Genomic DNA, 491,513 nt, shown 5'->3' with positions numbered 1-491,513 from the left:
ACAGTGCTGATGATGTTTCTGACTCTGCCAGATTTGTTTTTTCAACCATCTGAAAATTTTGGACAGAAATATTTTGTAACTGACAGACATACGCCTTCACAATCCCACCTGAGAGCTCATCACAGTCCTCGGTCCTGCCTCCAGCCTTTACCAAAGCATCCGACAGCTTACAGTCCACTATGCACAAACTGAGTAACTGCTTTTTGTGTGGTTAAAAACTCAAAGGCCACATCAAAGATTTAGATTTATTAAAAATGATATCATACTCTCTGTCTACCTGTAACATAGAAGCCATTTTCATCACTCCTTACAACCTATGCAGTTATTACTGAAATAATGTTACAAGTGCCTCTACACCTGCCACGATACAGATGACTAGTGTTTTTGTGGACATGTAGGAAATCTGAAGTTGAGTATCATATGTCTTTACCAGGCACTTGTCATAAAATGTTTTGCACTGGCACTTCAGTCATTAAAATCATTGTTGTCTGTAGGCATGTAGAGCTAATCATCAGCTGTAATCCATTGCACTTCCTGAATGTACAATCAGTTTTCCCTTAATGTGACAAATGCCTGGCAAAGAAAGGCTCAATTCAAACTGTTCTGAAGTTTCTTTGTGAGGACTGATTGCTCCAACTTGAACTCCTGCTGAAAATATAAAATTGAAGCAGTTTGCAATGTATACCAGCTGTAAACAATAGTAAGAATGTCAATGTCTGTATTGTAGTGAGGCAGTCCAGTCTGTTCACATACTGTACATGCCGCTTCATTTTGCTATTGCTGTACAATCACAATTCAAGTTAAAGGTATTTTCTGATTAATCATCTGCTTTTTTACAACATTCATCTCATGCAGTTTCTTGTACTATGGTATGCAGTCATTTAGTTTTCTTTCTGTATACTTTTTCTGACAAACTCCCAAATAACCAGTAACCCAATAACCAAATGTTTGTTTCATAAATGAGTTAAGTTAGAATAATTTAATTCTTTTGTTAAATAAATGAATTCTGAGACTTTATGGTTGTTGCTGGTGTTTTGTTATGTCTACATGGACCCACTGCTCAGTGCACACAAGTCATCATATTACACACTGGAATAAGCTATTTGTAAAACAGTAGAAATCTATGTCAAGAAAAACAATATGTACCTCTATGACAGTGCTTCAGGCAACTGGAGCAATAAAGGGCTGCAGAAGAAAATGTGTAAAGTCATGGTCAAAGTGGGTCACACTTCCAAGGTTGTCCTGCCAACCTACACAGCTTATGTTTAATAAATTTTACTCTCTTTATCAAGTGAGAACACAACGTTCTGTACAGTAGTGAGGGGAGAAACAAAGCTTTCTGAAGCAGTGAATCATAGGAAGCAATTGTGTTGAAAATGGTTTACTCTTTCAAAGCATTTGATACAGTGAAAATGGTAACATCTGCTGGGCAACTTTGACATTGCTTTTATATGTAAGGATTCAGGACAAGACGTCATGAAACAGGCAACATATAAGTAAACTCACTGCTGTCATCTGTTTGTTTTGTCATATTTAATTTAACAAAGGTTATTTACCAAAAACTGTCTCAGTGCATGGATGTACAGATATATATGGAGGTAATTAGTCATTTTTTAATAAGGTTTATAGTTACCCCTTACTACTTTTAAAAACTCTTTGATGAATTAGGGACAGTAAGCTCTGTGACAAATTTATATTATAAGTGTGTTTAAGTAATGACATGAAATAAAGGAATAAAAGTGATTGTGCTACAGTGATAATATAGTGTTTAAGGATATGCTTTTGCAACTAGGAAAGTGATTGTGCTAATGAAAAAAGAAAACGTGGGGGATATTGATGTGTATGTGCAGGGTGTTTTCATTAAAAAACAATCATTTCTGTTATGGAATTTTTCATCTTAAGGGGTTACAAATGGGGTTATACTGGGTCAAGCATGGGCCTTGAGGTCAGAGAGCAACATCAAGTATTACAGAGAGAGACACACTGCCTCTCCTTGGATATGCAGCTATCTGGGTGTTTGTGAAAACTGGAGCCACCCTGATAAAGAGTGAACCGGCGTTGTCCTGGTAACCAAGATCAGGAAGATGGCCCGAGACTCCCGAGACACCACAGATAGGTGATTGTGCAGGTTTACATTGGCATAACCAGACCTGAAAGTACCATGCAATGTGACCTGAACTAACATGGGTAAAGTGCAGTTCCTTGTTTAGAAACTAGTGAACCAATTAGACAAATTTTTCATATTGTAGGCTGATCTGTTGGTATTAAAGACTAAAACTCAGACCTTCAGAAGGCAGAACAGGAAGAGACAGCATATAAGTGCAGAACACTTTGATGTTTACTGTTTCTGCTCTCTGCTTGGCCAAGTGTTTCTATAAATCTTCTCAGCATAAGACATCAAGGCTCCGTGACATTTTCTTCTACCTGAGGTTTTGACCAATGCTCAGAATTTCTACACAACAATTTCCACAGAATTAGGCATCAGTCTGCTCCTCTTCTTGCTCACTACCTCTCCAGTTTTGGAGAAGACCTGTTCACGTGACACCAATGATGCTGGCATGTAAAGGTACCTTTTAGCCTGTTTAAAAAGGTTTGGGTACACTGCCAGCTCTTGAGCACAGATCAAACACTTGACCTTTTTTTAGGACTGATCAAGTCAAAGTGCCCCCTCACATACGATCTGGCTCTTTTTGCTGGTGCTGCCTCCATTCTCCCTTTTTCTCCCTCTCTCACCCTATCAAACACTCACACACACAACCTTTCAGTCATACACTCTCACTTTCAACAAGTCACTCAAACACTTTCTAGTTCTCTCTCACTCACACTAAATTTTTATCAGTCAACTAAATCTATTTGCTTATCTGAGTATGCTTGTGTGTGTGTGTGTGTGCATGTGCATGTTGGTTGGTGTGTCTATCTACAGTACAGGTAGTACAGGTACAGTGTGTATTTATGTCTGTCTATTCTATACATAGAATACATATCTACATATCTAATACTACAATATAAACTGTTCCTGGACGTCTCTCAATGAAAATTTGACACATGCAATAATCTCAAAAAACCCACAAATTTTGGAGGGATTCTGCCCACTTATAAATATTATGGGAGATTGAGAAGCGTCTGCCTGCATTCAATCCATATGATTCAAGCATTCCAGTTCAGAGTTTAACCAACACACTCGCAGTGTCACGCATGCACACAACACGCTCCCGATATGTGTGTGATGTAACAAAGCTTCATTTGGGATGGTAATGTTAATTTTGCCGTGGTGAAGTGAGGAGTTGATACATATTGCCGTGATACTTTTGCTTTGAAAGGTTGATACAATGTCAACTAGCGTGCTTCTAGTGTGACAATCATACTATACAGAAGAATCCCTTTCAAAATTAGGTCCTATCTCTCCTGTCTCCTACCTCTCTAAAATCAGATTTTGTTTTTGCATCAAGACTCATGTTACCATCAAAAATCCCCCCACAAAGCAGTGAATTGAAACATAAAATCTACTTTTATTAAATAGGCATACAGCAATAATGGCACAGCTTTGAGAAAGATAAATAGTCAAACCAAGCCAGGGACAGATACGATGTGTAATATTTACACTGACAAGTCAAACAGTATCTTGACTGTGACTTGAAAACAGGAGCTTCATCTCAACCAATTAACTGTGCACTGCAGACAGAAAAACACACAACTACAAATGTTATCTCTAGATACTGTATTATACATCAGCATCCATTTTTAAATTTGGACTATTAAAAACTGTCATTCCTTTACACAGCATAAATAAATCAACAAAAACTGTGCTCTAGATCACATTCTACCTTTGAATCCATGTAGAGACACACTGCAAACTGGAGTTGTTTTACCTTTTTGTTTATATTTTCAAGCCGTGACTGGCAGTGACAATCAAACACTAAACATTTTCCACCAATCTGAACTGACCACACAGACATGCAGTGTTCTCACACCTACAAGCTCTGACAGCAGACATTGTCTCTAAATACATTACTGACATGTTAACAGTATACCTATGAAATTAGTGTCAGTCTGTTATGGGAGTATAACCTCCACACAACACTGTAATTCTACTGAAAGATCTCTGTATTAAGCATTTTTCCCTTTTCACAGCTCCTAACCCCCCCCAGTATTTACCAAGAATTACCAGCTTCCTTTGGTAAGGTACACCTTGGTTGTTCAGCATATTTTGTCAAAGTACAATCCCACATTATGTGTGTTTGTACACTTGTTTGGCTGTTCTTGTGAGAACCCATTTTTTGACATCTGAAGTGAGGTAACTTAGGTCAGTTTCAGGTTACAGACTAGGTTTTACGGCTGATCTTACATTGAGAGTTTTACATCTGGCTTGAATTGAAGAAGTCAATTGAATTTAAAAAAATGTGTGTGATGTCTGAGAATTCCCACAGATTTTATTGAGTGTTGTCATTTATTTATATGTGTTGAACACATATTCATCAGCAATCAGCAATTCCTACATTTCCCAGAAATATTCATCTGTAGGTGGAAAGAGACATGAGACATGAGGACAGCTGTAGTGAGAGTGGGTGTATAAACTGGTTTATGTGCTACTTTCTCCCTGCATGATTACTGACCATTGGCTGTAGCCATTGCTCTTGGATTCTGAGTGACGAACACAAAAATCTGATGTTGAAGGTTGATATCTGAGATTGTTAAAACCTTTTCTGAACATTGAAAAGACGAACAGATATGCAAATGAGGAAAAGAAAACACCCCCACATAAAAACAGATGTCAATTTCAAACAATGTTGATATTTACTTGAAGGAAGGGGGATGGAGTGAAAGTGGGTCCTCACAAGTTTAGTCAAATAAATGTGTGTGCATGTGTATGTCAGAGTGTGTGTGTTATCTGCGGATCCACAGCCACATGTTGAGTAGGCAGGCGGAGAACAGCAGTGAGAATAGGACAACTTCTGTATTCCTCCGTTCAGTGTTGTGCCTCTCAAGTGCCGCCAGCCGGCGACTCATCTTCATCACCTATACAGTTAAACAGAAACAGATAGAAGATGGAGAGGACAGATGAACAGGGAGAAACAGACAGTGAACAAAAGAGAGATACACAGGCTCATCTCAGTCGCGTTGAGCCTTTTTCACTGCCTACCTGTCTCCTGAGGACAATGAACTCCACAGCAGCTCCTCCCTCTTCTTCTAGACTCCAGTTCTCCATGGCCCTGAACAAAGACAGGAAGAATAGCAGACAGAAAGAAAAAGACAGAGTAAGAGAAAAAACAAACCAACGGAGAATCTTAGCGCCATACATGCCCCTCCATAATAAGCAAAGTTTTGACATTACTTCAATACCATTGCAAGTATAGAAACCAAACTTAAAATTAAAGCTGCAAGCAGCGTTGGTCGGGACCTCGCACCTTGGCCCGTCGGGATCAGAACATTTTGCTTTTAAAAATGAGGGATATTTCGTGCAGGTGTGGTGTGCTTTTATTTTGAAAGTGTGACTGACAGGATGAGAATTCTCTGCAGGGTGAGATATGTCTGTCTTGGTCACACCTGTGTCATCAAAATTATGCAAGTTTTGGGCCCATTCACTTGAATTTCAATTAGTAAATTGAAAACTCTTGATGAATTTGTGTGTAAAACAAATTATTTTCCTAATTTTCATCAAGCCTCTTTTTAGAAAAGGAAAGACTTTCAACCCATATGACCTGGTCAAAGTTTGACTGACATGTGTGTAGAGACAATAAGTAACTGCAGCTGGACACACATAACACACATATTCGAATGGAGAGCGTGAGTGAACCCACACCTTTTTGAACATTTACTGCTTCCACATAGTTTTAGATACAAACTTCATTTGAACTTTAAATGAGTCACAAGACTTTGACCTAGAAATCTTGAATTTACATGCTTTTTCTATCTTTTATTGTTTTTGAGATATTGTGTGTATTGTTTCACAGCAATGAGGGAGTGACATCATCATCAGCAGTTGGAGAGGAGTATTTTAGAGTACGCTTTTTGTGAACTCTCCTCATAAATCCCATTACTTTGGCCAAATCTTACATTAATAATCTTTTTTTTTTTTACTGTTTTACAGTAGTCCTCCGCCTTTTGGGCTCGGTCCCTAATAAATGCTTGCAGTCACACTGATACTACATGTAATGAAAAGGATTGAAATGTCAATGATTTTCCTAAAAAATGTATGGACTGGTATGTAGTGGTGTATTTATCTTCAGAGACCCTGCGCCCTGCCTGTAATTTATTATTTTCTTATTATTGCTGTGTTTGGGATGTTTCTGGATGTCAACCTTTGGGCAGTGGGTGTGTAGCCCCCAGCCAATTACAGCACACAAGGTGTCAGGTTAGAACTCGTATCGTAGCGACCAGGTTACATCGCTGTGGTTTTATTTGATTCAGTGCTTCCCCCGCTTCTTTGTCTCCCTCCTCTGCTGTGTGCAGAGTGCTGCTGTGTGCTGCTCCTCTGCTGTCTATGGGTCTGTTTGACCGACACACACACACATGCAGAGCAGAGAGTGGGTGTGTTTATTTGTACTTTAGAAAGTAACCGCTGTGAAACAATCAGAAAATATCATCTAAATACTCTGATTTACAGCTTCATTCTTGCCTGTGATTCAAACATACAGTAGTCTGACCACAAGCAATACCGTCATTAGTTTTGTGCACGGAACTCATCTTTGACCAAAAAAGAAACAAATATCGTTCCTAGGTGAACCAAAAACAGTACTGTGTTAAAAACAATGTTGTTTCAGGTACAGGTGAACAATGAAATAAAATCCAGGACGGATATGTTGGGTAAAACTTCCATGACGGTTTATCAGATGTTAAAATAACACACAGCAGTTCACTCATCTTTGCTGGCTACCAGGGTGTTGCTTTACTTTAATTTTATTTAAGTCCAGGGGCCTGATGCATAAAACTCAGTAGATTCATGACTAAAACTGTACACACAAAGCAGAAATATGCAGATGCATTCTTTTTGTCAGATTTATAAAGCTGTGCATACACATGGTTCTGTTTTATAAATTTCAGTCATTGTGGAACTTCATTTCCACTCCCACAATTAGCCATAAATGGATGAAGACACACCCTTACCCAGCTGTTTTCATATCAATATACTTCCTGCTCGTCCAGTCTTTACACCTGTCAATGAAACAAACACAAAAGAAGTGCAGCTTCAAGGATTGTGTTGCACCAGCAATGTTCTCCAGAACAGCTGTCATTACATGTGACCATTAGACATGCAGGGTGTGTTCTTTTTTTAAAAAAAAATTATTATTTTTTTTATAAAGAGAATATTAAAAATAATATTAACAGTGAAATGATGCTTCCTACATAAATTAGAAGAAAGAGACCAAAAAAAAGTAATGAATAATTAAATAATTAAAAATATTAAGTTTACATAGGCACCTTTGATTGACATTTTACAGATTGCAGTGTAGACTGCATAAAAATCACATAATCAGTTCAGTTGGTTATCAGATAGACCTAGATTCCATCTCTCACCTTGTGTTTCCATCTCCACCTCATCATATAACCCGCAGCTGCCTCTGGAAAACATGTGTATGCCTGGTCTGAAGTCTGGGTGAGGTGCGCACATTCAGCTTTATAAATACCAGTTCATGTGTGGGGAATGGCGTATGTATGGTTTTTGTGCATATATATCGTTTATACATCTGGTCCCAGATGTTGCAAGTGGACACAGTGGTCAAAGTTTCAACTTAACTTAGCACAAAAAGTAAGGAAATTTGTGTTTTGTAGATTATTTCTCTGTTGTAACAATGCTTCTTGGCAATATATCTTATAATGTTGGAAAGCCTGTTTATTTCCCTTTTAAATGTTTTGTAAGGAACATGCATTTGTGGGATGAGCAGCAGAGCTGAGTTGCGCCCAAGAAAAATTTGCCAAATCCTCTCTGCCAATGCCAAACAGCTTATTTTGCTGTTGCTATTGACTCTTGTTTTGAGCTTCTGGTACCCCCAGGTTCTGCCAATCAGGCGCCAATCAGGCACCTGATTGGCGTGAGCATGGGCCCTGCTACAGTAGTCGGTAGGTGTCTGCTCCAAGAATATGCCACGTTTGACTGATCTGGATAGGGCCCATGCGATAGGGCAACTTCAAGCTGGTGTTGCGCAAAACCAAGTTGCGGCATTATTTGGAGTGAGCCCTTGTACCATCTCCAAACAGGCCGCGGAGTGGGCGTCCCAAGAAGACGACACCCCAAGAAGACCGTTTCCTCACCCTGTCAGCACTTAGGTATCGTGGGCTGTCTTCTACAGATTTACAATCAAGGTTTGCAGGACGATATGGCTGACGGCTCTCTGCCCAGACAATCCGGAACAGGCTATACGCAGCCAATCTCCAGTCTCATAGGGCTGCCAGGAGGCCTGCCATGACTGCCCTTCACCGTCAGGCCCATTTGCGCTGGTGTCGGCAACACGCACACTGGAACCTGAACATGTGGAGGAACGTTATGTTCAGTGATGAATCCAGATTCTGCCTATGGCAGTTGGATCATAGGGTCAAAGTGTGGAGAAGATGCAGAGAACACTATGCTGATTGCTGCACCGATAGAGTAACATCTTTTGGTGTGTGTGTGATGGTGTGGGGTGGCATCTCCCTCACTGGAAAAACGAGGCTTGTCATCATTGGAGGCAATCTCAATGTAGAGATATCGAGATGAGATTCTGCAACCAGTGGCAATCCCATATCTCCACAGTCCGGCACAGAACTCTATCCTCCAAGATGACAACGCTCGCCCCCACAGAGCGGGATTTATCAGAGACTGCCTCAAGAAATGAGAGTGGAGAGGATGGAATAACCTGCCAGCAGTCCTGGCCTCAACTCCATTGATCACTTGTGGGATCAGCTTGTGTGTGCTGTTTATGCCAGAGTGACCAACACAACCACGTTTGCTTACTTGCAACAAATGCTAGTTGAAGAATGGGATGCCATCCCACAGCAGTGTGTGACCAGGCTGGTAACTAGCATGAGGACGAGGTGCCAGGCTGTTGTGGCTGTGTATGGTTCTTTCACATGCTACTGAGGTTCCTGTTTGTTAAATTAATAAATTGTTATGTCTTGTTTTTTCAAACTTCAATCATCCAATCCACCAAACACCAAACAAGAGTCAATGGCAGAATAAGCTGTTTGGCATTGGCAGAGAAGATTTGGCAAATTTTTCATGGGCACAACCCATAAACTCAGCTCTGCTGCTCATCTCACAAATGCATGTGTTCCTTTCAAATGTGGCACATTTTAAAAGGGAAATAAACAGGCTTTCCACCGGTATAAGATTTATTGCCAAGAAGCATTGTTACAACAAAGAAATAATCTATCAAACACAAATTTCCTTACTTTTTGTGCTAAGTTTAGTTGTCTCAAGAAAGGAGCTCTCATCACAATGTGTGGCACCAAGAGATAACAATTCCATTCATTGTTCCAAAAATAACCAACATCTGGTAAACAATAAAGCTGCAGTACAGAAGTTACTCCAAAATTTTGCTCAACAGTTTGGCATTGAGACAACAGTAAGGGACCGAGTACATTACAGCACAAACATGGGGGTAGTTTTGAAGACTAACGCATACCCACAGTTTTTCTTTCAGTCACATTTTCCTGCTGTGCTCCATGGGTGCTGAAGCAGGGACCTCAGTCATAATGCTTGCTGGTGGATGCTTCTCTTGGTTGCTAAATCTTTGTGCCAATAAGACAGAAAGACAAACTACAGTCTGCTCATAGGCCTCCAACAACATGACAGGTAACCAGCTAGGCAAAGGCAGAAATTTGAGCAATTAAAGACGGGCAGCTAAAGAAGCATCAGTCCTAGAAGCTGATATTTGGTAAAATAGGACACAGGGTCACAGAATTCATGCCTTACACACATCTGGTGACACCACTGAGCTACATGTAACTTATTAGAAGTTAAAGGGGAACCGATTTTACATTTCAAAGTGTGATTCCAGGTGTTGGGGAGTACTACTGCACAAGTGATAAAAGCTGCCCTTTGTATCTCCAGAGGGAGCTGTGTGAGATCTGATAAATTGTCTCAAGTGATGCCACTTGAGTCCATGTCCATTGAGGCTGAAGACTACAAGTTTGAAAATTTAATCAAATCTGGGGGTGTGGAGTTAGAAAGAAGTGAGGTTACCATCCTCATCTCTGCTGGAGGCTAGCAGTTACAAGCATAACACAGCTGAATTGGTACAGGTGAGTTAATCAAATTGAGTTGCATTGCGGGTAATGCAGGTATCTGGGGCCAGACGCACAGAACTCTGTAGATTCATGACTAATACTGTGTGTACGCACAAATCCAGAAATATGCATACGCATTCTTTTCGTCAGATTTATAAAGCCATGTGCACACATGGTTCTGTTTTATAAATCTCAGTCATTGGGGAAATGGGCGCATGTGCACGAGCCTCATTTCCACTCCCACATTAACCATGAATGGATGGAGACACGCCCTGAACCAGCCATTTTCATATCAATTCACCACCTGCCCCACCAGTCTGTACAGCTGTTAATGAAACAAACGGGCAAGAAGAAGTTCAGTTTCACAGATTGTGTTGCACCGGTGAGGTTCTCCAACAGCTAGAATAGCTGTCATTACACGTGGCTGTGTGGCTCTTCAAACTGTCCTTATCAATAATTCATCACATGGACTTGTAAACAATCGTCAGAAGTGATAGCTCAGAAATGTAATCAATGATTAGTTTGTAGTGTTCATATCTAAAGCAACTTCACAAGGTGTGACACAACTAAGGATAAAATAAAAAGAATATTAAGAGCAAAAAAAAATGTTGATTCCTATGTAAATGAAAAGAATGATAAAATTAAAAATTAATCACAAAAGTTATTTATCAACATTAACTTCATAAATGTGATTGGAAACGCTATTGATTTCTGAATAAATGGATATTTGGCATTATTTTTGGCATTTAAAAAATATTTTTTGGCCTGGCGGGGAATCTTGTTGGCCTGGTGGCCCGCCAGGCTTGTACTATTATAGGGGAAACACTGCTGTATGAATGTGTAAAATATTATTTCTGGTGTGCAGTATGTTGTGCTGGATATGACTTATTAGAAAATGTCTATACATTTGATAGGGGTGCACGATTCAGGAAATCTCACAATTCGATTCAATTTGAATTCTTGGGGTCACGATTCGATTCACAATTGATGCACGATTCAAAACAGTTCATGATTCAAAACTGATTCAATTTTTGAATCAAAATCAATTCTCAATTCAATACATTCATAGATTTGATTCTAGATTGATGTTTTGAGTTACTCTTAGGCGGTAGACACTTTTATAGGTCTCAAAGAAAAAAAATCAAATGTGAATCAAATGTAATTTACTATCAATGTCAACCCTGAGTAAGATTTTTTTCCTTTAGTCCACTCAGTCAATAGGAAACCAAGGCAGCCCTGAGACAAAGGATAAAATGAATACTTAATACAAAAATAAAAATTATTGCAAAGATAAACTGCTATGTGCAAAAATCCAAATAATAACTTAAATTCATACTTCAAATAACAAAATCAAACAAACAATAGCTGCCTGCTACATTTAGCTGCAAAGTGCAAACAAGAAAATTGATCAAATTGGTCAAATTGATCACTATAAGCAGATGATGACTAATTTTGTTTCTGTTTCTTAATTTCTCATGCAGATTACCATCTAATTGACATTTGTATACTTAGATGAATATTAAGTAATGAAATGGGCAGCTTTGCTATTTACTGAATTTTATTGACTGTTTCAAAATACAGAACAGCTGTTTCAACGCCTGTTTTGCTGCTGCATCTTGTTGGCTCGTTTCTGGCAGCTTGTCATAAGCTTCAAGGAGACTACATTTTTCATTGAGATAAAATGACTTTCTTGCTCATTTTTTTCTCAATGTGCACGCAGCCCCAGCCTCAGGTAACCAGCTGGCAGGCTGACGGGTTGTGCGTAGGCTGCAGGGGTGGGGGCTTCAGCAGCCCGCAGCAAGAAAGTTGAACCAGAATCAACTTTTGGAGAAACACAACCTGTAATGCTGTACAACCCTGCCATGAGGGAAGACAAAAACATTAGGGGACGTCATTTCTCTGTCTTTGATAATGTTAAAAGTAAAGTTAGGCTTTGCTGATGGCTTCCTGACTCATTTTAAAAAAGATGAGAGAAAGAGAGAAGCAGTGGTCAAGCGAGCTAGAGAGTGGATGAGGAAAGCGAGAATGAGAGGAATAAAACGCTATTTTCTGATTGTTTCACGGCGGTTACAAATAAATATGCCCACAACCACACAAACCTGTGGAGGTGAGCTGCAACACCTGATAATGGCATTAGTCTTGTCAAGCTCCCTCTTCCCTTCGAGATAATAAAATCCAAAATATGTTCAAATGATTGCCTTCATTGCTGATGGGACAGGTTGTATTTGTTTTTCTGTCAAGTACTCCATTGCTTGCAGTCTCTCCATGACACACACTTCACTTCCTTCTTGCCTCCGCAGTTGGGTTCGGGTGAAAACCAGCGTGGCACCATTGCGCCATCTATGGGATTTAGCAGCTAACTCATGTCACGAAAAAATGGAAAACAGCGTTGTGGCATGACTGAAAAATGTGAATTGATACTTGGAATTTCTGAATCGGCAGAGACAGAATCGCGATTCTTATGTGAATTTATTTTTTTTGTGCACCCCTAACATTTGATGTACTATGTGTCATTTGGGCCTCAGATCCTGTTGCATGTAGGGAATACTACATAAGTGAAATATTCATGCAGCAATACATTTACCAGAGGGCAACTGACATGGATATACATTTTCATGAATATTGGACATTGCATGTAGGAGATAACTATCACTTCCTGTGTCCACTATGCAGTCTGTTTAATGACCCAAACATGTTTTGGGGAAAAATTCACCCACATGGCATGCCAAGGGCGTTCCACGAAATATTACAAGCTTCGCAATTTAGCATCACAAAGGTCTTTAGATGTCACCTACCAAATTTGAAGTCGCTTGGGTTAAAGCTCTAAGAGGAGTTTGTTAAAATGCAACGCCTATCAATGGCTTCACTTTGCAAAAAAATGCACAATTAATGCAAAATGGCTGACTTCCTGTTGGACTTAGGGTATGGCTCTAAGAGGAGATGGTACATCAGCATACCAAATTTCATTAATCTACATCAAAATTAAAGGTGGGGGATTTGACTTTGAAATTTTCTAGAGGGTGCCCTTGAGCCATTTTGCCACACTCATGCCCAAGACCCATATCCGACATCAAGTTACGCTACTTCTGATGCATGTGCAAAGTTTTGTGAGTTTTCGAGCACCGCTAGCATCTCAAAAATGCTAAAAGCAATTAGGAGGCGCTATTGAGCCAACAAGCCACGCCCAAACCCAGTAGTGATGGTAAGTGAAATACTGACTAGTTCAAACATAAGTGCAAAGTTTCATGAGTTTTCATGGATCCTAAAGGCCTGAAACATGTTTGTAAAATGAAAATTGATGGACGAAATTCAAAATGGCTGACTTCCTGTTAGGCGAAAAAAATTCATAAAATGTGTTTTATGACTAGAATGATGAAAACATTGAACCTACCGAATTTTATGAACATTCAAGCAACTTTATACCAACATGGCCTTGTGTTTGGGGGCACTATAGAGTCCACTGGCCACACCCAAGCCCAATCACTACAGAACTTTGCAATTTTCACCATTTCTGATGTGTGTTCTGTGAGTTTTTGAGCATCCTGGGCCCCTCAAACATGTTATGCCATACAATAATAATAATAATAATAATAATAATAATAATAATAATAATAATAATAATAATGATAAAGCTGCAAGTAGTGATGATTGGGCCCTCACACCTTCATGCATGTCGGGGTGCCCTAGGGTTTTATTGCGGGTATGTAAATGGTTTCAGGCCTGGACTCTAATCGGACGTTGCACAAAGGAGATAAATATCACTTCATGTATCCACTGTGTGGCACTAGAGAACACCCACTAATTATACAACATGTTGCTGTATATCATATGTAGACCACATCATATAATTTCATGTAAATCAGATGACATTTGTCATATAAGACTGACTTCCTGTTGTCAGTAGGTGGCGCTATGACTATGACTCAATATTGACAATTAAATGTGTTCAGGCTGGGACTCAGGTTGGACGATGTACATTCCAGTTACAACTTCCTGCTTCATGGTGAAACATCGAAGTTGGCCACGTCACCACAGCAACAACGTTCGATGAAACCTCAAGATTTTGATAACTTTTCATCATAAAGGTCTTTCAATGACACTGACCAAATTTGGAAATCGGTCGAGTTAAATCTCTAGGAGGAGTTTGTTAACAACCCCTGTAAATTGCAAAAACAGTGCTAAAATTGCAATGTAAACTTAAAATGGCTGACTTCTTGTTGGACTTAGGGTATAGCTCCAAGATGCTTTTTTGTGCATCTGGACACGATACATATACTTACCAAATTTTGTCAATCTATGTCAAATTTAAAGGTGGGGGCTTTGACTTTGAAATATTCTAGGAGGTGCCCTCGAGTCATTTCGCCACACTCAAGTCCAAAACCATATCAGACAACTAAATATACCCCTTCTGACGCGTGTGCCAAGTCTCGTGAGTTTTCGAGCACCCCTAGCCCCTAAAACACAGCTTCCTGTTTTATGGAGAATAATGCATTGCCATGGCAACAGATTTCAATGACAACTCAAAAGCTCCACCATTTAGTATCATCAATGTCTTACAACTTAGCTGACCAAATTTTTGTTGGATCTGTTTAATCTGCTATGAGTAATTAGTAAAACTATGGGGCCTATAACCTCCTGTTGCCAGTAGGTGGCGCTATTACTATGTTTCAATAAGGGCCTCTACATGTCTTCGGACCAGGACTCTTATCAAACGTGAAATTTGGGAGCATGTGGAGTTGGGTTACAACAGTTTGTTTTGCAATGGCGAAACATTGAAATTCGCCGTGTCGCTACGGCAACAGTTTTCAATGAAAACTCACAGTCTTCACAATATAGCATCATCAAGGTCTTAAGGCTTTTCTGACCAAATTTGAGGTAGATCTGTTCATCCTGCTAGGCACAGGTCATAAAAGTACAGCACCTGTAACTTCTGTTGCCAGTAGGTGGTGCTATGACTATGACTCAATATTGACACAAGGATGTGTTAAGGTCAGAACCCTCATCAAGCATGAGAAATTTGGGGCAGATTGAATGATGTACTTTCGAGTTACAACAACTTCCTGTTTCATGGTGTAACATCAAAATTTGCCACATCGCCACAGCAATGGCATTCAGTGAAAACTCAAGATTTTGGTAACTTTTCATCACAAAGGTCTTTAGATGACCAAATTTGAAGTCAGTAGGATCAAATCTCTAGGCCTTTTTTTTTTTTCAAAAAAGCCTCTTGAAACCATGGATGTATAAAGAGAACTGGATACAGCATCGGAGGCAGGGCCCCGTTCATTCCAATGAAAGTTGCTCAGTGGCGCATGAAGCCAAAAAAGTTTGACTTCCCTATATAAAATTACTCGGATCTTCGGGGATCAGTGGGCCCATAGAGCAAGCGCACTAGTGACTTTCGCCGGCCGAGCCGGCTACTTCTGGTTTAGCCCTCCGGCTAACTTGAATGGGGAAAAAAAATTAAATTGTGCAGCTCTTTTAGGCTTTCAAAATGTGATTGGACCAAAAGAATCAAATTCTGATGGTGAGACAAGTCATTTCACGGGGGTTGTGATACTCAAAAAAATGTGTCCGCTGATTTACGGACATCTCTTTCACAATGTAAGTCTATGGGAAAAAGTCTTTTTGGGCCCAATAGTGTCACGTGACGTTGTAATTACATGGTTCAGCTGCTATGTCAAATTGGCTTCACAGCCCAGTGCTGTTCCTGGGGGTTTGCTTGGAAGCAAGTCGGCCATTTTCAATTTACTGTGTAAATTTGCCATTTCCAGACGTTATATTTTAACAAACTCCTCCTAGAGCTTTGACCCAACCAACTTCAAATTTGGTCAGTGTCATCTAAAAACCTGTGGTGAAAAGTTATCAAAATCTTTAGTTTTCACTGAACGCCTTTGCCGAGGCAACGCGGCAAACTTTGACGTTTCGCCATGAAACAGTAACTTTAAGATAAATCACCCGATCTGCCCCAAATTTCTCATGCTTGATAAAGGTCCCGTCCTGAATGCATCCATGTGTCAATACTGACTCATTGTCATAATGCCACCTACTGGGAACAGGAAGTTACAGGTGCTATACTTTTATGACCTGTGCCTCGCAGGTTGAACAGATCCACTTCAAATTTGGTCAGAAAAGCCTTAAGACCTTGATGATTATATATAGTGTATATTATGGGTTTTCATTGAACGCAATAACCGTGATGATGTGGCGAATTTCGATGTTTTGCCATTGCAAAACAAACTGTTGTAACTGGACTCCACATGGACAGATCTTTCCCAAATTTCATGTTTGACAACAGTCCTGGTCTGGAACACATATACAGGCCAATTTTGAATCATAATGATAGCACCAGCTACTAGCAACAGGAAGTTTTAGGCCACATACTTTTACTAACTACTCCTAGCAGGTTAACCAGATTTGCCTAAAATTTGGTCAGCTAAGTTATAAGACATTGATGATACTAAATGTAGAAGCTTTTGAGTTTTCATCAAAAGCTGTAGCATCCATGAAACAGGAAGCTGTTTGTATTTAGCTGTCTGATATGACTCTTGGGCTCGGGTGTGGCAAAATGACTCGAGGGTGCCCCCTAGAAAATTTCAAAGTAAAAGCCCTCACCTTTAAATTTGACGTAGAGGGACAAAATTTGGAAGGTATATGTATCGTGTCCAGATGCACAAAAAAGCCTCTTGGAGCCATACCCTAACTCAAACAGGAAGTCAGTCATTTTAAATTTACATTGCAATTTTAGCACTCTTTTTGCAATGTACAAGTGTTGTATTTTAACAAACTCCTTCTAGAGGTTTAAGTCGAGTGACATCAAATTTGGTTAGTGTAATCAGAAGACCCTTACAATGAAAAGTTATTAAAATCCCGAGTTTTCACTGAAGGTCGTTGCCAGCAAACTTCAATGTTTCACATTTACATATATATTGACAGTCAATATTGACTGATAGTCATGGCACCACCTACTGACAACAGGAAGTCAGCCTTATATGACAGACATCCCATTTACATGGAATTTACATAGTGTGGTCTACACATGATATACAGCAACATGACATATAAATAGTTGGTGTTCTCTAGCACCACATAGTGGACACAGGAAGATATATTTAACTCCTTCATGAAAGTCCGATATTCATAAAAATGCATATGCGTGTCAGTCAACCTCCACTAAATATGTTGCTGAATTAATGACTCTTTTGTGTAGCACCGCTTACTGGCAACAGGAGACTAAGCTTTATGTAGCAAACATCCGATTCACATGAAATTTACAAGGTGAGGTCTAAAGTTGATATACAGAAAGATGATAATTAGTGGCTGTTGTCTAGCACCACATACTGCACACAGGAAGTGATATTTAACTTGTTCATACATTGTCCAATAGGAGCCTGGTCCTGAACACATCTGCATCCTGCAATAAGAGCCCTTTAAGTGCTGCCTGCTCCAACACGCGCAGAGGTGTGAGGGCCCGATCATCGCTGCTTGCAGCTTTAATTAGGGCCTGAGCACCGACACTGAGAAGGCCCTATTGTGAATCAAGGAATTCTTCTTCTTCTTCCAAAAGAAACACATTTTTGAGGGGCTACAGGTGCTTGAAAACTTTGCACATTCGTCACAAGTGGTGAAAGATTTAATATTTTATGGGTCATGAGAATGGGCGTGGCAAAATGGATTGATAGTGGCCCCTATAAAATTTCAAATTAAAAGCCTCCACCTTTAAAGTTGACATAGATGACTGAAATTTGGTAGGCAGATGTATCATGTTCAGACGCACAAAAAAGCCTCTTGGAGTGATGCCCTAAATCCAACAGGAAGTTGGCCATTTTGAAGTCACTGTGCAATTTTGGCACAGTATTTGCCATTTCCAGGTGTTGTATTTTAATGAACTCCTCCTAGAGCTTTAACCCAACTGACTTCAAATTTGGTCAGTGTCATCTAAAGAGCTTTGTGATGAAGTTATCAAAATCTTAAATTTTCATTGAACGCCCTTGCCGTGGCGATGCAGCAAACTTTGATGTTTCGCCATGAAACAGGAAGTTGTTGTAACTTGAATGTACATTGTCCAACCTGCACCACATTTCTCATGCTTGATAAGAGTCTCAGCATGAAGACATCTACATGTCAATATAAAGTCATACTCATAATGCCACCAACTGACAACAGGAAGTCAGCCTTATATGTCAAACGTTGTTCGATTCACTTGCCATTTACAAGGTATCGTCTATGTTTGATATACAGCAACATAATGTATAATTAGTGGGTGTTCTCTACTGCCACATACTGGACACAGAAAGTGATATTTAAACTCGTTACTGCAATGTCCGATAAAAACCTAGTCCTGAACACATCTGCATGTCTGTAATAAAAGCTTGTGGACTGCAGCGTGCCCTGACGTGTGCGAAGGTGCGAGGCCCCGATCATCACTGCTTGCAGCTTTCATTATCATTATTATTATTATAGTACACCATTGCATTTGTGAGGGGCTTAGGATGCTTGAAAACTTACGAAAATTGGCACACACATCAGAACTGGTGAAAATCGCAAAGTTCTGTAGTGATTTGGCATAGGCGTGGCCGGCAGGCTCCATAGCACCCCCGAAGGCAGGGACATTTTGGAACAAAATTTCTTTGATGTTCATGAAATTCGGTGGGTTCATTGCTCGATAGCGCCCCCTAATTACTTTTAGCATTTTTGAGGTGCTAAGGGTGCTCAAAAACTCTCGAAACTTTGCACATGCATCAGAAGTGGTGTAACTTGATCTCTGATATGGGTCCTAGGGATGAGTGTGGCAAACTGGCTCAAGGGTACCCCCTAGAAAATTTGAAGTCAAAGCCCCCACCTTCAATTTTGATGTAGATTTATGAAATTTGGTAGGCAGATGTACCATCTCCAGACTTACAAAAAAAGCCTCTTGAAGTCCAACAAGAAGTCAGCCATTTTGAATATATTGTGCATTTTTTTCACAAAGTGAAGCCATTGACAGGCACTGTACTTCAACAAACTCCTCCTAGAGATTTCACCCAAGCAACTTCAAACTTGGTAGGTGAAATCTAAAGACCACCTGCAATGCTAAATTGCAAAGCATTTTAGTTTTCATGGAACGCCTTTGGCATGGTGTGTTGATGAATTTTGCCCAAAATATGTTTTGGCATTAAAGAGGAAGTTGTTGTAACTCCACTTTGTATTGTCCAAGAGTTCAGACCTGAACCCATCTGCATGTCAATATTGAGTCAAAGTCATAGCACCACGTACTGAAAACAGGAAGTCAGCCATATGTTAATCATCACCCTATTTACATTAAATTTACATGATGTGATCTAGAAGTGATATAAAGCAACATGACATATAATTATTGGTGTTCTCTAGCATCACATAGTGGACAGAAGAAGTGATAGTTATCTCCTACATGCAATATCTAATCTTCATGAAAATGTATATCCATGTTAATACTTCACCCATGTAGTATTATCTACCTGCAACAAGGAGGGCAGGCATAAATGACACTTTATCAGATGTATACACAATTTCTAATAAGTCATCTCCAGCGACACATACTGCACACAGGAAATAATATTTTACCCATTCACACAGTGTCCGATAATCCTAAAAGTTCAGAGCCGTGTCAATCAACCAAGCGCAGCAATATCACGGCTGCCACTTTGTCCGACGCACGTAAGGTGCGAGGGCCCATTCATTGCTGCTTTCAGCTTTAACTATTATTTTTTGTCATTATTATTGTTATTCCCCCACGCCATTGCATTTTTGAAGGGCTTTTAAGTGCCTCGGGCCCTAATAATAATCCCTTCAAAAATAATAGGTTTCACACCATTCAGTGCTCGGGCCCTGATAATTCCTTCAGATACAAAAGGGCCTTCACACCTTCACACATTTACAGTGCCAGGAACCCTTAGGCCCTTGTCACTTTCGTACTCGGTCCCTAATAATAATAGAAATGTGACCAATAGTGCTAGCAGCAGGCAAAAATCACTAATAACAATAGCAACAGCTCAAAAGCTAATATTTCACTGTATGATATGACCTCCTCTTTCTGTCAGCTTCTGTGTGTCTGCAGTGTATTTACTGCTTTTTCACACACGATTTCAGGCCAATTGGAGGTTTTAAACCTGTGACTTTCTGCCTTTGTATAATTATCCAGACTGCTGCTGTTTCATGCAGTTTGTGGGGTTTAAAAACAGAAATACTCCAACATCCAGCAGCTGAAAGTGCTGTGTCCAGATAGTTGGATGGTTGAAGGTGGTTTCTGTGGGCAGCTGGAGTACTGTAACTGATTTAAGGCTTTTTTCCAAGTACAGGACGACACTTTTTGAAATGTGATTGTCTTAGCTGATATAAGAAATGTTAACCCAAAAAAGAATTGAATGTGGAAAAAAAAAAAGTTGTTGAAAATGAAAATGAGTTAATAACAGAACAATCAGCATATAGTGTCTGTTGTTTCTCTTCTTGTGTCTAATGGCGTGTAGTCCAATAATAGGTATTCAAAAGTTATTAAGTAATGGTCTGATAAAGTAGGATTTTGTGGAAAGACTATTAAATGTTCAATTTCGATGCAATATGTCAGAACAAGGTCGAGGGTGTGGTTAAAACAGTGAGTGGGATTATTTACACTGAGAGAAGCCAATTGAGTCTAATAATGAGATAAACACAGTGCTAAGGCCATAATTATCGACCTCCACATGAATATTAAAACTCACCAAATATAATTACTTTATCTGTACTAAGTTTGATAAAAATTAAAAAATAGAATTGGCTGTAAAGTTTTCCAGGTTGGGTGCGAAAGACTAACAACAAAGCTTTCAAATGAGTTACAATTGAGATCAGGTTTAGGGTTGATTATTAGGCTTGAGTCGAAAATGGCTCCACCTCTTCGGCCAGTGTTTTGAGGAATGTGAGTATTAATATGAGTGGGGGGAGTGGATTCATTTAGGCTGACACATTCTTCATGACACAGCCAGGTTTCAGTAAGACAAAATAAATCAATATGATAATCTGAGATTAGATTGTTTACTAACACAGCATTAGATCTGATGTTTAAGAATCCACGTTTAATTCTCCTATTGCAGTTGTGTTAATTTTTATTGGATTTTTTACACATAACTCCTCTTCTGCTTACTTTAGACATAATTGATTTAAGTGGTCGGGGGACAGACACAGTCTCTAAGGGGTTTTGGGTGGGTAGCTGTTCTAATGGAAGCGCAGAGAAGCATGTAGGACTGCAGCTCTGCCTCTTGGTCTCAACTCTGGGTTGTCATGCTTTTAGTCTACTAATAAACTCAGCTATATTTCTAGATATGAGAGCAACTCCATCCAAAGTGGATGTATGCCGTCTCTCCTAATCTCCAAAGAGTCTGCCAATTATCTATAAAGCCCACGTCATTTGCTGGACACCACCTCAACATCACTGGTCAGATCTGGCAGGGGCCCAGTAACCTCCGATTAACATAATCGGGAGTCATTACCACCAACGTGAATAATAATTTTACCATATTTACTCCTATCCTTAGCCAGGAGTTTTAAATTTGATTCTATGTCGCCTGCTCTGGCCCCAGGAATACATTTGACAATGGCCGCTGTTGTTACTAACTTCACACTTCTTACTATGGAGCTGTCAATAATCAGAGTTGGTTTTTCAGCAGGTGTGTCACTGAGCAGGGAGAACCTGTTAGAAACACGAACTGGCTGGTGATGAATCGTGGGCTGCTGCTCAGGGTTATGTTCCCTTCGGACAGTCACTCAGCTGCTCAGCTGCTCGGGAACGACCAGGAGAGTAGGACTTACTCTGGGTCGGCCTGCACCGGCGACTGGGTACTAACTACAGTAGTTAACAATTGGTTTTCCATGGTGCAGAGCCGCGCTTCCAATTCACAGAGCCTCGCTCCAGTACTGCAAATAAATTATATTTATTACATGTACCATTACCACTAAAGGAGGCAAAGAAATAGTTACACATATGACACAACAAGCAAGAGAGAACAGGATGGTGAGAGGGAGAGACAGAAGCCCTTGCTAGCAGCTAGGCAAGAATATAACAAAATTAACTGAGTTGAGAGCAGCAAAAGCGCTATCAATAACACAGCCCGCAACTTGAAATGAGACAATACACTGACCACAGCACATCAGCAGCACGTCAGCCAGAGACGGCTCAGGTTTGAAAATGAATAATGGCTGAGTGGACTCTATAATGGCAAAACAACCTTACCATTTCTCTCAACAGTGACAAAACAGCATAATACCATTGTTTTTTAGCCAAGCAATGGGGAAATTAGTCCAAATAGCAGTAAAGTGGTAAATGGTAAAGTTAAAGTAGGACATGCTAAAGATTTTTTTGATGCTACCTTAGATGTAGTTACTGTACATGTAGCAATGCCATATGATGAAAAGTTTGGTCTTTTTGACGTAATAATTTGGCATCAAAACACTTGGATTGTCCTTTTCAAGGGTTTCTCATTTAGAGGTATGACCTGTATTTATGGCTGACTGTCTGCAGGAGGTGCTGAAAGGCCTGCAGGCCCAGCTGCTTGGCTGTCTGCAGCATGGACTGTGGAGACAGGAGGCTGACGGGGGTAGCAGGGAAGGGCTGAGCCTGGGCCTGAGGGCTGGTGGTCTGGGCAGAAAGAGAAGCAGCGGAGTACTGGTGGAGAGGACGGTCTGAACCTCGACTACAGCCAGGAGAGGAGGGGAAGGGAGGATGACATTAAAGACAAGAGAAAGAATAAATGAGCAATGTAGGAAAAGGATAACCAGGATCAGAGGGGTAAAGAGGCAGTAAGGAACAGAAGAACAGTGGACAAGAGAGGTGAGAGAAAAAGGGCAAACGTTACTATTTGGGGGGTATAATATGAGCTAATGGTATACAGGACTGTTGTCCTGGATGCCATAAACCTGTTTTTTTAATAACCAACACATCTGATAATCAATAAATTATTGAGGTCATTTATCAACAAAAATGTCAACCATTCTCTGGTTACAGTTGATCCAACATGAAGATTTACTACTTTTGTCTGTTTTATAATAATAGTAAACTGAATATCTTTGAGTTCTAGATTGTTGGTCAGACTTAACAAGACATTGGAAGAAATTATATTGGGCTCTGGGAAACGGTAATGAGAAATTTTCACTATTGTTAAAAGTAATTGATACATTAATCAATAATGAAAACGTTATTAGTTGCAGCCCTAAAACAAGCCAAAGAATCCAACCAAGCATTCACTGCCAAATTTCAAGACTTGACAGTTCTTCATACTCAATGGACACATTTTGGTCTGTACACTGAAGCTGATACCCAGCCCTCTTAGTTTTCACATCACTTTACAGACTAGCGACTGAATGTAAGACTTTCTTGTTCCATCTAGATCCCTCTGTTCTTTTTAGACTGATTGGTTAGTCATTCCCCAAATCGCTATAATGAATTTTACAGTGTTTAAGTGTTAAATGAGTACTTCACTGATTTTTCACGTGTATATCAGTTTACTTGTTATGAGAAGTACTATCCAACCAGTGACAACAGTTTCGTGGCTCTGGTAAGGGGTTTGTCTGTTTGGATAATCCCTGAATGTCATCAACTTTATCCCCAACCCAGCTTGACAGTTCAAATTTTTAACAAAGCGCCAGCACTGAGGACATGGTGTTTGAAAAACGTAGGAATTTACTAGGCAGAGAGGGTCTATTGACCTTATATAGCCCATTACGTCGTTTGTAACATTTCCAGTTTTGTCTCTTAACTAGCGGTTTCTATTGATGACTGTAGTAAGTAGTAAGTAGAAGTCTTGGTAAAGTGTCTTGGTCCTGACACACACAGCCTACTATACATTTCTCAAAGTTGTGAACACACATACACATTTTTTAGGAGGTCATGTGACCTGACACCACCATCTTTGGCGCAAACTAGCTTACAACTTGCTCAAGTAGCTTACTTTATGTTGTAGCCAGCTCCATGTTTCTATGGTGAAATATTGCAAGAACTATGATGTTTGACTTATCAGTACCATTAGGTATTTGATTAAGTTATTGACATTATTTGCAAAAATGATTACAAAAGATTTAGTTTAGTTGGGTTTAGTTTATTAGTTTATTTAACAGGGGCCATGCACAACACAACCGTTGGGCCAGAGTTAGCTATATAGCTAAGTTACATCTGTGGTCCCTGGGCAGGAAAATATAAAAAACAATACAGTACAATACAAACAATTAAAAACAATACAATTACCAAATTTACAAACAGTACATCACATATAAAACAACATCATACAAAAAATATATTGCGTACTCTCCATGCTGGAAAACAGTTGGTTACATACAAAGGTTTACATCAGTGATCACATGATTGGTTCATCTTGAGCCATGTTTTAAGTGTTGTTTTAAAAATACTGACGTTTGTGCATTCTCTGATATGGGTGGGATTTGAGTTCCACTTATCTTGATTGATACAAAAACTGGACTGTGCAGTATAATAGTGTAACTACCCACATTTTTTTCATGAGGCTAGGCCCCTTCACACTTCAATGTATGTGTATTGAATGTTCAGCAGCTCCCACAGTCTGGTCCGACGGCTCTTCAGGATCCCTCCTGCCATGTGCATTGTGCGCTCAGTGCCAGCTAACCTGGTGCAAAACCCTCATAACAGAGCCGGGCTTGGGGTGAACTGACCACGGGTCAGTGCTGCATTTCGTTTCGGTTATATGTTTAAACTCTCCTGGGCCACCACGTGGCTGAGCAGGCTGTCATTTAACCTGTGAGTTTAAGTAGTTTTCCACCAATCATACAATCTAAAGGCGCACCCAGCCAGACTCCATTCATAAATCCCAGGTTTAAGGCGACTTGGCTGTATGTCAACGTTGTTTCCTGCCCCAACATGATTTAAAGTGTTTTCTGTGTTCGTCAGGTACTGCTGCTCCATTCAGCTGACATATAATCAGGCTAACATACCTTTATGTTCACCACAAAAGAAAAAAAATACAGCATACCACGCTACTGAGCCACCCTGAATCCCCACAGGAGATATTCATTGACCGCGACAGCCCTGAATGTATTAACATGTTTTGAACGGCCACATTCTGTCACTCAGATCTATCATATCATATTGTTATACAATCAAACACAAATACCAACACATTGTGAGCAGTCACTATGTCTATTCTAACATTGACATGAGCAGCTAATCCCTGTGCTGTGTGGGGAAACTGATCTAAAAGAAACACTTGTTATTAGTGGTCGATGTTTGTCAGTCTGCTGACAAATGATGACCATGATGACTGGAAATGTGCTATTGTCACACCATTTTTTAAATCTGGAGACTGCCTTGAAGCCAGTAACTACAGACCAGTAAGTATACTGCCAGTACCCTCAAAAGTTGCTGAGAAAGTTGTACATTGATCAACTGACAACATTACTTACTGCAAGCAATTTTGGTCTACATCGTATTCAGTTTGGCTTTAGAGCAAAACATTCCAGCAAAACTGCTACCTTTCACTTAATAGCGCAAATTAAATCAAGGCTTGATAAAGGAGTAGTAGTTGGTGCTGTATGTTTAGATATGCGTAAAGCATTCGACACAGTCTGTCTGTTTTAATATCGAAACTCTCTAAATGGGGCGGCTGTGGCTCAGGAGGTAGAGCGGGTCATCCACTAATCGGAAGATGGGCAGTTCGATTCCTGGCTCCTCCAGTCCACATGCCGATGTGTCCTTGGGCGAGATACTTAACCCCAAATTGCTCCTGATGGCTGTGCCATCAGTGTATGAATGTGTGTGAATGGTAAGATTCCTCTGATGGGCAGGTTGGGACCTTGCATGGTAACCCCTGCACCCATTCAGCGTATGAATGTGTGTGAATGGGTGAATGTGATTTGTAATGTAAAAGCGCTTTGAGTGGTCGGACGACTAGAAAGGCACTATACAAGTACAGTCCATTTACCATTTAAATTTAACTTCTCATCTAGAGCACTGGCATGGATGTCCTCATCTTTATCTAATAGGACACAATGTGTTAAAGTTTGTGATGCACTGTCCAGTAACATGAAATGCACAATGGGTGTTCCACAAGGGTCAGTGTTAGGTCCCCTATTATTTAGCCTATATATTAATGATCTCTCTCAACAGTATCATGATGTAGAATTGCAAATGTATGAAGATGACACCGTTGTGTACACACATGCAAAAATAGCTGAGTTAGCAGCTGCTTTACTTATAACTGCGTTGGAAAGGATCACACATTGGCTTGATCCATCATGCCTGAGTCTAAATGTAAACAAGACAAAGGTTATGTTTTTCTGTAAAACCATGGTATAACCTCCTAACGCTGATATTCTCATATTCTCATTGACATAGTCACTGATTTTAAATATCTTGGTGTGACACTGGATCCAAATTAGAATTTTAAGAAATATGTTAAAAATAAAGTACAACTTTTAGCAAATTTTAGACATTAGAGACTGTCTCTCTTTGGACTCATGGATTAAAGCAAAAAAAAAGTTTTTTCAAGCTGCAGCCAGGTCATATTGCCCATCTGCAATTTGTAAAACATTACAAGTTACATTACTTGATGCCTGCTAAACAAATAACACAATATGTAAAATTCTGAGATTTCAGCACCACTCCACACATAACCATGAGGCTCTTTTCGAGTGGTCCTTGGATCTTGGGCTACTCTTCTGACTAATTTTCTTACTGCTTGGTCAGCAATCTTGCAAGGACCTCCTGTGCTTAGCTGGTTGATGGTGGAGTGATGTTGCTTCCACTTGCAGATAACGGCCCCAACGGTGCTTATAGGAACATTTAGGAGTTGAGAAATCATTCAGTAACCTGTACCATTCCTATGTTGCTCAACAGTCTTGTTGCGAAGGTTTCGGGAGAGCTCTTCGCCTCTTATCATCATCAGATGGTTCTTGCATGACAGTTTGGTAACAAATAATGTATTCACAGATGTCTAACCATTATTAAAAAAGTGGAAGTAGTAACAGCCACATGCACTAACAAGCTGATTCTAAACAGCACAGGTAAGAGGACTCATTAGCGAAATCACTTTGTTCAGTGCTTTTTCATACTGCATGTTCAATACTTTTGTCCTGTGTCATTCCAATTTAATGTATATAACTTTTTTTATGGATTGGGATGTTATGATTTCTTTAGCTGTGTTGCCTTATTGAGTTGATACCAATGTCTGGTCTTAATTTCATATGAATAGCTGCACTGGAAATATGTTTCCTGAAAGAAATGTTCACATGTTGAATACTCATTTCCCCCACTGTACATTTCTATTTTTCTTATTAATTATTATTATACACATAAGATTAAGGGAAGACAACACTCTGAAATGGTTATATTTGTTCTGACTTATTACATGAGTTTGCCTAACTTGCATAATTTCATGATAAAAAACAAAGGTTATAATACAGAAATATATTGTACGTGGGTCTATAATAATAAGTTTCATTCTGATAGAAGAACAAGATTTATTTTGTCTCCATTCAACTGTGGTGCCTGGCCTTAAAACACATCCACCCTCACCCACGTGTAGGTTATTAAGAAATTTCACATAGGCTTGGCTATGTTGCAAATTGGGCCTACTGGTACAGAAAAAATAGATTATATAAATTAGGGATGTCAATGATTCATTGATTATGGGTTAATTGTCATTAGTAATTCAACCGATTGAAAATATGTTAACTGATAATGTAGAAGATGAAGGACGTGCAGTGTGACTATCAGAAAATGTTCTCCAGATTTGCTGCAGTATGCAGTTGTGCCACTAGGTGGAGCCTCCTACTCTTTTAATGAGATTGAGTTAAAGGTGTTTTTGGTGATCGCTTGTAAGGGCCGCACAACCTTCCAATGAAGAAAAAAGTTGCAGACTCGCAGCATGCCTTGATCTGCTCACTGTGCCGTCTGGTTGAACTCTGAAGCATAAAGCTGTGAAACTCCAGAGTTGTTGTCTGGCGGCTATGTGGTTTACCTATCTGAGGCTCATGCTAACGCTAAACTAGCATATTGAACAGAAGCAACAACTTGGTTAACGCAGGCTGTGCTGACTGTCAGACAGCAGGACTCTAATTACATTACACATTTCCAACAACATCAACACAAAAGGGATGAACTATATAAGCAACACTCCCCTGATCTCAGTATAAATGCATTTTGGCGGTGGCAGTAAATAGACAGATAAAGTCAGAACGACAGTATGGTTCGTGCTCGGGACATCCGTCCAGCTGAGTAGCTGTTTTCCGCAGCAAGACTAATGTTAGCTACAGTAAACACACATCTCTCCATCATGTAGATCAAGTCTGCAAATTATTTTATATATAACCAGTCAGATGATGTCTGTTGTGGGGAGACTGAGGTAACCTGTTTTACATTTACATTGTTATACTATAGTGATAGTAGTAGTTGATCCGTGATCTGTACGGATCACCCCCCATGGTTCGGCACGCATGTGAACCGCAGATTAATTGCAAAATTTAATGTATCATTTAAGACAAAGTAAACAAACTGCTGTAAGTACAAGTCATGGACAGACAGCGTGTCACTAACAGGGATTTTAAAGTCCAATGACCAAACTAGTATCAAACGGGTCTGAAGTGACATCTGCAGATATTTTAACATGCTATTTAATGTGCTGCAGCTGAGCAGCTAATTAGCCATCTAGCTGCTAACTGACGTTAGCAGGGCACTTTTCTCCGATTAATGTTGAATATTTTATATATTTTAAGACATCTTGAGTGTTGTTTTCATTTAAGACCATGGGCCATGTTCCTTTCTGTAGCTGTAAGTGTTTTACAGAATATATGGAAAGCTAAGTTTTATTTGCCCCCCCCCCCCCCCCCCCCCCCCCCCCCCCCCCCCCCCTTTTTTTGGGCTGATCGGAAAAATGATCCAATCTGTGACTCAAATCCGTGACACAATCTGAACTGTGAGTTTTGTGATCCATTGCACCCCTATTATACTATAATACTCACTGTACCAACAAATTATATACCTTATTTATTTTAGTCTAAAATACAAATTGTGTAATATTTCACTCACTACTGTATATCTGAGCAGGCTGTAAGTTATATACTGTACATAAACACCTACTATACAGCATGTACTATACATAAAGTAGCCTTTGAAATATTCTAGGGGGCGCCCTCAAGTCATTTTGCCACACCCAAGCCCAAGACCCATATAAGACAACTAAATACCGCCCTTCTGATAGGTGTGCCAAGTTTCGTGAGTTTTCAAGCATCCCTAGACCCTCAAGAACAGCTTCCTGTTTCATGGCGAATAATGCATCGCCATGGTAACAACTTTTGATGAAACCTCAAAAGCTTCACCATTTAGCATCATCAACGTCTTAAAATTTAGCTGACCAAATTTTGGGTGGATCTGGTTAACCTGCTAAGAGTAGTTAGTGAAAGTATGGGGCCTGTAACTTCCTCCTGCCAGTAGGTGGTGCTATTACTATGATTAAACATTGGCCTGTACATGTCTTCAGACCAGGACTCTTATCCAACGTGTTTAGGAAAGATCTGACCACATATAGTCGAGTTACAGTTTGTTTTGCAATGGTGAAACGTCAAAATTTGCTGCGTCGTCATGACAACTGCCTTAAATGAAAAGCTACAAGTTTCACAATATAGCACCATGTAGGTCTTTAGGCTTTTCTGACCAAATTTGAAGTGGATGTATTCAACCTGTTAGGCAGAAGTCATAAAAGTACAGCACCTGTAATAGCATGGGCAGCGCTATTACTATGAGTCAATATTTACACGTAATTGTGAAGCCTTATGTAAATCCTTATGAAGAATGAGAAATTTGGGGCCGATTGGACGATGTACATTCAAGTTACAACAACTTCCTGTTTCATCGCCACTTCAAGGGCGTTCAATGAAAACTCAAGATTTGATAACTTTTCATCACAAAGGTCTGATGGAAAGGTAGATGACACTGACCAAATTTGAAGTTGCTCAATGCCATGAGTAATGCCTGGAAACTGTGTGAAAATTGCACACAAAATTCAAAATGGCCAACTTCCTGTAGGAGTTAGGGTATGGTTCCAGGAGGCTTTTTTGTGTGTCTGGACAAGATACATGTGCCTACCAAATTTAGTTAATCTATGTCAAATTTAAGGGTTGGTTCTTTTAATTTGAAATTTTGTAGGGGGCGCCCTTGAGCCATTTTGCCATGCCCATGCCAAAGACACATAAAATATTACATTTTTTCACCACTTCTGAGAATGTGCAAAGTTTCATAAGTTTTCGATCATGTTTAGCCACTCAAAAGTGCATTTCTTTTGGAAGAAGAAGTAGGAGAAGAAGAAGAATTCCTTCAGTTACAAGAGGTCCTTGACACTGCTAGGTGCTCGGGCCCTAATAAAAGCATGTAAACATTAATGTAACACAAGACGGAAAATAAAACCCACTTGTTAACATTTATAAAAAACAAGATAAAATAAAGTAAATATAGAATACATAGAGTGCGTACCTCAGTGGTGGTAATTTGAGACTTCATAAGCGAAAACTCAGAAAGTATTTCGCCATGTGTACACAATCTGTAAATTGGTGCCTAGGTCACTGAAGCCATGAGCACAACAGAACCTCCCTTTTCCCAACGGACACAGACTCACCACTAGTCTTGATTAACCAAAATAAGCCTCTTTCAGCTTACCCAAGAATGTCTTCCCACGGGTTTAACCTCACTGTGCGTCTGGCGCAACCCAGAGCTGCCCCAGAAAAAAATCACGCAAACCTACCACTGACGTCAGCACCTATGTAACATAAGATGGAAAACAAAACCCACTTGATAATAAAAGATACAGATATAAGATAAGATAAATAAAGTGAAACTAAAAATACATAGAATGCGTCACATAAGGTGGAAGATAAAACCCACATAAAATGGAATACATACTGAATAGTAATAAGAATAAAATATAATAAAAACAAAGTTAAAACATGGAATACATAGTAGGGCTGTCATGATATCAGATTTTCACAACACGTTTATCATGGCCAAAAGAATTCACAATAACAATATTATCGTAATATCGAATGAAAATTTGAAAAAAAATGCAATCAATCAAATCATCTTTAACTTTGTTTATTGTGTGTTTTGCCTGTTTTCTGGCAAATGAATTACACTCAAAATATGAGTGTAGGGGGGTGGAGAAAGAGTCGGTAACAATAACTGTACATAGTCTGAAAGAAGTTTGAACACACTGAAGTATAAGGTTTTTATTTCCACCTGGATATTGCAGATGACCTATAGCTTTGACTTACAGATGGGAAAATAAGTATTCAATACGTCAGCATTAAATTGGAATGACAAAGGAAAAAAGAATTCAACACGCAGCAAGAAAAAGCACTGAACCAGGTGATTCCACTAATAAGTCTTCTTACCTGTGCTAATTAGAATCAGCTTGTTTAGTGCATGTGGCTATTAGCACTTCCACTCTTTTAAAAAGGGTTATCTGGGACATCTGTGCATCATATGTTACCAAGCTGTCATGCAAGCACCATCTCATGATGGGTAGAGGCAAAGACAAAGGTTTGTTTGTTTGCTCGTTGTCTGACAGAGGTGTTGATTGTACCTGTTGTTGTGATTGTATCTTGAAATGGTTTGCATCAACCGAATCACAAGAATCTTAGCTTTCCAAAGATGTGCCGCATGAGTACCTACTTAAAGACAGGAGTTGTGTACATAGCATAATTGTGTACTTAACAGTGTGACAGGCCGTGGATGGGCCATTGGAACATTATGGGTTTTAAGAGGCGCTGGATTATTTACATGATATTATCATATGTGCATTATTAACATAATATCAATATTTCATTTTTTAAATATCACAGTTATCATCAATACCGGTATATTGCAACACCCCTAATAAATAGAATGTATAAAATCAATTAAAATACAACATTTTAAAAGAGGAACAGTAGTGCATATGTGCGAAGCACACTGAGCAAAAAGCTCGTTAAAGGCTAAGGTGAAGAGATAAGTTTTCTTTTTAAAATATTAAACAAGCTGGCTGATATCTATTGGTAGTGTGTTCCATAGCTTTGGGCTGCATCCCCGATTTTCTTTCAGCTGTTGCTGGGAATCTCCAATAAACCACCAGCAGATGATCGCAGTGTTCTTGAAGGCAAATAGTTAACAAGGGAGTTAGCAATGCAGCTTAAGGGCTCTGTATTTAAGGAGGAGGACCTTAAAGTCAATTCTAAATGTTACAGGAAGTCAGTGCAGAGCAGTTAAAACTGGACTGAGGTGTTCTCTCCTCTTGGTTCTGGTTAATATCTGAGCTGCAGAGTTTTGAATGAGCTGAAGTCTTGTTCTTGAAGTTTTGGGAGGCCAATAAAAAGTGCATTATAGAATCAAGTTGGCTTGAAATTAAGGCATGAATCAGTTTTTCTGCATCTTTTTGATTTATAAATGGTTGCACTTAACAGTGTTTCCCCTATAATAGAACAGGCCTGGCTGCCGCCAGACCAATGAGAACCCCCGCCAGGCCAAAAATATTTTTTTATTGCCAAAAATAATGCCAAATACCCATTCATCCAGAAATCAATTGCGAGTAAATAATAGTCTATGTTGTTGCCTGTGAAACTGCAGGTAGTGTAACTCCTTTTAAGGAATAGGGCAGTGCGTAAGCGAGTGAGTGGTTAAGCAAGAGAGCAAGTGGCAGAAAACTGACAGTGAATGCGAGCGCAGCAGAGGAAAAGGTTAGCAGTAAATTGTCAGTCTGGCAGTAAATGTACAGTACAGGCTACAGTGTGTCAGGTAACAAACGCTGCAGCTTCCCAAGACCAAGGGGGAGGAAGGGGGTTAGTTCCGAAGTTAGCAACAATGGTTTAGCCTAACCTGAACACACTGAAAAGAGAAATACAAAATGGAGAAATGTGTGGCTGCTAATCACCCAGGCCAAAGCAGTCAACCCAGTGGAAACAGTGCTTCAGCTATGTTTCTGAGGTGGAAAAAATATGTTTTTGTCACCTTGTTAATGTTGAACTTGAAGCCTAGATCTGAATCTAAGATAATACCAAGATTTGTAACCTCAGATTTAATCCAGGGAGTTAAATTCCCCAGATTATCAAACAGCATTTCTCTTTTTGTTTTGGGGCTGACAAATAGGATTTCAGTTTTTTCCTCATTTAACTTTAAGAAATTATTGCTTATCCATGTATTTATTGCCAAAAGACAGGTAGTAATGAAGTTTATAGCTGCATCATCTTTTGGTTCAATGGAGATGTACAGTTCTGTGTCATCCACATAACTATGGAAACATACATTGTGCTCTCTGATGATGTCACCAAGTGGCAGCATGTACAGTGAGAATAATAATGGACCAAGGCAGCTTCCTTGTGGAACCCCAAAGCAGTTGTCATGTTCCTCAGACACAAGATCTCCAAGACTGCCATAAAACTTTCTTCCTTTGATGTAGTAATAATCTTGGAAAAGTAATCCTTTCTTGCCAGACGTATTACTTTGTTAAAGAAAGTAATGGCTTCTTTGTATATATTAAAGTGAACTGTGAGCTTAGTTTTCCTTCATTTTCTGTCAGCTGCTTGACAGATTCTCTTGATCTCATTAACACTGTTATTGTTTAACCATGGGGAGATTCTTTCAGTCGACCTCTGACTAAAAGTTAAAACTTTTAGTGGAGCAACAGTATTTAAAGCAGACAGTACACTGTTGAAATTTTCAACCATGTCATTTAAAGAACAGTCATAACTATATCAAATGATCTCATAATATTAGAGAACTTTGCTTCAGCCTCGCCATCTAGGAACCAAAAATTCCCTTTCAGTCTTTGTTAAGGTTAGGTTGGCATCAAAAAACACACAATGATGATCAGAAATGGTTAATTCAAATACTGAAACATTATCAATGTTTAACCCTCCTGTTATTAAAAAGTCTAGAGTGTTACCATGCTGATGTTTACATGCAAAGGCGAGTTATGATGGAGAATATGTTGGGATGGTTGGCATCAACCGAATCACAAGAATCTTAGCTTTCCAAAGATGTACTGCATGGGTACCTAGTTAAAGAGGAGTTGTGTACATAGCATAATTGTGTACTTAACAGTGTTAATTGATTGTTAATTCAAATACTGAAACATTATCAATTTTTAATCCTGCTGTTATTACAAAGTCTAGAGTATTACCTGCTGATGAGTGGCATCATTTACATGTTGGGTGAGTTCAAAACTGTCCAGTACATTCATAAGCTCCACATCTTTGGAGTCATTTGGAGTTAATCTTTTATTAATATAGTTGTTCAGATCTCCATTCAGGATTAACCTATCATGTGTAGTGATACCAAGTGAGATCAATTCTGAGAATTCCTGTAGAAATAGTGATGAATATAGTAAGTAAAATTTTTACATTACTTACGAGTTGGATGGGTGTCTGGGCAGTGCCAGCGCCTGTTTTAGCTGGGTCGGTGTGCCAGGTGGTGTTCTGCCAAAGCTTTGGTCACTGTAAGATCTTCTTATGGGACTCTGTCATACAGGAAGAAATATCAGGCAGGGTTATTTTTTACAGCTGTGACAAAGCTGTGTAGGGTTTTGAAAGAAGTGACACCTGCTCTTTGTAACTGATAATAGCAATAGAAAATAAGGTTACAGCATCTAGTTTGACAACAGTGTGGGACAGCAGTATGGGCTAGCAGAAAGAGCAGTGGCATTATGTGCAGAGCAGGTGGTAATAAGACTGAAAAGGTTATTGATTATTAGGGATGCACGATATTATCGGCACGTCATCGGTATCGGCCGATAAAAGCTCTAAAATGAAATATCAGCATTGGCCATTTCTGCCGATTATGAGAGGCCGATTTGTCGCCTTTCCCTGCGCTGTCTGACTGTGCTTCCCCCCACGGACTGTTTCACCCTGATGGTCCCGGTGCTTCCTCCGCAGCACCGGGACCATCAGGAGCATCGAGCCCCGGTTTGTTATTCAAGTTAAAGTGGGAAGACGCAGCGGGTCTGACGGGCAGCTTGAGTGAAGTGGAGCCTGATGAGGAAACACCTGGACCATCAGAGAGAAACAGTCCATGGAGGAGCTGCTAAGTTCGACTGCACAGACAGGAAACACCTCGGCTGACAGGATATACCACTCTGTTTGGGGGGGGCAAAAAAATCCTTTTGGTTAGTAATGGTGGTTGGCAACCAGCGTATTAGGTGCAATACTGCCACCTTCTGCTCTGGAGTTTGGACCAGAGATTAAATCCTACACATTAATCCTGTCTGTCTAATAAACTCAAAGAAAACTCTACTGCTCCACCAACTTGGCAGGTTCATTAAAGTTTTAATGCTGAGCTCCTGAACTCCAGTCTTCCTAAGTTCTTCCTTCATATATTGTCTTTCTTGATCATACTCAGTACAATCTATGCTTGCATGCATAATAGTCTCCTCAGCCATCTGGAAAAAAATATGTACATATATCAGTATGGGCATCAGCAATCGGCCACAGTGAGTTGGAAATATTGGCATATCGGATATCGGCAAAAAATCCAATATAGTGCATTCCTATTGATTATGCCTGATATATTTCATGAAGGTAGCAGGGGATGTGTTATATTATTCAGTAAGAAATTAGATGAAAAGGGAAAGAAGTATGCATGTGGAAAACTATCAACTATAGGCAACAGTCCAAAAATTCCAGACAGAAAAAAAGACAGGTAACGCAATGTTGCCTTCACATGTACTGTGGGGTGTAGTGTGTCGAAGCAGACTAACAGAGAGTGTCTGAATAACAAAGTGGTGGAAGCAGACTATTACTTTTCCTGTCTGAGATCTTTTGTCCTGCACCTACATACTTGTAGAAAGCCAATTACAGACCCAGTTACTCGTATACATGGTCAAGAAATTGCCACTCTCCAGGAGAAATCGAGCTGAGGAAACCATGTTTCTCTAATCCCCTACCCTGATTACTGAAATGACAGTTACGTACCATAACTCCATATTCTATGAGTATACGCGCAGCCCTCTAAGACTTTCACTTGTGGGTTTATCCCTCATGCGCCTGTGGAGCATTGAGAAAATTTAGTCCAGCTCCAGTCACGGTCTAAACTTGAGTATAAATTGCATCGAAACCGTACAGTCAGGTCCCAGAACGGCTTTTTCTTCAGCTATTCACAGCCAGTGGGGCCAAGAACTTAGAGGGCTGTGCCTTTACTCATAGAATCTGGAGTTACGGTACGTAACAATCATTCTATTTCATATAGGCTTCACCCTCTGAGGCTGTCGCTAGTGAGTTAAGGGTGAAGCAGGATATAGTCAATGCCATACTGTATCTGTCTGGTACCACAAGCATAAACACACATCTACTTCAAGAAAACGAGCAAAAACGCTCCATGCCCCGCCACTGCGTCATGCGTAAAAGTGCGTCACAGAATCCCAAAGAGCCCCAAGAGGTACAGTTTGGAAGAAATGACAGCTGGGAATAAATAAGCCTACTGCTGAGAGAAAGCTAAGACGAAGGTTACGCACTGTAACAGACCAGCGAGGAACAGAGTAGGCACAGTATGTGGGATGAGGTCAGGACAATAAGCCTATTGCTGTGAGGAAGCTGAGATGAAAGTTATGCACTATAAAAGTCCAGCGAGGAACAGAATGGGCACAGTATGGGGGAATGAGGGCAGGACAATAACCCTTTTGCTTTGAGGAAGCAAAGACGAAGGTTATGCATTGTAACAGTCCAGTGAGGCGCAGAATAGGGAAATAACTGTCCATGCGCCAACAAGCAGGAGAGAAAGCGCACAGCCAAATCCCCTGATATCCATCACTCTGACAGAACGCTCAGAACAGAGTGAGTGACAGAAAAACGGGAGACGTCCCACAGATAAATGCGAATGAAAGAGCAGGGGGAGGACCAAGAAGCTACAGTGCAAATGTCCTCCACTGTCACTCCTCCATGCAACACCGTGAAGGATGAAATTCCTCTGATGAGTGCACTCTAATGCTCTCCAGAGGCTTCACCCCAGAAGAGAGATACGCCTTTGAAACAGCCTCACACAGCCAGTGTGACAGACGCTGTGCAAACAGTGGAAGCCCCTGAGATGCATGAACAGACGCTAGGAGCGGCGCAAGTTAGCCGTCACTCAATGAATCAGGCCAGCAGACATAACAGGCAGAGATGAGACATGGCCTCCTCCTCAAACTTGTGAGAGGGGGAAAACACCCCTCCGGAGTTATCACTCTCAATCTGAACGAGCTAGTGATACTTTTAGGCATGAAAGCTGGGTTTGGACACAGGATAGCTGAGCTGCCATCTCCCTGGATCCTGAGACATGATAGAGCCACAGAAAGAGCAGATAAATCACTGCCTCTTTTCACAAACGTTAGAGCTAAAAGCAGAGCTGTCTTGGCTGAGTGAAACCTAAGCGGAACTCGATCTAAAGGTTCGAAGGGGCTTTAACCAGCGCAAGGGATGCCATGGTGAGGAAAATTTCCCACCAACTAATAAACTTATGACAGTTATTACCGGTTATGCCGGACATTTTACAAAATAAGATATTCGTCAATGACGCTCATCCGTAGAGCACTTACTTTGATCTTTAACATTAGATTTTTAGTTTAGATCTTCCCCTTATTTGAGAGTTAGTGATGGCAGGCCTCAGGCTTCTGCCAGTGGGTCGTCCTCTGTGTACAGCCGGGCTGCGGTGCACACAAACGGGGACGAGCCACTTAGAACCAGAACCAGAGCAACTCGCCTGCCAGACAGAGACACACCAAGAGCAGGCTGAGCAGGCAGAGAACGGGAGAGTTGCTGCCAAAAAAAGGGACCGAGACCAGGGGAGACATAAGAGCAGCTGCTCGCTAACAGCTAGCGTTACATTTGTTTACAGCAGCAAGATTGAAAACAGACGTTTTCAACTCTGCTACTTTTTGCTGTAACTCTGCTGCTCCCGGAGCAGACCCTGTCAGTTTATAATAGTAGCATACATCATCCGACTAAGTATTGATAACACACTTGATACTTTTTTTCATTTGATGAACGTGGGTGCTGATAAGCGAAAATGAAATAAATGGGTTTGTTTCTACAGAAAAAAGCCAAACTATGGTATGGGCAGTGGGCAAGTTACGTAATCTGTGCAACATCATGTAACACCGGTAACATTGACCACCATGGCAAGCGTAACCAGCATGCGTAACCAGCATGCGTAAAAGCAGCACTAAATCCCACTGAGGAGCCAGAGAGCGTGACATCAGCTGGTGTAGAGCTGTGCGATTAATCAAATTTTATTTTTGATTACGATTTTGGCTTCCAATGATTATGAAAACAAGATAATCGAGATAAAACGTTTATTGTTCATTATTGTCATTTCATAATGATGCTCTCGTTTTGTCTTGTGTTGCAAATCCAGCACTCTTTCCTTTACAGCGATGCGCTTTCGCTCCTCCCTAAACGCCACCGACAGGCGTTGAGTGTCTCTGTCCACAGAACTGGCCATCTGTCAGCAGCAGCTGCTGACCAGTGGCCGGCTAACCTGCCTTCACCGGGCTGACTGAAATTTACTGTACCAAAATAGTTTGAATGTTGGCTCCACCGGAAGAAATCAACGGTGTTTGTACTTATTGATTCATTCATTTATTTCCTTGCTCACTGTAGCAAGTGAATCTGCCTGTAGTGAAACCAGATAACTGGTGCTTCCTCCGCAGGCTCCACTTCACTGTGGGACCTGCGGAGGAAGCACACCAGGACTGTCAGGATGTAGTAGTCCGTGGAGGTGCCACAGTGTTCGGCTGCACAGATAGGAAACCCCTCGGTTGACAGGATGTACCACTCTGTTTGAAAAAACTTTTTCCTCTTCTACTTTTTGGTTTATAACGGTGGTTGGCAACAAGCGTATTAGGTGCATTACCGCCTTCCTCTGCTTCGGACGATGGACCAAAGATTAAATCCAACACACACACTCAAAGAAAACAACTGCTCCACCCACCTGACAGGTTCATTAAAGTTTTAATGCCGGGCTCCTGAACTCCATATATAGTCTTTCTTGATCAGTAGTACAATCTATGATTGCATGTGTAATAGTCTCCTCAGCCAGGTGGAAAAAAATATGTGCATATATCTGCATTGGCAATCGGCAAAAATGAGAGTCAAAGAGTAATTATGTTAAATAATTGTGATCTCAATATTGACCAAAATAATCATGATTATTATTTTTGCCATAATTGAGCAGCCGTAGGCTGGTGTCTCCTCACACCTCTCAGGAAGGGTTTTGGGGATGGCTAAACACCAACTGTCACCGAAACCCTTGTGACAAGATGAAATAGCAGCAGCATAAGTTTTCATTGTGCTGAAAGCCAGTTCCTGTTCACTAGTAGTTGCAAGTATGAAAGCACGTGAGACAGGGAACACACAGTGGGATCCAGGATCAGCGGCCAGACCCACAGACACTGGTCTATTACCGGGTAATTCGAGATCACTCCCTTTGCCTGGAAGAGAGCGTCCTCGCGCCACGGGAGTTCCCACGGCTGGCCTGATCAGCCACTGCAGGCATGGAAACCATGATGCGCCCGTGCATTGCGCAGCTATCAGGATCACTGACAGTGACTCTCCCTGCACTCGGTCCAGGAACCAAGGGATGAGCAGGACTGGTGGGAAGGTGTATAGGAGCATTTTGGGCCACAGGTGATGCGCAAATGCATCCACTCCCAGCAGAGGATTGCCTAATTTGGTCCAAATCTGGGAGACCAGTTCAGGATGGAGACTCCAGTCCCCCTGATGAGAGCCCCCCCTTGACATAATGTCTGCCCCTCTGTTCAGCTCACTGGGAATATACACTGCTCTGATGGAAAGTAAGTGTGTGTGCGCCCAGTACAGCAGCCGTCTGGCTATGTTCAGAAGCTGCGCTGAGTACACTCCTCCCTGACGATTTATGTAGGCTGCTGTCGCTTTGTTGTCTGTGCAAATCAGCACATGTTGATTCTGCAGCAGCAGGGCGAAATGCTGTATCACTCTCTACACAGTGAGAAGTTCTAGCGCGTTTATGTGGAGAGACATGTGAGCTGGCCACTGTCCTCCCACCACCTATGACAGATGCGTTCCTTCCCACCCTGAGAAAGATGCATCTGTGAACACCGAGATGTGTGATGCACCCCTGCCCAGAGGAACCCCTGTTGACAGGATATAGAGATTTTTCCAGTGGGCCAGATCGGGACGACCACATGACCCACTGACATCATGCCCAGCAGCTGCATGACAGAGAGAGCTGTCACAACATTGTGAGATGTGACATAGCAGAGGAGAGCTGTCAGCGCCTCTGCTCTCTGCCATGAGAGCCAAGCTCTCATGCTGACTAAGTTTGTGTTGTGTTGTCAATCAGTTTGGGGGGGGGTTAGCAGGCAGCTACACATTTTTCTGTTTTCTATTTACCTGTTTAGCGCTCCATGGTTTAAATGGTAAATGGTAAATGGACTGTACTCGTATAGTCTTCCAACCACTCAAAGCACTTTTACACTACAAATCACATTCACCCATTCACAACGTAATCAGGTTAGGCAAACCCATTGTTGCTAACTTTGGAGCTAACCCCTTCACTTTTCTAGCAGTTGGGGAAACAACAGATGTTACTTTTCATGGTCTTGACAAGCTGAAGAATTTATTAACTGACACACTGTAGTCTGTACTGTACATTTAACGCCAGACAAATTACTGCTAACCTTTTCCTCTGCTCCGCTCGCATTCACCGTTATTTTCCTGCCGCTCACTCTCTCGCTTAACCACTCACTCGCTTACGCTCTTCCCTATCCCTTAAAAGGAGTTACGCTACCTTCAGTTTCCCAGACAACGACACAGATAAGATAAAAAATCATTTTTTTAACTCACGTTTTGAGACAGCGCTGCTCAGCAGCTACCAAATGCTCTTGATTTGCCAATGAATGGATATTTGGCCTTATTTGTGACATTTAAAAAATTATTTATTGGCCTGGCCGGGGTTCTCGTTGGCCTGGCGGCCTGCCAAGCCTGTACTATTATAGGGGAAACACTGGGAATGATTCTGTCCCGGGCTCTTTGATCCATATAAGCAGTTGATCACTGTAACCGTGATCACTATAGGTGGTTTTCACTGTGCTTGTTGACCCCCATGCCTAGCTACCTGCAGCTAGACCTGCTGCAGCTACGGTTACCACGGTAACACAATCACGTAACACCCACCACAGAGTCAAGCTGATCACTGCTGAGTGAACAGCTCAAGTGATGGGACAATAGTTATTCTCTCAGACTTGACATAAAAAATGACTTGCCTGCTAAATGCCGACCAATATTCCTGCTGCAAAGTTGGCCTCTTAATGACAACACTGGAATAAAGACATTTAGGCAATAGAGGCAATAAAGAATAGACTTCTACAGGAATAAATTTGAAAAGTTTACTGTACTGGTCCGAATATAAGATGGTTTTCTTTCCTGGAAATATGTCTGAAAAAGTGGGGTCGTCTTACATTTGGGGTCTAGACAATTTCGTGTTCACAACATCAGCTACTCTTTTTGAATGGATAATGTACCGGTGTAAAACATGGAGTGTTGCATTATGCTTTGTTTGTAGCCTTAATGTTACTAGGCTAGCAAGTGTCTTAAAGTCTGTTCACAGTAAGTGTGTTAGAGTCAGTCAGCCCAAAAAGTGTTTCGTTAGTCCAGTTTAATATGCAGGAGTTTCTGAAAGCTTGTGTAACATGTTTTTCTGCCACAGAGGAAACGAATTCATGATGAGTTAAAACAAGTTCAAAGCATCTTCCAACATCTCTACTGCAGAAACAGAATGTAAAGTTGCCAAATACCACTGTCACAGATGGTAAGGAGCTCCATAGACAACTAACTGCAAAATAAATAATTTTTGACTGCTTCCAAGAACCTGGTAGGAGAGAGTGTGAGTATATAACTGTGATATGATGTAAGTTTTATTAAAAAAGTATTTTCCCATTAACAGGTATTGTAAAAGCGGGGGTCGTATTATAATCAAGATCGCCTTACATTCGAGCCAATATGGTATTTAGGAACCAATTATTTTATAAAATCTGAGGTTTAAATTATTTTTTGTGGTGGTTACCGCGACAGTTTAAATGGCTTCGCTAATTTATGCAATAAGGAAAAAATCAAAACCGAGGCAGCCCTACCTGTAGTGCTTCTCTATAGAAGACTTCTCCAGACAGACATTCCCAGCACGGTTCCAGACCCAGAGGGCCGCAGATAGTTGGCTTGGATGGGGTGAAAAGAGGTCTGGGGCTCATATCAGGGGCTTCTGTGGATGAAATATTAAAACAAAAGTTTAAGAAAGAAGACAGAATGAGAATTTCAAATCAAGTCCAATTTTGTTTTGTAAAGCAGAGAAAATGAATAAACATGCTCTATATATTTACCAAAAACCTGAAACCTTTACCAGAAACCTACCTTTTCATGGTGGAACCTGAATAACTCTATTTAAGACCTTTTAATAATTTTTGTAGGCCTTTAATTTCTTTAAGTTCAGTTGTAAAAATCTGGATCATCAGCAGCAGTTATTCACCGTTTACTGAATCATATGACAGCACAGAGTTTAACAAGTCTCTTTATAAATAAACCTTGGTTGCACAGAGTGCATGTAAGTTGGACAAACCATCCCACGGTATCTCAAAATTACTGTCATATTCTTCAGAAAACAATATGAGAATATGTACGATGGGAGTGTCAGTCACTGAAATCTGTTGCCATCTGTTCAACAACATATTCTGAACATTTCCAAACTTAAATGAGGAATTTATTGAACCTCGGAAGCTCTGACACTCCATTCATTTTCCAAAAATATGAAAAACTGGCACATCTAAAATTTCCTAGTCGAGGACAAATTACTTTTCACTTGTTTATTTGGTTCACATCACAATAGAAAAAACACTTGTGCATTTTGGCACAGACCCTATTTCAGAGCGTTTGAAGTATACAGGTTCAATTTGGTCATATTTACAAGGGCAGAGTTAATATACAGCTGGGATTTGGACCCAATTACTTAGGAACCTATCACTGTTCTTATCCCATGGTTCTAGATACATGCACCAATCACAAGTATATAGTTAAACCTGATTTAAACCACATTACATACAATATGAAACTTCACAAAACACTTTTTCTGGCAATCATTGATTCACTATTAAGAACATACACTAGGTGGCAATAAGGAGACATTATTGATTACAAACAGTCTTAACTTAAAAGGCATTTTAAGCTGAAGTCATATTAAGTCCATTTGGTGTCACAGTGTTGAGTGTGTATGTCTAAAACATTTCTCCCTGGCCAGTATCTTCAGAACTCTCCATACATTGTTCAGACTTTGCACACTGGTTGAGAAACACTGAGCATTTGGGAACCTACCTGTGTATGTCAGCCTATCAGGAACCTGCATGGTGTAAGCAGGTGGGGGATCCATGGGCTGCTCTCCCTCCTCCTCCAGCCACTGCCGTCCAGTGCCGACACTCAGACGCTCAGGGACACGCATGTTTTTGTTGATGGCCTCCATGAAGGCCGGATCACGGACAGGGACCTGGGACATCTCCCTTGGGTACAGAGTGAATACCGTCATCATGTGAACACACCTGTACAAAGTTATATTTCTAGTTTAAGCATCTTGGTGAGAAGTCTTGTGTATATTTTACTTAAATTATAAAGCATCCTTCTCATTTGTGTTTTCATCTTGGTTTTACATGCTTTTAACGGCTAAGGAACATTGTGATGCAAAAAGATTTCAAATGTACATACACAAGTTACTGCGAAAGTATAGAAGTATCTTCTGTTGTACATTCATTACAAGAGACTTAGTACCAATTTGCATAGAGAGGGTTCATTTCTCCTTGACTTTTAAAAATATAAGGGTTGTATAGATTCCATGCAGTCCAGAAAAGTGCAGTTTGCAGCATTCTCATATACTGTGATTGTTGCTAAAGTAAGGTTGCAGGAAGGTTGCTGGGGAAAACGTTCCACCGTTGTATATTGAGGTCAGATGGATACATATGGTTGCTTGATGTTTAAGACTATGGTATTGATATTCATTTCATACATTAGTTTTAAAAAACACTATGTTCGAGTTTTCACAATCGATCATTTTCTTTCCCCTAGTTCGAAAATACCCTGACTGACGACAGAAACATTTAGTGGACATGAGAGTTTTGGAAGCTACAATGCAGTAAAATGTCACTCATCATTCACAGTTTAACATGACAATTGGACTTGGTTTCACTGCTCCTTTACTGAGCTGATGATTACTTTACACATCCTGGCTAGCACGAAAGAATGTGTTTGTATCCTTGAGAATGTACCATCCCATTCAATTTCAAAATGTACACAGCATTGTTTACATGCAAAGACAGCACTTAGTGTAACCCCATCTAGCCAAGAAGCTAACTAGTTGCTAGCAACAGGTTGCTGACAGTAGCGAACAAGAGGTCAAATTTCATAACTCACGACAGGACACAATACTATGGCAAGTAACAGCAAGTATATTACGTTTAAAAGCAAAGTAGGAGGTAAAGTATCTCTGTATGACAAACCTTAATTAAGGAGCACAAAGTGAGTTTGTCACAGTGTCAAACTAACTGAAAGAATTTGTTGTTTTGCTAACATGCTTCGTACAACTAAGCTTGCTAACAAGGTCAGTACTTCCGGTTCCAGTCCTTCAGAATAAAATAGGCATCATCTCCATAAAATGTATTATTATATTTTTTTTTAACAATGTAAAACAAAAACATTCGCACACTGAATGTTAATATCAAATGGATGGTCCCCTTTATTGTTATGTATTAATACAGTATGGATACATAGTATATGAACAGTATAGGTGTAGTATAGAGATCATTGGATGAAAGTGATTTTCATGTGGAGGTGGACGTTTTTAGCACGGAAACAATTAAAAAAACTGCACGTTAGCTGCACACACGCGCACGCGCGCGCACACGGCGAGAGAGAGAGAGAGAGAGAGAGAGAGAGAGAGAGAGAGAGTACAATATAAAATAAAAACAATACTTTAAATAGGTGCTGGAATGAACCCAACAGTCTATTTTCCTTTTTCTCTAACAAACACACAAAATTAAACAGTAATTACATAAATTCCCTGTACATAATACACTGACAAAATATATCTTATAGGGAACATTACTATTATTTAGACCTTTTGAACCAAAACAATACCTTAAAGTATTCTTCCACCCAAAATCTGTCCATTTAGCATTTTTCACTTTAAGAGCACAATTGTTTTTCTTCAGTGTTTAAAGCTTTGATGTTAACTGTAGGGTGGATTAAATTAAAGAAACACCTTAGGTTATTATGCACTGTAACAACAAGAAAAACTGTTGATTGTTTCTGATTTATTGTTTAGTCTATAAAATGTCAGAAATGAGTGGGAAAAAGCCCATCATTATTTCTGAGAGCCAAAACCCAAACCCAAAGGTATTCAGTTTATAATAATATATTAAAAAAACTGAGAATATTGGTTGATTTTCAAATTTAAGGTTTTGGAACAAGTAAATGTTTTTTACTTGATAAATGACTAAACTAATTAGTTATCGAAAATTGTAATGTTAAAAGCCTCATTATGTTAGTATTAACTACAGGACTTGGATAGTATTTTACTCAATGGTGTTCCTGTTATCTTGGCCACCCCCTGTGCATGGGACACAGTGTTTTATGACAAGGCTACAGGCTGGTTACTTTGACATAACAGAGGTGTCATAGTGGTTTGATTGACAGGAAGTCACAGGTTTGATCTCAATAAAGAACACGACTCTGTGCTCTATTTCTGAGGTTACATCGTAGCTTGCAGTGTAGTAAACTATACAGTGGTAGACACTGCAGAAACTCCATAATATAAATATGCTATATTATCACTGCAAGATTTTTTTTTAAAAAGTTTGCCTTAGAGCGGCAGTAAAGCGGCAGCGCAGGGGAGGATATAAAAAGCTGGACATCCTCAGTGGTCACTCTGGAATCTATTCTGGAGCTGGTATGGCAGTGGTCTGGCTAGACCTGCACAAGTCTGCTATTTGTAAAGAAGGATGAAGTACAAAATTTCACCAACACAGCTTTGTCTGAAAAATGTGTATAAATATTCAAGTTTGATATTAATTGAAGTTTTTAAAAAGGCCAAGGTGAAAGTACTACAAGAGCGTAGAACATTTATATTTAAATATACAATACATCAATTTTGGTGGAAGATCTAAATCAGTGTTTTTTGTGAACATACAGATTTAAATCAATCACTTAATATTTAAAAAGAAAAGACATTTCTTTTTGCAATGTGATGGAACAAAGGCCCATGTGAAATAGTTGCAGGCTGTAGAAAAGGCAGTCAATAACTTAGAATTCAATAGAATAGAATACAAATATAAGCCACTGGCGGAAAGCTGTAAATGCATCTCATCAGATATGGTGAGATAAAACTCCACTAATAAGCAACAAAGATGTAACCCTCTGAAAGATATAAACAAAAGTTGGAGACACTCATCATTACTGAAGAATATACTGAAAATGTGACTTTTGAGGGATGTGAGGAATAGTCTAATGGGAATGGAACTAGCAACCATGGCAGTGTTGGTGCCTTGATCTCAACTACATACAGTAAGAGCACAGACACAATTTGTGTCACTGTAGAATAGTATTTGCTCTTCAGTCACACACAACCATTACACATAAATAAGAATATCACTGTAAAGTTGCACCAATAGTGAAATACAGCCAAACCACACTGCTTTGCATTATTGTAATAAATAATGTGTCGTGTATACCTTATATCATGGCTAACCATTCTGCAAACCATGCTACTGTTTTACAGTTTTGGATGTATTTCCTTGCCATCCCATGCATTTCTGTATGATATGAAAATCTATCAGCAAAGTCTTGAAACTTGTCAGGTCTGCATAAAATTAAGTTACATTATCATTGTATGGTAATGCAACAAATTTAAACCTGTACAGCTTGCATATCAAAATGACCAGCAAAAATGTAAAGTACACAATGATTCTAAAACAAAAAAAAAAAAAACGTATGGTCCTTAATAACACAAGACAACACCTCCCCTCTGAATGACACTCCATAAGTATTTACCCAACCTAATTAATGGTATAATGCACGTTCTCTTCTCCTCCATCCACAAGAAGTGATTCATCGAAACATGAGAGTGAAAAATATCCCACTTTCTCCTAAACTGAAGAAACCAAACACTACATCAAGAGAATCCTGCCAAACCTCTTCCTTACAGTTGGCCTCATGTTATAAGTATGACTGAGTCCTTCAAACTTTTAAAACTTTGTATACATTTGTGTCTTTTCACCAGTCAGAGCCAACTTATTTTGAAGTTTTTTGAGGCATGCATGAATGTGTATGTCTACATCATCATCATCTTTCAGAGCCAGGCTTCTCCCTAAATCCTGGACCAGTGACCCCTGGAGTGCTGCAGAACTTTGATGCTGATTTGTGCCCAAGTGTATCTGGGACTTCTCTAGTGCCAGTGTTGAATGAGCAGCAACTTTCTGAGCCAGGCTTCTCCCTTAACAGACTAAACTTTGTTAACACCAGGCATGATGGCTCAATGAATAACTTTCCGCTACTGGACTGTGGAAACCTTGATAGGTCCAGTGTCTCTCTCACAAAACCTGCTGCTGACACCACTGTGTGTCGGAACCCTGCAGTGAGAAAGTAGAGGTTATTCAAAACCTTCCAAACTGTCAATCATGCAAAAGTCTTATGGGACCCGAAGCTGAAACCGAGGGGGCTCTTTGGTGGACATTTTAATATCAGAAGCATTACTGATAAAGAGCAATCAGCTAACTCATCTTGTGTCTGACTCAAATCTGGACTTTCTCTGTCTGACTGAAACATGGTTGAAACAAACAACTCCTGTGAATGTGTTCACATTGCCCGGATGTTTCAGAAGATACAGACCTGATGGAAGAGGAGGAGGTGTGCTTTTCTATGTGAGAGACAACATCAAATGTGAACATGTGGTTTAAAATGCGGATAACATGTTAGAATATGTTGGGATAAAAATAATGTTATCCCAACAAATGTCTTAACATCATAGGTCTCTATAAGCCCCCTTCTGCAGATGACACTCTCTATGATCAACTCACAGAAGTCTTGAAAGAGTGCAAGTAAAAAAGAATTATTACTTATGGCTGATTTTAATGGGAACTGGGAGGATAAAACTAAGAGGAAAAAACTAAAAATGATCACAGAGAAATTCCGACTAGAACAACTAGTAAAAGGCTCAACTAGGATTGCAAAATGCTCCAGTACACAAATTGATCTGATATTTACTAACAAACCAGAAAGAATAACTAAAAGTTATAATTTAATCACTGGCTTATCAGATCATAGCCTGATCCTATGTGTGAGAAAACTGACTAAAAATAGATTTAGGACCATGGCAACTAAGACAATGATCCTTCAGTGCATATCCAGAGCTAAGCAAGAAGAATTTGTCATTGAAATTAACAGCTTGAATTGGGATGATGAACTGTCCTCTGATGACCTGGACTATGGCTGTGATACTTTTACTCACAGAATCAACTCTGTGAGGGAGAAATTTAATGTGAGGATACAGATAAAATCTAAAATAAAAATTTACAATGGTTTAATGAAAACTTGTGGAAACCAATGAAATCTAGAGATGCTGCACTAAGGAAGGCAATTTAAACTAGAAGAGACACTGACTTGCTGATTTATAAAGGTTTAAGGAATAAAGTTATCCAAGAGCTAAGAGAAGCTAAATCTCGTTTTTATCTCAATATATTGAATGAGGCAAAAGGCAACAGTAAATTGATCTGGAAAAACATTGATTATCTCATAAGGAGGGACCCAAAATCTCTTTCTGTTGCTTCTGTCTGTAATATTTTTTTCTTGAGTCTGTATATGAGTTAGGAAAACAATTATGAATAGGAAACTGAGTTACAAGTAAACAAAATCATCAGCTCCTTAAAAAGCTCCAAAAGTAGAGGTGCTTTCCAATTTGACACCATTTGTTAAATCACACAAAGATATTGTAACTCCCCCTATTGCTCATTTAATTAACTTGTCTTTTAAACACAGCTCCTTTCCTGATGACTGGAAATGTGCCATTGTCATGCCTATTTTTAAATCTGGAGACCGCCTTGAAGCCAGTAACTGCAGACTAATAAGTATACTGCCAGTACTCTCAAAGGTTGCTGAGAAAGTTGTCATTAAACAACTGACAACATTTCTTAATACAAGCAATTTTGGTCTACATTGTATGCAATTTGGCTTTAGAGCAAATCATTCCACCTTGCACTTAATAGAGCAAATTAAATCAAGACTTGATAATGGAGGAGTAGTTGGTGCTATATTTTTAGATCTGCATAAATCATTCGACACAGTCAATGATGATGTTTAATATCGAAACTTTCTAAATTTAACTTCTCATCTAGAGCGCTGGCATGGATGTCCTCATCCTTATCTAATAGGATACAATGTGTTAAAGTTTGTGACACACTGTCCAGTAACAAAAAGTGCAAAATAAGTGTTCCACAGGGCTCAATGTTAGGTCCCCTATTATTTAGCATATATATTAATGATCTCTCTCAACAGTGTCATGATGTAGAACTGCAAGTGTATGCAGATGACACTGTTGTGTACACACATGCAAAAACAGCTGAGTTAGCTGCTGCTAAGCTAACAATTGCATTGGAAAAGATCACACATTGGCTTGATCAATCATGTCTGAGTCTAAATGTAAACAAGACAAAGGGTATGTTTTTCTCTAAAACCATGGCACAACCTCCTAATGCTGATATTCTCGTCAGAGGTGAAAGGACTGATATAGTCACTGATTTTAAATATCTTGGTGTGACACTGGATCTAAATTTGAACTTTAAAAAACATGTTAAAAAAAACAGTTAAAACCATAAAGTGCAATTTAGTGAATTTTAGACATTAGAAACTCTCTCTCTTTGGATGCAGCCAAGATATTTATGCATGCTATGATTCTTTCCCATATGTCTTATTGCATCACATGTTGGGGGCAGGCTGGAGAAACAGCCATAAAACCTCTTGAGTTCTTATACAAACAAACTCTAAAAACTCTGAACAAAAAGCCAGTGCATTTCCATCACTGTAGGGTACAGGAGAAATACAATTCACCGAGCTTTGAGAATTTTAGATTACTCTCAAATTTGTGCGTAGTTTATAAAATTTTAAATGGTTTGGCCCCTCCTCCACTATGTGACTTTGTGTATACTCACTCAGTAAGTTCTATTAGATCCTCCAGAATATCCTCATCCTCAGGATGTCTCAGACACATTTTGAAGGGGCACTGCAGTTCATCTAACTAAAAAGCAAGGAATCTCTGTCTGTCTGTGTGTCCTTTGCATATCTTGAGAACTATTCATCCAATCGACTTCACACTTCACACTTGACTGTACTGCTGGAGACTCAAGGATGTGCAGTGTCGAATTAGGTGCAATTTGGACATGCAACAAGTTTAATATTAAACTTGGAATAAACAAGCAAACAGCAACTGCTCAGCTCCATGTCTGAGTGCAGTGGGGGCTGTTTGATATAAACACTGTCACATCACAGCGGGGCATGGCTTCTGGGCTCTGACTCAACTTCACACTTGGCGGGTGTACTGCTGAGAACCCAAGGAAGTGCAGTGTTGAGTCTGAAATTGTTTGGGACACGTGACACGTTTAATAAAGTTTGAATAAACAAGCCAACAGCGAGCAGCTCAGCTCTGTGTCTGGGTGCAGCAGGGACTGTTTCATCATCACAGTGGGGTGGGGCTTCTGGGCTCTGACACGCATATGTATGCAGTTCTCAAGAACTAATACTAACTAATAAGCAATCGGCCCATTCCGAACAGGCATGTTTTGAATGGGCACTGCACTAGTATCTCTTAAATGTAATATTCTATGGTAACCAAATTCAGCAAAGCTGAATGGGGATACTGAACACATCTGTAGCATTTGATACAATTTAAGCTGTAGGTGGCGCTACAAGATTTTTAAAAAAATATTACTGCAGAGTTCTGCCTTTTCAGCAATGTTTTGTGATTTATTTCAGCTGCCGGCATTCACAAGCATTTTCCGCGTAAATATATTTTCTAGTTACACTTGTCCTACATTTTGCAGCAGTACTAATTGTTCCATATTTTATGACACTGCCAGGAAAGTCACTTAAAGAGAAGGCTGGGATTTTAGGAGATGAAGGATTTGTGAATGTAATAAAAATAGATTGATTCTTCTCATTGTGTCAGACTGCTTCCTAAATGCACTCATGTTTTCATGTTGAGCAGGAGTTTAATACTGCTGTTCAGCTTTGGGGGGGGGGGGGGGGGGGGCAGAATTATGTATTTACACTTGCATTGCAATTACTGATTATTTTTAATTAATTTTTCTATGTACCAACAAAACAAAAATATTCCATTTACAATTATATAAAACAGAGTTAAGCATCAAATCAAGCTGGAACCAGAAAGCCTTTGAAATTTTTGCTTAATAAATGATCTAAATGATAAACTGATTACCAAAACTGCTGTTGAATAATGTTCTATCTATTGACTAATAATTTAAGAATTAGATGTATATACCCAGACTCACAAATGCACAGGAATTGGGAAGTTTGGCTAGAAAAATATCCCTGGTTGTAACTTATTAATACTAAGCTACAGCCATAAACCACAGCAGGAAAAAGGCCTGTACAGAGTAGATATAAGTTTGGTCCACAGGTTGATGGCAAGACTGGTGATCATAGTAAGGTAGCAGACATTTGGCAACAAGTAAACATGCCTCTGTATGGCATAGCACAGAGGTAATTATTATTAAGAACATGGTGACCTCATGAGAAACAGTCTATACACGTTTGTACCCGAAGCACTAAACAGAGTGCAGTACTTGGCTCCACATTGTTTTTCTTTCCTCTCTGTCATCACCATGGCGATGACCATGGCAGACATCCCTTTTTTCCCAAAGATTTTTTTCAATGATAAAATATAGTTTCAGGCTGTCCTGTCTGAGGCTCATGAGAACGAAACCATCCACACAGCACAAGAGAGGAATCTGTCTGGCTGGAGGAGCTTGCAAACACTAAACCGTGAGCATGTGAAAAAGAAGGACAAATTCAGGGATTTGCTCACACAGCAAGTGAACAACAGCTGGTGTACAGAGGTCAAAACCTTGCAACAATTGAGATACAGTCAATAGCACAAGTATTACAAAAGTGAAGTGAGCTTAGCCTTGTTTGCAGTTGAAAACGTAAAGTGGAATACAGATTTAGTATTAGAAGATGAGTTTGAGCCTTACTGGCTATTGATTGGACTGGTCTTTCCTTTAGAGATGCTCTTTTTTTATCTCACTTAAACATTGATCTGTGAAAACCAAACTTATAAACTGTCTAAAACACCGATAAAACCAAGAGAACATCCACGTAAATGACAACTTTGGCTTAGAGTCCCAATACATCCACTATCAACGATGTATGTACAGTTTAAAGAGTCATACTATATGCACAGCACTATAATCACAGTATAAGCACCACATTCAGAGAGCAGTGAATAAACTGATGGATAAAAAATAATAAAGTGCCAGCCAGTCACACTGACTGTCCAGCCCAGCTGCAGCATGGCGCTCCAAACTCACAGTGCCATGCTGGCTGCTTTTCTAGCTGCTACAAGGGCCAGAGACAGATTAGTAGGTGTCCTGCTTGCCCAGTCCTCTCCATGTACTTTGATGTACATTTTGTCCCCCCACTGTGGCTGCACTAGGGACAATGTCTGCCATCCAGAGCTGACCAAAACAAAATAAAAACCAAAGAAATGAAGTATCTAAAAAGGTGTTAAGGGTAAACTATGTATGAACAATACTCCTGGCACCTGGCTTTAGGTTGCAGCTATGAGTGAAACAAAGGTATTATACAGTGCAGAAAAAGGGGTGGAGAAACAATGTGGGTTTAAGCAGCTAGCACCCAGCAGCACCAAGTCAGGCAGAAACTGCCAGCTCCTTCAGACACAGTGGGGGAACAACTGCCATGGCAACATGATATTTGTTTCATTTCTCCGTTATGATCTCCTCATATTTGGGTGGAGGGTCACTGTATGTAGGAGCTGAGGTCTCATCACCACTGCTTTCCAGGTGTCCTGTCACCTCTTCATATGATGGAGGCGGCGTGGCACCGGACAGCCGTGAAGCCACTGACAGGGATGAATCCTGAACATAGAGAGCACGAGTGTTCTGCTGGTGAAGGCCATGGGAGTCTAACTGGGAACCTCCCCCTCTTTCAGCACCACTCACTACCACAGTGGGATGTGAGCTAGACTCCTGGTGCAAGCTCTCGGTGTGTGCAGCCATTTCCCGGTGAACCAGAATGCGTGGTAGGCTCCGGGTGCTGCGGTTGTTGGCCAAGTAGCGGTTCTGGGTGTAGGCTGGCCGTCGACGTGTGGCCTTCTGAAGCTGACACCTCCAAAGGAGAAAGAGGCCAATGATAATGAGCAAGGCCACCCCCAGCAGGGGAACCATCATGTAGACGGTGTCGGCACGCTCAGAGTGCCCCTCGTTGTTGCTGCTCACTGTGTAGACACTGCGAGTTTTCCAAAACTCCATCTGGGAGTGACAAAAAAGATATTTTACATTTTGCTTCATTCAATTATAAATATATAATTATTATTATAATTAGAAAGACTAAAACTGAAACTGACACTATGCTCAGGGTAGGAGAGAAATGTGATTACTGATCTGTTCCTTTTATTCATGGATTTTACAGTAACCAGGTTGCCACACTGCATGTAAACGTACTGGCGGTTTTATTACCAGTTATCTGACTATATATGACAATAAAGTAATAATGCTCTCACATAGATACAAACTCAGCTCCCACAATGACTACACTAATATCGTGCTACCACAATAATCGTTGAAGAAATTCTCTTACTGTGGTGTCACCAGCCTGTGTACTGTGATTGTAAAACACCAGCTCACCGTTCTCTCTTTGTTCTCAAACACTTCATTGGCTTCTTCGAAGCTGCAGCTCTCCTCACCACACTCCCTCTCAATGTTCCCTTGTTTTAACTCCTCCAGGAAGCCATTGGCTCGAGGGAAACGCTTCAGGACAGAGTGCGCACCTTTACCATCAAGGAATGCTGCAAAACAGAGGTGAAATAAAATCCAAACTTCCACCATCCATTCAAGGGTTACTCAACAGTCACATGGGACATTTGGCCTTCAACACATTCACAGAAAGGTCTGCATTGTTGTGGGTGTGTCTCCAAATATGTGAAAATGCGGAAAAATTCCATTGGCTAATGAAGTCCAGATTATCTTTTTTCTTTTATTTTTTTATTTTTACAGAAACCCTGACAGATAAAGATTGGAAAGATTTTGCAGAAATTGTCAGCCGACAAAGTTTATTTAATATCCATGAGTTATTTACATAGAATTTTTTTTTTTTTTAACTTTTTGACAGAGTTGTGATATTGTCAATGTACTTCTCTCCATCAATCCATATTATCATTCAGCCCACAAATCTATATATTTGAACTTTGCTTTATACAGTATATGTGAGTTTAAACATAACAGTTTCAAGCTTTAATTTACACCCATTCCTTAGAAGCTGAGCATATTCCATACAATTCTGTCCATCATAGATTGTGTGAAGAAAATCCAGCTGAATGCACTCTTCTTCCACACTTGTATACAACACAACAACACAACACTCCACTTCTTGGATGAGAAATGTGTTGCTTTGAGTGATAACCCATAGAGGATTATCACCAACTCTGCAGTTCCCCACAGCAATATAGCAACTTTTTACATCTTTCACCTATTTGTTTTGGTATTTTGGCCAGAACATGAACGCTAATGTGCCTGCTAAATGTGTAAATAGCGTTTTACTAACAAGTTCACCATATCAACGTAAAAATTGATAATATGTCATCTTGTGTCCACTGCCCCCAAGTGGCCCAAATTAATCAGTTATTGTAAGAAAGATACATAACTAAAGACACAGATAAACAATTTCACATACATATCAATTCCGATGACAAGAAACTGGTTTATGATGAATAAATGCACTTGATCTTAAAAATAAAGTGAACATATTGAAGCGTTAAAATTAAGATTGTGAATTCACTCACATCCAGATTTCCATTAATTAAATTGTCTAAATCCAGTATCATTAAACTGAGAATAGTTGTAACACATCTGTGTATGCGTGCGTGCATGTATGTGTGTTTGAGGAAAGGTTAACTTCTGTTTGAAATAGCAAACCAAGTAACCAACCATTATTTATCTGAGCCAGTGGATGTGTGTGTTTTGTGCTCACCTGCAGCCATGCTGCTGCCCTCCTACTCACACTCTGACAGACTGCACACCTGCAGGGAAAAAAACAAAGCAGTGAATCAGAGAAATAAAACATTATTTCCTGATTGTATTATAGCGGTTACATTCTAAAGCACAAATAAATATGCCCACACCTCCGCACAACCCTGCGGGAAGGTGCCACATTGCCAGATTTGTACTTAATTTGCAGTTTGCACACACACACACACACACACACACACACACACACACACACACACACACACACACACACACGCACACGCACACACACACACACCTCCCGGTAACTTTCTAGGTGATGTTATTTCTGTGGCACATGCACTCCCTTTTTTTCATCATGTCATGACTGCTCTTCTCATTATGGTAAATGGTTTGGCTCCAATAATAATTATGAATACAGTATTATGAAAAGTCACGTTTAACAATCTAGCATTAAGCATTTATTAACTGACACACTGTAGTCTGTGCTGTACATTTACTGCCAGACTGACAACTTACTATTGACCTTTTCCTCTGCGCCGCTCGCATCCACCGTCACTTCTCTGCCCCTCGCTCTTTCCCGCTCGCTACGCAAACATACTCCTTGACGGAGCAACGCTACTAGTGCTTTACTATAGGGACAGTGGAGAGATGACAGGAATCGACAGGAGAGAGTGATGGGGGGGACAGATTCAAACCACGAATGTTGCCAGCCATATGGAATGCCTCTTAACCAGTAGGCTACAGGGCCAAGCTAAAACAAGTGTCGATTCACACAGTATTAATACAGAGTACTTTGAGTGTGTTTCAGTGTTTCTGTGATTATATGCTGGCTAAAAAGCTCATATGCTCATCAAAGAATGCACTCTGACTTCCCAGTTTCAGAATTTACCCACAGACTTAGATCATCACTTCTTTGTAGAGATTACATTTTCGCCCTAGCTACTGTATATGTCACAATTCTCTTAAAAGAAAATTCAACACAAGTTTATCACCCCGCTCAGAGCATCTGTCCATTGCCAACCTAGTCTCTTCAATCTGCATACAAATAACACAACTTTACACTTACAAATTGCATGCAGTGCATACACTAAAGTCCAATTTTGCGTGCAGGTGATACGCCAATCCTTCCCATTAACCTACTTGACATCGTGATCTCAAAGATCATGGTTTGGGTTAGGCAAAAAACCCCACTTGGTCAGGGTTAGGGAAAGATTGTGGTTTGGGTTAAAACAGTAAAATGCAGTAAAAATGTACAAACATCACAGTAAAAATGTCCCATTTAACAGCACTAAAATGCCCAACATGACGGTCAAAATGTCCAGTAAATTGCCCAATGTGACGGTAAAAAATGTCCGGTTGGTGGTCACGAACAATGCTTTCCTGCTGCTTGTGCAACTTTTTGCCACTATCAAGCCATCAACACAACCCGCCTCCTCCTAATAAGCCAAAAACACCTTATAAAATAAAACTAAATCATATTATATCGATGTCATCTGAAATGCATCACTTCCCCGGTCACTGATACTTAACGGCATGAAATGACACGCAAAAAGCTTAAAATGCATAGCGATAACACCCAAAATGACATGAAATTGGCGTGTTATTCATGCGCTATTTGGTTTCTAAACCGCCAGTCCTCACACCCACTCTGCTTGAGCAGTGGGCATGAAGACTGAACATGAGAATAAGTGAGTTGTTTCATCACTTCTTGGGAGGAGTGGCTGTACTGTACTGTCCTGCAGCACTGACGAGCCCAGGTACCAGAGCGAATCACTGATCCAGTGGACCGGTCATCTGCCACCCTGTGTCAGAGAATAGCAGGTCTCCTCTTCACGCTGATCCTGCTCTCCGGAGATGTTCAGCTAAATCTTGGTCCAGTGACCCCTGGAGCACTGCAGAACTTCAATGCTGATTTGTGCCCAAGTATGTCTGGGACTTCTGGGAATTATTACGTACCGATTTTAATGTGAACTGGGAGGATCAAAGTTTTATTTGTCTCCTCCCCCTTTTTTTTTTTTTTGCTGATATGCTTTCCAATTTGACACCATGTTTGTCAAATCACACAGATATTTTAACTCCCCCCATTGCTCATTTAATTAACTTGTCTTTTAAACACAGCTCCTTTCCTGATGACTAGAAATGTGCCATTGTCATGCCTATTTTTAAATCTGGAGACCGCCTTGAAGCCAGCAACTACAGACCAATAAGTATACTGCCAGTACTCTCAAAGGTTGCTGAGAAAGTTGTCATTAAACAAATGACAACATTTCTTAATACAAGCAATTTTGGTCTACATTGTATGCAATTTGGCTTCAGAGCAAATCATTCCACTGAATCTGCTACCTTGAACTTAATAGAGCAAATTAAATCAAGACTTGATAAAGGAGGAGTAGTTGTTGCTGTATTTTTTGATCTGTGTAAAGCGTTCGACACAGTCAATCATGATGTTTTAACTTCTCATCTAGAGCACTGGCATGGATGTCTTCATATTTATCTAAAAGGATACAATGTGTTAAAGTTTGTGACACACTGTCCAGTAACATGAAATGCACAATGGGTGTTCCACAAGGGTCAGTGTTAGGTCCCCTATTATTTAACATATATATTAATGATCTCTCTCAACAGTATCATGATGTAGTACTACAAATGTATCCAGATGACACCGTTGTGTCCACACATGCAAAAACAGCTGAGTTTTCTGCTGCTAAGCTAACAATTGCATTGGAAAGGATCACACATTGGCTTGATCAATCATGTCTGTGTCTAAATGTAAACAAGACAAAAGGTATGTTTTTCTCTAAAACCATGGTACAACCTGCTAGCATTGATATTCTCATCAAAGGTGAAAAGATTGACATAGTCACTTTTAAATATCTTGGTGTGACACTGGATCCAAATTTGAACTTTAAGAAACATGTTATAAAAACAGTTAAAACCATAAAGTACAACTTAGCAAATTTTAGACATATTAGAAACTATCTCTCTTTGGACGCAGCCAAGATATTTATGCATGCTATGATTCTTTCCCATATGTCTTATTGCATCACATGTTAGGGGCAGGCTGGAGAAACAGCCATAAAACCTTGAGTCCTTATACAAAAACTAAAAACTCTGGACAAAAAGCCAATGCATTTCCATCGCTGTAGGTTACTGGAGAAATACAATTTACTGAGCTTTGAGAGTTTTAGATAATTCTCAAATTTGTGCCTAGTTTATAAAATTTTAAGGGCCCTATCTTACACCTGGCACACCTGTTTTTTGCTTTGTACTGTTTGTTATTGTGCTGTTTTAATTGTAAAGGACTGCAGATGAAAATTAGCCTGAAGCTAAATCTGGTACAATGCATCATTTATGTGAAAAACTGTACACTGTCCCAATAAATACAATACTTAAAGCAAGTTTCAAGTCTCTTTAAGTGGATTTTCATAGCACACAGACATAAACTATAACCAATGCCTGTGGGAAGGTAGGAAAACAATCTAAAAACCTATGGTGTGCTTTGGAAATGGTTTGTAGTAATCCTTACTGGTACTGTGCGTGAATGGTAGTAGATTGATTATAACAAGTAAAACCACCAGCATAGTCCTTTAAATTGTGATTCACCACTTCTTGTGCACAGAATTCTTTTCATACCCTTGGGACTTACTTAGGATTTACCCTTCGTGTAGATGGGGTGAATAAGATTTTGGAGATGTAACATGTTCTGTGTTGCACAAATGGAGAATAGTGTTAGTTCAGGCAGAGCACTGAAGTCATGCTTGTTTCAGCTTATTGGCCTCAGCTGTTTTCAATATGCTTCACAATCACTGACTCATTGGTAATGATTTTTTCCTTACCACACAAATTAGCCAAGCCATTCAAACTAGAGATGCACAATATTATCGGCACGTCATCGGTATCAGCCGATAAAAGCTCTAAAATGTAATATCAGCATCAGCGAATTCTGCCGATTATGAGAGGCCAATATGTTGCCTTCTCCTCCGCCGCCTGACTGTGTCACCCTGACAGTCCCAGTGCTTCTTCCACAGGCTCCACTTCACTCCGCTGCCCGTCAGACCAGCTTCGATCCGGTTAGATCCAAACAGAGAGCTGGAGCTAACATTAGCTGGGAGGCTAGCAGAGGCTAGCTGGCTGTGCTTCCTTCCGGCCATGCTGCGGCTAACACTCCGCTAGCCTCTCAGCTAACGTTAGCCTCAGCTCTCCGTGTGGATCCTACCGCAGCCCTGAGCCCCAGTTTGTTATTCAGGATAAAGTGGGAAGAAACAGCGGGTCTGACGGGCAGCTGAGTGAAGTGGGGTCTGTGGAGGAAGCACCGGGACCGTCAGGGTGACACAGTCCATTGAGGAGCTGCCATGTTCGGCTGCACAGATAGGAAACACTTCGGCTGACAGGATGTACCACCCTGTTTGGAAAAAAACAACTTCTTTTTGGTTTATAGTGACGGTTGGCAACCAGCATATTAGGTGCATTACCGCCACCTTCTGCTCCAGAGTGTGGACCAGAGATTAAATCCTACACATTAATCTTGTCTGTCTAATAAACTCAAAGAAAACTACTGCTGCACCCACTTGGCAGGTTCATTAAAGTTTTAATGCTGAGCTCCTGAACTCCAGTCTTCCTAAGTTCTTCCGTCCTATATTGTCTTTCTTGATGATACTTTATACAATCTATGCTTGCATGCATAATAGTCTCCTCAGCCAGCTGGAAAAAAATATGTGCAACTGAGGATGTACTGTGCCTGCTCACTGAGTAGTTTGAAAAGCAACAGAAACAAGAGAACAGAAACAGGGCAGAAATAATGGTATTGGGTTTGTGTTTATGTTGGCATGTATGTTCTATAATGCTCATGTTGATAAAGAGTTCAGTGATTTATTTAGAGTCTCTGTTTTCCTCACAGGTTCAGTTCTGATAAGGTCTGTCAGGGGCTGTTTACATCCTGGAGTTAGCATTAGCATTAGCCTGCTGCAGCCTCAGAGGAAACTAGAAAAAAGTGCATCAGATGGAATCAAAAGTTAAGAGTTCATACTGTTAGATTATCTACAAGAAGCTGTACTTTTGGTGATCATCTTTTTGTGTGTTGTTTATCCAAATAGAATACTGTTGCACACCAATATTGACCTATTACACTTTTCCTTATTTTCAGACATACATATGATGTCACAGTGTCTGATGTTGATGTTAAAAGTGGCCGACGTGTCAAATAACAAGGTAAACATATGTAGAAGTAATCCCTATGAGCAAAAAACACCAACTTCAGACTGCTCTGAATGCTAAATTTCAAGCCAACATCAGCTTGTGATGGATTTCGTTGTATGGTCATCTGCTCCATGCCCAGCACGTGAGTTCACTGCTCTACTCTGCTAACATTATGGTGTTTTTCCATTGTTTTGGGTGTAGTCAAGCCATGTTGAAGGTGTGCTGATTGTCTGCAGCTCTTCATCAAACATCATCATCACTGTGGCTGTTTCTGCTTGTACAATTCCTCCCTGCATTATTTCTAACTCATCCGCTGAACAAATAGCTCCAAATATTTTTAAAGAAAACAATATCCTGGAGGAATTTCAGTCAGGCTCTAGAACATACCACAGCACTGAAACTGCTCTTACTAAAATAATCAGCGACCTCAGAGTAAACTGATGAAAATAAGATCTCAATTCTTATCTTCTTAGACCTAAGCGCAATGTTTGACATGATTGACCATGATATCCTCATCAATCGTCTGGAAATGTGGGTTGGTCTTTCTAACTGTGTGTTAAACTGGTAAAAAAAAAAAAAAAAACATCAAAAGGGAGAAAGTTTTAAGTCAGTCTAGGCGATCATGTATCTGAAGAACATGACAGCTGCTTTGGGGTTCCACCAGGGAGTTCCCTTGGTCCACTATTATTCTAACTGAACATGCTGTCACTTGGTGACATCATCCACTGAACCAAAATAAGCTGCAGCTATAAACTCCACTACCTCCTGTCTTTTTGAAGTATGACCATTTATAAATAAAAAAGATGCAGAAAAACTGATTCATGCCTTCATTTCAAACTGGCTTTATTACTGTAATGCACATTTTACTGACCTCCAAAAAAAAAAACAAACAAAAAAAAAAACACTGAGACACTTCAGCTCATTCAAAACTCTGCAGCTCAGCTATTAACCAGAACCAAGATGAGAGAGCACCTTTGTCCAGTTTCAGCTTCTCTGCACTGGCTTCCTGTAACATTTAGACTTGACTTTATGGTCCTCCTCCTTACACACAAAGCCCTTAATGGGCTAGGACCAAGCTCCCTTGTTAACTATTTGCCTTCAAGAACACTGTGATCATCTGATGCTGGTTCATTGGAGGTTCCTAGCAACAGTCGAAAGAAAATTGGGGATGCAGCCTTTGTCAGTTATGCCCCAAAGCTATGGAACACGCTACTGATAGATATCAGGGAAGCCAGCTCGCTAAATATTTTTAAAAGAAAGCTATAAACTTATCTCTTCACTTTAGCCTTTAACTAGCTTTTGGCTCAGTCTGCTTTGCATTTATGCACTACTGCACTTCTTTTAAAATATTACATATTTTCTTTTTATTAAATTTTATTTCAGTGGATTTCATTTTCCATCTTATGTTACATAGGTGCTGAGGTCATTGGTTGGTAGGTTTGAGCAAAAAGACTGACGTGTGTATTTTTTAACCTCTGCAGCACCACTAAGGGTGTTTTTTCCAGGGCATCTTCAGGTGGCACCCAACACAGATAAGACACACAGTAAGGTTAAACTCATGGGAGGGTGTTCTGGGGTAAGCTGGAAGAGGCTTATTTCAGTTAATCAAGACCAGTGGTGAGTCTGTGTCTGTTGGGAAAAGGGAGGTCCTGTTTGCTTATGGCTTCAGAGACTTAGGCGCCAATTTACAGATTGTGTACATATGGCGAAATACTTTGAGTTTTCGCTTATGAAGTCTCAAATTACCACCACTAAAGTACGCATTCTATGTATTGTATTTTCACTGTATTTTATCTTATTGTTATTGATGCTATCAAGTGGGATTTATTTTCCATTTTATGTTACATTATTGCTTTCTGTTTTTTGTTGTTGTTGGGTTTTTTTTGTTGTTGTTGTTTTTTTACACACTTTTATGTTCTTTTTACATCCTTTTCATGTGGAGCACTTGGTGCATGTAATTTATTTTGTTGTAAAGCACTTTGAGCTGCATTTCTTATATGAAATGTGCTATGGAAATGAAGTTGTTCGGCAAGCATGTCATTCTTTATGTCAAGCCTGAGAGAATAACTATTGTCCCATCACTTGAGCTGCTCACTCAGGTGAAGTGGTGATCAGCTTGACTCTGTAGTGGGCGTGTCGTGTTTGCATTGCTGCGGTAATGTGGTAACCGGTGTGTGGCTGGTAACATCCAATCACATTCGTGCAGGTGTACACAGTGGGCTTTTTAAACCGACACTATCACAGTTCACTTTGGCGATTACACTCTAGCCCATGCAGTTTGCTGCTGCAGCTCCCTCCACAACCCCAACCTCCTCTTTATGTAGTATTTCATATTGTTGATTTTAACTGAGACTTAATGTTCATGTATGTTTATTAGGGGGATTAGCTCTCTCTCTCTCCACAGCAGAGCCTTTTCTGCCAAATCTAATTGTATAACAATTTGCCATATGGCCAATTCCCTGATATAAGTGTCTCTGACTGAAATATACTTCAAACAGATTATAGGTGGCTTTTACTTACAAATCTTCCTGTAAGTCACTTGTCAGGTTTTGTGATCTTCTTCTATTAGATACATAATGCATCTGCCTCATTCTTCTCTTGTTCTTTATCATCATTGTTAGGCTAACTAACCGATCCCAAGTCGAGTTTTATTTAGCCAATGCATGACACTGCTCTCTCTGAAATATGACACTTAGTTTTACATGCAGACAGCCCCCATTTAGCCCTACCTCTGGCAAATATAGGCTACTATAAATATAGATGGAGAGGAATGGAGAGAGATGGGGTGGGGGTTTCCATAGCAACAGAGACAGAGATAGAAGAGGTTCTGAATCCAACCAACTTGAATAATTAGGATACAGGGAAAAGATCGTTTTAGACTGGATATAGAATATTACCTAAAACATGTTGGCTTCCTATGGACTGACATGAGACACAAACACACAGGTATGGCGTGCACTAACACGCGCGCTCAAGCGCGCGCACACACACACAGTCTACTATTCATCACGTAGCATCCTGTAGAATAGCCTACAACTGGGCCCTAAAACTCTAACTAAAATGAACCAATAAACCCTCATCTTGAAACCACAACACAAACTGGTAGTTTTTGAATTGATGGATAAAAACAGGCTTCTGAAGTTGTAAAGATCTCAGCGCGTGTTTCTATAACAGCATATGAAAAATCAATTCTTAAGACTCGTGACTTTAAGTATTTTTTTTTCCAACGACACATTGCTAGCCTACCTGTACGTCACATATAAAAACAACCCAAAGGCTTTAGCATAATGAATGAATTCAGGACCGTCTCTAGCTTGTTTAGGAGTAGGGCGTATAAAATCTCCCTTACCTTCATTCCGCCTGTAAAAGCCTTTCCCTTCTATGTCCGACTCCACCGAAGGGAACTCCCGCGTTGGATCCCACTGCTTTTCTTGGCAAGACACGCCCTGCGTAGCATTCAAGCGCTATGATTGGCCAGGGGTCCTTGCTCGCGCCGCTAACCTGCTTTTTCCCAACTGTATGTTGAGTGGGTGTCTGGTGTCAAGCTATGGGGAACGTTAATTATGAAGGACTATAAGTTAACAGTTTGACTCAAGCATGGAGGCTGTATTATGTGTAGTTTGGAAAATAGCGATATGGGGCACTGAATTTGATGAATTTACTGATTATGAGACAAGAGACGAATAAGCACAACACACCGACTCTCTCACTCGATCTCCTCTTTACCGTCTCCTCCTGCTTGCTCTAGAGGCGAGGCGGCTGTCTGGCAGCTCAGGGATCCCGTTTTGCCCTTTTCTTTCTTCTTGTTAGAACTCTTTTCCCGGGACTGCTGCTGTGCCGGGGAGCCGCGCCGCCGGCCACAGCGCACCGCAGGACGGATAGACATGTTGCCGAGGGCCGCCGTTTGAAATGCAGTTCCGGGACGTTTGGAGGTTTGCACCGTCCACCAGCACCGTCCGCTCTCGCCTCAGCTCTCAGTACCGACACCGTACTAGGCAGCCCTGTGATTCTCACTATTTTTGGAAGGTGCAAAAGATCTGACAAGAAAGACAGAAAATTTCAATGCCTCATATCGGTATTTTCCAAGCTACAAGTAACACAGCCGCTATGTTTGACCAGTGATGTCACACTGGAAGCACAGTACTCTGTATGGACCTTTCAAAGCAAAAGTATCGCTTGACCACGGCAAAAATCACGTGACCATCCCAAACGAAGCTTCGCTACGACACACACACACACACACACACACACGTATCGGGAGCGTGTTGTGCGCATGCGCGAGACTGTGACGGTGTTGGTTAAACTCTGAACTGGGTTGGTTGAGTCATATGGGTTGAACCCGGAGCGGGTGCTTGTCAATCTCCCACAATGTTAAAAGGTGGGCAGAATCCCCTCAAAATTTGAGGGTTTTTTTGAGTGGAGGAGATTTTTGTATACGCCAAATTTTCATTGAGAGACAGCCAGGGACAGTTTAATTGAAGTAAGAGTAGTATTAGATTAGATATGTAGTATAGAATAGACAGACATAAATACACACACATAGGCTACCTGTACTGTAGATAGACACACCAACCAACACACACACAAAAGCATACTCAGATCAGCAAATAGATTAAGTTAACTGATAAAAATTTAGTGTGAGTGAGAGAGAACTAGAAAGTGTTTGAGTGACTTGTTGAAAGTGAGAGTGTATGACTGAAAGGTTGTGTGTGTGAGTGTTTGATAGGGTGAGAGAGGGAGAAAAAGGGAGAATGGAGGCAGCACCAGCAAAAAGAGCCAGATCATATGTGTGGGGATACTTTGACTCGATTAGTCCTAAAAAAAAAAGGTCAAGTGTTTGATCTGTGCTCAAGAGCTGGCAATGTACCCAAACCTTTTTAAACAGGCTAAAAGGTACCTTTACATGCCAGCATCATTGGTGTCATGTGAACAGGTCTTCTCCAAAGCTGGAGAGGTAGTGAGCAAGAAGAGGAGCAGACTGATGCCTAATTCTGTGAAAATGATTCTGTTTTTTAATGAAAATCTTTGAACCCCCTGCATATACACATCAATATCCCCCACACATATTTTTTATTTTTCATTAGCACAATCACTTTCCTAGATGCACAAGCATATCCTTAAGCACTATATTATCACTGTAGCACAATCAGTTTTATTTCTTTATTTCATGTCACTGCTTTAAGCCAGTTATAATATAAATCTGTGACAGAGCTTACTGTCCCTAATTCATCAAAGAGTTTAGAGTTACCACAGGTTTTTATTAAACCAGGGTAGGTTATTTTTATTTTTAGATTTTTTCTGGACCCTTACAGTAAATCTTTCCCTAACAGAAATAATTCTATGAGTAAATGTTTTACAGCCACAATCCAGATCATCAGAAAATAGTACATCATCCCATTTCAAACTAGCAGTTTCATTGTCAAATGCATCTTGCTTAGTTTTTGGAATGCTTGTCTTAGTGGTTGCAGTATTCTTAAATCTATTTTTTGTCAGTTTTCTCACAGAGTTCGATTGTGATCAGATAAGCCAGTAATCAGATATATTATATATTGCAATCCTTGTTGAGCTTTTGACTAATTGTTCTAGGTGGAATTTCTCTGTAACCATTTTAGCTTTTTTTCTCTTTAACTTATCTTCCCAATTGACATAAAAGTCACCCATAAGAATAAGTTTTGTTGTGTTTGCACTCTTTCAGGATTTTATCAAGTTGATCGTAGAATGTGTCATTTGCTGAAGGAGGCCTATATACACCTAGGATGTAAAATGACATTTGTTTAGACAAGAGTATTTTCAACCCGACATATTCTAGAGTGTCAGCCACTTTAAACAGAACACATTCACATTTTATGCCATTTTTTACATAAGCAACCCCCACTTCCTTTAGTTCTGTCCCGTCTGAAGCATTCATATCCTGGTACCATAAATACACTAGCAGGAGTCTATTCTTTCAGCCATGTCTCAGAAATACACAGGAAGTACAGATTTGAGTTAGACAATAAATGAATTATCTGATTGCTCTTTGAAACAATACTTCTGATGTTTAAGTGTCCACCAAATAGTTCCCTCAGTTTCAACTTCAGATCCCATAGTGCTCTCACATGATTGACCATTTGAAATGTTTTGGATGTCCTTTGCTTCCTTGCTTTGGGGTTCCAGCACAAACCCTACCTATAGGGAATGTCAGAGGACAGGGTGGCTCTTGGCAGAGAGGAGGTGACTATATCAGAGTTAATCCTGACAGTGGTGTTGGAGCTAGATGGTCTGAGCCTGGTAGATAATATTTATTTATTTATGTATTTATTGGGACCAAGAACAGTGTTAAACTTAAATGTTACCATTTGATGTGCTGTACCAGAGTTAACTTATAGCTAATTTTCATCGGCAGTGCCTTAGGCAGGTTACAATTAAAACATATAACAGCACAATAACAAACAGTACAAAGCAAAAAACACACAGGACATATAATACAAAATACAAAGCTACACACAATAGCACATCACATACACTCACAATGTCAACTAGAAATGACTAATGTAAGCTTGTCAAATTAAAAGCAAGATTATTTGTGTTCATGAGAAGACCATGAGATGAAATTTAGAGTCAATGGTTACAAAGCTAAGTAGTTTTTAGCAGTTTTTTAAATTTGGTTTTGAACATACTGATGGAACTGCAGCTCTTCATATCGTCAGGTAGGGAATTACACTGAGTTGTGGCTTTCATGGAGAGAACTGATTGCCCAAATGCAGTGCGATGAAATGGTATATACTTGTATAGAGGATATTCTGGAGAATCTAATAGAACTTACTGAGTGAGTATACACAAAGTCACATAGTGGAGGAGGGGCCAAACCATTTAAAATTTTATAAACTACGCACAAATTTGAGAATAATCTAAAATTCTCAAAGCTCAGTGAATTGTATTTTTCCAGTACCCAACTGATGGAAATGCATTGGCTTTTTGTCCGGAGTTTTTAGAGTATGTTTGTATAAGAACTCAAGAGGTTTTATGGCTGTTTCTCCAGCCTGCCCCTAACATGTGATGCAATAAGACATATGGGAAAGAATCATAGCATGCATAAATATCTTGCCTGCATCCAAAGAGGGACAGTTTCTAATATGTCTAAAATTTGCTAAATTGTACTTTATGGTTTTAACTGTTTTTTAACATGTTTCTTAAAGTTCAGATTTGGATCCAGTGTCACACCAAGATATTTAAAATCAGTGACTATGTTAGTCCTTTCACCTTTGATGAGAATATCAGTGTTAGGAGGTTGCACTATGGTTTTAGTGAAAAACATACCCTTTGTCTTGTTTACATTTAGACTCAGACATGTTTGATCAAGCCAATGTGTGATCCTTTCCAATGCAATTGTTAGCTTAGCAGCAGCTAACATAGCTGTTTTTGCATGTATGTACACAACAGTGTCATCTGCATACATTGGCAATTCTACATCATGACACTGTTGAGGGAGATCATTAATAAATATGCTAAATAATAGGGGACCAACACTGACCCTTGCGGAACACCCATTGTGTACTTCATGTTACTGCACAGTGCATCACAAACTTTAACACATTGTATCCTATTAGATAAATATGAAGACATCCATGCTAGTGCTCTAGATGAGAAGTTAAATTTAGAGAGTTTCAATACTTGTCTGTGTCGAATGCTTTCCACAGATCTAAAAATATAGCACCAACTACTCCTCCTTTATCAAGTCTTGATTTAATTTGCTCTATTAAGTTCAAGGTAGCGGATTTGTTGGAATGATTTGCTCTGAAGCCAAATCGCATACAATGTAGACCAAAATTGCTTGTATTAAGAAATGTTGTCAGTTCAATGACAACTTTCTCAGCAACCTTTGAGACTACTGGCAGTATACTTATTGGTCTGTAGTTACTGGCTTCAAGGTGGTCTCCAGATTTAAAAATAGGTGTGACAATGGCACATTTCCAGTCATCAGGAAAGGAGCTGTTAATTAAATGAGCAATGGGTGGAGTTAAAATATCTTTGTGTGATTTAACAAACATGGTATCAAATTAGAAAGCATCAGGAGCAGGAGCTGATGATTTTGTTTACTTGTGTCGGTGTAAGAGGTGGACCCATTGTGGTAGGGACTAGGACCGGGGGAACATCAATCACTGATGCACCAGTCAGCATTGGACTGATGAATGGTCACATTGTGGTGACCTGATGTGCAGGTGGACATGGGTGCACATGGATGGCAAATGCTGTATGCCAGGATGGCAGAGAGCACCCTGGCGCAAGCTCTGTTCAAATGGAGACCATCTGCACTGAAAAGATGTCCCCGGCCCCAGAAGAGGTTGAAGTTATCAACTAGTCATGTATCTGTTGTTGTTGTTGTTTCTGTTCCTGTTGTTGTTCTACTTCTCTGTCCCCCCATCCCCCTTCTCTTTCTTTCTCTTTCAAGCAGATGGCTGCCCACCTAGAGCCGGGTTCTGCTAAAGGTTTCTTCCCGTTAAGACCATATTCAGATCGAATCAGGCGGTGTGGTGAAAACGTCAGTCCTCCCATTAAATTTAATGGGGGTGGTGCGTTTTGGCTGTGGTCGTTTCGGCTGCTGTGGCGCCGCACCGGACTGTGGATGGAAAGTTGAGCCAGAGTCAACTTTTGGAAAAATGCAACCCGACGTCACTGCGCCTGAAGGCTGCGGTGGCCAATCACAGCCGGAGGTCAGACTGATCAGAGTTGTACACTCTGCCATGACGGAGAACAAAGTCGTTACTAGGAGGAGGGTAAGACATTTCTCTTTGTTTGAAAACGTTAAAAGTAAAGATAGACTCTGCTGTGCGCTTCTTGACTCATTTTAAAAAAGACAGAGGGAGAGAGCCTAAGCAAGAGAGAGAGAGAGAGAGAGACAGCAGCAGTGGTTGAGCGAGCTAGAGAGTGAATGAAGAGAGGGAGCGCTGGTAGTGAGAAAGCCGGTGAATCAGATCAATAAAACATTATTTTCTGATTGTGTCACAGCGGTTACATTGTAGAGCACAAATAAACATGCCCACAACCCCACACACCTCCGCTCGACCCTGCGGATGAACACCGCACCACCTGATCTGGTCTGAATACGGCCTAAAGGGGAGTTTTTCCTCACCGCTGTTGCCAAGTGCTTGCTCGTGGGGGAATTGCTGGGTCTCTGTAAATTAAAGAGTACGGTCTAGACCTGCTCTATGTGAAAAAGTGCCCTGAGATGACTTTTGTTGTGATTTGGTGCTGTATAAATAAAATTGAATTGAATTGAATAAAGTAGAATTTATGGCTGAGCATTGGATTGCATTACACTGCATCCAATGAAATGGCTGGTGCGTGTATATACTGTATACCTATGCATTTAGGTGTAACAGAGCCATTCCAGTGAGCTAGTGTGCACAACAACAGGGCCCTAAGCTCTGTTACACCTAAATGGAACAGAACCTTAATTTGCACTAGAACCGCCAACATTTCAATACCCCCTAGAACCGCCTGGGGGAGTGGGGTCATTTTTACCCCCTACTGCCACAGCGTCAGCAATCGCAAAGATGTTGTTTCTTGAAGCAGTTGTTCATTTTCATCTAATTTTTTTTTAGATAATAAGTAACGCTTGACAAAATAATTATTCATAATTCAGTTTATGGGGTTTATTAATTTTGCAGTTTATTTCATTACAGATCGGAAAGGTCCAATACATTTTAAAATTCATCAATAAACTGTAGGCTTAAACAAACAAACAACAAAATAACATATTTAAATAATGTAATTTTTGAAGAAAAAACTAATTTTGAGTTATAACATGCTGTTTTAGACTGAGAATAAAGAAATGGCGTGCTCACTCTCTCTCAGACACAGACAGAGCTTTAGCAGCACTCTTCACAACATGATCTCAAGGGATGGTGTATAAATAGCACGTCACTTTTAAGGACGCTCATGTGTCATGTCTACACATTTTAAGCTTTTTGTGTGTCATTTAATGTTGCATTTTTAACCTTTTAGCTTGTCATTTAACACCGTTGGTTAGGTTTAGGCGCAAAAACAGAAAATGTGGTAAAAATGTCCCACTTAACGGGACAAAAATGCCCGACACGACAGTCAAAATATCCTTTTAACAGCACAAAAATGCCCAACTGCTGCTTGCATCAAAGTTTAGCTAAAGCTTAGCTGATATCTAGCTAACGTGATGTTAACATTACTTGCTTTGTTTTGGTCATCAATCAAAATGTGCACCCCTAGCTAGAATGTTAGATGTTTGCAATGATTTTAGTATTGAGTTGCATGTTTTGAATCCGTTGAAAAATAGTTTTTAATGTTACCTCTCAAACACGTTGCTTCCTCTTTTCTGGAAATGTGGCTGAATAGAGCAGGAATGCTGAGGAGTCCAGGCATGCTCTGCTTCACCTTCTTGTGGCATGCTTCCTGCATGGTAACGTTACTTGCACGCATTCAACAGGAGCATCTCTGATTGGCTGCAAATCGGTTGCCATGAAAATCATTTTGCATTTTGTTGTCAGACTCCATCCATTATGTATTTCCGGTCATGGTCATGGCTTCAATCCTTAGCTATATATGTTAAGAATTGGTAACACTACACTATAAACATTCATGCAAAAGTAAAAATAGTATAGACAACGGAGTACAAATGATTTACTTTGCAATTATTATCTTTGGACTCAATTTTTTTTCTTAATTTACAAAATTACAATGTACCTGCCAGTTGATCTTAAAACACTGAAGGCTGACCAAAGAGACAAGCAAGGTATAAGATTTTTAAATTTTCAATATATTCTTTTAAATTGAGAATAGAGAATTCTGATAAATCTGCTAACAAATGTTGGTGCACATTTGTGTGAGCACTACAAAGATATACAGAAGCAAAGTATGATCGACAAAGATGTATTGCTGAGATTAAAAAAAGAACAGAAAAGAAAACCTTGTTGTTGCATGAAGCAGTTGTAGCAATAGCATATGGATTAACAAGTAAATATACTCAACCTTCAACTACTTGCTGCCAGTAATACCTTGTGACACATCATTATAGATTGTTGTAACCATGCAACTATGTGGGATTGGTGGAGGCCTACAGTGTCAACATGTATGGATTTGAATAGTCAGATAAAATTCGACATCTAAATTGACAACATTTAGTTGTTTGTTTGTAGAGTCGCTTTACTGTAATTGCAATGCTAATATCAATTTAGCATAGTGGTAGCACTAACTGCAAACCCAGGTTTGATATTCGGGATAGGCTGGCTGTTAGTGCTTGCTAACATGCTTGATGGCTAGTTAGGGCATTCTTTTCATCAGCCCTAATTAGGGATTTTTAGGAGAAAAATATTCTGAATTTGTAACTTGGCCCAAATAAAAAAAGTCCCATTTTTCCACAATAATTATCCAAGCAATATCATTTTCAAAAATCAAAAAAACAGAAATTGGTGTGGACAGCTCTGAGAGTATATTTTAAGAATCTATAGGCGTGATGTTAAAATCTTTTATGGTTTTTGCAAAATTGGTAAAAATTGGTAAATCTGTTGCAATACCAGCTTTTTACTGGGCGGCAACAGAGTCTGAAATAAAATTTTTGGAGGCAACATCTCCAATATGGCAGTCACCTGATTGATCTCTCTGCCAATCAGAAGTCAGATGAGAATAACACACTAAACCAAACAAAACAGAATTACGCAAAACTAATCAAATCTAAACAAAACAAAACAAAACAGCAGTGGCAGTCAGTATCTACAAAACGGGTTAAATTAACCCTTTTATGCATGGTGTCCACTTCAGTGGACAGATATTTGGAAGCCATTTTTAAACATTTAAGTTGTAGTACCATGTCCCAACCACCAGGTGGCGAAACCCCAAAGCGTTGTCTACAATATCATTTTTGGCTCTCTCTGTCATTTTGAGATATTACATCATAAATTCAAAATGGTGGAAGGTGGAGGAGATGCACTGAGTAGCTCAGGAATATCTGTTAAATCCTTTTACTCTCAGAGAAAAAACAGGTAAAAAAATATTTTTCAACTAAATATGATGGTAGAAATACTTTTATGGAGTTTTTAATAATATTTTTCTCATACGTTTTTTTCTGTGACTGAAAATACATCTGTCCACTCCAGTGGACGTTATGCACCAAAGGGTATATTCTGCCTGTTGGACCTATATTTAGATTCTGCCTAATTTTGTATGTTTTATTTAGAATTATGATATATCTGTGTGTTTGTGTGTGTGTATTTGTGCTCACTTGTGTATGAATGGAGAGATGTTAGGCCAGTCAGGCAGAGCTACAGGGTGATCGAGGAAATTCCAGAAGGGAGAGGCAGTGACAGTGATAGTGTCAGTGATGAGGACTATCAGACAGAGGGAAGAGGAGAGTTTCCTGAAAAACTTGAAATTGTCTTTCAGACCAATATGTATGCATTTCAGAAAGGGAAAGAGAACCTTGGCCTTACGACATCGGAGTTAAAGGTCTTTCTAGGAATAAACCTCATGATGTCTTACATAAAATATCCTAGAAACCGCATGTACTGGTCATCCAATCCAGGGCTTCACCAAAATGCTATAGCAGAGGCAATGACTGTAAACAGATTCAAGGACATCATGAGGTACGTCCACTTCATTGACAACCCATTGGATAGCCATTAATAGCATCTGAAAATTGATGAAATACAGTATGTAGGCTGTCAGTGTTGGTGGAAGAAGGCGAATCAAATAATACAATGATCCTTGTTTTAATTGTTTGTTTGTTTTTTAAAGTTGTCCACTTTTATAGCTGTCATTTGTAAATGATAGAAATGAGTTTCAAGACATAGAATATGTTTTTTAAATGTCTTCTCTCTGTTCCTGTTGGAAAATCATTAACAGTTTTTGAAAAAGATGAAATACAGTATGTTAGTTAGCTGTCGGTGTTGGTGGAAGAAGGTGAATCAAATGATACTATGATCCTTATTTTTATTGTTTTTTTTAAAAAAGTTGTCCACTTTTATGGTCTTGCCATTTTTAAATGATGGTAATGAGTTTCAAGACATAGAATATGTTTGAAATATAGTATGTTAGTAGGCTGTCAGTGTTGGTGGAAGAAGGTATGATCCTGGTTTTCACTGTTTGTTTTTTTAAAAGTTATCCACTTTTGTGGCCATGCCATTGTTAAATGAATAAAATGAGTTTCGAGACATAGAATGACATGTTTTTCAAATTTCCTCTCTATTGTTGTTATTTAATGTTCTTATGTGTATTCATACCATTTGCTATTACTAAATGTTAATATCTTAATAGAACATATGTTTTTTTGGACCTATATTGATTTCCATTGAATCACTTCTTATACCATTAATGCATGGTGTCCACTACACTCCTTCAAAATACAGTATATAAAAAAACCCCAAAAAACTTATTGACATGATTTTTCACTTGTTTAAGAGTAAAAACAAACAATAAAAAAATATTATTCCATGATTTAATAAGTCATGCATGAAAGGGTTAATTAACACACTGCCAAACAAATGCATAATATAAGCAAACATATCAACATTTACCTCTCCTGTGCGTATTTTGCGCAATAATCAGGCAGAAGACTCAACATGTGGGAGCAGGGGGTTGCTAGGGAACAGGACTTATGGTGAATAAAACAGTGTAAAACACACAGCATTGCTGCCTCGACTCACAAACTGAAACTACTACCTACCAGAGTGTTATCTTGCTTAACAGCCACAACCTGTCGCACCAGAGGCCAGAGGACAACAGCAGCATACTGACCCAAGCTGTAACAGTGTCAATTCTGTTGAGTATTTTTTTTTTTTTTGAAAACCATATTGATGTTTGTACAGGATGTTGTTCTCAACTAAGCACTTTGAGAGTCTTACATAAGTGAGAATATCCAGAATTTTTGAAAAACAAGGTACCTTTATTTCTTCTCACATTGAGTACTGCAACACACTTTTTACCTCTCTTAATATCTCTGCCGTTGATCGTCTGCAGACAATCCAAAATTCTGCTGCAAGACTACTCACCAGGTCAAATAGACAGTCTCATTTTATATCTATGCTTGAAACTCTTCATTGGCTTCCTGTTGCTTTTAGGATTCAGTTCAAAATTCTCACTCTTACTTACAAAGCTCTGCATGGTAAGGCTCTTGCCTATGTTGCTGATCTGCTACACCCACACACAACATCTCGCTCTCTTAAGTCAAAAATGTGAAATTTTCTCTCTGTTCCACGCACTCACCTGAAAACCTGTGGTGATTGAGCTTTTGAGGCCATGGCACTTAAGCTTTGGAATGCTGTGCCTGCAACCTTAAGATCTGCTAATTCTGCTAATTCATTTAAAAAGCAGCTGAAAACACACCCTTTTAGACAGGTGTTTGAGTAATCCTTTAAGGAGTCGACATTTTATGTTTCCATGTTTTTTTTGTGTATTCTTATGTTCACTTTTTCTATATTTTTTACTGTGTACTTTTATTACAGATTGTGTTTTTCTCTGTATTTCTTTGTGGCATCATGCTCATGTAAAGCACTTTGTGACTGATGTCTGTGAAAAGCGTTATATAAATAAATTCTACTTTCTCACTTAATATAGAGATTGGACTATAATTTGTAAAAGTATCATGGTCACCTGATTTGTAAAAGGGTATTACTTTAGCAACTTTGAGATTATGTGGCACAACACCTGTTCATAAGGATAAGGAGAAAATATGGGTAAGAGGATCAATGACTGAATTAACAATTTCTTTTATCAAGTTACTTCTGATTCCATCATGTCCCTCAGCAGAACCCTTTAACTTCATAATAATACTATGTATTTCTTTAGCAGTGGGTGCCTCAAAATTGTAAAGTGAGGAAAATTTACCTGTAATTAAATCAGTTGGAGTCTCACCAGAATCATTAAAATTCATTGCTAAGGAAAATCCTACATTTATAAAAAATTTACTGAAATCCTCAGCTGTCTCCCTGCAGTTAAGAGGAATTCCATCACTCCCCAACATTTCAGATGGCCCAACAACAGGAGTTTTTTTTCTATTTAGTAATTGATTGATAAGTTTCCATGATGACTTGATATCATTAGATGCTTGGGTGACTTTTTCTGAAAAATATTTATTTTTGGCTTTTCTTAATAATTGGGTAAAATTATTGTACTTATAAATTTCCAGATTTAGAGGGGTGGGACTCATAACAAATTTCATATATAATTTGTTCTTTATAATAAAGAATATTTTTAATTCTTCAGTCACCCAAGGTTTCCCATTTGTGGAGTAATTTGTTTTTGTCCTATCAATCAATGGAAAACATTTGTTAAAAACAGAATTGAAAACAGCTGAAAATGTGTGATAAGCTCTTTCAACATCTTGTTGATGGTAAACCTCTTCCCATTAAACGTCATGAGTATTTTTAGATTTGATGTGCTTATTAACCGTGGTTTGAATCAACTGAAATACCGGGGGATGATCAGAAATATCAGTCAGCAATAATCCTGCACTAATATTGGAATCTAAGTATTTAATTATGTTGTCAATAAGTGTAGCAGATGAACTTGTTATTCTAGTAGGTGTATGAATCAAGGGATAAAAATAAGTTGAAGAAAGTACATTGAGAAAATCAACAGTAGATGACAATTCATCTTTGAGGAGATTAATATTGAAATCAGCAAGTAACATACACATTTTTCATTCCTTACATATAATTTCCAGGGTACAGTAGAGGGCATCCATGAATGTGCTAATGTCAGAAACAGGTGGTCTATAAATACATGCAATTATAATACTTTTGCCATCAAACAGTGAACAACGGGAATTTTGATGAACAATGACTCTACATCTGTCTTATCTAAATTAAGGCTAAGCTCTTTCCTTTCAATTAAGTTAAAATTGTTTCGTAAATAAATTGAGACTCCACCTCCTACTCTGTTCTTTCTGCAGGAATGAACAGCATTGAATTGTGACATTAGATAAAGACATGCTATATCCTTATTAAGCCAAGTTTCTGATAAAGCAATCACTGAAAAGTTATGCTTTACGGTGGATAAATATTGGGTTAGGAGATCATAGTTTTTAGGAAGACTGTGGATATTCAAGTGAAAAGTCAAAACAGCACATACTTGATTATCTTCAGATTGGCTTTGTGTTAAATGATTAAACTGATCCTCACTATAGTATTGGCATAATAATTTAGCATTTTTAAAATTATCAAGATTGTTGTCAGCATCAAAGTATTCACTGTAAATGGCAATATTATCATTATTTGGTCAAAAGGGTTGAAAACTAAAACATCGCTTACACAGGACTCAGAGTTGTCAATTACATTGATATTAGTGCTGGTGACTCTAAAAACAGCACAGCAAAACATCTCTAGTTTGGTCGAGGAGGGTGAACAACTAATTACTTCAAGTAGGCAATGTTGCCTTTCAGTCTCTCAGCTCTGAGTTGGGGTGCAGATCTTTCCTCTTCAAATGGACACTTTCTGAAAAGTCTTCATTAATAAAAAAGTTAGGACCCTGGAGGTTCCTTGCACGTTTCAGGATTTCGTCCTTATCCTTAAACTGGAGTAGTTTCAGTACAATAGATCTCGGATGACCAGTGTGTCCCTAATTTCCTATGTGATGTGCTCTCTCAATTTCGAGGAGCTTGGGTCCTATGTCTCATTATATTCATCCAACAAGCAGTCCACCCCCTCTGATTTCGATAAATATTTTGATAAAAAATATTCCACCATTGGACAAATGGCTGCAGAGGAAATGGAGGAGCCAATCACATTGGCAGAGCTCAAATTAGCAGTACAATCCTTACAGAGTGGCAAGTGCCCCAGGCCAGATGGCTTTCCATCTGAATTTTATAAAAAGTTCTTACATGAATTGGCTCCATAATTGATAGATATATTTACTGAATCATCCAAATCCGGCTCCCTGGCTCAAACTCTGAATCAGGCTTCTACTTCTCTCCTTTTGAATAAGGGAAAAGACCCCTTAGCATGCACCTCCGATCAGCCACTCAGTTTGTTAAATGTCAAACTCAAATTACTATCAAAGCTGCTTGCTTGACGCCTGGAACTTCTTCCATCCATCATTTCCACAGACCAGACAGGATCAGAGGTGCGACTTTCAAAAATATTTGGTGATAAAGATTCGGGGCCCTTTTTTGCAACATGTCAGAGAAATGAAAATGGAGAAAAAGTTTTTCAGGTTTTGTACATGATATTTTATAATTTTCTACTTTTTGTATAAAACAGTGTCCATTGTAACCCTTGTGAATTTTATACTCTGAAAACCCAATAAACAAAGTAAAAAAAACAACAAAAACAAAAAATATTTAACTTTGTCATCTGAATCTTCCAATAGGTTTAGGATATGGGAAGGTCCAGGTAACCAGTCTTTAAGTTCTTGTCGTGGAGTAGCAGCTATAGTGTGGTCACATCATAAAACATACTTATTTTTCCAGTTGTCGTTTCAACTGTTTTGGAAGGCACAGGCAAATTATGTAACCCTGTCAGTAACTGAAATGATTTTGTCATTTCATTCACAGGATTTGTTGTGGTAATGTTATGTCCTACCTGAAGGGATCAAATTTCCTCAAAATGTTTTAGGTCTAAAAAGTTTTGAGTATCTGGGTAATTCTCATGTGGTTTAGTCTTCGATAATTTAGCAGGGTGTGATCGTATGGATCAATGAATCCCAGGAGATTGTATTTAGTTCATCCCCCTTTTGCACTGACACTACTATAATGCAGAGATAACACATCATTAAAACTTCAAAATAAAAAGCCCCTGAACTTTTAGTTCAATCCTATAATGAGACATCATCAGGGAACTGGATTTTGTGATGTTTTGTCAGCTTATCATCATCATCCCTCTGTGTACTGATGTCATCTAAATAAATCCAAACATGAACTATTATCTTATCTATCTCTCTCTCTGTGTGTGTGTGTGTGTGTGAGTGAGCATATTTCTGGATGCTGGCTTTACGAACAGCCAATCTGTGCTTCTCATCTACAGCATATTTTGTATGCTGGCTTCACAAATAGCCAATCTGTGATTCTCATCTACACAATATTTCTGGATGCTGGCTTTACGAACAGCCAAATTGTGCTGATCACCTACAGCATATTTCTGGATGTTGGCTTTACGAATGGCCAATCTGTGCCGCTCATCCACAGAATATTTCTTTTCGCTTGCTTTTTGCACTGCCAATTTATGACCCTTGTTTTCAGCATATTTTCGCTTACTGGCTCTCCTTGACTTCAAATGTTGTTCATCATTACTATATTTTTCAACCACTGCCCTTTTCCTCTTTTCCTTATATGACACATCTTGTTTATATTGCAAAATCAATTTCGACAAAATAAGTCGAATCCATTCTTCTTTTTGTGCTCTTAACTTTTGTGGTCTCTTCTACACACATATCACGTGTTATGACAGAATCATTCAAAAGCCACCTTTTCTTCACTTCTGTAACATTAAATGTACAGTCTTCCAAATCATCAACATGCTTCCGTTTAGATAAAATTGTCTCGAGGAACAACTGGATTTTCAATTTCGCACAAATCAAACATATCAATCCAATTGCTTCCAACACCTCTGGTTTGCATTTGCTCCTTACTGAGCAATTTCTGAATCTTACACAAGTTATAGCAGCCCAATAAATTTACATACCTCACACAAACAATTGCTTCATAATGATTCTCATTATGATGCAGCAAGTAAATTCTCTGCTCTGAAACTCTTTAGCCCATACATCTATACTTCAATCACTTGCCACCGCTGTGTATGTAGATATCTAGGCCAAGAAGGTTCACTGCGGCTTGGATTTCCACCTCTGTTTCCCAGCTACCAATGTATTTCATTCTGGACTTGACCAAATAATCAGCCAAATAGGTGTACTCCCTCCTTATCAAACTACCAAACAACAATTCATTGCACTCCATGTGTTTCACTATAGCAAGCCTAAACTTATGATGGGAATGCTGGCTGCCACACGCCACTTGTGATAGAGACCTAAAAAAGCAGTTTCCATCACCAACGATATTGTGTGTTGTACACGGGTCACCCAAAGCACCAAATGTCTCAGAGAAAATATCACCTTGTTTCTCAAACTCCACATTTAACCGACTGCACAAATTCTGGGCAATTTCTTTGGATAACACCCTGAAATTGTACCCCTTACATGGTGATCCAACATCTGCACTGTCAACATAACTGCTGGTTATGTTAAGTGACAATACTTCAACTGAACTTCACTACCACTTCAAATGAATCTTTAGACAGTTCTTCCCTATTGTCTGGACAGTCATTGTCGCTGACATAAACATTAACATCAGGAGAAATCATGCATACAGGTTTGTCCTCCAGTGAGGTATATTGCTGCCTGCATTTGCTCGTTAATAAGCCATCACAAACTGCACGGCTCTCAGAACTATCTATTATAGGATACACAACAACTCCTACGTCTTTGCAGTGATTCCATCTGTGGATAAGCTCACATACATCAGTGAGTGTTGGATAGTACAAAACCATGCTTTTTCCTGAATCACTGATCATGCCATCTGTGTTGTGTGCATGTGAGTCAAACACAACATACTATCCATCTTGACAAAATATAGCACGTCTTTCCATCAATGTAAAGAAACACTCCAGACCATCACTTAATTTATAAGCAAGTCCTTCAGTCTATTGACATTCTCTGAAAGTGCCTTCTTGTGGCAAATCATCTATTAAGAGATATCTATCATTTGATTCATCAGAAATCATATTTTGTGTGTTCAAAAAAGTGTGAAAGTTGTCCTCTGAAACAACGACATTGTCAAGTTGTTGAGAACTCCATGTCATAACACTTTTTTGTTCATGCATGACCATAGCTGCCAAGGAAATTGGAACACATTGCCCTCCTCTATTGTCACCAAAACAAAAAGGACCCTTGAACACAACAAACATTATCTGTTCTTGTCCTTTTAACACCTGTAACCTGTGGTACTACATTACTATGTATTGACTTAACTTTTCCGCCATCAACTTCAATCTTTAATCGTTATATCTATCCCCACAGACAAGCTACACATTGTGTTAAAAACATCATACTGTCCCTCATCACCTTTCTCCAGTCTCTCAAACTTTTCTTTCCTTGCTCACCAATTGAATCCAACACAGATGAATTCCAGGTACAAAAACTGGCAAGCTCATGCCTCAGCAGAGCTGCAATAGTACACAATTTAGTTACATTATCTCCCTTTCCAACCAATCTCAAATGCTTGCTACCAACTGTTATTGGTCTCACCACATTATCAGCACACATGCAGTGTACCAAATCATGCACAGTACCTTTGCTGTCTGAGGGAACCACCTTGCAAGGGAGCTGCATCATTTTGAATCCCTTCTTCCTTGGCATCTTAAAAAAACATTTTAAAAACAAGATGCACATTTTAAACAATGCACTCTTGATATATTCAGTTACTATAAAAGTACTCAAAATATCAACAACATACAAAACTTAATGATTACTGTGCAACAACTTACTATGGTAGAATGCTTTGATGTGAAAAGCAGAATACAAACTTGTAGAATGGATAGCTACAAGCAGCGATAATCCAACCCTGAAATCACTTTTACAAACAGAAAACAAATACCTAAAACAAAGCTGCAATTTTTTAAAATATGAAATTGGCTCCGTAAAGTCAGAATTCTGACTTTAAAGTCTTTACTTAGACTACACTGCACAATGAACAGAGAGTTCACAGCAGTCATGAAATCACTTCTATTCAAAAGGTAAACTAAAACAAATAGTAGGTTTGCTAATGCAATGCTAATCAAGACGTCTCAATGACAACAAAAGGTGAATGGAACTCATTAAATTGCCAAACAGGCAAATTAACAATACGACGAAATTCAGTCACTGCTGCCTATTTAGCTAATCACTTCAACACCTGTAATAGCTCTTCTTTTCTTGCACACACACAGACACACACAGACACACACACACACACACACACACACACACACACACACGCAAAGTCTTTATCTTTCTTTCTTTGAGTGAAAACATTGTGTCAGTCTCTCCCAGCAAATGCTGTACCAATACATAAGAGGATTAGGGCGACATCTGAAAAAATGTATTTGAGTTCTTAGTTTAAAGTCAGAACACTGGCTTTATTCTGAGAATTCTGACCTTCTCAGAATCCTTAAGGCGTTCTTGCCTGTACTTGTGTTCTTGCAAACTTGTGAAACGTCATCAGTTGCAGCCCAAGTGCTGTTCCAATTCAAAGTCCACATCCAGCCAAGTACAGTCCAAATGCCCGGATTTGAACTTGCTCTGCCCGCTCCATCGAGAATACATCGGGAGGTGACTTGTGTGGACTTTTGACAGCCAGGTCTCCCAGAATGCATTTCTCACAGACAGCGGCAATGGCAGCAATGGTGGAGGAGACTAAAACACACAACTGTAGGTTATAATTTTTGAAATACTAATGTTGTGTCCTGGAATGTAGTTGAAAATGAGCTCTGATGTTTTCAGATATGTGAGGGATGTGAGCTAGTTGTAGCATGCCTCATCAGCTATCAAGATGACTGGGCAGACAGAGCTCATGGTACCCTGCCGAGAACAGCCATATCTCGGCAAGTCATTTTGAAATTTGCCTCTGGCTCTGATGTTCATGTAGTGGTTAAATATGATATATAACTTGTTTTGGGTACATCTAATGGGGAATCTTTGATCTCAAAGTCTTAATCTGTTTATTTTTTCCATGGCAAATCGGTTTGGCTGAGGGCAAAGTTAAGGTTTATAACTTTAACATATATTTTTATTTAACTTTAACATTGTACTATACACAAGCACCTCAGCACTTTTGCAATTAAACTCTTAGTTTCTTTTTAAGCCGTCTTGTTCTAAATGTCAAATGTACAGTCAAATGTCTCATGTTTTTGTGATGTTTTTATGTGAAGCAATGGACTATAGAAGTTTACTCTACTCTATTCTACTTTACTATAGTTGAGTGCTGCCTTTATACTTTTGACCAAATTGTTTGTGTCAGTCCATATTGTACAAACGTGTTATACTTGTTATAATGGTTATTATTGTGCATAAAAACTAACTAAACAATATTTTAATCAAGGGGCAATTGAGGAAATCCATTGTGTGGAGGGCAGCCAATGAGAGGCTTTTCACTGGCCGGTGAAATTCATCAAAATCTGGATGGGAGTGAGTATTGATTTTGAGTGCTTGTATCATTTCCTGTATGTCCAGTGTCCATCCATAATGATTAATATCTTATTGAAGTGGCAGTGTGTCACTCTTTGTTGTTTTTGTTTTTCCTAGGGACTTTGTTACCATTTCTGGCCTAGCAATAACTGCCAAACAGGCCAAAAAGAAGCAGAACAACTTAAAAGACATATACAAGGTAACAACAAATATGCGGTGGCCCTTGAAATAAAGTGTACTTTGGGATTGTGAATACATTCAAACATTCAGGTTCACAGTGTACTAATTCATTTTCAGGAGCTTAGGGACCCACCCACTGGCAAAGGGGTAGAGGCTGGTAGTGCGACTGCTGCCACCTGGCAGTGGTACAGTCTCATGGATGCTGCACTCCAATTAGTTTGCCCCTGGTTGTTGCAGCAAACCTGACTGCCACTACAGGTGGCACAGTCAGCACACTGGCCTCTGCCCCTTCTGCAGAAGAAGCCGGGGTCAGCCAGCCATGCAGGAAGAGGCCCAGGGAGAGTCAGGCTCGTCTGGAGTTCATGAGAGAACAGGCCGAGAGGGAAGAGGAGAGGGAGAGAGAGGCAATAGCGAGAGAAGAGGAGAGGAAAAGGGCAGCGACAGAAAGAGCAGAAAGATATTTGTCTAGAATATAATATAGAAACTAGTTAATAAACTCTAAATAAATATTGTATGAAATTCAACCCAGGCAACTCATTCTTGAAAGCAACAGTGTATTGTTGTTACAACAAAACAAAAAATTTACAAAGGCCTATATTTCACAGTTGTATACAGTTATTTACAGTCATGCAGTTAAATTTAAATTAGCCAGAACAAAAAAAGAATATTGCAACAAATAAACATATACAACATATATATTTCTATCTGTCTATCCGTCTGTCTATCTATCTATCTATCTGTCTATCTGTCTGTCTCTCTGTCTATCTATACTTTTAGTGAACATGACTACATCTGGAGAGGTTTACTGTCTAGATGTAGTCATGTTCACTCAAACATGCAGGCAGTTCTGCAGGAGCAGAAAGCTGGGCAGCAAGCTTCCTCGGACACCATTGCCCAACAGCTCCCTCTCATTGGCTTCTGTGTTGCCTGCATCATCATTGCGGTTGCCTGGGCCTGGGCCTTCCTCCTCCTCCTCCTCCTCCAGGATATCGCCTGCTGCCACACAAATGTTGTGGAGGATGCAGTAGGCAGCAATCACCTTTGGGGCGAACAGAGGCCGGATTTCCAGGGTCCTCAAGAAGATGGAGCGCCAGTGCGTTTTCAAGATCCCCAACGGTGCGTTCAATAATATTTCTTGCCTTTGTGTGGTGCCTATTGTACCTGGCTTCAATTTGGCCTGTTAATCAAAATTCATGTAGAACATTTATGGTGTATTTCAAAATGACCGAAGTAACAATTTTCTGTGTGTGTGTGTGTGTGTGTGTGTTAGAGAGAGTGTTCTTACTTGTTACAGGCTGGTGGTATGGTGTCATAATAGCAACAGGACGCTGCAGGCATGGGTATCCTCCATCTCCCAACAGAAAGTACCCAGCTGGTGGATACACAGCCTGTTGGTACATGGGGGATCTGCGTAGGACACGCGCATCATGCATCGATTCTGGATTCCCAATGTGCACATCCATAAATGTGCCCTTGGCATCACAAATGCCCTGCAGTATCACAGAGGGGAGAAGTTTTCTGTTTAAGTGTTGGTACTGGTATGAGTGCGTTTGGTTATTAGATATTGATAATTATGAATCATAATTATGAATTATGAAATCAAGAGATTATTAATATCAATCAATAATTCGGGCACCAACCATTGATATCAGGGGAGTCTCACAATATGTTGCACCAATATGTTGGATCTGTGAGGAGCACAGTTGGTTATTAGCAATAATTAACAATTATCAGTGATAATTAATTAATTATGAAACTTAACAGAATTATTAATATGAATTAACAAATATGGGGCACCACCCGGAAACTGGGACCAATAACCAAACAAGGTAGTCTCACTAGAAAATTCTGCAATTTCTAAACCGCCAGACACAGCCGCTGCCACTGCCAGCCGCTGCCACTGCCAGCCGCTGCCACTGCCAGCCGCTGCCACTGCCAGCCGCTGCTACTGCTGTTATTGCTACTGTCGCTGAAAATTTCTGCTCCAGCAGTTATTATTCAAATTTTTTTAGCACGACCTACAGGTGAAATTGTATCAAATACCACACACTTGTTCAACATCCCCGTCTCTATAATTTTGCTGAATTTGGTCACCATGGAATGTTGAATTTAAGAGATATTTAACTTAATAAGTAGTATGGCGGTGTTTCACTAATGGCCACAAGGTGGAGCTATTGACACCATGTTTCACTATGTCGTGCACATTGACATGGAGAACTTGTGCACCAAGTTTCATTTCACTGAAGACAGCAGAACTGTAGAAATATCATGTTATAATATTACAGTAGCGCCCCCTGTTGGTGAGAGAGAGAGAGAGACAGACAGAGATAGAGAGAGAGAGAGAGAGAGAGAGAGAGAGAGACAAGATGGCGACGTGATCTGGCACGTTGAGGGTTTGGGACGCGGACGTGACTATGGGATGAAGTCACGTCACGTGAGAACCAAATGGCGGAAGTAGGGCGGTGTCTTGGTTAGACAATAGCAAGATGGTGCTTGCCTGGTGATTGGTGTCTTGCAGTCATCCAGTTCCGAGTAAAAAACTTGGTCTGATGGCGGATAGCGAGGGATGAATCCCACGTTATCTGACCATCAGATGTGCTAAAAGATGTCGGTGCATGTATATATGTGTGTGTGTGTGTGTGCGAATGCGAGAGTGTGCGCGTGTTAGTTGCAAGAGAGGGAAGAAAGAGGAGGTAAACACACAAACTAACACTGCCTCTGCCCAGACTTATGCCTCTTACTTGGTTTTGTCAGAAAGCGAGCAGGGTGTGTGTGTTAAGTCCGTCTTTCGGACATCTCAGTTCCGTCTCAATTCTTGGCTCAGATGCTGACGGTGCCATGCTGCTGTTGGCGGACTTAATGGCAAGCTGGTCCTCGGCGGCGTGGTGGAGAAAACAGCAGTTGACTCAGTTGAAGAAGAGCGGGGCAGAGACGTTCTGCATCTTCCTGAAGAAAATCTGTTTCTTTCTTCTGCAGGAGGTGAGAGCGCTGGTTGCAGCAGCGGTCTCTCTTGGATCCAGGGATGGTGCTCAGGTGAACATGGCGAAGTCTTGTCTCCTCTTGTCCGGCGAGCGGGGGAAAACACGTGCGTGGGGTACCCCCTTTAGTCAAGCTGACTCATAGAGGGACCGAGGTTCCCCCTAGCTCAGTCGACATGGAAAGGCGTGTTCTTCAGGGTGCGTTCACTTTTTAAAGGGGCGGTGATGTCATGGCTGTGTCATCATGAGGCTCCTCTGTGCAGGAGCGTCTCTGCCAATGAGGGACTGTTTGTTGAGACTGTTTCCTGTTTAGCACCTAGGTGCGAACTTGCAAAGCATCACTGGAAATGGAGTCCACTATGGACTCCCATTGTCTGTGAGCAGCATTTTGACTCTATTCCTTTGTCTCAGGGCGAACAAAGGAGAAGAGGTGCCTCGTGGTCAGGCCTCAGGGTTTACATGTGGGCCTTTCTTTGTGTGAACCCATGGTTGAGGCCCAACATAAGTAAAATTTCTTCTGTGGCTCTGCAGGAGGAAGAATCCTAATGTGGCACCCATCGATGGCACCAGCAGCATAGTGGAATTCCTCATGGCCAGCAGAGCGAACAAAGCCGGCTAGGCTAAGGCTAAGGTTAATACGTTTTTTTTATAATGTTTTTGAGAGATGTTTGTCCATCCCATTTATATGAATGAGGATAGACTAAATATTTCACAAAACATCTCAGTATAACCCAGTACAGTTCAACAGCACCACAATCTACAGCTGACAAAAAATAAACCAACACCTATCTAATGAAGACTTGAGACAATATTAAATTACATTAGTTTTTATCTAGGTGTACCAAGTGAACTGTCAAGTCTGGAAAGGCTGGTTAACAATAAAGCATAATGATTAGACAAATGTACAAAGTTATAGAGACATGCTAAAATGGCATGTCTCCTCTCCATCTTCCGCCGCATCCTGGCTCTCCTCTGACAGATTCACCTCCTCAGTTGGGCAGCCTCCTCTTCAGCTTCTTTGTAAAGCGTACCGATGAGAACAGCAACCTGCCTCTGAGCCATTTCAATGTGATCTTTCAAATTTTCCATTGTCCGATGTCTGCTTTTGATTCTCTCTATTCATTCATTCACCAACAACAACCCACAAACTTTTTCCCGCCACTGGCTTTTTATATGTGGGCTACAGATCTTGTAACACAAAATATATACATATTCATATTTTCAGGTTGTCTTTTATATCGTATTTTGTTTTATTTTAAATATATATTACAGTGAGGATAACCAGCACAGACACGTACGCCTATTTTTTTTTTCTATAAGTAATTGTAACAAAAAACATTATAATCATGTGTACTGCGGTTGAGTTGAATGTCACACAAGAAATTATTTAGGTTTGCAACACTGTGCTGCATGTCACAGTTAATTTAAAATATAATTAATAGTAATAAAACTAACCTTGTTTCACACCGAAAAATCTTTCAACAGCAAAGTTCAGCCTATGAAACAGGAATGTTGTCGTCTGTTCTCAAAGTAAAATCCTTCAAGAGTATCTGTTCTCTCCTGTTATGTGTAACATGTGCCTCTTGCATGTTACATTAAATACATTAGTTGTGCTTTAAATGGTCACTATGTCTAACAGCAAAATCTTTTAATATAGAATATAATTTTGTCAGTAATTTTACCTTTATTTAATAGTTGTAAGGTGTACATATTTGTGTTATTTTCATTATTTTATGCTGTTATCTTATATTTAATATTTAATACTTGGCTACATAGTATCCAAGGTAACGATGCAGCTATAAAGCCCATCACCGGGGGAACAAGTCAGACCTGGCTTGTATCCCCCAGGTGAGTATGTGACTATTAAATGGAAACCTGTAAATAATAATGTATAGCTGACCTGAGATAGACTTTATTACTAATTATAATTATATTGACATTCAGAGTGATTATCTATGTGAACTGATTCATCTGTATCAATAGTGTGTTTGTGTAATCTATAATATAGTGAGTTTTTGATCCTGGTCAAGGTTAGACCATCGGCCCTGTAATTTGTTATTTAATGGTTATTAAGCTTCGTCACAGAAATAATTTATTAGTATTGTAATTTTCCTTTGATTATGATTTTATTTATGTTAAATAGTTTTACTGAGACCGGGCTTGTATCCCCCAGATCCCGAAGTGCTTGTAAGCAATAAACAGACATCATCGAATCGACATCGGTCTGTCTTCGTTGGAGTCAACTGATGTTACTAACTGTCAGCCGTTAGTCCACCATCATCATCATCCCAACACAACGCAGAGACTGCAGGCTGTCACTATTATCAGCGATATAAAGGAAACTTAACGTGGGCATTACAAAGTGTTAGGCTAATATAGTCCCCCGTTACATATGCAGAAGCTTAAAGAAACAGGAGTGGGTGTGGCCAAAATACAAAAGATACCGCTACCAAATCAATTGGCCATGCACGTAAAGTGTCCTTTGCAATAGGCTGCTGCAAATATACTACTAAACCAAGTCACAGACACTAACTCAACCTTCGAAAAATACACCACCATACATATATAAAAAGTTATTGTAGGCGGTGACTCCTTTCTTTTTCATTCCTCTGTGCCTTCAAACATAACTTATCACTACCTTGATTAATTTATTGTAACACGTCTCGCTGCTACCGTGGGTTCCCTCGGCATATAACACCAATACGACAGGTGGGTCACAGAGAACTCCTTTTATTTTCGGCTGCTTGCACACGTTTCCACATAAACAATAAACATAAAGCCACCATGCACCTGTGGTCGCCCGGCTTCTTCTGGCGCATGCGGTTTGGTCCCTGGAGTCCCTCAGGCTCCCCAAATAATAGTTCCGGCCTTCGCCAACCAAATCCTGACAGCTGGCCTGTCTGTCTTGTGTGTGTGCAGCCATCTCAGCCATTCAGCATGCTACTGCATTTGAAAGGGAGAGTACAATTAGTTAACCAGCATCCGCTGTGCTAATCAACTCACCTGGCACTGTTCTCCTGAGCCATCTCCACACCTCTCTCTCCTGCAGCTAAACACCGACCACGCCCACCTCCACAATTACATTATTTTTCCTATTTGTCCTGCATGCACACACACACACACACACGCACACACACACACACACACACACACACACACACACACACACACACACACACACACACAAACACTGTTTTTCTTTCTCTGGGTAAAAACATGGTGTAAGTCTCTATCTTTCTTTCTTTGAGTGAAAATGTGAAAAATCTGAGTTCTGACTTTAAGTTGAGCTGAGTTTGAAGTTAGACTTTATTCTCACAATTCTGACTTTAACCTCAGAAAAAATTCAGAATTCTGACTGTGGAAGAAATCTCTTGTGGAAAAAAGTCAAGTTTCAGAGTTAAAAAAAGTCTTCACTACGCTGTGCAATGGATAGAAATAGTTCACAGCAGCCATGAAATCTCTTCTAGACAAATATAAACTAAAATAAACAGTAGGTTTCTGAATCCTAATCAAGAGGTCTCAGTGACAAAATGTTTTCCTCGAACAGTAGGAGACAGTTGAAGACTTTATCTGATGATGGTTAAAGAACCCATCCGGACATTTATTAAGACATAAAAAAAAATTCTGTATGGAACAATATTGTGCGTCTAATTTGGTTTTTCTGCAAAAAAAGTATAATTACCAAGTTAAAATCCTTAAAATGGTATCTACTCCTTCTCCCTCATTAAAAACTCCAGAGTCTACGAAAATGCAAATATATTTCATTTGAAAGTTTAACTACTTAACAGAAGATATCTCCTGCTTTATTGTTAATATTCAGTGTATGTGCACTGGAAACTTCAAATTTCCACATCACACTTGTGTAAATTGCATCTGGACCAGGATTGGCTTCCAATCTAGATGTGATGTCATAAATCACACTCGTAGGGCCAACCCGTAAAACCATATTTTTGATCAGCACTGAAATACTTTCCATTTTCATCAAATGAATGTGAAAACAGCCTTCTAATGTGAAACTCTGCACATACATGACTATGCACAGTGAAGCTCACACATTCAACTGTCGGAACAAGAAGAAAAACACTTTTTTTATGTGTAGGGGGACTTTATCTACATTTAACCAAAAAAATATTTACTACTACATACATTTTAAATAATGGACTTTGTCAAATCTGCCCAAAATTTCACATGCATGATTGGAGTCCACGCCTGAACACATCTACAAGTCAATATTAAGTCATAGCCCCACCTACCAAAAATGAAGTCAGCCTTATGAGACAAACATCATCCAATTTACATGTAATTTACATGATGTGGTCTATAGATGATATACAGCAACATGATGTGTAATTATTGGGTGTTCTCTAACGCCATATAGTGGACACAGGAAGTGATAGTTATCTCCTACATGCAAAGTTTAATATTCATGAAAATGTATATCCATGTCAGTTGCCCTCTGGTAATGTGTTACCTTCAGGCAACAGGAAGTGAAGCTTAAATAAGACATAGTTCATCAGATGTATACACAATTTCAAAAAGGTAATCTCGAGGACAATTTACTGCACACAAAAGCAATTATTTAAGCCATTCAGAATCCGATAATCCTAACAATTTAGTGCTCAACTGCCCTCCAGTAGCAATACCACAACTGCCACTCCCTCCGACATGCACAAGGTGCGAGGGCCCATTCATCGCTGCTTGCAGCTTTAATTAGGGCCCGAGCATGAAAGTGCCAGGTGAATAATGGTCCCTGGCACTGAAAGTTCAAGGACCCTATTGTTTTTGAAGGGATTATTATTATTATTATTAGGGCCCAAGCTCGAAAGTGCCAGGAACCTATTGTTTTTGAGGGAATTATTAGGGTCTGAACATGAAAGTACCAGGGGCCCAACGGTCCCTGGCAATGAAAGTGCGAGGAACATATTGGAAGACAGACATTTTGGATTTTGTTTGTCAATTTCCATTTTACGAACACGTTTGAAGCCTTTAGGATGTATGAAAACTGACGAAACTTTGCATATATGTTTGAACTAATAAATACTTCAATTAGTATCAAAATTGGGCTTAGGCATGGCACATCGGCTAAAGAGCACCCCCTAATTACTTTTAGCATTTTTGTGGTAATAGGGGTGTTCAAAAACTCACAAAACTTTGTACATGCATCAGAAGTGGTGTAACTTGATATCAGATATGGGTCTTGGGCATGGGTGCAGCAAAATGGCTCAAAGATGTCCCCTAGAAAATTTCAAAGTCAAAGCCCCCACCTTTAATTTTGACATAGACTTATTAAATTTTGTAGGCAGATGTACCATCTCCAGACTTAAAAATAAGCTTCTTAGAGCCATACCCTGAATCCAACAGGAAGTCAGCCATTTTTGAATATACTTTACATTTTTGTCACAAAGTGAAGCCATTGACAGGTGTTGTATTTTAATGACCTCCTCCTTGGCCTTATATGGTCCAACCTGCCCCAAATTTCTCATGCTTCATAAAAGTTCAGGCCTGAATATGTCTTCATGTCAATATTGAGTCATAGTCATAGCGCCACCTACTGACAACAGGAAGTCAGCCTTACATGACAAACATCATCTGATTTAGATGAAAGTTACATAGTTTGGTCTACATATGATATACAGCAACATGATGTATGATTAGTGGGTGTTCTCTAGCTCCATAGTGGACACAGGAAGTGATACTTATTTCCTACATGCAATGTCCAATATTCATGAAAATGTATATTCCTGTCATTTGCCTTCGGGTAAATGTATTGCTGCATTAATATTTCACTTATGTAGTATTCCCTACGTGCAACAGGAAGTGAGGATGAAATGACACATAGTTCATCAAATATAATATACACAATTTCCAATGAGTCATTCACACAGTGTCTGACAATTCAGAGCCATGTCAACAGACATCCAATGGTGATATCATGGCTGCCACTCCCTCCGATGTGCGCAAGGTGTGAGGGCCTGTTCATTACTGCTTGCAGCTTTAATTATTATTATTATTGTTCCCCCATGCTATTGCATTTTTGAGGGCCTTGGGATGCTCAAAACTCATAAACTCACATCAGAACTGGCAAATTTCTGCAGTGACTGGGCTCAGGCGTGGCCAGCGGGCTCCATCGCAGCCCCCAAACACAGGACCATTTTGGAACAAAGTTTCTTTGATGTTCATGAAATTTGGTGGGTTGGTAGGTGGATTTTGTGTGTCAATTTTCATTTTAGGAACACGTTTGAAGCCTTTAGGATGCGTGAAAACTCATGGACTTTGCACCTATGTTTATACTATCAGGCTCCTCTTCTATGGAACCATCTACCAGATTCGGTCTGGGGTGCAGACACCCTCTCTATGTTTAAGAGTAGGCTTAAAACTTTCCTTTTTGATAAAGCTTATAGTTAGGGCCGACCAGGCTTGCCTTGGATCAGCCCTTAGTTATGCTGCTATAGGCCTAGACTGCTGGGGGACTTCCCATGATGCACTGAGCTCCTCTCTCCTCCTCCTCCTTTCCATCTGTATGCATTCATGTAACATCAATGCATGTCAATAACTTTGCTTCTTCCCCAGAGTTTTTTGTGCTTTCTCATCTCACAGGAACCCCGGGTTCTGGGCTGAGCCTTCGCGGTCCTTCACAGTCCTGACAGCATCCTTCCCTGGCTATTGATACTTATACTTATTGTTGTTGTTATGATTGTTGTTCTTCTGTCCCCCCTCCCCCTTTCCCTCTCTCTTTCTCTCTCTCAACCCAACCGGTCAAAGCAGATGGCTGCCCACCAAGAGCCGGGGTCTGCTTGAGGTTTCTACCCATTAAAGGGGAGTTTTTCCTTACCGCTGTCGCCAAGTGCTTGCTCATGGGGGAATTGTTGGGTCTCTGTAAATGAAAGAGTACGGTCTTGACCTGCTCTATGTGAAAAGTGCCTTGAGATGACTTTGTTGTGATATGGCGCTATATAAATAAAAATTGATTGATTGATTGATACTAGACACAGGAAGCAATATTTTACCTATTCACACAGTGCCTGATAATCCAGAAAATTCTGAGTTATATCAACAGACCTCCAATACTGATATCACAGCTGCCACTGCATCCAATGCATGCGAGGTGCAAGGGCCCTTTCATCGCTGCTTACAGCTTTAGTTTAGGTTTGGTTCTGGTTTAGACATATATGAAGAGCCTTATAGCTTTGTTTGCTTCAGAGTCAAAGTCCAAAAAAAAAACCCCAATACAATAAAACTTTATTGTTAACCATTGTGTACATTTATCAAAAATTCTGCAAAATAATTCCCCTTGAAAACATGGCTGCTCAGTTTCTTTAAGACCATGCAATGCCACTAATAATGTCCCTAAAGACAAGCAAAGAGGATTAATCTTTGCACTGCATATGAAATGCTTAATGATACCATTGTTTTCTATTCATTTGACTCTGAGGATTAACTAAGATAAGGGCTTGTATTTCTTAGGCTTAAAGAAAATATGTACACAAGACAAGAGAGCAGTTGGTCTCCGATTAGCAGCATTCTTCACTCTGGGGGAGAGCAGAGGGAGGATGCCCCTGTGCTGTCAGCAAATGTGAAAACACGGGGGGGGGGGGGGGGGGGGGGGTAGTACACACACACACACACACACACACACAGATGAGGAGGAGTAAACAAGTGTGCCATTCCTTGTTTTTCCAGGGCACTGCTGTCGAGAGCAGAGCATTTGGATGAGAAGACAAACTTTTGTGCAAAGAGCTGCTGCTGGTGTCCAAATTTGTGTGGAGTCACTCTCCTTCTTTCTAGGTCACGACCTCTGAGAGAGACAAAGGAGAAATTGGAGAACAGAGACACAGACAGGTTTGTGGAGTGATATCTTGAGATCTGAGGAAAATTAAATCCAAACACCATAGAGGTCCCACCAAATATTGTCAGCGATGAATGAAAAATATGTCTTATTTATTTGTTTATTTATTATTACAGTCAGCTACAGTCATTTTGTAGACATGATAAAATATGCAACAAAAACACTTATGTAGCTGCTTTAGTGCAAAATAAAGTTACAAAATAAAAATGTGTACCACATATGTCTTTAAACAGTTGCAGTGAAACATTAATCAGTTTTCACCTCTGTACAGCAAGACTAAACAGACAAACTGAACTGAAGTATTTAAGATTTATGATGTTGCTGCTTGAAGACTGAAGCTTTGCTGCCTGGAAAACTTTTTTTGCTCAGTAATTTATTTAATCCCTGAACATCTCTGCCCCGTATCATGTTAAGAAGACTGAATCAGATTGAATCGGTTTACATTTGACGTGTTTATATCTGCTGGATGTATAAAAGGCTTTCATCAGATATTATCTATAAACAAGATGGTGGATTAAAATCCCAACCTTTTTAAACTTGCTGTTTTTTTCTGAGACGTACAGATTTTTTACAGTTCACAGCTTTGTTTACAGTTGATTCTTAACATGCATGTCATTTCTATGCTCATTTTAGCCAGTTAATCCACTTAATTGTACGAGAGTTTGACCCCACAGCTAACTCCTTATTGGTATGAAAAGTAATGCTTGTCTTGGGACAATTTGAATGACTCAGTAATAGACAATGTGGATTTATCCAGGCAATCTTTTCACATCAAAACCATGTAAAAATGTGACCAAAGCTTTTAGCTTGGCCTTATTAACCTACCCTGAACTTAACCACCATAAACTATACCAAAGAGCATCTTTGACTTTGACTCATATTACCAGTATTTTTAAAATAAGATCCTGATAGGATAAACACCCCATGAACCTATCTCTCTGCACGGACAGAGATGAGACTACTATACCACTTTTCTGGCTCTGAGTAAGAAAGCCTAAAACCATTTGACTGACTGTTTAATTAAATAAAACACTAAGCCTATTGGCTTGGTGTCAGTCTGAGCATAATTTCTGCTGGTAATCAATCATGAGATTCGCATGATCTAATTTGCGTATTTCATCTCTGGTGATCTTAGCTCGTCCTTTAATGTTTTGCAATGTTTTCTATAATATTCGCTGTATATTACAGTCTATGTAATTCATTCTGGCATTAGTGCAGTGTCTGAACGCTTTAAAAACAAATCCTTGTGTGTCCACACAGAGTGCAGATAACCTCTCCATTATCAGGCCCATTTGTGCTTTTTGCACCAGTTTGCTTCTCTGGTTCTCAGCGGGGGCGTCATGTGGCTCCTGCTGGCCACTAACAGCTTTGTTCAACCCAAATGAAAGGGCCATTAGGGAACATTACGGCCCATTAGAGCAGCCAGCCAGTGACCATCCTCACACCCCTTATAACTGGCTGCAAATGCCATCAGGGCTTCACTGAAGACTGTCTTTTTAAATACACCAATGCTCTAAAAAATATTGCAATAACAAAGGAAGAAAATTGAAATTTCATTAAGCATAAAGCCTATTTTTGTTTCATCAGTTGAGATAAGAGACTGGAAATCTGAATGTTTGTTTTTTAGGCTAGATAAAATCAGTAGTCTACGGGTCCGTGTGACACTTATCAATGTGCATCCTGCATTGGACTGGAGCTACCCTCTTCATGGGAAAACGAAGCTGAATAAATATGTTATTTTTTTATGGAAATGGAAGTATTCTGGTGTTTGCTGGCCCAGTAATGCCCCTCACCCCTGAAGCCTGTTAATGAGCAGTTTGGTGGGAAGCCTCCTCTCTTGTCCAAACAGCACAGCTCTGCAGGGCAGTGAGAAATTTCAAGCCAGCAGGCTGTCTGTAAAAACAACAAGGAGAAAAGTTAGACACCATCTGTGAGAAAAGCAGCAGGGAGCAACAATAAACTAATTAACACGAGAAAATTAGATTGAGATTAGAACCACCCATCCCTTATGAAGATCTGCAGCACAAGTCCTCCATAAATACACTATACTATATAAATATACTAGTGAGGATATATAGTGAGGAGCAATATAGTGCCCACACATCACTATAGGCTACTGTCTTTACATGAACATTACAGGAATTGTAGAATTAGAAATATATTAATGCAGTATTATTTGACCTGTAGGCCGATTTGATAAATCCTACCACATAAATAAAAAAAAAAACTTGGATTTCAGTGAATTTTCAGCAGGTTGAGGAAGCCACCATGAAGTTTGATGTTTTCTGTAGTTATATATAATCTTATGTATTTTAGTACCCCCCCCCCCCCCCCCCCCCCCCCATTTGTACCCTTTAATACTTTTTTGATTTGAACAATGCAGTTTGTTTCTGGGATCAATGAAATATCTCTGTTGGGCTCATAAACATTTTCTTTGCATAAAAACCAAGTCGTCCTTCCATCATATTGTACCCCCCCCCACCCCCCACCCTCACCCCCCCATCCGAGCTGCTTATAAACCCCTGACATCGCCCCGGACTACAGTCCTTTCGGCGACAGACAACGTTTGTTCCAGCGATTGCAGTCTTACACATGAGGGACACAGAACTGCTGTCCTCCGACGAGCGAATATATCAACATAAGTATTTCGGTAGAATTTCTCCAGGAGAAGAAGAAAGAAGGATGAGTTCCGCATGCTTGGTTCTCAAGCAACCGTCATTCGGCGCAGCACCGTGGTCGCGTCCGCTTACTGTGAGCAGTAGCTCGGACACAAACGGCAGGTAGGTACCGGTCAGAGCGTGGATCCGAGTGTTAGCTATGGCAAACGTAACATTATGGCTGAAATATGAAATGAGTAAAACCCGTTTAGCTAATATTGTTTAATGGTAGTTTTAATCACTTTTAGGCTACAGTTGCTTTGAGGGACGGTGTTCATTGATATCAATTTTATCTCACCTTCATTTAATCGACAGCAGATTTCATAAAACACATGGAACGTTAGGTTAGTAACATTATTAGTATTAGTAAATTTTGTTTAGCGTGAAGTCCTAATGGTTGCTAGGCGACAGTATATATAGCGGTGGTTGGTTTTCGACAATCAGCTTTAATGAACTGAAAGTATCGTAACAATACAGCAACGTTATTGAGAGAATGCTTTTCCTAAACCAGGCTTAATTATTTTAACAAGGGAATTTCATCCCCATATAGATTTAAAGTCCGTTTTTCGTTTGTATGTGATACGCTAACGCTACCCAAAACAGAATAAGTGTTGATTTTAATAGTTTTGGTAACAAAATGTTTATCCAGCGAGGCTTTCTGCATAGCATCCAACTAACGTTACAGAGTACAAGGCAGAACTCTAGCGGGAGATCCTAAGCAAAACTATTACCATCTCTAGTTTAGTCAGAGATAGAGTAATGGAGCAATACAGCACTATAATATATAATACTGCAGTTAGTCCGCAAATAAAATTCTGTGCTTTCTTATGGATCTCTCCGGTGGAGTCTTGAAATTTAAACTATATAATAAATCTTTAATTAAAATGATGCAAAGGTAGTATTACATATCGAGGAGTACTTATTATGCCAAAGTGAAATTTCTCTCATCAGTGTTTACTGAGCTGTTTTTAAAGTATTATGTCTCCAAGTGGATCTATTCCAGTGTATTCCATGAACCATGTAAAAGTGGGCTATAAATGCACATTTGTTTCACTCTAATCAGTCCTCCCTTGTGTTCGCCCCTCCTTACAGCCAGACATCACTGTGGAGACCGTGGTTATCCAGCAGCAGGGATAGACCAGAACGATGCCCACACAGCAAGCTGTCATGTGTAAGTTACAACACCTCCATTCATCTAAGATAGCTGATTAATTTACACTGAGTGTTTTGTAAATAATCTTGGTCCTCAAAATACCATGAGCTATTTTGAGAGTCAAAATGTCTTACAAAACAAACAAAAAAAATGTCTCATGATGCATTTCTGGTCAGTGCTTTCCTGTGCACATTAAGACCCTATGCTGCCCCAGTCAGTCATATGGAAACCATTAGTAGCCACAGGGCAACAAAGAAGGTGTCAAGTAGTTTCCCCTCTCACACTGGCCTGTCAGCACTTTCTTCACTCCCTCTGAAACACTTTTTATCCCATGAAGGGCAGTGTAAAGGCTGCACTTTAAAGTACGAATAGCTGCTAAAAAATGTAGAATAAGAATAAATGAGACCAAAAGGAGGTGGTTGAGTTCTATCCAAACATCTCTTTTTAAAGTTGTCTTTGACCCCAACTGACAATTTACAATAATCCCACATTTAATTTGCAAAGGATGTGTAAAACTGCAGGGTGACTGGAGGAGCTGCTTATTTAGTTTTAAGATTTGTAGATGACAGTTTTAGGGAAGAAATACGCAATGTGACACAGAGCCATATGGCTGTCATCCTCCACCCAAGCCTGTTAACCCTGACAGGAAGGTAACACACATAGAATGACACCCAGGTGGGAAATTAACACAAGTCTGAAGCCAAATGATGGTTCATTTTTAACATCAGCCGTATCAGCACATGACCATAGCTTTTCCTCTTCTGACATTTGGCAGGTAAAGTAGGGTAACTTGATTAATTTCTTTTTCTTCTTCTTCTTATTAAAATGTATTTATCAGTAAGGCTGGGTTGTAATGAGACAAAAGGCACCACTCCTGCTTGTCAGGGGGAAAATGCCAAAGCGAACACCTCTGGGGAGAGAATGGCACAGGGGAAATTCCCACAGTCCTTCTGGAGTGGGCACACTTTGTTACTGAGCCGCTCCCTTCACACACTAAGTGACGTGTCAGGTTAACTTCAACCTGTCGACACTCCGACCGCTGACTAATCAGATCACTGGCTAATCAGATCAAAAAGCGTCATCATTCCTACAAGATCCTGACATGGACAAAAGTCCTGAGTTTACAATGAAGTGACATGTAAAAAAGAACAATATATATTTTTATAGGTCAGTGGAAACATTTTATTGTTCCAGACTTTCTGTTTCCACTCTGGTTTTAAATCTGAGCTTCTAACAAATGGAGAGATCGTTTATGACACTAATCACATAATAATGATTTTAGCTGCATTTTAATAGTATAAAGTTTATTTATCCCCGGAGTGACAGCTGACAGTGTGGATGATTTTACACTCTGACTATGTGATGATAACTGGAAATGAAAACAAAATATTGTCTCTTATCAGAAAAACAGTCCACACACTGTTAATTGGCTTGCATGATTATAAATGCAACATTTCAGTCAGATAGACTCATCAGTCATTAACTACTTTTCCACTCTTTGTTTCGGTAGCAGAGACAGTCTGGCATTATGTTTCTTTTTTTATGTGATATATTCAGAATGTTTTTTTCATCATCCAACTAAATAGCAAAAAATTCTCTCAGTACTTGAGTCATCATATACAATCATATATAATATAATCATATTGTATGATTACAGGCTGTCATTTACATTTCACTTCGTTGAATATGACTTTTTGCTGTCTCTTAAACAGAAGTTTTCCGCAGGTACTTGGTATCATTGTTTCATCTCATATCATGAAGTACTTCATTCATGGTTCTGACGATGTCGCTTGTAATTAACAACCCCACCTCTTTCACATGAACATGCTCGTAGCTGGATAGGAAAACCCTGGGCTGACTGAGCAGGTTGATAACCAGCTTCGTAGTACTAGTTATCTGGACGGCCAATGTTAGGTTCAGTGAAGCCAGATAACGAAAAGATATCCTGGACATGTTGAACTTGCTTTGTAGTACAGGCCTCCGGTGTGACCGTTCTTCCTTTCTTTGTTGCTTTTTAAAATTCCAAATTACTCTCAAAATCCCCACAATGATTGATGTCCAAAATGTTTTTTCCTGAATTCATGAGATTCAGAATTGCTTGTTGAGTACTGTTTGAATACAAAACTGATGTTTATGCTCAATAGTGACTATATGCACTCATTGTTTTTGTCTGTGTTTCCTCAGCCTTACTCCAGACCCACAGTGCCAGACTGCTTCTCGTCAGATGGGAAACCTCAGGCCTTCCAGCACCCTGTCAGGTCAGTGTACACTCAGTTGCTACACATTTCTCTTCTTACATATGGACACTGCCTTGTGGAAAACCAGTTTGTCAGCATCCTGCTTGGAATCAACACACCTGAGAGTGCTACATGGTTAAATAACAGCATCTACTTGTTATTTAACTCTTATACTGCCATCAATACTGTGAACCACATGAGACCATGTGTTTGATACTTACAGTACATTTCTGTGGGTATGAGTACATGATTGTTGCTTGATGCTTATTCTTTTCCTTTCAAATAGGCTGTTCTGGCCCAAATCTAAGTCATTCGACTATCTGTACAGCGATGGAGAGGCCTTACTGAGGAACTTCCCTATCCAGGCAACCATCAGCTTTTATGAGGAGTCTGACAGTGAGGATGAGGATGAGGAGGATTGGGAAGAGGATGGCAGCTCTGAGGAGTGCCTCAAACATAAGTCTCATTTCACCTCCTACAACTGAATGACAGCAAGCCTTCCTATGAAATGTCTGTAGAAACTGCCCTCTGCTTTTCACCCACGATGACTTTAATATTTATTGGACTTTGTAATTTATACAAATTTTCATTGATTTTAAACAGCATTTCAGAGGGTGTGCAAGACATTTTACAGATTAGAATAAACGTGGTGGGTGGCAAACAGGCGAATAAATAACAGAAGTCATTAGAAGAGCAAAGACGAGACTAATCCATTTTCTGTGTTAGAAATCAGAATCATTGTGTTTTAAGACTTTCTCTGCCTTCATACCTCAGCTAAGACTCTCATATCATGTTGCCCACTTAGAGGTTTACAACATTCATCAACATGAGGGCAAACTGAGATGTTAAGAGGAGTAGAATGTCGGTCAAGGAATTACTCTGATTTATACTTTCCAGTGTACTGTGGTCTCACATTTCCTGTTGTATGTACTGAGCGTAACTGCGCCATTTTACACTCTGCACACAAATTTGCAGTGGTATGCAGTATCTGCTACACAATGTTGTTTTTTCAGTGTGTGGGGTGAGAGATGAAAGCCAAGACTCATGTTCTCCCATATTGGGATACTTGTTATGTTTACAGTCAATCTCAGGGTCGGATCCTTGCCAGTGTTTATAAAATATGATCTATATACATCTCTATCTTAAGATGTACATTGTATATGTAACTTGTACATAAACACATATTTATGTTGATTTATTTTTTATACATTGGTGCACCAGTCTCATTGTGTACTGTCTGAACACTGTCCAAACTGACATTGTTTATAAAAAATAAAATGGCCTATTTTGGGAAGAAAAATATTTATCCTCATCTGTTTTATCTATCATCTTCTTTGTGATAAGATGATAAGACATAATGGTTGGGAGCACGAAACACACTGATGATGTTTCCTTTACCAGTTATCTGTGTTTTTGTTGTGGCAAGGAGGTTTTCACCTCCACTATCAGTCCTTGCAACCTTTTGATGTTTATCCACTGCTTCTGATTGGAGATCTGCTCTCCATCTCCGAAGGGGGTGAGATTAAAGATTAAGAAGTGAGGAAATGAAAGAGAAAGATGAGAAAAGCAGGAGGACAAAATAAAAAGAGGGGAAAACAAAAGGGACTGAAAGACAACTGTCAGGTGGTTGAGCTCATAGGACTTAGTTTTACAATCCCGTATTGTTATCGGCAATCCTTCCTTGAGTGGGGGTAGGGGTAAATGCTTCACTTGTGTCATCAGGTGGGCACCCTCCTTCCTTGGTGTTTCATTGATGGGCCCACTCAGCAACAGAACTTCAAGAGGATTAGTCAAGTCCGGGTTTCTTTTGTCAATGATTAAGTCCTGTTTATGTGGACTGTAAATCATAACCATCAGCAACAGAACTTAAGGAAGATCAGTAGAGTCCAGGTTTCTTCTGTCATTTACTCAGTCCTGTTTATGCAGACTGTAAAACATAGCCAGCAGTGAGGATAGGGGTAGAAGTTTTACTGGGGTCATCAGGTAAGCACCTTCCTGCCTTGGTGTTTTGTAGATAGGCCCACAACACCTCCAGAGGGCTCAACGCTGACACCTGGTGTCCCAGGCGCACCCCCCACCACTTTTACCACTCCTGCTGGCTGATGTTCATCTTGCCGCCCAGTTCTTTTTGTTTCTTTTCAGCCAGAGCCAGTTGCTGCTTCATGCAGCAGTCTCTGCCAGTGACTTGATAGTCTTTGGACTCACATCACTTTCAGCAGCCTGGTGGTTAACATGGCCACAAACCCTTTCAGCCAACCTCCACAGGGAGCACCTGTGTTCTCCAGCCCCTTTGTTATGCTTCGTATAGGTGTCCCATGTGAAAATGCTTAACATATTAAAACATGGTACCAATAGCGCCACCATGTGGTCAGTTATTACATGTTTTACGTTTTAGCTAATAACTCATGAACGTTAAGTCCAATCAAAAAATATTTGGTCAGGATGTTCCTTGGATGATGCTGATCAGACTGATATAGGCCACGCCCATTTGCGCCTAAACATTTTTCCCACCATTTTGGATTTTTTGGTAAAGACATGTTTTGCTTCTGTTGGCACATATTTCATCTAATCTTCACCAAACTTGGTACATACCATATTTAGAGGACCCTGAACAAAACCTATTCATTTGTTTTTGGATATCACTTAGAGTTTGTCTGTAATTGGTTAGCAAACTTTTGAAAGCATGGCCTAATGCATTTAATAGGCAATAACTCTTCAATACTGAATTGGATTGCAACCAAATTTGGGAATGTTGTACACAAGGTGACATTACAGAAATGTGTAACATTTCATTAAATTCTACCCAAAGGGGCGCTAAAGTAACTTTATAACACGATATTTCTGCAATTGTGTTGTCTTTCCAATTTTTTGCAAGCTTTCAACTCCTCAACACCTTCAGCTATTTAAACCATTCAACTATCAAAATGTTCAGCTCTTTAAGGACATTTATGCTTGTATTCAGCTTTTCTACCTTTTACACTTTTTAAAATATTAAGTTTTATCCAAGAAATTTCTGCCTTTAAAGGTTTATTCCACCCAAATATTACTTTTTGTCTAACTAATCACAGGTTTAAAGGTTTATTCCACCCAAATACTGCTCTCTGTCTAACTTTTTTTAATTTTAAAATTTTATTCCACCCAAATATTACTTTCTATCAAAGTAGTTATTGGGTAAAAGGTTTACTCCACCCAAATACTGCTTTCTTTGTTACTTTTTATAATTTTAAAGGTATATTCCACCCAACTACTGCTTTCTAACTTTTTATAGGTTTAAAGGTTTATTCCACCCAAATACTTCTTTCTGTCTAACTTCTTATATTTTTTAAGGACAGACACACACGCACACACACTCACACACATACACACATAAACACACCCAGCCACACACACTCTTTCAAAATAAAAGCCCCATAGAGTAGACTGTATCTTAAGAGGAAGCTCAGGACAAGGCTTGTTTTTCAAAACAAAAGGCCCTAACAGTCATTTTATGTTAACAGGAAACTAGGGATAGGCCTATTTTTTTTTTTAAATAAAAGCCCAACACAATAACTGTATCTTAACAGGGAAGTCCAAATAAGGCTGTTTTTTCAAAATAAAAGCCCCCAGACAGTAACTGTATCTTAAGAGGAAACCAAGAATTGGATGTAGTTTTGCAAAATAAAAGCCCCAGACAGTAATTGTTAACAGGGAACTCAGGGGGAGGTTGTTTATTTATTTATTTTTTTAATAAAAGCCCCATAGAGTAATTGTATCTAACAGGAAAATCAGGGTGGGACTTGTATTTCAAAATTAAAGCCTGTAGATGTTAATAGGAGCTTACCAGGGGGCCACAGATAAGGCTGGAATTTCAAATGAGTAATTATTTTCAGATTTCTGCCTTTTCTTGCCTTTTCCATAATGTTTTACAATTTGTTCTTCTGTATGTTTTTTGATTGACTACTATTTCTTCATACTGTAAGCTACAGCAACCATTTAAATGTTAAACTTGGTCTTTGAGGACATTCATGTGTCCGTTCAACTTTTATATTAAGCTTTTTCAACAATTTAGCAATGCATAGCATAACAATAACAATGTATTTCAACTCATATATTCCTTAGAAAATGCACTTCAGCTTAATTTCTAACAGTTCATTTCACATTTCTGCATTTTCATCAAAGCTTTTCGATTCATTTCAGCTGTCAGCATTCACATGTATTTTCCACAGGAAATGCATTTTCTAGTATTTTATCTGTTTTCTGATTCACCATCAAGTTAAAAATTAATCAATTGTTAATTGTCCGTCTGATCAACAAAAGAACCATAAACAATTTTGTTTAATTATTAGAGAGGTTTTTCTTTTCATGATCTGTTATTTATGCTATTAACTTTTATTATGGATAAAATTAAACTCAGGGAGAGTCTGTCTGTCAGCAACAAACACAGTGTAAACACATTATATTTTACATAATTTATTGTCATATCCATTCAGTCACATGAAGCTGAAAATTCCTAAGCGTCAGGTTAGATATGAGTTACATAATTTAAATTATCCCTGAAACATTTAGGCTAATAAATATAATAATTTACAGTGGTCAAAAGACACCCTGATCATATTCAGGGTAATTAAATAATGAATTCACAACCAGAATATCAATAAATTCAGACTCAAATAATTAATAAATGGTATGAACGCACTCTGTCAGTAGAAATGGTTCCTTTGCCTCTGACACAGTACACAGAATGCAGGTTTTTATTCACATGCAGGTCGGCACAGTGCACATGTGTGCAGACACACACTCCATCAAAAGTCACCACAGCTGTTAAAGCTGACTGACAGCTGATCCAGCTGTGATCAGCTGCCACCATGATCAGAAATGAACGTCGCTTCACGCTTCAGAAGAAAAGACATCTCATATCTCTAAAAACATATTTCCTTGTTTCCTCTCTACTTGCATAGTTTCCGTGTGTCTCTCGATGCATCCGTGGATCCAACTGGAGCACCGGGCCCCGGTTTGTTATTCAGGTTAAAGTTGGAAGAAGCAGCAGGTCTGTTGGGCAGCTGAGTGAAATGGAGCCTGCGGAGGAAACACCGGTTAGCCCCGGTTTTACACTACAGGCAGATGCACTCGCTATATTGGGTGAGGAAATAAAACCAATGAATCAATAAGTACACACACGGTTGATTTCTTCCCGTGGAGCCAACATGCCAACTATTTTGTTTCAGTAAATTTCAGCTGTCAGTTAGCCTGGTGAAGGCAGGTTAGCCAGCCGCCTGTCGGAGGCTTTTATGGAGGAGCGAAAGCGCACCGCTGTAAAGGAAAGGGATGTGCTAGATTTGCAACACAAGACAAAATGAGAACATCATTACAAAATGAAAATAATAAACAATAATCGTTTTATCTTGTTTTCATAATGATTGGAAGCCAAAATCGTAATCGAAAATAAAATTTGATTAATCGCAGAGCCCTATTTCATACTCTGTTGCAAGCACTTCACTACATATTACACACTGGGGTTTCTGTCCCTTTATATCCTCAATGTATGAAAATCCACATTTTAAATACTCCGAGTCATATTTGTGCTTCGCCATCTTATATTCATATCATTCATATCATATTTATTTATTTTTGACCAGCTGTCTGCAACCCACTTTTGGAATGTGACCCACCAGTTGAGAATCACTGGTCTAAAGGTTATATAATTTGATATTTATTTATTTTTTATTAAAAAAAACATTTACAGAACCTTTAGGCAACATTCCCCAAAAGTTCTCTGAAGGTTATATAATTTGCAACTTTTAAAGAACGTTCCTAGAGCAACTGTTTATTCATTACTCTTAGCTAATGATTTAATAAAATCTAATTATAATCCAATGTCCTGCCCGTTTGTAATGTGTGTCTGTCTGTCTTTACAGTTGTTTCATGTTCTGAAGCAAAATGTTGTAATATTGTATAGAATGTACATTGTTTGCAGAGAGAGTACATGAACTCATTTGGCTCAAATTGGGATAAAGTGAGTCAATAATGCATCAGTACTAATTTTTTCTCGAGGTGTCCTGTGCAATTGTGCATTTGCGCGCGCATTTGCAATGTATTTGTGGAAGAAGACAGATCTGCTTTTTAACTTCCATGATCACACCAGTTTACTCAGCTCAACTCAGTAAGTATGGATGGCTAATGCGTAACCATATGTAGTATAAAGTCTTGAGAGTCGCCAACATAAGTTAATGAGCTGCCATGAGATTATTTGCTCTTGCGCTGTTTAATCACTGTCTGGTACATTTCCTCTGTGATCATTTCCAAGCGGATGCCATTACTGTAAAGTTACTAACTTAACAAGTACAAGTACAGTGCTGTTCATTTCTTTGAATTGGTATGCCAACCGTAATACTGAGAGAATATAGAATGAGTTTGTGTTAAATTATTTTATAAACAGCACAAATGTGTAGTAATTGGCATCAGTCAGTTTAGTGTCTGGCCTAGGGGCAACTTCTGTTGGTTTGTAACATTAGCTTGGTAATGTTATCTGCTAAGTTAGCATTTATTAGCGAAAATAATTAACAGAACATTAGGATTAACGTTGGTCAGCGAAGAGTAATGTCACGAGTGCTTTGCTTTGGCATTTGACAGTTGGATGATAACTTTATTTGGTTTGTGCCGTTGAAGGTAGGCTATCGCGTTATTTTTCTGGTGTGGAACGTTGAAGACATTGTTGGGTGGCACGAAACATAAATGTGGCTAACGTTAGGTCTATCAGTTGCGAGGCCAACCATTATCAGACTCAGTTAAGTAATGCCAGCTGAAATTGTGACCAGCTGGACTTAGCCAGCAGGGTAGTTGTAAGGGCTGGGTCGGTGTGAGATTGCTCATGCTTTTAGTGTCAGGTTGCAGACACACTAGAAATGGGCAGAAAGAAACTTAGCGTACCTGCGTTAAATATGAGGTGCGAAGGTCCCTGTGAAGAGAGATAGGGGATTTCATGAAGACAAATCTTCAAAGAAGTATCTCTCTTGCTATAACCTGTGGAAAGGAGATTTCAAATTTTCAACTCAAATTTTCATTTTCAACTACAAAAGAACAGATGGGAATGCACGATATTGGATTTTTTGCTGATATCTGATGTTCCAATATTTTCCAACTCGTGGCTGATTGTTGATGCTGTTGCTGATATATGCACATATTTTTTTTCCAGCTGGCTGAGGAGACTATTATGCATGCAAGCATAGATTGTACTAAGTATGATTAAGAAAGACAATATATGAAGAAAGAATTTAGGAAGACTGGAGTTCAGGAGCTCAGCATCAAAACTTAAATGAACCTGCCAACATTAGAGTTTTCTTTGAGTTTATTAGACAGACAGGATTAATGTGTAGGATTTCATCTCTGGTCCACACTCTGGAGCAGAAGGTGACGGTAATGCACCTAATACGCTAGTTGCCAACCGCCGTTATAAACCAAAAAGAAGGTTTTTTTCCCCAAACAGAGTGGTACATCCTGTCAGCCGAGGTGTTTCCTATCTGTGCAGCCAAATATAGCAGCTCCTCCGCGGACTGTTTCACCCCGATGGTCCCGGTGCTTCCTCCACAGGCTCCACTTCACTCAAACTGCCTGTCAGACCAGCAGCTTCTTCCCACTTTAACCTGAATAACAAACCGGGGCTTGGGGCTCTGGTTGGATCCAGCTAATGCTCTGTTAGCCTCTCAGCTAACAGTAGCCCTGGCTCTCCATGTGGATCCAGCTTGTTATTCAGGTTAAAGTGGGAAGAAGCAGCGGGTCTGACAGCCAGATGAGTGAATGGCCGTATTCAGACCAAATCAGGCAGTGCGGCCCACCGCTGCAGGGTTGAGCAGAGTTGTGTGGGGCTGTGGGTGTCTTTATTTGTGCTCTAGAACTTAACTGCTGTGGAACAATCAGAAAATAATGTTTTATTGATCTGATTAACCAGCTTTCTTGCTACCAGCGTTCCGTCTCTTCAGTCATTCTCCAGCTTGCTCAACCACAGCTGCTCTTGATCTTTTTCTCTCATCTTTTTTAAAATGAGTCAGGAAGCCGACAGCAAAGTCTGACTTACGTTATCACACTAAGAGAAATGTCTCCTCCTCCTCCTAATAACATCTTTGTCCCCCCGGGTCCTCCCTGGCTGGAGTGAGATTTTGATGCCATGGGTTTAATCATGTGTATGCGCATGCACACTTAATCACGTGCACATATTTGGACTCAATTGACCATCAGGGTTTAAAACAGTAAGCAGTTTACACATGTGGTTGCGAGTGAGAGCTTGGGTCTAAGATTTAAGGATATAGCCTGACTACACCACAATAGTAGACAAACACTAATCCAATAAAGGACACACAGGCTCGTTCACCAATGAAAGTCAAAGATGTTTTTTCCGATATCAAAACTACAACATTTATGTGAATGTGAATGAATGAATCACAAGTTAAAAGGCAATAACAAGGGTTTACACACACACACACACACACACACACACACACACACACACTCACTCACTCACTCACACAGCCAAATATATATATCAGTGCTCTTCACTATGTTTTCATGGGTGCCACACTGGCAGGACGGACAGCTGCACTAACCATGAAGTAAATCATCTGCCTTCTAATTTGTCATCCCACGACATACAATATGTAATGCAGCCAATACAATCTGAATTAAAAATAGGCTTACCTTAAAGCTAGGGTATCTAATGTATTTTAGAGGTATTTTTGTTGTATTTGTTAAAATTCTCTGTACATCCCAACAGCCATCAATAAATCGAATAAAAATCCAACATGTGCTGAACTAGAACTAAATCCTGTCCAATCATTTCATTCAGCCTGAATGAAATGTCATTTGATAGCAGGTTTCAGTCTTTGATTTTTTTTAGTGGGATGTTAAAAATATTTACCAGAACAGTAATTCATCCACCAGTCTTCAAAACCTCTGAGTTTGTAGTCTTCATTTCAAATCAGAGGACTATGAGCATAATGTTTTGGGCCAAACCAAGGACAAAAAAGGCCATTTTTTGGCCCTATTTTCATCTGGTATTAACATCCGTCGTATGATCCGATCACAAGTGGACAGCTGTAAATACAGGTGTAAACGCACCCAAGACGCATTTAGGACGGACTGAGATCTGATCACTCAGACCACATTCGGAAGCAGTCTGGGCCGCATGTGGCCACATTCTTTTAGTAGTGTAAACACAATGCGTCCTGGGCCACATTGAAGGACCGCCTACTCAACCAACGTCCTCTATTTTCTGGCAGACTAGGCACACAACCCTCCGTCCAAAGCTGTTCAACTTGTTTGATAACAAACAAACAAATTATTTTGTTTTTCATGAAAATTAAAAATGTAATCAACCTCTCGTTTTTTCCTATTTTTCCCGTTCCCCTAACCGGTTTTCCTCTTCAAATCAACAATTAGAATAGAAAATAAACCATTAACTTTTCGCTTGTCTGTTTCTAAACGTAGCTGGATAGCTTCCTTGGTCCTGTTAAGTTGATAACTACAGTTTTTAGTTTTGCTGCGCTGCTCGACATAATGAGCTCAGGATTTATCAGGAGGACAGCTGCTTTACTCCAAACAGTATGAACCTGGACTGTATGTGTGTAACAGCTGATCTGTTGGATGTGTAGAAGAACACGGAACATTAATTAACATTAAATCCTGACCGATCCTGTTGGCGTGTCAGAGATTTAAATAATCAATGAAGTTATGCCGCTGTGTCTTGTGTGTAAATGCGCACAGTGTCTCTGAATGGAGAGACGCAGCTGCAAGGAGATCACTGCATAACTCTCTCTCTCTCTCTATTCCGACGTGGAATATTTATAAACATCCTGCATGTTTATCCTGTTATCAAACAAGTTGAACACAGCTTTAGACGGAGCTTTGGTCCCCGCCGGTTAATAATAAACGAATTTGGTCTTTGAAAACAGAAATGATGTCCGTGTTTATTTGCATATAGAGCAGGGAAGTGAGATCCGATCACAAGTGGTCACTCAGGACGCATGTGGAGACGCATGTTAATACTAGGTGTAAACAGACGTACTTAAAGCTGTCCACTTGTGATTGGATCACCCGAGACGCATGTTAATACCAGGTGTAAACAGGGCCTTAGAATGGCCGCATCTCAGGCAGTAAGTGCATCATATTACGTTATCATCAACTTGCAAGTTACAAAGTTTGTTGTAGTTGCCATGTTAATAATAAAAAACTGTCGCTATTGCACTTACACTATGCCAAGACGTCCATTTCTCCCTGCTGGCTTTGGCTGTTTTTTCCAGTTTCTTTTCGGGATCCTGAAGTAAATTTCCAGTACTCCCCTGTCCATATGTGGCCCAAAGCTTTGATGTCATGTTTCACATGCTTCCCCTTCCTCCGTAGATTCGGCAACTTCAGATAAAAGAGGCTGATCTCTGTGAAATTCGCTGCAGCACAGTGACTCCACTTCAGTTTCCATCGGTGCACATTTACTGCAGTGGCACCACCAGTTTCAGCTGGCACAGGTTGGCTCTGCTGCGCCACTATCCTCACCGGCTGCTGGTGCTTGATTGTGAGCGGCCTCTTTCTCCTCCATACGCTGTAATTCCTCTGCACTGGATTCTGGCTCATATAAGTAGCCCCAGATGTCTGATTACAGCATAACGCTATTAAAATCATCTTCTTTCATATCAGGAACAGGAACATTGCCTTCTGCCATGGTAGTTGTTTTAGAGTGAGTAGACAACATGGCGAACAAGTTGTTTTGAATTTGGAGCGGTGAGGAATCCTCTTCTTCTTCTTCTTCGGTTGGCAATCCAGCTTACACGTGAATTACCACCACGTACTGAACTGCAGTGAGCTCTGAATGTCCTCGGAGACGGGCATACAAAAAATGCGGAAGTACAATCTGTAGTTTGAACAACAGCCTTTGAGCTGGCAAGTGTCCGCCAGATGATGCGTTTTGCGTCACTCAGCGGACATTTGCCGGCAAATTAAGAGGGAGCTCCGGGTACAGGCAACATGGAGGAAAGTTCATTGCAACATTGTTCATTTGCATATACTACCTACATTGTAATGATACAAAGCTGGTTGAATATCAGCAAAGTTTCCCTTTAACAATAACAATCTACAACTGTTGACCAAAAACATGCTATTTCTAAGCTATTTAAAAACGTTTTTGTCGTAAAATCTTGTACTTACGTCTCTTTTGGGATAAAGTCAAGCGACTTTTTTCCCACGCATGTAAATCCTATTTCCTCATAATGCCAATCCATGACATTACATGACTTTACATGACTTACAGTTTGAGCTCAAAAGATGAACTTTTAACTAAACATTGAGTCAAAGAAATAATGAATAACACTGTTGCATTCGTTTTCTTGCTCAAACTGTAACAACATTAAACACTTCAAATCCCCTTTTGCAGTGCTTATCATGTAGTAATTGTCATCATTACACATATTGCTCAATACGCAAGCCTCATGTTCTCAATCAAACGCATAATACAAGTATTCTCCTATCTCATTAACCACACACCAATACAACATAGCTTGACAAACTACAAATAAAATGACATCTTTGACACTAGCAAAGCAACACAGTACATAAAATAAAGCCAGCAGAAATGCCAGATAGGTCGGACCACCGCGTTTAACTACATATCTTCAAATGTTAACGTTATGGCTTGAAATGGTTTCTGCCTACAGATAACCAATACCCCCTGTCGGTGTGGATAAGGCACCGACAGACGGCAATTCTCTACCTCTGACCTAGGTATTGAACGTAGTTCCCAAAATCTACAGACGCACAACCATCCTAGCCTTGCTTAGGGAACCAAATTCAGCCTGGCTTCTATAATCACCAGCTGTCATTGAACCACTACCAATGGGCCTATATAGTCAAGTATGTCCTGACAGCCTGGGTCACAACGAAGTGTGTTGGTGCAAATAGGTGTTGGAGGTTTGAAAGTACTCGTACTAGTACTAATTATAAAACACTCAACCTTATACTGTAGTGAAATCATACCTCTATCATATGTACAGCAGTATATTAATCTCAGTCACTGAACCTGAACCATTACTACTCTATTATTCAATTCAACAGAACTAATTTTTACCTTTACAAAAATCAATAATTTATAATCTAAACAATTTCAAAACTAATGTCAGCCTATCCCAAGGAGATGTCATTTCTTACCTCAAAGGAACACCAGAGGACCTCAGAGATGAGCACAAGTGAGGAACTTTGGTTGGAGTGTATAATAATACAAACCAGTTTTATTTGGTTTTACAAAGCAATCTAAGACTACAAAAAAGTAAAATACAAAAACTTAAAAACAAAAATTAAAAGATTAAAGAGAGTCTCTAAGAGATGCCTCCAAAGGCCCTAAGGAAAAAGTGATCTCGCCAAAGGAAAAGGAACCGACTCCCCCGAACCTCTTTTGGCTTTACTTTTTATAACTCTACAACTTTCTCTTATTTGTATTACTACATATCATCTATCTTCACGACATCTAACAATTTCTTGCTGATGTTACATGACTTTGCAAAAAAGTGAACTTTTCTTTACCTGTCACTTGCATCAGAGTAAATTGGAACTTTTGACCTTCTTATTCACATTTTTTAGACTGTAATCAAGTGATGTCTGCAAGGTGCAGAAACACAGCTCCTCTGTTGCCTCAGAATATCTTGTGGTTACCTAAGTTTTTGATGTTTATTTGTGTTTGCTAAAGTCATCCTTGAAGGTTCAATTCTAGTTCAGCACATGTTGCACAAATTGTGTAAATTCCTCAAAAATGGTGCAAGACATTCAGTTATGTTAATTTGTCTCCAATTAAATAAATAAAATAGTAAATAAAAAAGTAGGCTTGAATAGAGTTTGTCTCGGCCACACATAGTGGAACTTTCAACAGGCTGAAAATGACAACAGAGAAAAACAAGTTTGCCAAGTTCACATATCTCTGCAACTCAAATCAACCACCAGTCGTCTACCCAGAAATGACTGTTGTTGTCAGCACAACATCACGGTCTGTAGTTCTAATGAATGGTAAGTAATATTTTTAGTGATGAGGCTTTTTTCATTTGATCAAGGCCAGGTGTGCTGTCATGCTGATTTGAGCATGTTCTAAATGTCTAGTTGACCAATTGGATTGCTTGGTCAGAACTACGTGTTGTATAATTACAATTAACATATTACATTCATGATCTATATTGACCTGTTCCTTGTTTTCTCGGGGAGTTATGACTGCTGACTCCTACGATGTTGTCGTTAATAGAAGGTCAAATCTGGAATCAGTTGATGTGGACTTTCAACCCAAAACACCAACAGGAGAATGAACAATAACGATCATAGATGTTTCCTAACTACCATCACATCAGAATGTAAGTGTGCCTCTCATTTACATTTAACGTAATTATATGATATACACTATACTGTGTATATATGTACACACACACACATTTGAATTTTTTATACTTCTAAACATGTTTACCATTTAACAAAAGCTTCTACAAGCACCACGCTTAACATCCGAGGAACTGAGACTGAGATGCAAGAATGCTTGGTGGCAGACCACACATCTAAAATCAAACTGACTTTATGGGAAGAACAAATTACCAAATTACATGTGGGCAAATGCTACAACATCTAAAATGTCTCTATATGCATGAAAGACACTGCTATAACCCTCACCTGCACAAGAACCACAGTCTTCATTGATCATACAAATCTCACCCTTCCTGAAGAAATGGCACAAACAGAGGACCATGAACCACAGCTTCATGTTGCCAACAGCACCATTACTGCAGTCCATCTGAGGGATAAAAGAATCTGCAAACAATGTAAAGGCCACCAGACAACAATTGACTGTTAAAGCAAAAACCATCGCTATGAAGGATGCAAATTATTGCAGCATACTTCTAAATATGTCCCAAACATCAGCGGAACCATCATTCTTGACATGCAAGACAACACCCAACTCACACTAACCATGCCCATGTCTGTGCTAAAAACATATCTGGAAAAAACGTTCCAGATGCACCTGATATCAGATGTACAAGACATTGAAGAGCATTTTTCTTGATTGACACGTTTGAAGTTCAGTACAATTCTGAAGAAATCCTGACTAGCATCCACCACATTCCAACACCCAAAGAAGTTGATGATGTGTCTCAAGTTGAACAAAAAACTGTCAGCTGTGCCAACAATGACGTGGATGACATGAACAACTTCGATGTAGATGCACTCTTCCAATAAATCCATTTCATACCTACATTTCATACTTAGCACTTTTGCATGTCCATAATCCTGTCTGATGCTGTGACTTTTTTATAGTGCACTGACTGACTGAAACCAGACAAGTATGTTGCACCTCTTAAACTGAAAACTTGTACAACTCAAAAATAATGTTGTCATTTGTATTGAAGTTGAAGGTAAATGATTACCAGACATTTCCACACTGAAGTTTATTTTGACACTGTTTGAAATGAAAGCAGTATATCCTGCAGGAAAGCTCAAGCTGTTTTTTCTTTTGATTTACTGTAAAATGCACATTTGTGATGCTGTGAATTCATAGTCATTCCTTGTCCTTGGTGCAGTACTCACTCATGGTTGTGTTTGACATTGACAGGTGGCTATCTTTTGGGAGGATTGCTGGATGTTTCATGTGTGGAAAGTAATGTGTTAAGTGACCTCCCACCCTGAGGATTACTCATCAAGATATGGATTCACCTGGTGCAACTTGTTTGCCTTATCCATGGTCTTTATCTATTTCTGCTGCTTGAGGCTCTGTATTTCCTTGGAGAAAGATGCATTTCAAGCCATTCTGATAACAGCAAGCCTTGTCTCTTTAATTAATCAAAAATCTCCAAGGTCGTAGCTTCACTGGACCTCAGCTTGAGAATATTTGGCTCCTTAACACATCTAAGTCTAGCAATGGTTTTTACTACTCTTGTCTAGTCAGAAAACTTGTTGAGGCAACCTAGCAATGATCTTTTTTCCTTTGCATGAGAGTCATGAACATGAGCAGACCTCTGACATGGCATCACTTCCTTCATAATAAATTGGTGACTAACTCCAATAGCATCATCATAGACAATACATGGGCAACCATAGTCAACTACACTCCGTCCTAAGTCAGTTTTCTGTGCGAATATCCTTACCAGACACAACTTTTCATGGAAGATGGAAGGAGAGCTTAGGGACAGTTATAGCCAATCAGAAGTTCAATGTCACAACGCTGAGGAGCAATCTTATCTGCAGTGTGCCTCAGATGAGGCCATGTTTTTGCAGTCTTTGGTGTGGGAATATGATCAGTTAGCAGGATGGAACTCTTGTGTGTAGGTCACTGGAAGAATGATTTCTTCTTTGAGTAGAACCCTCTAACTTGCAGACCAGAGAGTTTTCTACATGATACAACTGGGTGTCTTGAAGCCATTGAGAGTTTCTGCTGTCTCTTCTAGGATGAAAATAGTGTTGTTCTGGGTGTCAAGGAGTGCATATACAAGGACTTCACTTTCAGGCTCACTTGTGGTTGATACCCACACTGGAATGATTGTGGATGTGCAAGTGATGTTGGTGTCTTGTATGAAGATAACATTATATGTTAGATATTGCCTCACTTGAAATCTCTGTTCCCTTATATTATGAAGGCTCTATCTTCCTTTCCTTTGACTTCTCTAGCTTAGGCTTTCTTTCCTCCTTTGTATGTTCTTGATGTAAGCAAGTTGGGTGTCTTTTCTGACATTTGTTGCATGTGTTTCTGTTCTCACAGTCACTTGAGTGATGATCAGGCTTCAAACAGCTGAAGCACAACTTGTTAACTTGAACAAACTTAGGCCTTGATATCTTAGGTCTTTCAGCTTCACTTGGTTTCAAGGCAAGAAGGGATGTCACAGGATTGCAAGCAATCTTGGTTTCTCTCATTAGAAACTTCACAAACTGACTAAAGCTAGGAAATTTCCTTGTTTCATCTTCAACCTGTATGACTTTCCTGTTCCATCTTGAAATCAGCCAATCAAGAAGCTTCGCAAGGATTCTTTGATTCTCATTGCAATCAGTATATCTATGTTTATCATCTTGTATCTATGTCTTGCTGCAAAACCAACTGCCTTCCAGGAACAAATAAAGTTGAAAGCTGAAAGTAGATTGAGTACCTCAAGGCCTTTAATCTGAGGAACAGCAGCTTCACAACTATGGAGGAAGACCAAAAAATCCTTAACTTCTAGACTGTCCTTGAAGCCTATCCTTGGCCATGTGTTAAGCTTGTCTCTAAAGGATTTTTCCATACCTCTCCACTAAAATGTCCCATGCTACATAGTAGGCAGACTCTGTGCCCAATATGTCCATTTGATAGCTTGGAAGGTAAGTGGAGATGAAACCACTATGTGAAGGAATGTGTCAGAATTGATTTGAAGATTTTACTGATTACTTTCAAGGGATGGATAGATCTGACATCAAGCTATTTGAGCTTTTACCCCATATGTACTGAATGACTGTAGTCTTAAGCACCTTAGGCAGGTTCATGCTCCTAAATTGACATGAAAACATGTAGAAAACAATAAATCTTTAATGTCCTTTTGAGACTATTTGTTTTTCTGCCTATAGTCTAACAAAAAAGCAACACACAAAAAACAAACACAATTCTCATTCTCTTACAAAGCTGGATGCTTTAAGAGCTCTATGTGCTGATATTGCCCCTTGCTTTAACTTAATTTCCATTTTCAATGTCAACAAATACAATAAATATTTTATTGTCAATATGTACAAAGTGCTAAACATTATGTTACTGTCCCATTAAATGATAATGCATGGCAGATCATCCAGGAGATTTTTTGCCTCAGTCTAGACCATCTAAATGGCAGAGAGGCAGATGAACAGGCGGAGAGAGGGAGGAGCCAGCCTCTTAAGCACTTTCCTCACTGACTGAACCATAGAGAGAGTGAGATATGCAGGGAGGAGAGAGGGAGCTGGTGAACAAGAGAGCAGAGCCAGAGTAGTAAAGCAAGCCTGACGCACGGAGAGTGTACAGCAAGGAGGAGAGCAGAGAGAAAAAGAGAGACACTCAGCAGTGAAGACTGAAGGTGAATTGAGAGTTAAGACAGATAGAAAGAAAGGAGAGAGAAACAAGAAGACTCGGAAGAAGAGGTGCTGAGAGAGAAGGCTACAGTGTCTCAACTCACCACACTCTTTCTATCCCCACTGGTAATTCTGGCTCATCGTCAGCATCTCACAAGAATACGTGTGTATACTCTATCTGCAACAATGATTTCCTGGCTGCTGCTTCTTCTTCTCTGCTGTTTTGCCAGCACCGGTAAGTGAGCAAGGCTTTTTTCTTTCTCAATTTCCCCTGTCACTGACTGCAAGTTTGGATGCCGTTTGAAGCCTCACTCTGTGTGCAGCTGGTGGAGCTCTGAGCAGCAAGCCGTTTTTCAAGCCCCTCTCCTTTGGGGCATGATGTAATATCAGCTTAAGTTGCTTTAGTGAATTGGTCATTGGTTGTTTGTTTTTTTCACATCAGTGTAGAAACCCCCCATCCAATGTCCTGCTGAAACTCCCGCTAGGCTGTAATGTCTCCCTGGAATCTCCTTTTCTGAAAGTGATGTCTCAGTTTATGTTCATTGAGTCGAATTTATGCTGGTGATTAGGAGAAAGATTTGGGTAATTTGCTAACATGATGACTACAGGAGCTAATAACCTGAAGAAGATATAAAGAGTACAATGCACAGAAGCGCATTAAGAGAAGCTGCATTATCTGCTTCATTGCAGTCTGAGAAGTTCTCTCATAACCCCCAAATGTTATGCAAATTTTGGCTCATGAATACAATTCTGGTAGAAGGGAATTTAAAAACCAATATATATTCCAAAGTCCTTGATTCTGTGTCTAATTGCTATATATACATTATCACACACAACACATGCTGTAGTGTATATGTATATAAGACAGTCTGGTTTCTGGTTATTCAAGTCAGCATTAATTTCCATGATACAGTCAGAGTCTGTGGTTGAACAGACTGTATGTGCATGTTTGTTCCAGCCAAAGTTTTCTTTTATCTCATCTAAGCACTCACTGCCAGTGCAATAAATTGTGAAAAAAAGGAGTAAGTTAAGTGAGAGTTAAAAAGTGCTGATTCGAGAAGCTGGTGTTATTGATTTTTGTTGCCCCTATCCTGTGGCTAGTGATGACTTCCCATTCGCCACAGCGAAGTCCATTCACTGAACCTGAAATGACTGGCTACATTGCTGCAATGCAAGTTTGCAAAGTCCAGAAATGTGGCTTAAATATCTTGTAACAATTGAGATCATTGTTGCTGTAGGTACTCATTTTGGAATCAGAAAAGAGTGAAAATATCCCTTAACACCAATTCATCTGCATTATTTTTGTCTGCTGTACTGCAGATGAGCAAAGACTGACTCTAAAGTGGACTTAACACCAGGTAACTGCATGAACAACTGTATACAAAACCTTTTGGGATTTTTTTGTTCTTTTTGAGTCAATGAAAGCTGCAAGTCACACAGAACCTGATGCCAAATACTGACAGCCGGAGCTTCCTCAGCAACACTAGTAAAGCTGTATAGACACACTGTGAGATGAGGTAGAAACTTTCTAATACTCCTTTAATCCTTTAATAAAGCATCATGCTATTCTTCCCATTCCCGTCTGGCCATGGGATTCAATCTAATTCACCTGTTGTGTCAATGACTTTTTGTTTTAACTTGCTCCCTCATCTGGAGTCCCAGTTCTAAATGGATATCCTCAAAATGTCATTGCTCAACTTAATGTTGAGGTTGAGTGTTTGAAGTCAGCCATTTGTGACTTGTGCTAGAAAACCTTCCTAGTCAGGCTGAATCTACACACTCTCACACACACACATATAAACACAGTAGGCTGTGGCATATCACCACTAATTTGGATCTGACACTGGTAATAAAGCCTTTAATATAGCTCTCAGTAGCTCTCTTTCAGGCACTGTACATCAACCCTCAAGAGGATAGCAGCTTTATTGCCTAGTTTTATGAGCGTATGAGTGTGTGCTGGTGTCAGAGCAAACTGAGTTGACCCCCCTCCCACCCCCTTTTGTAAAGTGTAAGCCTGAGAGGGGGCATTCGCCACAGTTTCTAAATGACTGCTTCATTTCCAGGTGCAATGCTTTATAGCACTGCACTCCCCAGTTCACAACACAAAAGGGTTTTTGTGTTGAAAAATTGAGCAAGTTCCCAACTGCTTCAGCTAATCTGCAGTGTTTGGGAATACACAGGTGAGATTAACTAGCCGCAGAGTTAGTGGGATTCTCTAATTAGGGAGGCTGCACATTTTTGTAGCATCCTTGCGCTGCAACTGTCAGAACTTGGACAACCTGGAGCCCTGTTAATGACCCATACACTCTACGCCAGATCCCCACGCTCAGCAAAACTTGTCATCTTGCCATTTAAAGAGATTGCAGGTGATCAATCTCTTTATGCATGCAGATGAGCCCAGGCCAACACATGCAGCACATGCATGCCCACACATACAAACTGCTGTCACTTCCCCTTTTGACAAAATTAATAAAGTGTGCTCATTACCATTTCTTGCGTATGGAATCACAGTGCGAGGACATCAGCCGGAATGAAAAGAGGAGGGGAGGAGAGAAAGGAAAGAGACAAAGAGACACTGCCATCTGACTCTCCTTCTGGAGATGGCAGCCTTCCTCCTGTGTTCTTCCGTCCTAGGATGGCTTTGGCACCAACAATTCAGCACAAAAAGTGGGACAGAGAATGAGTGTAGGAGAGACAGAAGCCTACTGACTGACATGTGGAAATGGATGCCTCAGTGAGGACTTTTGATAAAGTTTAAAGGATGAAAGTCACAGCCCTTGGTTTAAAGAGTTTAGCTCTGTTTAGTTAATATTCAGATTGTGTTTCTCAAAAGTGCAAAAGGTACCTTCTTGTTTTGATGGTAGTAAAGACTTCATAACCCATAACTCATGCAGTGTAATTGCACTAATAATACATTCAAGTCATGTTGAATTGATTGTAAATAATTGCAATGATGCATTTGTGGCATCTCATTTAATGATAATGGAATATTTTTCTTTGTTGCAGCCCCAGTTTCTAATTTAGACTTGTGAGACAGCTGGACTTTAAAATAAAAAGTTAGAGAATTTTCATATTTGGTTCTTGAGCTCAGTACTGAATTTATGAAGGTCTTTATCTTTGTGATTGTCAAGGACAATGTTGGTTCATCTAGCTGAATGGAGGAGTGGTAAAAGGAATCTATACCTGTATGGACTGTGTGTGAAGTAAAGTCAACACTTATGATTCAATGTTTGGAGACAGTGAAGAGGAGGAATTATTTTAAAGTCCTATTACAGTTTTGAAGATTGGGGATATTAGCAAACCACCTGACAAGAAACATAATTATATTAAAATACAAAATCTTAACATTTTCTTCATTATCTTACACAATCTCTCTCTCTCTGTCTCTCTCTCTCTCTCTCTCTCTCTGTCTCTCTCTCTCTCTCTCTCTCTCTCTCTCTCTCTCTCTCTCTCTCTCTCTCTCTATATATATATATATATATATATATATACAGTACTGTGCAAAAATTTTAGGCACCCTAGATGTTTAGATTCTTATCCATTATGCAGTACCATCAGGGAGGTGTCTGATCGGTCCCAAATTTATTCATGACATGACAATGACCCCAAGCATACAGCTAGAGTCATAAAGAACTATTTTCAGCAACAAGAAGAATGATGAGTCCTGCAACAGATGTTATGTTATGGCGCCCACAGAGCTCTGGGGGGGCCCAGCTCTCTCAACATCATGGAGTCAATCTGGGATTACATTAAGAGGCACCTGAGATGGCCTAAATAATAAATCCACAGAAGAACATTCTTTCTCCAGGATGGTTACAACAACCTACCTGCAAGTTACCATGAAAAACTGTTAAAGTGAACTGAGGAGAACTGCTGCTGTTTTAAAGGCAAAGCTGCTCACAGCAAATATTGATTTCATTCTTGTTTCTGATGTTTACTCAACTTTGTAAGAAGTTAATTGATAAATTAAAACAATTTATAGCAATATTTTTGTAAGCATTCTCACTTTACTTTTAGGGCCTAAAACTTTTGCACAGTACTATATATATATATAAAATCCCCCTCTCAACTTGGTGGTACATGCTGTGTAGAGGCTTGTCCCTGATGGTTCCTCTTCCTCCTCTGCATCAATGGGTTTCTGCTGCCTGAGGTATTCACTTAGCAGCTCATCTTTGGGGGCCATCTTCCTGATGTATTACTTGGTCTTGGTTGTTGCATCCTGGACAGTGGCTCTGATGCTCACCAGTCCTCGGCCTCCCTTGTTCCGTTTAGTGTACAGTCTCAGGGTGCAGGACTTGGAATGAAACCCTCCATACATTGTGAGGAGCTTCCTTGTCTTGATATCAGTGGCCTCTATCTCTTCCTTTGGCCCGCTTATTATATCTGATGACTAGCAGGGTGTAAGTGTTGATGGCTTGTATCTTTTACTTCCCATTCAGCCGACTTTTGAGGACCTGCCTTACTCTGTGTAGGTATTTGGCTGTGGCTGACTTCCTTGCGGCCTTCTCATGGTTCCCATTTGCCTATGGGATCCCAAGGTATTTGTAGCTGTCCTGAACATCTGCAATGCTGCTTTTTGGTAGTTCAACCTTTCAATCTTGTCTTCAGTCTACTAAATATGAATGATCTTGCCTATTGGCCTCTGCTTGTCATTGGATGAGTGTGTTGTTCTATTGTATTTATTGGGACTATGTGCAGTGTTAAACATAAATGTTAACATGTGATGTACTGCACCAGAGTTAGCTTAAAGCTAATTTTCATCTGCAGTCCCTTACAATTAAAACATATCACAGAACAATAACAAACAGTACAAAGCAAAAATCACCCAGGACACATAATACAAAATACAAAGCTACACACAATGGCACATCACATACACCCACGATGTCAACTAGAAATGACTACTGTAAACTTGTCAAATTAATATTAAAAATTATTAAATTAAATTATTAGATTAAAATAAAATTAAGATTATTTGTGTTCATGAGAAGACTATGAAATGAAATTTAGATTCACTGGTTACAGAGCTTAGAAGTTTTTAGCAGATTTTTTAATTTGGTTTTGAACTCTTTTAATTATTAATGACATGAATATGAAATTTGCATATTATTTATGATAGTGTAAAATGTTCATACCTATTTGATCTAATTTTGTTGTTCATGTTGAGTACATCCCTGTCTTTTATTAGTAGTGAGGAAATAAGATAATTAAAATGAGACCCCAAGCTCTGACAATTCGTTCCTGATCCTTTATTAAAAATCAACATCTTTCAGTCTTGCATTAGGTTATTGTAAATACTCTTTATTCCCAGTGCTTAGTGTTTGATGAGCAATTTAATTCTCATCTCCTTCTCAGTTGATTATATGATGAGCAATCAGTGCTGTTATCCATCAGGACATCAACCTGAGTGAACTTTCCCTTCAACTCAGAGCAACTTTAATAGAACATGTACCTCCTTTATGTATCTTTAGTGGTTGTTGTTGTGAATCGACGGCAAGATTCATTCAGGGATCTGCAGGACTTCACCTCCAGATAACACTGCTGTCAGTCAAGTGAACACACCATGAGACAACACTTGAACCCTCTCTCTCACCCGTTGTTGAAGAAGATAGGGGTTCCCTCTAGGGGCATGGCTGTTTGGTTACCTCATCTTTAGAACACAGGAAAGCTATGTATTGACTTTCCCAGTGCAGCATGATTTTACCACACATCTTTAAATAACTTACTGTTCATCATGGCTTGATTTTTAAGGTTAGACTTTTTATGGTTAGACATTTTGGGGCACTACAACATATGGTTCGATACAATGGATGTTTTTGATTGCTGACAATGATGTCAAAACATGAAAGAATAAAGCAGCAGGGAGACGATCTGTTAGGGTTAGGGTTAGCCAATATTGAGCATCTTTGAATGTCTAAAAATGTTTAAGAATCCTTCCATAGAATTTTTACTTGGGTTTGGAGACAAAGAGAAGCAGAATAACAACAATAATAACAATAACAATAACAATAATAGTAATAGAGATGTGACTAGCAACAACAAACAGCAGCAATAGCCAGAGAGGGACACCAACAGGACTGCAAAGTTTTGGGCCAGATCCCAAGGTTTCCTGAGAGATGAGAAAGCACAAAAAACTCTAGGGAAGAACCTGAGTTAGTAACATGCATTAATGTTAAATGAATGCATACAGATGGAGAGGAGGAGGAGGAGAGAGGAACTCAGTGCATCATGGGAAGTCCCCCAGCAGTCTAGACCTATAGCAGCATAACTAGGGGCTGAGCCTGGTCAGCCCTAACTATAAGCTTTATCAAAAAGGAAAGTTTTAAGCCTACTCTTAAACGTAGAGAGGGTGTCTGCCCCCTGGACCGAATCTGGAAGATGGTTCCACAGGAGAGGAGCCTGATAGCTGAAGGCTCTGCCTCCCTTTCTATTTTTGGAGACTGTAGGAACCACCAGTAAGCCTGTATTCTGGGAGTGCAGTGTTATAGTGGGGTAATAGGGTATTATAAGCTCTTTAAGATATGATGATGCCAGACCATTAAGGGCTTTGTAGGTGAGGAGAAGGATTTTAAATTCAATTCTGGATTTTACAGGAAGCCAATGCAACAAAGCTAAAACGGGAAAAATGTGATCTCTTTTTCTAGTTTTAGTCAGTATAGCAGCTGCATTCTGGACCAGCTGGAGAGTCTTTAGAGACTTGTTGGGGCAGCCTGATAATAAGGAATTGCAATAATCCAGCCTAGAAGTAACAAATGCGTGGACTATTTTTTCTGCATCTTTTTGAGAAAGGATGTGCCTATTTTTTGCAATATTACATAAGTGAAAAAAGGCAGTCCTTGAGATTTGTTTTATGTGGGAGTTAAAGGACATATCCTGATCAGAGATAACTCCCAGATTCCTTACAGTGGTGCTGGAGGCCAGGGTAATGCCATCTAGAGTAGCTATATCATTAGATAATGTGTTTCTAAGGTGTTTGGGGCCAAGTACAATAACTTCAGTTTTGTCTGAGTTTAGAAGCAGAAAATTGCAGGTCATCCAGGTCTTAATGTCCTTAAGGAATGCTTGGAGTTTAGTTTACTGATTGGTTTCATCTGGCTTCACTGAATTGCGTATCATCTGCATAGCAATGAAAATTTATGGAGTGTTTGCTAATAATATTACCTAAATGAAGCATATGTAAGATTTATAGTATTTGTTCAAGCACAGAACCTTGTGGAACTCTGTCTAACTTTTGCGTGCATGTAAGATTCATCATTAACATGTACAAACTGAAATCGATCTGATAAATAGGACTTAAACAAGCTTAATGCTGTTCCTCTAATGCCATTTTAATGTTCCAATCTCTGTAATAGGATGTGATGATCACTTGTGTCAAAAGCGGCACTAAGATCTAACAGGACAAGTACAGAGAGAAAACCTTTGTCCAATGCAGTTAGGAGGTTATTTGTTACTTTCACCAGTGCTGTCTCTGTGCTATGATGTGCTCTAAATCCTGACTGAAAATCCTCTAATAAACTATTGTTGTGTAGAAAGTCACATAACTGACTAGCAACTGCTTTCTCAAGGATCTTAGAGAGAAATGGAAGGTTAGATATAGGTCTATAGTTGGCCAAAATGTCTGAATCAAGAGTAGATTTCTTCAGAAGAGGTTTAATTACAGCTACTTTAAAGGACTGTGGTACATAGCCTGTTACTAAAGACAGCTTGATCATATCTAGTAAAGAAGTGCTAACTAAGGGTAAGACTTCTTTAAGCAGCCTAGTTTGGGATTTTAGTAAACCTTAGACAGATATTAATGTAACTGACATTACTGCAGTTTGCTGACCATGACTCTTATGCTACTGTTCCTCTATGTTTTAGCATGTCACAGATAAACATTTCAGTGGGTTTACTATATAAGTAAAACAGGAAGTAAACAGTGAATCTCACCAGACATGTTTGTTATGTCCTCCTTGTGGTCCCATTTCAATTGCTAACAAATGTTGATGTCTTAAAAACAGCTGAGTCAAGAGAACTTTGGGATATTAAGATAAAAAGCAAAGTGGCATTATAATGTAATTGCCACAGTGGTTACATGGTACAGTTAGGCGGGTGTCATTTCAGGCTTTACACACGGACATTCAAGCTGCAAAGTAAAACTTCTCCACAGCCTTCTGATACAAATATCATGAGTTCTGTCAACATTGTGACAGGCTGATATATGTTTTTTAGTAAAAATCCAGAATCGGTGAGCTGATGAATCGCTTCAGCCATAGCAGAAATGTCATACTGAAGAGGGGTTTCTCACCCTCAAAGCCACTCCAGCCTTAAACCATTCATTTCCACTACAACTGCCAAGGTTTGCTATTTACCTAAATCCATCAAAGGGTAAAATTTACCCGTGCGCCTGGCTACTGAATTTCTAACACTAAAAAATGTACACTGTCATTGTATTAAGGCATTGTCTTCACAAAGGCCCTCACAATAAATCAGTCTAAAATGACACTGAAAATGGGTTTTAGAAGGATTTGCATATTTGGGTGGTGTGATATTATTATAAAACAACATTCATCACATAATGAGATAACCCATGTTATTTAAATGACCAAACTAACCTAAATACCCAAAATATACAATAACGAGCCATGATAATAACAATAAACAACCACCACACTTATGGGTAATTTAGGCATTTCAACAATGTGTGAATAAGAGAACGTTACCAAGTGTGGGCATGCGTGTGTGTGTGCATATCAACTTGTGGGTGATTGCAGAACATGCTGTATCTTCTATTTCTTATTTTCTTGGATTTAAGATATTGTCTGTGGCAATCATTTCATCATTCAGTGGCCCAGCCAAAGCAGTGTGGGGATAAATAGTACAAACATCAACATATTTTTTCCTATAATATTGCAGACATGAATCTTGTTCTCTTTCTCTTTGGGGGTGGCTGTGGCTTAGGAGGTAGAGCGAGTCGTCCACTAATCGGAAGATCTGCGGTTCAATTCTGGGCTCCTCCAGTCTGCATGTCAATGTGTCCTTGGGCAAGATACTTAACCCCCAAATTGCTCCTGATGGCTGTGCCATCAGTGTGTGAATGTGTGTGAATGATTAGATTTCCTCTGATGGGCAGGTTGGGACCTTGTATGGTAGTCCCTGTACCCATTCAGTGTATGAATGTGTGTGAATCAGTGAATGTGATTCGTAGTGTATAAAGCGCTTTGAGTGGTCAGAAGAGTAGAAAGGCGCTATACAAGTAGAGTCCATTTACCATCTCACTGAGATCTATGGCCATGTTGCACTTTATGGTTCCATTTGCGTTTTCTGGCACTGCTTGGAGGCGGCTGGAGTAAACAAACAGCTGCAGCTATTGACAGAAATGTTGTGCACAGGCCAACATATTTTGTGTTGCAGAATGGCAGGCACTTTGAAGAACTGCTGCTTATATGGTGCTGCTGATATGGGGAGTCAGTGTTCGCCCACATTTTCTCAGCACAGTGCTATCTACGTGGACAGAGCCTGCTCTCTACATTGTTGATGTAGATATCTGTGTCTTTTTCTTTTATCACTTTATTCATAGCTAGACTCATTCACTCTCACACCAATCACACAGACACACTCGCACACACAGCTGTACACACTGCACTCATAGTTAAGGGCTTCTTCAGATGAACAATGGAGCAAATGGGTTTTTGTTTGCATGCGTATATGTGTGAACATAAGCATGCGCACTGCATGGCTGTGTGCAAAGAAGCATGTGTTTGGTGTAGATCAGTCCTCACAACACCAATTACAACCCTATGCTTCACTTTTGCAATATAAATGTAAATCACCCTTTTAACTTATACACAAGAACTCCTGGAGGGGGAGAGAGGGAGACATGGAAAGCGGGAACAAAGTACCTCACCTCCAGATAATGATGTGTTTCCTTGCCATTACCATGCAGCCCATCACCCAGTGGACACTTATTTAAGGATTTTGTTGTTTATTCCAGTCTGGTTGCTGCATAAAATAGGCTCTCTCCCTGGTTGGCTGAGTGGACCAGGAGATAGCTAGTCAGTAAAGTAGCTCAGTCACTCAGTTTGCTGACCAGTGTCTGCATCCTAGAGTGCCTCAGTGGCATCATGATGCTCTTGTCATTAATGCTCGGCATTTGTCTGTGATCTGACACCCATGAGGCACAAACTCATCTGAACACGCTCCATTTAATCTTGCCTCATTATTTTTCCACGCAGTAAACTGGGGGTAGGAGGGGAGTTTTGATGCCATCTTTTTAATGGGGAGCAGAAGCAATCACCATGGGAGCTTATAATAAATGTTCTCCGCATGCTTTCTTTGAACCCATCAACTTCAACATCTGCAGATCTGGAAGGCTGTGCTCAGCAAAGACCTTTCTAATGAAGTCCCTTCTGATAAGGCCTGATAAAGTTTGCTTCTGAAGTTTTTGGTCCAATATCATGAATGGTTTCAGGCATGCTTGGGTTCTTCAAAGTCATACCTCCCTGGCTGGGTAAATAAGATTGTTCGATGGCAGTGACATTCATCGTTCCTTTTAAATTGGTACTCAGCACCTGGGAGGTTTATGAAGAATTACAACTCCTGTTTTACAACCACTCATTAAATGTCTACACACACCAAATTCTAGCAGATCAAGTGATCAGTTAATCCAAATTTCAAAAAGTTAATATTGCCTCCCTTGATTTGATATTTAAGGTTGAATTATAATCACAAAGCAGTGGCAGGCGCCATTATTGTAATGCCAATCATTGCTGTTATTTATTCATGTTGCAGACATGTGTTCTATTTAATACTTGGGATGGGAAACCCTTTACAGAGATTGAATCAGATGCAAATAAATGCAAAAATCAGACTTAAAATAGTTAAACATGTATACTAAAATTACGTTTGTAATAAAATAACAGATGCTGGAGGGCAGATTGCCCACAAAAATTCAAATTAGTAGTTGTGCTGAAGTTAACATTCATGACACTGATCCAAAATGTAATGCTAGCAGCCACCTGCTTATAAATATTATATTTATCTCCATTTTTAAAATACATTGGAAAAAAATGTCAGCAATTAGGCCCATGAATAATATGCTAACATTATACTTTTATCTCCTTGGTAGTACTTCCTTATACACAGAGAGCCTTTATTGCTCATGATAACATCAGCTGTGTCTGCTAGCAAACACTGATGAAAATATATGTAATTTTTTAGATGTCGCTTATTACTTTCTCATTTAAGCATCTGCTTTTCAGTCATCAAGGCAGGGTTTCCCACCCTGAGTGGGATTGACTGTAAATCAATCATGGCTGCCTTCTGAATAAACAAAATGACAAACTACATATTGCACAAATCTGTCTGACTCAGTAGGCTCATTCAGCTAGCCACTCACTGCTGCTTGGCTTAGGCCTAAGTGTTAAACAGCCTAACATGAGCCTCACCACCGCCATATCCATTATCCAGCAGGTACAGAGTGGGCATAACTGTATGCCTCCTTCTTCATTAGGGGATGAAAACAACAACAAAAATGACAAAAAATGATGGCCTTACACAGAGAAGACAAGACTCCAGCCAAGATTTGGTCAAGGTCCACAAGCCTTGTCACAGTAACTGAGTTGAAAAGTGAGGATGAGAAGTGAGTCAGGCTCTCAGGGCATGCTGGGGGAGAGTGGAAGTTGACAAACAGCAAAGCCCTTGGACTGACAGTGTAGTTTATTGTAGCCTTATCTAAAGTGATAATGGGACCACTGAGGGTCTAGTAATGAGGGATGAGTGGGAGGTAACCTTATAAAAGGCCCTAATGTCAGATCAGATAGCTCCTAGAAAAAGGTGGAGGAGCATACTCTCAATATTTTTCTCTCTGCAATGCAGAAGGGGAGAAAACAACAGACTTGATTTAGATGGGGGTTGCTTTGTGGAAACGATGCCTTCTCCACACAGAAGTTGGGTTGCATTGGAAGAGCAAGGGAGACAACTCCACTGAAAATAAGCTGAGTATCTTGGTTCAAATGATGGGATGGAGAATTCTTTTTCTTCACCCCCCTATTTCCCATTTCAGATTTGCACCATTTTGGCAGAGTGTAAAGAGGTTGGAAAGCAGTGGAGTGTTGAGGCTGGCTGAGAGTGGGTACCAGATGGATGCATTTCTCACAGATGATGGTCAGATACTGAAGCCTTCCAGCGAAGCCTGTAGCTCCGAATTTCTTTATCTTTATTTCCAGAGTTCACTCCAATCCCCCATAGGAACTACATGCAATGGTCTAATCACCATCATGAGAGCTGCAGTAAAAATTCTTATCTAATCTTATAAAATGTTTTATCTTTTTGTCTAAAACACTTTTGATTTTTTTGTAAAAGTCTAAACCTAATCCTATGAATGAATATTCCAAACCTCTGCTGTTTCTTTGTAAAAACGGTGTAACATGCTGCAATACCTGCATAAAGTGACTACAAACTTTGTCAGATATTGTAAGGAAACAGGTTTATTATGAAACAGGTTTCCTCTGTCTTCCAGCTAATGAGAGTTTTGCTATAAATATTGTTTTCATGACTCTCAGGAACCCAGGATGTTTATGGCTTCTGGTCTCTGTACTAAAGACATTTGTTTACAGCATAAGAAAATTAAGACACCCTTCTGAAATAGTAGTACGTATTAAATCACACTCTTGTGAAAACACAGTTATTAGTACACATCCCACAATCCAGATGTAATGAATTAATACATTATTCATCTGTTGCCATCAAAAAGCCTGTCTAGAGAGCGGAAGAGCTGGTATGTGAAATATGTTTGCATGTGCATTATAGAGGTAGTGAAACCGTGCCCCCAATCATTTTTCACATCCACACACATATCCAACATCGTCACATCAATATTCTGGGGTGTAGAAGCTCCACAAGCTGTTTGAGAAGTCTTATTTGCTGCTTTTGGCAAAACTGGTAAAAGATAGATCATGTAAGAGAATATTGAAATCCCTGCAAGGTTAATAGCTTCACTATGATTTTATCCACTGTAAAAAACAGTCAAAATACAATGTTATTTGACTTGGCAAATGTTGCTTTTTCCTGGTCAGACAGTTTTATTCTCTATCACTTGATCATTTCAAATCCTTGTAAACACTACTACAGCAGGAGTCTATCGATCAATTCCAGCATGTTCAAAAGACAGGACTGACACATTTAACATCAAACAAATAAAACACAATCACATCGCCCCAGTTTAAGCCTCTCTGCAGTGGTTGCTGGTCAGTTGTAGATTTTATGATTTTGCTGAAGACTTTTATGGCCCATCTGGGTTTACCTTCTGACTAGATTATTGATCTTTTAAACTCATGTGAGCTGAAAGGCAGCCTGAGATCCTCAGGCAAAGGTTTTCTAAGCTGTTGTATAGGCTTAAGTCTCCAGTTGCAAACCAAGACTTTCAAATGGCTAAGAAAACTTTGCCTGAGGATCCAAGGCTTGACTCCATCTCACATGGGCTTGAAAGATTGATGATGTAGGCAATAGGGATGTGCAGAGGGCCCAGTATTTGCATTTGTATCTGTATTTGTTGAGGCAGCAAAATTATTTGTATTTGTATTTGTATTCAAATAAAAGTGGAAAGTGACTTAAAAATCCTGTTTTTGTTTTTATTACACTTTTAATTTTAGAAAATTAAAGTGTTACAATAGGTGTTCATGAATAAACTACCTTACAAAGGAGGTCCCCACAACGAGTCTCGAACTGGAGTCTCCCAGATCATAGATGACTGCGCTGACTACTGAGCTAAAACTTTGCAGACAGACCTCTACCTATTTATACACCTATAACAGAGACAGCACACCATGTAACGTGTAGAGTGGAACTTCAAAGGCGATTATTGCTTTGCACTTTTCATTTATTGCCTATTTTTTACAACCTCACTTTATGGAAAGGAGAAGGGGAAAAACAGGTTATGGAGAGTCCCTTGGGAGCACTTTGCGTGTGTCAGTAGCTCAGCTTTATCTCAGGGGAACACCCCCAACTCCAGGAGTGATGTCCATATTCGGAAATGTGCATCATGCAGCAGGTGGATGTGACTCCCCTCGTTGAGACTTGCTGATAACAGTGGAGCAGAGGACAGAAGACTGAGATAGTGATGTAATCAACATGCGCACTGGTACTTGACAGATTTTTTTTTCTTCCTGAATACAAAGAATTTTTAAAATATTTGTATGAACAAATATTTGTAAAAAAAACCCCACTATTTGTGCTTTGCCAAATAACGTATTTGTATTCGGGCACACCCCTAGTAGGCAAAAGGTACATAGGCAGAGTCAGCTCCATTATTGTTATTATATTTATGATGTAAAGCTTCATGGAGTCTCTTTTTCCACACTTAACAAAACCCTCAATGTCAAGTATTGACTGAGGTGTGGATTCATCTTTTCTTTAGTTATCCACATCAACCCCATATTAAAAACAAAAAACATGTGGCATTAGTTAACAGCATGATGCTACAGATTGAGTTTTGTTTGTGGGTTGTAGATTCTTCACTTTATGATGGTTTTCCCAATATATATATGCAATATTTCCTTCTCTAATACTTGGTATGTCTTTTTATTATTTTGAATTCCATAATTGCTTTAGGTATCATCATAATCCACACAATATGCTGTCAATTTCATATACAGTATAATCCATCCAAATCTGACATACAGTATGGAAGTGGGTTCTTCATTGTGACAGCAACATTATGTCAGAATCAAATACTTCTTAGAACAGTCCTTATATATGTATGGCTACACACTGAGATATGGCTCAGTCGACCAGTCTATGCTGCACTGGTTCTTTTAGTCTCCCACTGTTTCATCCTCTTTCCATTAAAGTGGATGATCCAGATTTTTTCCTTCTCCCTCTTTCTTTTGTGATGGCCTTTTTAAGATACCACATTTCTCTGCCTCATATGTATTGGCCTCCATCTATGTTGGGGCTGGGTTCTGCAACCCCTGCATTGAGGCCTCATTGAAATTCATTTAAAAGTCACGGACCAGCAACCTGGGGCTGCCCTCCAGCCCAGATTGCGCCTGGCTTTGATGATGTGACACAGCTTAGCTGTAATAGTAACAGTTCTCAAGGTCTCCAGCATGACTGCAAAGGCTTATCAGGAAGGGCTTTATTAAGGCCTGGCTGGCTGTTAGACTCAGTGCAAAGGAAATTAAAAAGGTCCACTGCTGACAAAAAAGGCCTAATGTAAATCAAGAAGAAATGATCATGTCGAGGGGACTGGAGGGAGCAGCAGTAATGTTATTATCAGAGAGAGACAGTAACAGGAAGAAGGGTAAGAAGGGGCTGGTGGGGGCTACTAATGCTACTTTGTCAAATGAGTTTGAACTATGAAACACAGGCAACATTTTGTGTATATGATCAGTGTAAACATTGTGTTAATCACAAGGAGTGGATGGGCTGTGTGTCAGGAGCAGAAAAAGGCATGTCCTTTTCATCTGTTGAAGGAAACATAGTTGTTCTTGTTAGTTATGATGTGGAACATAAACCTCTTAATTAAAGGTTTGGGAGAAATCTTAGTAGTTTTTAAATTAAGTGAGTCACATGTTATGAACATCCCAGACCTATTCATTGTTGTTATAGTCCATTAAAGACAAAGTCAGATGATAGGTGTGTTTTGAGACATAAAATAATTTTCAAATGTTCAATGTTCAAATGAAAAAAGTGTCCAATGTAACGCATCGTTACACCACAGATGTGTGACATAAAACCTGTTTGTAGAATTGCTTGTGAAGGTGGGACCTAACAGACTGGCAACTAAATGTACATGTAAGAAAAACTACAAATTAAAACATCACTTAGAATCATATCGTTTGATTTTGGCATTGAATGTAGGTTGTTGGAGTCAAAAGAAAAGAAAAACAAAAACGCCAACACACATCTTTTTTTCTTATAGCAATTTTTGGGGAAAGAAATAACAAAACATAACTAACATACATAACTTCTGTTTTAACATATCTCATATACCTTTCCATGAAACAAAAGGAAATTACAGTTTCTCTTTGGAGTGCAAAGCCAAAGAGTAGCAGGTCTTGGCAATTGAGGTTGTTTATGACTCTTGGCAAGGTAGCACATTGCTCCTTGAAGTTTCCTGTGGTTTGCCTTTGTATGAAGCTCTGAAGGATTGCCTAAGAACTCTTCACTTAATGTTGAGAGTGTCTAAAGGCATGGGCTGTATTTGAGGTCAGTGCCAACCTAAAGTTAAGGCTACTTCCTAAAGGCCAGACAAGAGAGTTGAAAACATGTTGATGAGTGGATCCATGGCTGCTTTCACTACTCTGAGCTGACAGACAGGCAATCTGAAAAACTGTATGTTGAATAAAAAAGGAAACAACAAACCTGAAAATAACATCACACATATTTATTACTAAGCTTTCAGGTTAAATGAGTGTGGGAGTGCTACGTTGGGGGGAAAGCAGCAATAAAAATGCTGCACTGCGAAGGTGTCACATTGAGTTTATCAAGTGGAATGCTGAATAGAAGGGGAGGGGTAGGGGAGCTTTGGCATGCCTGGCATCTCTGGGGGCGCAGGAACTCTGTCAGTCTGATCATCTCACATGCAAGGCAGCTAAACTTGGGAAATGGAACCAAGGAATCTATCTGTCTATGAAAATAACTCTTACTGGGAGAGAGTGGCATGTTACAACAAAACTTTGAGAGGTGAACTAACTGCACATCTGCCTCCGATTTTACACTGTTTGACCAACAAAACATTTAAATACCTCGTTTTGCCTTTATTTTCCTTCCCTTCTTTTTTCCTCCCTCCTCCTTCCCTCTCTCTCACTTTATCTCCCCCCTTGCACCCCGTGGGAGTACGGCACTTGTCAAGCCATGTAAAACTCAAAAGTCTTGACATGACAGAGCTGCTGCGACTCATGGGGTCTTTGAAATCATTAACAGACAATGGCTTGGAGATTATAATGGCACTCAAACCTCCCGGTGCTCCATACAATTCACAGTTGGGAAAATCTCTGTAGCAGGAAGACTTCTAATTGAAAAAATAGAGAGGAAGTAGATAAATCAAGCACAAATACTTCACCATAGTGGAGAATGTGATGATTCCTCAGACTATATGTATAAGAGCAAATTTTATAATCGGGAGCAAACACATTTTAAATTTATTCATGGGGCAAGAATATTGTATTTTTACTTTTTAATATTTGCTTACACTTGCAGTGAACTTTCTCTCATAACTTTGTAACACTAGCAGGTATTGAGAGAGACTGGAAGCACTGAGTGATTTTAGTGATCTTGCCTTGCTTTGTAAGCACCCTGGATGACCCGAGTGTATTTATTGGGCCCAGTAAATACTTCAAAGTGGTTTTCCCAATAATTGCATGTGCTAGGGTGGAGTGAAGACTTTTATTGACTTTACCCTGCCTGTACAAGCATACTCTGCCTCCCACCACAGCCTTAACTCTCTTCCCTCTGTGGGATAAGAGGGATAAGTCTATCAGTGTGCATATGTGTGTGTGCAAATCCACAAATGTCTGATGATTGAGAGATGCATTAGAGATCCGTCTCACACGGCTCAAACCTCTTACTCTCTTTCATTCTCTCTTAGCGCTAAATGCCACCACAGCAGAAAAAAACTCACTTAGGATTAAAAGTCATTTAGCTGAATGAATTGAACTTGCAAGTGCAGAAATGTAGCCTGCAGCTAAAGCATCTTCTTGCATAAAAAATCAGAACAGGAAAATATCCATATTGTTGCCTAGACCAGAAATTTAAATGCTGCTTCTGTTCACTGATTCTCTAAAACTATTCTCTACACACACAATTGCATTTTAGTGGCTGCATTGTTCATACTTGGTAGTAAAATGAATCAAAACCCATTACAGCCCTGTATGTTATATTCCCTATCATTGCAAGGTCTGTAATATCTATGAAAGAATGTAATCAGTTATACATTCAGGAGGTTTGCACCACTGAGAGGAATTTAAATGGCTGTGCTTCTGTCCTTGTGATGCTAAATCATCTATCATAAATCCTTAGTAGGTTAGGTATATTGGACACATTTTCATTTCAGGGGCCATCTAAAGACAACTGCTTGCCATGTTTTATTTTAACATGTATTTCCTTAGATGTATTTGTTAGAGAATGTTTGCTGAGTATGCATCTTTTCACTGTTTCCTCTATTTCTTTTTTTCAGTTAAGCCCTGAATTCAACAGTAAATCAGAGCTTGAGATTTAAGAGACAACCTTTTAACCGCAGTATATGTATATGTAGAGAAGTGATAAAATGAATTGAAAAACGCATATATATGTACAGGTGGCTGACAAATTAAAGGAAAAACCGGTACAGGTCTGAATGCTTGACCCTTACAGTGAGTGGATCTGGTGGCATTTTGCTGGCATGGTTTGGGTCCACTTGTCCCCTTAGAGGGAAGGGTTACTGCAAATCAATACAAAGTTGTACTGAGTCATCACCTTTATTCTATGATGAAACATTTCTCGAAGCTATTGAGCAGAGTTTCAGGAGCAGGACCACACCTCAACCCACGCCACTTTATACATAAATACCATCAAACTCTCTCCTCTTCTTCCGCTCTCGTATTCTGCGCCTCACATGCATGCAGTCTCAGTCTAAATTCCCAGAAACAAGATCACGCTAATGTCAGAAAAACTTGGACAAACATTGGAATTTCTATTCAAAAAGTCAACTCATCATGGATCACGAACTACAGATCAACACGTCCGATTCGGACGAAAAGTCGTTTGAAACTGGCTCTCCTCCAGCCACGACAGCAGTCAGACCAAAGCCGAGCGGTGCTGCTGCGTTCAGCGGTGCACATACCGGCCTTGTGGCACCTCCAATCATGCTCCCCTACTGTGACTCTCCACTTCCCGGCAGATCTCAGGCCTCCTTTCCTCCGTCAGCAAGAGCCGAAAACCATGGACGTGACTGTTATAGCCGTGGGAGCAGGCAACTTCAGTTTCTCCTCATCAGCTGCCTCTCCACAGTCCGCATTATTACCCATCATGGTGAACCCACGGTGCGCCCTCCTCTGATTCGGCTGTTTTTACATCCACAAACGGAGCCTGACATCAGAGATTGAACTGTCGCCTGTCTCCAACGATTCCTGTAAGGGTAGGCGTTCCCTTCAACCACAGTGACAATAAAGTCATCTCTACTCAGCGTCAACAACAATCACCGAACCTCCCACGCGTCCAGGTTTCATCGCCAGAGCCAATCATCGCCAGAGTTGGCAAGCGTGACCTGCATCATCAGCACCCCCTGAAGGGGGCCAGGTCGTATTTCCCCCGTGCAGCAAACATTGCCATAACTTTTCTAGCAGCCTTGAGTTCCTCACTCTACACAAACTTCCCAGTAAACAAACCACCGGCACCAGGATGCCAGGTTCACAAGTTTCCCTCATTCACCTCAACAACCCTTTTCTTGCCTAATCAATTTAAAGTCATTACTGGCAGCAGGATACCAGGCTCTTATTATTCTCTTATTCTTTTAGTAAATCTCTAATTACTGGCACGGGGATGCCGAATTCCTGTTCATCAATTTCATTTCACCTCTTTAGTAAATCTATGTTTACTGGCACCAGGATGCCAGTTTCTTATTCTACTCTCCATCAATTTCATTTCACCTCTCTAGTAAATCTATGATTACTGGCACCGGGATGCCAATTTCCTGTTCTATTCTCCATCAATTTCAGTTCTCTTTAGTCAATCTATGATTACTGGCACCGTCTTGCCTTTTACTAATACAACTAATCTGATGTCATTTCAGTAAATTCTATCATTATGTGTGCTGGATTGCAAGTTAATAATGCAACTAATCAAACATCTCTTCAGCTATGTCCATTGTTGGGTTGTAAGTTACTAATCCAACTATAACATCAATTTAATAACAATCATAATTACTGGCACCAGGTAGCCAGTTACTTATTTACGTCACCTCAATAAGGTCCATTGTTATGTGCATCAGGTTGGTAGTTACTACACAATTAATTTAAAGTCACTTCAGTAATGCCCGCCATTACACGCACCGGGTTGCAAGTTGCTAATACAACTAATCTAACTTTACTTCAGTATTGTCTGCTGTTGCACCAGGTTGCAAGTTACTAATACAACTAATCTAACATCACTTCAATAACATCTGCTGTTAAATGCACTGGGTTGCAAGTTACTAATGCAACTAATCTAATGTCACTTTGGTATCATCTGCGGTTACATGTACCACATTGCAAGTTAGTAATAGAACTAATCTAACGTCACTTTCGTAACTTCCATCGTTATGTGCACCTGGTTGCCAATTACTAATAAAACTCATCTAAAGTCACTTGAGTAATGTCTGCCAAGCTGCCAAGTTTATCAACATCAACCTCAGCAGCTTACATCATCCAGGGTGAATGATACCGGGATATCAGTGCCCCCCGCCATCCAGCTGCAGCAATCTCAACAGCCAGCCTTATCAAGGTAACCTGGCACCAGGATACCAGCACCCCCTACCGCCCACTTCCAGCAATCGCAGCAGCCAGCTTAGTCGGGGTATATGGCACCGGGATGTCAACGCCCCCCGCTGCCCACTTTCAGCAACCACAGCTGCTAGCCCTAGTTGGGGCATCCAGCACTGGGATGCCAGTTCCCCCTGCCACCCACCTCTAGCAACCGAAGAAGCCAGCTTAGTCGGGACATCTGGCACTGGGATGCCAGCACCCCATGCCGCCCACTTCCAGCAACCGCGGCAGCCGGCCCTAGTTGGGGCATTTGGCACCGGGATGCCAGTGCACACTGCTGCCCACTCCCTGCAACCAAAGCAGACATAGACCCAGACAACATCAGCTCTACATTGACGCTGTTCTTTCTGCCGGTTTTTTGGGGATTCCCATAGTAGATGGTGGTTCTCCTCCAAACGGCCATCCGAAATCACACAGTTGCAGAAAATTCTTCAAAACATCTCCAGCTGTTCATGAGATCTACCCAGCCATCATTGCTTCACGACAAATACAGTGTAACCTACCCATCGTTCGACTATGTCACCATGTCAGTTTCATTATGTACGCCCCTTCCGGGACGGCCATCAAAACACATACCATCCATGTTTACCTTAGTGGCATCAACTTCTTCTCAAAACTCCTAACTGACAGCTGGGCCCGGTCTCCAACCATTCTCATTAAATTTCACTCCTCAGAGGACTTTTACACCAAGAATGAGCTAAAAATCCTCACCACCTACCCCTTACTGCCGACTTGCTGTCAGCCAGCATCCACAACATCTGCTCCTGATATTACATTTCTCATGCTGCTCATAACTTAGAAGTCACATTCTCACTTGCATTCTTCGGCTTGCTCATATGCTTCAAATTCACTGCCTCAACTTTTCACTCCGACCCAAGCTGCCATGCCTGCTTTTCAGACTTATCTATTTCTCAGATGACACCATCTCCCTCTCACTCAACCCAACCAGTCAAGGCAGATGGCCACCCACCCAGAGCCTGGTTCTGTTCAAGGTTTCTTCTGGTTAAAGGGGAGTTCTTCCTTGCCGCTGTCGTTAAGTGCTTGCTCATGGGGGAATGTTGGGTCTCTGTAAATATAGAGTATGGTCTTGACGTGCCACTTCAGCCTTCATTCAATTCATGGGCCATCGTTCCTCCCAAACGTATCATTGCTACACCCATTCAGATCTCAAAGATCTCAGATCCGCTCAATCTTATCTAAAGTAACTGGAGGTTTTTGGGGGTCTGCAACCGGAAGAACTATGCATATCTATTGTTTTCCTTAATAAATCATCCAAATGCATTTTGTGGATGGTGTGGTCCTTGCTAGTGATTCGAGGCTATTGAGCAGAGTTTCAGGAGCAGGACCACACCTCAACCACACCACTTCCGGCATTCCTATAAATACCACCTAACCCTCTCCTCTTTTTCCCGTATTCTGCGCCCCCTGTTTCTTCCTGATTCTTCCATTCCTTTGTAGGGTCCTGAGGGGGTCCGCTGTTGCCCGGGTGCTGCAGCAGATTCCCCAGAACTATGCATATCTATTGTTTTCCTTAATAAATCATCCAAACACGTTTTGTTGATAGTGTGGTCCTTGCTAGTGAATATCTTGATGGGAGTGGTCTCTTCCAGGATGACAATGCCCCCATCCCTATGGCACAAGGGGTCACTGAATGGTTTGATGAGAATGGAATTATTGTGAATCATATGCTATGGCCCTCACAGTCACCAGATCTCAAATCAATTGAACACCTATGGGAGATTTAGGACTGACCTGTTAGTCAGCGCTCTCCACCACCATCATCAAAACGCCAAATGAGGGAATATCTTTTGGAAGACTGATGTTCCATCCCTCCAGTATGGTTCTTTGGACTGACCTGTTAGTCAGCGCTCTCCTCCACCATCATCAAAACGCCAAATGAGGGAATATCTTTTGGAAGACTGATGTTCCATCCCTCCAGTATGGTTCTTTGGACTTTTTTCTTTGCATTACTGTCCATGTGTGTGCAGCAATTGTGGAGGTGCTGAAGATTCTCAGCCATTGTTTGAGTCTAGTTTTATCTGGATGGAGTGTTCACTTGCTGCTGTTTTGGACAGTTTTGTGTTCTGCTGTTAAGCATTGACTTTTTATTTCTTCTGCACAGAAAATATTTCTTGCCAGTGAGTGACCATTCCTGACATCGCAAATGTATATTGTCTGAGGACATGTGATGAGACACTGTTGCTGTCTCAATTTGCAATTACAATTGATGAAATGGTGTTAAAACAAAGTCGGATGCTATAGTTATTGGTATTAAGCTCTGAGAGACGCAGGTGAATGGTGGATACCCAAATTGCTCTGTAGAGAGGAAGCCATTCTTTTCCTCCCCTCCCTGAAAATTTCCTCATTGATAACTTCAGCCAGCCAGGGCATTGTCATCTCATCATGTATTTTTCCCCCTTTTTCCCACCAGGAGGTACAGTAGTTGTCCTCAACTGTTGTCCTGTTATTTCCCTCAGCCCACAGCACCTCCCTTGCCAATCATTGTCACAATGGACACACTGCCACTGTAAAATAGACGCTGTCAAACAGAGCTTTTGAAATGACAAATGATGATAGTGTGGTTGCAGCGATCCCAACGGTAAGAGGAAAGGTCTCTGCCTTACTGCTTCACCCAGAAACATCAGACGGCAGAGAGAGAAAGTGTCAACCTCCATGCTTTGCTGTGACTTCACTAGGGAACTTTGATCTTACTGGTAAATTCACTGCCATTAGACTTGATGATAGAGAGACATACCATAGTAACCTGCTGCCAATAAAACTGCTGTGTGGTCAGGTGTTTGTAGGATAACATGCAGGTAGAGCAGTGGCATCAAAGAATATATGATGTAAATTATTGGAGCATTAGGCCGTGTTTAATCTCATGCACTCTCACATCAGGCTCAAACGACAGGTGACTGGCTTTGATGATTCTTGCTGAAACTCCTTGAAGGAGATCCTACAGCATGTTTCGCTTTTCTCTCCAGAATTTTCAATAGCTTGCTACATCACCAAGTAAATTGAGGTCATTTTTATTTTTATTACAAGACTCCAAGTAGTAAAAGAGTAAACTGTCCACTAGGGGTGGGCCCGAACACAATTATGTTATTTGGCAAAGCACAAATAGTGGGTTTTTTACAAACATTTATTTCGTACAAATATTTTTAAAATTATTTGCTTTTGAGAAGAAAAAAAAACATGTTAAATACCAGTGTGCGGGTCAGTTAAAATCCTGTTTTTGTTTTTATTACACTTTAAATTTAGAAAATTAAAGTGTTACAATAAGTGTTCATGAATAAACTACCTTACGAAGGAGGTCTTCCAGATCATAGACAACTGTGCTGACTACTGAGCTAAAACTTTCCTCATCGCCTCATTGCGGACAGACCTCTACGTTTTTATACACCCATAACACAGAGACAGCATACTGTTTGCGTGTAGGGAAGAACTTCAAAGGCGATTATTGCTTTGCACTTTTCATTTATTGCCTATTATTTACAACCCAAAACAAATAATTTTTAAAATATTAGTATGAAACAAATATTTGTAAAAAACCCCCCACTATTTGTGCTTTTGCCAAAAAACGTATTTGTATTTGGGCACACCCCTAGTTGAAGCCAGTAAAGGCTATCGCAGTATCATGTCAGTTCCTTTTAGCTACTACTACCAACATGGATGGGGAATAACATCATCACCACTACATTTTTTTAAACAATGGCTACATATAAACAGACTCCTGTTTTGTTGTTAAATTGTAGTGTAGATGGTCACTTTGATGGAAAAGGCTGATTAAATTGTCTGTTGAAGAGGATACAATCAGAGATTTTTTTTAATCACACTCATGATACTTTCAAAAGCAGGTGTATCATTTACTCTCTCTGAGTGTGTTATGAGAAATTCTGAGGCCTTGTTTGTTAACTGTTAGAGTGATCAGTTCCCAATGCATCAATGTGAGGCAGAGGGGCAGAACACAACACTTATTTCTTTCTTTTTCTATTCCATTTGTGTATTTTTCTCTCAGGGTGGGTCACCTCTGTGTGACAGAATGAATGACTCCCTGGCTGCTTAAATATCATTATGTATATGAAAATATGAACTACCAAAAAACTGGAGCAATTTAACTTCCCTTCGTCACTGTCATGGAAATGTCAAAGTTAGTAAGTAATTACCAGTGGTGGAATGCAATCTGCTGCTGATAAGGTAAGTGCTACTTTAGCATGCCAATGGCAAAAGAATGCACACTCAGCCACGCATTTAATCATTGCCATTGTTCCCTTCTGCCACATTAACATGATTTTGTATTCATAACCTAAACAAGGAGATGCCTGCTGCACAATGGACCTGCCCAGAAAATAGCTATGCAAATCAACTACAAGAGTGCTTGCTTCACTCTAATCTTTAGTTGCTTTGTTATATAAATTTCGAAATCATGCTGCAATTGAGCTCACGGCATTCAAAGTCCTGAGCCTTAATTACTGAAGTAACATGAAAAAAAAAATGTTTTGCACTTGCACAGGGCGGCTTTTTAGAAAATAGATAAATACCTTCCCAATCTGGCTCAGTCTGGTATGAAGCACAAGAGACAAAACAAATCATTTCCATCCGGAAAGGGGTGATGAAACTAATGTAGATCCTATGCTGGCCTATTTTGATTGTATTTGACGATGAGTCTTAAAAATGTAATTTTATGATTCAGTTATCTGTTAAGCAATTGTTATAAAGTAGCCTATAATCCTAACCCTGCTGAAATTGCAGCACTCTTCTCTTCTCTTGTATTCTTTTAAGGTTGCTACATTTCAATATATAGCAGAAGTGGAGGGATCAACTGCTCCTAAGCCCCTTCAATATGTAGAGCAGCAATGCTCATCATACAGCCAAAAAAAAGAAAAAAGAAAAAAGAAAGAAACAAAGAAAGAGAAAAGGACAGGTGAGCTTCAGGGAAAAGATTTAACAAGGGCATCTCATTTCGGTAGCTAATGTCATTATTCACATTTGACTTAATTGCTTATTTCAGCTACTGTTTCCACACTGACTTAATTTAGCCACACTACCTCAGGTAAATCAGCCTTTTTTGAATACTGTATCCACATTTTAGAAAGGTGCTATATTTTCCTGAGGGATGTTCTAATGAAGTACACTTGTCCTCTTGTTGCATGGAAAGCCACTAGAAATATGATCACCATCTCATATGGGTCTCAGTCCGTAAAGTTAGCTTCTCTTTCATTTTTTACACAGGTTCAGAAGTGAGATGCCAGTGTCTTTTTCAACATGATTACATAGCCACATAAATAAAGGATGGGAGGATAAGTATTTATAACTATATTTTGGTGCCCAGTGGAAAAAGCAGTGCAAGTGTGAAATTGGCACATTAATACAGTCTCCTTTGGTAGTCAAAGGCATGGAGTCATATACATGTGCTCTGCCGGTTTCCTGTGAGTAGCTAAGCTTAATGAAGTAATTATTATGCTGCAATGTATTGAGTTTGGTCAACCACCATCCAATTACTCCTACTGGAAAAGAAAAATTTGGTGGATTTCTTGGTTCCTCATTCAACGACAAACAAATCACTAATAACATGCTCACGGTGAGATCATGGAATGTGACAATAAAATAACTGCAGTGTGTTTGAAGGAGGTATGGATGGTATACAGTAACAGAAGAAATGGGAGACAGAGAGAAATGGGGGTGTGACATAGACTTGAACCCTTGACATTACTACTGTATGCCTCGGCCCTGTGTTAACCTAAAGGTCCTGTGTGCTCAGCATTGTGTCAGCAAGTGGTATTATATTAAAGAAAGTTGGTTAAATGATATTAAATCCAATACATGCTTTCCTTTTTTTAACCCCAGGCAGGCTGTCACTCTCAATTGAATTCCACTGTATTCTTAAACACTTTTAAAGCATGTTAATTGTGAACTGATTAGAGCTTCTGTAGACAGCATGTGTTTTTAAATGTCACACCCATTCACCATGTAAAAGGCACTAAAAGAAAACTGTAAAACTGTAGGAATCAAATTTATGAATGCCTTTCTCCATTTGAATTGTGTTCTGTTCATCTCATAGATCATGGACTACGTAGCTTTTTTTGTTTTGTTTTGTTTTTTGCTAAGTAATCATGTGACTAGTCAATATGTCATGATGGCTGTCAAGTTTAGTTATTGGCTACTATTATTGGTTTGAACTGTTTTGTTCTGTTCAGTGCAACACTTGGCCTATCTAAGCACTGCATGGCAAATAGCTCAGCTACCACCTACCTTACAACAAAGTGATTACATAATGATTTTTGCTATTTATTAGTGGTATTTCTGTAGAGGTTTAACTAGAAAGTAACGTAGGCTACTGTATATTATGACTGGGCTGACACTGATGATTCATTACACAGTCCAGTTTGAGGATTTATCATTAGCATATTGAACACATCTATTCTAGTGATGCCACCAAATCACAATTTTTGAAACAGCCAGTGATGACACACTCAACTAAAGCACCTTCCTATTTCCATTCCGTGTGCAATCAGCACTGAATAAAAGGAAAAAAAAGACTCATCTTATCAGGCATTTGAAATATGAAAAATATGAAATACTATTTAACTATTCAGTCAGTATCAACAGAATGGAATCAGAAACCAAGTGTGCGAAGTGTGCAAATATAATCTACTATTATGGCTAATTACAAATTTGAATTCCCACTGATAGTGTGGCCATGAATAATTTCAAGCAACGAGCTGGCTGCAACCCAAAACGGTATCACGATCCCTCATCAGAATGATCAGTCAAGCCAACAAAATGCAGTGGAAACACTTGGACTAATTTATTCCCTGTTGGCACATAATGTAACATATTCATTCGCATATTAAACACTGCAAGTTTAGTGCTTAGTGACAGAGAACAGGAATGACAACAGGGTGAAATACCACAACGCTTAATTACACGGCATTGTGCTATAGGTAATACACAGGTTAATGCCCACACATTTTTTCTCTTTACAAGCTTTAGTTGGAGGCTTTATGTCATAGCATCTAAGTCAACAATGAACTATTTCATGGGTCAGTTTATTTTGTTATGCATCTTTTCATTGAAATTAACATGAATTGCAGAAGCCAGAAAAGAATCAAGAAGAGCTTTTCATGCAGCTCTTGGTATCGATTGTTGCTGCAGTCTTATAGATCCTTGTCTTGCACTTTTACACAGTGGCCTCATCCTTCATTCCCCTTTCAAAGACTTGTTGATAAGATGAGGCATCAGTGGAGGAAAAGCCAGTGGGCAGTGCAGATCAGTGACAATGCAAAGGGGGATAACTGCCATCTGGTCTCATTCACCACTCAAAACCCCATACACATCTTGCTTAAATCCTCTCTATCTATCATATGCAGTCTGCAGTGGTCTTAATCCCTATAGCACCTACCAACACTTCACTGCACTAGCTCTGTAGCTCTTGGCTTCTCGCCCCTTCACTCCTCACTGCTCAGCACACTGACCCCCACGAATCCATTGAAAAACCCCTAAGCACCAAGTGTTAAGGCGATTTTTCTTTTTTTCATTTTTACATACTCTTCAATCATTCTTTCATGGGAACAAGATGGGAAAATAATGCATAATCTTGAGGGAAGAAGGAGAACAGAGTGTGGGAAAAGTGTGATAAGTAGGCCAGTAAGCTTGGATTGAAAATGACAGATTATGAAACAGTCTCTTGCCATTGCATCATGTATAGGTTTCAGATATTACAGAATGTTATCGCTTTGAATTTGGTTGCTTATGGTTTTTGTTTTTTTTTGACAAGTAATCCAGGCTGGGGTGAACCCCCAAACGAACTGAATGCTTGTTTATATTAATGAGTATCTTTTGAAGCTCACATGTACAACATTATCTGTGCAACAGCATTTCCTCTAAAGGGTTGAATGTGACTACACAGTGCAGAGTGGAGTGCAGCTCAGCCACAGTGACATGACTGTTGGCACAGGACAGATTGAGGACTCTGTCACTGTTGGTCTCTCATCCATGACCTTTTGGCTACTTACACAGATTTGGTGCCCATTTGATGCTGTTGGACTTGTGTGGTATAGACAGTAGTTGGTAAGGTCATTGGGTCTAGGTGGCAATGAGCTCCAGAGATAAAGGCAAACATGACATCTTTCCAAGAGACAATTGTTGTTAGTTGAAAGAATAATTCCAGTTATTTTCAGCACAGACCTCATTTCTCTGCTTTCTGACATCATGCTGATCAGTCATGAAAAAATGTACCTTTTAGTGTATAGGGGGCACAGAGGAAAAAATAACCGCAAACAGCAATTGGCGGGTTCCAACCTTTTTGCACTCAACAGAAGGAAGCAGCTCAGTTGTCCAAAATAAAGAGTGGGTTTCAGGCTTCACAAAGGTGAGCAAAGTCACTTTACTTCAATCTTGTTCATTTATAATAGAAATTTGTATCCCAGCCTTGCAAGGCTGTATACCAGATTTGGTGTTGATAGAGTCAAACTGTATTCATTTTACCTTTTTTCAGGTTATGCTAATTAGCAAAAAATTAAAGCTTCGAGCAGGGGTAGCAGTATTGGTTAACAGTTAGCCTAGCTTGCGCTCCTCCATGCTTGCCCAGCTTCCACATCCTGTCGCACTGCTTTCGATGTTTTCTCTCTGGCGCAGCTCCAGGCAAGGCGGTGGCCTCCTTTGGGCCCATTGGGTGTAGCAGACCATCATAGGTTCAGCTCTTTGTTTTCGGTCCACCTCCCAATAACACAGCTTGTGATTAGAGAGGAGAGAGTCAACATGGCTGCAAGCGATTTCATTCACAAAAACAGTAGAGTTATTGGAGCATTAGATAAATACATAAAACATTGAATTATCACTTTTATTATTTTTCGAAAGTGTCCAAAAATAACACAGTGTTTCGTGATGGATTACCAAGCCCCGGGATGGATTATAAGAACAAGTAATGTCTCGTTGTAATGACTGAACAGTGCTCTACAGGGCAGTTTTTAAAGTTAGTCACTAAGTTACATAAATCTGTTATAAATATTATAAAAAGGATGAAGTGGGTGCTTTTGTGATCGTAGACAAGTGATGCGACCCCAGAGGGTAAATATGAGGGGTTTTCTTGTCACATAGTTGTATTGGCATATTTACCCTGTAAAAATATACGTTTCCAACCATGTTTAAAGTCCAGCCCCCCTGTGAAAACTAAATAACCCCCCCCCCATTCAATTTGTTCTGGCTATGGGGCTGAACTTCAATTAAATGATTACAATCTTCCAAATTCTGCCTTATACTGCTCAGTAAAGAGAGTTGGTGTGTAAAAACAAACAAAGATGAAAAAGCCAAGTCTTACTAACCTTTGAGGATATTTTCTAGCATTCAGGTACAGAGGCATGCAGTGTTTCACTCTATCTAGCTGAATTTCTCTTGACGACCCTGAAGTTGCATTTAAAAGCTGGAAACAGCATAATCTACCTCCTCTTGCTGTCATTTCTTACTGAAGTCACCTTTGACACAAACTTCCATTCCAACTGAATCATTGCACCAAACATGTATTAAATCACCTTTACCACATAACTGCCTACCCATCACAATTCCAGAGCTTCTTTTGGAGGTGTTTTGTAATGTTTTTTTTCTATTTTCCTTCAAATAGAACACTGAATTGTCTTGTTGAGGCTGGTTATTCGACTGTGCTGCTATCCTGACAAGTGGTCATGACAGCTTTGTGTGTGTGTGAGAGACAGAGAGGGGGTGCGGGAAGCAACAGATTAGGATACAGTTTTCTCTTCCTCTGGTAGGGGAGGGCACTTTTTCAGTTCAGCCTTTTTACACAGCAGGAATGCCTTCATTTTTGGTATCTATTTCTTCTAATCAGGAAAAGCAATTAAAGTGGGAATCTGCAGTCTTTAGGCAACACCTTTATAGCTGTGCGCTCATTACTTACACTTCCCAGAGATCACATGTCAATCAAACAATATAGACATTTATTCCCAAAAATGAAGAGACATAAAATGCATCCCTGATGATCCCTGTTGATTTGCTTCTTCTGCCTGTAGAATCAACAAGCAGAAATACCAACAGCGCCACTCTGCCATTACAATGCACATTGTGGTTGGAGATGGGATTACATACTAATACATATTAATGACTTGAAAAAGTTTAAGAGACTTAAACTCTACTATTGATTTGGTGCTGGATGTCTCAGGCACATTCAGAAATATATAAAGATATCTCATAAACAACTGCTGCTTCTGTTTCTTCTTCTCACGTGGATTCAATGAGTGGAAACACGGACAGCATCACTCTGCCATTGCAACCCACATTATGGTCAGAGGTGGGATTACATCTGTAGCGATAAAAACTACCATAGAGAATGAATTGAAAGAGTTTAGAGAGTCAAGCTCTATTCTCGTTCTCCCCACGCGGAAACTTTGCATGTATGTTCCAGACATAGTACAGGATGTCTCAGGGTCGTTTTGAACGGGCAGTACAGTTCATCCGATCAACATCAGCTCAACTCAGAATTGTAGTCTCCAGATATTCTGTGTGTGAGGGGTTTAGGGAACATTGGTAAATTGCAGCGTCTGCCAATAGCCTGCATTTTAGGCGTTTAGGGAGCATTGGTAAATTGTAGTGTCTACCGATAGTCTGCATGAGAGGCATTTAGGTATGGGCGCTGTTGTCTCTAGGTATTGAGAAATCGGCCCATTCCAAACAGGCATGTTTTGAACAGGCACTGTGCTGGTTGAAAATAAATACATTTTCATACATCATACATAAAGTTGTAAATGTTTTACCCATTTTGATGTATTTTGATTAGCAACATTTCTACAACTCATCATTAAAACATCAGTTGAGTTGCAAATGGATTTTGACACATTATAAAGTGTTTAATATTATTCTCAGTTAAATGTCTCTGACAACACGTGATTAAATAATGTTTTATTTTCATTTATAAACCTGGGTGTAATATAGCATTTACCATCACATCAGTAAGTTACAATGAAAAGATGCAGATCAGCTGTTGGTAGTCTGCAGGGAGGAGGTGATGCAGGAAAATAATGAAGCTGCTCTCAGTGACTAAAAGGGGGAAGCACAAAGAAATTGGCTGCTGTAAGTCTGAGATGGTGTTTTAACCAAGCGGCAATCTCCGGGGCTGAAAAATGACGCCGATGCGGAAGTGCCAAAAACCTGCATTCTATGGGGGCGACTCCACTGGCTGCAAAAAGAAGTCCGATTGTATGGAAGTCTATGAGAAAATGATCCTACTTCTCTCTTGATTTGTTACCTCAGTAAACACTTTCCTGATGAGTGTATGGTCTCAATCGCTAGTTTCAAGTCATCTTCAATACAGCATGATGTTCATTTTGTAAATCATGGCCCCATTTAGAGTAAAACAGACGATAAAGCAGCGTATGCTTTAGGGCGTGGCTACGATGTGATTGACAAGTTGCTACCACGGCGACAGTGTTGCTTACATAATGTAACCATGGCGTATAGGCATAGCTGCTGCTATTTCAGTGTTTTCAGTTCACTAAAGTTAACTGTAACATTGTGGTCGCCTAAAAACAGTCTTATTCAGCGTTTAGTTGTAATAAAACACCCATTAATGAGTCAGATGATCAGTTTTTCAGGTGAGTACATTTTATTTTAACGATTTTAGGCCTGTTTTTCGCTAGTGAAAATTAGCATTAGCATTAGCATGTTAACCAATCTGTTAACCATAGATTGTAAATGCACCGTGCTAAGCAAGCTAGCAGCTAGCGCTATGGTCAGCCCCACCCTCTCGTCCAAATATGGTCACTTCTGGCTCCAAAAGTCAAACATGGCGATGGCCAAATCCAAGATGGCGATGGTAGAATCGCTACACTCAAGGCTTCAAAACGGCAGTTCGCAAACCAATGGGTGACGTCATGGTGACTACGTCCATATTTTTTTACAGTTTATGGTTTTAACTCACTCCGACGAGAGGATAGGACTCAAAATGAACTCAAGAGCACACACAGGCTGCTAGCCTTTAACTTATTTTCTTTATAAAAAGTGGAGCAGAATCTACATTAATGTGGAAGTTTATTTTATTGTCAGCTGCCTGCTAGTTAGCTAACAACGCGATGAGTTTGTTTCTGTTCATTTCTAATCATATAAGCCGCCTACTAACTACTTAATTTGTACCGACATTCCCTGAAGTGATGTACATCCAGTTCCACTTAACAGAAATGTCCAGAAGTAAGTTTCTCTGCAAGGATAAACAGTTTTCTCAGAAGACCTAGCTTAGCCAATAGCTAACTTTTACTGAGCTGATGCTAGCTAGCTAAGGCGATGTCGTCAGGGCCAGGCAGGTTGGATGTATGTTTACAGCCTGCTGCTGACACAAATAAGTGCAATAACTGTAAATGTTTACATGGCATATTTATGGCCTATATATTTTTATGACTATTATTATATTATATATATTTTAATATATTTATATATGCTGCTAAGTGGAGTGGATTGCTACCAAACCAAGTTTTGTTGTGTTTAATATGCAATGACAATGAAGCATCTATCTATCTTAAAGGTGATGGCTGGATTAATAATGGGAAGCTAACCCATCATGCTGGTGTTGTTGAGGGATGATAATTAAAAAGTCCTAATAAACAACAAGCAGGCCTCCAGATGTTCACCAGATGAGGGTTACGTGAGGTTGTCCACGATGGACGCAGGAGAGATTTGCCACCACATACCCAGTGCAATGATCAAGTGATGACTAATATAGTGAGACCAATAATCATGGCTCAACCAGATAAGTGTGACACAACACAAAGTTAAAGGCTGGTTTCAGAAGTTGTTGATTTGACACAAGAGCTCATAAGTTGTTATTCAGGACAAACTGTGGGGACTCATGATGCTAGTGTATATGAAAATGTCACATGTTGTTGCTTTAAAGTCAACAACCCAAAGTTTATGTCCTTCAGTAATATTAATGCCTTTTTTATCTGATTAGGATGTGAAAGTGTAAAATCAGCAGCTGCGCTTTGAAAATACCTATGTAATTTGCTGGTATACTAAGCTGCAGAGTGCCTGTGCATGTTAGTGTACAACAAACACAAGTGTGTGTATGTCTGTGTGTGTATGTGTGTGTGTATGTGTGTGTGTGTCCATGCACTCTAAGGAATACAGTGAAGTGAAAGAAGTGGGTATAGGGGGTATTTGATAAAGCCAGAATTGCTGAAGAAGTGGCATTTCACTGTGATGAAGGAGATGAAAGCCAAAGGCATGTTAATTATGCATCTGTCTCCAATGGATAACACTCAGAGGAGACATGTCCTGATTCATTTGGCAGATTATTCTTCACTTATGCTCTGGGATTTCAAGAAGATGATTTATTGATCTTGCTCCAACTGTGTCCTGTTGTTATTGCTGAATTCTGATTTGCCTCTGATTATGGACTGCCTCTGCCTCATAAGTGAGTGCAGCTGGAGAGAGAAGTGTGCACTGAAGGACATCAGCCTTGTCTGTTTTTTCCCTCATTTTATTTCCTCACAAAAGTCTCTTCATATAATATGTTATAACATATAGATGGCAAAGATGAACCTCAAAAACCCTTTTTTTGTCCTTTTAACCTTTCTGTCTTTGCTTGTTTCTTTGCTACCTCATTTGTACCCAGAGCACTGGCAATAATGTGTCACAAAACAAAAAACTCAAAGATCTATTAGTTAGACAGTGTTATTCCGCTTGAAAGCAATCAAACATCCCACTGACAGACAACTTTGTAAATTCAACAGCCATAAACTGCAGCTCACTAGTGTTTTTGTGTAGCTGGAAACAGCTTTACTGTTCTTTTCAAGCTCTGAGAGCAATGTACCATGTAGGAACAATAGTTTATGTTTATCTGATAGTTGTGACTATGTATTTGACAAATACTGTGGGTCATCCCAAACAGCACTCTGTGAGAAAAATCTCACCGGTGCTATTACTACCACTGAAGCAGAAAACAATCTCAAGCAGGGGGACTGTAAAAATGATCTATGGTGAGGCAGAGGAAAGGGGCCGTAAAGTGATAATTACTGATATTTTCCCTTAATGGTATTCAGAAAAGATTAAGGTGAAGTAAAGTAAAAGCCTTAAAAATAATCAAGATATGAGATTTTATCCAGGTGATCTTGGTGTTGTCGAGAATGAATTTCATTTTGTATTTCAATGCCCTTTGTACAATGACTTAAGGAATTGTTTGTTTGAAAAGATAGAATTGAAAAACCCTGATTTGTTTTGGTTATCCGATGTTGAGGTGTTGAGTTGGCTTTTTAATATGGAAATTTTTATTTTAGTGAGATTTATAGGAGATGCTTGGCAGCTAAGACAGAGAATATTATTTATTTCTGAATCTGTGGAACTGTACGTTATGATATGTCATGTGGCCATCTTGGTTATTTTTGTCTAGTGTCTTGTAAGTCCCTATGGGCTGGGCACCAGAAAGGTGCAGCACACTTAAATAAAGAATTCAATCAATTCAATCAATTATCCAGGTTTTATCTTGAACAAGCAATGTGTCCAATGCACATGGGATATAGCATGCTTTTCTGTTATTTATATACTGTTTATAATGTTGGATGTTAAACAGTCAAAAACTTGGTTCCAAAACTTGAGGTGAACGTATGTAGAAATGCTGCCTACAAGTCAAGAGTCTGCTCTGAACGCTTCATTTGCCATGTTCTTTGCGCATGTGCATGAATGGCCATCTGTTCCATAGCCTTTGTTGCTAAGGTTGTTGCTGAGGTTTTTCCATATTTTGGATCAGATATCGGCTTGAACATGTTTGGATGTATTTGAGAAGTTGACATTTCAAATAAAGAACAAGAACAAGTAGTCAAACCCTACTACTATAGCCTGTGCAGCCGGTAGAGCCCTCCCAGGGGGCAGCTGCCGAGAGCTGGCCAATCAGAACAGAGTGGGTTCTGTCTAGACAGAGGCTGAACTGAGGGGCTGTGTAAAGGGCCAGTTTAAGATAAATAAGTTTTTTTTCTTTAATTGTAAATCATGCAAATATATTCCAGTTGAGCCCCAGGTTAAAAATATAGACCTAGAAACATGTATATGTCCCCTTTAAAATCCCTTTTTAAAATTCTTATTTATTTGTCTGCCAAAGCTGTATCAAGGATAAAGGATTTGATGCTTTATTTTTTTGTTTTTTTTTGTTTTTTTGCATATAACATTTAAATTTTCCTTCTCAGTCACATATTTTCCCATTTGTTTGTCTGGACTTTTGTGAATAGTATGAGATGAGAATTAATTTTACCTAATGGTTATGGTCTGTCATTTAAGGGGGTTTGTATTCAGCAGGAATTGGGGAAGTATATCATCGTGGCAATTATTAGCCCATTTATTTTAAAATTTTCAAAATTACAGCTCAGGCTGCCAAACCGAGATAGAAGACTTTGATGAATGACAAAATTTATTGGCCTGCTGAGCTTGTTTTATTTCAATAAAAGTTAGAGTCTCTTCCATTTTTTAAAAACAATACTGGTGTAGCTGTAGATACAGAATTTGACATCTTCATATGGCAAATATAAGGTTCGTAGAATAAAAGAAATTGCCAGGCATAATAAAACAACAGCATCAGTGGTTTGTTCAAATACCTAAAACAGCACATGTATACATTTACCTGACGGGGGCCTCTATGAGCCATAGTTCCATGACAGCCATGACTCATGTCAGTCAGGAACAGTGGCAGAGGTAGGATGACATAATGTCACAAAACCTCTTTTGGAGGAGGTCAGGGTGGAGTGGTGGGACTTGGACAGAAGATACAAGTCTGGTGATATTCTATATTTTTCTTTTTGTCAATAAAAACCAAGAAAAAATCCAAACAAACAATGAATCCATCCTACTAAGTATTGTGTGTATCCAAAACCTGATATGTCATAACTTTTTTTCTGTTTTACTGTCAAAAGTGACACAGAATCAAAATAGATCACAGCACCTACACACCAATGAATCCCTCTGCCCTTGTTTTAATGTGAAACGCTGTATCTGATGCCCTGCCCATGGTTCCACTGTTTAGCTGTGACTGATTGTTTTACATTTTGGCATGGACAATATGTCTCCATTTAAAAAAGAAAAAGTTCCCTTGTACCTAATGAAAACTAATGACAGTGCTTTGCATTTAGTTATGGCAGGTCTAAGTCAAAAAAACGAAATAATACATTTGCATACATAGAAAGAAACATACATACATATAACAATGCGTATTGTATTTCACTTTATTTCTTTGTTTGATTTGTTTTTATTTAGGAATTTTTAATCTTCCATTGATTCCAGGCTGTATTATGTTGTTTAAATTAATCATACAGTAGTTAGGATGTGAAGACAGGCTTAGTGGACCTAAAAAAAAAGGTATGTAAAATGCCATATGACCAGTAAAGTATTGCAAAAGAGAAAGCCATCAAATCACACAGTTTTCTGCATTTTTTCCCAGCTGAGAGGACAGGAGAAAATGAGCCTATGGAAGAGGGGTTAGATATTGAGCACTGAGAATAGGAGGGAATCTGTGCAAAATGTGCATGCATAAAGTGTCTCATTAGCCTATGAGCAGTAGATTTATTTGAAGGGTGAATCATAAATTATTCTCCCCTCTAGCTTACTCTACATTACAGGCTAGCTGTGTGGTAGCATTAAGTAAAGGTGTAGTAATTCAAGTTTTTAGTGCCTCACAGCACCCTAAGCCGAAGCTTTCCACACATCTTTTTCTCTAGAACTCCAGGTGTGCATTTCAGGTGTGGTATGCATACCTGGAAGGTAAATAAATGTTATCATCAACTGTAAAATACTTGCAATAAACTTAATTGATTTTTGGTTTTTTTTAAGGTATTTTAAAAAGTATTTGAATTTTAGGTTGTCTTAGGTACTTTAGCAAACATTTCTACTTTATGCAAATGTATTGCATAAATTATAAATCTCTGCTATTTACTCTAAATTAGATATTACAAAACTCTTAAAAAGTGATATGATATGCTTTAACGTACAGTACGTCACCAATACATATGGTACCTGCTTTGCTTGAGAAAAACAAACAGTGCTTATATTATTGCAATGATGCAGATGTGAAATCCTTTTATCACCTGAATTGTGTTGGACTGCAGTCAGTGCCTCTCCCTCCTTCAGATTCATCTTTCTCCCTTTCTCCTTCAGTTTGGCTTTGTTAGAGTACATCTGTCACTGCATCCATTCATGTTCCGCGACTGATAAACTTTTTCCATTGACTAATTATAGTTAGCTAATAGTGAATGACTGTTTTGCGGGTGTATGAAAAAAACACATCTGTAGTTATTTTAGCTTCAATAATTTCCACATCATTTACACTGTCGCTGCTGTGTTTCCTCACATGATGGTGATCTCTCTCTCTACTCCTTGGTAATGTGTTAAAAGGATGCAAAGTTTTTAAATGACATTACAGAATATCCACTAATCTATTTAAGTCAAAGGTGATGATTATTACTCTAATTGTTCTGAAAGTATTAATTAACTATTAACTGAAATCAGACACCTTCTTGGCATCATTAAAAATGAGCCCCTTCTTGAAAAATGATGGAGAACAATGACTGTGGTCTGCCTAGATGAAAAGAATTGATTTTTGATCATTACACCCTGGGTGAATTTTGATATAGTAAAACAAAGAATTGATTACATTCTACATCCACTTTTATGACAAAATATTCTTTTTGAAAATGACCTCAATGAGTCTAAATCTATTGATACATATATGACATGTTCATATTCATGTAACATTTGTTGGTATTAGCATTTCATCAAAGTTCTACATTGAACTGGCATCCTGTCAGTGGAACATGTGTCCATGACTGGAGCATAGTTATCCTTGTCATGAAATGGATAGTTATAGATGCAAAACAAATTGAACCCTGGTAAAAAATCACTATCTTCAAATAATTTGCTCAATAACATTAACAAATACAAGTTCAACCTGGAAGTGTATTATGTTGCCCTTAAAACTTAAAGCATCCCTTTGGAATCCATGGACAGTAAAACCAGATGGTGTTCAGTTGAAAAAAAACAAGTGTCTCTTTTAGTAAGAATCCAAACGGGTCCTTTAATTGTCTCTCATTGGGAAATTAAACACTGAAAGTTGTCCAGGAGGTTTTGTAGCAGCAGCCGTCAGTTCCTGTCCAATAGTCACAGGGAACACGCCGTCCCTCTTCATCCGAAATTCACCTCAAAGCTAACAGGAGAATATCACATCAGCAGGTGATTTGAGGCTAGTGAGTGCAGAGAGTGAGCAATTGGCTCTCACAGGCTAACTGCACCACTACAACCATCAGAGCCCTAAACTCAATAATTAAAGTACTGTGCTCTAGGTTTAATATAATATACAAACTATAACTCTCTGTAACTTATATTAAATGCAAAACATACATTACTCTCTAAAATAAGGAGTGAAACTACTACATCTAAAGCAACATATTCCTTTGGCATTTAGCTTAAAACAGCATAAACCATATGAGTTTACATTTTGGACACAGAGATAACTTGTACAAACTTCTTGCCCAAGTAAAACTTTTACAAACTTTTTGGCAAAGTCCGCATAGCATGGTGGCTAATTAGCGATTGGCTTAACTCATGATTAGTGATTAGCATGTTAATAAACATTAATTTGGTTGTTAAAACTTTACCATAAGGCAGGCAACACATTACCATAAGACAAACAGATGTTACACATCTTAAATACGAATGTTCACCATTGTCTATGACTATTTAAAAACCACAATAGAAGTGACTTTACAAGCCAAATTTGCCACTTGGCTTACATTTAGGATAGCCTATTTCATTTATGTTCAATGACTAATGTTAGTTGAACTGACACCTCACATAACAAGACAAAGTTACAAAGAAAATTCTACATTGATAACTAGTTTAACAGCTGTTTCATACGTCTTATCTGTTATTCTCTAATCTGTTATCACAGCCAGTGAGTGATAGAAGCACTGTTTTTGAATGCACAAATGTAACTTTACCATACTTTAACTGTTTACTCTTCCTTGGCCTAGTGGGTTGGTCAAATGGCTGTGATTGGCTGGATCATCAATCCAGCTCATCAGTCTAACTTGACCAATAGGTTTTCATGTATGGGGAACTCACTTTTGTTTTTTGTTTCACCATCATGTTTCTGTGAAAGTGCGGATGTCGCAACATTCATAACACCTGTGGCTGCAACGAGCCTGCATAAGATGAAAAAGTGACAGAATTTTCCATGTAAAAAAGTGATCAGGACATGTCCTATAATACAAATGAATAACCAAATGACGACCCTCTAAGGCTTTGCTGTTCTATCAGCACCATGGTAACTGTTCTGTACCTGACCCTGACCTCTGACCACTTAATGGAGAGAAAAATGAGCTCATAATTATTACCTCTCTGTGGCACTGACATTTCAAGCAGTGGTATTATTGGCTTTTGCATGGTCTGTACTGTTGGCTACCACATACTCCAATTTATAAATTCACAACTGACAAGATTACATACTTGCACTTTAGAAAAATCTCACCCAGACTGCACAGCTGTCCGAAAAACTACTTAAAAGACAAGTCTGAGGTCTGAATACCAACAGGCTGGTTTGGTAGTAAATCCTCTTTGCATGGACTTATCTCAGCTCAGGATTATAGCCTTACTGAATTCATGTTGTGCTGTCATTCCAGAAGTGTAGGTTCTGCAACAAAAGATTTGGCATGAAATTCCTGGAAGCACACTGTCCACTTCAAATCTTTAGAATCTCTGGACTGTGAGAAAGGTTAGGGGTTCTGTATTAAACCAAGTAGTAGACTCAAAAACTGATTCTAGGGAAGAGATAATGTTTTCTTTTTTCCATCTCCTGCATCAAAATGTATCCTACATCCTGTTTGTATCCCACAACCTCTTCTTTGACAGTATTAGTATATAGCAACAGTATATATAAAGAGCAGAGAAGCACTTTTGTTGTCACCCTGCGCTGTCTGAGTTCTGGTTCACTGAATATACCCATTGGTGTGAAAAACCAGTAGTGTCTGTGAAATATGCAATATCTAATGAGCAAAATTTCATCTTCCTCACCGACAGCACAAATCAGAAAGGGGCGACTGTAATCTCATCCTGTCAGGACAATCACCACCACAGTAAATTTCTGATCAATTCTAATTAACAGGCTGCAGATTTTTCTCAACTGTTTGCAGTCACAGTTGTGATTTATGACTAACATCCACTGTGTTTTCGCTTTCTGCTTGAGCTATTATTAGGTGTGAAATTCATGATGGAATACCTCGGATGACTTTCAGTGCTCATGAAGCAACTGTATGGAGTGAGATTTGTTTCATAATGATTTGTGTGAACAAATCGACAATCTGTATGTAAATGTGTAATCTGTAAATATAAAACACCTTCCACAAACACACAAAAAAAGATTTGTAAACTCATAAAAATATTTGCAAATATAAAACGGATCTGCAAGTACACAAATTCCACAAATAAAAAAAATATCTGTGAATACATTAATTTACAAATAAATGAAACATATTTCTCGTCCATTTACAATGCATCTTAATCATATTTACAATAGATAAAATCCTGCACCCTGCTTTCATTCCCCCAGCCCAAAACATGAATGTTTACTGTTGCCATGGCAACAGATCCTGGTTTAGTAGCTAACGTTAGCTTAGTGTAATCTACACGTTAATAATGAACAATAAAACTACATATGACATTTCTAAACAAAAACAACATTCAACACCAAAAGCCATTCTACCAACGACCTTAACCAGGATACTTGTCGTATCTTACAACAGTTAACGTAGCCTCATTGAGACAATGTAACCTAACTAAACACGGTGAAGTTCTTCACAGACATTACAGCTACATTAGTAAGGGTACACTTCTAATAAGATGTGAAGTGCTTTGTGACTTTTACCCACCTGAAAGAATAAATGAAAAATATAAAGGATGAGGTGGCTGATAAGTGCCAAGTGAAGAAGCAGTCAAACCACCGCTTATAGAGCTGAACGTTGCCCACAAGCATCCTCGTGCCTTTCATACTCAACAGGAATGTATACGAAAGTGTGTGCTAGATAATATACATAGAACAAATAAACACACACTAATACTCACTGTATGACATTAACAGAAAACAATGAATTCACATTACTTATCCCTGATTTAAAAAAACAAACAAACAAACAAAAAAAACAGATCATTAAAAGACTGCATGCTCCTACTTTGAAATGCGGAAATGACGTCGTCAGCAGGCAATCACGTGCTATCCGAAAATGGCCAAGTGATAAAAGTGGATTTTCGTTCGGACTGGCGGAATGTTTGCCCCAAAAAAGCAAATCCACAAGCGTAGAACTGAAATCCACAAATGCTTTTTCAATTCACAAATAAAAACTGAGTTCACAAATGCTTGCCAAATGTTTGAAAGTTGTAAATGTTAGGAAGATATTCACAAACACTTTTCATTAATTTGTAAATTAATTTAATGTATTCACAGATATTGTTTTTATTTGTGGAATTTGTTTGTGTATTTGCAGATCCATTTTATATTTGCAAAATAATTTTATGATTTTACAAATCTTTTTTTTGGATTTTATTTACAGATTACACATTTACACACAGATTGTCGATCTGTTCACACAAATCATTATGAAACAAATCTCTTTCCATAGGCCATCATTTAATATTGTCTTAAAAAGGATTTTTTAGGTTTGCAACCCCAATTATTTAGTGTGTCAGAAATAGATTAAAAAAATGTATATTATTTAAAAAAAACACATTCACTATATACTGCAACATTTGCACACCTTAATAAAAACTGAAAAATCAGAGCATGGAATCACATCGGGGATATGGGCCAAGCAAGATCAACTGCAGCAATAATGAAGTTGTATCCCTCTGCCAGTGTTGACATTTAATAAACTGCATTCTTTTAACTAGTTAGTTGTTCAAACTACTGAGAACAGGAAGGCCAGAGAAGAATTAAAAGGACAACACCAGAAACAGATTTGTGCTGTGAGAACCTGCAATGAACTAGACAGGTGCAACTGGAAAATGTTAGCAGCAGTAACATACCATATAAATTTCACATTACCCTCCAGATGAATTTGTGCTGCTCTGTGACAAACTGGTGCCAGTCGAAGCAAAGGCTACTGCCAACAACCAAACTGAGGTAGAAGCTGTTTGAATAATCTCTTCAATCTGCATACAAATAAACTATCAAATCATCCACCCAACCCGCCTCCTCCTAATAAGCCAAAATCACCTTATAAAATAAAAATAAGTCATATTATATTGACATCATCTGAAATGCATCACTTCCCCTGTCCCTCAAACATAGCAGTGTGAAATGACACATGAAAAGCTTAAATTGCGTAGTGATAACATACAAACTGGCAAGAAATTGGTGTGTTATTCATACGCCATTTGGTGAGACCAGGCTGGTTTGAATTGTCTGGATGGCACCAACAAGTCTTTAATATTCCATCCTGAACTCCATCATGTCATTAGCCATGAACATAATCCTCCTGCATATATGGAGAGCCACAAACACCAAGTTTTTCATCACTAATGCAACAGTGAAATCTTCCTCATCGGCACAAAATGCTGTGTGTTGAGTGTGTGCTAACTAGGACTGTTGGTAAAGTGTGAACAAAACACAACTTCTTTTTGAGCACATAGCTCAACATGACAACAATTTCTAGCATACTTTTGATTATAAAACATATACATACAGATGGATGACAAAATAAAGGAAAAACTAGTCCAGGTCTGAATGCTTGACCCCTACAAATGTTTCATCATAGGATAAAGGTGATCACTCAGAACAACTTTGTATTGATTTGCAGTGACCCTTCCCTCCAAAGGGACAAATGGACCCAAACCATGCCAGCAAAATGCCCCCCAAAGCATAACAGAGTCACTGGATCCCCTCACTGTAGGGGTCAAGCATTCAGACCTGTACTGGTTTTTCCTTTAATTTGTTACCTGTCTGTATATTTTTTCGATAAATTATCATATCCTTAGACCCAAAAGTATATATTTAGTAAGAAATTAAACCCACACTAAAGTTGTTTTAAAATTCCTTCCTTAAATGTATTTATACTTAGTACGTTTCAACAAATTATGGGTGCCATTATGATATGTTAAAATAAATATTAACATACAAATCATCGGATGGGATCAACGGATTCCACAAAAATCCAGAAAACCTTGCAAAGGTATACAATATGTTGTAAACACTTGTTAAAATCAAAGGATGGTGAATGTGTGGGTTTTGTACAAACCTCCTCGCAAGTTGAGAATAAACATCCCATCCTACAAGTGGCTCTTAATGCATTTCTTACTATTGTTTTCAGACTGATTCACTGCAAAATTAACCTTAGGAGTATAGCTTGCTTATGTGAAATATCTAGCAGTGAATGGGAACATGTCCTGGACTGATGCCATCAGAGCCTCCTGCAACAAAGAATAACCCAGCAGACAAAACATGTGGGAGGGGAGCAGAGATAGCTTTGCAGGAAAAAGCCTTTGTCTTGTATTTGTATGTACTCATCTGTTTGAAAGACACCCACACTGTTAAAAAAAATTATGATGAAACCACCAAAAGTCCAGTGCTGTCATGCTGGTGTTAAAGTGTCAACATTTGAAACACCAAATTGAAACACCAGAAATTCAGAACTATGAAAAATTGGAGACAAAAGACAGAGACCCTTGTAATTTTATATTTTCTGCAGACTATAATCCCATAGCCCTATCAATTGTAAAATCATTTGTTACAGACAACAGCTCCAAACAGAGCTGAGCCAATCCCCTGAATCCTGAATTTAAAATGTTCATGCAGTTTCATACAGTGGAGCTGCTGAGCTTATAGATTCTAGGGATGTGCAGAGGGCCCAGTATTTGTATTTGTTGAGGCAGCAAATTTATTTGTATTTGTATTCGAATAAAAGTGGATACAGGCTTAAAAATCCTGTTTTTGTTTTTATTACGCTTTTAATTTTAGAAAATTAAAGTGTTACAATAAGTGTTCATGAAAAAACTATGGAGGAGGTCCCCACACCGGGTCTCCCAGATCACAGATGACTGCACTGACCACAGAGCTAAAACTTTACTCATCACCTCATTGCAGACAGACCTCTACCTATTTATACACCCATAACACAGAGACAGCAAACCATGTAACGTGTAGGGAGGAACTTCAAAGGCGGTTATTGCTTTGCATTTTTCATTTATTGCCTATTTTTTACAACCTAACTTTGTGGAAAGGAGAAGGGAAACAACAGGTTATGGAGAGTCCCTTGGGAGCACTTTGTGTGTGTCAGTAGCTCAGCTTTATCTGTGGGGAACATGCCAACTTCAGGAGTGATGTCCAAATTAGGAAATGTGCATCATGTAACAGGTTGATGTGACTCCCCTCATTGAGACCTACTGATAGACGTAACAGTGGAGCAGAGGACAGAGACTGAGACAGCAATGTAACCGACCTGCACGCTGGTATTTGACATGGTTCTTCCCAAAAACAAATATTTTTTAAAATATCTGTATGAAACAAATATTTGTAAAAAGCCCACTATTTGTGCTTTGCTGAATAACGTATTTGTATTCACCCCCAATAGATTCTTCATGCAGCTTTAAGGTGTGGTTAGTTCTGTGCTCCTCTTCTGTCCTCTATAATCTAAAAATCAATCAATGTTCAGTTTTAAAGTGGCACTTTAATCAATTGGGAAACACACTGTAACAATGTAACAATGTTCCACAGCAGGATTCAGACCAGTGATGTTACTGTTCATCGTCAGGGTCTTAACCTCAAAGCTACAGGGACACCCACACAGATTGTTCTTCAGAAACTGGACTATGGCTACATTACCCTTCTTGATCCACTTTCTTTCCTTTTTCACCAGCTGTTTCAAAACTAAAAGAAATGCTTTAATAAGCTACACGATCTCTCTTTGAAAAACTTAAACTTAGCTCCTAATCTCATCCTTTGCTTTAAATTAAATAAATTAAATTCCCTATAACAACCATGTTTAACTGACACACACTCAACCGTGTGAATTATGGCTCTTGTGTGTCTGTTAGTTTGGAAGACTTGTTGGAGATACATGGTAGTGATGGAGTGTGTTCATCATACCAGTTAAAATACAGTAACACTTCATATTTGGTTCATAATTTCTTAATTCTGAAAATTCAAATAGTTGTTCTGTCATTTTACTGTTAAAAACTATTTTTTTGTAACTGGCTCTACATTTGACAGTTGTTTGTCCTCTCCTGCTCTGTTCTCCTGGGGCTATGTAGTCCTTGCTGGTTTTGTTCTAATGCAAATTTCTGCTGCCAAACAAAAATCATTGTACCACTGTGACTCAGTCTGTGCTGGACTGCTCGCAGACTTGGAATTAAGTCATTTGTAGGGCAAGGCCACTTTGGCCTTTGATAAATACAAATTTATTGGGGCATCACAGCCAAAATGTAGGGAACCAAGACCAAAACCAATGGCACAATAAAAGTAAGTGATAATTACATTGTATGAAGACAAAACAGTATACAAACAACAATTAGGAGCCAGTGTATTGAAAAACAGTACTGAGTTTATTAGAACTGTACACTGAATGTTGATTTTTCCACAAAATGCTGTATGATTGATCTTTTTTAAAAAAATGTGACCAATTCATTATATTCATAATTATTGTGATATTTTACTGAAAATGTAATGTCTATAAATGGAGTAAGAGTAATCAAAATTAATCTGAAGAAGTTTCAACAGTCATGCAGCTATTAGCATTTGAGTGTGAGATCATAGGAACAGTCACAAAAATGACTTAAAACACCTTTTTACATGTTAAACATTAAACACACTGATGCGAAACTTCTCAGGGATAGACTAAGATGATCTGTCTGTACTGAGAAGTGGCTGTCTGCTTACAGAGAAATGCGTGTGTGTGTGTGTGTGTGTGAAAGTCACATCACGCTGAAAAAGTAGTAACCCGTCAGGTCAGCAAGTTATAAACTCTACGTACATTCGTAGTTAGCTAACATTATGTGACCAGTTATGCATGTCAGTCTATAGGTTAATTTGCATACACACTTCGCTAACAGCTAGACAATTAGGTGTTCACAACATCAGATGTGTAAATCTGATTCCTACACAGTGTTGCATTACAGGTCGTTTGTAGCATTAATGTTGCTAGTCTAGCGAGCATCTTAAAGTCTGTTTATAGTGAATGTGAGTGTGTCAGTCAGCCCTAAAAATGTTTTGTTAGTCCAGTTTAACCTGCAGGAGTTTCTGAAGGCTTGTGTAACTTGTTTTTCTGCAATGGAGGAAATAAATTCATGACAAGTGAAAATGAGTCCATAGTGTCTTCTGACGTCTGCTGCAGAAACGTATGTCAAACTGCCAAATACCACTGTCATAGATGATAAGAAGCTCAAAAAGACAAACAGGCAGTTGGACTGCAGTATCTACCCACCTGCACACATTAAACTCACACACAAATGCTCACACAAGGAAAAGTGTGAACAGACATCTATGCAGTGACACACACACAGGCTCAAAATGTGAAATATTTGCCATACACATAAGGGTGAGACAGCTGTGGCTTTGTTGAATTTCAATTGTCTAAATTATAATTCACATATCTTCAATCAAAACAGCCTAAATATGGTGAAATGTTGAAAGACTATAGCATAGTAATTTTACAGATAGTCTAATTTACCCACTCTGTGGTGGGAAAAGTACCTTCTTCCATGTCGGAAATACTACTTTTGAGTTTTGAGTTTCGAGTTTTAAATGAGAGAGAATTTCACCTCTCCTTCTTTACATTTTTACATAACTATATGGAAGATTAGACTGGAAGCTTTGACTGTGAGAGAAGAGGCTGTGAGTGAAGCCAGATGCTGGGCTGACTGAAAATTGAGACAGACATCAGCCCTGACTACACTAACTTCTTCCACTTAGGGTTGGGTAATTCGTTGGCTGGATGAAAACTTCAAGAAGGAAACAGTACAAGCATTAAAACACAAGGCTTCTTGGTACAGGAATATAAAAACACAAAAAGAAAGCAGTTCCCTCAGTTTAACACTGAAGTGCACAGAACCTTGTTTTAGAAAAAGGATAGAAGCATGTACTTTAGGCGAGCACAAGAAAACTACAGAAAGAATTCTAAGAAAAACTAAGATAAAATAAAGACAATTTCTGAGCTCAGTGAGGAAACAGTCTGAAGCAGGGGAGTTAGTCAGGCTCTTTTATCAACTTAGCCCAGACAGGAGGATGTGGAGAAGACGTTTCGTGCCACAACTGTTAATGAATATTAATTCCCTTTGTTCTCCAGGGAAAAATGTGGTGTGGCTAAAATGGCAGCTGATACTCTGTGACTTAAGATGGTAGCTCAGGTTTCCTGGTTCTACTGAATTAACGTTTGGGTTTTACGTGCAAAAATCAATATACTTCACCTATGACTATAGACAATTGACCGTGATTTCAAACATAAATTGTAGGTAAGAATGTGTATTGTATAAAAACATTCAGAAACCACATAGTTTAACATTCGCTCTTTCTTCAACCTAATTCAATCATTCAACATGACATTCCTGACCAATTCCCACTCACAAACCAGAAAGAATAACTATAATTTAATCACTGGTTTATCAGATCATAGCCTAACCCTATATGTGAGAAAAATGACTAAAAATAGATTTAGGATTATGGCAACTAAAACGATGATCCTTAAGTGCATATCCAGAGCTAAGCAAGAAGAATTTGTCAGTGAAATTAACAGCTTGAACTGGGATGATGTACTGTCCTCTGATGATCTGGACTATGGCTGTGATACTTTTACTCACAGAGGCAACTCTGTGAGGGAAAGATTTAATGTGAGGATACAGATAAAATCTAAAAATAAAAACAATTTACCACGGATTGATGAAAATTTGTAGTAACTAATGAATCTAGAGATGCTGCACTAAGGAAGGACATTACATTTAGAAGAGACACTGACATGCTGATTTATAAAGGTTTAAGTAAAAAAGATATCCAAGAGCTATGAGAAGCTAAATCTCGTTTTTATCTCAATATATTGACTGAAACAAAAGGCAACAGTAAATTGATCTGGAAAAACAAGGAGGGACCCAAAATGTTTAGGAGATTTTAAACTCAAAGTACAGGGAAAGTTATTTGAAGATCATCTTACTGTTGGTCCTGTATTCAATACAGGACCAACAAATTTGACACCATGTTTTTATGTGTTTTTAATGATTTTTTAACAAATTTTGATTCACGATCATTAGCGTGATCAAACTTTGATGACACGATTATGGCTGCACTTAATCATCGCACTTAATCATCGCACTTGTGGCTTTGGGTTTTAATTATCTGGAAACACTACGAGTCGGGAGCAAACCAGGCCCATCTTTCATTACCTATGGTTGGCAGGAGCATCTTCAGTTGCAGCCTCCTGCGTCGGGTGGGTTGGATCTGATATCTACTTGTCTGAAATCAAACTGAAGACCAGAAGAGGAGTCTGAGTCAGGAACAGTCAGTGGGGGTATAAACCTGTGTTACCCCCTGTTATTATGGGGAATTTCTGCTTCCTGGTTAATAAGGCAGATGAGTTGACAGCTTACTTGAGGTATAATCACCTAGACCGACAGAGCAACCTACTATGTTTCACAGAGACCTGGCTGTCTGACATGGTACCAGAATCCCATGTGAAAATGGAAGGACTTTCACTACACATGACAGAGACCCAGGGAGGACTGGCAAAAAACAGGGTGGCAGTGTTTGCCTTTACATTAATGACCAGTGGTGTCATCCTGGTCATGTAACGGTGAAAGAGACACTGTGTGACCTGATCATTGAGCTGCTTGCGGTGAGTTGCCGACCTTACTACTTGCCCAGGGAGTTCTCTCATGTGATTGTCCAAGTGGTCTACATTCCTCCATTGGGTAATGGGAAGCTGGCCACAGAGACAATCACCCATGACCTGCAACGCTCCTCTCCAGACGCGTTGGTTATTACTGACAGGGATTTTAATCACTGCTCTCTCTCCCACCACCCTACTCTCTTTTAAACAAATGGTGTCATGTCCTATGAGGGGTGATAAAACTGTTTTACTTTTATACATTAAGGAGAGTGTTGTTGCAAAGTTGCTTCCCCCTCTTGGACAATCGGATCATAATTTCATATCATTGACATCCAGATATTCTCCAGTTGTTAGGAAGTAGCCGATTACGTCCAAGACCGTGCGTGTGTGGTCAGAGGACACTTGTGAACAGTTAAAAGGGTGCTTTGATTGCACTTATTGGACTGTTTTTAGATGATGACAATGATCTGGACAGCATCTCTGACAAAGTCACCTGTTATATTAATCACTGTGTCGAGTCTGTCATTCCCTGTAAACAAATAAAAATCTTCCCTAATAATAAACCTTGGATGACAAGAGAGGTTAAAGCTGCTATTAATAGGAAGAAAACTGCATTCTTCAGTAGTGATAAAGACAAGATTAACATTTCTCAAAAGGAGCTGAAAGCAATTATCAAACAGGGTAAACATAAATATAAGGAAAGGGTTGAAGGACAGATGTCCAATAGTAGCACAAGGGGCCTTTGGAATGGCATGAAATCTATTACCCACTATGGGACCGGTAATCCGAGTTTCCTTAGCTCTGGGATAAATGTAAATGAGGCAAGCCAGTTCACCCAAAAACACCCAAAGTCCAGGCAAGATGTGACAGTCTATATTGTTTGCTTCAGCTGGTAATCACGTCTGAAATGGCTTTTTATGGTGTTATGTATTTGTTGTGTCCCATGAATGCATTGTCTATATTGTTTGTTGTCTGCATGAGTTGATTTGGTGGCAAATTAGTTTCCCAGTTGGCAATTAATAAAGCTGTCTAATCTAATCTAATCTAATCTAATATTTTAACTACCCCCATTGCTCATTTAATTAACTTGTCTTTTAAACACAGCTCCTTTCCTGATGAATGGCAAAGAGCCATTGCCACACCTATTTTTAAATCTGGAGACCACCTTGAAGCCAGTAACTACAGACCAATAAGTATACTGCCAGTACTCTCAAAGGTTGCTGAGAAAGTTGTCCTTGAACAACTGACAACATTTCTTAATACAAGCAATTTTGGTCTACATTGTATGCAATTTGGCTTTAGAGCAAATCATTCCACCGAAACTGCTATCTTGCACTTAATAGAGCAAATTAAATCAAGACTTGATAAAGGAGTTAGCTGCTGCTAAGCTAACAATTGCATCGGAGATGATCACACCTTGGCTTGATCAATCATGTCTGAGTCGAAATGTAAACAAGACAAAGGGTATGTTTTTCTCTAAAACCATAATACAACATCCTAACGCTGATATTCTCATGAAAGGTTAAAAAATTGACATAGTCATTGATTTTAAATATCTTGGTGTGAAACTGGATCCTAATTTCAACTTTAAGAAACATGTTTAAAAACGATTAAAACCTTAAAGTACAACTTAGCAAATTTTAGACATATTAGAAACTGTCTTTCTTTGGATACAGCCAAGATATTCATGCATGCTATGATTCTTTCCCATATGTCTAATTGCATCACATGTTGGAGGCAGGCTGGAGAAACAGCCATAAAACCTCTTGAGTACCTATATAAACAAACTCTGGACAAAAAGTCAATGCATTTCATTTTCACTGTAGGGCACTGGAGAAATACAATTTACTGAGCTTTGAGAATTTTAGATTATTCTCAAATTTGTGCCTAGTTTATAAATTTGTAAATGGTTTGCTAAAAAATCTGCTAAAAACTACTCAGCTCTGTAACCACTGAATCTAAATTTCATCTCATGGTCTTCTCATGAATGCAAATAATCTTGCTTTCCATTTTTTGTACTGTTTGTTATTGTGCTGTTATATGTTTTAATTGTGACCTGCCTAAGGGACTACAGATGAAAATTTGTGATAAGCTAACTGTACAGTACATCAGTAACATTTATGTTTAGCACGATACATGGTCCAAATAAATACATAAATAAATATTTATGACAGTGGCTGGACATAAGCAAAACCCAAGGGGAGTCTCTGTCCATGTTAATGTGGAGTTCTCTTGACTTGTATCCTTCAGTTCAAATGACCCAAGGGTCATTTAAATGTTTTCATGTCTAGCTGCTTAGTGTAGTTATCTTGTCAGCCATGGTCTCTCAGGAGGTCTGGCTAGCCTCAATTCTGTCACCCCCATTGGGAGAGGTGAAAAGGCAAGCTGAAAGTCTGGAAAAACACTCCTTCTGAGGAATTAAAGAAAAATTTTGTTCAGAAATATTCAAAAGCAAACAGGGCTGTTCTCCTACACTAGTAAAACAGAAAATATGATCGTAGATTGTTGAAATAAGATTTTGTGGCTGAGTTGGTTAAAGCATGTGTCATTAACTATAACCAATGATGTCTACTCTACTCTATTTGTGTGTATGTGTGTGTTTGTGGGCAAGATGGCGGTTGTGATCTCAAAAGATGACGTCACGCGATCTCAAGGATGGCGGACATGATCTTGGGAGATGAAGTCACGCAAGAATCAAAATGTGAATGTGACTATGTGAGGAGGTCATGAGAAGCAAATGGCAGATATGACCGCAGCATTTTGGTTAAACAATAGCAAGATGGCAGAGATGCCAACTGCTGGTCAGATGTGTGAGAGAGGTGCGTGTGTTGTGTATATGTGTGTGTGGGTTAGTAGCAAGAGAGGGAAGAAAGAGAAAGGAAAGCAACCGTGAGGTGGGAGAGAAGCAGTTGCTTTGTCCACAGAGAGTGCGTATACGGACAGCAGTCTGTAATGCACACTGAATCGTCTGAATAAAACACTGATAGGGTCCGTGCAGACATGTTGGAACTTACTACATACAATGCTGGACTCTATCAGCAGTCAGTATGAGGACATTTGTGCTCTTCTGGAGGAGTGAAGAGAAGAAAACCACCTGAGTAACCTGAGCACAGAGACTCTGAGTGATAGTGTTGCATTTCTGTCGCGTTGCATTACCAAAGCCTTGGAAACATCCAGAACCCCGACCATTCACCTGACCATTGTCTGGTTGGACTGCCTCAGACACCACCTGCAACCGTCATCCTCTGACAGTTTGACACTGTCATCACTGAAGGAAAAATGCCTCACAATTCTGACTGACAAATTCTACCTTCATCTCCTGCATAAGCTCACAATGTTTTTGCATCCCAAATTGAAAAGCCTGAAGCTCCTTGCAGACCAGAGTGAAGTGATGAGCATTCACAGTAAAGCACGACTTCTTGTTAAAGGTAGGCTAATAGATTATGCCTGTAAGAATAAATATGTCAGTCTCACAAATTAGATCAAGTGCCAAATGAGTGACGATTTCAGCAATCAAATCTCAATCTTGACCTCCTTTATCAATCAATCAATCAATCAATCAAACTTAATCTATATAGCACCTTTCAAACAAATAAAATGCAATTCAAAGTGTTTTACAAGCTACTGACAAAATGTAGGATGCTAAAAATGGATTTAGACTAATGCACAAAAGTTCATTGAATAAGACAACAATAAAAGATGAGTAGCTAAGATAATAAAAGATAAATAAAATATAATACAAGCAATAAATATAATAATAAAACATACATTTGTTAAATACTACATTAAATAAATTGATTATAGTAAAATGTTAAAATAGAATAAAATAAATCATAATGATAACAAATAAATAAGTATAAATAATAAAACCATAAAATTATAAAACACTACATAAAAGCCAGACTAAATAGATGGATTTTTAGTTTATGTTTAAAAATATCTATACTTTTAGCTCAAGCATAGAATTTAGAGTGCATTTCTTACACAACCGATGCACTTGTCCATTGGCATTATTAAAAGTTAAAAAAGAAATAGATTTATATTAAGCAATTTTTTTTTTTCCTGCACGCAGTATAATAAATGTATGTTTGTGCTTTGTGCTTTCAAACTATGACCTTTAATGCAGTTCCCCCATTTGGTTCTCACGTGACAGTGCTCCCATAATCACGTCCGCCCTCTTAACTCTCGCGCAATGTCATCACACTAGATCACTTTGCCATATTGCTACCCACACACGCACACACATACACACACGCATATGCTCCTGCTTGCATGTGTTTTCACCTTTACATAGCTGTTTTTTATGTATGTTATTGCTTAGGTAGAATTAGATTTTAGGATTTTAGGATAGGATTTTAGGAATTAGATTTTATTTATTGATAAAAGCATTGGCTAACTTTGCTATTGTTTAATAAACACTTATATCTTTAACGAGAAGTCTTTTGTCTTGTGTTTTTATATTGTGCAAAGTGGCTGATTGATATCCCTCAGATATTAGCATTCTAGGTGAACTCTTTTATGAGACTACCTCACTGTCTGGTTATTGGTTCTGGTTTCCGGGTGATGCCCAATTATTATTAATTCATATTAATAATTTTTATAAATTTTATAATCAATAATTACCTCTGAATATTATTAATCATTGCTAATAACCAGCAGTGCTCCTCACAGATCCAACAGTTGGTGTCCCTGTGTGAGGCTCTCTAACAGTTGGTGCCCCATATTATTATTTAATATTAATAATTTCTTGATTTTATAATTCATAATTATCTCTGATAATTATTAATTATTACTAATAACCAAATGCACTCCTGCAAAATCCAACACTGTATTCCTGTAATAATCCTGTAATACTAACCTCAGTGTACTTGGACTAATACATTCACCCACATTATATTTTTATAAAGATTCTATATCTACAGTTATGTTCTGTTTTGGTTCTGGTGCTACATTGCACACCTGAGATGTTTGCACTATTTAATACTGCCAGACACTGCTAGATACTGTGTATACTGTATATACTGTGCATACTGTTTGTAATTTAATTGCTACTTTGCTACTTTTCTGTACATTTGGGTATAAAATGAGAGTTAGAGTGTTTTGTGAGCTGCAGTATATAGTACACTGAATTACTCATAATAGTCAATAGAAATCTACAAAGTGTCTCATGCACCAACTGAGCCTGCAGTTCTGTTCTTTTGGCTTATGTCACTGGCAGTACGAAGTCTGTGTTGAATAACTGCCACTTCAGGCTTCTGCAACACACTTAGGCTTTCAGTGGTCCCAAAGAGGCACAGGGCTCCCATCATGAGCTGTATGCCTCTGAGCACATTAGGCTACTCTGGCTAGGCTGAAGTTGGCATCATTGGAAAACTTCCAGCTCTGCTGGAGAAGCAGTCTGGAGGAGTTGCCCACCATGCATTCTGCTATAAGCTCCTACTCCACACACTTGCTAACAGGATTATGCACTGTCTCACACTTGCATTTTTTCCACTTTACTTTTTCACCCCATACCAACCCTGACAAATCAAGTTGTAAATTAATTGTAGAGAAGATAGATAACTTCATAAAACTAATTGTAAGTCCATCACTGAGACTTAATGCACAGAGGTTACTGCACTTATTGTAAGCTGCTCCTTAGCACTGAAATGCAGGGGCTTTATTTTGCTACAAAAGCAGATGTCTAATATTTAGAGAAATTACTATCCATATTCAATTAAGATTATATACCTCCTCCACCGTTCACTGCATCAAATGTTGGCATGTCATTAAGAAGTATTGCCACTTTTCTGAATCTGAAAACGTCATGACGGATAATGTTTAACATAGCATCATTGACTTACAGTCAAGAATTCCAGCAAAACAGATTTTCCAATAAGATATGGAGATATTCATCTTGAAAACAGTTGACATCTTTTCAACATCATGCTATCTTATATATGCTACTTACCCTGTTATTAGTTTGAAGGATTTTGTTCTTACCTTTCTTCCACTCCCCTAAATCTTCTGATGTTGCTGATGCAAACAAGTGTGGTTGAGACACACTGAAGCATATTTGAGTTTGCAATTTTCATTGTTTTCCTTTGGTTTTCACAGAGAGTGAGAAGCACCAGAAGATCACAAGGTCATACATAAAAGGTGGAAAAAAGCAAAACAAGTCCTTATTTACAATGAACTGGATTTCTATAGAAGCACACAGAGGTACGTCAACTTCAGCGATTACTGACAACAAACAAATGAAGGCGTATACAAGGCTTCATTATCTTATTATGTGTCTTTATCATAATGACTAATAGAAATTAGAAATTAGATATCACTTTAGTTTCAGTACATACTCAATAAACAACAAACATTAATAAGCAGCCATTAGTCTTCATACATAAGACAACAAGCATGGTATGTGTTTCCTCGATTCATTCAAATTCTAACTAAACTAAACTGGGAACTACATTTTTCATGAAAATATCACTCACTCATTTGGTTAAGACCAAATGTAATTTGTCACGTTTCTCCATCAAAATTGGTTGTCACAATGAGGAGGGCCTGTTAATAAGTGCAATGGCCCATTAGAGATCACAGGCAATGGGCCATTGCACGATTTAACAAGTTGGTGGCTCAGCCAGTAAGCAAATGAAGTATAAACAATCTTTCAGCCAGTCAAATCTTGCAGGGTGCTAACTTGCCTTTTATAATAAACTCTGGGTTGCAGTGGCATTTTCTCTTGTCAAATTGGATATCAAATGTCAACACTGCGTGGCTTATAAGCAGTGGCCAGTTTCTGTGGTAGTGCTGGCCAATGAAAAACAATACATGTGGATGCTGATGATCAGAGGATCAGATGGAGTCAGCCAGCTAACATTTGTTGTTTGAAAAAGGAAATTAAAGTTTGATGACAGACAGCAATGCTGCTTATGAATCTGGTTGATAAATCCAAGTACCACACACACAAGTACTTAGTATTTACACACTCACGTTTTCCACTGACGGTGAAACACTTGCACTCAAGACCCTGCTGGTCTCCAAAGCAGTAGATAGCAGCAAACACCGACAAACAGAGCTTTAATATACAGGTTATGCTTGGAGAAACATGCATGTGAGTAAAGCAGCAAATTTAGCTCAGTGAGAAAAGTGATGATCCCTGCCATGTCTCCCAAGGAGCAAACACTTAAACCAATTCCGAACCACCATGATATGCAGCGAGTTGCTTTTGAAACGCTATTATGTGATCAGCAGCAAATACACAGCAAGCATGTGAGCAATAGGTGTGCAGCACTTGCGCAAAACAGCAGCATGAAAACCCTAAGACAGATGGTTTGAGAAATAATACTAATGACCTGAACATGCAAAAGTCTTCCTGACTGAACTTTCACCAAGCTTCATTTGGCAGCAGTTTATCAGTCTAATGTTACCTAGACAAAGATACAGAACTTCTTTTTCGTTCCACCATTTGACAATATCTCAATCTTTGAGATCATTTCTGGCTCTGCCTACAAGTTTACACAATTAAAGCTTCAAATTCAACACAGATAGCAGCAGGGAGATGATACTCTGTTCTCTTTTTTATTGGAAATTCTCTGAAAACACTAAACGTGAAATAATACACAAAACACTGCTGAGTTGAAGATTAAAAAAATATTATTGTACAGTAAGCACACACAAAGATTTGCATCAGTTTGTCTCAGCGAACAAAGAGCAACCCTTTTCTTTTATAGTTGCAGAAGGAACAAAGAAATGATCTGTGATTGGTCACATCACCCAAAGACACAAATCAAGGAAGAGCCTCAAGCTATATGTGGCCTTCAACCCCTTAACATGTCCGTGTTTATGCCAAGACACAGAATGGTATCTTATTTGGACATGAGCCTGGATGGAAAGAGAGGAATGTGCCTCCTAAGAAACATTTAGGGGCGGCTGAGGGTCAGGAGGTAGAGCGGGTCGTCCATTAATCGGAAGATCGGCAGTTCAATTCCCAGCTCCTCCAGTCCGCATGTCTAAGTGTCCTTGGGCAAGATACTGAACCACAAATTGCTCCTCATCAGTTTGTGAATGGTTAGTTCTCTCTGATGGGCAGGTTGGGACCTTGCATGGTAGCCCCTTCAGGGTATGAATGTTTGTGTGAATGGGTGAATGTGGCTTGTAGAGTAAAAGCGCTTTGAGTGGTTGGAAGACTAAAAAGGTGATATACAAGTACAGTCCATTTACCATTCCTTTTCTCAGGAACATGCACACATTAGCAAAGGAGAAAAGTAATGATAATCCTTGCACATCTCTGCACATTAAAATGATCAGACAATCCCTTGGTCTTTGATTACTTTTACAGCTGCACTGGAAATGACGATTCTTTACCATAGCTCCAGTGGCAGTCAAGGGCTCATTGAGTTTGTGCTAGAGTAGCAGGCTGCCTGTCAGAAGATTAGGGGAAAAATTCATACACATAAGGCTGTGCACAACACCACGCAGGCATCAGGGGAAAGCCAAAAGTGAAACATGAGTCTCATACTGGGAAATGATTGGAAGATGTCATTACATGAGATTTTCTTTCACCTTCATTAATCACACGCCTCCATGCTCACACCGATACACTAAGTAATAACCTGTCCCAGCCTCACAAAACAATCACTTTCATAATTGGCACTAACAGTTGAGGTATGGAGGTTGGAGGTTGATGGTGAGTGATCATCTGTCTTCATCAGAGACAAACCAGCATCTCAGCAGCTCTTTTATGGTAAAGACCAACTGAGCATGGTGTGATCTGAGAAGTTTGCCACTGTTCATTTTCTAAGGGATATGAGTGGTTCACTTCTCAAGGCACTGTGTGATGCAGCAATGTGAGAAAAGGCAGAGGTTGAAAGATGAGAGACTGAAGAGTGTCTTCATAATGTCTTCATGATGTCAAAAATGACAAAGAAAATGACACAGTGGGTCAAGTTTTGTCTTTACCTGGTGTGTTCTGTTGAAGATCATCATTACAGTTTCTGGGATTCCTCTTCCTTCTTCTTGTTCATTACTTCCAAGATTACAAATATGAACAAAAATGGAGTGCTGCTTGTAAGTCATGAGAGAGTTCTGATTGTGTATTTACACAATGGTTGCTAATGAGCTAGCTGCTCACCACACCAGGTGTTCACTGTTATGGTTGAGAGACAAGATTAGATTCATGTAAATCTGTCTCTCCCCTAGTCCCCCATTTATCAGCCAATTTCACCCAAAAAGCTAATTATACAAAATGTGTGTTCTATACAATCAGAAAATCTAAACCTGGTGAGGGTGTAATTATTATTTAACCCGCTGATGGTTCACATGTTTTTCTTCAGATAACATCAAGTATAACCTGAAAAAAACAGTATTTGCATAAACATCATAAATAACATGTTTCATGCAGGCATTATTTTGCAGTTTCTTTGTATAGATTTTAATTTCTGCAATGAATGATCACTGCCAATAAGATAATGTTATGTTGTAAGTGATAAAGAAAAAGAATTTGTCTGACTGGTAATCCTGCATTCCTGGCAGGATTTATTGTATGCCAGAAAATGCTCCCACATCAGTATAGAACCATCAAAACCTTTCACTGCAGTGGGATATTATCTTGGCATTCTTTTTCTTTTTCATAACACCTTCTACCCATGCACAAAAGGTAATGTGATAAGATGTAGTGCATAACAACTGTGGCATGCAGCTGTCAGATTTATGGTTTGAAACCTGGCCACACGTACACAAAGCAGAAACATCGAACACAATAGAAACTGAGGCTTTATGTTACTTGTACATTTCTCTTATAAAACATTTATCATTGCATGCTGATGATATACAGCAGATGGAGATTTTCTGTCATCATTGCAGGAATTTCTTCAAGTTGTCTCCAGCAATTACTGCCTGCAAACACATTAGAATGAAAATGAGGCGGGATCTAGGGCAAATACTAGCTTTTCAGTGGAGACCTAATCCAAATCCAACCAACCAACCAAATCCAACCAACACTAAAGTGACTCTCCATCAGTGTGGAATAAAGTAAGACAGTCAAAAGATTTATTGGAAGACGGATACTCACGTATGCACACAACACGCACATGAAGGAGTCTCTTGTGTCGCTGAGAAATCATCTGCAGCGTCTAGAGAACTAAAGCTGTGAGAGAAGCCTGAGGGATTTGTACTCTCCCGAGAGGACATGAAGTTGGATGCTTATGATAGGAGGCAATGAGGTTAGCATGAATTCTGAGAGCCATTTGTTGGAAGCAGCCAGATTATGAAGAAAACATTTGCTTGATCTCTGACATGGTGTGTGTGATTTGAAAAAGCAGAAGAGAGGACTTCTGGACACCTGGGTTGAGACAGTGATGATAAAATGGCAGGAAAAAGATGCGATATTGAAGCAATTGTGATTTTAAATACAACTTTTGACACCACGTTATCGCAGCAGAGGAAGGAATCCCTTTGGAGCTGATCAATTTTGGGATTTCTTTGCAATTGTCACATCTTGGATATAGCAGCATTTCCCTTGTGTGTGAGTGCTTGTATGTGTCATAAAGAATACCATAAAGTTATGCTTGTATCTGTTTCAATGCATTGCCTATTGCTAACATGATTTTTTCATATTATATTCATATTAAGTATCTTAAAGCAATAAAACAATATATATAAATAATCATTGTATTCATTTACAGTATATGCTAAAATATGCAGCAAGGTGTTCTAAAATTGAATCAGATCATGTAGACTGTAGGAAGAATTTGGGATAGAGTTTCTATCATGATTTGAGCTTTAAAGTACAATGAAGTTATCCAGAAAAGCAATCCAGTCTGTGTGATGTAAGAGAAACAATCAGATTTTGGGACACAGTCAGCTGCAGTGTGAATGTATCACAAAAAGGAATGAGCCACCACTGAGCATGCCAGGTCAGAGGCAGGCTGCACAGACAGCTTGGTGTTTGTGGAGAAGTGGTAGAACACTGGTAGAACACTGGTAGAAGCAAAACAAAAGTTGCAGCATTGTTCTGACAATAAGGTGACTTGACTGAGGAATGACCAAAGAATGAACAAAGCACACAATGAGGAAAATCTTCTATCAAGGTGACTTGGGGTTTGTGAAATGAGGGGAAATGCTCAAGAACTGCAGAGATGAGTAACAGAGCTCCCTGACCCACTAAGCATTCATTTACAATTCAGACATGATTGTAAAAAGACTTCATATGTGGTGTCGACACACACACTCACACATACAACACACCATGCACGTGCACACACCACGCACACACACACACACACACACACACACACACACACACACTATCTTGTAGTGTTGCCCCAAGTGAGTGAACTAAAAAAGAACCAACTTTTTCTAGTTTCCAGCATTTACACAAAAAACAAAAAGTCAGTTAGATAGCTCTGCATTTAGTCTGTCACTAACTAGAAGTCAACACTGTATCCTAAGAGTGAGGGAGTTGCAGAGTCACCTCTTTTCAGGTTGGATATATCAATAATGTCATTGTAAGATGTGAAGGGGTTTATGGAAAGCAGACTATGTGTGGATTCACATCTAGGATGGATGAACACAACCGTAACTCAGCAAATATGCATAGGGGAATAAAACAGTCAAAGCACTCTCTTCCACCAAAAGAAATGCTAAATCTTTTACATTTCTATTTGGCGCCTGTCTTTACTGAGGGTTTTTGTGGCACCTCCACTATCCAAAAACACTTAAGCTGTGTATCTTATTTATTTCTTTTATCTTGACCACTTAGTCCCTCTTTTAAAGGTAAGAGCCTGACCTTTCCATAACATCTGGAAGAACCATCCGGCAGAAAGCAAGACTGACCTTTATTAGGTATTCTCTTTCTCAGCAGGCCGTCAGTTAACCTTCAATAAGGCAGGGACAGCATGAAACACATACTGGAAACTCTCCTAAAAGGCATTTGAGAAATCATAAAAGCATTTATACTTATTTTATTTAATTTATTTCAACTATTTGTTGTTAATAGCCCAGCAAGCCCAGTAGACAAAAACCCAGTTTGTAGCAACATTCAGGTTTTGTGCTCTCAGTGAGTGCTCACATCTAATAAGGTTGTGTATCATGAATCATGGTTCTTATAAGCCGGTCTGATGTTATTGTAGACACGTCAACATTACAGTAGATCTGCTGTCCCTCATGGTACAAGCATCGTAGCAACAACATCAACCAAAAGGGTAATAATATTTCATGTACTTTCACAAGATTGAGCTTTGGGGGAGAAAAATTAAGTGGGAGAGCATTTTTAAAGTTACACTTGATTGAACACTTGATTACCATTGTTTAATACTCCCAGGTAAAACATCTGTGTGGATAATTGCTTGGCTGTTTCTTTTCTCTACCGGCAATGCCCTTCTTAATTGAATGCATGAAACAGTACAGTAACAACACTACTTAACTGTCGGAGGAAGAGGCATCATATGCAGCACACATTCACAATGAGGATCTCTGAGGCACAGTGCAGTGCATGAGTTAGTGATAGCTTCCCCATTATCACACATTTTCACTGTTGTTCCTGTTTTTGTGAGAGAATGGGAGGTTTTTATGCAAAAACCTGCTTGGAAGGAGACAAGCAATTTTTAAATTAAAATTAGAAAATCTGGAGAAGGAACTCTAATTGGAGGCAACATTTTGAGTAATTGTATACACATGACTGAATTGTATACAGTGACTTTCAATCATCTTTGAAAACAAATTACCACAGAGTTTTCTCCTTGAAACTATGTGGTTTTCTTGCTGATTTTGAATTGTTATTCATGGTCCTCATCATATTTTGTCAAAGTGTATGCAACATGTATAGGAATGGTATGTTACAGTAACAGTGAAATAAAGCAAATACCTAAACTGTAAATTAACTCTTAATTTAATTGTAAATGTGAGAAAACCACAAGTTCAGGTGTGATGTGTTTTATTTTCTTAGTTTTGATCTAATGCCATTTTCTGAATTCACAGTTGGAGGACCGGAGGACCCGCTGCCCAGAAGTATTTTCCACATTGTCACCGTGTTAATGTTTTCTTTTAATGATATCTTTAACATTTCTCAACACAAAAACATGAAAGTGTCTGTGATAACTCAACAATACGATAAGTTAACGTTATGACCATCAGTTTTAATTATTCCTCCTTCGAAATATTGGATTTGAATATTGGATTGAAATATTGGACAGCGAGAGGCTGCTTTATTAGGTTTCTTAGTTTCTGCTTGGATGTGTTATTGATACATCAATGCCCCACTTGTATCAATATTGGACGCTATGAGCGTCATGCTCCTTGGCATCTGATTCCGACCTCCCAATCTACAATGAATCCTCCATTTAATGGAAAGAAATTACTTAAAAATTGTACATTCTTATGGATTAAGTTGTACAGTCCTCTAACCCAGGTTGTAGAGGTTGCAAAACAAGCCCAATCAATGGATTGCATCTACAGGCACTGTTGTACCACCCGATCTACTATGCACCTGAATTTGAAATCCAGAATTTGAAGCTCTGCAACTGGCTTACACAGGGACCTGCCCGGAAGTATTTTCCTCAATGTCACTGTGTTAAGGTTTTCTTTTAATGATATCTTTAACATTTCTCAACACAAAAATACAAAAGCGTCCTTCATAACTCAATAATGCAATAGGTTAATGCTAAGGCCATCAGTTTTAATTATTTCTCCTTTGATTCTGAGAAATAATGTTTTCTTGTCAGTTATTGATAGCAGAGGGCTAAGGAAGTACATTGTGTTATGGGCTAACTTGACACGTTTGACTCCTTTTTTGGCTAAAATATCTGAAATAAACCAACATTACTTTTTCTTAACATAGGTCATCTAGTCTACATGCAGTGTAATTACTAGTTTGGCTGTACTAGATATTCGATACATTCAGTAGATATATTAAAGACCCTATTTACAACTCTACTTTGCAAACTGGAGGAACTGCAACTGTAGTGCTGATTTGTTTCAAGCTGCCTGGCACAGCTCTAGGGAATGGTAATTTAAAAAAAATATTATTGTTTTTCCTAGAATTGGAAGTTGTTAATACTGAATTGAGAGTACACTAAGAAGTTTAAGGGGATGGTAAACACATTTGTGTCATAAGATTCTAAATATATAATTGTTACATGGGTGAAAATTAATTTTAACCATATTTTACCCATATTTGACAGCACCCTCAGTTGTTGGCTATACTCACATGATAGCTGAGGTCAAGAGCTCTCTATAACAGTTGGTCCCATGACTGAAGCCCCTTTTGTTGCTGAATTATAAGCCCTCAAACATGCACCAAGGTCAAGTTTCAAAGGTCAGTATTTTAAAGCAGGAGCCATGTAGAATCTTCATACTGACATATGTTACTCTCCAGGTTGAGACCTTTCCAGTGATGTATTTGGTTTAGCTCTATGAGTTTTAATTTTCTAATGCCATGGACAAGAGCCATCCCAGGCCTAGTTTCAGACAGCACATTGAAGGCCCAATATATAATATGAAGCTTTTTGTTTGTTTGTTTGTTTTTTTATTTTTTAGTGGAAACAGAGACCAAAATGAGTCACCTTCAGAGATCACAACACTGCAAACAATCTAGTACATTATCACAGGGTTAGGGTTAGTGCTGAAAAGACCAAGCCGTTCTCATCCCCAGGTCGTCAAATACCAATGCACACATAGGCTACTATTTACACAACCCTGGAGATTTTTTGTGTCTTTATGATTGTTTGTTTTGGGATTTTATGTCCGCATGACATACAGCAGCCCATCCAATCAGAATCTGTTTTATTAGCCAGTGCAAGCATACAAAGAATGTGTCTTGGTGTTTACTCCCAAAAACACACAACACAGAAAAGTAAAAATAGAAAAAAGTAAGGTAATAACAATAGTAATGAAATTAACAAAGTAATATTAAAATTAAATTGAAATTTTAAAATCTATTTCAGAATGGACTAGTAATAGTTTTGAAATGATATATAAAACTTTTAATCTTTGCTCTTGCACTCATTTTCATATATTTCATACACTTAATTTCTTTGTCCATAGCACAGTCCATATTTCCTTGGTATAGTCAATATTTCATTTAAATGTGACGTGCATAAATAATTAAAAGGGACCTATTATTCTCATTTCCAGCTCTATATTTTTATATTTGGACTCCACTAGAGTAGCTTTGCAAGATTCATTGTTCAAAAAACTCCCTATTTATCTTATACTGGCCTTCAATGCAGCCCCTCAGTTCAGCCTCTGTCTCTTAACAGGCAGTTTTAGCTCCTGTCTTTTTAAGGCCCCCCTCCTGATGAGCCCACTCCGTTCTGACAGGCAAACTTTATGGAAGCCTGCTGAGGGGCAGCCGTATCTGAGTTTTGTTAAGTTGCTTCCCGTTGCTAAATAACGGGAGGCTTTTATTGTGAAGAAATTACAAGAAATGAAATCTGTTCCTCACATAATTAGCAGAGCTTCATTAGCGGTGCTAAAAACTGGTCGACAACAAAGTATGGAGATATTTGGAGCTCTTTGTTCAGTGGAGTTAGAAATAATGCAGCAAGGAATAGTACAAGCAGAAACAGCCACAGTGATGATGATGTTTGATGAAGAGCTGCAGATGATCAGCACACCTCCAACTTATTTTACTTTACCCTGCTTTGTAATGGAAAAACAACTGGCGTGCCCGCTCGAGTCCAATCATGGCTTGGCGTGACTACCCCCCAAAAATGGAAAAGGAAGCAGAGCAGTGAACTTGCATGCTGTGCGTTGAGCAGATGACCAAATAAAGAGATCCGTCACACACCAACGTTGGCTCAGGCTGAAAGTAGAAAAAAATGTTGGAAAATGAATGTTCACAGCAGTCTAAAGTCGGTGCTTTTTACTCACAGGGATTACTTCTACATGTTTACCTTACTATTTGATTAATCAGAACATCCGACATTGTAACATTATATAGTGTGTGTGTGTATATAAATTTAATCCCCCTCTCACCCCCCCCCCCCCCCCCCCCCCCCCCCCCCCCCCCCCCATGGGGGGTGGTGATGATGGTGTGTCTTCCTCAAGCTCGGGTCCTCTACCAGAGGTCTGGGAGTTTGAGGGTTCTGCGCAGTATCTTAGCTGTTCCTAGGACTGCGCTCTTCTGGACAGAGACCTCAGATGTTGTATCTGGAATCTGCTGGAGCCACTCTCCCAGTTTGTGGGTCACAGCCCCCAGTGCTCCAGTTACCACTGGCACCACTGTTGCCTTTACTCCTCACATCTTTTCTAGCTCCTCTTTCAGCCCTTAGTGTTTTTTGAGCTTCTCGTGTTCCTTCTTTCTGATGTTGCTGTGGGTGCCTAGCTTGGCCGGATCTCCTGCTCTCCATAGCAAATGAATGGGATCCTTCAACTTGACATCTGTCAACAGATTCGATGTGTCTGCACCTTTATAGCACCGTGGTCGGGTTAATACCAGAGTTAATGGTAACTGTTGATGTGCTTAAAATCAAAGCTAACAAGAGCTGCATCTCTGATGGAGCATTCTGAAGCAAATCTAATTGAATAGAGAGAGCTTCTCATACCAACAACTGTGAAATCTGGTCAGATTGTATTACAGGCAGTGAGATAGAGACTATGACATAGCATTACCTATCACAGTCCAACAGCTGCTGACACTTCAGATCTGTTATTTAATAGGGCATCAAAGGAGTTTCAGAGACATGTAAGTTATTGCTTCCAGTGCATTCAGGTCTGAAGAGAGAGGGAGGAAGGAATTATAAAAAGTTATGCTTGAGCCATGCACAGGAAGTCAATAAAACTTTGATTTTATTGACCTTTTGATTTTACTACTGAATTAAATCCATCACCAAAAAGTAGCCCAAAGAGTCAGCCTCTCTGTTTCCGGAAAGTCAAGAACATTCCTACAACTATGCAGATTGCTTCATCACCACCATGTCCTTGGTGATTTAGATCAACTTTCCTCTTGGTGTGATGACTGATTGTGTCCACCTACAGTACACTTGCTGTTTTGACTGCAGTAACCATAACTATTGTCAATTAATTGACATAGCATCAATGCAGCCACCCTTAGAGTGCCATGAACTTCTTTATTTTTTTCCTCTAATTATATTGAACAGTGTGCACATGGATGTAGTATATAAAAAAGTTGCCTCATAGGAGAAAGGAAAGAAACACATGTCCTCTTCCCTCGTGTTCTTTCTTTGGAAATCACACAGTTTATGGCCCCATTATAATTGCTGAAGCATGAGGATATCAGGGCTGCTAGACTTTATTGAGGGTGATGGGTGAGAGAGATTACAGCCATCAATATAGATTTGGATGTTACTCACACCTCTGCAGAGCAATGGGTAAGCCCAGAGGCTCAAGCCCAGGGTGTGTGTGTGTGTGTGTGTGTGTGTGTGTGGTGTGTGTGACAGCATGCAGGAGGGAAGGTAGAAGGCCTGAGAAATGTGGGCAAGCTCTGTGTGGGTGTGTGCACACTGAGTTGTAATGAGAGTTCCTTTTGTCAGGTCAAATTAGTCAATTCTTTGTGTTGATACTGGAACATATCAAGCATGTGGCCACAGGTTTTGGAGATGGACACAAGAGAGAAGAAACACAGCCAAGTGGACCTCAGGCTGGGCTACATCAATCCTCCATTCAGGTCTCTCTGCAGGTGGCAACCTGTTCACAGAGGTGATATATCATTTATTATCATCATTCTGCCAGTAAATACTTCTGATTTGCTTAGGGTCTGAAAAAACTGAGAGGTGTTTAAAGACAAGTGATACAATAATATAAGTCAGCACACAATAAGGTGTAACACTGCAGACTAAAAATGAGTCTTGTTTATGCCAAAATCATCCTCCTCCTCTTTGCTGAAATTACATTATTCTCAGTTTCATCCCAACATGGACCTATTTTCTGATGATAATTTCACATTGTGCATATTTGAAAAGGGTTAATTAAGTATCGGATATGTGAATATGAATGCAGTTGGTATATTTCATGTGCTAAATGATACTAATGATGCTGCATTATGTACATCCCTATCATTATCTCTATTTCTGTCACTGTCATTAACCAGCAGGACAAGAATATTTATCAGCAATTACTGACGGACAGGCAGACATGTTGGTTGTTCTCACTTAGGCATAAAAGCGAATAGTCACACTATGCTTGGATGATATGATGATATGATGGATTTAAATGACTGTGATAATAGAAACTGGCATAAAAATCAGTTTTCTGAAAGTATAATTATTATATATATTTTTCTCGTTTGCCTCATGACTACAACTGGAGGCCAAAGTTGATCCTCCTTTTCGTTTATGATGTGATTATGATGATGATATGAATTTCACTCCCCCAAACAATTTGCATTTCAATCCCTGAATATGAGTGTTCTTTGTAGGTATAAAAGAGAAATAATGGAATAAGCGTTTGTTTAATAAGAGGCAAAAAGGAATATTTATTTCTGGCAGTCTTGCACACAGTTACATGACCCAGACTGAATTACATTAGACCTGCTCTTTTTCAAAGTTAAGATGAATACTTCCTTTAAAAATGCCTGAACAAGAGCTAATACCCTTGGATAATATTCTGGTTCTCATTTGGTTTAATGGGGGTTATCTGTTAATGCTGCTTCTAAGGATAAACTGCACATTTAACATCAGACAGGTGAACCCTTTCCATAGTAATTCCTTTCTGTAATCTCCAAAATTATCACATTCACGTTACTCCAACATTTCCTGCACCAAGAGCTGCATTACTTCGTACTCTAAACAGACTGTGTTAGTGTATAGAGAAGCGGACTGGGTTTGTAGATTCAAGTGTTTTCTTTGAGCTTCTACACATGTAAGACCTTTTATATTACTGCTAAAATTTTAGAATTTGAGAATTAAGCTTTGCTTATGTGAAACCACCCTGAGTACTGTCCAGTGAATGTGAGTAAACCCTATCATGCATTAGTGATAAACTACTCTTAGAAAATAACTGCAAAGGGCACATCCTTGTCCATAATCTAGACTGGACTGTCCAATAAGAAGTCTTAATGCAAGATGGAGTTTTGCTTTAAGGTACTGCTTTCAATTTCAGGATGACAATTATGTTATAATTATGCTCTATCTCACTCCTTTTATTTCAGATGAATGAATTTAGTGCATTTTCTATTTCAGACCTCAACTGCTTTGTGCATGAGATTTTTATGAGTGAGTATAAAATGTGTCTCTTTTTCTCACTGATATCACAGGTTGTAGTGTAGAGGTTAGGATTGGCTCATTGGCTGCACAGCCACAAGAATCAACAGGGAACTATTTGTATATCTGTAAAATAATTAAATTCAATTCAATTCAATTTCATTTATATAGCGCAAAATCACAAGTCATCTCAGGGCACTTTTCACATAGAGTAGTTCTAGACCGTACTCTTTAATTTACAGAGACTCGACAATTCCCCCACGAGCAAGCACTTGATGACAGCGGCAAGGAAAAACTCCCCATTAATGGGAAGAAACCTCAACCAACCTTAACCAACCTTAATGGCTCTAGGTGGCCATCTGCCTTGACCAGTTGGGTTGAGAAAGAAAGAAAGAGGGGGAGAAGGGAGATACAAGCAGAATAACAACAATAATAACAATAACAATAATATGACTAGCAATAACAAATTGTAGTAATAGCTGGAGAAGGACACCAACAAGACCGCACTACAGTCCCTGCACCATTCCTGCGGTGAAGGGTCACAGCCTGGATCCAGGGATTTCCTGTGAGATGAGAAAGCACAAAAAACTCTGAGGAAGAAGCCAAGTTAGTAACAAGCATTAATGGTATATGAATGCATACAGATGGAGAAGAGGAGAAGGAGAGAGGAGCTCAGTGCATCATGGGAAGTCCCCCGGCAGTCTAGACCTATAACAGCATAACTAGGGGCTGGTCCAAGGCAAGCCTGGTCAGCCCTAACCATAAGCTTTATCAAAAAGGAAAGTTTTAAGCCTACTCTGAAATGTGGAGAGGGTGTCTGCCCCCTGGACCGAATCTGGAAGATGGTTCCACAGGAGAGGAGCCTGATAGCTGAAGGCTCTGCCTCCCATTCTACTTTTGGAGACTATAGGAACCACAAGTAAGCCTGCATTCTGGGAGCGCATTTTTCTTGTGGGATAATAGGATACTATGAACTCTTTAAGATATGATGATGCCTGACCATTAAGAGCTTTGTAGGTGAGGAGAGGGATTTTAAATTCAATTCTGGATTTTAAAGGAAGCCAATGCAGCAAAGCTAAAATGGGAGAAATATGACCTCTTTTTCCAGTTTTTGTCAGTACAGTACAATCACAGCTGCATTCTGGACCAGCTGGAAAGTCTTTATAGACTTTTTAGGGCAGCCTGACAAAAGGGAATTGCAATAATCCAGCCTAGAAGTAACAAATGCATGGACTAATTTTACAGTATCTTTTTGAGACAGGATGTTACATAGGTGAAAAAAGGCAGTCCTTGAAATTTGTTTTATGTGGGAGTTAAAGGACATATCCTGATCAAAGATAACTCCCAGATTCCTTACGGTGGTGCTGGAGGCCAGGATAATGCCATCCAGAGTAGTTATATCATTAGATAATGTGTTTCTAAGGTGTTTAGGGCCAAATAAAGTAACTTGAGTTTTGTCTGAGTTTAGTTGCAGAAAATTGCAGGTCATCCAGGTCTTTATGTCCTTAAGACATGCTTGGAGACTAGTAAACTGATTGGTTTCATCTGGCTTCATTGATAAACATAATTGGATATTATCTGAATAACAATGAAAATTTATGGAGTGTTTCCAAATAATATTACCTAAAGGAAGCATATATAAGGTGAATAGTATTGGTTCAAGCATAGAACCTTGTGGAACTCTGTCTAACTTTTGCATGCATGGAGGATTCATCATTAACGTGTACAAACTGAAATTGATCTGATAAATAGGATTAATAAACCAGCTTAATGCAGTTCCTCTAATGCCAATTAAATGTTCCAGTCTCTGTAATAGGATGTGATGGTCAATTGTGTCAAATGTGGCACTAAGATCTAACAAGACAAGTACAGAGAGAAGTCCTTTGTCTGTAAACTCCATAACTACCTGTCTTCTGGCAATAAATAAATGGATGAGCAATAATTTCTTAAAGTTAAATGAGGACAAAGCTGAGATCCTACTAGTTGGCCCCAAAACAAATGCTGTATAATAATCTGGGGAAATTAACTCCCTGGATTAAATCTGAGGTTACAAGTCATGGTGTTACCTTAGATTCAGATTCAGGTCCCAATTTAACAAGATGTCAAAAACATAATTTTTCCCGCCTTAGAAACATAGCTAAAGTATGACCATTTATAAATCAAGAGGATGCTGAAAAACTCATTCATGCCTTCACTTCAAGCCAACTTGATTACTGTAATGCACTGCTTACTGGCCTCCCAAAAAAAAACAAACTATGAGAGACTTCAACTCAATCAAACCTCTGCAGCTCAGCTATTAACCAGAGCCAAGAGAAGAGAACACATTAGTCAGTTTTAGCTGCTCTGCACTGGCTTCTAGTAACATTTACAATTGACTTTAAGGTCATCCTCCTTACATACAAAGCCCCTAATGGGCTAGGACCAAACTACATTGCTAACTCCCTTGTTCACTATTTGCCTTCAAGAACACTACGATCATCTGCTGCTGGTTTATTGGAGATTCCCAGCAACAGCCGCAAGATAACTGGGGATGCAGCCTTTGTCAGTTATGCCCCAAAGCTATGGAACACGCTACTGATAGATGTTAGGGAAGCCAGCTCGCTAGGGATGCATGATATTGGATTTTTTGCTGATATCCGATATGCCGATATTTCCAAGTCATTGTGGCCGATTGCCATGTCGATACTGATATATGCACATATTTTTTTCCAGCTGGCTGAGGAGACTATTATGCATGCAAGCATAGATTGTACTAATTATGATCAAGAAAGACAATATAAGAATGAAGAACTTAGGAAGGCTGGAGTTCAGGAGCTCAGCATTAAAACTTTAATGAACCTGCCAAATGGGTGGAGCAGTAGAGTTTTCTTTGAGTTTATTAGACAGGCAGGATTAATGTGTAGGATTTAATCTCTGGTCCACGCTCCGAAGGAGAAGGTGGCAGTAACACACCTAATACGCTGGTGGCCAACCGCCATTATAAACCAATAAGAATAAGTTTTTCTTTTTCCAAACGGAGTGATACATCCTGTCAGTCGAAGTGTTTCCTATCTGTGCAGCCAAACATAGCAGTTCCTCGACGGACTGTTTCACCCTGACGATCTCGACATGACGATGACATGCCGATAATATTGTGCATCCCTACAGCACATTAAATATTTTTAAGAGAAAGCTAAAAACTTATCTCTTCACCTTAGCCTTTAACTAGCTTTCGTCTCAGTCTGCTTTGCACTGATGCACTATTACACTTCTTTTAAAATATTGAATTTTACACATTCTATGTATTCTATGTTTTATTTTATTTTATTTTATTATTGTTATTGTTATGTATTCTCTTTTCACTTTATATTCTCTTTTTTTCAAAAATACTTTATTTTCCCTTTAATGTACATTTACATGTTTTATGTCTTTTTATGTCCTCCTGTGAAGCACTTGGTGCATGTATTTTCTTTTGTTGTAAAGCACTTTGAGCTGCATTTTTTTCTGTATGAAAGGTGCTATGCAAATAAAGTTATTATTATTATTGTTTTTATGGAAGTTTTTGATGGGGACCCTTTAGGTCCCTAATATGCTCTATTGATAGTATTTTAAAGCGATTAATTAATCATTGCGAAATTAACGTCTCTCTGATGATACACTTTTAATGACATAAATCTCGCATTGAAGGCAACCATGTCAGTGACTTAGTGAATGTCACTGCACTCTTGAGCAGAGGTCCTTTCCTGTAACAGTATTTCTGAATCAACATTTTTCATCACCATAATTCACTGTGGCCTTTCTCTCAGCTTTTAGGGGCTGTGTCACCCAAAGCGTTTTTTACTGAGGCCAGCGTACTTTTTGAATTGTTTGCAATGGGAGTGCTGTTTATTTACGCTATACTACAAACACCAGCAGCATGACAAGGCACTGAGCATTTATTCTGCGCTGAGTGCTTGGTGTTTTTTTCTGGTTGCCGAGAGTCGAAAAATGTTCAACTTTGGGTGAAACGCTTCGTTCATCACTGTCACTTTTCACCCAGCCGTCCAGTCACAGCGGAGGAGGGGCAGGACAAACACCACAAAGACCAACCGTCACGTCAAGTGCTGAGCAACGGAAACAATGGAGGAGAAATTAATACTGTTGGTCTCTGAGTATCCATGTCTGTACAAGATGACATCTCCAGATTACCACAATATCAGCATGAAAAATAATGCTTGGAGGAACATTTCATTCGAAAAGTTCCTCTAGAGTCAGCCAGTTGATCTGGAAAAATGTCCTAAGTAGCATAGCTTGCTAATTGTCAATGGCTACTTTCCTGTTTCATTTAAAACGATACTTTTGTTGCAACTGATTGTAGCGTAACTTCATGAAGTACGCTACAATCAGTAGCTGTAACTTGTTACATCTACAGTTACTACTTAAACGGTCTGCTAAAGTCGGGCTGTTACTACTTAAAAAGTATGTAAAGTTTTTCTATACATAACACACTTGGAAATCAGAAAATTCTCCTTATTTCAAATTGTTTCTCAAAACAGACTGTGCTGGTGTAACATTAATCCATTGGCTAAAGAACTTATAACTCATACAATGTCAAAGCAAAGACAGGCATAAAAAAATTAAACATAAGTTAACCTAATGCTTGCTTGCTTGTACCACAGAAGTCCTTAGTCTTTCTCCTCTTACAGATTTCAGAGGAAAAATGTCGCAAAAAATGGAAATACCTGAGGGACACCTACAGGAGAGAGAAAAAAGGGGAGAAAGAGAGGAGGAAGTCGGATTCAGGGGCAGCAGGAATCAGTTGGAGGTGGAAGTACATGTCCATCCTCAACTTCCTGGAGCCATACATCCAGGACAGGGACACACCTCTACCAGTTTCAGGCAGAATAGGTTGTGTGATGAGAATGTCAATGTAGAGGCTCTTGAGTCCCTAGTAACACCAGTTGAGGTAGTGTAGCATACTATAGGACAGGTGCATCACAATATAAAAAGGTTGCTATATCTGTTTTAAGAATTGTAAGGATTCACATGTTATTTCTGTCAAAGGAATGAATTCTTGTTCTTCTTCTTCTTCTTATTATTATTATCATTATTATCATTATTATTATTATTATTATTATTATTATTATTATTAGTAGTAGTAGTAGTAGTGGTAGTAGTAGTAGTAGTAGTAGTATACTCTATTACTGTACATTATTATTTATTATTATTTTAATTTTTTCTGCTTTGTCCCCCACAGACAGACAGATGAGAGCACACTTTCATCTGAGTCCCTGACACAGGCCAAAACCACACAGCCCAGATCTCCTGACTCCCCTGATGTGCCACCACCGTGCACTTCTGAAAGACGTGCTCACTGTACTCTGGCTCTGAAGAGAAGGGCTATATTAACATGCTATATTAAGATGTTCCTTCATTGATTCTCCATAGGAGAAATTCAAATTGGCAGTGACACAGCAGCACAAGGGATTGGAATTTTTACATCACAAAAAGTAAGTAAAAAATAAAATAAAAAGATAAAATAAAATAAAATAGGAATAGCCTAATAGATACAGTAAAATAGATTTGTGTGTATATACAAGTGCAATGGTACTGTTCCTAAAATATAATATTAAATGATTAATGTTTTTAGATGTGTAAAATCTTTGGTATAACTGAATCACAAATACCTAGAAAAAAATAGGCATATAAGTTAATTATGTAACTGAAGTTTAACTAAGTTATGCCACATAGGTTACCTCAGACAAATGGAGAGACGCTCCTCCAAGCTGAAGGCCTCTCGGTAATTTGTGTCTTTCCTTGATATGGAAGGTCTAATCTTCCGGAGCAACACTTCAAACTGTGTCCTGCTCATACGAAAGTACTCCTTGAACCAGGCTCCGTCCAACTTCAGCTCTTGAACCAAATGATGGTATTCGCCAAGATGTTTCCTCGCCCACAAAATCTCATGAATCCACACAGACTGGCAGGTCCGTCCTCTGTCCCTACGTGCTTCAGCCTTCCCTTCATCCAGAGCAAGTACTTTAACATGTGTCAACATTTTTACATTCAGTAGGCTTTTTGTTGATAACACAAACTATCTGTGAAATTAGGTGCAACATCCGCAGATATTCTGTATCATAGCAACCAAAGCATCTCTGAAAAAATGCTGTGCCTCCAAAGTGCTCTCAACTGCTCTCAAGCGCTCCCAGCTGGGCATTTTCAGAGGAGCGCCTGGTGTTTTCAGCTGGGAAAAAATGCTTTGGTGGACACAGCCTCTAAGTCACCAAACCTCTTTAAGCTGTTTGCATTTATCTACAGCAGCAGCTCAGCACTCCCCACTTTATCTTTGTAAATCTCTTTGTGTCTAGTCTGTGCCACATCACTTGCCAGAATAGTGGCTCCATTCTGCTGTATGGAAGAGGTCAATTGATGCATTTGGACTGAGACCTTGAGGCAACCACCAGCTCTAGACCCGAGTCATACACTTGAAATGGATGTAAACTATCACCACTGACACTGACCCTCCCAGAGGGACCAGAAGGCTCAGTGCTAAGAAAAGGTCATTCACCTTTTCAAGTATTTGAGTGACAAAGTGGTGTAGAGTCATTAAGAACTGCTGGTGTCCCTTATGTGAGGACTGACAGTCCTTACCTGTTATATTAAGATCACACGTGTACAGAAGTAGCATTCATTGTTTTTCCTGTTTGAATTCGGGTTTTTCTTACTACTGCAAGGACAAAAGCAGCAGGACAAAAGAAATGTGGCTATTTTTACAGTAAAACAAGTTAGTCCTTGTATCCCATTCATTTGCAGTCATTATACTGTTTTTCCATACTACATAGTAATTGCTGCCAGGCAGAGACACAACCCCTCTGATGTAAAGGGCTTAAATTCATCTGGTGCCTCCCCTTTTGCAGTTTCACAATTCAGGACCAAAAGGTTGACCCATCAGGGGACTTTCCAGCAAAGCTAACATTTTACGCTTCTCATTTTTCTTTAGTAGAACAGGGCATTTATGAATAATGTGACCTTTTGTGTGGCAATAGCGACATTCTACTTGACTTGCAGTGGCTGTTTTACAAGTTGGGGAAAACCCTGGTTTAAAGGCGATTGAGGGTTTTGATGAGATGTTTCTGACATTGGAGCTTGGTGACTTTGATGAAAAGCTTAACTTGTGAGTGAGTGTAAACTCGTCAGCCAGAACAGCAGCTTTTTCCAGAGTTAGTTATCTGTGCTCATTCAAGTATGTAGCAACTCTCATGAACACAACGCCTGAACTGCTCCAGCAGGATGAGATTTTTCAAGTCATCCAGATCTTCAACTTCCTGTGTGCAACTCATAGGATCAAGAATAGAGAATGGCCTCTTTCACAGTCTTGTAATCAGAGTTCTGAGCAATGGATAAGGATGCATAAACACTCAGAGCTTTTCCTATCAACATACTTTGAAGAAGCAGTGGAGCCCCCAGAGCCCCCAGTAATGCTAAAATATTAAACAAATGTTCAACTGGATTCACTATTAGATAAAATCAATCTGATTATAGTTATCACAAGGTTTCAGTAATTTTACTTACACAGTTTGAAAGAAGTATCTACAGAAAACAACTGCTTTTCTAATCCTCTCTTTTTATTCTTAGTGTTCAAACAAAAAAAAAAATCTGTATACGAGGGGGAATTGTTGGTACATTGCAACTCCTTTCCTGTGAGCTGAGTTGTGACTTTGATGTAGCCGTGTGTGTGGCACTTCTTAGTGTGCTCATTCACCGTGTGTAGGAAAACAAGGAGACAAGGACTGAGGAGGGAAGCAACAGAAACAGATGCTGTCAGTGAAAAAAGCAGTTAAGCAGGCTAAATGAATAGGAACACAATACAAGGCTACTTTTTATTGCATTTCAGGAAAAGAATGCGCCGTGGCTGCCCAGTGTCTTTTACACATGCTTATTTGCATTAGATGCACTTCAGCAGAACGTCTTTCCAGAATGCAGATTACCATCAAGACAAAAGAGACAGAAGAGAGCTGTTTCGCCAGCCCTGGTGAGCTGTCATACCTCTTTTTTTGCTCTCCTGTTTTCTTGCTCTCTTTCTCGCCATCTCACATCATGTCCTTCTGTCTGAACTTTAAGACAGAAGGAGTTAATGTTTAACTGACTAACACTCTGTACATTTAATGCTGAGGCTGCCAGGATTGTGTGCAAGAAGGCACGCACAGATGCCTGTGATTGCATTTAACTATCCAGTGTCACTTGAGAAACAGAAGAGTTGGGCTCCAGAAAGCCTAGGTGTGCATCCATAGCTGCTGATACACATAACAGTGAGGCATTGAAGGAAGCACTGAATTACTCTTTGACTCTCTCAACCTGCAAACTTTCATTTGATGAGCATGTCTAGCACTTTAAGCACGGCAGTTAAAGTTGTGCCATCGGTGCAATAATGAAACACCGTCTGGCGAACTTTAATGTAAAGCCTCTGCCTGTGGTTGTTTATAAGGTAAAGGGTCATACCCGTCTGACTTAAGCTATTTGTTAGCCTTCGTGACAGTCTACTATCAAACTTAAAAGCTAAATTTGCCTTCTGGGTAGAGAATGATGAAGTGATGGCAGATCTGGATGACATACGGGTGTCTGATGGCATTTAAATCATGCCTCCCACCTTGCATACTGTGATAGCACTGATGACTTTGGACTGATGACGTGACACACTACCAGCAATTGGGCTCAGTTCCTTTCATTTAATGAATTTTGGAAGAAATTCTTTAAAAATATGAAAATTGAGTGCAAAATAACCTTAATTTGATGTCAATGGGGCCCCGGGCCATAGGCTTGGTGTCGCTTGTAAACAAGGATGTCATATGTAAGCTGTGATCATGTTGTTGAAGCATATCAGCCGTCATCCTCTGTCAGTATTTCAATTACTCTTTACACAATATCAATGCTCTTCAAAGAAATAATTATTCTAACTTATTAACAACCAGACATAGAGTTTAACAAACATACTGGACCTGCATATTCCCAGCAGACTCCACAGAGTGCCCTGTGCAATGTAGTAATGGCCTTCTCTTGACAGAAAACTGTGCTTTGATGGGCTACTTTTCCTCCCATGTTCACTTGCTGCCTCCTCATAAAAATAGTGGGAGAAGTGGGAGAAATCATTGTCACTCAATTAACAAGGCTATGTCTTTCACTACACTGAGATTTACATGATGTATCCTCTTACTCCCACTCTTGTGTACAGATATATGCTGCTTGTTTGTACAGCCAGCATTGACTGAGTGACTTGAGTGATCTTGATTGGTGCTTATGGTGACAGAGGTCAGCCGTTTTCACACTTTCTCCTTCACCTCCAAATTCCTCTGATAAGGATGTGTTCACAGGAAGAGAAAGTGGCTACTCATCATGTTCCATATAAGTCACAACCTGGGCAGCGCCGCTACACAAGCACCCTCAGAGAATGACAAGCTATACATAGCACAAGCCTTGTTGAGTTTCTTTGACATTTGGTGCAAGGATTTTTGATGCTCTCAGAATATTTGCTCCACCTTTATTATTGAGTATACTATGGGACATGAGAGCGGCACATCAGCATTCTCATATGGTAAGCAACATGATTTATGAATACTAATTTGGTCGTCTTATTAATGCAGATGTGTTGTTACCCCACAGTGAATGTTGCTGTGAGGGCCCTTAGCAATGTTTTTTTATCTGCACATTGGCTCTTCGTGTTTTTTGTTTTTTTTTAACTTTTAATCCAGAGTGGTTGTGCCTTCCATTCTGTCTAGAATATATTAGCTTCAGCAGCCAGCACAATGATCAATGTTTGGTCAGCGGACTGGAGTGCAGAACAAGGCCAACAATGACCCATTGTGTCTTTTGAGCTAGTACTGGCTTTCTATCAAAAGAGGTGTGGAGGGAGGGGGAGCAAATGGGAATTGACAATTTGTTTGGATCATTAGCTACTGTCCCTATTCCACAATACAAAGCTCCGTTGGTGTGTGTGCTGAAGTGTGTGTGTGCACAGATGGTTGATGATCATTCAGATCATTCTCCGCTGCACCATGACATCATATGTTATTGATTTATCACAGGCCTCATCTTCTGTTTCTCCATATTCATCTTCCTGAGAAGAGGATTCAGCCTCTTTTAATTATGCTTCCCACTTTTATGGTGCTCATCAGCACAGTAAAGTGAAGAATCCATTTTATTTCACATGGATCAATTGATGATTAGAGGGTAAACATTATTACTGCCCATTCTTCCTTTGAAATGTCCTTCTTTTGTTTGGTGGTGTAATGTGATTGCTTTTTCTCACAAATACTTTTCTCTCAGCCTGAGGGATGTTAGAAAAGACCTTATCCTCATGAAAGAAATCCTTGTTACTTTGATTTTATCAAGCAAAGTGATCATTCACATGAGAGGGAACTGATTCATCGTCATCCTGTGATTGCCAATTTTAGGGAAAGTGGTAACAGAAATCTAATAAAAGGACAAATGTGATGAATGAATGCCAATTCAGAGCTTATTTTCTTAGTTTTTGCCCAACATTTTTCTTGGTAATAACAGCATTGTACTCACAGGAGTTATTGTTCAGATCATGGAAAATCGCAACTCTGGCAGGAAGAGAAAACAAAGACAAACTGTACAGTTATTACCCAAACTGTCTGCACTAAACATTCATCACCATTTACAGCCTGACTGCCTGACCTACCATATTTAGGGGTTCACAATTTTTCAGGGCCGTCTTAAGACAATAGTAAGGTGCCCATGTGAAGACTGAAAATGGCTTTAACATGCTGTAATCATTCCTCCTGTTCATACTGAACATTTACAAATCCCTCATAATGAACAGTCAGTGTAAGTGATGGTGTACACAACCCATCCTAGTTTTGTGTAAAAATATGTATCTATAGTTAATATTAGGCATCAGCCGTCTAAATGAGTCAAATCAAGAGGATATCCAAAGTTACAGTATTTTTGGTACCAAAGTTCTCTCTTTATTCCTTTTACTATCCTTCCACTACAGCTCAACAGCAAAACACTGTCCAGTAGGGATGGGTGATATGGCAAAAATATCGTATCATGATTTTTTTTTTTGCAGGATCGCAGTCCACAATTGGTTTTTAAGACTGTTTTGCAAGTTACTGGACAGTACTCAAGATTCAAGATTCAAATACTCTGTCTATCACATAATGATAGAAATTTGTCTTAGGTTAGGGGCTCACAAACAACATTCCATGGCAACAGCGGTGCATGCAGATGCAGCTGCCAGTAGCTCCCTAAAACTTTGCTACATTTTTGTTTTAACTTACTATTTTTTCACCTTTATTACTGAAGCACATATTACCTAAGATAGAAATACACTCATCAACATTGGAAAAGGAAGTGTGGGGATTGGATTAAGTGCAGCGGACCTCGAAATGATCACATCAAAATAAAATGGATGAAATATGACTCAGGCTAACTCACCAACGGGGGCGGCCGTGGCTCAGGAGGTAGAGCAGGTCGTCCACTAATCGGAAGATTGGCGGTTCGATTCCCAGCTCCTCCTGTCCGCATGTTGAAGTGTCCTTAGGCAAGATACTGAACCCCAAATTGCTCCTGATGGCTGTTCCATCAGTGTGTGAATGATTTGATTTCTCTGATGGGCAGGTTGGGACCTTGCATGGTAGCCCCTGTACCCATTCAGCGTATGAATGTGTGTGATTCGTAGTGTAAAAAGCACTTTGAGTGGTCGAAAGATTAGAAAGGCGCTATACGAGGACAGTCCATTTACCATTTTAACGGCAAATCAGAGACTGTTGTGTCTACATCTTTACAGAGACCTGGCTCCATCCCAACATCCCAGATCAAGCTATTGTACTTGATGGGCAGATGGTGTTTCACGCCGACAGAACACAAGACTCCGGTAAGAGGAGAGGAGTTAGACTCTGTGTTTACATAAATGATGCAATCAAAGTGAATAGACAATGTTTACCGGATGTCGAGTTTGAAAGTTTAGATGTTGACCATATTATCTGCCCAGAGAATTCACCAGTGTGTTTGTTGTTGCTGTTTACATTCTTCCAGATGGACTGAAATGCAGACAGACTCAGTTGGCAAGTTCAAAAATAAGTCCTTTAATCACAGCTGGGTCAGTACACAAGTGATCAGTAGGCAAAACAAGATATCCAAATCAGTAGGCTAAAGGCAGGGTCGAAGGCAAAAACAGGTCAGGAAACTATAAGGCTCACAAGGAAAAAAGGCTGGAACGCTGTCACATAGGAAACAAGACGAACTGGCACAGAAGGAAGGGAACACTGAGACTCTGGGTGCATCTCAAGTCTCTTAAATTGCATCCTCGTTTCCCTCACTTGCGTCTTTTCCTTGCGTCTTAGTCCCTCCCACCGTGGATGCAAGGAGAGACGCAAGGAAACCAAGCGAGGAGAGAGGAAACGAGGAAATTTGTTTTAAGAGACATGAGACATCCTCTCCTCTGAAGTGTCATGTGAAGCAAGTCCGTTTCTGATGACAGCGACAGCTGATCACAGCTGGATCAGCTGTCAGTCGGCTTTGACAGCTGTAGAAACTTCTGATGGAGTGTGTGTCTGCACATATGTGCACTGTGCTAATACTAATAAAGGTTCACAGTTATCACCGCTAGAGCAGCTGTTTTCTCTCTGCAGCCTGTTACCTGTTTAACAAACACCTAAATAAAAACCGGCATTCTGTATTTATACTGTGTCCTGCTCAGACGCACAGGAACCATTTCTACTCGCAGAATGTGTTTATACTATTTATGATTATTTGTATCTGTATTTTTTGATAATCCTGATAGTGAATTCATCATTCAATAACCCAGAATATGATCAGGGTGTCTCCTGAACACTGGAAAATATGTATTTGGCTAAAGGTTTCGGGGCAAATGGAAATGATGTAACTCGTATCAAACCTGATGCTCAGGAATTTTCAGCCTCACATGTGACTGAATGGAAATAAATTACATAAAATATAAATGTGTTTATCTGTTATTATGGATCAAATTAAAGTCAGGAAGAGTCTGTCTGTCAGCAAGAAACAGTTTAATGGAGGAAATAACATCATGAAAAGAAAAATCTTTCTTATAAATGAAGAAAGTTGTTTATGGTTCTGTTGTTGATCAGACCGACAATTAACAGATTTTTAACTATGATGAATCAGAAAACAAATAAATCATAAAACTTGGGAATGATACACATAAATTGAATCTATAATTTGTCTCCACTTCAGTATGAGACTGCAGTGATGTATCAGATCAGTCTGATTGGCTACAGCGTCCAATCAATTACTGATATCCAATAAGGGGGCGTGTCGGCTGGAAAAAGACTTCCGTGAAGGCTGCTCTCGTGTTTCCTCGCTCCTCAGAGATCCCTCCTCGCTCCTCCGAGCAAAATAAGAGACTTGGGACGCTCGTCAAAATGGCGCATTGGGAACAACTTCTGGTTCAGGCGAGGAGTGAGGAGACATAAAATAAGAGACTTGAGACGTGCCCTCTATACTCTCAGGGAGGGGAGACAATGAGACACAGGTGCAACACATCAGGGCAGGGCAGGTAATCACACAAGAGGGAGACACACGAGGGCAGGAAGTGAAGGACCTGAAATGAGACAAGAGGTGAGTATCAAAATAAAACAGGAAGAACAAGACAAAGAACACTAGGAGAAACAAAAGATAACTTAGGTATCCAGCCGGGGCATGACATTTCAAAAAATGCACTACAGGTATGAGGTCATCAGCATTCACATGACAAAACAACCGGATGGTATTTTTATCGTAGCTGGTGATTTTAATCAAACAGACCTCAGAACTGTTTAACCTAAATTCCACCAACATGTCCACATCCCCACCAGGGGAAATAATACCCTGGACCATGTTTATACAAACATTCCTGGCAGCTACAAAGTCCTCCCTCATTCTCATTTTGGTCTATCAGACCATATTTCCCTGCTTCTCCTGCCCACTTACTCTCAGCTGATAAAAAGGGTCAAACCATCAGTAAAAACTGTTAAAGTGTGGACAGGTGAAGCTATAGCAGCTCTACAGGACATTTGTTTTGTGTTTTGAGTGCACAGACTGGCAAATGTTCTGAGACGCTGCCACCCAGGAGAACCACATCAACCTTGAGGAATACATCAACAGTGACATCATACGTCAGCAAATGTGTTGATGTGGTGATCACAAAGACAATAAAATCAGGTGAGGGCTCTATCCAGAGCGAAAAAAGCCATCTTTCAGTCAGGTGACAAAGAAGCATACAACATTGCCAAAGCAAAACTGAAAGCTGGCATCAAGGAGGCAAAGCGGAGACATCAGCAGAGACTGGAGAGAGACCTCAACACCAATAATATCAAAGATATGTGGCAGGCGAACCAGAACATCACAGGCTACAAAAGCAGGAGCATCCCCATAATGTGTGAAGCCACCTTGCCAGATAAGCTTAACTCATTCTATGCTCGCTTTGATATCCTTTACAAAGAGTCAAACTATAAAGTCCACTCTGCCTCCAGAGGACCTGCCACTGTCAGTATCCACAGCAGATGTGAGAAGAATCCTGCTGCGAGTGAATATGAGTAAAGCTGCTGGGCCTGATAACATACCTGGCCATGCACTAAAAAAATGCACCAACCAGCTAGTTGATGTTATTACTGACATTATTAACATATCACTGTCACAGGAGAGTGTTCCCATCTGCTTCAAGACAGCTACCATCATCCCTGTGCCTAAAAAGTCTGTGTCTGCATCTAGTCTAAAGGACTACTGCCCTGTGGCACTCACTCCTATTCTGATGAAGTGCTTTGAAAAACTGGTCCTCAAGCACATCAAAGACAACATCCCAGACAGCCTGAACCCTCACCAGTTTGCATACAGAACCAACAGATCCACAGAAGATCTCATCTCCACTCCACTCAGTTTTTGCACACCTTGAAAATAACACCTTCATCAGAATGCTGTTTGTTGATTTCAGCTTAGCATTTAACACAATCTCCCCCATGAAACTGATTGGGAAATGTAACACTCTGGGCTTGAGTACCACACTCTGCAACTGCATATTGGACTTCCTCACAAACAGACCCCAGATAATTTGGATTGGTGGTCACACCTCCTCTACTCTAGTGCTCAACCCTGGAGCCCCCTAGGGCTGTGTGCTCAGCCCCCTCCTATTCACGCTGTACACCCATGACTGCAACCCCTAACATCGAGAGAACTCTGTTGTGAAGTTTGTAGACGATGCCACCATCATCGGCCAGATTTCAAACAACAGAGTTCATATCAGGAGGAAATCAACGATCTTGCAGAATGGTGACCAGAGAACAACCTACTGTTCAACGTCAACAAAACCAAGGAGCTGATTGTTGATTTTAGAAAAAAGGAGGCAAAGACACACCGCCCTGTCTACATCAGTGGAGCTGAGATGGAGCAGGTGAAAAGTTTTAAGTTCCTGGGTATCTGCATCAAAGACAACCTGTCTAGTAAACCCCAGTAAAAAAGTTCAGAAAGAGCTGTACTTCTTAAGGAAATTTAAGAGGGCAAAATTCCCATCCCAAGTTCTTGTTAATTTTTACAGAGGAGCAACAGAAAGCATCCTGACGGGAAACATCACAAATTGGCATGGGATGTGCATGGCCCAAAACAGAAAGGCTCTGCAGCGGGTGATTAAAACTGCCCAGAACATCATCGGTACTGATCTACTGAGCATCAGTGATATTAGTGAGGTGAGGAGCCTGCACAGAGCCCAAAGGATATTAAAACACAATACCCACCCCAACAACAGCCTGCTCATCCTGCTGCTGTTTGGCAAGAGATACAGAAGTATCCGCTGTCATACCACTAGACTACAGAGCAGCTTCTTTCCTCAGGCTGAGACTCCTCAATTCATCCTCTGCACTTCAGTATAAAAAATAGTTTCATTTTTATGAGTTATTATTTATTAATCCATCTATATAATTTCTGTTTTGTGTGTAGCATTAAGGGACTACAAACTACATTTTGTTGTACAATCGCGTGTTTTAAAATGATAATGAATCAATCTTGAATCTTGAAGGACTCACATAAAATGACATTAAAACACAAACAGTTCCATAGATAAATATGAACAGGTGTGCAAAACTGTCTTAAAAAGTAGTGACGGTCTATTTGGCCTTGTTTAAAATGGATATTGCAGTGGGTAACCAGTATAACCAAACTAATTTCACAGCTGAAAAGCAAACAGTTGATATTGTGTAGGAGCGTTAGTTTAGGCTATTTGTCAGTCATAAATGCTCCAACTGTGCATTTACAGATGTTTCTGGTGGGGCGGTATGTCCGTCCATTGAGCCCCGCTAATCAGCACAAGTGGCAAGTGAATTTTAAAAGCTTAATTACAAACCAGTTTGCCGTCTCTTTTCCATGGATCTGACATGGTTGTAGGGAGCATATTCCAAACAGAACAGTTCTCATCATACATACAGTTTGTTTGTAGACATTAGGGGTGTGCCCGAATACAAATACATTATTTGGCAAAGCACAAATAGTGAGTTTTTTACAAATATTTGTTTCATACAAATGTTAAAAATTATTTGTTTTTGGGAAGAAAAAAAACCCCCATCAAATACCAGCATGCAGGTTGGTCACATTGCTATCTCAGTCTCTATCCTATGCTCCATTGTTACATCTATCAGCAGGTCTTAACAAGGGGAGTCACATCCACCTGCTACATGACGCACATTTCCTAATTTGGACATCACTCTCTGAGTTGGGGGTGTTCCTCAGAGATAAAGCTGAGCTACTTACACATGCAAGGTGCTCCCAAGGGACTCTCCATAACCTGTTGTTCCCCCTCTCCTTTCCACAAAATTAGGTTGTAAAGAATAGGCAATAAATGAAAAGTGCAAAGCAATAATTGCCTTTGAAGTTCCTCCCTACACATTACATGGTGTGCTGTCTCTGTGTTATGGATGTATAAATAGGTAGAGGTCCGTCTGCAATGAGACGATGAGGAAAGTTTTACCTCAGTAGTCAGCGCAGTCGTCTATGATCTGGGAGACCCAGTGTGGGGACCTCCTCTGTAAGGTAGTATATTCATGAACACACTTTAATTTTCTAAAATTAAAAGCATCATAAAAACAATAACTTTGCTGCCTCTACAGCTACAGATACAAATACAAATACTTGTCATCTGGCACTGCTGACTTGACCAGGAACCAGTGTACCAGTGTTCTTCACAAAAGAAGTGCATTGTATTATTCCAAATGACATTTTGCATAAATAACAAAACTCTCTTAACTCTGAAACTAGGCGTTCATTGTAGCAGTGGGGTTGTTCAGAAGCCAATTTCAACACATCTAAAGTATAAAGTAGCAAAGAACTTCAAATTTATAGTATTGTTCTATTGTAATTACAGCACTCATCAGTTCTGAAAAGACTGAACACTAAACATTCACAGATCTAAAAGTTTGAAGAAAAAAAACTCTAAGCTGAAATTATAATTTCCGCGTCTGCGAATTTATGAGGGTCCGCGTGATGTAAATTTCGTCATCAGAGGGTGTGTGCGTAGGCTCTGTGTGGATATCCGTGTACCTGCGATTTGTTGTGTCCACACGGACCTGTCCGCACCAGCCCGTGTGGACACAACGTTATGTTCCTGTAGACGGCGATCTACTGTGCAAGTGTGGAACACGTTCTCCAAGCGGACCCTAGAAGGTAGTATAAACACATCAACTACCCGTCCATGGTGTCCGCAGCTGTCTGCATGCGCGTCTGCTCGGGAGTATAAATGAAGCTTTATACAGACATTCTGCATAGACTCAAATCAAACAAATCACACAACATCAACAGATGACTGAACAACCAGGGGCACTGGTCCCCCCTGTCCCTCCCTGGCCCCCATCTAGGAACTCCTCAATCAGCCCTAACTATAAGCTTTATCAAAAAGGAAAGTTTTAAGCATACTCTTAAATGTAGAGAGGATGCCTGCTCCCGGACCCAAGCTGGAAGATGGTTCCACAGGAGGTTCTACTTTTGGAGACTCTAGGAACCACAAGTAAGCCTGCATTCTGGGAGTGCAGTGTTCTCGTGGGGTAATACGGTACTATGAGTTCTTTAAGATATGATGGTGCCTCATCATTACGGGCTTTGTAGGTGAGGAGAAGGATTTTAAATTCTATTCTGGATTTTACAGGGACCCAGTGCAGAAAAAAGTCTTTATAGACTTGTTAGGGCAGCCTGATACAGTGGAAACCGCTTATAATGATCATGGTTACAGTGCTCAACCATTTATATGGATCAAAAATTTCAGGACAGAATCATTACTATACAAATGCTGTTTAAATAATTTGCTTATAGTAATCAAGTAGTCTACTCACAGTGTTCATTTTGGGTCTTTTCATACATGAAAACATAGAAAAAAAGTAAACTACGGTAATTCTATTTTCTTTCTAACTTACTCCCATGAGATGTGTATTTAGCAGCTGCAGCATCATTATTAGGTGTTGCGGCACACCTCTGCAGGGTTGTGTGGAGGTGCAGGTGTGGGCATGTTTATTTATAACTGCTGTGAAACAATTAGAAAATCATGTTTTTTGATCTCATTTGGCACCTTTCTCGCTACCACTGCTCGCTCTCCTCATCCACTCTCAAGCTCACTCGACCAATGCTTCTCTCTCTCTCTCTCATCTAAAATGAGTCAGGAAGTTGTCAGCAAAGCCTAACTTTACTTTTAACATCAAATGAAGAGAAATGCCCTCCCTTCCTCCTAGTGATGTTTTTGTCTTCCCTCATGGCAGGGTTGTACAGCGTTACAGGTTGCATTTCTCCATTCTGGTTCAACTTTCTTGCTGCACCACCCCTGCAGCCCACACCCCCACAGCCTAAACGCACTATGCACAACCCATCTGCTGCGTGCACATTGAAGTCATGACAGGAAAAAGAAGGTCATTTTCCCTCAGTGACAAACGTAGTCTCCTTGAAGCTTATGACAAACTGCCAAAAGTGAGCCAATGAGATGCAGCAGTGAAACAAGCATTTAAACATCATTACTTTATAATCATGTAATAAATATGCAAATGTAAATTAGGTGGTAATCTGCATGAGAAATTCAGAAAAGAAAAAAAAATCAGTTATAATAATCATCCGCATATAGTGATCAATTTGTCCCGGATGGATGTGATCACTACAAGCGGTTTTCACTGTAGTAAGGACTTGCAATAGTCCAGCCTGGAAGTAACAAATGCATGGACTGGTTTTTCTGCATCTTTTTGAGACAGGATGTGCCTGATGTTACATAGGTGAAAAAAGGCAGTCCTTGAAATTCGTTTTATGTGGGAGTTAAAGGACATATTGTGATCAAACTCCCAGATTCCTTACGGTGGTGCTAGAGGCCAGGGTAATGCCATCCACAGTCGCTATATCATTAGATAATGTGTTTCTAGGGTTTTTAGGGCCAAGCACAATAACCTGAGTTTTGTCTGAGTTTAGTAGCAGAAAACTGCAGGTCATCCAGGTCTTTATGTCCTTAAGGCATGCTTGGAGTTTAGTTACTGATTGGCTTCATCTGGCTTCACTGATAAATATAATTGGGTATCATCAGTGTTTCTGAATAATATCACCAACAGGAAGCATATATAAAGGTGAATAGTATTGGTCCACGCACAGAACCGAACTGAAATCAAGCTGATAAATAGGATTTAAACCAGCTTAATGTTGTTCCTTTAATACCAATTAAATGTTCCAGCCTCTGTTATAGGATGTGATGGTCAATGGTGTCAAATGCAGCACTAAGATCTAACAAGACAAGTACAGAGAGAAGGCCTTTGTCCAATGCAATTAGGTTATTTGTAACTTTCACCAGTGCTGTCTCTGTGCTATGACTGAAAATCCTCAAATAAACTATTGTTATGTAGAAAGTCTCACAACTGATTGGCAACTGCTTTCTCTAGGATCTTAAAGAGAAAGGGAAGATTAGATATAGGTCTATAGTAGGCTAAATGCCTGATCAAGAAAAGGTTTAATTACAGCTACTTTAAAGGACCGTGGTACATATGCTGTTAATAAAGACAGATTGATCATATCTAATAAAGAAGTGCAATCTAAGGGTAAGACTTCCTTAAGCGGCCTTGTTGGGATGGGGTCTAAGAGACAGGAGCTCAGGAAGGTCGACTGGAGAAAAACAGTCTAAATATATATCAGATTTTACAGCTGTTTCTAAGGTTCCTGTGTTTGGGGATGAATCTGTGCCTGTTGAGGGCAAAAGGTGATGAATTTTGTCTCTAATATTTGAAATTTTATCATTAAGGAAGCCCATGAAGTCATTACTACTGAGAGCTATAGGAATACATGGATCAATAGAGTTATGACTCTTTGTCAACCTGGCCAAAGTGCTGAAAAGGAACCTAGGGCTGTTTTTATTTTCCTCTATTAATGATGAATAATAGGTAGCTCTGGCATTACAGATGACCTTCATATATGTTTTAAGACTATCTTGCCAGGCTAAGCAAGATTCTTCCAATTTGGTGGAACACTATATCCTTTCAAGTTTTCGCAACATCTGCTTTAATTTGTGGGTTTTTTGTTTTATTATCTTCTTTTTAGAGGGGCAAAGGAGTCAAGTGTAATTCGCAGTGAGCCTGCGGCACTATCAATAAGATGACCAATTTGGGAGGGACTAAAGTTCGCATAAGAGTCCTCTTGTACTGAGACATTGAATTCAATGCTGATGGAATTGCTTCCTCTTTTTGTCCAATGGTGTGTAGTCCAGTAATAAGAATTCAAAAGTTATTATTTATTTATTAATCAGCACAATCATACATTAATATTAATGTGAACTCAACCTAAAAGAAAAATCAGATTTCCCTCATTATTATGCAAATGTGTGCAGCAAAGAGTTCTGAAATCTAATCTGATCACCCACTTAACACTATGTTGTGGAAGAATAAAGTTTCTATTATCTACTGCTCTTGTGATATTGTGTTTGCAAGTATGTTTGTGGGGATATAGACAGGTAAAACAGAAACACATTACTGTTTTTGAGTAAAAAGGGCTTTTGCAGGATGATGGGAGTAGCAGAAACAATATCAGTCTGGAACATCTGCAGCAGCAATGACTGTGTTTTGATAGGGTGGAGTTATTTTCCTTTGCTCATTATGTGTACTGTAAGTCCCTGCTGTTCCGCTGGCTCTCTAATGGCCTGAATCTGAATGTCTTTCCTAATGAAAGAAGTTCTTATTGGTTGTTGGGTGGAAGTACAATGTCCTCAGTAATACTGTCACTCTCACTGATGGCGCTCTTGCTCAAGATAGAAGGCACAAACATGTTGGGCTGTAACAGTCACATGGTATTATCCACGTCAATATGAGAGAAAAATGGACACATTATCACACCAACCAAACATTTATTGTGTGTTTGAGAGCATTTTCACCTTTCATTGCACATAGCTTGTGAAAGTCCCTCTATTAATTACGCCTGGATGTTATCTAGTACCTGTATTACATTAATGATTCTGGTGAAACCGCCCTCTGAACAGATTTGTCATTGCACTACAGCATCTAAATTCATTATTAGATCAACTACGTATAATGCTCATTTGGTCATCCAAGGATGAAATGTCTCTTCAATCTGCCTTGAGCGGAGCACCTGATGAACAATCAGCATATTACATTTAATGTCTCCCAGAGGGCCCAAGCCTTGTCTCTGTGCAAATTGGACCATGTGGGCAGCATACAAATAATTACATGAATAGGTTGTCTCCATTGTAATTAACTGTAGAGGGGAGCAGAGATTTGTTTTTACCTCTTCAAAGGACATCTCCAGGAGATGTAAGTCATGGCCACAGAGACTGCATAGGTTATAGGCTGATTGAGAGGTTGCAGTGGGGGTGTGTTCAATGGCACAGCGGGTGATGCCAGTGAGCATCCTGGGTAATCATGTTAGAGTGGTGTGCCTCCTATCTAGGCAAATGCACACAGCAGCCAATATATGGTGCTGCTGGAGTTTGCAGCATACTGATTTGGTATTGAACAAGGCTTGGAGGAATGATTGCATGCTGAACTAAACCAAACACAGTGAGAGGGCCCATTGTTGCATAAAGAATAATATTTCATTTGCCTATGAAAACAGCCAGTCGTGCAGCACAATTTCTAATATTAACTCTGGAGGAAAGCAGACAAAAACCTTGTTCTTATTTACAGACAGAGACCAGTGGTGGTGAGGGGCCAGTCCAATATAACATACTGGGACACAACACTGAAAATGAAAAGGATTGGGATGTTTTGTTTGATAGGAGATGGTTATAGTGTTTCAGGGATGTTTGGGCAAAACTTAAATAAATAATGCTGAAATTTGTCACGTTTTAGCATAGCTGTCATTATCTTGCTATCATTTCCTATCAAACTTCCAAACTTACTTGTATCCATTGAATGCCTGACATTGTAGACATAAATGACTGATTCAATATTTTATTACTTTACTGATCTGTTTTCATTAACTGTAATAAATTTTAGACACATGACACCAAACAGTCAGATGAAATGGGACAGCATTACTGAATGTTCCCCTGAAGGAATTTACTGTGGTGTCCAGATACATCTCAGTACATCTCTAGGAACCTTGATGTTTTCTCTCCATTATAAAGATATTAAATTAACACAGATCATTGTGGCTGATGTGTTGCAAGTGACCAAACTGACACCTACCTGCAGGGGTTAAATTGGGCCGGCACTGTCCAGAGCTCAGCCCTGGTACATAGGCCTATGTGTCTTCTTCGTCATCAGGGGACATTTCTTCGCACATCTTCAACAATGTATATATTTTTATACTTTTCTTGGCCTTAACAATTCAAACCATGACCAAAACGGAATTTCTTCATGGCTAACATCGGCCTAAATGAGGTGATGTAAGAACTTGCGAAAATCAGAATTTAAGGGGTTTCCCTTTTCCCTTCAGCAGAAAACTAATTTCTGGGTGGATAACTATTGTTGGTCACTTACTACAGTGCTTACTCACTATGCTGACATTTAGGCCTTACCCTGCTGCTGTGCAGGAAAAGAATAATGTCCACAGTCCCTGCTTTAAGTTGGGTCTCCGTTCTTGAAGTCTCTTTCACTGGCTGTGCTTGAGCACATTCCGCGCAATCAGTGCCAGGTTAGTAAACATTTTAGTATGCTCTTTCCACCAACACAAAACCTAAAAAAGATCCTCCTTGGCTGTCTTGAATTCATTGTAGGCTGCCCCCTCATCCTGAGGCAAATTTTAATCGCTGGAGTCCTCCACGTCAGCTAAATCATCACCTGTTGATCGCAGACAGTGTCTCTTCTCTGGTGGTGGGCCCAAGCCCAGGGTATATTGCAGGGGGCTTCCACATTTCCCCTTGACCTCTTGAAAATAGTAAAAAACAAAACGTTAGATCAATGCTATTTTAAGAGGAAAGGCAAACAAAAAGCAAAACAGAACCAGAGAGCAGGGTTGCAGGAAAAAAAAAAATTGCTTAATATAAAACTATGACTTTAACTTTTAATAATGTTGACGGACAAGTGCATCAGTTGCATAAGAAATGCCCTCTAAACTGTACGTTGTGGATGTTTGTGTTCAGATAGCATTTAAATAAGAAAAACCTTCAGTGATGCTGCCTTCAGCTGTTAAACTCTGAGCTGCTGGAACAGCCTTCAGAGGATCTGACAGGAGCTGAAAGTATAGATATTTTTAAACATAAACTAAAAATCCATCTATTTAGTCTGGCTTTTATGTAGTGTTTTATAATTTTATGGTTTTATTATTTATACTTATTTGTTATCATTATGATTTATTTTAATCTATTTTAAAATTTTACTGTTTAACTATAATCTATTTCTTTCATGTAGTATTTCACAAATTTATTTTTTGTTATTTTTATTGCTTGTATTATTTTTTATTATCATCTCAACTACTCATCTTTTATTGTTGCCTTATTCAATGAACTTGTGCATTAGTCTAAATCCATTTTTAGCATCCTACATTTTGTCAGTAGCTTGTAAAACACTTTGAATTGCATTTTATTTGTTTGAAATGTGCTATATAGATTAAGTTTGATTGATTGATTGATAAAGGAGTTCAAGATTGAGATTTGATTGTTGAAATTACTCATTTGGCACTTGATCTAATTTGTGAGACTGACATATTTATTCTTACAGGCATAATCTAGTAGCCTACTTTTAACAAGACGTCGTGCTTTGCTGTGAATGCTCATCACTTCACTCTGGTCTGTAAGCAGTGTCAGGCTTTTCAATTTTTCAATTTGGGATGCAAGAACATTACGAGCTTATGCAAGCGATGCAATCAATAATAATTTGAGGCATTTTTCCTTCAGTGATGACAGTGTCAAACTGTCAGAGGATGACGGTTGCAGGTGGTGTTTGAGGCAGTCCAACCAGACAACGGTCAGGTAAATGGTCGGGGTTTTGAACACCTCCAAGGCTTTGGTAGCATCCTTAAATTGTGACAGAAATGCAACAGTGATACTCAGAGTCTCTGTGCTCAGGTTACTCAGGTGGTTTTCTTCTCCTTGCTCCTCCAGAAGAGCACAAATGTCCTCGTACTGACTGCTGATAGAGTCCAGCATTGTATGTAGCCAGTTCCAACATGTCTGCACGGACACTATCGGTGTTTTACTCAGACGATTCTGGAAGTTTGTTTGCTTAAAGTAAGTCACAAGCGACTTAGCAGAGTTGATAAGAGCAGAACTTTCTTCACCAAAGACATCATCTCCAGCAGGTTTTCCAAGTGTGGTATGTAGCACTGTGTTCACAACATTTGCTGCACAACTGAGGCTAGCAACAGTGTGGAGGGCCACAACTATGTAACACTGTCCCATTCAGATGTGCGAAGCACTCGCTCACAGAAGACTAATCACAGAAGACTTCTATTTAAATGTTTAACAGAATTTATTAACCTCAGCAAGAATGAACAAAATATCAAATGCTTCAGTCACCAAATCACTGTACTACAACTACTACTACCTAAGCACACGCAGACAGATGTGTGTGTGTGTGTGTGTGTGTGTGTGGGGAGGGGGGGGGCGGGGATTACTTGACATTAGCAGGAAGCAGAAACTGACAATTTTCCTGACGACTTATGCATATCCAAACCCCGTAGCAAACATTATGCATGACAGGTAGGAAGCAAATAATGTCAGCTGCAGAACAGTTGCTGTTGGAGCAACTAGCGGTTAACTGCTCTAGTGCACACGGTGATACTGTGTCATTTTCACAGGTGACATCAGCAGTTAGTTTCCAGTCTAATATTCTCAGATTGATTGATTTACTGACTGGGACAGTGTGAAGGTTGAAACATTGAAGATGCACTGCTACAGAGTAAGCTTGAAGCTAGTTTACATCTGTGGTCCCCAACAAAAAACAACAACAAACAGTACATAGCAAAAAACAAAAACAAAAAACAAAACAAACCAAAAAAAAACCCACACAGAACACACCATACAAAATACAAAATTATACACAGCACATCACATACACCCACAATGTCAGTTAGAACTCGTCAAATTTAAATCAAGACCATAAAAGGAGTTTAGACTCAATGGTCAAACAGCTGATTGATTTTTTTTTAAATTTGGCCTTGAATGTATTGATTGAACAACAGTTCTTCATATCAGCGGGTAGGGCATTCCACTGAGTGGTGGCTTTCACAGAGAAAGCTGACTGCCCAAATGCAGTGCGACGAAATGGTATGGTACAGATGGATCAGTCTGTTTCTCCTTGAGCAGGCACTGGTCTGCTTTGTTGATTTTATTGTATATCCCGTTTGCTAGCTCTGTCAAGCCTTGCTGCCAGTGCAAGTGTATCCTTTCCATATCATGAGCTGGTGGTCCCCAGGATCCACCAACTCCTTTCTAATAACCTCTGCCTACTTTTCTGACCATGAGGTTGCCTCCAACCTCCAACAGAAATTACAATATGACTTTAAGGAACAGAGGAATGTGGGAAGAAATTATATATTAACACAATGGAATTGCATATTCCTGTTGGTACTGGAAGGAGTGTGTTTGGTTATTAGTAATAATTCATAATTGTCATAGATAATTATGAATTGTGAAATCAAAACATTATTAATATTAATTGATAATTCAGGCACCAACTTGTGTCCCCCCATGAGAACCTCATGGGGGGGACACAACTGTCAGATCTATGAGGAGCATGGTTGGTTATTAGCAATAATTAACAATAATCAGAGATAATTATTAATTATAAAAAATAATAGAATTATAAATATGAATTAACAATTACGAGGCACCACCCGGAACAACAAAAGACTTCTCGTTAAAGATACAACAGTGTTTATTAAACTTAGCAGAATTAATAAAGTTACAAACAAATGCTTCATTCAATAAACCCCTGTCCTAAAATCTAATTCTACCTAAGCAAACACATAAACAACAGCTATGTACAGTGTTGAGCACATGCAGGTGAATGCGTGTGTGTGTGTGTGTGTGTGTGTGTGTGTGTGTGTGTGAAGATGGCAACGTTATCTGACGTGATGATGTTGAGGGTTTAGACATGGACGTGCCTATGAGAGGGAGTCACATTGCGCGAGAATCAAATGGCAGAAGTGACGGCGGTGTCTCGGTTAGACAATAGCAAGATGGCACCGCCTGGTGGCTGGCGTCTTGCACTCAATCAATTCAGTGTAAAATACACGTGTCTGATAACGAGGGACGTGTCCTACATTATCTGACCATCAGATGTGTAAAAAGATGTGTGTGTGTGTGTGTGTGTGTGTGTGTTAGTCGCAAGAGAGGAGAGAAAGAGGAGGGAAAGCAACTGTTAGGGGGAGAGAAGCGATTCCTTTGTCCACAGAGAGTGTGCGTACGGACAGCAGTCTTTAATGCACGTTGTCTGGTTTCTGATTGACAAAGCAACTTACTTTTTCATTCACAGTGGCACAAACACACATGAACTTGCCAAGTGGATGGAGCAGTAGAGTTTTCTTTGAGTTTATTAGACAGACAGAATTACTGTGTAGGATTTAATCTCTGGTCCACACTCTGTAGCATGAGGTGGCAGTAATGCACCTAATACGCTGGTTGCCAACTGCTGCTATAAATCATTTTTTCCAAACAGAGTGATACAGGTGTCAGTCGAGGTGTTTCCTAACAAACCGGGGCTCGATGTTCTGGTTGGATCCACATAGAGAGCTGGGGCTAACGTTAGCTGAGAGACTAGTGGAGCGTTAGCTGCAGCATGACTGGAGGGAAGCACAGCCAGCTAGCCTCCCAGCTAACGTTAGCCCCGGCTCTCCAAGTGGATCCAACCAGAGCACCACTATTCAGGTTAAAGTGGGAAGAAGCAGCAGATCTGACGGGTAGGTTGAGTGAAGTGGAGCCTGCAGAGGAAGCACTGGGACCGTCAGGGTGAAACAGTCCGTGGAGGGAAGCACAGTCAGGGGGTGGAGGAGAAAGCAACAAAGCAGCCTCTCATAATTTGCAGAAATGGCCGATGCTGATATTTCATTTTAAAGCTTTTATCGGCCGATACCGATGACGTGCCGATAATATCGTGCATCCCTAGCAATAAAGCTTAAAAGCTAAAAGAACAACAGCACTGAAACTAACACACAAACTAACACTGCCTCTGCCCAGACTTAAACCTCTTTCTTGGTTGCTTCAGAAAGTGAGAAGGGTGTGTGTGTTAAGTCCGTCTTTCGGTCCAGCTTGGTTCCTCGGCTTGGTTGCTGACGCAGCCATCCTCTAGCTGTCGGCGGGGTTTCATGGCAGCTTATCCTCAGCTGCGTGACGGATAAAACAGCAGAGTCGACACAGTTGAAGAAGAGTAGGGCAGAGAAGTTATCCACGTCCTCCTGAAGAAAATCCGTTTCTTCTTTCTGCAGGAGAATGAGAGCGCTGGTTGCAGCAGGGGTCTCTTTCAGATCCAGTAATGGTGTTCGGTTGAACACAGGTGAAGTCTTGTCTCGTCCGGCGAGGGGAGAGTCTTCCAGGTGGTGGGGGAAAAGCAGAAGCATGGGGGTACCTCCTTCAGTAAACTGGCTCAATGAATGGGGAGGAGGGAGTCCAGTATGGCCTGTGTGTTTTGAATGTACCTGTAAGAGATGTGTGAATCCCAGTCATGACTGGATTTGAAGTGCAATGCCAAGACTATATGTCAGATGTGTTTGTGAAGGTTGCATAGCAGTAGTAGTGGCGGATCTAAGGACTTAGTCTAACTTACCAACTCACCTATGTTACACCTGACCTCACACCATATATAGTATCTAAGGCATGCAAAGGTTATGGGGAAAACAAACTGCAAACTGACGGTTAGTTGTGGATCCACAGGACTCTGGCGTCGTCTTCCTGCCCTCTAGCAGGGCGCGTGAGGTGAGGTAACTCACCCAGGTAGCGTTTGAATTCCTGGAGATAGTTGTTGAAGTCTGAATCTTGACTATCTGAGTCAAAGCATTCAACGTCGCTTGTGAGGGACTTGAGCTGTTGAGTGCACAAGCCTTGGTGTCCATGTGGTGGCGGACTGATTGTGAAATCAGAGACTCCAGAGTCGCTCAGGTCGTCATAGCAATGAGGACGACTTCTTCCTCTGTGTGGTGGGGATGAAGTCCTGTTGAGACAGGGGTGCAAGCTCTGCAATGCATTCAGCTCGCTGGTCAAGGGGGGCCCGGAGGCACCCACGCCGTTCTCAACTTGGGAGTGATCCTCTGCCCTTCGATCTGTACATGAGGGGGTGTGGCTGAGGATTGAGGGGGTGCACCATCGACGTGTGGGTCACCAGCATCCATTGGGTGGGCTGATGAAGGCACTTGGCAGTCATCTGGACTGTTGAGGTCAGAGACTGCACCACCAGGGGTTGCTAGGCTACTAGCTTGCATCTCCTGGTGGACTGAGGTCATCTGCTCCTTTACCTGAAGGGTTGCGCCAGGAGGAGGGACTTCTTCAAGGTCAGGATCATCGCTGGGTTCCTGGGTGGCCATATTGGCAGTGGTGCTTGTCTGGCCTTCTTTGTAACTGTCCTCTGCTCTTGTCTGAGCAGAATGGATCTGCATGTGCAGGGTTCTGTTGGCTTACTCGAACCAGAGTATCTCGGTACCTGAGCATAGGCAGTCTTGACACAGCCTGTGATTCTCCTCCAGTACAGCCCGGTAGTTGTGCTGCAGATGGCTCAGCTGTGCTTGGCGCTCTGCGGCTAGCAGCTGGGCTCTGTGCTGATGGAGGAGAAACATCTTGCCAAACAGGTCCAGGATGGTTCGCTTGGGTTTCCTGGCTGGGTTGTAGGCGTACTCAACTATTTCCTGTAATAAATAATCACAGATGTTAATACTATAGTGGTTGAGATTCTCCTGTTCCTCTATGGAGAGGCGGAGGAGGGCGGCAACGACATTTTGCATGTCTTGGTCGTCTGGCCTCTGGGGGGCTTTGGCTCCAGCCACGTGGAGTGACTGATGACTTATTTTACTTGTAGTAAATGCACAGTACATAGTGGCTCTAACATATTTTGTGGTACAAACTGCAAATGCTGCACAAATGCACAGGTGAGAGGCAGACCTGTGATTTACATGGTTGGTTACTCAAAACTGCAACCTATCTTGTCCTGACAGGGCCCTTATGGTGACTCTACCACCTAGGTGAGTAACAACCAGTTAGTGTCTATGCTAATTACTCTACAACCTATCCTATTAGGATGTTAGGGAGGTGGCTTCAGCACCTCTGGTGAGTAACAGCGGGTTACTGTGTTAGGGGGCTAAACAACCAGCATGCAAAATGCTAACAACTCTCTACTAACACAACCATTAGTGCACACTATATATATATATATATATATATATATATATGCTTGGCAAAACACTAGAGAAGTCAAAATTTCAAAAATTTAAAATTTTGGAAAAATTATGAATAATTAAAAAAATATTAATTATTGATTATTGTGCATACATATTGCAAAAGGCTGATATCACAGGAGCCTCACACGGAGCACAAATCTGTTGGTACTGGTAAGAGTATGTTTAGTTATTATAATAATAATAATGAATTATGAAATTGAGATATTATTAATGTTAATTAATAATACAGGGCATCAACCGTGCTCCTCACAGATCTGACAGTTGTATTCACCTGTGAGACTCTAACAGTTGGTGCCCTGTATTATTAATTAACATTAATAATATCTTGATTTCATAATTCATAATTATCTATGGCAGGCAGAAGCACATGCATGGGAGCTGACCAGATCAAATACAAATCTGCGATGCAACTTAGTAGCGCCACTGGAGCAGTTGGAAAGAAAAATACCTGGCTCAAGGGCTCGCTCTCAGTACTCACAAATGGAGAGTAGAGAGAGACAAATGGCTAAATTTGCTTCCCTAACCTTCAGACTGACAACCCTACACTGATGATTTTTACAGCTCTGAGCCTGTAGCTGAGATTGAACTTGAGAGGAGCCTGTGCTAGCCTCCTGAGAGTGAGAATAATCATGAGAGTAATTTGTTATCTGTGTACATGCTTAGCAAAAGAAAAGTTTTAATACAGCTATTTTTGCATACACTGATTTAATATGTTGTTTTCTTCTCTCAGTTGGATACAAACAGCATCTGTCATTCCTTCTTGAACAACTCAATTTCTGTATCTTGCCTGCAGCTTGGTGTGTCTACTGCTCCATGTATTACACCTATCTTAAAGGCCAACTAAAATTAAATTGCATGTTTTCTTTTATGCATACAAATCTGTTCTATATGTCTCTTTTGAGAACAAAACCTGTACCCAACAGTGTCTGCATTAACCCGTCAACCACCGTTGATTCTCTGTCGTGATAAGCTTTGTTTAAAGAGGGACACTGTTTGCATAAGGCTAAGTAATTCATTTTGTATATGTCTCTGTGCCCCTGCTTTCATAGCAGTCAAACTAACATGTGAACGTGCCTGCTCACTTAAAGGCTTAAAAACAAGGACCTTTTTACTTCAATGACAAAAAAAACTTTATCAATAAATTTGAAAATCCCTTTAACTGTTTTTCTCTTTTTTGACTGCAAAAGGGAATTACTAATCATAGTACCATAATAATGCATTCACATGACCCATGTTCTATTTGGCAGTGTACTTATGAACATACAGCTGAAGTCGAAAGTTTAGCCAAATACATGGAAACTCAGTTTTTCACAATTCCTAACATTTAATCCCAGTAAACATTCCCTGTCTTAGGTCAGTTAGGATCACTACTTTATTTTAATGATGTGAAATGTCAGAATAATAGTAGAGAAAATTATTTGTTTCAGCTTTTATTTCTTTCATCATACTATCAGTGGGTCACAAGTTTACATACACTAAGTATTTGATAGCATTGCCTTTGAATTGTTTAATTTAGGTCAAACGTTTCAGGTAACCTTCCACAAGCTTCTCACAATAAGTTGCCAGAATTTTGGCCCATTCTTCCTGACAAAAGTGGTGTATCTGAGTCAGGTTTATAGGCCTCCTTGTTCACACATGCTTTGTCAGTTCTGTCCACAAATTTTCTATAGGATTGAGGTCAGGGCTTTGTGATGACCACTCCAATACCATGACTTTGTTGTCCTTAAGCCATTTTGCAAGCTTATACACACACACACACACACACACACACACACACATGGGTGTGCCCGAATACAAATACATTATTCGGCAAAGCACAAATAGTGGATTTTCTTTTACGAATATTTATTTTGTACAACTATTTAAAAAATTATTTGTTTTTGGGAAGAAAAAAAACATGTCAAATACCAGCATGCAGGTCAGTTACATCGCTATCTCAGTTTCTGTCCTCTGCTCCACTGTTTAATCTATCAGCAGATCTCAACAAGGGGAGTCACATCCACCTGCTACATGATGCATATTTCCTAATTTGGACATCACTTCCAGAGTTGGGGGTGTTCCCCAGAGATAAAGTTGAGCTACTGACACAAGCAAAGTGCTCTCCATAACCTGTTGTTCCCCCTCTACCACTGATTCATCTATTACATATCCAGCTGCTGAAATCTGAGATCTCCACTTTCAAAACTGACTTTCCAGCCTGTGCTCTGCTTTGAGTGCAAAAAGAAAGAAAAAAACAGCTACTGCATTTTCAGCTGCTCGGGAGTGGTGGTTTGTGCACCAGAGACCCATCAGAACGGCTGCAGTTCCTACTGTTTGCTGACAGAGGTCGATAGAAGTCATGCATTACTTAATGCATCTTTAAAGTGCACAAGAAGTGTTGTGTGTCATTTCCTGTCGCACACAAAGACAGCCTTGTTGACCCCATCATTTTTTTCCCAAGGAGAGCACCTCTCATATGAGTTCTCTTCATTTCACTGTGAAAAGGCAAAAAGGAGAATGGACATGGAGAAAGTGAGGCAATGACACTCTTGATGTTTTCACAATCACCCTGCATGCCGGGTTGGAAAACAATGAAGTGGAACCAGACACATTAGCACTGCTCTGATCTGAAGCCCAGGTTATAAGACACACAGTCAGATAATTTAGTTTATTTGAATTGGAAACATATTCTCACTTTCATGTTACTGTACATTATCATTGTTTTCTTATCTGGAAGGTTTAACATAGGTTTAACTGCTTTAGCTGAGGCCTGGTTCAGAAAAACAGTGCTTATTGTGAAAAGACAGTTTCAAATGAGCCTAACAAATCGATCTACTGACACACGTGAAGTGCTCCCAAGGGACTCTCCATAACCTGTTGTTTCCCATCTCCTTCCCACAGAGTAGGTTGTAAAAATAGGCATAAATGAAAAGTGCAAAGCAATAATCGCGTTTGAAGTTCTTCCCTACATGTTACATGGTATGCTGTCTCTGTGTTATGGGTGTATAAATAGGTAGAAGTCTGTCTGCAATGAGGTGATGAGTAAAGTTTTAGCTCTGTAGTCAGCGCAATTGTCTATGATCTGGGAGACTCCAGTTCAAGAACCAGTGTGGGGACCTCCTTCGTAAGGTTGTTTATTTATGAACACTTTAATTTTCTAAAATTAAAAGCATAGTACATGGCGCTGGAGATGACATATTCGAAATTGTGTATACTTTTGATGAACTGTGTGTCATTTAGGCTTCATTTCGTGTTGCCCTAAGACAACATGGCATGAGATAAATATTGAAGTAGCAATGCATTTACCAGAGGGCACTTGACATGAATATACATTTTCATGAATATTGGACATTGCATGCCGGAGATAACTATCACTTCCTGTGTCCACTATGTGGCGCGAGAGAACACCCACTAATTATGTGTCATTTTTCTGTATATCATGTGTAGACCACACCCTGTAAATTTCATGTAAATCGGATAATGTTTGTCACAGAAGGCTGATTTCCTGTCGTCAGCAGGTGGCGCTATGACTATGACTAAATATTGACATGTAGATGTAGTCAAGCCTGGACTCTTATCAAGCATGAGAAATTTGGGGCAGATTGGACAATGTAAAGCTGAGTTACAACAACTTCCTGTGTAATGCCCCAAACATGTTGTTTTGGGAAAAATAGTAATAATAATTATGTGCCGTTTAAAGCTTTCAACGGCGATTGCTTCTCTAATGTCTTAAGGTAAGGCGTTCCATAGTTTGGGAACGTAATTGAGGAAAGCTGCATCTCCAATTTTCTTTTGGGCAGGCTTATGGATATCAAGCAAGCCTGCAGGGGAAGATCTAAGGGCTCATGAGGGAACATATGGTAACAGAGAGTCTGTGATGTAACTCGGCCCTGATCCATTGAGCGCTTTATAAACAAGTAAGAGGACTTTGAAATAATTTCTGGAAGACACAGGGAGCCAGTGTAGTCTAGCCAAGACTGGAGTGATGTGTTCTCTCTTTTTTGTTTTTGTTAACAGTCTAGCCACAAAGTTTTGAATAAACTTAATAATCTTGCAATCGATTTTTTAGGAAGGCCCGTAAAAAGTGCATTGCAATAGTCCGACCTACTTGAAATAAAAGCATGAATTAGTTTTTCAGCATCTTGCTGAGTTAGGAATGGTTGAACCTTGGCAATATTTCTGAGATGAAAGAATGCTGTTTTGGTCACTTTGTTTATATGGGACTTAAAGCTCAAGTCAGAATCTAAAATGACTTCTAGGCTTGTTACATCTGATTTGACTAAGGGAGTCAGGTTGCCAAGTCTTTTAAAGATCTCATCCCTTTTTGCTTTGGGGCCAATTAATATGATTTCTGTTTTTTCCTCATTTAATTAAAAAAAAGTTATCACTCATCCATTTATTGATTGCAGTCAGACAGGCAGACAGGGAGTTTAGAGCAAATGGATTGCTTGGTTTTACGGATATATATAATTGTGTATCATCAGCATAGCTGTGGAAGCTAACATTGTGTTCTCTGATGACATCACCGAGCAGAAGCATATATATTGAGAATAGCAGAGGCCCGAGGCAGCTCCCTTGTGCAACACAAGAAGTTATTTCATATTTTTCTGACACGTTCTCCAAGATTAATTAAAAATTTCCTCCCTGTAATATATGTCTGGAACCAGTTTAAAACGCAGTCTGAGAGACCAACCTAGCTCTTGTCTGGTATCCCACACCAAGCACGTTCCATGAAAACTGAAAAGCTTTGCAATTTAGCATCACAAAGGTGTTTAGATGTAACCTACCAAATTTGAAGTTGCTCGGGTTAAATCTCCAGGAGGAGTTTGTTAAAATACAACACCTGTTAATGGCCTCACTTTGCGAAAAAAATGCAAAGTAGATTCAAAATGGCTAAATTCCTGTTGGACTTAGGGTATGGCTCCATTAGGCTTTTTTTTAACTCAGAGGATGGTACATCTGCATCAGTAGATCAGTTTTATTTCTGGGGAACACCCCTAACTCTGAGAGTGATGTCCAAATGAGGAAATGTGCGTCGTGAAGCAGGTGGATGTGACTCCCCTAGTTGAGACCTGCTGATGGAGGTAACAGTGGAGCAGAGGAGAGAGACTGAGATAGCAATGTAACCGGCCTTTAACCCCAAAACAAATAGTTTTTAAAATATTTGTACAAAATAAACGTTCATCAAAAACCCACTATTTGTGCTTTCCCGAATAACGTATTTGTATTTGGGCACACCCCTAGTATGAGGGCATACATTTTTAGCCTTCTTTAAAGCCATTTACTGTAAAGACTAATGTGATGTTCATAGAAAAATGACAGGCCCTTGTAATACTTCACAATGATTAGCAGTGCTCACCGTGGGTAGAGACGGGCAACAGCTGGGCCTGTCAGCTGAAATATCTGCTGTTGCTGCAGCAGTCAGCCAATGGTGTGTTCATGGTGTCACATTGCTAGGACAATAATTAAATAACCTCTATCAGCCTGACATCACTGCTTGCTCTACAAGCATGGTGTGAGATCCTTGATGGCAGTGCAATTTCTTGGCTGGAGGTAAGACATTAACAGATTGCCATTTTCTCCCCATATGCGTAACAAAGAGTAATGGGACTGCTTGCAGTTAGAAGTGAGAAAGGAAAATAGCAGGGAGCTGAGGCAGTGAAGGCTTGAACCAAAAAAGCAGGACTGCATCATTTTGCTCCATCTGACAGTAATGTATTAATTAAGCATGGTAATGGCTGTAATTGCGACCATTCTCAGAGCCAACATTGTGGGTAATGCTAGGGCTTGTAGTGGATGCCAAGCATCAACTGTCTCTGAGGTGAGTATAGTTGACTGCTCGGAGGGCTAGGGAGGCTGTGGTGAATTGGTGCTTGCTCATGTTTCACCTCCTGCTTGCAGAAGATAACAGCTGCTCCTCGCAATAGGATCCCAGTTGCTTTAACAAAGGCCTCACCTTTCAGGGAGCAGAGAGTAGCTGCTTTGCATCAGCTTGCTGGCATCTATGGACGCTCTGTGTACAATACATAAACAGGTGCAACGCAAGCACAACCATGCACAAAATGCCAGTTTGGCAAACACATCAAGAGTGTACAGTGCTCCTCAAATGGCCAATGGCCACAGTGTCCAGCTGGTTCTGGACTCTTTCTGATCTGTATTTTGGCACCACTGTTCCGAAATGAAAGCATGTGTCATCCTGGGTCCTCCTCTATCAGGACTCAAATTAACTTGGAAGTCCAACAGATATCAAAGGACTTTATAAGTTACATGGAAGCATGCCAAACTATAAATGTCTGCACTCCTTCTGTACATGCTTCACAGGGGCTCTGAATACACTCCATCTTGAAAACATACAACTCCCTGCAGGATTTGTAAAACATTCCTTGCTTTGTGCATTCATACTGAATAATGAATGTGCAGCACCAATAACCACAACGGCTGCTGTGTTTGTGCATTGTTTCAAGGAACACAGAGGGTGGATGGAGTAGTTGAGTAGTAGTAAGTCATCAGGCCCTGCTTGTAAACATAATAAAAAAGACCAGTTTAATGTTGTATATGGAGAAAATACAGATAGCAGCAGGCAAGAAATAAATGGAGCTGAGAAAAGCTGAGAAATGTATGGATTAGACTTGGACTAATCTCCCTAGTTAAATACAAAGATCTTCTTGCTACACTTTCTGTGAACTCAAGTAGCTAATGTAGTGGATGAAACACCATGTTCCACGTGGTGGACTTCTTCAATGTCTGTGATTTGATCCGCTAATGGAGGCTGTTTTGTTTAACAATGCCTTATCTCTCTCTCTGTCTCTCCCTCCCTCCCTCCCTCCCTCCCTCCCTCCCTGTGCCTCCAGTACAGTTCACATTGAATCTGTTCCCAGCATCATGCCCCAGTGATGCTTCAGTTACTCTGTGAGGTGCTTTGTATGTAACAATGGCTGGCAAGATGGGAGAGTTATCACAGGCAGTGTCCATGAAGCAAAGGTAAATGGGAGCAGTGGGAGAATAGCTTTTGTGCTGTTGGCTAGTTTTGCATGGCCAGACTGAAATTAAAAGGGGCAATCTGTCAGGTTTGTATTGCTTCACAGCCCAAAATGGTATTAGTTTATTTGCCTAGGGCTGTTGATCAATACTGATGACTCAACGATTAGCTGGCCAGGTGCTGAGATTTCTGCTATCACAATACATTGCAGCTATGAAGGCAAACAGTCTTGTTGTCTAGTGCTAAAAGGCGATGACAGTGCAGAATTATGGTTTGAGTACTTGTGTGTTGATATATTTGACCTTTGCACCAGAATTTTTCGCTGGATCGCTGCTCTAATTAGCTAGTGTCCTTGTCCGTTGTGAACTGTGACTTTGTTTTTGTCAATTGTGAGCTGGCATTGTTGGTGTGCTTACACAAAACAAAAGCATATATTGTGGCCACCAATTATATCTACAGGAGAGCAGTGGTTGGCAGTGAAGCAGAGAGAACATTATTTTATCAATTATCTCTTTGCATCTTTCTTATCCCTCTATTAATCTGTGAAGCATTTTATCAGGTGAAGATATTAATAAAGTTCCAAATGAGTCAAACATGACATTTATTTCTGTTAAAAGGTGTATTCAGATTTATTTTACCAAGTCTACCACTGACAAATACAAGAAATAAACCCACACACAACTGCCGAACAAAGACACCCACCTTACTTAGGCTGTATTCATACCAAATCTGGTGCTGGAATCTGCAGTGGTTGGGGTGTGTTGTTTGAGGTACTGGTGAGAAAATGACATAAGATCCAGGAAGATGCATTGGAGTTACAGATGTTGGATCTGGGAGGAGCACGGCTGGTTATTAGCAATAATTATTGGAGATAATGATTAATTATCAAAATTAATAAAATTATTAATATGAATGAATAATAACGGGGCACCACCCGGAAACCAGGACGAATAACCAGACAGTGAGGTAGTCTCATAAAAGAGTTCACCTAGAATGCCAATATCTAAGGGATATCAACATTCACAGGTGAACAAAGAAGGTTTGAGTTCGAGCTCTGACTCTGTCAATCAGCCACTTTGCACAATATATAAAACACAATAATGACAGAAGACTTCTCTTTAAAGATATGACAGTGTTTACAATAGCAAAGTTAACCGATGCTTTTATCAATAAATCGCTATCCTAAAATCTAATTCTACCTAGGCTATAACATCAGCTATGAACAGTGAAAACACATACAAGCAGCAACGTGTGTGGCAAGATGGCAGATGTGATGATGTTGTACGAGAGTTTAGATGGCAGATGTGACTATGGGAGGAAGTCATGTCACGCGAGAACCAAATGGTGGATGTAACCACAGTGCTCCGGTTAGACAATAGCAAGATAGCACTGACTGGCATCTCTGCACTCACCCAATACAATGTGTCAAACACACGTGCCTGATAGTAGATAATGAGGGGCAGAGTGATGCTGTGTCCAACGCTATCTGACTGTCAGATGTGTAAGAGAAGTTTCGGTTAGTAACAAGAGAGGGAAAGAAAGAGGTGGGAAAGCAACCATAAAGAGGAGAGAAGCGGTTACTTTGTCCACAGAGATGGCAGTCTGTAACGCACGTGTCTGATTTTGGATCGACTAACAACGTACTTTCTCACTCACAGTGGCACAAACACAGCAGTCTTGAGTGGGACAAACACAAGACAGTCTAGCGTGGTGAACACAACTAAACAGGCAGTAAACTTTAACTACTCCTCAGAGTATAGCAGAACAAAGGGATTTAGTGGTCTGTCAATTCACAACAAACAACAGCACTGAAGCTTAAAATAACACACACTTTCATAACCTATCTCTGCCCAGACTTAAGCCTCTTACTTGGTTGCTTCAGAAAGCAAGTAGCATGTTTGTTTCAGTCTGTCCTTCAGATCTGGCTCAGTTCCTCGGCTTGGATGCTGACGGGGCTGTCCTCTCACTCTGTCGGTGGGGTTTGACAGCAGCTTATCCTGGGCAGCATGGCTGAGAAAAACAGCAGAGTTGACTTAGTTGAAGAAGAGTGGCAAGCAAGGGGAGAATCTTCCAGCTTGGTGAGGGGGACACATGCATGCGGTTACCTGTTTTAGTAAATGCTCATGGAGAGAGCAAAGCTTCCTCCAGCGCAGTTACAATGGAAAGGAGATAGGTGTTGGTATGCAGCCAGTACTTAAAGGTGCAGTGACATCACGGCTGTGTTGCCATGACTCCTGGTGGTGTTGGTGCATCTTTGAGAGACGATTTCACACCAAGGTGCAAACTGAGCAAAGCATGCTGGGAGATGGAGTCTGTTTTGGACTCCCTTTGTTTGACTTGGCACCCTTCCTTGTTATCAGGCTTTGTGACTGCATGCAGGCCTGCCTTTGTCTCATGCACACAGAGTAAGAGGCCCAGCACAGATTTATGTATTTAAGGATTTATCAGAAGCCAAAACAGCGCACAGCAGTTTGTAATACTCACAGACAGGATTTTACAACTCTGGAAAGTTTTCATGGTGGCAAATGTTTTATCTTTTGTCATGATGATCATTAGGTAAACTGTCAAATACGGTGTTCATGTTACAAAGTAATCCACCAGGAATGTGCAGTTGCATATACGTGATTGGCACTGCAGCTGAGTTGCATTCCAGCAAAAGCTGATTCCAGTTCAACTTGTTGTCGGACTGCCACTGCATTTTTTCGCTAAGCCCTATGCAGTCCCCACTCCTGCAGCGTAAACGTACTGCCCCATTCAAATGAATGTGAGGACTGCCGTTTTTCGTGCATTGCTGTATTTGGTCTGAACATGGCTTTAAACAGCTGGACAAGGACTGTGGATTTTGTGAAATCATATACTTACGTAGTACTTCTTGATCAATAACTACTTCATCCATTAAATAATGTCTCCTGGTATTACATCCTATAATCTATAGTTTACTGTAATTTATAATTTACTCCTCTCAATATAAAAAGAAAGTTTTCAACCTCTTATGGGTTGTATTAATTCCTGAACAAACCTAAAAATGTGTTTGATGCATAGAAACAATATTAATCACAATGTTGATATTGAAGAAAAATAATGAAAAGCCATAACCAAAGAAAAAGTTATTTGCTTTTTATTGGCTGTGCATGTATTTTTACACCTATGTAAAAAAAACCCGATTTATTTTAGAGAAAGCACTGTTCTGATTGTAAAAGGAAAATGAATGCCAAAGGGAAAGGGAGGGATAATAGTTTCTGATAATTGCACTGCCCATGTAAAATTGATCTAGCATGCTAACTCATGCCTGAGAAAAACAGACTGTTCTATAAACATTGCTATTCTTTTGTGTGTGAAGAGATTGGGATGGGTAAAAACCTGTTTGTTGGCCTCACTTTAATGCATCAATGACTTGATCCTTTTAAAATGACAGCTGCCTATGAGTATTTCAGCTTGGCTGGAACATTTCATTAAATATGTAACATGCATAAATAATTTTTGTTCATCATCATTAATCATTTCCAAATGCTAGGTATTTGTCTTTATATCATTGAAGTTGTAGTCTGTGGTACACAGTTTTTTTGGTGCCAATCAAATGGAGGGTTCAATATTCCTGTTGATCAAATCTTAATGGCTGTAGGTGGCGCCCCTCTCTTTTCTCATCTCTTCAGCTGTGGAGACTATCACTGCTCATCTTCATAGCACCCATAAAACCACAAAAAGCAGGAGGGGTGCCTACATAGATATAAAATACATTAATATATCATTTCTGTGTGTGCCTGGTGTGATTTTAAAAAACACATTCTTTATCATGCAGTGCAATGCTTTATTGCACCAACTTCACAGCTTCATCAAAAATATTTCATGTTCATAAACTCATCATTGCAGTTAAATAACCTGTTTCACAGTCACAGGTGTGTGTTTATATGCTCTCACTTGTCATTTTATCTACTGCAAATGAACTATCCTGTGGAATCAGCAGATTTGTGTTGATCAGTTTGTTTTAAAATTAGAGCAAATAGATGAATATGCCAAGCTAAACATCACCGTCGATGTCAGCTAGATTCAATAATTAGCCTAACTTGCCCAAAACATTTGTAAATAGCATGTTCCAGACTAGAACCATTTCGAGTGTCTTTGATGTGTGTTTTGAGGTGAAGATGGAAAGCAGATGTCTGACAGGCTGGCAAGCAGTAGGACGTTGCATGTGTCCAGACCCTAGAGTTTTAGGACATGAGACCCTGTATGACGAAGCTCTGGGGTCTTGTACTGATCAGGCATGCCCTTCGCCAACCCAAAGCAAGGCAAGGCAAGTTTATTTGTATAGAACATTTCAACAACAAGGCAATTCAAAGTGCTTTACAGAGAGCATAAAAAAGACATCAAGACAATATAAAAGCAACAGCAGTATTTTAAAATCAGTTCTTTGTCAGACAGTAAGCCAGAGTAAAGATCTGAGAACTGGAGTCATATGATCCACTTTCTTAGTCTTAGTGAGGACTCGAGCAGCAGTGTTCTAAATCAGCTGCAGCTGTCTGATAGATTTTTTAGGGAGACCTGTAAAAACATCATTACAGTAATCGAGTCTACTGAAAATAAATGCATGGACAAGTTTTTCCAAAGCCTGTTGAGACCTAAGTCCTTTAATGCTTGATATATTCTTCAGGTGATAGTAGGCTGACTTTCCAATTGTCTTAATATGGCTGTTGAAATTCAAGGCTTGGTCCATGACTGCACCAAGATTTCTGGCTTGGTTTGTGGTTTTTAACATTATCGAGTTGAGCATTGACTTTTAATCATTCTTCCTTGGATTCAAAAACAATTACTGCAGTTTTATAAAATTCTGGCACATCCAATCATTGATTTGTTCAATGCACTTACTCAGTGCTTGTATTGGACCATAGTCCCCCGGTGATATAGTTATGTAAATTTGTGTGTCATCTACACAATTATGGTATTGGTTGTTTTCCATAATCTGAGTCAGTGGGAGCATATAGATGTTGAACAGAAGAGGCCCCAGAATGAAGTCTTGGGGAACTCCGCATGTCATTTTTGTCTGCTCAGTCCCTGTCCTGTAAGTAGGATTCAAACCAGTTCAGTACTGTGCCAAAAAGTCCCACCTAGTTTTCCAGTCTGTCTAGTAATATGTTGTGGTCAACCATGTCAAATCCAGCACAGAGATCCAGTAATACTAAAACTGAAATTCTGCCACTGTCAGTGTTTAAGTGTATTATTATTATTATTATTTCACCTTTGATTCTGAGAAATAAAGAATTTTTTTGTAGGATTTTAATAGCGGAATGCTAGGGAAGTGTCATGGAACTGTGGAGCAGGTGGACCCAAATGCAGAGACTTGGCAGGCACAAGGAACTGAAGAATATATTTATTCACAAAGTGTAGGCAGACAACCAAACCGGACAAATGATCCAACAACCACTGAACAGAAAACCAGGACTTAAAAACTAACTGAACTAACAAGGAGATGAGGTACAGGTGGGGAGATGGATTGAGAATCAGGAGAGGGGAGTGAGATGATGAAACAGGGGAACAGACAGGGAACCGACTGGCTTGGGGAAACACAGGGAGCAGGGCAGAGCTGACGAGGCTGATACAGGGCAGGTGTGGGGTAAACACAGAGTGGGGCAGGGCTAATGAGTCTAGATGCAGGGCAGGGGTGAAGGAAAAGCAGACTTGGGAGGAGTGCAGAACACAGAAGGGAAACATAGAGCAAACTGAAAACCAAAACCCAGAAAACACAAACCTTGAACGCAGAACAAGAGCAACCGAGGGACACAGAGCCACACTGACAGAAACTTAACAGGCTCAACAACCACGAAGAAGAACTGGAATTAATAGACACACAGCTTGAACACAGGAATTCAAAAGAACAAAGAGTCCAAAAACCATGAGTACATGACAGGTAGAGCATTGTGTTGTGGGCAGATGTGGCATGTTTGACTACTATTTTGGGTTGTCTGCCATCAGTAAGCTTCATTCGATTTCAAATTGCTGCCGTCCACCGCAACTCGAATCCAAACGCCACTATCTGTGTTAAGAAAAGGCGCTTCATAGCCTGTGATTGTAAAATGTGAGGTTGCTCATTTAATTTTATATTTCCAAGAATATGTGGCTGAGGATATTTAATATGAAATCATCATTCTTAAAAAATGGTCTTCCTCAATGAATATTGAGCCACATCATCCAGTAAAGCACTCCACTGTTGTGTGTGTGTGTGTGTGTGTGTGTGTGTGTGTGTGTGTGTGTGTGCGCATCAATACCACATTGAAGACAGGGTTTACAAACTGGACTTTACATTTCACATCTCTCATTTAATCCCTGTACTTGTCACTTTATTTAAATTTCAAGAAACTGAACTTTGCATCCAACCTCCACTGTTACATGATTTAATTATTTATGCACGTGCATGTTTATTTTTTGCTCTTGTCACTTTTATATATTTCATACACTTAATTTCTTTGTCCATAGCACAGTCCATATTTCCTTTGTACAGTAAATATTACATTTCAAGTTTTATATCCCTTCTGAAAACTACTATTATTCCATTCTGTAAATAGATTTTAAAATTTCAATTTCATTTTAATATTACATTGTTTATTTCAATATTATTATTACCCTACTTTTGTCTATTTTTAATTTTCTGTGTTGCGTGTTTTTGGGAGCAAACACCAAGATACATTCTTTGTACACTTGCATTGGCTAGTAAAACAGATTCTGATTGGATGGGCTACTGTATGTCATGCTGACATAAAATCCCAAAACCAAGAATTATTAAGATACAAAAAATCTCCAGGGTTGTATAAATAGTAGCCTATGCATGCATTGGTATTTGATGACCTGGAAATGAGAATGGCTTGGTCTTTTCAACTCCATCTCTAACCCTAACCCTAACCCAAGCACTTCAGGCCTTCCTCCAAGCCTGTAGTAATGTACCAGATTGTCAGCAGTATTGTAATCTCTGAAGGTGACTCATTTTGGTCACTATTTCCACTAAAAAAGAAAAAAACTAACAAACAAACAAAAAGCTTAATTTAAAAAAAAAAAAGTATTTATTGGGACCATGTACAGTGTTAGACATAAATGTACCATTTGATGTACTGTACCAGAGTTAGCATATAGCTAATTTTCATCTGCAGTCCCCTCAGCAGGTCACAATTAAAACATATAACAGCACAATAACAGACAGTACAAAGCAAAAAACACACAGGACACATTATACAAAATATAAAGCTACACGCAATAGCACATCACATAGACCCACAACGTCAACTAGAATTTAATGATGTAAGCTTGTTAAATTAAAAGCAACATTATTTGCGTTCATGAGAAGCCATGAGATGAAATTTACAGTCAGTGGTTACAGAGCTGAGATGTTTAGCAGATTTTTTAATTTGGTTTTGAACATACTGATGGAACTGCAGCTCTTCATATCATCAGGTAGGGCATTCCACTGAGTTGTGGCTTTCACAGAGAAAACTGCCAAAATGCAGTGTGACGAAATGGTATAGTGCAATCTTTTAAAGAGGATATTCTGGAGGATCTAATATAACTAACTGAGTGAGTATACACAAAGTCACATAGTGGAGGAGGGGCCAAACCATTTAAAATTTTATAAACTAGGTACAAATTTGAGAATAATCTTAAATTGTCAAAGCTCGGTAAATTGAATTTCTCCAGTACCCTACAGTGATGGAAATGCATTGACTTTTTGTCCAGAGTTTTTAGAGTTTGTTTGTATAAGGACTCAAGAGGTTTTATGGCCATTTCTCCTGCCTGCCCCTAACATGTGATGCAATAAGACATATGGGAAAGAATCATAGTATGCATAAATATCTTGGCTGCGTCCAAAGAGAGACAGTTTCTAATATGTCTAAAATTTGCTAAGTTGTACTTTATGGTTTTAACTGTTTTTATAACATGTTTCTTAAAGTTTAAATTCACACCAAGATAATATTTAAAATCAGTGACTATATCAGTCCTTTCACCTTTTATGAGAATATCAGCGTTAGGAAGTTGTATCATGGTTTTAGAGAAAAACATACCCTTTGTCTTGTTTACATTGAGACTCAAACAAGATTGATCAACCCAATGTGATCCTTTCCAATGCAATTGTTAGCTTAGCAGCAGCTAACTCAGCTGTTTTTGCATGTGTGCACACAACGGTGTCATGTGCATACATTTGCAGTTCTACATCATGACACTGTTGAGGGAGGTCATTAATATATAGGCAAAATAATAGGGGACCTAACACTGACCCTTGTGGAACACCCATTGTGCACTTACTACGTTATTTGGCAAAGCACAAATAGTGTTTTTTTTAAATAAATATTTGTTTCATAGAAATATTTTTATTTACTGTTGCCTTTTGCCTCATTCAGTATATTGAGATAAAAACAAGATTTAGCTTCTCTTAGCTCTTGGATAACTTTGTTCTTTAAACCTTTATGAATCAGCATGTCAGTGTCTCCTCTAGTTTTAATTGCCTTCCTTAGTGCTGCATCTCTAGAATTCATTAATTTCCAGGAGAGTAACATATGTCAGTATGAAGATTCTACATGGCTCTGACTTTGAAATACTGACTTTTGAACCGTTACCTTGGTGCATGTTTGAGGGCTTATAATTCAGCAACAAAAGGGGCTTCAGTCATGGGACCAACTGTTATAGAGAGCTATTGACCTCAGCTATCATGTGAGTATAGCCAACAACTAGGGGCGCTGTCAGATATGGGTAAAATATGGTTAAAATTAATTTTAATCCATATAACAATTAGATATTTAATATGTAATTACTGGCCTGAACTAATGGCCTTAACATGAACCTACCACATTGTTGAGTTATTTGGACACATATGTGATTTTGTGTTGAGAAATGTTAAAGATATCATTAAAAGAATACCTTGACATGTTGACAGTGAGGAAAATATTTCCGGGCAGCAAGTCAGCCAATCGCAAAATCTCAAATTCTGGATTTCAAATTCAATTAATTTCTCCACTCTAAACTCTACATTTTTTAAATTGAAATAACATAATCAAACGGTTACATAAAAAAACACAAATAACATGATCATACAACACAACAATGATTCAAACAACGTGCAACTAAGTACATTCATAGGAAAACCTCCATACTGCAGCCAGTCTTTTGAAGGCAGCCTATGAAAGGCATGATACTGCAGGAGCTTATTAGGTGCCAGAGAACAAGTCTCATCTCCATTTGTGGAGTGCGATCTCAGAGTACACTGTAGCTTGGGCACAAAAGACATTAAAAGACACTGAGTTGGCTAATTATTGACCATCACATTCTCCTCTGTTATTACAGGCTAGCACTTAGTCTTTATCTGCAGTTCAGATGTTATTCCATCAAAAATATAGGCGTGCCACGGGAAATAGACATAAAACATAACACACAAGCAATGTTCATCATCATACATCTGATCTGGCTTAGCAGAAATTGTAGCACCGGCCTATTTACTCCCTTTCACGCAGCAGACTGTTCAGTGTCAGTGTCAAAAAGATTCTTGATTTCACTATGTTTAAAAAAAAAAAGTAATTAGGAAATTCAGATGACTGAGAATGTTTGTCAAGAAATTAATTCACCAAGCAAATGGAAGAGTTTAATGAAGTTTTGCTTTCATCAAGGCTATTTCAATTAAAGAAGTAATTCCATGTGTATTAATAAATAGGCAGATCACCGGAGAGCTATTGATTTCACATAACTGTTGGAAAAACAACTTGTGGCCCTGCTCTGCTGAGAAATCTCTCAGAGAGAGAAAGAAACAGAAAGTCATGGATTCCTGGGCAAAATCTTTTGCACATGCCTGGTAAAGGGAATCAATACATTCTCCCTAAACATCCCTCGACCCTCTTTCACTATCTCATGTTTTTGTAGCTGATACCTCAAATCACTGATGGCCCAGCACTCACCGCTCAGATGTCAAAAGTGACAGAGGAAAGACTCAATCACAGTGTCATGTCAAATTGTAACACAGTGCCCTGAAGGCAGAGGAGGAACCATGACTGGCTTGAGAAACTTCAAGGCTTGAAAAACAGTAGCTCACTTCCAACCATCCCTCACAGTTGCTGCGGAGCTCTCCAAGCTAAACCAAAGATGTCATGAACTGAAATCACTTAATTGATCAATGCAGTCTTTGCACACCCAGCACTGGTGCTTCTGAGGCTAAAACACAAGATGCCAAAAATAGTTATGGTCTGTTTCTTCCTGGACAATTGTAATATTCGCCACAGCAATTCTCACCACTGATTACAGTAATCATTACACTTACAAGCATCTGGACAAGCACCTTACTACCATAGTTGTTTATTTGAAACATTTAGTATACCAAAGAGTTAGAATCACACATTCTTTTCTGTTCATCTTCAATCTAATATTTAATGTCTTCAGAGATATAATTTTGTCCCTATACCAACTATGATTTTTCTCTAAAATTAAAAATCTAAAAATATACTTTTAAACACTTCTTTGCTTATTTTATCGGATTTTGTGCCCTGGAGGTTCTACAAATACCATAAGATATGATTACTCACCGTACAGACTACTTTTAACAGCTCTCTTTGTCCCGTAGTCTATTTATATTATTGATATAAAGTACTGCAGTACTTTATCTTCAGTGGAACACCAAGGCCCCATATGAGTCGAGTGATCAATTGGATTTTTATTGTCTTAAAAAATGGCAAATGACAAACTGCTTCTGTAATCCTGTGGAGGCATAGGAGGCATGCCATTTTTTCCTTAAAACTACAAAACCAAGAATCTAGTCAGTGTCTTACAACCTCATGCTGCTGAAATAACTGCAAATGTCTCCAAAACCTTTATGTTACAGTTATTTAACCCTTAACCAGAAATCAGCCCCTGATCTCCAGAGACTCATTCTGAACAATGTAATCCATTCTATTTGTCAGCTGATCCACTATGAAAATGACATTAAAGAGCAGTTTCTGTCGTGTTAGAATGCTTATTTCAAAGCCAAAGTTCATTGGCATTCCTCATCAGTGGCCCACAACAAAATCCAATTATTTCAGTGCAAAGTAAGAGGAAGTCAGAGGTTTTTAAGCAACATCATACTTTTGGAAAACTGAAAAAAAGCAGAATGTCAACAAATCAACATATTTTGACTGCATGTGTGCTGGTGTAACTTCAAGGATAATAATTTCTCTAAGATGCCCACTACTGTAGCTTTGGATTTCTCCATCCCCCTGATGCCATGTGGAAGCTGCAAGACACCACTCAAAATTAGACCAGTGACTGTCAATTAGGGTTAAGAGGCCCGGAATTTGGCAGGGGTTTGCCAGGCATGCAGTGCAGTGTAGCATGACACCTGAAGGCTAATGGAAATTGACATTCCTGCTTAGTTGAGTCATGGACTCAGTCAAGTATAGTGGAGCCCAGAGTCGGGGGTAGGGGTAGGTTAATTCCTCCAGGCATCGCCTCCAATTATCCAGGCCATACTGCAGGCTTCTGTTTGCTCCCCATTAAAATGTTAATCAAATGGAACAGAAACCTGCCTGTGGTCAGCATATCTCTCCAGTGAGGGGTTCCACAAATTCAATTAAAAAATGTTATACTGTTATGTCAGTAGGTTCTTTTATACTGAGATCCCACATTATAGCCATAAAGAAGATCTGTCATTAAGCCACCTTTGTTTTTTTACATTGAACAAAACAATGCTGGCATAATGTTGGCCCCATGTGTGCTTTTACATAGCATACTGGCGTTCTGAATTCAGAGGCGTCACATGTAACACAACAGCGTCAGTTCCCTGTCACACCATGCTGGCTGTCCCTTTTACACAGACGTTGATCCGGCTCTGTAACTACCTCCATAGTCGGCTTATTGGCGGAGCAACTCTGTCTCCCCACTCCCTGTCCGAAAATTTTATACAGAACAGCGAGGTGGAATAAAAGTGCAGCATTTCTGCCTTGAACAGGCTGTGTAAAAGGGGCTAGTGTTTCCTTGATTCCCTCACAGTACTATAAATGAGATGTAGAGAGCAAGACTATCAAATAGTTTCAGCAAGCATGAAGTTTAAACCAAATCCTTAGATGTAAAAGGCTTTGTTAAACCTTTTATGAACTCCTATTATGCTATTCATACATATAAAAAGAGATATTTCTGTTCACAGCTGTTTGTTTGGCTATCTTATATGAGCATGCAGACCAGACATACATTTTTATAGAATGGTACTATAACAGGTTTTAGAAGATTTGGGTTTTTTTTGTAAAAAATGTAACATCGATTTAGCTTCTCAAACAATAAGTGAGTATGAAAGAAAGGAAGGGGTTGTGACCAGGTCGTCCTCTTGCTGCTTTTCTTTCATCCATCCTCTATTGTCTTATTATGATGAATATTGCATCAAAGCCCATGTACCTCCACTCCCCCAAGTTTCCAGTTATTCTTCCTCACTTAAAGCCAGCGTCCAACCTGTCAAGAAGACAAACCATTAGAGCTCAGATCCACAGTGTAATTGAGCTAAACTTTGGCCCCAATAGAGATAATTCAGTGTGTGTGATATACTCTTTTATCTTGGTATGTGTGCTGGTGCATCAGTCTCCAGCAATAAGTAAACAGGACAGCCAGCACCATCCATCTCTGCTACATTTTTCTTCACTCACATTTGGTATCTCTCGCCTGAAGCCTGAAATGACTACAGCTTAACAATAATAAACTTGCTTTTGTATAAACACAATCCAGGTCTCACTATATTTCAACTAAAACATAATTGGTAATGCAGAATATGTACATTTAAACAGAACATATTGGGTTACTGGCTGGTGTTTCCAGGGAAAAGTACTTGACTGCAAACTGTATTTACATTTCTCATTTGTTTGCATTAAATGTAAAAGATATCTAGCATGTGTCATACCTCTAAGTACATTTACATTTTGTCATTTGGCAGACGGTTTACAAGCGAGGCAAGACAATCAAGTGCTGATGACTGTCTTGGCCCAAGTGCCAATAAAGAGCCATGATACAAATTCTCAAGTAGTTGACCAGGTACAAGTGCAGTGAGGAGTGCTAGATAGGTTTTTTAAAAAAAAAAAAAAAAAAAAGTAAGAGACAACAGGAAGTAGACAAGAGCATAAGAAATACCACAAAGCCGTACTCATACCTAATTGGGCGGTGCAGCCCACCGCTGCAGGGTTGAGTGGAGGTGTGTGGGTGTGTGGGCATGTTTATTTGTGCTCTTAAACGTAACTGCTGCGAAACAATCAGAAAATTATGTTTTAGTGATCTGATTCACTGGCTTTCTTGCTACCAGCATTCCCTCTCTTCATTCACTCTCCAGCTCGCACGACCACAGCTGCTCTCCCTCTCTTTTACTCTCGTCTTTTTAAAAATGAGTCAGGAGGCAGACAGAAATGTCATATATTGTTATGGAACAATGATGAGTGCATAAGAACTCAGACGGAGAGTACTGTGTGTTTCGGCTTCTCTGTTCTTTGTTTACTGAATGCTTAGTCTTTATTCTTTATTTATCTTCTTGTTATTATTACAGGTCATTCAGCAGCTAACTAACTAAACAGCGACCACACTGGTTAAGCATTAGTTACTGCACGTTACAGGCAGAGTCTAACTTTACTTTCAACGTTATCAAATGAAGAGAAATGTTCTCCCTTCCTCCTAGTAACGTCTTTGTACTCCCTCATGGCAGAGTTTACAGCTCTGATCAGTCTGATCTTTGGCTGTGATTGTCCACTGCAGCCTTCAGCCGCAGTGACATCGGGTTGTGTTTCTCCAAAAGTTGACTCAGGCTCAACTTTCCGGCCGCAGTCTGCTGTGATGCTGCAGTGGCCAAAGCACCCAAAGCCAAAATGCACTACCCCCATTTAAATAATGGGAGAACTGGCGTTTTCGCAGCACCGCCTGATTTGGTCTGAATACGGCCTAAGAAACAAGGAAGAAGTGCAAAAATCAACAAAGTGCAAAAAAGGTTAAGGGGCTTAAGTGTTGAGGTGTTTTCAGATGGGTTCAGTTTTCAGGCATTTCTTGAATGCACCAAGGGAGTCAGCAGCCCAGGTGAAGCTGGGTAGCTCATTCCACCATTGCGGAACCACAAATGAGAAGAGTCTGAATAGTGATTTTATACCAGGCAGTGATCCAGATGTCGTTCATTTGCAGGCCGAAGCAGACAGGAGGGGAAATACGGCCTGATGAGTGACTCAGTATAAAAAAACAAGTGATATTCTAATGGTCTCTACACTTGATAATGTTTGGCAATTGTATTTTTATCCAGCCACATTGAGTGTGAAAGTAACATGTAGTACTGAGGTACAACATTTCAGCAGCACCCTTCAGCACAGTGAGGTCACGGTCCATTTTCCATGCTGCCAGTGGAATCATACATTGATACATAATATATCATGTTTAAATATGCCAAATGACACATGCAAATTTGTGACACCAGTCAAACACATAATTGAGTTCCTTCACATCTTCATATATTAATGTTCAATATACAAAGGATGACACCATTACTCTACCATTACCATCTCTCTCTGCTGGGGTCAGATTCAGATTTGCATAGGTTACAGTGTGTCTTCTGATTGTACCTTGAACAGACAGCTTGCAAGCATGGTGATCCCTCCTTTTCTTAGAATAAGAGCATGAGCAGAAAATTTTTGGAGGACTGTGGGAAGATGAAAACAATTCTAGTGGAGGGAGGACAGTGCCAAGTGCAGGGTTCAAGTCTACTTGAAACAAATTTAATTTCAGGTGTGTAGAGTGGTCATTAACAAGAAGAATGGCAAGCACTCACTTGTTTTTTATTCATAACCAAGTGCACCCTGTAATACATGATGTTAAAATCAAATCAAGTATTATTTATTCAAAAATCAGTGTAACTTGCATTTAAATGTTGGTTTCTGAAAAGATCTTGGTCTGGGCAGGACTGTATCTAATTGGTTCTTGAATATGACCTCTCTCTATGACAATTCTAAACAAATAAACAAAAGCTTGAATTAAGAACAATCATTATATGCACAGTATTTACAACTTAAGTACCATTAAAATGTCCATCAATCATTCATAGATATTGAACAGAAGTTTTCCCACATTTTCCTTGTCCTAATTCCCTTCAGTCAACTTCCTAGCAGATTATACAGCAGCAGCAGCGAAATGAGAGAGTGATGATGGCTGCAAATCCCTGAGTGGCAACAGATGAACTAGCAATTAAGTGTGCCACTTTGCTTGACAACAAACCGGCTCAGGTAAATCTCACCTGGTGACTCTCAAACAGTGTTCGGTTGCTTGCTGGTCCTCTTCTCCTCTTCCTCTCATGTCACTGACACTTGAGGTCAGTGCCAGACTACCAACAGAGATGAAAGCTTGGCTTTAGATTGCATCAGGCCTTCCTTAGCTCCAGCTTGACACTGAGTCTTGACCCTACAGCGCTACACAAGTTCAGCTGAACTATTGGTCACAAAGTGGGGTTAATGTTGGATCGATAGTATGCTCTTGAGGGGAAAAGCCTCATTATTAAAGTTTTTCATCATTCTTTCAGCATACTCTTTACTCTTTTTACTCTTTTTAAAGACCTCTTTAAGGCCAGTTTCCCAGTAGCTCATTTTATAAGTCCACATTCCAGGGTCATACTGAGGTGAAGAAAGAAACTATAACACATTATCAAAATTATATAAACTTTATATATACTATATTTTTTATTAAATGAATGTGGATTGTTATCTTATGCCTCAACAAAATACTGAAATCATTGAGATGAAAATTGCACCTGTCCAATACAATACAGGTAAAATTAAAAAATTACTGACAGCAAATAACATGGAACTAAACAAACCGGGAAATACATATTCAAAAATAATTTCAACAGACATACAATTACACCTCCAATCAGTTATTTTAAACTAAAGCTTGCTTTAACAAAAGGAGAGAGTACGCTATAATGCACATGAGGAAATATATCCAATAATTAATTGTTTTGATGCTCCAAATTCAAGACTGTAGTTTGCAACTAAGTACCATATCATTCTAAATTTCTGTGGCAGTCAGTTCCACATTCAGATATTCATCCAAAAGTTTTGCCCCAGGCAAACTAGGAATGTGCAGAGAACCCATTATTTGTATTCGTTGAGGCAGCAAAATTATTTATATTTGTATTCGAATAAAAGTGGAAATAGGTGAAAAATACATTTTGTTTTCATTACGCTTTTAATTTTATTATATTCAAGTGTTAAAATAAAAGTTTGTGAATTAACTATCTTACAAAGGACATGAGGTTCATTTTCTTCTTGAAAACAAATAATTTTTAAAATATTTGTATGAAACAAATATTCATAAAAAAACCCACCATTTGTGCTTTGTTAAATAATATAATATTTGTATTCGGGCACACCCCTAGAATACACAGGATCCCTTGACAGAGACAATATTTAAGTTTTGTAGATTAGAACCTTTATTTTAATGACACTGAATGACTATATTTTCAGCATATAGCTAGTTCTACTACTCCTGTGCAGATTTATTGGTAAAAGTGCTTAAAAATTAAATCTTTTACATATAGTGTTATATGCAGGTTTACCAGTGACCTACAAGTGGCCTACAATACTAATTTGTCTATGCTGAAATATAAATGAATGATCACAGAGAAAGGTAGAAACAACTAAAGCTTGTCATATTCAACTGCAGCCACAAAGCATATGATACCATATATAAATGTATTTAAACATGTATTTAATCTTGTAAAACTCTGACGATATCAGCAAAAAACCTTACAAACTATATTATAAAAGTGGCTGCTGAAGAAAAGATTTTCACTTGACACTGAAGTTGCGACGGAGCCGGAATAAAGCCAGGACCCAATGCAGCTAGATGCTGTGTACATTAGCTGAAAGCCCTCCAGCCAGACTGCACACTTGAACAATCCATGCAAACACATCCTGATGCCAAATCAAGGCATCTTTGTCAGTGGAGTGACAGAGTCTGAATCAGCCAGTATAATATCTGTTATCACTCCCCCTGGTTTGGGCTCCCAGTATGCACCACTCTCCCTCCTGAACCTAAAGCTATGTGGCAATGCTGGCACCTATCTGTCCAAAAGGATCCATCATGTCAGACAAGTCTCTCTCTCACACACACACACGCACACAAAGCCTCAACAATTTTGCTTAAATTCATTTGATGAGGGAATTATTGAGAGATATAGAATCTGAATTTATTCTGCGAGTGACATCTGGAAGACAGTTCTTCCACATGGTCTTAAAGCCAGCACAGTTACATGAATAACTTTACAGACTTAAAATATTGTAATTCACTGTTCAGGAGGGCAATTTAAAACAAAGCATTGAAACTGAATGTCCATTAAGTGAGAGTCAAGTGGGTTGTGCAAAAATATCAGTTTACAAAGAAGGAAAAAAAATCACAATGTGTTGTAGGTGAAATGGTCTGTTACAAAACCCATCTCAAGAGTCATTTTAATAGCTCATTTAATTGTGGACTTTATCTCAGACTTGAATATTGTCTGTATTTGCAGAGGTGCAAATATTGAAAGAGGAAACTGTTCTTGTGGTGAGAGGTTTTGGTCTTGACAGACCTCAGCCTCTTGCTGGAGGGGAGTGTTTCAAAAAGTTTGTCAGGATGAGAGGGGTCGGCCATGATCTTACCTGCTCGCCTCAGGGTCCTGGAGGTATGCAAGTCCTGGAGGGACAGCAGGTTGCAGTAGATCACCTTTTCAGCACAGCGGATGATACTGCCCTTGTCCTTGGCAGTTGCAGCAGTATAGTATATGGTGATGAAGGAGGTGAGGATGGACTAAATGATGGCGGTGTAGAACATAAGATAAGATATTCTTTACTGTCCCGCAAGAAAAATTTGTCTTGGGCTCTGAAACACTGCATCACAGAACATACATGCTGACAATGTCACAATGCACATGTACACTTAAAATATGTAGCTATTTAATATCTTGATGGAGGATGGAATGAATGAGTTCTTGTACTGGTCTGAATTTTGGGATTCTGAACCATCGACCTGAAGGTAACACTTCGAATTCAGTGTTCAGGATGACTAAAAGTGCACCATCATTGGTTTTGGCAGGCTGAACTTCTTCAGCTGCCGCAGGAAGTACATTGTCTTCTCAGATTTCTTGGTGAGGCTGTTGATGTTCTGCTCCCACTTGAGGTCCCGGATGATGATGGTTCCCAGGGAGTGGAAGGACTCCACAGTGTCCACTGGGGAGTCACTGAGGGCGATGGGGGCGGGTGGGGCTGCGCTCCTTGTGAAATCCACAACCATCTCCACTGACTTTAGAGCATTAAGCCCCAAGGTATTTTGTCCACACCAAGTCACCAGATGGTCAACCTCCCACCTGTAGGCAGATGGTGTCATCTGCAACCTTCAGGAGCTTGATGGACTGATGATGCAGCTGTTAGTGTACAGGGAGAAGAGAAGTAGAGAAAGGGCACAGCCTTGAGGTGAACCAGTTCTGATGGTCAGGGAGTCAGAGACGTGCTTCCTCAGCATCACATGCTGCTTCCTATCAGACAGGAAGTCTGATCCACCTTCAGGTCGAGTCAGGTACATTCAGCTGAGCTTGTTCTGCAGATGATAGCTGGAGTCAGGGGTGTGTGTCAGGACTGTCCTTTTGTCTTTCGTAATCGATAGTACAACCTATTCAGGTTGCTGGCTAGGTATGAAGAATGAAGTGGGAGGCTTTAAGTTTGTAGTTGGTAATAGTATTAATTTTGTCAGCTATTTTTCATTTAGTCTTAGTCCTGTGTCAAATGTCCTTGTTAGCTTTTATCATATTTAGTCAACCTCATCCTGTTTTTTTAGTCAGGTTTTAGATAGACTAAAAGTCTGGGTATTTTAGTCTTTTATCTTACTCATAGAAAATACTATTTTAGTATACTTTTAGTCAATAAAAACTATTGACATTTTAGGGTTTTTTTTAGCCATCAGATTATATTGAACCTTTCAGTCTAGTCTAGCCAAAACCAATAATATTTTGTCATTCAGTCAAACCTATTTCACATAAAATTTTCTAATCATTTTCTGATGAAAAACACAGGATGAATGATTAAGAATGCAGCTTTGCAGAAAGTGTCTGGTCTTGATGGTATCAATTTAACGAATACATCCAGACATGGAACATGTTCTGATTTGCATATTTATTTTGAACCAACATGATTCAACAATGGGGGCCCAATTCTACCTTTAAAACTGTTATAAAACAGAGACAGTAAAACATTTTGAAACCAATTTTTTGGTCGCCCAAAGTAAATGACAAACTTACCTTTCTGTTCTGAATGGAAGTAAAATGGTTAGCCTAATTGAAAAGAATACTGTACACACACCAATTGCAATCAGCTTGCATTAAAAAAATAAAATAAATAGATCTGAGGTCGGTGTTAAGAAAAGAAAAATGTGCCCCATGGACTTAATGACATAAGTTTAATGAAAATGCTGTCTAGCAAGCTAGTTCACATGGCATCAATATTAAAAATTAAACAAGGCAAGGTTTGCTAGAATAACAACCATGATAAGAAAAGGTAATGTTATACACTACTATTTTAATCAATACAGCTGTCTACAAGGGCTGTGTAATGGCTCGTATTTCACTCACTCACTATATATACGTAAACATGACCTGAAGTCTATCTTCCTCCGTTTTATGCATGTGTGGCAGTGTGAGGGCTAGGAGGACTATGTATGATAGGAGACCAACTATGCCACCTGGGGAATTGCACCCCAGAATATATGTACAACTGAGAAATGGGTATTACTAATTACCAATAACCTTGAGTTCACAATTAGACAAGGCACACAGACTCATTTACTGAGGAGATAGAGACATGGTTCAAAATAAGGGTCTTTTTATTATCGAATAAGGAAACCGGAAAATGTTTGCTGAAAGACAAAAAGTAGTTAGTGATTAAAAGACACAACATAAAGTTCTAAAAGTATTATGTTATTACAAAACTATTTTAAAGTATAATTAAAATCTTTTACCATTAAACATAAGTGTGTTACCAATATTTTATAATATTGGTAACACACTTAAACCAGAGTGGGCTGAGGCTGGTAAATGAGGTGGCAGACTATGCAGAGGTGTGTCTAGGGGTGCTACCTTATACTCACATACCACATGTGCAGTCACAACAACCTATACACATTCACACAGCAATGGGTGAACCACTCCGTGCATCCTGGTGCCTTTAATCACAGCAAACAGTGAAGGGACCTCACCCAGGGTGACTAGCCTCCCCCAGTAGGCTGGCCCTCAGCACCACTAAATCAGAGAAATAAAAAGAACTATAAACAAGGTTAAACAAAATATAGATACCAGTTGGTTTTACCACACTACAATGTTTAGAATATGGCACACAACGGCAATACTAAAGGACAGGCAAAACAGCAGCAGAAATCCAAAAGGATGCACAATCCACAAAGAATGGATTACACAACATTTACACCCACAATCTGCCCAGTTTTAAAGTCCTATTCACAAAAGATTTTGTGCTAATGATATGCTGGCGCAAACATGCCAATAAAGTTTTGCAGCTGAGTGCAATTTTCCCTTGTTTTGCATCTGCTGGAGTGAATGGAGCAGTTTCACAGGTGAGGCAGTGTTTCAGGCTTTTCTCCACATTTCAGCACACAGATTGGTCCATAATGAAAACTGCAGAGAGCACAAAAGCCTCAAATTGCTCATCTTTAATTGACAGAGGTGCACACTCAGAGCTCTCCACAATCACAAACAAACTTCCCTGTATTTTGCTTCTTTTACTTCTTTAGTATTTTGCATATACTGTATAACACAATTTACTGAAATGTCAAATGTCATTTATTAATTACAGCTATTAATGTAAGGTCTGAAACGTGTTAGATTAATGTCAGAATCTTACAATAATGTTGTTCAGGTTTCACTGAATGTATCTGGGATTTTGCAGAAACATCAGTACTGATGTTCTGTTTGTTGCCCACAGCTGTCTGTGTTTCACAGCTGGCTGCAACATCACACAGCAGCTGAAACAATGAGTGCGTCTCCAAACTGATAAAGAGGCTGTGCGCATTTACGCACACGGCACAGCAGTGGTAATTTCATTAACACCGGATCGGTCAGGATCTGGTGGTAATTAATGTTTTGTGCTCTGCAACACATCTACACAGGTCAGCTGTTACACACAGGTTTAGGTTTATACAGTGGAACTGTTTGTAATAAAGCAGCCCCTTACTGTATGGATGAATCCTGAACTCCATCAGCGCTGTCAGGACATTTTTATTTTTAAGTAGCTAAAAGTCTGGGATAAGCTTACCACCCCATACCCACTTGATCCCCCCAATGTCTGACTGAAGATTTCAATTCACTATCATTCAATATCAATGCAATATCATTAAACCTCACGAGTTTGAAGATTTGAAGAGAGAGAGCCAGAGAAAGAGAGTGAGAGAGGGGTGAGTTTGCGCAGTTAACTCCAACTATCTGAAGACACTAATAACTCTTGCGTGTGGAAATTAGCGCTGGTCTTTGAGAATTAGACTGTTTTTGCATTGAGGCTTATTTGCATAGCAAGGAGCCAATTTTGTGCATATGTATAAATACCTAATTTACATACATGCAAATGGCACAGGTGCACTTTGATGCTTTTTTGGCTTGGCAGCACAGTTTGCGGTGCATTTCACCCTTTGTGGATGCTTTGTGAATTACACGCTGTCTTTTTGTCTCATTTGCACAGGTTTAGTTGCCCTTTTGTGGATTTGGTCCTTAGTGTATTGGGCACTTCCAAAACATGGGTAACCAACAACACAATGCACCTGAACACCTCCAGTACAGACATTCAGACAGAGCACTTGCAGCTGCTGCTGCTCACCTAATGTGCTGCTCAGGCTAGGCCTCCTGTGAGTCTATAATATTTTGCCTCCTCTTTTTTGTCAACAAAAAAAGAGAGATTTTGGTAAAGTTTTTATTTTTTAAACTACATTTTAGTCTCATCTTTTTTTGTCAACAATATTGCATGTTGATATAGACACAATGTTTAATGACGTTGGTGCCATGTCGTCATCATCTTGTCTTAGTCAACAAAGGTTGTTGAAGAACATATTTAATCATAATTTTTATTAACAAAATTAAAATTAGTTGGTAATCTGTCTGAGGCCTTTTCAGACAGAAGTTGTTAGCTAAGAACTGTTGTTACAGTTTGTCAGAGTACAGTCGTTTAGCCTCTTTTACCGTCTTGCTAACCTGTATTTCACCTCTTTAAACTTGTCTCTGTCCCCACCCCTGAACACCTCTTCCTCTTCCAACCTTAGCTGTGAACCCGGGTTTCTCTTGTGATGGTGTATAGCTGTCCTCGCAGAAGCTGACGTAGGACGTCACAGCCTCTGTGTACTCATCCAGACTTTTGGTGGCAGTCCAGAAAACAACTCAGTCTATATAGTCCAAACACTCACAGAGGTCCTCTACAGTTTCACTGCTCTACTTCTTAGATACCCTCACTACAGGCTTATGGCAAATTCTGTCATGGTTCTGTCATTGACTTTAGATACTCTTGTGAATCTGTCTTTCAATTCCTTGGTTGCCATTATCCACCAGAAGTCCTCAGACTTTTTCTGTTTTCTGAATATTGGACTGTGTGGGAGAGGGCTTATTTTGAGTTGGACCTTTTGAAGAAGTATCTGATATATATTATTTTGGTTGCTTTTTGGTCATATGGTTTTTGCTCATTGATATGCTGGGTTGTATTAAGAGTATTGTGTTTTCTGGGTTTTGGTTTTCTGTTATTCTGTGTTTCCCTTGTGTGTTCCTTCACTCCTCCTGTGTTCATGTGCTCCTCCTCTCACCTGCCCTGCATTACTCTCATTAGTCCTACCCTGCTCTGTGTCTTCCCCACACTTGCCCTATCAGTCTCGGCAGCCCTGCCCTGCTCTCTGTGTTTCCCTCAGCCCCAAAGAGTTTTCTCGAGTACCTGCTGCCTCTAGAGTTCTGCATTTGGGTCTACCTCTTGCTACTTTCATGACAAATTTATGCTTTCCACATTCAGTGTCCGCAGACAGCTGTGGATTTGCGTACAGACCAGGGATGCGGTCCCATACATACTCTAATTGGGGATTTGCAGACACATATGTGCACTAGTAAACTTTCCTGAGTTGTAAAATCCAGTTTGTGAGTAATACAAACCGCTGTGCAATGTTTTTCTGATGAGCTTTTAAACGCAATAATCTAAACAACACGCCCACACCAACACAGCTTGTATTATTTTACAAAGGTCTGTTTTCAGTCTTAATACAGCTGAGGAGTTCTTGAGCAACAAGAAAAAGTCGAAAAAAGAAAAGTGACACCTTAATGAGCATCGGAATACATTACATAGATACAGTAGATGAGACAGGCATTCCTATTTGCTTTTCTAGAACATGCACAGTTGGTGCTTACAGTTTGAACAGCCACAAATTTTGGACTGCATGCAGATGTCCACAGAGGGCTCGTGGACATGGACAATGACAAAATTTACGTCAAGCAGACCCTCCTGGCCATGCGGACGTGGAAAGCATGAATCGGCCTTTAGAACATTTAATTTCAGACTGTGGGGATCAGGTAGACCATGACATGGTCAGAGTGACCCAGTGCAGCACAGGGGACAGTGTGGTAGGCACCAGGAATAGTAGTGTGACAGTGATCCAAAGTGTTCTCCTCTCTGGTCAGGCATTTAATAAACTGTCTATATTTGGGGAGGTCGTTGCTTAAATTACCTTTTGTTAAAGTTGCCAAAGAACAATAAGTAAGGAGTCTGCATTTGTCCGCTCCACACACAGTGTCTTGTTGACGAGTGTGTGCTGTACCTCTTGCACGTTGGCCTGCAGTGGAATGTAAACACCGACCAGTATGAAAGACATAGACTCACATAGGGAATAGAGGGGTTCACAGTTGATAAAAAGGATTTTAGATCAGGAGAATGGTACTGTGAAATCCCTGTCATGTCCTTACACCAGCCATCATGTGTGTAAAAACAGGTACCTCCACCTTTCATTTTACTGGAGAGTTCTCTGTTGCAATCCACTCTGAAAAGTAGGAAGCCTGCCAGCTGCAGCGTGGAGTATTGATCCACACAGCCACGTCTCCATAAAGCACAAAACGGAAGATGAAGAAAAGTCTCTGTTTTTCCCTACCAGCAACTGAAGTAATGAGGATGGGAAATAAATCTGCAGGAGTTGTTTCCCATATATTCATAATGTCCTCTCTGGTATAAGAGTACCGGGTGCTGAAGCAAAACATTGAATTCACAAACAAAATAAAAACAATGCACACTGACACACTGAGACACAATGAGCCGTGGATGCAGCCATCCACGGCTCAGTGTGTCTCAGTGGGTCTCACCAACTTGATTACTAAGATATTTATAATTACATGGTCTTCATCAGTGAATAGAAATGGCACAGTGGTCATCACTGGTCTTGAGCACAGGACTTTGGTCGTGTGATAACAGTTGGTTACAGGTGACAAATGAGCCATCTCAATGACAATTGAGCAAACTTCATCCACTGATGAAGACCATGAGATGTGGTTGATAGCTCCCAAGAGGCTGTTTGAGGACAATTAAGAGTTTTCTGAAGGCTCTGATATATTCAACTTAAATAATACAAAACTGCCTGAAAACCAAACAAACATGAACACATTTAGTGGATCAAACCCAAATTTAATGGATATAGTCTTACATTGAACTCACTAATGTAACACTCTAAGAAGAATATTGTGTTTTATTGAAGATGAACAGTATTTTTTTTTACTCTTACACCACCATCTCTGCAATCATACAACAACTTTGCAAATCATAAACATGGGAATCTTTTCATCTCTACCATTCATCCCTTAAAGGTTGAATGGTATTTTATTTTTCCTTGCTGCACAATTGTAATCTGTGTCTCTATATGTTATAATGTGTGCTCACTTTTATGCCTTAAAACAGTGTGCAACATACATACTGACTTCTTCACTTCACAATTTAAAAAAAAACTTGGCGGCTGATTACGCTTGATAATAGGCTATTAGCTAATTTAGATGTTAAAAATACTGCAAATCATTTTCATTTCTGACTTCTCTTTTTTATTTTTTATTCTCACCTGCTACCTGCCTGCATTTAGTCCATTTTTACCCGTACTTTACCTGTACAGATACGCTTCTATTTTATTAAATGTATTAATCCACACTGAATCCCAGACAGTCTCATGTAGACCCCCCTGGTTTTTTTTACACTGAGTCTCTTTGTCTCTGTGTTTAGTGAAGCGTAATCTGAGCAGGCAGCTGTTTAAATCACACAAATATCCTGCTGTATATGTGTTTTCAACTTATTAACCCTATCAATGAATCAATAAATACAAACACTGTTGATTTCTTCCCATGGAGCCGACATGCAAACTATTTTGTTTCAGTAGATTTCTGCTGTCAGTCAGCGTGGTGAAGGCAGTTTGGCCAGTGTAGGCAAAGCATATAGCATATGTATGCTTTTTTGACAACCGCCGCTAGATGGCGCTTCTGTAGCACTGTTCTCTCATTTTGGTTTGTAATCTTGTAAGTATGACTGAAACTTTAAGTTTTTCAGCAAACACACTCTGGCTATATTAGAACAATAACACTGAGTTATAGAGAGAGGAATTGATACCACTGATAACTGATAATCGCTGGCATTAGTATCATTTTCTAAATGTTGGTATTGATTTGGTATCTATGGTATCTATGTATTGATTCTTGTGACATCCCTAATTGTATCTACTTTGTAATGTGGTTATCAAGTTGTTTAGAAGAATGGTTCCCAAACTGGGATCTGAAGACCACCAAGGATCTTGAGAGGGCTTAAGGGGGTTCCAAACAAAAGCACAAATAAATTAATTTCACTTACATTCCCTGGAAGTTAGTGTAATATATCTTCTTAGAAGGGATTTTTTCAGACAAAATCCTCTCAAACATGGGTCTGTGGTCTGGTGTGCATCTATTCTGGAGGTCCTTGACATGAAAAAGTTTGAGATTTTCTGGTTTCTCAAAATCCCAACAGTGCTGGATTTTTCTATCTTCCATTTACGTCTGGCCAATTGACATCATGTGAGTCAATTGGTGGTGTACCTGTGGATGTAATTTAAGGCCTACCTTTAAACTCAGTGTCTCTTTGCTTGACATCATGGGAAAATCAAAAGACCTCAGAAAAAAAATTGTGGACCTCCACAAGTCTGGTTCATCCCTTTTCAGCTTGTGGAAGGCTATCTGAAATGTTTGACCTAAAATAAACAACTTAAAGGCAATGTTATCAAATACTAACTAAGTGTATGTAAACTTGTGACCCACTGATTATGTGATGAATGAAATAAAAGCTGAAATAAATAATTCTCTCTACTATTATTCTGACATTTCCTTAAAATAAAGTAGTGATCATAACTTACCTAAAATAGGGAATGTTTACTGGGATTAAATGTCAGGAATTGTGAAAAACTTTCACAATGTATTTGGCTTAAGTATATGTATAAACGTCAGACTTAAACTGTATTCATTAGAATAAATAGCAATGCCAATATTTATATCTAAAAATACATCTTTCTATAGATTTAGATATCTTAATAATACAATACCACATAGATTTTTTAATATAAATTTTTAATATGCTTAATGCAGACAGTGACCTATTTGTACCCAAGATTTTTTTTAAATATTTTAAATTCTTTATTTAATTCTGTGCAAGGCATAAATGTACTGTTGCAGTCTGGGACATGGGCTGCTCCATTATTTATCAGAAAAAGAACAACGACAAATTCCATGTACCATCCACAAATGGAATTCAGTGGGGCAAAAATGCTGCAAAACTGTGACAAACCAGTAGTTTGCCCTGTTTCGACAGAGGAAACCTCAGTTGTGTCTCCAGCATTCAAATCTCCTACCAGCCGTTTCTTAATACAGTATCCTGATTAAGAGTCTCTACTAGAACCATGTATTTGTCCCAAACCATCATGGTATGGACGTTACAATTTGGTGATTGCAGTTGTATGAAGAATACGCTATGACCCAAACAATTAGTGTAAAAATAGTTTAATAATCCACTTACTACGTGCGGAACAATAATTCTAGAGTTGAACATTTTGGCAGCACACCACTAAGCTGTAGCAAGGATGTATGAAAAATGGATAAATTCTCCATAGCAAAACATGCATTAACTCCAAATAAACAAACATAACTCATGGCATTTTGTAAAGGACAATATTCTCAAGTTAGATTAGTTAGCCAGTTAAAGTTAGCTAACATAGCTAACGAAGACCAGAAGGAAGTATGTCATCATTACTCTGCAGAACACCTGGCTCGGACCCTGAGCCAATCTGGCAGGCTGAGTTGATCTGGTACCTACACTGGCCACTGTCCTCTCAGTTCCCTAGGAGCTGCAGCTGACAGATGGCTGCTTCAGTGGACAGAGACACTTATCGCAGGTCAAGTGAAAAGTGGGGAAGCCACTCATGTTCCAAAATCTGCTTGGTGAAAGCATATCCTGCAGGACAAAAGGAGAAGGACATTAAGATGTATGCAGTGCTAGATGAACAAAGTAATAAGTCCCTTACTAAGACAGAGTTCTTTAACCTTTTTGAAGTAACACATACACTCTGAAAACCTGTTCTGGAAATTGGAAACTTTGGGTGGGAGAGCTGCTAATTTCATCATTGAGTCCATAGATGGCAAACTACAGCTTCCCTCACCCCGCTCAATAGAATGTGATACGGTGCCGGATGATAGGACAGAAATTCCTTCCCCAGAGACTGAACACTATCATCCCCACCTACATCCAGTCACTAACAAGATTCCACCTGTGGACTGAGATGCTCTAATTGTCCTGCTCTTAGGGAAAGAAATTCTTAGGGTGCACAAGGTATGTGAGCAAATCAATGGGCCCCACAATGCATCTTAGGCACAGCAGCTACACCTAGGCTGGGTCACTGTGGGAGAAGTGTGCTTGGAAACACTTCACAAACCATCAGAGGTCAATGTCTACAAAATGTACTGCGTTGCATAATGGTCACGCATCCTTTCTCAGACCATGTCCAAACAGTATCCACATGAAGGAAGACTACAGTGGAATGACATGGCATCATTGTCCGACCTTCCCTGCATGTGAGAAAAACAGACATTTCACCATCAGTGCAGAAAACCTAGGGTGTTCGGTGTTCGACAGGTCCAGTACTATCCATAGACAACAAAGCCTTCCTGGTCATCATGGATGCAGAGGTCTACCAAGATAAAGGTAACAGCTGGGTGGCACCTTTGCCATTCCGCTCTCCTAGACAACGCCTTCCGAGCAACAGGGAACAAAAAGCCAGAAACGAAAGATCACTATATCAAGTTCATGCAGAAGATGCTAGACAATGATCAAGCTGAGCCTGCTCCACCCTTAGACGAAAGTAAAGAATACTGGTACCTGCGAACATTTGGTGTGTCCCACCCACAGAAGCCAGACCAGATATGGGTTGGGTTCGATTCAAGTGCTGAATGTGATGGAACATCTCTCAATGATGTGCTCCTCAGACTTGAATAATACCTTGGTGGGAGAACTCACTCTTTTGCAGTTCCAAAAAGAACCTGTAGCCCTTACAGCAGATGTACAGCAAATGTTTTATTGCTTTGTCGTCCGAGAAGACCACAGAGATGATCTCTGGTATGAGGATAATGACATCAGCAAACACATGGTGGAGTACAGGATGAAGGTCCATATATTAGGAGTTCTTTTGCAGTTCCAAAAAGAACCTGTAACCCTTACAGCAGATGTACAGGAAATGTTTTATTGCTTTGTCGTCCGAGAAGACCACAGAGATTATCTCTGGTATGAGGATAATGACATCAGCAAAAACGTGCAACCTGCTGTTGCTATCTACTGCATGAGACAAGCAGCTTAAAAAGTTGAACAAGAACACGGTTCTGAAGACAGTTTGTTTAGCGGCAGTTTTATGTTGACGATGGTCTCACCTCAGTCACCACACTAGAAGAGGCAATAGGTCTCCTCACATGAACCAGAGAGATATTAGCATATGTTAGCAACCTGATGTTGGCACAGTCTGGATTGGCACCGTCCAGCAGAGGACCGTGCCAAGGATCTGAGGGATCTGTACCTTGGAGTGGATCCTCTCCCCCCTCAGAGGAGCCAGGGGCCCTCCTGGAATATAGAAACAGACAGCTTTACTTACTTGGTGTCCCGTGAAGAGAAGCCATTCACACAAAGAGGTGTGTTGTTGACGGTCAACGTTGTGTTAAACCCCTTGGGCTTTGTAGCTCCCATAACAACGCAAGGGAAAGCACTAGTCTGAGAATGGTCATCTGAACAGAGTGAGTGGGATGCTCCTCTCCTATCAAAAAAGGAAGTGGAATGGAATTCACAGAAGGACTCTTTAAAGGCTCTTGAAGACCTCCATATACAGAGGCACTACATTCCAGTCTTGCTGTCTTCAACACAGAAAAAAGAACTGTGCATCTTTTCAGATGCTTCTACAGTAGCTATAGGAGCTGTAGCCTACTTGGTTCCAAATGATGTCACACAAGCAAGATAGCAGCTCCCAGAAAGGAGATATTTTGGCCTCACTCTTGCATAGCGATAGGAAGTGGAGATGCAGCATCCATATTTGTACACAGTCAATGATGCAGATTCTGTGAGAAATATAGTCTCAGAGCTGATTAGAAGAGCCTAATATTTCCAAAGCAAAGCTCAAGGAGTTTTACCAGAATTAATTTAGCAATCAGAAATGAAGCACTAGTGCAATTCCCTTTGACTTCCCTCTCCTTCATCATGATATTGACTGCACACTGATCACTGATATCTTTTCTCTAAACAGTACAGATAAATGCTAAAAAAGTTCTATTATTAAACAAGGAAACAAATGGAGAGCATGAGAACAATGTTTATATCAAACAAAGAGCACTGTCTATTAATGTTAAAGCAAATTAACCTTATGATGAAGGAAACTCCACAGTTGGGAACCATTAAATAAACTAAAAACATCAATTGCAGCTGTCGATTATTTTAACCCTGATGATGCAATAAAACAAGAATCACACAGATATTGATTTTCAAGACAGGACTTCCTTGGTTGGGGAGGAAAGGATGAAGAAAATTGTGTTGGGCTGTTATACACTGATCAGCTTAAAAATGGTAGAAATATAAAGTGCATGCTCTCAAGCATGTCTTCACAACTGACAGATGCTTGTCCGAATGGCTTGCTCAAAGAGTCGACTGGGAAAGCCCACCAGTTAGGTTTGCTTGTAGAATGGTCATGTAAATCTCAGTTTGTGTAACACAACCACTGACACAGAACTGAAAAAGTTCTGACAAAAAAAGTTCTCTGCAACTACCACAGAAGCAAAATTACCTCTAAAACAATGATTAAAGGTAGTGAAGAAATGATGACAGCTCATTGTGTTAGCAATACTGTAATTTTCAAAGGATATACATTTTGTTTCTGTTAAGTTTATTTCCAGTTTTCTCATTAAAAAGTGCCAGTACATACAGACTGATGACTAATGAAAAGAAAAACCTGAATAAATGAGTGTAGAAAGACAAATTTAATAAAAAAAATTAACAATGTAGAGTTTTTAATACAGTCTTTTAATGAGCATTGCTCCATGTTACTGGGCAATGTGGCACCTTTTAAAGTTAGGACTAGAGCTATCTGTAACACCTCTCCATGGATGACCAACGCTGTTCGCTGCATGAGATAGACGTGTCGCAGTACAGAACAACTATGGAAAGCCACTGGGCTAGAGGTGTATCGTCTGCATCTTAAAGACCTCCGTTACTCTTTCAATGCACTAGTTAAGTAAGCCTGAACTGCTTATTTTGCCAATTTAATTTCTTTCTCAAGAAGAAATCCTAAGATTTTGACACTATAAATAACATTTTTTCAATACTGCCCTCCACACCACCATTTTTCTCTAGCGATGATTGCAATAAGTTCCTTACCTTTTTTGTGGATAAGGTAATGGCTATTAGATCCACCATTCATCCTAGGATGTGCCCACCCAGCTCTAGACTCACTGTATCTTCTCCAGTTCTGGAGTCTTTCCAACCAATTAGCTTACAAGATCTGACTGCATTGATTAGGAAAATGAAGTTGTCCTCTAGCCCAATGGATGTTATCCCATCCTCTCTGTTTTTACAAGTTTTGCCAATTATCTGTCCCACTATACTAGCCATTGTCAACTCTTCAGTGTCTTCAGGATGTGTCCCATCCTATCTTAAACATGCCACTATCCAGCCCATATTAAAGAAACCTAACTTAGATCCTGCCTTGCCCAAGAATTACAGGCCCATATCTAAACCACTATTCTTGTCAAAAATTTTAGAGAAGGTTGTGGCCAATCAACTCACTGCTGCACTAGAGAGGCATAGTATTTATGATAAGTTTCAGTCTGGTTTTTGGAAATAGCACTCCACTGAAACTGCTCTTCTGAGGGTCTCTAATGACATTTTAATGTCCTCTGATACAGGAAACTGTCCTGTACTAGTTCTACTTAACCTCAGTTCTGCATTTGACACAGCAGACCATCATATCCTGATGAAGAGGTTATGTGATTGGGTGGGTATATCAGGCATAGCATTGGACTGGATTTTATCTTATCTCACTGACAGAAGTTTTACCATCTCTATTGGTGACTCTGTGTTTGACTCCTCTCCACTTTCTTGCGGTGTCCTGCAAGGTTCGGTTCCGGGGCCCCCTATATATTTGCTGCCCTTGGGACGGATCATCATCAGTTTTGATGTTGCTTTTCATTCGTATGCAGACGATATCTAACTCTACTTCTCATTCAAACCTAGTGGGCCTTTTAGGTTATCCAGGCTCCTGGACTGTCTTAATGCTATTAAAGACTGGATGGCAGAAAACTACCTACAGCTCAGTGCTGATAAGACAGAGGTTCTGGTTTTCGTCCCGGAAAAGGTTGCCCCTGTGATTATAAAAAGCATTGGGCCCACTCCAACCTGTGCAATTTAGGGATAATATTTGATCAGTCCTTGTCATTTGACACCCATGTAAAGAAGCTTACCTGGTCTCGCTTTTTCCACTTGAGAAATATCAGTAAACTGAGATCTGTAGTTTCAACAGTTGAACTAGAAATGCTTATAAATGCCTTTATTTCTTCTCTTATTGACTACTGCAATGCACTATTTATGTCTCTTAGTATCTCTGCTGTCGATCGTCTGCAGACAATCCAAAATGCTGCTGTGAGACTACTCACCAGGTCAAATAGACAGTCTCATATTACACTTATACTTAAAACTCTGAATTCCTGTTGCTTTTAGGATTCAGTTCAAAATTCTCACTCTTACTTACAAAGCTCTGCATAGTCAAGCTCCTGCCTATGTTGCTGATCTACATCTACTACACCCATAAACATCAGCTCACTCTCTTAGGTCAAACATGCAAAATTTACTCTCTGTTCCACACTCCCACCTTAAGACTTGTGGTGATCGAGCTTTTGAGGCCGTGGCACCTAAGCTTTGGAATGCTTAAGATCTGCTGATTCTGCTTATTCATTTAAAAAGCAGCTGGAAACACACCTTTTTAGACAGGTGTTTGAGTAATCCTGTAAGAAGTTGACATTTTATATTTCCATGTTTTATTGTGTATTTTTCTGCTCACCTTTTCTATGTTTTTTACTGTGTACTTTTATTACAGATTGTGTATTCCTCTGTATTTCTTTTTGGCATCATGCTCATGTAAAGCACTTTGTGAGGACTGTTTGTGAAACACTGCTATGTCTTTAAAGAGAAGTTCTTTTGTCATTATTGTGTTTAACATATTGTGAAAAGTGGCTGATTGAGGGAGTCAGAGCTTGAATTCAACCCTTCTTTGTTCACCTGTGAGTGTTGATATCTCTCAGATATTAACATTTAAGGTGAACTCTTTTATGAGACTGCCTTGTTTGGTTATTGGTCCCGGTTTCCAGGTGGTGCCCTGTTATTGTTTATTCATATTAATAATTCTGTTTTAAGTTTTAAGCAATAATTAATAATTATCAGAGATAATTATTAATTATTGCTTTGTGAACCCCCCGTGAGGTTCTTTAACAGTTGGTGCCTGAATTTTTGATCAATATTAATAATATCTTGATTTCATAATTCATAATTATCTATGATAATTATGAATTATTGCCAATAACCAAACACACTCCTACCAGTCCCAACACTGCTGTTTCTATTATTTGGCACTGGGTTGCCAGTTATTCATTCTGCAATTATAGCCTCACTTCAGTAAGTTTACACTGGCACCTGATTTCAAAATGTCCTGTTGTTTTTGGTACAGACACAGATTTACATTTACTAATTTGGCCATTCTCGTGTCACATCAAAAAAATTCCAGCTGTTCCTGTTACAGACACTGTGTTGTGAGTTGTTCATTCAGCTGACATCGTTTCAGCAACACTCGACATTTCCATTACCAGCACTGGGTTGGCATTTATTCACTCAGCTATTCTCACTTCACTTCAGTAACCTTCTAACATTACTGGCACCAGGTCCCCAGTTTCTTACTTGACTAATCTTGCCTCACTTCAGTAGTTTCCTGACTTTTTCATTATAAGCACCAGATTGCCAGTCACTCAATCGGCTATCCTCACCTCATTTTAACGGCGTCCTGCTGTTTCTATTAGCTGCACAGTTTCCATTACTGGCACCGGGTTGGCAGTTACTAATCCAGCTACCCTTACCCCATTTCAGAAGCTCTTTGCTGTTTCCATTTCCAGCACCGGGTTGCCAGTTACTCATTTAGCTATTCTCACCTCACTAAAGAAACTCCTTGCTGCTTCCCTTACAAGCACCAGGTTGCCAGCAATGAGTTGCTGTGTATCCATTCAGCTATTCTACCTTATCTGAGCAATCTCCTGTTGTTTCCATTACAGACAACTGAGTTAACTGAGCTGCCAGCCTCTCAAGATACTTTCTCCCTCTCCCCCAATATCCTCCTTCCACCCACTTTAGAATGCCCATCCCCAGTTCCGTCCCTGCCTTTACCACCAACCAACTTCTCAGTCGGTAAAATAAAGATGAAAAGCTTAGAGCCACAGAATTCAAACTATTCAAACTAAATTCATACAAGCTTTCAGCACATTGCATACAAATCTAAAAATTCCCAAGGTACTTCCACGACTGACCTTCTTTTCTCCAGCCACATGGCCACCAATTCTGGTTATTCTCACTTGACAGAGTTTACAGACACTCTCCAAATTCATTCTCTGGTCACTCCTTCCATATATCACATCAACTGCCAGCCAAAGAGTACCGGATCCCTTTATCAAAATTATGGCCTGCCAGCCTGTTCTGGCTTTTAAGACCCATGCTATTATCAGTTGTGTCTGTATCCTCAAGAAGGCTTTTGGGGGTCTGCCAAGCCCAGAAGCCATAGTAGATCCTTCCCAAAGCCTTCCTCATACCACAGCTGTCATCCTGCTCTACCATTCCAATCTGCCAGTCACAGCTCATACATTTCATATTCAATAAACAGTTTGTTTTCATCTCAGTTGATGGTATGGTCCTTGCTTCTGTATTGAAAATAATTTTAGCCAAAGCTGAGGAGCAGGACCACACCTCAAATTCTCCTCTTCTGTCTATAAATGCCCTCCTGCCCTGCACGTCCATTCATTCTTGTTATCCATGCCCCACCTTGCCCCCCTCTTTTTTCTCTCTCCCTTTATCATTTCCCATAGGGCACTCTAGGGGTCTGCCAAGCCCAAGAGCTGATGTAGATCCTTCCCAAAGCCTTCCCCATGCATCAGCCATTATCATACTTCACCGTTCCCATCCACCAGTCACTATTCCCATGTCCCATATTCAATAAATAACGTATTCACATCTCAGTTGATGATGTGGTCCTTGCTTGTGAATGGTAAGTTGGTTTACTTAAACAGTTATCTAGGAGCTAAGACAGGGAAAAATGAGAGGCTATGAACAATTCATTGTGTGATTTCCAGTAGCCTGTTGAGCTGTGGTTAAACACCAAAATGATGTGCCTAATTTGCTTATTTGTGGCCCCTATTAGCATACCAGCATACCTGCATCAGAATTAAGGGTTCATGAAGACTTCCAGTCAATCATTTCCATTTCATTTCCATTCACCTCCTCTATAGCAATCTTTTTTCTTATTCTTTCATAATTTGATTGAGTAGTAAATTGGTCTGCAGATTTAGTGTGCAAATGTAATGAAACACACAAAATTCTAGTCATTAATACAGCGTATCAAAATTGTAGTTTGATTGTCTTCTCAATGGTACTATTGTCTTGCTTTTCAAATCCTTTCTGTAAGCCATCTACACACTACTGCACTTAGCCCCATTAGCACACAAGTAGCACTGAGGAGGTAAATAAATTACAACCAAACATTTTTGTTCCATGAGACACATTTACAGAGATAATGAAATTTACTTAAATTACCAATGATGCAAATGTTCAAAGTAAAGACTTAATAATTTGTTATTTCTGAATTTAGCAAAGCAAGTTGTGAATTTCTTGATGAAAAAAATTCAAAGCCCTCCACCAGGAAAAGAAAAAAGTTATTGTGCACTGATTACGAAGAACAACTGAAATTACCAACAGTTCTCAACTTGCAGGTAGTTTGTATTATCAGGGGAAATGTGTGTTCATGAAAATACAATAGGTATGTAGGTCTGGAAGTTTTACTTTACAAATTACAGACATGAGAGGGGAATTAAAATTACTGATGATATTAGCAGTTTTTGCAAATAACTCCAGGTCTCCTGGTAGAAGTAGTCCCACATGAAAAGGGTTTTAGTAACAGCAATGGGCTTGTGGAGGAAAGCCTTGGGAGAAACAAGGAAGATTCATATTGTTCGAAGCAGTGGTGGTCCACCCGAACACCCTCTACCCAGGCAGCCTGTGAGCTCCATGCTGGTTGTTGCTGTAAGGGCAGGCTCATTGACAGGCATGGTTAGTGAGAAACTGACAAGTGTGGTTATGACATGCCTTGTCTTACCTACCTTGTGGGAGATGAGAGCAAATGGGCTTATTCTTTGGTGCATGTGTGTGTGTGAGTGTGTGAGTGTGTGTGTGTGTGTGTGTGTGTGTGTGTGTGTGTGTACAAGCATGCATGCCTCTGTGTTTGTGTAATTTGCAAAAAGGGAATGACAAGGGAGGGGATATGTTGAGGGGAAGGGGAGCCAAGAAGACGGTGGAGTGCTTATGAGCCTTGACGTTTCTATCCAAGAAAGCCTACTCAGGTGTGCCAGGTTGGGTGGTGCCTGGGTCATGGTGCCCACGTCTTAGGAGGACATGTTACTTAACCTGCCTGACCACCCCTGAAGCAGCTGGCGGCAAAATGCCACAGCACAGACTTGTCCTAAAATTTTGTCATTCCGCCTCAAATACTCAGACTTGTTCAATGGAAGCCTTCACAATCACATTTGACATGGGTTGCACTTGTGCTTGTTTATTGTAGAAGTAATCTGAACAGGTTTCCAGTTCTTTGCTACTGTAGCTCTCACAACTGGCCTTTTCATTGGCAGGCAGCAAAGAAAAGGTGTAGGGGATGTTTTTCAATTATTTTTCTGGCTGATCTGATAACACTGAGCCTTGTCCTTGTAGTCTTTTAGACATTTACAGTATGACTAACTAAAGGAACTGAAAAGAACTTTTGAGCCAAGTATAGTCTGCAGTAGGATTCTCAGACAAGAAAACAACAACTGAGATTTGAAAGAGTACCAAGTGCAGCTCAAAGTGTTTCTGTTGCCAGTTGCCAGCCCGAGAGCAATTATAATTGAATAATTATTCTAATTGACTTCCATACACAGATGATCTCCTGATGATGATTATCTCCCAGGACTTTGAAGAAATGAGAGAGCAAGTTTTCATGATCATGAATTCACATTTCTCTTGACCAAATTCCATACCTGGCATGTAAATCTGAGTCTATGACAACATTTAGTTTAGGAAGGAGATAATGATTTCAAATCTTACTGAATTACAGTATTAGCAACATTTCATTCAGAGAAATCTGCTGAAAACATCTGTATGTAGTCCTTTTTTGTCTGCAGTCTAGAGACACACATTGTCATTTTAACATTCAACTTTGTACAGTTAATAAATATGTAAAATCTCAAAATGTACCTTTGTCCCAACATTGTACAAATTACATTCATATACACCTAATTTACATATTCAGATACCTTTGCTTTTAATTGATTATTATGTCATACAGTTTATGTTTTTAACCAAGCAAGTGATGTGGCCCTATGGATTGCAGTGTCAGTTGGTCATCTGGTCCACCGCTTTGGTCCAGACTGGACCTGATGGATGCAATGAAATTTTTTATGATGCCCAGAGGATGAGTACTACTGATTTTGATGATTTGACTTTTCCTGTAGTGCCACCATGAAGTTGACATATGTGGTTCAGAGTGATATGTCTTTACAACTGTTAGATGGATTACCCTGCAGTTTGGCACAGACATTCATGGTCTTTATGAACTTTGGTGACCCCCTTGACTTTTCGTGTATCACCATCTATCAGGTCAAAATTTCAGTTTTCTCATTACTCTATTACTTTGGTTTTATTAACACATACCTTCAAAATGAATGAATGACGTTGTGTTTAGTGCTACTTTTACTTTTTCTACAGTTTCTGTTAGCTAACGTAGCTGTCAATCATCTATACACTGTCTATTAGAACAGATATGCTTCTATTTTAATCAATATAACTGTCTGCATATCGGTCCTCATTTCACTTGCACTATACACACGTAGCTGTGACCTTAGTTAAATATTTAAAAAGTCAACTGGCCACAACTAAGTGTGTTAGTAGCCTACACCTAACAGCATGTTGGGTTTGTTCACCGAATCAACCTCCTCAAGTTAGGTCAGTGTCATTCATATTAATGTGTGTACATCACACTTTTGTGTGATGTACACACATAAGTAGCAACTGCATTTCCTCCAAAACAAATTTGGCAAAGTAAGTTAGCAGTGTATACTGTAAATGTATTTGTAGGAGACAAATATGTTCGGATTATGATGAAGAATAGATTTTGCCATTTTTGCTCCATGTTCCCCTTCACATAACAGTGCATAAGAGTGCAGATATAGCCCAGTCTAGTCTATCTTCTTTCATAATATCAAACCTCCAGTGATGCATCATCAAACTGTACAAACAGCATAGTGACCTACTGAACTTATCACATCTGGCTTCATTCACACCCTCTTCCTCAACCCACACCCGTCCTACTGTCTTAATGTGGAGGTGACAACATAGATTGCAGTGGGACATTAGTGCTGATAAGGTCAGCCATTCAACAGTAGAGTAGGCCATAATCTTCCCTGACTTGACCTTTCAAACATAGATTAACTCCATTAGCCATGCAGGAGAGCCGTGCAGATGAGCAACTTGTCACCACTGCGCTACTTTTTAGTAGGAATGGAAATGAGATTGCATACAGATATAAATATATGAGTAGAAAGATGCAGGAATGAAAAGCCCCTGAGTGGTGAGGCTCTCTGGCAGGCAGAAATAATGCAGTCACAACAATTGTGCAAAGGCCTAACCTTAAAGTATGCCTGGATGTGATTCATGTGTCACAGTGAGTCTGTGTGATTTCCACTACATCAGCAGAGCACTTATATTTGCCTGATTTTTTTTGATGCATTCATGCACCTGTGACTCACAGCACCAATGAATGGCCCAGGAGAAGATGAGAGGGAGGAAATTTTATATCTTGCCTCACAGCTGAGGAATACTGTTCAGCTTCACAGGAAGACAGTGAGTATCTGAAGCTGTGTCCCAATGCTATCCATTTCTGTGGTGGCTTTGACAAAGCAAATGAATATTTCTTCCATGACTGTGATGCATTACAAACTCAGATTTCTGCTCAAAGTTGTGATTGCAGACTGGAGTGTACTTGACCTAACCATCATACAAATGCAGACAACATGTCATCGAGAATAATGGTAAACAGACAGTGGTTTGTCTTTTAAGCCAAATTTGTTCGATGATTGAGTCATACTGTGTGCAACCTTCACTTTCGGCTTGAACTATGTGTCCATCGACAGAAAAAATATTCACCATTGATAATCGAGATGTTATTTAAGTCCTTTATCAAGCTATGCAAACATTCTGTGGTTACAGCTTCTCCAAAGTGAATACTTTCTGCTTTCTGCTATATTTTTATATCATAGTGAACTGAATATCTTTGGGCTTTAGGCTGTTGGTCAGACAAAAAAAGACATCTGAAGACATCCATTTTTTTCTTTTAGAGGCTTAACAGTATCAAAAACTTTAGCTAAATCTAAAAGGTACAGAAAAGTGTCTTTTACTCTCTGTCTTTTTGTCCTCTTCCCTGTGGTCCCACACTAATAGCCTTGCCTGATGCCTGAGAGAGTCTGAACAACAGCAGTGTTAATGAGATGGGACTCGCTACTTTACCGGTGTCTCAACCCAACCTTAGTGTCATAATGGCAATTACCACCTGCCACGGTTATGTGAGACAGCTGGCAATCTCTGTAGGCCCTGTACACATACAAATCAACACACACTGATGTTCTCAGTGTCGAATGCTTACATCTCATTTCCAGGGATCACTAATGGGGCTAACGAGGTGCCCTCTTGCAATAAGGCTATCAGACATAGGAGCTGTGCACTGCTCTATAGCCTTTTTTCTGAGAGTACAATGTGTGTCTGGATCTGTTTTCACTTGCACTTGTTTCATACAGCCACCATCTTCTTTGCTTTAGAGATAATGGTGGGTTGCTGTGAGGTGGAGAGAATATGGAAGCTTTGTGAAATGAATTTAGCTTGGCGTCTTTCTAGGCACAAAAGGGTGGTAAACCGTCTTAAGTTGTGGGTTCAGCTTTTTAAAGCTGACCAGACACACTGTATGGTATTTAGTGGGACAATGTACAGTTTTAAACATAAATGTTAACATTTGATGTACTGCACCAAAGTTAGCTTAAACTAATTTTCATCTGCAGTACCTTACAATTAAAACATATAACAGCACAATAACAGACAGTACAAAACAAAAACCTACACACAATAGCACATCACATACACTCACACTGTCAACTAGAAATTAATAATATAAACTTGTCAAATTAAAAGCAAGATTATTTGCGTTCATGAGAATGAAACCATGAGACGAAATTTAGATTCAGTGGTTACAGAGTTGAGTAGTTTTTAGCAGATTTAATTTGGTTTTGATCGTACTGATGGAACTGCAGCTCTTCATATCATCAGTTGGGACATTCCACTGAGTTGTGGCTTTCACAGAGAAAGCTGACTGTCCAAATGCAGTGCGACGAAATGGTATGGTACAATCTTGTATAGAGGATATTCTAGAGGATCTAATAGAACTTACTGAGCGAGTGTACACAACGTCACATAGTGGAGGAGGGGCCAAACCATTTACCAGGATCCTTTAAGTTTTCTTCTTGTTTTCATAAAATAACTCTTCTGTTAGCTTCTTTAATGCTGTATCTCCTTTGGAATATTGGTAACAGTTAGCAGTTGACAGCTAGCTAGTTGTTTTGATTTGAAAAATATATCCAAAGATGATATTCTTTCTTCTGTTCTTGCTGATCAATGCTATTACTTCTTCTTATTTTGCAAAATGTTCTACTTTTTTAGGTCCAAGTTTGAGATGTAATCAGGAGCTCACTCCCAGTGCAGCCACTCCTGCAGAATCCGGAATTCAAAGCACAACACATTGAAGATGAGATAGGATTTGGGATCACAGATTAAACACCTCCACTTTCATTGCAAATGCTTGTAGAAGCAGCCTTTCTGTGTCAACAAAGTACACCAAAAACGCAAACCATTTTTGTGCATTTCTCTGAAATGAAGTAAAAGACATGCGCAGGAGTATAGAATTCTAAAGCCCCTGAAAGAATACTGCTTGTCTCCCACCCTGCACAATTATTTGATACTAATGGAAGTTTCCTGTCCAGCCTGACAACACTGAATATGCATGATGTGTACAGTATAACACAAGCTAAACTGCCCTGTCTATTCTACATTAACAAACCAAATGCTTCATGTTATGAGCAGCTAAACACATCTGTCAACTTACTTTTTAATAATACCAGCATAAAATACATTTGGAGTAACGCCCCCAAAGTGCATATGTGTGTATGAATACGCAACCTGCACAAGCTTGCATGTGTGTACGTGTAAGGTCCTGCATGTGTTTCAGGCCTACTGCATTGGACAACAGATCACAGAGAGGCGAGGCAATCTAAAATGCTGTAGAGTGGCCTTTGGCACTACCATAGGCAATATTCCCCTTAAGGACAGAAGGGAGAACAGAGGAGCATCAGAGGAGTAGATAAAAAGGAGCGGGAGACGGGAGGGTGGTGGATTACCTGCAGCCTCCTCCTCCATTTCAGAAAGTACTGGTGCTCCCAAATTGACAGCTGAGGTCAAACAAAAGACCCAGCAAAAAGTCCTCCAGCATTCTTGCCACGTGCTGCCCATCAAAAGGACCATGAAATACACACAAACATGAATGAAACACTAAAAAAACTAGAAATAAGCTAAGGCTGGTGAAACAGGCACTCTTTTAAACAGAGAGAAAGGGGAGAAAGAGGGACAGAGAGGGAGACTGAGCAAGATAGCAGGTCGAGGCTCACACAGTGTTTGTGACATGGCTGATTCCATCAGCTGCATGTGCATTGTTACCAGGTGGTGTTTGAACTGCAGTATTTGTTAAAAGCATGTGAGAAGAGGCTAAGGGCCAGTGAATGGGACAGAACCGAATGCTCCTAAATAAGTTCATGTGAAGCTGGCCATGCTTTGTGTTCTCTTCTTTTTCTTACTACCTCTGTGTGTGTGTGTGTGTGTGTGTGTGTGTGTGTGCATATGTATGGGTGCACACACTCCTTTCATGGTTGGCGGAACAAGTATATGGAGTTAGTGCCACAAGACACAAGAGCAGTGCTTTGAATTTGAATTTGTTCAATACAAAAATGCATTTGTGATTTTTCTCCACCAGGCCACCATCCACGGAAATAATAAAAAAATAACTTTGATTAAGGATCTTTGTGAAAATACATAAGGTGATAAAATTGAAAGTGTGAATCAAGGGTCATAATTGTTTCACTGTTCACAGCATTTACGTCTGCTTAAAGAACATGATAGTAAGCAGTGACATGGGTGGCAAGCTGCTGCATACAATTGTCCTCGCAGAGATAAATAAAGTTGTATTTAAGATTGAGATTCGGGCAAACGAGGCCTTGCTTACACTAATGCCTGTCGGTTTCTGTGTTTACTTTCGTTCAGTCTCAGAAAGAAACATTTGAAATGATTCATGTAAAAATCATGCTTATTTTAAAAGCAGTAGGAGGCTGACAGAGGTTTCCCCAATAACCGTTGGTATACGCAAGGCCTCGTTCGCCCGAATCTCAGTCTGAATTACCAGAATCTCAATAACAGAGCTGGAGAGAGCAAAGTTAGCATGACACATACAGTGCTGCTTGAAAGTTTGTGAACCCTTTAGGATTTTCTGTATTTCTGCATAAATATGACCGGAAACGTGATCAGATATTTACACAAGTCCTAAAACTAGATAAAGTGAACCCAATTAAACAAATGAGACAAAAAAATCTTTTTTTTCATCTTTTTCATTTATTTATTGAGGAAAATTATCCAATCTTACACATTTGTGGGAGGCAAAAGTATGTGAACCTTTGCTTTCAGTAACTTGTGTGACCCCCTTTTGCAGCAATAACTTCAACCAAACGTTTCTGGTAACTGTTTATCAGCCCTGCACATCAGCTTGGAGGAATTTTAGCCCATTCGTCCTAACAGAACAGTCTCAACTCAGGGATGATGTGGGCTTCTTTGCATGAACTTCATGCTTCAGGTCCTTCCACAGCATTTCTTTAGGATTAAGGTCAGGACTTTGACTCAGCCATTCCAAAACATTATCTTTCTTCTGCTTTAATCATTCTTTGTTAGAACGACTTGTCGTTTAGTGTCGTTGTCTTACTGCATGACCCACTTTCTGTTGACAGATACCTTGTAGAATTTGCAGGTACAACTCAGAACTCATAGCTCCATCAATGATTGCAAGCTGTCCTGGTTCAGAGGCAGCAAAGCAGCCCAAACCATGATACTACCACCACCTTGTTTCACAGACAGGATAAGGTTCTTATGCTGGAATGCAGCATTTCCTCATCGCCAAACAGAACTCTTCTCATTCAGGCCAAAAAGTTCGATTTTGGTCTCATCCATCCACAGAACATTGTTCCAATCACCTTCTGGCTTATCCATGTGGTCTTGAGCGAAATGTAGACGGCAGCAATGTTCTGTTTGGAGAGAAGTGGCTTTTTTCCTTGCAGCTCTGCCATGCACACCATTGATGTTCAATGTTCTCCTGATGATGGACTCATCAACTGTAGCCACTGCAAGAGAGACCTTCAGTTTCCTAGATGCTACCCTGGGGTCCGTTGTGGCAACCTGGACCATTACATGCCTGCTCTTGGTGTGATTTTTGTTGTTTGACCACTCCTGGGGAGGACAACAATGGTGTTGGATGTCTTCAATTTGTATATGATCTGCCTGACACCCAACTGGTGCAGTCCAAACTCTTAAGAAATGGTCTTGTAACCCTTTCCAGCTTGGTGAGCATCAACAACTCTTCTTCTAGGGTCCTCAGAAATCTCCTTTGTTTGAACCATGACACACTTCCACAAACCTGTGTTGTGAAGCTCAGAGTTTGACAGTGAAGATCCAGATTTCTCTTCTTTAAATAAGGCAGGGCCTCCCAGACTCACACTTGATTGTCATCCCATTGATTGAAACACCCAACTCTAATTTCCCCTTCAAATGAATTGATAATCTTAGGGGTTCACATACTTTTGCCACGCACAAATATGTAACATTGGATCATTTTCCTCAATAAATAAATGAACAAGTGTAAAGTTTTTGTCTCATTTGTTTAACTGATGTCTCTTTATATAGTTTTAGGACTTGAGTGGAAATCTGATCAGGGTTCACAAACTTTCAAGCAGCACTGTATGTTTTATTTGCCATCTAAGGGGTAGTTTGGATTGTTCGACACAAAGTGGTATGAAATACTTGCCAGTAGTCTACAGCAAACAAGAACAGTCCTTTTACATTTCCGATGTTTGAATCTTTTCTCACCAAAGCAATATCTTGGAATTATATTTCTTGAAGAAGGCCAGTGTGTAGGGCTATCTAGATAGCTTGTTCCAAGATATTGCATCATTCTGAGAGAAGAATCAAGCATTGGAAATACATGAGGACTGTTGTATTCTGTTTTGGATGGTTAAAACTTTTTTTTTGCATGTTGTGGTGTGGCTCAAAAACCTTTTCATTGCCAGACCCCGTGTGCTACCTGTCTTAAGCTGCCTGGCTCGTTCAGAACGCAGCCAGAACTTCGACCTCTGCACTTGGTAAGTCAGCTAATGGCTATGCATCCATCACACTACTGACAAGTATTTCATAGCACTTCATGTCAAAAAATCCAAAGTATCCCTTTCAAGGATAATAAGACAACAACTTGCTTGTAAGATGAGCTTTGTCATTTCTACATTAGAGGTATAACTTGTTGGTTACCATTTAAGGCAATTCTGAAATAATTGATACCGTTTACTCATTGCAAATTTGGAGTATATTGTACTGTTGAACAGGCTAAGGGGAGCCCATGATTTCACTTTGGCAACCATGGATCAAGTGTGTCATACTTCTATTGATTTGGCCCATTACATTAGCACATTAGAGTCATTAGTCTCAAGTCTGCACTAATTGATGGTGTATATTGCCCTCTTGTGGCCAAAACATGTAACGACATAATAATTTGTCAGTTTGTAGTAGCTCAGACTTGCTTCGATTTAATAGATACATCACAACAGCTACAATTCCCATAACCACAAGAAATAGTTGCTAAACTAGTTGAAGAATTCTTCCATTCTGTTATGAAAACCCTTTCTTCCTCCCATGAAGATACCTACCCTCCATAGTAGCATATGGGCAAGACCAGATATCAGTACTACCAAAAGTAGCACACTATTTGGGGTGCCAAATTGTTTGTAGGGTCTATATGAATAGATTGCTGTGTGATAACCTTTTATCAATTGTAGTGCCGTAGTGTTTTTAGCATTTTTTAACAACTTTGTGTGTTTTCTTTGCTAGTTATAGACTACATATGAGTTTTGGTAGTTGATGTGGACATGGACATGATAGGTAGCCTACTAGTCGGCAAGACTGACTGTTTTTTGAGAAGTACTCATGTCGGTATTCTTATCGGCCAATAAACTTAATCGGTACTTGGATTGGTTCTGAAAAACTGGTAGTTGTGACAATAAAAAATGGAAAGAGTGTGAGTAGAGAATGAAACCACATGGCACACACAGGTGCGCACAGTGGGCACACGTACACACACGTCATACACATGTTCAGAGAGCAGACAGGGACAGTTGTTATGCATTGTGGCAGTCTCAAGGACTCAAATAAGTTAAAAGAGAGCTTGAGTATATGACAGCTTGTAGTGCACATAAGAGCTCTTCACCAAGATTACTGTGTGTGCATAACGTGCCCAGAACTGATAGTGTGTCACTGGTTGCTGAGCGTGTTCATTACTGAATGAGTTAGAGAAAACTCAGATGTACCACCCAGATAGAACCGAATAAAAGGACATGGTGAAGCCTATGATGCCGCTGCACATATGTCTGCCACTACCATTCCTCTGAGTAGAGCTGTGGAGGAGGACAAAGCTCTTGTACAGTGGGCATGGATACCTGGCAGGGGGTCTTCTCTCATTGCAACATACAGTGTGTCTGTGTGAGAGCTTCACACAGCCAGTGGGCCAGGCGCTGTTTGGTCAGAGGCTTTCCTTGGTTCCCCATTTTCTTTTTTAAGGTTACATTGTTCTGTTGTCTTACAGAACACACTTAAGTAAAAGTCATCTTGTTAATTAATTGATCTTATTTATTCTCCCTTCTTTATTATTTCATATTATGTCATATTATTGCATATTTGGTATTGAGGTAATCCAAAAGTAATGGAAAGAAATGAAGTTGCATTACTTTGATATTGTGACACTTGGATTACGTTACTGACTACATTTTTAACAAGTAATCAGTAATTGTATCAGAATACATTTTTAAAGTAACCCTCCCAACCCTGAGAGTAAAACATGATAAAAATTATACAGGTAGTGGCTTTAAGTGAGTCAAATACTTTTACAAGTACATAAAATACTTCATTGCAGTGCATACAGTGAACAGAGCTCTGTGACTGTCCTCTCCTGTGCTGCAGCTTATGGCCCAGCCTATGAGTTTCTATATAGCTCAATGAGAGGATGGCGGACTCTGGGAAACATGACGAGAATAAATAGCTCTCAACACTCTTTTGCTAAATTGCTGAAGCTATTTAAGGAACACATATCCATCTCTCCAGTAGACCTCTCACAGACCACTGTGGCATAAAGCTGCCAAATTCCCTCAACCCTTGTTTCAATCTTTTTGGCAGGAAGGTAATTGAGGGGCCCTCAATTAACTGTGTTTCAGGAAATCTATGAGTCAATGAGAGGATCGATTCTCCAGTCAATGAGTGGCAAACTTAAAGCAAACATTGTGTTGAGTGTAGTGTTGACCTTGAGATGTGTGTGAAGCTAAATTAAGATTTATCGAGGGAAATGCTCCTCAATTTTCAGACAATATCAACAGAGTTTAGTTACTAGCAGGCAACTTTGCCCAAATTGTCTTTTTTCCCACATTGCCCTTTGTAAACTGTCCCCATCACAGGCCTAATCATAACCTTAAATAATCCTCACCACATGTACAACTCTTACTGAAATGTGAATTCTATTTTACCCCAGACCTTCGATAGCATAAATTCTGAGCAACAATAAATTATATTTTCCCTTTTCTCGTACAGTGTAAACTGAACACAGCTGGAAACATGAGGTTACATTAGAGTACTTCTGCTTCAAGTAGCACTCTTGTTCGGCAAAACACCATTCTGCTGTCCTTTATCTCTAAATTGCACCCATCTAAACTGTCAACAGTCTCTGTGTCAAAAACTGGAGGAAAATTTCCACACTGGTGTAATTGCTCCTTGTGCCAGGCACCTATGCAATTTGGTGGCTTGAAATCAATGTGCAATGGGTGAGACCTCCAGACAAATGAAGGAAAAGCGAGATGAAAATTTGAGCAAAAAAATATGTTTATTTTGATTTGACTGCGACAGTTGTCTCCAACCAAGAAGCTGGGAGATATAATGATTAGAGAAGATTAATTTTGTTCTGTTCATCCTCCCATAGTGCCTGCCCTGCTGTGCAGACGTACTGTTGTGAAGCGCAAGTCAAGGTTACGTTGTCATATTACAGTGCTCCCCGTAGAGCTGTAAAAACCCTGTTTGATAGAGGGAGACACAGACATGTACATATATAAATTGCCCCCCACTGGATTCCCCACTGGCACTGTTTGCTACTTCCACACTTATAATGATCCCCTGCTTTCTGTTTGTGTGCCAAACCCATATTTAAAACTTGACAGACTTGATTGTTCAGATGTATACAGACTGTGAGAACCACAGCATCATACACTGTTGTAGCCAATGATGTTTATTGTAGCAAAAACATTATTGTTACAGGCTTCACATTAAAGTTTAAAAATGTAGTTTTGGCTCAGGCATGAGGGAGAAAAACTTGAACTTGAACTTGTTATTACTATTATTATATAATTTATTTACGATAAATTTAATTATAATAAAGATTAAAATAAGGAAAATAGATGATAATTATACTTAACGATAACTGATATATCTATAACTGTTTTGGGATGCTACTAGGTAAAGAGGTGAATTTCTATAATTCTGGTAAGAAGACTTTGGAATGCCCCATGAGTATATTAAATACATGGACAGTACATGTGGCAGAATATGGTGAAGGATGTTGGTGGGACAACTGTGCAGCCCGTTGGCAGTCTCCTGCAGCAGGGGTCCTCAGCTGGTGGCATGAAGCTTGGCGATCCATCGGAGCTCTCAGTAGGCCACAGAGAGCAGAATGTTTAGCGTTCAGGCAGGCAAAGTCTTCGTCTAGATTTAGATGGTGGATGCAGCTTTTACCATGGGTTTATGGCAAACACAGTAGGTCATTGAGGTAGCAATTAAAGGGTTGGCAACCAGGGGAGTTGACCCTCATCTTGGTGTGAACCCTAAAATTGCACTTCTATTAACAGATGTACTCAAAATTGGGCATATCCTTTATGTCATACCTAATATAAACTTGAGAGTAGGTTTCCCAAAGCCATTATTTATGCTACTAAATGACAGTAAACATGCAATGTCTACCACAGTGAAAATGCAAGATATCCTGACATTAATTATTACTGCTATAATAAACATCAGAGATATCATTTAAACACCAAACCTTAGTAAAATGAACATGCAAAAAACATTTGCATACATGGAATTATGCTATTCATATCAGAATTAGTTTGTGCAGAAAAAGTTTGTGTCCTCCTCTTTCACACACACCAACACCCTATGGGTCACTCTCAATGTATGGGAAGAGTGGCAGAGGTGAAGAGGTTAGAGATTTGGTTTAGGGGGAGCAGGGAGAAGCAGACTGTATGTAAATGCAAATGGAAGGTACACATGCAATTACATTGACAACTGTTGATAGCCACTGACTGCAAAATAATCAGTAGAACTAGAAAATCCTGTTTCTGAAGAAATTATAATAAAACAACATTATGTAATAACAACAATTTTATAGTAACAACATTATGTATTAAAATTATTGCAATTCAAAGGCCTTATGATGTCTTGTGGCCCCAGGCAATTTTCTGACCAAACATATGGCCAGAAAGATGAGAACTCCCGCAACACTTGTAGTATGAGGAACAACTTTATTAGTTGACCGATACGTTTCGGCTTGTGGCCTTCATCAGGGTCATCATAAAACACATTACAAACACCATTTAAATAAAGTAAGTTGGGTATGAAAAAAGGTTAAAAAAGTAAAAAAAAATATAAAAGACAACCAATCATATACAAATAGACACATATCAGCCAATGGGACATCTAAAAAGATGGGTTGGATATATGGTCATGTGGTTTCAGGCCAATCGTTGTCCAAGATTAACAGAGGCAAGGGGAGTGTCCAAGAAGGGACATGAGTGACACCATATTTGGTCCCCTAAGTAGAAAGGTGCAAGTAGGGGGTGGTACTTGGGTTCATCCAAAAATGTGCCTATTAGATATGGCATACAAGCTTTATAAAGTGCTGTGTATAGAGGGAGCAGAAAGATGCATAGTACAAAAATATAAATTGATAAAAAAACAAAAATAAATAAATAAAAATTAAAAAGTGATAAAAAATAAAAAATCATAATACATCATTAAAAATTCCATCATAAAAGATATATCATAAAAATTATGTCATAAAAATTATATAATAAAAAACACTACAAATCCACATAAATGAGAGGTATTAAAAAACCACTACAGAAACTCATTAATTGCGAAATCTTCATTCATGCCCCCCGGAGATAAACTTTGGAAATAGAAAATCCAAAATGCTTCTCTCTTTTTCCTAAGAAAACTAACATTACCACCTCTTGGGCTGGGCTTAATCACTTCTAAGCCTGTGAAAAATAAAGATCAGATGTGATGTTGCTTTTCATTGAAATATCTTGCAACAGGGTTACATCCTTTCTCTTAATAGAGCTCCTGTGTTCAGTGACAACATATGGCTAGTACAGTTCCTCTCAACACGCCTCTGAATTTGGGTTATGAGCTGTTAACACACACACTCCAAAACATTTATGTTACACTTGGGCCTACACTTTTAGTGTTGATTTATGTGCCTCACTGGGAAGATCATCACAGAGCTCCTGAAAAAAAAAGTTGTAAGAATGCAGTAATATTTTATCACTTAATGTGTAAGGGTGCAGATATATGGAATATGTATATTGTAGAAATTCTTAGGTGCTTTTAATTCGGTAGCTTTTTGTGTACTAATTTGCATGCCTTGCATTTGAAGTCATTTTCATATAATGCTAGAGTTGCCTGTACTTTTTATTTGTCATTTTCATAAAGTGTGTGAGTTTGCAGTGTGTTTTTGCTGATTATGTTTGTATAGGAGTTTACCAGTTGCTTGCTTATTTGTAGTTGGTGTCACTTGGTGTTTATCATACAAGTTGGACTGATCAGTTTACTCCTTTTGCTCTTCCAGGGAGCTCTGCTGTGTTCACTCAACAACCTACAGACTTGGTGGTAGTGGCTGGCCAGCCAGTCACCCTGCCCTGCTCCATCCCAGGCTACCATGGCATGGTGCTCTGGCTGCGTGATGGCATGGCTCTGGGTGTTAACAGGGATCTGTCAGGTAATCACTTACTCCCTGATCTTATCTGATTGTATTAGTGGATTCAAATGCAATATATGATTCTCTACATGAGTCAAACATGTTCGTTCAATAAAATGCCCCAAATCATACAATTTATTGTGTTCAGGCACTCCTTGTAAAGTCTTACAGTACACATTTCTACGGATGCACCCACACTTTTTTCTTCGTGATACCAGATCACTTCTTTAAATTCGGGATATTGGCTTATACAGAGTACTGATTGGATACTGCACTTTTGGCTAACAGCAGAAATTGTATTTTGAGTAGTCCAATAGAAAAGTGGGTGGGCCATCTTTTCCCAGAAAAAGTGACTTCTGAAAAGTTAGAAGAAGAAAAAAGAACAAATGTAGGCAAACTGAAAAACAAGCAACCAGTTTATTTTCCAACATTGTGCATCACAGGCAATAACAGCAAAACACTGCCCAGCAAACATGCTCAACCAACAGAGCATCAGTCTGATAATGCTATACACAACAGTACAGACAACATTTTTATAGCCTGTCCGGTCTAAAATACAGTATATTTGCACCGGTAAGACTGGTTGCTCATCAGCTCTACAGCGCATGGCACTGTTAATTAACTATTTTACTGCACAAAGAGGCAACTAAACATAAACCCAGACAGCAGAGGTGCTAACTTGGACAGAAATCGTACATGTAACACATCCCTGGTGCATTTATTATAGTCTAAAGCCATTGTTGCTTCTGTACCAGTCAGCTCATGAAAAAACAGCTCTGCACAAAACTGCATCCTTACACTCTATTGTGTCAAGAAAACTATCCATACCACTGTGATGATTGATTTTCCATTCTTGGCTGCGCAGTGAAATATATACAAATTTGGCTTTACCTCGTTGTGTGCCGATGAGTCTGGTGGACTCAGTCAGAGTTTCTTCTTCCTCAACTTTTTTCAAAAAACACATTCAAAACTGTGTAGCCGTTGTTGTAGCGTTAACATTACATCATAAGTGTGTCAGCTGAGTCACATCACAGTGATCACTTCAGCACCGCAACCTGTCTGATGGCCTGTGACATCTGCTATAATTATGCTGGGTGTACCAGGTTGAGATTTAGATGGCAAGGGCACATTCAGGCACACCCATGGCTACATGGGTGGCACAGCAGCCACATATTCACACACACACACAACTGACAGATGCAACTGTGCAGCTATGGATAGAGGTATACTAGCACCAACATGCTCAGTAACATTAAACATTTGCAAAATGCACTACCACTCAAAAATTCTGACCCATCAACATCATCATATGGTAAACATGAATCAAGAAACAATTGTTTTATTTTTATTGGTCACATAGTCCCATTTGAAACAGTATTCACTGGATGATACAGCAAAAAAAGAAGCTTTCTGATTGGGTGGGTCTGAGTGCCAAGTGAGTCCACCCACAGCTATGTGCCAGGTCTCAACAATGTTGATTTATTAGCCTGTTGGTTAGTTTGCTAACCGTGCTACAGCAACAAAACAAAACATCTCACAATTGAGATTGGACTGATCTCAAGCTGTAATCCTATACATTTGCAGTTTTTTAGAGTGGAGACTAGCTAAAGACAAGACAGTTCAGTCACAATTTGAAATTAGAGGAAAATTTAACTTTTGACACAACAGTATTTACTATTATCTATACAACAGACATACACCCACACCAAAACAATATTTTTCAGGGGGCTATATCTTTGTTTTTCAATGGTGGTACCAGCCATGGTTTTTAGCAGATTTGTGACATGACTGCAAAGGTGAACTTACTGTGAAGGAAAATGCAAATAAAACTGCTTTATGCTTCATTTCACTTCCTTAATTAATTAATAGAAACTTAACAACTCAAGTTGACTTCTCTATTAGTATTAAAGAAGTCTCAACTTTAATGTTGATGATGGAGCTGCTGATGTTCTTATTAAGGCTAGTATGCTTCCCTGCACTGTAAAAAAAACTTACTTCAAAGAAATTTACTGTATTATTTTACTTTTTTTAAAAAAAAATTTCTACATTAAGTGTAAATGCCATGAAAACACAGTAAATCATTTTTATTAAAAATATTCACCATAAAATAAAGGCTGTAATCTGTAAATTAATATAATGGAATATTATAGTTTTTTCAACAGGATTATTAAATTACTTAATGGTCTTGAATGTTAACTTACATTGAACTCTATGTAAAAATACAAAAAATACACATCCTATTACTGAATGTAAAATTAGGGCAATTTTCTGTTTTTTTTTTTACAGCAAAACTTTAAATTGAATGGAAAAAAAGAAAAAAAAAGTTAACAGTTACCATCAAATAATAGTAAAAAAAAACCTTGTTATTCTACAGAGAATTAAAAAAAAAAAAACAGATATTTACTGTAAACATTATCTGCATTTTAACAGTCCAACTGTTGTAAAACTGTTGTTTATTATTGATGTATATGCATTTGTATGTTCTATGGAGGTTTTGCCCATGATTTGTCTTCATATTCGCATACATACATTTTTGTGTACACCTATTGGTCTCTTATCTGAGTGTTGCAGTCACAGAATGTGATATATTTAGTGTGTAAATCATTACTTATTTGGCTGATTTCTTACCATTACTTATTAGATAGATTTTTTTTTCTTGTTTCTAATTTATGTATTTGCATTATCTATGGAGGTTTTGCACATGATTGGTCTACATATGTACATAAATGCATTTTTATCGTTAGCATGTAAATCTATTGGTCACTTATTTTGCTGTAACTATCACATGTGTGATATATTGAGTAGAGCTATCGGTCACTCATCTGGCTGTTATAATCACAGAATGTGTTATATTTCTTCCTATTGATTTTTTAAATTACTATTTTTTTTACTGATATTCTTCTGATTAATATTTGTCTCTTGGTTGTTCGTATTTATGTACATGCACTTGCAGGCTATTTTTTATGGAGATTATGAACATGCTGAAGTTACATGTGTTCACCTCCATGCTATTTTTATTGTTTGTTTGTAAATTAGGTGATCACTATCTGGTTGTTGCAATCACATAATGTATTATATCTCCTTGGATGGCTTAAATTGTCTTAAATTTTCTTATTATTATTTTTCTTATTAGTACTTATTTTTTGATGATGCCTGTTTGTATGATTTATAGCAGCTGGTTGTAATCACCTAACCTGACGCGCCAGATGGTTTGATACACAGAACCATCTGCAAAGTCGTCCATGGAAAGTTTTTGGAAAGGGGCAGGGCAAAAAATACTTGGCAGGTGATTGGATGAACCATCTGTCTATCACTGTCTATCACTGTCCTACTTTGTGAGGCAGCTGGATTTGTGACGTTGATTGGTCCGAACCACCGGTGGCTCGGATACAAGCGCATAACTTGAAGCCTGACAAGATGGATTCTCTCGTGATGTCGTGATCTTGCAAATCCAGCTGCCTTGCAAGACAAGTAATCACCAGCAGGTTCCTGGCTGCTGTTTAATAGGGGTCACACCCACAATTGTTTCAGTAACGTTGAGGAAAGCGTAGGGCTGAAATGTGTCTGTTTTTTGCTGCTGTGCATCATCAGAAAAGTGATTCACACTTATTTGTGAGGGCTGACAACTTCATTCATTATTTTTGTGAGATGCTGTCCTGACAGTGTTTTTTATATCATACATGTGCAACACATGCTTATTTTAAAAAAGATAAGTATTTTCATTTCAAAAACTGAGGGTAGCTTTAATAGTGGCTGTAAATCCACTTTAAAAATGTTGGAAGCTGTCTCCCAATACATTATGTTAGACCACAACTTGAAATTACATATGTAGCATCCATGTGTTTTTTCCTTGTGAAGGTGCAATCATTTGTAGATTTAATATTAAGACCCAAACAGTCAGTCTATGTTCAACAAAATTCAAAGCCCTCATTGCAGTCCTACTGCTCCCTCAAATCATTAGGTCACTCCAACATTTCTACTGGGAACAAAGGGCGAAAAGCAGAGACAATATAGGGTGAATAAAGAGTCAATATGAGTAAAGCTTTACAATGGTTTAAAAATGTTTTTTGTTTTTTTTAGCAATAGGTGAGAGATGTGTGAAAGACTGGGATTTGATGCTAGGACTTAACAGTTCAACCAAGGCTCGGGCTTTGATAATATGGGTAATATGGGGGTGAAGTGATGAAAGACATGGATGTAAGACCTTAAAATAGTCGAAAAAAACATATAAATAAATAAAGTCTCTGTGCTTCAGATAGATCAAGAAAGTGCGCGCAGATTCAAATGAATGCTGTACAATCATTGGATGAATCACGCTGTGGGGAGATGATCTCGACCAATGATATTGTTTGAGTTCTGGGGCGGGTCCTCCTGGTGTGAGTCATCCAATGATTGCGCAACACTCAATTGTTTGAATACACTTTGTTGACCTCTGTCTGAAGCGCAGAGACTACAGCGAGACAATTTCTCGGGATAAAGTAATGCAAGTCATTTCCCAAGCCTGTTGATTTGAGCATGATGATTCATATTCAGCTTTCACTAAAGGTAAGGTAATCATTTTGTTTTTCTTCATATGAAGTTTCATATAAAGAGAGATATGAACTGAACTTGTCATGAGTTGAGCTAACACCAAGGGCAGCAGAAAAGGAAAGTAAGATAGCAATGTTAAGTTAACTACAACTTGACATAACTAAAGCATTGACATTGCCTAAGTGTCAGAATTTTAAAATGTATGTGGAGTCAGCAGTGCTAACGTTAGCATTTGCTTTTTGTATGCAAGTCTGTGTGGCGTCAGATAACATAATGTTATGCCAGTCCTATTGAAGCTATTAAGGTTAGCCTTGAATCAGAATCTCACATCAGTCATGGTAACGTTAAATAAGTTACATTTGTCAATTGACCAATTACATGTTTAAGCTCCTATTCTGTCCTGCAAACATTAAATAAAAGGCTGTGGCAAGTTGTGACCTGAGAAAGACTTTGAGTGACAGCTAGTATGCTAGTGTTAATAAGTTTAGCCAGTTAGCTTGATGAGTTACTAATACTATTAATTAAAGAAACATTAGACCGCCCAGCTGCTCCTATTTACTGCTAGTAAATACATTACCGGTAACCTGCCGCCTACCAACTAGTCGAGGAACACAGGAACACACACACCAACTTAGTTGGTGTGTGTGTTCCTGTGTGTGTTGACTTTGCAACAGCAACAACTAGCAATAATAACAATAAAATAGCAATATAGCAGCACAGTAACAGCTATATAGCATTTGAAATAGAAACACATCGCAGTAATTTATAGTGTGGTAGTGATATGTATAGTGTAGCATGTGTAAACTGCTGTGTGTGAGTGTGTGTGTGAGGGTGTGTGTTTTCATTTTTCAGAAGCCTGGTTGTCTGGTGGAAAAAACTGTCTCGGAGCCTGCTGGCTTTGAGGCCACAGTACTGTTTACCAGATGGCAGAAGCTGAAACAATCTGTAGTTAGGGTTAGAAATACAGTTGTAATACACATGGAAAATAATAGAACACCTCAAAATATGTATGTTTTAATGTAATGTTAGTATATCAATGTGTCACAAATTTATTGATAAAATAAGTATTTTAATCATGATAATTACTATTTGAACTTTGCATCCCCCAGCCTCTTCCTGAGTTGTTTTGCATCACTGGCATGGTTTTCCCAGGCACAGCCTTCACATATGACCTGCATGGTTATTGGAAGGTTCCGGGCCTCAACATCCCCATGGTCATACCCAGCCTCACCCAGCCTTGGATTATGTCGACACTAACGCATCACAGAAGCACTGTGTGTAAGCATTTTGGATGTTACTCTATCAATGGCAAAATTATCGATAAGGATAAGGCTGTTTGTCGATTTTGTATGAAGCAACTACTTTGCAGTAACGTTACCACAACAACAAATGGAGTCACCTGTTAGCTTCTCACCCAAGTGAGGCTAAAGAATCAGAGCACTAGCAGCTACACAACCTCACCTAACTTCCTATTTTTTGCCTATAAATTACATAATGCTAATGTTCTATATAATTTGAATGAATTCCATAGCACTGTGAATTCATTCAAACTTTATTTTGGGAAAAAGTGACAGCCCTAGTGCGTATGCTGCACGGGAGATAAACCTGCTATTCTGCTGCTCTGTTCTTTTAAGCTTCAAGTCTATTTTCTCCCAACCCTGTGCGTCAGTGAAGCATGGATATACATACTTTGACTACTATGTAAATAAACTACATATTCACAGTAAAGAAATCCATACATAATTATGTTAAACTAATTTTGGCCATCTGCACCAAGATTTCAGTTTCTATCGATAGGCTAGATGATCAGTAATTTTGAGAATTTTCACTGTATTGGTGATAGGATTTTAATCATGTTATTTTATATATAATGTGTATATTTGTTGTTTGTTGATTTTTTTGTTTCTAAACTGTATATTCTGCATAATTCAATCACTGTATTGCAAGTCAAAAACTGAAAATCACTCTCTTGCCTAAAGCTTGTGCAAAATACTGCACCAGAGTTTAAACTGATTCCAAATGTAGAGACTACTACATCACTCCAAATTAAGCATCCCAACACAGGATACCAGTCAGTTTTACAAATGGTTTTAAGATTTTGTTGATCACATTTAAAGAACAGCTTGATCTGGCCCCAACCTTAATTTCAGACCTTTTTAAACTCTTAATGTCCCTGCACTAAAAGAGGCTAGGTTTGATCATGCTCAATTTCTGTTCAAGCGGCAAACAGCACTCTTTCAGAGTTGCCACCTGTTGGTGTGCAGGCACTTTTAAGAGCATGATACATATTTTCTATTTTTGTATTCTAAGGACAAGGCGTGCTGAGGCTCATTGCAGAGGATCACAGCCATCATTGGAATTCTTAAAGGAAGTGGGTGACTTTCAATCTGTCATATGAACTTGAGACTTTTTTATAGCATGCAATATTGATTATGTATTAGCTTATTTGTTTGTTTCTGGAAGGTATTTAGCACCTGTCACATGACTGGACGCAAGTTACAAATTTGAGGACTTGCGACTTGCTTGACTAACACTGATAAGACTCGACTTGACTTTGACTTGAGGCAGATGACTGGAAAAGACTTAACAGTTTTTATTTAGCTGAATCGCCTTTGCATTATTGTAAATATTGAGCATGAACAGTAAACGTTTTGAGACATGATAGGGTGACTTCTAGTGTAGTGTGCGCAACCCAGGCTTTAAAGACAGTGTCTAGCAGGACCTAGAAAACAATGTAAGACAGGATTGAGCTGAAAGCTTGTTGAAAGCATTTTCCCATACCTGCGCTGAGCTTGAGTTGAGCTTAATATTACCAGACCGTTTCTGATTTAGACAAGAAAGCTTATGAATTGACAGCTTTTCATGACATAGCTTCATTAATCTGTTCGCGGTCCCTCACTAGTTCAAAGTCAATGTAACTCAACCACAGCAGAATGGTCTCTCCTTCTCTCTAATCAACTGGGTGACAAATGCAATCCTTCAAGATCAGGCAAACAAGATGGTATTTTTCCTTGATGATGCTTGACGTTTGAGCAATTTCAGTGTTCTAAATGAATGGATGTATTAGTCTACACAATCCACAGCAGAAAAAAGTAATCATCTGATAAAATACTGTTTTGTTGTGCAAGCGCCAAATGCAGGTAGATTTTCCATTTGGCGAGTACATATACTAAAATAGTCACGTGTTGCAAACAGAGACTCAGGTCAACGTTGGGCTCTAGTATAACTTGGAGTTTTTTTATTTGCACACTTTACAACCACAACAAAGCAATATGTAGCTTACAGTCCACCAGCATATTTTTGCTGCTGTTAAAACTCACTAGCTTTGTGCTGCAACTGGAGGAAGTTCCTCTTCTTCTACTACTTCTGCTTCAAAACTCTCAGTTTTAACTCAGTTGTTTTGAAGACTGGACTATAAGAGCAAGGACTAAAGACAGGACAGAATTCTGTACTGTAAGTGTGACATATAGGGTATTTATGTGTATTTGCCCACTCAACTGTAACTTTATTTTATGTATATGAAAATGATTTTGTACCTTTACAGACACCCCCCATTCAATTTAATGCGTTACTGATTTGATTTAAAGGCACGAGAGCAGCTGTGGCTATATGAGCTGTGGGTTAGCGCTGCGTTCTTCAGTTGGCAGTCACACATAGAGTAAAGCTACTGAAGACCAGCAAGATCACCGTTTGTTTTCATTTGTTCTTTCAGGTGGTTAAATGTCACCTAAGCACCTTCAGATTTTATCAGTAGTCTACCCTTAATAGATAAATTATAGTTCATATTGTGCTTCATTATATTGTTTGAGGGAACTGTAATGTACTGTAACTGCACACAAGTGAGTGCAATAGTCACTAATGTTAACATAGCTCCTCAGGGATTGAAGCTGTTATTTCTCTAATTCTGACAATCTAACCTGTGACAACACATTAGCTGGTGATTTTGTTTAAATACGCTGAATTGTGATTTTATGGATTCTTGTTTGTCAAACGATTGAGCTAAGCTAACTAACATATGCTAATGTAAGCTATCACTTGTTGCCATAGCAATGGTAAACATTCACGTATGGACTAATAAGATGTAAATAGAGTGCAGAATCAAGCTTCATTGTAAATATAGCTAAAATATATTGTATTTAGTACAGAATGTGTGATTTTAGTAGTTAGTAAACCTATAAAAAAGAGCTTAATTTGTAATACCATTGAATTTATTGTAATCTTTGGTTTCATATATTGTTTTCTATAAAATATACTTGTCATAAGAATTGTAGATCAATGAATGAGTTTTAATACCTTTTGATATATTAGAATTATTCATTTCTGATACTTCTGATTATTAGATTATTATAAGCCTATTTTATGTTTATTGGAATTTATTTGGAATTCAGTTTATTGATTTTAAATAGAATTGTTTCAATTGAGAATGTATCATTATTTTGGGATACTGTGATTTTTATACAATACTTTGATCATTGCCATATATTATATATTATTCTAAGCCAGTTGAGTTTGCAGTCACACATAGAGTAAAGCTACTGAAGACCAGCAAAAACACTATTTTTTTTCATTTTTTCTTTCAGAATAAAAAATAAAAATAAAATATTTTCATTCTGAGTCCTGTGTGATTTGTGGGTGCAACATAAGACCTTATGTTACTTAGCATTCCAGTGAAGTGACCTTCCACTTTGTGGTCCATGTCAGTCATTAACCACATTCCCATACTGTATCATAAAACATTGTCACTGTGCTTCTCATCACAACATCATTGGTTCATTTCAGTTTTTTTGGACTGATCTTTGGTTAAATGCTCCATTGTTTTTAGTCCTGTTCATGTGGACACTGAAAGTCTCCACAGTGGTTATTTTCTTGTTTGGTTGAACACTATGAATGACGTCATTTCTTTTTATCTGCAAATGTTTGGTTGAGTGTGTTGGGTAGGGATGTGCAGAAAGCCCAGTATTTGTATTTGTATTTATATTTGTTGAGGCAGAAAAATGATTTATATTTGTATTCGAATAAAAGAAATAGGCATAATAATAATAGGAACTAGGCATAAAAAAAGTATTTATGAATAAACTATCTTCTACTTCGAAGGAGGTCCCCACACCAGGTGTTGAACTCCAGTCTCCCAGATCAGACAACTACGCTATCCACTGAACTAAAACCAAATGCATCGCAAATGCACAGACAGAGCTCTTCTTTATATACCCATAACACAGAGACAGCGCAGCATGTAATGTGTAGAGAAGAACTTCAAAGGCGATTCTTGCTTTGCACTTTTCATTTATTGCCTATTTTTTACAACCTCACTTTATGGAAAGGAGAAGTGGAACAACAGGTTATGGAGAGTCCCTTGAAAGTACTTTGCGTGTGTCAGTAGCTCAACTTTATCTCTGGGGAACACCTCCAACTCTGGGAGTGATGTCCAAATAAGGAAATGTGTGTCATGTAGCAGGTTGATGTGACTCCCCTCATTGAGACCTACTGATAGACATAACAGCAGAGCAGAGGAGAGAGACTGAGATAGCGATGTAACTGACCCGTGTGCTGATATTTGACTTTTTTTTCCTTAACAAAAACAAATACATTTTTAACATATTTGTACAAAATAAATGTTCATAAAAAATCCACTATTTGTGCTTTGCCAAATAATGTATTTGGATTCGGGCACACCCCTAGTGTTGAGGCTGTAACACATATTGGGAAAACACTTGTCACACTAGCCCAGCTATTCGGTCCATTGACATATAAATATATGGAGAGCCTCCTTGTTAGTACGTCCAGCTGGGTTACAAAAAGTCAACATTCGAAATTTGCAATTTATCACAACACCTGCTGCTCTGACAGATGGTTAATTGTGTTTTGCTCTTTTCCAAACCACATGTGACTTCCTACCCCCACTTAATCCATCTTTCCCTGGGCTGTTTTGAAGACTCGAACTGCGTGAGGAAATTATTTCCTCCAATCAGCTTTCTGAGAAGAGTATGTTTGTCTAGGTGCAGGGTTAGGTCAATAACAGCACATTTATCTGCATATGTTTGAGCTCCAGTAATAGTGAGGATGCAACACATAATCTAAATAACTAAGGAAAATGCGAAAGCTATAAAATATCTCTCAAAGCTAGGTCTTTGAATCCACTGAGCCATTGCTAGTGTTCACAGTCATACAAACATATTTTAACATGTTAACATGATACATTCCCCAAAAGACATCGTCTGCCTTGGCCTCTTTTCTAACCTCCCACTTTGTCATAGGCAGTGTTCCCCTAATTAGGCCTCGGAGGACAACTCTCTGCCATCATTTCTTTTCTATCTCACTCCAGGGCCTTTCCCTAGTGTCACTGAAAGTCGTAATTACTGGGCCCTCAGGGACCCACCGGTGTCTAACCAAACATCGCTATTGACTGAACTCGGCACAGGTAGCAGCTGTGTTTGTGTACACATTTGTGGGGTTCATGTGTGTTTATGTATGTATTCAACTGCATCTGTTTGTGCATGTGTGTGGCTGTCAGGGTGTAAACAGCAATTCGTTCTTGATTGCACATCAATGATGAGAAGTAGACAGAAGTGGAAAGCCTCAATTTCTCTCTCTCTTCCTCTTGAACTGTTAGTGTTTATTTAAAGGTGAGTGTGTAATTGGCCTTTTTGCCAGGGCAACAGATGAGAGCCCTTCTTGCTGACACCTCACTGCTGTTTAAACAGGTTATTATAATTATTGACAGAGCACAAAGTAAAAGAGTATATAAACCTGCCAGATATTAGCACTAAAAGAGAATAGCTGTCATGGATGGGTGTATGGGGCAGACAGGTGGAGGACCCAAATGCAGACACAACAGACAGTAAATGGAAAGGAAAAGGGAAATCAGTCCAAGAACGGTGTCCAAATGAGGCAAGTCAAAAAACAGTCCAAAGGTCAAAACCACAGGAAAAGCAGGAAAAGCAGGAAAAGCAGGAACAGGCAGGAACAGGCAGGAACAGACAGGAACAGACAGGAACAGGTGGGATCAGGATCAGAATAAGGTTAGCTCAAATGTAAGAGTTCATGGAAGCAACTAATGCCACTGCAGTGGAAACAGGCTTTGAAAGGGAAGATGTTAGTTGGTAGTTCTGTTTTCCCCAAACTGTCTACTTTTCATCATGAGAGTTTTTCCATGTAGCCTTCTCCACCTCTGTATTTTAACTATGACCTCCTTGCACCTGTCCAGTTACTTTATGTTTCCTGCTAAGTAGGAGTAGGTGCCTAAATTTGTTCATAGTTGTTTGGCCTTATCAGGAAATCTGCCATCCGTGTGAAACATCTGAATAATAAATCACTGCAAAACATTCAATTAAAATCGAGCTGCAACATTCAGAGGGTTCTATGTGTCCATCCTCATAGCTCTCAACATGAAGTGAGCAGACATCAACTGACAGAGTTGATGTCTGCTCAATTCAGACTACACTATTATTATTATTATTATTATTATTATTATTATTATTATTATTATTATTAGTAGTAGTAGTAGTAGTAGTAGTAGTAGTAGTAGTATTATTGTTATATAGCCTTAAGATTTGATTAATAAAATGGAGACTAACAAATAGTCCATCATGGAAAGACAGTGATCATTTTAGAACCACAAGTCTCAAAATATTTTAAATCACTAAAGAACCATAGCCAGCTAACACAAACTTGTAACAAAAGGAATTTGTAACATGACGTTCTGTAGCAAGCTGAGTTTCCCTTGAATAGAAAGTGCTTTCAATGCAGGAGACGTGAGACTTAAATTTCTCATTCTGTCATTTTCTGGTAGGCTAAGCTGACAGCTCAACTCTGCCCATCAGCTTGCCCACATTTCCCCTGCACTGGTATTGCATTTCAATTCCCAGCCTTTCACCTTGATAAGCAGGGCATGGTTGAACAACATCCATAAGCATATTGTTTTGAGTCAGCAGTGTCTGAATTCCTCTAATATAACACGTCCACCAAGACCACAGCTGGACTGATTCTCAAGATGAAACTGTCATTTCAGTTTTTACCTTTATTATTGTAGATATTGTATTTATATGTTTGAGTGAATTGTAAATGTAACACGATAACGCACAAGAGTGTAGCATCTAATTGTCTCTTCTCTCCTGCTGTTTGGTATCCTACCTTATCTTCTTAAAATCAACTTATGCATGAGCACTGTCCAGAGTGGCTTTGGAATTAAATTCTGTATGCACACACCTTTAGAGATTCATCATCCTTAAACAAGGCTTTTTCAAAATGTTTGCCTTAACTTACACTGCTGGAGTGTACATATAGTTAAATGTTAAACTATATATATAGTTAAATTCTGTTTATTTTCAAATCTCAAATCGGATGTCTGTATATGGTTAGTGCAAACAGGACAACTATGCCATGTAAACAATTATGCCATAGCCAATGTGGGATGAACTTAACAAGAATATATAGCTAATTTATTTGCATCCGACTGCTTCCTTAGTTTTTATACCAGTTGAAACATGTAGTCACAAAATACGCACCAAAATACAAACTGCTTTACTCTTAGTTCCTCTGGTTATACCAGACTTTCTAAGAAGATATCAGATGTTTTTTTTTTGTTTTTTTTACCTGCGCACATGTTTTGTTTTTTTTTGTTTGTTTGTTTTGTCACTTAGGCAAATGTGACTTCATTTGATTTCATATTTGTGTCTACCTAATGAATCTAAGTCCATCATTCTAACTGTGTGTGTCTGGTGCTGAGCAGGTAGTGTGTGTATGTGCAATTACTAGGGGTGTGCCAGAATACAAATACGTTATTCGGCAAAGCACAAATAGTGGGCTTTTTGTGAACATTTATTTCATACAAATATTTTTAAAATTATTTGTTTTCAGGAAGAAAAAAAAAAACATGTTAAATAGAAGCATGCTCCGCTGTCACATCTATCAGCAGGTCTCAACAAGGGGAGTCACATCCACCTGCTACATGACGCACATTTCCTTATTTGGACATCACTCCCGGAGTTGGGGGTCTTCCCCAGAGATAAAGCTGAGCTACTGACACAAGCAAAGTACTCCCAAGGGACTCTCCATAACCTGTTGTTCCACTTCTCCTTTCCACAAAGTTAGGTTGTAAAAAACAGGCAATAAATAAAAAGTAAAAAAAAAAAAAATAAATAAAAAGAATCGCCTTTGAAGTTCTTCTCTACACATTACACGCTGTGCTGTCTCTGTGTTATAGGTGTATAAATAGGTAGTGCCTATTCGGAATGGGCTGATTTCTCAAAACCTAGAGAGAGCAGTAGGTAGTAAGTAGATGCTACAATTTACAGATGCCTCCTAAACGTCTCAAATGTGGGCTATCAGTGATGCTATCTTTTGCCCATGTTCCCTAAACACCTCACACATGGAATATCTGGAGAACTGTAGTGCCCATTGAAAACATGCCTGAGACATCCTGCACTTTATCTTGAACATTACATACAAAGTTCCTGCATGTGAAGAACAAGAATAGAGCTTAACTCTCTAAACTTTTTCAATTCATTCTCTATGGTAGTTCTTATCACAACGAATGTAATCCCACTTCCAACCACAATGTGGGTTGCAATGGCAGAGTGGCTCTGTACGAAATTCCACTCATTCACTCCACAGGCAGAAGAAGAAGGAAATCAACATTGAGTTGAGAGATGCACACAATAAGAAAAAAACTCTGCTTTTTCACAGAGGCAATCCTCTCACTGTGCCATCATGCTCCATGCTCCAAATAAATGACAAAAAATAAAGAAAAATTACCTCTGTTGGCTGCATCGTTGTATATCATTAATGAATTTAAAACATATCATTCATCTGGTTCAAAACTATGGCAGTAGATTAGGGGAGTAATATGATTGCTGACCAGCTGCATGTATAAATAGGTTTTACAATAACTGTTTGATTGCAGTTCATAAAATAGTTATTGAGTTTTCCACCTTAACCTCATTTCTCCCTATAACAGGATTTCTTGTGTACATGTAAACACACTCCCTGCAGGTATTTGGTCTTTCCTATGTTCATGATTAAACACTAATTTCAATGAAGCAGTAAACCTTCCAAATTTTAGGTCACAGTAATCCAAACTTACTTGTGAGTGTAAATGCAGCCAGTTTATTAAAATATTACTTTTTCATTAGTATAATAGAAAATCAACTCTATATATATCCAACTAATATCCAGTAATAATAAACAAATTTAGATTTACCATCAAATTCATCGCCAGTGATGAAGTGTGTATTTAGTTAAAATGAGCCATAGCAATGTATTAGTCCTGTATTCCAATATAATCAGAAGGCATTTTTCACAAGTCCTGTGTTATTGCTATGGACTCATGTTAGTGAGGGACTTCAAAGTGCTCTAGCCATTGATTGTTGGTCAGCAGAATAAATAGCTGCATTTTAGATAGAATCAATAAGCATTAATGTTATTTACTTTGTCCATTTGGCTTTAATGGACTTCCTGCTCCCTTCCTCTGCCTCCTCCTCCCCCCGCCATCTCAAGCTTGCTCTCTCTCAAAACAAGATGACCTGTCATACATACACATTCCCTCTCCTCCTCCCTCCTTCATTCCTCTCCGACCAAGCACAAGCACAGTGTGCTCCCCCACCTTCTAAACTGCAAACCATTGACTTGACTTTGGAGAACGGATAAAGCATTATCCAGTTTTGAAAGACATTCTTTGTGTGTTGGGATCTTCTTCCTGAAAGGAAAAAGTCTACCTGTATGTGAGATGGGAAAGGGAGGAAGCCAGAAAGACGGGCCTAATCTACACATTCCCACCACTGCTTTTACACAATGATAGATTTGTATGGACAGAAATATGTGTCACTAGAAACTCAATTTTAATTATCTATATTTGAATTTGAATTGCTCAATTTGAATAACTGCATTAAAAAAAAACTCAATTTGAATTTGATTTGTTTAACTTGAATAACTGCGTTGAAAAACTGAATCTGAATAGCATAATTTGAAATTGAATTTATTAGTTTGGAACAACAAACTTGAAACTGAATGTAATATTATGAAATTGAATTCAGTTGCTCTGAAACTGTATTTGATCCTCACTGAAAATTCGGCTCTCTTTATACTTCCACATTCGGTTCTCACAATTCAAATTCAGTTCTTACAATTCAATTTCAGATTCACAGGACTCCTTTTTGACCAATCACCACCAATGTTTTTGACCATTTCCTTCACTCCCATTGATCCATGGGGTGTTTTTCATTTGGCTAATATATGCTTCCTCGTGTCCTCTCTCTTCCATCCTCCAGCCGTGACTGAGAAACTGATCTCCCTCTGCCATCATCGAGAGGAGACGAGAAGCGAGGAGAGAGGGTCCATTATTTTTGTAATAAAACGCAGCCACCATGATGTCACCTGTTTTGTGGACTCCTGTTTTGAAACCTCAAGTTTGCCATTTTGAGCATCGTCATCTTGGATGTTTGGAGCAAGAAGTGATGGGTGCTTTTCATTATACTAACGTATCTCCTCACTTCCTTCACTCATGTCTTAGCTCCTCCAAGCGAGGATGTGAGAGAGAGATGCAAGGAAGAGATGTGAGGATGGAGGAATTTAATTCATCAAACGGGACGTCCTCACTCACTCCAGCGTCATTTTTAGGAGACTTGAAAAAGGAGTTCTGTGAATCTGAACTTGATTGCTTTTCTTCAACAACCAGATGTGTGTCTCAGTAAACTGAAATTGAATTGCAGGAACTGAATGTGAATTGCGAGAACTGAATGTGGAAGTATAAAGAGAGTTGAATTTTCAGTGAGGATCAAATACAGTTTCAGAGCAACTTAATTCAATTTCATAATATTACATTCAGTTTCAAGTTTATGGTTCCAAACTAATAAATTCAGTTTCAAATTATGCTATTCAGATTCAGTTTTTCAATGCAATTATTCAAGTTAAACAATACAAATTCAAATTATGTGATTCAAATACAGTTTTTTAACGCGGTTTTTCAAATTGAGCAATTCAAATTCAAATATAATGATTCCAATTCAGTTTCTAGTGACACATATTTCTGCCCATAGGTCATTTATTCTTTCAGAATACAATCTTCTTAACTACTGTATGTCCTGGTATGTCTTAATATGTTGGCAAGGTATTTTCTGGAGTATCACAACACACATTTTTGTTTTTTTGCAAAAAAAACGAAATGGACTTACTCTAGTACACAGTATTTGGATAAATCTGAATGTAATTCAATGGCTATTTTGCTAGTCAGTGAGCAGTTTTGTTCAGTTTATTTTCTATTTTTTATGCATTTTAAGTAGACTGCAATTATCACATCTTACATTACCACTGCCATTTGGGCCTTTGGGTGGTATTTGGCATCTGATGTCATCAGGGTACCAATTACAGCAGTGGAAGTCATCATAATCAAAAATAATCATAACAAAAAAAGAAAAAAAAATCCTCAAGGGCATTACAGCTTTTATGGACTCTAACATGCGTACTGAAAAATGTTTTTGAAAGACATGCACAGTAAATACATATGAATAGTAGGAAGAAAACAAGCCCTCTGGTTAGTTTGAGCTGGCATAGCAACCAGAATATTATAGCTGTCAGTGGGTTTTTCAACATGGTTTGGACACTGTTTCGCCGAAACTTCCTGTTATAAAATAGAAATTAAGACTTGTTCTGCATTAGGTTGCATTGACAGAACATAATATGATTACCTTCTCTGTGACTGAAAGTGATGCACTGAGGCAAATTTGACAATGTTAGGGTTTTTTCCCCCTGCCAATCAGCCTAACACCACAAATCCAAATGTGACCCACTATACAGTGTGCACTCTCCAAAAAACGCATTTTAAATGCAAGCTTCATTCACTGTTACTTTTGAATTCAGTTGCAGTACTAAAGGTTTTTGCATTAATAGCACTGTATGAAAAGCTGCTGACTGAAACAAACTGTGGAAACATACAACAGATGGGCATGATAACAGTTTGTTTCTCTAAACATCTCAGGTTACCCACGATATGACATTGTTGGAGACCACAGTAAAGGAGAATATCATCTGTTGATCCAGAGAACAAAGATACAAGATGACGCTTTCTTTGAGTGCCAGGCCATTCAGGCAGCTATCAGATCACGACCTGCCCGTCTCACTGTGCTGGGTAAGTCCACACTTCACTGCTTATATGAAATCATGAATTGGAAGACAATTAGATTCATGTACAGGAAAGCTGGGAGCAACAGCATATAAGAAATTGTACAAAAAGTTCAGTGCATAGATAAATCAGTGATGTGTGCTTATACCCAAGGCTAATCCTATAATGTCAGAATGTTGCTGTTTTCCACCAGCTTGTCATTTGGTCCCGGATCGATTAGTGTTCTCTGATTCACAGGCTTTGTATCTGCAGCAGCCCGTGGGCAAGCAAGGGGAACACTGATTACCATTATCGATTCAGCTCCACCTTATTTAAAGCATGATATATTCCAGAAGCATCAGTTCATTATCCACCTACCCCAGCTGAAAACTCCCTCATTAGTTACAGTTTTACCCACTAATCTTACGATGATAACTTAATGGGGAGAGTAGTGGAAGGTGTGGGGAGGAGTTAAGGTTGGCAAAATTAACATGAATAATTATACATAAGAGGGGTACCATTTGTTTAGATTTTTCTCAACCCTACTAGAAGGCGGGGGGCAGAAATCATTCAGACATTAGGCTGACATTTAATTCCAGTCAAATTGGCCTTTTTTGGAAATAAAACTGCACATGAAGCTTCTGGCATTGTTCCAAGACTGAGGCAACACAGTTAATACATTAAGTGAAATGTGTCGTGTTGTACCTGAGAACCTGCAGAATAAATGTGACTATTTTGAATTTATAATTGTTAAAATGCTCCACAGTTTGATCCAATCAAGAACAATTATGCACATTAGGCATGACAAAACCTGATGATGGGCTTCATATCAGCTACATGGTACATTCATGAATACAGATTCAATCCTTCCTCAGTTGTTCATGTAGCACTGTGTTTGGCACAGTGTCAATATATTGACTGATAACTTTTTAATTTTGATAAGTTTTTTTTCTTAGATTCTCATTTGAAACAAAGCAAACCAAACAAAACCATTATCACATGCTTACAGACAAACGGACCCATTCAAAAATCTAATATATATCCATATATGAACAGATATATTAAAGAATGGGACATACTGTATAACTTAAGATATATAGACATATTTGAGATTCAGATACTTGTTTCAGATACAGACTCTGAATCACTAGAAACGTTTTAAAGTGAATGTGCCATTCCTGCATCTACAGCCAGGCTAGGGAAGGCTAGCCCTAATCTTTTTTTCAATTCTGTGCTCAAGTTGTCAATTCATAATGATTCAAAAATGTAAAAACATAATCAACCTCCAGGTTTGGCACGTTCATAAACGGGCACTTTCTGTAAATCAGTGAGGCCGGTACAGCTGTTAGATGTCCTAACACTTTACCAACAGCAACAAAATGGTTTGGGTTTGGGAAGGAACTAAAGAAATTGTGTTGTTTCTCCTCGAAATACTGACCTATAGTATAGCAGCATTCCCTATTTCCCAAATCTGCAGCAAAAATTTATCAACATTGAAGGAACTGTTATCTGTTAGTGTTACTACATGTGACCCCTTTCTATTGCCCTATCCAGAAGCCCCTGCTCTATGTGATCTGCTACATTGTGGAGAGCCAGGAAGTCACTTAGATCAATTCCCACCTTCTTACATCTGCCTCCCAGTGCAATGACCTCCTAACACTTTACAGCACAGTATTTGTATTTGTATCTATATTTGTTGAGGCAGCAAAATGATTTGTATCTGTATTTGAATAAAAATGGAAAGAGGCTTAAAAATCCAGTTTTTGTATTAAGCTTTAAATTTTAGAAAATTAAATTGTTACAATAAGTGTTCATGAATAAACTACCTTATGAAGGAGGTCCCCACACCAGGTGAACTGGAGTCTCCCAGATCATAGATGACTGCACTGACTACTGAGCTAAAACTTTGCAGACAGACCTCTACCTATTTATACACCCATAACACAGAGACAGCACACTGTGTAATGTGTAGGGAGGAACCTCAAAGGTGATATTTGCTTTGCCCTGTTCATTTATTATTTTCTTTTTATCTGCAAATGTTAGGTTGAGTGTGTTGGGTAGGGGTGTGCAGAGAGCCCATATTTGTATTTGTATTTATATTTGTTGAGGCAGAAAAATTATTTGTATTCAAATAAAAGCGGAATAGGCATAAAAATCCAGTTTTTGTCTTTATTTATTTAATTTTAGGATATTAAAGTGTTAAAATAAGTGTTTATGAATAAACTATCTTCTACCTCGAAGGAGGTCCTCACACCAGGTACTGAACTCCAGTCTCCCAGATCATAGACGACTGCACTGCCTACTGAGCTAAAACCAAATGCATCAAAAGTGCGCAGACAGACCTCTTCTTATTTATGCACCCATAACACAGAGACAGCACAGCATATAATATGTAGAGAAGAACTTCAAAGGCGATTCTTGCTTTGCACTTTTCATTTATTGCCTATTTTTTACAACCTCACTTTATGGAAAGGAAAAGGGGAACTACAGTTATAGAGAGTCCCTTGGGAGCACTTTGCTTGTGTCAGTAGCTCAGCTTTATCTCTGGGGAACACCCCCAACTCCAGGAGTGATGTCCAAATAAGGAAATGTGCGTCATATAGCAGGTGGATGTGACTTCCCTTGTTGAGACCTGCTGATAGACTAATGGGGGCAGAAGAGAGAGACTGAGATAGCAATGTAACTGACCTGCGCACTGGTATTTGACATGGATTTTTCTTTCTTCCCAAAAACAAATAATTTTTAAACATTTGTATGAAACAAACATTCGTAAAAAAAACAAAAAAACCCAAAAACCCTCACTATTTGTGCTTTGCCGAATAACATATTTGTATTTGGGCACACCACTAAGTATATACTATTTAATAAATAGAGTTTAACAGTTATTTGTCTCTTTTCTTAGGAAGATTTTATTTTTTAGTTATTTGTTTTATATTTATGCACCTTACATCTATTGTCACGTATTTTGATGCAACATAAATGTTACATATAAGAACATTATACATTTTAGTATATTTGGATCTCTGAGTACCGGTATATAACTAAATTATATATTACTGTAACATTTATGGAATAGACATATTTATTATATATGTGTATATCTGGAAAAATATGAGACATATGAAAGCAGACATTTGTTATATTTAAAACACTGTATATCTGACATATATGTGTAAGCATACAATGCTGCTTGAAAGTTTGTGAACCCTTTGGAATTTTCTGTATTTCTGCATAAATATGACCTAAAACATGATCAGATATTTACACAAGTCTTAAAACTAGATAAAGTGAACCTAATTAAACATATGAGACAAAAAAAAAACACTTTTTCATTTATTTATTGAGGAAAATTATCCACTCTTACATATCTGTGTGAGGCAAAAGTATGTGAATCATTGCTTTCAGTAACTGGTGTGACCCCCTTTTGCAGCAATAACTTCAACCAAATGTGTCCGGTAACTGTTTATCAGCCCTGCACATCAGCTTGGAGGAATTTTAGCCCAATCCTCCTTACAGAACAGTATCAACTCAGGGATGTTGGTGGGCTTCTTTGCATGAAATGCCTGCTTCTGGTCCTTCCACAGCATTTCTATAGGATTAAGGACAGGACTTTCAAGCAGCACTGTATATGTGTGAGACATGGACTTATAAACTATCTATGTAGTTTACATATATTGTCATATATCAAATTTATGTATGGGGAAAAGTAGCACAGGCAGCTGTTTTTGATTTTTGTGGCTGATTTGCTGTCATGCATATAGAGCTTGCATAGTTTTGGTTCTTTTCAGAGCTTGATTGTTCTTGAAACCTATCCCTTTTCCCAGCAGACATCTTAGACCATTTCAGACCGGGATATGTAACATGTTGCTGGCTTCATCTATCTATTAAAGTGATGGCTTTTTGTCATTCACAACATTTTACGTTAATATTCCTAATGACTTTATTCAGACATGACAGAACATTTACGGAAAGATCCACAAGCTGCACAATATTTGGCACCTGATTAGAGAGATTGAGAGTTTGTCTCACAGGCTGCATCACTGATGGATTTTAAAACCTATTTTGCTGTTGAAGAGCGAAGGACACTCATCTAACGCTGTACTCCGCTTCTCGCAGTGAATCCACTCATAAATGTTCATATCAATTCAACCATTTAAGGTTAATAGAGAGCAAATTCAACAGACTGTTTCATAAAGTCCCTTGCACAATCATCGAATGACAGGATGCTGAGTTGGGATTCTGGTTTTATTCCTAATAGCTCACATGCTCTGTACAAAGGTTTTTGCTGAATATTCATTGATACATCCATTCAGTTGGAATGAAAATGTAAAATATAGGAAGGAGTGCTGGTCAGGTTATTATCAGGTTATTTTTTAACCTTTTTTTAATTTCTTTGAATAAGAGATGAAGATTGAGATAATAAATGTATTACAGTATGGCGGAAAAAGACAACAACATTTAATCTCTCTCTGCATGTTTTACTTTGTGCTGCTGTGGTCTTTATGTTAATCTGACAGCATTCAGCTCAGTGAGACTGCTGTGTGGCTACAACAAAGTGACTCTGGCGTTTATTCAGACATGAGACCAATGTGTTAATTTGCCATCAGATTAACACAACGAGGTGCATGTCTGCAGGGGGTTTTTCCTTGACCAGAACTGGAAAAGGAAGTCAGCCGTCATTTATTTTTTACTACTGAGACTATGAAAAAGGCTTGTTGCATGAGGAAAACATCATAGTGAGGTGGCAAACAGTTCTTATAGCAGTACTGAATATATGGTTTGGGAATTTCATTACATTTTTTAAATATACAGTATGTCAATACACTCTCAGGTGGTCTATGGTAACTACAGTACCTCAATGCAAATTATGGTGTTTAACCCTAAATAAGCATTTTGCATATTTTTGCTCCTGCCCCTGACAGATACATTTTGTAAATGACTAATCAGTGTAAAAATATGGCAGTCTACCTAAAATTTCCATCACACCTATTGTGACATCACAGACCAGATATTAAAGTACAGCTGATGATAATTAATCAGCTGAAGCAGAGTGAAACACAGAGACGTGAAAGTCTTGTACTTGCCAGTTTGTTTCCCTCTTGTCTGTGCTTCACCTCAACTTAGTTGGGAAAATTGGAAAGATGAGCACAAAGGAGTTGGATATTCATAGACAACAAAGGAAAAGAACCACCCCAGTCTGCCTGTCTCATAAGCTTTCTTTTTTGCAATTACTTTGTAATATCCACAATAGCTCACAACTACAGATGGAGACGGGGAGCGTTAACACAGGCTCAGGGCCTTGGTGACTTGCCACTGGGATGAGTATGACCTATGAGCATGGATCTGTGACCACTGACCCTTGTTTTAGTGTGGGAGGCTAATCTATGTGGCCTCAAAGAGAAAGGGGCCTGTTGAATAAGGCCTGACACACACACACACACACACACACACACACATATATATATATATATATACACACATATATACACACACACTGTATATATATTGGACATACATAGGCACACAACAAATGTTTTCACCTTAAAGTAAGGGCATTCAGTCTTGTTATTTGTCCACCAGAGAGCAAACTAACTGATTGGAGCCATAGGTCATTGCTATTTTAAATGGGCTTTCAGAGGCTACATAGACCATAATAGTAGTAGTATTTTAAAGCTCCTGATGAATTGAGAAAATTATGTCAACTTGTTACTGCTTCAAAATGATACCGCTGTGGCTCAGTGATTAGCACTGTTGCCTCACAGCAAGAAGGTTGAACATGTTTGCATGTTCCCCCTGTGTTTGCATGGGTTTCTTCCAGGTGCTCCAGTTTCCTCCCACCATCAAATACATGTATGTTAGAGTTAATCCTCCTGTCAGTGCCCCTGACCACTGGCACTGGCAAAAGGACATGAGTTGGTCACCAGGTGCTGTACTGCAGCTGCCCACTGTGGCTGCCCACTGCTCCTAGTTTGTAGGATGGTTTAAATGCAGAGGATAAATTTCATTTCAATGTATGTGAGTGCTGAGAAATAACAATAAAGAAACCTTAATCTTAATCTTACTACACTTATGTCTTTTGAACAATGTTTTAAGCTGTGGTTTGAGAAGTTTCTGTGGATGTTTTGGTACTTCAAGTGCTACTTTTTACTATGAAAACTGGAATTGTAACTGATTATAAGTTAAGCTGACCACAGCTGCTGTTCTGTGTCAATGTAAAATTAAGGAACAGCAAAATGTATACAACTACCTTTAAATGGTACTGTGGGTGAGTGCTTGATGCTCAAAAGATAGATTTTGGGTTGATTTAAACTATTACTTTAAACTAGGGAATGTCACACTTTCAACAAGTAGGGTTTTTTGTCAATGATTCAGTTGTCCTCTACATTTGTATGATCTCGATTATACTGCTTTTATTTGTACATTCTCCCATTCTGATGAAAGAAACACTATGCAGTGGAGGTCTGATTAGAAGCAGCAAATGTTTTTTAAAGCTCCTCATGTATACGATATAGCCTAGAGTCAGAGTGTATCCACCCAATTGCATTTTAAGTGTTTATTATAATCTCTAATATTCATTTGTGGCAGCTGTATGAAGGCCGAGGAGATATACATCCAACTTTTCCTTTTAGCTTGTCATCTCTTTTTCTTCTTTATGAACTCATACACAACAGAGCTGGCTCTGATTTACAAGGACTGTACTGTGTGGTTGCACTGTATAATTCCACTCACCTCAGTTGTTTTTGCAATTAGAGAAGAGGACATAGTCCAGTCAGAAATGTATGCAAATGTGGCTGCCGAAAGGATACTGTGCATCAAAATACCCCTACTTGATCACATTCTGGCAAATCATTTATGCTGTAATATCTGACAGCAGTCAGGATTCATGTGACTTCCAACACAATGTGTTATCATTCATAAACGTGGTAGATATTATTTATGAGAGCAACAGGTGTTTCATACAAAGCAGGACATTTTTTTTGCTTTGTATGTATCAAAAAATGATGCATGACACATGCTGTTTATTAAATTAACTTATTTTCTTAACTTTTAAACTAAACCATGACCAGGAGACATTAATTTTACTCTGGCTGAGCTGTTACTGCTACACTGCTTAGATTACTCTAAGTGACTGCATAATTTTTATACATATTATTCTGTGTGCAGTGATATCAGTGCATTGGTGTTAGCTGAAGCTATAAGTCCCAAAATGCAGTGATTTCTCAGCCAGCTAGTGGCCTGCATGACAAAAAACAATTAGCTAAGCTAAGGTAACAGAAACATCTTAAACCACAGTAGCTCTGAAAAACAATTTAGCTTGCCTATGGGTTAATTCACTTCAAATGTCAGAGTGATACACAAAAGGTCTTCAGTAACACACAGCATGAGGCTTGAAAGCAGAACCATCCATCGCAAACACAGAAGACATCACAGTTTCCTGTGGACAGTTAAAACTGTCTTGTATTGTGGCTTGATTTGCTGTTGTTAAAAAAAAAAAGATCACTGTAATGAGAGATCTCAACAGGAAATGATTACTGCTGTCTGGTTGTTCATCATCTGTTCATCATCTGTTCATCATCATTTTATATTTGTGCTTTAGCAGGTAACTGCTATTTGTTATGGTGAGTTTATGCTGAGCATAAAGAGTCAGTGTGTCTCTAAAGCACTTTTTGCTTCATAATTTATTGTTTTGCTGCAACCCAACATTGAGCTTTAAACCCTAACATCTCAGACTAAAGTAATAACTGAGTCTTTAGTATTGATCAAGAACCTTAATAAAAGCTAAAGATACTGTATCTCCTGCAGTACATTTTCACCACACTGTATTTTTTTTTGCATGTTCTGAATTGTTTTGTTACTGTTTCCATAGTGAGTAACTAGGCTATAAATTAATTGTAGGAGTAAATACAAAAAATGTCCATCTGTGGACAGACCCATATTTCTCTCATATATTTTTTATTTTTATTAATTATTAATTAATAAAAATCAAAATTTAGGTTTTATTATATAAAACACTGTGAAAGAAATATTCCTGAATAATAACTTGTAACAATGCAAAAGACATCAAACTTGGTACACAGATGCCCTCAGCCTATTAATATGACACCTACAGCACCACCATGTGGCCAGTTATACACGATTTTGTGCACACTTCGGTTTTTGACTAAGAACTCATGAACCTTGAGGACTGGAGTAAAAAAACGCTTCTTAGATCATTACAAATCTTACAATAGGACCACCCATTTACACTGAACTAGATTTTTGCCATTTTGAATGTAAAACACTTTTTCATTCCCTATCCTTCATATTTCATCCAATCCTTACCAAACTTGGTACATAACCTATTTGGGGCATCCTGGAAACAACGGCCACATGTGTTTCTTGATATTCCTTACCACTTTCCTACAATTGACTGCCAAAGTCAAGTGGATATAAAAGGCTATAAACTCTTCAATGCAAACACTAATTTTAACCAAAACTGGCTCTCATGTAAACATAGAAGCAGTGAGTGAGCCTATATAGTCTTATGCAATTACGCCACTGGGTGGCGCTTTTAAACAACTGCATTTTGATTAACATTACAGGGCTGATACTTGGTACACAGCCCCCCGTTCATCTGCCCTGCATATTAACACAAGAGATCAATTGTGCATTTATGGTGTACTTTGATTTTTGCCTTCGCCTTTCAGCGGCGGCGGATCATGCTTTGGAGGGTGGCTATGCCAGGTTAGGTCAGCACACCTAAAATTTCTTTAGAAATTTTGTGTTTTCTAGTTTGGTTTAATAATAACTACGATATCACTGCCACTAGTGAATTTTTGCTGTTGTTAATGTTAGAGACTGTGTTTTTTAAAATTATTTTATTATTATTTTTATTATAAAGCTTAGGTCAATATGAAGGCAGTTTCATTTTTCCTTTGCCATCCAGTTGTTTTTTTTTTTTTTACAAAAAAACAAGAAATATAAAAATAAGCAAACTTTAAGAACTTTATACAATCTGAGAGAGGTAAATTATGTTCATAAGAGTCTAAATGAGAGAGAGGTAATGTAAAGATTCTCAGTCTATGGTAGAGTGTGAGGGGTCTCTTGGTGTATGGCAGAGGTAGAGTGTGTGAAGGTTCCCAACGCGTGATAAGGCACAAGTGTGTGAGGGTAGAAAGAGATGGTGTGAGTATGCAGTATACACTACACTTGACATTAATATTATGCACTCATTAAGTTAATGGGAGCACCACCTCCATTGATAAATTAATTAAATCAAATTAATCATTCTTATATCTAAAAGTCATGAACTCTGAATGTAGTGACCTCCATCTCTGATATAAGGGAACAGACAAATACAAGGTCTTGGCGATAAATCCAGATATTTAACTACCAAGGAATAGGGATGAATGGGAAATTCTAAGCATATCTACAGATATACAACTAGAATAAAGGAATGAATGAATGAATGAATGAGAAAATTGAATTAATGCCGTCAGAATAAGTCTCAGACTAGCTGAGGCCATGTAGTGGACACACACAGCAGAAAGGTGTCTCAGTCTTGTTACATTCAGTGGCAGGCTGGAGAGTTAGATGCATGGAGCTCTAAACTTATCAGACAAGTCCTTGGAAAAGTCTTTAAAAAGCTTGAAATTCAATATTTAGTTTGTCATTTTCTTGTGTATTTGCATACACAATAAAACAAAATGCTGTTCCTCCCAGCCCACAGCAGTGCAACAACAACAGCAAGGATAAAGATAAACTGTATATCTAAAAATTCCCTTTAAAAAATTAAAAAAACATATAAATCCCAAGAGAAAAACGAAAATAAAAAAAAAGAACAAGTAGTTGCAGTACAGTGCATTAAAGTGTATTTAGAGAGAAAAGTACATGGCTCAGTTTGATGTAGACAGCTCTTGCATGTCAACGAGTGACCAGCACTGATGGAGGAGTTATATAATCCATTTTGCTGTCCAGAGAACATTAAGCAGCATGATTGTTGGAACTGCCGGTTTGTATGAGTTAACAGTTAGCCTAGCTTGCACTCCTCTGTGCTTGCCCCGCTTCCACGTCCTGTTGCATTGCTTCCAATATTCCTCTCCAGCACAGCTCCAGGCAAAGCTGTGGTCTCCTTTGGGTCCACCGGGTGTAGCGGACCAAGTGCACTCAGCTGATTTAGCTCCCAGCCACTATTTCTCGTAGCAAGTCTTTGTTACGAATGTCCAAAAGAAACTGATGATCACAGACATATTTCCCTTGCACTCCACATAATGACATACACATAGACATGGACAAAAACACTGCGTAGTTGGAACTATGAGAGGCCGCCACAAACGATGGTCGCGCCACCATCACACCAGTTCATGCACATGCATATGTTCATGCACATAAATAATACATTTACACTGGTTAATATCAAATACATAAAATGCAATAATATGTGTGACTGAAAATTGACCAATTTAAAGCAGAGTATGAATTCCCATAATAAACTAATTCAATTGTTCTAAACACATCAAAAGTTAACATTGGTTAGATGAGTCCAGATACATATTATTATATATATTTAGTGGCATTTCTAACCATATCAGATACTCATTGTGCATTAAAGAAAAAGGAGAGGGACACTCAGAGAGGAATGTGGGCTTCCTTCAAATTTACGACTTATGAGATGGGAGCTAGCAGAAGAAGGGAGGGTGTCCCATCCAGGTTTGGGCAGTCTGTAACTGAAAAGAAAAAAAAAAGCAGTTAATTTCCAAAACCGTCCATTTTCTCTCTTTGACTGGTGGTGAGAAGGCACAGGTTTTAAGTCTTGTCCAGTGTTTCCTTGGCATCCTTATGCCTTTAGGTCAGAGGTCATTGGGTCTGTGTGTGTGTGCTCCTGATTGTTTGGCCAAAAGGAATCATAATGTTTTTGAAAGAATTAAACTTGGGTTGACTGAACCCTGGGTTCACTGTCCTACAACGGTATGTACATAAGAGCAGTGAAAAGTATAGCAGGGAGGTACTTGAGAGAAAATAAAGTTAAAAAAACCAAAACATTACAGTGTCATTCTTTCAGGGTCATTAAAAAAAACCTGTCCATAAGGACCTTACATAGTTGAATCACTTGGTCCAGAATTTAATGAACACATTTTTCTGAAGACGACAAGAAAAAGTAATCTTTTCCATAACATAAATGTTATTTATTATATCTATCCACTCATATATTGCAGGAGGTTCAGGAAATAACCAATGCCTTGTAAGTGGTTTTTTACCAGTAGATGTCAAATCACAAAATAAATATTCATCAGGCCGTTTTGTCTGGAATTCAACATTTCCTAAGAATAATGTGGAAAATTGCAAGGGCAAATCAGTGCCCAGTGGCTTTGTGAAATTCTGCCCAGAAAGGTATTGTAATATTTGGTATCCCTCCCATCAATATGTGGTTTCTCTTTTGTTGTAATAAAAACACTTCCACTGGAAGACACTGGAATTTACATACATCAAGCCAATCTTCATTTGATATTGAGAAATTACCTTCTTTTTTCCCATTTTTCTTTGACGTATTCTGTAGAGTGGGATATTTTTGTCATTAAGTCTTTATAAAATCTTAATAAAAATAGAGGTAACACCCTAATTTGAATCTTTTTGGTTGGCACCAATAAATATCCTCAGTATGGGATCATTAAAGTCTGTTTTATTTTTAATGTTATGATCAAAAGGTTATGTATCTGAAGGTATCTATAAAAATCAACTTTTTCAAGACAATATTCTTTCCTCAAGTTTTCAAAGTCTTTTAAGTGTCCCTTTTCTGTAAGAGAATACAATGTTGTTATTCCTTTTGAGATCCAGGACTTAAATCTACGATCCATTTTATTGGGCTTGAACTCAGGATCACAGGCATACAATTGAATTATTTGTAATTTATGACCCAGTTTATATTCTTCTCTTATCATATTCCAGATGTTTAATTAGGCACCTTATCTATAAATCTTACCAAATTTTTGTGAGCCAATACTGCGTGAATTGGGGGATCATTCATAATAGAGAGTTCAAACTGGCATGAAATGTTGGGTTACATATGTAAATTAAGGATTTAGTCTTGGCTGCATAAAAATAATCCTTAAATGGGGTAATACCATTCTTCCTTCCACCCTTGGGAGTTGTAAAGTTTTGAGTTTAACCCTGGGTTTTTGCCCTGCCAAATAAATGCAGAAATGATCATATTCAATTCGGAAACTTGAGAAAATTTCTATGGGGATGGCTTGAAATAAATAGAGATATTGTGGAAGGATGTTCATTTGATATTGACAACGTCAATTCTATCACTGAAACCAAGGAAAGAGAATCCATCTGTGTATGTCATCTTTAATTTTTGTTAAGAGGGGGCCATAGTTTGTCTCTGCCAGTGCCATTTTTTTTCGGTAAGTATATTCCTAAATATTTCAATGAGTTCTGATCACAATTAAGGTGGAATTTCTCTCGAAGGTGTTTTGAGGGTGTATAATTAAAAATCAATTTTTTTTGGCTATTTAGTTTGTATCCTGTTTCTAGAAGATTCTTTAGTTCATAAAGTGAGTTAGGGGGTTTACTTAAATAAATCAGAATGTCATCGGCGTATAATGCGAGTTTGTGGTCTTCTCCATTTATGCAGATGCCTTTTATGCTTTCAGTCTGCCTTATCCACTGTGTGAGAGGCTATATGAAGTGCAAAGAGTAACGGTGAAATTGGACACTCCTGTCTTGATCCATGCTCTAATATAATGGTGTCTGAAAGGTACCCTTTTATTTTTATCCGGACTGATGTTTTATTATATGGGCTATGGATGCCATTAATAAAGTTTTTATGTATGCCTAATCTTTGAAGAACTTTATATAAGAAAGGCCAATTCTCAGAATCAAAAGCCTTCTCAGCATCTAAACTAACTAAGAGGGCTTCAAGTTTGTTCTGTTGGATATGGTTTAATATGTGCAATATAATGTTATTGTGAGTTTGTCTTTGTGAAATAAACCAGTCTGGCCATTATGTATAAGCTGGGGGAGGATCTGTTCCAGCCTTTAGGCTGTGTATAATTTATAATTAGCATTCAACACTGAAATTGGTCTATATGATCCACATTCCCTCCTTTGGGATAACTGAGATCACTGCTTTGCTCCATGATGGAGGCATTTTAGCATCCATTAGATGTATTACAAGCCGAAGAAGGCTTGGTATTAATGAAGTCAAAAAGCCTTATATCACTCTGATGGAAAGCCATCCAGGCCAGGTGACTGATTCGCTTTAAGCCTGGAGATGGTGCTGTTTAACTTTGTCTCAGTTACTGCAGCTGTTAGTTTGATTTTGTTCCTTAGGTAACTTTAGAGAATCAAGGAACTTTCTTGTTGCTCATCCTCTAAGCTTACTTAGGTGTACAAGGACTTGCAGTACTTTTTAAATGTGGTTTGTAATTCGTCTTTATTTTGTATAGTTTTAGAGTCCGGGTTCCATATTTTGTATAATTTGTTATCCGCTTGTTGTTTTTGTAGCTTCCTTGCCAAAAGTTTAGCTGATTTTGAGCCTGACTCATAGTATTTCTGTTTTGTAAATATCATCTTTTTTTCGATTTCCTGTGAATACAATATATTTATTTTGTTTCTAATTTTCACCTAATAGGCATAGGTGCTACACAGTGTTATGACAGTGTCATCTAATTTTCCTGGAACTATTATATATCTCCCTTGCTTGTCTGAAACCTCGGACAGTTGTTCAAATGATAATTTTTGTGAAATTAAAACTGCTATGCCTCTACTATGGCCTGATTTATAAGACGAATAATACACTTTTGAAAATTCCATTCTCTTTAGTTTTTCATGTTCTGATGGAATGAGGTCAGCCTTTTGCAGGAGCACAACCTGTGCATTTTCCCTTTTCATTTTTGACAGCATTCAACTTCTCTTAGCTGGGTTTAATATCCCATTCATGTTAAATGAAATAACTTAAAAGACTTGCTTATTCATAGTCTCCTACATTGATTACCACAAATAAAACCTCTCCCAATGTCTCTGCTGGCATTAAATTTGTACACTAAAATATCTCTCCCAAGAAACACACATTAAACAAGAACCAAGTTGAAACAGTTTTTAACAAAACACTACCAAAACAGTTAAGAACAGTTGTTTCCGATATCGAGGCTTGTTTCTAAAGAGTCTTGTGGGACTTTGTAAAATCAAAGCCCTCATAAGGGAAAGTCCCACATTGCAACATGGGTGGGGCCCTAAGATGTGACCGCATGTTAGTCAAAGTCCAAGTATATTTGTGAATAATATACTGAGATTATATTAAAAAAAATAGAACAAATCATGGGCAACTCACCAATTAACAAGTCCTGACTCCCTTACTTAATTAGAAAGTCAAACTGTAGCTCTATATAAAGCTGCATAGCAGTCTTCTGGACAAATAACCAGGATGAGTTGTAGCACTCTGGTATCAAATATAACTTATCTGCATTTGCGACACAACTGTAGACCATCAGACTCCTGTCGTAGGGGAATGGTTTCTCAATTCCCTACATTTTTCTTAATATCGACAGCGGAGGTTTGTCTTGGATTGTGTGCAGCCATCCACTGCACCAGGCTCCTGATCTCAACCCCAGTCACACTGTTTCCCGACTTCCTGCAAAGCAGACAGGAGCCCAATCTCTTCTTGATCCGGAGTGGAGGAGGACTTACCTACAGTAATTGGGAATCCTCGTGAAGCCATATCCCTCGTTGCTTCCAACTGAATACTCCTCCCCCTCCTCTTCCAAACATGTAGGTAACTCGCGAAAAATGCAAAAGGCCCTCTTTAGTGCCAGTGTCCATACATTTAGAACAGAGTAACAATCATACGAAAATACCTGTAGTCCTGTTTATAAAAATATATGTGGGCAGTGTGCACGGCCAACTATTCACATTATTTGGTCCTCATCTTCTTGTTTTCTGTTTCTGCACACTTGTTCTCATCAGTTGGTTTCTTTAGGATTTTGTATTGGTGATGTTTGATTTTCAGTTTTGTCAGTGCTTTGTCTGTTGATAAGGCTTCTGCTTCTATATACCTATCAGTGGCGGCTGGTGACTCAAAAAGCTGGGGAGGACAAGAGGAAAACCAATATGGAATCTTACAATAAACTGCATCATATTATATCATTGTCTCTACCTGATGAAATCAGAGAGGGGTTTAGAAACACTCCTAATGCTGATATTCTCATCAAAGGTGAAAAAATTGACATATTTTGAATATCTTGGTGTGACACTGGATCCAAATTTGAACTTTAAGAAACATGTTAAAAAACAGTTAAAACCATAAAGTGCAACTTAGCAGATTTTAGACATATTAGAAGCTGTCTCTCTTTGGACGCAGCCAAGATATTTATGCATGCTATGATTCTTTCCCATATGCGTTATTGCTTCACATGTTGGGGGCAGGCTAGAAACAGCCATAAAACCTCTTGAGTCCTTATACAAACAAACTCTAAAAACTCTGAACAAAAAGCAAATGCATTTCCATCACTGTAGGGTACTGGAGAAATACAATTTACTGAGCTTTGACAATTTTAGATTATTCTCAAATTTGTGCCTAGTTTATAAAATTTTAAATGGTTTGGCCCCTCCTGCACTATGTGACTTTGTGTACATGCACTCAGTAAGTTCTATTAGATCCTCCAGAATATCCTCTATTCAAGATTGTACCATACCATTTCGTCACACTGCATTTGGGCAGTCAGCTTTCTCTGTGAAAGCCACAACTCAGTGGAATGCCAAATTAAAAAATCAACTAAAGACGAATCAGCTGTGTGATCACTGAGCCTAGTTTACATTATTCATTTTTAACTGACATTGTGGGTGTATGTGATGTGCTGTTGTGTGTAGCTTTGTATCTTGTATGGTGTGTTCTTTGTTTTTTTGGCTTTGTACTGTTTGTTGCAGTGCTGTTGTATGTTTTGATTGTAATGGACTACAGATGCAAATTAGCTTCAAGCTAACTCTGGTGCAGTGTATCATTTATGCTTAATACTGCACACTGTCCTGTTCAATAAATCAAATCAAACTGTTAAAATTGTTTCTAAACAAAGAAGTACTCATTTTAACCATGGAGTGGTTCAGAATGTGTCATTTTACCAACAAAGCGAAATTCAAATTTATAGTACTGTTCTATTGTTACAACAGATTTATGTTCTCATCAGAAACAGACAACATATCATATGATTTACACATATTTCCTATGTATTTTCTTAGTATACGGAAATATATAAAGTACCACAAAGCTTATAATCTGATACAGGTACAGATCAATGCTGAATACTAGAAAGACTGAATACTAAAAACATTCAGATCCAAAAGTGTAGGTTCACATCAGAAAGTATTAATAAATGTATCAAATACATGACTTACACACTCTTATCTATATGCATGACATACAAAATATAGTGTACAAAGTTGACATGTTAACACTTATTATTCTAGTTAGGCTACTTTAAGTTCATTACTCAATATAGACTCAGCTTAAAAATGAACTGAAGAAATTCTCACAAGCCTGCAGCCAGACCTCCTGCACACTCATTCACAAATCACACAACATCAATAGCTGACTGAACAACCACTCAGTTAAAAACTGGATCAATTCCAAATGAATGAGTGAGTCCAGACAGCTCACTGTAACTTCAACAAGCAAACTACCCACAGCACATTATATGATCTCTGCTGCATTAAGGAGATAAATTCACAGCCACAGAGAAATATTTAACCATCAGAGATGAAATTAGCGACCAAAGAGACCGAGAGAGAGAAGCTGTATCTGACTCATGTTATCTGATGTCTTCTTCTTTCTATCATGGAGATGAAGTATTCATGACATAGCATCCATTTGTAGCTGTTGGTCATCTTGTATGTTAGTTAACAGAACTTTGTGGCTGCTGCTTAACCAGTCTGATATAATTAGCAACAATGACAAACAAGCTAACTCTCCTGGTTGTTTCTCCGGTTGCTTCTCTCTCCAGCCTCCCCGGTGGCTAACAGTCCTTCCATGGATGTATAAAGAGTCCTTCAGGCTGCTACAACATGCTAACTGTTGCGTTGGCTAACACAAGGAACTATTTACTGCTCGTTATCTACTGCTGCTACTCTGCCTTACAGTGGAGAGAATTGAAGATGAAATCTGGAAACTATCATCGGACCAACGCAATGTCAATACTGCATTCTGGTTGTTGATTGGTTAGGGAGGACATCCTCCCTTGGAGCGTCATTTTACATGTCTTGGCCAATCATAGATTAGCATGAAAAAAATGAAGTACATTAAATTGATGTAAGAGAGCCCGCCCTGTGGAGGACAGCAGGCACCCGTCCTCCTCTGTCCCCCACTCCCCCTCGCTCTCCCCCACTGCCCCCCCCCCCACCACTTCACACACACTGCTCTTTCTCCTCCTCCTGTCACTATTGAAGCATTTTAACCAGACTTTCAAAAATGGATTTTTTCCAAAGAAGAGAGAAAAAATATTTTATAAATAATACTGAGATTTGGTAATGGTTTATTTCAACCAAAAATTCTTTTTTACAAGGCAGACATGTAAAATGCATTACCGTCTGGAAAATAAAAGATTTTTTTTTTTAGAGCAGCACATGGGAGGGTTTTCGTTAAATGGCTATGCAGTAGATGAACTGAAAAGAACTGAACAGAACAAGAATGGATTTAAGGCCAGCATCAGCTGACAGCAATAAGTCATTAATAACTTTGAGAAGAGCGGTTTCAGTACTATGGTCTTTTCTAAAATTCAGATTGCAATTTCTCAAAAAAATATTTTCATGAATAAAAGCAAGCAGTTGATCTGCTACAACTTTTCTAAAACCTTAGCTAAAAATGGGAGCTTAGAAATACTACCTAATACCTAAAATTGTTAAGATCAGAAAGATCAAGAGACGACTTTTTTAAAAGTGGTTGCACAAGAGCCATTTTAAAAAATTCAGGGACAGAACCTGGCAACAGAGATTTGAAGAATTTGAAGAACAGAGGGTGAAACAATATTAAAAACGTCCCTTAGAAATTTTACAGGAAGAATATCTAAAGGACAAGCTGAGGGTTTTATTTTCATTATCATGTCAGTTAGAGAGGATGGAGAAATTGGGTTGAATTAGCAGAGGAAAACTACACAGGGCTTCTCAACCGTAATTGGAGAATCAGGGGGAGAAATGCAAATTCTAATACTTGAGACCTTTTTTGTAAAGAAGGACAGAAATTTGTTGCATTTCTCAGAGGTGGCTTCTAGTATCTGGCCCGGGGAGGATCAATGATACTGCTCACAATGTAACAACACTCTTGGGTTGGACTGATTATTTTCAATTAGGGTAGCAAAGTTAGCAGATCTAGAATTTTTAACCTCCCCATTAAAAGTCTTAAGAAAAGACCTAAGATGTTCCAGGTGAACTGTGAGTTTAGATGATTTCTCCACCTGTCTGCATTTTTGTTTCATCTCCTGAATATTTTCATTTATCCAGGGCATTGAGAGGTGACTAGATTTTCTGGTCTTGATAGGAGCGATATTTTTATCTAAGATGGAGGAACACAAATTATTGAAATTTTTTAACAGCTCGCTTGCAGAACAAGGCGAGCAAGAGAAACTAGTGGGCATATTGAAGGCAGAAATTAATTTAGTAGCAGAGCAGTTAAAATTTTAGATCTAGGGAATGGGATACAGATAGCACAAGTCAACACCATGTTGAACATAAGGCATTGGTGGTCAGAGTTACATGCATCCACACATTCAACGTCAGGAATTGTTATACCATGTGATGGGACTAAATCTAGAGTGTGACCTTTTGAATGAGTATGACCAGTTAGAGCACATGCTCGGTTAGAAAACTCAATAAGGTTTAAGAGCTCCAGGCCCAGGGAGTCATCAGGGCAGCAGACATGGATATTAAAGTCTCCAAGGATCAGGTACTTATCAAATCTAGGCAGAATTGAGGACAGCAATTCAGCATTTATAAAGCTGGGATCATATCTAGGTGGTCTATATATTATTAAGCATAGAAAAGAAGAACTTCCTTTTATCAGAAAAAGAATGGCTGCAAAGGAGCTAAACAGCCCCAAATAAATACTGGAGCCTTTGTAACTATTTTTTTATATAAAAGAGCAACTTGACCACCCCTGCCCATAAGTCTGGGCTGGTTTAAAAAACAATAACCAGGAGGGCTGGCTTCTTGGAGAAGGGGAGCATGAAATTTGGACTAAGTTTGATAAAAACTCTGAGAATTCAGATAAAAACTACGGTACGGGCCAGGAGGATGGTACACTATAACAAATAGAATTGGCTGTAAGTTTTCCAGGTTTGGTGTGAAAGACTAAGAACAAGGCTTTCGAATGAGTTATAATTAAGTTTAGCTCTAGGGTTGATTATTAGGCTTGAGTTGAAAATGGCTGCAACTCCACCTCCTTGACCAGTGTCTCGAGGAATGTGAGTATTAATATGACTGGAGAGAGTGGATTCATTTAGGCTGACATATTCTTCATGACACAGCCAGGTTTCAGTAAGACAAAATAAATCAATATGATAATCTAAGATTAGATTGTTCATTAATACAGTTTTAGATGACAGAGATCTAATGTTTAAGAGTCCACATTTAATAATCCTATTTTGTTGTACTATTACAGTGGTGGTGTTAAATTTTATTAGATTTTTATGTATAACTCCAGTGTCACTGGTGAACACAAACAGATGTGGAGTGATTTTTGCTTATTATTTCATGTAAAGTTAGGGGGAAAATCCAATAATAGTTACAGTAACCAAACAATCAGCAGCAGAACTAGCCTTTGAACCATGTGAACCATGTAATATGAAAGTGAATAGAAAACTATTACATATCAAATAAAAAGAAATATTGTTGCACAACCTAATTTTTAATTGAGATGAGAGTGACACATGCAGCTCAGTGACTCACAATATACAACAGGCTTTATAAAGCCTGGCTTCACAGTATATATCAGATATGCTCTCAATTTACCAAACCCAGCAGACCTCTCAGGTCACAAGATACCCAACAGCTCGATGTCCCGACAGCTTGCTTTATATCTTGTGATAATGCATTCAGTATTGCACTACAAATACAGAACAGCTCATCTGATGATCTGAGACCTGCACTGACACTTGGTTCATTTAAAAGCAACCTCAACACTCTTTTATGCAATCTTTTCATAGTGAAATTAATGTGTCATGGGTAAATGAGTTTGGAGCCTTTGGTACCTTGAATGTTAGACAAAAAACACACAGTACCAAATAAATTGTAAGCTGGATGTCTAAGGTAGATACAGCAGCAGAATTGTCTCCAGTTAGCTGTAATGTTTAAGGAGTTTAAAGGAAGAGCTGGAGCTGGTACTCTCCCTCTTTCTTCTAAGCACTCAGGATGTGCCATCTGCATGTTGCCTTTGATTTAGGCTTGCCCCAGATCTGCTATCTAATGAGCTGAGTGCTCAATCAATAATTCAAACTCAAGTTTGAATAAAATCCAGGCTGATCAGATCCAGTTTTATACAAGAACATAATCAGGGTCTTTGAGCAGCCTCGTCGCTGTGTCACAGCTTTATCCTGCTTTTTGGCTCGTTTCTCACTTTGAGTTCATTTCAGTCTTTTGATGTAGGTTTTTGTTCAACTTGTTGCCTGACCTCTTTGCTATGAAAAAAAGGAAGATGACAAAGTTGAACTTCTACTTCGCTTGTGCCTTTAACTAGTTATTCATGTGTGGTCTTTATCTGCAGAGTATTCACAGATTTTGTTGTTTGAAGTTAAGAGTGCATACATAGTTATATTATTAATACTGTAGCACCTTGAGTTTCTCTATGAATGAAAAGTGTGGTACAAATTAAATGTATTTATCTATTATTATTATTACTATTATTATTATTATTATTATTATTATTATTATTATTATTATTAGATACCATGTTGTGTATCATGTTGGCTGGTTCACAGCACAATCAATTCACTTTCAATTTACTCAATTCAGAATGTAACTCCAGTTTATTAATGGTGTTTGTACTGTTTATCATAAGATTCAATTTACTTTTGCTTCCTCTTTTACTTCTTTTTCTGAGGTTTTACTGTATTGAAGGTAAATTGATCTGAGCCTTGGTTTATACTGTTTTTACTGAGCAAAATTTCTTCCATAGTAAAAAAAGAACATTTATAATCCCAAATGTGATTTAAATAGTTAAATGCTTGTAATAAGGTTAGTATAAAAGTGAAACAACTTATTGCATTGCAGTATCCCAGTGATAATTTATATTTGAGAAATATGTTGACATAAGCTCCAAATACAGATGTCAGTTACAGTTCTTTCACTACATTAAGAGCAGACATAAATGGGGTAGTATCAGAGCTTGTATTTTAAAATGAGCTGTCACTATAGATAGAAAGTGCATTATCATGGAGTCAGACTGTTTAGATATCGAGCACAACCTGAATAATTTGATTCTGCCTGAAGGATTACAGAAAATTTGTTTTGGCACTTGGCAGAAAAACACACAGTATATTTCATACGTTCATACATCTGTTACCAGAGCACATGGCACAGTTGATAAATGAGAAGATAGTTATTCTGTTCTTAAAACAAAACTCTGCTGTAAAAGATCATTAGCTACAGCGCTTATTAGATTACACTAAGAGACAGAGCTTTAGGGCCTCGTTATGAAAACCTTAAACCTTCAAATCCACACCTCAAGGGATATGCAAAAGTTTTAACTTAATTTATGTACTTCCTTTACATTCTTTATATTTTGGTTCATAACATCTAAATGTGTTAAAGCAAAACTTTCTTTTCTGGATTCATTGGTTTTACTAACTTGTGCTGTTAAGACATGTCTGCCAAAGCAGGTTGTCCACCATTTAAATTTGTTTTTGAAAAACACATTTTTCATCACTCACCCTACAGATTTACAGAACATAAAATATTTGGATGAGAGAGAGCAAGTTACTAACACGCATCTTCTTACATACTTTATAAATGACAATGTTTTCAGACTGGATTTGGGTTCTCTCCAAAAATCATGGCCCCCATCAGCCAGTCAGCTTGATTGTCTATCACTGTGTATTTTGATGCAGATCAGGATCCAGATTAAAAATTGAAACATTTTTATCAATATTTTAGAAAATGTGTATAAGTGTTTTAGTCCTTTCTGGTTACATTTTTCTTTACTGTGAATCTGGCCAACACTGATGCCGATCTAATTTTAGTATGAAGTCATAAGAAATGTGAATAAATCAGGTTTTTTTTGTTTTATTTATTTATTTATTTGCATCTTGTGCACATCTAGTGTACACTTGTTGGTATATGGATGTACAGTTTTACAACATCTACGTTGTGTTTTATCCGAACAATATCATTAAATGCATAGGTCTACCTAAACATCACACTGTCCCTCCACAGTTCCTCCTGATGACCCAGTGATAGTGGGGGCCCCGGTGGTGGGTTTACGAGCCGGTGACCACCTCAATCTCACATGCCATGCAGACAATGCCAAACCTGCTGCATCTATCATCTGGATCCGCAACGGTGTAGTCCTGAGTGGAGCCATATACTCGAAGGTAAGGCATGAGACCAACCTTCTCTGCTGACAGTGTAAGTGCCGTGTGATTAAGCTGAAACAACACTACCACCAGTATTAGATAATTTTACCACCCCTTGTCAATGGGTGTTCGGTGAAGATTAGCTGCTAAAGCACTGAAGATTTGAGATTTTTATCAGTTTTAAATTTTAAATGCTGCTGCCAGGTTAGCCTAAATGAAATGAACTTTTCTAATTTAATAATTAAAAAAGGCTTTTAGATTCCTAGTATTATCTTTGAAATGCCAGATCTGCAGCTTATGGAACATCCTGCATTTCAAGTTTGGGGTCAGTGAGTCAGTGGAATATTCACTCAGCAGAGCTGCTATATGCCAATACATTTTGTTGTGAACAGCTAGGATACTCATGCCCATGGATCATTTTCTCAAATTTACTTTTACATTAAATATTTTTACATTTAAATTTGCTGCCCAACAGTAATGTTAACAATGACGGACTCTACCTCAGTCTCTGGGATGTTATTGATGTTATGTTATGACATTCTGACAGATGGAAGGTGGTTTGTACAGTTTGTAATTTGCCTGTGAGGTCTTCTAGAAGTGAGGATTAGTCCACAACACATAATGTAGGGACAAGTCAACATGAAGAGACACCATGGATATTTGCACACTCACAACTGTCAAGATGCACTTAAACAGACCCCTGAAGAACCTATATCACTGTCTGGTTGTCCTAAGGAGAGTTTCCATTGTGTTGCCCACACTACCAAGTAGGTGACTGGCTCCCAGCAATCCTCTTTATAGGAGTCACTAACTGAGTGAACACAAAAGCAGGAAGGATTGGCACGAACAAACAGAGCCAAGCAACTAGGTGATCCAAGAGCTTTTGACCACTGAGGTCAAAGGTAGCTGCAGACCCACACTGCAGGAGCTGGTAGTATCCTGCTCAAGCCCACATTTGCAGAGCAGATGTCTGCTAGCATCAGTCCAGTTTCAGTGTCCGACCACCCTGCTCATGCTGACACTGATGTGCATAACCAGCCTTGAAAAATGAGTCTTGTTCCCTTTGTTGTCATGTCAGATACACAGATGTTGACTTCAGTGTGTCACAGCCCGGCTCACAGGCTGTGACAAATATGGGAGACCAGACCAGTTTACCAGTGTGGACAAGTATATGTATTTACAAATAATAAATGGAAAATGGGAAAAATGTGGAAGTCAATAATCAGTGATGTATGGATGTGTGTGTATGTGTGTCAGCAAACAAAAACCAAACAGCTGCACCGTGGTGGGGGAGGAGGAGAAGAGAGGGAAGCTCCATGGAAAAGCCATGCTTTATACAGAACATCGGGCCCAGGTGTGGCTCATGAAGCAGATGACGACCCTCCGCCCTGCCCTGGATCCTGCAAAACAAAGAGAAACCAGCACACGAACCAAAAAAACCCCCCAAAAACACAGGAGCACATGTGGAGCGGAGGCATCGTCAACCCCCCCCCCCCCCCCCCCCCCCCCCATAAAGACGAGATTCTCACCAGGAAGGTGAATAATTTGACTGAAAAGAGTAAAACTTTTTTGAGAAGAAACTCACGGGACATTCAACACCACTGTCATCACACTGAAACAGAACAGCATCTACTCACACATCACTTGCATCCACATGCAGCTTAAAGGGACGATCCATGCATGGAGCTGCAAAAACAGGGGGTGAGCAAAGGACAGATTTAACATTTTCAAAAGCTCACTGACAAAAGTCATCAAATCCCTTCAGTAAATCAAATTTACTGACGTACTGAGCTGAGCCGACCTGATCAACACAGTCCTCAATGCATGGCAGTGGATATGTGTCTGGTTTAGTGACCCAATTTACCTTGCAGTCGCTGTACAAAATCTAGGGCTCTTATCAGACTTATCAACCAGTAAGCAAGGTGATGCGCAGCTAGAAGATGAGGCTTCTGCAATACCATTCTCAAGCATATAGGCTATTTTATCTCTGCATCCATCACCTTCCATTTTCCTTCTGATACCTGGTAAAAACGCTGGCAGATCGGCTGCGCCTCGCCTACATCAATGTCATGCTCTACCAAGTACGTACGGCCTGGTGTATCATTAAAGAAACACGGGTAACTGTTAATAAGAGCAGATAGCTCAGCACACCTCCCCTCGGACAGATGCCCAAACAGAGACTCCAGATTCTGCAGTGTTTCAGAGTTTTTCAACCAGCCATGCAGCAAGCTCTCGTCAGGCAGTGTAACCCCATCATTCTCCTGTAGAGAGGAGAAAATAACAGAACTTGCCATCGCTGCAGCCACTGAAACCAGCTGAACAGGCTCCTTCTGCTCCTCACCACTAAAGGCCACCTGCAATACACGAGCATAGTAAGGTTTCAAAAGGTTAACATGACAAAATTGAGTGGATTTCCCACGCCCCTGGCATTGCCCGTCCCACTAACTGCCTAACCAGAGTCTACCTAAGCTCCCCCTAGTATTCAGGTGCTACTTGTGGTGAGTATTTACGCACTTTAGCCCAACAGCCCAGTAAAGCAACGGTGACCCACCTGCAGCTTCGGATGTGCCCCAAGACAACTGCTCCAGCCACGTTCCCACCACACTAACAATCCCCCACACGAATTCCAAAGGAACCAGGGACAGAACAACAGCAATTTACTATGGCCACGCACAGAACTGATACAACTCAGAGCCACAAAAATCACCAGCATAACAGCCAGCCAACACAAGCACAAACCTCAGCCAAATCAATGACTCGTTACCCATTACAGCAGCTTACATTAATCCAAAACAATAAACAACTTACCACACTCATCAATGTCTCCCAACTGCGCAAATCATTCATAAAACGAGGCGCACAGCTTACTACGGTACAGCTGATCATCACGCCAACCCCGGGTCAACAAAGTTGAAATGAGCCTCCATATTTCACAGCCCGGCTCATAGGCTGCGACAAATATGGGAGACCAGATCAGTTTACCAGCGTGGACAAGTATATTTATTTACAAATAATAAATGGAAAATGGAAAAAACATGGAAGTCAGTAATCACTGATGTATGCATGTCAGTAAACAAAAACCAAACAGCCACACCGTGGTGGGGGAGGAGGAGAAGAGAGGGAAGCTCCATGGAAAAGCCATGCTTTGCACAGAAATCACACCGGGCCCAGGTGTGGCTCATGAAACAAATGACGACCCTCTGCCCTGCCCTGGATCCTGCAAAACAAAGAAAAACCAGCAAGAGAAACCAAAAAACACAGGAGCACCTAGTGGAGCGGAGGTGTCCACAATGGCTGAGCTGGCTAACTTCTGGTTAGCTCTCCGCTAACTTGAAAGAATAAAAAATAATTTAATCGTGTGGTTCCTCTAGACTTTCCAAATGTTATCAGACAGAATAGATCAAATTCTGATAGTGAAATTAGTCATTTCGTGGGGGTTGTGTAGCGTTCAAAACAATTTATCCACTGTTTTACGCCGGCAACAGTAGCAGCTGAGTCAGTTACGTTGGAGCCTATGACAAGCCTATGATAAGCATGTCAACAGTGTTTTTGTAATTACACTCACTGCCAGATGGGGAAGACAAAAGTCCCACACTGCAGCTTTAACATGATTAATTATTTCATTGACTGTGTGTGTCTCCCCTTTTTAGTTTACCATTAAGGACAGCTGTGAGCCTGCATTTATAGACACACCTTTATTAGACCATATAAAGAAAGAGCCTTGTTTGCTGTTTTCTCAGGCCCCACAGTTGACAATTTGCAAAAGTATTCAGGACCTGAACACTGAGTTGTGCGAATGCCCTATTGTAAGTGAAGGATTGGGGCCTGAGCATGAAAGTGCCTGAAAATGCGAGGAACCTGTTGTTTTTTGTAAAGATGATCATTATCACCCTATGCCATTGCATTTTTGAGGGGCTTGGGAAGCTCAAAAACTCACGAAAATTTGCACACATGTCAGAACTGGTGAAAATTGCACAGTTCTATAGTGATTGGCCTCAGACCCATAGCACCTCCAAACACAGGAAGATGTTGGGATAAAGTTGCTTGGTTGTTCATGAAATTCAGTGGGATCATTGTTCTCATCACTCTGAACATATAATATATATATACACATCAGTGGCGGCTGGTGACTCAAAAAATTGGGGAGGACAGGAGGAAAACTAACATGGAATCTTACAACAAACCGCATTATACTGTATTATTGTCCCCCACCCGATGAAATCGGAGGGGTTGGTGGATTGGATGATTGAAGTTTGAAGAAACAAGACATATTGGCAATTTAACAATTTATTCATTTAACATACAGGAGCCTCAGTAACGTGTGGAAGAACCATACACATACGCCTGGCACCTCCTCCTCATGCTGGTCACCAGCCTGGTCACACACTGCTGTGGGATGGCATCCCATTCTTCAACCAGCATTTGTCGCAAGTCAGCCAACATGGTTGTGTTGGTCACACGAACAACACACCCAAGCTGATCCCACAAGTGTTCAATGGGGTTGAGGTCAGGACTGCTGGCAGGCCATTCCATCCTCTCCACTCCCAAATTCTGGAGGTAGTCTCTGATAAACCCCACAAACCAACAAATGCTGGTTGAAGAATGGGACCATGTACCATGACGCTTATAATCTGATACAGGTACAGATCAGTGCTGAACACTAGAAAGACCAAACACTAAAAACACCCACAGATGTAAAAGTGTAGGTTCACATCAGAAAGTATTAATGCATGTATCAAATACATGACTTACACGCTCTTATCTATATGCACGACATACAAAACACAGTCTACAAAGCTGACATGTTAACACTTGTTATTCTATTTGCTTTAAGCTTATTACTCAATATACAGTTCAGCTTAAAAACGAACTGAAGAAAATATCACCAGTAAGCAGCCAGACCTCCTAAACACTCATTCACTAATCACACAACATCAACAGGTGACTGAACAACCACTCAATTAAAAACTGGATCAATGGATCTGGATCAATCCACTGTAACTTCAACAAGGAAACTACCCACAGCACATTATATGATCTCTGCTGCATTCTTGTTAAGGAGATAAATTCACAACAGCCATAGAGACATTTAACCATTAGAGATGAAATTAGCGACCAAAAAGACAGAGAGAAGGTGTATCTGACTCATGTTATCTGATGTCTTCTTTCTATCATAGAGATGAAGTACACATGTCATAACGTCCATTTGTGGCTGTTGGTCATCTTTTTTGTAAGTCAGAACTTTGTGGCTGCTGGTTAACCAGTCTGATATCATTAGCAACAATGACAAACAAGCTAATTCCCCTGGTTGTTCCAGTTGGTTCTCTCTCCAGCTGCTCCCTGGTGCGTCCTGTCACTGCTGCGCCGCCCAATCCAAATCCATTCTCTCATTGGCTTAACAACAGTCCGTGACAGTCCTTCAGGGCTGCTACAACAAGCCATATTTTATGGGTCTTGGGCATGGATGTGGCAAAATGGCTTGATAGTGCCCCCTAGAAAATTTCAAAATAAAAGCCCCTATCTTTAAATTTCATGTAGAGGAACAAAATTTGGTAGGCACATGTAACATGTCCAGACACACGAAAAAGCCTCTTGGAGCTGCACCCTGAATCCAAGGGTTGTATTTTAACAAACTCCTCCTAGAGCTTTAACCCCACCGACTTCAAATTTGTTCAGTGTCATCTAAAAACCTTTCTGATGAAAAATTATCAAAATTTTGAGTTTTCACTGAAAACCCTTGTCGTGGTGACATGGCAAAGTGTTTCGCCATGAAACAGGAAGTTGTTGTAACTTTAACGTACATCGTTCAATCTGCCCAAAACTTCTCATGCTTGATGAGGGTCCCAGCCTGAACACATCTATATGTATTGAGTCATAGGCATAGCGCCACTAGCAACTCCTGTTGCTAGTAAGTTACAGGCACTGTACTCTTACGACCTCTGCCTAGCCGGTTGAACACATCCACTTCAAATTTGGTCAGAAAAGCCTTAACACCTTGATGATGCTATGTTGTGAAGATTGTGAGTTTTCATGGAATGCGGTTGCCGTGGCAATGCAACGAATTTCGATGTTTTGCCATTGCAAAATAAACTGTTGTAGCTTGACTAAATATGGTCAGATCTTTCCTAAATTTTACATGTTTGATAAGAGTCCCAGTCTGAAGACATATACAGGACAATATTGAATCATAGTAATAGCACTACCTACTGGCAACAGGAAGTTATATGCCACATACTTTCACTACCACCATTAAATTTAACCTAGATGAACAAAATTTGGTAGGCACATGTATCATGTCCATACACACAAATAGCCTCTTGGAGCCATACCCTAGTCCTACAGGAAGTCCACCATTTTGAATTTACTTTGCGATTTTTGCACACTTTTTGCCATTTCCAGGTTTTATATTTTAACAAACTCCTCCTAGAGATTTAAGCCAGTCAGTATCATCTAAAGATGTTTGTGATGAAAAGTTATCAAAATCTTAAATTTTCATTGGACACTCTTGCCGTGGCAATGCGGCAAACTTTGATGTGTCACCATGAAGCAGAAGTTGTTGTAACTTGAATGTACATTGCCCAACCTGCACCAAATTTCTCATGCTTGATAAGAGTTCCAGCCTGAACACATCTACATGTCAATATTAGTTATAGTCATAGCACCACCCACTGACAACAGGAAATCAGCCATATGACAATCAACATCTGAGTCACATGAAATTTTCAAGGTATGGTCTACAGTTGATATGCAGAAACATGATGTATATTTGATGCGTGTTCTCTAGTGCCACATAGTGGACACAAGCAGTGATATTTAACTCCTTTGTGCAATGTCCAACAAAAGCCCGGTCCTGAACACAACTGCATGCCTGAAATAACAGCCCTTCAACTACGGTGCTGTCTGATGTGTGTGAAGGCGCGAGGGCCCGATCATCGCTGCTTGCAGCTTTAATTATTATTATTATTATTATTATTATTATTATTATTGTTTTTGTTGTTGTTACTCTAGTATGCCATTGCAAATTTGAGGGGCTTAGGGTGTTCAAAAATTGGCACACATGTCAGAACTGGCAAAAATTGCAAATTTATGTAGTGATTGGGCTTGGGCATGGCCAGCAGGCTCTATAGTGCCCCCAAATGCAGGGCCATTTGGAACAAAGTTTCTTTGATGATCATGAAAGTTGGTGGGCTCATTGCTCTCATCATTCTCGACATAATTTTTCCAATTTTTTTGCCCAATAGGAAGTCAGCCATTTTGGATTTTGTGTGTCAATTTTCATTTTATTTTATTCATTTATTTTATTCATTATATTTCAGTTAGTATCATATTGGGCTTGTGTGAGGCATTTCGGCCCTATAGTACCTTCTAATTACTTTTAGCATTTTTGAGGTGCTGGGGTGCTTGAAAACTTACAAAGCTTTGCACATGCATCAGAGTGGGCGTAACTTGACATTTGATATAATCTTGGTTTTGGGTGTGGCAAAATGGCTTGATGGTGCCCCCTAGAAAGTTTCAAAGTCATAGCCCCCACCTTAAAATCTGATGTAGATGTATGAAATTTGGTAGGCAGATGTAACATCTCCAGACTTAAATACAGCCTTCTGAAGCCATACCATAAGTCCAAAAGGAAGTCAGCCATTTTGAATCTACTTTGCATTTTTTCCCCAAAGTGAAGCCATTTACAGGCATTGTACTTTAACAAACTCCTCCTAGAGATTTAACCCGAGCAACTTCAAATTTGGTAAGTGATATCTAAAGACCTTTGCAATGCTAAATTGTGAGGCTTTTTAATTTTCATGAAACACCCATATGTGGCAAACATCCGATTTACATGAAATTTACATGGTGTGGTCTGCACATGATATACAGCAACATGACGTATAATTAGTGGGTGTTCTCTGACCTCACAGGAAGTGATAATTATATCCTACATGCAATGTCCAAATACTCATGAAAATGTATATCCATGTCAGTTGCCCTCTGGTAAATGTATTGCTGCATTAATATTTCACTCATGAAGTATTACCTACGTGCAAGAGAAAGTAAGGCCTAAATGACAAGGTGTTCATCAAATGTATACACAATTTTTAATAAGTCATCTGCAGCACCACATACTGCACACAGGAAAGTGTCTGGTAACCCTGACAATTCAGAGCCATGTCAACAGACCTCCAATAGCAATACCACAGCTGCTGCTCCCTCCAATGTGTGTGAGGTGTGCGAGGGCCCATTCATCACTGCTTGCAGCTTTAATTTATGTTATTTACCGAATTTTTGTGCACTCATTTAATTTCAGCTGAGTGTAAGAGTCTCTGCTGCATTTGGTATCATTTATGGTCACGCTACTCTCCTCTGCTCTCTGTGGTTCACCGCGGGTGGGGCTGAGCCCCTCCAAACAAATGAAGAGACAGTGAACCAGGTGAAGTAGCCTACATGAGTTGACGACAACTACAGTTGTTATGTTACTGTAAGTGCAATGAAAACATTGTGGGGGAAAAGCCAAGAAAAGTAATTTTATTTAATCTGTGCAAAGGACTATTCATTGAATTAAAATGTGTTATATCAGGATAAGTATTGTTACCAGGATATGAAATTACCTACATTGGGATATGAGATTTTGGTCATATTGCCCATTACTAAAAGTTATGAAATATAGTAATGGCTGCAGGAGATATACTAGTTGTGATATTTACTATGGCTAGGAAATCAGAGGGTACTAAGATTGGCTACAGAGCCAGAAATAGACCAAACAATACACCAGAATCAACACTCAGACACAATATCTCTTTTTGAAAGAACAACTCTTCTTCCTTTTTATGAAAAGTAGTGAAGAAAAGTAGAAAAATAAAAATGTACATGAAAAACATATTTATTACCCAGTCAATTGAAAAGCAAAAAAACAAAAACAAAATTCTAATGACTAATAAGTGTCTAGGTTCAGGATTCACTCAGATCCTATTCTCTTTCAGTCATTTTAGTCACTGATGTGAACTCAGTCCTCGTGTCCCAAATCTATCATCAAGGTTACCATTGTGGAAGTGGCAAATTTTTGTCTTACCACACTGTAGAATGTGTTAGTTTGGTGTGTAGAGACAAAGTCCTTGAGTCCAGGATTCCAATCTTCTGCATGCAATTGAGTCTCTAGTTCCACTCCATTGGGTTATAGCTCACCATCAACATCCAACAGTATCCAGGCTCAAACTCCAGATAGGTCCAAGAACCTGACCTATAGTGGGCAAGGTCAGAACTCACATTCAAGCTTCTAATCTGAAATAGTGGACCACCAAGTAAAAGCTGGAATACATTTTGTCAAATTCTCTCATTGTTCTCTATATTACCTAAAGAATAACATTAGAACTAATGAGACATTAGTGATTTTAAAATCCCATTATAAACAACCATAGTAGTCTCAAATATCTGTGCTCTCATAGAACCATGGTTACTAAAATAACCTCTGCACTAACAATTAGAAAGAATACCAAAATACTCCCTCCTTCACATAGCAATTGGCATAGAACATCTACATCAACACTAAAAAACACATGCTTTTGTGCCCTGTGCCATGCAATGGTGGCCTAGAGTCACCTGCACAAAACATTTTAACAATTAGCAAAGGTGCAGCTTAGTGTGATTAAAAAGCACAGGTTAAGGTGCTAAAAACAACACAAATAAAAATTAAGTTTGTAACAGATGTGCTTAAAACAATACCAATGAGCATTCAGTGTTTAATAGATGTGCTAATACTGAATACATCAGCTAAGTTTATGTATTTCACTGTACAAAATTATATTTCCATTTCAACTTAGCATAGCTAACACCTTTAGCACAAGCGAATGGCATTCACTCTTGTATTTGTATTAGCATTAGAGGCTAGTGCTTTAGCAGTCAAAAGATATCTCACTTATGTGGGTATTTCTCAAATACCAGCGACGACTCTGGTTGTACTCACACAAGACTCAGAGCTGATTTAGCTAATTTTAATCACCTTTTTTTAAAGCTTTTATCCAAGGTTATTGGTTGGCACTCATTACGGTGGCTACCCTCTTCCTTGCTGTAACTCAAAACAGGAAGTGAAACTGCGGCATAGGCTTTGTCAGTGCACTAAATGAAACTGATACCTGACTGGCTGACTGAGCTAGCCTCTTAAATTCACATGTGCTTAGAATCAACTGAAATCAAACACTATTAAAGGAAAATAAATGTTTATCTTTTCAGATTAAGTTGTCTGTTTATTTTCTCTCAATGTGCATCTATCACATATCTTTATCTCCTATTCTTTTTAATTCTGACCTTCCGAGTACATTCTTTATTATGATTGAACAGATTTCTTGTAACACTTTTCCTTATTCAGGTTAATTTTATATGCAAAAATTATTTAACCTGGGTTACAGGAAATATAATGAAATTTAACACCTTGTTCACACACAAACACAAAAGAATGTAAATGTTAAATAAAATAAGCATTTGGAGCAATAACTAGAACACTCCCTCTGACAGTGTCAACCCCTCACAGAAAATAAAACTGGGGTTACAGTCTATTTTATCAATAAGTTGCTGGCCTGCTCAAATAACCTCTGACTGAATCCATAAAGCCAATTAAGCATATGAATGAGGAAAACTATGTAAAAACAGTATATATAGTTGGACAAACACCCCTCACCCCCACCCGCCACCACCCAACAGTCAAGCTGAGGAAAATTGTGAATTTGCTTGAGGTGGTGAAATTGGCCTCAGTTATTAAAGAATAAATTACTCGACCAACCAAACAAAAGTCCTGCCAGAGCCCAGTGCTCAATGCAGAGGGGGAAGCAGAGTAGACACGTTCTCTTCTACATCCTCTTACTCCTCTTCTGCTTTCTCAACTCTCTCTCAACTCTCGCAACTTTCTTGTCTGTTCCGCTGCGTCCTGTCTTCCATCTTGAATTTTCCTCTTTTATTTGTTTCTTCAACACACCTCTGTAGCCGCTGACCACTTGGCCACACGCCATCCATGCACTCCTGGCGTGGGCACTTAAGTGTTTGATCTGCAGTCTCTTTGGACCCGCTCTCTTGTCCCTATGGTTTGCCACATTATCATTGCTGAAATAATTATCTGGTTGGTCTGCATCTCAACACTGACACAAGCCTCCTCCACTAAATAAATCCAGCTGCTTAACACTCATCATAACACAGGCTGCATTATTTCCTCAGAGACATATTTGGCAGGGTGCCCCATAGCTTAGAAGTTAAGACACAGACTGCAACATCCAAGTGTGGTTCAAGTGCAGATGGGGACCTTTGTTGCATCTCTCTCTATGTCATCTCCAGTCATCTCTGCAGGGCTGGATTCAGCCTGTCTGGCCTGTGGGTGCTGCAAAAAATATCAGGGGGGACACAATGTTACAGACAACACTTGTATTTTTGTGGGTGTGCACATTTGTTGTTTTTAGTTGTCTTATCTTCCTAACCATTTCTTTGTGCGCCAAGGCCTATAGGAGAAACACTATCACTATCTGTCAAGACACTCACATTAAGGCTTTAAAAATGCAAAAATTTGCCCTGCTCATGTGATTTCCCCCCTCCCCTCAGCAGAGCCTGGGATACACAATGTTCCATGAGCATGAACATGAAAATGAGGCTGGGGAGGTGGAGGGATTTCAATTCTGAAGCAGGCAGCAGTGTAACAGTGAGGGCAGGAATAAGTGTTGTTGTATGCAGACTGTTGGTGTCTGATGTATATATATAGATCCCATACTGCATGAAGTAGGGTGTGGACAGACATGGTTGGAGATTGTATTGAACACGTGACTATAAGAGGACTTCCCTTGCTGAACTCCAGAGAGGCTCCATGTTTGTCACTGTGTGAGTCTGTGCATATTTTTAATGCGTATATGTACATATATAAATTAAATGGCAATGAACTTCAATGTGCTTGAGCAAAACGCTTCATATGATTTGATTGATTGTGACATGATTTTGGGTCAGTGTATTTCATGTAATTGTCATCATAGGACAAAGATGATCTGAAACCATAAACCTAACCTAAACCCATCCTAAATATTGTTAACTTTTTCCACAAGATAAACAGAATAAAAGTAGTCTTGTCTGATTTGAAACCCCAGTTGGGGTGTGATGTGTCCTTCCCTTTAGAAGGTCACATTAACTAGTAATTTGTTAGTATAAAGCTGCCATCAGACTGAAGACATCAACAATCAGAAAGAAGACTATGACAACAAAGAGCTTTTTCCACTTAATGACCATGTCATTTGGTCTGAAAGTCATCCATTGATGTCAATAAGGCAAGAAGCACGGACTGCGCATTAATCTGAGGGGACTTCCGCTGTAGCATCTACAAGTGAAATCCCATTATCACAAAAGAGATGTTGGAGGAATTAAAAACCAAACATTTATAAGACTAATTATTTGCAGCAATCTGAGATAATAGAATTTAAATCTCATTTCAATGGTGTGCCATGTTAGCCTCGGATTTATTTGCATAGTATTGCCATAGAGTAGAAAATAGCTGACAGCAGTGAGTAAAATATGTGTAGTAAATTAAATACTGTCCATCTTAATAATATTAACTGATTTTCTGTTGTTAACTGAATTTCATCTAGATTGGATACAATGCATGTAGATGTACATGCCATCTATTACAATGTAATAGATGGAGGAAGAAAAGAGAAAGCAAAATAAATTAAAACAACCCCATATGATAACAGGCATTGTCAGTGTTGATGTATTGTATGGTGTAGGTGTAGTCAAACAAAATCACAACTTAAAGCCCCATATGTGTAGATTTTTACTTGATTAGGATCTAAATCATTCTGATGACATAAGATATGGTTTTGTATCACAGTTGAGACAATTGCTGTGAAAATTATTGAGGTAGTTGCTTGTGTCCCGGGGTCATATCTGTAGGGCAAGGTGTGTCATCAGTGTGCATGCCTATCTGCCACAGTAGGGGAGAACAGGGTAAATAGAGCTAGTGGGTAAAATGAGCCACCCCCTTTGTCTAGGTAACCATAAACAAAAGTAATCATGTGACCACATATTAAGAAAGTATAGTTCACATTACTCAATCCATGTTGGACTCAAGCACATGGAGAGAGTGGTAAACAAAACAGAGCAAAAAAAAAAAAAAGATTTTTGTCATGCCAAGTGAATTCATCATGTTACTAAAGTTACCAGTCTTGTATCTTAATTAAATAGATAGGTTTTGGACATTATTACATGTTAATTTAAGTCAGTGTAAGCTACAGAACAGGGTCATAAACTTAGCATACCTGTGGATCTGAGCCACTGTATGAAACAGTTTTGTCAAAATGGAGATTGTGGAGTCAAACGTGCCAGTGATGTTGGGGCAAGTTGAGTCAATGGTTCAATTCACCCCCCAAAATTATTTTCTGATATTCTAGAGACTAGAGACACTGTTCATGTTTGATCCCTGTTACAAGTGCTACAATGTTGATGAATGAATACCTAATTGTTGACTAATGTTAAGTTTAAACCACACACAAACATGCTGTACATACAGACAGGTGACAAATTAAAGGAAAAGCCAACCACCGTGTGCCACCAGAACAGCTTCAATACACTTTGGCATTGATTCTACAGTCTCTGAACTCTACTGGAGAGATGAACATCATTCTTCAAAAAGATATTCCCTCGTTTGGTATTATGATGATGGTATTGGAGAGCACTGTCTAACAAGTTGGTCTAAAATCTCTCATAGGTGTTCAGCTGGGTTGAGATCTGGTGACTGTGAAGGCCATAACATATGATTCACATAATTTAATACTCATTAAACCATTCAGTGACCCCTCATGCCCTATGGATGGGGGTATTGTCATCATAGAAGAGACCACTCCCATCAGGATAGAAATGTTTCATCATAGGATAAAGGTGATGACTTAGAACAACTTTGTATTGATTAGGAGTGACCCTTCCCTCTAAGGGGACAAGTGGACCCAAACCGTGCCAGCAAAATGCCCCCCACAGCATAATAGAGCCACCAGATCCCCTCACTGTAGGGGTCAAGCATTCAGGCCTGGACCAGTTTTTCCTTTAATTTGTCACCCATCTGTATACACAAAAGCATATTTACACACCCATGCTTACTGTAACTAACACACAAAGATCACAGTTTAATCTTTACTGAAAATGTTAAGGTAACATGTTTAACAACAGGTCACAAACATATGGTTTTACTTAAAAGTACAAGTTTTTGCCTTTGTTAAATTGATGGCATTAATGCTCATTTTACCCCTGCCATGGGGTAAGTTGTGCCATAGGACTAACTTTTTTTGATGGCTCATTGTTCTAAAACCATAATAATTGCATAACCTTTTTAAATTTCCATGGGCACACAACAACCTGAGGTATATATAGTAACTATTATTTGAAACAAATACACATTCATTTTGCAGTAAAATCATCAAATGTAAAAAGTGGCTCATGTTACCTCGTGTTTTTTTTTCTTCTACTTTTTATGATTAGACCACCGGGAGTCGCCTATGTCACAATTGTTCTAGTCTGGCACATTGGGTGTTTAAGAAATGAATTTGAAAATGACAAAGACAACTACAGCTCTAACTATGTAAGTGCATAGTGGCTTAAGTAAGCAGACAGAAGGGAATATGCTTTCTGTTTCTATTCCCTGATGGCTCCTTGTGTTGCATAGAACCATTGTGGCTCCAAAATGAATACAGCAGTGAACACCCATTTCCGGGGAGATCTTATCCCAAAGGGATTGGACTGGGTCTAACACACACTGGAGAAATCTGGACACTCAGATTGTAGAAATATATATACCCAACGAAATCTGTATTGTTCTCTGGTCTTCTTGCTTGGAAACCGGGAGGCACCACTGGGAGTCAGGGCTTTCCACAAGGATATGGAGTAACCTGCCAGGGGGAAAAAGTAGCCAGCTAAGCGTGGTCTGATGGGGGCATGCCCCCTTGGTGAAAAAATTTGGCTTTAAAAAAACAAATTTGGTGGCTTATGGAACATTCTAATGCCACAATTTCATCATATACACTGATCTTAATTATTGCGTATTTTATTTTATCCAATTTTAAACATGTAGTGAGTTATCATAAAGGAGAATTAGGTGTCTTGTGCGTTTTAGCCCACACAGTCTTTAAATAGCTATTAATATTTAAAACCACACCTATTCCTGACTGATCAGAACTTTAGTAATAAAGAATCATTAGATCTTATTTATTTTTTTATTTATTGACACCTTCACTGTAAGGTTTAACAAGACATGCCACAATGATGGTTAATGTATTGTTTGGCTAGAAACATAAATGCACTCAAGAAAATAAATAGGTTATTTTAAGGGGGAACATGTTTTTATTCCCATGTGTTATCTAGCCTATGTATTGGTTTTAAATTAAATTATTTATAAAATAAAAATATGCCAAAATTAACTCAAAAAAAATCATGTGAATCACTTGACTCAAATTGTGAATCTGAGATCTGAATCAGTTCTACTTCTAGTCATCTTCATCCTCATTTTCATCTTCACTATCACCCTGAGTGTGAGACTGAGGCACAGCCTATATTTTCCTCATGACACAGGCCTATTACTTTAACAACACTGTCTGTTTTACATGTGTTTACAATGCATCTTAGAGATGGCTCTGCTGTAAAAAGCGCAATGTAAATAAAGATAATTCATTAATTTATTCATTCATTAAGGCCATAAAGGTTTGTGTGGTGGATAGGCCACCGGTGTTTTCCGAAGTAGTCCATCCAATGAGGATGTCCCCTGTCTGTGTAATCAATACAATTCCTAATGTGTTTTGTCATCAATTATTTTGCTAATATTTGTCAAACACTATAGACAACTCTGTGCTCTCTGCTCTCTGCCCTCTACTCAGTAGGACACAACCTCTCAGCTGAGCGCACACACATTTATAAAGATAATTTAGAAATTATTTTGTATCCCTTTCCAGCTTGGTGAGTATCAGCAGTTCTTCTAAGGTCCTCAGAAATCTCCTTTGTTTGAGCAATGACACACTTCCACAAACCTGTGTTGAAAAGCTGAGACTTTGATAGTGAAGACCCAGATTTCTCTTCTTTAAATAAGGCAGGGCCTCCCAGACTCTCACTTTATTGTCATCCCATTGATTGAAACACCTGACTTTAATTTCCCCTTCAAATGAATTGATAATCCTAGAGGTTCACATACTTTTGCCATGCACAAATATGTAACATTAGATTTCCCTCAATAAATAAACAAGTGTAAAGTTTTTGTCTAATTGTTGTCCGTTTATGTAGTTTTAGGACTTGCATAGAAATGTGATTGCGTTTTAGGTCATATTTATGCAGAAATAGGGAAAATTCTAGAGGGTTCACAAACTTTCAAGCAGCACTGTAAGTAGACAATGGTTCCTGAAGGCTGGCTGTTCAGTATTCTAGTTGTAAAAACACTTGAGCTCTGGTGAATGCCAACATTTTTTTTAAAATCATGCAGTGTATTTTGAACAGTAACCCTTATATACATTTTATGGGACAGTTATAACCCTCAGCTGACTGAAAGAGATGCCTACTGTTGAAAGCTATTTTCTGTTTATTAATTTAATTTTAACTTGCATTTGTTGACCAGTCAGCTCTGTGTGCATTAAGTTATTAAAACATAAAACAGCCTATGGCATTGTGAGGTTTTTGCTTCTGCTTGTGACAGCCTTTTAAGTGGATTTAATGGCTAAATGGAGACTCCACTTTGTATATTTGTGATTATTATATGGTTGGCCCACTTAGTGGCCTTCAGAGGGTTCAGTGAAGTGCAGGATTAAGTGAAGCAAACAAGGACCTGGAAGTGAAATAAATGTGTTCAAGGCACTCATTGGCAAAATGAGCAGGAATGCAAGGACCTCCTTCACCATGAGCTGCTCTTAGGCCAGCAGTGGAGGACTGTGTTTACAGTGGGCAGCTCAGCAAACTACTCAGGTTTGCCCTGAGAATGAATAATTTATCCTGCTATTTAAAAGATGCCCCCACATCCACTCTGAAAAATCAGTTCCTCAGCAAAATAATGATTCATTGAGGGACTCATGTTCACTGGTCCCTAAATAAATAAATTAGGTAAAATTTCTTTATGCTCCATGCACTCAAGGTCAAAACAGACCAACACCAAAATTCTGTGGCTGAAAATATGCTCCTTCATGGATAATACATGAAAATAACTTTATGGAATACACTTCTCTCCTTTGTTCTTGATTCCTCAGACCTTGTTGCGGGATGGTAAGAGGGAAAGCACAGTCAGTATGCTCTACTTATCACCCTCCAACATTGAGTCAGGTCAGCAGATCACCTGTCGAGCCTCAAACAAGGCAGCCCCCAACGGAAAAGATGCGACTGTCACAATCGACATTCAGCGTAAGTAAAAATGACATTTCAAAGACCATATTTATTTTCAAAAGGCAAAATATGTTCTTCTCGCTTAATTACGAACTACTTTGTCATGCTGCACCTAAAACAGTCTGCAGACTAATCATTTATACCTTATGCCTTTTTATGACAAAATAATAATGGCTATTCTCAGTAAAGGCTTGTTTAATTGCCAAGAAACACCATCAAAAGAAGAAATCTGTGTCAGTGTACACTGAAATCTGCAGTGAAATAGGGGAAAGCCTGAGAACAAAATGGCACAATTAATTAGCATGATGATGTTACATATATTCTGTTCTCAGCTAGTGACAGTGTGTATAATCTAATAAAAAGATGTATGTGCTTTGTTCCTGCATTTTTTTTTAAATCTCTCTCTATCTCTTCAGCCAAACACAGAAAATAGGGTCCCTCTAATAATACTCAAATTGTCAGGCAATATTATTTTATTACAAAAACTATTTGTTGCAAGTTATGGATTTGGAATAGGAGGCTTTTGCATTCCTCACAGCTCCTTCAAAGTTATTTAGTATGACTAATAAAGTATGAATGCTCTTCAGAGATGCATTTCTCTTGACAGATCTGTTCCGTCAAGAGTACCACCCCCCTCCCCTTCTGTAGTGTTTGAGCCAAGCACATGCTCTCTTTGTTCCATTTAACAGGCACATACTGTATAGCTGTGAAGTGAGGGTGTGCAGGCAGCCATGAGCTCATGAGCTCCAGTTTGATGGTTGGGGATTGGAGAGAGGGGTGACAGGAGTTGGATGAATAAGTGATAAAGGTGCTGCCAAGGTGGAGAGGCTGCAGAGACTCCTGGGGGTCTTAGAAAGTGCAGCACCTCACCACTGGGGGCAGCCAATGTTAACCACTGCCTGTTAATATTGATGGGAGGCAGCTGTTGCTGTTTCAAAGAACCACTCTGCAGCCAACACTCTGTACCCTGTGCTGCAGAACGCCTTCCATGCACCAGGGAGAGGACAAGAAAACACAGAGGGTTAGTTTGGAGCTCTGGCTCCCAAGCAGGATGAATCAGTCAAAGTAAACTTTATTGTCAATTCTGAGTAATAATCTAAATCTTCTTCTTTGATAATTAATAGCCAAATGCAGAAGTGGTGTATCCACAAAGGATCAATGGGCACCAAAAAGAAACACATACTAAAAATGTTAATGCTCACATGTTACATTGCCAAAGAATGGGCATAGTGTGGAAAGCCACACTGTATAACAGAGAGTGGCGTATAACACTGCTCTCCCATGAGTCTGATTTCTGTGACAGAACCTCACTTTTTTAGCATTCTTTGTTCTGGCTCTATTTCTATTAGGCTCTGCCCAACTCCACAGTTTGTGCTGATGAAAGCCACTGACAAAAGTTATTTACTTTTACTGTGTTGAAGAAGAATCAGTACCACAACACAGTGCAAGAAGAGGGCGTCAAAACACACCACAGTTGTGTCATTATTCTAAAAGTAGTAGAGCACTGAAGTTAAAAAATTCCATCAAGACAAAGTCATTGAATTAGTCTAAATGATGTCTGGTAGGATTTTACCATGAAAAACATTCTTGGTGGCACAAGAAGTGATCCATTTGATATTTTCATGTTGTTTGGAATAAAGAGAGGAACAGTAATTAGCATTAGTTGGGAGGGAATGGCTGCAGGCTTATAGGCATCAGTCTTACAGCATCTTCAAACCTTAACCCTAACCATAACTGAGAGTCCTGTGTGCATCTGTGCATAAATCAAACTGAGACATAAGAGTCATGGCTACAAGCCTGCAGCCATATCAAGGGCTTTTCATTTGACATTTGGCCTGGGCCAAGACCGTCTCAGTCCAGTCTTCACCAGTCCAAGTTCAGTTCAAGACCCAGTGTGGGAACCTCCTTCATGAGTTGGGTAGTTTATTCATGAACACTTATTCTAACACTTCAATTTTCTAAAACTAAAAGTGTAATAAACACATAAACAGGATTTTTAAGCCTCTTTTCACTTTTATTTGAATACAAATAATTTTGCTGCCTCAACAAATACAGATACAAATACAAATACTGTGCTCTCTGCACATCCCTATCATGGAGAGTCCCTTGGGAACATTTCACGTGTGTCAGTAGCTCAGTTTTATCTCTGTAACACCCCCAAATCCAGGAGTGATGTCCAGGAGTGAGGAGAAATGTGCATCACGTAGCAAGAATTCAGGCACCAACTGTTGGATCTGTGAGGAGCACAGTTGGTTATTTGCAATAATTATCAATGATAATTAATTAATTATAACAATTAATAGAATTATTAATAGGTATTAACAAATACGGGGCACCACCCGGAAACCGGGACCAATAACCAAACAAGATAGTCTCATAAAAGAGTTCATCTAGAATGTTAATATCTGATAGATATCAACATTCAAGGGTGAACAAAGAAGGGTTGAATTCAAGCTCTGACTCCCACATCAGCCACTTTTCACAATATGTTACACACAATAATGACAAGAGGACTTCTCTTTAAAGATATAGCAGTGTTTATTAAACTTAGCAAACCTAACAAAGTTAATGCTTCATTCAATAAACAACTATTCTAAAATCTAATTCTGCCAAAACAAACACAAACAGGTGCACACATACAAGGTGAACACATCCAGGTGAATGCATGTGTCTGTGTGTGTGTGTGTGTGTGTGTGTGTGTGTGTGTGTGTGTGTGAGAGACAAGATGGCAATGTGATCTGGCATGATGACATCGAGGGTTTTGACGCGGACGTGACTATGTGAGGAAGTCACGTCACGTGAAAACCAAATGGCAGAAGTAGGGCAGTGTCTTGGTTAGACAATAGCAAGATGGCGCTGCCTGGTGATTGGCGTCTTGCAGTCGCCCAATTCCGTGAAAACACATGTGTCTGATGGCAGATAGCGAGGGACAAGTCCCACGTTATCTGACCATCAGATGTGTAAAAAGATGGTGCATGTATGTGTGTGTGTGTTAGTCACAAGAGAGGGAGGAAGGAGAGAAAGCGATCGTGAGAGGGAGAGAAGCGGTTCCTTTGTCCACAGAGAGCGCACGTACGGACGGCAGTCTGTAACACACGTTGTCTGGTTTCTGATCAACAGAGCAACTTACTTTCTCGCTCTCGGTGGCACAAACACAGCAGTAGTCTGAGCAGGACAAACACAAAACAGTCTAGCGTAGTGAACACAACTAAACAGGCAGCAAACTTAAAATACTCCTAACAGTAAAGCAGAGCAAATGGACTCGGCGGTCTGTCAATCCACACAACAAAACAATAGCAATAAAGCTAAAAAGCTAAAAGCTAAACAAAACAACAACAGCACTGAAGCTGAAAAGAACACACAAACTAACACTGCCGCTGCCCAGACTTAAGCCTCTTACGTGGTCACTTCAGAAAGTGAGCAGAGCAGAGTGTGTGTGTAAAATCCGTCTTTCGGTCCGGCTCAGTTCCTCGGCTCGGATGCTGACGATGCCATCCTCACACTGTCGACGGATGTCACGGCAGCTGATTCTCGGCGGTGCGGTGGAGAAAACAGAGTGGGGCAGAGTTGTCTGCGTCTTCGTGAGGAAAATCTGTTTCTTTCTTCTGCAGGGAAAATGAGAGCGCTGGTTGCAGCAGCGGTCTCTCTCTGATCCAGAGATGGTGTTCGGGTGAACAGGGGCGAAGTCTCGTCTCGTCCGGCGAGGGGAAAGACTTCGGTGAGAGGAAAAACACGTGCATGGGGTACCTATGTTAGTGAAGCTGACTCACAGAAGGTCAAAGTTCCTCCTAGCTCAGTTCACAATGAATGCGTGTTCTTCAGGGTGCGTTCACTTTTTAAAGGGGCGGTGATGTCATGGCTGTGTCATCATGAATCTCCTCTGTGCAGGAGCATCTCTGCCAATGAAGGGTTAGGGTTAGGGTTTGTTGAGACTATTTCCTGTTTAGCACCTAGGTGCCAAATTTGCAAAGCGTCAGTGGAAATGGAGTCTGTGAGCTGTTTTTGGGCACTGCTCCTTCTCAGGGGGAACAAAGGAAAAGCACCTCATGGCCGGGCCTCAGGGTTTACATGTAGGCCTTCTTTGTGTGACTGCATGGTTTGAGGCCCAACAACATCATTGATTATTCAAATCTCCAGACCTGCAGCGATCAGCCCCAACCATGCAGCAGAAACGATAAGTGCATTTCCCCATTAAAACAGACACTGTGCGTATTTACGCACAAGGCACAGCAGTGTAACCATTGATTATCTATCTATCTATCTATCTATCTATCTATCTATCTATCTATAGCAAGCATAATCAATGACAACGTTTCTGTAGAGATGCAGTAGTGGTAAATAATATAGATATAACAATAAAAGTGAAAAACCAGTTGTTTTCTGGTTTTGGTTTAATTTCTATTCCAATTGCCGATTTGAAGACAAAAACAGGAAAAGCACGCAAATTTCTGTTTTTTGATTCATATAAAAAATGTATGATGCATTATAAATTTGTTTATCTTATCAAACAACCTGAACACAGCTTTGGATGGAGGGTACACAGACCGCTGTGGATGTGTAATGTGGGTTTAATCATTTGAGTTTGTGAATGGTGCGTCACTTGTTACGGAATTGTGGGCCGGAATTATCTCCTTTCCTTTCGTAAAGCATGGTCAAGTGTACTCTATGCTAAAGGAGATTAGAAAGGAAGTATTGAAGCACCTTTTCTTAGCAGTTAGAGCAGGGATGTCAAAGTCAAATACACAGTGGGCCAAAATTTAAAACTTGGACAAAGTTGAAACATTGATATTTATTGAAAAAATCTTCCTCCAGATATAACAATGAACCTTTTCATATGGACCCAAACAAGTTTTGCTTAAACACTGAATATGGAACAAGCAAAGCTTAATACTGTACAATATATAACTTAATATTGCACACATGCAAAATCGAATTTCAAATAAAAAAACATCAATGGCATTCATTTCTTAAATAAAATTTAAATAAAAATCGTATGCCTCTTTTTTTATTTGCAGCCTTCTGATTTAAATTTCAACAGTAACCTTTTCCACAGGCTAATAATAAAATTAAAAATAAAATAACAATAATAAACTAATAATATCCTTCAATGAACGTGCAACCATTCAAGCCCATGCCTTGGAGTAGCAAGAAAAAGTGCATAAAGAAAACGTTAATTATAGCTCAGTTTGCTACACACTGATCTACTCTGATGTGTCCAAGCCAGATATCTGGCATCTCCTCTTGGATGATAGTTCATCAATGTCTGGGCTCAGGCTCTGAGCTGAGGAAATCCTCAGGATTGAGTGAAGGCGTTCATCAGTCAGACATCTCCTGTGAGATGTTTTGGTCATCTTCATCAAGGAGAATAGTTGCTCACATAGATAAGTGCTGCTGAACATGGAGAGCATCTGAGCAGCTTGGGTGCGGAGCTGAGGCATTGTGTCAGGGATGAAATGTGGAAACTATGCAGCGTCACTACACTGGAGTTCAATCAGCTCCATTTGGAGGTTGGTTGGTGCGTTTTCCACGTCAACCGCAAATGGATTACTGAGCAGTTCAAACTTACATTTCTGGACATCAAAGTCGGCAAATCGCCAGGTAAACTCAGCACCAAGTACGCTGAGTTTTTCAGCAAACTGTGCACATGGGAACATGGCGGTAGAGATCTGTGTTTTCATGGTTTGGCAGCAGGGAAAATGGCCCAGGTTTCCTTGCAGCATCTGATTCTCCCACAGGCACAATTTAGTTTTAAAAGCCCTCACTACAGCGTACATGTCTGTGATGATACGCCCCCACCCCTGAAGCTGCAGGTTCAGCACATCGAGATGGCTCGTGATGTCACACAGAAAGGCCAACTCACACAGAAACTTTTGCTCCCAGAGCTCTGCTGTGTCTTTCCCTTTGCTTTCCAGAAACTGACATATTTCCTCACGCAGCTTGAAACATCTGTTCAGTACTTTTCCTTTGGCGGTGATTCAGACCTTTGGCTCTTATGAAGTTAACTACTCATGTTACTGTGGTCATAACATGTTCCATCTTTAGGGCTTTGCCACATAGTGATTCTTGGTGTATGATGCAGTGATAAATAGTTAGCTCACCTGCACAGTTCTCCTCCCGCATCTTCTCCCAAACCCTGCCCACCAGTCCACTCTTTTGACCGCAAATCGCTGGTGCACCATCTGTCGTTAGTCCCACGAGTTTATCCCAAAAGTTCCTCCGTAACACACAGATTTGAGTCCACTCCACGGATGAAGACTGACACTGGGCAGTATCAGATGTGTCGCTGCTCTCATCCACAGCAAGGGAGAATGCAATGAAATCTTTTCCCTTTGAAAATGCTTGCTTTTTCTCTGAGCACACGAGGTCACAAACTTTCATAATGCACTTTTTCACAAACTCTCCCTCATTGAAGGGCCGGGCTGATTTTGCAATCTCTGCTGCCACAATAAAACTAGCCTTTACAGCAGCCTCACTTTGTGATATGGCTTTTTTGAACATAGTCTGTTGTGAAACCAAACTTCTTTTCATTTCCTCTACTTTCTGGTGCCTTTGAGTCATGTCCATGTCTTTGTACTTGTCGTGGTGTTTCGTTTCATAGTGTCGTCTAATGTTGTACTCTCTGGTTATAGCCATGTTGGCTCCACATACAAGACAAACAGGTCTGTCTTTTACATATGTAAACAGATATTCTATTTTCTGTCTTTCTTTTCACTATTTTTGGGAGGGGTAGCACGGTGCCAGTAGTAGCATGAGGTCGCTATGGCTACTGTCAACAGAGGAGAGGGTGTTTATGGGTCCTGTCCTGATTGACGTGCCAAAACACCAGCAGTGCATTCTGGGATTTGTAGTATGAGCGGTACATGCGCTGTGTAATACCGGCGGGCCAGCCCTAGTAGTCATTTGGTATTGCCTCGCAGGCCAAATATAACTACACTGCAGGCCAAATTTGGCCCGCGAGCCAGAGTTTGACACCGATGAGTTAGAGAATTTGACCTGCTCTTATCATGGCTACCACTTAAATACTTCCAGGTCATTTCACTCAGTTAGGAGCCTTCCCGAGCAAAAAAGACTATTCGACCACAGCCTTGGTCTAGTGCATTGTTCTCTCTTGTGGGGAAATTTACATTCTTGCAGCATTTGGGCATGACCAGTTTGAGATCTGTATGATTGAAGTCCCCTGCTACAATGATCACACTGTTCAGGTACACCATCAGCTGTTTGTTGGTGCTGTCATGTAGCTTTAAAAGTGCTAACTCAGCTTTAGCTTGAGGGGGGATGTAGACTGCCATAATTATTATTGTCGTGAATTCTCTCGGGAGAAACAATGGTCTACACCTTACCGTAAGGAGCACCACATCCGGGCAGCAGTGTTTGTCCACCATGTCCACGGCTGTGCACCATTTATTGTTTACATAGATAGACAGTCCTCCTCCCCTATTCTTCCCACAGGCCTTTGTCTGTTCCGCCCTGTAAACAGAGCAGCCAGCCAGCTCGATAGTAGCATCTGGTACAATTTGGTGAAACTGTCTGCAAGATTAGAGTCTTGACTGAAGTGACATCAATTGCAAACAATCCTCCCCTTGTCAAAAAATGTAATATTTCTGTCATGTATCAAAAATCTGTATTTTTGACATTTGGGTCACACGATTGTAGCCTGATTCAGTGTTTTTCACTTGACTTTAAAACAATGACTAAGCCCCTTATACTGCTGTCTCCTTCATCTTCTCATGAGCTCACCCTTCTTTCAGACCTGCCCATTGTCAACCTCACTGTGGAGCCGCAGCCCGTTCTGGAGGGAAACCTGGTCAGATTCCACTGCGCTGCCAAAGCCAACCCACCTGTCATCAACTACAGGTCAGCTTCACCGTATCCACCTCACTGTGACATTTCCTCTTCTGTTTCCCCTTGCACACACTCTTTGCTTTAGTTTGTCTTGTTGGTTCAAATTTATTTACATTTCTAACAAAATCAAAGAGAACAAATATTGACCTAAAGCAAGGAGCTCATAAAATAAACAAGCAACTGTAATTCAAGTGGTCAAGACAAGAAAAAAAGTCCACACACAGTTTAAAGTCCATATTCTCTACTCTGAAACACTGGGGGCATGTCTGCTGAAGGCGCTGAAAGCATGGCCCAACTGAACAGCCTCGGACTTAACGCTTATACCAAACTCCCGTATAAAATACACAATTTAAAATAGGCCTTGTTTGTAGGTGTGAGGCAATCAACTTTTTTTAAAAAAAAAAGTAACGTTAGGAGCCAATGTTTATTTCGGCACATATTTTGTAGATAAATGTGGACTTGTTTCAGTAAAAATGTAACTTAAATGAATAGTTAACAAGCGATCCATCATCAATCTTCGTTATCTTAAATTGTGATTTTTTTCAATGGAGTTCAGTGAACTTAACATTGCTCACTTCTTTGCTGAAAAGTCCTTGGTGCTTCATTGTGGCTGTCACCTTTGGAACATTGCCTCTCACACTGTGCTTTCTGGCGAAGCCCTCTTGCCAGGGACCTCCCTGAAGCCGAAGCCGCTGGCATCTCCACCCATCAGCTGGCTTAAAAACAACTCCATGCGCGCTTATGTTGACCGAAAATGGCCCCATTCACCAGTCACAGCAGATTATCTGATGTGAATCCCAACTGTCACTGATGAAAGTTTGTAAAACTACCCGGTGTAAAAATAGTAACTCTGAGTACGTGAGCGCTGGTGTTTATATAGACAGGAAGGGGTAATGGTAGTAAACCCTCTACATCATCGAGACACTATTTCATGCATGCCCAAAATATCTTGAACACTGACATGGTGAAAAACAGTTTAATGTTCTAACTCCATAATTCAGTACTACATAGTTCACAGTCTTCTCACATGTTTTCAGCAATTGTTTTCTATCATGTATAATGTGTTTAATAAGAAATCTCTGATTCCTTTTACATGAACTTTAAAGGGGACCTATTATGCTTTTCCTTATTTTCAGTCATATATATAATATTACAGTGTTGGATGTTCATGTTAAAAGTGGCCAATGTGTCTAATAATGTGGTAAACATATGTAGAAGTAATCCCTGTGAGTAAAAAGCACCGGCTTCAGACTTGGTTTCCAACATTTTTTTCTACTTTCAGCCAAAGCTGACATTGGCAGATTTCTTTATATGGACATCTGCTCTGTGCACAGTGTGCAAGTGCACTGCTCCACTCCGCTAACATTATGGCGTTTTTCAGTTGTTTTGGGTGTAGTCACACTGAGCCATGACTCCATTATAAACCACTGGAAACCAGTTGGAGGTGTGCTGGTATGGTCGTCTGCAGCTTCATCAAACATCATCATTACTGTGGCTGTTTCTGCTTGTACTATTCCTCCCTGCATTATTTCTAACTGATCCACTGAACAAATAGCTCAGAATATTTCCATATGTTGTTGTTTCAACTGGTTTTTAGTGCCACTAACCAAGTTCTGCTTATTCAGTGGACACATTTAATGTCCTGTAAATTCTTCACTGTAAAAGTCCTGTTATTTAGTAATTTAAAAGCTTCTAATTTGAAGCAATAAAGCAGGAAATGTTGGGTTTGCATCAGCGGTAACTTAACATGACTCGACTGCTACATGCTGCCCCTTGGCAGCTTCCAGAAGGCTGGCCAATCAGAACAGAGTGGGCTCATCTGGAGGTGGGCCTTAAAGAAACAGGAGCTCAAATGGACTGTCAAGAGTCAGAGACTGTACTGAGGCGCTGCATAAAGGGCCAGTATAAGAAGAATAAGGAGTTTTTTGAACTGTTAATCAAGGCTGCTGGCCTTTGCCATTCCGAGCCTGGGGAGTTTGGAGGGTGTGAAGGGGAAGGCCTTGTATGCAGCTGCAGTGAAGGTCAGGAACATTAGAGCTCTGCAGGATGTCAGGGAGCATCAGTGGCAGGATGCTCTGAGAGGGCAGACTATAGCAAAGTTTAGGTGGAGGGTGCTTTACAAGCCCCCAATAACAAAAAGTTCAGGGGATCTGCAGTGGAGGGTGCATCATGGGGCCCTGGCGACTCATTTTTTTCTGTCCAAAATAGATAAAAATGTGGGGAATGGCTGTCCTTTCTGTAATTCACCTGAGACTGTTGTACATGTGTTCACTGAATGTAACCATGTCACCTGTTCTTGCTCTGTTGAAGGTGCTATGTGAAAAAATGGGAGTTCTTTTTTCTGTGGGGCTGTACATTTTGGGACCAGTGTATTCTGTGAAAAACAAAACAAAACGTGTGCTGATGAACTTTCTGTTTGTACAGGCTAAACTGGCTACTTGGCTCACAAGAAGGAATAAAGTGAAGGATTGTGGGCCGGTAGACCTGGTGTTATTGTTTAAGGGGCTGGTCTTTGTGTGTCTTAGGGCTGAATATGCTTTTACAGTGTTTATGTTTTGTATTGTTTCATTGAATATTGAATAGACTGGTCCTCCTATAAGGAATGCTGCGATATGGAGCCTCAGCTGTGTGTGTGTGTGTGTGTGTGTGTGTGTGTGTGGATGTTGAGGAGTGATGATGAATGGAGTAATGGGTGTCTGTGAGGGGGGATTTTGGTCTATTTTACGGTTTCTCTCAATGGGTAGGAGCTGTATGTGGTGTTGTAAGTGCCTATATTTTTTTTAAAGGACATCAAAAGTCAACATCTAATATCCTGTTTAATTTCTGGAGATTTTTGATAATGATAATATTGTAACACACTGTTCATATTGTGGGCTGTCTGGGGCAATCACTTACTGTAGGCTGTCTAAAAGAATGTACTGTACCACTTGCTCACCTGCACTTATAAACTCTCCCCCAGCAGCTGGCACCTCATGGATTATAAATGGCTGACAGCACTGAAAGGCTGCCACATTCCTGCCATCTGCCTATGGCCAGGAAGGACTGGCCATCTCCTCCTCACTGCATGAACATTGAGAGAAGGGGTCAGGCCAAGTACAACACGTGCACACCACAGTGCAGACCAAGCGGGTAGCTCCCGGTCTGAAAAGTGAAGCCAATGCAGAAGTGACTTAAATCTGCCATCAGGGGGCAACTCCACTGGCTCCAAAAAGAAGTCTGATTGTATATGATGATTATATATCACAGCAAAAAAAGGAAAATGCAACATCCATAAAGTGAGTTTATAGGATTATGTTCATATGTCATCCAACTAAAGCCACCACTTGATATACATAAACACAACAGCAGATGTGCCACTCTGCTCAGTGCAAGGGGTTCTCTCTCTCTCTCTCTCTGAGTGAATGGCATAGTGATTGGAGCGTGGAGTTTCAGAGTGTGCTTCAGCGTGAGTCAAGTTTCCATCTTCCTTGCTGCTTGCTTGCTTGATTCTATATTTTCTTTCATGCTGTTCCTGACAGGTGTATCTGACTGCTGTTCTGGTGTAGTTTGGCTTTGTAGCACGGCTACCAGCTCAAGTGAGCAGTATGCCCGTGGTGGAGGGTGGTACAGAGTTTGAGAAGCTGACACGCTGTCATGCAATCAAACTTGTGGCGGTGTCCTGACAAATAGAGCTACCTCTCAGAATGACCTACCAACACAATGTGTGCATGTGCAGAGAGTTTCAGAGGTGAAAAAAATATTCCAGAGGACACATCCATAATTTTAAACTACCAAGGATTTTCATGGTGGAGAGAACAGTTTCCTACAGGTAAATTAAATGAAATTAGACTAGATTACAACGTTATCTCTAAAATTAGCAAGAAAAAAAATCGAATATTTCTTATTTTTCAGGTGTTTCAAATAGCTTATGACAAGTAAACTAGCTGTTTGTGTGCATGGAAATAACTTGTTCTGAAGCATTTGTGTGTAAGCAGCATGTTGTAGCTGCTGGAGGTGGAGCTAGTTTGAAGTACTTTACATACAGTCAGCTATTTTTTTGCTATGAAGACATCACTCTCATACAGTTCCTAAAGTTACATTTCTTATCTAGTTTTGCTAGTATCAGTATCTAGCACTCTATGGATATGAGAAAGTGGCGCAGTTCAGATACAATTAATATGCTCGACAAAGACATTTCAGCCAAAAATGCTAGCTAGCTAAGCTCCATTCTCAAAGAATGGATTGCGGCCACTGATAGCACCATAAATTGCACATCATTTGCAACCAGTATCTGCCCCATCTCAAGGTCTGATTCACAAAAGATATTGCAGTAAAGCACAAACACACCTACAAAGTTTTGCAGATGAGTGCAATTTGCCCTGGTTTTGCATCTGATTGAGCGAGCGGAGCAGTTTCCAGTGGTTCAGGCTTTTTTCCATATTTCAGCACACAGATTGGTCCATAATGAAAATTGCAGAGAGCACAAAAGCCTCAAATTGTGTGTCTTTAATTAACAGAGGTGCACACACAGAGCTCTCCACAATCACAAACCAAGTTCCATGGAGTTTGCTTTTTTTACTTCTCTAGTATTTCGTATATTTAACATAACATATACAACTATTAATGTGACTCAGGCAGCTCTGAAACGTGTTAGATTAATCTGAATCCTACGATAATGTCGTTTAGGTGTCACTAAATGTATCCGAGATTTTCGCAGAAACATCAGTACTGATGTTTGTTGCCCACAACTGGCAGTATTACACAGCAGCTGAAATGATAAGTGCATCTCCAAACTTTTGTGCCAAATATATGCATATTATCTAATCTACATACATGCAAATAGCAAAGGAGCACCAAGACGCTATTTGCTTGGCAGCACAGTCTGGGGTGCATGTCACCCATGGCGGTTGCTTTGTGAATTATGGTTTCTTTTTGTCTCATTTGCGCAGGTTTAGTGGCAGCAAAAGCCAAGCAATCCTTTTTTGATTTCGCCCTGAAGTGCAGAGACTTTGTAGAAAAACATTGTTTTTTTGTTGGAGTTATATGCATCAAATGAAGCACATCCTTCCCATTAATTTCTGGTGAGGCAAGTCATTCATAATGTGCATGAGCTGATGTGCAGATGACTTGTTTGTACCAGTACTTCATTATAAATGCATTTAAGCCCACTCTTACATATAACACGGTGCACATGAAATTTACAGTATGATGGTCATTTCTATCCCTGTAAATGGTTGATTATATAAAATATTTTGAGCTAGTACTCTCATTCTTCTATCTACTATTAAGAAATGTCTGACCACTATTATTCTCCACTATTTGTCTCCAATGGGCACACTGAGACTGTCTGAAATCTGTTACTACAAATTGAAATGAAAATCACATTTTCTTGAAATGCAGAGAATAGAAAAATAGTTTGCATTTTCTTGAGAAAATGTGTGTGCTTGTGAGATAGCAAATAATAATAAAAATAAGTGATAAATGTGTGTGTGTGTGTGTGTGAGTTTGTGTGTACATATGTTGGGTGCTCATTATGAGCAACTCTACTTTTGACCATATTTACAGTAGTTCTATAGATATAGATATTTCCTACCTGAAGGAAAGAGCTACTCTACTTATACAGTTTAATTTTACAATTTAGCAGACGCTTTCATCCAAAGCGATGTACATCTGAGAGCTGATACAACACAAGCAGGGTTCTAGTCAGTAGAGAACAACACGATTAAGTGCCCTAAAGGCGATGCACAGAGGCAATGCACAGTGTGCATAGATTGCATAGAAGCAGATTTTTTTTCTTATGTATTTTGCACTCGTCCATCAAGTGCAGAGATGTTTGCGAAAGAGCTGGGTCTTTAGTTTTTTCTTAAAGATTGAGAGGGACTCTGCAGATTGAACAGAGTTTGGTAACTTGTCTCACCACCAGGGAACTACAGAAGAGAATAGACTAGCTAGCGACATAGGGCCCTGTTGTAGTGGTGGTACCAGGCACTTTTCATTGGCAGAGTGTAGTGAGTGCGAAGGAGTGGAGACCTGAATGAGGGAGTTCAGGTAGGCGGGAGATGTTTTAGTTGCTGTTTTGTAAGTATCAGGGTTTCAAATTTGATGTGGACAGCAACTGGGAACCAGTGGAGGGATATCAACAGTGGGATGACATGCTGTTTTGGGCTGATTGGAGACCAGTTATGGGTCATCTACAGAGTGCAGTGATTCTATAACTGATAGGAGTGCAGCCTCAGTAGAGTGCCCCCACTTAAAGCCAGACTGATTTGCATCGTACAAGTTGTTCTCAGAAAGGAATTCAGAAACTTGGTTAAAGACTGTGTGCTCAAGTATTTTTGATAGGAAGGGCAGGAGTGAAACTGGTCTGTATTTTCAACCTGGGCTGGGTTGAGTGTAGGTTTTTTGAGCAACAGGGTGACTCAAGCTTGCTTAAATGCGGCCAGGAAAACACCCAAAGGTGCACTTGTGCTCGTCTGGTCACACAGTGCACTGTCTGATGCTGAGAGCGGGCTTCAGAGTCCATACATAAAACGCTTAACATAAGCATAACAGCATAACATTAGTGTGCATGCTAGCTAATAACTAAGCAGCAGGAGCAGCCTATGGAGTTAAGATGAGACACAGTACAATCGGTGAAAACTCTTAGCCGTTTAACCAACTTCTTACAAATAAGTTAGTCTACTACTAGACTCACTTAATCTGACACTTAACTAACTTTTGTAGCTAATCACTACATTACCAGAACACACACACTGACTGCCGTTTCGAAGAAGTGCACACTCCCCTCCTGCTCTGTGTGATCGACCCTCCCCTTAACCGGTTGTAATTTTAGAAATGTGATGTTTCTCTATACAGACTAATCAGAGGCAGAAAACCAATCTAAAAATAAGGGAGATAGTCTGTCTGAAAACCATGCGAGTGCCCTCAACCGTCAGAGTGGGCCTCCTCCAGAGATGACCTGTTAGAAGGCCGTCTTGGAGTACTTTCAAACCTCCAACACCTATTTGCACCAATACACTTGACCCAGGCTGTTAGGAATTCCTGACTAAATAGGCCCGTTGGTAGTGGTTCAATGACAGCTGGTGATTATAGAAGCCAGGCTGAACTTTGGTTCCCTAAGCAAGGCTAGGGTGGCCTTGCATGTAGATTTTGGGAACCCATTCAATACCTAGGTCAGAGGTAGAGAACAGCCGTCTGTAAGTGCCTTATCCACACCGCAGGGGGTATCAGTTATCTGTAGGCAGAAACCATTACAACATCACAGTCAAATGTATTCAGTATGTTCATCAGTATGTCACCACATCACTGTCAAGTGTATTTTATGACGTCAATTGGCAAGTGAATGCATCACTGTTCATATAGCCCAACGTTCAGCCCCCACTCTGATGTTTTCAGTAGTAGCTATGTTAAGTGCATTGCTTCAAAGAGCTGTTACAGTCAGTCATTAGGAAAGCTATCCCATATAAGCACTGCACATAAGGTAGCCCAGCAGCGATCATTTACAACAGAGTTGTGAGTATGATTATTCTGTGGCTTTCGCAGTCTTTAATATGCTTTTAATGAGGAAACAACATACTGCTGACAATGTTGCTCAGCCACTAGTGAGGGGAGCTACTGATTCTTTCAGTAACAATGGTAAAAGAAGAGAAAAGAAAGAGAAAAGGTGCTGTTCATTATTATTGCTCACACTGACTCCCCTGTCTGTCCTTATGTTTCATGTTAACATTTTTTTTTTTTTAGAACTTTATTGCCTTTATCGAACTTGCAGGCAATACAAACACAGACATACATTCAATACAAATATACACAACCTAACCCTCCCATAGGAGGCTACAAACAAACAGACAAATAAAAACAAAATCAAAACCAATTACACCAACTGAGACAGCAACAAAAAAACCCAAAACAGACAAACAAAAAGGTCACCTTGTCATTAAATGTTATACCACAATTCTTGGTTGTGCAGGGTCAAAGTAGATCATATAGAATTGTACATTACATTTAAGGTGTTAGCATAATTTCAGTCCCAGAATGACTGGGGCCCATCTTCTTATGAATAGTGGTACTTTAAACTGTAAAATAGCAGTAATATTTTCCATGGTATGTATCTGCTTAATCTTCTGTATCCATTGAGCTTTTGTGGGTGCACATGGCTGCATCCAATTAACAGTAATCATTTTCTTCGCAGTCATTAACAGAATATGTAACATATAGCATTGGTCCTTAGAGAGCAAGTTTTCTGGTATCTTCTCCAGTAAGAAAATTAAAGGGTCCAGAGGGATATCAACTCTGAAGACAGTGTCCAATTCTTCTTTAATGTGTTTCCAAAAGGTTTCTATCACTGGGCAGTCCTAGAATATGTGGGCATGATCCCCAACCATGCCACAGTTCCTCCAGCAAGGGTTGGGGGTATTACTTGAAAACTTTGACACCTTAAGAGGTGTTCTGGAAAATCTCAATTTTACTTTCCAGTCAAATTCTTTCCACATTTGGCTCCCAATCCCTTTATGACTTGCTAAACATATATTTTCCCAAGCTTCATCTTCTATAATTGCATTGAGTTCTAATTCCCACTCACTTTTAATATGTAAGGTATTGTCTGAAGTGTCTTTCAAAAGATTCATGTAGATATTTAACACTTGATGTTTTGATGATACCTTATGTTGAGAAATCTCTATAAAATACCTTTCAACCTCCATTGGATCTCTTTTTATACTATCCCAGTCTGTGTGTCTAGTGAGGTAACTTCTTATCTGCATGAATCTAAACAAGTCATTTTTAGGTAGATCAAATTTTTCCTGGAGTTGTGAAAATGATCTTAGTGTGTTGTTTTCAAACAATTGGTCAATGCTGACCAGACCCTTTTCTGCCCATCTCCTAAATGCCAAGTCTGTCAATGATGGGAGAAAATCAAAGTTTCCCAAAATAGGCATTACCCTTGATAAAGCCACAGAGCCTTTTATTTGTTTTTGTATAGTGTTCCAAATCTTTAGCGTGTGTTTAACCCATATATTGTCTATTTTTATTTCCTTCTGAGCCCTTTGGTCAAGAAAGGGAAGCACAGACAATGATATCCCTGTCAAAGAATTCTGTTCAATGGATAGCCATCCAGTTTCATCGGCTTTGGTCATCCATATCACTATCGCCCTGAGTTGGGCTGCCCAATAGTACATTTTAAAATTAGGTAATCCCAGCCCACCCCTTTTTTTGCTTGCCATCAGTATTTTTAAGCGTATTCTTGGTCTTCTATTTTGCCAAATAAATTTTGAAATGCGTTTTTCAAGACACTTAATTGTTGATTGTGGAACAGGAACCGGTAAAGATTGAAATAAAAAGAGGAGCCTAGGTAAAACATTCATTCTTACTGACTCTATTCTGCCAAACAGGGACAGAGGTAGCACATCCCACCTGCTTATATCTTGGTTGATCTCTTTAATTAGTTTGTCATAATTACAATGGAAAAGCTGTGATGGCTTCGGTGTCAGAATGACTCCTAAATATCTAAACCCATTTTTGGATTTCCTAAATGATACTATATTATTTAATTGTTGGGGCCATTCACCACTTATCATCATTGCTTCTGATTTGCTAGTGTTTATCTTATATCCAGATATTTCACTGTATTTTTGTAAACTATCTAAGAGTGCAGGGATTGAATCCATGGGTATGAATAACAATATGTCATCAGCAAATAGAGCTAATTTGTGTTGACTCCCTCCGTCATCGGGGATGCCCAATATGAGAGGGTTTGATCTTATTAGTTCTGCCAGTGGCTCTATGCTTAAGGCAAATAAAGAGGGAGATAAGGAGTCTCCTTGGCGAGTGCCACGGCTCAGTGGGAAAAAGTCTGAGCATACCCATTTACTCTTACTCTAGATTTAGGGTTTTTGTAAAATAGACAAATCCAGTTAATAAATGTGTCGTTGAAGCCCATATGTCGGAGAGTCTGTTGTAAGAAAGACCAGCAGACCCTATCGAACGCTGTCTGTGCGTCTAGGCTGAGAAGCATTGAAGGAGTGGTCCTTTTGGCTGCAATAAACTGTAGATTTAGGGCTCTCCTAACATTATCAACACCATGTCGGTTATTGATAAATCCAGTTTGATCAGGCTTTACCAGCTTATGTATGATTCTCTGAATTCTTTTTGCTATTATTGAAGTAAGGATTTTAAAATCAACACACAAAAGGCTGATGGGGCGATATGATTCACATAGGGTTGGGTCTTTATTTTCTTTGTGATTCTTTGTGTCATGCCAACCAATTGCATGTCTTCCCTATATCCATAATCCTCCTCTTCAGCTTTCCTCTTTTCCTCTCACCTTGCAACTTCATCTTCAGCATCCGTCTCCCAATATCACCAGCATCTCTCCTCTGCACATGTCCAAACCATCTCAATCTCGCCTCTCTCACTTTGTCGTCAAACCAAACAAAAGTTTGGTTTTTGTTTAAATAAAAGTCAGTGGGACCATCATCTGTCTTGGTCCTACTGACTTTTATTCCTCTTCTCTCCAGTGCATACCTCCACTTCTTTAGGCTCTCCTCAACCTGCCCCCTACTCTCATCACACAATGATCAAAATGTCATCCGCGAAGATCTTAGTTCACAGAGACACCTGCCTGATCTTGTCCATCAACCTGTACATCACCATTGCAAACAAGAAAGGGCTCAGAGCTGATCCTTGATGTGATCCCACCTCCACTTTGAACTTAAGCTTCATTTATGCTCCCGAGCAGACGCGCACACGGACAGCTGCAGACACCTAGGGTGGGTAGTTGTTCCGTTTATACTACCTACTGGGGTCTGCTTGGAGGACACATTTCACACATGCGCAGTAGAACGCCGTCTACAGGAACACAACGTTGTGACTGCGTGGACTGGAGTGGACAGGTCCATGTGGACACAAGAAAATTGCAGGTACGCAGATGTCCGCACGGAGCCTACGTACACACCCTCTGATGATAAAATTTACATCACATGTTCCTAGTGGACCCTCGAGGACTCGTGGACATGGAAACTAAAATTTAAGCTTAATCCATCACTCCAGCCACGCACCTCACTGTTGTCACACTGCCCACATACATGTCCTCCACCACTCCTACATATTTCTCTGCCACTCCTGACTTCCTCATACAATACTCTACCTCCTCTCTCTGCACCCTGTTATATGTTTTCTCTAGATCCACAAGGACACAATGCTACTCCCTCTGACCTACTCTTTACTTCTCCATCAACATTCTCAAAGCAAACATCACATCTGTAGTGCTCTTTCCTGGCATGAAACCATACTGCTACTACTAAGCATCACCTCTCCTCTTAACCTAGCTTTCACTACTCTTTCCTATAACTTCATGCTTGGGCTGATCAACTTTATACCTCTGTAGTTACTACAGCTCTGCACATCGCCCTTATTCTTGATTTCGGTACCAGTACACTTCTTCTCCATTCCTCAGGCATCCTCTCACTTTCCGAGATTGTGTTAGACAATTTAGTTACTAGAACTTCACTTTCAGCTCTCCTAAACATCTCCATGCTGCCACAGGTATGTCATCTGGATCAGCTGCCTTTCCATTCTTCATCCTCTTCATAGCTGCTCTCACTTCCTCCTTGCTAATCCACTGCATTTCCTGATTCACTATCCCAACATCATCCAATCTTCTTTCTCTCTCATTTTCTTCATTCATCCCTGCCTTACAGTACTCCCTCCACCTTCTCAACACACTCTTCTCACTAGTCAGGACATTTCCATCTCTATCCTTCATCATCCTAACCTGCTGCACATCCTCAGTCCCTCTGTCTAGCCAATCAGTACAAGTCCTTTTCTCCTTCCTTAGTGTTCAACCTCTCATATAACTCGCCATACACCTTTTCCTTAGCCACGTCTCTCTTCACCTTATGCTGCATCTCCTTGTACTCCTGACTACTTTCTTACTTCCTCATTCCACCGCAAAGTCTCTTTGGCCTCCTTCCTCTGTCCAGATGACACATCAAGTACCTTCCTTGCTGTCTCCCTCACCACTTCTGCAATAGTTAACCAGATGTCTGGCATATCTTCACTACACCTAGCACCTGTCTTAACTCCTCCCTGAAGTCCACATGACAGTCTTCCTTCTTCAACCTCCTCCTCTTTGACTCTGCCTTCACTCTCTTCTTCTTCTCTTCTTCTTCTTCATTATCCCCTGCCACAGCCTTGCAGTCTCCAGTCTCTTTCAGATTGAACCTACTGCATAAGACATAGTCCACCTGTGTGCACCTTCCTCCATTCTTATACGTCACCCTGTGCTCCTCCCTCTTCTTGAAATACGTATTCACCACAACCATTTCCATACTTTTCACAAGATCCACCACCATCTGTTCTTCTACATTCCTCTCCTTGACACCATACCTATCCATCATCTCCTCATCACCTCTGTCTGCTCCAGACACCAGTCTCTCTCTCTGCACCACTTCATCCTACTCATTCCAGAATTTTCTGAACTTTCTCTTCCATCTCACAGTGAAGGTTCAGTTAGGAAGACTATCTTTTGCATGCATAAGCCTGAAGTCTTATTTCTCATAACATCCTGCCATTCACATCTCTCACCTATGCTCCTCATTACTTTGTTATTGCCCGGGGCTGTCAACTGAGTATCAGCTGGTCACATTTATCCAGTAGCACAGCGACACACCTTCATTGTTAGCCTATGATTTTGCTGCTGTCTTTTCATGTAAGTCAGCTGATCATGGCTGACTTTAGCAATTATTCACAGTTCATACACCATGCACACATTTGGTCTATTGTGACCTGATGACACCCATCACATGATCTGTTGTGACTCCACACACGCATCATGGTCTATCCTGACCTCATACACCCAGCACATGGTCTATCGTGACCCCTCCCCTAAAGAGACAGTAGGAACAAGGCTCAACTCCAAGCTTCAACTGGCTTGAACTCTTATGTGCACAAAATATCTGCTGCAGAAACTCACACGGTGCCTGTTCTCTAAAATTATATCACATAAATAGTATGATACTGTCATAGCTACACTTCTCACTGTGTCATTGTCTGACTTCATGGCAACTGTTTCATTCCTCAGAGGCTTCTTAATGTCACTCACCTGAGAAATGAGGAAAGTCAGACTTACTGAGGATGGTTGGCTAAATGGGTGGGTGATGCATATAGAGCTGAAGTAAATCAGTTGTGGCTCCTCCTTATCACATAAGTTTCAGATGTCCTTCATCTCTCTTCCCTACCTCCACTCCTCCTCCTCTCTCTCTCATCTCAGATTGGCTGAAAGAGGTAAAGAACCAACTGGCAACCGTGGGTGAGTCTTCAGCCAGAGGATCAGTCTGTTTCTGTCCATCATGCCATTTATGAATTGTTGATTCTTGCGTTGTGCGCTGTAAGGGACCGAGCTGGCAGGGCCTATTTACTCAAAGAAGAGAAAAACAAAAAAATTTTAACAAAGTTTAACAAATATTCTAGGCCCATTAAAGAGGTCAGCTAAACAGAGCTAAACTCAGGTTATGCCAATTTAACACACTGAATAAACCAAACTGACCTAACAAACTGAACACAAAGGGGAACATATATAATGGCTGATCAGACCATTTGGAAAGAAAAGGGGTAACACACACACATTACCAACTAAACTACAAATAAAAAAACTAAAAGACTATTTCTTGTGGTTAACTTATTTAAATATTAACCAAAACAAAAGTACCGAAACCTAATATATTCTAAAGAAACAAACAAAATATCTAAGAATGAAGAACTATATTCCCGACCTATGATGGACCGGGCATTTGCTAGAGTCTGATTGGTCACTTCCTGTATTTAACAGCTCTGTGGCAACCAGCAGTGGCACCCTCAGCACCAGTAACCAGTGATGGGAGAAACTGAGCTTTCTGAAGCCTGTGAATCATATGAAGCAATTGTGTTGAAAATGGTTCACTGTTTCAATCTGATACAGTCAAAATGGTGTTGGGACTACATGTGGACCACAGTTTACCACATGTTTCAAGACTCCAAGAAACCTGAGCCCTGGGGGTTCGCACCCAAAGTGTGAAGCTCCACCCATGGATCCAGGTTATCAAAACTAGAGATTCCCCTCTTATCTTTCTCTTTTCTCCACGAGCTGCAGCAGGAGCAGCTCCTTGCCCTCTTTCTCCTTCAGCTGCAGGAGCAGCTGCTTGGTCTTTCACACCTCCAGCAGCTGCTGGAGCAGCTCTCTGCTCTCACCACAAAGCATCTCTTCCTTCATGGACTGGTAACAACTGGGCATAGCCTAGCAACACAGTGAAGCATAGTATGGCTAAGCAAGAATGTTTAACTCAAACAATGTACTGTACGTGTATTGATTTGGTTAAGGTTATACATTGAACTGTTGTTGTGATGTCCTTGTTGCTTATAGTCAGGTTACTGCATAGCCACACCGCTAGGTTAATGTTAGCAGGCTTAACACATGTTACATCCAGTAACTAGGCCTTGCATGCAACTAACCTCATTTTAACCTGGCACCTTTAGCATGCACCAATTGGCCTTGAATAGAGAACCACACAGTTAAGAGGTTAAAACCTAGTTTGGCAAACTTTGGTTCAGGCAGCACATGTGGTTCAAGACACCACATGGTCTGGCCTTTTATCCCTGTAGTTCCCTTTATCAGCCAAAGTGTCGGCATGCCATGTGCTCAGTCACCAGGTGACTGCAGCCATCTTGCTATTGTCTTCCCTACACACACACACACACACACACACACACACACACTCACACTTGTATATAGGTACACTTAGCTAGATTAGTATTGTGTGTTGCTTTTACCCTTTTGTTAAATAAATGCTTTTGGATATACCTGTTGTCTGTTTTAATGTTGCACAAGAATGAGTTTTGCCAACCTCTGCTCTGTAAAGAACTCCAAATCCTTCAACCTTAACTAGCTATTGATATGGTGATTTTGTTTATAGTTATTAAGTTAATTATTAATCAAAGTCCCAAATTCATAGATTAGTACAATTTAAAACTGAATTGGCTATCTTTTTCCCTGAGTCCAGGGTGGTGCCCTGAGTCCAGGGCACCACCCTGGATTCAGGGAAAATTGATTTTAATAATGAACGATTATCTTTGATAAACGATTATCTTTGATAATCGTTCATTATTGCTGATAGTCAAACTTGTCGCCACGGCCCAACAATGGCGACATCTGCTGGGCAACTTTGACATCGCTTTCATATGTAAGTATTTGGGTCAAGATGTCATGAAACAGGCAAAATATAAGTAAACTCACCGCTGTCATCTGTTCGATGTTTTCTGTCATTTTATTCAATAAAGGTTATTTACCAAAAACTGTCTCAGTGTGTGGATGTACAAATATATGTGGAGACAGTCATTTGTTAATAAGGTTTATAGTAACTAAGGATGTGCAGAGAGCCCAGTATTTGTATTTATATCTATATTTGTTGAGGCAGCAAAATTATTTATATTTGTATTCATATAAAAATGGAAATGTGTGTAAAAATCCAGTTTTTGTTTTTATTACACTTTTAATTTTAGGATATTTAAGTGTTAAAATAATTGTTTATGAATTAAGCATCTTACGAAGGAGGTGCCCACACCGCATCTCAAACGAGTCTCCCCAATCATAGAAGACTACACTGACTACTGAGCTATAACCAAATGCATCGCAAATGTGCAGACAGACCTCTACTTATTTATACACCCATAACAAAGATAGCACAGCATGTAACGTGTAGAGAAGAACTTCAAAGGCGATGATTTCTTTGCACTTTTCATTTATTGTCTATATTTTACAACCTAACTTTGTGGAAAGGAGAAGGGGAGCAACAGGTTATGGAGAGTCCCTTGAAAGCACTTTGCATGTGTCAGTAGCATAGCTTTATCTCTGGGGAACACCCCCAACTCCAGGACTGATGTCCAAATAAGGAAATGTGCGTCATGTGGATGTGACTCCCCTCATTGAGACCTGCTGATAGATATAACAGCGGAGCAGAGGAGAGAGACTGAGATAGCGATGTAACCGACCTGCACGCTGATATTTGACATGTTTTTTCTTTCTTCCCGTAAACAAATAATTTTTATGACATCCCCCCCCACCACCACCACCACCACCACTACTACTGAACTGTCAGGCTGTGAGGAACACTGCAGGCTGCTGGTTAACCAGCTGTATATATCATGGCCCAATCTGATTGGGGAAATTAATAGCTGTCACATTCCAGTATGGAAACTCTAATATATAAGCTATTGTCATCTAAAAGTGGGAACATGAAAATTTTAATACATTAATAATCTCATTCCATTTATGATGATGATTCATGGATTACGTCTTAACTATTAATTTTACAATTAGCAAATAAATTGTGTATGATTAGCAATTTCACAATTTTAAATGTTGTATATTTAGGCCCAATCATTTTTTTAAATAATCGTGGTTCTAATACGCTGTTAACACTGAATAAATATTGACTATATCAGTTTTTAAGACCGTAGGATGTTTATGATTTTTGCATACGCATGGTGTAAGGCAGTTCTTAATTTGTTCACAGAGTAAGAACAAATTCAGGTAAGAACATACTGATGAATCCCAGATTTGTGCTTAAAATGTTCATACGCATGGTTTAAGCACAAATTTGTGACCCAGTGGTGGCTTGAGAGCAGCACTGTGTCAGCAGACAGACAGAGGAGGTGGGTCTTTGGGGTGACAGTTTATCTCAACAACCCCACACAGACGTCCACACCTCTGGCTGTCTGGCAGGCTCGCAGGATGAATCTGGGAGCTGACTCATTATTGTGTGTTTGTTTTTCAAAACACTGCAAAGGAAGTGAGCGGAAATTAAGTGATGGGTGAAGAAGAGAGGAAATGAGTTGGTGTTGCTTGCAAATCAAGTGCCTCCTATTCCTGCGGGGAGCTGGGACACCAGTGTAGACTGCTTTTGCTGCCATTGCTGCTGCTAAGGGCTTTTTATTTTTAAGCAAAGTTGTCATCTCTGGTTTCTTCATTTGACACTGTAGTGGTGTTTAATGAGAGACTCGGTTGTGCTGGTTAAGCTTGGCCTGTCATCCATTTGATGTGAACAGATGGGCACAAAATCATCAGTGTTCTTCTCCTATGGGAAGTGTTTGTATGTAGTGGGGTAGGGGGTCATAATTTCCACCGAAAACAACAGATGTAGGGGAACACCACTATTATCCAACTGCATATGAGCACACACTGTAATAAAACTAGAAGGTTTTAAATGTTTCTGCCTGTGATTAAGGTTTGGGATTATTTGATATAAAAACAATATACTGTATTTGCTATAATGAGTTTAGCGTAGCAATGATTTAACATTAGTAGCAATACATTTTAAATCTCCTGTCATACAGCTAAAATTTAAGTTTGACAGACTACATTAAAAATCATTAAAACAGCATCAGTATCTAACAATAAACTAGAAAGAATTCCTTCTTGAATTCATGTCTCCCGTTTGTCAATATAAGATATGAATTATTTTACATCACTAGACAAGGAAAAACTGATTTGTTTAGTTAAAAGTACCAAAGTTTATTTGAATGGAGGGAAGTTGACAGCAGCAATCCTTTTGCATTTGTGTTCGCCTCCTCTCATTTAGTTTTGTTATTGCAGCAATATTATAGTGAAGAAAGCAAAAGCTTCTTGGATAAATGAGGTTCCACTGACTCAAGCCCCACTCTGTGAGTCTTTGGCCACAGTGCTGGCAGATTAATTATTTTGACCGGGATAGAACCTGCAGGTTTTTCAATGCAGGAACAGCCAGTGAATATAATGATCAGTCTCTGCCTTTCAGAGATAAATCATCACAAAAGTATTTGGCTGTGATCTACGATTTAGATTGATGATACTCTGTAAAAGCTAGTAGTAAAGTAATGTTTTAGATTCAGGTTGTGTTTTAAGTTAATAGGATAGTCTTCCATCCACCTCATTCATATTAATAAAATGTATTCAGTAGGGGACATGGTCGCCAACTCATCACCCTCCTAAAACTACTTTTTCCCCCTCTGAAGACTGTTTGCAACTTATTGTCATGGTACAATTTTACAAAGGAAGAATGTCTGTCAGACAGCACAGAACAACAGCAGTGTTTTAGGCAGGACTGATGATGGATGGTTAAGTCAGTACTTATAATACACGACACTACAAATAGAATTTTGTGATCAAATTTCACACATCTGATGATCATGCTGCACAGAAACACATGATCTTGCATTTATATTTCATGTTTAAAAGATACAGAGTATGAAAAAATACTTTTTCTATATATTTGTCTATGCTCTGAGTGTATTTTCCTGAGAATGAAGAAGTCTTCTGTCATGGCCAGACTTAAAAGCAAATGTTTGACAATTACAGTCTGTCACAGTTGGGATGTGCAGAGGGCCCAGTATTTGTATTTGTATCTATATTTGTTGAGGCAGCAAAATTATTTGTATTTGTATTTGTATTCGAATAAAAGTGGAAATAGGTGTAAAATCTTGTTTTTACTATGCTAAAATAAATGTTTATGAATAAACTATCTCATGAGTTGCATGTCAGTAGCTCAGCTTTATCTCTGGGGAACACCCTCAACTGATGTCCAAATAAGGAAATGTCCGTCATGCAGCAGGTGGATGTGACTCCTCTTGTTGAAACCTGCTGGTGGATGTAACAGCGGAGCGGAGGAGAGAGAATGAGATAGCGATGTAACCAATCTGTGCGCTGGTATTTGACGTGTTTTTTTTCTTCCTGAAAACAAATCATTTTTAAAATATTTGTACAAAATAAATGTTTGTAAAACACCCACTCTATATGTTGAGATGATCAACATGTTTGGAAGCATTTAATTGTCAAGTGTAGGGCTCTCCTTGCTAAAGTTAAAGCTGGAGTGCAGGACTTTTGTGGCCCTCCTCTCGTAGTGAGAGTAATTACAAAAACACTGTAGACACATGCTTAGGTCACAGGCTCCACCGTAGCCTACTCAGTCACTACTGTTGCGGATGTAAAACAGTGGTTATATTGTTTGACTTGTTTCACTGTAAGAATTTGACCCATTCAGTCCGATAACATTTGGAAAGGCTAGAAGAGCTGCATGATTCTTTTTTTTTTTTTTTTATCCTCATTCAAGTTAGCAGAGGGCTAACCAAAAGTTAGGTGCTCGGCTGGCGGAAGTCTCTAGTGCTCATGCTCTGCTCATAGAGCATGCTCAGTATGCATTCATCTGGCCAGCACAGGAATGTCAAACCTGACACCAGATTAAAAACTCTGTATACTGTGAAATACAGAAAGATTTATCTGGTGGTGATAGGCTCAATCAGCAATTAACAAACCTTGTGTTCTCTTTAGCACCATTAATTCTATTTTAAATACTCCCCGATCTGCTTGTCTTGATGCTTCCTCAGAATCATGTGAAAAATTCCTCCACATTTTTGTTGACAAGATAGTGTCCATTAGAGCACACATCACACCCCTGTTTTATGACCCTGCCATCACTGTCACTTGCTCTGTGGTTTTCAACTAGTTTGAGCCTGTGTCTTTGTCTCTTTTAAATGAAACTATTAGGCGCATGAAAACCTCAGCTTGTCTCACAAATGTTGTCCCCCCTTGCTTTTTTAAAGAGATTTGTGAGACTATTGGTCCAATCATCCAAACAATTATCAACAGCAGTCTTGCCTCAGGTGTTGTACCAAAAACTTTTAAACATGCAGTAGTTCAACCACTGATTAAAAAGTAAAATCTAGTTACCTCCATCCTCTCCAATTTCAGACTGATTTCCAAACTCTCGTTTCTTTCAAAAATCTTGGAGAAAACAGTACTCATACAATTGTAATCATTCTTAGACTCACACTGCATCATTAAGGTGTTCCAGTCTGGTTTAAAAGCTTTTCACAGCACTGAAACTGCTCTCTTAAGAGTTTTTAATGTTCTTTCAATAGCTACTGACTCTGGGGACTCTGCCATTCTTATCCTAGTATATCTCACAGCTGCATTTTATACAGTAGATCACAGTATCCTCATCTCTCGCCTGGAGCACTGTGTTGGTATTAAAAGGTACTGCTCTGGAGTGGTTCAGGTCGTATTTATCTGACAGAAGTTTCTCTGTCAGTTTAGGTGACTCTGTATCCTCCTCAGCGCCTTTCCCTTGTGGAGTCCATCAGGGTTCTATTCTCGGCCCAATCCTATTTTCCACTATACTTCAATCAATGAATTTTTATTTATATAGCACCAAATCACAACAAAAGTCATCTCAGGGCACTTTTCACACAGAGCAGGTCAAGACCGTACTCTTTAATTTACAGAGACCCAACATTTCCCCCATGAGCAAGCACTTGGCGACAGCAGTAAGGAAAAACTCCCCTTTAACGGGTACAAACCTCAAACAGAACCCGGCTTTTGGTGGGCGGCCATCTGCTTTGACCGGTTGGGTTGAGAGAGAGAAAGAAAGAGGGAAAGGGAGGGGGAGGGCAGAATAACAATCATAACAACGACAACAGCATCAGCCAGGGAAGGATGCCAACAGGACTGTGAAGGACCGCTCCCCCTAGGGTCCATTTTAAGAAAATATGGCATTTCATTCCACTGCTATGCAGATAACACGCTTATTTTCCTTTGAAAATGAATGACACAAACTGTCTAGAACCACTGTTGGACTGCCTCAAAGACAGACTGGATGGCCTTACATTTCTTAAGTTTTAATCAAAACAAAACTGAAGTCTTGATTTTTGGACCCAGTGGTGCCTGTGATGCCCCTCATATGAACTTGTGCTCCCTGGAACCATATGTGAAACCTGCTGTAAGAAATCTGGATGTGATCATGGGCAGTGAGTTTAGTTTAGACAGCCAGATAAACTCAGTGGTCAAAACTTCTTTCTTCTAGCCAAGGCTTTTATCTAGGGTCAAATCCTTTATCATTTAATGACTTTGAGAGGGTCATACATGCTTTTATCTCATCGTGGCTTGACTACTGTAATGCCCTTTATGTTAGTGTTAGCCAGGCTTCCCTCTCGCTTACAGCTGGTCCAAAATGCTGCAGCTCATCTTTTAACTGGAACACGCAAGCAAGAGCACATTTCCCCTGTGCTAGCTTCCCTCCACTGGCTCCCAGTATGTTTTAGGATTGATTTTAAGATTTTACTGTTTGCCTATAAATCATTGAATGGACTAGCTCCAACCTACCTCTCTGATCCCTTACAACCACACATCCCATCAAAGTCACTCAGATCTTGTTACGGGCTAGTACACAGAACCCCAGGGTGCAGAACACAGAGACAGAGGCCAGGAATTGGAATCGGATTATTGGTTTATTACAACCTGATGTTGAGGGGAAAAAAGGAGCAGCAGAATCTTTAGTGGCATGGGGGGGCAGAGGCTGGCAGCCAAACCTGAGGCTGGGGCAGGTGCAAGGGGCTGAGCAGGGCAGGGCAGGGCAGGGCAGAGAAGAGGAATGGGCAGGAGGAAGCAGGGCAGGAAGAGTCCGCAGGGCTGGAGGGAATGGAGGAGATCCAGAGTAGGTTCTGAGTAAATCAGGAGGGAGTCAGGCCAGGAATTGCTGCAGGCAAACAGAAACAAGAGTTAACAAAAGGATTTTCAAGGAGCTAGAACGTGACTGACAAAGTAACTTCATCTACAGTCTGGCAAAGTGTGGAGGTCAGGACAGGCTATATGAAGCTGAGCAGGATGATGATGATGACTGGCAGCTGGTGACCTGACTCCACACACCTGACTACACTCCTGCAATCAAACACACAGAGAGAAAGGGAAAGGGAGGGGGAGAGAGGCTGCTAGCTATGCAGAGGTAGAGGGCCTGACAGATCTGCTGACCAGTTGCTTTTAGTTGTGCCACAATCTAGGTTGAAGCACAGGGGTGATCGTGCCTTTGCTGTTATAGCCCCCAAACTCTGGAACGAGTTGCCTCTACATATTGGACTGGCACCTGCACTGCCTGTTTTTGAATCCTATCTTAAAACTCATTTTTATTCCTTGGCTTTTAACTCGGTGTATTAAAACCAAGAAATGTCTCTTTTGTCTGGTAAACCGGTCTGTGGGGCTTAATTGTGTTTTCATGGCCTTTGTTATCATGATTGTACAGCACTTTGGTCAACTGTTAAAATGTCTAAAAACAACTAGACCTATGTTATGTTGAGTTGTGTACTTACATTATCCCAAGTGTTTCCAACAATTTTCAAACCCAGAGAAATCAGTGATTTTGATCAAGGTAACGGTCCGTTTCATTAGGTCACCCATCAATGGCATCATACCCCTATACCAAAGAGTATACGTGCACAAGATGCATGCGTCGGCATTGTGTTTGTCTGCTACAATTGCGCCTACCAGAGTATACACATACAAGATAATACATCGGTGTTGTGTTTGGCCACTACAATTGCATCTACCAAAGAATATATACCTACAAGATAATACATTGGCATTGTGGTTGTTCAACAGAAACTGTTATAAATTGACTTTTATTCAGTTTTAAGCCACATTTTTATGATAAACTTTTTAGATCTTTTAACTATATCTTTTAACCGGATGTAGCAGTTTAGTCAGTGGACATCTGGATCTTAAGTTATCAGAGAAACAAGCTGGGCAAATGTTAGCAGCAGCTCGGCTAGCAGCCCCTCCAGGAAGTCTGGTGCTCGCCGAACATTGTCGGAGAAACACTGTTTTTCTTTTACGTGAAACTGTTTTATTCAGTGTTTTCTCCTGTTTTAATCACTCATTTTGGAGAGGAGGAGACCTCTGCAGATAATTCAGCTCTCGGTAAAAACATCTTGAATGATGAACACTGGAGTAATCCTAATCCGAAGAAGCTGGTTGTTTAACAATGAAGACAACATCTCCCATGATCCCACGTTACTTCACACCGTCATCACACTCCATCTTTTGTTATTGTTTTGATTGAGAGACCCCTAGCAGCAGAAATTACATATTGTCCTTTTAATGCATGATTTCCCTCCAGCTTAGAGTTTTGTTATTGGAGATCTCCAGCCTGCTGGTGGTTGACAACATGAACAGCAGCCAACAGAAATGACATTTTTTTTAAGCCACGACATCAAAAAAGTTTAAACGACCCACACCAGAAGAAGACAATATTTCTGTACTTGTGTTGCTTGATGCTGTTCTCAGACACCAGGACACCCACAGGACCATGCCACCACAGCATCCCTGCAGCCATGGTCCCCACCGTCGATAACCAGGAGGTCCAAGTCCCTCATCCTGTGAGACGAGAAAGCACAGAAACTCCGCAGAAGAAGCCAAGTTAGTATGAATGCATATAGATGGAGAGGGGGAGGAGGAGAGAGGAGCTCAGTGCATCATGGAAAGTCTCCCGGCAGTCTAGGCCTATAGCAGCATAACTAGGAGCTGGTCCAAGGCGAGCATAGCCGGTCCTAACTATAAGCTTTATCAAAAAGGAGCATTTTAACCCTATTCTCACACGTAGATATGGTGTCTGCCCCCTGGACTGAATCTGGAAGATGGTTCCACAGGAGAGGAGCCTGATAATCTCCCATTGTACTTTTGGAGACTGTAGGAACCACCAGTAAGCCTGCATTCTGGGAGCACAGTGTTCTAGTGGAATAATACAGTACTAGCTCTAAGATATGATGGTGCCTGACCATTAAGGGCTTTGTAGGTGAGGAGAAGGATTTTAAATTCAATTCTGGATTTTACAGGAAGATAGTGCAGCAAAGCTAAAATGGGAGAAATATGATCTTTTTTCCTAGTTTTTGTTAGTACATGTGCAACCCTAATCCCTCATAAGAGAGATGTTTTGCTTTCCTGTGTTTCCTCTTTGCAAGACACTGATATTGATAGTAAACACCACTGACACCTCTTTGTTGCATGATAGAGGAATCAACATAAATTTTATACCTGGAGGAAAAGAAAAAGGATGCTGCTTCTGTACCTCACCATCCGTGTTGACACAGTATGATACATGCCTGAAAGACTATAATCATCTCCATGCAACATCTCAAATGCACACCAAGAATCACCATCTGTATATGACCTCCTGTCAGATGCAAATGTTGAGCTGCACCTTCATATTTGTATAAAGATTGTAATGAGGCCTAAAGTCATCTCAAACTTCATTCAATATATCTTCATAAGAGTTTCTTTCCAGAGTCCTTCACTTATGTTATTCTTAGTGCAATAATAGGCTGTGATTAATCCCAAGTTTAAAATACTAGTATTTACTTGCTCATGGGGATTGTTGGGTCTCTGTAAATTAAAGAGTATGGTCTTGACCTGCTCTATGTGAAAAATGCCCTGAGATGACTTTTGTTGTGATTTGGCGCTATATAAATAAAAATTGATTGATTGATTGATTTTGGGGTGAGATAAAACAAATGTGTGGCATTGGAATAAAGCAATGCATGATAAACTTGTTAGAAGAATCTGAGCTCTTTTACTTTATTATAACATCTCACCGTAGTGATGGTTTCTGGATTACAATCTCTTAATTCGTCGAGTGAAAAAGTCTCAAGGAGTGCTTGGCGTTGCCCACAACATCCATAATGAATTGCAGACAACCACATAAAGAACGGTTTCAAAGTAACGTCTACTACAAAGTGAATGTAAACAGCTTGCCTGTAAATTGTTTGCAAAGTAACATCTCACCCAAATGAATGTTACAGTGAGTAGACCTATTTAAGAAACTAAATGTCATAGTGTCTTTAAAGAGACAAAGTGAACAGTCTGTCTTCATACTCTTAGTTGAATAAGATTACTTGAAACAGTGTGAACTTGTGTGACATGACTCCAGTCAACCAGAAACCAAGCATAAAGTCTACTTTTCTTTTAACCAGTAGCTCAGGCAGACTAGCTTGTTGACATTTTCAGAAACAGAGCTGACCTCTTCTTCTGCACAATGTGGCCTGGTGTAGCCAAGAACCTTTGTGCAACTTGGGCCAGCTCGCCATGGGCACCTGCGTGTGCTGACCACCACTGTAGTGGACATGCCTCTATGCTGACACTGGGCTCTGTCCTATACCTGCCTAGAGTTTTGTCTGTGGACAGTACCTCATCATCAGACTCTAACTCTGACCCCATCAGTAGGGGGGCCATCTTCTTCTTTGGTGGCTCTAGTTCTAGTTCCTCTCTGGAGTGCTGTAATGCAGGTTCTCTGTCCTTCAGCATCTCACTCAGCTTTCACAACACCTCTTCTCTCTCTGCTCCGGGCAGGCATCTGAGTTCCTTGAATCTAGAGCTGCTGCTACCTTAAGCCATGGCAGGTTTGTCTTCTCCTTCCGTCTGTTGAGGTTATCTGTGAATGCAGCCTTCCAGCGCACTATATAGGCAGGATCAACATCTGAGACCTCCATCGTATGCAAGAGGTGGCAGAGTGCAGGCAGCACCACAGAGCAGGACACGTATTTGACATTATCAATTAATGTGAAAGCATATTAATAACCTCTATAGAAAGGAATATTTGGTGTCAAAGCACAGTGAAATTAACATAACTAAGACATTTGCTACATCTTTGAGGTTTTTTCTTCTTCAAAGATTCAGTACAAAGACTTTGAATGAATATTTAGATAAAAGAAATTGTGATTACCAGATTATGTCTACCTGTTTCTTTCTCTGACTGAGGCCTCCAATTGGAAGATATATATAATAATTGTAAGAATTTTAAAGAATTCAAGTGCCCAAGACATATGTGATTGTCTCCTTCTTATAAATTGAAATGCTACCACTCTGTGTACACCAGTTATACAGTTGATAAATAGATCCATTAGGGAAGCAGCTTTCCCTGGCAGTTTGAAAAGTGCAGTTATCACACCAATTTACAAGGCTTGAGATCACTCCAAGGTAGTTAACCTTAGACCTGTTAGCATCCCTAACCCTAACATGTAAAGAGAAAGTGTTTGTGAATCAATTAATAGGCCACTTAAATTCTGATCACTATTTTCTGCAGTCATTCAGTTTGGTCTCCGAGCACATCACTCAACAGAAACAGCAAATTGTTACTTTGTAGAAGAAATACTTGTGCTAGATAAAGAGGGGTGTGGATCTGTATTCAAACATGTGTCAAAGTACTCACAGTGCACTGCTGTTAAAACTGTTATTATGTCAGAAATTCACTACATGAATAAAGGGAAATTAAGGGAGAAACTGGATCAAAGTGTGGTACGAGGGTCCCCCAAGATTCTCCTTTTTGGCCCTCTTTTATTGAACATTTATATGAGTGATTTACCATCCATTTGTCCAGAAGTTAATATACAAAAGTATGTGGATGACACGCTCAGAAAAGACAAAGAAGAACATTTCATTGGTTGAAGTAGTCTGACACTGACAAACTTTGTCAGCTATGCTTCTATCATCTAAAATCACAGAAGTCCTAAAATGCACCACATACATGGATTTTTACATGGATTAATTTTGTTAATCTGTTTTCCTGGTGGTCTTTTGCTGAATCCATTAATGGCAGATGACAGACAGCTACCATGTGGACCTGACTGGGTGTCTTTCCTACAGTGTCACTGAAGTCATTTGTCCCTCAAAGTACCTGATCCAGAAACAGCGAGGTGGATTAAAGGCGCAGTATTCCCTCCTTGAACGGGCTGTGTAAAAGGGGCTACTGATATCAGCTCCAACTCAGGGGATGATGAAAAATGAGGGATGAGGCAGTCCTGGGGTCTTTTAAGGACATCATGGATCACTGCACTGAGTTTACTGTCCAAAGCGACATGATGAAATGTTCAAATCAAGACGCAGTTTCATAGAAACTCTGTAAAGCATCAATATTAGCAACAAAGCCTGTTCAAGTTTTATGGTCTGTGAATGTCCTATAATATTTTCAGTTTCCTCAATAGGACTGAGAGACAACAATAACACCAGAGACAAGGTATCTGGCCTTAAAACAACTGATTTTAGAGATGATATGACTGACTTTCATCCATGAGAAGAGTCTATGTTATTGACACCTTGCTTTAAATCAATATGAGCTGATAATAAAGGCTGAAACATAAACCTGCCGGTGTTACCAGGTGAAACAGGGAGCTGAAGATAATCAAATCTGTCTGGAAGGCAGCTAGAGATGTCCTTTCAGAGCTGCATTGTCCAACACCACACACATCAAATGAGCTCAAACTCATACAGTAGTTCTGTGATACTTTCAGTCCCTTTGAAGAAACCACAAATGGTAATCTGAGAAGGTGGTCACCTCTATTGTTGTAATTGGATGTGTCAGGGGACTAATTGATTGCTTGTCAGTCAGTGTATATATTATGTCAGTATATATATTATAAACCTAGCATTTTTTAATTTGATGATTTAATATTCACTTATTTTTTTTCTAAGATTGAATTTTTACTTTTTCTTAGTGAATAAGGGACAGTCGAGTGAAAGCCATGACCAACCATTACATTATCCATTATGGCACTCCTCTCCTTTGACATATCTATCTTTAGACAGCTGCAACACTTGATCCTTTTTAGTGTCGGCATGGTGATAAAAAGAGCACTGTCAAAGAGCTGTCAAAGAGCTGCAGATAGATAATAAATTAAATTAATTAAATTTAATGCAGATGCAATTCATGCATCAAACTTCAGGGGCTTCAGCATATTCGGGCTTCCTTCTGCATCACAGAATAGTGAGCTCCTGTCAACAATTATATAGAATATATACTGCAGTATAACTCCATTGCTCATTGTAGGGAAATATCTCCTGTTTGTCTCCCTCAAGGAAGGTCAAAGGTCAAGGACAGCTAAACAACAGCAGCCTGAGATTCAGTGTCTTATTCAAAGAAAGACACAAAGACACATTGTATAACCTTGTTCAACAATGTTTGTAGTCCTATATCTGTGTATTTACTGTGTCCTTTACGGCACTGTGGTTATGTAGATATGATTCACTGCAACTCTTAAAGCTCTGTGCATCATAGTTTTCAGCTTCACTTTTCTGCTGGCTCTTGACTAAAACTTATAATAATTATTAATTAATAATTATTCTTGACACAAAATGATATATGCATAATGTACTTATATTTAGTGTTTTTTAATTAATTGTCAGCTCTTGCCTGTAGTCTATTTTAAAGTAGTTCTGTTTTTTATTAGTAGCTCTGTGAGGGGTTTGTATTTCTTTTTAATAGGTTTTGATTGAATTTGGTTCTGTCTTTGTCTTTTGGTGCTGTCCTGTATTATTAAAAGTAATTTGAGCTGAACCTTAATCAAATACATTAATTCTCAACTGATTCCAGGAACACAGAATCTCCAAGAATCATAATTCATTTCCATTTTTTAAGGAAAATCCTTGCTGAAATGGCCTGGGCCTTTGATAAATCCACATACATTTTGTTCTATACTCTGTGTCTGATGATTTCAGATGGGCCAAAGGAGGCAATGTGATTCCAGACATGTCAGGTGACGCCTATGAGGTTCTTGTGGATCACTCTTTTTTCACTGAGCCTGTTTCCTGTGAGGTCACCAATGCACTGGGCAACACCAACATCAGCAGGAACGCGGATGTCTACTGTGAGTGTTTGTCACCTTCATCAGATGAGCTGAAATACATCATACATAATCATTGACGCGTATTCTGTATGTATACCCATACAGTATCATATCAGAGTGTCAAAAGAAAAGCATTTATGCATTTGAGTTATTGAATCATAAACCCTGACTCCTAGAGATTAAATTGATATACTACTTAAGTGTTTTTTACATTTTGTAAGGACATATAATTGCTGGATTGTGTTCCTTGGCAACACTTTTGCTGGTGTAGGAAGCGCTACAATTTAACCATCGAGAGGTGATCATACAGAGATGGTCAGGGTGGACAGAGTGGACTGAAGCATACAAACATGTTAAATGCACTTCCTTCCTCCTTAAATCCCTAAGTATTTTAAATCCTGCATTATTTGCATCCATGTTTACTGGCTTGTATTATTCTTCTTCCCTGCCATTACTGGCACATTGCTGCATTTCTTACTGCATTACAGCCACCTGTAGATCACAGGAATTGCATGAACCACTGGCAGCACTGTGTATTGCATGCATATACACATGCATGAGACAAACAAAACAGGGACCCAATCATGCAAAAACCGCTCCAAAGTGTAACAACAGAATCATAAAAGTTGAAAAAATAAATACATAAAATCATGCTTTATTTGCTGTGAGCAGATATTGTGGGGAAACAAAATAAATACTTGTCTTTGAACATTTTACTGATATTTTCACTATCAACATTTTGCAACTTGGCAGATGTGTTAATTAACAACTTAAAACTTCTACAGTCGAGATGCTGTATCCCACAAGAAGTGGATGATTCCTACAAGCAGTTAGTGCTAGAAGGCTCAGAAGCCTTTTTTCCCAGTTGGCAGCTCAGACAGGAATGCATCATCCAGATTCTACACTGACTACATACAATGTCAATGACTATTTGCATGGTTGTCAGCTGAGCTCCCAAAATGTATTGTCTTCTTAAATGTTAAGTACCGATAATTACATTTATGGCATCTGTCTGTCTTCCAGTTGGGCCGAGGATGGCAGCAGAGCCTCAGTCTCTGCAGGTGGACCTGGGATCTGAAGCTGTTTTCAATTGTGCTTGGACAGGAAACCCCTCTCTAACCATTGTGTGGATGAAACGTGGCTCAGGAGTGGTATGTCTTATTCAGTGACCTATATGTTGAACACAACATTTCACTGTGACCAGTTATGTAGGGCAGAACAGTCAGAACAGTGATTCACTCTCAGTGTGCTCAGGAAGGACACAAAGACAGGAGACATCACTAACCTGCCATTTATATTATTTGGGTCACTTGAGACTTTTGGACAAATTCCCAAGAGACATTTAATTTAGGAATGTACAGGTTTCAATAATAATAATAATAATAATAATAATAATAATAATAATATTAATAATAATCATAATCATAATCACAGCAGTCATCAGAGGATCATAGAAGCTTTATACTAGCTTCTCCAAAATGCCATATTCTCTTATAAATGTGTACCTGAGGGACATCTTAAATAAGAAGTGTATAGTGACTACAATGAGAAATCTGTTCTTGTAGCAAGACGTGCAGCAGACAATTTCATCTGTCCTTGGACCATGAAAACACGGCATTGATCATATTTCAATTATTTTAATTTTCAAAAATGTTTTATTCTTTGTTGTGATTTTTAATAACTTTCATACAAAATAAGCTATACCAAGAATGCATTTCCCTGAAGGCTTAAAAGCACAAATTAAACTTCCCTATTGTAGCTGATAGAGTTCTCAGGATAAAAACTAGGTAGAGCAGAATTAATCAACACCATGCACCTTTACATGCTTTGAATGCGGTGAAACATAAAAGCAGTTTCTAAATAATATATGCGTTATTTTCAGAGTGAAAATAATGCATATATTATTTAGCGATATGACTGAAGGATAAACATGTAGATTTTCTGTCCCTTTCCATGGAAAAACAGAGAAAAAACAAATCTGTCAGCGTGACACTGAGACATGCACAAACCAAGATCAGTGACTCACAACAATTCAATTCAATTTTATTTATATAGCACCAAATCACAACAAAAGTTACCTCAGGGCACTTTTCACATAGAGCAGGTCTAGACCGTACTCTTTAATTTACAGACTTAGCAGTTCTCCCATGAGCAAACACTTGGCAACAGCAGCAAGGAAAAACTCCCCTTAACGGGAAGAAACCTCAAGCAGAAACACACTCTAGGTGGGCGGCCGATTGGGCTGAGACAGAAAGAGGGAGGGAGGAGGAGAGAGACACAGAGAAGCATAACACCAACAATATTAACAATAACAAGGATAATAATAATAGAGATATGACTAGTGATAATAATAGCAATAACAGTAGGAGAAGGTGTCAAGGTAGGATAGGACACCCACAGGACCACACCACCATCACTGTAGCCCTCAATGTCCGTTTTTCACAAACACAAACACAGCAGTGAACATGTCAGAATATAATTTTACAAAATTTCACCACTTTCCACCACTTATCTACAGAATCTACAAACTGACAAATGCACAAATGAAAATCTGTATGCAGATGCAAATGTAAAATTTGTTTTCACTTTATGAAACCTTAGTTGTAAATCTCATAAAACATGTAAATAATACACGCAGTCTTTTCACCTATAGTCATGTCTTACACTCTGCAAACTGCAATTTTTTGTCAAAGTCGAAAAGGTTGTTAAATGCTGCTATCCTTTGTATGTAATTGGTGTTCAACTAGATAGAAATGACTAGTGTCTCCTCTGACCTATGAAATGGTTTCCCTTACAACACAGGTGCTTAGCAACAAGAACACCCTGACACTGAAAGCAGTAAAGCAGGAGGATGCTGGGAAGTATGTGTGTCGGGCTGTAGTCCCCAGAGTGGGCGCTGGGGAGAAGGAGGTGTCGCTCACTGTGAATGGTAAGCACAATGGCTTATCATGCACTGAATGTAAATGGCATTTTGTCTGTCTAAAAGTAATGCAGAGGTGGAAGCCTTCATGAATAACAGAAACCTGGTGCTGAGGAGGAAGAAGATCTGGCCAGTTATAAAACAAAAGGTTATGCATTGTAATGGTGTAATGATGATGATGATCTAAATTGTAATATAGGGTTAATTTCTCAAATTTATTGTGCAGTTTCAATCAGATATTTTTGTGCTCTTTTGAGAAACAACATCTCTTAAGCTAATATTGTAGAAAAATTAAAAACAAACGTGCCAATATTTAAGAGAATTAAATTCAAGCTAAAATGATACATCATTCTCACATGAATAAATATTTAATCTGCCTCTCTTACTCTAACTGACGTGATTCAGTCTCTGTCCTCTTCATGAAAGCATTTACATCTGCTTTTCTGAACAACCAGTGTCTGATAAGTATTCCCTGGGACAACAGTCTTTTAGCCCAAATCGTAATATCAGCATTGCCATTCAAAAAGAGTGGCCAAATTCCACCTTTATCTCCACTCTGTGACTGATGGCCACTGTTTAATGAAAAATTGTTCCAACCTTTTTGAATTAATCATTATATAGCAAACAAATAGACAACTGTTTATTAGAAACACATTTTAAGGTCACCGAGTTGAAAGACAGCATGTATACTGACAAACCACAAGTTTCAGCCCACTTTCTGCAGGTTGACACTGCCACACGATTCACTGCAAAACTTAGATATAGATGCTTTGGAATATTGAAAGGTAAAGCCAGTGAAATTATAAATTAATTACAAATGTTACAGGGCAGATCTCAAGATCAAGAAATGTTATTTAGACTGAAAACAGAAGTGGAGACTCCAAGGTTACCTTGGCCAAGTCTTAAACTTTCAGAAAAGAAGCTGTTTGTTTGAGGACATATTTGACAGTTATATCATGCATGCCTGAATGCAACTATTGTCAGAAACAAAAGTATAATGATGAGTAATTATCTTTGGGCACACAGCAGTGCATAAAAGATGATCATGAGATGCAATTACAAGTATTTTCCCCTCCACTTAACTCCATCTCTGCTGCTCAGTGACTACTGTTTCTTTATTCTACGGATGTGTTTTGTGTCTGTAAGCGGAGGCAGGCTGGGCCCTGAGGGTTGTCTGGGGAAAAATGGTGTGCATTTGAAAGAAGAAAAGGAAATATTTGATGTTTCATGGTCAGCAGGTCCTCAATTTGTGTGAGTCTCTCAAGTGTCAGGGTTGTCATTCAGTGTACAGCATGTAGCAGCACAGAAGCCAGATGTCAGAGCATTTCAGACCCTCAGTCTGATCCAATCACCACATGGTGGAGGCTAATTACAACAGGCATGTACACAACAATGATGAGTACTCAATAGCTCTGAAAGTTCTTATCTGATCCTCAAACACTTTCTTGCATTTGTCTTTCTGTTCTCACCTCCCTCCTTGTACAATAAAACTCTGAAATGACACAGGAAACAATGTGTCTGAGTGTAGGAAGACAACTTCTTTCAGGTAACTGGATATGTTGGGACTTATGTCCTATTGGACTCAGACTTAGCTTTATGGCACTTACTCGTGTTGTTCACTCCCGAATAGATCCTTACTTGTGTTGTGTCAGCTCTCAGATTTGCGTCGCTTTGGATAGAAGCGTCTGCTAAATGAAATTGTAAATTGTAAATATGTACTGGCTTGTCTGACAGACGTGAGCTAATTCACGACCAGGTCACTTAATTCTTTAGAATTACACTGAATGTGAATAGAAGTGGAAGATTTTATTGTCATGATTTAGTGTTTCTGCCTTGGCTGTGCCTCCATAGGTCCTCCCACTATCTCTAGCACCCAGACTCAGCAGGCACTCCACGGAGAGAAGGGTCAGATCAAGTGCTTCATCCGCAGCACCCCTCCACCCGACCGCATCGTGAGTCACTTCTTACCTCCTTGCATTTACTAATTCATTTCCATGTTCAAGAAATTTGGTTAACATGCAGAGTGCATCTCATTAGTCTGACATGTCTCCACGTTAATGCAGAGAACCAATACTTTCAGAGTCACATTCTAAAAAAAACAAGTGAGGAAAGAATTTCATGTATATTAATTCATATAACACACGTTAAATGAAACACATGTTATACATGTGTTTGAAATAAATGTCCTCACATATTTATCTATGATGGCAGCATGCTCTCCACAACTTTCTTAGCCTACATGGTATGAACTATGGGCATGTTTTCTTAAGTTTAAAATTTAACTAAAGCAAACAACACCTTCACAATCTTGTACAGATAACATTATGTCTGACTACAGGCAGTAAATACAATAATGCTGAAAAAAGATGTTAATACAGTTAGGTTGAACATCACACTCAACCAAAAATAACAAAGGGGAACTGGGATGCATGCAACCAAAGTTCAAAGCACAAATCAGTTACATGCACACTGAAGAAGGCATAGCTGAAATGTCATTTTTTTCCCCCTGTGCTCAAGTTTGATGAAAAAAGTGTATAATGCCAAGTAGGAGTGGGCCTGAATACAAATACGTTATTCGTGGGTTTTTTTTAAAAATATTTGTTTCATACAAATATTTTAAAAATGATTTGTTTTCGGGATGTAAAAAAACCCAAGATACCAAAAAATACCAAAAATACCAAATACCAAAATACCAGCTTGCAGGTTGGTTACATCGCTATCTCAGTGTCTCTCCTCTGCTCCACTGTTACGTCTATCAGCAGGTCTCAATGAGGGGAGTCACATCCACCTGCTACATGACGCACATTTCCTTATTTGGACGTCACTCCTGGAGTTGAGGGTGTTCCCCAGAGATAAAGCTGAGCTACTGACACACGCAAAGTACTCCCAAGGGACTCTCCATAACCTGTTGTTCCCCTTCTCTTTTCCACAAAGTTAGGTTGTAAAATATAGGCAATAAATGAAAAGTGCAAAGCAATAACCGCCTTTGACATTCTTCCCTACATGTTACACAGTGTGCTGTCTCTGTGTTATGGGTGTATAAATAGGTAGAGGTCTGTCTGCAGTGAGGCGATAAGTAAAGTTTTAGCTCAATAGTCAGCGCTCTCATCTGTGATCTGGGAGACTCCCGTTTGAGACCTGGTGTGGGGACCTCCTTTGTAAGGTAGTTTATTGATGAACACTTATTGTAACACTTTAATTTTCTAAAATTAAAAACGTAATAAAAACAAAAACAGGATTTTTAATCCTCTTTCCACTTTTATTCGAATACAAATACAAAACGATACAATTACAAATACTGGGCTCTCTGCACATCCCTAATGCCAAGTGATTCTGGCTTTCCTAAAAAGTAAATGAGTATAATTTACTTTTACTCATTTACTCAATTACGGCAGTCGGGAATTTGGTGCGCTGGACCACTGAGATTACATAAGCATCAATCATTAGTGTAGTCTAGCTAATTCTTATTATCCGCTGTAAAAATGACAGTTTGATTTCTTCACATTTAGAGATAATTAGGAAACATTAAGAGATATTCTTGAAGCCCACAGTATGGGGCAGCATGAATTATCGTAATATGTAGAGTAGGAACAATGTGGGGGGCAGGCCAGCAGCTACAACTTGATAACTGAGATGTTAGTGAGTCTGCTTGTATTGCATCACAGTGCACACCAGGTACAGTGTAAGTGTTTCATATTTCTGTAAATGTGAGAGTAAATGTTAACCTTTTTGTTTTGGGTATGCTACTACTAACGTGTATGTCGCCCCCCAGGCCTGGTCATGGAAGGAGACCGTTTTAGAGTCGGGGACATCTGGACGGTACACTGTGGAGACGGTCAGCACAGAGGAGGGGGTGATCTCCACACTAACCATGAGTAACATCGTCCCTGCTGATTTCCAGACTATCTACAACTGCACAGCGTGGAATAGCTTTGGCTCTGATACTGAGATCATACGTCTCAAAGAACAAGGTGAGCACAACAACATATCAGACAGAATGTGGCTGATCACTTCATCTCACGCTAATAATATTGACACAAATTAAAGCTGTTAAAGCAGGAGCAGTCAGATTGTCTGCAGCTGGCTAGGAGCTGCCTTGTAGTGTACAAATGATTGGATTCACAAAATTCACAAAAATGCCTTAAACAATCCATATGATTTCAAAAGACAGCTCAAAGCAGTATTTCTTGTCTGTCACTCTCTGGTTATGTTTAGGCAACTAAAAGCAAATATGGTCCTAATGTGGGAAGTACCTATATATGGATGACATTATGATGTTTCCTCTGTCTAACCTGCATTAAAATATCCCTCTTCATCCAGCTGCAAAATTCTCAAGATCTGCCTCGGACAACAAACTACGCTTCCTCATTTTTGTAGTGGTGCCTTCAAGGACTGTCAAAGGGCAGTCTCTAGACTTAGGATCCAAAACAATCTGTCCATCATGTTGTTTTCTCGTTAGCGATAGGGAAAAGCAGAAACTAAAATATCAGTACATTTGGAAGAAAACTAGTTTCATGATATGATGTTGGAATCAGAGATGTGTCATTACTGTTGTGAGGCTAAATATTGTGCACAACAGAGTATGGAGGAGGAAGCAGCCACCGGAGCAACGTTAAAGCCGCAGACAAAAGACAGGCGCTGCAGCCAGAGTGGCTTTATAGCATCTACCGGTGCCTGGTGAGGATCATCAGAAAGAATGGAGGCAGTTCTGAAAACTCTGCACTGCTACAAACTTTGTGTTGTTTTGGTAACTCTGACTTTGTTCTCTCACAGAATATTATGTGGGACTTTGCCAAATCTGAATACAGAACATCACAACAGTGAGTGTGTGTTACCCATAACTTCCAACGTCAGGGGTTGAACTCCATTGGGTCCCTGTTCCTCTGTTTTGGCCTTGGACGGGACCACGTGCAATGCATTCTGGTTGTTGTAAGATTTCCCCCCTTTGAGCAATAGGCCTATACATACAGCCTTTTTCTTAGTTTTCTCTGGTCATAGGGCACCAATTTCAAAAATAATTGCACATCATCATTTTCACAGCAGAGAAATTCCTCTTAAACGTTGAGGTTAGATAGAGATCAGCTTTAAAACATGGCTCTCAGTCAGAATGGGGACATTAGCTGTTGTCACACATGCAGACTTTTGTGAAGGTTTCACGGTCTAATGATCCTTTCATCTTTGCTACTGGACCTAAACATAGGCCTATATATTTTTAGTAAATGAGCAATTCTCTCATTTCTTTGGAGATAACAGTCATTATTTGCATAACAGCAAGGGGTTGCATGACAACAAAACATACAATATGCTGTTTTAAGTGATTGAACAAATGACTAATGCTGTTGTTTTTCAGGTGAGGACAATTTCTTTTGACATCCTCTAAACCTGTCACACAGATTGTTTTGTTCTTTTTTGAGAGTGCACAAATTACTAACTCAGTCACACAAATTATTCATTTGGAGGTACAAATGTCTAATTGAATGACTAAATGAAAGAAAGTGAAGCTAGTTTAGTTCCTAGAGAAGAACTCTCAGTGTGAGGTCAACAATTCAGTGTTAAGCCTCTTTATTGGCTGAGGGTCATTCAGTCTGATCTGTGAGAGTCATTAATTATGTTAGGGGTGATCACAAATTTAACTTGTAATAATTATACCTCCTGAAATATTATACCTCCTGAGATAGTATATGACCTCTTTTTAATGATTTAATGTCTTCTTCTTTTATTTCCTTTATTACGTATAAGGCCTGTCTTTTAGAATCAGAGCAATCATATATTTTTCAAAGCTGCCATTCCTTAAAGAGACTGAGTTCTGACCTAGACCTAGACCAAGTGAACCTCTTTTCAACATCACCTCCAAATCTCAATTTGACCAAAGAAGGTCAAACTATAACTTGCATCTTTAAAGCACCTCACTTAAATTATATCCCCTGACAAGCATTTCAAACCCACTTAGAGACACACAGTTTCCTGCTGGAAAGCTTCCAGAGCTCAGATAATGATATCTACAGAACAATATTGAAGAAAAGCTTGGCAGTGGCCTGTGTGTTGATGGCAATTGTTCTCAGCTTGTATAGAGTAAACACTGGCCCCATAAATAGTAAAACAGATTATGTGCTGGTGCATCAGTGTGTGTGTGAAAGAGCAAGGAAAGGAGGAAGCAGCACAGCTAAGTCCTTTTGAAATGTCTGCTGTGTTTGTTCAGAGACTCTGCGACTGGCTGTCATCATCGGTGTGGCTGTGGGTTCCTTCCTTGCCCTCTCCATCCTCCTGGGGACACTAGGTGCTTTCTGCTGCACCAGATTCCAGAGAAGTAAGATACCACTGAATTAAAGCTTTGGGTCAGACAAAGATTCCAGATTTTCCTTTTGTTTGCTTTACCCTGCTAATGAGAAATCAAAGCAGCTCTTAACTCTGTCTAAAAGTGTCATGAGTTTTGTTGCCTTCGCAGTCACTGAGAATTTCTTTGGCTCTATGCTTCTTTATAGTCAGTAAGACATCTCACCCAATGCTAATATTCAGATATTTAACCTTCTTTGCCTCCAGGCTTAAAATGTATAAATGTTGTGACTGTGCAGTTATAAAAATCCATGAATTTGCATAGTCAATTTTGTAGGATCCAAGGTTACTACAATGGGATTGAAATGAACATTCGTAATATTGATCCATAATATTATACGGTGTAATAGAGAGAAGCATCTGTTAGCATAAACAGATGTGAAAAAGGGACATTCCTTCAGCTCAGTTGCTGTAATCTTTGATTTGGGTTCATGCACAATCTGTCATGAATCTGGCTCACTCTAAAGTCCTTTAGAGGAACATTTTGGTTTGTATTTTTTAAAGTGTTTGTTTAAAGGTAGTCTACTTTGCCTCTGCTTATATTTTTTTCACTGAGTTAAGAGAAGGATTTCCCACCTCTCATATGACTAAATGTCCAGGTAGAGTTTGGTGGCCTGTAGGGACAACATCAGAGAGAACAGGTTTTGTCTTTGAGATGGTTTCTGCTAACTGCTCTGTTGTTTTGTCACTTTCCACAGAGGACGTCCATCTGGTCATATCATCTCTGCCTGTGTCCCTTTCACGCCAGAGAGATGTGAAAACAGAGAGTAAGGCCTTTAATAAAGTATTTGAATGATTGTATGCTCACAGTATGATGAGCAGTACCTGCAGCCTCCATTGGACAATCATCAGTCTTTCTGATGACTTAATTGTTGTATGAGTTTAAAAAAATCTCATCATATCACCCACATAATGTATTCTCTGTAGCACCTTAATACCATAGTGTACCATACACAACTATATATTCATGATGACAATTAACTTTTCATTTCAGCCCTAAACAGAAGATTTTCTTCTTTGGGGTCTCAGCCTTTTCTCAAAGCATACTAAATAAGAGGCCCCTCTGACAAAAAATCAGAATTCAACATAATATTATTCAGCAATCATTTTACATACATCGTGTAAATCAGCTACAGCCCACAGGCTCTGTAAGATATTTTGGTACACACCAGAAATACAGTGCATTTTGGATACATGTCAGTGTTCCAGTTTGAACATGAAAATTATATTTTCACCTGTGATAGTTATAACCATTGGCATTAATGGAGAAGCATGAAAAAATTCCATGTACATGTTGTTGTGTGATGTCAAAGTCATATGAAGTAAGAATAAATTTGAAAAATAGGTTTTCAAGAAGCATTTGTATGTCAATGTGGGGTTTCATGCAAGTTTTGTTGTCATTGTTTCACTGTACTGCTTACAGCTACATGATTTATTTGAGACATGCAGCAGTCCAGCAATATAGCTTCACTATGTGACTGTGGCCTCAGTACAATAAATAGATAAATATGGACACAGAGAAATGAAGACATTCACAGCAAAATCTCCAGTTATTTAATTAGTGTTCCATAGTTTAATTATTGCTCTAATTAGTTCATTAGTATGAATTAATTCTACGTTAAATGTAATTCATTACACTACCCAGGCAGTTACTTTGGGAGGCCTGAGGCAATTACATTTTTTGGCCTCTATTGCACAGTTAAAACATATAACAAGGCCACTTATGGGGTAAATACTTAATGGCCAGTGGTGTATAAGTATAAAATAATGTGTGGGTAATCTGTTATTATTGCTGTTAAACTAGCCACTTGTTGGCTGCTCGATGCTTATGACAGGCTCGACACAAAGCTGCTTTAAAATAAGCTTGGTTACACAAAGACATAATTAACTTTAGTTAATTAATTATCAGATAATTACAAGCCAACTATACATTCATCTGTTTATAAAGCAGAAATAATCAATGACAATTGTCATGCGAGTGTTTAGGGTGGAAGATTTTAAAACTCAATTAATTTGCATCTATTTAATGGTTAACTCCTCGGGCATTTTACATAGAGGGCAGTGCAATTTGGTAGAAATTATGAGAAAAAAATTAAGAAGAAAGTGTTCATTGGTTTAACAGTACACACTCATTACATTTGGGTTCATACGTAGTTGTTAATTTGCAAAAATTCTTGATGAATTAGACTCAGTTCTTTAACTGACAGAAAATACTTTCAGTGTGCAGTTTTGTTCGTCAAACATATTAGCATATTAGGTTTTTTCAATATACATTTAGCACAAAAACTAAGGAAATTTGTGTTTGGTAGATTATTTCTTTGTTGTAACAATGCTTCTTGTCAGTAAATCCTATATTGGAAAGCCTGTTTATTTCCCTTTAAAATGGTGCCACATTTGTAAGGAACATGCATTTGTGGGATGAGCAGCAGAGCTGAGTATGTGGGTTGCGCCCATGAAAAATTTGCCAAATCTTCTCTGCCAATGCCAAACAGCTTATTTTGCTGTTGCTACTGACTCTTGTTTTGAGCTTCTGGTACCCCGAGGTGCTGCCAATCAGGTGCCTGATTGGCACCTGTTTGGCAGCACCTGTGAGCATGGGCCCTGCTACAGTGGTCAGTAGGTGTCTGCTCCAAGAATCGGCATGCCACGCTTGACTGATCTGGATAAGGCCTATGCGATAGGGCAACTTCAAGCTGGTGTTCCGCAAAACCAAGTTGCGGCATTATTTGGAGTGAGCCCCAGTACCATCTCCAAAGTGAAGGCCAAGTTCCATATAACGGTTGATGTCAGAGACAGGCCACAAAGTGGGCATCCCACAAATACGACACTCCAAGAAGACCGTTTCCTCACCCTGTCAGCACTTAGGTACCGCAGGCTGTCTTCTACAGATTTGCAGTCAAGGTTTGTAGGACAATGGCCGACGGCTTTCTGCCCAGACAATCTGGAACGGACTGCAGCCAATCTCTGGTCTCATAGGGCTGCCAGGAGGCCTGCCATGACTGACCTGCAAACCCAACACATGCACTGGAACCTGAACATGTGGAGGAACGTTTTGTTCAACGATGAGTCCAGATTCTGCCTACGGCAGTTGGATCATAGGGTCAAAGTGTGGAGAAGACGCAGAGAACACTATGCTGATTGCTGCACCAACAGAGTAACATCTTTTGGTGGAGGCAGTGTGATGGTGTGGGGCGGCATCTCCCTCACTGGAAAAATGAGGCTTGTCATCATTGGAGGTAATCTCAATGCAGAAAGATATCGAGATGAGATTCTGCAACCAGTGGCAATCCCATATCTCCACAGTCTGGGACTGAACTCTATCCTCCAAGATGACAATGCTTGCCCCCACAGAGCAGGGTTTATCAGAGACTACCTCCAGAATTTGGGAGTGGAGAGGATGGAATGGCCTGCCAGCAGTCCTGACCTCAAACCCACTGAACACTTGTGGGATCAACTTGGGCGTGCTGTTCGTGCGAAAGTGACCAACACAACTATGTTGGCTGACTTGCGACAAATGCTGGTTGAAGAATGGGATGCCATCCCACAGGAGTGTGTGACCTGGCTGGTGACCAGCATGAGGAGGAGGTGCCAGGCTGTTGTGGCTGTGTATGATTCTTCCACACGCTACTGAGGCTTCTGTTTGTTAGATGAATAAATTGTTAAATTGCCAATATGTCTTGTTTCTTCAAACTTCAATCATCCAATCCACCAAACACCAAACAAGAGTCAATCAATCAATCAATCAATCAATCAATCAATTTTTATTTATATAGCACCAAATCACAACAAAAGTCATCTCAGGGCACTTTTCACATCGAGCAGGTCTAGACCATACTCTTTAATTTACAGAGACCCAATAATTCCCCCATGAGCAAGCACTTTGCGACAGCGGTAATGAAAAACTCTACCCTTTAATGGGTAGAAACCTCAAGCAGAACCCAGCTCTTGATGAGTGGCCATCTGCCTTGACCGGTTGGGTTGAGAGGGAGAGGGGGAGGGAGATGGGGGGACAGAATAACAACAATCATAACAATAACAATAACAGAAGCAATAGCCAGGGAAGGACACCAACAGGGCTGCAAAGGACCATGAAGGCTCGGCCTGCAACCCAGGGTTTCCTGCGAGATGAGAAAGCACAAAAAACTCTGGGGAAGGAGCCAAATTAGTAACATGCATTGATGTTACATGAATGCATACAGATGGAGAGGAGGAAGAGGAGAGAGGAGCTCAGTGCATCATGGGAAGTTACCCTGCAGTCTAGGCCTATAGCAGCACAACTAAGGGCTGATCCAAGGTGAGCCTGGCCGGCCCTAATTATAAGCTTTATCAAAAAGGAAAGTTTTAAGACTACTCTGAGAGGGTGTCTGCCCCCGGACTGAGACTGGAAGATGGTTCCACAGGAGAGGAGCCTGATAGCTCTGCCTCTTCTGCCTTCTACTTTTAAAGACTGTAGGAACCACCAGTAAGCCTGCATTCTGGGAGCACAGTGTTCTAGTGGGGTAATACGGTACTATGAGCTCTAAGATATGATGGTGCCTGATCATGAAGGGCTTTGTCAGTTAGGAGAAGGATTTTAAATTCTATTCTAGATTTTACAGGAAGCCAGTGTAGCGAAGCTAAAATGGGAGAGATATGATCTCTTTTTCTAGTTTTTGTTAGTACACATGCAGCTGCATTCTGGACCAGTGGGAGAGTCTTTATAGACTTGTTAGGGCAGCAATAATCCAGCCTAGAAGTAACAAATGCGTGGACTAGTTTTTCTGCATCTTTTTGGGACAGGATGTGCCTGATTTTTGCAATATTTCGTAAGTGAAAAAAGGTAGTCCTTGAAATTTGATTTATGTGGGAGTTAAAGAACATATCCCGATCAAAGATAACTCCCAGATTCCTTATGGTGGTGCTGGAGGCCAGGATAATGCCATCCAGAGTAGTTATATCATTAGATACTGTGTTTCTAAGGTGTTTAGGGCCAGGCACAATAACTTCAGTTTTATCTGAGTTTAGTAGTAGAAAATTGCAGATCATCTTTATGTCCTTAAGGCATGCTTGGAGTTTGTTTAACTGATTGGTTTCATCAGGCTTCATTGATAAATATAATTGGGTATCATCTGCATAACAATGAAAACTTATGGAGTGTTTCCTAATAATATTCCCTAAAGAAAGCATATACAAGGTGAATAGTATTGGTCCAAGCACAGAACCTTGTGGAACTCCATGTCTAACTTTTGCCTTCATGGAGGATTCATTGTTAATATGTACAAACTGAAATTGGTCTGATAAATAAGACTTAAACCAGCTTAATGCAGTTCCTTTAATGCCAATTAAATGTCCCAGTCTCTGTAAGAAGATGTGATGATCAATTGTGTTGAATGCGGCACTAAGATCTAACAGGACAAGTATGGAGAGAAATCCTTTGTCCGATGCAGTTAGGAGGTCATCTGTGACTTTCACCAGTGCTGTCTCTGTGCAATAATGTGCTCTAAATCCTGACTGAAAATCCTCAAATAAACAGTTGTTATGTAGAAAGTCACATAGCTGATAGAGACTGCTTTCTCAAGGATCTTAGAGAGAAAGGGAAGATTAGATATAGGTCTATAGTTGGCTAAAATGCCTGAATCAAGAGAAGGCTTCTTAAGAAGAGGTTTAATTACAGCTACTTTAAAAGACTGTGGTACATAGCCTGTTATGAAAGACAGATTGATCATATCTAGTAAAGAAGCGCTAACTAAGGGTAAGGCTTCCTTAAGCAACCTAGTTGGGATGGGGTCTAAGAGACTGGTTGATGGTTTAGCTGAACAAATCACTGAAGTTAGTTCAGGAAAGACGACTGGAGAAAAACAGTCCAAATATATAGGTTTTACAGCTTTTTCTAAGGTTCCTGTGTTTGGGGATAAATCAGTGCCTGTTGAGGGCAGGAGGTGGTGAATTTTGTCTCTAATAGTTAGAATGTTATCATTAAAGCAGCTCATACAGTCGTTACTACTGAGAGCTATAGTAATACATGGATCAATAGAGTTATGACTCTTTGTCAGCCTGGCCAAAGTGCTGAAAAGGAACCTAAGGCTGTTTTTATTCTCCTCTATTAATGCTGAGTAATAGGCAGCTCTGGCATTACAGAGGGCCTTTCTATATGTTTTAAGACTATCTTGCCAGACTAAGCGAGATTCTCCCACTTTGGTGGAACGCCAAATCCTTTCCAATTTTTATGATGTTTGCTTTAATTTGCGGGTTTGAGAGTTATACCATGGAACTAACCTCTTATGTTCTATTATCTTCCTTTTTAAAGGGGCGATGGAGTTGAGTGTTATTCGCAAATGAGCCTGTGGCACTATCAACAAGATTATCAATTTGGGTTTAGGTTGGGTTGGTCTAATTTCCTAAAAGTTGCTGCTGTGTAACTATTAATTCTTACGACATTTCTTTGAAAGGGCTATGGGAAATGTGCTCATTGAAGAGTTTTTAAGAAACAACCTAAAATGCTAATATGTAGTTTGACACACACAACTACACACTGAAAACTTCATATTTTTTGTCAGAGTTAAGAGTCAAATGTAATAAGATTTTTTGCAAATTACCATCTTCATATGTACCCAAATATCACAAATCGGCACTTACCAACTAAACCAACTTAAAACTTTTTCTGTTTTTTCATATAATTTGTACCAAATTACACCATCCTTTCTGTAAAATGCCCTAAAAGTTAATTGTTAAATATCTGGAAATTGCTCCCATAAATTAGTATAAAATTAACTCTGCCACCAGAACCGTGATACTGTATTGTAAAACACATTATGAATCAGTTTCATGGATAACATGCTTTCAAAGACAAATACATAAACCCTCTCCCTGGGGGATGTTGTGTGCCTTCTCTGATAAGTTATTTTTCACCTTTTGTTTCATGCTAATTTCAGGCAAAGTATTCTCTTTGTAACATTAAACCACTTAGCAATGTCATACCCAGGGATTGCTAGTTGATTAGTTTAATAGCCAAAGGTACTGGGAGAACATTCACAAAATGAATAACACAGCCTCCATTAATAAAGACTTTCTTTCTACCGTGTTTCAGAATGCCAAAAGAAAACTTTGACAGAAAGTAAAGAGGAAGTGCAGTAGACTCAGAATCATTTCATAAGCCTGTTGTTGCCTGTGTGAGCTCAAGTAAACTAATCATTGTGACAGGCCAGGCATTTTATACTCATACTCTTAGGCCAGCTACACACAGCTGCATTATTAGATTTCATATATTGATCCATATCGTACAGTGAGGTTGGGGGTCAAGTGAGTGTTGCCAAGATGGGATTCATCCAAGAGCTCAATAAATAAGCTACACTGCAGTAGGTTGGAAAGAGTGTTGTATATGCACCACAGTCTTCATTACCACCGTCAGTTAGATCTGAGGAAAGCTGCAGCTTTTGAAGCTGCCATGAGTGCATTAGGCAGGGATATGGAGTGATAGCCAACTGTTTTGCCTCCGGTTGCTGTGTTACTGTGTGTCTGCACTTCTTGTCTCCCGGCTTTTGACTGTTCCGTATAAAACAACTGCTTTTGGATTTTGGAACCTGGATTACCTGATTGATAGCCTATATCTTGGATTTGACCAACGCCTGGACTGAGACAATGATTTAAGACCACGGACTTGAAAGACCAAGGACAGTAACCAAGATGGCTTAGCTTAGCTAGCTTAGCCTAGCCATACACTGGACTGAAGTGACTGGACAAACACACTTCGTCAAACTTCACCTGTGTGTAGCAGGACCTCTGACTGTCTGTACTGGGATATATTCCTTCCTCTCGGCTGGATTGAACTCGGTCCGTGAACAAAAGAGGCTGGCTAGCCCGCTAGCTAGCCTGGACTAGCAAGCCTGGACTAGCAAGCCTAGCTTGATTGTGTTGCTGCTGGTAACCTAGCAGCGGTTGAAACTTTATTTTGGACTTGCTGCAGACATTGTCTGGTCTTCCACACATGTATTGCACTAGGCATACAGGATGGGACCAAAGAAGGTAAACACAATTACAGAAGAGGAAGTTGAAGACATAAAGAATTCTCTAAACTTTATGCCGGAAGAGATTGCAAATATCTCAAAACAACAGAAACTGATAATGGACATGATGGAATAAATAAAGGAACTGAAAAGACAAAATGTTGAAAAGGATAAAAAAAAATAACTATATTGGAGGGCCATGTGGCAGACCTGGAAAAATACTCCAAGATGAACGACCTAATTATCAGCGGCTTGGAAACCAGGCCCCAGTCATACACCAGGGCTGTGGCAGTGGATGGAGAGCCCACTGAGCCTGATCTGGACTCCCTTGAAGAGCAGATGATCACCTTCCTCGACAGCAAGGGGATAAAAATAGACAGCAGAGATATCGAGGCATGGCATCTTCTCCCCCCAAAAAACAAAAGTGTGAAACCAGCAATAATAATTCGCTTTGTGAGCAGAAAACAAAAACCAGCACTGCTCAAGCAGGGGAGAAAGCTGAAGGGTACCAATGTGTATCTCAATGAGCACCTGACAAGGAAAAATGCTGACATCGCCAGACAGGCACACATTGAGGAAACAAAACAGGATCCAATCAACATGGACATCTAACTGTAAAGTATTCATAAAACTGAATGGACCACCAGAAGAGGCCAAGTGCTGGCTGTCAAAGACATTGCAGAGCTGGACAAGTATCAGAGGTGACAACCCATGGGAGATCAGTAAAGGTAATAAATCTGCAAACTATGACAATCACAACCCATGACAAATGTCATCTATCTCCAACTGGAGATACTGATCAACAACAAGAACTGATATCTGAATATGAAACACTGGGACTGAAAACCTTTGAATTCACTGAACATAAAGGATGTGATATGGAAAATGATACTGATCCTGAGAACAATTTCTCCATCAACACACAGAGCCATTGCAAATACTATACTGAAGAACAGTTTAACAGAAATTTAAAAATGAATGGAGTAATATCAATTACACATTTCAATAGTAGGAGCCTGAATTCAAATCCTTCTAAGGTCAAACATTTAACACAACTGAACAAGCAATTCACTGCAATAGCAATCTCTGAGACTTGGCTTAACGAGTAACAAACTGCCATGGTTGACATAGAGGGATAAGAGATGTATTTTAAAAATAGAAATCAAAAAATGGGTGGAGGAGTTACCTTATACATCAACAAAAACTATAAAAGTAAATCTATTAAAAGCATGTCACAAGTAGTAGACAATATCATGGAATGCACCACTGTGGAAATAGAAATAGAGAAATCAAAAAACACACTAATGAGTTTTATATACAGAACTCCGGGATCATGTATTGATACATTTAGGGATAGTCTGTCTGGGATGTATGAGAACATAAATAATAAGAAAACACTTTTTGTTTGTGGGGACTTCAATATTGATTTATTAAACCCACTCGAACACAATACCACTACAGAATTCATCAATTCAGTGTACAGTATGAGCCTATACCCTTCAATTACACACCCAACCAGAATAACAACACACAGTGTGACACTAATTGATAGTATATTTACTAACGTAATTGATATTACATAAAATTATGTGTAAATGATATAATAATATATGAATTATTATATAAGGACTTTTTAAAGAAGAGAACAAAAGAAGCGGAACACAAATATAAGACATAAAAACAAATTGACAAGAAATATAAGAATCATTAAAAGGGATTACTAGAGTAATTTACTGGAGGACAACAAAAATAACATAAAAAAATACATGGAAAGTATTGAATAACATTATTAGAAATAGAACTGGGAAAACAGGATACCCAAACCACTTCCTAACCAAAACCAATAAAACTATTAATGATATGACCTTAGTCGCAAATGAATTTAATGAATTTTTTGTTGATGTTGGTCCTGGTTTGGCAGGAGAGATTGCAAACACTAGCAGTCAAAATTAAGTGGAAAGTAAAAATGTAAAAGAATCATTGTTAATACAAACAATTTTATTTGCGGATGACACAAATTTACTCTGCTGTGGGGATAACTTGGAATGACTTTTAAATACAATAAGAAATTAATTGAAGAAACTGAGGAGTTGGTTTGATTCAATTAAACTTACACTAAATTTAAGCAAAACAAAATTTATAATATTTGGGAAATGTCCAACTAACTCATGCAAGAAACTCATGATCAATGACGATGATGATCGAAAGTGTCAGAAATCAAATTTCTTGGAATAATAATAGACAATAAATTATATTGGAAGCCACACATAACTTATGTTAAAGCAAAAATATCAAATTAAACTGCAATATTATGTTAAGTCAAAGATCTCCTAAATCAACCATCAATATACACCTTGTACTGTTCCTTCATACCCCCATACATTACCTACTGTGTGGAAGTGTGGGGGAACACATACAGAACAAACACAGATCCAATCTTAACCCTTCAAGAAAGAGCCATATGAATCATAAATAAAACCACTGGGGCGGCTGTGGCTCAGAAGGTAGAGTGGGTCGTCCACTAATCACAAGATGGGTGGTTCGATTCCCGGCTCCTCCAGTCCCCATGTCGATGTGTCCTTGAGCAAGATACTTAACCCCAAATTGCTCCTGATGGCTGTGCCATCAGTGTGTGAATGTGTGTGAATGATTAGATTTCCTCTGATGGGCAGGTTGGGACCTTGCATTGTAGCCCCTGTACCCATTCAGCGTATGAATGTGTGTGAATGGGTGAATGTGACACATAGTGTAAAGGCGCTTTGAGTGGTTGGAAGACTTGAAAGGCGCTATACAAGTACAGTCCATTCACCATCAAAGAGAAGCAACAAACCCACTCTTCATCAAACTAAATGCACTCAAATGGTTGACTTCAAAACTATTCAAATCATGTACAGAGTAAAAAAGGTTGTTTCAAATGAGGGAAAGTAAGTACGATTTCAGAGGAATATGTATGTTCAAAAAATAATTGGTGAGTACAAATGCAAAACTTCATTGTATCACAATAAAGGGAGTTAATCTATGGAACAACTGTAGTGATGAAATGAAAACATGTAGAACATTAAGTAAGTTTAAACAAATCTTTAAAAATAACATATTGAACAGATATAGAATGGATGAATAAAGAGAAAATAATATGATGTAGTACAGTGTGTCTTTTTGACTTGTGTTGTTTTTGTTTGTTGTTATTGTTTCTATGCAAGCTATCTTTATTCTCTTGTGTTGTTTTGAATGTTTTGGCTTTGAATTGATTGTTAAGCATGACAAAAGGGGTAGAACTAGACTACACCCTTTTTGAACATAGAATGGTAATTATTTGTGGTGTTTACTGAAAGTTTGCTGTTATTTTTGTTTCACTGCCTATATATTTTATTTTATTATTTTAACATGTTCAAAATAAAAAATAATCTAATCTACTCTAATACAAGACCAATGCATCTATCAGCCTCTGCCAATCAACCACACTGTTCCATCTCTCCCTCTTCTGCAGATCTCAAAGGAGTGGTTTCAGCAAAAAATGACATTCAAGTGGAGATTGTCCACAAGGATCACAATGCAGCACGGGAGAATGAGGAGCATACGAGAATCAAACAGATGATGGTGAGTGAACACAGTTTGATGTTCTGGATGTGGCCTTTCAAATACTAATACAGGTTCTCTAAGGCTTTCCAATCTACTGTATTCACTATCACTGTTGGGAGGGTGACTTGAAAAGTAATAGGTTAACAATTACTAGTTACCCTGTTAAAAATGTAATAAGAAATGTAACTATTTTAATTACTTTATCAAAGTAATGTAATTTACTTACTCACACTTACATTTGATTACTTTTTGATTACTTTTGCTTAAAGCAATGTGCATTGATTTGGTTGGCAGATGAGAGGCGGTGCAAATTCAAACAAGAGAACCAATCAAAAACAATTCTCAAAACTTGTGCACATACTGCCAAATAAATGGAGCCTGTCTAGACATAGTGACAGCTCCTTGTAAGCCATCTTACTCTTGATGGTATTGCACTCAAATTTGTCCCAACGGCTTTGCTGACCCATGTTGTCCGGAAATATTTCAGAAGAAGGCATTCCTGCATGGCAGAATGGCAGATGCAAAGCAACAGAAAGTTATATTCTACATATAAGCTTTTCACCAAAAAGAATATATTTGGCTGTAAACCCTTTGTAATCACTAACATTTTGATTAGTAAATGTAATTTAAATACATATTTTTTCTCAGTAACTGTAATGGATTACAATTACATTTATTTTGTAACTGAGTTATGTAACGTTGTTACATGTAACTAGTCATTACCCAGCACTGTTCACTATGTATGACTTCTGACGACCCTGATTAACAATGATGCAGATTGACCATAGTGAGTTCCAGCAGGAGCCTGTGCTGAAGCAGCTAGAGGTGCTCCAGGAGGAGGAGAAGGAGTTCCAGCACATCAAGGTGGGTAAACGCCGAGAACATTCACAGCAAATGTCAACTACAGGGAATCCAGCAGGAAATCTAATTGTTCAGCTTTAGAGAGCCAATTACTTTTAAATTTACAAAGGCAGAGAGTGGCGTGTTAGCATCTCACTCAATAAGGAATGGATTGATTTTTCATTGCCAGTGAAACTGCTGTTTAATAAATATTATCTATATTCCAGAAAGACAGTAAGAATAGGTGAAAGGGTCAAAAACATACAATCAGGACATTATTACCTTTACTTCAGGTCACAGCAACAGCACACCAATCTTAATAATTCAAATATTAGCGTCTAAGAGATCAAATTTAAAGGAAGGCATGTATGTGATGTGCTGTTGTGTGTATCTTTGTATTTTGTATTTTGTATAATATGTTCTGTGTGATATTTGCTTTTTACTGTTTTGTTGTTGTGCTGTTGTATGTTTTGATTGTGGGGGACTGTGGATGTAAAGCCAGCTTTGAGCTAACTCCGGTGCAGTGCATCTTTTATGTTAAAAACTGTACACTGTCCCAATACATAAATACAATCACTATCACAGCATTCCTTTTTCCGAGAAATGCCCAAATCACAAGTAGGCAAGGGTATCTTTTGCTTGTCCAAAAAAACTGCCAAATTCAATTTGTCTAATAGTCTGCAGGTTGGGACATACATACAGGAGAGATAAACAAAGAGAGAAATAAATGGTTGCCTCTCCCCACTAATTTTCCAATTGAACCCTCAGGGAAAATTAGTAGGAAGAGGCAACCACTGATCTTACTTCTCCGCGGATGGAGTCACCGCTCTAAGCTCATTCCTGCCTGTCAAGCCCTCGTCTCATCGCTGCCACCAACTGGCATCTCTTCTGCTCTGAGTACCTCAGACGGGACCATGCAGCCACCACCCTGTGTGCACTGCTGGGCACTTTTTCCAACTCAGCGCTGACAAAAGTGGGACCACTATTGGCTGTGTGACGTCTCACTCTGCTGCAATGGAGGTCAAGATCGGTCCCCACGGCGAAGTTCACCACTTCATCCGGCCCTCTGCTGCTGCCGAACACTTTGGCTGAGACTCGCCATGCAGCTTCAACCTCTCATCTGTGTCTGCAACATCGCTGAACTCTGGATATCCGTCACAGACTTCAGTTCGCTATGATTTCCTGAAGGTTATGGCCATGGCAGTGGAATGTGTAGGGCTCTCTTTGCTCAGCACTGAGCTCATCTATGAGCGCTATGTTAGGTGCCATGTGGTGAGAGAGAAACACATTCCGTCTGACATAGGGACACTCAAAAGCAGATCTGTGTCTTGCTGCACTTGCTGGTACTGTTATTTATAGGACCAGCCAGCACAGCTTGTCTCCCCGGGTAATGAGGCAGCGAGTGGTGTTATATCCTCACACAGTAATAACACCTTGCACCTGCACATTGACCAGAATGAGGACGTTTCATATCTGCTTAGTGTCAGCACTCTCTCCTGCTGTTTTCGCCACTCTGCATGGGACTGGCATACATAGCTCAGTTTTAGGATAGTGCGGCCAGTGGCATTACTTCCTCCTTACCTGGGAGTCATGCTCAACCTCGTCAGTCTGTGGGCTGTTCTGTTGGAACCCAGATGGACAGCCCCGCACCAAGCAGTCCTCAGACTGTGGCAGGGAGTGGCAGTGACAGTTTTGATTGTCATGCATGTATTTGGGCTCATGGTATTAGGTCATCCAGTTGTTCACTGTGGCTCCTGCACATGCACCACCTGCAACAGTGGTTTGCCAGCCTGTTCTTGGATCCCAAGAGGCACAAGCACTGCTTGATGAACGTTCCCCCATCAGTGCAGGAGGACTTGCATTACCTGGGTCCTACCAGCATCTGTTGACAGCAACACTGCTGGGTCAAGTGATGTCCAACATAATGGTGTTCACAGATGCGTCCCTGATGGGGTAGGAGCACCTGTCTGGGGAGGATGATAGGTGGTGTGTGGCCTTCACAGGAAAACTGACACATCAGCCTCCTTGAACTTCAGGCAGTGCTCTTGGTTCTCCAACACTTCCTGACTCTGGTTCATGGGAGATTTGTTGGTGAGAACAGACAACCACTCCACAGATTCCTACATCAACAGGCAGGCCAGAGTCTGATCCGCAGCCCTGTTAAAGATGGCAGAGAACCTGTAGACTTCAGAACACCTCCTACCTCTGAGAGCCCTCCACATTCTGGGTCCAGAAAAGCGCAGCAGATTTTGAACCTGTTTGGGCGAGCAGATGTGGGCCTGTTCGCCAGTTAAAACAACACCCACTGTACACTCTGATTCTCCCTGAAACCATAGGACGACCCACCCTTGGAGGTGGATGCATTTGAACATGTGCCATGGCCAAGGAGGCTGCTTTATGCCTTTTCTCCTCTATGTCTCATTCCCCCTCGGTCAGAGAGAGTGAGACAAGAGAGACTGTTGGTCATCCTAATAGCCCTGGACTGCTGCTCAGTGCCGGAGTGCACAGAGATGACCAAGATATTGGCGGACCAGTCCTGGTCCATTCCCCAAGTATGGGGCCTCTGTCCTAGGAGGCACACTCAATAGGTGTGCTGTCCACGTTGGGCCAACCTCTCCAGGCCTGGCTACTGAGGGGGACAGGGTGATGCAGGCTGGACTATCTGCTCAGGTGATGCACACCATCCAAGTGGTGAGAGCAGGATCCACCATTTCTTGCTACATAGCTAAGTGGTTGGGATTCCAACGCTGGTGCAAGGAAAGGGGATTTAACCCCCTGACATGTGCAATGGGAGAGGTTCTCTCTTTTCTACAGTATCTGGCGGAAAAAGGGCTGTCTCATGCCACTGTTAAAGTGTATGCAGCAGCTGTTTCCTCCTGTCATGAGGGCTTTGATGACAGACCTGTCTTCGCCCACCCCCTCATGAAACATTTATTACAGGGGGTTAGGAGACAACAGTTGGTGATGCGTGCCTCTGCCCCTCAGTGGGAACTGCTGCTGGTGCAGCCCCCACAACATGGCACCCGCGTCACTTTCTCATCTTACAGCTAAACAGCACACTAAAGTATGTTTCTGAAAACATTTGAGGCATAAAATAGGCAATGCAGTAACAGAATCATGATTCATATTTGATCAACACAGCCTAGGTCAATAGCCAATAATGCAGAAAACAAAGAATAAACCTACACAAATTTTAATACCGTCTGAAAGAATGGTTTCTTGTAAATAACTAATTTTGGACAAAAATGTCAGATAGAACCTTATAATTCTAGAACCTTATTTTAAAAAAATAACTAACCAACAAGAAGAAAGTGTGATGTGTATGAAGTGCATGAGGGCAGCCACAAGTCCTTCTGCCTACTAATATACAATACCATAGTTAAGTGACTCTCATCATAGCAGCAATCCACTTTCTTAAATGAGCTGGTATACCTAATTAACTGGCTACTGAGTACATTTACAAACCACTTATGAAATGAAACCTACGGTATACTTTGTTTGTCTGTTCTCTGTTTGTAAGAAACAGGGTCAAGGTCCTTAAGCTAGGTGGGATGCTTACTAAGTATGTTGTTACAAATTAGCACATTTTTTTATTTAGCTGTGCATTCACTAAGACTACAAATATAAATGAACCCAGATGATGCTGTTTTTGCATGTGTTTAGCATGTCCGGAGCACAAACTTGAGTCTTTTCTGCAGTTGAATTTGGAATACCGGTTGAAGAGAAGACACTTTTGGATCTGCAAGCGTGTATTCATCCTGGCTATATGTGAGGAAATAAGAGTTAAATATCCTGATGTTGTCATCTCAACAAAAAGATCAGTGAGTTCAGAGATTTTTGGTACAACTTTTAAACTCCTGTCACATAATTGTTTTTGTAAACAGATAATATAACGGTCTATCTAATAACTAACTGGCTGCTTCAATCATGTCACACTGGACTGGAGCTGCTCAGCCATTAAAAGTCAGAAAAATATGTAGGGAGGACCTGAAGAAAACAGAAGGTAAAGTCCTGTGGGAAATAACAAACTGTTGCATGTTTTTGTTGTTGTGTTGCTCAGCAGAGAGCTCCACTAAAGTCATTTTGTGAACTTTTAAACTGTATCTCTCTTTTTCTCTGTTTCTCCCTGCTATAGTCTCTCTCTTTTTGTTTGTGCGCACTAAAACAGTGACACAGATTTTACCTGCTTTTCCCAGATGTTAAATTTCAGCCAAAGGTTCCTCTGCAGCAGTGGTTACACTGTGGTGATAAGTCATGTGCAGTGACTATTTGTATGAATTTCCATTCATACAAATGTTTATCCTCCCTCTAAACAGGAATTCCGTAAAATACATATTGCATGAGCCCAAACACGCAATTTTCAGCTTTGCTGCTTCTCTTCTAAAATGCAATACTGCTGTTTATCACCAAAGAAGAGGTTACAAATCCTTAGTAAATATCCCCCTTAGACTCCATGCTCCATGTTAAAATCCACAGTGTAGTTACTGTGATGCCTTCTCTCTGATCCAGAATCCAGGTTTCACCTAGGGAACACAGAGCTTCTCCCCTTTTATTTTATGTGAGAGGGCTTTTGCTACTTACAGAGCAGTTTATGACATTAAAAATGCATTTAGTCAAAGCAAGTTTAATGAGAGGAAATTTGTTCCATAAAAAGGTTGTGATGGAGGAATGTATGTTCAGCTGCCATTGTTCTATTTAGATCTATTTCCGCCTTTAATACACTAGTAAACACCTACATAGTGTATACACAAGACTTTACAGTATTGTTCTAGTTATATGTTAGTAAGATATGTGACATAGTTTTTAAAAACCCACAGCCTGACTTTCTGTTTAGACACTTGTGTTGTACAGTTCTTTCTTCTAATCCTTTAGCTCTTGCAATTTTTTGTGATGAGAATTATCTCTATTTCCAAGGTTAGATATGTCATGCACTGATACGTTTTCCTTGTCACACTTGTTCTACCTGCTAATACCATTCTTATCATATTTCTATCTTGTGATTCCTGGTTGATTTGCTTTCTTATAGTGTACATATTCTGCAGCCAGCTGTCTTTTTCTTCTTTTTCAGACAGTAACAGTTTATGTCAGCAATCATATGAGAGAGAGAAAGAGCAATGACAGACAATCTTGTGTATTATTTGACAGACAATAAAATCTATCAATATATCCTGAAACATACGGCACAAACAAGGATACTACAGAGTAACAGGCAGATGACTCACCACGAAAGCTGCTTTTTCATGTTGTACAAATTAGCCTGTTTTTTCATTTCTTGTATTCATCATCCCATTTTCTAATTAGTGTTAGCAGGTCTACTTTTGGTCCACAGATGAGAAAGTGAGAAAATACTAAATGCTCATTTTTTCTTCTTCTGCATGTAAAAGGACCCCACAAATGGCTACTACAGTGTCAGCACCTTCAACGAGCACCATGTCAGCCCCGCCATGTCCCCGGCCCCCAGCCAGACTCCTGACATAGTACAAAGCCCACCCGCTGGAACTATGACCATCGGCAAGCAGCGGGTGCCCACTGGCATGTCCTTCACCAACATCTACAACACCGTGGGTGCCGGTCCCAACCGCCTGTATGACTACAGCCAGCGCTTTGTCCTGGGTATGGGCAACAGCTCCATTGAACTATGTGAACGGGAGTTTCAGCGGAGCTCACTCAGTGACTCTAGCTCTTTCATTGACACACAGTGTGACAGCAGCGTCAGCAGCTACAGCAAACAGGACGGCTACGTGCAGTTCGACAAGGACAGCAAAACCTCGGCCTCATCCTCCTCCTACTACTCACAGTCCTCCTCCCAGAACTCAGAACTTGCCAGGCCTCTGCAGAAACGCATGCAGACCCATGTCTAACAGCTCGTGGGACCTTGTCTGGGATAATGAAGATGGAGGGGATGTTCCAAGGAGTCATCTTACCTACACAAATGAGATGCTTTTTCAGTGCTTATTTGGTATTCTAGCAGAAGGACAAAAACATGGTTTGTAGTCACCAACTTTTGAAGCTAAACCTTGATGGAGCAGCACTTCTTAATTATGAGCTAACTTAAAAAAAAAAATTGATGACAATCATTTGTTTGCTTTCTCCACTCATAAATTGCCAACAAATGCAGTGGTTTGCTGCTGTCCCCAATTTTCTTCCACTTTACAGACTGCCTTGACACATGCACCTAGGTGCAGACTGATGGTTAGTTACGGTGAGAATATCAGACCAAAAAAATAAGAGAAAAAATTACAAGCATTTTTTTACTAATGAGAAAACTCTGGATGTTTTTTTCTGGTGAGCACCTCAGAGGAAAAAACTGACGTGAGCTGTTATAGCAGCAAGCTCTGGTAGGTGTCACTCATTTCCTGAACATCAGTTACCACAACATCTTGGCAACTTTTAATGTTAACTACATTAGAAATGGGGTCTCTTTTGTATAATGTGCTGTATGTTGTTTTGGCTCTTAAATGGCTATTATTTTTCAGACATTGTGAGAATTTTTTTGACCTTTCCTTTGTGTATGCTTTGCGAAGGATCATTCTTCATGAACTGATCACAGAATGCACGGAGAGGTGGACATGTCATCTTGCGCAATACACACACAAAGGCGACCTTCCGATGCCTTCGTTCAGTTACCTTCTGCTTTAGAAAGGCATTATTTTCCACTATTTTTCTCTCCTGAAAGGATCTTATGATGTTTACAAGTGTAGCGCAAGGGTACTGAGATATGTACTTTCCCATTTAATGTGAGACACTTGCAGCTTGTGTGTGTACTGTAACTCTAAGAAGCACTTTCTAGCTGCCAGAGTAGGTTCCTCATTTCCATATTTGGCTGTTACACTACAGCTCTGTAATATCCAGCATTTGGTGTACTGTGATTTGACTACTGAATGGCAAGGGGTGAGGATAAAGTGAGATTATTTCTGTCTGGCATTTCTGATCTTTTGGGGACTTCGATGCCCACTGTTTTAAGTGAGCCAGGATGGTAGATCTAGATACAAAATGCTATCATTAGTTTGAAGCCTGACAATTAAAACAGCTTCACTCAAGAACAATGGCTATAAAAAGATGAGCAAACACATATACTACCACAATTATCAGTTTGAGTACTTCTATGAGGAAATGAAGATAAGCCTATCTGAAATGATCAAGGCTGCCACACAATAAAATCATGCTGCAACAAGTGGATCCAAAGGGCAGTCAGCCAATACAAATGACAGACAACACTAGCATGACACCACTGAAGAAAACCAAATAAGGTTAAAGATTGTCAGGAAGGGATTTGAATGGAGTGAAGAAAGCACAAAGTGGTACATGACATAGCTACCCATGTTCTACAAATGAATATAACTGATTAGCATGGGTTGATGTACTGTCATAACTAAGCAAGTACAGATGTATTAGGCTCACTCTTACTGTGTAAAAAAAATAATGGCATCACTGTCATGTTTGGAAATCCTACCTTACATTTGGGATTTCTGTTGTGAACATATATTACTGTACTTAAAGAAAGATTTTTTGCCAACATTGTGTTTTGATTAAAGAAAACTACAATATACCTCATTGCAACTTGATTGGAGTCATTTTTCCTGTGTGGTCTATGTTACAGATTTTTGATTTAATGCTGTTGCTTGAATTAATTTTGCAATGCAATTAATTTTTTAAATCGGGAACTAGAAAGACAAACTCTCTTTGTAATGCTCTCTGTGACACGCTGTAAGGCATTCCCTGCCCACAAACTCCTCTATCACGACTACATGTGTATACTTTAACCTGCCCCTATCCCTATCCCTAAGAGTCTACAGCCATGCTAGCACCTCTGTGAGGCTGTACTTAGGCACAGTGGTGCTTTGAGCTAAATGCTATGCTGATCACATGGTAATATGTTTACCATGTTCACCATCTTAGTTTAGCATGTTAGCATGTTAACATTTGCTAACTAGACAAATTTGGACCTGATGATGGCATTAGATGAACAGTCAAAGGATTATCAAAGTTATTACAATTCATCCTGAGATGATGAACATGAATCCAAACTTCATGGCAATTTGTCCATTAGCTGTTGAGATATTTCAGTCTGGACCCAAGTGGTGGACTGAGAGACTGACGAATCGCAGATCAACAACACCATCCATGCAGCCATGCTGCTAGCTTGTCTAAAAAGTGTTTACAAATTTATAGGTTATATATGTAGAATTCTGAAACAGTTTACATGTATTAATTGTTTTTTATTGCCAATGAGTGAACGTGTAGTAATGTAATGTAAAAAATGAGACCTGTCTGTAACAGCCTGTGGACTGATTTCTATGTGAAAGACCCAGGCTGGATTTTCCGCTAAAATCCAACGGAAGTGATGTTTTTGCACGCTCCTCAGTGCTTTGCCTCTCTCCCGCTCATGTCAACAAAGACACATGGCATAACGACACAACACAACAAAAACTATGCTATCCAACTAGAAACACCGTGCAGATATTAGCTCTCCAGCTAATGAAACAGCTAGCTGCCTCCGTCAACCACTACATAAAGGCCATGCTCTTTGAGGGAGCTCTCAAAGAATGCATGAATGAAACAGCTGATACTAATCAGCTGTTTCATTCATCAAGGGCTCATTCACAACTGTGTGGCTACCAGCTGACTAGTAACGTCCAATCATTTTCATGCAGGTGTTCAGTGGGGCTATGACACTTCTCACTCTCACTCTGCTGATACAATCATGCCAACCATGTTTGCTGCTGCAGCTCTTCCTCCACCCTGACCTCCACATTATGTGCTATATTGGTTATTTTTATACATCTTTACCAAGATATATTCATTATAAGGGGATTAGTTCTCCAGCAGAATCCTTGTTGCTGCACAGATTCTTTGAGAGCTCCCTCAAAGAGCAGAGTCTTTTCCGTCAAATCTGAAAATATTTGATATAGATGTCTAGATGGAGGCAGTTCCACAAACTGATACCGGAGATGGGCCTCCTGCAAAGTGTTAACACTGGCCACATAAAGCTTGCACAGACATTGTAGTAATGTCAACTGAGAGCAACAAGAATATGAAATTTTCAACTTCTTCCTCCCTTATTTTCAAAATATATTTTTTCAAAACACAAATTCCAGGTTTCAAAGCAGTTTTAAGTTATTTTTCTGTTACTATGGTGGTAAATGAAGTACAGGCATGTTGGAACCTTTGTTTACAAGGCAATTCTAACCTCTAGTTCCTACCTTCCTGAGATGTTGCACCTCTTCCTGCTGTAATCTTGTTTACCAGACACGCTTTGTGAGTTTGTGTCTTGAATCCCAAGGATCAGCAGGTGGAATCATGCTCAACACAAACATGCATTTAGAGAGGCTCTGTTGAGCTTCCCTGTGTGTCTATGCCAGCTTCCTGTGCATGATAAAGACCAGAACAGCATGTGAATAGATATAGAGTAATGCACAGTACATAGGAACAAAAGACAGACAGACAGACAGACAGACTGTAATTCTAATTGGTTGTTTTGTGCCTGTCTTATCATGACATCACACATTACATCAGTGTTGTTGACTGCAGGATTCATCAGGATGAACTAAAGACTACATTATGCCCTCAGTTAGAAAATATATTTACATTTTATTCTAAATGTTCTACACCCTGATACATTCAGGCTTTTTGGCCTTTACAGTATGTGCATGTTTTCACACTGATATTGAATTAGAATATTAGAAGTAAAGGTTGGCTTAAAACAGGGGAAACAGCCTATCAAGCCTCAAGGAAGGCAAAGGACCCAAATTCAGAGCAGTGGTCTAGGACACAGGATTATGTCTCCACTGAAGACCAAACAAATTATAAAAGCATACAAGGAAACATGAGAAGGCTGACTACTCATGTGCAAGGGAAACTAACAAATAAGCGGAGACTAACTGGGGCAGGCAGACAAGACACACAAAGGGGACCATTGCTTAAGGGGGGGGGGGGGGGGGGGGGGGGGTTACTAAATGGTGCATGGGAAACACATTGATGACATCTGCTGGACAGGTAGGACATTACACCCAGAACACAAAGACAGGGATAAAACACAAGGAGTGATGTAGAGGAGGGAGAGAACAGGTGTGGCAGTGACAAAGACATTTTTACAGTCTATTTGCTCAATTCTCTTTTTGTCCATATCAGTACCCTGTAGGAATGGTGACCACTGTGGTGCCTTTCACTGATTGTTTGACCTTGTCCACTTCCCGTTGACACTTGGTAATATATAGCACAATATGTAACACGGGTACTTGCAGAGCAGGGTCTGAGGGAAGCTGTGGACTGAAAATGAAATAAATCTTCACTTGAGTGGCCTAATAATTAGGATTAATAAATAATGAGTCATTATGAAAAAAGGAAGATATAAGGTATTGCAGATAGGTTACTTTCATTAATGTTTCCTTTTTCAGCTTTTTACTTACATTTATAAGATGTGCCCCTTGAATACACCAGTGTTTAGTCATGACATCTGACAATAAATCAAATGTTCTGATTGAAGGACACAGTTCATTAAGCTTGTTTAATATCTCCATTTTGCTGTCTAGAGAACATTAGGAAACATGATTGTTGGACCTGCCGGTTTTTATGGTTTAGCAGTTAGCCTAGCTTGCACTCCTCCGCGCTTGCCCCTGTCACACCGCTTTCAGTGTTTCCTCTCCAAGCAAGGCCATAGTTTAGCTCTCCCAGCTAGTATTTTTTTTTTATAGCAAAAGTCTTTGTTATGAATGTCCAAAGGCAAATCAACAGAATCCTAACCTACATGCACTATGCTTTGTTCACCTCTGATTGATTTTGCTTAGGGTTGGAGCGTCTTGAATGAGATCACTGTGTCAGGTATGCAGTCACAGCTATGTGGAAGCCCTAGCCTGTTAGGCAGAGTCTTAAGTGTTGCCTAATAGACTCTTGCAGATTACCCATCCTGTTCAGGGTAAACGAGTGGACAGCAGCATGGCAGATGTAATGGACACCTGGTATATGAGCATTACTCCACTTTCTAAATCAAATGACATTAATTAATCTAACCTGCTATGGATGTCTGTTAGGTTTATTTGCTTGTATGAAAACTTCTGCTGGCCCACTCTTATCGCCTCTCCAGAGGTATGAAATTTCATCTTCAGAATATTTTTAAACAAAGCCCGTCAATATCAGCCAGTAGACTTTTACATGGGAGGCAAACTAGGCAGAATTTCCTGGTTTATGATATTTGCTTTTCTTTTAATTAATGAAAGGTTGAAGGCAGGCAGGGTTTGGACCAAGGGAAATCAACTGATGACATTTCCTGCTTCCAGCCTTGAGGGAAAGCAGCATGTGATCCATGACCAATTACCTTCAAGGGCCCCTTTCCTCCTTCCCTTAGCTCCACAAAGTTAATTTATTCATGTCAAGCTCTGACAAAAGCGTTTTCCCTCTTTTGACTTTTAACTTCTATTAATGGCCATAATTGAGGCCTTTCAACTTGCTGCACTCACTATCTTTCAGACTGATGAGCACACATATATAATGATCTTTACAACATACATACATTTGTGGGATTTTCTGCCCCCGTCCTTCCCCATCTCCCTTTTACTAATTAGCTCATATGGCTGATGACTTCTTGTCAGATGTTGTGTTGGGCTGCAGTGCATTGTGTGGTCTTGCCTCCACAGTTAAGTCCAATGAGTCGTGCTGTGTTTGTGTGGATGTTATGATGCACTTTCATCAATCCATCCCTCCTTCATTCCACTGAAGAAGCCTTTGCGACCCATTCAATTACCAGCAGCATCTCTCCAGCTGTTAATCTCACACATATATGGTAGGCAGAGTGCATCTGGAAGAGATGTCAGTAAATGGCTGTGAACGCTCATTTAGAAAGCCGATCCTAAGTGAAAATCCTCCAAAGGGAGTAAAATCTGTTTTGTTTTTTTTTTTTTTTTTACAAATATTTGTTTCATACAAATACTTAATAAATTATTTGTTTTCGGAAAGAAAAAAACCCATGTCAAATATCAGTGCACAGGTTGGTTACATCGCTATCTTAGTCTCTCCTCTGCTCTACTGTTACGTCTATCAGCAGGTCTCAACAAGGGGAGTCAAATCCAACCTGTTGTTCCTCTTCTCCTTTCCACAAAGTTAGATTGTAGTAGCAGTAAATGAAAAGTGCAAAGCAAGAATCGCGGTCTCTGTGTTATGGGTGTATAAACAGGTAGAGGTCTGTCTGCAATGAGGCAATATCTAAAGTTTTAGCTCTGTAGTCAGCGCAGTTGTCTATGATCTGGGAGACTCCAGTTCAAGACCCGGTGTGGGGACCTCCTTCATAAGGTAGTTTATTCATGAACACTTATTATAACGCTTTCATTTTCTAAAATTAAAACTGTAATAAAAACAAAAACTGGATTTCTCAGCCTCTTTCATCTTTTATTCGAATACAAATACACATAATTTTGCTGCCTGAACAAATACAGATACAAATACAAATACTGGGCCCTCTGCACATCCATACTGATTATACAGCAAAGCTGAGAGGTGAGGGAAGGGAGGTCTGCTGTTGACACTTCTTTGTGTAATTTGAAATTAATCACAGAGTGCTGATTTGTTTAGGTTGAATGTCTATAAAAAGGGGTGTGCTTTATGTTATGCTGTGCTGCACTGGAAATGACAAAGTAGTATTATTCCAGTAGTTGGTAAGGTGATGCTCTCTCTTCTGTGGGTGTTTCTCTTGGAGCTCTAATTTGTAAGGTTACTTACCTGTGTAGTGAGAAATGTGATTATTGTTGCCTTCTAAAGGAGGGGATACAGTAAGGCAGAGGTTGATATATGCCATACATATCTGTAGCTATTTGAGGTGATGTTGCTGAGTGAGTGTTACAGTCAATTTTGGCAAATTGGAAAATAATCATTTGAATTTGAATAATTAATTTGAATTAAAACACTGAACAAAGATGAGGCTTAGTGCAACAAACAAAAGATTTTGACTTGATCCACAAAAGGTAAAGTCCCTATACTGGGGACACTTCATTTTAGGGGTCCAAAAATTTCATGGTAATTTCATGGGAGGTAGGTGACAATTGGCAAGTAATTTCCAACTAATTTTTGCCTAATTTCTGCTGATCATGCCAGCTTAACTTCCTGGCCTGATAATAATGTCTTCACTCCACACAAGTTAAAAGCCACTTTTTATATTTCAAGACTACAATAATAAAGAAATAAATTTTACAGAGAAAAAAACCCCAAAACAAATAAATAACAATCTGATGTCTTTAAAAAGGCATACAACCACTCCATCACAGTGTTTTTTGGCCAACGAGTGGTTCCACTCGATGAATCTGACGTTCATCTTAAGAGCTGAGAGAGTTCAGTTCTCCTTGAAGCAGTGGATGTTCTCCTTATAAGAACACCAGGCTCTCTTAATGTGTTGTGTATACGACTGTTCTGTGCATGCACAAAGTGTCACCTATGGTTGACATGATAATGGATGTAATCACCTTGCAACAGTCTTTGATATGCTCTCCAACAAGCTGTGATAAAAACAAAACTAATAAAAACTAAATACTGAAAACTAAACTGAAGCTAAACTAAATTGGAAATTACATAATTGAAAAGAGAAAACTGTAATAACCTGTGTGTGTGTTTAAATATATGTTTACTTTATGTCTAACGATCACCAAATCATGGCCGTAAGGCAAATGTAACCTGTGTGTAACTTTCCCCTTGTGGTAGGGAATCTATGCTGCTGATCCTGGGTATAGTATCTACAGTATCTAAATCTGGGGTTCTCTAAAGTATCTTAGACCCAAGATCCTACAGTTCAGTCGGATTACAAGTTCACTCAGTTGTCTAGGTTCATGAAATTCACTAGGTAAATAAGGAGATTGGTGGTAGCAGTCTCTACAAAGAGAGAAGTAAGCTCTCCAGCCCACACAAAACATACATGACCACTAACTCAAGAAAAATAATGGAAAACATATTTATAAAGGCATTCTGTCCTTTTTCATTTTCCTGATAGCTTCTTTTTATATATTCAAAGCATCTCTTAAGAAAATAATGTCTTTGTTTGATGCAAATCTTCAACTCAATCATACCACAGAGATAAAATTAAACACAAATAAATGTACAACCAAAATTTAAGTAAATTAGAGATTAGGAAGTGTTCAACTCTCAGTGCTTTGTTCACGATTATATGTGTCCTCTGTTGGACCAAAATGCATTTATTATTAGCATGACAACCTTGTGTTTCATTGTGATATCAGTGGTAGCCAGTTTTTAGTTTGTCTTGGGCCCAAGAAGAAAAAACTGATCTGAGATCTCAGGAAAAATAAAAATAAAATATAATGCTCCTTAGTTAGGATTCCCTTTAATATGGTTCCAACTGCCCCCTTGAAACAGTGCAACATCCATATGTCAGCATCCCGACAAGATGAAGGCATCCGCAAGCAGCAATGATAATCTGGGTGGCAGATGAAGCAGCTCCATGATGTCACAGATAGAATCATGCCTAACAAGAGAAAAAAAACAGCCTCCACACAAGTGTGCAGAACAGTTATCACACAGTCTGAATTTCCTTGTTTCATTGTCCATCACATTAGAATTGCAAGAATTAAGTCTGCACCCACACAATTAAACAACTCTTACAATGACTAAAATAAACATTGTAACACTTTCTATGATGCCCATGTCTCCAATGCATTTTAAATATTCATATAATGTGTTATAATTATAGTTACAGGCATTCATAAATATTAATAATGCTTTATAACAATAATCATAAACCATTATAAATCATTTTATAATGGCATATACGTTCAAGTATCATATCAATAATTTTATAATGCATTATAATCACTTATCATTTATCATATCGCTTATCACACAACTTTTTTTAATGAGTCACTTTTGTTGATCAAATCTTTACATAAAAGTAAAATTTACAGCTTCAGGTAAAATAGAAATTGTTTCAGGTATTATCTTCCTTAGAGTGAGTTTTCTTTTTTTGGGAAATAGTACATTTGTGAAATGTAAATGTCCATCATGCAGTTGTTCATTTTGGGTACTCGATTCAGTGTTTCCCCTATAATAGTACAGACCTGGTGGGCCACCAGGCCAACGAGTACCCCCGTCAGGCCCAAAAATATTTTATTAAATGCCAAAAATAACGCCAAATATCCATTCATTTGGAAATTAATAACGTTTGGGAGCCTCTGAGCAGTGCTGTTTCGAAATGCGAGTCAACGTCTGTGTCTTTCCCTGGCAAACAGCTAGCGTAGCTCCTTTTAAGGAATAGGGCAGTGTGTAAGCGAGTGAGTGGTTAAGTGAGAGAGTGAGCGTCAGAAAAGTGATGGTGAATGTGAGCGGAGCAGAGGAAAAGGTCAGCAGTAAGGCCGTATTCAGACCAAATCAGCGGAGGTGTATGGGAGTGTGGGCGTGTTTATTTGTCCTCCAGAACGTAACTGCTGTGAAACAATCAGAAAATAACATTTTATTGATCTGATTTACCAACATTCTAGCTACCAGCACTTCCTCTTTTCATTCACTCTCTAAATTGCTCGACCACTGCTGCTTTCTATTTCTCTCATTCTCTCTCTTGCTAGTGCTCTCTCTCTTGCTTTCTCATCTTTTTTAGAATGAGTCGGGAAGCAGACAGCAAAGCCTAACTTTACTTTTAACGTTAGTTGTCGTTAGTTAGTAAGTTGTCAGTCTGACAGTAAATCTACAGTACAGACTACAGTGTGTCAGTAAATAAATGCTGCAGCTTGGGGGTTAGCTCTGAAGTTAGCAATGACGGGTTAGCCTAACCTGAAGACACTAAACAGAAAAATAGAGAAGGAGAAATGTGTGGCTGCTAATCAATATAATACACTATGATCCTTGCAAAAATAATGTCAGAGCTGTGAAAGTAATGAAAGACAAAATGATTGGCTTATAATTTTAATACAGAATTGTGGAAGTAAAACTGTTACTTTTTTGTCCTGTTACTGTGAATGTCACGGGGTAAGGAATGTTCTCCCCTTTTATTCTGGAGGAGGCCTACTTCCTTCTCCCATCCTGGCTTAAATCAGAATAAGGTAATACTCTGGTTCTTGGTATGAACAAAACACATTGAGTGGTCAAAGGCCACATCCTGCTTTAGGGCCCTTGGTCTCTTGAGCCTCTGGGCAATGTGACTCTCATGTAACACACATGTGCATGCAGATGTATATCTCATGGCTGTGTGCCACTGGCTATAATCATATAAGCTGATACAATGACCAATCACAGATCATTTCTCTGTTCCTTCAGAAACTATAATAGATTAGGCTTGCTCTTTGTTCATTGAGACAAACTGATGCAAATCATTGTATTCTGTCTCCTCATTGTAAAAAAATAATTTTTAATCTTCAACCCAGCAGTGTTTTGTGTATTATTTCTTATGTGTGTTTAGTGTTTTCAGACAATTTCCATGACATTATCTGGAGGTCCCACTGAGATGCAGTAACCTGTTGCCCATTTCAAGGAAGGACAATCATCCTGGTGGCCAGGGCAGTTGCATTAGGTAACTGAGGAAAACCTCGACTCTATCTCATAGTTTTTTTTTCAGAGATGCCTGTGATCTTCCTTCCAGTGAAATGAGATGCAGTAAGTGCATGTAACTCTTGGTGGATTATAGAGATTTGGCATGTTAAATTTGCAGAAATTGTATTTTGTTATTTTTTCAAATTCTAAAACTGTATAAGTGTAGTTTAAAGCACACACTGATTGTGGTTGAAGTTTTTGTTTGTTGGTGTTTGTTGTCTCGGTTCTAAACGTAGAAAAGGGAATTCCATGGAGAAATTTGCCTAAGGGAGAGAAAATTGGTATTCTCTTGCCCAAAAGTGCACAGAACAGGGAGAGATTGGGTCTCTTGCCTCCAAGTCCATTTGGCGTAAACCGATAAAAAGCGCTAGAGTGAGTTGGGAACTTATAATAAGGAACTTATAACTTATAATAATATAATAAGGGGCACCACCCGAAAACTGGGAACAATAACCAAACAATAAGGTAGTCTCATAAACAATTAATTCACTAATTCACTAACTCAGAGCTAATATCTGGGATATCAGCACCACTAAGTGAACAGTGAAGGTTTAAGTCCGAGCTCTGACTCTCTCAATCAGCCACTTATCACAATAAACATATACAATAATGACAAAATGACTTCTCTTTAAAGCTATAACAGTATTTATTAATCTTCACAAGAATCAACAAAGTCAACAAATGTTTCAATTAACAAACACTATACTATCAACTAATACTAATCAAACGACACACATAAGACAGCAGTTGTGTATGGTCAAAACCTGTACACAAAAGCGTGTGTGTGTGTGTGTGTATGTGTGTATGTGTGTATGTGTATGAGTGTGTGTATGGGTGACAAAATGGCCACTGTGATCTGGCCAGCTGACGTCACACGATCTTATGATGGTGGATGTGATGTGGTGAGATGACACTGCACAAAATTTAAGGTGGCTGGTGTGACTTTGGGAGGAAGTCACGTCATGTGAGAACCAACCACTTGGTATAGTGTACCGTCCTTCTGGCCCATACTCTGAATTTTTATCTGAATTCTCAGAGTTTTTATTAAACTTAGTCCTTTGTACAGATAAAGTAATTATAGTAGGTGATTTCAATATTCATGTAGACATCGATAATGATAGTGTTAGCACTACATTTATCTCATTATTAGACTCATTCCCGCTGGAAGACCACACAGTCTTGGCTAGGATCTCATCATGTTTTACCGATATATCAGCATGGATGAAAGAACGCCACCTTCAACTCAACCTCTCTAAGACTGAGCTCCTTGTCATCCCAGCCTGTCCTCCCATACAACAAAACATCAGCATCCAGTTTGAATCGACCCAACTCATGCCCACAAAGTCTGCCCGGAACTTGGATGTCATGATTGATGACCAACTAACCCATAAGGTTCACGTGGCCTCAGTTGCTCAGTCATGTCATTTTTCCCCGTACAACATCAGGAAGATCAGACCCTACCTGTCTGAGAATGCAGCACAACTTCTGGTACAGGCTCTCGTAATATCATGCATTGACTACTGCAACTCCTTACTTGCAGGCCTCCCCGCATGTACATTCAAACCTCTGCAGATGATCCAGAACGCAGTGGCACATCTGGTCTTCAACCAACCCAAAACAGCACATGTCACCTTGCTGTTGATATCCCCCCACTGGCTCCCAGTTGCTGCCTGCATAAAATTCAAAACCCTGACACTTGCTTACAAAACAGCAACTAAAATGGCTCCTGCCTACCTGAATTGCCTCATTCAGGTCTACACTCCGTCCTGCTCACTACGCTCTGCCAATGAAAGGCACCTGGTACCACCACCACAACGGGGCCCTAAGTTGCTAGCTAGACTCTTCTCCTCTGTAGTACCCTGGTGGTGGAACGAGTTACTATACTGTTTGGTAACTCAGGGACTCTGAGTCCCTCTCAATCTTTAAGAAAAGATTAAAGACCCGACACTTTTGCGAACACCTCTGCTCTTGAGGGACTGAAGGTAGAGAAAAAACAAAAATACAAAAATTTAAAGAAAAAATCTACTTCTATGCAATCTATGCATTGCCTTGGTGCACCCCCTGTTGGCATTTACGTCCTATCGGACTCAAACTTAAGCTTTATGACACTTACTCATGTTGTTGTCTCCTGACTAGATCCCTGCTTGTGTTGTATCAGTCTTAGATGTACGTCGCTTTGGATAAAAGCGTCTGCTAAATGAAAAATGTAAATGTTGATGATCCATAAGAAATCTCACTGTACTATTCCTATGAAGCAGAATCCCAGATCACGTGTGTTGGTTCCTTTGTGGAATAAGGGACGTGATATAGCTGTAAGGAACAGAAATAGAGAATATAGAAAATTAATAAAACATCCAATGCTGTGTTATGCAGTGGAATATAAGAGACTAAGGGCAGTAGCAAGAAGAGTAATTAAAAATGCAAAAAGAAACAGTTGGAGGAGATTTTGTGAAACATTAGGCCCTGAGACTCCTGTAAGGCACCTGTGGTCAGCTGTACACGGAATGTCAGGACTTTATAAAAGAAGACCTATTCCAGTTTTACAGAATGGTGAGGTGGAAGTAGTATCCAAAAAAGCTAACATGTATGTTGATGTTTTTCAAGCAGTGCACCGCTCTGGAAATCTGGGAGTTGATGAGGACCAATCTGATATTAATTAATCAGTGAAAGTTGGATAGGAGTTCAGAAAATGACAATCCGATAAATTTGTTTTTTACTATGAAAGAATTGAGGGATGCTATTTACTCTGGGGCAAACACTACTCCTGGGAGAGATGGGCTGTCTTATGAATTATTTAAACATTTGGATGATTTTGTTCTAGAAGAAATTGTAGCTTTGTTTAATGCGGTGTGAGAAGAGGATTATTCTTTGTGGTAGGAGGGACTGATTAAAATTTATGATTTAAGAGATAGAGGTAGAATGTTCAATTGGATTAAAGATGTTCTAACAATACAGTGGGTGGGAAAAGTTCAAAAATTGTTGAAATAGAAAATTGTAACCTACAAGGAAGTGTAATTACCCCAGTCTTATTTGATATAATGATAAATGATATATTTAGGAGCATTAGAAGAGGGTTTGGACAGTCTTTATTTGCAGATGATGGCAACATTTGGAGAAGAGGAAGAAATACAGAGTTTACTTTAAAACAAGTTCAAAGGGCTTTAGAGGAATGGGCAGACAAATGGGGCTTTAAAATCTCACCAGCAAAGTCTAAATTAATGATCTTTGGTTTCAGAAGAAAGTTACCTAATCTTGGGCTGCACATGTATGGACGTTCACTAGAGAGAGTGAAAGATTTTAAATTTCTGGGTGTTTGGTGTGACGAACAATTGACTTGGGCTGTTCACATAGCAAAAATACTGACAAAATGTAATAAAGTGTTAAATGTAATGAGAAGTCTGTATGGATGTGATTGGGGGGCAGAGAGGGAGACCATGCATTTAATATACCAGGCAATGATAAGATCTGTGCTTGATTATGGCTGTTTTGTTGGCTCTGCCGCTAAGTCAGTGCTTGGAAAATTAGATATTCTGCAGACCAAGGCATTGAGACTCTGTTATGGGGCTTTAAGAACCTCCCCAATTTCCTGCACTGCTTATTGAAATGGGAGAAATGCCCTATGCTTAAGGCACATTAAGTTGGGGCTGCAGTACTGGGTAAAATCAAGTGGCTCCCATCAAACCTTCCCCGTTAGGTGTCTTTTGCAAGGGTCATGGGATTCAGGTGGCAAGATCAAAAACAGACCATTTTTCAGCAGTATAAATCAGTGGGCCAGGATACTGAGAATGGAGCAGGAAAGCATAGCAAAACATATGGACTGGTTATCTGTACTTCTCTGGCTAATGCAAGAGCTGGACATTAATCTTACTTTTCTTTTTTTTTTTTTTTACAAGAAAAGGATAATAGTGTGATAGCTTCAAAAAAGAGCATTATCTAAACAGAGTAGTGGGATTTTATTTGAAAATATCACAGATGGCTGTAGGCACCCAGAGAGTGGGAAAGCAGGATTTGGCGTGTATGGGGCTGAGCTTGGACTTAGGATCGATAAGCGTATCACAAGTGGAAACTCACTTGCGCAAACTTTCAAAACAGAACTATTAGCAATTCTTTGGGCTTTGTGGTGCAAAGAGAAATAAGACCAAAGAAAGTTCTCATTTGTTCTGATTCAGCAGCTGCTCTGACAGCTTTAAGAGGAGGTAAATCTGGGTTCCTGGGCATGCTGGAGTTGAGGGAAATGAAATACCCGATTCTATAGCAAAGACAATCCTAAAGAAAGGAGAAATGCATGTACCACCAGCTAATCACGAAGCAGTTTTACAGTTCCTGCAGAGGGCAGTAATACACGTAGTAGCGCCCACACTGCCAAAATTTTACAAGAAGAAGAAGAAGAAGAAGCCCCTTGAGAGGAATGAAGTAGGGTTTTTTTTACGACAGCTCAGAGCGGAAGTTGGCCCAGGATGCCGGTCTGCTTGCTGAATTCGGCGTGGGTCCTCGCGGCTCTGCGCAGTGTCTGCAGCAGACAGCTCTTCCTGTATCATTCAGTACCATTTAACCGTGTAAAAATAGCCACGACCACACCGGGAACACGTCTCGACTTTACTTCCAGATTCTGTTCCGATTTTGACGTCCAGGTGGCCGGAAAAAGCAGCATGTCGTCCCCTGCGATGTCACAGAGGATGGTGTGGGTGGACCTGGAGGCAAGTCACGGCGCTCATAATGCATCCAGACTCACTGAAACGGGCTTGTAGCTGTGGAGTTAACTTACTGTATGTACGTTAGCTAATGCTACACCAAGCTAACCAGAGAGGGTGTAAATATGTTGTTATCGATTGGTATCTAATTTGTGAACAGCTGCACCGCTTTGCCTTCTGAAAAACGTTTGCTGTTTTTTGTTCAATGAAGTTTGAAGCCTTTTTAAAATGTGTAACGCCTGCTTTTGAATACATTTGACATTTAAAGATTCTAGTTGATACGATATTATTGAAAAAAGTGAGAGTAACCCAGCAGAACCTTGCCCTTCATGGATGTGTGAAGCATCTTTAAGTCGCCAAATTCAGTCGTCTTTGCCTTCTATTACCATCATAATACAGATGGACCATCACTCCCACCGCTGCCATGAATGTCAAAATAACACATTATGTGCATTATGTGTGACAGCAGACTTGTGTTGTGAACACATGCATATTATATAAGGAGTAAAGTGATGTTCCTTTAGATGACTAAACACATAACTATGTCTCTATGTGTTTTTTAGATGACAGGTCTGGACATTGAGAAGGACAAGATCATTGAAATGGCATGCATTATCACAGACTCCGATCTGAACATTCTGGCTGAGGTAATATAAACATTAACACCATTGAAGTGTTATTTTCTATTTGTCATGTAAATTAAACTCTTCTGTTTTTGGTTGTCAGGGGCCCAACTTGATAATTAACCAGCCAGATGAGCTGCTGGATGGGATGTCAGAGTGGTGTAAAGAGCATCATGGCAAGGTAAGCTGTCTGCTCAGGGGCTTGAAGAAAAGATAGATATGAAATCACATATCACATTTGCACATTTCAACCATTTTGCATCTTAAGACAGACCCCAGTCTGATGTCAAACAAAGCTAGACGTCAGCTTAACTATTTTTGAACTGCCATCCATTATGATTTACTATTCAGCTGACAGCACTGTCAGCAGCCAATTAGGAGAGCTCTGTGGTGCACCAGGATTTTATAACTTAACTGTGAGCAGGGCCCACACTTTTTATTTCTCAGACTGTTTGGAAATCTAACGTTTCACGTCACAAAATATGAACAAAGGCATTAAAACATGGGTCTTGAAGGTAAAACATGAGACTCATGTAGGTTATAGGAGTTCAGTGTGGAGTGGCTGCTCTGCAGGTGAACTGTATTACACTGTAACACATAACACTGATATCAGCCCCGAGTTGGTACAAGTTAGGCTGCGATGCTGGGGACATGTTGTTTAAGGTACTGGTGAGACAATGAAATACAATCCAGACACCAAACATTTGTAGGCTAATACTCACAGACAGGATTTTACAACTCTGGAAAGTTATTGCGGGGACAACTGATTTATCTTTGTCATGACAGTTGTGAGATAAACAGTGGGGGTGTCACGATTCTCCAAATCCACGATTCGATTTGACTTTCAAGGTCATGATTTTCAATTTTTACATTTTTTTTCAGCACTAACAGCGATGCCATTGTTATACTATTGAGTCTTGTATTGTAAAGATCAACAGATCATTAGTTTTATGCCCTGACAACGCTCATTTATATTTTCAATTTCAGTTCATACCAGTATTTTCTCTAGTAGTGGCTGAGGCCTTTATTTACCTCAACTGCAGAGGGTACCAGGCCTTTATTGGAAGCCGGCTTATGGTAGAGAGAGGCCTTTATTCCTAATTCCCTCTGTTTGATAAGTATATTTGCTCATATTTTAGTACGAAGCCTCCCTGTTTTCTGATCTGCTTCCGTTTGCTCTGTTAAATTTTTGTTACTGCATTATGCTATTAATACAATTAAAAGCCTTCATTTCCCGACTTTTATTGTGAAACATTACACAAACATTTCAATTTAACTTGTGTGAAGTATGACCTGTCATGTACCGGAGGGCAAATAAGGCCAGTGTCAGTTAAAAACTAAACAGATCTGAGGTAACGTTACGCTGGATATAAACATTAATAGCCAGTTAACAACACAGCCAAATATCAAATATTAATCAGCTGTCTCTTTAGCTCCAAGCTAACTTTCTTCCTACCACCTCCAGCTAGCCGTGCTTTCCTCGTCAGCTAACAGCAGCTCACGCTTCTGTTTTTTCCAGTATCTGATTCTTTTCAGGTCAGTATCAGAAGGTCTTGCAGCTTTCGCTCCATAATTTTCCTCCACATATTGCAAAACTCTCTCTTTGAATTCGACATCAAACTTCCGTCTAGTGGGTGCCATGTTTGCTCTCTACAGTGTTGTGGCATTGGCTAGTCACTGACACTTGCACAGGTCCTATATGGTACTTCAAATATAGCTACCGCCATCTTGTGGCCTGCAGCAGTGCGCAGCAACACCTGATTTGGTCTGAATACGACTTCAATCCATCCTTGGTTTTTCCCTCCCCAGCCTGTATTTGGGGCCGGCCTTTATTTGTTCGTGTCGACCACACTCCTGGCCATTATTGGAGACCCGGCTTTTCATTGAATACTGGCCACTATTAGAGAAAATACAGTAATGTAATCAATATTATCTTCTTTAAAAAGATAGGCTACATGGTGTGATATAACCTCCCTAATTTGGGGGGATGTACCACACTAAGGCCATAATAATAACTTATTTCCCCAGTCAATTGGGAACAAACTGTAAAACACAAAAACCTCTAAGAAACTAAGTTTAAGTGTTGCACTTTTTAGATAAGATAGATTAGATAGATAAGATTCGTCTCACAGTCGGCTGTACATAGAGACCAGCTCATTATCCACCTTGTCACTGTAGGAAAGAGGCATTGATTGTGTTTTAAGAACGTTTCATTTATGAGTTAAAGATTTGGGAAGTTCGAATCTGTCGATATATTTCCAGCTTTGCCGAAGTGTGTAGCATAGCTTGCAAACTGTAGCTTTTCTGTCAACAAAGCATTCGTTGTTTACACAACTCACAGGGAAGGCAAAATGTTGCCACACTGGTGACTTCAGGGAAGCTGGAGGGTTTTCCAATTCTCTTGTTTCTCCATCATCTCTGACTTCAGCAGTGGCCATGGTGTCTCGAGAAGTAATGCAGCTACAGGCTACCAGTAAGCTACGCTGTGTTGTCTTTGAGATGTTGTTTATTTTTTTTCTTCAGGCACGCACAAGTACGTGGGGGTGGAGAGAAAAAAATACAGGGGGAATTACGATCCTTCTTTTGATTTTGAAGGTCGAAATTGAACGCTCATTTCGATCGATTTTTGGTTTAGAATTGAAATCGTGACACCCCTAATAAACAGCGGCAACAGAGCGTTCACATTACAAAGTAATCCACCAGGATTATGCACCTGCATACACGCAATAATATATTTCTCATAATTGTAGGTAAGGTGTATGAAGAGAGAACATCTTTAATAATGTTGAGTGTAAATAAAAACAAAAAAATATCTATATAAAACACGAACCACAAGCAAATGAACTGATGCATCAACCTGAGGTGCTCACTGTGATTCAACTCTGACTGAATACCCTGATTCAGGTACAGCTCTACTGTGAATTTTGCTTTTTCCCTGTCCTTAAAATGAATTCAGCATGTTTGCTAGTGTTCACTGTTCTGCAGAGCTTCCATTGTGACTATGTGGAGAGATTAAATGATTGCTATGTCTCAATGTCAACATGGCAGCAGCATAGAACAGCTGAGCAAGCAGTAAAGATTCCCATTTGATGGTGTCTGATAGGTATTGTTAAAATGTTCTACACTGTTCACACTCATATGTATGTTTTGGTAAAGTTTTGCTGTGATTAACCCAAAACAAACCCACTGTGTCATTAACACCATGTCCACAGGAGGCGTTTCAGCTGCCAGTCTCACATCTATGTTGCTGAACAGATACCAGTGTTCCCCCTATAATAGTACAGGGCCACCAGGCCAACAAGAACCCGAGCCAGGCCAAAAAATAATTTTTTAAATGTCAAAAATAACGCAAAATATCCATTCATTCAAAAATCAATAGCGTTCAGGAGCCGCTGAGCAACGCTGTCTCGAAAACGTAAGTTAACGTCTGTGTCGTTGCCTGGGAAACTGCAGTCTCCTGACACACTTTAGTCTGTACTGTACATTTACCGCCAGACAACTTACTGCTAACCTTTTCCTCTGCTCCGCTCGCATTCACTGTTATTTTTCTGCCGCTCGCTCTCTTGCTTAACCACTCACTCGCTTACACTCTGCCCTACTCCTTAAAAGTTGTCTTCAAATTGTTTTCTCAATCCATCAAGTGCACCCTCCCAAAGTATTTTGCAGAACAGAGGAAAAGGTTAGCAGTAAGTTTTCTGGCGGTAAATGTACAGTACAGACTACAGTGTGTCAGGAGACTGCAGTTTCTTCCAGTTTCCCTAACCCTACCCCCCCCCCCCCCACCCCCACCAGGCCACACCACTCAACCTAGGGGAAACACTAGATACTGTGCTTGTGCTTCACACATGTAACAGCAACCCAAGGTTTCTTTTTAGGTTTCATGTCTATTTCTTCCTCTAAACGAGTCTAATTACAATTGTGTTTGGGCTCTGACCAAGTGTCATTTTAAATTTTGGTAATAATTGAGTAGGAATACAAATTTTGTGGCTATGGCTTCACATAACACTATTGGTTACTTTTCTCCATATCATAAAGAAATACTTTAGGCCACTTGATGGATTGAGAAAACAATTTGAAGACAACTTTTGCAATATTGTAAAGCAACATACTGTAGATCTGAGTTGTCTGATCAATAGTCCCAGCACATAACCTCCATAAAACCACAACTTTTCAGCTCTACATTTCTGAATGTGTACAGATTAAACAAACAAGATGTGTTAATCAATAAGCTTCAGACGTGTTTTTATGTTCATACTTAAACTTTGGACAGAGCCAAGCTAGCCGTTTCCCCCCTTACTTCTGGTCTTTATCCTAAGCTAAGCGTTCTGTATCGATCATCTTATCTCATCACTCTTGCCAAGAAAGTGAATGAAATATCATAACTATTCCTTTAAAGTAGTGTTTCTATTAAAAGTGTTCAGTGCAACTGTGTATTTTAGTCAGGACTGACCCAGGCTGTACGGGACAGTAAAATCACCCTGGAACAAGCTGAGTATGAGTTCCTGTCATTCGTCAGACAGCACACCCCTCCTGGACAGTGTCCCCTCGCTGGTGAGTTACTTTTTAGCACCAGCAGCAGAACTTGAGTATTATTCAACTGATTTGCCTCCTACAGTCACATTCCATGATTCCTCTTCCTGCAGGCAACTCTGTGCATGCAGACAAGAGGTTCTTGGACAAGTACATGCCACAGTTCATGTACCACCTCCACTACAGAATCATTGACGTCAGCACTATCAAGGAGCTTTGCAGGTAGGTGTGTGTGTGTGTGTGTGTGTGTGTGTGTGTGTGTGTGTGTGTGTGTGTGTGTGTGTGTGTGTGTGTTTGTGTGTGTGTGTGTGTGTGTGTGTGGAGTGTCTGAGAGTTTGTGTGATGTTTGCTAAGTTGTGGAAAAGTTCTCAGCCTCTGGACATTGTAATGAGGCTTTTTTCAGTGAGTGCTCTGTTTTGTTCAGATGAGATTGTATTAGAGTGTGAATGAATATTTGAATATATTCCACATTTGTCCCTCCCCTGTTCCTATGCTCTGTAATGCAGAGGTAGCCTCATGATATGGAAACACTCCTATGAACACAATCTATTGTAATTTGATTTTTGTCTATTTAGCTTACCTAAAGGGTACTTTCCTTGCTCATCTCATTAAAGCCTTATTGTTTATCCAAGCCTTATTAATGATCTTCTCTGCCATTCATCAGTTTGCATGTCAAAAGCCCACTTTTAATGTTGCTGAGTAGGTTTTGTAATTCAATGATCAAAGTGTCTCTATTTAGCAGTTAATCATAAGAAAGATAATATACATAACATCTTAATGTTATGTATATTATCATAACATAAATATATCATAACATATCTTAACATAAATAACATCTTTAATGTTGCTGGGTATGACAAGTTTAACGCAAACTGAGATTAATTTGGTTTTGTGCTTTCTTTCAGACGGTGGTTTCCAGACGAGTACAAGATGGTACCTCACAAGAAAGCAACCCACAGGTAAACAATGAGTAAACATCAACAAAAGCCTGTCAGCTGAATCTTTCTTTAATGATCACTCCAGTTTATTTAAACTGAGTAGTAGTAGTTTAAGCCTATTGTTACAAAAACACTACACAGTAACTTCTGTGATCTGTGAACACAGTGACATCACTAGTCACTAGTCAGTCAGACACGTTGGTACAAATAAACAGTTAATCCAGATGACCTAAACCACTTTATATGGGGTGAAACTGAAAGTGAGTGTAATGTTGTGTTCACACCAAACGAGAAGCAAATTTTCACCATTTGTCACTCGCACAAGTTTGAATGCAGGAACATTTTTTATTGGCGTAATTCGCACAAGTCTGGCCGCAGGATCATTTGTTCTTATTCACCCCAAACAGCCAGCGAGCAACGGCAGGCACCAACTAGTCCCCACCCGGACAATGGGAGCCAGCCAGTGATGTTACTGAAGCTCAGTCTGCCTGCAGTTATAAGGCTCAGTCCTCCTGTTAACAACAGTCATACCGACACTTATCTGTAAACAGTGAGAGATACATTAGCAACTCTTCTGCATTAACCTGTCACACAGAATTCCCCCCAAAAATCTATTTATTTACTACACTTCCCAGATGACAACCACAGACAATAAACAAATCAAAAGGATGCCGGAATAACTACATCATGATGCTGATTTGTGAAAGTCTGAATTCATTCTTTTGCAGGTCTGTCCACAAGATGACAAGCGAACAACTTTTAAAATGCTTATTTTCTGAATGGAGTTTGGATTGATTAGAGCTATGCTTTGCAAGCATTGTAGCTGCTCCATCGACACTCAAAATAATGTAATCTAAAGGCATAAATACGGCAGCGACACATTTATACACATAGATATCTACTAGTGTAAATTTAAAATTATGTAAAGTCACTGGCATTTAGGTTGTTATTGATGATAGCAGCTGAGGTGGGTGTGTGACTCCGGTGTTTGCTGCAGTTGAGGTTGAGATGCAAAAGGGAAGATAAATCAATTAAAAAGTTTAGAAAAACAAACTCCTCCCGCCAGTGAATGGCTACGGATTACAGTAGAATGCGGTGTGACTGGTATAGTGGTCTGGTGTATGTTTACTCCTCCAGAAATCAGCAGCAGTCTGTTGGCAAGCCGCAGCTGAATCTCCCAGTCCAGCCCCATGGTATGCATGAAAGTTTTGCTGAAGTTGAATATTTTCAACTTGTGTGAATATGTGAAAGAGGCAAATTTCACGTCATTCACACCACGAATTTCACGTATTTACTGCCACAAATACACGCAAACTTTATGTTGACTTTATATGTAATCTCATCGCATGAAAAATTTGCTTCGCATTTGGTGTGAACACAACATAAGTATAAGCGTGTCTGTAAACTGTGATTGATGTTTACAACAGACAGCTTGGGTAAACGTTTTTCTGCTTAACTTTAGCCCCTTTAACACATGTAGTCTATCCCTGAAATGTTCAGGAACATTTCCTGTATGGGGTCATATGTGAATGAAAGCAGGGATCGATATTTGTAAGTTATAAGAATGGTGTTCCACAGTCTTGGCATTGATTCTGCAAGTCTCTGGAACTCTTCTGGAGGGATGAACACCATTCTTCAAAAAGATATTCTCTCATTTGGTGTTTTGATGGTGATGGCAGAGAGCGATGTTTAACACATCAGTCCAAAATCTTTTATAGGTGTTCAGTTGGGTTGAGATCTGGTGACTATGAAGGCCGTAGTATATGATTCACATCATTGTCATTCTCATCAAACTATTCAGTGACCCCTCCTGCCCTGTAAATTGGGGCATTGTCATCCTGGAAGAGACCACTCCCATCAGGATGGAAATGTTTCATCCAGAACAACTTCGTATTGATTTGCAGTGATCCTTCCCTCTAACAGGACAAGTGGAAAAAAAAATAAATGGGTATCATCCAACATTACTGACATATTGGTACCAAAACCCCACTTTGTTACTGCACAAAAATATTTTAAACAGTGTAACTTTGAAAGATAACCACTTTAATTTTGTCACTCAGCCTCATATGAACTTTAGCTAAACTTTAGAATGCATCACTTACACATTGAAATTGCTTTTAGAAGGGATCTCTTTGTGGTCTGTTTAATCAGGAGGAACAACCAACAGATCTGATGGCCAAACCTGCGAAAATAAGATCCAAGTTGAAATGAACTGCAGTGATCCTTACTGTTTGGTCTGCACTCACTCTCAATGTTGAGAGTAATATGCACAATACACAGTTAAAACCTGTTAAAACCTTTGTTTTCTCCTTTAGAGCCTTGGACGACATCACAGAGAGCATTAAAGAGCTGCAGTATTACAGAGCCAACGTCTTTAAAGCTTCAACAGAGGAGAAGAAGCGCAAGATTATAGAAAATGGAGGCAGCAACAAGAGTTAGTACACATGAGTGAGACTATGGAGCCTTCAGTGTTCTGTGGCTGTATTTCCAGAAGGAGGCAGTTTCATCATTCAGTGTGATTTATGCAAATGTCTTCATTGCTTTTAGTTTTTGTTCTTATTTAGCTCCATAATGATCCTTTGTTTCAGTATTGTTCAAAAGTTAACTTAAAGGTTTCATGAAAGGGAGCAAGATTCTAGTAAAAGTTTATTCAAAAGAAACCTATTTTCCAAGTTTAAAAGAGAAACTTTTGTATTAATTTATCTTTAGTTGGGATTGACTTTTCATTTACCCTTGTTTTTAAAATGAAACCAAATAAAGTCAGTGGTCCCTGAGGAAACACTCCAGTCCACCTGTGTCACTTCTATCAACCAAATACATACAAGCATAATAATCGCAACAGGTTCTAAAATATGTAGTTCAAACAAGTGCAATGACTTAAGAACACACAAAGATGTCATATGTGTACTAAATATATTTTTGAGTGTGGTGTTGAAGGACACTTGTCCCACGATGCAGTGCACATCAGAAATAGTGGAGCAGCTTACAGCTGGAAAAGTACAAATCATAGACAGTGATGTGACGGTTGCAGGAACCTAGTGGATAAACATGAACAAACATTTTGTATTCTGGTTATTGAGTCTCCAAATTTAAGACAAACTGTACAGAAACTTTTCAAGGTTGAGGTTTGATTGATGTATGGAGATATGTATATTATCACTTCCTGTTAGTACAATGTACAATGGTATGCTGTCGGAACACAGCCGTAGAGACACAGGACCAACACCGGATGGCAGTGTGACCTTTGGAATGATTTAAAGTGGAGCACAGTGTCTTGTTGTGCTTAACAGTCAGAAATCAAAAATGACAATGTTGGGAACTTGTGAGTGGCCATGTATGAAGATCGATGACTACAAATCAGCTGTGATGAACATGAATTCATAGTGTCTAATGATGCAGAAGTATGACTCTGTGTGTGATTTAGTGTCATCTTTATTGTTTCCTGTTATAAGGATCAAACTCAAGAGCTCAATGTACACATGGTCGAGCATTCCATCAATTCAAAGTCCTGTGTTCAAAGTTCAGGATTCATATCCATCAACTGATGAAAAAGTTAGAATTTACTGTCCTAGTTTGTTTAGTGCACCTCTAAGGTTTAGAGTACCTGCATTGTCCACTTATTTACTGTACACCATTTCACTCTTTCAAACTTCTCTCAGGATTTCCTTCATCTTAAATGAAGACATGAAACTCATATGATATTTTGAGCTATTTTATATTGTATTTTGAATTTTAAAAAAAAGACCTGATAAGAAGTCGATAAGTCCATAATTTGGTTAGATTTATTTTATACCATTAAAATAAAAATATCTATTGAGTATTAGTTGAACAATAATCTAGATTACATCAAGTTTTGGCTGGATGCTGTTCGCTTACAATCACCTTGCAACCTGACAGAGCTTGAAAAGTTTTGAAAAAAAAGGAATGGTGAAAAATTGCAGTGCCCACATGTTTGAAGCTGATAGAGATATATCCACATAGACTTAAGGCTGGCATTTCTGCCAACGGTGCTTCTACTACAGTTAGTAAGTAAAGATAAAAAACAAATACAACAAAAACATTTTCACTTGCAGTTAGAAGAATGAAGACCAAAAATACATAAAAATGCAATATTGCAACTGTGCAAACATCTACTGATAAAATCTGTAATGAGCCAATATTGGGTGATATCATTGGGCTGCTGATGTATCGGTCGGGTTCTATTCAAAACGTGATGGTTCTCAAAGCTTGTGAGAAGGACAGAAGCAGCTTTTGTGCTTGTTCACTTGTCAGTATAAATTTCTTCACAGTGATGTGATCTTATTGTTTCCCATGTTTTGGTGTCCTGTTTGAGGTGTGTTGCAGTCATGTATGAAGACATCTGTCCTTGGAGCTGTTCTTGTACAAATGGAAGAAATGCACACTCTCATGTGTGAGAGAGAAGGAAGAGGCTTTCAACAGCACCATATTTATAACCTTGACATGAGCGCTCCCAGTCTACATTAAGAAGCCTCATCAAAGTGTCAAACAGTACACAGTTTCAATTACAGAAGGCTCTTTAACCGAACAAACGATTTTTAAGATCAATGAGCTGACTGACACACACACACACATACACACACACACACACACACACACACACAGTATTCAGTAAACACTACCTGTACCCGTCAGACTAGACTGGATTTTATTGTAAGTAATATGAATTTTGGAGAAAAGACATGTTCCCCTGCTTTTTCAAATCAGTCAATCTGGTACAGTATCTCGGGTTTAAATTTCAGATTGCATCAGCTGTGCGGGTGTGTGTGGGTGTGGTCTGTACTTGGCGTTGCAAAATTTGATTGTTGAGTCATCCTAAACTCTGCCATCTTCATCCCACCTTTGCTTCCGCAGCAAATTCCCTTTCCTTCTCAAATACAAATCGATGGGGTAGCAGACAACTTGTGCTTTTCACACACACACACACACATGTGTGGACACTGTGAACATGTGACAGCTCTCAGACTTGAGAGTCTCTGCCTCCCAGATTTGAGTTAATCTGACAAGGCAGGTCATGAAAGGGAAGGTGAAAAGCCTCTGCTAACCCAGCTTCAAAGTGAGGGAGAGAATGTGGAGATGGATAGACAGTGTTCTGACCTGGATAGTGTGCATCCATGCTGTGGTGTGAAAACTCTGTGGCCGTTTCCTGACCCCTGACGTGCAGCCAAGCTGTCAGTCAAATCTTTAATAGGTTTGTTTTTTTTTTTTTGTTTTTTTTTTCAACAAACTGGTTGAGACAGCTGCTTACCTTATATACTACCAGGGGCCACAGTTCATTAAAAACTAAGGCAAAGTCTCTGCAGCCACCATCATACAGAACAAATCTTTTTAACCTGAATAGACTGGCTACTGTAAGTACTGTATTTGGGCAAGTAAAGTGCAGCAATTATTAATGTCTGACAGGTGGTATTATTTGACGAGAGTGATAAATAATAATAAAAATAATTTTCATGTAGCAATATTACAAAGTGCTCTGCAAAAAGATAAAACACAAAAAGATTAAAAACAATACACAAAAAGATAAAATATAATAAAAGAATAATGAAATATAAATGATAAAATGAAATAAAATAAAATTCACACATAGATAAAAGCTTTTTTTTTTTAAAAAAAAAAAAAAAAGAATGTTTTAAGAGCAGATTTAAAATCAGTGATAGATTTAGCAAACTCAGTCTCAGCAGGAAAGTCAATCTAGACTTTGGGGGCCCGGACTGCAAAAGCCTGATCGCCCTTAGTCACCAGCCAGGCTCTGAGAATGACCAGCAAGCCACTACCAGCTGATCTAAGAGGGCGCCCACACAAGGGGTTAGTAGATCTTTGATATAATTAAAGTAAAATTAGTTAGTAAAATTTTAAAATCAATGCGAAAATGAACAGGAAGCCAATGCAGGGAGGCTAGAATTGGAGGTATATGATCTTGTTTTTTTGAATCAGTGATAATCCTAGCAGCAGCATTTTGAACCAATTGAAGGCAATAGAGAGAAGCCTGAGTAATACCTATGTAGAGGGCATTACAGAAATCTAGCCGAGAAAAAATAAAGGCATGGGCAATGCTGTTTAAACCCTCAAAGGATAAGAAGGATCTAATTTTTTGAAATTAACTCAAGTTGAAAGAAACACATTTCAACAACCTTCTTAACTTGGTCAAAACAAAGGCCAGAATCAAAGTAAACACCCAAATTTCTTGCAGTTTGCTTCATGTTATGTGATAGGACTCCAAGATTGCAGGCTATCTGACTGAAAGAATTGGGTGTGGCAAATAAGATAAGTTTTGTTTTGTCTGTTTGAGGAAGTTTGAGGAAGTTGGAGAAGTCCAGCAATTGATATCAGAAAGGCAGGCGGTAAGTAGGGTTAGGCTGTTATTAGTGGATTCTAATGGGGCATATAACTGTTTGTCGTCAGAATAACAGTGATACTTAACATGATGCTTAATGACCTGATCCAAAGGCAGCATATAAATGGAGAACAGTAACGGCCCCAAGACTGACCCTTGAGGAACGCCATGAGTGAACTAGGAAACAGAAGATGATGAATTTCCAACAACATCAGAAAAGGTTCTATTAGACAGATAGGAGCATAATAAGTTGAGAGCAGACCCTTTTAGACCAACCCAAGTTTCAAGACATTGTAGAAGGATGGAGTGGTCTACTGTATCAAAGGCCACACTCAGGTCTAGCAGGACCAGAAAGGAGCTTTTGCGTTTATCTGCATCAAGGAGTAAGTCATTTGTCACCTTAACAAAGGCCGTCTCAGTACTATGTAAAGCTCTAAAACAAGACTGATAGTTAGCGAAAATGCTGTTAACATTCATAAAAGCAACCAGTTGAGAGGCAATAACTTTCTCCAACACCTTAGATAAAAAAGATTTTTTAGAAATAGGTTCATAATTGCTGAGGGTGAGCGGGTTAAGATTAGGTTTCTTTAACATGGGTTACACAATTGCATGTTTCAAAGAAGGAAAAATACCAGTGGCCAAGGAGCAATTAATAATTGATAAAATGCAGGGACTGTGAGTGGACAATACGTCTTTTAAAAGTTTATCCTCTGAGAAGAGGATAATATGAGAAATAGAGGTTTCTGTGACTGAGAGGGATAATGGCTGAAATTGGGACAGCACTGCACAGTTTGAGGGGGGACAGATAAGAAATGTATGTCTGAAATGATCTGAGCCCTAATACTTTCCACCTTTTTAACAAAATAATTCAGAAATTCCTCTGCTAATTCAGGGCTAAGTTCAATATTAGGGGTGGAGGAACTGTTCACAGCAGAGTCAGTAACCTTAAATAAAACTTTGGAGTTATAGGAATTACTAGAAATCAAACTGGAGAAATAGGCTGATCTTGCCCCTTTAACAGCAGTCTGATAGTTGACCATGTGACTTCTTAGGATGTCAAGGGAGACTTGTAACCTCTGAATGTACTCATTGAGCAATAGAGAAGGATTATGCTTTTCTTTCTGATTTTATGAGGAGCAATATGATCAAGGATAGGCCTGTAGTGTTGAAAGAATTAGCCAGAGCATATGGGCACTGTTGCTGGATAAAAGAGCTTAAGGTTAATGTATCGGAGAAAGCTTCACAGATTTTACTGGCAGAATCAGCATTAAGAACACATGACAGGACAGTGGCACAAGGCTTACCAGTGGGAGGAGATAAGGGAACATAATAAACAATGGCTTTATGATCTGAGACATAAAAGTCAATGAGGTTCATATTTATGGGGAGAAAACCACTGGTGAGGACGAGATCTAAAGTATGGCCTTTAGAATGTGTGGCACCTTTAAGAATTTGGTTTAAATTAAAAGACTCAATAAGACCCAGGAAATCAAGGGAAAGAGGGTTAGTAGGACAACATACATGGATATTGAAGTCACCAAGGATAAGTACTGTATCATATTTGGGTATAACAAGAGAGACAAGCTCAGACAATTCATGAATAAAACCATTTAGCTTAGGAGGTCTGTATAAAAGTATACAAAGCAGAGGAACTGGACCAAAAATTAAAAAAGTTAACATTTCAAAATAGTTAAAAGACCCAAATGACAGAAAAGAGCACTTAAAACTATTTCTATGGGTGACAGCTGTGCCACCATAATTAGACATACTACATCAAAATATTACTCTACAGGGAACATTTGCACAGAATGCTCCCCCCATGTGACTTTTTAGTTTTTAAAAAGTCTTATGGGAGTCTGATCTGCTTGATTTTCTGCACATTAGTTGTGTGACTCTAGGGAAGGTGATACTGGTCAGTCCAACATTAAGAGCAAAATATCTCAATTATTGTGCATAAAAGTTCATTTTTCACCATGGCAATGGTAGTTATGGTAGAAATAAATAAAATCTTAATTCAAGGCCATTTTCAAATGTATCTCAGTATTCATCAGCAGATGTAGTTTAATCAGTTGTCATCACACGACCACAGTATGGAACTCAAGTCACATGATAACAGGTGGTTTTATATTAGAGGAGATGGTAACCCATGTCTCTGTTCAAAGATGATGATGATGTGAATATCTGCTTTGATCTTTCATTGGCTGTCTACTGGCCGCTGACCAATTTCCAGTGGGTGCTGTGACTGGTTTCTAACTATTTAATTGTGATCATTGGATGGATGACCATAAATTCGGTACAGACATTCCCGATCCCAAGAATAATGATGTCTTATGTTGTTGTAGCTCGCAAGTATGCAGAAGATAAACTCTTTTGGCTTAGTTTAACAACATGGCCTTTCCTCTGGCGGCGCCCTCATGCCAGACTACATTGTTACATTTTTTTTTTGCCTCACTAGGGGTAAAGATCTAAGAACATTGTTTTCTACTATAGAATGATGATTACAGCCTCACAGGATTGTAGGCAATAACAACTGGCATTGTAGTCTTGTTAAAACTTAGGCACTCTGAGCCTTCCTTTGCGCTGCACAGACAGAATGTGAGACAGCAAGAGTGTCAACACAGCATACGCAATGGTTTAAACTCATAGAAATCAATTATACAACAAAAGCCTTTCTGTACTAAAAGTGTATCCAGTCTGATCACACCCCTATAGTGTAGATTGATTTATTGCAGTAAACTGTATTTTAACTAGAAAGAGACATCACTAATTACTCATTGTTTTCAGATGGAGATACTGTATATTTTCTGACTTTGTAGGCATCATTATTGATAATGTCAGTAATCATTTAGCACCCCATCAGGTCAAAATTTCAATTGGTCCAATACTTTGGACCAAATACCATCAAGATTGCAGGCACTGCAACGGTGCATTTTGTTTTCAGCGCAACTACTCATGTTTACATGTGCTTACACGCTGAACTGAAATACTGATTTTAATGAAAAATAATGCATAAACAATAAATATACAGTACTGTGCAAACGTTTTAGGCACTAAAAGTAAAGTGAGAATGCTTGCAAAAATATTGCTATAAATTGTTTTAATTTATCAATTAACTTCTTACAAAGTTGAGTAATCAGCAGAAATCACAGATCACCGATCCAGTGGACCGGTCATTTGCCATCCCATTTCGGAGAATAGCAAGTCTCCTCTTCATGCTGATGTTTAGCTTAATCCTGGACCAGTGACCCCGGGAGCGCTGCAGAACTTTGATGCTGATTTGTGCCCGAATGTGTCCGGGACTCCTCTGGTGCCAGTGACGAATGAGCAACAGCTTTCTGAGCCAGGCTTCTCCCTTAACAGACTTAACTTTGTTAACACCAGGCATGATGTCTCAATGAATAACTTTTCGCTACTGGACTGTGGAAACCTTGATAGGTCCAGTGTCTCTCTCACAAAACCTGCTGCTGACACCACTGCGTGTCGAAACCCTGCAGTGAGGAGGTAGAGGTTATTCAAAACCTTCCAAACTGTCAATCATGCAAAAGTCTTATGGGACCCAAAGCTGAAACCGAGGGGGCTCTTTGGTGGACATTTTAACATCAGAAGCATAACAGCAAAGAGCAATCAGCTAACACATCTTGTGTCTGACTCAAATCTGGACTTTCTCTGTCTGACTGAAACATGGTTGAAACAAACAACTCCTGTGAATGTGTTCACATTGCCCGGATGTTTCAGAAGATACAGACCTGATGGAAGAGGAGGAGGTGTGCTTTTTTATGTGAGAGACAACATCAAATGTGAACATGTGGTTTAAAATGCGGGTAACATGTTAGAATATGTTGGGATAAAAATAATGTTATCCCAACAAATGTCTTTTAACATCATAGGTGTCTATAAGCCCCCTTCTGCAGATGACACTTTCTATGATCAACTCACACAAGTCAGAAGATTGCAATCTTTCTCACAGAAAGAGTGCAATCTCAACAAAGAATTATTACTTTTGGGTGATTTTAATGGGAACTGGGAGGATAAAACTAAGAGGAAAAAACTAAAAATGATCACAGAGAAATTCCAACTAGAACAACTAGTAAAAGGCTCAACTAGGATTGCAAAATGCTCCAGTACACAAATTGATCTGATATTTACTAACAAACCAGAAAGAATAACTAAAAGTTATAATTTAATCACTGGCTTATCAGATCATAGCCTGACCCTATGTGCGAGAAAACTGACATACACAGCCATAAAACCTCTTGAGTTCTTATACAAACAAACTCTAAAAACTCTTGACAAAAAGCCAATGCATTTCCATCACTGTCGGGTACTGGAGAAATACAATATACTGAGCTTTGAGAATTTTAGATTATTCTCAAATTTGTGCCTAGTTTCTAAAATTTTAAATGGTTTGGCCCCTCCTCCACTATGTGACTTTGTGTATACTCACTCAGTAAGTTCTATTAGATCCCCAGAATATCCTCTATACAAGATTGTACCATACCATTTTGTCGCACTGCATTTGGGCAGTCAGCTTTCTCTGTGAAAGCCACAACTCAGTGGAATGTCCTACCTGGTGATATGAAGAACTGCAGTTGAATTAATACATTCAAGGCCAAATTAAAAAAACTACTAAAGACCAATCAGCTTTGTGACCACTGAGTCTAAATTCCATCTATGGTCTTCTCATTAGCGCAGGTAATGCCTGACTACAGGAACACCTCAAGGCTGTGTGCTCTCACCTGTTTTGTTTACCCTATACACTAATGAAATGCAAATTATGAATTCAACTTGCCAATTGCCAATCAAATATACTGATGACATGGCACTAGAAACAACTGGGATGTATATATAAAACGCAGGTGAAACTAAAAGCCTGACAGATTGTGTCTGATCCTGTTCATCCCCTTTTCAATGAATGCATAAAACTGCCCTCAGGAAGACGCTAAAGAGCCACTGCAGCAACCAAGAACATTTGAAAAAAGTCTTTCATACCAAATGCAATAACTTTGCTAAATTTGTAAACATCATTCACAGTGAAACCATGTCCATTATTGCTGTCTGTACTGAGCATGTTGTGTTATTTATTATTGTATGTATTGTGATTTACTATGATGTATTTTAACCAACCAACCTAAGGCAAATTTCCACTTTTGTGGACAATAAAGATTATTATTATATAGAGTTATAGATTTCACATTAATATGAAGAGTAGTGACTATGAGTGAGATAGAGTCCATGATACACTGATGATACACTGCAGTCTGCCCTTGTCTTTGGCAGTTGCAGCAGCATATCAGATGGTGATGGAGGAGATTACGATGGACTCAATGATGGCAGTGTAGAAGTGCAACATCATTGGCTTTGGCAGATGAACTTCTTTAGCTGCCACAGGAGGTACATCCTCTGCTGAGCCTTCTTGGTGAAGCTGCTGATGTTCTGCTCCCACTTGAGGTCGTGGCTGATGATGGTTCCCAGGAGGTGGAGGGGTGAGGCTGGGTTCTTTCTGAAGTCCACAGGCATCTCCACTGACTTTAGGGTGTTGAGCTCTAAGTTGTTTTGGCCGCACCAGCAGGGCACCAGGTGGTCAAATTCTCACCTGTAGGCAGACTCACTATCTACCCCCCAACCCCTTCCCCACCCTCTCCTCTGCTCCACTCTGCTCTCTTTCTCTGTGTCATGGATGTAAGAGCTGAAGGTCTGTGTGTCTGCTTGACTGAGGGGAGGGCTGAACTACACATACACAGAGCAGAGAGGCCGCAGTGGACAGGATGAAGCTCTGCATTCACACAAAATCCAGCAATGCTGCACCTTCCTGTAGGGTTGTGTGTAGGTGTGCATAGGTGTGGGCATGTTAATTTGAGCTTTAGAACATTACTGCCGTGAAACAATCAGAAAATAACATTTATTTGATTCACAGCTTTGAGGCTTGCTGTCTTCATTCACTCTCTAACTCGCTTGACCACCGCTGGTCTCTCTCTCGCTCTGGTGTAGGAATGTATGTGTTATTATTAAGTAGCTTTACACTCATAAATTAGGGCACCACTTCCTTTTAATGTAGGAAGAACACTGTAACTGAATTAATCAGTCTCAATGTAATCACTTAATCAGTCTCAATTTAATCATTCTCACAACCAAAGTAGTAAATTCTGGACATGGACTTCTAGTTATGTGTTGTAAATTGAAGGCATAGACAATGATGTACTGATAAATGCACATTTATTTAACTAAACTGGTTAACAAATTAATAAACAAGGGAGTAACAAATATATGGTAGAACCAACAGATGAAATGGGAAGTTAGAAATGATTACTTAACGATAGTGAAAGATGGAAAGGTGTGATGATTTTCCCACTTAAAGATTAGTTGAACTCTAAAATCTCTAATCAGACTTTTCTAAGACTTGATGGAGAGATACAAAGCTAAACGACACCATTAAGCCTTATGAATTATCAATTGAGGTTATTTCATCCTACTTTGTTTGTAGAGTCATCTCCAGATGACTTGAAGTGGTGAGTCGGTGTGTTGCAGCTTGGGTCAGCTGTTGTCAGCTGGCGCTGTGCTCTGTGGCCTCCCAGTGGGTGTTATCCGCTCATGAGTGTTGAGGGAGCTGTGAATTTGGGTGAGGCAACGGTTTCCTCAGGTAACCTGGGGTGTTGCCAAGTCACCACAGCAGTTTGTAGATAAGGAAAAAAAAGCCGAGTTGACAGTTTTTCTGGGAGATGTCTTGATCCATTACTGAGTGGGTTGTTACAAATAATTCCATTGGCCGGGCAAAATCACTCAAAGTTACAAAAACGAAAGAATGTTAAAACTTGGCTTTTCATTAAAGTTAAACTCAAACTGGGTGCAAACTGGGTGAAAAGAAATAAAACATTTAGTTAAAAGTTAAAGTTTAAACTAAGAGACATATGCACTGGCCTAAAAAGGTCTGACGAGAAACAAGGGCTCAGAGATGCTGTAGACGTCTCTCTGAGGACAGCAGAAAGACAGAAAAGATTTTTGAGACCAGGCATTGGCCTGTTTTATTGTCTTGAAAGTAGGAGTGTGCTTTGGGGTTAGATTGCCAAACCCACTGCCAAGAGAAAGTGACATGCCTAGACTCTACTCTAGACTGAACAAGACGTGGTCATGTCTTGATTAACCAAAATTCACTTTTGGTAATTACTTAAACCTAAGTTAATCACACTCCATCATTCACCATGGCTCATCACTTTCAGCATACATCACACGATCCAATATGGTACTCTAGCATCCAGAAACAACACACATGTAATGTAATCAACAATATCAATACCTGGATTAAACAAATTCTATTTTATTACTACTGAATATCAATTCCTCACTTATCAAAAATATAAATGTCTAATACTTAGCAAATATAAGGTTAGAAAAGCACAATAAAGAAACTGCAGATACATAAATATATTATACCATTTGTTGTTCAAAAATTCTACTTCTACTGACCACTGGAGGGTAGTTTAGTCATACCGTAATGTGGAACGTTTAACCTATAAATGAATAACTAAATCATTTTGAATCACATGAACTTCAGAGTTAGACTATAATGTTGTATACTATCCCCAGATCAACAATTTCCGGCTTACAAAATGATTATATCCTCACTTCACAGTCATTACAAACTTTGACTTAAACACACAGGACTTAATGAACTCAAATTCAGCAATGCAGCATAATTTAGGGTTTTGGTCTGGTAAATTTCCTAATCTTGAGATCATGCCAGGGTGAGAAGGACAGATAGAGGGGGGTAGGTGTATGTGTGTGTGTGTGTTTGTGTATGTGTATGTGTCTGTTACCACAGACAGAGATGTAGAAAAGAAAGAGAAAGGAGGCGGTAAATGGGAACCAATGACAGGATTGCCTTAATCCTGTCAAATCTGAAGAAGTGTAATGTCCTTACTTAAAATCCTTTATCGAGGAAATGTTCCTCTTGATGTTACCCTAAATTTAAGTGAGTCAATGAAAAAAGTGTGAGCATTCCAAGAGTGTTTTACATCTGTTTCTCTTGACACAGTTTGGGTGCACAGTTGGAGTCTGTAGGGTGTCAGCCTGACACCTTTTATTGTGGGATTTAAAAGTTTGTTTATCCTGAAGGAAATTTTAAACAAAGTTGGCCATTTACTGACACTGATGTTGGCAAGCTAAACATTAGCTCAAAGCTACATACAATTAGCAAGTTAACTGAGCAGTGGTCAGGCATGTGTAGCTCTATAGATGTGCCCTTCATTGACAGCTATAACAGATTCTCTCCCTGATGTGCATTAGGAGCTTGGAATGTCTTAAAAGTTGGGCAGGTGAGGTTTTGCTCTAAAACAGGGTTTGGCCCAAAGAGTGAGTTTGTCTCAGCAGCTGTAGTTGGTAAATTATTGGTAATGTAAACATAGGAATAGTGTATAATGATAATTTTGTGTCATCGGGAAACACAGCATATATTTGAAAGATTTGAAAGCAGCGTAAAGAGCAGGCATAAATGACAACAATGGGGAAGGACTATTGTATGTGTGATGACGTACGGTACAGCACTCTGAAAAACACCAAACTGACCTTATTAATGCAAAGGTTTCTAAGTTTGCTAGTTGACAATGGTCAGCCAGATTTGACAAAAACAGATAGCATGTTTGGATGGATTTTTCAAGCTTATGATATTAAATGTGTTTCATTATTGCCAGAGACTGACATTATAGTTTCAGTCCCTTAAAGGAAAGCTCTGCTTACATGCATCACTTGTTCTTCCGCTCTAAAGTCAATCACAGTTCTCTACAGCAACGCTTGTGATGAAATTTTCACAACCTCCATGCATCCTGCCCCTCTTCCCCTGCTGCTATGAAAGGCACCACTGCAGAGTGCACTCAGACCTCATGTTCATCATGAAAATGAACACACGACACTGAACTGTAATTAGGTGTATTCTAAGAGATGCACTCCGCAAGGAAAATGTCTGGGCTTCTCTATGAACATTTCACCTCTGCAATAAGCACAAGACACAGGTCTGTGACTTCTGTGGTGCAATACAACAGCAAGCTGATAGTCTCTGTTGTGCACTTAACAGAGCTGTGCCCCTGCTTGGTGTATTTGATTACTCCGATTAAGAGCGGTGATTATGGGGAGGGATGGGGCTGTGCAACTCTAATGGAGGGAATCAGGAGACAACCTGCCTTATGTTCCTGCCTCTGAGAATCCATTGTTTGGCATCAGCAGGTTTTCACCCTCTCAGGAAGCCTTTGATGTGTGTACACGTGTGTGTCTGTGGTCCTGTGCATATGCATAAAACTGCATAATGCTAATGAATTACTTGATGTCAACAGTACCAAACTGCGGAGGTGATTCACATCTTACTGCAAGCTGTTTTCCTTACTAAGGATCATACTCACATTTGCTTTATATTTCCTTACTTTTTAAAGTGTGTCATAAACACATTTCTAAAAGTTTTTTTTTGCCTTGAAAGCGAAGGCAAAAATCATATTATTTTAGGAAGAAAATGAAGATATTTTCACATGAAGAGCAGGATTGGCCTTTTAGCAGAGACATTGACATCATGACATGTAATTGATATATTTTTTATCAATAAAAATTGTGGGAAAAGGGCCAAAACAGGGCTTAATTGAAGATTTTATGAGCTTTTGGGACCTATATTTAAAGACTACATCATAAGAGGTGGATGTCTGGAAAAAATCTGAAATATATTTTAAAAAAAATGTAAATATAAATGTATGGCAAATAGGGCTTGAAATGGCTCAATGACATAAAATAATAGTGATGCAAAATGTAACTTCAGAAATAGGGGGAACTAATGTGATCAAACTTCATAATGAAGGAACATTCAGGAACATTGGTTTGACCCACTCACCCAGTGCAGCAGTATGACTCACTGACATGTTTTTAATAGTTTTTGGATGACAACAACATCCCAGTGTCATTGTTATTAGACGTTTTTTAAGTCTGGAGATTGTACATCTGTCTACCAAATTTTATACATCTACGTCAAATTTAAAGGTGGGGGCCAGTAGCAATACCAGCAGCTGCCGTTCCATCCTACACACACAAGGTGCGAGGGCCCTTGCATCGTTACTTGCTTTAATTTAAAAAAAAAAAAAAAAGTTTTATTTTAATTTGAAAAGAAAAACCTGATCAAGCCACTAAGCTACATGATTGGTTGTTTGCGTCACTATTTTTATTCATAGATGAATTGTACCTCTTTTTTTTTTTGCCTTGCCTTGTTAAACTGTTTTACATTTTAAGTTATTTTTAAGCTTTTGTATTCCAGCATCATATGTTCAAATCTGTCAGTTAGCTTAAACCTGTCTGACATAGAAGATGTGGCTGTATCAATCCTTTTTCTGTCTGAATTGCCCTCATTATGGAGCTTTTCCTAGAGATCGCTTGTATTTTTCTGTGGAAGTCTTCAAATATGCGACTTCAAATGTGTGACTGGCAGTTGTTCTCATTGCTCAGACACATTCTCTGATCACAGTGCACAGAGAAAGAAAGCAGTACACCCTCAACAAGTGTTCACTGTCACAACAATGATGTGGTTCAGCTCACATTATCTACATACCACTGTAGCTGTTTGTAGGAGAGCACTTGTACAGGCTGATAAATGAAAAATTCCAACATCTGTACATAACAGTACATGTATCGATAGAGGTTGTATCAGTTCATGATTTTCAATGCAGTAAAGAGTGTGTGATCATTATTTGGTTTTATTGATGTTATTGCTTCCACTTTGATGACTCTTGAGTGTAGGTTAGGATGGTGGTGTGCCATCTGGTTTATATCTGGTTTATTTACCACTAATTCAGTACCAGCAAAAACAGCAGGATAGCATGTACTGTACTTGCCCTCAACATTGCACTTTCCAAAGCAGTTGTGGTGAAGTAAAAGTAATAATTGTATCAGAATAACCTTTATCAGAAGGGTTTATCATGTTGTGAGCATGAAAGTGGTCCGAGATACAGTATGTGTGGCAGTATTAGTGTTTATTTGTGTGAGGATAAATGAATGAATTAAGTGTGCGATTTCATCATGAAGATATCAGATGTAGTGTTGGTGATGTGAAAGAGATGTGAAAAATGAGCTAGAGAGAGAAATGAGTTCTCAGAGTGAGTCTGTACAAGAGGAGTGATTAAGAAGTGAATTACTGTCAAGATGTAGATTGAGCCAGCCTGAGCTCTGTAGACAGCTGGTTCAGTCTTCCCTGACTGACATACTTTCATGACACCTGATCAATTGCAAAAACATCATTCTACCAGCAAACTGCTGCAACAGTCCAGTTGTCAGACATGGCAGCAAGGCAAATCTGTGTCTTCTCTGCTATCCATCACCAGTCACTGCATCATCCATCTTAGTGGTAGAGGGCCATCCGGCAGCCTGTCAATCAACGCTCACACCTGGCCTGTCTGTGGGAGGACAGTGCTGGCCACTCAGCTCTTTGAAAGGAATGGTGCTGTGGTCACTACTGGAGAACAGGGTATAGAGAAAGATAGATACATAGATAGATGGAGAGAGAGAGAGAGAGAGAGAGAGAGAGAGAGAGAGAGAGAGAGTCTGTATTACACCTGCCTTACTTCTGTTTATTAAAACATATTGACACTAGTGTACAGCCTAAAGAGTGATCTGCAGATAGCCTGCTCCAACCTTTGACTGCTGGACATACAATGTGGTGAGTTGCAATGATATTTTGTTGTAATTTCAAATTTACAGTACAACAGCAGACTTGTACAAATTATCTTTCATACAGTTATATGTGGTTTTACACGCATACATTTAGACAAAATGACAAAATTCAAGGCACTAAATAGTTCACCTCCATTAGCTGTCCATGAGAAAACCTGTAGGTGCACAACATAACAGACAGAAAATATTCTCTTGTAATCACTACAATCAACAAGAGAACCAAATGCATGCAACTAGCTAATTAATTTAAGTAAAACTGATTCCTTGTTTTTTTGTTTTTCAGGTGAAAAGATGTCAAGACATTAATCACAACTTTTCACTGAAAAATTTTAAGACATTATAAAAAGGGTAGTAAAAAGCTGTGGTATAATGAGCATGTACTGTGGCTAAGACATGTAATGTCCTTTTACAGTTCTATCATTCCGCAGTGATGGTGGACAGTTTTTCCAACATGTACAATTAATGGGAACGTTCAAATTAATGTGAATTAAAAAACCTCTGGTTTGATTGCTGACTAGATTGAACAATAGTTTAGCAGTCTACTAACGCTGCATAGCAACTGCAGGCAGCCGGGAACTGCTTTCTTGTAAATTACTCTTGTAATGGAATTGTTATTTAATAGAACTGTTTTTATTGGATTGTCTATCATTTCTATATTGTAATATTTGGTAATCTGATAGTAGCACAAGTGGAAATACCAGAAATTCTGACTTGCAGCCTGATACAACACCAAGCAAGTGCACAGCAATTTACATCTTTGTACTCCCTCATGGCAGGGTTATACAGCTCTGGAAAGGTCATCACAGTGGTGATGAGTCACTCTTCCATCTTCACGGTCCCTTGGTAAACAGTGCTACATGGTAAACAACCTGATTGCCCAACGTAACACCTTATTGGATGACATCACATTGCAATCCAGCAAAAGTTGAGCCTGGTTGTCAGATTTCTGAGAAAAAAAGTCAGAATTCTGACTTCAAAGTCAGAATTCTGCCCCCTACAGTTGTTGTCCTGTACACCTCCTGTGGAGGGAGAGAGCTCACAGAATTTGAGTCTGTAGTTACTCTTTAAGTAGAATATGACAACAGTTCTCTGCAAATTAGCTTTATATGTCTGTTCTACATTAGTGATCTCCAGAGAGAGTTAATGGTATGAAACTGTAAGTCGCATTAAGCCTGCCTATGACTAATTTTAAATTCAGGCTGAATTTCAGCCAGATCGGTTGTCAAATCTCAAATCTAAAAAAATCCAATAAATGCCATACTTATCATTTACTATAGGAGATTATATTATGTATTTGCTTTGCTGTGAGTTATTTTTCTTGCCCTCAGATAATTTCACATCAGAAGTTCCACAGCAATGCTAAAACTGACCTCTGGGCTGATGTATTTTACTATAGGAATTGTATGAGAAATTAATCACAGCCCTGCAGGCAAGTGCTTCCATTGATCTATTGATCAAGTCATGTCCAGAGTGGAGAGGGAGGCTAGAGGAGAGTTATTGCTGGAGAACTGGGCTGAAAATGGCTACAAATTAAGACAGAGTGGAAATAATTGTTGAGTCTCATGTGTGGATAATGAGTAAGCAGTTGCTCGTGTGTTTATCTTGCTTTGAGTTGTATAATTTGCTCTGTGTTTAATTATCTGAGGGATTTTGATAGATTAGCAGGCTCACTGAGGAGGCCCAGCATTCAGAGGCAGATGATAGTGCTGACAACATCACAGGATGAGATAGTAGAGACATTGGACCAACACCACACTCATACCTCTCTGTGCTTTCAGACTATGTTAGTATTCTGTTTTGCTCCTGTTCTTGATCAGTGCTCAAGGTTAGGGACTGGTGGTCTCTACCGTTGTAACTCTGGATATCGTTGGCCAGTGCTGTTAAATCTCAATTGATGTCAAGTAGTCTGATTTAAAAACCTGTGGTGCATGATATAAATGGTGAGGGGGAAAAAACTCCAGTCTTCATGAATGACATGGTTTTACTATCTGAGGAGATTTTCCCAATTATCATTTTAAATCTCTAAATAATTCTGGTTTATAACAACCCGTGTCTTATTTTATCCGTCATTCCTCTCTGTAATATTAGCAACAGAGTCATCAACTTAATTTTCTGAGATCTGGGAGCTCATCATCACTAAAAAGATGTTCGATGGGCAAAGAAGACGAGTGGACAGATGATGAGACAGATTTTAAACACAATACCCCAGGTTCATCAAACTTATTTGGAAGAGATGATTTTGACTTACACTACTTGCGGTACTTGTGGACGTGCAGTTACCTGTGCAGTGACAATTTCTTACTGACATTTCAGGTGTGCTCACTCTTGGTTTGACCCACTATGTAGTTTTAGATTATCTGGATAAAGTGCTGGCTCGTTTACAAACTGATTAATTGAGTGTTCATGTTTCTTAGTTTCTGTTTGTCACACTTTGTTATAATGATGTCACTGTGGTTCCAGATCTTGACAAATAACTTATGTAACTTAAGTTAACTACAGTGTTGACTACGCCTCCCTATGACTGTGGTGTGGTTTATACTGTATTGGTCCGAATATAAGAAGGGTTTTTTTTTACCTGGAAATACATCTGAAAAAAGAGAGGTGGTCTTATATTCGGGGTCTAGACTTTTAAATGTGAATATAAATTCACAACAACAGATGGTGCTAAAAATCTGTAAAATAAGCTCTACCCTCCTGACTGAAACAAGCCACCATCTCACACAACTAGCCTACAGTGCCAGGGGGTCCAACAACTGTATAACAGTAATGTAACAACTTATGTTGTCAACTCAACTACTTCACTGTCTCTTGTCTGCTCCTTGGAGCTCTATGTGAGCCCCACCCGCAGTGAAACAGAGGAGAGGAGAGAAACTCAGTGCGACTTGAAACAGTTCATCAGGATTGACACTTGAAGTGGCATGGAGCATGGAGTAGCATGGAGCTCACTAACACTTAACGTGACAGCAGTAATGTTGACCAACAGGATAGTTTCCAGTGTTCCTTTTGTGCTTGAAAGGTCAGTTAACAGTCCAGCTGGGAAAGACATCTGGTTCATCAGCCACGTTCATCAGATCATTTATTATTTTGGCAGATAATTTATTATTTTCAGATGCTGCTGTGTTAATTACTGGTAGTTGATAGCATGGTGCTGGCATTAAAACTTCTATTAGCTGATTAGCTGCAGGTTTAGTTGCAATACAACACTACAGCATCTCAAAATAATAAATTATCTTCCTTACCAGTTAGTAGATCAACTTAAGGTTTTCTGAATATTGATCAGATGAACATAGCTGATGAACCTAAAACATCTTTTCCAGATGAACTTAACAACAGTTCACACACTTTGTAATCCAGAACAGAACTGTGTACAGGCAATCAATAGCGATGTTGTTCAAGAGTTTGTGGAGCAAGGTTGAGGGTTTTTCCACACTTTTATTACCCTTGGGGCCAGTGAACCCAACAACACATATGTAATATAAATGTGTGTGGGAGGTGCACTCAGTCAAAATATGTTTTTAACATGGGTCCTACAGATACAATACAAGAGGAATAAAACATACACAGGCCATTCAGAACAAGACTGACAAAATTCTGGTAATTAATGATAATTTAATTCTATTTAATGCTATTTACTGGTTTAAGCCAGTAAGGCTTAGCCCGCCTAAAATGTTCTTTAGCCCCCCCAAAATAGATGTACATTATTAGTTTAAATCACCTATAGTTTTTTCTCATTCATTTTTCATTAAAGTAGTGTACCTAACACGCCAGGCACTAGGACCTGGGAGAGGCTGCTGCTGCTCTAATCCGGGGTTCCCATTGGCTGTGCTGCCAGCTCAGAGCCCACAGTAGAGACTGTAACGATAGTCAGAAACTACTGAAGTTGTGACGAGATGTTGGCTAAAACTTTACCAAGACAAACATCATATACACAGTGAAATAGTAAGTAGTAACAGAGTGAAGATACCAAGCTCCGATATGAATTTGTGGCAAATGATGGTCAATGTAGCGAGCTATCAAGCTGTTACTCATTTTTTACCTGCTTCATGTTAGCTAACTTTAGGTTTAAGTGAGGAAAAGACCAGAGGATAGGCTATATAACACTAACATTACACAGTGGAAAGTGCTTATATAATCATAGTTACAGTGATCAACTGCTTATATGGATCAAACAGCTCAGGACAGAGTCAGTCCTATACAAATGCTGTTTAAATAATTTGCTTATAGTAATAAATATATATGATATTGTAATTAGCGACTGCGGCACCATTATCAGGGGTGCAGAGGTGTTTATTTGTAACCACAATGAAACAATCAGAACCAGCTTTCAGGCTACCACTGCTCGCTCTCCTTATCCAATCTCTATCTCACTTGACCACTGCTACTCTCTCTCTCTCATCTTAAAATGAGTCAGGAGCGGAACAAGTGTTTAAAACTGCTGTACTGTATTTTCAAACAGTCCTTTTTAAATTAATCTCAATGGCACCCAGCAGATGTGTTTAAATTGGCATACAAATAAAATAATATGTATTGTGGTTAAAGCAGGAACACCAGAAAATTTGATTTGCATTGATTTATAAATGAATAAGAAGTATTCATTGTCCACAGCTGCTTTATACTGTATGAAACATTTGCTTCAGTTCATTAAACACCTGCAGCATCTGAAGGACAGATATGTTGATAAATCTTCACATGTCTGGTAGTCGGTTATAATTTGGCTTTTTTTTTTTTATGCGGGAGACGTCAGATTTCTGAGGCTCATCAATCTTTTGTCATTGCCTCTTTTCCGACTTTTCTTTCTTTTTAATCAAAAGTAGCATCTCATGTTTTATCCTTAAATTCTTTACAATGTATGCTTCAATTATGATATGACTCTCTGCAAAAGTGTTCATCATGGAGTTGATAGGCCTCCTTCAATGCTATAGCGCCCACTGTCTTCAGGCTTGATAATAAAGCTCATGTCTTTGGAAAGCTCTTGTATGATTAATGTCTCATTATGGCTAATGTTTGAGTGGAAGTCATCAAGGATTCTGGTAGTACTACTCACCAGATCATTTGAATAGAAGGATTAGAAGAATGGGGAATGAATTTACGCTTTGGCTTAAATAAAGGTTGTGTTTCAGGATTGACAAATATGTTTGAGTTTATCTTTCTGAAAAAAGCATACAATAGATCTGTTTTTAATGTGTAAAGAATCAGCTCTGCATGTTGATGATATTCCCTCATCTGAAGCTGGTGGCTTTGATAAGAGTCAGAGGTCATCGTTCAGAAGTGGTTGACAATCTTTTGTGTCTCTCTTTGTTGCCATTAGTCTCTCCTCATAATTTTTAAGGATTTGTTTGATAGAAACACTGATCTGACATAAAAAAAAAATGGTCATACATATCTAACTACAAATTATAAATTGTAATTTACATCTTATGTACAGAGTGTTGTATGGGATGTCAGAATATAATGTAAAAAATTAGTTTATCAAAATATGTCTTTGTAACATGTCCAGACCTCCTGCACTGCAACAGGCTGCACCCACTGAACAGAAAAGCCATGCACTTAAGACATGAGTCAAATATCATGCTGCTGCGTTCACAAATGTAAAGTTATGAGTCAGAATCAAATGTGGTATTGTGACAAATGTGATAAAGTCAGTAGTGCTTTTCAAAATGATCTAAACCTCAGCAATAGTTATCTTGTCATATAAAGCTCATATAAGCTCATATTATCTTATCATGAGGTCCCAACTGAATGGACACAGTATTTACACTGAAAAACAACAACAGTACACAGTAAACACATCCCTCCCTCTCCCACTTTCTTTTCCTCATCCCTCCATCCTCCTCACTACAGCTCCCTCAAAGACTTCAGAAAAATTACAGCAGATTGATTTTGTTGGGGGGCCTCACTGGAGTAAAGTTCAACGTGTGTGTGTGTGTGTGTGTGTGTGTGTGTGTGTGTGTGTGTGTGTGTGTGTGTGTGTGTGTGTGTGTGTGTCCAGAGCACAGCTGGCCAATGAGGGAGGACCTAGCTCAGAAATGCTGATGCAACTCCTTGGCTATATGGGATTGTCTCATCCCATTAAGTGACATTATGGATTGAATATTGACATACACCTGCCTGCCAGCCACTGAAACAAAACAGCAAGGACAACAGCTACAGTTTCACCAAGGCAGCTGGAGAGCTAGCTTCTTTTCACATCTTTTACTATACAAATTGTATTTTGTATCCCTGTATAAAAAGATGGAGAGATATTAAGAACACACTGCATATCTGAAGAAGACAACTCTCAGGGAAGAAGACATGCCTTTGAATAATATACCTTAGCCAGACAGAGGTAGGACTTCTATCAAGAGTTTGCTGGTTGTAGAAGTTTCATTATTCCAGATGTGCCATAGGAGATACACTGTTGGCAAAGACACTCCATATATAGATTTCCTTATGACTGGATTTCAATTGGGCTATGGGTTCATCTTCTTACATTTTGTCATCCTACACTGGCCATATATCATGAGCAGTATGTCAGCAGCACAACAGCAGCAGCTGCAGTCCACCCCTGGCCCAGTACGCAGTCATGATCTTGCATGCACAACTACAAAAAGTAAATCAATGAATACAATCAACATAAGTTTTGGGTTGCAGTTCCAGGACACTGTTAGAACATGGTATGAGTTCTAGCTATGAGCCATTAGATTGCCCTTCCTAAAGACAGCATTACGCATTACTTGTGCTTAAATATTTAATAACTGACAAACTGCTAAATGTTAACGTTCATGGGCCTCTCTGTCATTCATGACTTTCCACATGCTGTTTAGGTGAAAGGTCTCACCAGGAGATAAAACATCAGCACTATACCCGCTGTACATAGCTACTCTTTGATGGAGATGTTGACCATGTGTTCAGTTAGATGTAGGTGAAGGCTAATTATTAGCTGTTCTTTAAATAGATCTGCCCATGTTAATGGAAGAAATTTGGTATTGCAGTCATTGGAAGATTGCTTTGGGCTCTTGGCATTAATCTAGATTGACCTACGGGGACTGAGTGATCTACTGCTGTGCTGTGCCCCAAAGCACTCAGAATAAATGGAATGGGACAAAGGTATTATCATGTAAAGGTGAGTTAAAAAGCACATGTGATATTACATAGTGATGCCACAGACTATGGTTTAGGGAGTGTATACAATTTATAAGCAGTTTGACTGTGAACATACAGTAATCTCTATTCACCGATGTAAATAGTGGAACTTGCTCACTAAAATGAGAATTAGTACGATTTCACCATTGTTTAATTCACAAGTAATTATTGCAAGTGGTTGTACTGATAAATTCAACAAAGAGATAGATTTCTTTATTCCAGCCAAAACAAGACTGAGAGTCTGCGCTGATGGACCTTAGAGGCTACAATGTTTGACCAAACAACATACTGCCAATTTTGCTCGGCAAGCTATAAGTATGCTACCTGTACAGCTAACCTTGTCTCCTAGAAAGTATGATTATATAGTACTGATTTGTTTGGCCAAATAGCACTATGTTCATTGGCAACATCCAGAGAAAGAAGTGCAATGTTTTTGTTCTGCACACTAGATGAGGGAGATGGTAGGGGGGATGAGTGTACAAAATGCAGGACTTCAACACCAGAGACCAGGGTTCACATCCTGAGTCTCACATGCGGTTAGTTTTCCACAGAGGCACCTCAACATTACTATAGGCCCTGGGGCTACGGATGTTTGGAGGCTATGAGGTGGTTGCACTTCCAGTAGCCACTAGATTTGACCAGTCTCATCTGTTTAACCTGTGACTATCAGTGTGGTATACTGCAACAAAATGCAGCATTTCCTCTCAAACAAACAAACATTTAAAGAGATTAATTTCACAAAAAAAGTGATGTTGCCATAAGGCATCATATAAATGACGTTGATAACACAGTAATGCAGTTTGACAAATTGTGTATTAAATATAGGCTATCTGACTGACTGATACTCCTTAGTGGATAGTAGGGATGTGCAGAGGGCCCAGTATTTGTGTCTGTATTTGTTCAGGCAGCAAAATTATTTGTATTTGTATTCAAATAAAAGTGGAAAGGCTTAAAAATCCTGTTTACTTAATATCTTTTTACTTTACTTCCATAATACACGTATGATGTGTAATTAGCGGCTGTGGCACCATTATCAGGCATTGCACCTCTGCAGGTTTGTGTGAAGATGTGGGTTGTGGGTGTTTATTTGTAACCACCATGAAACAATCAGAAAATAATGTTTTATTCCTCTCATTCACCAGCTTTCTTGCTACCACTGCTTGCTCTCCTCATCCACTCTGTAGCTCGCTCTACCACTGCCTCTCTCTCTCTCTTTCTATCATCTTTTTTAAAATGAGTTGAGAAGCCGTCAACAAAGCCTAACTTTACTTTTAATGTCATCAAATGAAGAGAAATGTCCTCCCTTCTTCCTAGTAATGTTTTTGTCTTCCCCCATATCAGGGTTGTACAGTGTTACTGGTTGCGTTTCTCCAAAAGTTCAGTTTAGTGCAGCATACTGAGTCTCGTTAAGCAGACAGTTGGCAGAAAAATGTGCCGAGCACACACACAACCACTCACTGATACTGGAGGGAAGATTGTTTCCAGAGAATGAATTTCAGCCATTCCTTAAATAAATTCCCATCCTCTGGAAGGCTGTTAAGACTTTTAACTGCTCAGCAACTAGCAACATTTCCAGTGTCCTGCTCGGCTCCTCATCTAGCTGCAATGCAAAATCCGACAACAGAAGTTACGTCCACACTCAGCGTAGTGCTGGGCAGCAGTGGGCTCATGTTAAGCTTCCTGCAGATTTGATTTGACAGACTGGTGTGACATAGTAATGAGTTCCACCTTAACACAGCTCGCTCTTGAGCCATACATTTCAAATAATTTCAAAAGTGCAAAGAGATTGAATTGAGTAATTTTACATGGTGTCTGATATGTTTCTCTCAAAACATATTTATGATTACAAATTGATAGTATATAAACACAATTTTACAGGGTTGATGCAACACCAGACAGACAACTTTAGTGACCAGCTGTTGAGGAAAGTCAACCATTACAGAAGCAGATACTCTATGTTTCAATTGAGACCAAACCAGGGCTAAAAAACAGACATTCATCAGGTGGACACAAATACAATTTCGATGCAATTATATGTTATATGTTGCTTTGTGTCGACAGGATGTGTAAGCAAACAACTGTTATACCATGCCAGGCCAGTGTTTCAGACAGTATGGAGCCTTTCTATCTCCTACTGCTCAGAAATCATCTAATACAGCTTCATTGCTTCATGCCCAGGGTTATGTCCACTATTCATGCAGCCTGGTCAGTATAACCTGATACTTCTCACCATCACTCTGCTGATAAACTCATGCTGACACTGTTTGCTGTTGCAGTTCCTCCTCCACCTTGACCTGAACCTTGTTGATTTAGCTAAGATCTAATATCCATGTGTTTGTTTGTTGAGGGGGGATTAGTTCTCCAACAGTATCCTTGTCACTGCTCAGTTTGTATTGAACTGTATTAGCTATAAATGGTCACTTCCTCCACAAACATGTCTCTGACTGACCTAAAACACACACAATAGATATCATGTAAATGTGTTCATTATCTGTAGCATAGCCTTATCATAGACCAGAATGTTCGTGAGGGGAAGAATTTGGATGTGTTGCTGATAGATAAAGGGTGAGGGGGCATCAAAATCATTAGGTCTCAGTTATGTTGGACAGACCAACCAACCAATCTACTAACTGACTAACATCGCCATCATTAGACCAAGTTGCTACTGGGCCAAAAAATGCTTTTTGTGCTGTCCTTTGCACTTTAATAGAAAAAATAGAGTTTTATCAACTAATTTCACTAAGCAGTACTAATTGAGACATTACTTGTGATATTGTCCCAAATCAAATTTTGATGTAATGTGTAATGTGTACATCTCTCAAAACACCCGTACAGTAAATACAAAACACTCATTTTTAAACCTGTAGGCTTTTTGTTTGGTATGAATTGTGGTCTGAAGTTCTAACTCTGGGGAATTTACACATTTATATGTTCATGTTCATATATATGTGTTAAAAGGTCGTAATTGGTGACATTTGCTGCAGAAGAGGACCTCCAAATAAACACACAGCTTCAGCATCACCCATAATGCTGTGTATTCTGGCTGTGGTCACACTGCTGGTGGGTTTGGAAACACTTAAAACCCTCTCTCTTGATGAGGTCTCATTGTTTTTGTCCAAACTTGAAAGCCATTGCTTTTGTTCCCATTTACCCAAAGTGGCTCAAAATCCATGAGGGAAGCATAGTGAGAGAGTGTGTGTGCACGTGCATGCATGTGTGTGTGTGTGTGTGTGTGTGTGTGTGTGTGTGTGTGTGTGTGTGTGTGTGTGTAAGTACCTGCCCAGTGCAGTCATCCAGGACTGCAGCTGAATGTGGCAGTCTGCCTCTATTGTGATCCTCCAGGGCTCTGGTGCCTCCAGTGCTGCTTTGCCCTGGGCTATCCCAAGGTGACCCCCTTTTATCATCTTGCTATTGGATCTTAGAAGCTTCTGTGCCTGTCTTACAGCACTCATGTATGAGTCATGTAGCCATCTATGAAACTGGACTGCTGTTTGGCCACATCATGGATGATGATTAATGATAATGATACTATTGTTAGGTGCTATTGCCGTTGTCCATGAAACCCATGGTGCTTGGGCCCATGTTCAACTGCATCACTGCTGCTGTGATGGATATTTAGGTGCCAAAAATCAACCCCAGTCAAGGCAGATAATGTAAGACAGCTTTTTAGCATAATGTTTCTATTTCTGAAATAATTCAGTATGAATATATTTTCTCAAACTAATGCACAAGATAACTAGCTTGGCAAACCTTTTCAGATAAGATTGCATCAACATTTCCAAAGTGATGACAGTTGTAGTAGCAGAGGCCATCTTTACAGGCAAATTCTAAGAGCTGCAGATCTTTGCTGGAGGGCAAAGGGGGGACTCACTGATGCAACTGGAGCGGAAATGAATTGCTGAATTGTGTGAGACAAGTTCAGATGTAGGAATATATTTCTCTGCTGCCAGTGGTTTAGGTGAATTCTTCAGAGCTGATCTTCTTTGACTTTCTTCAGCTCTCCTCACTGATCAAGTAGCTCCGGGATACAACAGAATAGTTCATATTACAGATCCTATAACTTTTTCTCATTCAAGGGGTCCTCTCCTAATGTCACTCAGTATATTGATTATTGTGTAGGTATTGATTATTGTGTATATGTGAATGTATGCATCCACTAAACTTATGACCTCTCAGTCCCAAAGAATGAATGATGTTAAACTGAAATGATTGAAACAGTGGATTCATACAACCTTGTTCTGAGAGGCATTGTTCTAACAGAAAATACATGTGAGACCATGGTGATTATGACCCTAATGGGCCTTACCATTTTCATCTTTTAGTGTAGGGAATCATCCTTTAATGATAAGCTTAGTGTCTTTTGTTCCACAAAGCACCTAAAGGATATTTACTCCTAACTAAGTTTCAAGAAACTGTAAATAGAGCCAACATGTAAAAAGAATAAAGCTCCCATTTTAAACAAAATAAAAATTTATTTCTCACTTTACCATGATTCATCTTCAAAGCGGGAACCCATGACATTGTATGTAAAGTATATGCTAATTTCTAACTCCAACAACAAAGGTCATTTGACTTGCACTAAATCATGCCTCCTCATGAAATGAAACAAGCAAAGTGAAAATCCGACCTGTGTCTAAATATGGTTCATTATGATCCACTCAAGTTCCAAACAGAGGGATCCATGGTCAAAGAAGGTGTCTTGCTTTTGGCAGCATCAAATGCTTTGCAAATGGGAAATTTACACTGCCCCAAGAAAAGATTAGCAATCCAGATGACTCACATAAACAAACACACATCCCCAAATCTCTCATTTGAAAAAATGTCTAGAAGCAGAATGTTACTTTGAATTTATTTTAACTGACTTTAAAAACTGAATCATGATGTTATAACACAACAGGCTGAGGCAAAGTAAAAAGTATCTTGTACAGTTAATCAAAGTCCCTCCACTCAAAAATGTGTTTGCATATTCAATGCCCCTAAAATGTCCATATAAGGCTCCATGTTCTGCTCCATTTGTGAGCAAGTGTCATTCACAAAAATGTTACCAAAGATTCCTGCTGTCATAAATCAGCAGACAAAAACAGTTTAGGAGTGTCAGTAGGGGACCTGACACAATTCAAAAATATTAATACGACGTGTCATTAGAGCAGTGATATACTTTGACAGAAATAAAGAAGGAATGTTCTGACATAAAGTTAGATGCTAAAATACATCTTTCTAAAGCAAAGCACTCCATGATGGGAGACAGTCAGTCATGCGCCAGTCACAGAAATATTAGAGGAGAGAATATTATAGTCTACAGGTGATGTTACAGTGTTAGCTGCAACACAAGATGATACTGGACAAAGACCTGCAGAGAGACACTGAGGTGGCTGTCGTAATAAGAGAAGTTTCCTAACAACTACTGAAATGTAGAAGTTGCTCCGCCATAAATATGTCAATAACAATCATAAAATCTAAGAACCCTTTCGGTAAATTGGCAGCCATGATGATGATAAGATGGTGAATGGAATATTAATTTTGCATGAATTTTGTTTTAGTATTTTTGTTGATTTTGGTATCATATTTAAACTCAAAATTAATTCGGATCAAGACATCATAATTCTAAGTCAAACAAGTGTTTCTCCCCCTTGTGAAGACCCACACAGTCTGTTCAGCACTCATAGGACATGTCTGGACCACTCATAATTTCTGCTCATAACTTAGAGAAAATTATGAGTATGAGAGAATTGATGAATGCCACATCCATCCATTTTCTGCCGCTTATCTGGGACCGGGTCACGGTGGCATCAGACTGAGTAAGGAAACCCAGACATCCCTCACTCTGGCAATGCCCTCCAGCTCCTCCTGGGGGATCCTAAGGCATTCCATGGCCAGAAGAAATATGTAGTCCCTCCAGCATGTTCTAGGTCTGCCACGGGGTCTCCTACCAGTTAAAAGTGCCTGGAACACTTCCAGAGAGAGGCATCCAGGAGGCTTCCTAACCAGATGCCCAAAGCACCTCAGCTGGCTCCTTTCAACGTGAAGGAGCAGCACTGCAACTGACATGCATCATGTATTCAGCCAAAGTTTCCTTTGTGAGGAAGGTGTTGTGAGACTAATGAAAATAAGTACCATATTTCACTAAGAAATTAAATCTAGTTTAATTTCAGACTTTGACTAATGTATTCAGAAGGCTATGCCTATTAGCATAATGGCAACATCTTAAATAAAATCATGGATCACTTAAGAATATTATTTGTCAGCACATACAGGAGATTTGCCTCTCTTTGTTTTGGCGGCAGATGGAGGAGAAAGTGATTTACTCAGGGAAACATATCTTTGCCGTCTGACATTCATATCCCTGGAATTTTTTAATTACTCTTGTCATAGTCCAGGTTGAGGACATCACCAGTCATGAATTGCAATTTGTTTAGTTCTGTGTGGCATGTGACAAATGTAAGTTTGGATATTCAGAATAAATAAGGATTAGTACCAAGAGTCGTAAAGCCAACATCATTTGCAAGTCTAATGGTTTGCAATCCTGCAGACTGAAGCCCATACTGCAGTCTTTAATGAATTTAAATAACCCACTTAAAATTATGATACGTGTATGGACAATGATTGATGCACATGCATCACCTGCTTCAAGTATAATGCAGAAGCTTAGATTCCATATTCCCTCAAAAAGAAGAAGTGTGTTTGCCTGCAAATTTTGCCAGCCACTAACTGAAACTGTCCCAAGGTTAATAAGTGCAAATCATCTCCCGACACATGAAATTAATTCTTGCTAGAAACCTACATCCGCTTGTTTGCTTAGAAAGAACTGATGTTTATCCCCTTTCTTCCATCTGTAGGCTGACGGGAGACCTTGAAATATAGCTGCAGTCACCCTTTCTTTTGATGATGTGTGCTTGTAGTACCTGTGCTGCTTACTCCTCAAACAGACACACTGCAGCAGGGAGGGAGAGGGAGGGGGGGGACTTCAGGTATCTATAATTTAGCCGACTGAATTTGGTCTATTTTTAGTGCGGTGCCACTTCTGTAGTATGTGAGGCGAGTTAATTAAGTGCCTGGCCTTTTCCCATCTCTGCTTTAAATGAATGTGACTGCTGCTTGTGTCTTAGTGAGGAAAGATCACTGTACTAACATCTGCAATGTTCTTCCTGTCTTTGTCTTTCACCACCTCATATCCATTCTCTTCTTTATTTCTTCATCAGCGGCTCTGCTTCTCTCCTCAGGTCATTCCTCCATTCCTTTTAAGCATGGAGTTATTCATATTTTTTGAAATGGAAAGTATCCTGTATGAAAACCTTCTGTTAGGCTTTTAATGTGTTGTTTCTTTTACTTCTCTCAAAAAATTGTGCATCAGGTTGTTAATTAGGCATATGCAGACCAAGGCCCTGGTGTATTTACGCTGCATTGTGATGCATGACCTCTCCCAGTGTTTTCTGTGCCCCTGCATACCTGACTGCATGTGTGTGAGTGAAATCTGTATGAGATCTGCATGCTGTTCTCTGTAAAGGCTATCTTGCCTTTAGTGACGCTCTCAATGGCAGGAGCTCCAAATTTCAAAAGGGCACTATCTATCAACATGCTAGCAAGGTGTTTTTTTTTTGTCTTTTTAACAGATCACAAATTGAGGATAGTGTTAGTTCAGGCAGAGCATTCAACTCATGCTTGCATGTCATTAATGCAGCACAATGGCTCACTCACAGCTGTGCAGCTACCAGCTGACTAGTATAATCCAATCATATTCATGCAGGTGCGGTGTGACCATGTGAACTTGATATGTCTCACTATCACTCTGTTGATACACTCATGCCAACACCATTTACTGCTGCAGCTCCTCCACCACCTGACTTCAACCTTATGTGCTGTAGTTTTTGTCTTGTTGTTAACTGAGATTTAAAATGTTCATGTATGCTTGTTAATGCAGGATTAGCTTTCAGGCCAAGTCCTCATTTTTGCTTGGATTCTTGAGCTCCCTCAGAGAGAAGAGATTTTTCCAACAAATGTAAAGGTTTAACCATTTTCTTTTGGTCAGTTTGTTTCTTTTAGGGTTAGAGAGACTGGAAACATGGGTAGAGTATGTTGTGCTACAAAGGTCCACCACCGCCATCTTAGTCAGTAGGTTACTGGGGTGGCCCAAAATGGTAATTTTCTTAAGTGTTTCTGACTGACTAGTTAGTTAGTTAATTACAATATTCAGAGTTAAACTGATTCCAAAATGCACTGGATGTGTATCATTCACAGAAAACCTTCTGCATCTCATTTGTGTGAGTGCGGTGCCAAAGCTTTGGGTCCATCCTGTAGGTCCTGTGAGCTTCCACTGCTTCAGTCCAGAATGTTTTGAGCATAGCCCTACATATTTCTGCTCCTCAAAACTGGTATTTTAATGTAACAGAGCAGAACTTAATGTGGAGCGTCAGAGGGAGGGGGAGAAAAGTGATGCTGCACATAACAAGACACAAACAGGCCGTGGATGTATTATAAGATCAGTAAAGTTATTTTAACAGTGAGTGGAGCGGTTTTTGCAGCTGTCTCCAGTGTTTCAGGCTTTTCTCCACATTTCAGCACAGAGATTGGTTCATAATGAAAATTGCAGAGAGAGTGAAAGACACAGTTTGTGTGTCTTTAGTCAGCAGAGGTGCACACTCACAGAGCTCTCCAACATCACAAACCAACCTTCATGTATTTTGCTTCTTTTACTTTTCTATAGTATTGCATCTTTAACATATACTGAAATGCCCGTCAGAATAGGCTACAGCTATTAATGTGATTCAGGCAGGTCTGAAATGTGTTAGATTAATGTATGAATCTTACAATAATGTCGATCAGGTGTCACTGGATGCATCTGGGATTTTGCAGAAACATCAGTACTGATGCTGTGTTTGCTGTCCACAGCTGGCTGTGCATCAGATTGTTTCCTCTGGGTTTATTAAACATCTGCACCATCACACAGCAGCAGAAATGATAAGTGCATCTTTAAATTGAGAGAGTGATGTGCCCATTTACTCACACGGCACAGCAGCAGTAATTTCATTAACACCAGCTCCGTCAGAATATGATGGTAATTAATGTTCTGTGTTCTGCTACACATCCGACAGGTCAGCTATTACACACAGATTCCAGCTTCATACAGTGGAATTGTTTGTAAAAAAGCGGCCCTTATGGATGACTCCTGAGCTCCATCAGAGCTGTCAGGACATTTTTATTTGAAGTAGCTAAAAGTCCAAAATAAGTCTACTGCCCCATACCCACTTGGTCCCCCCCAGTGTCTGACTGAAGATTTTGCCCCTGAATGTGCGTTTCACATTGAATATTTTACCACATTAAAAAAATCAGCAACTTTACATCAACTAGCCTATGTTTTATCTTGCGTTTTTGAACATAACAAAACAGAATAAATAAGCAATAAATATCAAAATCTCCATATTAAAAACTCTATTTAATATGCAGGTAGTTGCAGTTGACATGACAACTCATGGTTGCAGGTTGTCATAGTAACACAACATGCTTTCCGGCTTGAGAGTTTTGCAGGAGCTCAGCAGTCAGAAAAAAAGTGAGCGTCAGAGCAGGGATGGAAAGATTTGAGACAGTAAACAGATCAAATAAATGCTTAAACATCTCAGCTCTCAACACAGAGATGATTCAATCTGAGCCAATCAACAAAACTACTCAGTTTACGGCTTAATGGAACGCTATTCGTGGAAGATGGATATCCATGATTGTTTGCACGTTCACTATGGTCTATTTTTCTCATAATTTCTCTATGCTTGTATATATTTCTCTTCTAGAATGTAATCAACTGTAACATAACCCGATTTCCCCTCAGGATCAATAAGGTATTTCTAATTCTGGTTCTAATTACTGCAGTTAATTCATTAGATTCTTATGATTAGATTGTTTTTCATATTTCTCAAATACGGCTCATGCTACCTTCTCATATATAGCTCCAGTTGGACATTAAAGAGAAATAAATCAGACAAGGAAGAGACAATTATAAGACCTCTTAGGGATCACACTTGTCAGATTTGTCTCATGAAAGTCTCAGACTCATCTCACGTTCTTCTCTTTACTACAACCAACCACCCTACACTGAGGGGTTACAATCTGCAATGAAAAACAAAATCCAGAAAAGTAAAGCAAGTAGAGATGAGCTTGTACCATGAGGTGGAAAAGCAGCTTAGACCCTCTCCTCTAACGACTCCCAACTACCACAGCTAGAGAAGTCAGCTTTCACATGGAAATGATAATGCTGTAAGCTATACAAATTCAAACCAGTCAGTTAAAGTAGTAGGGGAACTGTGAATCCTGTTCTACATTTAAGAGCTCCAAATATTTCAAATATTTTTCTGATTTTTGAGTTAAAGTGAGTTAAATTTATGATATTGCGCCACCACACTTCGATGATGATGGCAACAATAGCATGCACGGTGGTATATTTATCAAAGTGAATTAGTGATCAATCATCCTCATGTATGAATCTTACATCAATAATTGCCTAATTTCATGCATGATCCATGATGATGAAGATACAGAAAAATAGAAATGCATGGCAAAAATAGCATATTGTCAATATTTTAGAGACCCCCCCAAAATTTCACAAATCATCCGTTGCAGAGTAGGACCAAAAGTCACATGAAAAAGTCTTGATTAACTGTGTGAGAATGGAACAAAAAGGTGTTAAATCAGTGGCTGCTGAGCAGACTCTGCAGACGCTGTGCATTCAGCTGACATGCAAGTTAAAAAAAGGTTGAATACCTTTATCAATCACTGATTTAATGCATCACCTGGTGAGCACGCTAAGTGACTCATATCAAACACACCCAAGATGTTGCGTGACCAACGGGTGCATGCTGGTTCTGGCAAAATACTTAATGCTAAAATGCTCAGGGTGGATCCTCCAGCAGCGACTTCTACGTTTGGTACATTACTTATGAACTTCTGCCCTCATTGATGTGTTTGAGAGAGAGCATGAGTGGACTGGTTATAGTGGGGCAGACAGGCTGAGAGGACTGGTTATAGTGGGATAGAGAGAATGAGAGGACTGGTTATAGTGGGACAGAGAGGCTGAGAGGAGCTTTGTGAATGCTCAGTGTGTAGAAACTCATCAGGCCTCCTTGGTTTGACACGTGTGTTATATTCTTTATAGTACATATCTGTGTTGGCTGCTTTGGTGATGTTTCATTCTGCTGTTATTGGCAGTTATTTAATTTCTGTAGCCAAATATTGCTTTGTGTACCTGTTGCAGTGTCCATAGTCCTTTTCATTTATTGTTGGTCATTTGTGTTTAATTGTCTGAGTTTTTGCCTCTTTTCTGGTTAATTGTAGTGAGCCTGTACAGAGGAGGGCCAGTGTATATGTATAATTGATAATAAGTGACATGCACAGGCTGCAAAGATACAAATGGAATTTACTTCTGTTTTGGATATAAGGGTTCGGTGGCCAGGATGTTTTTGGATTGATATTTAATCCAGATGTCAATCCAATCCAGATGTCTTCAATTTAACAGTTGCATCATATATCATCAATAATTTCCAGAATGTAACACAATAATGTTTACTCAGAGTAAATTTAACCGACTTACTTTTTTACTTTTATCTAAGTACATTTTATTTACAAAGTACTTTTACTTTTACTTGAGTAAAATTTATTTCAAGAAACAGTACTTTTACTAGAGTGTAATATTCTAATACTCTTTCATCGCTGCTTATAATATAGGTTTAAGAGAAGAGACTTTTCTAGAGTGGAGGTTAGCCCTTAGCTCTGGAATTAGTTGTTAGCTCCACTAGCTGTTAGCATACCCGTCAGCTCCGCTAGTGTTGTTGGTGTCCACACAGGAATATACACTGTTTGGCCATGTTTGAGTTCAGTGAGTGAGATTACGCAGTCAGAGCTCTGGTCAAGCAGTGAACAATTTGGTGAACAAATCTTTTGAATTAACTTTTTTTATGAACTGATTCTAGTGATTTGGTACACTCAGACAAACCGCTTTTCACATCACTAGACTGCAGTCAGTCAGTTGTGAGTCAACAAGCGGAAATATGCACAGCGCCACACTGCCATTACTAGACATATCGTGGTCGGAGAGGGTATTATTAAAATATCTGTCAACAGGATTCAACAACTGTGCTGCCACCTAGTGTGTACAGTTATCAAGTACAGCCCCCTGTTTTACCGCTGCAATGTCACTGTGGTAAAGCAGTGGCAATCCTGACAAATGAAACAAGTTACATCTCTACTGGCCTTTTATGCTGCCCCTTAGTTCAGCCTCTGTTTGAACAGACACTTTTAGCTCCTGTCTCTTTAAGCCCCCCCTCCTGATGAATCCACTCTGTTCTGATTGGCAGAAGGAATTGGAAGCCTAGTGAGGGGTTCCACATATCAGAGTTGCGTTAAGTTAAAGCTTTTAAGTGACTTAATAACAAGACTTTTATTGTGAAGAATTTATAGGAAATTAAATATGTTCATCAGCATATTAGCAGAGATTCGTTAGCAGCCGCTATTCTTCAATAAAACAAGTTGAAGAAGATATGGAGATATTTGGAGCTCTTTGTAGGTGGATCAGTTAGAAATAATGCAGGGAGGAATAGTACAAGCAGAAACTGCCACAGTGATGATGATGTTTGATGAAGAGCTGCAGATGACCAGTACACCTCCAACAGGTAAGCTACTTATTTTACTTTGCCATGTTATGTCATGTAACTCTCACAGCGTGCCAATTCGGGGCCAATGTAGCGATTTGTGCTGGTCTTTACAGTCAACAACAGAGCATTTTGCATGTTAAGCTCTTAGTTTAGACATACTGTGTTTGCTACTGGTCTGGTTGCTTGTGAAAATAACAATGGCTACCCTTGTCCGGAATCGTGGGTGGAGTTTGTTTGTTCGTTTGTGTGTTAGTAGGCACATTAGAGACCCAAATATATATGCAAAAGCACTGAAAAAGTGAGTTTTTCATAATATGGCATATTTAACCTTTTAACTAAACAACAATCTGACACTTAAACCCAGGAAAACAATCTTTAACATCAGCAAGAAGGACATACAAATAGTTATCTTCTGATCTTTGATTTGACCATGCAGACCAGTAGGGATGGAGCTAAACGCTAGCCAAGTAGCCATGTAACTACCAACACTACTATTTTTTTCCTTTACTTAGTCAGCTGTCTGTACACAAGTCTGGTAGTCAAGTTAACCAAGATATATGACTCTGAAGTCAGAGGGAGGAGGTCAGGATGGATGGCAGGCAAACAAGATGCAGGACTCTGACAGCAGACACCAGGGTTTGAATCCAGAGGCCTGTGTGTGTTCAGTTTTAGACAACAAAAGCACTTTGGTTCAGGTTAGTGAAGGATCATTGTTTCATTCAAATGTTAATAAACATGTCAAGACACAGATGAGCCTGGATTACATGTCAGTTTTACAGTGATATATCTCAGCTATGAGCCACTGGAGCTGCAAGATGACATCATACACTGACTTCAGTCAGTAGCCTCCATTTCATTTACTTACTTCTTCTAATAATAAATTGAAATGCTTTTCACATAACCTAAAAATATTACACATAAAGAAAGTAGTAATGCTATGTCAGATATTAGCCTAATTTAAAAAATAAATAAGTAAATAAAGCATGAACAGTCTAACTAAAACACTGAGCCTTGGAACCACTCCGACTAAAAGATTTGTCATTACAGGTATGTACAAGGGATTAAAGAGAACTTGTCACATTCACCAATTTTCTCTTATTTAGAAATGTGTCTTGTCTCTGTGGAATGAACAAAATTTCAGAGCCATGTACAGAGAGTCTCCTCTAATATTCTCTTAACCATATCAACACCATCATAGCAATTTAGAGAGATTTGACTTTTTTTTCCTAACATTGAATCAGCATATTTTGGCATGGCAACTTACAAAGTGTGGCTTGAAAACTTCTCACATTCCAGCTATTGGATCAGTTATTATGCAGGTTGCTGGGCAGCGTCTTCCTCTGTTGCACCTGAGCAGCAGCAGGGTAGGATCTTTAGGGTTCCTTGACTGTCTATCATACACACAGCCAGAGATCAGAGCTGTACCGCGAGTAAGAGAAAAGTATTTTCACATGGCATGCTTGGACATGCGACAAGTTTAATATTATTAAACTTTGAATAAACAAGCGAACAGCAAGCATCTCAGCTCTGTGTCTGAGTGGGTGGTATGCTGTCCAGGAGTAAAGAAAGAGCAGGGTGTTGAAGTGGTGACCGTCTTCCACTGCTGGAGTGGAGCATTCCTCTTCTTACTCAGGATACAATTTGGTGATTTGGGAATTGCATAGGGCCTAATTGGAAATGGCTGAATGACGTGCGCAATAGTCAAATAACGAAAAAAATCTACTGAAAATATTCAGTGTGAGTGTTCATTAAACCCTCAAGTGCATGCATGAGTTTTTTTCACCAAAATATATTTGTTTCTGATTTTTTTTGTATTCCATAATAATACAACCATAGCACAGCTGGTGATCAGAGCTCTACAGCGAGAAAAGTTTTTTCAAATGGCATGCTCTTAAAAGAGAAAAGTAGACAGCAAAAACACAGCTTTTAATTAAGAATGGACAGACTCATATATTTCCCACGGGCAGTTCCAAACTAGTATGTCTCATACAAGCACAAATCTTTAGCAAATATACCCACTCAAATTATTTGAACTGAAGCCACAGAAAATAAACAATCTAAGATCCCAATATGATTCATCCACTTTATTTTAGGATGCACATTTTTTCAAAAGCTCTCTGTTATGTATTATTTTTTAAATGCAGCCCTCATTATACTTGAAGATTATTATACTGAGAAGGTTCACTATAGATGTTCACTCAATACTTAACATCTGTGTATAATAGAATGTTAGTTTCTTCCATGTTGTTTGTGTATATACTCATTCTTACGTCAGATCAACAGTATTAATTTAATGTTTAGTATAAATTCTGTGTGTTTGTTGGGCCTCGGCTACAGGTTTGGCTATCAGCAATGATTGATGATTATTAAAGATAATTATTATTAAAATCAATAGAAATTATTAATAAAAATTAAAAATAATGGGGCACCACCCTGGGTTCAGGGAAAAAGATTCAAATTCAGTCTCAAAATTTACTAAGCTATGAATTTGGAACTCCGATTAATGATTAACTTAATAACTACAACCAATAGCAAGATGGCTGAATTCAGCTAGTGACTGAGCACACGGCATGCAGACAATATGGCCGACAAAGAAAACTACACAGACAAAAGGCCAGACCATGCCGTGTCTTGAAACCACATGTGCTGCCAGAAGCAAAGTATGCAAAGCTAGGTTTTAAACCTCTTAACTGTGTGGGTCTCTGTTTAAGGCCAATTGGTGTAGGATAAAGGTGCCACATTAAGAAGAGGCTAGTTACATGCAAAATGTGTTAGTTGCTGGATATAACTCCCGTCCTATGAGTGCATGTGTGAAGCATAAACTAACGTTAACTTAGCAGTATGGCTAACAGTCTATGCTTAGCTGTGGTACGCTATGCTATATGTCCAGGGAGAGAAATGCTTTGTGGTGTGCTGCTTCTTAGCTGGCGAATCCATGGATGAGTCAGGCTGAGAAGAGTTTGGCTCCAAGGCTGAGTGATGCCTGCTTTGCTGGGTAGTCGGTGCAGGTCAGAGGGCCCAGGTCACTGGGGAGACTGCTGATTGTCCCTTTGTTGCCAGAGTTAGTAGCTCGATGCTACTGTGCTTTTGTTGCTGTATCCTAGGCAGGCCCTTGTGTCTCTGCTTGTTCAGGAGAGTTCTGTGTGTGTCTGCTGTGAGCAGGCCACACGTGAGAGAAGAGAGCTGAGCAGCTGAGCTTCTCAGCAGCAGTGAGGAGAAGAAGCAGGTCAAGCAATTGGCCCGTTCTGAACAGGCACATTTTGAACAGGCATTGCACGGATCACCTATAATGGCACGTGTTGTCCATCTCCATGACTGCCACATCATCTTGACTACATTCCATCTCAGTCATACATCACTTTACATTAATAAGATGTTTTTAGCAAGTTCATGTCAAACCATTTCCTCTTTATCTCTGTCACAGTTTTCTGTGATGATGCAAATCATTGGCAGCTGTATGAATATTTTAGGGCCCGAGCACGAAGTGCCAGGGGCCCAACGGTCCCTGGCACTGAAAGTGTGATGAACCTATCGTTTTTATAGAGATTATTATTATTATTATTATTTTATTATGATTTTTATTTTACCAATTCAAACACATTTATGAGGTGCTAGGGGTCCTCACAAACTCACAAAACTTTTTACATGCATCAGAAGTTGTGAAAATTGATATCTGATATGGGTCTTGGGTTCGAGTGTGGCAAACTGGCTCAATATCGCCCCTGACAATTTGCAAAGTCAAAGCCCCCACCTTTAAATTTGATGTAGATGAAGTAAATTTGGTAGGCAGATGTAACATCTCCAGACATACAAAAAAGCCTCTTGAAGCCATACCCTAAGCCCAACAGGAAGTCAGTCATTTTGACTTTACTGTGCAATTTTTGTGCAGTTTTTGCCATTTACAGGCTTTGTACTTTAGTAAACTCCTCCTAGAGAATTAACCAGAGTGACTTCAAATGTGGTCGATGTCATTTAAAGACCTTTGCGATGCTAAATTATGAAGCTTTTGAGTTTTTAATGGAACACTGTTGCCACGGTGATGTGGCAAATTTTGGTGTTTCATCAAGAAACACAAAATTGTTGTAACTCTAATGTACATTGTCCAATTGGTTCCAAATTTCTCATGCTTGATAAGAGTCCTGGTCTGAAGACATGTACATGACATGATTTAGCCAAGTAGGACATATTCCTGGATCAACATCCCAGATTGTGTTCCTGGACCAAAACTGTGATCAACCAATCACAGGCCTCTGACATCATCAGTGTGCTGCTCCTGTGCTTCTTTTAAAATTCCTTTGTGCTTCTTCAGAGGTAAACTAAATTTTCCAAATTGAAGTTAGTATAATTGAACAAAATCCTCAGTGAAACTGAACAAAATCCTTAACTGTATGTCTTTTAGTAAGTTTTGTCATTTTCTCTCCTTTAAAACTTCAGACAAAAGCCTGATGGGAGCAGACATGTTACTCACCCAAGTGTGTACAATGTAATGCTTCCCACGGTCTCTACTGCAGTGGTTAGCCATTAACTTAGTTAAAAGATAATAAGTGAATCAAGATGACTCACCCCACTTGTCGTTAATCAACAGTAATTTCCTTCTCGGGCATTGGTATTAACATTGAGTTGCATATATAAATGGATTAATCAACCACATAAGATAAGTCTAAAATTAATATGACTCAAGACTGTTAACATTGTAAATGAATGCAGCTACTAACAGCCTGTTTTCCTTTCCTGTCCAAGGAGCCTCAGCCAACCGTCTGAATCAGTTACTAAATGGTAGCGTAGCTAACGGTAGCTTTGCTGACATTCCTAACAAACCTATGGCAGTAATGTTAAACATTTGGCGAAATCTGCTCAACATTATAAAGAGATGCGTAGCATTAACATTATAACTGGCTAACTTAAGTTAGATGCTGTGAAAGGTAGTGGCATCTTGCTAACAAGTTAGTGTTAGCCGCATGTTAAGTTACTTAAGGTTTGCTAATAATAGCTTCTAAGTTAATGCTAACCATCATTTCCTGTTCTCCAAACACATCACATATTCAACTTTATTCAACTGGTTGTAGAAAACAGTACTTAACAATGCACATTGTTTGTTTCCTGACCACTAAATTAGCTAATTTAGCTAGTAAACTATGGCATTTTATATATAAATGCAATAATGTTATGCCTTTCAAATATTGACTTAACTTACCTTTAAAAGTTGTGGCATACAGTGTAATTTAACTCTCTCTTCTGCGCTCTCTAGCAGTCTTGCATGGATCCATACAAAAATGGTGTGATGGTGTGCAGAGCCGCTACATTGTCTACAGTCTCATCACTGTGTAATCTTGCGAAATTAAGTCATATAGATATGTGAGATATCTATATTATATCTAAAAATATAAAACATAACTTAAAATAAATTAAAATAAAAGGCCTTGATCAGATGAATGTCTGACAGCTAGGGCTCAACAACTCTGCTATATATGCAGGGGCCAGGCCATGCAAGGCCTTGTACATAATTAGTAAAATTTTAAAGTCAATTCTATCTTTTACTGGAAGCCAATGAAGGGAGGCAAGAATTGGGGTGATGTGGGACCAGTGACTAGATTTTGTTAACAGCCTTGTGGCTGCATTTTGCTCTAATTGAAGACGAGCTAGGGAGAACTGGGTAATGCCAGTAAAGTGGGAGTTAAAGTTGTCTAAATGAGAAAAGATTGTGGTATGCACTAGATGTTCCATATTTTTGGCTGATAGTGAAGATTTGACTTTTGCAATATTTCTCAACTGAAAGAAACAAGACTGAATGAGCTTAGTAATATGAGGTTCAAAGTTCAAATGTTGGTCAAAAAGGATACCAAGATTGCGGATGTTGAGATGAAGGAAATTTTGAGGTGTCCAATTTGTAACAGAAGCTAGGTAGTCATGAAGGGTGGTTAGGTTATTGAGGTTATCAGCACAGTGTAGAATGTTTGTCTAATGATGCTGGCTGCTGGTTATCATTGTCGTTGTCAACCAAAGTTGGCCTCATAATGTCACCATGGCTTTTTGTCTCGTCATCACAGACTTTTTCTGTGGATTTTTGGGCACAAAAAATCATGAAATGCTTTGTTGCTATTTCATACTATTTCATATTCATGACTCGGGTCCATAACTTTTTAAAATAGCTAGTATTGCTTATCAACTTGCACCATCTACTGGCGGGAATATGAGATGCATTTAATTTATTTAGTTTGACCAGGAGCAGAGATAACACGTATCCCCACTGGGGATTAAAAAAAAAAAAAAAAAAAAAAAAAAAAAAGAATAACCATGGGGGTTGGGGCTTCCTGCCACCAATACCATGCCAGTGTAGGAGAGCTAGGCATACAACTAAAAGACAAATGGTAAGAATGAATAACACAGAGTGCCCTGGTAGTCGAGTAGTTTCAGCATATAACCACAACGTCCCTGGTTCAATTCTGGCAAGGGACCTTTGCTGCATGTCTTGCCCCTCACTATTTTCTTGTTTCCTGTCTACTTATCTACTGCCAGTTGTTTCCTGTCTGCTTATCTACTGCCAGCTGTCCATTTAAGACAAAAAATGCTCAAAAATATATCTTTAAAAAAGAATGAATAGCACACACACACACAGATACACACACAGAGCACCACACGCAATTAATATCTATCCAGCTGACCTTTGGCTGTCATCCCAGACAGAGTGCGAGTACTGTACATGACCTGAATGATGATCATATAGGCAGAGAGTACTTCAATAAATATGATTTATGCAACAAACATTTCCTCATTAATTCTGAAATTGCTGGACATTAATAATTCAAACACTGTGAGCCTTAGGTCATTAGGCTAGTAATCCTTACCAGTTTATTTTGCTATATTTATCCCTCAATGGCTCAACTGAAGCAATCTCAAAAGTAAAAGCAAGGCATTGTAGAAGTGTTGGTCATTAGAAGCTGAAATAAACTGGTGCTTTTACTTTGCTTTAATCTTGTTTTGAGGTTAGATGTAGGAAAAAAGCTTTGAGTATCACATGGTGGATGAATGCCAATTACTTTTGCACTTTAACATTCAAATTGCAATTTGAAATCATCCCTGTGGAGGGGATTTTATAGTTTTATTGAGACACAACCCAATGCAGATTTGAGAGTCGAACAGAGCTATTTAATATTACAAACATTTCCTCCTCCTCATTGGTAGAACTTTTAGAAGGTGTTGTTGCTCTGTGAAAAGCCTTGCAGCGCTAATAAGAGGAGAAGGACAAATGTCCATAATCCTCCAGCTTCAGCTGCAGGTCAGCACAGATGAGTGCTCAGGACCTTGGAAGAGTTTCCAGCTTCTGGAAAGCTTCTTGGTTTTTGCCTTTTAGGGGTTTCCTGAGAACAAATTACAGTATTTCTACAGCACCTCAGTGTTTTGTGTTCCTTATATGAACCCTGCCTCTTCAGGGTTGTACTCCTAACACCTGGGCCACACAGCCTGCATAAAACTCAGCAATGTGTTGCTGAACTGCTGCATCTCGCGCTCTTGCAGTGTCCACACAGACAGTGTTGTTGCTGCGGTGATTCTGCTGCCAGCTCTATCTTTCTACATAGTTTGGGCTTTGATAATGGTAATCAATAATAGCATGTTTCATATAATTGAATTATAAATTTCATTTATATTTAGTTTAGTCAGAAAAAGATTAAGAAGTGTGTGCTCAATTGTTAAAAATAAATAAATAATATGTGAGGTGAAAGCAGCTTTCTTTCTGATGGGTATGGTGGGTCTGGTTGGGTATACTTCTATGTCAGCCACATACACTCCTCACAAAGGATGTTTTTTTTAATTCAATGTATTAATCATTCCACCAGTTAAACCCCTGCTGTCACCGCTCCAAGTGAGGAAAATCCCTCCAGCCAAACACACTCCGACAAACAAACCTCCAAACTGTCAGGAGGGAAACTGACAAAAAATAAGGAAAATAACAACACCAAATCTCTGCCTGGAAGCAGGTGAAACAACAGGCAGGAGCCCTGGTTTGAATTAATATCACAGAAAGCGACAGGAATCAAGAAAAGAAGCTCTGTGTGTCACTGACTCTCTGTACTGGAGTTCCCTGCCAGAGAGGCTCCCTGACCTGGCGTGCACAGCACAGGTTGACCTGCAGTGTTGACACTTCATGTCTGTGACATATTCTACAGATACAGACATTGAAACCATAGTGAAAGGTGTAATGTTGCTGGTATGATGTTAATGTGACTGTCAATAGATCGTTTTCCCTGTCTATTTTTAATGAGAACCGCGTGTGTCACGCAGAAAAAATAGGTGAGACCCCAAATCTCTAGATGAGCTGCGTGTGACATGCGTGTCTCATGCGGGCTGTGTGGCTGCTCTAATCTATTAACATGGGCGCTGAGATGAAAGGGAAGAGGTTCCGCGACGCACACGAACTGCTCACGCAGGATGTGTGTCCCAGGGGTAACCTTGTTCCTCTTCTTCCTACCTTGAGTTTCTCCATTTGTTCATTAAAATTACTTATTTACAAATTTCTGGCTACAGGTCTGCTGTAGTGAATCAATGAGAAGGTGTAGAGGAAAGTGTTAATTTATCAAACAGCCCCACTCCCACAGTGTAAAAATCATAATCCTAATTTTTTAATTTTATGGAAAATAATGCTAAATTTTACATTAGGTTTCTGTTTTTTAAAAAAAAATAATTATATACTAAACTCTGTAAAATTAGACATTATAAGTAAATTAACAACCCAACTGTTCTTTTAAGTATTATGCCAATAATGACATTTTTACATTACATTTATTTCTCATTTTGTACAGAAAAATTACTATATTATTTATAAAGTATATTCTGGTTTCTTAAATTACATACGAATTTATGTAAAATGACAATAAAATATATCTAAATATGGTAAATAGTTAAATAGTTCATTATATAAAGGTTTATTTCCATACCAACAATTTAACGTTTTTCTTTGTAACTTTAACGTTTATATTTAAGTGTACTTTTACATTCAAACCCTGTAGTTTTGGATATAAGTTTAGCAAACATTTTTCATGACATCAAACATAATGCATAGTCTTTTTTAAATACATTACATTATTCCATTTTTATTCATACACTGCGATGAAAACCATTTGACCAATTAACTAAATATAACAGCCTACAAACAAAACTAAATACAGTGGAAACTGCTTATAGTGATCACGTTTGTCCGGGTCAAATTGATCAGTATAAACAGATGATTACTATAACCGAATTTTTTCTTTTTCTTTATTTCTCATGCAGATTACCATCTAATTGACATTTGCATATTTATTACATGAATATAAAGTAATGATACAGGCAGCTTAGGTATTTACTGAATTTTATTGACTGACCCACACCGGGTCTCCCAGATCATAGACGACTGTGCTGACTACTAGAGAGAGAGAGAAAGAGAGAGAGAGAGAGAGAGAGAGAGAGAGAGAGAGAGAGAGAGAGAGAGAGAGAGAGAGAGAGAGAGAGAGCAGCGGTGGTCGAGCGAGGAGAGCTAGCGGTAGTGAGAACAAAAGCTCCAAATGAGAAAAATAACACGTTATATTCTTATTATTTCACAGCAGTCACGTTTTAACGCACAAATAAATAAGCATCAAACAGTCAACAAATGATTTACTGTGGACACATACGCTCTTAGTTTCAGTTTCATTTTCCTCCTCTGCATTTCTCCTTTTCATTCATTCATTACATCCAACTAGCGGTTAATACAAGGACGAAATGACAAATTTGTGTTGTTTCTGTGGTGTTGGAATATCAAATCTGACGCTTGCAGTGCGCCATAGGAGCATGGATTGACGCGCGTCAGTTATGCTCCCAGTGCGTTTAGGCCTTGACGCTCCAAAAATCGAAACAAGGTCGGAGCAGGCGTGACAAGGCAGTTTGACGCGCGTCATAACGCTTCTAGTGCGTGTTCGGCCATTGAAAGCAATAGGTGTAATTCAAAACGTGCACGTCAGACGCTTCCAGTGTGTTTAGGCCTTTACCATCATATTGATGATGGGGAAAGTGGAGGGTGGGACAGTGCTTAGTAGAGATAGTAGAAATGTAGTAGAACAAAGGAATGGGAAACGTGAGAGAGAGATTTTCCCAATTGAACATTTATTCAACTCCATCGAGGTAAAAATAATGAAAGCAAAGTAAGAAGTAAGTCATAACCACAGCCTGGCTGTTTATATATATTATCAATGCATTTGTAGATCACTATTATCTTTCTATCTGATTTCTAAGAGCTCAATACAAACATACTGGCAGGGGGTTCATTATCAGTCAGTGTTTGTGCAAGAAAAATAATATATCACTTCAAAATGTCTTGATGATATTGTCCTGGAAATGTGACCTCATGCCCAGGATTTATACACTTATGGGGCATACAAGCATCTTTACAGCACAGTAAAATAGATTTATGGTTTAATTTCACTGTCACCATACAGATATAACATGTTGCATCAGCAACAGAGATAGACTCATGCCATCTAAACCACACACTATACTGAAACCAGATGGAAAGCCTCATTCAATTCAGAGCAGCTGCCATTTGCTTGGAAACAGTGATGGAGAGGTGGGGCTTTGGTTCAACCTGCAACAGCTGGAAAAAAAGAAACCTCAGCTATTTAGAATTATCCATGAAGCATCACTGGTAGAGTTGAACCATAATTAAATCTATGTGCTCTGCATGTACAGGTGGGAGTAAGTCTACATTTAGACCCAAATAAGCATTGTGTTTAAGAAATGCAAAGGGCTGTGGTAGAGGGATTGTGTGATACAGGTACTGGTGTGAAGAAGAAATATGGAGGTTGCAAGATGTTCGGTTTCAGTAACAGAGCCATTAGTCTGAACAACACATCCTCATAATTAAATGACCACATAGGTCGATTGTAACTGCACTCCAGAACGACCCATTTGAGCGTTTTCAGAACAACCCACTGGAGTGTTATATGCTGCTTTCCAAAATAGGACCATAATATGCTACTTTTCATTTTTAGGCACAAAAAACACTTGCTTAGGGCTAGGAAAAGATCATGGTTTGGGTTAAAATGATCACTTGTAACGTGGTTACCACTTCCTTAAAGTAAGGGAACCTTTGTTGTCATGGCAATAGTAAACACCATGACAATCATTGTTACGGTTTTTAAGTCCACTTTTTGCCATATATCTATCTAGTCATGCACCAAACCGCCCTCCTCCTAATGAGGGAATATATCACCTTATATTGATGTCATCTGAACTGCGTCATTAGCGCAGGTCATAATTACTACAGCCACTAGATGGCATCTGTCACTCAAATGTAACAATAGGTAATTTTTGCCGGCCTGAATTTTAGACCTTTATTGTCATTTTTCTCGTGAGGACTGGCTGGTCTGAAGGTATCTGGTCTTTAAGTTGTGACGTAGGTCGTGATGTATCATCCGTTTCCGGGTCCTAGCTGGTCCCCAGCTCCCGTCTTGTCAACAGTGTCCCTTGCTGTTTGAATGGATCTGAGTGAAAAAAAAAACTAATTAATGTATGGTAAGTTCTTCAACACATTGACATTCAGTAACGTAACATTGCAGCTTTGGTAACTTTACTCTTGCCGCTAACGTTACCCTTTTCAAAGTCTGTGTTTATTTTATTAGCAACTAATTACTGAGCAATGATAACTAGCTTAATGTTAGGTTAGTATGCTGACATTTGTGTCTGTATCATTGGCTGAGGCATTAACTAAAACGCTAGCCTAAATTTGCCAATAACTGTATGTACTAAGGACCTGAAACCTTAAATGAACCGATCACTAAAGCTTTTTCTGTGTTGTATTTTCAGTGAGCTACAAGGAGCCAAAGAGTGTTTGTCTGCTGTCATCTGATCAACTGGTAGAAGATGTCCACCTGAACACATTCCCTGATGTACGGCAGTGAGACACCAGTATCTTTAATAGCAGGTAATAAGGTTGTTCTAACAGCATTTCGTTCCAGAAGTTAGTATTAGCTAATAATACAAGAATTGTGAAAAGTTATTTAAATTGTGAAAAGTTATTTAACCTAAACCTAAGACGTTGTTTTGATTTTATGCTCAGTATCTCTGGTGTTCATTGTGCTGTCACTACTCATGCTGAGTCCAGTACATGAACCACTGAGGGGACTGTTAAGCAACACTTGATCAGTCGATCAACCAATCAATTAATCTACAACTTTATTCATCCCATGAGGGGCAATTAATTTTGAACAGCTTGTTGACATAAAAAACACATACAACATACCAACAGACAAATAAAAAGAAGCAACATATGGAATAAAATCTATAAATAATGTTGATAAATAAACTTGGCTGTAAACTCTGAACCACAAAGAATTAAGTTCCTACAATAGGAAAATACTATGACCCAAAGGTTAACTAAACTTCTCTGGACAGGGATCTGCTAAGCACTGCAGTGTATGAGAACATGACTTCTTTTGTTTTATTTGCAGGTAGAGACATGTTTCCATCACAGCAATGGATATGTGTCTTGCCAGAGCTCTGAACTCTGCACTGTCCCACACATACCAACTAGGTCACAGCAATAGAAAACTGACTTTCAGACATCAAGTATTTTGGTCAACAGGCTGGCATGTCTCTTGTTAAGATCACTAAACCTGATTTAGTAACACATAACAACAAGGTTTTAAACACTGTGTTTCATTATTTCCAATCAATGTTCTCATTATCAGCTTAAAAAGCAAAATTCATGTAACTTCTTCTGTATCTTTTTCCCAGTGTTATAACATTACAGCTGGGTTCTGTAAAGTTATATTGTCACAGCATGCAGTCAGTGAGGATTAATCTGGTGCAGATTACTAAAATATAGTTAAACATGCAAGCTATAGTTTATCTTGGTATCTCTAGTATAGTTAATGACTTAGCTAGCGTTTAGTCTCAGTAACATCTCAGCTAATGACACAGACACAAATGTTAGCATGCTAACCTAACATTAAGCTAGATAGCATTGCTCAGTAACAAGTTGCTAGTTAAATAAACACCTGTTTTGAAAAGGTTAACGTTGAGGGGCAAGAGCAAAGTTACCAAAGCTGCAGTGTTACTTTACTGAACGTTAATGTGTTGAAGAACTTACCATACATTAATTAGTTTTTTTTTTTTTCCACTCAGATCCATTCAAACAGCAGTACCTTCAGACCAGCCAGTCCTCACGAGAAAAATGACAATACAGGTCTAAAATTCAGGCCGGCAATGTTACGTTAGTGAGCTAACGTTAAGGTATTGAAGAACTTACCATATTTTTTTTTTTTTGACTCAGATCAATTTAAACAAGGGACACTGTTGAAAAGACCCAGGCTTGGATCTGGTAACGGTTGATACGTCCCAACTTACGTCAGACTTAAAGACCAGATATCAGATGTGTAAAACACTGCACAGTGGTTGCTCTGAGACAGGATTTTACAAATCTGGAAAGTTGCATTTGCACATGTTTGATTTGTGTTTGTTGTTGGATAACATTGCATTATGTATATATATGCAAATGTTGAGCCAGGTCCAACTTGCTGGACAACCTTTTGTTATTTTGCCCTATGTGTCAAAACCTCTGTTAGCGAAGCTACACACAAAATTTCAAAACATATGGACTGATATACATGTATCTTCCTGTTTAATAATATTTATGTCCTTTTTAAACAGCTTACAGCTCATCTCTCTCAGATCTGTACATTTCTGTGTTGCTGCCTATTTTTTTATTTTTGCCTGTCTATTTGCATCTATTTTTAAAGGTTACCCATATCTAATTCCTGAGTGTTTACACTCAAAACAGCCTATGAATACATGAATAAACTTAACCTACATGCCCAGTCAAACCATCCTGGGAGCAAACACAGATGAGCTCACAAAGAGAAACAGGCAGTCTTATAAATGCTAACAGATGGAGAAAATAATTTTGACGGCTTCCAAGAGCCTGGCAGGATAGTGTGTGAGAATGTAACTATTAGGGATGTGCAGAGAGCCCAGTATTTGTATTTGTATCTATATTTGTTGAGGCAGCAAAATTATTTGTATTTGTATTGGAATGAAAGTGGAAAGAGGCTTAAAAATCCTGTTTTTATTACTCTTTTAATTTTAGAAAATTAAGGTATTGCAATAAGTGTTCATGAATAAACTACCATACAAAGGAGGTCCCCACACCAGGTCTAGAACTGGAGTCTCCCAGATCATAGATGACTGCACTGACTACTGAGCTAAAACTTTTCTCATCGCCTCATTGTAGACAGACCTCTACCTATTTATACACCCATGACAGAGAGACAGCACAGCATGTAACATGTAGGGAAGAACTTCAAAGGTGATTCTTGCTTTGCACTTTTCATTTATTGCCTATTTTTTTACAACCTAACTTTGTGGAAAGGAGAAGGGAAAAACAGGTTATGGAGAGTACCTTGGGAGCACTTTGCCTGTGTCAGCTCAGTTTTATCTCTGGAGAACACCCCCAACTCTGGGAGTGATGTCCAAACAAGGAAATGTGTGTCATGTAGTAGGTGGATGTGACTCCCCTTGTTGAGACCTGCTGATAGACTAACAGGAACTGAGGAGAGAGACTGAGATGGTGATGTAACCGATCTTTGTGCTGGTATTTGACATGGTTTTTTTTCTTCCCGTAAACAAATAATTTTTTAAATATTTGTCTGAAACAAATATTTGTAAAAAACCCACTATTTGTGCTTTGCAGAATAACATTTTTTTATTCAGGCACACCCCTATATACTATTATGTCAGTTATATTCAAAAAGTAATGTTATTTTTTCAAAAACAGTTGTTGGAAAAGGGGTCGTCTTATAATCAGGGTCGCCTTACATTTGTATTATTATTATTTATATTCATACCTCAAGCCCGAGTACATTATGCCATCGAGAGACACTGACACTAACTCTGACCACTGACTGCTGGACAGCTCTCACAAATGAAAAAACTACATCACAACTTTTCTAAAAAATTAACCAGCTAGTTACCAGTTAATGGGTGTCGGTCTGTCAAAAGCAAAATTAAGATTAAAATTACGCAAGACTGTCACTGAATGTAACTTCACCTCATGTATTGACCCCATACTTACAGCATTTTTTAAGCAAGCGTTCAACAGTGTTTCAAGCCATGTGCTGACATCACTAAATACATCACTTCAAACAGGCAACTTTCCAGATACCTTCAAAAGAGCTGTTGTCAAACCATTACTAAAGAAACCCAACCTAGTTGGTAATGCACTGACCAGTTAAAGGCCAATATCCTCCTCCTGTAAAGCCTCCTGTAAAGCCTCCTGTAAAAAAACACTGAGAGACTTCAGCTCATTCAAAACTCTGCAGCTCAGCTATTGACCAGAACCAAGAGAACACATTAGTCCAGTTTTAGCTGCTCTGCACTGACATCCTGTAACATTTAGAATTGACTTTAAGGTCCTCCTCCTTAAATACAGAGCCAACTCTAACTCCCTTGTTAACTATTTGCCTTCAAGAACACTGTGATCATCTGCTGCTGGTTTATTGGAGATTCCCAGCAACAGCCGAAAGAAAATTGGGGATGCAGTTTTTGTCAATTACACCCGAAAGCTATGGAACACGATACTGATAGATATCAGGGAAGCCAGCTCGCTAAATATTTTTAAAAGTTAAAAACTTATCTCTTCAACTTAGCCTTTAACTAGCTTTTGTCTCAGTCTGCTTTGCACTTATGCACTACTGCATTGAGTTTATACATTCTATGTATTCTAGGTTTTAACTTTATCTTATCATCAAAGTGTTGTATTTTCCCTCTCATGTACATTTACATGTTTTTATGTTCATTTTATGTCTTTGTCTTTCTTGTTGTAAAGCACTTTGAGTTGCATTTTTTCTGTATGAAAGGTGCTATACAAATACAGTTGTTATTATTATAACGCGGTCTGCAGTTCTTTTCAAACTGATATTTGTTTCATGGTTGTAGGCAGATCTGTCACATTGCAGGTGTAAATGTCCTGAGACGTTCTACATTTGATGAACAATGTTTCATTTAGGCTTCACTTCCTGTTGCCTGTGGACAATACTACATAAGTGAAATAGTAATGAAGAAATACATTTACCAAAAGTCAAATGACGTGAATATACATGTTCATGAATACTGGATATTTCCTGTAACTATCACATCCATTATTGGATTATTGTCCATTATTTGGCACTAGAGAACACCCACTATGTCATGTTGCTGTATAACATGTGTAGACCACACCATGTACATTTTATGTAAATTGGATGATGTTTGTCACATAAGGCTGACTTCCTGTTATCAGTAGGTGGTGCTATGACTATGACTCAATATTCACATGTAGCTGTATTCAGGCCAGGATCTTATCAAACATGAGAAATTTGGGGCGGATTGGATAACTTATATTCGAGTTGCAACAACTTCCTTTTTCATGGCGAAACATCGAAGCTCGCCACGTTGCACGGCAACAGAGTTCAATAAAAATTCACCATTTTGATAACTTCATCGCAAAGGTCTTTAGATGACACTCATCATATGTCAATTTGCTCAGGTTATATCTCTAGGAGGAGTTTGTTAAAATACAATGCCTGGAAATGGCAAAAATTGCAAAGTAAATTCAAGATGGCCGACTTCCTGTTGGACTCAGAGTATGGCTCCAAGAGGCATTGTGTGTCTGGACATGATACATATGCCTACCAAATTTCGTTCATCTACGTCAATTCTGAAGGAGTGGAGTGGCAGATGTGTTTAGGACTGGGCTCTTATTTATTTATCTTTTTTCTTCAAACTTTATTTTAACCATTTAATTATACAAACATTGCAGATGTGCTCAACATAATATTGTATAGATGTACAAGAATGTGAAATAAAATAAATAAATAAATAAATAAATAAATAAGGAATATTAATAATAACTTTAAAAAATAAAAACAAAAATAAATAGTTGGAGTAAATAAACTGCATTAATATAAAATGAGGATGAAAAAGCAAATAACGCAAAAACAACCACAATAACAAAATAATGTTATTCTTCTTTAAAGAGTTCATTGTACAGTTTGACAGTTTTTTTTTTTTTTTTTTTTTTTAGTGTTTATAAATTCAAGAGACTTAATATATCCTTTAAATTCATATAAAAAATTGTGATATTGGGGGAAAATTTTGTTATTTTGCACTTGTGTATATGAAATTTACCATACAGAATCAATAAGTTTACCATGAATTCTATGTTATACGTATCATGTACAAAATATGTTATGACATTACACTCAATCTTCATAGATTGATTAGTTTTACACAATATATAGTCTTCCATTCCAGTCCAAAAAGTAACGGAATGTGTACAATGGTAAAATAAATGTATTGTAGACTCTGGTTCAAGATTGCAAATTATTAATTATCATTGCAATATTTTCATTATCTAAAACTTGGAGAAATATAGATTTGTTGAATATATTTTGTGTAAAATTTTGATGTGTACTTCTCTAATCTTGTTGGTAATACAGAATTTAAATGGTAATAGCCATGCCCTCTGCCACTCAGTATCCATAAAAATGCTGTCCCAGAAAGCTTTTCCTCTGGGAGTAATTTTTCTTCTTTCATAAAATGTAATCTTTATTGTTGCATTTAGTATTCATAATGTCAATACCATTTATCATCAAAAGGGTTTCTATCCTCAATGTTTCTTGATATTGAAGATGACTCTTCATTAGATGTAATAGACCATTAGGAATTGCTTTCATCACATAATTAAATTCTCTGCTTGTTATAGGAAAGGATTTAACAAGAAGGAATCATTCATAACTAAGCAATAAACCCTTGGCATCAAAGAAATCACTTACATAAATAATACCTCTATCAACCCAATATTGCTTAAAGATAGATAATAATGTCTCCATTATTCCAAATGATAGTTTTGTGTGGGTAAAAGTTATGTATGTAACATAATTTTTTCCCAAACCCAAATAAATCTAAAACTTTATATATAAAATGATGTTCCACCGTATCAAATGCTTTATAAAAGTCGAGAAATACAATGACTACCTGTGACTCCACATATTCTGAGTAGTCAAGTAAATCTAAAACCAATATTATATTGTTACTTATATGTCTATTTGCCATGAAACCTGTTTGGGTTTCATTTATAATCTCTTCAAGATTTCTTTTTAAATGTCTACCAAAACAAATAATTTATAGTCCATGTTTAGGAGTGTGATCGGTCTCCATCTACTGATAGAGAGTCTTTGTTTGGTTTCGGTATCAAACTGATTAAACCCTGTTTCATTGTTGTTGTCATCTCCTTCTTGCCAATACACTCTCTGTACATCTCCATAAGTGGGGCTTCAATAACATCCCAAAAGCATAAGTAAAATTCAGTAGATAAACTATCAATCCCAGGAGATTTTCCACTTTTTATATGTTTCAAAGCTTCCACAATTTCATGCTTTAAAATAGGTTGTTCACAGTTAGTTTTAAATTGTTCTGAAATGTTAGGAATATATTCTTTAATGTTATTTAAGAATTCTTCACAGTATTCTGGTTCAAATTTAGATTTATATAATTCTTTATAATCCTGATCCTATATGTTCTGCTATTTCTTTGGGATTAGTACTAATGCTGTTGTTTATTTTCGATGCTGAAATATTATTTCTTTTACAATTACGTTTTTCCAATGCAAAAAATAGCTGGTGTTTTTTTCACCATTTTCTAACCATCTTGCCCTGGATCATACAAAGGCTCCTTTAGCAGCATCAACATATAATTCATCTATTTCACTCTGGAGTTGTGTTAGTTTAAAGTCTTTAAATTTCCTTTTCCTTTGTATTTCTAGCCCTTTTAATGTCTTTGCTATGCTTGATAGCTACTTTTCTAATCTTGAAATTGAAGTATTCCCACTTCTGAGTATTACTCATTTTGTTTTTTCTAAAAATATTTTGTGCCATTTTTTTAATGAATCTTGAAAGGTTTTGTCTTTAAGTAAGTTTTTATTTAGCTTCCAATATCCACGTAGTTTATTATTACTCTCTTTGGAACCAATTAAATGTATAGAAATCATCTTGTAGTCTGATAGTGGAGCATAGCAATGTGTAACTTCAGAGATATATTGCAGGCAAGATTAGAAGTTAACCATAAATCTATCCTAGATGGTTGTGTACACCTAGCATTACACCAAGTAAACTCTTTACAACTTGGGTTAAAAACCATGCATCTGTCACTGTCAACTTCTCACTTAGATAAACTGTGGCTTTAAATTGTGAGTTTTGAGACATTCTTTCCGGTATTATATCTATCAAATGATTCGGAGCATCATTAAAATCCCCACCTATAATCAAATATGCATCTTTATATTTATCTTGCAAATCCTTTATCTTTGAATAAATTTGAGCAAACATAATTGTTGCCTGGGCTGCCCCATTGTGACCATATACTAGGGGTGTGCCCGAATACAAATGTGTTCTTCGGCAAAGCACAAACAGTGGGTTTTTTACGAATATTTGTTTCATACAAATATTTTTTTTAATTATTTGTTTTTGGGAAGAAAAAAACAAAACATGTCAAATACCAGCGAGCAGGTCAGTTATAGTTGCTATCTCAGTGTCTCTCCTCTGCTCCGCTGTTACGTCTATCTGCAGATCTCAATCAGGGGAGTCACATCCACCTGCTACATGACACATATTTCTTAATTTGGATATCACTATAATTTTCATCTTTAATTTTCTAAAATTATAAGCGTAATAAAAACAAAAACAGGATTTTTAAGCCTCTTTCCACTTTTATTCGAATATAAATACAAATACAAATAATTTTGCTGCCTCAACAAATACAGATACAAATACAAATACTGGGCTCTTTGCACATCCCTACCATATACATTACAGAGTTTGGAAAGAGAGTTGTCTGGCTTTATAACAGTTATATCTTCCATCTTCAGATTTTAAATGTTCTAAAATATTTCCTAGTGCTGAGAGGCATGAGAATAATATATCTGGTCCCTCCATTGACCTTTTCAAAATTAACTGTCTATATTGCAAGAACGAGTTTCTTGTAAAAAAAAAAAAAAAAAAAAATGTTTGCATCAGTTTTCCTAAAGAGAAATATGCTTTGCTTTTAATACTATCCTGAAATCCCCTAACATTGAGAGAAATAATTTTCAATGAGTTAAACTTAAAGTCAGTCATTTAAAATAATAAGAGAGCACAGTGTCTGGAGAACTAAAACAAATATAAACCTTGAAATAGAATAGGCTTACTATGTAACTTCCTCAAGGAATATTGAGAAGTTGAACCTCTTCAGGTTTTGAGTACTAGTACCAGAACATAACCTTATTAACTGCAAATGGACTGCATATTGGCCATTAATTCAATATCTAATTAACTAGTCTAATACATTCCACTTAAGTAAGTAAGTAAAACTTTATTTATATAGCACCTTTTTTAACACAGGTTACAAAGTACTTTACAGTGACATTGGGACACAAAGAAAATAGGACACAAAAACCATGAAAGACACATTCAAGAACACATACAGACATCTCACACATACAAATACAGCAAGTATACAGTCATCACCCAGAGCACACACTTGAATTTATGAAATGTTATGAGAAAGCCATTCTAAAAAAGTAGGTTTTTAGGTGTTTTTTGAAACAGTCAACAGATTCAGCTGATCTGATGGAAGTGGGGAGATTGTTCCAAAGTCTGGGTGCCAGGGCAGAAAAACCACAGTCGCCTTTGGTTTTTAGTTTGGCATGTGGTACAGCCAACAGGTTTTGGTTGGAGGACCTAAGTGACTGCATGGTAGCATACGGGCTTTGTAGCTCGGATATATATGCAGGAGCTATATATAGGCCTTATAACTGATTAAGAGAATCTTGAAATCAATCCTGAACTTCACTGGCAGCCAATGCAGTGAGGCTAAAACAGGAGTGATGTGGGATCTGCGGCCAGTTCTAGTTAATAGCCTAGCTGCTGCATTTTGTACAAGCTGAAGATGCAACAGGTCAGCTTGTCTAAGGCAAATGAAAAGGGAGTTACAGTAATCGAGACGGGAAAAAATGAAGGCATGAATGATATGCTCTAGGTCAGAGGCTGACAGTAATGGTCTGATTTTTGCAATGTCCCTAAGTTGAAAAAAGCAGGATTGAACCATTTTATTGGCATAGTGTTCAAATTTCAATTTAGGGTCAAATATAACGCCAAGATTCCTGGCGTTAGTTTTGACATAGGGGGCAAGTGGGCCAATATGCTGAATGATGCCTTTAGCAGTATTTCCGGGGCCAAAAATGAGAAGCTCAGTTTTGTCAGAATTCAACTGAAGAAAGTTGACAGACATCCAGTCCTTTATTGCAGCTAAACAGCTGTGGAGAGTGTTTAGGTTGCTAAAATCATCTGGTTTTACAGAAAAATAAAGCTGAGTGTCATCTGCATAACAATGATAGGATATACAACCAAAGCGACTGATTATCTGGCCCAAGGGCAGCATATACAAAGAGAAAAGAATCGGACCAAGTATTGACCCCTGGGGCACCCAATATAGCAGCGGAGTGGATGAGGACACATAGTTACCTATAGAGACAGAAAAACTTCTATTTGACAAATATGACATAAACCATTCTAATCGTCGATTAATGAGGATGGAGTGATCAATGGTGTCAAAGGCAGCGCTCAAGTCAAGTATGACCAAGATGGAGAGTTCCCCCTTATCAGCCTGCATGAGGATGTCATTCATGACTCGTAACAGAGCAGTTTCAGTACTATGGTTTTGACGAAAACCAGACTGAAATTTATCAAAGATAATATTTCTTTCCATAACTTGGAGAAGCTGCTCAGCAACAATTTTTTTCCAGTATTTTGGAAATGAAGGTAATTTTGAGATGGGTCTGAAATTGTTTAAAACAGCTGGATGAAGGCCAGGTTTTTTAGAAGTGGCTGGACACTGGCTGTCTTACACCGATCACGGACATAACCAGAGGTGAGGAACATGTTTATAATAGTGAGTACAGCAGGGCCAATGACTTAAGCCACTTAAGCCAATCTCTTATCATTAGTCGATCTACTTAACCAACCTATTATCATTAGTCCATATTTTAAGAAAGTATAAGGTAGGAGGATCACAGAGTCAAGTGATACTTATACAGTGTCTTTGATTGTTTATGCAGCAACTCTTATTCTGTCGATGATTGCATCAGGACCATGCCATGTAGTTTTCTTCCCCTCCTTGCGCACTTGGTCAACAAGTGGCCAAAGTTTTTTCCGACTCTGTCTCTCCCAATATGTCAAATCCTCCGCTAGTCGAAGCTTCTTCTAGTTCATCACTGTGGCGCTCATTGAAGCCTTCTGGATTTTCTGCTTGAAGGTGCTCATGGTGAACTGTATTATGACTAGATTTGAGCAGCGCCTATCTTCCCTGAGGCGTCCGATCTGGTGTACAGTATCAATAAGAAAACCAAGTTTGTTTATCTCATCTGGAGCAGTTCTACCAAAGATTTCTAAGACTTGCTTCTTTGCATCTTCTGCAGTTTCGTTGACAACTCCTGGATGGCTTTCAATATATCTGCATTGGATACTTTCTCCTCTTGGCTGCTTGGACAGATTTTTTGGGGGTTAGGACTTGAAGTGGGGGTTAGCTAAACTTAGTTGCAGTCATGAAACCTTGTATTTCATTTAAAATGATAACTCTGTATTACACTAGTGTCTTTATCGTACTTTCCTCACAAATGCCAGTCCTTTAGGTTGACATTTTGGGGCTTTTTTCTTTAGTTACAGCAATTGGTACTCAGAACTCTTTTGGAGCTCAAAGCAGAATATACACACTGGCTGCCATCTTGCCCAGCCTCTCTGGATTGGGCTCTTATCAGACATTGCACGAACAAGTTAAATGCCACTTCCTGTTTGCAATATGTGGTGCTAGACAAGTGTAGACCACACATTGCAAATTTCATGTTAATCGGATGATTTTTATTACATAGGACCAAATTTCCTGTTGCCATTAGGTGGTGCTACACAAGAGGGTCATTAATGCAGCCACATATTTAGTGGAAGTCCACTGAAATGCATATGCATTGTCATGAATATCAGACGTTGCACGACTGAGTTAAATATCACTTCCTGTGTCCACTATGTGATGCTAGAGAACACCCATTAATTATACGTCATGTTGCTGTATATCATGTGTAGACTGCACCATGTAAATTTCATGTAAATTGGACTATGGTTGTCATATAAGGCTGACTTCCTGTTGTAAGTAAGGACCGTTGGGCTCCTGGCACTTACGTGCTTGGGCCTTAATAATAATAATATAGGGGCATATTCAGCAGCCTGTTAAATGTGAATGAGTGATTGTGCAAGCCAAGTCCATGAGGTGCTTCATATCTAAAAAGCTAAAATCACACATCAGCCACACAGACAACATTTATTTGGACTAATCAGCATGCTTGTGTTATGGCTGTCAATATTCCTGTTTGTTCATGTTGTATTGACCAGTGGAATGAATCATGTTTTCATCTGTAAAATCTATAATCCTATCTGGCTTAATAGTTTGATATCAGAGTTTCAGGTGAAAGTTGGCTGCAGCAGTGCCTGAATATAAAATGACCGGAGGTCTAGAAGGGGATTGCTATTTGCAAGGGCTATATAAAGGAGGATGAAAACTGGATGCCTTGTTAGTGAGAATCTAAATTAATTCTCAAACCCTTTCACTGCCTCTGAGGTTTTCTGCAAAAAAAACTACTTAAAAAGAAAAATCTCATACAGTTGGTATAGAGTCATCTCATTTGTCCAGGTATGAAGAAAAATCAAAACAGTTGCTGCAGTTTGCCATTTATCGATAAGGTTTGTTCAAGTGTTCATTTTCTGGTCTTCACTGTTTCTCAGCCTACATTGTTTGCTTCTACACTGTTCTCAAAAATGACTTTTGACAGCTGTGTTAGAAGATGCCTGAACTGATTCTTTGAAGCTGAGAGAGCTATAGAGAATGAAAGAACATAGTAAAATCAAGTTATCAAGGTTTAAGGAGTGAGTGAAGTGAGTAATGCTCTTTAATCATATAGCGGCACCTCATTCTGCTCTACTGATGCTATGTTGGTGGAGATATTCTTTGATGGACCTCTACTTCTGTGAAAAGTTGCATGTCTAGAAAGAAACTCTTGCTTGTAGTGAGCTGAAACATTTTTATCCAGCATCACTGTAACTGAAACTCAGTCTCCTACAAACACTACTAAAAAACATATTGAAGGGAGTGCTATGTTTACTAGCTGAGGAGGTGGATGGTGAGTTTACAAAGCACCAAGGACCAGAGACCAGGGTCCACATCCTAAGTCCTGTGTGTGGTTATGGTTGGTTAAGCACAGTGAAAGATCTTGTTTTTGATTAAATGTCAAGTTGACATGTCTTGACCAAGACCATGATCTTGTTCTTGGTTTTGTACTAAAAATAATGTACTAATGGTATACTATTTTGTATTGTTATTTTATTGTACTTTGGAAGAATAGACTAACTTCATATTGAAGTACTATTAGCTATTAGTATAGTTATTTTAAGTGTGATTGAATACTACAGTAAAATTGTATTAAAAATATATTAAAAAATATATATCAAAAAGTGTGACAAAAGTGAATTTCATGGGTCAATCCATTAAGCATACTTCTTAATGGTACTACTTCATCAAAACAATATAGTAATTGTACACTGTTATGCATTTTTTTGTAGTGTAGGAAAATGCATAAATGTACATTTGAAGTATTATTGCTTATTAATATACTTATTTTAAGTAGACTGATGCACTATGAGAGGAATACCACACTTTAAAGTAGAACAGTGAAACAATTAGTAATTTTAGCCTCAAAAATGATAATGTGTTTCAAATGCACTTATTGACACTTATGTATACTTCATTATAGTATACTTGAGTTTTACTTGGGTCAATATCTTTTGACTTGCCAGATATGTTAATAAACATTATTCCTCATTATATTATTGATCTGGATGGTATTACTGTACATTCCTTTCAAAATGTATTTCCTGCTGCAAATTAGTATAAACGTAATTTCTTGGAGACAGAGTTGACAGGAAATAAACAACATAACAAATTCAAATACTAGAGCTCCTAGCATACTGTATAGAATATACTGCAAGTGTAGTCACAGCGAGTTCAAACAAAACTTTATCCTTTTTTGACCATTTTAAAAACTGATCAGAGGGCATTGTGTTCTTTAGCCACATTACTTGAGCTTTTTTCTTTCTTGTTCATTCTGGCTATCAACTTTGACAATGGACTGACTGTACTGCACTGTTGCCACACTCTACTTAGCTTTAATCAGGTCATGATAATAAGTTGCAAACTCCCTCTGTGCATTCCTCTTTTACACAAGAAGACCTTCATGAATAATTGGTGGGGGGAGGTGGGTTGGGGCAGAGGGGGGCAGGCCAAAGCAGCAAGGCTTTTGAAGTTGTCCATTTCTTAACACAGGGAAAATAATCTAAGCTGAGGGAGAAAGAAAGTCCCTGGGCTGTATTATATATGGCTGTATTCAGTAATAAAACATTGGATGTCTGAGGACGGGCTTTCTTCTGAAGACAAACTTGCAGACTGTAACAAATGTGTTTGTTTCTGTGCCTGTCATTCCAAACTGGAGAAGACATGACTGAAAAATAACAACCTGTGTCAGTCAGCTGTGATAAAAACAACCTATAATAAATCAAGTCACAGTTGCCCTGTGTATGGTCATGTGCAAGCCATACTGAGAGTCACTGAGAGACATGTAGCCTACATAGAGGGAATAAGGAATCCATGTTTTCTGACTTTAATGAAGAGGCTGGTTTTATTCTCCTTGCACTTGAAACATAACCAGGGTTCTTGTGGCTTTAATTCCATTGGGTGTGTCGTTTCAACATGACCTAAACTTGACTAATTAACAGAAATTCTATTTAATTTCCTTATTATTGTAGTTTCTGCCATTATACCAGTAACAATTACATTTCACTTATCAGGATGTAATGACTCTGCTAGACACACCTTTACATGGAGACCAGATCTGAACCACTGATTACCAACTTTTTGGGCTTGTGACATCTTAACAAAAACCCATGCCTACTGCAACCCCTCATCATACTGGATACATAATATATCTGAGTTGTCAGCAGTTCAATTCAAGAGTGATTTTCTTTTTCAGATTATTCCATTAGAATATTTTCTAGAGCCTAAAGTGGTAAAAAACTATTCTGTATTTCACAAGAAAGAAAGCTAATTTTGGAGCCCTGGTGATCTCAGAGTGTGTGTGGTTACAGCTTGGCCTGTGACATCCTTGTATCTCAGATGATCTCTTCAAAGTGTCTCATCTGTTACGTCACCTGCACTAAAATGATAACCACATCTGTACTTTAGTTTGGCGTCTCTTTTGCTCCCACACTCTACACCCAATTCCCAACCCAATCGTAAATCTCATACACTAATGGCTGACCCATTTGGCTTGAAATGGCACACTCAGCAGTTCAGTGTATTGTACCAACATTCATATGCTAAAAGAGTAACTGCAGTGTATCAGCAAACAATGGACTTATGCAAAAAGAAACGCCCCAGGAACTGTGGACAGTGCATAACTAGCCATGCTGATAATACAGTGAGTATGCCGTTATGCAATTAATTAATCTGCTGTCTTAGGTATAGATTTCTGCACTTTGAGCCCCAACTGGTGTCCTTTATATTCAGCCAATATCACATGCTTCTCTTTATATTCCCTTACAACTCATCTCAGTGCTCCTGAGTAAACTGCTGGATGATATGACCACAAATCAGCAGCATCTTCTTTCGCATCCTGGTGGTCTGGGTACTTTTTTGTTTCAGTTTTCAATTTGTCTAAGGTTTTTCCTTTAAATATATATCAAATCCTCCCATGAAACAGTGTACTCTGTAATCATTCTACTGACCTGTACTAGGACCACACTCATCATAATTAATTTAAGAGTCGGTTATTTGTGAACAGCTGTCCCAGAGTCAGGTCATAGGCTGCTATGGTTTGTGATTCTGGCTTTCCTTAACTTCTTTTATGTGCTTATGTTGTAATCTCTGCTGATTCTGTTGTGTGTGAAATAATGTGGTGCATTTGGTTTTCTCGCCTGAAAGGATTTGCTGTGTTTGTTGTTAGTTTGTGTTGTTATAGTATCTGTAGAAGGAGGTGCAATTATGCTGCACACTCAGCAACGATGGGATGCAGGGCTAGCAGGCTAGCATGGACAATATATCATAATTTTGAGAAGACCATGCAAAATGCGGCTTGTGTGGAAAAATATTTATCATTTGGAGCATGGGAGAGGCAGCGCTGCTAGAGGATTCACTGTGGATTTATCATGTTTACTCTGCTGCTCTGATTTCATCTAAAAAAGTTGGAGAAGTAGTGAGTCATCAACTTCAGCAGACAGATAATTATGTACTTTATTTATCATTTCTTGGTTTTGTGCTTCACTTATGCATTATGAAATACATCTATCTCTCCCTTTCTCACATGCTATTTCTTTTCTTCTCTTGCTTCACCTGCAAACTGCACATTATTGAAAGCGCTCCCATAAAACAGCTCATCAACACCCCATTGAGAACAACATTGGCAGAGCAAACATTATGTTGGTGTTTTATTTAAGTCTGTTGCATCTCTCTGTGCTGTGAACAACTTTTAGTAAGCTCAATAAAATCATGTCAAATGAGACATAACTCAGACAGTAACAGATGAATGAATCCCAAAACCAATAACAACAATATAACATGATTATTAAATATTTCTATCATAAATGTAGATAGACATTTTTTAAATTTACAACTGAACTCCACAGGATGTAAACCTGACAGCTGAAACTATATTAAATTAATTGCAAATGATATGATTAATATGCCGACATGTCTCAACTTAAACAAAGACAGTGTGGAGGCATTGTTAAAGCGACTTTATCCAGTAACACACACATAGCCTAACTCACATTATGAGTTGGTTTCCCAAACAGTGATTAAGCCAGGCTCTAACACTACAGATAGTTAGTTGTGGTAATAGTCAGGCTGATGTCACCTGCGTGCTACACTGCAATCTCTAACATGAGGCTTTAGCCAGACTGAGCATCCGAGCAGCTAACACCTGCTAACAGTTTGTACTATCCATTTTAAACTCATTTAAACTCATTAACACAAATATTTTTAAAAAGTGCTTACATGGCCTGCAACAACAAGACAAAAATGCTAACATTGAATGCTTGGTGCCACTTGACATTTTCAAATGTATTTTCTCATATTGGTATACCTATGCTCGCTGGATTCTTCCATATATTAAAGTTTGATAGACAACATTGATTAAAAAAACCAACAAACTTTTTAAAAGATCCTTAACAAACTCGGATTCCTACCGCTGTAAAGTCCTCTCACCATCTCGCCTTTTCTGCCACAAGTGAACTATGCACATGTGCAATACAGATGTTCACACAAAAACAACATGAAGAAGACCAACTTCTGCTGGTAAGGTCATGTGATGTCCTTTCAACTGCGGAGGTTGAAACTCCGTGTCCACCATTTTGTCTGCATCCAGGTCCCTCTTGACCGCAATGGCTCTGGTAGCTGCGGTACCGCCATCGTGACGCCCTCTTGTTCAATGACCAGGTGGCTGCAGTGTGCAAATAAACTTCTCACTCTCCACAGTAAGGAGACCTGCTACAGTGCACCTCTCCACTGCCACCAAAATACATTCATGTCAGATGTATCCAAAAATGAAGCACAAATAGCAACATATGTTTCCAGTAATCTTTCAGTTGTTCCCTGATAGCCAGCTAGCAGTCTGTTTTTTGCAAGTCATTTGTCGAACCCTGATTAAAGCTTTGGGAGATGGACCGTGATTTGCATCTTAGCATAATGCAGCTTCTCAACTGATTGAACTGGAGGCTCCACACAGGAGGACATAAAGCAGTGACAGCTCCTCAACAGATGAGTCATCTTGTAGTTCAGTGGAGAGCTGTGGTTATCCTGCAAGTTGCTTTCTTATAATGAGCAGCTTGCAGCACTTCTAGGAGGGAGGGGAAAGTGTGGAGTGCTTAGTGTGGTTGGTGTACATGAAAGGAACATAAAAGAAGCACAAGTGTTATGCACAGCAAAAAAGTCCTTATTAATTTAACTCAGAAGGTGTAAAAATAACATTATGCCAGTTTTCACACCCATTAGACTAAATGTAACGTGCGGTTTTGAACAGATGCCCCAGAGCCATATCAGCTCTCACAGTGGACAAACAAGTCTCCAATCAAAACTTGTCAACATCAAACAATCATCTCTGAAAAATCAACTGTTATTAATAGTTAAGAATTTGAAGTGTAAAGCAGAAAATTCAGTCAGGCAATTCAGACATCACTCAGAGACATTACTCTCTTTTCATTGTGTGTTCAAGTTATGTGTCTTTTATTATACTATAGACACTATGGGCCAAATCCACTAAAGGACTGTGTAGCTTTTGTGGCTGCTAAACCTGTGCAAATGAGACAAAAATAGACATGTATGCATGTATGTAAATTAGGTAATATTCATACATCAGTGCAAAATTGCCCCTTTCTATGCAAATAAGCGTTGTTGCAAAAACAGTCTAATTCACAAAGACCAGTGCTAATGCCATATGCAGTTAGGCTGGAGTTATCAGAGTTGGTGCACACTCGCTCCTCACTTACTCTCTCTATCTGTTTCTCTCTCTCTCTTCAAATCTTCAAGCTGCTGAGGCTTGAATGGTATTGAATTGATATTCAATGATATCAAGGTTGAAATCTTCTGTCAGACATCGGGGGAGGGCGGGGGTATGGGGTGGTAGGCTTATCTTGGACTTTCAGCTACTTAAAAATAAAGATGTCCTGACAGCTCTGATGGAGCTCAGGACTGATCTGTAAGGACTGCTTTATTACAAACAGTCCCACCATATAAAGTTGGAATCTGTGTGTAACAACTGATCTGTGTAGATGTGCATAACACAGAACATTAATTACCATCAGATCCTGATGATCCGGTGTTTATGAAGTTATTGCTGCTGTGCTGCTATGCTGCTGTGCTGCTGTGCTGCTGTGCTGCTGTGCTGTGTTCGTAAATGTGCACAGCCTCTTTATCAGTTTGGAGACACACTCATTGTTTCATCTGCTATGTGATGCTACAGCCAGCTGTGGGCAACAAACACAACATCAGTACTGATGCTTCTGCGAAATCCTGGATACATTCAATGATAACTGAACAACATTAATGTGAGATCCACAACATGTTTGAGATCTGCCTTATAGCTGTAGCCTATTTTGATGGATATTTTAGTAGATTATGTTACAGATGCAAAATAGTAGAGAAGTAAAATAAGCAAAATATATGAAAGTTTGTTTGTGATTGTGGAGAGCTCTGTGTGTGCACCTCTGCTAATTAAAGACACGCAATTTGAGGTTTTTGTGCTCTCTGCAGTTTTCATTATGGATCAATATGTGTGCTGAAATGTGGAGAAAAGCCTGAAACACTGGAAACTGCTCTGCCCACATGACATGCGAAACAAGGGCAAAACTTTATGGGCTTGTTTGCGCCATCATATCATTAGAGCAAAATCTTTTGTTAACAGGGGTAGATGGCAGGTGCAAATGCTGTGCAATTCACAGTGCCATTAGCAGGCGCAATCCATTCTTTGTGGATTTGGCCCTATACGGTGGACAAACTGTCTATTTGGAGAGACATGGAAGAGGATAAACATGAGCCATTAATCATTTCACACTGCAGTGTTAATTTTCCACTTTATGCATAAAATTCATATTCATGTAATGCAAATACAATTTAGTTGTCAACTGCACATTTTGTTGCTTATGATTTTTCAGCCACTTAACAGTTTACTTAGACATCTTTTCAAAGACATTCACCAGCACTGACAAGTCCAGGGCCAAGATTTTTCAATAAGGTCATTTTTAAATAAGGTTTCTTCATGAGACCGGAGATAAAGCTGAGCAGCTGACAAACGCAAAGTGCTCCCAAGGGACTTTCTATAACCTGTTGGTTCCCTTCTCCTTTCCTCGAAGTTATGTTGTAAAAAATAGGCAATAAATGAAAAGTGCAAAGCAATAATTGCCTTTGAAGCTTTTCTCTACACATTACATGGTGTGCTGTCTCTGTGTTATGGGTGTATAAATAGGTAGAGGTCTGTCTGCAATGAGGTGATGAGTAAAGATTTAGCTCAGTAGTCAGCACAGTTGTGTATGATCTGGGAGACTCCAGTTCTAGACCCGGTGTGGGGACCTCCTTCGTAAAGTAGTTTATTCATGAACACTTATTACAATACCTTAATTTTCTAAAATGAAAAGCATAAGAAAAATAAAAACAGGATTTTTAAGCCTCTTTCCACTTTCATTCGAATACAAATACAAATAATTTCACGGGCAGATGACATATATGCATTGCACATCTGGTGCAGGCTGCAGGTTATCCCTGCCAGTGTAACCTCAGGGATAAGGAGCAAAGTGTTAACAGAGGAGCTGTCTTGTACCACATGGCTTATGTAGACTTGACTACATTGAGTGGGTCATCCTTATCAAACCTGGAACTGAGTGTGCTTTTGGAAAGATTTATAGTTCGTCTAAAGTGTGACACACTCATCGCTTTGCAGACCTACGTGTAATTTAACAGTCCAACCCACACCACACACCGCACCAAACATAGAGAGGAACTTGAGAATGAGTTTGATAGAATGACTATTTTTCCAATCCTGATGCCACTGATGTTTGATAATATGAGTGTGGATGTCATGACCTTTTGCCAGATTTGTCCAGTAGTTCAGCATCAGAAGAGTGGCACTGCTTTGATTGAACGTTCTGATTATCAATTTTTCTTCACAAGACCTTCAACTGAAACCTGAATAACTAATTGATGACACATTGGAACATTTTCAGTCAGGTCACTTGTTCCAGTGGTGGAAGCCAGCTGAAAAGTATACACATGCTTAAAAAATGCATTTTAAAAGAGTGATGGCCTACAGGTGGACAGTGTCTACGTGTTTGTGTGGGACTTGTTGGATATGCAATTTTGAATATAAAAGAAAGTAGCTGGCACAATGTATCCTTAAAGCAGTTAGAAATTAAGTAGAGAATGAAAGGCATTGTTGGATGTGATGATATGTTCCTTATTGAGCTATGAAGAATCCCTGAGCAAGGAGAAACACAGGGGCTGCTCTACCCTTGATACATTTTTAATGAGCCTGTCTGTTCCGCTCCCTGCTATTTTAGAAGGATTTTCACAGTCAATATAAATTTGATCATGTAGACGCTTTTTGTCTTTGTTATTTGCTGTGAGCAAAGAGTCAGCGTTGATGTTTCTACTGACCAACCATTTTAATATATATCATTTCAAGATTAATATTAGATCAAATACATGCAGAGCCCTCTGTAGTCATCATCCACATTGTAGTTCTTTTTGCTCTCTATGTATGCACAAATGAATAAGAATGAAATCACGACCATGAGGTTAATGAGGAAGTGCTGATTGCCAGATTTAATATGAGGGTGCTTACATGTGCAGCAGATAAACATTGTAAGAACTATAGATCCTTCCATATGAACCCATGGTTTTTGGGGATCAAACTATATTTAACAAGCCAAAATAAAATAATGCCATGACATTAAATATTTGAAGTCAGATCCTTTGCAGTAAAAAAACTGAAACTCACAACCCACCCCCTCACCTTGTGACTGTTTTGGAAGCTTTTTGTCTTCAGTCTGGTCTTCAGCAAATAACTTGTTCCTTTGGTTTGAAGTCAGGTGACTGACAATGACAGACAAGAACATTTCTCTGTTTGGTCAAACAAGTCCTCCAAATGAAATGACAAAATACTTAATTGGTCCATAAACTGTAGAATGACTTATATAATCGTTTTCTGATCTGTGCCTTCCAAAACTGTTACAAATCACTGTTGAAAAATAAATATGTTCTATGATGTGACAATGCTATGGTTAAGGTCTTGTTAGGTTTAGGCACAAAAATCACTTGATTAGGTTTAGGGAAAGATCATGGTTTGTCTTTAAATAAGTACTTAGTTAAGGTTATGAAACAATCGCTGTCATGATTTAAAAAGAAAAACAATGTTGACTTGTAGTTGGAAACAGCAATCAAACAGCTCCCATGCTAAAGTATGTTTGTTAACTGATCCATCCACGCTGACCTTGTCCTTATGCGCACTCTATTGCTCTATAATATCGTCACCTGATTTCCTCCTTTCCTCCTGTCATATTTACTACAGGGCCACTTGCTGAAACGTCTGATTTTGTCATAAAAATGTATTCTTTTTCTGTATACATTGTCTTAAAATGGAGGGCCCGTGTCTACAGTTTTCACACTGTTCACCCAATATAAATGTTAAATGAGCTGCATTTATATAGTCCCTTTCTAGTCTTTCGACCACTCAAAGCATTTCACTGTATATGCCAACATTCACCCATTCACACATATTCATATGCTGATGGCAGAGGCTGCCATGCAAGGTGCCAACCTGTTCATCAGCAGGAGTTTCTAATCGAATATACACACACTCACATGCCAGTGGCACAGTCTTCGGGAGCATTTTGGGGTTCAGTATCTTACCCAAGGACACTTCATGCGGACTGGAGGAGCCAGGAATTGCACGGCCAATCTTCCGATTGGTGGACGACCTGCTCTACCTCTGATCCACAGCTGCCTGTGAATAAACACACTCAAAGCTGAAAGTCAGCATGCTTATTTCATGGTCATTGTTTCAGATCAACTGGAGTAGACTGGAGTAGAGACAAAACAATGAAAATGGGTAATGCTTTATAATAAGGTCCTTGTAATAAGCATTAGTCAATAGGTAATAAGGCCTTTATATTATAGCCTATATACGTGTTAATAATTGCTATTATAGATACGTTTATTGTTGAATTATAAGATATTTATTAGGGGTGGGCCTGAAGTTGGCAAAGCACAAATAGTGGGTTTTTTATGAATATTTGTTTCATACAAATATTTTAAAAATTCTTTGTTTTCGGTAAGAAAAAAAAAATTTGTCACATACCAGCATGCAGGTTGGTTACATAACTATCTCAGTCTCTCTCTTCTGCTCCACTGTTATGTCTATCAGTAGGTCTCAATGAGGGGAGTCACATCAACCTGCTACATGACACACATTTCCTAATTTGGACATCACTCATGGAGTTGGGGGTGTTCCCCGGAGATAAAGCTGAGCTACTGACGCACACAAAGTGCTCCCAAGGGACTTTCCATAACCTTTTTTTTAACCCCTTCTCCTTTCCTCAAAGTTATGTTGTAAAAAATAGGCAATAAATGAAAAGTGCAAAGCAATAATTGCCTTTGAAGCTCTTCTCTACACATTACATGGTGTGCTGTCTCTGTGTTATGGGTGTATAAATAGGTAGAGGTCTGTCTGCAATGAGGTGATGAGTAAAGATTTAGCTCAGTAGTCAGCACAGTTGTGTATGATCTGGGAGACTCCAGTTCTAGACCCGGTGTGGGGACCTCCTTCATGAACACTTCTTGCAACACCTTAATTTTCTAAAATTAAAAGAGTAATAAAAACAAAAATAAAAACAGGATTTTTAAGCCTCTTTCCACTTTCATTCGAATACAAATACAAATACAAATAATTTTGCTGCCTCAACAAATACAGATACAAATACAAATACTAGGCCCTATGCACATCCTTAATATTTATAAGCACTTATAAGAAACATGTTAACAGACTGCTTAAGAACATTAATAAAAGCCTTATGAGTTTCTTTAATATATTCTTTAATATAATGAGTTTTCTTTAATAATTAATTATCAATAATAATAATTATTAAATTATTATTAAATAATTATTTATAGTAGCATTACAAACTCATTTATTGAGTCTTAATAATAACAACCTATTCTGTCATTATTACTAAACTTTTTTTTGTTGATTTATTAAGGCTATGAGGACTTCATTATGCATTTATTAGCAGTTGATAGCTTTTCGCAGCTTTCAGAGCTATTATAGAAATTTTCATTCATAATAGTTACAAGTGTCACATTGCACGTTCCCTCACACATTTCCCATGTAAATATAAACACAAAGAGTATATTATTGTTTTATTCCATCAATATGTGGGCTAAAGACATGCTGTAAAAAGTGGGACAATCATCAAGATCCATTCTACAGGAGGAAGTTGACAATTACATATATATTATGATGACTGCTTGTAGGCTAAATGAAACAACAATCATTTTGCTTTTAGGATGGTCCATTTATTTAAAAGTTTGAAATGGAAATTGGCCTTCTACTGTAGCTTAAATAAGACCAGCTCAACAACAGAAATCACAGTTGCACTCCAAGTATCCCAATACACTGTTATGAAAAGTTAGCCTCTAGGTTGTGTGTGTGTGGGAGGGAAGTTCAATGTTGGCAGCTATGGACAAATAACGTTGAATTGGAACTTGAAATGCCCTCATTGTAATGCCTGTTGTAATCTCTTTTGTTTCCAATCTACATATGTATTTACATAAAATATTTAAATTAGATGCCCCTAGTAGTATGATACTGTATGCTTTATGTTGTGCTGCATATCAGATCCTTCATTTAAGAGCTTTTATTTTGAAGGCAAATGGTAAAACCGGAAGTTCAGTTTATGCAAGCGGCTGATGGCATAACACACACATTGTGTGATGAACATGCTTCTGCATGCAGAATGCAGAAGGCAGATATGTCAGTACTCTGAAGTCGAGTTCAATCCCAATTTGGGCCTGGAAAAAAACGATTGACAAGAGTCAGAGGATGACTCTTTTGGCAAGTTTTTTATTTATTTATTTATTATAGAGGATATTCTGGAGGATCTAATAGAACTTACTGAGCGTGTGTACACAAAATCACATAGTGCAGGAGGGGCCAAACCATTTAAAATTTTATAAACTAGGCACAAATTTGAGAATAATCCAAAATTCTCAAAGCTCAGTAAATTGTATTTCTCCAGTACCCTACAGTGATGGAAATGCATTGACTTTTTTTCCAGAGTTTGTTTGTATAAGGACTCAAGAGGTTTTTTACTGCAGTTTCTCCAGCCTGCCCCCAACATGTGATGAAATAAAACATACAAGAAAGAATCATAGCATGTATAAATATCTTGGCTGCGTCCAAAGAGAGACAGTTTCTAATATGTCTAAAATTTGCCAAGTTGTGCTTTATAGTTTTAACCATTTTTTCAACATGTTTCTTAAAGTTCAAATTTGGATCCAGTGTCACACCAAGATATTTAAAATCAGTAACTTTGTCAATTTTTTCACCTTTTATGAAAATATCAGCATAAGGAGATTGTACCATAGTCTTAGAGAAAAACATACCCTTTGTCTTGTTTACATTTAGACTCAGACATGATTGATCAAGCCAATGTGTGATCCTTTCCAATGCAATTGTTAGCTTAGCAGCAGCTAACTCAGCTGTTTATGTACACAACGGTGTCATCTGCATACATTTGTAGTTCTGTATCATGACACTGTTGAGGGAGATCATTAATATAAAGGCTAAATAATAGGGGACCTAACACTGACCCTTGTGGAACATCCATTGTTCACTTCATGTTACTGGACAGTGTGTCACCAACTTTAATACATTGTCTCCTATGGGATAAATATGAAGACATCCATGCCAGTGCTCCAGATGAGAAGTTAAATTTAGAGAGTTTTGATATTAAAACATCATGATTGACTGTGTTGAACGCTTTACGCAGATCTAAAAATACAGCACCAACTACTCCTCCTTTGTCAAGTCTTGATTTAATTTGCTCTATTAAGTGCAAGGTAGCAGTTTCGGTGGAATGATTTGCTCTAAAGCCAAATTGCATACAATGTAGACCAAAAGTGCTTGTATTAAGAAATGTTGTCAGTTGTTTAATGACAACTTTCTCAGCAACCTTTGAGAGTACTGGCAGTATACTTATTGGTCTGTAGTTACTGGCTTCAAGGCGGTCTCCAGATTTAAAAATAGGCATGACAATGGCACATTTCCAGTCATCAGGGGGAGTATCTATATATCTTTGTGTGATTTGACAAACATGGTGTCAAATTGGAAAGCATCTCTACTTTTGGAGCTTTTTAAGGAGCTGATGATTTTGTTTACTTGAGCTGGTAGAAACTAATGTGTTACAAGTAAACAAAATCATCAGCTCCTTAAAAAGCTCCAAAAGTAGAGATTCTTTCCAATTTGACACCATGTTTGTCAAATCACACTGCCGAACTCAGTTTCTAAAAGCACAAATATGAGCTGGAGCTGGCCAAACTGAAAATAACATGTCAGGAAGACATGATCAAAGAGGTTTTTTTTTTTTTACCAATATACAGAGTATGATGTAATTATACTTTGTTACATATAGTAGATGTGTACACTTTGTGTCCTAAACATCAGGGACACTTTCCTAATAGTGAGCTGCACCCCCTTTTGCACAATCCACGTCTAAAGTGCCTAAAGGCTTATTTTAAAATGTCTCTCAACTGTCTATTGTGGTCAGTGTTTCATTGTGTTGTCTTTGTACAGCATCAAGAAATACCAACACAAGAAATGATGAGCCATCCCCTGAGGCCTCTTTCAAGTCAGCTTCTGATTTGTCTGGGTAAAGTTACTCATCCTCTACCGACTCTACCTCAGACTCCTCATCCTCCTCAACCTCAGAAGATGGCAAGAAGAAGAAGAGGAAGAGGAAGAAGTCTAATAAGAACATAAAGAAGAAGAGAAAGGAACAAATGAGTGAGAAAGGAAGCAAAATGGACACACAGAGCTGTTTTTATTTATGTTAATCATTTAAAACTCAGAATCTATTACTTCCTCAGTGTCTTGACTGGTTTGGCAACACTCAAATCCTTTTTCTCCCATAACATTATGACAACTCTCTCATAGCCTTGGTGAGACAGTGCGGGTGTGTGAGACCTGAGACCCACAATACAGCTCCAGGCACCACAAACTCTGCTCACACAATGTACTTTTTTGTCACACCATTTCCTTTATGCAATTTGAATCAATTTGATCTGCAGTTTACCATTTACCTATAGGACCTATCTTACGCCAAGCGCAAAGTGGTGCCAAGCGCGACGCAAGCATCTTTGCTACTTTAAGACCGACACAGTGGTCATTTTCCCATCCAGCATTCTGTTGTTTAAATAGCAAATGCACTTGCTCCCATCTGAACGCCCAGTGAGTGCAGTGGCTGGGGGTGTGAGAAGTTTCAGATCCAGTCATACACAGCTGCACCTCTGGGATTCAGAGATTGGCACAGCAGTAACTCTTACCAGCCTCCCCATTGTTTGTGACTGAAGATCTTTGATTAAAGCCTTGGAAGCTACTCAGAAATTATTGTTTGGTCAATCAGACTGCATGGTGTTCAGCTTATTCTCATTCCCACATTTCTAATCAGCTTCCTAGGTTTCACTTTAAATGTGTCTATGTAAAGCAAAACCTTTCTAAAACCTCTTGATGATGAATGATGTAATGTTAATAAGCCACAATCTTCCAAAATGCGGTTTAAAATTTAGAATCTATAGTTACTTTTTGCTGCTAGTGCTGCTATCCCAACCAGACACAATGTTAGATCTGGATGCAAAAAAGGATTTTATTTCACATAATCAGAACCAACCCAC

The 491,513-nt window shown here is 39.2% G+C and overlaps 6 protein-coding genes and 2 long non-coding RNA genes across 18 annotated transcripts; 4 read left to right on the top strand and 4 right to left on the bottom strand.

Moving 5' to 3' along the window:
* Nucleotides 1-3,485: 3,485 nt before the first annotated feature.
* LOC121909763 (mitochondrial fission factor homolog A) lies at nt 3,486-44,807 on the bottom strand. Of its 6 annotated transcripts, XR_006099512.1 has the most exons (9): nt 44,709-44,804; nt 43,537-43,757; nt 42,309-42,433; nt 34,582-34,688; nt 22,683-22,880; nt 7,516-7,559; nt 7,105-7,152; nt 5,141-5,210; nt 4,999-5,016 (listed from the first exon to the last, which is right to left on the bottom strand). XR_006099512.1 is itself a non-coding variant. In XM_042430431.1 (8 exons), exons 2-8 carry the CDS (start codon nt 43,712-43,714, stop codon nt 4,885-4,887), a joined length of 858 nt encoding a protein of 285 aa, XP_042286365.1. In that variant the 5' UTR covers nt 43,715-43,718; nt 44,709-44,807; the 3' UTR covers nt 3,486-4,884. The 6 variants fall into 6 exon arrangements, 5 of the variants coding, with proteins under 5 accessions (XP_042286365.1, XP_042286363.1, XP_042286366.1 ...); XM_042430431.1 differs by lacking the exon at nt 7,516-7,559 and having other exon boundaries at nt 3,486-5,016; nt 43,537-43,718; nt 44,709-44,807; XM_042430429.1 differs by lacking the exon at nt 7,516-7,559 and having other exon boundaries at nt 3,486-5,016; nt 44,709-44,802.
* Nucleotides 44,808-51,198: 6,391 nt separating this feature from the next.
* Nucleotides 51,199-64,919, bottom strand: LOC121910692 (transmembrane gamma-carboxyglutamic acid protein 3). 4 transcript variants are annotated; one of them, XM_042431980.1, is made up of 5 exons: nt 64,830-64,919; nt 64,024-64,711; nt 55,480-55,528; nt 54,138-54,298; nt 51,199-53,762 (listed from the first exon to the last, which is right to left on the bottom strand). In XM_042431980.1, the coding sequence occupies exons 3-5, from the start codon at nt 55,487-55,489 to the stop codon at nt 53,211-53,213; spliced, it is 723 nt and encodes a 240-aa protein (XP_042287914.1). In that variant the 5' UTR covers nt 55,490-55,528; nt 64,024-64,711; nt 64,830-64,919; the 3' UTR covers nt 51,199-53,210. The 4 variants fall into 4 exon arrangements, with proteins under 4 accessions (XP_042287914.1, XP_042287913.1, XP_042287915.1 ...); XM_042431979.1 differs by lacking the exon at nt 64,830-64,919 and having other exon boundaries at nt 64,024-64,219; nt 64,373-64,823; XM_042431981.1 differs by lacking the exon at nt 64,830-64,919 and having other exon boundaries at nt 64,024-64,219; nt 64,401-64,823.
* A 28,700-nt stretch (nt 64,920-93,619) lies between these two features.
* On the bottom strand, nt 93,620-97,576 carry LOC121910301. Of its 2 annotated transcripts, none has more exons than XR_006099635.1 (3): nt 96,792-97,576; nt 95,630-95,729; nt 93,620-93,785 (listed from the first exon to the last, which is right to left on the bottom strand). It is a non-coding gene; the product is annotated as an uncharacterized LOC121910301 (long non-coding RNA). The 2 variants fall into 2 exon arrangements; XR_006099636.1 differs by lacking the exon at nt 96,792-97,576 and adding an exon at nt 96,427-96,493.
* Nucleotides 96,357-100,574, top strand: LOC121910300 (protein ripply1-like). Its single transcript, XM_042431452.1, has 4 exons — nt 96,357-96,616; nt 97,586-97,664; nt 99,831-99,904; nt 100,170-100,574. Exons 1-4 carry the CDS (start codon nt 96,429-96,431, stop codon nt 100,366-100,368), a joined length of 540 nt encoding a protein of 179 aa, XP_042287386.1. The 5' UTR covers nt 96,357-96,428; the 3' UTR covers nt 100,369-100,574.
* A 15,938-nt stretch (nt 100,575-116,512) lies between these two features.
* Nucleotides 116,513-395,355, top strand: LOC121909800 (kin of IRRE-like protein 3). 2 transcript variants are annotated; one of them, XM_042430522.1, is made up of 17 exons: nt 116,513-117,158; nt 272,271-272,420; nt 289,900-290,049; nt 312,415-312,572; nt 329,771-329,921; nt 337,652-337,757; nt 366,037-366,185; nt 367,188-367,315; nt 368,967-369,093; nt 370,936-371,036; nt 372,857-373,055; nt 375,284-375,391; nt 376,116-376,184; nt 386,887-386,996; nt 387,756-387,842; nt 391,517-391,639; nt 393,203-395,355. In XM_042430522.1, exons 1-17 carry the CDS (start codon nt 117,110-117,112, stop codon nt 393,677-393,679), a joined length of 2,442 nt encoding a protein of 813 aa, XP_042286456.1. In that variant the 5' UTR covers nt 116,513-117,109; the 3' UTR covers nt 393,680-395,355. The 2 variants fall into 2 exon arrangements, with proteins under 2 accessions (XP_042286456.1, XP_042286458.1); XM_042430524.1 differs by lacking the exon at nt 391,517-391,639.
* On the bottom strand, nt 332,030-337,487 carry LOC121909802 (general transcription factor II-I repeat domain-containing protein 2-like). Its single transcript, XM_042430525.1, has 2 exons — nt 336,002-337,487; nt 332,030-332,137 (listed from the first exon to the last, which is right to left on the bottom strand). Exons 1-2 carry the CDS (start codon nt 336,534-336,536, stop codon nt 332,118-332,120), a joined length of 555 nt encoding a protein of 184 aa, XP_042286459.1. The 5' UTR covers nt 336,537-337,487; the 3' UTR covers nt 332,030-332,117.
* A 13,401-nt stretch (nt 395,356-408,756) lies between the features above and the next one.
* Nucleotides 408,757-417,893, top strand: smfn (small fragment nuclease). The gene is made up of 7 exons (XM_042432040.1): nt 408,757-409,027; nt 409,585-409,668; nt 409,748-409,825; nt 414,084-414,195; nt 414,288-414,396; nt 415,080-415,133; nt 417,428-417,893. The coding sequence occupies exons 1-7, from the start codon at nt 408,788-408,790 to the stop codon at nt 417,549-417,551; spliced, it is 801 nt and encodes a 266-aa protein (XP_042287974.1). The 5' UTR covers nt 408,757-408,787; the 3' UTR covers nt 417,552-417,893.
* Nucleotides 417,894-464,252: 46,359 nt separating this feature from the next.
* Nucleotides 464,253-491,269, top strand: LOC121910614. The gene is made up of 3 exons (XR_006099689.1): nt 464,253-464,429; nt 464,721-464,838; nt 490,417-491,269. It is a non-coding gene; the product is annotated as an uncharacterized LOC121910614 (long non-coding RNA).
* Nucleotides 491,270-491,513: the final 244 nt, after the last annotated feature.

The sequence above is a fragment of the Thunnus maccoyii genome, chromosome 13 (assembly GCF_910596095.1).
Source record: "Thunnus maccoyii chromosome 13, fThuMac1.1, whole genome shotgun sequence".
NCBI lineage: Eukaryota > Metazoa > Chordata > Actinopteri > Scombriformes > Scombridae > Thunnus > Thunnus maccoyii.
The sequence above is the reverse complement of the archived record's forward strand: the minus strand, read 5'-3'. Positions and strand labels throughout refer to the sequence as shown.

Excerpts from the sequence above, each read along its gene's own strand:
- LOC121910300 (XM_042431452.1), top strand. The coding sequence starts at position 96,429 with ATGAGGGACACAGAACTGCTGTCCTCCGACGAGCGAATATATCAACAT. Across the intron at positions 97,665-99,830 it reads CACACAGCAAGCTGTCATGT|CCTTACTCCAGACCCACAGT; the intron begins GTAAGTTACAAC and ends GTGTTTCCTCAG. Across the intron at positions 99,905-100,169 it reads GCCTTCCAGCACCCTGTCAG|GCTGTTCTGGCCCAAATCTA; the intron begins GTCAGTGTACAC and ends CCTTTCAAATAG.
- smfn (XM_042432040.1), top strand. The coding sequence starts at position 408,788 with ATGCCGGTCTGCTTGCTGAATTCGGCGTGGGTCCTCGCGGCTCTGCGC. Across the intron at positions 409,028-409,584 it reads TGGTGTGGGTGGACCTGGAG|ATGACAGGTCTGGACATTGA; the intron begins GCAAGTCACGGC and ends TGTGTTTTTTAG. Across the intron at positions 414,397-415,079 it reads ACTATCAAGGAGCTTTGCAG|ACGGTGGTTTCCAGACGAGT; the intron begins GTAGGTGTGTGT and ends GCTTTCTTTCAG.
- LOC121909800 (XM_042430522.1), top strand. The coding sequence starts at position 117,110 with ATGATTTCCTGGCTGCTGCTTCTTCTTCTCTGCTGTTTTGCCAGCACC. Across the intron at positions 272,421-289,899 it reads TGTTAACAGGGATCTGTCAG|GTTACCCACGATATGACATT; the intron begins GTAATCACTTAC and ends TAAACATCTCAG. Across the intron at positions 371,037-372,856 it reads CCCCTCCACCCGACCGCATC|GCCTGGTCATGGAAGGAGAC; the intron begins GTGAGTCACTTC and ends GTCGCCCCCCAG.
- LOC121909802 (XM_042430525.1), bottom strand. The coding sequence starts at position 336,536 with ATGGCTATAACCAGAGAGTACAACATTAGACGACACTATGAAACGAAA. Across the intron at positions 332,138-336,001 it reads GCGGGAGGAGAACTGTGCAG|ATCCAACAGTTGGTGCCTGA; the intron begins GTGAGCTAACTA and ends TGCTCCTCACAG.
- LOC121909763 (XM_042430429.1), bottom strand. The coding sequence starts at position 43,747 with ATGATGACGGTATTCACTCTGTACCCAAGGGAGATGTCCCAGGTCCCT. Across the intron at positions 22,881-34,581 it reads CCCAGACACCCATCCAACTC|TCGAGGTTCAGACCGTCCTC; the intron begins GTAAGTAATGTA and ends TCCTGGCTGTAG. Across the intron at positions 5,211-7,104 it reads ATTGATATGAAAACAGCTGG|GGCCATGGAGAACTGGAGTC; the intron begins GTAAGGGTGTGT and ends GTCTTTGTTCAG.
- LOC121910692 (XM_042431980.1), bottom strand. Across the intron at positions 53,763-54,137 it reads TTGAGAACAAAGAGAGAACG|ATGGAGTTTTGGAAAACTCG; the intron begins GTGAGCTGGTGT and ends TGTCACTCCCAG.